General features: G+C 40.8%; 33 protein-coding genes and 1 non-coding gene across 60 annotated transcripts; 26 read left to right on the top strand and 8 right to left on the bottom strand.

The window, feature by feature from the left end:
• The first annotated feature begins 6,877 nt into the window (after nucleotides 1-6,877).
• Nucleotides 6,878-10,398, top strand: LOC121179446 (migration and invasion inhibitory protein). The gene is made up of 9 exons (XM_041034314.1): nucleotides 6,878-7,203; nucleotides 7,673-7,875; nucleotides 8,318-8,423; nucleotides 8,522-8,633; nucleotides 8,741-8,820; nucleotides 8,926-9,052; nucleotides 9,744-9,840; nucleotides 10,040-10,159; nucleotides 10,251-10,398. Exons 1-9 carry the CDS (start codon nucleotides 6,969-6,971, stop codon nucleotides 10,368-10,370), a joined length of 1,200 nt encoding a protein of 399 aa, XP_040890248.1. The 5' UTR covers nucleotides 6,878-6,968; the 3' UTR covers nucleotides 10,371-10,398.
• A 2,954-nt stretch (nucleotides 10,399-13,352) lies between these two features.
• tnfrsf1b (tumor necrosis factor receptor superfamily, member 1B) lies at nucleotides 13,353-19,867 on the top strand. Its single transcript, XM_041034943.1, has 9 exons — nucleotides 13,353-13,513; nucleotides 15,028-15,133; nucleotides 17,263-17,388; nucleotides 17,525-17,683; nucleotides 17,895-17,988; nucleotides 18,066-18,274; nucleotides 18,392-18,475; nucleotides 18,600-18,658; nucleotides 19,129-19,867. Exons 1-9 carry the CDS (start codon nucleotides 13,463-13,465, stop codon nucleotides 19,672-19,674), a joined length of 1,434 nt encoding a protein of 477 aa, XP_040890877.1. The 5' UTR covers nucleotides 13,353-13,462; the 3' UTR covers nucleotides 19,675-19,867.
• Nucleotides 19,868-21,510: 1,643 nt separating this feature from the next.
• On the top strand, nucleotides 21,511-52,776 carry trim62.1 (tripartite motif containing 62, tandem duplicate 1). Of its 2 annotated transcripts, none has more exons than XM_041034181.1 (6): nucleotides 21,511-21,547; nucleotides 22,735-23,291; nucleotides 41,399-41,494; nucleotides 44,608-44,864; nucleotides 47,303-47,418; nucleotides 50,585-52,776. In XM_041034181.1, exons 2-6 carry the CDS (start codon nucleotides 22,884-22,886, stop codon nucleotides 51,133-51,135), a joined length of 1,428 nt encoding a protein of 475 aa, XP_040890115.1. In that variant the 5' UTR covers nucleotides 21,511-21,547; nucleotides 22,735-22,883; the 3' UTR covers nucleotides 51,136-52,776. The 2 variants fall into 2 exon arrangements, with proteins under 2 accessions (XP_040890115.1, XP_040890114.1); XM_041034180.1 differs by having other exon boundaries at nucleotides 44,608-44,960.
• Nucleotides 52,777-55,860: 3,084 nt separating this feature from the next.
• On the bottom strand, nucleotides 55,861-61,189 carry LOC121179304. Its single transcript, XM_041034076.1, has 3 exons — nucleotides 60,839-61,189; nucleotides 60,049-60,198; nucleotides 55,861-59,382 (listed from the first exon to the last, which is right to left on the bottom strand). The coding sequence occupies exons 2-3, from the start codon at nucleotides 60,194-60,196 to the stop codon at nucleotides 58,280-58,282; spliced, it is 1,251 nt and encodes a 416-aa protein (XP_040890010.1). The 5' UTR covers nucleotides 60,197-60,198; nucleotides 60,839-61,189; the 3' UTR covers nucleotides 55,861-58,279.
• znf362a (zinc finger protein 362a) lies at nucleotides 59,034-74,593 on the top strand. 4 transcript variants are annotated; one of them, XM_041034075.1, is made up of 9 exons: nucleotides 59,034-59,092; nucleotides 66,755-66,818; nucleotides 68,139-68,379; nucleotides 68,771-68,896; nucleotides 70,000-70,327; nucleotides 70,720-70,944; nucleotides 72,667-72,745; nucleotides 72,884-73,042; nucleotides 73,143-74,593. In XM_041034075.1, the coding sequence occupies exons 1-9, from the start codon at nucleotides 59,049-59,051 to the stop codon at nucleotides 73,260-73,262; spliced, it is 1,386 nt and encodes a 461-aa protein (XP_040890009.1). In that variant the 5' UTR covers nucleotides 59,034-59,048; the 3' UTR covers nucleotides 73,263-74,593. The 4 variants fall into 4 exon arrangements, with proteins under 4 accessions (XP_040890009.1, XP_040890008.1, XP_040890007.1 ...); XM_041034074.1 differs by lacking the exon at nucleotides 59,034-59,092 and adding an exon at nucleotides 63,370-63,497 and having other exon boundaries at nucleotides 68,178-68,379; XM_041034073.1 differs by lacking the exon at nucleotides 59,034-59,092 and adding an exon at nucleotides 63,370-63,497 and having other exon boundaries at nucleotides 68,172-68,379.
• trnal-cag lies at nucleotides 71,820-71,892 on the bottom strand. Its single transcript has one exon. It is a non-coding gene; the product is annotated as a tRNA-Leu (tRNA).
• A 2,421-nt stretch (nucleotides 74,594-77,014) lies between the features above and the next one.
• On the top strand, nucleotides 77,015-82,999 carry LOC121179520 (N-acetyllactosaminide alpha-1,3-galactosyltransferase-like). The gene is made up of 6 exons (XM_041034410.1): nucleotides 77,015-77,181; nucleotides 78,667-78,774; nucleotides 78,902-78,991; nucleotides 79,430-79,525; nucleotides 79,963-80,100; nucleotides 80,262-82,999. Exons 2-6 carry the CDS (start codon nucleotides 78,770-78,772, stop codon nucleotides 80,944-80,946), a joined length of 1,014 nt encoding a protein of 337 aa, XP_040890344.1. The 5' UTR covers nucleotides 77,015-77,181; nucleotides 78,667-78,769; the 3' UTR covers nucleotides 80,947-82,999.
• A 135-nt stretch (nucleotides 83,000-83,134) lies between these two features.
• Nucleotides 83,135-91,443, bottom strand: si:dkey-264d12.5 (synaptonemal complex protein 1). 3 transcript variants are annotated; one of them, XM_041034407.1, is made up of 19 exons: nucleotides 91,054-91,443; nucleotides 89,976-90,152; nucleotides 89,748-89,868; nucleotides 89,337-89,548; nucleotides 88,857-88,952; nucleotides 88,271-88,436; nucleotides 87,871-87,921; nucleotides 87,581-87,696; nucleotides 86,969-87,085; nucleotides 86,536-86,625; nucleotides 86,147-86,245; nucleotides 85,891-85,979; nucleotides 85,676-85,802; nucleotides 85,273-85,385; nucleotides 84,866-85,007; nucleotides 84,353-84,489; nucleotides 84,130-84,247; nucleotides 83,668-83,729; nucleotides 83,135-83,577 (listed from the first exon to the last, which is right to left on the bottom strand). In XM_041034407.1, exons 1-19 carry the CDS (start codon nucleotides 91,066-91,068, stop codon nucleotides 83,355-83,357), a joined length of 2,271 nt encoding a protein of 756 aa, XP_040890341.1. In that variant the 5' UTR covers nucleotides 91,069-91,443; the 3' UTR covers nucleotides 83,135-83,354. The 3 variants fall into 3 exon arrangements, with proteins under 3 accessions (XP_040890341.1, XP_040890342.1, XP_040890343.1); XM_041034408.1 differs by lacking the exon at nucleotides 86,969-87,085; XM_041034409.1 differs by lacking the exon at nucleotides 91,054-91,443 and having other exon boundaries at nucleotides 89,679-89,868; nucleotides 89,976-89,986.
• Nucleotides 91,444-92,781: 1,338 nt separating this feature from the next.
• emp3a (epithelial membrane protein 3a) lies at nucleotides 92,782-96,178 on the top strand. Of its 2 annotated transcripts, none has more exons than XM_041032948.1 (5): nucleotides 92,782-92,919; nucleotides 94,183-94,309; nucleotides 94,593-94,695; nucleotides 94,847-94,987; nucleotides 95,639-96,178. In XM_041032948.1, exons 2-5 carry the CDS (start codon nucleotides 94,232-94,234, stop codon nucleotides 95,812-95,814), a joined length of 498 nt encoding a protein of 165 aa, XP_040888882.1. In that variant the 5' UTR covers nucleotides 92,782-92,919; nucleotides 94,183-94,231; the 3' UTR covers nucleotides 95,815-96,178. The 2 variants fall into 2 exon arrangements, with proteins under 2 accessions (XP_040888882.1, XP_040888883.1); XM_041032949.1 differs by having other exon boundaries at nucleotides 92,786-92,919; nucleotides 94,200-94,309.
• A 560-nt stretch (nucleotides 96,179-96,738) lies between these two features.
• On the top strand, nucleotides 96,739-103,092 carry fam83e (family with sequence similarity 83 member E). Its single transcript, XM_041035043.1, has 10 exons — nucleotides 96,739-97,023; nucleotides 97,167-97,951; nucleotides 98,406-98,552; nucleotides 99,462-99,586; nucleotides 99,676-100,110; nucleotides 100,259-100,318; nucleotides 100,441-100,479; nucleotides 100,568-100,802; nucleotides 100,887-101,102; nucleotides 101,935-103,092. The coding sequence occupies exons 2-10, from the start codon at nucleotides 97,484-97,486 to the stop codon at nucleotides 102,118-102,120; spliced, it is 1,911 nt and encodes a 636-aa protein (XP_040890977.1). The 5' UTR covers nucleotides 96,739-97,023; nucleotides 97,167-97,483; the 3' UTR covers nucleotides 102,121-103,092.
• A 138-nt stretch (nucleotides 103,093-103,230) lies between these two features.
• Nucleotides 103,231-108,072, top strand: utp3 (UTP3 small subunit processome component). 2 transcript variants are annotated; one of them, XM_041034864.1, is made up of 16 exons: nucleotides 103,231-103,432; nucleotides 103,678-103,765; nucleotides 104,360-104,416; nucleotides 104,504-104,560; nucleotides 104,656-104,788; nucleotides 104,882-104,950; nucleotides 105,057-105,178; nucleotides 105,289-105,444; nucleotides 105,561-105,632; nucleotides 106,348-106,388; nucleotides 106,478-106,574; nucleotides 106,761-106,898; nucleotides 107,026-107,156; nucleotides 107,255-107,321; nucleotides 107,772-107,879; nucleotides 107,969-108,072. In XM_041034864.1, the coding sequence occupies exons 1-16, from the start codon at nucleotides 103,416-103,418 to the stop codon at nucleotides 108,056-108,058; spliced, it is 1,443 nt and encodes a 480-aa protein (XP_040890798.1). In that variant the 5' UTR covers nucleotides 103,231-103,415; the 3' UTR covers nucleotides 108,059-108,072. The 2 variants fall into 2 exon arrangements, with proteins under 2 accessions (XP_040890798.1, XP_040890797.1); XM_041034863.1 differs by having other exon boundaries at nucleotides 104,656-104,950.
• Nucleotides 108,073-108,121: 49 nt separating this feature from the next.
• On the bottom strand, nucleotides 108,122-111,423 carry ppcs (phosphopantothenoylcysteine synthetase). 2 transcript variants are annotated; one of them, XM_041034867.1, is made up of 4 exons: nucleotides 111,369-111,423; nucleotides 109,335-109,872; nucleotides 109,139-109,242; nucleotides 108,122-108,846 (listed from the first exon to the last, which is right to left on the bottom strand). In XM_041034867.1, exons 2-4 carry the CDS (start codon nucleotides 109,867-109,869, stop codon nucleotides 108,520-108,522), a joined length of 966 nt encoding a protein of 321 aa, XP_040890801.1. In that variant the 5' UTR covers nucleotides 109,870-109,872; nucleotides 111,369-111,423; the 3' UTR covers nucleotides 108,122-108,519. The 2 variants fall into 2 exon arrangements, with proteins under 2 accessions (XP_040890801.1, XP_040890800.1); XM_041034866.1 differs by lacking the exon at nucleotides 111,369-111,423 and adding an exon at nucleotides 111,128-111,350.
• Nucleotides 111,424-114,171: 2,748 nt separating this feature from the next.
• On the top strand, nucleotides 114,172-185,474 carry foxj3 (forkhead box J3). 2 transcript variants are annotated; one of them, XM_041034353.1, is made up of 12 exons: nucleotides 114,172-114,383; nucleotides 145,228-145,737; nucleotides 167,119-167,193; nucleotides 170,234-170,317; nucleotides 171,879-171,980; nucleotides 175,822-175,950; nucleotides 177,972-178,146; nucleotides 180,259-180,771; nucleotides 181,387-181,488; nucleotides 182,101-182,292; nucleotides 183,294-183,392; nucleotides 183,486-185,474. In XM_041034353.1, the coding sequence occupies exons 2-12, from the start codon at nucleotides 145,417-145,419 to the stop codon at nucleotides 183,596-183,598; spliced, it is 1,905 nt and encodes a 634-aa protein (XP_040890287.1). In that variant the 5' UTR covers nucleotides 114,172-114,383; nucleotides 145,228-145,416; the 3' UTR covers nucleotides 183,599-185,474. The 2 variants fall into 2 exon arrangements, with proteins under 2 accessions (XP_040890287.1, XP_040890288.1); XM_041034354.1 differs by lacking the exon at nucleotides 175,822-175,950.
• Nucleotides 185,475-204,313: 18,839 nt separating this feature from the next.
• prdm2b (PR domain containing 2, with ZNF domain b) lies at nucleotides 204,314-212,360 on the top strand. The gene is made up of 4 exons (XM_041033914.1): nucleotides 204,314-204,722; nucleotides 206,736-206,840; nucleotides 206,955-211,528; nucleotides 212,037-212,360. Exons 2-4 carry the CDS (start codon nucleotides 206,822-206,824, stop codon nucleotides 212,052-212,054), a joined length of 4,611 nt encoding a protein of 1,536 aa, XP_040889848.1. The 5' UTR covers nucleotides 204,314-204,722; nucleotides 206,736-206,821; the 3' UTR covers nucleotides 212,055-212,360.
• A 48,827-nt stretch (nucleotides 212,361-261,187) lies between these two features.
• Nucleotides 261,188-316,665, top strand: kaznb (kazrin, periplakin interacting protein b). 2 transcript variants are annotated; one of them, XM_041033785.1, is made up of 8 exons: nucleotides 261,188-261,839; nucleotides 294,512-294,619; nucleotides 309,775-309,966; nucleotides 312,036-312,172; nucleotides 312,466-312,636; nucleotides 314,135-314,315; nucleotides 314,483-314,616; nucleotides 314,911-316,665. In XM_041033785.1, the coding sequence occupies exons 1-8, from the start codon at nucleotides 261,647-261,649 to the stop codon at nucleotides 315,079-315,081; spliced, it is 1,287 nt and encodes a 428-aa protein (XP_040889719.1). In that variant the 5' UTR covers nucleotides 261,188-261,646; the 3' UTR covers nucleotides 315,082-316,665. The 2 variants fall into 2 exon arrangements, with proteins under 2 accessions (XP_040889719.1, XP_040889720.1); XM_041033786.1 differs by lacking the exons at nucleotides 261,188-261,839; nucleotides 294,512-294,619 and adding an exon at nucleotides 297,276-297,475.
• Nucleotides 316,666-317,692: 1,027 nt separating this feature from the next.
• LOC121179138 (kazrin-A-like) lies at nucleotides 317,693-322,154 on the top strand. 2 transcript variants are annotated; one of them, XR_005893850.1, is made up of 8 exons: nucleotides 317,693-317,924; nucleotides 318,041-318,159; nucleotides 318,491-318,722; nucleotides 319,012-319,113; nucleotides 319,642-319,808; nucleotides 320,029-320,125; nucleotides 320,543-321,694; nucleotides 321,746-322,154. XR_005893850.1 is itself a non-coding variant. In XM_041033787.1 (7 exons), exons 1-7 carry the CDS (start codon nucleotides 317,823-317,825, stop codon nucleotides 320,702-320,704), a joined length of 981 nt encoding a protein of 326 aa, XP_040889721.1. In that variant the 5' UTR covers nucleotides 317,693-317,822; the 3' UTR covers nucleotides 320,705-322,154. The 2 variants fall into 2 exon arrangements, 1 of the variants encoding a protein (XP_040889721.1); XM_041033787.1 differs by having other exon boundaries at nucleotides 320,543-322,154.
• Nucleotides 322,155-323,479: 1,325 nt separating this feature from the next.
• On the top strand, nucleotides 323,480-330,076 carry tmem51b (transmembrane protein 51b). Its single transcript, XM_041033788.1, has 3 exons — nucleotides 323,480-323,752; nucleotides 328,038-328,475; nucleotides 328,843-330,076. The coding sequence occupies exons 2-3, from the start codon at nucleotides 328,051-328,053 to the stop codon at nucleotides 329,294-329,296; spliced, it is 879 nt and encodes a 292-aa protein (XP_040889722.1). The 5' UTR covers nucleotides 323,480-323,752; nucleotides 328,038-328,050; the 3' UTR covers nucleotides 329,297-330,076.
• A 2,086-nt stretch (nucleotides 330,077-332,162) lies between these two features.
• Nucleotides 332,163-364,765, top strand: skib (v-ski avian sarcoma viral oncogene homolog b). The gene is made up of 7 exons (XM_041034657.1): nucleotides 332,163-333,430; nucleotides 360,144-360,257; nucleotides 360,506-360,609; nucleotides 360,712-360,956; nucleotides 361,916-362,190; nucleotides 362,286-362,516; nucleotides 362,636-364,765. The coding sequence occupies exons 1-7, from the start codon at nucleotides 332,537-332,539 to the stop codon at nucleotides 362,855-362,857; spliced, it is 2,085 nt and encodes a 694-aa protein (XP_040890591.1). The 5' UTR covers nucleotides 332,163-332,536; the 3' UTR covers nucleotides 362,858-364,765.
• Nucleotides 364,766-367,752: 2,987 nt separating this feature from the next.
• plch2b (phospholipase C, eta 2b) lies at nucleotides 367,753-377,075 on the top strand. Its single transcript, XM_041033507.1, has 21 exons — nucleotides 367,753-368,104; nucleotides 369,114-369,260; nucleotides 369,962-370,205; nucleotides 370,465-370,594; nucleotides 371,481-371,651; nucleotides 372,034-372,127; nucleotides 372,246-372,449; nucleotides 372,572-372,692; nucleotides 372,810-372,981; nucleotides 373,094-373,210; nucleotides 373,295-373,378; nucleotides 373,543-373,640; nucleotides 373,734-373,822; nucleotides 373,936-374,121; nucleotides 374,217-374,324; nucleotides 374,437-374,561; nucleotides 374,665-374,749; nucleotides 374,848-374,994; nucleotides 375,142-375,221; nucleotides 375,315-376,401; nucleotides 377,071-377,075. Exons 1-21 carry the CDS (start codon nucleotides 367,753-367,755, stop codon nucleotides 377,073-377,075), a joined length of 3,846 nt encoding a protein of 1,281 aa, XP_040889441.1.
• A 113-nt stretch (nucleotides 377,076-377,188) lies between these two features.
• si:dkey-183j2.10 (glutamate receptor U1) lies at nucleotides 377,189-383,257 on the bottom strand. Its single transcript, XM_041034027.1, has 9 exons — nucleotides 383,194-383,257; nucleotides 381,708-381,739; nucleotides 381,418-381,597; nucleotides 379,197-379,420; nucleotides 378,926-379,023; nucleotides 378,576-378,793; nucleotides 378,238-378,457; nucleotides 377,895-378,139; nucleotides 377,189-377,293 (listed from the first exon to the last, which is right to left on the bottom strand). Exons 1-9 carry the CDS (start codon nucleotides 383,255-383,257, stop codon nucleotides 377,189-377,191), a joined length of 1,386 nt encoding a protein of 461 aa, XP_040889961.1.
• Nucleotides 379,592-396,420, top strand: brpf3a (bromodomain and PHD finger containing, 3a). 5 transcript variants are annotated; one of them, XM_041034021.1, is made up of 14 exons: nucleotides 386,338-386,633; nucleotides 388,219-389,742; nucleotides 389,922-390,078; nucleotides 390,871-391,002; nucleotides 391,456-391,584; nucleotides 391,697-392,009; nucleotides 392,093-392,425; nucleotides 392,702-393,256; nucleotides 393,350-393,407; nucleotides 394,044-394,132; nucleotides 394,290-394,387; nucleotides 394,537-394,691; nucleotides 394,788-394,861; nucleotides 395,878-396,420. In XM_041034021.1, exons 2-14 carry the CDS (start codon nucleotides 388,238-388,240, stop codon nucleotides 395,901-395,903), a joined length of 3,624 nt encoding a protein of 1,207 aa, XP_040889955.1. In that variant the 5' UTR covers nucleotides 386,338-386,633; nucleotides 388,219-388,237; the 3' UTR covers nucleotides 395,904-396,420. The 5 variants fall into 5 exon arrangements, with proteins under 5 accessions (XP_040889952.1, XP_040889955.1, XP_040889953.1 ...); XM_041034018.1 differs by lacking the exon at nucleotides 386,338-386,633 and adding an exon at nucleotides 379,592-380,296 and having other exon boundaries at nucleotides 394,788-396,420; XM_041034019.1 differs by having other exon boundaries at nucleotides 391,697-391,994; nucleotides 394,788-396,420.
• A 1,887-nt stretch (nucleotides 396,421-398,307) lies between these two features.
• On the bottom strand, nucleotides 398,308-402,918 carry mon1bb (MON1 secretory trafficking family member Bb). Its single transcript, XM_041034022.1, has 6 exons — nucleotides 402,794-402,918; nucleotides 402,092-402,186; nucleotides 401,392-401,988; nucleotides 400,169-400,961; nucleotides 399,472-399,619; nucleotides 398,308-399,044 (listed from the first exon to the last, which is right to left on the bottom strand). The coding sequence occupies exons 2-6, from the start codon at nucleotides 402,168-402,170 to the stop codon at nucleotides 398,817-398,819; spliced, it is 1,845 nt and encodes a 614-aa protein (XP_040889956.1). The 5' UTR covers nucleotides 402,171-402,186; nucleotides 402,794-402,918; the 3' UTR covers nucleotides 398,308-398,816.
• A 27-nt stretch (nucleotides 402,919-402,945) lies between these two features.
• Nucleotides 402,946-406,103, top strand: tcta (T cell leukemia translocation altered). Of its 2 annotated transcripts, XM_041034029.1 has the most exons (4): nucleotides 402,946-403,058; nucleotides 403,951-404,178; nucleotides 404,271-404,322; nucleotides 404,574-406,103. In XM_041034029.1, exons 2-4 carry the CDS (start codon nucleotides 403,968-403,970, stop codon nucleotides 404,614-404,616), a joined length of 306 nt encoding a protein of 101 aa, XP_040889963.1. In that variant the 5' UTR covers nucleotides 402,946-403,058; nucleotides 403,951-403,967; the 3' UTR covers nucleotides 404,617-406,103. The 2 variants fall into 2 exon arrangements, with proteins under 2 accessions (XP_040889963.1, XP_040889962.1); XM_041034028.1 differs by lacking the exon at nucleotides 402,946-403,058 and having other exon boundaries at nucleotides 403,069-404,178.
• A 323-nt stretch (nucleotides 406,104-406,426) lies between these two features.
• glyctk (glycerate kinase) lies at nucleotides 406,427-410,457 on the bottom strand. Of its 3 annotated transcripts, none has more exons than XM_041034023.1 (5): nucleotides 410,275-410,457; nucleotides 408,211-408,597; nucleotides 407,972-408,123; nucleotides 407,709-407,884; nucleotides 406,427-407,599 (listed from the first exon to the last, which is right to left on the bottom strand). In XM_041034023.1, the coding sequence occupies exons 2-5, from the start codon at nucleotides 408,564-408,566 to the stop codon at nucleotides 406,709-406,711; spliced, it is 1,575 nt and encodes a 524-aa protein (XP_040889957.1). In that variant the 5' UTR covers nucleotides 408,567-408,597; nucleotides 410,275-410,457; the 3' UTR covers nucleotides 406,427-406,708. The 3 variants fall into 3 exon arrangements, with proteins under 3 accessions (XP_040889957.1, XP_040889960.1, XP_040889958.1); XM_041034026.1 differs by lacking the exon at nucleotides 410,275-410,457 and adding an exon at nucleotides 410,170-410,229; XM_041034024.1 differs by lacking the exon at nucleotides 410,275-410,457 and adding an exon at nucleotides 409,447-410,096.
• Nucleotides 410,458-410,718: 261 nt separating this feature from the next.
• wdr82 (WD repeat domain 82) lies at nucleotides 410,719-415,304 on the top strand. Its single transcript, XM_041035117.1, has 9 exons — nucleotides 410,719-411,092; nucleotides 412,387-412,484; nucleotides 413,163-413,229; nucleotides 413,335-413,434; nucleotides 413,553-413,669; nucleotides 413,770-413,925; nucleotides 414,201-414,270; nucleotides 414,631-414,773; nucleotides 415,072-415,304. The coding sequence occupies exons 1-9, from the start codon at nucleotides 410,932-410,934 to the stop codon at nucleotides 415,099-415,101; spliced, it is 942 nt and encodes a 313-aa protein (XP_040891051.1). The 5' UTR covers nucleotides 410,719-410,931; the 3' UTR covers nucleotides 415,102-415,304.
• A 1,387-nt stretch (nucleotides 415,305-416,691) lies between these two features.
• LOC121179948 (twinfilin-2) lies at nucleotides 416,692-425,228 on the top strand. Its single transcript, XM_041035114.1, has 9 exons — nucleotides 416,692-416,830; nucleotides 421,402-421,580; nucleotides 422,524-422,619; nucleotides 422,720-422,824; nucleotides 422,957-422,971; nucleotides 423,187-423,312; nucleotides 423,492-423,642; nucleotides 423,979-424,100; nucleotides 424,515-425,228. Exons 1-9 carry the CDS (start codon nucleotides 416,734-416,736, stop codon nucleotides 424,680-424,682), a joined length of 1,059 nt encoding a protein of 352 aa, XP_040891048.1. The 5' UTR covers nucleotides 416,692-416,733; the 3' UTR covers nucleotides 424,683-425,228.
• A 4,447-nt stretch (nucleotides 425,229-429,675) lies between these two features.
• cish (cytokine inducible SH2-containing protein) lies at nucleotides 429,676-431,993 on the top strand. Its single transcript, XM_041035118.1, has 3 exons — nucleotides 429,676-430,081; nucleotides 430,677-430,840; nucleotides 431,064-431,993. Exons 1-3 carry the CDS (start codon nucleotides 430,062-430,064, stop codon nucleotides 431,558-431,560), a joined length of 681 nt encoding a protein of 226 aa, XP_040891052.1. The 5' UTR covers nucleotides 429,676-430,061; the 3' UTR covers nucleotides 431,561-431,993.
• A 141-nt stretch (nucleotides 431,994-432,134) lies between these two features.
• hemk1 (HemK methyltransferase family member 1) lies at nucleotides 432,135-436,736 on the bottom strand. Of its 2 annotated transcripts, none has more exons than XM_041035115.1 (11): nucleotides 436,444-436,736; nucleotides 435,313-435,486; nucleotides 435,119-435,210; nucleotides 434,783-434,876; nucleotides 434,539-434,676; nucleotides 433,998-434,062; nucleotides 433,801-433,850; nucleotides 433,611-433,716; nucleotides 433,372-433,467; nucleotides 432,957-433,070; nucleotides 432,135-432,746 (listed from the first exon to the last, which is right to left on the bottom strand). In XM_041035115.1, the coding sequence occupies exons 1-11, from the start codon at nucleotides 436,504-436,506 to the stop codon at nucleotides 432,698-432,700; spliced, it is 1,041 nt and encodes a 346-aa protein (XP_040891049.1). In that variant the 5' UTR covers nucleotides 436,507-436,736; the 3' UTR covers nucleotides 432,135-432,697. The 2 variants fall into 2 exon arrangements, with proteins under 2 accessions (XP_040891049.1, XP_040891050.1); XM_041035116.1 differs by having other exon boundaries at nucleotides 432,957-433,067.
• A 390-nt stretch (nucleotides 436,737-437,126) lies between these two features.
• On the top strand, nucleotides 437,127-442,202 carry nprl2 (NPR2 like, GATOR1 complex subunit). Its single transcript, XM_041035090.1, has 11 exons — nucleotides 437,127-437,552; nucleotides 438,431-438,522; nucleotides 438,666-438,834; nucleotides 438,959-439,067; nucleotides 440,079-440,215; nucleotides 440,506-440,603; nucleotides 440,962-440,998; nucleotides 441,460-441,553; nucleotides 441,644-441,761; nucleotides 441,870-442,012; nucleotides 442,122-442,202. Exons 1-11 carry the CDS (start codon nucleotides 437,472-437,474, stop codon nucleotides 442,187-442,189), a joined length of 1,146 nt encoding a protein of 381 aa, XP_040891024.1. The 5' UTR covers nucleotides 437,127-437,471; the 3' UTR covers nucleotides 442,190-442,202.
• Nucleotides 442,203-442,795: 593 nt separating this feature from the next.
• Nucleotides 442,796-448,422, top strand: zmynd10 (zinc finger, MYND-type containing 10). The gene is made up of 13 exons (XM_041033498.1): nucleotides 442,796-442,834; nucleotides 444,246-444,367; nucleotides 445,052-445,160; nucleotides 445,343-445,459; nucleotides 445,543-445,596; nucleotides 445,765-445,917; nucleotides 446,029-446,117; nucleotides 446,353-446,447; nucleotides 446,545-446,717; nucleotides 447,174-447,299; nucleotides 447,383-447,504; nucleotides 447,588-447,713; nucleotides 448,260-448,422. Exons 2-13 carry the CDS (start codon nucleotides 444,279-444,281, stop codon nucleotides 448,357-448,359), a joined length of 1,353 nt encoding a protein of 450 aa, XP_040889432.1. The 5' UTR covers nucleotides 442,796-442,834; nucleotides 444,246-444,278; the 3' UTR covers nucleotides 448,360-448,422.
• A 595-nt stretch (nucleotides 448,423-449,017) lies between these two features.
• On the top strand, nucleotides 449,018-459,474 carry LOC121178976 (ras association domain-containing protein 1-like). 2 transcript variants are annotated; one of them, XM_041033499.1, is made up of 7 exons: nucleotides 449,018-449,305; nucleotides 450,084-450,436; nucleotides 451,353-451,477; nucleotides 457,489-457,593; nucleotides 457,684-457,969; nucleotides 458,082-458,197; nucleotides 458,302-459,474. In XM_041033499.1, the coding sequence occupies exons 2-7, from the start codon at nucleotides 450,118-450,120 to the stop codon at nucleotides 458,446-458,448; spliced, it is 1,098 nt and encodes a 365-aa protein (XP_040889433.1). In that variant the 5' UTR covers nucleotides 449,018-449,305; nucleotides 450,084-450,117; the 3' UTR covers nucleotides 458,449-459,474. The 2 variants fall into 2 exon arrangements, with proteins under 2 accessions (XP_040889433.1, XP_040889434.1); XM_041033500.1 differs by lacking the exons at nucleotides 449,018-449,305; nucleotides 450,084-450,436; nucleotides 451,353-451,477 and adding an exon at nucleotides 454,653-455,213.
• Nucleotides 459,475-459,678: 204 nt separating this feature from the next.
• On the top strand, nucleotides 459,679-462,604 carry tusc2a (tumor suppressor 2, mitochondrial calcium regulator a). Of its 6 annotated transcripts, XM_041033506.1 has the most exons (5): nucleotides 459,807-459,958; nucleotides 460,564-460,801; nucleotides 461,664-461,784; nucleotides 461,879-461,985; nucleotides 462,276-462,604. In XM_041033506.1, exons 2-4 carry the CDS (start codon nucleotides 460,653-460,655, stop codon nucleotides 461,942-461,944), a joined length of 336 nt encoding a protein of 111 aa, XP_040889440.1. In that variant the 5' UTR covers nucleotides 459,807-459,958; nucleotides 460,564-460,652; the 3' UTR covers nucleotides 461,945-461,985; nucleotides 462,276-462,604. The 6 variants fall into 6 exon arrangements, with proteins under 6 accessions (XP_040889436.1, XP_040889440.1, XP_040889435.1 ...); XM_041033502.1 differs by lacking the exons at nucleotides 459,807-459,958; nucleotides 462,276-462,604 and adding an exon at nucleotides 459,679-459,800 and having other exon boundaries at nucleotides 461,879-462,167; XM_041033501.1 differs by lacking the exon at nucleotides 462,276-462,604 and having other exon boundaries at nucleotides 461,879-462,167.
• A 3,849-nt stretch (nucleotides 462,605-466,453) lies between these two features.
• hyal2a (hyaluronidase 2a) lies at nucleotides 466,454-471,471 on the top strand. The gene is made up of 4 exons (XM_041034946.1): nucleotides 466,454-466,762; nucleotides 467,778-468,750; nucleotides 469,303-469,392; nucleotides 470,303-471,471. Exons 2-4 carry the CDS (start codon nucleotides 467,821-467,823, stop codon nucleotides 470,666-470,668), a joined length of 1,386 nt encoding a protein of 461 aa, XP_040890880.1. The 5' UTR covers nucleotides 466,454-466,762; nucleotides 467,778-467,820; the 3' UTR covers nucleotides 470,669-471,471.
• A 612-nt stretch (nucleotides 471,472-472,083) lies between these two features.
• On the top strand, nucleotides 472,084-477,531 carry hyal1 (hyaluronidase 1). Its single transcript, XM_041034951.1, has 4 exons — nucleotides 472,084-472,160; nucleotides 472,476-473,383; nucleotides 473,481-473,570; nucleotides 475,859-477,531. Exons 2-4 carry the CDS (start codon nucleotides 472,478-472,480, stop codon nucleotides 476,183-476,185), a joined length of 1,323 nt encoding a protein of 440 aa, XP_040890885.1. The 5' UTR covers nucleotides 472,084-472,160; nucleotides 472,476-472,477; the 3' UTR covers nucleotides 476,186-477,531.
• The last annotated feature ends 42,855 nt before the right edge of the window (nucleotides 477,532-520,386 follow it).

Below are 520,386 nucleotides of genomic sequence, written 5' to 3'. Positions count from 1 at the left end.
TAGATAAGAAAACAGCCTGTTTTGTATTTTGCATTTGTAGACAGATTAATTAGTCAGCATACAACATGTAGTTTTTTTTTCAGTTTTGTCCTGAAACGACTATTTTAGCTCACGCAGCTTAACAATAATAGTAATCACTGCTTTACATTCTCCTCTCCCTGTTAATTATGTCCCCTTGTTAAATATTGTGGGATTAGGGCAGCAGTCAGCACGAGCTTAACCAGCCCAGAACATTTGAGTTTTTAATTGCAATGTTTAAAACCATGTCTTCCTGAGTGACAAGCTTTTTTTTTATTGTGACTGTGTGATGAGGTGATGCTATCTTACATTTGTCCCTTCTTACAAATACTAACAACACTTCAGTCACAGTTACATAAGGATAGTTCACTGACAGTGCTAGAGACTGGATGAAAGAGTGGCATCGATTCTTGTCAGACACAGGTGGCTGCTGAGGCAGTACGTCTGTCTGACATGACAGTGTTAGTCGGCCTTGTGCACTCTCTGTCAACCTGGTGGCATTCAGTTAGATTCATTTGTCTTCTCTCGGCCAGAAACAAAGGCTGTGATTAACCAGTATGTTCTTCCTCTGCTGATTTACTGCATGTGTTTAACAGGCCTCAGAGAAGGCACACAGGCCATTAAGCACATCAGTGACATAAAAGCCCCAAAATGAGGTCCCACTGTTGACTAACTCAGAGGAACTAAACCTGAAGCAAGCCTCATGGTCTCTGCCCCCCGCACCCCGTGTCATAAATCAACGTCCATTAGATCACCGCTTCCAGGTGTAATATGTTGAAATATGGGTGACCAGAGCATGATTGCTTCGGTCACAGTGGACATTTTCGCTGGCGTCTTCACTCGTCACTCTTACTCAGGCAAAACCCAAGCGTGGCTGAGCATAATTGCTTTGGGCATAAAATCTTTGAAATGAAGGCCACTTAAAAAGAAAGAGTGTTCTACTTATTCAGGGCCTGCTATACAGAAAATGCTAAGCGTATATTAGTGTCCCCTTCTCTTTTCGTACTTGCTTGTTTTGTGCATGTGGGCAGGACACTGTAGATGGAACATACCCTGGTTTTAGTCTTTTTCTACACTGATTTCATTTGTTAAGCTTATGTGTAGACTCCCAGAGACTCTAACAAGAATAAATAGTTTTTCCTGAACTTTTTTTTGTGAAATAGATGTGTGACTGCATAGAAATAATCTGGAAATAATAACAAAAGGGAAAACGGTGAGTCCTAGCGCTCTGTCTTTCCTGGTTTGGAGGAAAAAAAATATTGAAATAAAACTGAGACAAACAGTTTATGAACCCAGAGTAGTAGTAACATTCTCCATGAGGCATCACTAATTCAGTGGAGGTGCTGCATGTAACAAAGAATAAGAATTATAACATAACTGCATCGAGTACTTTGACTTTTGCTACTTACATTTTTGGACCTTTTGCTGTAATTCCTGCTTAAACTGAAGTGACTATTTGAACATAGAACTTTTACTGGAGGTGGGGCATTTTTTAGTGATACTACTTCTTCCACCATAAATTTATTTTAGAGTTTCTTTTTCTGATTTTCAAGCTTTGTACAGAGTTGCTTGCGGTGACAAATGCTCCTTGGATTCCTCTTAATCTTGACCATATTGTATTAAATCATCAAATCAACATGATTGAATCCCTTCATCTCTTTGGTCACCGAAAGGTGAAGTGACAACAACCCCCCCCCCCTCCCCCCCTTTGGCTGAGGTCTTTCACTCTCCACTCTCTGTCCCTCAGGTTGGAGCAGCTAGGACAGCACTGTGGCAGGTCTAATCCTCCTTATCTTAATAGCATCCACCACTATCGCAGCAGCGGCAGGGACAATCGACCCTTTCCCTTCCTTTATCAGCAAAAAACACTTCCCTCACCAATCCTGCTGGTCACCCCCTCCTGTCAGACCCACCCTCTCGCTCCATCAGACCTCTCGGCTGGTCTTTCACTCTCTGATATTACCTCATCTTGTTGTGCTTTGTCACAATCTCACCTAACTAGTATTTACTTGGAGACGCCTGCTCTGATGGAAAATATCAAAAGCTTGTTGGGAGATATTGCTGCTATTGAAAAGGACAAATGGCTTATGTTTTTGACGGAACAACACACTCACACTCACACACACACACACACACACAGCTCACAGGGTGGATGTGTACCTTGGCTCCGGGTTATTTTCCATTGCCTTCTCATATTCCCACTGTGATGACGGCCACTCTGCAACAGGGGAGTCAAGAGAGACTTTTCAGATCAGATAAAAAAAGCAGAGATAGCTGCAAGCAGCGGACCATGTGGTAATACCAAGTTTTCTTTTCAAGGCCCTCACACAGTGTGGTTTGTGTAACCACAAACTCTGGTTTCCCTGGACAATTGCTCAACTCAGGATAAGTACATTAATTATGTTTTAACAAGCATATTTTTCAAAGTCATGTCAAACTTTATTTTCATACCACATGTATAATGAAACTCTGTATTTTACTGGAAAATAATATTTTCTCTGAGGGATTTTGACTCATTGTTCCTAGCAGTGGGTCGACTTGAGGTGAAAAAAAAACAACAACCAATAATTCAGCGTAAATATAATCTCACTGCTTTGTCTTACAAGTCACGTGTTTCTTCCTCATTGTACTGCTGTGGTGAAAGCTGAACTGAATATGCATGACTTTGTTGTCCAATGAAAAAACTGAAATGCAGAAATATTGTGCCATGGCTGATAATCCTGGTTCAGACAATAACTTCTGATGAGTTTAGGTGTGATTTGATACAAATCTCCTCAGCAGCTGTTAGATTTTGTTTTGTTCACAGTTCTGTTCATTATCTTCCTCTGTGTAATTTATTGCTTCTACCTCTTATTCAGGAAGCTAAATTTTCCATTTTTTTTGCGCATTTAGTAAAAAAAACAACTTTTATTTCCGCACTAGTGAATGAATTTTCACTTTTTTGAAAACGGTCTCCAAAGTTGTAAAAGTATATAGAATAAGATGTGACAATGTGGGACAATCTCTCTCATGGTGTTTCTGTGCTCACCTTGAAACTGGGACATGCACAATATGCACAAGCAGGTTTTCACAAAGTGTAATGTGAAAACCTGAAGTCTCCAGTGCACATACTGTGTACTGAGAACGGACTTTTCTGTGAAGTTGAAGACGTCCTGTGCCCAACAGTTTGAAACCAAAGAGCATATTCTGGGAGGCAGGGACAAGGAGTAGATGTCAATTTTTAGAATTTTTTTAACCATGTAATTGAACTTTTTCCTGAAAAAACCACATCAACCGCAAACAGTTATTCAAAGCATTTATTTTATACGTTAAAGCTTGTCTGGAGGGGATCATTAATAGAAAGTACCTGTTTACATGATACGTCATGGACAATGTGTTCTTTGTCCTTAACCACACAGGATGAGACCAGTGTTTAAGAATTGTCCATAGATGATTACATAAGATCCTCCATATTAAAAGTGAAAAAAAAGAAAGACTGAATGTGTAGTTCACGTTTACTAATACACTGCTTTTCCTTCTTGGTGTATATTAATGATTGTAGTTTGTTTTGATGTGACATGACTCTGATGATGTGATAAGATACCCAAATCCATGACATTTGAGTATCTTATTATTCACTGAAAAGCTTCTGATAGATGGACTGATAAATTACGATTACAAAGTACAGGGACTAACTGACTGTAAGACTGTATGAAGTTTTAGAAATTCAGCAACAAGGCTACCAAAGGTCGAACTGGGCATACTGTTTGTTTACAGAGTAATACTTCTTTTTCAAATTTTAGATCTACATTACACAGGATAACGCTTGAAATTACACAGAACAAGACACAGGGCAGGACTCAAAGACACATGACACATCCCTCCTCAGCATATCAAGCCACATAAAATACAATCATTAATGTTCAACTGCCTGAGGTTTCTCAGAGTTATGAGCTTCGTTTTCCAATAATTTAACTACTGTTTCCCTAAACACACCTTTAGTTTCCTTAAAATAATGACATCAAAATCATTTTTCTTAGGTAGTTTTGTTGTTGTTTAGCAGAAATGTGTGTAATTCTGCTTTTCCTTTTGTTTTTGTTTTTGTTGTTGATGTGTCCGTTATCTGTGTCTAATGAACGATGAAGCGTTCTGGCGGCAGGCAGTAATTGCTTGGAGCCCAACAGTGGGGGTGTAATTAGGGAGACAGGGGGGAGTATATGACTTCATGACTGGCACCATTTAATGATAATGGGGTGCAACTCCACACTACTGTGGTCAACTAATCATACTGGACTGGCCTGGACAGCTCTCAGTGCAAACGAGCCGTGACTAGAATACTGAACAGCAGCTCACCCACGCAGTTCCACACCATTCGCTCCACGGGGGATCAGGCATATGATTATGGCCATGACCCTGCACCACCTGCAACACCGTCATTAGTGCCACCACGGATGGACAGGTTTAATGTAAATACACTAATGTCATCAAGCCACCCATCAGAGGATGAATGCATACTACTGTCGACACTTTCACAGGCACATGTCCTTGAAGAGGGATACAGGGAGAAGAAAATCAACATGCTGGTCCATCAACCATCAGACAACATGCGGTTAACAAAGGAAATCAGCAAGAAATTATGATTATATCTGAATGTATCTGATCAAATACATTCAACGTATGGCAGCAACATGTATAGAATGTGCAGATTTGGTAGTATGCATTGTATGCACTTCAGAAAATATGTTCTTATTATCAGATTATCTTTACAGAAGGAGGGAGCATAGGGTATGTGCAGAGGAGTGCCATGTGATATGTACGTCTTCATGTAAACACATTGAAAAGGAGCAAGTAAATCTTTCACTGACTGGACATAAGTGAGGTAGATTGGGGCCATCCAGGTGGACTGTATTTGTATAAGGAGCTTTGTTAATCCTGGTTGAAGACATCTTGAGTCTTATTTTGAAATATGGGTAAAAGTAGTAGAGAGGCAGATGTTTCCAAAAGACATGAGGGATGTTCACTGCCTGTCATGACAAAGAAACCTCACAAAAAATATCTGTGGGTTCTGCAGTTAATCATTTGATTTAAAATCAATAATCATTTAATAGAAAACTTTAATTTTTTATACCACACATTCAATCGACTTCTCAGTTGAGTGACTAATTGTTGTAGTTCTCTTAACATACACTCAGTGTGTTTGTACACTGGTAAACTCTAATGCAAGCCAATACAAATGAACTGCCATGTTACACCTTTACGAATCTAATAATGGCCAGTTTTTGTTAAAACTGAGGTGTTAATGTATTTACATGTTTATTAGGGCATTTAGGTTGCAGTTAGTGGTGGTGTTGTACCAATTCCTCCTCCCTTATTTTTTAAATGGGGTGGACAAAATATTGGAAACACCGCTCAATGTACTGCAGTCCAGTTTAATACTACTGCAAACTACTACCGGAATAATAAACTTATGGTTAACTTAAGACCTTTATGACAATTCTCACCTTATGGCTGAGCTGCTGTACTGAATTGCAATAGTTTTTGTTTTTACAGGCCTAATAAAGTGGCCACTGAGTGTTAAATTCAAAAGGCTGCACTGATAAAATGTAAATTTAATGCCACTGTCTGGGATCTACTGTCCGGGAGTACTGAACTCCTTATCTGACATTTCAAGATGCTGAAGTTTGAGTTGCATCTCAAGCGACCTGTGAACCTCCTCTCTGACAAGGAGGACATCAGACCCTGAACTGGATTTTACTTGTTTTCTGCCAGCGTGAAGGTAGAGTTGCATTTGTCTCCTGATGGGGTGCACAGTTAGATAGTATGCATTCTGTCTCTACATGCTGTAAATCACAGAGAAAGTCATTTATATCCTTGCTCCCATAAGCCTCTCACCATTTTAACCCACAACGATCATGGAAAGAATGAGCTTGAATTGGGAATATATAGCATAAAGCTTGTTGATGTGAAACATATGGACTGGACACATTATGCTTTACTGTTACTCCAGGTTTTATTATTTTGCCCTGGCACCTCTTGCAGCTGTCCTCGTAGGAGTCTCCTCTTTGAACTGCCTGCCCTGACGCTTAATCCTTCTTTCTGCCTAATATGGTTTTCTGGGGAGTATTTTGTCCCTGTCCTTTCTGGAGCTGCAGTGGTGCTGTTCAGGCTCAACTAGGCTTTGAAAGCTTGTTATGTCTTCAACAGATGGTGTTCTTCTCTGTTTCAAGGGTTGAGTTTTGGTTGATTAAACAGTATTTAATCGTTTTGCTTCATTTCAGGGTTTTATGAACTGATTTGACCTGACAAGCTGTGACTTTGTGCACAGACTCATGATTTCAATACTGGTTAACCGGTGGTAAACAAGGAGAACCACAAGGATTGAGGACATTTACTCAAGTACATTTACTTGAGTACATTTTCTCACGTTCTACTGTTTGATTGATTGCAGATTTGTTAGAAATGTGCACCAGTCAAGAACAGTATCATCTATGATCTATGATCATCTACCATCTTGTAGTCTTAGAGAGATCCTATCTGTCCACCCAATCCATCCATCCTTCCATCCATTTATTACTTATAATTGTACTTATAATGGTCAGCATATGACAGCACTGTTGAACCGAGATTAAATGCGTCTTGCAACCAATTGCTGCTGCCTGAAATGTACTAGTTGAGTTTTGTCCTGAACTACTCTTTGTTACCTGGGCTGTCCGGTGTCTCTAACTGAATAAATAGCACCCTCTGTTGTTCAGCATCCTGTGTTGTAGCTTAAATCAAATGTGTGTCTGTCACTTTAAGACAAACCTCGGACGGTTACACGGCGTGACGAGTCCAACGTGCGCAGCCAATCAGATCATTGTTGTCAACGCGTTGTTACGGAGTCCCGTTTGATTCATGAGAAAGAACCTTAACTTTATTTGTTTCACGTCTAGTTGGGTAAACGTGGTTTTTACGTGGTTTGACCTTTAAAAATGTCCTCCGCAGACCGACTGAACGCTTTACGAGGGCTTAACAAAGATTTATTGAACAAACTGAAGCAGCAGAGAGAGAAACTGGAGCTTCTAAGCGGCTGCAGTCAGAGCCGCAAGAGGGAGAAAGAGGACGAGACACGGGACAGGAGAGAGCCTGAAGAGATGGTCACTTTGACCGATGGAGACCGCGGTCCAGCCAGGGCCGCCCTCGCCAGACCAACCGTGAGATTTGCCGGTAATTAAACTGTGTCCATTGGGACTGAATGCACAAGAGAAGCCTGCAGAGATGAACTGCGTTAGCTACCAGAAAAGACTTGTGTTTTCCTCAGTTAGCGTTACAGCATGACTCAGTAGGTAAAAATACTTTGTCATGCTTGAGCTAACCCATACACCACATCACGTTCAACACAAAGCTTATAACCGTATTTACAAGTAGCTAGCTAAAGTTAGTTGCACTGCTAATGACTGTTTTTCGTCAGATATATTTTACCGGGATGTGATTCATTTAAAAAAAAAAATTGGAGTGAGTGTGAGAGTTTTTTGTGCTTTGACCCTTTACTGTGTTTTCATGTTGTACTGTTTTTTTCACAGCCTTGTGATTGTTTTCACTTTATTTCTGCACAGACATCCTGTGGTGTGCAAGAGATGAGTAACAAATTCTTGAATCACTGATGGAGAAATCTGTTTTTCTGTGTCTCCATCAGACGCTCTTGAGAGAGACACGAGCATCCGGAGCACTGTTTCTACACCATCTTTGACCTTCAAACGTAGAGGAGATGCTGCTCAGTGCACAGATCCATCAGACATTTTCAAAGACAGTGATAGGCCCCCTCGAGACCAGGATGGTCTTCAGGACACAAGGCCACACAGCACGAAGTCCCATTTAGTAAATCACAATAAAGAACAGGTATGCAAAACAAAGACAGGACAATCTACTAAGGTTTGCTGGAAACTCGTAGGATGTCATTGTGAGGTGGTCTCCATACCATAAACCACCTTAAACACCTTATCTCCTGTATTTTTTATACTAAACGTTCTTCAGTCACTCATGCACCTTCTAGTTGCCATTTGACAGAGTACTGTTGGGGGGTGTATTTAACCAGTGAGGAAGTATAGAGAATAATGAAATTAATTGAGTTCAGGACCCAAAAGTGCAAACATTTGTCCATGTAAAACTTAAATTAAGCTCCTTGAGCTTTTTTTGCATGAACTTAAATTTTACAATACAGCACGCTGTACCTGTTAACTGCAGATTTGCAGAGTGCTTTTTTTCACAGGTTGACTGTGTCCAAAAATGACTGAAGTAGAACATATTGATTACTAATTCTCTTCACCATTTGTTTTTGTAGGTGGAGGTGCAAAGTCGAGTCACATTTCATTCTGACAAATGTGAAGAGATACCTGCCCGTGACAGTCATCATTTGAAGCCCTTACTTGGATATGACTGGATAGCAGGTTTTCCTTATTGGTCTTTCTGTTTATGTCCCTCACAACTGCATAGTGGTCTAATGGAGCTCTAACAGGTGATGTTTGTGTGTTTTTTTCCTTCTAAGGCATCTTGGATGCTGAGGACTACTTGATAGAGCGCTCTGACGAGTTCTTCAGTGACCTTCGCGTGTTTCGATCGCTCCATAGAGATGAGTGCGTTCACAGCCCACAAACAGGGTGAGCGATTCTCACTTGATTTCACTTGCGACAGATAATATGAGTCAAGTTTACCTGTGATTGATGATGGCTTCATTAAATCACTATTAATTAGCTCTCTCTCATAGATTTTCTGAGGAGAACCATTCAGGGCTGTCACTGCTAACAGACAAAGATGACCCAGAAGCGAAGGCAGACACTCATCAATGTAAGAGGGGTCTCTTATTTGAACACTATTTCTGTCCGTACACTGATTTTTCTTTTCATGACGGCTGAGGTAACTCTTCTCTTTGTTTGCCCCCCTCTTGTCCAGGCACATTCTCTTACAGGATTAACAGCAGACTTTTCCCTGTCCCACTTCACTCTCAGGAGTATTGTCCTGTGTGCAAAAAGCACAAATCCTCCCACCCTCACACTACTGCTGAACCAGCTCTTGTCAGGTAATGATGATGTACACCTTAACAGCATTTTATGACTTATAAACAACAATAAAGCATTTAATTAGCACCAGTCCCTGCTAGATGAATCCAAAGGACAATGGAGCACTTGGGTGCACGTTTGTACCACGTGTTTTTCCGAGTGGTTTGTTTAATTCACTCTGAAACATGTTCTGTTTCTGGATATACTTGTACTGTGGTTTCAGAAAGTCCTCAAGACTTGCTCATCAGTCTACATTCAAAACCCATAACGAATAAGTGAAAATATGTTTATAAATATTGTAGTGTGTGTTCGTTTACACACATTAAGGCAAAGTGGAAGGGCAGTGTACCATGGCAGTGGGTTCGGGCATCCCCAGGAACTCCCGGGAGTTACCACTAAAATGAGAGAAGGTTTCTAGTAGTCATAATAATAGTTTAGCAACTGTAACTGTAATAGTGTCATTTTCTTCAAATGTAGCTACAAGAGACAGCTCTTCTATAACACACATATATTATACAGAATCATCTCTGTGGCCTAAAATGTTTCTGTTTCGTTGGTCCATGTCATGAAAATGTTTTGGACTCTGCACTGTAACACGTTGCTTACAGTTGTAAAAGCAATCTATAGATTGCTGTTACAATGAACAGTCAAACTACAGTTTTTTCTATAAAGTACACTTTTCCTTCTTCTTCCTCTTTTTGTTTTTGTAAGGGTCAGCATCCCTCGCTCCACCCTCTTGCCACCTTACAAGTACAAAGCTCATCGGCGATGCAGCTTTGACCCTTCTGATAGTTTGGGGTTACCATCGGTGAGTAAGAGTCCAAAGCAGAAGACCCAAGGCATGATGATTTTTGATCTTCAACGAATGAACCATGCCGTTTTCCCTCTGTAATCTCTGCTTATGGTCTAAACACCCCTATGTCTTAGTTAACATTGTACATTTTATCAGCCGTTCCAGTCTTTTTTTTTGGTCTTTCATCTTAGTGGATCTCTTCACTCTTTTCTAGCACTGTCTCTCAGGCTGGTCGTACACAGGACAGAGCACCCTGCCACCACCCAGTAGCCTTGATCTGCAGAGCAGTTTGAATGCAAAGAGCTCCATATGGTCGAAGAATGAGGAACTGGAGGTGAGACGCTGCAGCTTTAATACAAAGTCAAAATATTATTACATTATGAAAAATGGCCCAGTTCTCAAATGATGGTTATATTATTTTTCAGGATCTCTGTGCGCCCAAAGTGTCCAGTGACCAGATCTCAAATTTGTCACGCTTGGCTCGTCACAATTTCCAACACTTCTCTCCCAAAAAAAAAGGAAGCACTTCTTACCCAGTGAGCTGACAGACCATCAAAGTCTATTTTAAGTGGTGATTGTAATTATTTTGTGGAATGCCAAGAGCGCCTCAACATTTGTAAATTCGTGATCTTAAATTGATCCTAACTTAGAGAGAGTTAGAGAATAAAATGCTTAAAATTGGATTGTTTTCTGTCTGTTTATTCGTACGTAATGTGAGTAAAAGCAAGCTAGTTTAATCAAATTGGAATGATTTACCGGACAGAGCAGCATATTTAATGTTGACACGAGTTATATTTTAGTTCTTCATTTTTTCTGAGCAGATTTAGGCTCCGCATGTGACTGCCTGCAGCCTCGTGGACGTGAAGCAAGAGATCAGAACATTACACCACAGTGGAAAGGGAAGATATTTACCGCATCGAGAAATACTTAGCAATGGTTAAATCTGAGTGTGCTTTGTAAATTTCACAACATTATGGAGGTTATTTTGAATCATCTCTGTTGCCCAGACACCAGTTTGTGTTTCCCTTTCCAGCAGTTTGCTTTGGCTCCCAGGTTTGCACTACTTCTGTTTTTAACTTCCTTTGACACTTTCTTACTGTCGTACTGTGAACACTGTAGAAACAAAGGCTGTATGTAGTGCACATATGTTGAATTTCACAGGAAACCACAACCACCTATACTTAATGTCACATAGTGTAGCCATCCCACCTATGACACTACTTTTTCCAGTCTATGTCTTGCACGCTAATGTGTTTGAAGAGGTAAGATGTATCACAAAATGTATCAGGGCGTGTTTATTAAGAGCAACAAAAATGATGAGTGGAATGAATCCAAAGTCAAGGAAACCGATAAGATTTCCTCTACTTCCTTCAATTCAACAGTCAGTCAAGTTTAAGAGCCTAATGTTATGAGTTCCTGGCATCCTGCTGTGTGTTGAGGTTGCAATACTTTGATGTCTTGTGGCACAAACTCCGTTTTAAAAGCAAATCATTATTTGTCATCCATGTATTGTTATCTGACTGTTGACTGTTGCTGACTGAACCTTGTAAGATCAAGCTTTGTGATTCTACATTTGATTTTACCACAGTCAGTTGTTAAGGGAAGGGATGCTACTGAAATTTGGTCAGGTAGACAATATGATTCAAGTTTTATGGGTTGCATGTTGGTTTCGAACTCCAAATGAATGTTAATCTATCACTGAAGACTCGGGTGTGATCACATGCTGAAGTAGGGCTTACATGAACCTTCTAGAAGACAATTATATTTTTCTACCAGGTGAATAGTATTTAGTTCATAAATACAACCAGCCATTTTTTTTAACCTTAAATTAGCCATTGGTTACCATGAAAATAAACAGGATTTTAAACTTGCTGAAGGCAGATAAGAAATCACTTAGAAGATCAATATCAGCCCACAATTCTATTGGTATAGACACACAATGATCTGAATTGTCTGCACTTAGATACCATGTTATAAAAAAAATGGAAATTCAGAGAAAAATAACTGCAGACAGTATGTTCATATCTGACTCAAACAAGTTTCAAGGCTGTCATTTAAAAATCCTAATAATTGTGCTGTACTTATGGAAATTACTCAGCAGTAAAGTACAGAATCCGAGATCAGTGCCCCAAGCCCCAACGCATGAAAGTAGGCCAAAGCGTTAACAAAAAAAAAAAAAAAAAAAAAAAAAAAAAGAAGAAGTTTAAAACAAGTTTCATTTCTACTGGTTTGGTACTATAGTATCAAACCAATTTAAAGACCTAAGGTTTTGACTTTGCTTTGGAAATACACAATAAGAGCTGTTTAGTACAACAGACAGACATAACAAGCACAATGGACAACAGGGCTGCTGTTGCTTTATTGCAGTACCAAAGAAATGAGGATGTGGGAGGGGAAACTTTATTGTGAAATGTCAGCGGCTAACACAGAAACAAACTAAGCTAAATGCATGGGCATTAAACTGGGCACAACATAAGCATTTGCAGTACTGTTATTAGAGTGTACAGTTATATAGTGTATAGATCACATAATTACTGGAGGGCAGGTTTTGACAACAATGAAGTAGTAGCGGGTAAAGTGAGCTTTATTAACACTTTAACAAGCTTACCAGCTGCTATCAGTCACCGAGAGTTTAACCTGGGTTTGACTGAAATGCGATTTCTCTAACCACAATAACCATAAATAACAATAAGCTACAGTATCCTGTCACATGATTCACTTCTCCTGAAAACAATTGATTAGATTGATACCCTGATGATTCAAAGTCTGAGATACCTCACAAGATCCATTACAGTTGAGGCTGCACACCAAGCTGAGCTTTGTGAGACTACAGTGTATTTGAACTTGTCTGTTTATAAATAAGAAGAGAAACTCTAGAGAAAATCTGAGTCATCATCCTGTTTTTGAAGTGACCTAATGACTTAGTCTTTTTCTTTCTTTCTTTTTTTTTTTAACCAAAATCAGCACTGCCCTTTTTTCACACCAGTTCATACACATGCAATGAGACACTCAGGGAGCAGAAGTGACTCATTTTTTCACATGGGTTAATTTTTCTATATCCTTGATTCTATTTTATACTTATTTATTATTATTTTTAACACAACTTGCGGTTCATTTCATGGCAGGAAAAGCACTGGGAAAACCACTAACATTAATAACAACTGCACCCCATTTTAATTATAGCCTGAAAACCCCTGACATTGTTTTTTGTTATTGTTGTTGGTTCACTGGAATGGTTTACCGGGACACCTACTTTGATTCAATGTTGTAAAACCATCTAAAAAAATCCAAGGGAACAGGAGTTTATAGAAATATGAAAACTTTTCAATATTTGTAGTTATTGTACTGTATCCTTCTATATATGTGTGTGTGTGTGTGTGTGTGTGTGTGTGTGTGTGTAAATATGTATAGAGAGAGAGAGTTTTTAAACCTGAAATCTCATAATGTTTATTCACATCATACCAGTGAATGTGGGTTAGAACCTCCTTGCTCGTTTCCTTCCTCCAAACACTCGACTCAGTTCAAGGAAATTGCTCCTGTCTGCACATCCTGTGGTCCCGCCTTAATAAAATGAATAGTACAGCGAACACGCTGGTTGCTGTATCCTCCACAGGCTATAATTTACTTTAAAGAAGCAATGAAGGACATACTTGTACTTCTGATTCTGCTGAGTGCCCAAACTACCAAGGTAAGCTTTGTGGTGGTCTTTCAGTCCGTCAACGTATTTGCGCGTCGTGTTTATCGGTGAGTCTGGCACGGCTTGAATTGTTTGTGTTAAGTCTCACATACTTGAAATTCCAGGGAATGTGAGGAAAAAGGGCACGGAAGTATTTTCATATTTGACAAATTGTGTCATACTTGTGAAACCTAAACGCATTTATCTTTTACATGTTTCTATAAAAGTCTAACTTTGTCACCTGTGCCGAAGCCAACAAAGATCTTTTCTCGTTTCTTTTAAAACAGTCTTGACAGTCGTTTCTGTAGCAGCATCAGTTTTGTCCTGAGTGTGACCATGTTGCGTTACAGTAGACGGACTTCTTCGGAGATGTAACTAACTGTTGTAGTGTGGTGAAACTGTATGAATGTTAGGTTTCAGGTGTCGGGCATCCGATGCAGTTTCGTACTGAATATCTCAGTGATGAGACACCTCGTTATGAAAAGATAGCCTATATGGACTTGTCTTTCACTATCACTATGCATTTCTGTTAAAGATGACTTATTTTAGGCACGCAGTCAAGACAATAAAAAGCTTTTTAAAAAAAAACAGGATGTTCTTTTCGATAAACTAATAACGTGAGGCTTTCCCTAAGTTTAATCTCTATCATCTCTCACTCTGCTGCCAGTGGTCACACCACACAATACGTACGTGCTCCGGGACCGAGGGCTTCTAGGTTGCCGCCTCTGTTTCCTGTAATACGAGAAACACACTGCTGCTGTCAGCATATTCTTACTTTTGCTTGTCATAGGAGGGTACTGTGGTGAGACAGTTTCAAGTACATGCACAGGACAGGTGTACGAACTGCTACCGTGCTACGATTCTTTTCAGCACACAATGCTGTGGTTACTGTATTTGTCACATTTTGGTCATGAGGAAGGACATGACGCTGTACCTGGGTTACAGTATGCTGGATGCATGTGCGCAGTGCCCAAAGCCCCAAGCATTTTGGGAAGGCCCCTCAGATAAGAGAGAAATGCACCTCCTACAAATTCAGAACAATGGTTGCCTGTTTGACCATGTCTGCAGCGAGGAGACATACTGTAGTGGTGACATGCACCTCCTACAAATTCAGAAAAATAGTTGCCTGTTTGACCATGTCTGCAGTGCAGGCCAGGAGTATTACCAGAAGGGAAAAAGTGGGCGCAGGTGTGGGTGGCCACTTACTACTTTAAGCCCCTATATTACATGATGACAAACTTGGTCAGTCTTTGATTAACTTGTCTGTTCCCTCTGTCAGCTGCTAACTAAACTGTTGATTGATTGATTGGTTGCATTTCAAGGAAAAATGTCAGATAGATACATGTCTGGGCTGCAGATATTTTCCATCTAAGTAATTTCTAAATGGCTCACCTTGAAGGACCAAGCCCCCCAGCAAACTTTACGTCTTTCTGCATGTGTGTCAGTGGGTTATGAGAAAGGATTTTATATTCTCCACTATCTTCACCCGATCACCAAAAGATAAGTATCATCTCACTTCTCTGTAGGTGTGCTCTCAGCCTTATGAGGCGGACTCAGATGGAAACTGTCGCGACACAACACACGAGTACCTGTCAGAGGACTTAAACCTGTGCTGCAAGAAATGTCCCCCTGGTAAGTGCACCCAGGGCTGCAATTTTTAAACATTCAGAAAAAGAAAAAAAAAAGCCCACACAGATTCATATCAATGTTCAGGTACATACTGTACTGAAAGACAAAGCTGCCTCAATATGGAAGAAAAGATAAAAGGTTTTTGATGACTCAGGTCTTGAAACCTTTTTGGTAAAAGCTTGGGCGGTGTGAAAGAATATAAATAGCTCCTACTGTAGCTAAAGATTTATCAGCTGGTGTTTTCTTGTTTTGTCCAGAAAAACAAAGGACATGAAGCGGGTTTAGTGCATAAACTGTTGTTCCCTTGACAAAAATGTTATGTTTTTGTCATGAGAAACAGCTGTACAGAAATACCAAAATATATATGAGGTAGAGGTAGTTGAAAGTGTCACCTATACACACTTTGTCCACCAATGAGCACTGACAAGTTCATTTTTTAACTACAAAATGTCATGATCAATTTACATCATCCCAAATGTAATTGACATACATTGGCACATTTACCATAGACATTCTTAGTAATTTTTTGAACAATGGGTCCTAGATTTCAGACAGAGATTGACAAAAGCAGTGTGGTGTTTCTGAAATAACAAATGTCTGGCAGATTTTATCAGCTGTAGCTAACTAGCTAATGAAGCTAACCTCAGATCCATGAGCTGATTGAAAACACTGTCTGTGGCTGACTCTTTAATGTTTTCTGATGACTTGTATAAAAACAAGAATCTGTAAAAGGGGTCTTCGAAATGAGTTTAAGCCTGCAGACATGATATACCATGGTGCTAAAAGACTGAGGCTAACACTACACGTCAGTGGTCTCTGGCAAAAAGCCAGTAGATGAGTCAATTAAAAGACAAAATGGCTTTTAAAAAAAACATGTTTATGTAGCTGTTTTTCAACTACTGCAAAAAAGATTTTAGACTTTAGCACTTCACTTTCAACTAGATTTTGGACAACTTTTCATCCCAATTAAAAAGTTAAATTAAACACAGACATTAAAAATAGACAATTTTGTGCTAATTTGGATTGAAACAAAGAAACAGAACTGCTCCCATATTGCAGAGCAGAATCAGGTTTGTGCTGCATTTCATATGTGGTTCAGGTGTGGCCCGAAGAGCAGCTGCAAAGTGTCAAATTTATGTACATTTGTGTAGACTTGTTCTCACTTTGCACACCCATTTCTCATTCGTTTTGTAAAGATATGGGTGATAGAAACTGCCAATGTGCCCATGCAATAACTTGATCTCGTGCCTCTGCGAACCTCATCTCGCCCACTCAGTGTGGAGCTAATGGTTTTACATCCCATTTCTCTATTATGCAGTGACTTAAGGTAGCAGTGGGTGTTTATCTGAATACCTTTTAGCTGGAAAGTGTGGGTCTTTAATTGCATAGCCATGATATCTTACTGATCTCAAGCATCTGCTCCTCTAATTGCATAATTAAAATTAATAATTACAGTAAATCTCCTGAATAAAAACTTCAAAAAAATTCATGTGGGCCAGTATCCTGTGTCATACAAACAGCTATGTAAAACCATTTTATTTTGGACTGTGATGAACAACATTGTTGTAGGCAGGAAACTGAGTCAAACAAAGATAATGGAATGGTACTGCAATAAAAATGTATGAAGAATAACATTTACAGTTACAGTTACATTTATCTTTTAATTTTTACGTTTTTGTGTGTCAGTGGACTTTTTAGAGTTACAGTGCCCTTGAGCTGTTATGAAATATGTGAAAAAGCTGCAGTAACTAACACGGATCAAGGTGTATGTACATATTCATTCATCTTCTATACCGCTTGATCCGTTGCGGGTGAGCTGGAGCCTATCCCAGCTGACTATGGGCGAGAGGCAGGGTACACCCTGGACTGGTCCCCAGTCAATCGCAGGGCAGACACACAAAGACAGACAACCACTCACGCACACATTCACACCTAGGGGCAATTTAGAGTAGCCAATTAACCTACTGTGCATGATTTTGAGACAGTGGGAGGAAACCGGAGTACCCGGAGAAAACTCACATAAGCACAGGGAGAACATGCAAACCTGGAACTTTCTTGCTGTGAGGCGACAGTGCTAACAACTGCACCACCGTGCTGCCCTGGTGTGTTCATTCTTATATATATTATTACAGGACAGCGATTGAAACAGGAGTGCTCTAAAACTACAGAGAGTGTCTGTGAAGAGTGTAAACCGAACCAGTACAGGGAGGCCTGGAACTATGCTAAAAACTGTGAGTCCTGTGCCAAATGCAAATCAGGTGAGTAGCCACACTATTAATCTCTATGTTAGAAAGAATGCTTTCTTATATTTTTTTTGTTACTTGTTGTTTTGTTTTACTTTTTAACACGACTTTCCCAGTAAGAAAAAAAACATATGTTTCTTTGTATAACCAGTCAAAGGTCTGCAGTATGCCCAAAACTGCTCGTCTACTACAAGCTCCAAGTGTATGTGCCAGCCTGGGATGTATTGCATAATAGGATTTGACGACCCATACTGCACAGAATGTAAGAAGTACAGGCTATGCAAAGCTGGGTATGGAGTGTCTGTGCCAGGTGTGTATTTATATATTTTTGTAATCAAATGAATTACATTAGATCCTTCATATTAGTGATGGACAACACATACACCTGTCTCTAAGGTCCATATATGACTAATATGCACTGTCAGACTCAGTGATTAATGTAATCCAAAGTGTATCTTGTTACATATAGTATGTAAACTTAAAATGAAATGTGATGTCTTATGTTTGGGTGCTATTTTCAGGGACAAAACACTCAGATGTGAAGTGTACACCGTGCCCTGAAGGAACGTTCTCTAACACAGACTCCTCCACGGACAGCTGTCGGCCTCATAATGAGTGAGTGAAGGAAAGTCACATATCTATACAGCTGTTAGAAACTCAGATCTTTGACCTCTCTCTTTGTTTCTCTACAGCTGTCATGGGAAGGCTGTTGTTATAAAAGGCAATGCTACCTCAGACACCGTGTGTGAGCCTGAGGATACATCCACACAGCGTCAAAGCGCAACAGTTCTCACGACTGCAAGTACAATAAGGAGCACGGTCTTAGCAGTCTCAGACTCCACAGTGTCTGTCAACTACTCAACAAAAAGCCCACCACCACACACAGAACCTGGCCTAGTGGGTATGGCAATTGATTTGGTCTTTCAAAGAAATCATCATAAGAAAACTGTGAGGCCTCGTTTTTAAATATTTCTTTCTTTCTCCCTCTGTGTTGTGTTTGTGTTTACCTTTGCATTAGCGGGTGTCATTACTGGAGTCATTGTATTCGTTTTGCTTGTCATCTTGCTGGCATGCCTTTGTAAAGCCAATGTCTGGAACAAAGGTAACTATATCTTGCAAGTAGGGGCATCAATCATGTTCTTATTTTGTGGAATAGCTAGAATCTACATTATATTCATCTTCTGCTGTACATCAATCAACCATTATGTTCCCTCTGCTTTTTCCAGATGCTGCGCAACCTAAACCTAAAGTAGATGCAAATGGAAATTGCGAAAGCGGTGATAAAGTTAGTCTTCCTTGGCTTTTCTTTTTCATGACTGAATATACACTCAGTGGCCTGTTTATTAGGTACACCTGTACAGCTTATCACAATTTAGTACAACAGCTCCATAAATTCTGAAACTTTACAAAATTTATAATGTTCAGTTTTTGGTAACACTGTCAGAAATATGTAAATTCAAAAACTACATGATTATTTCTGAGATGGTGTTGTATATAGAACCTCTCAATATAAGGCAGCACCATCACTAACTATGACCACAGTGCTAAAACACCTGATGAATAAACACCTCTATGAGACAGTCAAGAAAACTAAACTTTATAGGCATGAAGGTAGACTTCAGGGCAGAAAATCTGTATTGAATTGCATTACGCTGCATTACACTGTACATGCAGGTGTACCTATAAAAGTGGCCACCGACTGTAGCTGTGGCCATATAAAATACTGAAAAATAAACTTCACATTTCTTTCTACAGCAAATCAATCAGGGTTATCTGGGGCAAACTCAGCTGATGTCACTCACAGTTACCGCACCAGAACAACAGTGTCTGCTGGAGAAAGGGGAAGCCTACAGTGACCACCTTCAGTCTAGTGACGATTCTGAACCTCTGACCAGAAGAAACGGCTGCAGCAACAACGAGTCCAACGGCCCTTTGCGATCCACTGTAGGCTTTAACAATTCACACTCTGCTCTGTCAGAGCCTATGTCTTTAATTTCCAACACGGAGCCTATCGCACCTCAGCCTAGCGTCCCCTCACAGTCCTCCTCTCAGCCCTCCTCTCAGCCCACCAGCCCGCAGATCATCAGCCCTGTAACCACCAGTCCTCATGTCAACGTCAACATCACTTTCCACATAGGAAACGGGACTTGCGGGACACCATCTGTCATGCCCACAAACTTGACGGAAGCAGACTGTAAGCTCCCCTTTGGAGAGGAAGAGGAGTCATTTAGCATCCCACAGCAAGAAAATGGAAAACACTCAATAATGTCAGTGCAAGACAGTGAAAGTTACAGTGTATGATCAGTCACCTGCATGAAAGACTGATAAGCCAGTTTGATCTCTCTGTCATGTGAAAAACTGAAATCAGACTGGCTGAACAACTTGTAGATTTGGTATGTTTTATGAGGCAAACAAACATAAACCTTTGTTGTGTATATATGTGTGTTGTATATATATGTACAGTAGAGAACTGTAAATAAAGATATGAATATTGTCTCTCTGTTAGTGAGATAGTGTAAGTACAAATAGGTGCAAATTAATTCATATCTTCATATCTTCAGTGTTTAATATCTGATTTGCAACATGTTATATGTTTTTTTGTGTCAAAGCACTGAGGCTACCATTTTTCATGTGGGGGAATCACAAGACACAGATAAAACAACAGAAAAATTGATGCAGCAGAAGCTGAGACATCATGACTTTTTACATATGGTTCAAGATCCCAAAGCACTAGTTTATACATCTTTCATAATGGAACTAAATAATGTATTTTATTAAACCCACCTGAGTCTTAAATGCTCACTTCTCCACGCAAAACTTCATGCTGGCAGTTTGTAATTATAGCTTTCTAGCCTGTTTGGTATCATCAGGGTTATTTTTCCATCCTGACGATAGAAGACATTATACAGCTGGTTTCACATGCTAAGTAGTACTCCTCCTCCTACACTGAACTTCATGTGTAAAATTGGTGGAAATTCCCTTTAATAAACAAAGCTATATTGCTGATTTTACAACATATACTGACCAGAAATGTTTTGCATAATTCACATTATTATATTACTCTGTCAGTTAGATGATGGATTTTTACTATATTCACCATTGTAAATTTAAGACGTTTTAATACTGCTGAGAATGCAAATCAAAACCTTTTTTACTGTTATACCCATCGTAGAATGATGGAACACAAATAATACTGCCTGTTAGGTATAGAATTCCTAGTAGTATAAATAATCAGTTAACGTTAGACCAATGTTCGGATTGCTGAACAGGCCTATTGCCTTTTATTTGTCTATGCCCAGGGGCCCGTTGTTTTATAATCCATTCACACAAGGACCCAGATAAGAGGCAGGAAACTGGTGGATGGTTTAATCAATTAAAAAGTAAATCATTATTTTGTTAATTCAAGTTTTTGCTAAAACACATTATGAATTGATGAGCTTTCTTCTTCTGAAAAAGTTAGAACTCATGTTTTAAGACTTTTGTAAATTAAAGTTAGGACTTTTAAATACCTTTTTAGGCCTTTTTTTTTTTTTTTTTTTAACAAAGTTTAATTATTCGCTGTGAGTTTAATGGGTTTAGATCTATGCCGTGGATGTATTGGTCTATGGAATACCTTCTACCACCTGAACTGGGAACACTGGGGCGTTTTCTGTGGACGCTCCTGACACCTGCTGGTTAAATGCGGATCGGCAGGCGTTGACAAGCTCTCTCGTTTGGCTCATAAAAACGTTTCAGGGAACAGTGACAGTCCATTTTAATGATAATTTCTACACTTGTTTAAAAGACAGTTTCTCATAGGGGTTAAGTTGCAGTTTTTATTTATTGCATTTTATTTTAGTATGTTTGCTGTTATCAAGGTGGGCATGCAGCGATGCTAACCGGGGGAAGTCTGAGCCACTCCATTCTTTGAGGGGGTTCAGATTTGTATTTGTAATTTTTTTTAACGCTTCATATTCACTGACTAAATCACTAAAATTCATAAACTCCACATATATAACTCTTATTCCGTGTTTACATACTTATGGACAAACTGCAGTAATCTTGCACATGTTATGTTTGGTCACCGCACCCCCCGCGGCTCAGTGCCGTTGGTTCCGTCTGTTGCCGCTGTGTGTTGCTCTCCTTCCTGAAAGAGACTTGCACTGGAGCCACTGATGTCGTTGCGCTCGGGCTGGTGAGTTGAGTGTCTTTTTCTCTGTTTTTATACATTTCTTCTGTGCGGAATTGTCCGGTGAATATGCTTTTACGTTTCAAACGCTCCACCCGAATTCACTTTTTTAATATATATCTCATTGGATTAGTTTTTGCCCCCTTTGTGTGTGTGTGTGTGTGTGTGTGTCTTTGCCCCCTCTCATCCTCCCGCTGTGGTTGGAGGTGTCGTGGTCCTGGTCGGTTATGTTTACATATCGCGAGCAAGGTGGATCAATCCAATCATATGAGCGTGTATACTGAGCTACAGCACATATATAGGCTGGATAGTTTGTGCCACAGGCTACAGAAAACCGATTCATCGGGGAATTTAAAAGGAAGCTCCTTAACACCGGGGAGGGAGGAAGACAGGAGCGGAGATAATACCGCTGCAGGTGTTTCCCTGTTTCCCTGTTGGTTGGTGCAGACAGTCCTCTGTGGAAGTCTATAAATCCTCCACACTGGGGACGGGAAAGTGATGTATCAAGGTGGAGAAGTTGGAATTTGGTTAATTTTACTGTTAAATTAATAATTTTACAAGAGCAACCTGGGATGTTTGGTAGGTTCTTTTTTTTTTTTTTTTTTTTTTTTTTAGTGGTTTGATCAACCAAACTCAACTGCTCTCTGATTACAAGTGCTTGCAAATATGGCATCTAACAGGGATTTTAATTTTCCATTAATCTGCTGATTATTTCTCAACTTGGCCAGTATTACGTCAGAAAATACTGAAAACGCTTTAAATTATTAGTTTGGGTGACCAGCTAACCTAAACCCAGATATATTCAATGTGCAGTCTTAAAAGGCTGCCGAAACCAGCAAACATTCATATTTAATAAACTGGAATTTGTCAAAGTTTAAAACAATTAATTGGCTTTCAATTAGTCAATTAGTTTTTGCTGATTAGCTTTCTGTTGTCTACTTTCAGTTTTACCAGTGTTATCTATGTGACATGCCAGCCAGCTATGACAGCACACTGAAATCTCATTGAGGAAGATTATATCTGGAATGGAATGGGCTCTCATTGAAGTCCTTTTTGTTAATGTATAACCAAAAGAATCTTCTCTTGTTAATGATTTCTCTGTTATATTTGTATTAGACCGCACACTAGGTGCTGCTATTCTTTAATAAAAGATTAGTGGCATCTTATCATTGTTATTTATCACATTTCAACAGAGACAACAAAAGGTGAAATCCCGGGATTCCCGAAGATCTTGTCAGTCGACTCCCACATGGAAGTGAGGCACTCAACTGAAGATTAAACCAATTACACTCAGCTCCAGAGCATTGCCCTCTTAGATGCCGCTCAGTCTTCGTCTTTGCAAATGGCTTGCTGTCTGAAGGACGAGCTCCTCTGTTCCATCTGCCTCAGCATCTACCAGGACCCCGTCAGCTTTGGCTGCGAGCACTACTTCTGCAGAAAGTGCATCACCGAGCACTGGAGCAGACAGGAGCCTCACGGAACGCGAGACTGTCCCGAGTGCCGGAGGACCTTCACCGACCCTCTCCTCTCCCCGAGTCTCAAATTGTCCAACATTGTGGAGCGCTACTCGGCCTTCCCGCTGGACGCCATCCTTAACGCTCAGAGGAGCTCCTATCCCTGCAAGGACCACGAGAAGGTCAAACTCTTCTGCCTGACCGACAAAAGTCTGGTGTGCTTCTTCTGTGACGAGCCGGCGCTACACGAGCAGCACCAAGTGACCACTATTGACGAGGCTTACGAGGAGATACAGGTCAGCTGTAGCACATACACACTGTGACAGCTCATTAGCAAGGGTGAGGCTGACATTTTCTTAAAACCCATCAGCACTCTGCGCCACATTCAGCCAGTTGCACTCATTCACCCCGTGGGAGCTGCCCAGACAGTTCAGCCTCAGTCCCTTTACTGCCACAGAGCAGCTCCGCTGAAGCAGTTAGGGGTTTCTGTGCTTTGCCCATGAGTACTTTATATACAGTAGGTGGTGAGGAATGAGACGTATCTAATTTACTTTTCCCTCCCCGATGCCCACATCACCTGGCTCATCTGTGAGTTCAATTAGGTTTTTTTTTTTAACACACAGGAATAAATGTCAAACCTGCCTATATATTACCTGCAGCGGTCATTTTAAATTACAGATATAAATTCTGGAAATATTTCAGAAAACGTACATCGGTTTACATATCACAGTGATAGTAGAGATATATTTGAGGGTAATTGTATGTTAGAAGCATTTTTAAATTAATTAGAAAAATGCAGCATCCACGTTTCTAGTCTGGCAGTCGACTTTTGTTTCATGCCAACGCCTCATCTCTCTCCCTGCTTTCCTGTCATCTCTCTACTTATAATTTGGCCCCAAAATGCCCTAAAAATGCTTTTTAAAAAATGGAAGCAATGTTGTTTGTTTCAGTGAAGAGATCTTGACTCTGCAGTGAATGAAACTGAAATGCACCAGCGTATTGAAATAGGGGGGCAAAAATTCCTTTGATCCAAAGACCGAGAATATTTTTCATGACAGTGGCTTTGTTGATATGAACTTTCTTACAAAGCGTATGATAATATGTTGTACGTGTTTACATTAAGTCATATTTTCCACATTAACAGGGCTGCTTCAGTGTTTGCCTTCCTCTCAGTGTTTGGATAATTCCATTCTCATGGAGCCAAAATCCAATAACTGTGAAACAAATCTCCTAATCCTGTTCCTTCTTTGCTCCAGTATGCATAGAAACACATTCCAGTCTAATGTTATGTAGTCGCACTCATTGCTTAAATGTGCCATTACCAAAGTAGATATCTTTATATTTTATCTGCTTGGTGATTTTGAAAGGTTTGCACTCCCTCATTGCAGCTCAGACCAGGGCACTACATTATCTGTGCTTTTGGCTGCAGCGACTTTATCACTGCGATGGCCTCAACCTTTGACAATTCATTACACTGACCTTCTTGCACTCCTCTGAAAGTGAATCTGTGACAAGGGCAAGCTCATTCTGCCCTCAATGCTCAGAATCAGTGTCTATACATGGACTGCATCTGATTTGTAAACTTCATTTGATGGAGAAATAGGGAGAGAAATTGATGAATAGCAGCCATTTATGTCATTCATTTGTGAATGGGCACCATGAATGGCCAAAATCCCATAACCCAAAACCCATATTACAGTTTTCAGTAACTTTGCTAACTATCCCACATATTTAAACTGGGAACAGCTGAAACAGCCAGTGCTGACAGTCCAGTCCAAAAATACTGTAAAAAATGGGGACAGACTTTGTAACTGGGGAAAGTTATCACTGCATTTAATGTTTTACCAAGTAAATATTGTTAAATCATATTTATTTATTGTTAGATTACATATTATGTTCTGAGTCATGGTTACATCTGTAGGTGTTGTCCTAGATTTTAGGTCATATTGCCCAGATCTCACATCCACTAGACTGATTCCAGGCATCAGAATTGCAGATTTTTTTTTAGTGATTTAAATATGTCTGGAGTTGTTCTCTTTGACAGCTGTTGGGGAAAAAAAACAACCAAGTCTGTCAGAAATTTTTGGTATGGATGAAGAAAAAGAGCTTGTTCTTCCTATTGCAGAACCAGACAAATGGCCACAAAAATAAAAAAGAGTGAATTAAATTTGCGAAACCATGCAGGTAAACTTGTTGTTGTAAGGCTTAAATCGATTTATTTCTTATAACTTTATGAAAAAGTAAGTTAAGTCCTCTGAGGAACCGCTATTGCACCTTTTATGGACATGATCGACATGCTGCTCACTTGTTTTTCAGGGCAAAATAAATCTGTTTTTAGTTTCTGTGGAAATAAAATGAATGTTTTATTTGGATTATAACCAATTTATTCCACTGGAGTGTTTGTTTCGAGAAAATAAAAGGCTTTAGACATGGAATGAAAGACAAGGACAATTAATTCAATTAATAGATTACATGTGAACATAGTCAGATAGTCAGTGGGTAGTACAGCGCTACAGTTGTACCCTTCTGTGTTCTGTATTAAACATAATTAACAGTGCTGTGAACATCAGTGCTGTTCTGCTTAACTTCCAATCAGGCTCTGCGCTGAAAGCCTGAGAAAGGTCAAAACTGTGTAATCTTGGAGCAGAAGTAATTAGGCCCAGCACAAGATGTTTCTCCTTTCTTGGACACCAGCTTGTCCCTCTGCTTGGAGCTCTTTTCAAGGCGGCGATCTGGCATTTTGTATTCTGGCAGGAGCTTTGGAGGCTTCCCAGATCTACACTACTGAAAGAGAGTACGGGTACACAGAGGCTCCATCGGAAACAACCATGTCCCATGATGAGCTTGGCATACTCGTCGTTTTAGATCTACAAGTGTTGTGGTTTGTTACATAACGTCTCGCCCTTACCAGACAAACACAAACATTAGAACGAGGCAGCAGATGGTGTTAGTTATTTTCTGTCACGTTCGTTAGAGATCACAAAGTAGATTTTATTAAGAATGCGTCTACTTCAACTGAAAACTTTGTTCTTTGAATTCATTTGTTGTAGGACTGAACCCCTGTGAGTAAAACCCTGTGATATTAATGAACTCCCAAGTTTCCTTATTATTTCTCTTTTCTTTCCAGTGAGCAGACAGGAGCCGTGTGTCAGATAGAAACAAACATGTGAGAGCCGTGTCTGCAGGCACTAACTTCACTTTTAGCATAAGGCTTGACAATGCTTAACTAAAGCACTAAAAAAAAAAAAGAAACATGGTGAGGATGTGTTAAAGTGCAGCAGCAATCATCTCCAGTGCTTTGACTATCTGGGCCAGAGGGGCACATGTCGTGCCAGCTTGGTGGCCTCTTTTAAAATGAACCCTAGAGTTTTTGTAGAGTGGGAAAGTTGGTAGATGCGGGGGATTTGGTAGTTTGAGAGCCAAAGCTTAGCCCCTTTGTGCAGAATTGTTTGACACTTTAAGAAGAGTTGCCAAAGCGGTCGAGTGAAACGTCTGTGGTTTGGTTAAAATTGCTAAATATTCTACAAGGAGGCATGATTTTGTTTTCAAAAAATACTATACTAATGTCTGTGTACTAATGATTCATCATTACTGCTCATTTTCCCAGCAGTGTTTGCTGTTAGGTTACATCATCCTCTCACCCCATCACCGGCTAGAGGATCAGGATGACACACACACATGCTCCATCACCTTGTTGTTGTTACCAAGCTTTCTTCAGACAGCACAACACCGATGATCAGTGCGTTTCACAATCCGAGCTACAAGGATGACAAAATCCAATCAGCGTGTACAGTCAACACTCAGACTCAGACATTCGGACTTGCCCTTACAATGGGCCGCTGTGATGAAATACAGCAGCATAAAAAGCAGTCAGTTGTGACACAGAGTTGATGAATTCCTTGGTTTACACATGTAATCAGGAGCACTTGAACTGTAACTGCAGCGTTTCACAATGGGTTTGTATTCGTGGTTTACATTTTACATAAGCTTGAACTCACTGTTGCAACGTGAGTCAGTATTCAAAGCCTTAGGTTTGAAATTCTCCTACAGACTAGATTTCCACAGGGTCCAGATATGCCGCACACTTCTGTTATGTCATGCCACCACTGCTTTAACTGTGTGTTGACAGTGTGTTTGGCTGGCCACTGTCCACTGATGAGTGCAGCCTTTGGTTGGTCTGTGGCAGGCTGTAATCTCCTTAGCCTGGCATGTCACTCTGCTGACCCCAGGCCCTGAGTCTTGTTGCTGTGTTGAGAGCTTTACCTCCTGCTGATTTGCATCCTTTTCCTTCGTAAACTCTCCTGCAGCCAAATCTGTAATGCACAAACACATCCAGCACCCGACGGTTGCGGGGTGGCGTGCACACATCTGGAAAAACATTCAGCCAACACATAATTGCTTGCTTGCGCATATTTCTCAACATAAAGGACATTAAGGTGGGATCGTGGAGGATTTGTCTGTGGCTCTGCTATTTGCTTCAGGGAGCGGAGATTTCACAGGGAACTAATGCATTCTGATTAGGAAGGGTTTTATTCCACCAATCGTATTGGACGGCATTAAACACCATTTAAACCTAATGTACAAGAGCAGAAAACCCTCTTAATGCAAAATTATCTTAAACTTCTTGAGAACTAAAACATTAAACAGAGCCTCAATCAGTGCTAGAAATCCCCAGTTTCTTGATGCACACCAAACAATCTCATCATTTTAATCCTCTGTTATTTAGTTGTGATTTTTGTTGTGAATTTTTTTGGCCTGGCAGTCTTACTTTGAACTCATTAAACGAAGTAATAACCGAGAAGCCAGACATTCTTATCTACCGAGCCTCATTCCTTCACCCTGTAAGGTACTTGCTTTATGTTCTGGTAAATAATGCTTTTATTTTAGGCAACATAGGTTAATGGTGATGAGATTACAGTTCCCTCCCTCAGTCGTGCTACACTTGGAGCGCTGGCGCCATCTTAAATAGAGGCTGGCTGGATCACTGTAACCCTGATTGGAGCTGGACGAAGCTGTGCCCTTATTATCACACCACTGTGGCCTAAAGTTGGCAGTCAGCTCCTGCGGTGGACAGAGAGGAAGCCACAGCAGCCACTGTGCTTTAATTGTCATGATCGACACTGTCAGTGGGCTGTGCGCAACCACAGTGTTGCAGGACTAGACAGACTCTTCCTGCTGTCTGCTTGCCCTTGGGACATCTTTACGCTCTACTTGACAGCGGTTCAAGACCAGATAAGAAAGGATATAAGACTGCAGCCCCTGGTTATCCATGCATATTTGGGGACTTTACTTTGTTCCTGAGACTGTAGATACTGTAGATGGTATGTGAATGGAGAATAGCAGGTAGGCAGCTGTGCAGTGATACTGGTTTGAGTTGGACAAAAACCCACGCAGCTGAAGAATTAAACGATTACTGTGGTGCCCACACAGACCTGTCACTCAAAGTTTCCAGTTGCACCTGTGTGCTGTCCTCCTCTAACACCATTATTATACCTAGTTATTTCTTCCTTCTCAGACCACAAACACGGGATTAATCATGAAAACATATTAGCATTTTTCTCGTTTGCCTCACTTTAATGCAGGGTGGTGTTTGAAAAGGGAGAATGAGCATGCCAGCCTTTGAAGTGTTCCTCTGGTGGTTTTAAAAACAGGGGCTGTCTTTCACTCTCTGACTGTCAGAGCCCAGCCGAGAGCTCTCTCCGAGCCTGCCATCACCACGCATGGCCGTGCTACTGCAGTAATGAGTCAGGCAATTTCAAGGGCACCCACGGCTGCCATGTCCCCTGTGGCTCGCCTCAGTCTGCTCTCCTTTCCTGTAGCAGCTCCATCTCTCTCTCTCACTGTCTCTCTTTCTTTTTTCCCTCTCCTGTGCTGTCTCCTCTCTCAGTAATCCTTTCCTCTGTTCTGTGGTATGTGCTTTATTAAATGCCACAGATCTTGTTTGGTAACCAGTTCTTTAGAGGAAACTAGTTCCCAGCCCTCCACCCTGCTAATTTCCTACCAACGAGCCACCCGCCCCAGACAAATGAGTTTGTCCAGCTTGGCGGTCAGTCAGGGTGGTGTGGCAGAGAGACGGCGTTCATGTGGAAATAGAGCCATGGGGAAAGACACAATAGTCTTGTTCCATTAGAGTAGTTCTGGCACAATATCCTCATCCAGAGAGAGATGGTGGCATGTTGTGCACTTATTACTGATACCACTGATGATGCTTGGGGCAGGGTGCATGTTTACTTCAGCCTGTGCTGTTGGTAAATTAGCAGATAAACAGCTGCATTGATTGGAGGAAGAAGGCCTGCTCCTGCGTCCATCACACAGAACATTTTGTCTTGTTTAGATGATTACTCTGGCTTGCGCTTAAGTGAGTCAGATGTCTGTACATCTGTTGTGCATTAGAAATGTTTATGTAGGCTATCTGCAAAGATAAGTCCGATTTGAAATTTGCCATATGTTTTCTAGCAAGTAAAAATGGCTCATTTTAGACGTGTTTAACCAGTACATGCAATAAGGTTAAAAGAAACAAGGACTCCAGTATGCAAAAGTATCAGGGGGAGAGTAAATCTGTCTTACAAACCTTCTGAAGCCCAACAGGTGTTTCCCAAAAGCATTATAGCTAACACAAAGTAATAGTAGATCAGCAAGGGCTTCATACCTCACTGTCTTGTGCCAAGAGCATCTTAAGAAACGCTTGAACCTGCAGGAGGAAGCAAAAATGAGTTTTTGTAGTTTTTGTTCATTTTTAAGTCTGTGATGGCTGATGCTCTGTTAATTTTGAAGTAAAATAAGTGTTTAAATTACAAAATGGGAAAATAAAAACTAAAGTAAAAACAGTACACAAAAACAATTGATCTGGAGGGTTGATCTTCATGTCATTGTCGTTTTCCTCTCCTTCTCGTTTCCATCTCTTTAGTTATGGCATGGATGTTGTTTACCTCACATGTATGCACAGTAGGTGTAATGGAGCTTTTACACCCTACAAAATTATTCTTATAATTTTATTTATTTATAATTATAATTACATAAAGTAACATAAAGTAGTCATATAACAGAAAAGCTAAAGCAAGCATAGCAAAGATCAGTGCAAGCAGACCCTCATTAACACAGTTAGATATATACTCTGCCAGTTTATTTGGCTCACCCAGCTAATACCAGTGCAGCCTAATACAACAGCCCACCTTCATGAAGATTATAGCATTCAGTTTTTGTTGACTTTTTTGTTGAATCAACACTTTTCTGCAACTGCATCAATAAACATGTACACAATCGCTCTCATGAAGGGCTGTTGTACCACTGCAATAGATTTAAACAGCTGCTGAATAAACTGGCAACTGAATGTTTATTTGCCTAGCAACGCTGACACAACCTCAAAAATAGCCGCTTCTGAAGAGGTGTATTGTGAAGTGTATTTCCTTTTTTGTAGAAATGCTCCAACTCCCCCACATGACTGTATCCTGGTGATTCATTATAATTGAATGCATTGTACCTGTTGTATGACATCAGTAGTTGGACATGTACCTGTCAGCTAGTTAAAACCTGCAGGTCACAGGAGCAAGCTGTGTGCAAGCTGAAACTGGTCCTGCGGGGCAGAGAGGAAGAGGAGGGATCAGAGGCGAGGGGAGATTTACTGGTCATCTTAGTGAGTGAAAGGGGAAGTGCTGTTTTTAAAGTTTTGCGGCTTAAACTGAGGCTTAATGCAGAGCCCTGGCTTCCCTAATGTGAGATCAGGCAGATCAGCGGGGAGAGCAGCCTGCTCACCAGTGACACTACTATAAAAGTTCACATTAAATAAAAAAAAATAAATAAAAAAAAGGCAGCAAAAGGTGTTGTATAAATGGTTAGTCTTTCTTCAACTGCCTCAGAGATAGAATATCCTGTAAAAAGTGGTGAATGTGAAGTGAGAAGTTGAGGGAGATGGCTTTTAGGCAGAGACAATTGCAGATCTCGGTAAATGTTAAAAAATCCATGAGTGGTGAGTGATCGCAGAGCAGAGCAGTTAATATTCAGTCTTCTCAGCCTTTTGTCTGTGTCGGTTTGATTTTTGGGCGGATGTGAACTGCTGTACCTCACCCCTGCAGCCATGAGTCTCTGAGCCCTGCATGGCTTGATTAGCTGGGGAATTAAGACAGATTACAGGCCATTGTCCTCGGGGGTCTGCGCGGGGCCGGACTGGGCCATAATCTTCTGTAATACCCTCTGTCCGTGATTTGCTGCAGATGATTTAATTAGACGTGCTGCTGATAGAAGTCCTCATTTACGGCTACTAGTCATCCAGACTCAAATCTGACCCCCTCCCTGAGCGAACCAGTTTCAGTGAGTGATAGAGAGAGAGAGTGAGAGTGGGACCCGGAAGATATTTACGCATTAAATGCCCCTTGTCTTTAAATGAGAGAGTTAAGCTGTATTTTTGTTTACCTACAAACCTGTGGGTCTCGCTCCAGTCCAGGTGCACAGGGATAGATGATTGATAGGCAGGTGCTGGGAAAACAGTTGCATGCTCAGTCTGAGTCTAATTTTATCTGTGCGATTAAGGAAATGGTGTCGAATTAAGCAACAATTCTTTGTAGAACATTTGCTTAATTATCAGAGTTGTGAGAAAAACACTAGTTAAATAAACGCTTTTTGTAATTATCTGTTGAACAGAAAACACCTGATGAAAGTCATTAAAACTATAATGCTGTTGCAAGGTTTGCAAATCCAACTTTATAATTTTAAGTTTTGCATGATTTCCTGTTTTGGTCTGTATAATAAGTGATATCCTCATTAACAATTTAAGCACCATAACTCCTAAATTGCTTGTTAATGTGATTTATGGCCAATTCAAGTTGCTATATTCAGGTATTCTTAGAGCTTGTTTATTTCCCATAATGCATTTAGCATGCATCTAGGGTCAGTCTAATCAGTGGGGAGCAGCCAGCTGTATTATTTGTTCTCACCCTGGCTCCTCTACTCATCATTGCTCTCAGTCTGCACATTAATAGAGGTTTCCTGCTTCAGCAGCTGTTTACAGTTTAGGTGTTTAGCAGACGCTCTTATCCACCGTGACTCACAATAACTGCAGCTGTAAAACAAGTGAGCATTCCTCAAGCATTAAAAGCTGTCGGATGGTTTACAGAGCTGTGAAATGTGTCGCAGCTTTAATCAGGAATAGTCGTGGTGTTTCATTAAAAGAGGGAAGTACGTAGAGGTGGTTGGGAATGTTTTCTCGATTGATTCGTCTCTCAGCCCATGTCCGCACGGTGCCAGCTAAAACTGAAAAAGCATTGTTTTCTCTTCTCTTTTGTCCACACTCAGCTGATGAACAATCTACAGAGTGAAGACGTGCGTTTTGATTTGAGTGAGGAAGACTGAACTTTTCAAATGAGCTCAATTTGTGGCTGTGTGGCTCTAAAGTTGTGGAAAAAAACCTTTTTTCCCCACCTTAACCCACTTTGTCCGATCTCTCAGGTGTTGTCATGGCTCCCCTATATTTAGAAATGAAACACAGATAGTGTGTGAAGTTGTAGAAGCTTGATAAAAACCTGTACGGTTCAAAAATGGTCAATACTGTCCAAATAAGACACACATTCATTTTAAAGAGATGTATTTTTCCTGCTCCGTGCTTGAACAGTGCCTGAACTTATTTATTTTTATATATATATATATATATAATGATCGGGGCTACAATATGTAGATTATTGGAAATCATCAGGGGATTTAATAACATGCAGACGCGACTGGAGGCTATACTTATAATTCATAGAAATGTTCTGCCAGTGCCTGCAGTTTGTTATTATACAATGTGACTTGATAAAAGAGGCATACATCCCAAATATTTATTTGATGTCAGGGGAGAGACTGAAAGAGAAGCAGACGCGCACTTTATTTGGTCAGAAAGAGCTGCTGGCTAACTGCAGAAATCTCGCCTGTAGTGCATGCACAACAGCTACAGCGGAATAGTTTCCAGCTGCACCCATGCCACTAAGACGAAGTAGAGGCAAACAAATCTGTTTGTTATCCCTGCCGTGTGGGGCTGGCTGGCATGCAACCACATCATGTTTTTTTCACAAGGTGATTTGTACGCCTGACAAATACTACATGGTTTTATATTAACAGCATGCTGACTATTAGAGGTTTGACTAATCCTGGGAAGCTTTCTCTAAAAGATGACACGAGCTTGTATTTGGTTGTGGGGAGAAAAAAAAAATCTGCTGGCAGTCAAACATATCCAAGGGTTATTGCCAGGGTGTGTTTATGCAATGTGTCCACAGAACGAAGTAGGAAAGAGATAATAGTGTTTGCAGGAAATGCAGTTCTCCAGAGCCACGTAGTTATGCCTACATTAGAATTCACACTCACATTCTCACTTTTTAGACAATAAATAAGCAATTTAGAGGGTCAGCAGTTAACCTAGCCTGTATGTATTTGGACTGTTGGAGGAAACTGAAAAAAAAAAAAAAAAAAAAAAACTCCACACAGTAAGGTCCCGGCCAGTTCACACCTGGTAGCTTCTTGCTGTGAGGTGACAATGCTAATCATTGCACCCCGCTGCTCTGAGTTTTATGGTTCCATCCATGAAATCTATAAAATGTCCATAAAATTCACCAACGCTCTCTTCTAAAGTAACCTTTTTCCAACTTTTTAACATAATCTCTGCTGTTAAAAAAAATTCCACACCATTCGGTCCCTCTCTGTCAAGTCAGTGCCACAAATCACAAATTTGCCTTAGGAGGGGCTCACTCTCTGTCATTACACCCTTTGAAGTGGATAGGGAAGGAATCGAAAGGTAACCCACCCCCCCCAATGGGGGAGTGACAAGAAAGCCTGTCTAACACCTCTCTCCTGCTGTCAGATATCACCACAGCCCCTCGACTCTCTTAAGGGATGTGCTGTTTCTTAAAGGCTGCTTAAAAAAACAGCAATCCTAATATATATATATATATATATATATATATATATATATATATATATATATATATATATATAAACTTTTTTAAGGCTTTCTTACTTCTTAAACAGAGCTGGGAAGTTCTGCTTTCACTTTGGCTCTTTATACACAACAGTGTTGAACCAGGCCAGGTGGAACTTCCAAACATAGCCACTTAAACCAGTTTTACTAATGATCCCTCTGTTTGGAAATAATTACAGGCTTCAGTGATTCATGGGAGAAGCTTGTGGTTTGTTTTGGATACCACTGAATCTCACAGGCTTTAAAGGAAGTCCGTTTTTTGAATGTTAATGTTTTCTTCTTTCTCTCATCAGTTACCTGTTGAGATGATTTACAGCCCTTTCCCAAGATTAGCGTCTTGCTCCTGACAGGGTTGATTGATAGTGCTTCAGAGATGGGTTGAATCTGCTTGCTCTAGTGAGAATATTATGAAATTTCATATTAGGTCTGTAACCATTTAAACTGTCTGTCTGTCAAACAAATTTCTAATTTGAGCTGTAAAATGTGTGTATAGTGTGTAGGAGCTAGTTCTGCTGAGCAGTCAGGAGAAGATGTGCTGTAATAACCTCAGGACTGAAGGTGAAACGCTGAGTAGCTTCTGTCAAGCCGGTGATTTTATACAAGCAGCAGGATTGCTCTTATCGCTCCACACTTCTCAGATTTCCACTCCAGTGCCAACAACAAACCCCCTGTTCCTCTTAAATGGCTTGTCCTGCACTGTGTAGATTATCAAACTTAACACAGATGGCTCCGAGTCCTGTTTGTCTTTCTTTAAATCCTCAGACATCCACCTACTTTGCTGCCTCTGTTATACCACACACTTTGTTCTCACTGCTTCCTCAGCTTAGTGTGCAGACTCTGTAGACCTTTGTCAGCAATTCAAACATCATGAATCTTTTTCATTTTTAGGATAAAAATATTAAAACTGACACACAGTGTTGTGTTTTTTTTTTTTTCCTTAGCTATTCATGTTTGGGGTATTACATTTGCATACTCTGTGCCCTTCCTCACTCCAGGAAGTGGAGCAGCAGCCTCTGAGCATTCATCATTTACATGACATGCCCTATATTCAGTGGACTGGAGGAGGCCGCCAGCATCAGCACTTCCACTCATCCCCACTGTTTATACCAAATGTTTCCTGTGAAGAAGTAGTAGTAGGTAGGTAGGGGTCATTTTTGATCTGATGCTCAGACCCAGGATCAGTCACAGTAGATCTGTTGTGCTGAAATTGCAATTTAAGTTTTTTAAGTGCTGAGTAGTCTGTCCTTGTATTGAATTTACCTTTTTACCACTGTTTAAGTTCTCAACTAAATTTACTTTAACTGGAATTGCCTGTTTGAAGAGTAATAATAAATATAAATTTGTGCTGAAACATCAAATTAATTAGTCATTTGACAGAAAATTGACAAAACCTTTTGATAAATTATCAGTTTAAAAGTTTAAACTTTGGGTATCATTATAAATTAAAATTTAACTTAAGACAATTTACAATGATATAAAACAACAAAAAGCAGCAAATCCTCACATTTGATCCCCTAATCAGGTAATTAGGTAATTCAGCACTAAATTGACTAGTAGAAAGTATTAATTGATGAAAATAATTGTTAGTTATAACCCTAAAAAAGTTAGAATATATGACTATCTTCAACTTGCCAGAAAATATCACCTCTTATAAATGAGATGTGAATGGACTTAACAGGCCTGTGAGATGTTCTCTGATATTTTTTTTTTGTCACGTCAGAGCGAAGAGTATGACAATACAAGTCCTGTGTAGTAGATGCACACATACCCATGGATTGCACAGGCTGTTCTTATCTCAGGCTGCCTCTGTCTCACTAGGACAGATGTTGGAGGTGAATACAGCAGTGCGTCTCTGTCCTCCAGCGTTTTGAGCCAGCCGTGCTCAGTCAGCTCAGCTGGCCTCTGCGTGCTCTGCTGGCTGAGCTGCGGCTGCAGGGACGCGCTCGTCCCTCTGGAGAGACTACAGGCTCTGCTGATGCTAGAGGAAACAAGGCTCTGGGATGTAAGGCACAGCTTGAGCTCAATTTGATGTCTTGGAACAGAATACACCAGAGTTTCCAGCCTGAGACAGCGTTTTTGTTGCTCTGCTTTTTGTTTCTTTTTCGCAAGTTTTTGTTGTGGTTGTCACCCGGGGCCAGAGGGGTGGCGACCATCACACAAGATAGACAGGTGAAACATATTTAGGATTGGCCTTGAATCCTTTTTTTATTTTTTTGGTCATAACTTTGCACTGAGCTTAAAATAAATCAGCTTGTGATGGTTTATCCATGAAAATGATGACCTGTACGACTACGAAACATTTTAGAAAGGTTGTTTGCTTACGCAGTGTTGTATAAGTTCATGGTCTGCATTTTGATATTGCACTGATTGGCACTCTTGTGAGAATAGTGCGTCAGAGATGACAAAATATATTTAAAATCCTGAGCTCACATCACAGCGAGTATTTTTGTGGCTGTGACATCAGTAGTTGCTGTTTGCTTGTTGAAGCCTGCTGTTAGCTCTTTCTCTGCAGCCTGTGTCAGGGTCTTCAGGCTGCACTCGGCTTGGCATTGAGTGCTGGGAAAGGGGCCTTGTACTGTGCAGACAGGGCCACGTACAGGCTAGTCGCTTGTCATCATGTTTCATAGGGACAACTAGGTGATGAGTTGGCCGGTGCTGTGCCCTGTTGGTTGTATTTGTATTATATTTTCTCTTACTCCTGGCTTCTGTATCCCAATTAGAAAACACAGCACTTTGTAGAATTCCACTTACTCTTGCTGTACTAGCAGATTATACACCTTGGCTCCTTCCTCTGTATGCCGTTTTGTTTTTTCTTGTTTTTCCATTTCTGATAGCCTTTGGCGTGGTTGCTGGATCTACTAATGACATAAATGTTTCATCTTACCTCTTGCCGTTTGAAAAATGAATTAAATTCTTCTTGTTCAGGTCACTTAGTCTGGTCAAAGAAAAAAAAATACCGTTCCTTTTTTCTCATGTTCAAACAGACTTATGTTTTATTATTTTGTTTATTATAATATGGACATAGTATGGGAGCTGGATGCTCCCATATTGCTGCCAGTAGTCGACATAACTTGCTGCCGACTACTGGCAGCAAGTTATGTCGCGCTTTACTGAACAATATTCATTTATTTATATTCTACAAAGGCTAATAAAGACTATACATTGCTTACGGACGGGGAACATGTTTCTTAGAGCTCACAGTCTGCTTCACTATAAAATCACATGCCTACGTATCCTGTGGTTGATCTGTTTTGCTTTGACAACACAGACAAACCGGCCTGAGACCCTCCTTTTTTAGATGGGCTTGGTCTGACCACTCTAGTGTTGCACTGACCGCTTTTACACCAGCTGAGACAAACCGGAGCCAACAGGCAAACTCGCCAGAGTCTGATTGAACCAAACCAAAGAACCAAACCACCATTAATGCACTCTACAGGTACTTTATGGTGAGGAAAGCCGACTTAATGTAGAGTTAATGGCCGTGAGTGCATAATATGTGCATGCACTCACTTGCAGGTATGTTTCTTCTGTTGTAATATCCAGGCTGACAGCCTTGGAGTCATGTTATATCGTTGCCCATTTGACACTGTACCTGGTTGTAAGCGATGGCTCGGCGTGGACCCCATATTTCAGATCTGGTCCACGTTAAATTACAACAAGCCCATAAACCTTACTGGACTGACTGTAACGGCTACAGTGTGTTCACTGCTGTGTTATTGGCTGGCATCCTATTTACTCACCATGTCTGCTGCTGTACAAAATTACGCCCTCAGCTCCATGAAGGTTATGCCAAACTGTCCTTGTGAAAATCACTTGCAGTGCATTGAGTTATGCGCCTGCTGGGGTTTGCGTTCTCTGTCTAATGACAAACCGATGACAGGAATCACACTGCAATTATAAGTCTGAGTAGCATATTGGCTCTGCATTCCGTGCGTCTTTCCAGGAAGAAGATGAGTTGCAAGTTTTTGTTGTTTATTTTTTTTTCCTGTCATCAGTGCATGTGAATGAAATCACTGGAAGCTACTCATGTCTGTGTGTGAGAGGAAGTTCTCCATCCTGTAGGCTTTTTATTATTCATGCTGTGACACTACTGCATGTTGTTTTGTTCTCCTCCTCATCGGCGCTGGCAGTTTGAAGCCATTGACGCTCTTTAAATCCCGAACGAGCTGCTGAATATAATCAAGCTTTGCAGCTGTAAGGAAAGTTTGAGGAATTTTAATCCCCACGCGCAGTTTTGAAGGAACTTATAGTCTATTATTTTATTCATTTATTTACTTGTATATATATCTCTCCCCAAGAATGCTAACATGACAGGGAAGGAAGAGGAAGAGGAGGAAGGAAATGACAGCAGGATGAAATGAGTTTTAGATTTATAATCCCCCAGCCGTGACCCCCATTTCCTGCAACTTTACGTCCCTGGGGAAATGTCATGTCAGACTTGTGTTGGCCAGATGCGATGGACAGGAGAGAGACGCCTCCACACACAACACAAAAACACACACACAGACACACACACACACTGCTTGCACACACAAATTTTCCTGTCAGACTCTCTGCCTATACCAGTATTCATCTACCTGCAGTGTTTGCTTTTGTTTTGTCACTTAATAATGGTCTGCTCGCCATAATGCACACTTCTTCTCTAGATGCCTGTAAATTACATCCAATTTGGATCCAATTTCTCGTCCATGAGTGCCGTGATGGACACTACCGCCGTGGCTTTTCTCCTCAGTTTTTGTTTGGAAAGTCATTATAGGAAATCTCCCTCTGTAGAATGCTCAAGGGATGTTTTTTGCTTCCAGGAAGATTAAAGAGGATTATGTAATTGCATGTTATGGAGGAGGTTTGGGGGATTGAAGTGAATGAAGATGATTTCAACAGGGTTGATTGTTGCTGTTTCTAAAATGCAGCAGCTTTGCCTGCTTAAATTCAGCTCCATGTTCTCCAGTGTATTTAATTTTGATGACAAGGACCAGTGCTGCGAATGATGCAAAACTGCTAGACAGTGTGAATCTACCATCTAGTTTGATGATGGTGGATGATTTTTGGTTTTCAGAGATGCTTGGGTTCCTGTCGATGCATCCATCTATTGGCGTGACAGCAGCAATGGTTGAAGCTGCCCTTCGCTGACCGTTCAGTCAGACGATGTGAAAGCAGAAGAGTGGAGGAGCATGTTTTCTCTGCCAGTCTGTCAGTGCTGGTCTATCTCAGTGTGTGGGAGCGGCCTTTAACCTGCTGCAGACAAGCGTGTAGCGATGAGGCGGAGAGCCTGCTGAGCCTGCCGCACTCCTATCATTAACATGGAGAGTCACGCTCCCTCTCTGCACCAGCCATTGTTTTCCTCTGCTTCTGTCCTTGAGAAGAAACATGCTTCATCTTCAACATCCCACACAACCCATTGGCCCTTTTAATTTTGCAGCTAATGATCAAGGTCAAGGTTTTTGTAATACATCGCAAATCTCTTTCCGAATGGTTCCTTAACCTTTTTTTTTTGTCCTCATAGACCAGATTGTTAGATTATTATGATTTTTTTTCCTTTCAGTGGAGATCATTGTCTTGCATTCATTTCAGCCCGGTGGCTGAGTGATGGTTGTTTTATTATCCCCGGCTGAGCTGACAGTTCCATTTGGTGGATTTCTGCTGCAGTTGGTGTTCACAGGAGCTGACACTTTGTGGGTCACAGACAAGGTGACGCACAGGTTACATGAACAAAGAGACCAGGCAGCAGGATGGCTTAACCGGGGCTTTGAAATAAATGAGGCTTGTGTCAGGTTGTTTCCTTTGGTTCAATTTTTCATTTCCCCCAGAATCAGAGCAAATGAAATGATGCTATTTTCACTGCTACACATATTTTGTCACTTTATATCCGTGGCTTTGCTCCAGTGCACAGTTTCTGTGTAATTTGGAACTGTGGTGTATATAATCAATTTGGACCCATTTATTTGTTTACATTTTTGGAAACAGGCAAACGTATAATTTGAATTCAATGGCGTTATTCCATTAATATTCAGTTTATCAATTATTTTATTTATTTATTTCATAAAACTTTGTTATTCAGGTCCCAGCTTTTTTTTTTTAATGAGCAGAAATCCAGACTTATTAGATAGTTACTGCAAAACTCTTTTTTACCACCGAAAAGATTGGTTTTATTTTGTTGAATTCAAGTCTTGTTCTGCCAGCTCATAAAATCATTTGGTGGTTCTGGGTCTGATTGGGTTAAGACAGAATCTAGATTAGTTTGACAAAGGTCAGGTCTGATTTTTCTGGTCAGGCCCATATCTTCATACAGTATTCTTTTAAAGAAAAAATTATTGTACTGAAGTTGGTACTTCACTACACACTTGCTGATGACTGCTATAAATGGCAGAGAACACCACTTTTGTTTGTTCTTTGCCCAAACGTGAGCAGAACAAATAAAATGATTAAATGAAATCAGTTTGTGTTGTTGGAAATCTCACTACATTAAACAACTTAACAACAACATATTTTCTTCAATACACCATGTTATATTACCCATTTAGTCATATGCTGGTGCCGTGGTTCTAGGAATGGCAAGTCGGTCCGTTGGTCCACACTAATATATCTCAACAAGTATTTCTACCATTGTCATGAATTTTGGCTCTGACATTCATGATCCCCAGAGGATAACTCCTGTGGACTTTGGTGAATCCCTTGACGTTTCCACCAGTGCCACCATCAGGTTTATCTTTGTGGATTTCAGTGAAATATTTTGAAAACCTTTAGCTGGGTTGCCATGAACTTTAGAACAAACATTGACGTCCATCTCAAGCTGATTCGTACTGACTGTTGTGATCCTCTGAGCTCAGCTGTATCTAGAGTCTTGTACCTCAAGTATTTGTATATTCAAGCTTGTACTGAGGGGAGTACATCTGCTGAACCACTTCTGTCCAAAAATCTAAATATGTGTGCACCGGTGTTGTCACATGGGACCTGCTTTAAAAAAATAAAAAATAAAAAACTGCACTCCCAGCCAGCTCCTGCAGAGCCTCCCTCCTGCCTTGGGGAGACTTGGAGGTGACTGAGTCGTGCAGGTTCTGCCAGCGTGTTCGTGATTAGAGATGAGACCCAGTTTTCTCTGACAGAGCCCAACATCTCCAGAGATTTCATTTAATCTTTCATATCTCGCTCTCCTTGCTTGTTTTGTAGCTGAGGCTTAAATCTTTGCTGCCTCGTACCCGAGCAAAGAGAGCCGTTATACAAATAAGGCAGATTAAATCAATATAATAGAATTTAGACTTGCAAAAATGTGTCTGCCAAATGTTTTAGTATTATTTTTTGGTAAATGACTTTGTTTTTGAGAGATAATGTGAACAAAACAGAAGTGGAGTGTTTAAAATGGACATGAAATCCTCCAAACACATCAACCAACTCAGCTTAGTTCCACAGTTCTTCAAGTTCAGTCACCAGTTACTGAGCTGTTGTTTGTTGTTTGTGTTGCAGAGGGAGATGAAGGAGCAGCTGGCCACCCTGCAGGACAGTGAGAAGGGACATACTGAGGCCCTGCAGCTCCTGCAGAGACAGCTCACAGAGACCAAGGTACTGTAACATTTGTAACCACACAAAACTGTGACTGTAACACAAAAAAAATAGTTTTCATTTACAGAGCTGGACAAGGACCAATTACATCCCCTGGGGCTGCAAGTAAAGATCCAATTATTTTCCCTATTAATCGTTTAGACTATAAAGAGTCAAGAAACAGTTTAAAAAATGCCTGAGGCGACATCTTCAAGTGCCTGGTTTTGTCTGATGAACAGTTTAAAATCTAAAGATGTTTCTTTTACTGTCGGCACAGAGGAAATGAATCTGAATGTAAAGTGTGATGGACAAAAGTAACAATAAATCGAGAAACAAGAAAAATAATTAGTGTAATTCCAGTTTTGATTGGAAGTAACTGCTGCAGCAAATGTGTGTGGAAGTCAGACGTAACAATGCATGCAGGAATTTACAGAAGCGTGACATCCTTGTTTGCATCTTAAGCATCCAAATAGAAACAGTAATACTCATTTAGTAAAACAGGTTCATACGAAACAAAGTGTGAGTGAGCAGGAAATACAGGACAGGTCTGTTTAACGTGTGCAGTCTTCCTAAATGATTTGGACTGACAGTTAAATTCCGACACATAAATTGGTTTATTGAGTGGCTGTTTAATCTCGACACCTTGTTTTAATCAGCGAACCATGAGCATCCAGTCAATATGTCAGTCTGTCAACCCCCGCCCCCCCCCCCCCCCCCCCCCACCCACACACGCGCACACACGCACACACACGCACATCTCTCCTTGCTTCTGTAGTGACATTGAACCAGGTAAGGGTTTCTGGCAGAGACGATGTCGCAGCCGTCAGCGTTATTTGTCATTTAGGGACCACATTCCTCTTTCTCCTATTTTTCTACCTACTGTCCAATGTCACGACATCACCCATCTTTCTATCCGAGTTCTGCACTGCAGGACCCTCCGCTGCCAGATGCACTCTGGCTGCAAGATCCGGGCCTTTTAGCTGCCATCCACTCTTCATTGGAAATGAGCTCTTCTCATTAGATTTACATCCATTTGCACAGAGTGCTCTGCTTGGAAAAGAGCCACACTGTGACTGCATTGGTCTCGGATGCATTTAAGTAGTTGATAATGAAATGTCTCCCTGCATTTCTTCTCCATTTTGCTAAATGTGAGGTTGCCTGAAGTTATCTTCTTTTTCATTTTTACCTTATTGTTTCTAAAGACTGCTCCACCGATTTAGCATTGCACTCCCCTAACACTGTTGTACTTACAATGGACAGTTGAAAAAAAGTGCCAAAATGGATGCAGCAGAACCAGAGATTGATATTTTCATAGCCTCAGGCTTGTAGCTTCAAACGAAGAAGAGGAGTGGGCTACAGAGGTCTGGTATACTCATTTCTTTTTAACTAGAAGCCTGTAGCTTTCAGCCGCAAGTGTCGCTGACTCAAGTGATGTCACTTGTGATTTATCAGACTTCACACGGCTTCACACAACTTTTTCAAGTGAATAGGAAATTGGTCTCAGACTTCTGGACCCCACTGTACATGTCTGAAATCAGTTGAATGCCCCTTTAATGTGAGACTGAGCTGCATCTCAGCTCTTGTGTTAAGATTGAGAAGGAAGCACTGCAGCAGCTCAGCTCCCATTTTAACTGAATGTGCCATCCTTATACTCTAATTTGGGTCCTTGGCTCGTGTGTATTTGGGAGGCTCTCCGTCTGAAGGATAGACATTGTGTCCTATTCACATACCCACCGGGGTTTCGCTTGATAATCACATGCTTCCCTGAAAGGTAGCCAGCATCCTGTCTCCAAGGGCTGCAGACTCCCTCTCTGTGCCATCACAGCCTGCTGGGCCAAAGCAGCAGACACGTCACTGAGACTGATAGCAGAGCTGCTGCAGTCCTCCTCCTCCTAACCACCAGTTTTCAATTCTTAAGGAGGTAGGAGGGCTGGGATACAGCCCACCTGAATGTCATAGCTCTCATGCTTACAGAGGAATAGTCATCTTAATAGGTTCCCACATGCGGAGTGAGAATACCTGCCCCTGGCATCTGAGAGAACAGGAGAAACATCCCTGCTATTTGAAGGGGATTGATTAAATTTTTAGGCAAGTTTAATTAAAGTGCAGATCACGGTTCCTAAATCCAGCTCCTCCTGAAAAGACCAGAGGAGCAGTTGAAATTCCCATCATAAAAAAAAAGGCTTTATTCATCGAAGGTTCGCACAAGAAAGATTCATCTGAAATTCTTGTTTAGATCAATGTCTCTGTGATTCAGTGAAATTCATTAATTTCACACTCAGTCTCACTCTTTCTCACTCAGCTGCTCTCTGATGAACAGATGTTTGGATTTCTTTAGAATCTTTTGTATGTGAGCACAAGTTAAACTTTTCCTGTAAAACGATGACTGCTGGAGCCAGACCGGAAAAGTTTTCATAAAATGCCTGAATGAAGTCCAGCTCTTTACTTTCCTCGGAAGCTTCAAATGGAAAGAAATTTTTACAGGGTTTGCACGTCACACCCCTTTGTTCTGTCTCTGACACTCAGACTGCTAACGCTCAGATGATTCATTCTCTTTGATGTCCAACTTCCCATTTTTCCTCCTCAGCTACAAATCAGTTTCTTCAGCTCTTCAGCTCCCAGTCTGCTGTCCCTTGCAGCGTGCTTGGCTCTGTCTGTAATGGCTTCAGCTTTTCTGCCCGTCCACCAGTTGGTAATCACTCAACTTCACAGGATGTCCTTTGTGACCCGCTCCTTGAATATCTTTCTGGGTTATTTCTGTTACAGTGTACTTGTGTTTGTTTCTCCTTTCTATAACAGTGTAAAAGTTTCTGTGTTTTCTCCTTGGAAGGTTGTACTTACACTGTTTTCAGAGAGCCACTCGAAATCAATACATGTACAAGCTGAATCAATGAATGAATCTTAATGTAATATTGACACAATTTAGAGCACTTTGTAAGCCCTTAATTTCTGACCCTTGTGTAATTAAGAGTCAAGCTATCCTGACTGAAACAACAAACCCAGTTAACTACAGTGCAAAGTCTATTTCACAGTCCTGTAATTGCAGCTATAAATATCCCAGATGAGGGTGTTTTGTTTTGTTTTTTTCTTTTTCTTTTCTTAAGTAAACCATCTCCTGCTTGTGTGTGTTTCAGTCCTCTGCCAAGAGTCTGCGCGCAACCATCGGCGATGCGTTCGAGCGCCTTCACCGTTTCCTGCGCGAGCGGCAGAAGAGCATGCTGGAAGAGCTGGAGATGGATACGGCGCGCAAGCTCGCCGACATCGAGCACAAGATCCAGCGCTACAGTCAGCAGCTGCGCGACGTCAAAGAGGGCATCCAGATCCTGCAGGAGCGCCTCAACGAGACGGGACGACACGACTTTCTGGAGGGAGTAGCCGTCACGTCTGAGAGGTGCCTCACCTGCCACGAGTTTGCAAAAACAGTCCCAGTTTCATCACTTCAGCCCCATAAGAAAACAAAAAACACTTTTGGTCCAAGAAGGAGCAGGTTGTTACCCACTCAAGCCATGTATCAACACTTTGTCTAACATTAGAATAAATGGGAGTGAAACAGGAGTGATAATGATGATACTTGGTAATCTGCCAAATCTGTGTTCTGCTTGTGCTAAACATAAGGCTGTTTTGTAGAAAGTTGAAATTTGAGCAACAGATCAGCTAATCCCTGAACAGATGGTGAATTAGGCCTGAAATAAACCAGCTGTAATGTTTAATCAGGGAGGGGGGGGGGTGCTTCAAGACGATTTAATTGAACAGTTTAATATCTTAGAAGAGCTTAATGAGGTTGGATATACAGCTAGCGAAACTGGCAGATTCAAACAGCACGATATCTTTGATTAAATGATGCAACATGTTTTTAAACTTTTTTAAAGCAACCTTCTTCTGGCACAAGTATTTTTCAATCAAAATTTGGAGTGGTGACTATATTGTCTGAGAACAAATAGTTTGCGTAGAGTTGATGGCCAAGCAGGTAAAACCGGGTCCCATTTCAAGACTCAAATACAAGTCTCTTTGCCTCAAATTTATCCTTTTATTAGATATTTTCTCATCCAAATCCAGAAGTAAGCAAACCTCTCTAATGTAGGACTTTTGCTTTTTGGGTTTCTTGTGTTGGTTTGTGTTGGCACAACATTAAACAATGGAGAATGTTTGGTTAGACAAAATAATAATTAACATTATGCTGCAAATTTAGGTACTGAAAAAGTTTGGTTTCAATTTCTTGTCAGTAGGGAAAGTCAGGTATTGAACATTTTCTTATGTTGCACACCCTATAAATAAGGTCAGTAAATAATGTTCATCTTTAAAGATCAAGAAAAGACATGATCATTGAACTGCGTCACCATATTACACTGACCACAAGCCCTGTGACAGCCTTGTGTCATATTATCAGTGTTAGTGTACAAACAGGTGACAAATTAAAGTACAAACTAATGACTGGAGAAAGATAGCAAATGCAAGTGCCTAAATGGAGGCACCATGAGGCCACTGAATGGATTCACGAATGCAACTGAGCACCTGTGGGAGATTGTGGACTGACATGTTATAGACCACTTTCTAATTCCAGAGTGTCTCTTTTGGGTTAAGGTCTAGGCTCTTACCGGGCCACTCCAAAAGGTGGATTCTCTTAGTTTTAAGTGATGCTTTTATGTTGGTGTGCAGTGCCCTTTTTACAGCATGCATAGATACTGCATGTTCTTCCCAGACAATTCAAATTTGGTGTCATCATTCCACAAAACATTTTTCCCCAGTAAGGTTGTGGAGTGTCAAGGTCCACTTTGGCAAACTACCATGATTTGTGTACAGTAGACTCATGAACAGAGATGCCAACCAGCACCAATGATTCCTTTAAGCCTTCAGCTGTTACTCTGGACTTCTTTTATACCTCATTGAACATTCTGCATTGTGCCTTTGGAGTCATCTAAGCTGGATGCCCGCTTCTAGTGAGAGCAGCCTTAAACTGTGGATTGATGAATACCTAAACTCTTTGAGATTACGATGCAACCCAATCCAGCTCTATGCAAATCAGTAGTTCTAGATCATATGTCTTCTGAGTTCTCATGGTTCACAAAGGCAGATGCTTTTTGAAAAGTTTTGAAAAGTTCAAGTAGCTCTAACCCACACCTCTAATCTGGTTTCATTGATTGGACTCCAGTTTTACTAACTCCTGATTCCAACTAGCTGTTTATGGTATTAGCTGAGGGGTTCACATAATTTTTCCAGCTTACACTGTGACTGTGAATGTTTGAATTACGGATCCAAAATGGACAAAAACAGTACGATGATTTCTGTTCTGTTAGTTCAAGTAGATTGTGTTTGTTTATAATTGCATCTTTGATGAAGCTCTGACCATATCTTAAGATAAATTTAAATATAAATGCAGATAATTCCAGGAGGATTCACTTTCTTTTGCTCACCACTGTATCCTCTAGTTCCAGCTTGATGTTACGTGACATATATGTAAGCTCCCTTTTTTTTAATACACTGTAGTGTGATTGTGAGGATTTCAGTGCGGTAAGCAACCCACAAGTCCTGAACTCTTGACTACATGTAGGAGTACACTGAGTAATTCATGTGGAGGTGAATCATATTGAATCATATTGTAATGGCGTTAGAGCTGAACCCCTCCCTACACCCCCCTCTCTGATATATTCATCTCTGTTGCGGGAGATTCATGAAGCAGTTTGTAAGCTGTTTAATGTCAATAACAGCACAGTTCAGAGACACAAACCAGATTAATTACTTGAAGCATCGACAGTTGAACAAGAGGCAGCATTATTTGGGAAAAGCAGCAAATTGGATTTAGACTGTTATTGATCTGTTTTTCTGTCACAGGATTAAAGGGAAGATACATGAGACCAATCTGACGTACGAAGACTTCCCAACATCCAAGTACATGGGGCCCTTACAGTACACAATATGGAAGTCGCTCTTCCAGGATATTTCACCAGGTACAGCATGTGAACACTAGTGGAACATGTGATATGTGCAACTTAAACATGCAAGTGAGTGAATATGCAGCGTGTAATCTAGTGTGAAGCACTGCATGTGGTAAAGGGAATAGTTCAGCATTTTGAGAATTGTTCCCATTTGCTTTATTTGCCAAGAGTTAGATGAGAAGATATCTCTCACATGTCTGTTCATTATATTTAAGGCTGCAGCTAGAAGATAAGGCTGCAGCTAGAAGATTGTGCCCTGAAAACTTAAGCTCTCTAACTAACATGTTATATCTCGTTTGCTTAATCTGTACAAAAACCACAGTGTAAACACAACACTTTATTTTTGCCATGATTTTTTTTTTTTTTTTTTTTATTGTGGTTTTACAGAGTTGTGCCAGTGTTTTTCTTGGTCAGGTGACCCTCCATAAAACCACAAATTGTTGTTTGGGTTTTTGAACAGACTAAACAAAGATAAAACATACTGAGCAATGAGCTTTAGAGTTGCTGGTAGGCAAATTTTCAGACTAGCTGTCTCCTCCTGTTTCCAGGCTTCGTGCTAAGCTAAGCTAATGGCCTCCTGACTGGAGCTTCATTATTTAATGGATAGATATTAGAGGAAGGAATCGATCTGCTCAAAAAACTCTGAGTAAGAGAATACAAATAACCATATTTTCCAAAACATTAAACTGTTCCTTTTAAAATGTGGTTGATTATCTAATTTTCCCCGAGTAGCTGAATGTTTGAGAAATTCATCTTGCAGGAACTAATCCTGCCCTGCATTAATGTTGTGGGGATGCTTTCAAGCTTTTTTCCGTCCTCGGATGAGAAATGGTGGTCGGACCTGGAGGCCGGTGATGCCCTTCTGCGGTTGACAGTGCTGAGAGGAATTCTACTCCCTCTGCCCTACAGCTATCATTTTCTCACAGGAGATTATTTAAAATAATGTGCTGAGGAATTTTTTTTTTACTCCCTCAATCAATCCTCCCATTTCAGCTCACTGCCGCTCTGAGGGGAGGCCAGGCAGTTTTTTTTGGCCTCCCTTGAGTAGCTGCCAAATGGAACAATTGGTTACGATCCATCACCAGCGGTTGCCAGAGACGCAACAAAGACATTCCTCCCATCATCCCTCAGCCCTCGCTGTCACTGATGGGTTTGTGGGGATAAGTACCAGACGCTGTGGGTTTTTTCTCCCCCTCTCATGTTCAGCAGGAAAAATGGCTTCTCCGCTGCTGTGTGTATGCTTGCATGTTTCTCTGCATGACACAGAGAGGCACTCAGGTTATGAAATTTTAATGACTTGATTGTAACAAACACTAGAGATGTCATTGACTGGAGAAGGTATTGTCCTGTCCGCTGGCCAGCCGCCAGACATCTCACCTCCATTTATCCCATCTGATAAATATACATAGGAACTGGAAAGATACCTTTCCCACTCTTTCCTGCAAAGGGAACAAGCAGTTATTGTTCAGCCTGATATGGTTCACTTATAACCGAATGCTTACAGCAGACATGGGTGCAGATACTTCCTCCCTTAAACCGCAGAACTGCACCGAGAAATAGCCACCTACCGGCCTGGATCCTGTGGCGCTTGTAGGATCTGCTCCTCCCTTTGCTGTAATTACTGCTTCACTGCATTGTTTGCCGTCTTTGCCTGGTCTGATATTGCTCACATCGAGCTCCCCTATCAGACTCAGGAGAGTACTTGGCTATAAAAACATCTAGTTTATGCATGAAGGTAAAAGCAGATTATGAAAAATATATCTTGGTGTACTCACAGTCACACTCGTTTCATAACTCCTTGTTTCATTTTCCTGAAATAAGAGTCGAGCAGCAGTTGGGTGTGCCGTTTGATAACAAGTCATCCGTCATCTTTTACCACAGGGCATGGCTTTGATCACCTCCCCTAACTCTGGCAGTAGTGATACATATATATATATATATGTACTGTAATTTTTCCTCCGGGTTGTGGGTCTTAAAGGGTTTAGCCAAAGCATGAAAACATATCATCTCACTTGCAGTCCCTCTGGTGGTTTTTTGACATGGAGATAGTTTTGGTTTAATTGTCCAGGTTATATCTGAGATCTGTCTGCGAGATTTCTGCCTCTGCTCTTATGATGGGGCGTCTGGGGGGGCGAATGGAATTTTACCAGAGGACTATTTGGTAGAAAGTAGTTCCAATGAAAAATGTGAATCATCCCGAGTAACCAGGGTCTTGCAGCACAAAAAAGCACAAAAAAAGCAAAAGGGCTTGAACGGTGACTGCCTTCAATTAGGATTTATGTGGATTGATACCCTCAGTAACATGGAAGTGTATCTGCTCTGTGAGTCAGGCGAGTGACGGCTCTTTCTGAGTGAAGTGCAGAAGCCTCAGAGACAAGTCTGTGAAATTTTCATTTTCAGTGCCGTCTTGGTTAAAACATGTATTCTTCAGTATATATTTTCTATTCAGACCGCGTCCTTTGATTTTAATCAGCTTCCTGTGATGCAATGTCTTCACTGTTCATAACCTCGACCTCACCTCTCCTGTGAAGTGGCTGAGCGGCCTAGTGTATTACACACTGCCTCAGCATAAAAGTGTTCGCACAGCATCTGCAATGATAAAGAAAAATGAGGTGCTGAGAATGACGCTGCAGTCTGTGGTGGAAAAATACTTTCCTCCTGAGGAGAAGTGAAATAGAATTCTTTAGACAGTTATTGTCTTTTGATGCTTTATTATAAAATAAGAGGTCTGACCCCAGGTTACAAGTTACAAGAGTACTTATGCCTGTTTCTCAAATACCAGGATGGCAAGGATGGCAGGGAGACAAAATAATCTGAAGGTCAGAAAATAGAGATAAGTTGTGCTCGGAGGCACCGGAGACATAACAGGTGTCTTCACAAAGTACAGTAAACAAAGTACATTAGGCCACTACAGGTCATGTTATATGTACTTCACCCAGAATTGAATATACGAGTTCATGAGAATATATGAATGCTTGATAAAAGAATATATGGTTATATGATAAATTGACATTACACAGTCCTCACTTTTCTGTTTGGCCAAGCTTAGTCATAACATACTGACGTGTTTGTTTTTTTTCTCCCATTTATCTCGGTCCATGGTTGTCTCTCCACAGTGTTAAATTTAAAAGGAAATGCTGAGTCTCTTACTTCATGTCCCCTTTCTTACTTTCCTCAGTGCCAGCAGCGCTGACCCTCGACCCCATCACAGCCCACCAAAGACTGATCCTCTCAGACGACTGTACCATCGTGGCCTACGGAAATCTCCATCCGCAGCCGCTACAGGACTCCCCCCGCCGCTTTGATGTGGAGGTGTCTGTTCTGGGCGCAGAGGGCTTTGCCTCAGGTGTCCATTATTGGGAAGTGATGGTGTCGGAGAAGACCCAGTGGATGATTGGTGTGGCCAACGAGACAGTCAGTCGCAAGGGCAGCATCCAGATCCAGCCCAGTCGCGGCTTCTACTGCATTGTCATGCACGACGGGAACCAGTACAGTGCCTGCACTGAGCCCTGGACCCGTCTCAACGTCAAGAGCAAGCTGGAGAAGGTGGGGGTGTACCTGGACTACCCAAAAGGCCTGCTCATCTTCTACAATGCGGATGACATGTCCTGGCTCTACACTTACCGAGAGAAATTCCCCGCTAAGGTCTTCCCGTATTTCAGTCCTGGGCAGAGCCACGCTAACGGCAAGAACGTGCAGCCGCTGCGAATCAACACTGTACGTCTTTAAGAGCTACACACATCTATGGTCATGATTGTCCTGACAGATGAATCCATCATAGGTGAATTCACAGGACTTGTGTAGGTTTCAAAAGATATTAAAGAAATCAGTTTAAAAAATGTTTAATAGGGTGTTTGAAATGTTTATTTCTTTCAGTTTGGTGTTAAGAATTGTGCTTGATGTTGCTCTCAAAACCTGCGCTGTTATTTTTTGTGACTTGAAACGACCATGAGATAACGGCCTGCATTTGAGCCTCATTCTGCATCTTTTATTGAAAAGATGACACTAAATGGAGACAGAGGGGCCCCTGGGGTCCTCTGGAGTCTGTGGCAGTGTGTTTAAAAAAAAAAAAGGAACAAATAATAAGTCCAGCTCTTAAAGTGACTGTCCCAGGCCCACCTTGCACAGTCCCAGGGGGCACCACTCCCCTTACTAAGCTCCAGGCTTGTCAGACCTGACGTTCCCTCTCTGTCCAGGCGAGCGGACACTGAAGACTGGTCACTTGTCTTCTCTGTGCTGTACAGTTGGCTTAGCTTTGTTTGTGGAATGTGATTGACAGCATTCGGCTCTTTTTTTTTTTTTGGCGGTTCACCCTGAACTTGTCAAGTCTGTTGGCACTTTTTACTTCTGTCTGAGACCATGATCTTGGTTCCTCCTGTAGGACACATGCACATGTGTCTGCTCAGTGTTAATCATTACAAGGAAAGATCCCATTCTGTGTGCACCAGCGATTCTCCATGTCACCTAAAACAAATGAAATGAATGAAAAAGTAGATCATAGGCTGCCCATCCCACATATCCACTGCCCAGTTCTGCCCACACGTGATAAGAAAGTCTGTTTGGAGGTTGTCTAGAAATGTGCTGCTATTGTTGAAGTAAGGAATTTCATATTTGTATATAGCATATCAAGGGTTAAAAGGATTAAGTCTCTCATCATGTTGGCTCATGTTTAAATTTCCGCTCTTTCCCCAAATCCACAAGTTACGCTAGCGTACAGCATTTACTGTACCTGTGGGGGGGTTTTTTGTCCACTTTAATGTTGACTTCAAGTACATTTGTTAAAATCTGAAAAGTTAAAGATGAAACATTGCTCAATGCTACAAAGAGCAGCTGTTCATCATTTGCGTAAATGAAGCCAGGCTGTATGTTTTAGGAGGAAAATGGAGATGGATGGATAGACTTGAGCACAATTATGTGATCCTGGCATTCCCTTGACTGCTGCTGGGTTACATAATGATGAAATCACTGATAATTCCTCCGAGGCTCAGCCGTGTTTATTTCTTCTCCCCACGTGCCTCAAGTGCTCTTGTTTATCATTAGTGGTACACAAGTCCTGCACAATCTGCTCTAAGAGGCTCCTGTCCCTCAGCCAAGTCCACCATACTGAAAGATGTGTGTGTCTGTGGGTGGACATGTGCACAGGCATGTTTGAGTGGCCTGCCTCAACTATAATTTTAAATCCAGCTTTGGTTGTGTTTGATAAAGCCCATCTGGCCCTCATATCGTACCCATAGAGTGGCCAAATGTGGCCAAATATTTCTTTGGGAAATCTACAAATGAACAAAAAAAAAAAAAATCACCTCACCCTTACTTTGCCACTGTACATCTTTGCATTTATATGTGTGTAGTCTGTGTTGTCCATTTAAAAGAACATTGGGGCAGTGCCCTTGTTTTTGTAGGATCTGATTCTGGTATGTGCAGTATGATGCAAACTTGGGTCAAATTGTGAGCATCTGCAAGTGATTGTTGGTGTTTGTTAGAACTTGCACAGATCTGCAGGGGCCTGTGAGTTGTTCAGAAGCTATCAGGGGAACATTGTTTTACATGAGTCAATATTCTGGGACTTACTCATCAACTGTAACCAGATAACTTGGCGAGCTTGCTTTGTGAAAAAAAGGATTTATTTATTAATGTGTGGTTTAGACAATCAAGGGCAGTATTGAATTCTTTTTTTTCCGATCTATAAATCACGATCTTGAATGTCCTTGCAAAGTAAGTCCCCAACAGGTTGGCTCATTCGGGTTAAAACAAATGTTAAAATTTGACCCCAGTTTGCTGCGTCGCAGGCCTCAGTTCGGTCCGCTTCATTAAGACTTTCTGTTTGAATATAAAGAAGGAGATTATTGTGAGGTGGTGTTTGGTTACTCGTGATGCTGATGATGCTAATGGTTAAAATGATTATGATGATGATAACTATGACACTTTTAATGATTATAATGATGATGATTGTGTCTTTTGATGATGGCCGCTGTGCACCCATCATTGTGTGAACACACTCTAGTGTGCTTTTGCTGCTGGAGGTTTGTGGGAAATGTTTTAATGTACAATAAATTACTGATAAAATCAGACAGTCTTTGTAACTTTGTCCTGGTTTGGATGTGCATCAGGATTCTACATCTCCAATCTCATTTTTTTTTCTCTCACAATACAGATCCAATATCTGTGATCTTTTTTTCCCATCTGTACACCACTCTGTGTGATGAAACTTACTGGAATTATTTTTATGAAGGTAACCTGATCCAGAAAGTGTTACAGCATTAAAAACTAGGTTAGCAGTACCTATGACTGAATGAATGTTACTGATATCGGAAAGACTGAATTTTATAATGACACTGATAAAAAAAACTGTATGCAGTATTGATCAGCGAAGTCACACCAGACACCTGATCAATAAAGTCAGTATTGGGGTCGATATTGATGCATCCCTAGTCTCTAACCTGGGCAATTGAAACCTCCAGTGGTTCATGAGCTGATTAACAATTAAAAAGAGATGAAAAAAACTGCAGGGTAAAATTTGTTAATCATTACAGACATGTCTCTCATATTTGCTATTTTCTTGTGAAATACTGGATGGATTCATCTCTTCAAGCCTGTAAAGCCATGCTAGTGGCGCTCTGAGCTAAATGCAAACGTCAGCATGCTAAACTGCAAAGACTGGCAGTCCCTACATGCTGATGTTTGGCATGTATAATGCTTACTATGTTCGCCTTGTTAGTTTAGCATGTTAGCATGCTAATATTTTTCTAATAATCTAAAATAGTTGAAATGTCACTTTTTTTTCACTTAAATGTCACATAAATGTCACTTTGCTTTAACACTGACGCTGCTTTAAGGTCTAAGTCTTTGGTCAGAGTCCACATGATGTATCATACTGCTTTGTGAACAAGAATATCAACATAGTTAAAACTGAAGCTCTCAAAATGAAAATGAAAAAACACAACTCTGAGGCAGACGAATCCTGTTTGAAATACAGGAAGCCTTTGCCTCTGCTTGTCAATACCTGCATCGGTTCAGCAAGAGTTTCATGCCAAACATTTTAGTTGAGATGTGCCAAACTCTCAGTTCTGCTAAGCTATCCAGCAGGGAAGTGGGAGGTTGTGCACTGTCTTTTATTACTGTTCCCTATTTTGGCATACGCTGAGGCCCAGGCGTGTGACATGATGAATAAAAAAGCGAAGTCTGCTGGAGTTCAGTGTTCCCTCACTGCGGGTGTGCCGCAGCCTTCAATAGGAACCTCTTCATTTGCCATCTGTGACGCATGGGAATGACTGGTTGTTACACTGGAGACAAGAAATTGTCATACAGCTTGAAATCTTGATGGAAAGTGAACATCTGAGTCACACGCTGCATCAGAAATGCAGAGAGTTATGTTTTTTGTGTAGCCCTGCTGCTTTATTATTTCACACTCCAAAGCAATTGAGTCTTGTTGCATCACCATTACAGCTGTTCCACAACAAACTGTGCAGTTTGAAGGAGAGTGCCATTTATTCACAGCAGACCCTTGGGGACAAGTGGCTTCATATTCTCAGCTTTGATTCTGGGCACTATTCTCAGCTCACTCCTATGATGGAGACAATTTTACCCAAGGAGAAGGTGTCCATCTTGTAATAGACATTTTTACCCACGGGGAAAGTGTCCATTAAAAAGTCACCGAGCTCTCCTTTGAGAGACCCGTATCTGATTCCAGGCTGATGTGGCCCTCCTGAGGCGAGAGTTTTTAATCTTGTAAGTGGTGGAAAAGGCAGAGAGGAAGGCTCACTTTTGTCATCACTTTTTTTTTCTTTTTTTGCAGTTAAAGAAATTGAGCTGTAACTGTAATGCTGGTGGCATAAACAATTCCTACAGGTGCTCCAGCTTTTGCTGATTACTTACAAACCTGCATGTACAAAGACAGTGCTGGAACAAACGGTGTTACTACTCCCTCTGATTTTTTTATTATTAGGATATCTCTGTACTGCAGGAAGTAGAACTGTCTATTTCTATCAGAGTGGTGAGAAAAAGGCAGGTAACAAAGGAAGACAGCCTGGTTGGTTAGGGGTTTATCCCACAGCAAGATAATGACCCAAAACATTAGCAGAAAAGAACCAGACGGTGGCTTCACATGATGGAAGACCAGCACAGTTTCCAGAGCAAAACCCTGTCAAACTGGTTTGGGATGAACTGGACAGAACGTGAAAACAAAATTAATCTGTTAGAATCTGTAATTCTACAGATCTTCTGAAAATCACATCAGCTGTTCAACTTTGGAATGGAAATATTTCCGAACCTGGGATTTGTCCATCTCAGAAACTTAAAGTAGAAAACTACGCACAAATAAATCACATGCTGTGGGTGAGTCACAGGATTACTCATCTGGCTGGGAGCAGTGAAATCACTTGTGTGTGTGCTGTTCAAGCAATTCAATTTAACACCATTAGGAAGAAATATACCTCCACTCCTTTAGTGCTTTTTTTTCTTTTATTTATTTTTTTAACCATTCACACAGCGCAGTTTCTACTCTAAACAGTAAGAGTTTCATGTCTGAGGAAACTTACCGAAACTAACGCATTTCGCCTTAATGTCATCATGCCCTAATTTAACATAAAATCCTCAAAGACACACAAAACCACAGCACTCATTAAACTTTTGTCTGTTCTCACACTCTTCAGCAGAACATGTCAGCTTACAGTTATGAAGCAATAATTTGCTTCTGGATACATCAGGTCATTAACAGTATCTGACTCAAAAAAAAAAAAAAAGCAAAAAAGCATGAACACACATGCAGAGGAACGTGGTCTTCTTGTGAATGAGTGCTGCTGTATTTGTCTGCACAGGCCTCTGCGCTTTGAAAGAAGAGGTGAGCAACCCTCTGGCTCCATCGGAGGTAAGACATATAAAGAGGATTTCTTTTGTTTCCTGAATCCCATTCATCCCTCTCCTGTTACATCCTTAAGCTCATCTATCACACATTTTAGGAATTTCAAGGTTTTGGGGTTTTAGTCGCTCAGAGCTGTTGTTGTACTAGAGTGCCCTCTGGTGTTGGTATCTGCTGCTCACCTTTGGAGTACAACACTCAGGAACTTTTTCTTTAATTGGTTATTTTGGGAGGGTGGTTATAATTTTGACTATTTTTTTTTTTGGACCATTAGGGTGGTTATGAGTATAACCCTAGAGCTTGCCTGAAAAACACTTCTGCGCTTTAACATCTTCTTTAAATGGGAACTGCTAATGGCAAATCTGGCATTTTCATTTTTCAAACTGTGAACAAATACGGGCCTAAAAAAACAAGACTAAAGTCGTAGCCCAGACTAACTCACTGAATCCATGGCAACATTACACCTCCTGTTTCTTGTAAATATCACTGTAACCATATTTAAGTGCATATTTGATGCACAAAAACCTTCTCCTCCATAAAAAAAATAAAAATTGGGCTACTATTACATTCTTTGTGTGGGTTCTGGACCACTGTTGCCAGTCAAATCTGGCAACAGTGCACATCAGTTCCTGTACTTGTTTATATTCTCAGGTTGCACAATTTGCATCATCTCACTCTGGAAACAGTAAAAAATCTTTAAAACAGATGTTCTGATTTAAAAAAAAAAAAAAAGGCTTATTTTTATTTTTACAGAGAGTTAGATGAGAAGATTGAATCCACACTCCTTTCATGTCAATAAATTAAATATAAAGCTTCAGCCAGCAGCTGGGGTTTAATTTATTATAAGGACTGGAAACAAGGGGAAACAGCTGGCTCTGTCTGGAGGTACAAACAAAAGGTAAGGTGCCATTTCTAGTTATTTCAAGTCAATAAATAATTTAGTAAAGCTATATATCAGTTATAAGAAAAACTTTTTAGTGGCAAGGTTGTGGAAAATCCTCCTCCAGTACAGCTCTTTGTCTTTTTAGCTGTTCAGTTCATTGGATAGCGGTCAAACAGATCGTTGGAGAAGTCTCCCCAGTGAATTAAAGAGCGAAAAAGACAAGAAATTATGAGATGATTAGTTCTGCTTCAGAGGTTGTGTTAATTCTTTTCCCTAACCTTTCTGAAATATTAGATACATTTCCCTCTCTAGGCCATCAAATTTAGATGAGAAATGTCTCTATGGTGAAGCTGTTAACAACTCATAAACATATGAAACGTGACGAGTCCCAACCACACATTACTTATTTACCGTAGGCCTGAAGGGTGGGTGGGCCAATGGTTAAGTCTTTAACAAGACATGTATTTTACAATAGAATAGTAGAAATGAGTAGAGGTAAGTAAAGTGAAATGGAAATACAAGTAAAGTGCAACTTCAGTGGCTCAAAAATGTACTTGAGTGTATTCTTCAATATATTTTAGGTACTTTCCGCCTCTGAGGAGCAGAGAAGTCCTTTTGAACCAACTGCTTTAAGAACAGAGACAAAACTACAAAGAAGGAAAACAAAATCTGTGGTACACCCTCGGATCACTCAGTATTTATTTATAGGTTTCTTTATGCGGGGTTTATGTGATGCAGCATCAGCGTACGTCAGATCATTACTTTCAAAACACTGTTTGCCCCGGGATTAGCCTTATTTAAACAGGAGAGGCTCAAGCTGTAACCCATTGTGTAATGACAAATCACAGCAGATCTTAGGGCTCTGAATAGTAAAAGAAGGTCTTCCAGCCATCTGTCTCAGTCAGGGTTAGTGTCTCTCTACCAAGCACGCCTCGACCTGCCTCCTCAGCACCTTTCAGCAGTTTCCACATATTGTTCCCCACATGTGAATAGCTGCTCAGAAATGTTTATTTACTCTCTATCCAACTCAGTGTTGACAGGTAGACCGTCTCTCTGCACACATGCAATATTAATCCTGATCCTGTTGCAAACAGCCTCCAATCAGCGTCCACTTTTGCCCACTTGCCAGTCTGGTTTTATACAAATGTTTCATTGTGAGAGGCTGATGTGTCGCTCCTGTTTGCTGCTGATGAAACTAAAGATCTGACACACAGCTCCAGTACAGTCTCTATAGTCCTGATCAGAAGAATGTTCACGCTGAGGTTCAGAGGCAGCACAAAAATGGAGAGCACACCCACGAACCCTATCATTACATTCACCCCCGGGCAGGGAAAACCCGACTGTTGCCACACAAGCTGGCTCCCGTATTGTGAGTCCACGTGTTCCTCCGTGATAAATGTCAGAGCTATACCTCTCATTGTCCTTTCGTGCTCCTGTTCTCCCCTCTCTGCAGACAAACACCCGGGGGAGACGAGGACTAAATCTCCATGGTGACGCGCCGACATCTGCACAATGTTCCAGGAATACGCTCTGTGAACAGTGCAGCTGCTCTCTGTTTTCTCTGGGTCAACACACTGTGGTGGTTCTGACACCAACATCCCAGGGTTCACAGGCTTGGTGGGTGCAGACTGGGCTGGAACGAGGTCTTGCCAGCAACTGTCACTCTTACCGTTAACTCCACATTTCACTCGGTGGGTCCCCTCCACATGTACAAGGGCTCGGTGTCGCCTGTGCAGGCCTGCGCTCGTGGTCAGGAGGAGCAGGAGAAGGGACAGGAAGGCCATTCCCCAGCAGGGGTTCACAATGCTGGGCATGGGGCTGAACAAGCTGGGCAAACATCTGATGAGGGAGTTGGTTGTGTGAAAGCAGGCAGCAACCCACTCTTCCTCCAGCTGCCATCGCCACATGACATTCAGGGCGACAACGATCCATACAGACAGGCAGCAGAGGTAGCCGACGACATGAGACAACCCCTTGTCTTCGTCTTGAGTGCTGCCGTCCTCCCTCTCTTCCACAGTTACCTCAGAGTCCACTGTTCGACTCAATGCCCTGTGAGCAATGACAGAGCGAGGCCACAGCCGTCTGGTCAGAGTCTCCACAGCAATCAGAGGTGTGGTCAGGAGTAACACCGCACCATATGTGTGGCTGAGAAACAGCAGGAAGCGCAGGGCAATGACATCACTTAGTGTGGTTGGTTCAGTCAGCCAGGATTCAAAGATACAAAGGAAACTCAGAAAAACTGTGGGAAAAACAAAGCAAAGCATCAGCGTTAGGTGACTCTGGTTGGATAGTGTTAGTTGTTAGGAACTGAAAGACAACAGAGTAGCTCATCTAATCTGAAAAAGCTGAAATTAAAGGGGTACTCCAGCAATTTAATATTGCACTTATAAAGTTGGCGGACTTGCAAAAGACAGATTAAACAAAGAATGGTTAAAATGGGAACAGCAGAAGCCAAGATAGTCTGGCTTTTACTCTCTACTTTTAATACTGGATCCTACAATTCCCATAAGGCAACCCAACCCAAACCTACTGAAAGAAAATAACAAAAAAGAGACCAAGCTTAAGCATATACAACTCCAGCACTACTCTGTCTTGTAGGGATGAAACTAAAAACTATTTTTATGATCCATAATTCTGCAAATCATTTCCTGAAGCTTAAAGTGACATCTTGCTTTCTTTGTCCAGCCAATACCTCCCAACTCAAAGATTAAAACTTTATACTTCCACATTATAGAGTGAAATACTCGCCACCTTCAATTAATAGATGGAGTTACTAGTTACTTTTATTTTACATACATGATCAACTTATAAAATATGATGCATTGCCATAAAAAAAAGGATCTAACTACTGAAACCACTGGATCAGAGCACTGTTGTGGCCAGTACGTCATGTCCCAATAGTCACCTGTGACCAGGAAGTCGGTGAAGATCAAGAGGCAGCAGCAGCAGAAGCTGACAGGACTGTATGAGGCAGTCAGTGAGGGCAGGAAGAAAAGACTACAGGTCAGTTTACATATGCACAGCACTGCCGCTCCCTCCAACACTCCATCCATGGCTGAAACAAAACAACACATACGCACAAGTCAACACGAAGAACTGGTTTTCTTTTTTATGCCTCAGGCCGGAGGACCTAAGGAATGGCATGCGCTCTGCTGACACCAAACCCCCCAAAACTGTAATTATTTCTGTAGCTTCTGTAACATTTCATGAACTGACATGATTTTTGTACATGATTATTCCACTTTGAGTGAATGTTTCTGCCCCATAGTTGCGGATCAATATTTCATTGTTTACATCAGTAGTGAACCCTGGACAACATAACTGCTGTTTGCAGTTGACCAGAAATTAGGGAACTCTGGAACGAGTTCAGCCTTCTTCCTCTGTGAAAATGCTTTACATTTAAATTAAGTTTATATTTAACACCAGCAATGAATGAACAAGTTACATTAAATTTCTCAGGGATGTGAGCACACATGCAGATTTACTGCTGACTAGCGCGCACTGGCTCTGTTACAATGACCAGACTGTAAATATGTCCACCTCCCGACCATGATACTGTACAATCAGACTGGTCCAACCTGTAAAAGATATTTCTGTCACCTCTACCACAGGGTCATGGAAGAAAATCCAAAGTGCATGTAACAGAAAAATTTGAGTCTAGAACAAAAATTGCTGTGAAGTTGATTAGTTCTTACCTGTGCTCACAGGAGCCTTCAGAGCGGCATGTCAGCATGAGCTTCAAATGTTTCATCCGCTCTTTTCACCTCCCCCCCCTTTTGCTCCACCCCCTTGCAGGGATAATGACCCTCCCTCCTGCCCCTCACCTCCCCCTTCCTGTGCTCCCTGCACCTGGCCTGTGTGGAAGGTGAGAGAACGTGTGTGTGTCAGAGGGTGTGGCAGTGGCATGGACAAGAAAACCAGTCTAACAAGTAGCTATCTAACTATCAAACTAACATGAAGAGAAGGTGGGATGGGGAGAGGGGTTAAAAAAAACCTTGTTGTTATTAGTAAAGGATGTACTGGGTGGAAGACATTTCATCTTCTGTGTGAGAATGTGCAAATATTTGTGTGTTACACCCACTTTGTTCAACTTACTGTATGTTATTTCAGAGATTACAGAAAATACACACATGCAGGGTGTTTCATTTTGCAGGATTAGACAGTAGATCACATAACTGTGAAGACGATGATGCTATATGTTGGTGATACTCACTTTAATCTATAGTCTATACAACAGACATTTAATAATAGGCTTAGAAATATGGCTCATTCATGCTTTTCGGTGCTTTATTTACCCTCAGCTTCTATTCAATGCTGTCAATCACTTGTATATCATAATGAGCGCTTTATTCTCCAGTTAGTAGCCACTGCTTGGACAGATGGGATGGTCCTCTATAACCCACAAAAGGGAGTTGCTTGGTACATTATTTATCTATAAGGCTCTTCAGGGGAAAACTGCTTCATTACCTCTGCTCTCTGTTTACATCTAAATACGGCACTTACGGTGCAAGGTCGCAGGACACTTTTGGTTTAGCTGCAGCTTGTGTTCAAACAGTTTAAATACACTTCTCACATATAAGTTGCAAAAAAACATTTGAGTTAAAATCTCTTTTTTTCAGCTGAAGACCTCAAAACAATAAAGTCAAGGTGAAATTTTAATTTCATTCTTGGCCTTGGAAACACCAGCTGACAAAACAGTCTCACCATAATGTCCATTTAGCGGCTGTTCTGGAGCTTTTTTTAATCGCATCACATAGTCTTCATCAGCATCACTTAGCTGTCATGAAATTCAAAATGGTCAAATTTCTATATTATCTGAGAACCTTAAGTTGCTGACAGTCCAGACAAAGAGACAAGGTAAATCCGCTTTTCAAAAACTAGATGCTTGTAGACATGTCTGTTAGTTCTACTGAGATATAAACAGGAGGTTTGGAAACCACATTTTGTTATCAGGTTTTATTGACTTTTTTTTTTTTTTATCTGTAGCAGTAGGAAGTAGGAAGATGTTCTAATGAGATACAAGTCAAATAAGCTCATTGAAGGCAATTATTTGTCACCTTTTTTATTGGCAAAACAGAAAACTGGTTTTACAACTGGTGCGGAAAATGATGTCGGACAACATTGTAATCGGGTCAGGGTATTAGTGAGGCGCCAATTTAGGAAGTGTATTGTACTTTTAATTGTAAACAGGGGTATTGTTCTGGCAGAGCACTGCACACTTCTGATTTATCTTTCTAAATATTGACAGTTGCATCATTTGGATGTGTTTGGTATCCTCAGTCTGACTTATGTCAAAGGTAGGAGATGGAGGCCTGTGGAGCTTTGCATTTCCTTGGATATGTAAACTTAAATTTGAATGTGTGTGTGGTTGTTTGCGTGTGCGCAAACTCCATGTATAGGAAGAATTATGCCGGTGATGTGTGCAGGGTTGAGCACTAACAATAACTGACATTCAAAACTGGATTTATAAATGTTTAATAAGGCTGCCTTATTAGAAAGTAGAGGGGTTTTCAAGTGTTCTATCTGGTGTCATGAATAATAAAGGGCACCACCACAAACTATGGTAGATATTATCATAGTTTGTGGTGGTGTGATATTATAGTAGAAGCTCCAGAATAATTTCTATCTAATAAATAAAGTGTATAATCCAGTTATTTTGAATATAAGATAATGATGTTGAAGTTTTACATGTGAACGGACAATTCATCCTAAAGCACCATGCTCACCAGTAGCTGAGCCTCTCAGCTGTGGCAGCAGTGCCACCTCCTGCTGAGCTCAGCACAGAGCATATTAGCAGCCTGTCATGCTGCTGCTGAGAGGATTACACTTCATATTTACTGTACATGACCATGGTGACCTGGCACAGACAGGCAGCTTCTCTACACAGCTCGAATAATACGACGCCTCTGATTCAACAAATTATTCTCACCATTATACCCTAATGCTGGACCCTCTGATCACAAATATAACAACCTCACGTGTGTATATGTGAGACTACTGTCAACACTTAGGAGAAAGGGAGCCTCACACATGCAATAATAAATGAACAGCACAACTGTCACTGTACAGGAAAACCATGAACTTCCCACGCACACGTACAGTTTTATCCATCGCTGCAGCGCAGAGGCGACCACGGCAACTGCGAGGGGGGAAAAAATAGCCAGCGTTCAAATGAGAAACCAGAAAATGGGTTAAAAAATCACTTTCATCTCGGTGTTTTTGTGCTGAAGAATTCCTCGCCTGCAGCACCCAGAAGTGAACAGCAGGCGACCCGGAAGGTTTGAAGTCCGACTGAGAGCAAGCAGAAAGAAGAGACTAATCCTTTATAAAATATTTCTTCTGTCGCTGGTTCAGGTATGTTGGCCGCTCGATGCAAATTCTCTCTCTCTTTTTTTTTTTTTTTTTTGCTCTTTTTCTCTCGCTCCTCTCGTGTGGCTTCGCCGCCGTTTCTGTTTCAGTCATGCAAAAGTTGCAATTTACAAAAAAAGACCATTTGCAGCGCACGAATGACAAAGACTGATTTCTTTTCTTCTGCCGAGCGAATAAAAAGCTTCCATTACGCGTCAGTATTGACATCGACATGTGAATTTATGGCTCAGTAGCTGCAGAGCATTCAGCAAAAGGCATGGTGATTGTTGTAGGAAGTGTCAGGCTTTTTTTTTCTCTCCCCCCTCAAGCCGGGCTATTCAAACCTGCAAATCAAAGTAAACAATCATTCGTACGCTTAATGCAAATATGCCACATCCAGGCGCGTCGCAAAGGCGTTTAGTTACATCTGGAGAATTATCTGCTTTATAATATTCGGATCTGCAGAATATGGCGTCCACTGCTTATAAAAATAAGACAGGGCTGCCATTTTTGTTTTCCTTTTGTCTGAAATTTTTTAATAAACTGTCTGAGAATGTGGGAGAGGCGGCGGACAGACCAAGGCGCTGCGGAGGATCGTTTCTCTGTGCAGAGGATGTTCTCATTTAAAATATTTTTTAAAGAAAGCTGCTCAGGTTAAGATTTGAAAGAACGTCTTTTGTTTTTTGTTTTTTTTTACCGAGGAGTATTTCAGCACAGCAGGTACACAGATGGATAAAAAAAAAAGTTGATCCTAACTTTTGTTTTAAGGATGGAGTAGGATTTCTTTCCAGAGGTGATCTCACGCTGATGACCCCTTTTCTTTTTGATCACGCTGATGCAGTTTTTCTTCGGAAGCTGAAATGTTGACATTTAAAAATAGTTTCGTGTCTGCACTGGAGGTGCTGCCTGCACACCACTGTGGTGACACTTGACCCTGACTAACTACTAACCATTTGTAGGATTATTATAGCACCCACTTATAAATAGATCTGTCTCCTTTAGCATTAACAGCATTTATCTTAGTCTGGTCTAATATTAAGTCTGTACCACTTCCTCATATAGGGTGCATGAGTTGTAACTACCTGCCTCATTAATGGCTAGGAGATGATTTACTGTTGCTTTATAGATCAGTTACAAGCCATAAATATGATCTTTTGATTTTCCAGGATGCGGCTGATGCTCATCTTTTCTATTTGATGATAATGTTGAGGGGTTTCTCACATTCAGAAAAGCCATCAAGTCTCCAGTTATAAATATTAATAAGTGAAATTTGGTCCAAGCTGATGGTCAAACTGTCTAACCAGCCGCCAGAGATTTTTCACAACTTGACAACCCTGAAGCTGTTATTCTAAATGGCTCTGGTTCTATCTATCCACATAGAGTGATAGGGATATTGAGCTCTAAATACTAGATGTAGAAGTTTTTTTTCACAGCCTCCTATAAATGATTACAACCCAGTTACTGGCTGGCAAAAAAATATTTAAGCTTTATTGAAACTCAGCTGCATCTGTGTATAAAAAAAAAAGAAAACTCATCTGATAAAAGTGGAACAAGAAATGAAGTTTGGACTTGATTCTGCATCTGTCTGCAAAAATTAAACTGCTGGTTGGAAGGATTCTGCAACACATCACTGAACAGTGTGAATGTACAGGGATGTCCTGTAAGTCATATAGCGTACCTTGCTGCCATAAAATGTTTTCTCGGTGAAGTGTGTCATTTCAGAAAAGTGACATAAAGATGTCCAGCAGCATTCAAACTCCCGAGCCTGTTCCCTAAAGGCAGAAAGCCTCCAGGAAGTGAAACTGATCCCCACTGGCATCATTAGAGAAATATTTTGTGGGGTTTACTGTACGCTCGTACCCCTGGACGTATCGTTTTTGTTTCTCTTGGCTCGCAGATGTGGACTGTGTTATGCCTCTGCTAAGCCAAGCAGACTTAGGAATGGTGAAGTGTGCCAAAGCACGCAATGCAAAATGTTTTAAAAAAATAACTTCATACAAGGTTGAAAAGAGAAGCTATGGAAAGAAAGGCCTTTAGATCACAACGTGAATAGCAAGCAGCTCTCTCTGCCTTAAAAATGAGAAGGTTTCTGTCTGTCTGGTCAAACAGTCTGTAGAAAAGCAATTGGATCAATCATTGTGCTAAAATGCTGCCTATGAAAATCTGATATTCTCATTTAAAAGAGAATCATGCTCTTATTTTGCAGTCACAGCCACAGATATGAAAAAAAAAGAACCTGCTTACAAATTATCATGGTTTCTGTGCAACATCCTCATTTAAGTTATTCAACGTTCATTATATTTAGTTGGATTACTGACCTCTCAGCTTTTCAGACTGGCTACGTCATTCAGGTCTCGCTGTGCTCTGAGGTGAGACTGTGCAACGTTTCTCCTGTTTCCCATCAGACTCTTTACTTTACCAGCCAGGCCCCACGTGTCGAGGAGGAGACAAACAGCCATAGATTAGTAGCTGAGCCACACAATTTTAACATTTCTGTTTTCCCTGATAACCATTTTGGAGAGTTCCCTAACTAGCTGTTGTAATCATGTGACCGCCTATCTCAGACACCATGCCCATCATGCAGACTTGTGGTTAGAAGTCTTGAAAAAAAAAGCTGCCAGACTCTGCATCCCTCACTTAAGCTTGGAGAACGTGTGAGGACACTGGGTCTCCTCTTGCACTTTTGGGAAAGGAGGAGAACCAATACAGAATGCCTTTTAAAATCCGCTATCACAAGACTGGGACAAGTTATCTTAAATTATCACATCAAACAGTCAGCTGCTGCTTGGGTGGAGAGCTACTGCCACAAGTTTTCAACCCCTGTTTTCTACACTAACAATAGATCCACACATAAATTTTACAGGAAACATTTACATCAGTGGTTCCCAACCTGGGAAAAACAAGATAAACCTGAAGGGTCGCAAGATGATTACAGGGAGAAGGAAGTTAGAAAAAACAATTTTCTGATACACAAAGTTATGCCTGTTTTTCAAAATTTCCCCGATAACCATTTTTTTCTCGTAAATCACAATTCTGACAATAGAAAAAAATTCACCTGCGCAACCGGTGATGATGCGTCACACGTAAAACATTGCTTCATTTTAAGAAGTCACGAGCCACAAAAGGTTGGGAACCACTGTCTAACAGGTTTGCCTACAATTATGTACCCACTACGTAAACTGGCAAATATTTTCACTGATGCACAGATGGAGAGGCTGAGTTCTGCCCTCGTTTGGTTTATGACCCTTGTGTCTTTGTTTCAGGATGGCTGAACCTCGCTTCAATAATCCCTATTTTTGGCCTCCACCTCCAGCAATGCCTGGCCAGGTGAGTGATTCTAGTATCCACACTCATTTCTGAACACATTAATACTAAGCAGTTAAATCATTGCATTGTGTGTAAAGGTTCGCTGTATTTTTTTTATGATTAAAAAAAAAAATGCAGTCTATATAGGAATAGACTGCATTTTTGGGACATTGCCTTCATTAGCATTCTGGCCGAGAGTCACATGAGGGGGTTTATAGTCTCATCACTCTCATGTCTGTCCGCAAAATATGAAGCTGCAACCAGCAGACTCTTAGCTTAGCTTAGCACAAAGACTGGAAACAGAGGGGAACAGCTAGCAGGGCTCTGTCCTAAGGTTACAAAAAAATCCTCCTACCAGCATCTCTGAAGCTCGCTAATTAACACATTACATCTTGTTTGCTGTTTGTATATGTACAGTGCTTGTTTCTTACCGTATCTTCCTCTTTGCTGCTGTAACTCATGTAATTTCCCCATTGTGGGACTAATAAAGGTGTATCTTATCTTTAATCTGTACAAAACATGTAAAAACAACAGCTTACTGTTTTACAAGGGGTTATGTCCAGTGTCTGATCCCTGCTGCCAGCCACGAAATGATCGGGTACATATCCACCTGCAACACTGCAATGTGTTGTTTCTATGCTTTTGTTTTTTTTTAGGAATAAAGGAAAATCTAAGATGTTAACTTGTGACCTTTAGAGGTGCCAGTGGTCAGATTTTCTGATTTGGACAGAGCCAGGCTACCTGAGTCCCCTTGTTTCCACTCTTTAGGCTGAGCTAAGCTAATTGGCTACTGGCTGCTCATTTAGATTACTTATGTGAGAGCGGCGGTGATCTTCTCATCTAACTCACAGCAAGAAAGCAGATTTCCTTTAATACAGTGGTTTCCAACCTGAGGGTTAAGAATCCCCTTAAGGGATCCAAGATAAATCACAGGAGTCACTATATGATTAAAGAGATACCTGAAAACCAGTTCTCTAAGTTTTGTGTTTTTTATTAATGAAATCATGGATCGTACTTCTTCGGGCTTCTAGAAAACCTTAGAGTAAGTGAAATACTCGATGCTCTCGCCTCGCCTGGCTTGTAAAAATTTCTCAAATAATTGATATACCTGATTCTGGCAAGTAGACATTGCTTCATTTAAAGGGTCTGAAGCCAAAAGGGTTGGGAATCACTGGTGTAATACTGTAATACTACAGCTGCTGATCTTCAGAGACTTTCAGGGAAGTTTTAGTTACAATGGCATGTGTCAGCCATTAGAGGGAACCATGGCGTCACAAACTGGCACTGACTGAACTGATGACGGCTGTTTTCTTGTCACAAATGTTGTTTCCTGGTTGTCAGCTGGATAACCTAGTCTTGATCAATAAAATCAAGGAGCAGCTGATGGCGGAGAAGATCAGACCACCGCATCTGCCGGCTGCCTCAGCCCCTTCCCAACAGCCCTTACTGGCTCCCCCAAGTCAGGTAGAAAGCGGCCAGCACGGGATGTCCAAAACCCAGCAGATGCAAGTTCTCCACAGCCACAGCTCGTCTCAGCCTGATATCGCCCTGCATGCCCGCCCGGCCTCCAGCTCAGTCACAGGTACTCTGAGCCTGGCCGTTCAAATTGAGCTGGAGTTGTTTTGACAGCTGGGAAAGTTTTTGGTTGCCAACAAAAAACATTAGATGCTCTGTAGACACAAGAAGGCTTTGTCTCATGCTAATAACACTGAACATCGTATTTTCTCTGAATTTAAGATAATGCTTTGGTAATGGCATATAAAACACATCTGGAAAACAAAGAGATGTCTAAGGGAAGGGATTCTTTGTACCAGTGCTGGGAGACTTCAGTTACATAGGTTGTATCAACCGCTAATCTTACACTGCTGAATGGTTATTTACTGTAATTCTATAATTTAAATATGTTAATACCAACCATAGGATGTAAGTATGTTGTGTATTTCTTTTTAATATAAATTTGGCATCTTCACCAGGTCGTATTCTGGGGGATGTAAACTTGAATTTGGACGATAAGGCAGCTATAAAAGCCAGAGGATTATGGGAAGACTGGCATCTGCGTCAACTCATAGATCATCCCTCCAGGACAAACCACGTCTCAGGTAACCATACGGGTCTCAAAGTGGTACCGCCTGTTGTTGTACAAACAAAGAAACAAAGGATTGTTGTCCTACGCAGGTCAGCACGGCATGGCTTTTGTTCATCGTCAGGAGGGAAGAATTCAGACTGATCTTTGAATGAATAATGTGAACGCTTCATGAATTTAACTGTGAAGTAATTCACTTACTTTGCAAACACTGCTACAAAGTTGTGTGTGTGTGGTGGTGGTGGTGGTGGTGGGGGGGTAATGGTCATATTCCAAAAAGCTTGTATGTCAGTTTTCAGCAGTGTCTGCGAACCATCCCATGCCACCAGATAGACTTTTATGGGGCTATTGCTCTGTCATTGCAGTCCAAGGTTTAGTTTAAGCCTGTGTCACATGATCACATAACCGCCATTACCTGTAGGGCTCACCTGCGGTTTAGTCTGAACCAGCTGCCGTGTCCTGTAGAAAGCACCTGAAATCCTCTGGCAAACCAGAACCCCCCCCCTCCCCTCAGAAAACTTGATTATTTATTATTTGACAAACCAGTTGATAATTAACCACCACCACACATCCAGTGCCTGCAAGGAGAACATGCAGTCAGTTTGCCAGTATTGTAGACCTCACGGAAACAGATCATCTATGTGTATATAATCATTTTTTTGTGTAAACTAATAGCCACTGTAATTTTTTACAGATTATTAATACTGCAGTATGTACATTTTGATGAAACATTTGGAACAATATTACTGAACTGTAGCTCATTGAACAGAGCTGTCACTTCCAGTTTAGCATGTAGCTGAGTTTTAAAGTGCTGCAGGTTGAAGTTTTGCTGGACCTGGCCTGAACTACCACTAAGCTAGTGTGTTTTCTATTTCCTTGCTGGTAAGCTGTTTGTCTGTGTTTGCCATACTTTGTCATCATGAGTTTTGAGACTGGTACCCTCGACATATACGTTGAAGTCTTTAAGTATTTATTCATTTAGTCTACTCCCTGCACCCTGAACTGCTGAGAAATTCAAATAGAATGAATTCATAAAGCACAATGACAGTTCAGTCTGATTGTCCCCTCAGTGTAAACTTATTGGAGTCATGTCCTTCTCTTCACTTTCACACCCATCAGGTGTGGCGCTGGCATCCAGAACAGGCAATCTCAGCACCTCAGAGATCATCACCCCCACCACACCCACCTCAAGCAGCCACAGTCGGCTGGGCGGAGCTCCCACCCCTCACCTCATCTCAGGGTTAGCCAGCGGCCACGGGATGGAGCCTGGGAAAAACAACGGGGGTCTCGTTGGACTCCTCGGACCTCCTCCAAAGGAGGAACGAGGCCGTAAGAAGATCAAAGCAGAGAACGGGTCTTCATTGTTGGTGGTGCCCTACCCGATCCTAGCCTCAGGCAACGACCAGTCCTGTGTTACCATCACTGCCAAACAGGGAAAAACTTACAGGTGAGAAAGGATGTTTTTACACAGCTGCTCTCACTCTGGAGTTTTACATTTCTTCTTGTATAAAAGTGGTGCTAACCAGGCTTGTAAATGCACAGTTAACCATAGTCAAGTTCCCTTGGCCCTTGGCTCACAGTTGTTTTCAGATAATTAGGAGCCCGGCAGGTTTCAGATCTCCCTCTGTTCTCCTGAAAAAGGTGGATATACACTGATTGACAAAACCAGTAGTTAAATCTGTAATATAGAACAGAATAGAATTTAATGTCCACCAGATTGGAAAATCTTCTTTGGCTCACCAAAACATCTAACCATTAGACACCATGTGCATCCACTTGTCCCTCTTTGCATTTCCTTCATGTGTGTCTTCTGTCTGTGTCACTGTTTTCTCGGTGCAGGTGTAAAGTTTGCCCTCTGACTTTCTTCTCCAAGTCAGACATGCAGATTCACTCTAAAACGCACACAGAGGCGAAGGCTCACAAGTGTCCTCACTGCACTAAGTCCTTTGCGAATGCATCCTACCTGGCCCAGCACCTGCGTATACACCTGGGCGTCAAACCTTACCGCTGTTCCTACTGTGAGAAATGTTTTCGCCAGCTCTCCCACCTACAGCAGCACACCAGGTCTGACGTTTGAATCAGTTACAGTGTGTTTGTGACAACAGACTTTTTTTTGTTAGTTTTTATTTCAGTTTTATACATAATCATACATACAGAATCATATTCATCATGTTATCTGCTGTTTTCTCAACTTTCTATAGAAGGCAGTACTAATGTGGACATGGTAGCAGTTGGAACACAACAAAAGGAACAGAAAAAATAAAATAAAAGGATCAGATTGATAACATGTATTTGATTCAAAATGTATGTAGGGGTTCCTCATTGTAATAGTATATCCATGGCAGGGCTCCACATTTTAATGAAAATGTCTTTTTGAAGTCTCAGAGAGTACAGCTGAGTTCCAGCTGATATATATCCTTTATTTTCTCAATCCACATATGTTGGAGGGTCGGGCTTTAACTGTGATGCATTTCATTGCTGTAGCTAGTAATATTTGTAGGAGATATTTTTTGCCTCTTCCTTCGATGCCTTTTAGTAATAGACCCAGTAGAGCCCCTGTTGGGTCCAATGTAATGTTTCTACCAAATGCGTATTTTAGTGTTTCAAACACATCTTTCCAGAATGTTTCCAATTTCGGGCATAACCAAAATAAAAAATCCTGCTTTAATAAAATATATATATATAGTAGTTCCCTAATCAGCTTAAAAATACATACATATATAATAATATGTATATTTTACTTTTTAATTTACAGACAAATAACTTGTCTAACAGACTAATAACAGTCTCTCATACTAAAGAACCATGTCATGTCATCATCTGCTGCTGCTGCTTATCTGGGTCCAGGCCCAGGTTGCTGGGGCGACTGCCGCCCAGTCCACAATGCACCAAAGTCCTACGGCGTCTCCTACAGGTGGTGAGCGCATGGGAGGTGGTGCCGTCCAGAGTGGGGCTCAAACCCACGACCCTGAGAGACTGAATTTCATGCTCTACCAACTGAGCTAACCGGACGGCACTAAAGAAGTAGTTCACGCGAATTACAGAAAAGTGTGATCTGTGAATCATCCAAAACAGCAGGAACACTGATTGTACAAAGACAATGACACATTTACCTTTATAATGAGCTTCTTAGGAAAAGGTTTAACACTCAACATAACACAGAACTGTACTTTTTGTACAAGTAATATTGAAACCACTGACCATGTTTTCTTTTATATTTTCTTTTGTTTGCAGATGTTAAAGTGCTTTTTGGGAAGACATGTTTGATTACCATCTCGAATAGCTTCCATTGCTTCGTTTAACAGAGACAACTTAGTATTATCTGGGGAATTCTTTATTCATAAAGCCACATTTACAAAAGCAATGCCTTCATTTGCAATGTTTGAAAGTCAATTAGTGACTTTTCAGTGAAACTTGGTTGGATATTGTGGTGATAAGAACTGACGTTTCAGGTTGTAGTATCCAGACAGGTCAGTTAAGTGTTTAAATGTGCAGGTGCCCTAGTTTACTCTTTTATGGCTGGCTTTGGTTGCCATGGACACACGAGATAACAATGACGATTTCACCTTAAATAATTTAACCCTAACCCTAATAAAATAATTTACTCATGTTACACTGGAAACAACCCTCCACCATGCTTAGTCATCAAAACTGTAAATTTAAGATGGAGGACAGAACAAAAAATATTTTGGCAGTTCTTATCGCTCGTCACAAGACGTTTAAACTTCCTGTCTGACCTGTTTGAAAAAGCTGGCTAATGTTTGTGGGGTTTTTTTGCTGTTACAGAATCCACACAGGCGACCGGCCATATAAATGCTCTCATCCAGGATGTGAAAAAGCTTTTACTCAGCTATCTAATCTGCAGGTAAACATTAAGTTCTTTTTCTAGTCCAACTGCTTTGCCACCTCAGTCCCCCACTGCTTGAATGTATTTGTGGGGCAGTCATTTTCATAATGCTGCGTGAAGGTGACTCAGTTTTATGTTTTGTTATTCTTGCTGAAGTCTCACCAGAGGCAGCACAACAAAGACAAACCCTTCAAATGTTCCAACTGTTACCGTGCCTATTCAGACTCTGCCTCGCTGCAGATCCACTTGTCTGCACACGCCATCAAAAACGCCAAGGCCTACTGCTGCAGCATGTGCGGCAGAGCGTACACCTCAGTGAGTTGGAAATACAAATGGAGTTAAATTTTAAAACCTGAGTTTACTGCAAGAGTGAGATCCGAAAGTGTTGTTTTTCTTTTGTTTTCTTTTTCCCCAGGAGACGTACCTTATGAAGCACCTGGCTAAGCACACGGTGGTGGAACATGTGGTGTCCCATCACACCCCTCAGCACAGGACAGATTCACCAACCCTCCCTATACGGATCTCCCTCATTTGAGCTCCTCAACCATCCCCTCCCCCCCTCCCATCAGGGACGTTATCTGTGATATTTCAGCATTCCTCTGATGGACTTTAAACCCAGAAATGGGTTCTAAAAATGTGCCAGATCGTACTCGTTTCTTGTGAAGAGGTGCTCTTTCAATGAGTAGATCCTCCTTTCCTTTCTTGCTGACCAGATAGTATTATCGGGGACATCCAAAGATGATTTCTCAGCACTTTCAGGCCTGGAAATGACGGGCCTAACATTTCTTTTTCTATGTGACAGAAAAAAAAGGTATTGCTCTAGGCAGCTACATGTAAAATCTTTTTAAACTTTCTGCGTTATAACAGATTACTTTGTCTTTTTTATATGTCCTTTACTTTCTTTATTCAAGTGTTTTGCAAAAAAAATATATTTGCATCAGAAATAGTCTTCCGTTATCCAGGTGGCCAACAGAACATAAAGATGAATGCTTATATAATGTGTATTCATGTATATTGTGCCACTTCTTTTGTCAGTGTTTGCAATGTTTCAACAATCATGAGGCCATAATGCACACATAAATAACGTGTTAACATTTTTATTTACTAATTTTCACAGTATCGCCAACATCACCATGACCAGGATGTGTGACTCATAAGAGGAATGGGTGTTTTTTTTTTTTTTTTTGCTTTGTTTTTTACATATACTGCAGTGTTACAGAAATATGCCCAAGGCAAACACGAATATTTAGTTTAATCTGGTTAAGTTTAAAATATTCTGACTTATAAGCACTGTTGTAAAGTGTGTCTAAAAAGACACAATTGAAATTTTAATTGATGCAATGAATGTGAGAGATTCTGCTTAGAAGAGAAGTGAATCAAAATTATGTTTTTGTACAATTCAGTCAAAACTCCCCTGAATATTTAACAATTTATATGCCAAATTCACCACAATTAATGATTGTGGTGAGCATTTTACGGTACTTTTTGTCCACTTTATTATGTATATTTAATACACATATATATTATGTGTATTTAATTGGGTGTGCAAATAAACAAATGTAGTCGTAAGACTGAAATGTTACACCACCAATCTGCTGCTGCCACACACATATGTGTTTGTGCTCTTGGGTTGGGTTTTCAGCCACAGTGGGTAATGAAAGCATCGAGCCTGTTTGAATATTCTTTTTTTATTTTATTGTTTTATAAATGAACACTTTGCCATTTTATATTAAGCCTTAACTTCTACAACTTTAGGATCCACTTAGTTGTTTTATCACTTTACATTTGCCTTTAATGTCCTAGCATGGTATACACTGTAAATAGACTATATTAACTGTCAGCCTGTTTTATAATAAATAATTCTATAATTACAGTCTTTTTTTTTTTCGTCTCATTCGAATCTTTTTGCGCCATCATTAATATTAATGAATAAAATTGTTCCTCAGCAGACACCTTTTCTTTGTGCCACAGGTGTTGGGTTTCTCTTTTCACTCCACACAAGAGTATACAGTTACCCAGGAAGATGTGTTTGTAGGAAAATGTGATTCAAAGCCGTGGACTTGACGGTTGTTGTAGCTGTTTCATCACCTTACTGCTGACAAGAAAGGCGAGGATAACGTTTCACTTGGTTTCAGTGAAGAAGGAGCTAAAAATAAGTTTAGTGAGCACAATCACAAGATACCTTTATATTGAGTTTTAGTAATTTCTTAAGGTATTTCACCTTGTATTAACTCACTTACAGATTTTACATACAATTTATGTATTTGGTTTATTTTTCCATAATGTCTTATTTATTCATTTAAAGCATAAAAATGGCAATGCATCAAATGACTGTGAAAATAACATGAAAGGTGTCGCTCATAATGATGAGCTTGTTTCAGCTTGTTCCCCTCAGCTTTGCAGAGCTTTATGGCAAGTTTCAGTTCATTGCACAACTCCAAATGGCAGAGAGACATAGTAAGTGGTGAGTTAGTGGAGAATTGAGCTAAAGAACAATACATTTGCTTCAGGAGTTGGTAGAGAGGAAAGCCAGAGCAAAAAAAGAGAGTTAATATTGAACTTAGAATCCTCCTGAGCTGTTCTACCACATCACTGTGTTTCTGTCAATCAAGAAAAGGCTGAGGCAAAGGACATTTTTACAGCTACTAACTGCCTTCTTCCAAACGTCTTCCCCACTACTCTCCCACTCAAACCATTATTGCTCTGACTTAAAAATACTGATTTAGTAAACAATAGTTCCCCTCCATCTGTAACGTGTGTTAGAAATCTAACATTTTTAGATTGTTGATACTGATGCATCAGTGTTTAAGCAGAATTTTGCTGTTGTAGCTGGTGGAGGTGGTCTTATGGTTTACAACATAAGGGTCGGGCCCCTTCAAAGGGTCACCTTATAAATCTGAGGAGCTGTGAGATGATTAATAGTAATAGTAAGTAAGTAGTACTTTGTTATTTTCCACCGTTCTCCCTGTGTAGAGGGTTGCGTCAGGAAAGGCATCCGGCATAAAACAACGTGCCAAATTTGAAACATCCGAATCATCAGTTTCGGATTATTCGCTGTGGCGACCCCCTGACAAGGAACAGTCAAAAGTGGAACAACAACTTTGTTACTTTCCAATGCTGTGAACAACTCACAGGAGATCTGTATCTAAACCCCTGAGGAAATTGAGTCTGTTTTTTTCTCAGGTTTTAGTTGTGGTTTGGTCTACAAACTCTGCCAGTTTACGTCACCATCTCTTCGTGCAGAACAAGGACCCAAGCTATTTTAATGGGATTTTGAAAAAAAAACAACAAAACAGAGACATATCCTTTTACATCAGGGAGGAGAGTTTCAACATAGCTGTCTAAGTGCTGCAAACTTGCAAGCTGCCACAGGCCGCAGCAGATTTCCTCAACTGGTCAGAGCTTGTTCAATTGGGCTCTCTGGCAACTGACAGTGACACTCCCTTTTTTATGTAAAAACAAAATTATGAATGACAAGAGGTATTAGAATGCCGCATTTCATACAGAGGTGTGCTCGCCGTGATTTACAACAAATAAAATATTTATGCAATCAGACTACTTCTTCTTTTTCTTTAATTTTTCAATTGTAAGAGCAGGGCAGAGGTATAGGACCACCAAGAACCATTCTAGTTTGTTTCTGTGACTTCTATGATGCCAAAATGAACACGTCCTCCTTGCAGTCACTGCTTTGTGGCGTATGTTAATTAACAACTGAGGTTAGGTTTGTCAGATAATCAGTAACCTTGTTTATGGAATCAAAATGAAAAGGGAATGGGGAAAAAAGCGACACCTGTCACTGTATTTCCTCAGTTATATATGTTAGACACTCGATTGCCATCAAAAGAACCTAGTGGAAACTAGTACAATGATATAAGCAACGTCAATCTTTCCTTGCACTGAATCTTAGGACCTTAAACCTAAGGGCGTGGTGTGTCTGTGAGCGAGGTTAAAGGGCAATTGAGATTCACGTCTCCCTCTCTGTGCCCAGAGTTTTCAGGCTTGTGCGTAAATAATGTTTTTCGACGTTTACTTTATTTTTTTTTTGGGGGGGGGGGGGGGGGGGGGGGGGTGTTTTTTGACTGAATCAGATTCTGACAACTCATATTAGTTAACCTTTTCTGATACTGACCGTTTGCATCGGGCTTTGTCCTCAGCGCGTCACACTAATCTCTTAGAAAGTCTCTGAGCACACTGAAAACTTGCTGGCCAACAGCCACTAGGGTGATAGTTAAGTCTTTGAAAGTGTGTAGTGTCACCTTTGCAAGTACTACAGAAGTAACTATACGCTCCTTCCCCAGTAATCGATGCTCCGCAGCACTCTGTAGAAAATGGCCACTCCCTATAGGCGCACAACACCTGTGTTCACCGTCAGCATGGACCTCACACAGAATCCAGGATAATTTATTGACTTGTTCACACTGAACGAGTTTTGGATGCATACTGTTGACTCATAGGTGAGTTATCTACACATTGTTTTTTATAAAATCTTAGTTTTAAGATTTTAAGATAGACTGTGTTTGTTTAATGGACAACACCTTTTTTTGTTTTACCGCAGGTGAGGTGTAAACGTGTTCAGCTAAAGTTTGGGACCGTCAAGATTTGTCCTCTTTTATTGTATTTTGAATCTGATTTCACGATTCGGTTCGAGGAAATTATGAGACGATTATGATTGTTTTGTGAAAAACGAATGAGATTGTTTTAGAAGAAACTACATTTGTGACTTAAGTACCAGCTGGTTACGGTCGTAACTTCCGCAAACAGTGTCTTAGTCTTAGTGGCATCTTCGACTATTAAACCTAACCTGATAACCTGATAACCCCACCTGAGAGTCCAAACACCTAACCAGAGCCAGCATTAAAACTCCCCAGAGGAGAAAAAGATCAATCACAGAAAACATTGAAAAGGGGTAAAATAATAATATTAATAATAATAATTTCAAAATAACTAAATAAATAAATAGGTAGATAATAATAATAAAATAAAATAACACTGGAAAACTATAGGTTTTATTCTTCAAATTCACCAACATTCAGAATACAATGTGTGCGATTTTGAGACTACATCTAAACCACAGGCACAGGATGTCGCCTGTTCGATATTAATCAACGATTAAGTGATGCAACCCTTTATCTATGCAAAAGACGACCGTGAAAGAAAAGAGGAAGCATTGAGATTGCATGTTATGAAAATGTTCCTCATTTTAAATTTGAGGTTGCTGATACAATTCACCAAAAAAGACAAGGTGCACGGAAAACGTGTGTCACTCCATGTAAAATCAGACAGAATCCAGGGAAGTAGCTGCAGCAGCAGCTGCCTGTTGGCTTTCTCTTGGGTCCTGCCATCCATGTGGATTTTTTTGAGACATACCACGTACCTAAGCGTTGTTGCAGACCATGTACACCCTTTCATGGAAACGGTGTTCATTAGTTGAAGGAGACCTCACACTTTAGCTCAGAATTATTAAAAGATTTTATTTGCAGAAACAATAATGATTGGTATCATGTTGGTGCAAAAACTTGGGTTCGTATTTTCAATTTTCACTCTTGTTTAGGAATAATTTTGCACTTTTTTCCAAATCTAAACTGATCTAAACTAAAACTGGCATGCAGTAGGCCATCCCAGATACAGGGTTTTAGAGGCTATAAAAATAAAATTATATGAAGGACTGAATTGATATGAAATCATAGGACATGAAATCCTGACTTGTAGGACTTTCCTATTACTGTGGTGAAGAATGCTTTTTGATTATAGTCAAGATGATGCAAAGTATGGAGTGCCTGTTAACAGCAGTGTAAATTGTTGCATGTGCATGGCACTTACAAGTGACTGAAATGAGATGAGATGTCTTGCCTAAAAACCAGCTTTGAACACAAGCTTTCACTGACTTCAACGTGTTTTATTCTCACTACTATTTGTATCATCTTGCATTCTCTGATTAGATTTCTTCCCAGGTGCCATTTTATCAGTGAATCTACAGCTGCCTTCACCTGATCTGGCAAAACAATTCAGTCCACTGAAGCTGGATGCCTGCGTTTTTCAAGAATGGGGTATTTTGCGTCTTTAAAAACTAATTCATTATCTACACTAGTGACAGCTTTGCATGCTCAAAAGCATAAGGTCTTGCATGACTTTGAACTCTGAATTAAGATTCATATCTTGTCTTTATTCCTGCAGATTGGTTCAGAGGACAAGGAGTTTTTTTAAATTTGTGCTGTGCTTACCTGTTGCGCTGTTCGTCTTCTACTTCACATCTCCGTCTTTCAGGTGACTTTCGAAACAAATCTGCACTGACATTTTGGAGACGCTACATACACTCTGTTGTCAGTTTATTAGGAACACCGAGCTAAAACTAATTAGTGTCTAATACAACAGTGCTGCTGTTTTAGAGAGGAGCTGATTAAACTTTATGAGTTTGAGTATGAGCAGTTCGTATTATCTTTTGCTGACAAGTGTTTCTGTTTCTCCACACTCCATTTATAGCAGTGAGGTCAGGATGCATAACAAACAGCTCTTTATATAGTTCAGTCTGGTTCAGCAGCACCTTCATGACCATTTAGTTTAGTTCAGTATTACCACCCTGCGTTAGTTTTGGCTATATATACCTGATAAACTGCCAACTGGGTGTAGATCCATTAATAAACCTGATTACAAACATTACATTATTTGCTGGTCATATTTTTTATTTTTATTTTTTTTCACCAGACTTTTAATAGGCCTCCTTCCTATGGACAAATGCTCTTTGCAAAGTGGAAAGGGTCTGATTCTGGACAACGGTCTAGATGCCAGTCTTGACATGATGTAAGTTTTAAGTTTTGTGATATTTCCAGCTTGAGTTGTTTTTGGACGTGGTCTAACTGCAGCTTCTCAACACGTCAAACTAAACGTGCAGCAGTTGGATCGCATCAGTCAAACAGTCCACAAAGTAAAGGGGTGTCATTATTGTTGACATCAAGACATCAAGAACAACAATAAAAGAGATTTCAAAGACAACAGTGATACATATTGTAATGCTACCAGTTGTTAGATCCCCATGTTCTAGGTTTTTTGTTACATTACCATAGTGAACTATAGAAAATATATAAAGAGGGAATGACTACATGCATTTCAAAGCAAAGTCAGAACAGAACAGCAGTCATAAAGAAAGCTGATCCGGGTCCTGAAAAGACATTCTTGGAAGTTGTTTTCTGAGCCTGACACCTATGGTTTAAACTTTAAAGAATCTTCTTCGGTTTCAGGTCCAGACGTGACGTGCAAACATGCACATCTTGGAAAGCTCCCATCATATGGGAGGGGATGTTTGAACCTGATCTTTATGACCAAATGCACAAGAGGGAAGGATCCTCTGTGGCTTTAACTGTGTTTGCTGTAGGAAGGTTTGTTTTCACATCAGTTTTTCTGACAGTTTTGGTAAACTGCTTTCAGGTGTAACACACCCTGCATATCTGGTTTAACAACTGCCATTTTACTTAGTACGTTTGCTGTAACTGTTAAGATTAAAAGCATGAAATTACCCTTGTCTCCACTTCCATCCAAGGTACCTGGACGCTTACCTCAAGACCTTCCTGAGCTCCTCAGAACATCACTTTATGGTGGGTTTGCCGGTGACATATTATATATTTACAGACGAGCCAAAAAAGGTGCCAGACATCAAGCTTGCTGCTCAGCGAAGCCTGAAGGTGATCGAAGTGAAGAGGCACTCTAGGTGGCAGGACATCTCCATGATGCGAATGAAGACCATATCAGATGTCATAGAGTCGGATATTCGCCATAACTTCACGCACGTCTTCTGCTTTGATGTGGATCAGGTGTTTACCGGGAGATTTGGCTCAGAGGCTCTGGGCGATTCTGTGGCTCTCCTCCATGCCTACTACTACCACCTTCCAAAGAGGTTTTATACCTATGACCGCAACCCGAAGTCCAAAGCATACATGGAAACCGGGGATTTCTACTACCACGCTGCCGTCTTTGGAGGTTCATGGAAAAGTGTAAAAGCGTTGGCTGACGCCTGCTACCAGAGCATCATGGAGGATAAACAGAATAATGTGGAGGCTTTGTGGCATGATGAGAGTCATCTAAACAAGTACCTATTGCTTCACAAACCAAGCAGAGTGCTCTCCCCTGAGTACTGCTGGGACAACAGTATCGGCTACAGGGCTGACATACGAGTCACCCGACTAGTGTGGGCACCGAAACATTATGATAAACTACGCATACCCTAGCGTGTTTTGAATATGGTGGTTGTTTTAATTTGCACAACTGCAAATGTGAATTTCCTGTTGGAGTGACTGCCTGCCCTTTCAATGAGTCTTCTGGTTTTTTTTTTTGGTTTTTTTTTAGGGCCAGGTAAACCTATGCAAGCACTGCCTTTGCATCATCATCAGTGTACACCGATCAGCTATAACACTAAAACCAGATGTCAGTTTTAATGCAGCTTCTGCAGTTAGCAATCACTGCAGGTAGTGAAATAGACACTGAAAAGCACAGCTTTCAAACTAATGTATTTCAGTTGGAAACGTATTGGAAGGAATGAAGCTCTGCATTCATTAACAGCTGTGGAGTCACGAGGAGGTGGTTGGGGGTAGATGTTGGGCGTACAGACAGGGTGACAGCCACACCAGAGACCAAAGTTTGTATCCAGAGTCCCCATGCGTGGGTAGGTTTAGACAACAAAAGCTCTTTGGTTAAGCTTAGTGAAAGACCATAGTTTTTGTTCAGTTGAAATAAACACGTTGTGTCTGAAGTCTAAACCTATGTCTCGGGTGACCAGTGAATGTGTACCACGTATGTGTTGAAACAAAATATTTAGAGGAAATGATCAAGTGGTAAAAAAGCAGTTCCTGCTTGTCAAGTAGACATATTTTAGATCTAAAGATAAATTATTTTAAGAATATGAGAACAATGCGGTTTGGCTGTGAACTGGAATCTAGTACAGAAAATCTTGTTGGTCTGTTCATTTGTGTGTTGTAAAATGTTTTTGTTGCATTTCATCAGTGATTACTTTTTGATTACTCTTTGCTACTCTGGAAAACAATTAGCTGTTCTTTGTGTGTGTAACAAAGGTACTGATGTGAAAAACATATCTCTGTAGTGGCTTCTTTTGTTTCTGAATGACTACGTGCAAGATATACAGAATTTTATAATGTTTTATGAGCTTGTTTGTGAAGATGACAGCTTGAAAGGTTAAACCACTTTTGTTGTCGATTGACTAGGAGAACCTGCCAGGATCCGCTGTCCCAGTGTCATTTCCACATTCATGTGTTTTGAACTCCAGAGAACTAGTGAAATGAGAGATGCTGTGTAATACACACAGTAAAGCCCTGAAACATGTAAAATTGTAAAATATTAACTGTAAAATCTCGGATTCAAGGTACAATTGGTTGTGTTGACAAATCTTTAGAGCTTGATCAACACTGAAAAGTTTAATATTTGTTTACTTTGCATTTTGCACATACAATGATGATGACTGCCCTGGCCACTGAACATTATAAACTGATAGATACTCTATTCATCCCCTAGTGGAAATTCACAAGAGTGATATTTGGCGCTGCTGTGAGTGGCAGCCTTTCCAGCAGCTCTGTGTTTTTTTTTTTTTGCTGTTTTGTGCTTTTTTTGTTGTGGATTCTTATTAATTACTGAATGTTTTTTTTTTCTTATAGTGTCCATATTATTTTCAAAATTTTACTTAGCAGGTTTTGTTCATTCCTGTATTTTTTATTCATTTCTAAACAGCACTGATTAACTTTCACTCAGGAGAGATCCTAAATTCAGTTGATGTTCATAATGTTGATAACTGCGTGTACAAATGCCGTGTTTTCTAACTGTAACCTCACTTTTCAAGCAGATGTATTGGTAACATTCTTGTAAGCTACATTTTTGGCAAGTTGAGACACGTTTACACCTGCAAATGATGGTAACACTTGTCTCACTGAGCAAATCTGTATTTGTATTAACATGGGTGGGGATAAATATTGATAGTATAATCCATCAAGTGAATTAAATAAATGTATTTCACTAAAATTTATTTAGAGAACAGTAATTTTGATACAATTTTGAATGTAATTCAAAACCAGATATATTTTTATAAACATGAGAACTAAGGTGATCTGAAGTATTACTGAAATCCAGCTGCCCCTCCTCAAACATCTTGCTAAGGATAATACTTTATCTATATACTATATACTTTTATTCCCTAGATTTAAAATTGATTTATTAGACAGTTGCCATAATCAAATGTACATTTGTAAACTCTTTCAAGGTGAAATACATTTCTAATTTGCTAAAAGATCTTGTCTGAGATATGTTTTTATTGAGGAAAATTATATTTCAAAAACAAAATTCACGTGTGCCTTAAGGCAAATTTCAAGCTTACATTTGTAACAAAAGATACTGATTGTTTTTCATTGTGCATGTAATTAACAATATCTATCCCAACTATTCTAAACAGAGAACTGATGCTGAAGTTGTCAAAAATCTGTGAAGGTCCAGGCTGAGAGGTTGTCTTGCTGTGAGTATACTTAGAAATTTAACAGAATATGAACTTTACAGAGCAAAAGGGAAATCTTTTGTTGTTTATTAATTTAATTTACTTACAAATAAAATCGTTATATACAGTATGTTCATGTAAATTTCAGGAACAGGAACTTTCTGAGTTGCTGAGCGCAGCCGGGGGAGCCGAGCGGTCTGAGTGGTTCTGAATGGAGGTCAGGTTCAGGTAACCCATCTCTGCTGATCGAGACAGGGCCGCAGAGATCAAGCATCGTGGGGAAGAGGTCCCATCTGTCTGCTTGGTGTGACTACTCGGAGTATCGTCCAATAAGGTTTGAAAATCAGAAGGCTTAGGCATCATTGCACTAGGGACACAGTCAAAATTCCCAGACATTCAATGGTGTTTTGCCAAACAAATTGGTTTTGATCAAGTTCTGAACTGTGATCTGACCTACCTTGAATCTTGCACAGAGACGGATGTAAAAATCTGCTGAGGATGATATACTTTCTTCAGTTCCTATTTAAACAAAACAAGCATCTTTGTTAAATAAATATATTTCAGAATAAATCATATTTTTCTGTCAGCATTTCATCAGTGACTATGTATTTTGAAATGTTTAACTGTCTGTATTGGTTGATACAAGTTACATTTGCATCTGTGTTGGTTTATTAGATTCTTCTCTTTTCCAGTTCCCCTTTTTGACAGTACATATTTACCCTGAAGTTGCAGTGCACAAACAATGAATTTCAGCAGGTAGTTTCCTATTAGCCATTTGTCAAAAGCTTGTCTCTCTTTGCTGCTCAGGAAAACAATTAGCTGCTAATCAGTCAGAATTTCACGATCGAAACAATATGAACACCAAATCCAGATCACAGCCTGTGTGTAAAGATGACACGGGGTTAACTGTGTGCAGTACCTCAGCAAAGTGGAGTGACTGCATGTTCTGTAAAGCTCGTTCCAGGACCGACAGCTGATTGGACATGTGGAGTATTTTGTTTCCCAGTTTCTTGTTTTCCATCTCTAGAAAATCCACCCTTAAAATCAAAAGAAACATCTGTAAATTATTTTTTACCATTCCCTTTGAACATCAAGTGTGGACTAGTGCAGAAAAGTGTTGACTGGCTCTATAAGTTCAGTACCTGCATTTGGACAAAGAAGCTGTAAGACAGCTGTCTTTCTTGTTGTGCTCCTCCTCGTTTAGCTGTTGCAACAACCTCGTCCTCTCAATGAGTAGTTTTTCATTTTCGGTAGTTATACTTGTGACAAGCTCTTTCTCCTGGAAAAGAAAAACATTTTAAACTCCACACATGATCTGTCATGTCAGCCTCAGTTTCTTATCATCTCATATACCTGAGAAGAGTCAATAGAGATGTGTCTTTATGAGTCTACATGAGACTTGTGTCAATACACAAATTACACAATGCATTGTATCAACAAGGGTTGGGGCTAAATATTGATATTGTAATCCATCCAGTGAATTAAAAAAAGGACAAATCTTTCATCTTATTCAGAGAACAGTAATTCTCATTTTTTTTAATGTAATTCAAAACCAGATACATTTTTAAAAAGTGAAGTATTAGTGAAATTCAGCTGCCCCTCCTCAAACATCCTGATTTTTTTATGTGTAAACGAGGATAAAGCTGTAGATTTACCTTTGCTAACGAATGGGAACACAAGGACAACTCTCGCTCTAGACTTTTTATCTTCTCATCACGCCATGTGGTTTCATCATCCAATTTTTGTCTGGCCCGACACAGTTTGGCTTTGTGTTTTTCCTTAATCTCGTGGTATTTACTGTAAACAGGTGGACAAGCGTAAAACATAAATATTACCAATCTAGAAAACAACATGCTGACTTTCCTGTGATAAAAGAAAGTTAAGTGATATTCCATGTATCTTATTATCATATGCAGTATATTATTATACTATGAAGAGGCATCTACAGGATGAAAACTCTTTAGTATTTGCTCTCGCTTTCAAAATTATTAAGTCTAAGACAATATTGTGTTTTGCTGTTTCTGATTAGATGAATGTTGGAGAGACAGAATGGGCCTGTTACCTGCGCTCTTTGTCAAGGCATTTAAGGGTTTCACAGATCTCCTTCTTTAGTGCCTCGCACTCATCTTGGGTGGACAACAGAGTCCTGACTGCTTCTTGATAATCAGGACACTCCTGTGGTCCAAAATTCACAAAATCAGCAGTGACAGGGATTGATGGTTTCAGTGTTCACAGTTTGTACAGTACGCTATGCATGCTATGAATGCTTAGGCACATTCAAATTAATTTATGGCTTTGTTATCTCTAAGCTTAACACAGAGGTAGTAACTGTTTCTGCTGTTTAGTCCTGGTAAATGGTTGCTGAAAAGGGGAAGTAAATTCCAGACATAATTCTGAAATATTAAATCTGCGCTTTACTTAGCGCAGACAGAGACTTAGGATACTGGCGTATTCTAAGTAATTACCTTTTGCAGTGTGTTTTCATTGCACAGCAGTGTCTGTGTCTCTCGATCTTCTGTTGTAAAGGAGTCTTCCAGTCGCCAATGAGTGTTTTCACAATATTGTAAATCCGCCTCTTTTTGCTTCCATGGCCTTCAAGCACACACACAAAATCTTCACACTATTTTTTTTATACATATACATATATATGTGTGTGTGTGTGTGTGTTAGCATATCCTACCTTTGACTGTGATGTTTGGTGAGGTTGGTAGCTCTGAGGTTTTCCAGGTCTTTATGGGAATTATCCAGTTGCTGCTTAAGGGAATGTATCTGAAAGAATAAGAAAAAGTTTTGAAATTATGTAAAAGGAAACAAAGAAGGTTTCATTGCTACTGTAGCCCATTTCTCTTATAAATGAATCGGATTGTTGCTGAATTTGTCTTTTATGTAATTATCTGAAACTTCTCAATAATCTTTTAATATACAGATTGACTCACTTCTGACTCCTCCTCCGAAAGGCATCTTGTCTGAGCGCTGAGCTTATTTTGTAAATCTCTGCACAGCTGATTGCTCTGATTCAGTTCAGTTTCCCGGGACTAGAAACACGACAAGGACAGCAATCAGGTATTTACTGACCACAACTTGAGGTACATTTGCTGATACTGATGTGTTCTATTAGATTCTCTAAAAGACTGCAACAGCAATACAGTCCTGTTTGGTAAAAAAAAAAAAAAATAATAATAATAACAATTGTCTTTGCAGTGGATAAACACCATTACAACGCTGTTTGATATTGGCATAAAATTATTTTCTGCTGAGGACGAGTGTAATCTCATGGAGTGATCAAGTTTTTCTACAGTGAGACTTTGGCCTGATGAATCTGAACCTGCAGAGTCTGGAGCTGCTGCTCAGCCTGCTGCTGTTGTTCCTGCAGAGCTGATTCTAACTGCTCCACCTCTTTCTGCAGAGATGAAACCTGAAAGAAAAAAACATAAAAGCACATATGATCAGATGTCATATACTGTGTCTGCATCTGTGAACAGGGTTCACATTTGTAAGACATCTTAGATGACTTAATTGTAATGAACATGATTATTCAGTCATATCCTGATTTCAAAACCTTTAATCCTAGTTAATATCAATATATATGTTGTATTTTGACAGCATCCATGCAAAAAAAACGGCTGATAAGACTTTTAAAATGTAATTTCAATCAGTACTACTCTGACTACACAGTAGCTGCTCTCGAATACCAGGCTACTAATCTGATAACAGAAATTTTGTTTGTACAGTTAATGAGATCAAGCAATGAGATTTACTTTGGCCAGCTCCGTGGCCTGATCAGCCTGAACCCCCACAGTGAGGAGCTGCAGCTCCACCTGCTGCTGCTGCAAGGCTGACTCCAGCTGCTCCACCACCTCCTGCAGAGATACAACCTGAGGCAAACACACATGCAGTTGTACTGTAAGGCTGCAGTAGTAGTAGTAGTAGTAGTAGTAGGGTTCTTTTCATTATTGATTAATTTACTGATTATTTTTTCATTTAACAAATTAATTGTATGGTTTAGTAGCGAGAAAATATCCATTATCCAATTTACAAGTTTACATATTAAAATCCAGAAGCCAAAGAAATACTGCTTACTATGAAAGAAATAATTTATAATGCGCAATTAATTTTCACACTGAAAATTACTGAAAGGTTTTCACTCTGCACTGTCACACCTTGAATAACTATTTAAGAGACAAAGGTGTCACTTGTATGTTAATCGTCCATTGCTTACGTAAACCAGAAAGACGTGGCAAACTGCAGCACCAACTGCTGCAACTGTCATTGATGGTGTATACACCATATGCAGCATTTTGCTGCGGCTGCAAAAAATGTAGAAAACAAATTCTTGAGCATAGTGTTATCTCACCAATATTTTATTTTACCGTCTGCCGCAGAGAACTTTTCTCAGCATCTAGGAAGCGAACCCTGCTCCTCAAGGCTCTGATCTCAAAGTCCAGACGATCGTTGAGCTCATTGGCCTTTTGCAGTTCCACCATTTCTTTTGAAATAAAAAAAAAACAGAAAATGCAATCATCAGACATGGATAATACATGTAAAAGGATTTCACTGTTATCATGCATTCTTGTCTATGAACTACCGATTGATTTCAAGTGTTTTAAGTTGAAATTCTTTGAAAAAACTTAAAGGATATGCATTGAAAAAAACATCTCACCAGACTTCTTCAGTTCCTCTACCTCCTGCTGTGCTGCCTGCAGCTCAGGCTCTGAAAACACAAACAACAGAATAAATGCAGATGTTTGTACAGTACTCATCGCTCTGGTTGGAGTTTTCTCTTCAGCTTAGAGCAGTGGAAATTTGTGGAAACTTCAGTTTTAATTCAGTCTGTCTGGGTATTGTATAATAAAAAATAACAACTTCTGAACATTAGTAATGCCCAAGTATTTATTGCGGATCCCACTGAAGGTTTGTGATGTTCAATAGTTAAGTGATAAATAATGATAAATAAAAACATAGGAAACGACAGCAGTGGCAGATGCTGTATTATAACCATGAAAAATCTCTGTGAGAATGACGTAGTCCATTTCCATCAATAGCTGATTAATATCTCTCACCGTAAGCTTTCTGGGTCAAGTGAGCGGACTCCAGCTCATCGGTCAAACGTCGGATCTCGTTGTGGGCCATGGCCAGACGGCGGGAGCCCTCCTCCAGATCCCGCTCCAAACGGGAACACTTCCTCTCCACACTGCTTGACTGGCCAGCCAAATGTCTGGCCTCAGCCTGAACAGAGAGGGACACAACTCACCAAATGACCAAGATCACAGCGACTGCCAGGCTCCGAAGGGCCCCGATGTATACAAACAAGAATGATCAGAAATACATGCCAGAACATAACAGGAGACCTTGAGAAGTGCATGGGATCAAGAAGCATCTGTGGTGCAGTGTCTTGAATTTCTTCTGCCATGCAAAGTTCCCTATCTTGTGCTGGTAACAGAGCTTAGTAACACTGGAACCAAAAAAAGGGGGGGTTGTAATTAAGGTGGATGCTGCTGAGCAGGAGGTTTGAACAGAACATGCAAAAAGATCCTCACATTCACACATGCAAGTCAGCAGCAACCTAAGTGCAGTTTTTAGCATTTGTTAATACTTAATGGGATGCAGTAATAGTAATTGTAGATAATAAAAAAAAAAAGGACGCACAGGAATTAAAGTATGTTTGCTCTGTGAAGCTTTGTGGAGTCCAAAGAGTCTCCTCCAAGGACTCTGGCCATGACGTGGTGCCCCCTTGTGGGGAGACTGGAGAATAACATTAAATCACAGAATAAATCACTTGACCACAGAGAAAACAGTATGAAAGGCATGCTCTTCTAACAACTGGAATAATCTCTATAACATATGAGAATATGCAATATAAGATATCAGAATATGCTGATATGAATCGGAATGAATTGATGTAATTGTACAAGATGCTCCCAAAGAGAAAGCTATCAAAGAAAGAATAAGACTTTCACAAACCTCTTTCCTGTCCTGCACATTTAGTTTCTCAAAGTATAAAAATGAAAGTCATATTCTTCAACTGGAGCTACTGTGTGACCTATGACCCATGGATCTCAATTTCAGACCATCTTTCCACCTCTTTTAACTGTTAATTATCAAATGAGTAGCTGTTCCTCCTCTAACCTGGCGTGCGTTGCTGACCGCCACTTGTGTCTCTGTCCCCAGAGGGACAGTAGTGGTTCCAGCACCCGTCAGTTTGTCAGGATCCTCACACGTCTCAAGCAGGGAGGCCCTCTCCACTAAGAGGTATGCCACCTGTTCACTGGGGCTGCTGTGAATCAACTCTGTGAGACCCTGCTGGTACAGCATTTTAGCCACCTCGCTTATCTGGGCATCTATCGCAATAAAGAACGGGAAAAGAAGGAGAAGGATTTACAATGCTTTATTTTCATTGCTGCTGAAAATGTGGAGACTGTTGTTATCTGGTGATCTTGTTGGAAACACCTCAGTTCAAGTAAATCTTACCCTGAGGTATGAATATTGTCACTACTGCTTATGCTATGGTGATGTGGTGTCCTGGTAAGTATTTCCAACCTTGAAGGGATATAAGCTGCCGCAGCTGGTCCTTGAGCTGATCGTTCTCGTCTTGTATCTGCTGAGCCAAAACATCTTTGTGCTCTGTAAAGATGCGGATCTGCTCCAAGGACTTTCGTACCTCACAGACAGAGAGAACACCACCATCAAATGTTTCCTTTACAGACCCAGACTTTTACATTTTCTCACTCTAGCTAATAATTTCTTAAGTCACCGGTGATAACTTACCTCCGCCATCTCTGCTAAGTGTTGGGAGCGCTGTGCCTCCTGGTCCCTTGTCACGGTGCTCAGACAGCTTCTTGTGTGCTGAAGGGTGCGCCATAGCAAACACAGCTGAGCCTCCTTAGAGGACTCAAGAGCAAGTCCCTCCTCACGAAGCCATGTGGCAATCTTCTCCAACTCCTCCTATGGACGGTATGGGAGACATGTGGACATGGTTCACTGACAACCACCTTATTTCATGCTTAGAAAGGTTTTACTGACTCTGATTGCTTGCATTGTTGGAGGAGAAGTTCAGTTATTGTTCTGATAACTGTTTGATGTGAACAAGATGCATATGTTTATATGCAACTTTAGTTTGAGGGAGATACGGATGATAACTGATTCCCAGCCTTGTGGGTTTTCCTGAGAGTGATGAGTGTTTTTATGTTCCATTTAAAAATGGCTCTAAAGCTAACCTTGAATGTGCCCCAAACTCTGAACTAGTGAAAGACAACTGTGGCTTAAGTTGTTTGCACATTTTGTGGAGCAGCTGTTTCTTTTTGTGGAGACAGCTGACATTGCCAGTATGGTTCTGTTGAATTACTTCGTCCTTGTGCATCTGTGGTTCTCTAAAACTAGGATAAACTGTAGAAGAAAACACAATAACACCTGACTTTATCTATCTACAGTATGCACATTAATCCTCAGTCATTATAAACACATGGTCTGCAGTCAGGCTTGCTGAAAACGTAAGACGTCTGACTGCTAGCAAGAACTTTATTTTAAATTTTGGTGTAGATTCACACGTTTCTACAGATGCAAATAATATCAAGATGTGTTTATAAATACATCAGCATTTCCATTTGATTGAACGGAGCAGCCATAAACAAAAGAGTAAACAAGAAAACTCACTCAGTGTGCAAATTATAGTTTCAATGAAGATCTGGAACAAGTGTGTGCTACAGGAAAGGGATTAAGTTAATTTCAAAACCAGTTTTACGGTGTTAAAGTTTATCACATGTCAGATCTATTGCGTTTTCCTAAAAGTCGCAGATTTTGGTAAAAGTTTAGGTAAACGAAGAAAAAAGGTGAATGTGTTCAGTACCTCTGTCTGATCCATTTGTCCTGCGGTGAGGAACAACTTTCCACCGTGATACACTTTAATTCTTAGCTTTTAGTTTGTTTTTGTCGTTTTTCGAATAAGACAGCCATCACGGAAAGTCAACTGTCACTGTCATGGAGACGGAACGTAGCCTCGAGTCCCAGAGCACGGCGACGTAAACACGCGAGCCGAGCCGACCGTTGTTTTCTCCCTGTTGTTTAACGGTTTTAACGGCACGTTACAAAGAAGAACACGCTCACTCAACTCCCCACAAACCCTAGGATTTAATCAGCAGATACGCGAAACTTTCGCGTCAAAACCAGCGACAGAATGAAAATATAATATGGGTTGATGCTGGAGGAATGTACTGTAAAATATCGCTTTCTGTGGTTTGAGCAAGTGACGAAGTTCTGTTATTCCGTCTTGAAAGGACTCTACCCTCTGTGACCGTGGGTTTTCCGTGGGTCCCTGAAGGCGTCCTGCAAGACCTTTACCAGGGTGAATAGTTTGCAGTCACTTGTAAAAATCAGTAAAAACGAAACTTATGTATGAATCCAAGTAATTTAAAAAAATCTCTTAATTTAATCTGTTAAATCATGGTACACCTTCATTATGACCAAAGGTGCAGTGTGGCAATATGTAATTGCTTCTGCTCAAGTCCTGTTCAAATTTTTACCTGAGCAATTGTATTTCTATTTTACAGGCCCACCTCCAATACACTTCAACTGAGAGAGGAATGTCCTTTTTCCATCCCCTACATCTGTGTGGTATTTCTACTTTTACATCAGTGAAGGATCTGAATTCTTCGTCCATCACTGATTATTGGTTAACTGATGAACTTTTACTCATAATTTGGTATAGGTATCCACTGTTGCTGCAGCTGCTGCTAACTTGCACTTACAAAGTGTGTTTATTATACAAATAACAACACAAATTGTTATGGGGTGCAAATACAATCAACATAATTAAAAAAAACCCACAATTGGAGATATGAGTCAAGCACATACGTTGCTGTACTGTTGAGGATTTGTGTTATGTGTTGTGTGTTAATGTTTTTTATTGTGTTTGTGAATTACTTTTACTGTGTCATCTTACTGATGAAACAGGCACACAATTCCTTCCCTTGCAGGGCAGCATATTTTTTTCTATTTCTTTGTTTCCTATCTGTAACAGATTTAGAGTTGCTACACAAATCAGTATTCTTTCTGAGGATTTTATTTGTCTTGGGTGGTCTGAGATTTCCTGCACATTTACAGTCAAAAGTGCGCAGTAATCAGCCCTTATTTCCTGCCTTTCCATCACATCACTTAGGGAGTAGTGTTGTGTCGGTCTTCATGCCAAGCTGCGCAGCAGGATGTAGAGAGTGACTGCATGTACACAAGCACAAAAGTGTTGATTTAATAATACTAAAAATCAGCCATTGCCAGCCCCCACATTTCCCACTGTTAGAGTCATGAAAAATATGTTTCAACTGTGTGATTCTTGTTGTTCTTTTGTACAGTCTGAATAATAGATTTGGGCATGCACTACTTTATCATACTTTGATTGACATTTTAATGTAAATCACATGGCTGCAGTATAGCTTTTGAGAAAGTGTTCTGTGTTTATGCAGGTCCAGAGGAATGTTATTTTCGGTGCTGAGTTGGTCCACACCACAGATTTGAGGGGGAGGGCAGGGAAAGTTTAGAGGAAATGGGTGTTGAGAACTCCTCCTATATCTAACTCCACATTCCTCTTCTGTACCCTTCTCTCCAACTTTTGGAGCTAAAACGTCTGGGAGGGAAGAAAAAGCACAGAAGGAGGATTTTAACAGAGAAAAGTCACAGACAATCACTGAAGGGACAGACTCAACGACACCGAAGCTGAAGGGTAGGAACTTCATCAAAACATCTGGGTTATGTTGAATTAAACAGAATAGATATGCCTGTGTTTACTGTTATTATCTGACACAGATTAGTACATGCATGATGAAACTCTTGCCTAATGAGATGCATGTCACACTTGTGACTTATGGTCAAATCCAACAAAAGACTGTCATGATATTGGTTGAATGTCTACGAAGATGCTTTTCTGTTCTTCCACCATGACACGCTTGCAATTTATGCTCTCATTACTTGTATTATGCCTGTGCCAGGTACCTCAAGCTGTTACATAAACCAGATGTAGTCGTATGTAATCAAACACATGCCCCTCTGAACACAATCAAACAGCAACAGTGGTTTCCCTCTGTGGGCAGAGCTGGGTGGGAAAGACAAACATGTGCAAGACTCCTAAGAGTCTAGCTGCACAGTGAAGGGTGTATACAAAAGTTAAAAGTTTAGATCTAGCATTTGTATTTGAAAATAGATTCAACAATATCTGAAACAAAGCAACAGTCTCTCTTTCTGGCCAAAGGAGAAAAAAAACTAATTACACAATATTACAAATTCTGTCTTTACTAATTTTAAAAGCTGTATCTTGGGGAACTGAAACCAAACAACAAGTCAACAAGTATTACTTAAGGATTTGACTTCCCCTTCGTGCTTATGCCCTCACAAATGATTCTGATGAAAAAAGTCACTCTGATTTGATGGACAGGATTATAGTAGTTCTGTTCGTTCTCACCATCTTCTAACATTTGTATATAAAAAAAACCAGCCCTTTCACAAGACAGCTTCCTCTGGTATTGACAATTGGGAAATGTGTTGAAAATATTAAGAAAATTAAATAAGTTTGTAGGTTTTTCATACTTGTTGAACTCTAAGTTTAATGACAGATTATTTTAATTGTCAGACTACATGCTTGTTTACAGTGGTTACGGGGTGCTTCTGATGTAGGATGTGATGACAGGACAGCCCCTCCACCCCCACCCCCTGTTGTCTGGCATGCTCATGGCTTGATAAATGAGCGGAGATTGTCAGTGCAGATGTTGAGAAGCATGATGAAAGTGCTCAGAGTTTCCAAGAGAGGAAGACAGAGTCCATTGTTTCAGGCCTCTGCTTTCAGAAATCTACTGTGTGCTTCAAGTGACATGGGAGAAAGGGACGGCCCTTAGCAGTGGCGGCACATGGTGTGTCTTTGACCACAGAGCTGTTTGATCCTGTATGAATCCACCAATCTCAGTCAAAATCTACAATCACAATAACATCACAGGGTTGTTTGTACACAGGATACTAGACTCTTCTGAAATCTCTGCGCAGTCATGGTCTTCCTCCTCATATCCCTAATTGTGCTACATCTGGCCACCTTGGCCATGCTCCTCATCGCCACCCTGGAGAAGGTGAGATGAACATGTAAACTAGTGTATTAACTCGTCTTGTCCCTGTTCTAACATTAGATATCACTGCTAATCCACACATGATATGAAAAAAAAAAAAAAAACAAATTCAAGAATGCTGCACATCAACATACTAACTGTGGTTTTGTGCACGAAACCATTTTGAACTGCCTTTGGAATCTGGTCCATCTTATAAATTATATGACTGTGTGTGCCAGTTTTACTCAGCATAGTCAAAGTGATAAAAACTTTCTTTCATTCATTTGTCCTTTCTTTCTTCCTTCAGTCTTGGTGGGTATGGACTGATTCAGAAATCACAGACCTGTGGTATAACTGCTTCCATGATAATGCCACAGACACCTGGCTGTGTGCTGCTACCAACGAGAGCGGTAAATTCTCAGAGAGAGTCAGTGTGCTTACCTACATTCGTGCAATGGGTTGTTTATTTAGTGGTCATATTTAGCATTTCTACGAGATTGCATAACTGTCTGGAGCTTTTCGTTTTACTTGTGAGTCAGTGTTGTGCACCTGTTCTCCTAGACTGGCTGCAGTCGGTCCAGGCCCTCATGGTCCTCTCTGTGGTCTTTTCCTCCATCTCCTTCCTGGTTTTTCTGGGCCAGCTGTTCACCATGTCCAAAGGAGGACTCTTCTACTTCACAGGCCTCTGCCAGGCCTTTGCAGGTGTTTTGAAGGCTTAATCCTTAATCCACAAAAAACTGTGTAAATGAAAACCCAACAACGTGTTGTTTTCATTCTTTCGAGGATTTTTATAAAGCAGTTCCTTCTTGTGACATTTATACTCATGGAGGAAGTAGCCCAGATTTATGATATCAAGGATAAGGTGGTTAGTATTCAATATATTAATCTTCTTATTGTCACCAGATCCCATAAGAAAGATCAAAACCAGCACTTACCTGACTGCTAACAAGTATTGTCTGATATAGCTTATTCCTCTGTACCATAGAGCCCTGCTGCTTTACCAAAAAAATTAAATCACAGTCCTACTCCCTTAAATACTTGGTAGGGCTCCAAATATGTATTAATCTGCTGATAAAAATAAATTTATTTTTAGCACTGACATCATAGTTACTGATGGTGTAATGTAGTCCAGTACAACACCACCTTTAACTATGCTCTTAAGCTTGATAAGCTTATATTGAATTTACATATTTGCAAAGGTAGAATTCATGGCTGATCTGTTGTATTGAGTTGCAATAGATCATACAGGTGTACCTAATGAAATGAACATTGGGTGTATATACTATGAAAATCTCTGACTGTGATGAACTAAGATAATTTGAACTGAACCTTTTTAATACGTCACTCTTGCAGGTTTCACAGATTTTGCCGCCTGCCTCATCTTCACCTTCCACAGGAAAGAGATCCTGAGTGACTCCAGAGATCTGAGCAAAGGACGCTTTGGATACTGCTTCATCCTGGCATGGCTGTGTGTCCCTCTCCTCCTGGTCAGTGGAGTCCTATATGTCCACTTGCGCAAGAAGCACTGAACTGAAAAGCTCTTCAGTCACTTCCCAGTTAACAGAACGCAAACATTAGGAAATAATGAAATACCTCTTTAAATGATACAATTCTGTTTTCTGTGGCCTGAATATCTACCCTATTGTGCTACATATACTATGTTTGCTATTACATCATTATAATAGTATCTCATTGTCATTCCAGAACAGATAAAGAAAACTCATCATCATCATCATCATGCTATAAGATACAAATCTCTAATAAATATGTTAGATGAAGCATTCTGACATAGAAATATTAGTAAATGCACAACACAAGAGAACAATATGGCACTCAAATGACTTGCTTTTGTATCTTGTACATATCTGTTTACTTATTAAAAACAAAATTCATTGATTGTTATCACTTTATAATCTGTTCGTTTCATCAAATAACTAACACGTCAGCTTTACTGAAGGCTATTCTTGTGCTTAAAGGGCTAAATCGATGTAAGGCCTGTTTTGTTTTGTATTAAGTGTAGCACAGTGCAGGTGCAATCCTTTGACACAACACTATGGTTGCGACGGGGTGCGCCATCTTTGTCATTTAATCTCTCATTGTTTCCTGGCATTCATTGTTTACTTTACCTGCACTATTTTCAACAGATAAGAGGAAGAAATGTGATAATGAACTGAGAACAAACTGGCTGGGGGGTATTTACTGTAGAATCAAGGTTCACAAACACCTTTTCCAAAGGTACTTCCACAGAAATAAAAAACCACTGTGATTGCACCTGACACCTTTAGATGGGAAGTCAGATACAGTATTGCGTGTTACACTTCCACAAAACCTACCTGTCTGGCTGGACCAGTCCAAAAAGAAAACTGTGAAACTGTGAAATGGCAGCCTGCTAGGTATTGGGTACATATCTTATCAATGTTATTCACTACACACCTCACACACACAATTAGGATGTGTATGAAGTGACACCAGAACAACAGAGACTGTAATTTAATTTAAATGTTGCAGCTATAGAAGTCAGAGGAGGTACATTAGGATTGTGATTGTGTGTTGGAGTGGCCAACTCATCTGTCAGCTGCACAGAATTTCTGGAATCTGAGAACAATGTCGGTGACAAGGAGTGGAAGGGTTAAGAGGAGTGAGATGACATGCAGGGGAGGGGACGCACAAAGAGCCACAGCGTCTGAAAGCTTATGAGTAATACTTGAGCCTGGGAGATGAGACATACTGCCTGGGAGGTGAGTTTCACAACGTGTTTGTTTATTAATTTATTAAGTAAGTTATTCATTTTATGTGTGTGTGTTAAAACTAACTTTCTTTTTAAGCTGGTAGATCCACTGATTACCTAAACTGGTTGATTTTTCTCTTATGTCAACATGAGCTGGGGGACAAGGCTGCTGCAGAAACATACTCAAGACTGAACTTGTGAACCCTGAACAGGCTTTTCGTCAGTAAGGAGTGATGTGAAATCATCAAGACAGCAACATCAAGACATCTAAAGAACTGTGGGTACCTCATGCCAACGTGGAAATAGGGTGATTTTTGTGTTGCCAGGGGGATGATTGAAAGGATTACTGTAACCAGATTTAAGGGTGACATGAGTTGGCCTAGGATGGTCTTGTTGTCACACACTTTTAGTCAATAGCGGGAACTTTGACAGGTAGCACTTTTTTCCCAGAGACACATCAGACTGCAGTTATGTCAAACTCTCAAAAGCAGAGCCTTGATGAGGATGCAGTGTTCCTGCCAGTGTATGAGTCCTCCCCAGAGTTCCTATACTGTGAGAGGGAGCGACAAGCAGTGGAGAGACTCCTGAGTGCGGGACCAGAGGCGTTCTACAGCTCCATCGGCACAGAGCGCTCTGGCTGCTTCTTGTCACCCGAAGAGGTCGGCCAGATAACCAGCTGGGGTCAGGACAGTCGCTTTAACCAGGTACAGGTGCAGCAGAAGGAAAATGGAGTGGAAGGCAGCTCAGAGATGGAGAACTTCTGCTCCACCTACTTCCCTTGCCACTCAGACACACCAACCCCGAACCTTGACCTGGGCTGGCCAGAATCAAGCCCTTGGGTGCCCCAGGCAAGCGTTACAGTCCACACCAGTCCCCCTGCTGAAGGAGAACCTCCTGTCAGAGAGATAATCCGACGACATTTACAAAAGGCTTCCCAAGTATGCAAATATAATTATTCAATTAGAAGGTGAACATGACACACATTGGTTCTTTACTCAAGTATTTAAATTTTCATTTATACTTTCAAACCACTGCATTTCAGAGGAAAAGTTTTTGCTTCACTATAAATTATTTATTTGATGATGTTCAGATTTTATGCTAAAGACATTGATAAACTAATAAAAAGATGCACTGCTTCAGTTTAAACTCTCCAATATTATAAAGAGGTCATACCTGAAGCACCCTGCACCTATGCAATTTTAAAATGCACCTCAAAGGTGAATTGACGCAGGAAAAAAAAGCTTTCCATTGAATCCATATTCTTATTGTTCAACATTATGATTTCACTGTCTCTTCTTCAGTTTTACTTATGTAGTATCCGGTCATGTTTTCCACTACTGCATGTAAAATGAGTCAAATTACAGGCTAAGTGACATTGTGTGTACTGTGCAGGTAATTGCCATTGTGACAGACAGACTGACAGATGGTGCGGTGATTGCTGATTTGCACAATGCTGCCTTCCGAGGTGTCCCTGTCTACATCATCCTGAACCAAAGGTCCATTCAGGAGAATTTCACTCTCAACAGGCTCAGGAATTCAGTGAGTCACCCCCTACAAATCAGCACACACCTAGCAGCCATGATCTTGTGTATGTTTGACACAGCAATGAGATTTTATTTAGCCAAAATTAAGCATCACCAACAGATCAACACATTTTATAATGGGCACCTCTCAAACAAGTGTCACATCTGAAAGTAAATGCACATCATAAAAAACTTGGCACACTGCATACATACTCTTGAAGGGTATTTCAACTCATCATTGTAAACTTTAACAGTGTCTTTTTACTTTGGCGTGCTTATGTTAGGAATGTAACATGTACTTTTAGTAACACATAGCTAAACTGGTTGCACAGCATTCAGTGCTTTTGCATGTCTTTAAAGCAGTGAGACACCAGCCTGATGTCAAGAACAATTCTCATGAATGCAATACATGAAGTTAATGAACATGACCGATCCATGGCAGTTTCTATGATTGAGCTACAGACTACTCAGAATGAGCAGATGATCTAATATGTTCTCTTAATTATACAAATATGCCATTGCTATGAGAATTGGATGCAATAGTTGATTGGTCCAGGAGGATTTTCAACTTGTACCACCAGCATGTCAAACTTATCTTATCCCGTATAAATATCTCTGTTTGATGAATTGCCATGAAGTTTGGTACAGACATTCATGGAACACGGTAAACATTATACCTGATAAACATCAGCATTTTGGCATTGTCATTGTGAGCATGTCATCATACATTTACCTCAAAGCGCTGCTGTGCCTGTAGTACAGCCTAAGAGAGCGGCTGTAGACTCTTGTTTCAAACCTTGTGTATGAATCAAGAAACCGCATGCCTGTTCAGCTTGGAGTTGATTATTCACATTCCGTTATGCATAAACGCCAAGTTTCAATGTAATTCAGTGTAGAGTTTCAACTTAAGCTTCTGATCTGGCAGAACATGCAGGTCCGGGTCCTCGGAGGGAAAACCTTCTGTTCGAGGACAGGAAGAATGGTGGTTGGGGAAATGAAAGACAAGTTTCTTCTGGTTGATTTAGAGACAGTGATTCATGGCAGCTACAGGTAAACGAACAAGCCTTTCAACCCTTTTTTTTTTACATGTGTTACACTCACTTGAGAGTGATGTAACAAGCTGTCTTTGTGCTCTGCAGCCTCACATGGACAGACGCCCACCTGCACCGGCAGCTGATCACTGTTCTAAAAGGACCAGTTGTTGACTCATTTGATAGGGAGTTCAGGATCCTTTTTGCTGCTTCGCTCCCAGTCCCAGACGCGTGGAGGGTTGCAGGTACCCATGCAGATGTGACTCATCCGCTAAAAGACTTCTCAGATGGCCAGTTCCAAAAACAGCTCTCTTTGGACCCTGAGATCATCAACCCTCCATCTCCACCTGCTGATTCCCTCTTGGACTGGGAAGCCATGGGTGTTGTCCAGAGAGACCCCTGTTTCCCAGACAGTCCTCTGGGTCAACATGAGGAAATCGTGGCCAAGGAAATGCCCCTCAGGAATAACATGCTGTTTGACAGAAACACACCCATCACAGATGGTTTTAATAAAAATGGAAACCAATTTGTGGATAAAAAAAGGTACATAGATCATCTTGACTTAACCCTTCTTAAACACCATTGCTGAGTCCTTGAAGCTGCCTTTGGATCAAGTATATATTTTCAAATTTCAGAGTGTTGTATACAGATTGTTTGAGGGAATTTGTTGATCTCTTTTTGCATTTGACAGGGTGTATGAAAACACATCTCCAGTGACAAACCATGTGCCAGATAAATCGACAACTTTAAAGTGAGTCTCATTATATCCAGTTTTGACTTTATACCGATTAAGAGTATTTGCCATCTTTATGTTGTTTTTTTCTGCCAATGTTTTACTAAAATATTTCCTTGGGGTTTTAATTATTTCCATAGCAACACACAGCTCTCACCAACTACAGAACAAATGAAGAGGTAACACACAAAAGATTAAGAAAATACATTGAATTCATTATTATAGAAGTGAAATATCCAAAAGAATTTTTTTTTTTTTCATCTGCAGGGTGGAACGCATGGTAGAAAAACACGTTTCCAGGCAACTCTCCACAGAGAGGTGCACCAATGTAGGTGAGAAAACAACAACAAGACTTAATGATAAAACAGCTGAACCAACACACAATATGGTCACATCTTCATCTGCTAAGAGAAGAGAGCGCTTGGGGAGGGAGTCCATTTTGGAGGAGAAAAGCAGCATGAATGGAACTAGCTCTAAAGTGGAGAACACACCATCTTCTAGAGTAAGTAACTGGCCTTGGCCATCAATACCCTTGAGTCTGATAGAAAAGCCCTGGGGAAACTGAGATGCATTTTTCTCCTCACAGAAACCTCTAATCCTGAGGGTGCCGCAATCTGATAGTTTCAGTTCTCTGAGTGACATTATGAAGAGGATTCATCCTCAGCAGAGCACTTCAAGACTGTTCAAGAAAGAATCAAATGGCGCCATGTCTGAAATGAGCCAGTCCATGATGGACCTGAGCGTACACAACACAGAGCCTCATGATGAGAAAGAAGTCCCAGTGCCAAGGCTTAAGGCCAGTGTAAGTGTGTGGCTTTATGTTAGTACTCTGTGTTAACACTTGTGTTAAAATAGACATCTTATAAAAAGCTTACAGTTTACAGAGATGTTACCTTTTAATTCACTGGAAGAGAAAAAGCACTTTGATTCTTTACTCAAGTAAAAGTAGTGTACCGTAGGGGTTCACTGAAAAAAAAAAAATTTTTTTTCATTTACCTCTGTTGGTGATGCAGACAGCTTTGGTTTTATTTATTCAAGTTTTGAGAAAACCACCTTTGAGATTTATGGCTCCACCCCCATACAATGGAGTTAAATGGAATTTAGTTTAAGGTGTTCACAACATGGGCAAATGTAATTTAAGAATATCAAGAGAAATGTCTGCTTTCAAAAAAAATGCCAGGCATCCTAGATAATCCACAGTGCACAGTGATAACAGCTTTCACAGGGACTAAATTTAAAGTAGTTCTAGGGAAAACTGTTTACAGTTAAGTTGGTGGATCAACCAGGACAATACATTTGCTATGGCAAATAACTGGTATATAAATATAATTTATAGGAGATGGAGGTTAAGGCCCTCAAAACATGAATTGTGTGCAGTTCAGCCAAAGAGTGAATTAGTCTTTGTCAGATTGTTTAATGTTAAGGAATTTTAGAGGCCAATAATACAGAAGCAAGCAAAAAAAATAAGAGAAAAAATGAAGACAGGAATGGATTTTATCTTTTAATTCTGTTCATGTTTCACATGAATCTGCAAGAAGTAATTAAACGTTTTAGGTGGTCTAAACCCCCAAATAAAGTGCCATTAACTCAAAATTTCACACAACTGTTACTGTCAATCTCTGTTTCCTTGGCAGTGCTTTGACCCAGGTTATATGACACCTGCTTTTGCCCTGATGAAGAAGAGGAACGATGATATGAAATCTGTATTGTACAGAACTCCAAAAAACTTTCTGCCCAGAGAGAGGCCTCGCAGTTCCACTTTTGGTCTCGGCATGGACTGGAGGAGGTCACGGACAGAAAAGGAAGGAGAACAAAAATGAGGAGCAAGGACAAAAATTCATGAGCAACATTTTCTGTGACATCTTCTGTCACTGAGGACAGGATGCTGTCAACAGTGGATAATTATGACCTTTTGCAGTGTTAATTACCCAAAATAAGCCAAAACAGATAGTGACTCTGATGATAAAAACCACTGTTAATATGTAGGTCGTGTTACAGTTTTATCTTTTATCTAGTGAATCTGATGATTTAATGTTTCACTGTCTGCTAAATACAGTGTGCTTTACATTTGAATATGTTTAAATTAAAAACAGTTTGTTCATGCTGCTCACAATGAATAGCTGCTTTAACCACTGTAGAAGTCATAAAGTCAGTCACACGTGCTACCAAGAATAAATTATGGAAGGACCTTTTGATTGAAAATTTTAAAAGCTCTGATTCAGCCTTCAGCAAATGGGAATATATGTACATTTCTGTTGGATACTCGCACACGTGGGAGTAGAGGGACATTAGGTTGCTTATTGGCTAAAAAGCACAAATGATTGACTTATGGAAACATTTTTCCCATTTGATTGAAATGGAATTTTCTACAAAGTTCTACAGAGCAAATAAAAAAAGACATTTAAAATTTTGTTTTCTTTCATTTTTTGTCCACACTGGCAGTGTGGCTCTGTGGGTGGCAATGTCAGTTGGTCTGTCCATCCACCACTTTGTTCCCGACTGAAACATGTCTGAATGTACTGATCAGAGATTTTCTGTGGACACTTGTGGTCCCCAGAGGATGAAGCCTAAAGACTTTGGTGAGCCCCTAACCTTTCCTCTAGCGCCACCAGCAGGTTTGGACAGATTGGCACAAAATTTTGTGCATACAGTGTATCCAGCCACCATTATGTAGACACTTGCCATAACATTTTAACAGTGAACATTTGTTTTATACATATCTAGATAGAGGAATTTTTGGTAGGTCTGCTCATTAATTTTCACAGTTATTTGTGTTTCATTAGTTTGGTTTTTACCTGTACAAATAAACCAAGCTCAAATACTTCTGTCTGTGAAGTGATGATGTTACACACTCCAGTGCAGTAGGTGGCGGTATGCACCTTTCACCTTACTTTGCAGGCTCCTATCAAAACTGAATAAGAAGAAGAAATCGCGGAAACACGTGGTTTACCAGTGTATGAAAGTGTGCGTCTTAACTGAAGTGGATATTTAACAGTTTTCTTTAGTTTTAATCTCCAGATATAAGCACGGGCTTTGAAACGTGTTGCTGAGTCGCCGGTGTAACGTCCGGTTTTGTTTGCTAACGTTCAGAAAGCCAGTGTAACTCATCTCCATCATGGTTCGAGCAAAAAGGTGAGTTTGGCTAAAGTTAGCTTCTTCGCGTTTGCATGTTTTAATGGGTAAGCTGTAGCTGTTTGAGATCTAATAAGTTCAACGTCTTGACCCAAGATCCTCAGCATTTCCCATTAGGGCCTATAGGAACGTAGCAGATACTGCAGGGCTGTGGTATGCAGTATGTAGGCTCCTGGGTCAAACATCCTCTGAACGCTGCAGAGCAGAGATTTAAGCACATTTGTCTCCTGTCCTTTGCTACTCAGGGGTAAACAGCCACAGAGACCAAAAAAGACAGAGCAGTATGATGAAGATGGTCCTGAAGCCTACAAGGACATGCCTGTCCCTGATAAGGTAAGAGAACTCAGCAGAGGTCTGCAAAATAGATTAATATTTTTATATTTTCTTAAAGGATTGATATAAATGTCAGTAAATAATTATAGGTCATAGCCTCTCTACTTGTTTTCGCTGATATCTCTCATATGTTTTTCAGTATGATTGTAAAACAGGACGTTAAATAACATTCTCAGTGGTATTAAAAAGGTCTTATAAAGTCTTAAGTTTAACTCTGTGAACCCTGCAGATCCCTGTTGTTATGGTGTGATGATCTACCTGGACTACTGTGGTGTATAACACTGACCTGTCAAAGTCCATATTCTTTCAGCTAAACAGAATTATAGTAACATAATATTATAGCAAGATAAAGGTGTTTAAAACATGTGGCAGAGTCGAATGTTTTATGCCATTACTACTGTATTGTTCAACAGAGGAGAGCCCGGGGTTAACAGCTAATAACATACAACATGTCCATGCTTTTTTGACAGTATCTGACAGTATCTAATCTCTCAATTTGATATTAGACATTATGGAATGATTTACCATCAATGAATTGCTATTTTCAACAGTGCTGACAGTCAGATGTGAACCTGTCCTCTCTTTTCCTTACAGAAATCATCACAGTACACAAAGGACAAAATTGATGAGTTTCACGATAGGAGGATTGCGGTAAGTTTACCTCATTAATATTTCTGTGGTCAGTGTGTGAGGCTTGTTTTATGTTCTCACATTTCTCTGTTGGTCTCTTTGCCGTAGAATCTTCTCGCCCGTGGTGTTCAAATGGAGAGTGATTCAGAGGAAATAGACGATGAGGTGATTCTCATTTTCAGTTTTTGCCTTTGTTTGGATTTACAATCTGAAAATTAAATTAGTCCAGGAGCAAATTCAAGCTCATCTGAATTTCGCAGGAGGAAGTGATGGCTCTGGATGATTCTGAGTCGGAGGAGGAGGAGGAGGAAGAAGAAGAAGAGGAGGAGGAAGAAGAGAATGAGGATGAGGGGACAGACATGGAGAGTGATCTAGAGGGGAAAAAAGACGAAGGTAAACAGAAAATCATCCTTTTATGCCCAGGACATGGTCTACTCTTTGGTGGAACTAACCTATTTAACTGCAATTATGTTTTTTTCCCCCTAGACCTTCCTAATGAAATGGCATGGGGCAAAAAGAAGAAGATGTTCTACGACTCTGATTATGTGACCACCAGTAAGAATCTTTTATCTCCAGCAATGTTACTGCAGCAATTCATGACTATTTTGTCATCTGTATGGCTAAGGTTTGCTTATGCAACACTTACATTGTATTATTACAGAAGGGAAATCGCAAGAAGATTTGGAAGCTGAGGAACAAGAAGAAGAAGAAGAGGCTAAAAATATCCAAAATCGTTTGGCTGCAAATCTGAGTGAGGAGGATTATGACTTAAACTTCTTTCAGGTATTTTGTGTTGTGAATCTCTCCTGTACACCTGCACTGAATTCCACCTGTGATGACGATAATGTTGATGATGTCTTATTTTTGTTGATTTCTGTTGTTTGTGTGTTTAGGAATTTGCTGTAGAGGAGAAGGATGAAAAGAAGACTGCGGAAAAAGAGGAGAGGATCGTGAAAGACCTGAAGCAGATGTCTCAGAAGGAAAAAATGAAACTCCTGAAGAAGGAATCACCAGAGCTGCTTGAACTTATTCAAGACTTCAAGGCAAAGGTAGAACACGGATAAAACCACAACATGCACATTCAGCTGTAAAGATACGTCCTTAGCCATCACAGACCATCGTGTAATAGATGTGAATTATTTCTCTTTCTGCTTCTTGTGTGCAGCTTACTGAGCTGAAGGATGAGCTGCGGCCCCTCATGCAGATGGTCAAGGATGGAAAGATCCCACCGGGAAAGGTGAGTGCATTTAGCTTCATGTCTAGATGTGAATGTTTCACCAAACTTAGAATTGTAAAGAGTTGCATATATCCCTTATTATTGTTATTGAACGGACCAGGAGGCAAGACAAGGAGAGCACTAGTACTTCTGTGATAGTTTTATTCTCTATTTCTCACTGAAGTAAAAGGGCAAAACAGAGACTATTTTTCCTCTGGTACGTCAGAGATTGTTTGTTTTAAGGCAATTCAGGAAATTTGGTGTTTAGTTAAGGCTTTTAAATAGCCAGTGCTGAAGATGTGTGACTGCATCCCGGTGAGGGAACATCAGCAACTCATCACGATTGTACTGTATGACACACCAGCAATATCCTGTTGTATAATTAAAGATAATTTCACCATTTCCATCTGGCAAACAGTGTAAAGTGTAAAAAAGGCAGATGTAAATATTTCATTCACTTAGCCTGAGGCTGTATGAGCCATCATTCCTGATTTTAGGTATTAAGTATTCACACTGAAATCAACCATGAACATGATTAGGTTCCACAAAATGACTCTGATCACAACAGTTAGGTTACATAAAGGAAAAATGTGGTGTTTGGTGCTGTGTTTTGAACATGTAGATGTTTTTGTTTGTTTGTTTGTTTTTTTGGAGAGTACCAAAAGCATATTTGATATTCTAGCCATATAACTATAAAATCTGTCAGTCTAAATAACTTTGGTCCTGTTTTCCAAAGGGTGCTGACTACCTGAAGACAAAACAGCAACTTTATCTCAAGTAAGTGGTGCTTAAACTGTAGCTTAAAATTGCGAGTTCACGTCGTTGCCCTTCGAAGAAGGATGACGGATCTTTGTTTCTCACCACAGTTACTGCACAAACATCAGTTTCTACTTGGTGCTGAAAGCAAAACGAATCCCTGCTCATAACCACCCTGTGATTGAAAGACTGCTCACCTACAGAAATGTAAGTCTGTGCATGTTGACACACAGTATTAGCAATTGCTTTCACCCTGTATGTCCTTCAGTCAAGAAAACTGCATTTGTAGTGTGTCTGACAGTGGCAGCAATAACTCTTTGGCTGGGACATTACACTACCAGTGTCATGGGACACAATGGACCATTAAATACCTCCCTCAACATTTGCCTACAGCTCATCAATGAACTAGGAGCAGTGGATGCTCGGCTTGCACCAGAGTTTCGCAAGCTACTAGCTGGTGAGGAGAAAGATAAGGCCACCAGCAAGTCAGCAGATGGAAAGAAGACCAGAGTGTCCAATAAGAAGGAAAAGGTGAGATTCTTTTTGAAAGAGTTCTTCTGGTGTACTTCCCTTCCCAGACCAAAAGGACATCCTCAGTTTGAATCATGACATTTAGCATGGAACATATGAATGCTAATGAATGCACATTGGGCTGCAGAATTCTGGAGAAACTATGCCTGAGGTCGAGGAGGACTCAGACTCTGACCTGGACGAGGAAGCGGCTTTGCGTTTCTACAGAGACGTGGAGGAGCGGTTGAAATTGAAGAGAAAGGGCAATGATCAAGAAGAGTAAGTATGACTGTTTTTTTTTTTTTTTTAAGCTTGCAAATGGCATTTCAAATCAACCAAATGAGCTGAGGGTCTGATAAACGGTCAATTTGTTGCAGGTTGGAAGAGAATAACTATCAGGAGGAAGAGCTGGATCCAGATTCTAAGAGAGGAATCACTTACCAGGTACTGAGTTGCAGCCACTCACACACTGAATTAACAGTATTTACATTCATGAGCCAGAGTAAGTTCAATACTCATGATTTCTCATTATTTGGGAAGACAGCTCTCAATGAGGGTCATATGTGTACTTTGTTTTCTGTGACATGAGGGCGCCACCTGCTGGAGGGTCTCAGTACGTGACATAATTTCCAGCCATGTAGTACTTAAATGTGAAATTATACTGGATATACAGTTGTTTCAACATCACAAGCTTAAATAATGTGTTCCCCTCACCGCTTGCTCATGTGTCTTTGAATATTCATTACTTGCTGGAGTCGTCGACAAAAGTTGTTTTTTTTTCAGTACATTTAAGTATCTGATGCCTGCCATACTCTATTCACAGCATGCATTCCATGTCAGACTTAATCACTTCTGAACATTTATTTTAATTATGTGTCTCTACCAATTCCACAGATGGCCAAGAACAAGGGGCTCACACCAAAGAGGAAGAAGATTGACCGTAATCCCAGAGTCAAGAACAAGGAGAAGTTCAGGCGGGCCAAAATCCGCAGAAAGGGACAGGTTTGTATTTCACACAAGAGCATACTGTATGTTGATATGTCAAACACATTCGCAAGAACAATAGTGAGACTGTTGTTTATATTCACCAGGTACGCGAGGTTCGTCAGGAGCAGACAAGATACAGCGGAGAGATGTCTGGTATTCGTGCTGGTGTCAAGAAGAGCATCAAACTTAAGTAGCTAAAGATAGAATCCAAAAAGTGCTGCCAAGTGTAGCCATGGGATTGAAAAATACCAATGGACTGTACTTGTAAATGTTTATTACAGGTGACCCTCATAGTAAATCATATCACTGAATTATTCAACTGTTAGTCACTGTTGTAGAAAAGACAAAGTGTCCCACAAAAGACAGTATGTCCTGGATCATTGCACAGTTTGAATAAACATTTTATGAACGGTCAATAAGTTGTATATTGTCCCCGCACAGAAACAGCATTTGGACCTTAGAGGCCCATTTTAGAACAGGTAAAAAGGACAGGCATTACAGTTACTATTAAGGTTGTGCAACCAGACAACATATACAGTAACTCTGTCAGCAGAACAGGCAAGTATAAATTTAAGCCAAGCTCAATCTCAGGGTCAGGGAAGAGCACAGACACAACTTAAAACTGCGTCACTGACTCAGGCATGCAGATGATAAGTCAACCCACTTGTTGAGTTATAAACTTATTGTGTGCCGATGTCAGGTTGCTCACTATCCTCTCCTCTATCTCCACCTCGTTCTTCACATCCTCCTCTGTGAGGATCAGCTCGGCCTGAGTCGCAGGGGTCACCACCACCACATAACCCCGTCTAGAGTCCAGTACGTTGGCCACCACTACCTGGTGCCTGTAGGTGTCCAAAGCCCGTCGAGCCTTGTCCAGCAGTATGGTTGCATCAGTCTCCAGCTTAAATGATATCACAAATGCCTGAGGTGCCCAGTCCTTCACCAGTGGAGACAGTATCTTGGGGACCATGTTCAAGCTGAGCTGAAGGAGAAAAAAGAAAGTATACTCTCATTAATAACAAGACTTGTTTCTAAAGCCATGCTGGCATCTCTTTGCAGCTGTACTTAGGCACAACAGTGCTTTGGGAATGTCATTAGTTTTGCAGGTATTTAGTCATAAACAAAAGTGTGGACCTGATAATGGTGCTAGATCAAAGGTTTAGGGGTTATCAAAGTGATAACATTTAATTTCTATACAAATTCAACACTGCCATGCCTAGAACCATGCCACTAGCATAGCTTAAAAAAAACTGTACAGCTGCATTCCCACTCACTTGAAGAGGACCATTGGAAGACTGGATTTTGTGTTCAGGCATCTCAGATGCTGGGATATAGAAATCAGACACTGCTGCCGCCAAGTAGAACATGGCCTTTGATCCTAAGCGCAGAATAAACATTTGAGGACAAGTTATGAGAAATATACTTGATAAGAACTTTGACCTCAACCTGTAATTTGTTTGTAATTTATACCTATTGTGCTGAGTGCCTGTGCTGCTGCTTTGAGAAGATGCAAATACTCTGACAGAGTGCTGAAGTCAATGGGCAGGAGGAGTCTGCTGTCTTTCACTTCTTGGTATCTCTTCAGCACTTTGGCAATGTTCGGTAGCACCTGCTGGTTAACCACGACTTCACTAGAGCTACCAGATGATGCTTCTCCACTTCTGAACGTCAGGGCATCCAGCATGTTTATGGTTGAGAATGTACGAGTATAAGGGTAGAGGGAGCGATGCCTGTGCAGGAAGATGACAGCGTAGCCGGAGTCTATGAAATATTCTGCGGAGGCTGCTCCTCGTCTGCCACTGCTGAAGTTATCGAGGAAGCGAACAGTGCGCGACTCTAGGGGAACTTTAGTGCCCCCTGATGTGATGAGAACCACCCTGCGACCTGCTGCCACGTGATGCATGGCAAAAGCAGACATCTCCTCTTTGACCTCCTCAACGTGGGAGGGAGCAGCAAATTCTTCAGCTAACTTCCCATCAATGGAAGATATTCTGGGTTCAGCCATTACCTGATGAGAAAGAGAGACATTGTCAGGAGAGAGGATTCCAACAGCTGGACATTGACAGTCAAATGTCAGACCTGTGTTTAAAGGGGAACTCCACAAAACTGTAAAACAACATCAGTTTAGCCTGCCTGTTTAACCAGATGTATATGTTTCGCGAGTCTGGAGGGAGTCCAGAGTCTTAGATAATAACCTCTGATGATATAACGAAGGATTGACAGCAGAAATTGGACACCGCTGCAGACAAATTAAACATGCCATTGAATCTTATATGCAAAATATGCGTTTGGGGACAGGATCCGCTCAGGCTGGGGTTGGAGAGGGCACATTTTTGACACTCAGTTTCAAATTGAGGGAGCATTGAACCTTGAAGCATAAAGCATTCAAAATCTGAACAATCCTGTCTCTGCAGCACCAGTTTTGTCCAAAAACTATTGTGTAATTCATCCACTAGAGAGCACTACCAAGTTTATTATTCAGTTATATTTGTGCTCAGTGTAAATTTTAATGTTGAGTCGGTCTCAGCAGTCCAGAACTGGACCAACTCTAAACTTACAGCTGGTATTCCTTACAGCTCATGCAACAGCTCTGCAAAGAATCCTCCATATATATATATATATATATATATATATATATATATATATATATACAATTTACTTCACTGAAAAATCTTGAATCCTTGAATAGGCATATATATATATATATATATATATATATATATATATATATATATATATATATATATATATATATATATATATGTTATACTGACCCTGAAGTTGACTCAAGACTTCTTTAAAATAAAAATTAAAAATAAATCCCCTTCAGGCACGTTCAGTTACTTGATACTGTAACTGAAAAATGTAACTGTTACTGAAAAATCTTGAATCCTTGAATAGGCATATATATATATATATATATATATATATATATATATATATATATATATATGCCTTGAATAGGCATATATATATATATATATATATATATAAGGATTCAAGATTTTTCAGTAACAGTTACATTTTTCAGTTACAGTATCAAGTAACTGAACGTGCCTGAAGGGGATTTATTTTTAATTTTTATTTTAAAGAAGTCTTGAGTCAACTTCAGGGTCAGTATAACATATATATATATATATATATATATATATATATATATCATTGAATCAACACTGTAAAACAATTTCAACAAAAACCTGACATACAAACATTTTGCAATCACAGTATGATGCAACACTTCACAGTATCTTGCTAATCCTTACAACAACGCAGTGTCAAGTTTCCTTTCTCGAAAGTAGGTGGTGGTAAGATGGTAACTTTCTGAATTTAACCGAAACTGTAAGTTAAAATGACAAGTGATAAAATAGGCTACTCCTGTCCTCACACCACGTAGTGTCACCTGCTATCTGAAAAATAACAACACACTAAATGAAATCTACAAAATAAGTAAAGCGACACTTGTTTTATTATAATACTAAGAGACAAAACTGCAAAATGTCCTACTTCAGATTCCGAGGTTGATCTCAGGGAGACTGTCAACAACTTCAGCACTTCCTGAATCCAGTTGAATTCTTTGGTCTTTATAACCACGGGAGGAAAAAACCGTCAGCGCCCCCAGTGGCCGTGAGCGGTGCTACCATCGACGCCCATCGTGTTTTTGAGTCAGGTCGCAGCAGCGGTGCGTCAGAAAGTTTCTCGCTTTCATATGAGGTGTCAGAATTAATGAAACATTAGCATCACAAAACAGACCCAAATAGGACAGGGGAAATTTCTCTCATAGGGGATCTTTAGGACCGGACTGTCCCACTGACTCAGCAAGTGTCATGAAAGGTTTCATGCTGATGTTCTTACTCTTCTAACTCTTCTGCTATTTTTTTTCCCTTTTTTTTTTTTTTTTAATAGTTTTAAAATGGTGAAATGGCATAAATTGAAAGCCAAGTTTCTGGTGTGCTGGTTGGATCTGTGTGCACCATCAGACGTCTAATTATCGGTGAGTTTTATAAAACACACTTTCTAAAGGGAGAAATTTCCTGCTAATTAAATTTAGATTCATGTCTAAAATTGGAAAAATGAAATTCAGCACGAAATAAGTTGTTTCCTCCGTCAGGGTTTTCAATTTTCCGAAACGCCGTACAAAATAAGAAATAACTCATTCAGAAGTAGTCTGCTATAAAATAATACAGGTCTTGTTGATCATCAGATCACAAAGATTCACTTGGAAATCCAAATTACTCTGCACCAGGCTGCAAAAAAAAAAAAAAAAAAAAAAAACTACAAATGTAATATCTTGCTCTTGGCCTTTTTTTCATTTAATTTGAATTTTGACTTAATAGACATAGAAATTGGCACCTTTTTTCTCTGCAGACTGGTTGAAACAGGAGCCATAGTTTCTAATAAACTGATTTTTTTTTTTTTTTTTGACTTAGTTAAACCCTTTATTTGTTAATCCGTATCCATATTGAAGTGTGTGTTTCAGTCCAAACCGCCATCTTGAGCAGAAGGGCGGGGTCAATCATTATCGTTGTAAATGTTTCGATTTAAAATGATTGATTAATTTTACGACACGCACACACTCAGGGTGTATTAACAGCAGTACCCAATTTTAACCCATAAGAGGCGCTGTTGCACTGTTGACCAGACAATCACGAACCATACAGCTACTTCTCTGTGATACTTGTTGATTGTGAGGCCTAATCTGATCAGTTTCCGCTTATTTTGATTTTGTTGATGTGTTCATTCAGGTTTATAAAAATTAAGACAATTTAAACAGGTAAATTGAGGCTTAGTTCAGGTTTTAATAAGCCAGCACACCTAGAGTCCTGTAATTGATGAAAAAAGTTAATAAAATCCAAAAGTCAGAAGTCAGTTTTGCACAATAAGTTACCATAATTAGACAATTAGAAATGTGTAAGAGACATGTGGGCTTTTTATATGGAACTTTTTTTTTGTTTGTTTCAGGCCCACTGTTTTCCACTGGGGACACAGATGCTGACATTTTTCTGATTTTCTGTGTCATAGGCCCACACACTGATGCACTTCTGTGCTGAAAATGAAAAAAATAATTTCTGGGATTATAGGTTGAGACACTAGTTACTATTTATTTTATTTTATTTATTTTTTTCATTAATGTCTGCCACTATAATTTTGCAATAATAATGGTGGGTGGGCATAACTCCCAGCTAGAACCTAGGCCTATGTGGTGTGCATGCCCACCCTTTTCTACCAGATATTTTATTTCTCTGCAACATACACCCCTAAAAGATGTATATTTAATTATGGACTAGAACTTTTGATATGTTTTTATCAGTCTAAATTGCAATTAGTAGCTTTACCGTTGACTAATGCTAGACCAGTTACCATCTAATCTTTGAATATTATGATACATTAAACATTTTAAGTCTTTTTTAAATTTACAGTTACATTCATGTTCTGCTGTAATTATTGATTGACAGAAGATCACAGAAAATTAATTGGCAAAAAATGACAAACATTTCATGGTGACAGTTTCTCAAATGTGAGGATTTGCTGTTTTTACTTTTTTTTTTTTTAATTATTTTGAGTATTTTCAGTCAGTCATTAATTCAGAAAACAATTCGCAGATTTATCTGTAATGAAAATAACCATTATTTGCAGTTCTGTACAAAATAGTTTAAAAAAAATTACCGGGGCCATTTTGTCTGCAATGAGTACTTTTGCTTGTAATGCTTTCAGTACTTTTCTGTTTATTCCTACTTTTACTCAACTAACATTTTCAGTACAGAACTTTTACTTAGTAGAGTACTTTTAGAATGTGTGTGTGTTTTTTTTTTTGTTTTGTTTTTTAACTTAAGCAAAGGATATGAATACGTCCTCCACCACTGCAAACACTTTGTAAAAGGTGATTTAAGAGACAATGGTACCCACGTGAACAATTCTCTGCTTTTCTGTTTTCGCTCCGTCATGCTGACTTATTTTATGTCTTGTCAGTTCTTAATTATGAGGCCATGCCTTGTGTTAGAGGGCACTTCGAGAGATATTAACCCACTGTGCTTTCCACATAAAACTACTTCACTGATGTTACAGATAAGTTCGTGTGGGCGCACCTATTGCTGTTTCCACTGCGGGCTTGTGCATTGACCGCGCGCTAGTTTCTGTGGCGGCAGGGGTGGTGAGACCGAGAAAAAAAAAAAACCTTCATGTGCGTCCTCGTATGGGAAAGTAGTTCCGGGCACTTAACCAAACGGGGAGGAGGGGGTGAAGGGGGGCGGGAGAGAGTCCCGGATGTTGGCTCGGCCGCACAGAGAAAGGCGAACGGGAGAAGGCGGAGAGAAGCTGAGGAGGGACGCCACGGCACCACGGGTACACCGGCGAAGCTACGGCGGCTCTTTGCACAGGACGATAACGTCAAGAGCGCAGGACACTCCTGGGGGGCTCCCGCTAGCTGAAGAAGAGGAGGTGGAAGGAAGGGGAGGGGGGCAGTTACTCTGAAACTGCCGTGAGGATTACAGAGAGCCACCGTCACAGCTGCTTTCACCCAGAGTAAGTGAGCTACACGGGCATGGAAGTTGAACTAAGGCCCACGAAATGGACGACTTTAACGGGGAAGTGAGCTGCACTGAAGTTCTGGGGATTGAGCCCGGTGAACAGGCCCTGACACACAGCTTTCCGCTCGCTGTGGCGGGGCGTGCGGGGACACCTTTTTTCCCAGAGAGCAAGTCAGTGTTGCCCCGTGGTCAGTGTTAGTACACCCGGCCGTGTTGCTGTAACTCTCCAAGTTGACAGCTCCTGCGTTAGCTTGCTAGCACCGCCGTGCAACCGGTGACAACTGACAGGGCAACTTTGACAGCTAGCTAGCCAGTTTTGGTAGCCAGCTAACTTTAGCTGAGCGTTGTCGGCGCTCTCTCCTGGGCCAGAACTAGGTGTGTGTGTGCGCGTATGTGTGTGTGTTTTCCTCGCATTAGGGGGATATAATGACCTATCCCAGCTCTCCAACAGCTATCGTTAGCTAGCTGTTTGGTATGTGAGACGCTGTGTGTCCAGCATGAAGTGTGTGTGTGTGTGTGTGTGTGTGTGTGTGTGTGAGAGAGAGAGAGAGAGAGAGAGAGAGAGAGTGAGCCCAGTGTCATTTGGCTTTCCTGCGTGCTCTGATGGTATTTGACTCACAGCTGTTGCAGCGTGTTTTCTCGTCTGTCAATCGTCTGTTTCTCAGGCGGCTAATAAATTCCTCCAGAAAATAATGATCCCTGTATGAGCTTTATGGCAGGGCGCAGGTTTGTCATGTGGCTGGACAATCAACAAGTGCAAAGCGTGTTTTAGGTGGATTTTTATGCCTCTTGACTTTGATCTCGAGGCTGTCTCTTGCCTCTGGTGGTATACCCCTGTGGGCTGCCCAGAGATGGCACAGACGGTGTTGCAGTTAAATATTTGGTCCTGTGCGCAAGACATTTCTCAGGGCATGCCCCTCTTTGCTTTGATGTTTTACCAGTTGGTGTGCGATCGCACAGGGCAGACACTGATTAGTTAAGGCTACAACTTTAAACTAAACAGCTGTGGCATTTGCGTGCAGCTGTGTTCAAAACAGTGTCCTTGCTTTATCCTGACGGCCTTTATCAGAGGATGGATGACTGAACTCTTAATTTGCCTCGCTGTCAACTTGTGCAAGTCTTATCAATGAAGTCACGGTGTTATTTTAACGATTAAGGTGCAATGAGGTGCAAATTATTAGCTGATCATATACCCTCATGCTTAAGTTTTTCTTGCCATAAAGTCGGTATAAAAAGGTTGAATTTATGACTAAAACAAAACATTAAATTCCCCCCCGAACATCCCAACCCTGCCAGACCTTATGCTTCAACTAACAAAATGCCCATAGCGTTAGTCAGCGCCCACAATCAAAGGTCAGACCTGGTTTGCTTCTTAATCACCCATCCTTTAAATAGCAGGCCTACAGCAGGCTGTCTGGATTGAGGCTATCTCTGCATGAAGCTATAGACAGCAAATGATGTTTAAGTTTTGATGTTAGTCCATACAGGTAAGCAGAGCTAGAATAGTTTCATTTAGCACGTTGTCTAGTAATTAGTCTGAGCATTTGTCACTCTGCCTTATTCTGTGAATTATCATGTTATTTTACTTTATTGTTGTTCTGAGTTTCAAGAAATGATGCGCAAGAGGTTCCATGTGCAGGTTATGTTGAGTGGCATCTTACTTTAGTGTCCCTAGGTCTGAGATAGGTCTCAACTCCTGCACTGCGTATCTGTAGTGTAGACCTCGATACCATTCACGAAATTCTGCTTTTTAAAAAGTGTTGTTTTACAAGCAGCAACTTCTGTCAAGTGAAACAACTATGTGAAATACAGCAGTGGAATAATTGGCATAGACAGTGCAAGTGACATTTTGCCATTGTTTGCTGGCTGGCTGTTAAAGAATAAACCTAGAATGCAGCCAATGCATGATTTTTTTTTTTTTTTTTACAGATCGCGTGCAGAAATATGAATCACGGCACACACACTGTAAAATTTGTTCCTCAGAGTGCTACTATTTCATCCATCAGATGCTATTAGTTTATAAGGAATGTGTTCATGATTTGAGGATGTTTCGCAATCTCAGACTTGAAGGCTCTTTTTTTAAAAAATGTTTTTGGTGATTGATAAGTGTTGGCATTCTCAGTAATATGATCACCTTTTGTTATTTGCTCTTTTACCTGAAATCACATTGAGCAGAGTTAGTGACTTCTTATTGATTGCTTTATTTAAAACAACATCAAGGTTTTGATGAATGAACCGAATAGCTGTGAAGAAAGAAGAGAGGAGATTACACATCTGTGTATTCTCACCGTAACCGTTTAAAAGTGTGAATGGGAGGATGTGATAACAGCTTCTCATTAATGGTGGTTTTAGCCTGCAGTAGTCTTTGAGAAGCCTATTGCTTTATGGTTTTAAAACACCTACTCCTCCATCTTCCTGTTCTCCTCTCTCTCTCTCTCTCTCTCTCTCTCTCTCTCTCTCTCTCTCTCTCTCTCTCTCTCTCTCTGTGAGTGTGTGAGTGTGAGGCGCTGGTGGCATATTCATCTATCATCTCTGTTGAAAAATTACTTTGTCGTCATCTGTAGAAGACAAGGAATATAGAATAACTACATGTAAATAAATATTGACTTTTCATCATTGTGTCACAGATAATGTTCGGCTTGGGGGTGATAGTGTATAATTTAATAGATTAAATAGAATAATGACATGATGTGGAGCTAATTTGGATAGATGTCAAGGGTCAGCCAGCTAGTATAGTACAGTGAATTTAGAATGGGTTTCTACTTTTTGAATACCAGCACCTCATTTGGAATTCAGTATGTGGCTCTGTGCCTAGCCCCATCTCACTGAGAGGCATTTTAATTTCTCCCCTTGTTGAAGTGATTATTCAAATGGCCATCCGTGAGATGCAGTTATCAGACTCCTGGTGGTAGTTGAGCCTGTGGCAACATGAATGCCCATCACAGCCCCCCCCCCCCCCCCCCCCCCCCCCCCCCGCCGCCCTGTGTAGTTGGACAGCACCCAACAGGTACCCTCTGTAGCAACCCCTATTAGACCGCTACATCTTCCCCCTCAGGCTGAAAACCTATTGTGTTATGCGATTGGCAGATGGCAATTTATTCATGAGGATGGCTGATATTTTTTTTTGGCATGGTGTAGTGGTGATGCTGTTGGTCAAAGGCCTCCGTTTAGTATTTTTACGATGACTTGTTTTTGGTCTGAATCCAAAGTGGGCTTGTTTCAATTCCTCTCTGCTCCGGAACGTGAAGCTATTTTAGGTTGGAGTTTCTTTCTCTTTGTTTCATCGCCCGTCATCTTGTCCTTCAGTGGGTTTTTCACCTTGGTTGGGCAAAAAAACACAGGTTCTTCCTTTTCTTTTTAACAGCTGTTTACCCTGTGTGGAGTCTAGGCTGTCCTCTAATGCAGCTCAGGCCAAATGACAGGACAGTTTTGTCAGAAATTTCTCCTGAACTCTGCGTATATCCAGTGTGAAGTTTTGCTCTTATGGAGGCTGTGTTGTTGAGAAGGGACTGGCTCAGTCTTCATTAGCAACGCCGTGCATCACTAGAATGCAGATGAGCTATGAAGCCATTCATCTGCTGGAAATGCCTCCCTGATTCCAATTTGAATCTTGTTTGCAGTCACATTGTGTGAGCCCACTTCTCCATGTTAAAGAAGTCTCTTTATGTGAGAGATCAGAGGGGGATAATTGCACTTAAGTGAACCTCATTTAGTGCTGGCCAGAGCAATTACTGTAACTGCAGTTCTAGGCGTTTTTTGGTGCCTCGAGCAGCTGTCATTGAGTCTCTGTAGCTGAGATATCAAATGGTGAATAGAATGACATTGGCATGGCATCATGGGAATGGCAGATCCTTGGATGGATTTTAATTAGTTTTTGCATCTTTTTGCTCTACTCCTTTTTTTTTTTCATTCAAAGAAAAGCATAATTAAAAATGACAATTAGAAGTGCATTATTTTAGTAATGATTGAAAATATATCATTCTCAAGGTGCTTTAAGGTGAAAAAAGCCAGCACTGCTTCTTCAGGCAAAACCCCCTGGGCTTGAGGGAGATATTTTATCATTAATGTTATTCAGGAGCCAAATTTTGAGTTTTGCTCAGCTGGGTGCTTTAATCTATTTTTGCTGTAAATTAATGAATTTTTAAAGAGCCCCTCGCTGGATACGGGTGGATGTGGGAATGCAGCACTGGTTCAGTTTTCAAACGAGCCTCTACTCCACCGTCACCCCCACCCCTTCACTACCAACCCTCCTCACGGGATAGAGAGAGCGAATTTACTGAAGCACTGCACTTTCATTTTTTATTCATCCAGCAATACACTGCCTAGTTCTCCTCATCCCACCTCCTAGTCTATTGAGTTGAATCTGTCAGTGAACTAGTCCTATATGCTCCAATTCACGTCCTGGGTTGGAGTTGGATGTGGACATGAATCAGTGAGAGAAGCATGTGATGTTTAATTCAGCTGGTTCATTGCCTAATATTACCGGTACATTTGCTCAGATACATGTTTCATCTGAAAGTGTTTAGCCATTTATTTCCCCAGTTTGACTAATCAGAGCTCTCCTCTCTCTGGGGGAACTACTGTTAACTACCCACTCTAGAGCTTACTGGGTAAGTTTAGAAAGTGTAGGAGAAAAGGGTGGGGCTGGGTTGTGTGTGTGTGTGTGTGTGTGTGGGGGGGGGGGGGGGGGGGGGGGGGTGTTTGGCCACTCCTTTAGTTCATGGCGGTTTCTGTGACTCATTCCAGCCTTGTGGTATCAAAAAGACTAATAAATTTTGTGGTAGGTGTGTTATAAATGTTTGGTTTGATCTTATCTTCGCTATAAGTTTCAAGTGTATGTATGCAATGCATAAACGGAAGTGTTTCTGTAAAAGATTACATGTTAGGTGGTTGTAGTGCACTACATGTGCAGAGAAATCAGCGCCTACAAATCAACTTCCTGAAAGCGGAGTTAATATGGTGCTTAATGGCATGTAAAACGAAAGATTTCACAGTAAATGCAGTGTACGTAGAAGCTGTGTCACTTGAGATTTCACTTATGCGGGTGCTAATGAATAGCCAAGTCCTAAATGAGTAAGACTGACTTGACTTTTCAATGCCTTGGAGGCTTTAATAATTCATCATATTGTATGCTTTGTCCTTGAGTTTTGGTAGGCCCTCAGTATCAGTGCATTTTTCTTAAGCTTTTTTGTTCTTTACTCAGTAGAAGCAATTGATATGCTTATATGATTCACACTCTTAGGAGACATTAGAGCTGCGTGCAGGAAGAAGAGCTTGCTAAGCTGACATAGCTTAAGTAATAAGAACAGGGCTTTCATCATAGTATTTGGTATCTGGTTTAATCATTACAGTGGCTCCTTTGACAGATACAAGATTCACCTACAGGTAAAATGACAGAATACCTAGAGGCAGTTTTAATATAGAAGAGACAGGGACTTCTGTCAGTTTGCAACCAGGAAAATTTGAAGCTAAAAGCAGTAGGACCAACAACTGACTAAACAATGCTCCTTTGTCTGCATATGAGCAACCACAGAGCTTGTTATTTATGACAGATCATACAAATGTGGGCAACGCTTTCTGTACTAATATCTTTTCAAGAAATGACAATTTAATAACACGATATTCCCAGATGTTACCTTCAGCTCCCTTCTGTAGACTGCATGCATGACATGACAATTTAGAGGTGATACCATGGCAATGGCAAGTGTAGCGTCTACCATAAACCAGACTTGATTGAATATGATAATCTCACTGCTCTTTGAGCCAGTGGTTGGTGCATGCGTACAAGCGTAAGTAAACACTGCATGTTGTGTGCAGCTCATCAGAACTAAAGATTTACCGATTCAAAGAGACAGAAGGGTTGTTGTCTTGTCAGCCACAAATTTACAGCCAAGGAGCGTTACCAAACTCGAGCCCCAAGTGAATCAGTGTCTCTCTCAGAGACGCTGATTCCCCTGGTGAAGACGGTCAGTGATGTTTGGTGGGGTAATTTCTTCTATAAAAGGTACTTGCTTGTTTACTTCAGCTGTATTTTCGTCTGTATATACGAGGTGTGCAGTCCAAGTCGCAATTATGTTAGCTCTCATAGGTTTATTGCCTTATTACTGTGTGCGGTGTAACGACAGTGAAGAATTTCTCAATGTGTGAATGACAGTCTGCAGACTCCGAGAGGAAAGTCAGAGAGGGTCGGGTTTAATTAAGTTCACAGCCCTAAGCCTGCTTAGGAAGGTTAAATAGTGGAGTTTTGAGGATGTGGCTTACTGCCACATCACTCAAGTTCATCCTCTGGTAACAGTGAAACTAGTGGGAGACTGAAAATGTATCATGAAATCACAAGACAGGCACATTTCAACAGCCTTGTGTTGGTTGGTCAGGCAGCTTCTCCATTTGTTTTGTGATTTCAGACAATGTTAATGTGGGATAGTCCAGAAATAGCTTCATGTAGAAGTTGGAGACTGTGTGTGATGTGGTGTGTGAGGCTCATGATCTGTAGGGGCGAGTGCCAAGTTTTGCAGATGTGGTGTTGGTTGGGGAAGGAGCTGTGGTGGATCTGTTAGACTCGATGATTTAACGCTCTTCATACCCCTTGCCCATGCCTCATTGTCCTTTGCATGCTCAGCAGAATTGCACGTCAAAAGCTTTCTCTGTTGTCGTCATTTGTTGCCTTTTTTTCTGTGCAAAACCTGATGGATTAGCTTTAGATGTAGTACTTGGAATCTCCATCTGTGATTCAGAAAACCCCTAACGGAGGCCAAGGATTCTCTCGGTGGAACTGGAGGAAATGTTGATCTGTGTGGACCAGGAAACCCACAGAAGTGATGACTCGCTCTTGCCCCATCATTCCCACCCCATCCCTCTTTCTTGCTCTCACACGTAGTCTCTCTTGATTATCGTTTAATTTTGTATCCACACTTCTCTTTCTTTATCTCTCTCTGCGCTGTGCTCTCCTGTGCTCTTCACTTAGCAAACAACACGTCTGTAGAGAATTCAGAAGAATGCATCTTGTTACTCAGATGAGTCATACTTCCTCTGGCCTGCATGCCTCTCCCTCAGGGTGGATGAATGAGAGGGCGGAGAGGTTAGCTGGGGGAGGGGCTCAGTGACTGAGGCGACATGGTCTGTGCCAGTTGCTCAATGTAATTAAGAAAGTATCGGTGTGTTGGTCATAGGGCCTGAGACGTGCACATCAGCAACGCCTCAGAATATTGTCATCCCTAGGTGGCTGTGCGACTGACGGCTTTGACCAGGCTGAGTCACTGCCTTCAAAAAGTAAGCATTTGGAAATCTCGGGCCCAGCTCTGACCCCTCAAGTCAGCCACTCTGCCAAGGCTCTGTAGCCCTGGGAGCAAAGCCCGGGACCTCGGCCCTGGAGAGGAACGAGACTGCACCTGCAATCTGAGAAATCTGTATCTGCCTTACTGAAGGAAATTTATATGGTGAGATGAAAAGACTGTAGAGGAGCTTGCATACAGTTACTAGGCTGAAATGTTCCTCAGGAGGCCTGACTGACAATATGATTTTGTATGTGTAAATTTGTGATGCAGTTAAGTGTGTAACACTGAAGTTTTCTGGTTTTAATTCCCTAAACTTCTGCAACCAATTTTTGCGTAATATCACATTGTACAACAAAATGCACAGAGTTGTAAGTGAACTTGATTATCTTTGTGATACCGATGAAATAGTATCAGTAAACCATTAGGCCCCCTCTCAGCTCTAGCTCTGTCTCTCCCATACTGCTCTTCTTGGTCCCCTGCCAAAATCTATGACTCACAGGAGACTGAGTGACCTACTTTTTAAGTCTTCTAGGAGTGCCAGAAGATCTTTTTTATTTGCAAGACAATACACCGGGTAAATATAAGTCAATTAAAATGCACTTAATGCACCCATTTTTGGATTTAAGCACCTAAAGGCTGTGTCAGCATGGCAGCCACCTCAGAGGATTCCCTTCATTATCACAAGGAAACAAGATACGTAGTAAACAGTTGAGCTTTGATATCTCATTAGAAGCAAACTGAGTTTAAGACCACACTGGCTCTCATCAAACCAATTTAAAAACATAACTTATTTAAGTGCTCTCATAATCCTGCAGTGTCTGTGTGCTTTTATATTGCACATTCTCAGTTTATCCAGGTTGTCAGAGATTATGGTTTCTACATGTAGACCAAGCATTTATCTACATGAATCAGTGAAAGTCGCCTCAAGGCCTAGTCAGTTTGTTTTAGTAATGATAGAGTTTTGGCTGTGCTGTCAAGGTTAAGTTTGAACAGTTGCTCTTAAATATTATTTGGATTAGGACGGGAGATAAAAAGTTTGGGTACAAAAACAGTCTCCCAGAAGCCTGGTTTACAGTGCGCCTACCTCTGAAAAGAAAACAACGATGGGATCAAAGGCCATAGGATCACTCAGATGGTTTGAGCTGGTTTTTGATTGGAAAAAGATGCCGCTTTACAGCAGATGGAATTTCCACTTTAATCGCTAATTGCTGTTTTTTGGTTGTGTTGTCTCTCATTGAAGCAGAAACAAGCTGTGCCGTTGAATGCAGTGTCTTGGCTGCTCTTTTCCCTTCTACAAGGCTTGGCTGCTTTGATATGTCAGTTTTGTTTTAGTCTGCCGCCTTCGTCTTGACATGATTGGCCCCGCTCGCTCCGACCTCCTGGAAACCCCCCGGCATGCCCGCCCCAGGGTGTGTGTTCAGTCATTTATTCGGCTTCCTCTAAAAGACTGCCATGCCTTCACTTCCCTTCTAGTTTCCCTCCTCTTATTAAGATGCAGAAGGCAGAGCAGCGTTTGGTCTGAAAGGCTTAGTGCTGGGGGGTTACTGGTGTGTACAGTGGGGGGTTTGGGAGGGACTGTGAACATGGGGACTTAAATGACTTAATGTGCGCTGTACAGCCCAGCCACACTCCAGCTAAGTTCAGCAGGCAGCTCACAGCGCTCTGATTTCTGCCTTTTTGTGTGAGTCTAGTGAAAGAAAGTCAAAATGATGCTCTGACAAAAGTGACTATAATTGGAGAGGAACAAATTATCAAGTCTTTGGTTAATGCTGATTGCTGCTTGGGTTTATGCCTGATAATCCCTGTTTAGTCATCTGAAATTACTGCCTTTTTGAAACCTTTTTTTTTTTATCTTGTCTGTGTTCTCCAATGAATTTTGTCATGTTTTTGCTTCTTTTTAAGAGATCCCAGTGGTGAACCACTTTGACCACCACCTCCACATTTTGATGTCCCTTTTTGTTTTATCAAGCATTTTGCTCTCAGTGAAATCCTCCTGGTGCCTTTTATAAAGCACAAAATTGTCCAGTGGCACACCTACATTGTCGCCTATATACTATATGCTCCGTCTGCTACAAAAAGCATTTCCTTCTATTTTCTGGTTGTGTGTTTTGCTAGAATATTGCTGCAGATCAGTGCTGGTACTACTGGTCCCAGTTAACTATTTGTGTGACTGGCTCTAGCACAAAATCTAGTCACACCCAGAAATTCACTACGGCACCGCACATTATTTGCCACAGAACCCCACACATATGGTTTTCAGTCACAGGAAATGCAATTTCATTTTGAAGTCACATTTTTGAATGCATTTCAAGTGGAGGTCACACACGGTGCTGCACAATGAACACACAAAGTACCATCGAGTGTTCCATTTATTCAACAAACAAAACTGCTAATAATTTAATATTTGTACTTTGACTAGAAGCGTCTCCACTCAACATCTGATTCCAGTTTTATTTCAGGCTTTGGAGACTCATTTGGAGAGGACACTGCAGTCAGTAGGTTTTTATTGTTCGCCTCATTCTATGTAGCTTCAGGTTGTGGCTGCGATAGAACATTTTGTGTATAGTTTGCAACAAACTCTTGCCTAGATTTTGCGCACAGGATGTCATCCGATGCACAGATTGCAAAGGAGAGCAGAATATGTCACATATGGCAGAGATCTATATCAGATAACAATTACGCAGCTGGATACCACTCATATTGTTGGGATTAGGTAATGATTTTTAGGTGCATTCAGCCTTAAGTAGAGATTAAAATACATTTTTAATTGCCACCTTTTCCCCATATCTTGAGCTGTTATTAATACTTTGACCACTTGGTTCATCAATTGTAGCAGCTTCTCATCTGTCAGATTGCTATATTGCATGGACTGTGCATTTATAAAGGTAGCTTCAACACAAAGTGTCCTTTTTGTTGTGAAGTAATAAAGAGTTATTTGACTTATTGAAATACACAAAAATACTAACAAAAACAAAAATGTTTCAAGAATTCAAGGGGTTAAATTTCATACAAATATACAGCATCCGGCCATTTGATCCAAGAAACTACTAGAAAGTAGATCGAGGATCCTGCAGTCATACATTAGGTTTATCTTATGGCATTTGTCCAAAAAAAGAGCTTGGTAAATGTGTATAGTTTTTAAATTTCCCACATTTCAGAAATGAAGAAAAGTTATTTCAAGTAAAGTCAAAAGGAGTTATATGTTTGGTTGTAGGCTCTGTTGTGGCAGCAGTAGGGGTTCTTGTGACGTCAGTACCAGCCCAGCCACCGCTGTCGCCACCTTTCCTTTGCGACAGTGCAACAGTGCTAAAAAAAAAAAAAAAAAAACTTTTGAGGTGAAACACTGAATAGTCATTTCTGAATGGCAGTGAGCACATTTTGAGGTCATTTATGTGTTCACAACAGATTGTGGTTTCACAGTTCTGTCACCCTGCAGTCTAAAGGTTTATCTTGTACATACGTCATACATCTGTGATACAGTGTGGTTCCCTAACCTGTGTAGGTACTGTTATGGACCTGTGTAGGTACTTATGCTGGACATTTTTTCAGCAGGTGACAGATTGTGTTGAAAATAATTTGGGAACTATGACTGGGGAGCCATCTACCTTCTGCTTTGTGTTGGGACTTGAAATCAACCGTGTTGTGCCTTATTCTGCAATAATCACTTGCTCTTTATCTTAACACAGTACGCTAGTGGTAATATATATAAATTATCCATGAATGTATCTATTCTCATCTTAATACTGCAGCTTTCTGAGAATATGGATCTGAAAGTCTTGAAACAAAAATAATGTCCAAGTTCTCATTTTTAATTTCTCTTTATTTTATTTATCTGCTTAGTAAGCTTTCATACACCTATGAGTCAGAGACAGGGGACTGAGTAGAATTTTCCTTGTCAATATGATTCAGTAAATGGATTTCAAGACTGTCCATAGCAACAGAATGTGTATGTTTTGATTTTGATTTCAAGAAGATATGGACAGGAGATAAATACGTTTAGCATCATCAAATATTTCATTTTTTGACCTTTTTTGCTCCACAGTTTGCAGGTCGTTGAGGGTTAGGGGTGTTTTACAGAAGTGAGGTCCGTGGTCAGTGAGGGAACAGTACAGGTCAGGTCAGGAGTTTGCACGGTAAAGGCTGGTCTGCCCTTCTCTCTCACAGTGACTCATGTCACACAGCACATGATGCACCACTTTCACCTCATGAGTCATCCTGAACAAAAGCTCCTCATTTGAAGGGGATCAAAAACGAAACATGGACTTTTCTTGTTTTTTTTCCCCCTTTTTTTGTGGTTTTGCTATTTTTTTAGCAGAGTATGTGACCTTTACTCATTGCTGACCAAGGAGTGTACTATTTTATGCCCATGGTAAATTTTGAAGTGATGGTGAGCATGTGGTAATGTCAGAACATGTTCATCTTCACATTTGCATTGATGGATACTACTCTATCAACCTGTCCTGAAAATGAATGTGATATTTTGAATTCCCTGTCTCACTCCAGTAGGTCAGTTCCCCTTTGCAGTTGCAGTTTTACAGTTTTCTATTTCTTTTTTTTTTAACAGGTGTGCTCTGTGTGTGAGGTGACAGCTGTGCACATACACGAATGACGTATTAAGAAATAGAAATCTTGTGAGCTGTGGCTTTCTTTCTTTGGTCTCTTATGTGACTTGTCCCTTTCAAATCATTCAGAATTAATATTGCAATATTTGTCAGAACATTATATCTAATGATATGTTACAATATTTATTAGATATTAAATATCAAAGTACGTTCAGTGTTATTCCAGAATTACATCCTTTAAAGTTGCAAATATCAATTCTTTTAATTATCATTAAATTTTTTTTTTATGTTTGTTTTTGCTTGATCTGTTTTCAGACAATTTTTAGACCATACGATGGTTGGAAAATAAAAAAACATGTCGATATAGTTTTACCAGAGGCCAAGATGATGTCTTCACGCAGTTTTTTTTTTTTCTGACTAACTGGCAAAACCCAAAGATATTCAGTTTACACTTATATAATGCAGAAAAAAGCAGTAAATCCTCAAATCTGAAAAGCTGGAACCAGAAAAAAAAGGAACAATAATAATAATAATAAATGACTTAAACCATTAATCATGATGGAAACATTAACAGTTTATTAACAGTATTTAAGATCTCACACTGGGAGAGATGTTTAAACCGAAGTTGTCTCACTTTGAGAATATTCTTTATAATACAGTTATAAACAATTATTGTAGTTAGTACATTTGAGTGATCACCTAGCCATAGCTGCCTCACAAATTTGGCTCTACTAAAATTGTGAAACCTGGTTGAAAGACTGTGACACACACATTAAAACAAGTTGGTCATCGTCTTAGGTGTGTGATCTCTCAGCAGGAGTGGATGGCACAGTAACCTAACTCATTGTCTCATCCCTCCCAGCTGAGCTAGTTTGATTGGTAATGCGCAGGGAGGGAAGCGGTGTGCTGGAAGGCAGACTTCTGTTTTTCAATTTATTTCCTGCATATAGATATATTTAAACTGAATACTGTGCAGTGTAAATTCTGTTCGGGGGAGTTTCTTTGTGTTTGTGTGTGTGTGTGTATGGCCCCTTTAAGAAGCCTGCATTTGTTTGCTGGCTGTGTCTGGGGCCCAAAGTGGAGCTCTTTCTGTCAGATGAGTGAAGCTCTGCAGAGGCAGCCACTGGGAGTTCTGTTTCATCTCCTCTCATACTGCTGTGGAGCAGACATGCAAATCCGCTGTAATGAGCGCAGCCTGTGTGGTGGTGGTGGTGCTGGTAGTGGGGGGGGGGGGGGGGGGGCAAGGATGGGGGGATGAACTCAGGAATTTAAAATGGTGAAAGGGAAGGTGGAGGAAAAAGGTGAGACGCCGACAGCCGTGCCAGATAGCAGAGCACGAAAATTTAAGGGGTTTAGGAGAGGGTTATGTCAGGAGCGTTGGAAGTGACAGGAAGTCTTCCCTCTCATATCAAACATTCATTAGCCTTCTGTGGCTGCTCTTTTCCCCTCACTGTTGAAACGCAGAGGTGAAGATGCAAATGGTGCAACGTTAATTAGCCTTATCTTTTACACCAGCAAGATGTGGTGTGAAAAAAAAAACAGTGCATCATCATCATCATCACTGTTAGCAAATGTAATGAGGCTTTTGTGTGGATTCTGCTGAAAGTTTAGCATCCTAAAAAGGTTGTTGTTGGTGTAATCCTGAGGTTTATAAGTGTCTGGAGTTTTACAGTAACATGATAACGTATCACTGCAACAAAACATTTTGAGTGACAGTATATTGTGATAAGACGGATCACACCACTAGTTTAAAGATAACGCATAATTGAAGAAAATTCTTAAAACAAGTAGATTCAGTTTTTCCTCTGTATGATTCTTTACCCGTCCATAAACGTGGTACTACACATAATGATTTAAGAAGATGGTTAATTCTTTGCTGTGGCTGAGACGACTGATGCGCAGCAGGAATATTTCACCTGCCATCCCAAGCTTCAGTCCATGAAGTGTGCCATAAACCCCATTAGTCTGTGCTGGGCTGTCAGATAGCTGTGCGAAAGTGATTTTATTCACTCATAAAGAATTAAATCCCCAGTCAGTGTTGGGATGCTTTGGCCTCTGTCTCATCCAATAATGTAAAGCTCTCAAGACTTTTGATGAGCTTTGCAGATCGATCAGAGGTTAACAGCCACTTCACACAAGCTGAGACCTGCAATATGTCATGGATTCATGGATATTTCACTGTAGACGATGTCCTCGATGAAACATCGCTATGGGCGAGACATAGTGACAAAGGGTTAAAAACAATATAACGATTAGGAATTGTTTGTATAAGTCAGGTATAGCAGGGAGCAGGAGATTTCTCTCTGTTGGTAAGTTTTAATCCTCAGTTTTGCAATACAAATAAAGACTCGCCCCCTGATTTACCGTGGCAGGTGCAAATCAGGTAGATTTAAAATTACTTTTTATGTTTGTGCCTAAAGTAAAACATGCTTTCACTGGGCGGTAAATAAGCTGTTTTTCTTTTTAGTAAATCAGGCGCAAGCAGCTATTATAATAATGAGAGTAAGCCCATCCTTCATTTTTGATACATATTCATCAGTTCTACAGCTCAGCGTGATCCCTGGGAAATACTCGGTAAATAAGTAATAAATATATTAGAGAGACTGGAATTATAGAGTGTGTGCATGTGTGTGGCGCTAGGCTCAACAGCTTGATGACCGCCAAGCCTTCAGCAGTGGTATCGCCCAGTGGTCCAACACTAATTCAGGGGCCATAATACTTGGGCTTTTTTTTGCCTATAAGCTCTAGAACATAAAAGTCAGGAAATAAAAGATTCATTTAGTGCATTTTCCCCCATATGAAGATTAGGCAAATTAGACTGATAATGGATTAAAAAGCTTTGTCTGAGACAACAACAGAGAGTGGCCGTGTTGCTCCTTGTAACTCACTGTTGTGTGACACACGTCGGAGAGACGATGTGCAGAGGTGGAAAGAGAAAATAGGCTAGGCATCCAGGTCCAGAGGATCTTTTGAGTGTTTTTCTCATCATTTTTTGACAATTACAGTTAAGTTTCAGTTTTACTTCTCTGACTTTCTCTCCTTTGCTTATTTACTCTTTCCATCAATTACATTAAAATCTATTTCTGTCTTTAGCCCTGATATTGATGCAAGTGATAACCAGTGCTTTTTTACTTTCTGAATGAATGCTGTACACAGTTGTTGTATTCTGATTATTACATGTGACTGAAAAAGCATATCCAGAACCGCAAACACTCTGCTGATAGTTTTTTGTACCACTAGGAAATAGTATCTTGGGGGCAGAAACTTCTGGGGAACTTGGAAACTGAAGCTGAGCTAAGGTTCCTGCGGTTGATGTGCAGGTAAAATGCCTGCCTCAGAAGTCACTGCAACTGAAAAAGCCTGCACGTTAATGTCTGACAGATTTCTGGGTGCTTTATTGTATGTGATATAGAGATACAACAAGAATAATCATTAGCTTCAGCTCTAATGCAACACATTGACCAATAAGGTAGTGTTAGACAGGCTGGACAATAAACTGTTGCTGAGGTGGCTTTTTAAAAATGTATTTTATTTTAACTGACTTTACCAATGTTGAAAACAAACAAATTCACAAGCTGTGAGGCCACCGTTGACCCACCATGGCCATTATTGTAGTAGAGAACAGAGTTAAATGTCAGCTGCCCACACAGCTTCTTCACCTTCCTCCTCTGAAATTAGAGTTCCCCATTGGAAACACCACCGCCAATTTCACAATAGTAATACAGTATCTCCTTCTGCTCTAGCCTGCTGTCTGACAACACTCTCAGATTACTGCCTGTCTGCGTCTTCACACAGAAGGGAGTTCCTTTGTTTCTGTCAGCCTGGGTGTGGACGTCATCGGAGTTCCTCAGGGTGTGTAAGGCAGCTGTGGCCTTTACTTGCCACCGGCTGATTAACAGGTTTACTATTGCTCATCCTTATTTGAAATAAGTGCTGAGTGGTTAACTGACATGAAGGTCAAATCTTGTTGTTGAAAAATAAATTGACCAGCATCACTTTGAAATATTTAAACTTGAGCTGAGCTTGATATGTGGTATCTGTAGTTCAGAATGCTGCATTTAGGACAGTTTATTGTTAGTGTTTGAGCCAGTTAGTCATTTATTCATTTTCCTCACTATTGCAAATTTCATAATGATGTTCAATGACCCTCATAATGTTTTTCATCTTTTTCATGATGTACACGAATTCATGAATTTAATTATATTTAAGCATCATGCAATCTCATAACCCATCCTTTATAGGATTATAAGACACCTTTACAAAACAGGATGGTTGCACACGAATTAGTGATTTTCTTACTCTTTTGATTTATTGCAAGTACAAAAATAAATGTCAATCAACAGTTAATTAGTTGTTGATGAGCAGAAAAATTAATCAAGTTTTCATGAGCAGAAAAATTAATCAGCAATCTTATGCTGCAGTAAGTTGAAACCTTTCAGTTTGGACTATTGGTCAAACAAAACAGAAAAGTTCATGACACCGCCTTTTTAAATTATGAAGGGAGTTTTTCATTGTCCTCTGTTGATTTGTAGACCGAACAATAAATAGAGAAAATAATCTGCAGTGCAGATTAACCAATAATGAAAATAATTATTAGTTGCATCTCTCAAATTATTTTTCTATCACTTCTCCAATGTAGTGTTCTTATTTTCAGTTAGTTCCTTTTCTAGAGCAATATTATCGTCTCTTATGAATCTCTTATGAATCTCTTATGAATCCCATTTTATTCAGCATCCCAATCACTTTCCTATATATTTATGAATGAAAAAAAATTATTTTTGAAAATTTACCCAAACTCAAGACAGACTTCACCAGGGATATGTATTTCAAGGTTATACTGTAAGTTGTAGTAATAGATGCATATCATCCTCAAATTAGTTATGCGTTTGCTTTGTCTTTGTTTTTCTGCTGCATCAAACTGCCACATGTTGCTATACACAAATAGTTTTAGTAACAAATAAATCATTTGCCTTAAAGCCTTTTTTTTTCCAGAGGCACTGGAGGCAGAGTGCCACTGTTTTTCAGTTTCCGTTGAACACTGTCAGTGAGGTTGTGGAAGCCAAAAACTTTCGACTTTTAAGACTCATTCACATGCGTGCTGTTTATTATGGTAAATCCTCTGGTTTTGTGATGACCTATTGTGGCTTTTGTAAGGCAGTAACCTCACAATGATGAATCAATTTTTTTTTTTTTTTTTTTTTTTTTTTTGCCAGGAGGTATTTTGACTGCAGAGCTTAAACCAACAATGACTGCTGCTACCTTACCTGTTCATCCACACCCAGATAAATAGCAACATTGTCTCCAGGAAACCAAATTAATTGATATTATCTGGAACGGAGCAGGTTGAAGCGAACAGGTATAGACACCGACAGCTGTCTGTTCCACGTGAAACTAAATGGTCTGTCATACAGCACTGTAGACAGCCTCAGTCCCATGTTTTACTCTACTTCTGTCTCCTTAATCAGACAGAAGTGCCCAAGGAATTTATTATCTTGTGTGAACTCAGGCAGTTCCTGGTGACGTAAGACCGCGCTGGCTTAATTCAACAACTGATTGGAGTGCTTTTATACCGTTTTCTCCAACACTGCTTACAGTGTTTCTGCAGTGAATGTTCTCCGTACATCTCTTCAGGTATGTGACATGTTTTGATCAAGCAGATGATCAGTAAGTTGGGCTATGTTTAACTTGGCTCGGTGTTTGTATATACATGTGGGCTGTTGATGTGCATATTTTGTATTTGACAGTGTGATTGAGTCTGAAGGTCAAAAACTTGACCTGTTCGGCTACAAGTGGCTACAGTGTCTCAGTAAAGCAAGAAAACATGAAACTGTGGACCTGCTCTGTGCTGTCTTGTTGTGCAACTTCCACTGCAGACTGCATTATCACTCAGGGGAAAGGGCATGGATTTATGGCGGGTTCCCGCCCCTCAGGAATATACCCTGAAAATCCTGATCATAGATAGCTTTTGTTTCCTGGGAAGCTTTTGCATTCATTAGACTTGCAAAAGTCTTACATTTGCCACGTACATGTTGACTCATGTAGCTCCATATGTGTTTACATGTTACATGTTAAAAGCCATGTCTCAGTGAGAGTGGGAGAGTATACACGCTGCGTGTTATCAGTGGGCTGTTATCATCTGCAGATACAGTATGACTCCAGGAGCATTTTAAACAGCCTGTATGGAGGCACAGTAAACCACTGAGATGGGACATGAGGAGTCAAAGAGCAGCGCTTGAACAGCTTAATGATGTAGAGGCATCCAGCTCCGTCAGGCAGTAAACTCTTTAATATGCTGTTAATTATTTCTGAGAGATTGAATATTGATTAAAAAGCAAAATGGTTTTAATTATAACTCCAGCTCCAGTGCCTAAATGAAGACGATTTTAGGCTTTACGTGAGAGGAACATCTAACAAATCTACCAAACCTCAAGCTATTTCAACTCTGTTTGAATTTTTCTACTTTGTACTTTCTGTGTTTGAAAGCGAGTGCTCTGTCTCATTGTAACCAGTGTTACAGCTCCTTCTCTCAGCTCAAGCTTCAGAGCTGCCAATGCTGATCCACTGTCTAAATTTGAAATTCATGACCTGATTCCTGCTCTGTGTAGCACTCTCAGAACATGCATTGCCCACCCATGGCTTCCTTTTAACACGTCTCTGTTGCACTTGAAAATGAGGCTCGTACACAGTTGTTTCTGAGAGGGATGACGTGTACGCATTTAACCATGCCACGTTATGTCTGACTACAACAAGAGGACAAAAAAGTCTCTTAGCTGAAAGTTTACTGTTTCGTCTTTAAGAGTCACAGTATACTGTATACATGTAGACAATTAAATATGAGTTATTCATTAGGCCTTTGTAATTCTCATGACATTAGAAATATTTTAACATGCTGCGACTGGCAGCTATTTCTGTTATTCATTAATCTGCTGAATATTTTCTGGTTTAAACAGTTAATTAAGTGGTCTATAAAATATCATTCATAAAAAAAATTGTTTTAGCCCTAGATCAGACTACTTTTTCTCTTGTCTGTTTAAGTACTAAATAGCCAAACAGGACTGAGGCCTTCCTATGAGTTTGCTAAGGACAATGGAGTGAATGGCTTGCTGCTCCCAGGCAGACAGACTCAAGCTTCCTTTACCTCACTGTCCGCCTCAGAGACTGGCTCAATATTTAACATCGATGTTGAATTGGATCTAGCGAATGCAGATGAGTATAGGCCCTCAAGATTGCCACCAAAATGCTTGGCCTGCCAGTGCCTTAAGTGGTCTATTTGTGATTCAGCAGCAGGATCTTGCTGGCTGCCAGGCTGGCATGGAGTCAACCTCCCAGGGGGAGTGTGTTAATGCGGGCCCCCAGGCCGTGGGACCGGGGTAATTGGGTTCGCATGGTCGATGTCAGGGCACCCCTGCCACCTCCAAAACAAAGGCCACCTCCCAGGCAAGCTGTTAGGGACAGAGAGACAAACCCCTCACGATCACTGCTCTGATTCACTGGAAAGGCTTATTCAATTACTGGAATCTTGTATGTTTTTTGTTTTTTTTGTACTGACCTGCAGATTGCACAATGAGCTGAGGGCCTTGTGCTTGTGTGTCCTCCTTTCATCTGCCTCGATCTCAGTCCCTCTCTTCCTTTCTCTTTTTTTCATATATATTTATATAATGTATGTATATATATGAGTGTGTACAATGTACAACTTTGCCGGTTTTGTTGAGGCTGAATGGTGTATACACACATACGTACACACATCCACCCCACCAATCCCACCCCACCAATCCCACATTAGCATGGAAAGTGGTTGACTGCTGAGAGCATCTCTCTAATATCTGACGCTGCTGCATCTATTCACATTTCTTTTTGGGTTTGGCGCTGTTTGCATTCAGGGGTCACAAACCCTATTGCTTGCTTTGTGGCCTCTTCAGACAGCCTGAAGCGGCTCAGTTGATCCACAGCCAACTCCCAGATCTTCCACTACTCTGATCCTCTGTGCCTCCGCCTGGTCCTCCTGCCCGTCTTTCTGCATGTCTGCAACAGCTGGATGGTTTATCTCTTTACCACATACTTAAAAGACCTCCCTTTGTTTGGCACTGACTAATAAGACAAAGGTGTCTCTCTTGCCTTTTTAAGGTTCAGTGGGTTTAAAGGAACTCAGGGGCTTGCTTTGCTTTGTTGACAACTCTCTCTCTTCAGTGTTTAACTGCCCCACAGCCACAGTTGCGCTTCCGATTGATTGGCAGAATAATTATGGACTTGATTTGTTCAACCACAGGCGAAGTGGGATTTAGGGACTAGGGGAGCAGAAAGACCATGTACACCAATTTTTTTATTTTATTTATTTATTTATTTATTTTTAGGCGCGAAGCAGAGAGGTCTGCTTGCCTGCATCTTTAAAACCAACTTAGCCCACTAATAACACTGACACATAGATTGCACTGTAAAACACCGACACTCTTGCGCATTCTGTTAGCAGTGAGGAGAGGTTGGTGCCCGGCTCTGCTGTAGGCTGCAATAAGCTGAACAATGTGCTCAGCCGCGTGAGCTGTGAAGCGATAATTGACACATCCTAAAAATGCAAGTAAGGACTGGGTTATTAATGCTTTCTTCCAGGGGGTGGTTTCAGCGGAACCATTAAGCCCTTAATTGAGAAGGAAGGCTGACATTAAAAGCGGTTGCCTTGGCATTGCCGTTACCTACTTTTTGTTTTTTAATGAAGATGAGGCTTTGGGTTGTAGTTCGCTGCATGATTACAGAGCTCACGTGCAATCACAATACTCAGACGCACTGCTATTTTAGTTTGAGAGATCTTAAAAATAACCCTGTAAGTCCTTTGCCTTGAGGGCTGGAAAAAGTGAGGAGGCTCCCTTTGACTGAAGGGCAGGTGAGCAGAGTTCCCACCCCTCCCTGTTTATCCCCCTTGCAATCGCTAGGAAAACAAGGGCTTCTCCCACACTGGATATAAAGCCGTTGATATGGAAGGTATGACCCGGGTTTCGGTCGAGAGTAAAGATGCCAAAGGCTTGTTACCAGGTTACATCACTGTTGTTGTTGTGAGTGCATGTGCCAAATCTTCAGGCATAACAGAGGGAGCACGCTTAGCGATTCCCCTCCCTTTTGCCAAGTTACCATCACACTACAGGAAGATTCTTGTCATAATAAGCTCGCTTGCTCTCTCTCTCTCTCTCTCTCTCTCTCTCTCTCTCTCTCTCTCTCTCTCTCACTCTCTCACTCTCACACACGCACGCACACACGAACACACACACACACACACACCCCAAAGTGTGGGCAGCATTTAAAACTATCAGTGGTGTAAATATTTATTGTGGTCTGTTTGAATCCTAGTGACACTGTTTTTAATGCAGCATTCATCAGCTCTGAGGTAGCATACATGGCAGTATGGACATCCCAGGTCTTAATGGTTGTATCTGTGTAGCTGAGCAGACAAATGCTGTTGGAGCGCTACCTGTGGCGGATGCATGACTGCAGTAAAAGGGGATTAATCGCGGAAATTGCAGATAAGTGCAGGAGAGCACTGGTCTGGTACCTATCAACAGTCTTGCGTCTGCAAGTGGGAGTGAAAATGCGAGCTGAATAGCCTACTCTTTCCTCAGAGAGGAAATGATGAGAGTAATGCACAAGTATCTGAAGGGAAGTTGTTCTAGGTAGGCAGCAGGTTTTTCTAGGTAGAAGATAAAAATAAAACAGGCTAGTTATGGTGAAGTTAGATAGTAACATAAATACATTTATGTCCCAGCATGTGTCATTATGTAGCCACAAGAGATGACATAGCAAGCTGAAAACTAAGAAATGTCAAATCACAACCTATATAGGTAATTAGAGTAAAAATACAAAACATTTTATTAAATGTGTTCAATGTGTGTAAGTAGCCGTACATTGTGCTAGTGTATTCATAATGTAAATGTATTTCAATGAATATTGGTACCAGTTGTGGATACCAGTGTTTTTATAAAATGATAGGTCACTAACATTCACAAACTCAGGTGTGCTGATTGTCTGAATAAAATAGGATTAGTAAAGAAGTTGCTACACTATTGGTGAATTAATTGAAAGTGAGCCCCAAAGAAATACAAATAGTTTTCTACTGTTCATTATAACTAAACCAGTCTGCTGTAACAAAAGACAACCAAATCCAGAAACCTAGAAAAATTGCAAAAATTAGAATAATTAGAGTGCAAAGTCATGCTGAACACAGTCAGCCAGACCAGTGTTGTGGCTAGAGAGGGACTTTTACCTGTCTCATGTGAGACAAAATGTGTAACTTTGGATATTAAACACAAGTCAACTGTATGTATATAGAGCCAAATCATAACAGAAGTTGTCTCAGGTACTTTTCATATAGAGCAGGTATAGACTGTACTCTTTACAGTACTATTTCCCCCATGAGCAAGCACTTGGCGACAGTCGCAAGGAAAAACTCCCTTTTAGCAGAAACCTTGAACAAAACTTGGCTTGTGGTGGGTGGCCATCTGCCTGGACCGGTTGGATTTGTAAGGGGGGGTGGTGACATAGCACAACGCAGGATCCACATAATAATAAGACTAATAATCATAATGATAAAAAGACAAAGACAATAATAGGGACTGTCCCCAAGCAATCTAGGCATTTAGCAGCATAACTAAGCAATGGTTCAGGCAGGCCTGAGTCAGCCCTAACTGTAAGCTTTATCAGAAAGAAAAGTTTTTTAGCTAACTCTTAAATGTGGAGGTGTCTCCTGGATCCAGACTGGTTCCACAGTAGAGGAGCCTGATAGCTGAAGGCTGAAGGCCCTCCAATTCTGCTTTTGAAGACATACTTAGTCATTGCTGTTCACACATAAGGTCAGAGCTGCAGTTTCATAAATGTCCCTGATAACCAATGCAGTGTTGCTGCAGTATAGCTGTGTTGTTTTTAGACAGATTGCACCTGGTGGACCGTGCAGACAATCAGGGATTTACTCAGGCTCTCCTTAAAGAAATAGCTTGACATTTTGGGAAATACACTTGCCCCTGGCAGTTGGTCTCCATGAAATAGTTACAAAATGTAACTCCCCTACAACCACAAATTTTATTTTTTCTGTTTTTATTTCATCTGTTTGTGTACAGATTAAATTAACAAGATACAAAATTTTATAAGTGAGCTTTAGAGTGATCAGGAGGCAAATTATTTTAACTTTAGGGAGAGCCAGTTTATCTGTTATACCCTGCTTCCTGCCTTATGCTTCAGCCTGCTTTACGCTAAGCTAAGCTAAGCTAAGCTAAGCTAACTGCCTCTTGGTTCTAACTCTGTACCTAACACACAGACATTACAGTGGTATCAATCTTCTAGTCAAACTCTTGTAAAGAAAGTGAATAACCATATTTCCCAAAATAATGAACTATTCCGGTAATTTTACAGGATTTCTGTAAACTGTTCACCTTGTAGTGAGTTAAACGTACACTGTAAAGTCATGTTTAAGCATCTCTCTACTCAAGAAGAGTGAAAATGATAGGTCAGCGTACTACAAATAAGAACTAATATCTGTTGAAAAGCCTTTGTGCTGTCTTCAGTAATTACTGTAGCGAGCACAGGCACGGTGACAAATGCGCCTCTCACAGATCTTTTCCCTTTTAGGTCGAACAGTGTCAGACCTGCGTAAAATGCTGGTCACGACCCATGTCTAATGTATCATGTTGACTCATTCATACCAATGACAAACATGGATTCCTCCCCCCAAATACCCCTTTCACACCGCAGTAAGCTCTACATCTGATTTTGCTCTCTCTGCATATGGTAGCAGTTGGTTACACTGCTTTCAGCCTCTGCTTACAGTCTGTTAGTCAAACAAAGTACAAATAATTTTTGGTTTATTAGCCTTACATTATTAAACAGAATTGGCAGAGGAAAGCACAAAGCGTGCATGCTGTCTGTTTAGGTTAGTCCTCTTATCCTTGACTAATATTTCCTGTGAGGTGTCTCGTCATGTCTTTAAATACAGCTCCCTGCTAGGAATACACTGCAACCTGATTTCTGTTCATATGTTTTTGTATTGACTGAGCAGACTTGGACTGTAATTCAAATAGTAAAACCAGTTTGATTCACCTTTTTGTTTTGCCTACTTCCCCTTAGTGTGCCTCCTGTACTTCCGCTTCAGTCAGTAGTTCCCTTTCTTTTGCAGAATATCTTGCCTGTGAGTTTCATTCATTAGAGTTGACGCTGCATGTGACAAGAGTGAAATGAGCTTATTATAGGATATTGTGAATTTTGTGAGTTTTTTCATCTCACATCTTGAAACCAGTGACTGAAATTGTTGCTTCTCTTTCGACACCAAATACTCAATTTTAAAGGTGGATACTGTAAGATATGACAGTTTCTGACTCTTTTTTTTGGCTCTTTGAGATGTGAAGTAATGACTATTTCACATTGATTTTGATGTCCTAGATTTCAGAGCTTCACAGCAGATCACAGGACATCAGCAGAGTTTTCCGGTGCTTTCAACTACTATGCACTGTAACATCATTTTTATAAAAGCAAAATTGGGTGCGTTTACTAAGATGGATTACCTACCTCAGCAGGTGTTAGGTCTTTGCAAGGTGATTTTCATACTGTACCATAGAACACAGAAAAACACATTCAGCAATTTAGGGCAACCCACAGTCAGTGTTTCCTCTAGGATTTTTTTTTTTTTTTTCAGCGGGGTGTTGGGGGTTGTTCTACCTCTCTTCCTCCACTCTCTTCTGCCCTTTCTCTTGCTCCACTTGCCTCAACTATTCCTGCCCAGTAAGAACACTAAAATATTGTAGCAGCCACGTCTCATGTTGCATATTTTAGTTCTTTCCCTTAAAATTTTAGGGGCATAACTAAGAACCTTGAGCCCCTCCCTTTCTCATCGACATCAGGCGTCTATTCTCTTCTTATAGAAATATTTTAACAACCTCATCTGAAAATGCAATCAGGAATATTTTAATGCGTTGCCTATATAAACATTGTTGGCAATTATTTTACTGATGTTCAGTGAAGTAACATTACTTGTATGTTGTAATAATTCACTGAGTTTGTTAAATCTAACCCTAGCTGAACTATTATTTTACAATATATGATTAATATTAATAAATTAGTTGGCCATGAACATCAATAGAGAATACACCATCAGTGTTTATTTAAGTTGTACAATCTTTATGACTTTATGTTAGCTAGTTAAATCTAGCTTTATTTCTCTTTCTTTTTCCCTTCTTTCTCTCTCTCCCTCTCACTGGGTGTCGCCATATGTCTCTACTTCCTGTATCTGTCATTTCAAATTAAAAGCCCTCTGCATAGCCATGTAAATGCAACTTCAAGACGTTGCAACAGCAGCAGTAATTTTGCAGTGACGGGCTGCTGCTGCAAAATGCATTTAATGTAAACACTGTCTGTATTCTCATTTAGGTTTGCATCCTACTTTGATAGTAGCACAGGCATATCTAAGCTTCCTGGCTACAGGAAGACACAGTCTACACAGTGAGCACTGTCCTCTTGGATAGAAACATAAAATCCAGGAGAAAATTGGTTTAAACTATGCTAAAAAAGTGTAAGGAAAGGGCCTTACATTTACTGGAAAACATCAGACTGTAGTCATGGAGCTGACCCAATGAATTTAAAATGATACGTGTTTACAAGAACAAAAACGCTTCAGAGCACTGTCACTGCATTTTCCATAGTTTTGTTGAAGACAAATTTAGTGAGAGCAAATTGCACACTGTACCTGAGAACTATATTTAGTACTGTTTGGTTACTGCTAGACAGTATATAGTTCACGCTAAAATAATGGATGCAATGAAATAATTACAACGTGTAATTGTGTAATTACCATCAGGTTCTTTTTGCTGTAGCAAGTTATAAAACCAGTAACATCCCATCCCTAAGTGTAGGGAAAGTAAATGATATGCTATCCTTAACAACAGCGTACCATTTACATGGAAGTGGACACGGGAATAACAGTAACACTAGATGTTTGTGCCAGCTAAGATAAAAGTGACTCATCCTACAAATCACAGAATACAGCATCGTGTGGATGCTACATTCTGGTGTATAATTATAGTTATCGGAATAACTGGGTAAAATGTTGTCATCAAGTCATGTTTCTCTCAAATGACCGATACAAATTTCTCCTAAGGTCGACAGTGAAGGCCAGCGGATCCTTGAAGCCTTTTCATTGTGTTTCAACTGTTTGTATATACAAACCTTGGCGAATTTAGTTGTGTGGAGAGTTAAAGAAAGATAGCATGAGGGAAACACTGCTTGCTTACTTTCTTACCTTTGCAAACCCATTTGTGAGAGTTACAAATCTTGTCAGACGCAAGCACCAAATACCCAAGTCAGAAAGAAGAGGAGGTTTTCAGACACTGTTCGACCATATGACAAGCACTTTGTTTGAAGTGTACTGACCCCATTACAGATATATACGTTCAGACATGCCCACATTTATAAAACATCTGTACTTTCTCAATTAGAATTCAAATAAAGAAGCTGGTAATTGTCATTATATAAAATGTTGAAGACAGCTAAGTGCCATTCATTGTAGCAATGTCACTCTTAAAATATTCATTTCATCCTGGACCATGCATTGTTAGGCGTACTAAAATTTTTAAGTGCTTGCTAAGTACAGACATCAATTTTGCAATAGTGGATATTGGGAACAGCACTGATTTTATGACGCAGTTGCTGACTTGTACCTCAGGACGTACTTGCCTAACACGATGAAGTTGACGTAATCTGCTATGCTGTGTTGAGTAATCCCTGGCTGTTACTCAGCTTGTTGCCTCATTGGGGATTCTTGAATAAAAGAGGGTCTGGCACATGTATAATAAGCATGCTGTCAGTTTGATTGAGCCACTTCAGACTTAGTAGCTGAGACACAAAACACAATCACTGATTCGCTGCTCTGTTGGCAGCAGGAACGTTGATAAGTCCTGTCAAGAACTTGGTAAATTAAGATGTTTCAAAAACGCTTTAAATTTCTCATTCAGAACTAAATCTGCCATTAATCCCTGGAGGATAAAGAAACTTTGAGTGTTGAACAGAGAATGAATTTGACCATCCATTTCTCCCTCTCAGCTCACGAAAATACTCTCAGTGCTCCATTCTAAAAACAAATTAAAGTCGAGAGAGAGAAAGAAGTTTTCGTTTTTCTTTTTTTCTTTTGGTGGCGACAGTGATGGAACCCCATTTTCCTAGAGCCAGATCAAAGTGGCTCCACGTGTGTGGGATTGCAGTCTGTTCCCTTGGGCTCATTATCATAGAGCCTGAACTCTTAGCCCTCATCGATGCAGACACTGTTGGCACCTCTGCTCTCTGCCAGGCTTGATGCCAGCTTGGTTGTGCTCTTCACACCCTCCCCTACTGCTACATCCCCCTTGGCTTTTTTTTTCCTCCCCTTCCCCGCCTCGTCTGTGCTCCTCTGCCTACCCCCAGACCCGTTGGTGAACATACTCAGACAGTCCTCCTTGACGCAGCAGCAGGCTGGGGCTTGTCCCTGCTCTGACTGTCCCACAGCCTGGCAGGGTAATGAAGGCAGCAGGGGGGCCGCCTTGCTGCCTGGCTGTGTTGCGCTTCATCATTCCTGCCACAGCCCAAGGTTCTCTAATTAAGACACCGACTTGGCCCTGCAGATTATGTAGCAGCTGGATCATTAGCGTGGAGGGTCAAATGGTGTGCGTCTTCGTGTAGCGGGTGAAGCGCCTTTCATCAACTCTTGCCTCTGTCAGCTCATCTCCAGGAGCCACCAGAAGGCTTTGCCTGTTTCCTCCTCCCTGCTACCCCCATTATTACAGAGCGTTTGGTGTCAATGGAAACATTTACATCAAGACCACCAAGAGTTAACTTGCACACATACATACACTGGGCAGCCAGTTGATTAGGTATACCTAGTGAAATCTAATGCAGTCCAGTACAACAGAGACGTTCATGTACAATGATATAAAACAGAGAAAAGGTGCAAATCTTAACGTTAGATAAGCTAGAACCAGAAATCATTTGGTGTTTGCACTTGAAAAATAATTGAAACAATTAATTCATCAAAGTGGTTGTCAATGAATTTTCTCTCAATCAAATAATCGACTAATCGTTTCAGCTATATTGTATAGTCATGTCATCATCTGCTGTTTATCTGGGTCCAGGCCCAGGTCGTGGGGGCAGCTCCCGCCCAATTCACCAAAGTCCTATGGCAACTCCACGGCGGGTGAGCCCATGGGAGGTGGTGCCACCCGGAGTGGGATTCAAACCCACGATCCTGAGAGGTTGAGTCTCATGCTCTACCAACTGAGCTAACCAGGCGGCTATGTTGTATAGTATTATATTTAAAAGTTTTGAGGTGGTAAAAATATTGGCAACTAGAAATTGTACTGAGAATCTCTGAGATGGAGGGAAGTTGATTTAAAGGTGCACAGTAATAACATACTATATTTAGGTCTGTTGACTGATGCTGCAGATATCTAAATGTGTAACAATATGTAAATAAATATTCAAATCAAATGTGTTTTTTACTTCAATGAAAAATTTAAAGAGGAAAATTACTGTCAATAGCTGCTTGTGAGTCACCTTTGTTGCAGTTACAGGGTGGAGGCCTGTGTTTGATTTGTTTGCCATTTTGGGGATGAGGAACTGTTCTCCACCATTTGGCTGACTCACCTGTCGGCAGCAAGTCTGCTCATCTATCAGTCCGCTCATGACTGTGGAGGCTGGGAGGGTTACTTTAAAGCCTTTGGTGTTTTCATCAAGGCCTCCAGCCATGTGAACAAACATGATGCAAGTGTTAATAATGAAAGAATCAAAAAGAAGTTTTATTTACTTTATTTACTTTCACAGGGAAAGTAAGTAACCAGCTCTTTTCAAAGTGGGCACATCAAAGAAACTGTACCAAAAATCTATCTCTTGAGTGTCAAAAGGCTTGAAAGGTGGCTGTGCAACATTTGTTGTGTTCTTTTCATTGAATTAGAATTGTTGTGGACAGCTCAATTTTGGTCTGTTACAATAGAAAAGTATTCACAGTGGGAATAAAGTATCAAAACTTTGTGAACCACCCCTGTGGCATAATCTGCTTCTTTGTTGTCCATCATCATGCTCAGTATGTTCCAAACATTCACCATTTTGCCAGAATATGGTCAAATATACTTCTTTCATGTCTTGCTATCTCCCTTCTCAAAGCTTCTTATCAAAAGCCCAGCCAAAAGTAGCATATTTGGCCATAGTTTTGGTGAAAATAGGACAGTTTGAGACATGCTGGTCGTACAGATGGACAGCGCAGGAGTGGATTATGTTGCAAGAGCAGTTTGAGAAGCTTACTCAGACCTTTGGTGTTACTGTTTTTGCATAAAAACTTCAGTACTGACAGGAATTCAGGGTGACGGCAGCTACTGTTCTCCATAAGCGCCAACTTTCAAGCCTAAAAGGGGAAAGCTTTTTTAATAGAATATATATTGGGTCACTTTAAAAACAAAGACAAGGAATCAACTTTAAAAAAATGTAAATGCATTTTCCTTTGAAACTTTACAGCACCTTATGAAAGCCAGCACTGATTATAAGGGAAGATTTAAAACCAATTCTCTACTTCATTAATGATCTCGCCTAGCTGGATTTGGTTTTTTTCCTTCTCAGAATTCTGTCTGGACATATAAAAAATGCCTTCATCATCTGGCTCTGCCTGTCTACACTGATAGCAAATATTGAATCGGCTGCTGGGCACTTGCTAACCCCTGCTGTGAGAGATCTTTGAAAGGGACAACCACAAACTGCTTTTGACCAACTGGCACAAATTCAGTTTGCCCAATTTAGGAATTTCTTACTAATCCTGTTGCTTCTCACACCAACAGCACAGACCCATAAAATTAGTTTTTTAAATTCCTTACCACCTTTTTTTTTCTAGATTTAAAACAAATTTGAGATCTTAAATATTCCAGTGTAAACTGTTTCTGAATGGGTTAAATAATTTAAATTCATGTAAAACTTTTTGAACACAATTTGACAAAGGTAAAAATTATAATCATGAAAAGAACAACACAATTTGGAGTCAGTGTCATCGTCTCAAATTGTATTTAATCTGTCAAAAAATCAAAAGTGTTGTGTGGAAATTGTGTGTAAATGTAAAATAATATATTTCCAAAATGCACAAAATTACTATTTTTGAAAGATAAGGTATTTGAACTATTGACTGCTGCCAAGACTGTATGTATTCCCAGCCCTCCAGCCTGAGTGCACACTCAAGCTCACACATGCTCACGCAGACACACACACGTGTGTGAGCATGCTTAGTCAAGAGAAAAATCCCACAACTTGGTGAGGATTCCTCATTCTCCCGCCTGTTCTGTTTTTTCCCCCTCAGCCAGACTGCAGTGTCATCCTGCTCAGGGTTTTTTTTTCCCACAGATGCTGGTGTTCACCTATGTTTGTAACTTTAGGCCTTTCTACTCTACCCCTCTATTTTAAGATAGGGAGGGCAATGTGCCGCAAGGGACAGAGAGACAGGCTGTTGCTGGCTGCACTCTGCACAGCACGGCAGACACGCACAGGGGCCGAGGACAATTTGCAAGACGACACTGGCTGGCTTGTTTACGGCAGAGGCTCCGTTTGGGGGAGGACGGGGAGGAGGCAGGCAAGCTGGCAGGCAGGGAAGAAAGCAGAGGGGGTTTACTGCCCTCAAGAGAGTCGGAATTCCTCCTGAGCCATTTCCCCATTTGGCTGGCAGTTGTGAAAACAATTGCCTGGCATTTACTCTCTCTCTGTGCAGATGGAGTCCCAGCTATGAGTCAGCTTTGAGAGCAGCAAGTGGTGGAGAAAGTGGTGGGCTTGTGATCTCCTGCACAGCGAATATAAGCATACTTTACAGAGACACTTGGTTTTTGATGTTGGGCAAACTGTTCAGAGCTGCTTCCTCACTTACATTTCTTTTCCTTGTCTGCAGCATTGCTGATATGTATATCTTTTATTTGCAGTGTTTAGTTGCTGGTTGTAACAAAGAGTAGTTGACTAATAACGGCATTTGTGTGTTCTGTTTCTCCAGAGTTGACCTACAGAAGACGCTATGCTGATGTCCTGAGCTGAGGGAGCCCTGACTTCATCCTCAACCTGTCTCTTGTCTCAGTTTGTTATTCCACACCTGATCAACTCTCCATCAGTCACCGAGCACCAACAGCAACCACCGCCACCTCCACCTTTTCCCCATCCCCCTCCTGCCCAGCCTGCCGTCACCATGACGTCGGAGCTGGAGAGTAGCCTGACCTCCATGGATTGGCTTCCTCAGCTGACCATGCAGGCGGCCATCCGCAAGGCGGACGCCCAGAATGCCCACGGGCCAGGCATGGGCAAGAAGAGTGCCCTACTGGATCCTAACACCACGTTGGACCAGGAGGAGGTGCAGCAGCACAAAGATGGCAAACCGCCCTACAGCTACGCCAGCCTCATCACGTTTGCTATCAACAGCTCGCCAAAGAAGAAGATGACATTGAGCGAGATCTACCAGTGGATCTGTGATAATTTTCCCTACTACAGGGAGGCGGGCAGTGGCTGGAAGGTGAGAAAGAGATACATCTGCTCTCCATTTAAGTCAGATGGAAAATGTATAGTATGATGATTTGGATTGTGGCTGTAGCAGGGCTTTTAAGTTTTAAACATCATCTCTAGTGCTGTTTACGTTAAAATTTGTTGACCTTTTGGCTTCTGTCAATTTATTCAGGCATGGAAATTCTTCTTTGACCTTACATTTCGTATTAAGCTGTTGACAACATTTGCAGAAGAGTTGAAATTGATATTCCTTGACTTAAATCATTGTTTTGTGGGTCCTGGGCATCTTAAACAAAGTGAGAAGCCATTGGTAATCACCATTGTCACTTTTGAGAAAGCTTAGAGAGAAACTATGAGTACGCCAAATCACACTAAGTGCCTTATTCCTCCGAATGAAAAATGGTGCAGCCCTGAGAGAACCATATGAAGTGTAAAACCCTGGATTAATATTCAGAGAAGTGGCCCCTATCTGTGCGAACACAGACTAAATAGCCCATTCATGGGTGGTATTATTCATTGCAGATGCCTTGATAGGAGAAGGCCATTATGCAGAAGGAGAGAGCCAGTGCTGTGTCATCATCTCAAGGAGCCCATGATATACCGAGATGAAGCTATGCTGATTGCCTTTTAAAGGGCCCAGATGGAAATTGATATTAGAATGAGTTTTCCAATCAGTCGACGTTTATTGGAAATAGAATCTTAGGCACTGCTTTATTGCAGTCAGACAAGATGTATGAAGCCCATTTCCTGGGGCGACAAGATGTGGCGTGTGTACAGGCTGTATGGAGGTGTGTGTGTGTGTGTGTCTGTGTGTGTGTAGGTGAGGGAGAGATGAGAAAGCATGTTATTATTAATGGAATGATTTTAGCTTTTGTGGCAAGGCCTTTTGTAAGGAATTGAATTGTTTTATTTTGCAACCTTTGTTTCCTCTTTTACCTTCATCATCCCTTATTTAGTTGTCAACAACACAGCAGCGTATGTGCTGTCAGTCCGCGTGTATTCCTGCATTAAGTTATTGACACATTCACTCAACACTGACGTCAGCTCCACATTTTGTATACCGCCTACCTCTCTTGAGCTTTGAATTTAACCATTCATTGTGCACAGTTTTCTCTAGATACAGAGTTAAGGCTGCAGCTGGCTGTATTTTCCACTGTCTTTGTTGCTGCATTTAAGGTTCAAATCCAGTTGCAGAGCATATAGCACTCAGCTGTCAGTGTGTGTCCATTGAGCTATCTTAAAACGTTTGTGTTTCTTTGTAACCAGAGAGCACTTACAAGTACATCATCGTTTAAGGTGGGTTGAAGTGGACTTAGTGAACTCTTAAGCAAATCCACAGACTTTATTGCTTGGGTATATGAGGGTGTGACTGACTAGCTAAGTAAAATAACAGTAGATAAGACACAACATTTAGTCGACACTTTTATCCAAAGCACTTGAATTCATACACTTTTTATACATTTTAGAGTGGGTGGCCTCAGTGGGAATCAGACTGGTGCTGTTGGCAGGGTTGAAGCTTCTCTCTACCCACTGAGTTACAGTCCTACTGTAGATACAGCAGAAAGGACTACATTATATTTATTCACCAGAGCTTGTATGCGGCTGTTAATGCAAATTTAGTGCTTTTGTTGTCAAGTGTGGTGTTATAATGAAATCAGATGGTGATTTCAAGTTTCCCAAGGTCAGAAAATATTGAAGACATTGCTAAGGATTCAAAAGCTTGTTTTGCAGGGCTGGAGATAATCAATGGCGATTTGGAAATCTTAACTGATACCAGTTTTTTTTTTTTGTTTGTTTTTTTTTTCCAACTTCGTAGGAGTTGCTTTGGAAAAACAACAGTTAAGGCTTAATGCAACTGGTCTGACGAAACAAATTTTGAGTGTCTGTGTCTGTCCACAACTTGTTTGGTACTAACACATGAATGGGTTCAGTTGTCTTAGTGATTATCTGACCAAGGCAAATTTCCAATATTGGAAGTCAGCGTGCAGTTTAAAGTAGTTATTTTTAAATTAAAAACTTTACCCCATATTACAAACGTGAGTGTGCTTATGGAGAAATAAGTCCGTAGGTGGGGAAAAAGCCACATTTTAATGCAGAGTTGCAAGTTTTTGTCCACAGCAAAGAAATTTTCAATGTCACAGCATTTGTAAAGGTTGGATCTCATGTAATATCAGTGTAGTACGGTTGTGAAAATTTGGTATAAAGTGGTTCTGAAAGGTTTTTTAAATCGAGTGTGAGAATTCAAAGTTACTCTAAGGGCTTATGTGCATTAAATTAAATTCAATTCGCTTTATGTGAAGAAGATGATCCACTTCTAATGTTAATGCTGCTTTCCAGTGAGCCCTGAGTACATAATGTATAGTGTTCAGTATGTTTATTCATTAATTCCTTTTGCCAAGGCTCTTCTATTTTTGTCTATTTTAGATACCATACAGTTTGGTGGACAGACAGTCCATGGTCACAGAGCAGATTTTTATGAGATTTTTTTAATCACAGAGATGAAACTAGAAGAAATATATGCTGCTGAAATGGTTAGGGTTTCTTCTCAGTATCAGGTGTAATGTAGATTTGACGTAACTGGAATAATGTCTTGGGTATAAGGGCAAGTTATAGAATTAGTCAGCAATGGCGGAGATTGACGCTCTTCAAGTACTTTCTAGTTTAGTACAAGCTTGCATAGATCAACAGATTCTGGCCTAAATGTGGGCTGCAACTGTAGAAATACCCATCACATTTAAAAGTGAGAAAAACCACATCACTCTAACCAGGATGCTGTACAGCGCAGGAAACACTGAAAAAGCGCTCTAAAGATGTGCTCATAGGCTCGAGCCTGCGTCACAATTTTTTTCTCAGTTCTTGTTAATAGGGTGTTTTCCCTGCCGTAGTTTTTTTCTGAGAATCTAAGCTACTAAAATAATGCATATAGAGTATATATATAAAGTCTCCTCATTGCATAAGGGACATTTGAATGAAATCCAATAGTGCTGTTTCCATGCCCGAGGCATTTGAATGAGCTCCAGTAGCCTTAGGTTTGTTCCTAATGTTTTTGTGCCTGGAGAATTTTCACAAACCATCACGCAAATGATATTTTCATCTAAGCCTCTGCAAAAGCCTGGGAAAAGTTTCTCTCCATCAGTAGGTCACTAGGAGCTTGTACAGTTGTGAGGGTTTATTGCCTTTAAAACCCTCAGTGATATGTCTTTGGAAGTAGCATAACTTCTAATTGAAATTGTATAATTCTGTAATAAGCATGCAGCAGTAATGTTCTCCCTGCACTGTAACTATTACTGTGATATGAATCCACCTATAATGTGACTGAGTATGCATGTTTGTGTGTGTAATTAGTTGGAAGCAGGCATGCCTGGGTGGGGTGAATGTAGGTCGGATGTAGTCATTGCTTCTCTGTTCCCCTGGAGATGTCAGTCGCAGGAATTTGGGACTCAACTCACGCATGCGTCTGTTCTGTATGATAATGCAAGCTGTGCCGGCGAGATGAGACTGGGCTAATCCGGGCGCCAGCAACTCATTTAATCATCTCAATAGAACTCCATTAGCCTGCGCTTTTAAGAAATATCAATAAGTGCTGTCAATAAAAACAGATAATTCATCAAGGTCAAAAAATGTGAACGCCGCCTTCGAGAGAGCAGAATATGTGCTTGGCATCTATGAGCAAGCAATTAGATGGTGATTTTCTTGACACCCTCTCCAGCTCTCTGAGGCCCTTTTGATTCATATTTGCAGGTTTGTCTAAGCAGCCTTTTGTACGATTCAGCTCATATACTGTAGCTTCCATGTCCTTCTGTTCTTTGCATGGCAAACATGTTTTTTTTTTTGTTTTTTTTGAAGATGAGCCAGATTGCTTAAGGATATTTCACATACTTGGATTCCTGAACATATATTTTGAGAAATGCACAGGCTTTTCTATAATGCAGTAAACTGTATCTATCTGCTCTTGATTTTTCTGTGGCCTCTTTGTCATAATTCATACCTGTTGCTCAGTTCCTTCCATTTCAAAGCCATTGCAGTCAATATAAGCTGGCCCAGATGACTCCTCTGAGATTAAAAGGTAAATGAGAACAGTCCTTTTCCACTTCAAGGTCAGGGGAACATGCCTTTCTCCCTGTAAGGAGTGCTTAGCAAAGATGAGACTTGCAGTACTATAAAGACTTTTAACTTTGGGTCAAATTTACTATTTAAGACTCCATGGGAACATACATGTTGGAATTTATTATCAAATCTTTTTGTTAATAAATTTAAAAAGAAAAGACTTTAAAAATCATTATGATGGGTAATTAAATGAATGGAAATAACCACTAAATATAGTTTTCAGGTCTGATGTCACAACTTCTCGAATCTGCTTCGTCCCTTCACGGATGCTGTCTTGCGTGTCATGAATAGCAAATCAGCGTTCTCTCACTTTCGCTACAACTGTTTGTGGGGCAATTGTTGCATAAATGATGTGCAGACGCGCGGCTTCAAAACGCTTCAAGGAGACAGCTGCAGGGGAGGGGGTATTCCCCTAGTCAACTTCTACCTGCGTGCATCATGATGGGCAGTAGGGTGGAAGATGAGTAGAACAGTCTTAACCTATTCTAAATTTCAAGATATAGAGTTACTGCAAGTGCTGTTTTGTCAATTAGTATTGGTCTGTTTGTTTTACAGAGACATGCAGACAGGCAGACAGATACATTTTTAAGTTCTTCTTCTCTTGAGATGGGTACAAGGGCATTTCTAACTGCTTACATAATAAATAAGTATAAAAAAAAAATGCACGAGACCCATATGTTAACAGAGGACTATTTGTTGCTGAACAGTATATAGTAAAACAAATATATTTCAGCAGGTACATTGAAAATTCATACTTCTCTTTCATACTTTTGAATATTGTCTTTGTTGTTTTTTTTTAGAGGGATTAATCCAATTAACTCAAATTTAGAGCAGCATTTCATCTCTCAGGTGTTGCTGTAATAATATTGGACGGGCTAATGTAAACAAGCATCTGTCTTTATTCATCTGAGAACGTGAGACTTTACACACTTCAGCTTGGCCAAAGACAGAGTGACAGTGTGTATGATTTCTTTTCTAGTATATTTGATGTTTAAAAAAAATGGTCAGGAACAGTATTGAATAGAGAGACTCCACATGCACTCTCAAACGTTGACCTCCATACTCATCTCAAACCTTCTCCCAGCTCCTTGTAGGCTCACTCCAGGCAAAGTGTGTGAATTCCCCACTGCATTTCTTCCAGGTGAAGAATGCCAAAGAAAATCTGGAGCAATTCTCAACCAGTTTAAAAATGCTTGAAATGTTTGCTCTTGAACTCTAACTGTTGAGGAGATTGTTGCTACTGGCATGATTTTATTTTTTTCTTTTTCCACACCTGAGTACAAGGAAAGAAAATTAGCTGGAAGAGAATGTAAGCTACTGCTGATTGCCTAACAAACATCTCCCACTGCACTTTCACTGAGGTCCATAGCTCTTACATGATCTTGTTAACAGGGAAATGTAGCTTTGGTCTGTAAATCGTCCAATGTGCAGAGATGGGGCACAGAGCTGCCTTCTGCAGGGGCCCTGGACCTTGCTTTGATCTCATTATAAAATGCAAATACACAGTACCCTAAACAGATCAAAGGTTCAACTTCCCATTGGATCTGAGGCTTAATAATGGCAGCCTGGAGCAGTTTTCTATTTTTTTAAGAAGCAATTTGGGTAGCTACTGGTCCTCCGGGACATTATTTACTCTGGAGATAATGTTCCTGCTTCTGACTAGTGACTAGCCACAGCTCAGAAAAACCCTGCTCCTGTTGCTTATTTAAATAAGATTGGTCAGGAATGAGCATTTGCGCTCACGCTTCCTGCCCCTATCTTCCACCTCAAGCTTAGGTTTGCAGGGCCTGAAATCTGAAAGTGTAAAATTGCTTTGGTGCTAGACTCTCTGATACCTTCACCGACTTTCTTAACCTGTGCCATCATTACACCGTAAAGCAAGCATTTAAATTTTAAGCACCTTGCTGATACTGAATTTTTCAGCAGCAACGATACATATTTAGAGAGCTTCACTGTTCCCTGTGGAACTTGTGAACCACCTCCATTCCAAAATGGTCCGAAGTTCATACATTTCTCTTTTTTTGGTCCAGTGTCATATGAACCTTGGATGAGATGAAGTGTTGTGAGTGATGAGGTGATACTGCAGTATTTTTAGCACTTTTGTCTCATCCTGGATTCCTTGTTAATTGTAGAGACAGCAAAAGTGACTGCATGCTTGCCCGACGCTGACTTTGTCAGGTGGTGGGAGGGGTAGTGATTCACTCGGCAGCCAGTTTGATCCTGCTGTGAGGCGGGTTCCCGTGTCAGGAAGCTCCAGCCTGGCCACCCGCCCACCAGCCTCACCTTGCACCCGCCTACCGGCGCCCCACCGCTCACGCTCTGGCCCTTAGAGTGGGCGGGGAGAGCAGGCTGGCAGGCCTTGGCACGGATACATTTTGGCAGGAGCTGCTGTCCCCACACTCCGCTGAGTGAAGTGCTGACTGCAGTGCAGAACATAAAAGGCCTGAGGCTTCTATCTCTTCCTCATGTGGCCTGCAGGCCTGTGTAGAGATGTTGGCTTCAATTTTATTTGTAACTGTAGCTGTCTCTTTGACAATCATGGCAATGGCCTCTCAGTTCATCCCCTTTATATATATATATATGTGTGTGTGTGTGTGTGTGTGTGTGTATGTCTTTTGTTATCATTTTTAAGTCATCAACCCATAACAGCACCCTCCCAACTGTTCTTTTCATGCAGTGTACAGCAACCAGTTGTAAAAGCTGTTGACCATGATCATCAATTGATTCAGTGAACTTCCTCCTCTGTGATAATGATCTGTGGAAGTCAATACCTGACTCACAAGCTGGGACACACCACTTGTGCTGCCGCACTTTTTTTTCTTCTTTCAAAGATTCATTTATAATGCAGATAACACTGGACAATGATGGGCTGTTGATCCCTGCACTCATTCTTAGTCATAGCTTAAGGCCTCTGAAAAAACATTTAATCAGTCTGTATTGTTGAGGCATGCTCTTCAGTTGGTAATTATGGAGAAATAAGAGAGGCCAAGGATGCAGGATCTCTGTCAGTGTAGTCAGGCTTGTTGGGTAGCGCGTTTTCCTCTTGTTCTCTAGTTAGTTAAGGCTTGGCCTTTGTCCCAATTAGCGAGGAGTTTGAATATGACGGCTATAGAGCAGACTGAAGTAGTTGACTGACATTAGTGAGACCCATAAGATGCTGTAATAACTGGGGAGAGGGTTGGGATCTGCATTACTATGTCTTTTCCAGAACTGTCCATTTATGTGGTGACTGAGATCATCACCTCCAGTAGGCCGTGCCCTTGCTTTGTCACAGATCTGTAGCCTGGCGTGCAGTTGGGCAAAAAAATCAACCCCTGTGTCAAAGTTAGAGTTATAAACTGCAAGGAATTTGAAGCACATTTCAGAACAACTCCTAACTGGAAAAATCATTAGCTAGTTCTTAGATTCTTCAGAGGGGAAGATGAAGGGCCATAGGGAGCTGCTCAGAAACTCTTTAGTCATCGTTTCATGGCTAGAAAGATTTAGACAAAAATAGCGTTTTGCTTTCCCCGTATATTTTAGCTTATTTTTCCCAGCGAATGGCCTTTTGCCCTCTATCATTTTTCTTTTTGGTTGGCTGTCACCTCTGTGTAATGCAGCATATGTACAGTAAGAGCCTAATATTGTTGAAAATATCTGTGAATGTTGCCACACCATCATGGATTCTTTAAAGATGAATCAGGAAAGCCAGTGTTTTCATCTGTCTACAAATAGTCTCTTCTTGCAGTATGGTTAGAATGAAGCTTAAAAGCCATTTCAGTTCTTTTTTTTACTAAATAAATAGTGGGTATAGTTTCTGTAGAAGAGTTTGAGCTTTAGATGAAGTTTGTGATTTGCATTTTTGTTTGTTAACTGATTATAATTGAACCATCAGAAAACATGAATAACTTCACATTTTCACATGTTAACATCCAGACAATGTCCGGACCTCAAGCTTCGGACATTGCCCAGACCTGATACATACAAACGCCATCAACACGCCCACTCTTTACTCTCCTTTTAAGGTTCGGTTCAGCTGATTTGGACGTTTGCGTTCACACGTACATGTCTAGAGAAGTTCAGGGTTGCAGTCTGTGAAAGCAGTTTTGGTTGTAATCAAGTGTTAATCCTGGTACTCAAAGATTACTCTGGCGTGTTGCTCTGGGGAACAGTTTCTCCAACTTGAGAAACAACAAAAATAGTGAGAGTTTTGGTAGTCAGAGTCAAACAAATTGAGACATTTTGAACACTGTTTAATATTAACTGTCTAATCACTGTTTAAATCACTGCTTCTGATATGTTCATTTTTATGGTATCATACAGTAAATACCAATTAAACATGTCAGAGTTAGAGTTAGTTAGAAGTTAGATTACTTAACTAACTGCTTTGCAAATGTGACCTACTCAGTCTGCTATCCTCATGTTGCAAAAAAGGTAACATACAAGCTGGGCTCACCTGACACAGTCTTGATAAAACCTTGCTCTTGTTTTTTTTCTTTTTTTTTTTTGAACCTTATGCTGTTTAACTGCTGTTTATTGTTATTATTATTTTCTTTTGCTTAGCTGTACACTGCCTATCACAGTCAGAGCATCTGGATGCATTAGGTCAGTAATTTGTTAGGGTAAAATCAAATCCTTCCCTCCAGAAAACTGCTAATAAGAAGGCAATGTCGGGCTAAATAATGGAGCAGTAACATAATGGCCATTCAGTCTGAATATCAGGCTACCTTTGTTTACATTGGGATCACAGATGGTGCCTTTTAACATAGCCTCTTGTATGTGCACTGATTTTTGCCCTGACAAGGAGGAGGAGAAAGGAGCGGGGTGCGCTGATGAATTCTGCATGCTATAAATAGAGCACAGTCCTTGGAATCCGCCTTTAACACTGAATCTGCCCTGTTAAATTAATCTAAGCTGTGTTAGAGCGGCTATTGCTGCCACTGGTTCCATCTGTATATAAAATACAATTTCACGTCTGTTTCAAGTAAACAAGGTGTGATTTCATTTTAACAAATATCTTTTAGTGGGGCTGTGATTGATGGACTTTTTTTTTTTTTTATTTCTCCTGGTCTTTTTTAAATGTAATTAATAATATTCATAATTAAGGTAGCCTGCTCTCCCTGAAGAACGGTTGCCTCCTGTGAAGCTTGCAGCTAATTTATCTGCCAGCACCGTAGCGTACACACAGTGTTTCCTTTTTGGAAATGAAAGGGAAAGAGGCAGCAAGACTAATTAGCAGGGGCTGGAGAAGGATCTTTTAAAAAGTCTACAGCAACCTGAGACTGCTGATATGGTCAAAGGTCTGTAGCCTGACTGAGTTAAGCCCTCCACTGAATATCTACTCAGAGTGACTGGGAGCTCAGCCATGCTGCCTTACATCCAGACTGTAGGTCATTCACATCTGATAGGAATTTTGAAAGTAGGAGACTGGCCCTGGTGATTGGCATGTTGATAAAATCTGCATGGCAAGTAATTATCGCAGGAATACGTCTGGCCAGTGTTGTTCCATTTTTTCTTTGTTTTAATCTACGCTTTCTCCTCTCTGGCAATAATTTAACCACTGTCACCTTCTGTGTCAGTCTCCTGTAGCTAATGGCTCCACTCTGTTCTCCGCAATCCCGGCTTTTTTAGGATGAAAGGCGGGCGGCCGTGTGTCTTTACACGACTGCTGCTGCCTGGCATTAAATGCTGCTTACTGATAAAGATGTCACCGTGGCAGAGGATGTGTAGGAAAAGGGATTTTTTTTTTTTGTCCTCTGCCTTGTCAGTGAAGCAGGATGGCTGTCTCTTATCCCAGAGAGATATTTGATCATCCTGCTGGTGCGAAACGTGGGGTCAGCGGTCTGTGAGAGGGGGACAGTGACACAGCTGTGGCAGCCGAGTGGAACCAGTGATGGATGACATGCCAGAATGGGCCACGGTGCCTTCCCAGGCGCCTGTATTGACAGGCACTGCTCTTGCATCTCAGATTCAGCATCAGCGGGGCTAATCGCGGGTCATGCTGGCCACAGATGTGACACGTGAATATCGCTCCTGTAATTGCTCATTTGTCAACGTCACATTCTCAAAGAGCAGGTTTCCGTAGCCACATTATTGAATGAAACTTGCTGTAATGAACAAACATTAAAAAATAAAGAAGAAAATGAAATTAAATCTCAGAGAGGGGCAGTGTAAGCATTTCACACTTTCTATCTGAATGTGAAAGTGATTCTTATGGTGATGAACATATATCACCTGACTCTTCAGATCCCCTCAGCTCTGTGGAGTATTTTGTCAACATTCAGGTCATTGTTTTGTTTTTCCACCTTTCAATTTTACTGTTTCTGTTTGCTGTCACCGCTCTTATCAGCATCGTTTCCAGGGTGATTAGCTGGTGGAGCATTTTGAAGCTAGAAAGCCAGATGTTTTTCTCAGAGAACAAAGCACGGCTAAAAGGACAGTGAATTTTGGATCTATATATTTTCCAAGTGTACAGAAGCACAACTTGAAATAAATGCTAATCTCTATGTATTTTTACTGCTTGTTTCCGCTGCTTCAAAGAGGCCAATGAAATCAGTTACTGCAGATGTAATTGGGGGTCAGTATCATTGCTGTCAAAGTGTCATAGGTTGATTTTTAGAATCTTAAATTCTTAGGGAAAGGTGTGAAGGATCAAAACATCTAAAGACAAAACAGAAGGTCAAAAATCACACACACTGTCCATCAAAACCTTCATTCATTTATGATGAAACATCAAAACATAGGTTAAAATAGTTATTTAGCCCAGGGCCACTTACAAACTATACTTACAGGGATAAATATAATGACAAGTGTGAATGATACTCGGCCATTTTTTTATTTTTTTTTTTTTACTGTGTACTGTGTGATTATAATCCAAGCCTTGGCTTTAAGCCCTTCAGCCTGTGCTCCACCAGCCGCAAGGCCACAGCTTCTCCCCACCAGTTAATTGCATCTGAATTAGTCCATTAAAGTGGCCGTGTAGAGGGATGAAGGGGTGCACGGAGGTGTCTGGCCTCTTTTGACCACTGCAATGTATTATTAATGGGTCAGCAAGTCTGGCAGCTCTGCATTAACTTGGCTAATGGACTGTAGGGTGGGTCTGTGATTCCCTTTCAGAAGGAAATCAAATCTAATACACATTACAGAAAAAAAAGCTTTTCTTATACTATTTTTGGAGTTAGTGAGAGCAGAGCAGCAGTTTAAATTGAAGCATTGCTCCTTGCCATTCCTTTGTGGATTTGCTCCCTGCTGACAGGTTACTATGGCGAGTCCAAGCTTACACTGAGTCATCACCTCGTGCATCTCATGGACATGTACCGTAATGTACTTTGCTAATGAAAAGCTGAGTATCAGATTAATACAGATGATGCTAAATGGCTTATTTTTTCTCTTGCCTGTGTACTAGCCCACAGGCCAATTGTATTCAAGAGCCTGGGGATGACTGTAGTAAATGTAAGAGCGAGTTGCATTATGAGAACACTACTGTATAAGAAAATGACACTTATTATGTAGCACAGTTTGCCTCTAAACACCCACAATTTTTGACAGATATACATATTAGCCTCTTTGGAAGTGGACTCCAGGCAAACCGCTCATGGTTGCGCTGCGATCAGCTCTAGTAATGGATAGGCCATATCCTCAGAACAAAATTCATGTGCTGTATTTTATTCTGATACTAGAATTTCAAGTTTGCCCTCCTAAGTGATTTAAAATTAATGGAATCATATTTTCTTTTATTTTCCATCTGTACAGAAGTAATTGTGGAATATAGCAAAAGTCACTATTTGTTTCTTTGCAGTCATCAGTTAAAAGAATATGACTACGCAAAGATAGAAGGTTAAGGAGTGCATGTGACTCTTTTATTTATTTGGAGTCTGATGGTAACGTGCATATTGAGTAGCAGCATAAGCTCTATAATGTTTGTGTAGACATGCAGGAAAAATAAAAGGTCAAGACGTCTCAGTTTTTCTTTTTCTCAATATAATGTGTTTTCAGTAGGACTTGGTCTGTTTTGCATTTTATCTTCCAAGCATCACATTTTACTGTCCTTGGTATTTAGATGTAAAATTTTCTCCTTGCTACTTAAGCCTACAAAGAAAGGAATATACATTGAAGAAGTGCACTAAAGGCTTTCTGTGCCGTTACTTAATTTGTCTAACTCTTAAGTGGACAGTTGGCACTACCCTGTCACTATTAGTAGCTGCAGTCAGTTCTTCATTGTTAGTGGGCACTGTAGTCAGCAGTCTGCTGTGAGCCATTGTCAGAGGATAGCATCAGAGGCTCTTCTTCTGGCTGATAATTAAGTGGCGTACTGACAAACGGCTTTCATCAGATCCCTCATGTGGAACTGAGAGCATGCGAAGGCTTTCAGGGAGGATAAACCAGAGGACGTCACTTTGCCTCCAATCTTTCATGGCCTTGCGCTGCCTCTGCAGTGGAGGAGGAAAGGAGAGAAAAGGCGCCTGTGTACCACAGGAGAAAAGTGCGATCCCGCGTCGCTCAGAGAACCAGACTCAATTTGCAGAACTGTGCAAGGCTGCTCTCTTTGCTGAGATTGTCAGTCTGTACTGTACCAGTTTCCCAGTTTGTCTAGAGTGACCATGCGTACAGTATGTGGACTGCATTTCATAGTCTTTTTTCCCGTTTGAGAATCTGTCAGTTATGTTTTTTTCCACCAGGCTGTCATAAGTTGTGATAACTTTAGGCACTGAGTGCATGAAAGTAGATATACTGACAGAGTTTGAGCTAGCACGCGTGGGTGTGACAGTGACATAAAATGTCCCGTCATTACTGCTTCCCCATGCCCACTCCATCCCCCATAAAATCATGGGCAGGATCAGTGCCGGTATCAGCCTACAAAAGAAACTACAAACAAAAACTGTTATCTGTTACCAAGTGAACACGCTTTTCAAATTGCTGTCTGGATGCTCAGCTGAAGATTATTTATTAGTTAATGTTAGCCAATGTTAGCTCAGTAGCTAAAGGGGAGTCTAAGCTTTCAACAGGATCAGTGTAGATTATATCTGGTATCTTTAGCTTTGATTATGAGACGTGACTTTCCAGTAGTTACCATAATTAGACATCCTCAAAGCAGTTACCATTAAACATAATTCCACTTTTGAATGTTTTTAATGATTAGAGTAGTGAAAAGGTCATTTTAAAATTGGCAGTAATGTAGCTGTTATCCCCAATTATGAGCAACAGTAAGTTGGTCTGGTTTCCTAGATAAAGATAAGTTCTTTAAAGTTAACTTCAAGTAAGTCAACAGTAACGCCCTGGTGTAATATGGGGTCTACTTTCTCCATTGCCCTACTTTTGGTCCATATGATTTTATCATTTCCTAAAATTCTCATTTGTTCTCTGATTGCAAATGAATGTATGCCTTGTATAGCATATCTAATATCAATTCTCAATTCATACTTTATTTTATTGACTTGACTTTAATCTTGCCATGTCTCAACCTTTTCATTCCAGCCTAATCTGCTGTGGTGTATTTACTATTTTACTGTTGAATAGTGTTATCCATCACTCCGTCCTGCTCATTTCCAAAGAGGTCTGTGCGCATCATCATTCATTCTCCATTTTTCTTGGCTCATTTCTAATTACAACCCCATTGAAGGTCAGAGATGTTCTGAAATAATCCACATAATGGAATCATGCTACACTTTTGCATGCTGCACCGTGCAATAGTGTAGCAAGTGCAGCAACACCAGAGGTTGTACAAAGCACTTTGACTGCGTGCGGTTTGGCTCTGAGCAAGAGAGTGAGACAGAGTGGGAGAGGCCCAAATATCGGCAAAAGAGAAAGAGAGACAAAGACAGATAGCTCTCTGAAGGACTGTGATCAAATAGGCCTCATATGAATGGCTCAGGGCTTTTGCTGTAGTGTGACCTGCCATTCAGTGTTGCATTAAGTGAATTTGTCCCCTTCAGCTTTTCAGATCTGCAGTGACCGCCTCCCAATTTATGAGGGGAATGCTCAAATTTCAAACGTGGCATTCATGCCGGGGCTGTAACCTCAAGTGCACCTAGAAAATAATGCAGAAATTCAAGGGGAGGAAAAAAAGAAAAACAAACTCTTCTTTTTTTTCTCCCCTTGAATTTCTGCAGGTCCATTCCAAGGTTGGCCTTACAGCAACAAAGCAGGTAGAGAAGGGAACGTGGGTGCATGTGCCTCAGTGAGATTGAGTTCAGAACACTTATATTGGAGCTTTTGGTCTCTAACCCCACTGCTTCTGTTGAAAAAGGAACATCCTTGGTGCAGCCTTCATAAACTTCTTATATGCCACTATGGAGGTTTTGTATTGGCTCAGCCTATTGTCTGAGCTCTATAGGACACTCTATCCTTGGATTACCCTCCGCAAAATTACTTGGCAGATAAAGTTGGATTGCTTTGCTTTCTTGGTGTTATGGAAGATAGCCAGGTAAGCTCAACATCTGTTTTTACTATATGTTTGCGGATTTGTTTGGTTAACGTTTATGTGAGAGTGGTTTGAATGTAGACAGCTTTATTTAATATGGCCCCCTGAAGTTATCAGAAATAGTGTAATGTTGTTTGAATGTATGGAGCTAGCCTCCGTAAACAATACACCTGTGGAGGCTCATGCAAGCCAGTGACCCCCTGTGTCATCTCAGTTGGCTTCCCTATAGTTGTGGGCAGACTTTGACGGCTTTGATTTGTTTGCCTTTGTTTTTATTTTCAGCTTTGGAAGCTCTTTAAAATTCTTTCATAATGAAGTCCAAGCATCTCACTGTTGTAGATGTTCTGAAAGTTATTATTATTTATTTATTTATTTGCCATCATTGTTCTCACTTCTCCTGATAACATGTTCTTTTTGAGTCCACACATGTAATCGCTTATGAAGCTAATTTCTTTCTTGCATGTATTGCCCTCATTATTTTAGCCTCCCAGTGAAAAATGGGTTTAATTTAAGCAAATGCTTGCTGTTAAGGGTGGGGGGAATACAATTTCCCCATAGTGTCATCTCCTTCTGCAGAAGTAGCTGTTGAGTTTTAATTACTATAATACCTCAATGTGCTACACTAGATGACCTGGGTCTAGATAGCAAAAGTTAACGATCATTTTGATTTTCTGCTTTGCCCACTTTCTTTTGTCTTTGCATTATGAATACAGACATAGAGCCCTCTGAGCACGTAGTAACAGGTTATTATATTAATGACAGATTTCACCTTGGCATGTATTTTTCTGTGGCAGGCAAGCAAACTGTTCATGTTTTATTAAAACTACATACAAGTGAGTAAAGATCAGAGACTAAGGGGTTTAAAACCTAGCATGCCAACACATTACTACTAGATGCCAGGGGAGGCAGATCAAATACCTTTGAAGATGGTTAAAAAAAAAAATCAAGTTGAAAATCGTTATAGTTGACTTCATTGGTATTTGAGTGTGGTCTCTCGGTAGCTTTGCTAGATGCGAGAGAGCTTTACGGTGTGTTGGACGGCGTGTGTTGGCAGATTTCTTGAGTCTGACAGTATGGTGTCGGTAGGGGGAGGGGTCACTGTAGTCAAAAAGGCTTAAGTGGTGCTAAATAGAATAAATATGCCTTTGATAGGTGCTTAATGTAATTATTTTTGTCACTGAAGCCCAGGAAAACCTACTTGACAGTCACTCTTGGAGCACTTTAAGCAAGTTTGTGTCATGATTGATGTGTACTTGTTGTGATCCTGTGTGGTACAACAGGAGGCGACAGTGGTTTTAAGTGTTCAAAATGCTGAAAGGGAACCATGCAGCATCTGGCACTCCTTTGTCATCACACAGCAGGTTTATATCCAATCAGTCAGAAGAGCCTCGTTCCAGAGGCCTTAGGGTCACAGCTCTTCTCACAGCAAACAGGATTAAATCATCTGATGATTGCACCTGGACGAACTTACCTTTCTCTACCTGTGTGTATGTGTGTCCAAACATGTATTTTTTTTATTTATTTATTTTTTTAAGCGGTACCTTGCTGAGCGAATGCTGTGGCATCCCACATGCCTTCCCACACCCACTACAAATAGACAGCGAAGGTGCTACATTCCGTGGCCTTGGTGCAGATCCCCGAGGCTGAGGAGTATGTTCTGTGTTGGTGTGCATGTCACAGGGTCCATATGAAATAACAAAGGCCTAAAAATACAGTAATCTACCTGTGTGTGTGTGTGTGTGTGTGTGTGTGTGTGTGTGTGTGTGTGTGTGTGTGTGTGTGTGTGTGTGTGTGTGTGTGTGTGTGTGTGTGTGTGTGAGTGTGTGCACATGTGTGTTACTGTATCTCTACTGATCCACTTCCCATTACCTTTATAGTGTGCTTGCTTACATGCTTGCTGGACTCAGTTCTTACCGCTACTTACTGTCAGTGATGTGCTTTCTTTCATTCTGTCTTTATTTGTTTCAGTCTGTCTCAAAAAGAAACGCGTTGTCTATGGAATTGTCAATCGGAAAGATGTTCAAATTGTCTGTTTCACAGAATTAATGAAAGGTTTATCATTGCCAAAATCTGTCACAGCAAATGAATTTTTTAATGAAAAAATATGAAAAATGTGAAAAAGGCCATTATAATTCCCAGGAACTACAGTAATATATAGTTAAGGTAAATAGCTTTTTTTCCTGCAGAATTTGTGGCTGTTATTTAATAGGAAAACAAACCTAAATATGTTTAAAAACACAAGCCACCTTTCGTTTTTCTTTCCATTGTCTTGGTGCTCTTGTTTTACTCTATCACTCCTTCATTCAGTCATTCACTCACCCATACAGTGACCAGTCCATTCCCAGCCTCTCTGCATTCATTCATTCATTCAAGAGATCTTATTTCTGTCTTTTTAAACAGATTTGAAGCATCTATCTAAGCAGGAGCTGAAGTCTTTTATGTCCCTCCATCATTCAGACTTGCTGACAGGTCAATTAGAGATGGAGGTCTCGTCCTCCATTCAATGGGAATGTTTGCTTGCGTTCATCTGATTTGTCATAAGCAGTCCATACAAAGTATTAGATGTGGCTACGCAGGCCTGTATAATATTTTTGCATGGCTGTTTTTTATTCTTAAAGGCCTGTGGTACATTCTGTCTTCAGTTTCACTGATATGAAAAGACATGTTGATTTCGTACAAGCTAGGATAAACTTAAAACAGGAGGGGTACTGTGAATGGGTACGCAGTATTACCTAAACTAACCTTACCTCACTCTAAGCTCGGCTCTTCTTTTCTCATCAGACTCTTCATTGCAAATGTAAATTCAACTCATTCACATATATATATATTTTTTCCCTGGTATGTTTGCCTTTATGAGAAAGTCATGTTGTGGAGGTCATTGTAATGTTTGACTACTGGTTCCTGACACCATTCACCACCGCCTGTTTTCCCACACACCGCAGTGTAAGGGAGAACACTTTGATCACAAAGGCAGCAAATCCAGGAGCATTTAAGTTCCCCCCTGCTTGGAGTTTAATCTAAACACTTTAAGAGTATCTCTAGGTCATCTCAGACTCTCACTTGGTTTCAGGAATGTTTCAAGTCAACTCTCAACTGGACTTATACCTCTTGTTTCTTTTTGTCAGTTGTGGGAAATATAAGAGTGGGCTGAGCGCTGGTTGGTAAGAGCCCCCGCACAGATCTTTTTATTTATTTATTTATTTTAAGCTTTGTCCAGAGGCATAAAGTTGCAGGAAGATGGTGTGAATGTGGGAAGGCCAGGAACCTACGGGGACATTGATTTATTCATGTTGGACCACAGTGTGACTCTTCCTCTCCCTCAGTTGCTGGTGTTCGTCCCTATGTCATAACTGGTATGTGTGCATACATGTGTCTGTCCCAGCATGCCGAGTTCGCTCCCTTGGGTCCCTGACCATGTGCACAGGGTGCCTCCTCCTTCCCAGCTGTGAGGAGCAGGGCTCTGACATGGCCTGTCCCTTTAGCTCACTCTGAACGTTTGACACGCCGAGCGCAGAGGTCAGCCTGACCTACTTTCCCCTGGCGGCCCTTCTGCTGAGCTGCAGCGCTCCTCAGCGGGTGGGGGGGGCAGCGAGGGCGGAGCTGCTTACGCCTCCACTGCTGTCCTGGTATGTTAAATCACCGCCATTTGTTAGGAGACACGTTCCAGTGTGTGTGTGTGTGTGTGTGTGTGTGTTTTTTAGGTGTGTAGGAGGCATCCCACACATACAGACACACACACACTCACACAGGCTTGTGCTGAGGTTGGATATGAAGTGCTCTGTGGGGGTTGCAGGTAGATGCTGGGCAGCACTTGGGCAGGACCCCTGCAGTGAGCTCTGTCTGACTCACTTTGTGTACCACTGTTCACACCCTCTGACCTCCTCCACCTACTTCACTTTCCTCTGTACTTATACCCTCTGTACTTATACTAACGTATAGCCCACTGTCTTAAAGCAGGTACATTGCTCCCACACAGACTTAAATGGTAAATCTAAGGCGCTACTGTTCAAATGCTGACATATTGTTTATATACGCAGCAGTAATTGGCCTTAATTTTTCATCAGCGAATTGTTGTCTTGCTCTCCCCTTTCTCTCCTACTCAGCAAATACACTATGATCTATCAAATACAGCAACTGTCGCTGTCATCATGTTTTCTTTTTCTTCTTCTGCTGCCGTTGTAATATTTTTAACACCTGCCTTTTGTTGTGGTTCATGTCTTTGCCTACAAATGACCCACCGCCTGTTAGTTTCACACACACAAATGTGTCTAAAACAGTGGAAGGAGTATGTCTGACACACTATGGGATGTCGCAGGCACAGGGCCTGTCAGGAGGAGAAGAGGGCAGGCAGAGAGAGTTCATTAAAAAGTAAACTTCTAATGTAGCGGCAGGCCTTTGCTGCTTGACTGTATCAATGATTTAGGCCCAGCAGAAGGTCCTTAATGGATAGAGCCACCTCTCTGTGCAGGTTCAGCTGCTTCTGTCCGCCCGGCATCAAGTGGCACACACACTCAGACACACATGGAGGCTGTGAGAGGAAAGTGGTTTTAAGTACTTAAGTGTGTATAGCATTGTACAGATTGTATACTTGCTCAGACATTCCCCTGTTGGACATGTTTCAGAGCTTTAAAGTGACATCAGCTGGCTAAATTGAGAGTCTCGTATCTGTTTGTCGCCATCCACTATTCATGATCACACTCACATTGTTGTGTTTTTTTTTGTTTTTTTTTTGTCTGAACTAATGTCAAACTGTGACGAGGCAAGGGACAGAGCGGGGGCTAAAAGGACAAGGCCTGTATAATGGTGCTGTCTCTGCAGCGTGTACAAAGGAGACGGGGATGAGAATAAGCAGGATCTCCAGTCATGTTTATCTGTACTCAACACTGGGGTCAGTCAGTAAGACCTGGACTCCTAAAGCCACCAGATCACAGTTACTTTGCCTGTCTTACAGTGTTGAGATGCATATGTCAAGTTTATGTCACTGTTCAGATCTGATTTTACTGATAAGCTTTTTCTGCATCACTGTAGTGCAGCTCCTCATTTGGGGGAAGGGTAGCTATCATGTGGCTGTATTACATTCAACCACATAGAGCTGTGATCGCAGTAAGAGCCTGGATGCTTCTGTATCTAGTTTTAAGATCCGATAGTGGTGTGACCAAAATATACTGTGGTTTGAGTCCTTCCCATAAATGTATTCTGGTGTGTAACAGAGATGGTAATGGTTGATAACATTTGGCAAGCCTTGTACCAAACATTATCAGCCATTTATATCCAAACTTGCCGTATGATCATACTTGAAATACGATGGAGTAGAGCTGAAACAATTGGTAAATGAATTCATTAATTGATTGACAGAAAATGCCAATATTGTATCATGGAAGGAACCTCTGAAAGGATGACTGGAACATGTTGAGCATACAGAGGCACAGCAGAGTAGTGGGTTATGATTAATGTGCATTAAGATGTTTCACTGGACATTTTTTTCTTCCCATAACATTTTTACCTTACATTTATTTGTGCAGATGCCTTTGTCAAAAGCAGCTCACAATAAATGCATTCAGCCGTGATAGGAAAAAGACTGAGATGTCATCAAAAAGGAGAACTTAGGAGAACTTTTTACCTTTTTAAGAAATGAGACACAAGTAAGGGCTACAATCGTATGTCAGGATTTAGTCTGAAAAGTTGTTTGGTTCTTTTGGTTATGTTGTGAACAAATTTTGGGGGATCCATTGCTACACTTTTTTTTCTTGCAAAGGAACAAACTTTTTATAACCTTTTTTTTTTTTTTAATTCCCATGGGGTGCATCAAAAGATTTTGGTTTAAGTTTGACTTTCAGAAAATATTCTCTTCTGGCACAAGAACAGAATTATTTTGACTGTGATGCCAATTTCCCCTTCTACATTTTCTGTTGGAGAGCAGTGTTAGACTTCTTCGGGATTGCACTGGCATTTCAGAGTGATTTAACCAGCGAGATTGACAGCATTACAATGAGGCTGTCATTATCATCCCTCCTGTGGTATAATTGCATATAGTGTTGAACAAGTAGTCTGTCTCTGTCTCTCTCTATCTCACTGCCTCTCTCTACTTATCTCCTGCATCCGTTAAACCCATCAGAGAATCCTACAGCTTTTTAGTGTGGCCATCTGTCAATACTACTCCATAAAGTGGAGTGGAGAAACGTGTGCATCCATTGGCTCTTGTGAGCCCTCAGCTGGCCTGCCTCCAGCTGGTTCTGAGGGCCTTGCTGTGGCTGGTTAACCCAGACCTGGAGCATCGCTCTCCAGCCCTTGTGGCTACTTCAACCCACCTCGCCTCCCCAATCAGGCAGCTGGATGAACCGTCCTCTTCACCGCTGTGGAGTAGCTTGTAACACTGTAATGAGTTAACTTTCAGAATGATCTACATAATTTATTTCCTGTCCCCACAGGAGGCCGCTGAAGCATTAATTAATATCAGGCCCTGGTATCAGCAACCACCCCAGTGTGGGATTCCTTCTGGCTCCTATTTTTGGCACCCGTGGAATTCGATATGTTGTGCAACCAGAATACAGTTTGTTGGACATTGATGAAAGATACTGCTTCCTGATGGCTTTGTACACAGATTGGGCTCCTGTATATGTGTGTAGAGTGAAACCTGAACTGGACGCAGTTGTAGGCCAGATCTCATGCCATTGAAACAAGCTGACCTCGATGACAGGAGCTGTGACTAAACCTAAACGATACATGCCACCATGTTGTGTGCCCTTGTTGCTGCTGGTGGTGATATTCTCCACACCCATTTACTACAGACTTGTTTGTGTAAGCTGTTTTTTTTTTTATATGTGTTCACTCACCTTGCCACCTTTCTCTCTCTCTCTCTCTCTCTCTCTCTCTTTCCCCCCGCAGAACTCAATACGGCACAATCTGTCATTGAACAAGTGTTTTCTCAAAGTGCCTCGCTCCAAAGATGACCCAGGAAAGGTGAGGCTTTCTAACATGACTCTATCTATGAACACAGAAGAATGCATGTAATCATCAACATAATGCAAGTAGAAGAATATGTTGCCTTTTGAGTAAGTAACCACTGCTGGCAGAATTCAGTATTATAACTTTTGTGTGTGTGTGTGTGTGTGTGTGTGTGTGTGTATCATGCTATCTCTGGCAGAAAAATGTTACCTTTGAATGGCTGCCAGGACTCTGACAGTCTGGAAATGCATGGCATGCTTGTAATCTATTATGAACCTCCCACCCCCACAGAATTGCATTTCAAATGTAAGGATAGACCAGTTTTTTGGATCAGCACAGACAGCAGATGTGGGTGAGCAGAGAAGAAAAAAAAAAGTCAAAGACTGGTAGAGATGGGACTGTAATAGGTTAGAAGTCAGGTCATTTCCAGAATCTGGCATCCCTGAAGTATTTACTCAAGGTGCTGAACCAACTCAGTAAAAAGAAACGGTCCTCGTTTGCTCTCTCCATCTCCCATTTTTCTTCTCTGTAAAAGAATAGTCCAACATGTTAATTTGACATTTGAATCTCAGTAGGACCACCTACAGTTGCTTTTTCAGCCCGATTGGCTTCACAATCTCTAGTGACATCAACCTGATAAGTAGCATCCCCTGATCCACTGGATAGTTCATGAAGAAGGAGCCTGTGGGCTTGTATTTAGTATGATGGTGTGCAGAGGTCTAACTATATGTAGCGTAACCCAGATTTCATCCCAGCACTGTCAGAGCATATGCTACATATGCTTAGGGAACCGCACAAATAATTACACACGCACGCGCAGACACACACACCGACACATGCATGAAGAGCTACGCCTAGCTGTGTAGAGGATGGGGACTGAATGCTAATTTCATGTTTTGCTGTAATCCTCTGATATTGACACTTCTGGGAGCTGCTCCACTAAATACAAAATAATCTATTGCTGTATGGATCCCATTCCAAATGCATGGCCAACATGCTCGCATCCTTAATGTTTAATTTGGAATTTTCCTCACTCCCTTCCCCCCCGAAGACAACTTCAAAGAGGCGCTAGCCGCTCTTGATATGTTGCATCAATATTGTAATGTGGCAGGAATATGAGAACTGCTGGTTGGATGAGATAGGAGAGTCATGTCGCTCTCCGTCTGTCTCTCACTCCGAGATGGTGTAAGAGATGACAGTTGGTAGTGTACATACGCACACACCCTGTCTACCACGGAGGTAGAGATGCAGTCTGTGAAGGCTACCGTGAATAATCTTTATTTTAATTGGTCTTATGACTCGGGTCTGAAGTTGCCAGGATAATGGGCGTACTTTTTGTGTTTGTCCTTCCTATATTTACACACAAAAAAAGGGGAACTAGATGACATCATTTATGTTGATATATGAAAATGAGCTGCGTCATTTACGGGAACAGAACAGGTAGAGTACATCTGTTATCAGGATCTGTGTTTTTAAAAAATCTTTACGGCGGCCTTTGTTTTATGACTGCAGAGAATATTGTGGCTTTGCTAAGTTGTTGCCCCAGACTCCACGGACACACTTCATTTGGCATTGCTACAGTATATTGCAGTATATTTGTGAATAATTTAATGACTGTGTATATGTTTTTCTTTTTTCCTGCTAACTCTCTTGGGGTGGGTGAAGGGAAATGCAGAAACTCCCCTCCCATGAGGTTTAACTTAAAGTGTTCTTCCCCCACTAATTACCAAAAAAACACCATGCAGCCTGGCTTTGTCTCTGAGACTCCTAATTTTGAAACATCTGCATCCGCACCCCTGCATTTAACCCCTGAATCTTAACAAAGAGCTGCATCACATGCAGAGAAGTGTGTCTCACCTTTGCATATCGCTGTTTAGTTGAAGCCCTTTGTACGGAACATGGGAAGTGTAATGAGGTTTCTGCTGCCTTTTACTGTAGCCTACATCAATATGAGATGTTTCTTCATCTTTGGTTGATTGTACTGTGAATTATTCTTCCCTCTGAGGAAAATGTTAATTGACCCCAAAGCCTCACACATATTAAAACTTATAATTTTAACCCCCTGACGAATATAGGCCAACTCTGGCTTTTCATTTTAACAACTGCAGCACTGGTGTACAGTTTGTGAGCTGTGAAAATAACAGATTTGCTGGTTTTAACAAGAGCAGGCCATTGTGTATGCAGCAGTTATTGTATAGATACTTGAGATACAGCTTGTTCTATGGCCTCTCTTGTTGTTCTGAGAATTTCTTATGGAAATATCAATTATTCTCTCTGCTAAGGAAGTAATTTTAAAGGTCTTGATCTCACTTTCTCTTGACAATTGAGATTTTATCGGGGGTCATATGAAATATTAAAAATAAATTCAGAACTTGCAGGGCCTTAGGGTAAAAATCTCATTTTTAACAACTGTAAGCTGCGTTCCTGTTGGCTTCGAGGAAGAACACCATTGAAAAATAAATTAAATGGGGCCGAATGCAAAGATAAATAATGCATCTGGTTGTGGAATTGCTAGCCGCAGCCCCAGAGCCAGCCCCAACTGTTCTTTCCTTGATTAGCCTTGCTCAGACCTCAGAAGAAAGCAACACGGCAGGGCTAGCACTGCCTCAATTCCTGGGCTGAGACTGCAGAGCCTTCATCCTTGGCAGCAGCAGTCTGACTCAGTACCTGAGGCTGAGGAAGTACAGCTTCAGGAAGGGCTTAGCATTTCACCACCACCAGCTGCCCTCACCAGCCTCTCATTGAGGAGCCTGCCGCAGAGGAGGAAAAGCCAAGCCTTTCTTGCTAACAAAGCCAACCCACATGCCACACAAACTCATAGCTCAAATAAAGGCCTTGGCTGACAGACTTTTCAGCAGAGCAGATGAGGCCTCAGAGTTTTTAATAATGTTGCCACCAAAGCAGGTAAGTTGCAGCGCCAAATAAAGATCTGATGCTAGTGTCCCGTTGTGCCAGGGAGGAAATGTCTCAGTGCAGTGCAAACATCCCATGGATGTCACGAGTGAAAGCAATCTGTCGTATTTTATCAGCTCATAGGTCTTTCCTCTGTCTGCAGGGCTCTTACTGGGCCATCGACACCAACCCAAAGGAGGATGCCTTGCCTACACGGCCAAAGAAGAGGCCGCGGTCTGGAGAGCGGGTGAGTCTGATGAAAGAAATTCTGTATATTCCTAAGTAAACATGTGCTGCTCTTCTGCTTAAACTTCTGCCTCCATCTCAACTTGGTTTAGTATTTTTCTGTGCCTCTGACTCCCTACTTCTGCTTCAGTTTCCTTTTCGTATTGCCCTCCTTTCTCTCCCACTTTCTCCCACTCTTTCTCTACCACATGCAGTCACACACATGCAAACACACACACACAGACTCAGTAGGAGTTCATATCCAGACTTTATGTAACTGCCTCTCCATGCTGCTTTGCTAGCCTGTCATGAAGTGGGCTCCTTATTAATAAACTATGCCCCAGGCAGCCATTACATACATTACATTCTGCGCTCACTTTTTTTAACAAACATCAATTAATGCAGAGCTGTGTGCGCCGGCTACTCTGAGCGGTAGCTTTTGTCTTTAATTATGGATGAGTTTCATCCAGCGTTACGTGCAGCTGTACAGGTTTTAGTGAGCTGCTCAAATTGACCTGACCCTGGGGCATCCCGACTTAGTGGGCTCTTGCCTCCTCCTTCCTCACAGTGTGGCTGACCAGAGGCTACAAGGAAGGGAGGATTCTGTTAAGCTGGCGAGGCAGACTCATGTGGACACTCTAACACACACAACTTTTGTCTCCAACACACACATACACACACACAAAAGCAGAGACACAACAAGAAACTTAACATGATGTTCATGTAGTCGCCCCACAAGATCAAAATACTCTCACATTCATTGAGCAAAAAAGCTTCTCTTTGCTGGTGTGAGATTTTATATTCAAGAATTAAAGGGGTACAGGAAAGGCACATTGTTTTTAATATGCAGCTCTGCCAACAGATTCAAGTAAAGCTCTCCTGATGCAGTTCTGTTCATTTGAGCATGACACAAAAGAACACACCAAGTGCAGAGCGTGTTTTCTGTAGGACACATGCGCCGAGCTCACCCTTCCCCCTCTAGACACTGTCTGCCTACAAGGCATTCCATTAAGAGTCTCAGACACTGAAATTGAGAGTTTGTGAAATCTCATTTATGTTTATCATGAATTAAAAATGGTATTGTTGGCAGCCAATCCTCTTACAGTAAGCAGTTTTGGGAGACAGGCATGGCAGAGTTATCTCACCCAACAGTGAGCCTATACAGCAAGACGAGGGCATATGTGTGTGTGTGTGTGTGTGTGTGTGTGTGTGTGTGTGTGTGTGTGTGTGTGTGTGTGTGTGTGTGTGTGTGTGTGTGTGTGTGTGTGTGCCAGTGTTTATGTGTGTGAGGTGAGGGTGGGGATGGGGTCTGTCTCCATCTTCTCAGAAAGCACAGTTCAAATGTGACCTAAATAAAGGTGTTGCTCTGTCATATGACAATAGTTCTGGTTTATTTTTTCGTATCTTGCAGATGGATATGAATCTGGTCTAAACAGAAGATTTGTCAAAAACATAATACAGGTCTTACCTTGCAACCTGCAGTGGGATCTTGTGTGTTTGATAATTGGATAATGTTGATTTTTTTTTTTTTTTTTTTTTTTTTTTTTGTGTCTGCCTCCACACCCCACCCCCAACCCCCACAGGCTTCTACGCCGTACAGCCTGGAGTCGGAGTCTTTGGGGATGGAGTGTATGATCTCTGGAAGTGCCTCTCCAACGCTGGCAATCAACACTGTGACTAACAAGGTACTACAGCCAGCCTCCAGCTCCAACACACACCTGGCTACATGGCTGCACCCTGACCCCACCCACTTCTCCAACCACCTACAGCACTATTCCCCACAGAGAGTGGAGCACTCTATTGGAGGGGAGATAACACACGCACACACACACACAAGCACACGCTCCTGTGCCTAAAGCTTCTCTGCAATTCAACCCACACCAAAATACACAACGATCTGCACTGCAGCACCTTTTCCTCTACAACAACAGGCAGCTTGTTATCTTCAGCACGGAAATATGATGCTCACACTGATACTTAGCGCTTTGCAACCCGATAGACCTTAAACAGTCCCGTGTGCACTTGTAATAGGATACTCCACACGCTGCATGGGGTTTCTGTGTTCACACCTGTAGTGGAGGTCGGCGCCCAGGGTCGTGTTTCTCATTCTGTGACCACACTACTCTGCTACACTACAGGTGACCACCCCTGCTGCTGCCTCCGTCTGCTCTCTGTACTTTTTTTTTTTTCCAATGTGTGTAAAAGCTTGGAAACACTTGTACATCACAGAGCAAAGCTACAGGGACTGCTAGCTGTTAGCTGTGAGTGTGCTGCTCACTCTGAAATTTAAATAGGCTTTTTAACCTTAAGCTCTCATCCTCTGGGCCCAGTGGGGGCAGCTCTCAGGAGTACTTTTAAAAAGCCTACAAGAGTCGCTTATTCATTTGCTGCAAGCATTAAAAAAATGGTTTAATGTGAACAGGGGTGTTCATTGGAAAGAGGAGTTGGTGTGTGCGTGCGTGTGTCTGCGTTTGTGTGTGACGCGGCTTCGAAAGTCTGAGCATATGCCGGTGTGTGTTATAACTTGTGTGTACATGTATTTAGAGTATGTTACAGAGTGTTTCAGCTTGTTATGACGAGTGTCTCATTGACAGTTAGCTAGGGGCTGTTTCTATGGAGAACATGCAGTTTTTCATGTTTCTGTTGCAGACAGATTCATGGGCCTAAGTGTGGAGAAGGATGACCCTTTTTCCTCTCTGATTGCTACAAACAAGCACTTGCCACAGCACCAGTCTTTGCCAGCAGTGACTGCATAATAAGACCCTAATTGTAAAGAGCTGACAGTTAAGCGTCTGGACTCCTGCCATCAAATACCTCCAGTCAAATAACTCATAAGAGCAACAAGCAGAAAACATTAAAACCGCAGAAAACACATCTGCAGTGTGATTCCAAGAGCCGATGACAGGGACTTTTGATTTGTTTCTTTTTGTTCACTTGATTGTGACAAAAAACTGTTACGATGGTGAAGTGAACAGAAGACAAAGTGGAATAGCAACAGATCTGAGGCCCTGTCTCCTCGGAGAGAGCTTGTTTCTCACTGTCTTACACTGTAAACACACGACAGGCCACGCCTCTTTCGGTGCAGTGTGCCAAGCCACAGGAATTCCCTCTCTCTGTTTTTCTCTCTCTCCCTTTCTATTCCAGTCTCTCTCCCTCATTCCCGCCTTCTCAGATAGACCAATGGGAGACGCTGGTAGGACGACTACTGAACCAGCAAGAATCTCTTTTTTTCTTTCTCTCTTCTGTCGCACATTCCTCACAAGATTGTCCTACCACCTCTCTTTTTCTTGGGCCTTTCTCACATAGACTCAGACTTTTCTTCCTCTAACCTCAAGGTTGTGTTCTGAGGCGGCCCCTAAACACTGGCATGAATGTGATGAAACTTTGGCGCTGAAGTGTGATGATGAAGGGAAAGAGGGGATTGTTGGAAGTGTGTTTGCTGATGAATAGTCTGGACTTTTTTTTCCCTCCTCTCATTCTTTTTCTCTCTCTCTCTTATATCCCTCGCTTCTCTCTTCTTATGTCTCTCTCAGTATGTTCAATCCTGTGTGCAGGGATTGCGCTGAACACTGGCTGGCATTGTTGGAGACACCTGGGCCAATCTTGCTTTGATTTCATAATCCATGTCTCATGCTCCAGATTAGTCCCCCATGTAAAAGACACCTCTGGCTTTTTACTTAATTCACTGCTAAGAATAGAACTCTGACTCGCTCGCCTGCTAGCTAACACTGTACACAGTATTTACTGTGGAGCCGCTCCTGCCTGTATGAGCATGCTTGCCTTTGTGTGTTTGTGTGTGTGTGTGTGTGTGTGTTATCCTACATTTGTGCACATCTGTAGTTGTAGAAATGGGGGTGTGCGTGTGTGTTTGTGTGTCTCATGTGTGCGCATGCTTCTACGTATGTGGGTGAGATGCGACTGGGTGTTCGTCTGTGACTGTGCTTGAGTGAGCGTCTTCACTCAGGGGACTGTGGGGTCTGTGTAAACCACAGAGCAGTGAGGTTTTGAAATCATCACACTTTATGGGTGAGTAGAGTAAAAATAGATTGCGGTGAGAGACTTAAGACTAAAAGCCTGTTTTATGACTTCATTACACATAACATTTATATTTCTGTGGCGCGCTGTTTTTGATTAGCATTGTAGAGCTGATTTTGTAGACGTGCTTAAGCCTTCAGTCTTAGCTGCTCATTGAGTTCCCCTTCACGCTAATGAACACTGGAGCCAAGCGCACACTGAGTGGAGGAAGGCTAGAGTTGCCTAATGAGCTTCTCTTACTACCCCCCTATTCCTCCTCTCCTTCAGCCTCACCCCTCTTCCCCTGAACAGTGTTGCCTGGAGTCAGCATTTGCGCTCTCAGTGTTTCTTTTTTTTTAACGCTGTATTTCTATCTCATTCTACCAGTGCAGGAGCCAAACTCCATATTATACGCTTAATATGATCGGATGCTCTCACTCTGCATGTGTGCGTCCTGGATTTGAACCAGCCTGTTAGTCAGTTGACCAGTCAAGTCAGAGAAGAGAAGGAAGTCAGGGCTGCCTGGGTTTCCTTGCCTCCTTGTGGCCTCTGTGGTAGCTCGCTGCGGCTCAGCAGAAAGACAAGAGGCTTCAGTCCACTGCTGCTGCTGAGAGGCAGGATGCTGGGCAGGGCTGGGCCAGTCTGTCTGCCTGAAGGCTGCTGCCACTGCTGTCTCATTGTGCTGAGCACAGAGCCCACTCTGTTCCACTCACAGTGATGAGCAGAAGCCACCATGCTGCTCTCAGTCACGGACACACACACACACACACCAGTCTTAGAATGCCAGGCCCTCTTTCACTGCAACACCATCAATGCATTGCTTCCATTCCTTTCTCACAGTACAAAATTTAACTCATGGGCTATTCTCTGTGGGTATCATTATATTCATTATTGGGATCCTTCTTAGTATTGTCTTAATTGTCTGACAGCGTACTTTATTTGGGAAGGGTGGGAGGGCTAAACCTTGTTAGACGATAATTAAGATTGTCTTCCTGAAGTGCTTCGGCTAGTTTCGCTGCTGTATTGAAAGGTCAGTGTCTTGGGCTGCACTGAAATCTTTTGTTAGCTGTCCCAAACGGATTTGCGCTTGGTGAGCAGATGTGGCTGACATCGCCAGTAGTGTGACCTTTAGTGATGGGAATGTCTCAGCTGTCTCCAGACCCTGTTACACGTTCAGCTGGAACCCCTTAGTGACTGCGGTGGGTGTTCAACAGCACCCTGTGTCTCCCACACACATCGACAATAAAGTGAAAAGAAAGTGCTCTGCTATTATGACATGTCATTGCATGCAGCGCACACATACATGCTCAGGCTCTACATTTCCATACTAAATTACATCTTATTACTAATTACGGCTATAGACCAACATTAGATTTTATACGCTTTGTCTCAGAGGAATGCTGACGTGCTGTACCGTCAGTAAGAGTGGCGATGACATTGAAAACAGTAATGTGTGTGTGTTTCTATGCGTGTCTTTGAGAAAGAAGACTAATGCGCATGTGTGTGTTTCAGGTGGCGTTGTACAACACAGACCAGGAAGGGAGCGATAGTCCAAGAAGCAGCCTTAACAACAGCCTGTCTGATCAGAGTCTGGCCTCTGTCAATCTCAACAGTGTGGGCAGTGTGCACAGCTATACACCGGTAAGACCAAGGACCTCTCTTCACAAGGACAGTACTGTCCTTAAACACTTTTGCGTGTGGACAAAAGACAAAGACAAAAACCTATGTACATGTAGACGAGGTCTTAAATCCAGTCCTAAATTCAGCTCAGCAGAGCAGACAGACCTAAAACAAGAGAGAACACGTACACCTGCAGCTGCATGATGAGCTGCATGAAAAAAGAGAGTTCACACGTAGTTTGTCAAACAACCCGTATTACTCCTGCAATGATTATGACATACTACGTGATCAGAACTAACAACTATTAGATCAGCTCGGGTATTGGCACGTAGACCTGCAATGACAGAACCAGACCCCATGAGTTGTGCCTTGGTAAGGCTGAATTGAATGGACCCATGAAGATTTCTGGTTCTTCTGCATCTATCAGTCTGAATTTTGCACTGGTACAAACACAAAACAACAAAAGTGCCAGTACAGCATCTCGATTGCCAAATACATGGTGCCACTGCCATTCCTTAAACGGAGAATAGAGTAGGTTGGTGATATTTCAGGTTTCTGTAGATGTTGCAGCTCTTGACAGTGTCTTAGTTGGATATATTTATAACAGGATATTTATATATGTGTTGTAATTGATGTTTTGTTTTTTTTGTTTTGTTTTTGTTTTTTTGAGCACTAATCGCTGAGGCCAAATGACAAATTCTCTTTTTATCCACATTTTTCAATCTGTGGGGGAGCCACAGTCACTAATTGAATGAAACTGAAGCACTGCCAGACTGAGAAAGTGTACTGTATCCCATATTTCATCTGATCAGAAAGCCCCAGGAGGCTTTCTTCAGAGGAGCCAGCGGTAGACAGCAATAGACCGAGGTTCAGGGGTGGACATGCACTTGAGTACAACATCAGGAAGGGGGTTAAGGGAAACAGAGAAAAATGTGCACGCTCCTGGAAGCCAGACAAAGAGAAGCGCTTCCTCTGATGTCCTCCCACCAGAGATGCCCCCTCTTTGGTGTGGTCCTCCCGCATCCTAGAGTGCTCCCTGCTCCAGGCGCTGGGCATCGATCGGCTCAGGCTGATGGATGTGCTCTCTCTCTCTCACAGCCAAAGCAGCAGCTCACAGTAAACACTCTGGCTTTATTATCACCTCTTCACTCTTACCCAAGCCAGACTGTGAGCCATGCACTTCAGCAGCCTGCCCACATCTTGGAAGAGGAAGATGTTATGATCAAAAGTTGGACCTGACCTCTCTTGTAATGCTAGCCCACAGTGGACACGGGTCAAGGCCTGCTTTGTGAAATAGCAATGATTTTGCATTGCTGCCCTTGCTGTGATGAATCTCGCAGAAAAACTCATTGCTGGAGGGAACACTGCTTGCTGTCTCACACCCAGGGGCAGTGCACAACATTGACTGCCCACACAAATATATGGATAAAATGGCTGCTTATTTGTACAAGGTATTGCTATTGATTTTGTTTTAAATACATTTTGCTTGGCCACCTGAGTATTGGCTTTGTGTCCATTCGAGTTGCTCTCTTAATGTTGTGTGAGCCAAGGCGGTAAGCACTGACCTGGATTGCTGCGGTTTGTGTAATTGTTCTTAACATGTTGTGTGACTGACACCTCTTCAGACAGAGCCAAGTATTGTTATAGTGGCTCCTTAGAAGAATTGGACCATCCTCATATTTGACTTGTGTGTGTCTGCAACGTATGTTCACATAAACCACCACTTTCCATTAAATATTCTCGAGGTTTTCTGTTTTCTGTTTCTGCGGCTCCATGGCCAGATAAGCGCGGCGAGTATCTTTGAAAAGTATGTATATTATTGATGTGTATGTTTGAACTTCATAGTGCGTTCCTTGTAGCATCAGTAGTCCCTGTAGTCTGTGGTGCAGATATAGCCGGTGTTTTTATTTTATTTATTTATTTATTTATTTTTTACAAAATCCTTCACAAATTAAACATTAAACTTCTTTTTCTTGCACTTGGTGTTGCTCCTTGTTCCCTTTTGTGAATCTTGAGTTTTCACTATCTCCTCATCTCCCCAGGTGACCAGTCACCCAGAGCCCGTGTCCCAGTCTATGAGCCTCCAGCAGCCCCCACAGTCCCAGTACAACATGCCAGACAGGGACAAGCAGCTCCTGTTCTCTGAATTTGAAGATCTCAGTGCCTCCTTCCGCAGCCTTTACAAGTCTGTTTTTGAGCAGTCCTTCAGCCAACAAGGTGAGTGGCCTCATGAGATCATCAAGTGGAAACCTAATAGAGAGCCTAAGCTTCTCTTATCAAGAACAGGATGATTCTCAGAACGATTTTCCTAATGTGAGTTTGTTCTTAACAGCTGCGGCTATAAAGAGTCTTTAGCCATTAATTAGGTTCAGTGAGAAGTGAGCAGGTATTCAACAGGCCAGACTAGCCTATAGTGCAAATCTGTACTGAATATTTTCATGGTCTTTTGCCAGAGCAACGTGGAAAAGGCTTCTTTTCATATTCAAAAGCGGAGTCTTAGGGTTCATGTCTTAAATATTTCATTAAGGCATGTAAAGAGAAGTTTCTGCATTCATTTTCTGGTTAATTCAACGTTAATACGCCATCCTTCTGCCTTTATAGTTTTCAAATTGTGAAACTTTTCTATATGTTGTCATGTTTGAAATGTTTTCTCATGTAGCCTGTGGTTCATCAGAGGAGTGGAAGAGGTCACGAGCAGCCCAAGTCCTCAGTAAATCGGTTGGATTTGAGGTTCATTTGTCATAATGATAGGGAATCTCTATTGTATAATACATAGTGGTGGATAGAGCATGGCTTTCCAAAAGCCTGTGAGTCCCCGTAGAACAAAATGCATTTTTGCTAAATAATCTGACTGATAAACAAAGAGCACTTGACAAGCGGGTTATGAGCAAAGTAGACTGAGCTTTCTGTGTATAACCTACTTTCACAAATCAAATGCATTGCATGCTAATGTTTTCAAAGAGTTCCTCTCCTTTAATCTATCATCTATGTTTCATTAGTTGAAAGTTGTTACCTTTTTTATGCGCATAAAAGTGAAATCTCTTAGTCAGACAAGCTCTAGCAATTAAAAAGCGTAAATAATCGAGCTAGAGGATTTCACACTCTGCCGCTGTAGACAGTGAGCTAATTCACTGGCTTTGATAATAGGTAATGAGCTCGCATTATTATTCTGGTGCCGCGTTAATTGCTTTCTGTATTTCCCTGGTTGGACAATGGGCTTTCTGTGCCGATAAGAGATGCACCTTTGTCACCCCTGCAGTGAGTGTTACGTGCCGATTGTGGAGGTGCAGGGCTAGAGTCAGCTCTAAAAGCACTCCAGTGAAATAGGTTTAGTGTGCCAAAGCTGTGAAGGACAGGGCCTCTTAAGACCACTCCCCGCCACTCAGATGATTGCAGTTGGGTGTGCAGATGTTCATGCCCCAGTCATGTCTGTTAAAGAGCCGTGCAGCAGCAGAATGAATTTGTCAAAGACAATCCAGAGAGAGTGGAGAAGAGACGGCAGCTCGGGCTCGTGAACCTCAGAGACACAACTGGTGCTGAGTCATTCCCTGATACAACAAAATGGCAGCTGGTCTGTCTCAAGTGTAGAAGTACTTAAACACAGGAGCCCCACATTCCATCATTGCAAGATGTTAGGACACATGACCTGAAGTAACTTTTTTACATGTGAAGACCCTGGCACTCTTTTTGTTTGTGTGGAAGTACATTATACTCATTCACCTAAATTTGAGACCATATTTTCCTTATCAATTAATTTGTTATTTTTAGATTCAGTGATTCAGAGCCCAAGGTGATGTCTGCAAATTGCTTTTTTTCTGTAAAAACACACAATCCTAAACCCAAATTATATTCAATTTACAGTAAAAAATAGAGAAAAGCAGCAAATCCTCACAGCTGAGAAGCTGGAACATGCAAGGGTTGGCAAATTAAACAACTAATTTGATGATTGTTTAATTGTTGAAACCATTTTTCAAGAAAAAATGCCAAGACATGTATTTGTTCCAGCTTCTCCAATGTGAGTATTTGTTTTTTTTTTTTTGTTTGTTTGTTTTTTTTGCTCTGTTGTAGATCATTGTAAATTGAATATTTTTGGGGTTTTGGCTATTGATTGGACAAAACAAGATGTTTGAAGATGTCCACTTGGGCCCTGGGAGAATGTTTTCAACAACAAATAGAGAAACTGAGAAAGTAATCAGATTAATATAATAATAATCATCATTATTTGCAACTCTGGATTAATGAGCTTAAATCTTGTCAGTTGACAAATCTGTAATTGCTTATACATTTCAGCAGTCTTACACCTTTGTGTTGGTGTGTTTCGTTTCCCAGGTCTCATGGGCATACCCTCAGACTCCTCCCAGCAGACCCACACCTCCTGCTCCTATCAGCACTCCCCCAGTGGCACCATTAGTACACAGAACAGCCTGTCAAACAACCAACCCAACAGCCACCCCAACAGCCACTCCGCCAACAGTGGCCAGGTGCCCCTGTCCCATCCTTCCCAAGCCCTCCCCGGCCACGGCTCGCCCCACGCACCACACCTCCCGCAGCACGGCGGCCCCCACAACCAACACAACCAACACAACCAACACAGCCAACACGCCCAGCACAGCCAACACGGTCAGCACCAACAGCACTCCCAGCACCCCCAGCATGCTGCACACTCCCAGCACGGGCAGCACCCATCGCAGCATCCGTCCCACGGCCAGCACCCACAGCAGCACACGCCACACCCCTCCCAGCACACGCAGCACAGCCAGCACCCTTCTCAACACGGACAACAGCATCAGAGCCTCTCCCACCAGCCCCATCCTACCCAGCAACAGATGGCCTGCAACACAGGTAAGACCCTCGGCCTGTCATTGTCTTCCTATGACCTGGCGTCGCCGCGTTGTTTTCTCTTCATCCTGTTCATCGCACAGACACAATGACTACAGCAAAGACAACGTGGTGACAGCTGAATTCGGTTTAGTATCAGTCCTATATTCTTTAGCCATGAAGCATTGGGAAATTGTTTTAGGTACAAAACAGTAAATCATCATCTGATTTATTATCTTTGCTGTTGAGAGAACAAAGCAATGCAGCATCCATTGCTTTGTGGCCTTTACAGAGTCAACTGGCTCCTCCTAGTGGCCACAGCACAGCACTGAAGTGTTGAAACGCCTGATAAACTGTTTTATTTGGTGTTACCTTCTCATTCATTTAGCACTACAAGATTGCCTGCACAGCTATAAAAATGTGACTACAATGAAAAAGCATCATGTGCCCTTATTACCTAACCCACAGTAAATAACAATTACAGCAGCGATTATTGTGCAGTTGTCCGTAAATTATGTAATTAGGACCAAAACAGTGTTTGTCCTGGGAGTGAACTTGCTGTTGAAACCAAAATCATCTATATACGTCACATCTCCTATCTTGTAATGTTACAGATAGTATGCTGTGTGTGTGTTGCAGGTTTACTGTCTGACTGGTACCCAAATCTGGATGCACTGAAAGAAAGCTGTCGTATTGCCAGCAGCTATAACTGGGCTGATGTCGACCTTTCACCTTTCCAAGGTGCAGTTTGGACTCTATAAATAGATCTTGCTGCGTTTACAAAGATTAAACAAATAATAATGAAATTTATTTGATTTAAATATTTGAGATAATGATATTTAAGATAATAGATTTCAGTGTTAGATTTATCTCCTGTACACTAACGTATGATCAGAGGAAGCGAACATTTAAAACCAGGGGCTGATAGTACGGTGCTGCCCCAGCTTTTGATTGAGAGCTGAAGTGTTGACGCTGTGGAGTTGATTATGAGTTTAATTAAACTGAGCTCTTCAATTAAATAACACTGCCTTCAAGTTTAATTACCAAAACACCGAGCTCAGCAGGTCAGTTTATCCAATTACAGTCTAGGATTGCAAGGTAGGATGTTTTTTAAATATCACCCACTGAAGGTTACTGACATAATGAATATATGTTGCAACTAAGTTTGTGCTTCGTGTTGACAAATGAATTTCTCATTTGTTAAATTTATGTTCTTTGGACAGTCAGCTGGTGCAGTTTCATACCTTTCACTGTCACAAAGCTGTTTTAGTGCAGACAGACGCTGTCACTGGCTCTGATAATAACTCAGGTTGTTGTGCGTTTAAATATGTGGGTGTTTTTTATGTTCCCAAGGGTTAAGAGAGAGTATGAGACAAGCGGAGTTGAACAATTGGTCCCTGGAACCCACCCAGATCGCAGACCTCTGCTCGTCCATCAACCAGTTTTTTACCCGCACCGGTGTAATCCAGCCACAGGGGGCAGTGCAGCCTTCTGTTTGCCATGGCGCCATGCACCCCAACAAACCCAGCCAGCACCTCAACACGGGTTCGTCATTAGCTCGTCAGTCCTGTAACCCTGATGATGATAATGGTTTGATCAGTGTGAAGTGTTTGTAGATGTGACTCATTTTGGTTTTGAAATGAGGATCAACTTTGAACTAGATCCCACAAGACTGTTTTTAAAGTGATACTGTAATATGGAGACAGTAGCTATATCTGTATGTCTGGTAGGAGGGAAATAATCTGAAACATTTAGCCATTTATACGTTGCATGTATGGCCCTGTTATCTGTTCTTTTTTTTTTTTTTTTTTACTGGGAAAGATCATGTAATCATGTTTTTTTCTGGAAGTGCAAACAGTCTCTGTGCAAGCTATGAGCTCCGCTTGACTTGTGTGCTAGTGGTTCCCAACATTTTTGGCTTGTAACCGCTTACAGTTTATACTTGGAACCAGTCATTACCAGCTGTATTTGTTTACTGGTTATGACCAGTTCAACCAAACAATGATTTACTTACCTTGATTTATTTGAATCATTTTTAGAGGAAAAAACAAAGATGAAAGGGGATATTACAAAGGGCGAAAACAGTTTTGTGTAGCAGAATTGGGCCTGTTTTCTGCTCTCTAAAATTTCCAGGGGTCAAGATCCACAGGTTAGGAATCAGTGCTTTACTGTGTCATATTTCGCAGGTGTCAGTGTAACACACTACAAATAAAATGTAATGTGACTCAACCCCACTCACATTTTCTGTTGCTCACAAACTCCTACGTTTTAAAGGTGTAAAGATAGCCACCAGTAATTCGACGATACAGTGTAGCAGTCCAGTTTTATTCAAGTGCTGTTTTGGGCAGCCAGAATGTAAATGAAAGCTAAGATTTTGACTTTTCACCTGTGGGTTGAAACTGTATTTTAAAATAATTCAGAGATCCTGTACTCCTGTAGACACTCAACGCCTCCTGCTAAAAACTAATCTTTTTTTCAGATGCTTCTGAACAGGTTCTGTTTTATTTGAGGTTTTAAACTAACTTTTGTTCTGATTCTCTCTTCAGGAAATCTCTACATGGACTCCAGACAGAGCATGTCCATGATGGGTCCTCCAGGATATCCCCACATGCCCCCCATGAGCAGCGCAGGACCCACTATGACAGGTGACATAAAGTTGCACCCTCTGGGCGATGTCCCCAGCAAAAAGAGACAGCAGCGGGGATCTGACTCCTTCGTTTTCTCTTTGTTTTCTCCAGGACACCATGCACAGATGAACCAGCAGCACATGATACCTACCAGAAACTTCCAGATGCATCGCATGCCAGCTGACGACATCCAGGACGACTTTGATTGGGACTCTATTGTCTAGCCCCTAGACCTCCTTTTTTTTTTTTTTGCAAACAAAAGGGAGCGAGGAGAGGAGGTGGAAGCCAGAGGAAGCCAGGCTGAGCTGAAAGGCCGCAGGAGGAGGAGGAGGACAAGGAGGCCACTCTGGGTGGAATCCAGAAGAACATTTGACAAGCTTTGGAGAGAGACAGACTTCAGAGTCCTGACATTTTTACAAAAGGAAAACATAAATAGAAAATGTTACTTTGAAGACAATCATATTTAGTCGGACATGTTAAAGTGATTGCTTAAGTACTTGTCTACAGACAAGTAGAACACATTCACGTCTAAACCACATGCTCCTCAGCTCCTCAGCCAGCCCTCTCCCTGTCCCTAGCCAGCAGCCTTCCAAAGTCTGAACCCCTCTCCCCCCCCTGACCCCCTGCTCCGTAACTGTTATGTGATTTGAGCGACGTGTTCAGCTTGTAATTCTTCTCGTGTTGACATTGGCCTCAGCTGTCTCTTGGATGAGTTTATCTCTCTTTTTTGAAAATGATTTTGTTTTATTTTTGTTTTTAAGAAACACAGGCTGTCTCTATGAGTAATGTGATGGTGCTCGTTGGTCACCTTTGGGAGAATGTGGGTCCGACTGTGGCTGAATTGGTGGTAAAAGTTAGGTTTACAATAACTGAGGTTTTGAACAGGGTGTTAAACATTTAAGGCTTGATATTAAACAAACCGAGAGAGAGAGAGAGATCGCAGAAAGTATCGTGATCTGTTTTCATAGCCAACCAGGCTCAGCGCAAAAGACTAGTTATGGGAATACAACTTTGTTTTTCTTAGTTCTCTGTCTCAAGCACTTCAAGGTGAGTGAATATGATGAGTGTGAGTAGATGGTGATAGCAGGGAAGTCAGACATTTTTTTTTTCTTTTTAAAATTCATTCAACCCAAAGTAACCTGAGGTTTACGTTCTCTGTGTGCATCGTGTAGGTTTATCTTTGCCCCACCAGTCTGAAGCTGTTGTAACGTTAAAGAGTAAGTTTTAATGGTGAAGTTCATCAGTTTTACATGAGTAGTCTATTGATCATTAAACAAGCCAGCCTCATTCAGTAACAATCAAACTGAGTCCAACAGTCAGTATTGGCTCACATGTCACATTTGAAACTGTAAAGTCTCTTGATGAGTAAATATCATCATCATTATTCTTTTGAAAACAAATGAAAGAGACATTAAATTGTTTGTTAATGTTATTTGTTTATTCAAACAAATATCTGAAATATCAGCATTGGCCTCCAAAATTTAATATCGGTTGCACAAGACAGTTTTTGTTAAAATGAACTGGTTGGTCAGTGGGGTTTTGGTTTATTAAAGAAATAGTAAAACATCTGCTTTCTTGCTGAAAATTACATGTGAATATTGTACAGTAAATATGAAGCTACAGCCAGGTTGTGGGAGCCATACTATTTCTTGGCTGGGTGCAGTGACTTGCTGGAGATATTCCATGTTAATTAGGGAGCTTCAGAGGTACTGATAGGTAGATTTTGTTAGCTTTGGATGTGCCAGGGTAGTTGTTTCCCCCTGTTTCCAGCATTTATGCTAAGCGAAGCTAACTGTTCTCTGGCTGTAGCTATATATATACTCTACAGATGTGAGAGTGGTATCAGTCTCGTCCTCTAACTTTCCCAAGAAAGAGTAAAAGCTTTTCCCAGAATGTAGCACTATTACTCTAAACAGTAAAACATCAAACTATATGCAAACCATACTACAATCATTTATTCTAATAACAGTAAAAAATAAAATGTAAAGATCATGTATTCATTTTTTAGAGCAATCGTTTTAAGCCTCACTGACTCTAAAACAGAAACTACTCTAAATTTATTATTAAAATAATGTAAAAAAAAAAAAAAAACAATGGGAAGCTCAAACTAGCTTCTGTGAAAGCTTCTTTTTTGATTGATTAATGATCAATAGGATATTCATAAGATGCTCATCCTTTAGAAAGGCAAATGCGCATGACTTTTATGGCAAGTTTCTCTGATTTATAATATGAGTTGCATTCAAAGTCGATTGTACATCAAAATTAGTTTTTGATGCTACCCGCAGTGTTTATTGAGGGTAGCAAATTATGGATTTGAGTCTTTTTTTTTTTTTTTAAATTGCCCAATGTTTTGTTGTGATGGTTTGATAGCGTACGATTTTGCTATTATACAATCATAAAAGAATGAGAAATGTGACTCATGCAGTACATACAGAGTACATACAGTGTGTGTGTGTGTGTGTGTGTGCGTGTGTATGTATGTATGCGTGTGTTGATTGAACATATGGTGTGTGTGTGTGTGCGTTTTGGTTTTATTGTAATTTTAGGGCTATGATTGATTGCTGCAATCATCTCTATACTATCTATGAGCACAAAAGCAGATGCACACAGTGACAAAAGACTAGATTTGCGAATTTGCGTTTTTGTGAGAAGGGTTTCTCAAGCACAGAACAGGGAGATCAGTGTTTCTGGAAACCTGTCCTCTGTGTCCTGTAACAAGTGACTCATCAGCCAGGTGCTGAACTTTAGAGACACTATGTTTAAAAAAAAAAAAGAAAAAAAAAAAAAGCCCTTTGCACACTTTCACTTTTTGTTGATCTTTACCGTTTTTAAGATGCAAAGCACCTCCTGGATTTAGCAAGCTATTCACTCAGATTTTCATTGATTGATTCAGTCACAGTAAGTCTATCAGACCCCCCCCTCCCCCTAGTGGCAGTGATGAGGCACTGTCTACATTTGACAATGAAAAGATTAATTTCTCCTCCCTCCAGTACTGCTGAACTGTGTATGGTGCTTTGCATCTATGACACTGTGTGTCCTTGTTCAAAGAAGTAGTTAAACATTTTGGGAAATACGCTTACTGTCTGTCTTGCCTGTCTTTCTTGGCCAAGAGTCGGAGAAGACCGATACCACCCATAACTGTACTTATTGCTAAGCTAAGCTATCCATTTCCTGGCTGTAGCTTCAAATTTGCCGTTCAGACACGAGAGTGGTATCAGTGTTCTCATCTAACTCTCCTCAAGAAAGCAAATAAGTTTATTTCTCAAAATTTCTAACTATTCCCTAATTCCCTTACTCCAGTAGTGACCGTAGTTTTGATTTCGTATTTGGATGACAATCATGGATTCTTTTTTATGATATTGCATAATGTCTTTGTTATTGTGAGAAAAGGCACTTTCAAGTCTCACAGGATTGTTTTGGATATTATAGAACCATACTTTTGAACACATGGAAGGTTTTTCTGAAACTAGAACCAGCCCAGTTTTATACTGTAGTTCTTCTGTTAAACCATTCAGATGAAGTCAAGTTCTCTTCTGCCGATGATACTGCCGTTCATTTTTTTAATATTTTCAACTGATGTCTTTTTTTTTTTGTTTGTTTTTGCCTGCCAATCATACCTGTCCACTCCTTCTTCTTTCTCGCCCCGTTTTGTGTCTTTGTATATCAAATGTCCACTTTATGTGGTGAATTGCCTCACCTGTGGAAATCAACCATGAGTTTTTAAGTGTTGTTCAGCTGCCAGAATTTCATAATTAGTGCTCAGACATGATACTTAGTCAGTTGAGTGACCCGAATTATAACTCTTTTAGGTGAGTGTGGGCCAAAGGACTGCAACTGAAGACCGTGTTGAAAAAGAGCATCAGTGTGTATTCATTAGGGCTCTATGGACCTGAAATAGTGAACGTCCTATGAGTCCTGGAGTTGGTGTGAAGGCAAAGTGTGATTCAGCTCTTCCAGGTGAAGACTGTGAACACACAAGCCGCCGTTTGAGCACATCAGCCCATGGAAAAACAAAAGATTTGAGCAAATGGATGTGGCTAAAAGGGGAAAAGGTGAAGACAATGACTGGATTGCAATCACAATTTTACATTATGTCGGTGTGTGTGTGGGTGAGTGTGTGTGGGTGAGTGTGTGTGTGTGTGTATTTGTGTCTTTGCTTGTGTGAGTTTAAGTTCATTTTTTTCTTTTTTCTTTTTTTTTCAAAAGATGATTTAAGTTTTTAAATACCGCTGGAGATGTACCTGCCAGAGAGATTATTATTATTGGGAAAAAAAACAAGATGAAAAGATAAAAAAAGCCTTGTTACAATATGGGAGAGAACTGCCAACAAGTACTGCTGATCGGGGCCTATTTTATTCAGTGCTGGTGTGTTGTTGTGCTTGTACATATATGTCTTTTCAATCATCCCTTTTTTCCTCTTGGGGGTGGGGTATCAAGGCAGGGGGTGGGTCTTATTCACGAAAGAGAGGAGGGAAAAGAATAGAGTATTTTGTTATTGTCCAATCAGAGGGTAACAGTATGTATATATCTATATTGTATATATGTGATGAAAATGCGTTGGCTTTTTGTGTGACACTACCTTTTACCTGTACTATGGTTCTACATTCAGTGTTTCAGTGTTGATAATATATATTTGGTTTGTGTTTTATTTTTCTGTTTTTTGTTTTGTTTTGGTTTTTTTTTTAGTTTATTTTTTTGATTTTGTCTTTGTCATTTCTTGTATTTTTTTCTCCTATTTGTCCTTTTTGTTTATTGCACGGTTTATTACTTTTGTTGTCCAATGAGGTGACACAGCTACTCTTTGTATTCGTTTAGTGCTGTAAAATAACTCAAGTGTTATTAGAATTGTCGATACCACCGCCCACCCCACCCCCTTCCCCAATATGCATGAATGGCACTTAAAGAAATAAAATATGGTAACTTCACTGTGGAATAATGTGCTACTTGAGCTTTTTTCCTGAAAACCTTTTAGTCTCACCAACATAATTAGCAGGTGCAGGGCTTGTAAAAAGGGAAAGCATAAAAGATAACTTATCTAGATTAGAAAGAGAATCCAGGAAAAATAAATAAATAAAAAATGATCAAAACTTGATGCATGATTAAATATCCTGATTTTAAATCAGTGTGGGTTGAGCTCCAAAAGCACCGGATCCTATATTTCCCAGCACAGCTCATTCTTGTATTTTTATTTATTTATTTTTGATCCTTTGTGCTTTGTAAACACCCACGTCTTTCAAACTCCATGGCCAAAGTGTGTAACTCAAGCTTTCCATTCAGACATAACACTAGAAAGTTTCCATTCCAAGAATTTGAAGAATTTACTGTCATATGAATTGAATTGTCACCAGTACAGTTTCATTCAGTGGAAAAAAAAAAAAAAATCCTTGTGCCATTGCCACTCTCCAGTAAACATTTACACAATATACAGCCAGTCACATGAAAGTATGCATGTATGCTTGTATTAGTTATTCATTTTTAAGGATAAACCCATTGTGATGTGCCATCTCAGTTTTAAGAGGGTCCTGACTGTACAACCCACCCTGTCCCCAAAGCACCCTCCCAATATTCCCATATGGTGTGACACTCTATAACATGTATCACATTACGCATGTGCTTCACCCCTGTAGGTATACTCAGTCACAGTAGGGGCACCAGTCTTGCCACAGTATTGGGAGTTACTGAAACTTCTGTGATTCTAATGAAAAGACCCAGTCAAGACGGACACCATGTTCAGAGCTTCCTCTTTGCTGCTGTTGATCCTGATTGTTCGGTTGTACTCGTCAGCGCCAATACGTAAGACATGCATTTCCTCTGAACTCTTTTCATGTGGTCATGGTTACTTCAAGCTTTGACTGAACTTAAAGCTCGATCATAAATAACAAAAATGAGTTCCAGTATGGTTCTAGATACATATAAATTGCAGCACTATTTCAAAGCTGCTTTATTGTGTCACTGAGGAATTGCCTCTCTGAAGGCTATTAATAGTGAGCAAGTAGCAAATTACATTGACATAGTTTTTAGGAAGATTTTTATATATTGTATATTTAAAATGATGTAACACTAGGCTATCTAAAGGAAAGTGAAATACTGTGATATAATATCTTAAAGCTACATATTATTATAGTCTGAGTGAATTTATTCATCAATTTATTCTTATTCATATGCTTTCTCTGTTGCAGTCATTACAACTAATTTGCTGTAACTACTTACTGAACAGAATCCAAGACTCTAAGTCTTGGACAAGACAAATATTGCTTTAGGTATTTTCTAGCTATGAATAACAAATATATACATTCATTTCGAACACTGACCTCAGTCACCCCTGTATATTCAACTTATCTCAAAGTGCTTTCCTGGCCTGTTCAATGACACACCTGCTCCTGTTAGCATACGACCATGTGAGACACTCGAACTAAACTTGGATCACTACTCACCCTTCATGTTTGTATCAGGTCACTGGACATGTCTTTAACCGTTACATAATCAGTCATTGCTAAATTTCACACCATTTTCAGAGCAACAGTGTAGAGTTTACTTTGTGGAAAATGACACTGAAATTTTTGCTTAACCTCAGACCCTTTCAAATGACCAGTTTCTCATGTGTCTTAGATTTAGCTTTAAAAGTCACTTGAATAGATCCTTATGTACAATATACACACAGAAATTTGAGACACAGGTTATTTGGGCCCGTTTAGCAAAACCAACATAGGCTTCAGTGTTAATGATTAATGAGAAACTTGGGTGAATTATGTGAAGTTCTTAGATTTATTGTTCTCATTTTCAGATAGATTGTAGGTAAACAATGCTTCCTGTATTGACTACATACCAAATCGTTATAAAGTTCTTGCACTAGAGAACAAGTTCAAGGTGGTACTGAGTACTTAACTTCTTTTGCAGCTGCCAGAATTGTTCAGTCTTCTGTTGTTGCTGAAGAACCAGGTTCAGAAGAGCTAACGCCAGTAGAGGAGAAAGAATCAGTTGAGCAGGAGCTCATTCCAGTTTCTGCAGGAGAGGCAGCTCCATCTCCTGAGGAATCACCAGCTGAAGAAGACGTTGCAGTTACTGTACAAGAACCAGAACCAGTCCTCATCGAAGATCCAGTCTCTGCTGAGGCTGATGGACCTATACCTGAGGAATCAGATCCTCAGGAGCCCTTGGCTATTGCACCTCAAGATTCTTCAGAGGAGGAAACGGTCCCTGTTGAAGCTGCTGTTGCAGAAGCATCTCCAGATGAAAGTGAAGTAGAAGTTGCCCCAGCTGCTACTTTTGAGAGTGACTCTCCAGATCAGCATGATGTGGAGGATCCAGCTCAAGAAGCACCAGTTCCAGTCATTCCCGTAAAGACCTCAGAAGATGGAGCACCAGGAGAAAACACAGAAGAAGAAACAACTGTTGTTGAAGAGGGTGCTGTGGAAAATGCATCCCCAGAAGAGTATGACATGCAGGATCCAGATCCAGATCAATCAGCACAAATTCTCCTTATTCCCGTAGGGGCTTTAGAAGATGAAGCTTCAGAAGAAAACACAGAAGAAGAAGAAGCTGCTCCAGAAGACGCGTTACTAATAGTCCCTGATGACCATGCTGCAGTAGAACCAGAAGCTTCTCAAGAACTTTCTAGTTCATTGGAAGAAGAGGAATCTGTTGCCTTTGTTCCTGCAGAACCTGAGACAGAAGAGGTAGTTCAAGAGGAACCTGCTGCAGAGGAAACAGCACCAGAAGAGTCAGCCCCAGAAGAACCTGCAGTCATTGTTGCGGTGGAGTCTGCTGAAGAGGATCCTCAGGAACAAGAAGAAACAGTCCCAGTCATTTCCTCAGAACCAACAAAAAAGGAAGCTCCAGAGGAACAAGAAACAGTTGTCCCACTAGTTCTGGAGGAAAATCCAGCAGAACAAATTCTCTTTATTCCTGTAGGAGATTTAGAAGACGAAGCTTCAGAAGAAAATACAGAAGAAGAAGAAGCGGCTCCAGAAGACACAGTACAAATAGTCCCTGATGACCATGCTGCAGTAGAACCAGAAGCTTCTCAAGAACTTTCTAGTTCATTGGAAGAAGAGGAATCTGTTGCCTTTGTTCCTGCAGAACCCGAGACAGAAGAGGTAGTTCAAGAGGAACCTGCTGCAGAGGAAACAGTACCAGAAGAGTCAGCCCCAGAAGAACCTGCAGTCATTGCTGTGGTGGAATCTGCTGAAGAGGATCCTCAGGAACAAGAAGAAACAGTCCCAGTCATTTCCTCAGAACCAACAAAAGAGGAAGCTCCAGAGGAACAAGAAGAAGTTGTCCCACTAGTTCTGGAGGAAAATCCAGCAGAACAAATTCTCTTTATTCCTGTAGGAGATTTAGAAGATGAAGCTTCAGAAGAAAATACAGAAGAAGAAGAAGAAGCGGCTCCAGAAGACACGTTACTAACAGTCCCTGATGACCATGCTGCAGTAGAACCAGAAGCTTCTCAAGAACTTTCTAGTTCATTGGAAGAAGAGGAATCTGTTGCCTTTGTTCCTGCAGAACCTGAGACAGAAGAGGTAGTTCAAGAGGAACCTGCTGCAGAGGAAACAGTACCAGAAGAGTCAGCCCCAGAAGAACCTGCAGTCATTGTTGCGGTGGAATCTGCTGAAGAGGATCCTCAGGAACAAGAAGAAACAGTCCCAGTCATTTCCTCAGAACCAACAAAAGAGGAAGCTCCAGAGGAACAAGAAGCAGTTGTCCCACTAGTTCTGGAGGAAAATCCAGCAGAACAAATTCTCTTTATTCCTGTAGGAGCTTTAGAAGATGAAGCTTCAGAAGAAAATACAGAAGAAGAAGAAGCGGCTCCAGAAGACACGTTACTAATAGTCCCTGATGACCATGCTGCAGTAGAACCAGAAGCTTCTCAAGAACTTTCTAGTTCATTGGAAGAAGAGGAATCTGTTGCCTTTGTTCCTGCAGAACCTGAGACAGAAGAGGTAGTTCAAGAGGAACCTGCTGCAGAGGAAACAGTACCAGAAGAGTCAGCCCCAGAAGAACCTGCAGTCATTGTTGCGGTGGAATCTGCTGAAGAGGATCCTCAGGAACAAGAAGAAACAGTCCCAGTCATTTCCTCAGAACCAACAAAAGAGGAAGCTCCAGAGGAACAAGAAGCAGTTGTCCCACTAGTTCTGGAGGAAAATCCAGCAGAACAAATTCTCTTTATTCCTGTAGGAGCTTTAGAAGATGAAGCTTCAGAAGAAAATACAGAAGAAGAAGAAGCGGCTCCAGAAGACACGTTACTAATAGTCCCTGATGACCATGCTGCAGTAGAACCAGAAGCTTCTCAAGAACTTTCTAGTTCATTGGAAGAAGAGGAATCTGTTGCCTTTGTTCCTGCAGAACCTGAGACAGAAGAGGTAGTTCAAGAGGAACCTGCTGCAGAGGAAACAGTACCAGAAGAGTCAGCCCCAGAAGAACCTGCAGTCATTGTTGCGGTGGAATCTGCTGAAGAGGATCCTCAGGAACAAGAAGAAACAGTCCCAGTCATTTCCTCAGAACCAACAAAAGAGGAAGCTCCAGAGGAACAAGAAGCAGTTGTCCCACTAGTCCTGGAGGAAAATGCCAAAGCGGACCCTCCTACTGATGAGGAACCTGAAGAGGAGTCTGTTGTCCTCATTCCTGTAGAACCTGAGATCACAGAGGAAGGGCAAGTGGAACCTGCAGCAGAGGAAACAGCGCCATTAGAGTTAGCCCAAGAACCTCCAATTGTCATTGTTCCTGTGGATCTTTCTGGGGGGGAACAGGAGCAGGAAGAAGAAGAAGTTACAGAAGAAGCAATCCCAATAGTTTTTCTAGAGACATCAAAAGAAGAAGCTGCTGTTACTGTACCAAGTGCAGAGGTGCCTATTCTAATAGTCTCAGAGGAAAATGATGAGGAGGAGCATGGCACCAATGAAGAACTTCTTCCCAGTACACCAGAGGAGGAGGAACTTGTTTTGCTTCTCCCTGCAGAACTTGAAACAGAAGAGGAAGGTCAACAGGAAATGACACTGCAAGAACCACCCCCAGGAGAACCTTCTGTCATTCTTTTGGAAACAACTAGTGAGGAACCAGCTCCACAAGACCCAATCCTTGTAATTCCCCTGGAAGACGCACAGGAGGAGGCTCCAGAGGATAACACAGCAGAAGAAGATGTCCAATCAAATCCTCTTCCAGAGGAACCACCCCTGGAAGAAGATACAGCTTCTCGGAATGAACCAGAGGACAGTGATCTAGAGATACTCATCATATCTGTCACTGAGACCCCATCTGAGTCTCAGACCACAGGCATAGTACTGGATCCAGTTGAGGAGGTCCCAGTAGCAGTAACAGAAACCGTAACTGAAACCCCAGCTGAACCTGTCTCAGCTCCTGCACCAACTGTCACTAATGCAGAGACAGAAAGAGTCACTGCTCATGCTGAAAGTCACAATGGCACCACCATTACAACACAGAGAGAGGATTTTAAAGTTGCAGTAATACAGATTGAAGATGAAACTGCAGGTAAGAATCAAACAGTGAGCTACTTTAAAAACATTTGTGTTAATTTATTCTACAACGTGATTTTGTCTCTCTGTTAAAATTTAAACATTGTCTTCAATCATAGGCCTACTGACCTGGAAAGCTGAACTTTCCTTTGCACTATGTTCAAACATTCCAGGATGTAATTATCATTAATTATAATGAAATGGCAAAAAATTAGACGGGGAAAAGCCTCAGTTAAATCCTGGGGCATATACAGTGTTGTAACATGCTCATGTCTGCGTAAGAGCTCGCACTGAGACGAGCTGGCAATTATGAGTGTTGATTTCACTAATGACGGTTTTTGTTTGCCAGCTCTGGTGAACAGAGGGGCAACGCACGGAGCAACATTCTTCACAATGATGTCTTTTATCACTACTGGATTTGTTTGGACGACTACATGCACAACTCTGCGGTGAATAAGTGTGAGTACAAAAGTGTCATCAAATCTGCTTGAACCCATAGTTAACATCAAATAGTTTGTTTTGGAAAATGTATCTTTTTGTTTTTGCAAACAAGTGTTTTTCCATGACATTAAATCTCTTAAATAACTGAAACTGTTCTAACTTTGGAGGAAATAGTGTGTGAATGTCAGCTCCAGTCACTCACAGTAAAAAGCTGATAGAGAGAGGAAGTTTTCTGGGCCTTTAGGCCAAACAGCACTGTTGTTTAATCGGACCTTTTCTCAATCAACCAATTCTTTCTCCTGTTTTAGGACTGATGAAGTAAAGATCATTTGACAAATGGAGCTGTTTGAGGATAGAGCTGTGCACGTTTCACTGCCTTGGATCTTCGCCAAAGAAAAGTCCACTTAAGGAAATTTTTTTGTACTCAAGTTACTCCTAAGTTTGCAAGGTCAGAATGCCACTGTGATACTGGAAACCAGTGGCAGAAGAAATACTGAGATCTTCTACTTAAGTAAAACTAGCAACCTTAATGTAAAAATACTCACCTCCAAGCAAAGGCCCTGTATTCAAATTTTATTTAAGTAGAAATATGGAAATATTTTCAGAAAAAAACATAGTCATCAAAGATAAAAATATTCATTTGATGCCAGGATTACCCCGATGCATTAATATGAAAGCAGCATTTTTGGGAGCTAATTTTATCTACACATATACTTCAAGGCAAATTAATGTTGACATGTGGAGTTTTAATCTAAACAATCCAAAGTTTCCGTTCAGTATTTCTAACCAAATCGCACTGCATATCCCTGAGGTCTCATTCACACAAAACATTTGAAAAGCTGATTTTTACATTTACCTCCGTGTTTACTTGCCAGCAGTTCTCCATCATCTCCATCACCTGCCTGTTTTGTGCACATTTCTACTCTTCTTTCTGCATTACTGCCACCAGCTGGCGATCAGCGACGTAGAATGAAACCAGTTGCAGGAATGTGTCCTTCTGTGTGTGTGCGGTATAAAGAAAACAGGGACCTACTTGTAAAAAACCTCCTACTACTGATCTAAAGCTCAACAGGGTACCTTTAATCTATAGTATTGCCGCATAGTGGAAATACACATGTAAAGTACAAGTATTTGTAATTGTACTTCAACCTGTAGAATGGCTATTATAAGCAGATCACTGGCTACTTGAGAAGGTGATAACATACTAGTATATATGGTCTGGATATTTCAGAATGGCATGGCAGTGGTTTATGATACATGTGACGAAACCTTACATAATGAGGTTGTCATTCTCCATACAATGTGATGTGTAAGCTATAGATATGTATCTATTTATGAGTTTTCTTGTTCATCTGAGTGATCATGTTTGTTTGTTTTTTTATTTATGACGATAACTTTGATGCACTTGTGACTTTACTTGCTGAACTTTTGGATTTCTGTTCACAAAAGTAATGGTTAGAGCAGAGAAAGTGAACATTGTCTTTCTTTCTTAAGCTTGTTCAAACATCAAACATCGTCCAGCCTTTATTCTCAAAATGTCCTTTATGAACAGCATGTGCATTTCCATTGGCCTCAGGGCCCACGCATACATTTAGTCAACCACAAGCATTAAAAACACACACACTTCCTGCATGCTGTGTCAGAGCATGTAGGCCTATCACCTTTCCAGTTCTGTCATGCAGCATGAGACAGAGAGCTCTCCTATTAATCACACCTTGGCAGGCTACAGAACCAGCTATATGTTCAACGTTCATCCTGCACACAGTAAATATTTTTAGGATGGTGAGGGGCACATGATGTTCCACGTGAATGTTTTCAACTGTGTTCCACGTCAAGCCTGTGCCCAAGTGTAATACAGATATCCCGTTGTAATTGTTGCTCACTTTTAATTGCACTTGTTTTAAAGAGCCTATATGAAATAAATGCTGATTTTTGAAAGACCTGGGAGTAAAGATTTCCTCAGAAAAGTCTTTTAGAGCTTTTACAACCTAGGAGGTTGCTACAAGATCAAGATCTCAATTACAAGAGTGATCCAAGAAAAAAAAATGATATAAATACAACATCAAGAAAAGACCAGTTAGTCACACAAAGCAGCCACGACACACAGAGACACCAATTAAAACAATTACAAACATTATTTAAAGCACTGACAGGTAGACATTTACATAAAAAGACCAATCAGCCAGGCTGATATATGGCCTGATATATTAGCTTCTTGTAGATATATCAGTAACAGTGTATGCTGGCTGACAAGAATTCTAAACCAGAGAATTTTGTATTGTATGTAAGTTACGGTATGGGGTAGGTTTCTCTGTGAAAATGATGACTGATGCATTGTCCTGTGGACTTGTTGCCATGACACTCACTGTCTCCGTAGAATTCAGTTTTAGATCAACATAATGTTAATGTAATGTTATCTTCGTGCAGTGTTGGATAGATGACAGCCTTTTCACTTTCTTTTGTCTCTCTGTTGTTAATGTTTTATGAGAATCTGGCACAAAAACACTAGAGGCTGATGGAAACTCTCATTTGGGAGACAAAGAGCTACAGCAGTCATATAGAGCAGAGGAGCCTGAGACAGCTGTCAGCCTGATGGACATGGGAAGGTCATCAGAGTGGAGCAGGGGTCAAGGAATGTGGCACTGTTTGAGACGTGGAGGTGAAAGCTTGTGAAAAGGTGGGTGCGGAGGGGCAGGAATCAACACATCTGGTTGTGGGATGCTTTAAGGGCTGAGGTCAAAGATGCAGTCGAGGTGAGTACATGAACGTGTGATTCCTCTTGTGTAATAGCATTTCTGAGGTTTTTTGGAGTGAATACAAATGGAAAACTCTGAGCGGGGAGATGCAATTAATACAAAAAAACCCTGGCTGAGTGCCCTCAGGCGCACCAAGTGCCAATTTTAAATGACTTTGTATCCTGATGTGGCGTAATGTCACTCTTAAAGATCCTTTCATAATCATTAACAGGAAGAATAGTGTTACTGTTTATTCCTTTAAGGTTTTATGTAAGAAAACACAACTAAAATAGATACACAGCCACTTTGTTGTGTGGTTCCTCCTGTGCACTGCAGGGAGAAGATCTCCCACAACCAAACACAGATGACACATCACACATCCACTCACGGCTGATACTTACATGTCAGATGTAGAGTTGTTCTGACAGTAATACACAAATGGCATAATATTTAATATTTATGTGTGTCAGTCTTGTTCTACCTACTCGCAGTTCACAGATATGCAGGCGGAGGTTCTCATTTGAAGAGAACACAACCTGTTTGTTGTAGAGCAGCAGCCTCTAGTGGCCACAGACGTTACCTGTACATAATGACAGGAGTCGTGATCACCTGGGTTGCCCTTTGAGAACCAGCTTGACTGTTGCACGTGGGATTTTACAGTGCAGCCTAACAGGACCTGTGTGTTGCTGGCGATTAGATGATAGAAGCTGCATACAGACTGGAGAAGAAGCCATTGCTGCCACTTCTGTTTTTGTCTTGAAACTAAAAGATGTAAAATCTGTTTTGTTCGATCTGTTTCTATTTTCCTTATGATTTCTTGTTTTCCTCCATAGAGGATTTATATTTTTTGCACCGATGTGATGAAGGGCTTTAATTGTCAGGTATTTACTTAACTAAAACAAACATTCATGTTTTATTATTTTATCCCCCAAGAGTTTCTTATTAGATTTTCCAGAAAATATACTTTATCACAGTACATACTAATAGTGCAATATAAAGTTTATTTTGTGATAGAGGATTTTATCTATATCACCCACCCCAGAGAGGCCTAACTTCCATAAAACCTAAAAGATTTTTTTCCTTGCACAATGTTTTTGCTGAGCCCTGATGTCAGACTTGATTGTGGATAGAAAAAGCAAATAATTTTTAATCTATCCAAGTCCATTTGGCTTTTGTTTCACAAGGACATTAACAGTATTTGAAAAGGACTTACTCTGAGACACTCAAACTGACTTCCATCTACTTAAAAAGTTATTTCTTGTTTAAAAAAAACAACAAACAAAAAACAAAAACGAATCTGTGCTTTTTGAAATCTAATTAAATTTCAAGCATGAAATCTTTACATCTTGAAATTCCCACTGTAACAGCTGGCGTGGCTTTCAGAATAAGTTTAATAAGGATCATGAGGGGAAAAGGAAAAATACATCACAAGCAAACGACAATGAAGTTGCAACAAATCGCCATGGGCAAATCATTTAATATTATATATACATAAAAGTTTGAGACATTTCACCACCATAGAACAGCTTTCAGCCTAAATTTGCCTGCTTCTAGTGAGTTCTTCTTAGCTAATTCATAGATGCACAGATGGCACCAGCCTACAGGCCCCATTATGCTCACAGATGAATCTAAGCAAGGTACTTAATTGGCATGGTTTCATGTAAGGCTGCAGTGTGGACAGGACTCGAGCCACTGCCTGCAGGAGAGGAGACCAGGGAGCCTTGTCGTCTGCAAATAGAAAAAAAAAACACCCCTCCTTGCTTGCAGGCTGACTTGAACATTATTGCCCCATCGCTGTGCGTGCACGGGTCTGACAGGCTGCCTCTCCCAACTACACCACACCACGATCCGAGTTACTGAAGAGGCTTTCGACTCAAGCCTCCATCCGCCATTTTCAGCAGATTGAAAGCAGGTAGAGCACAAAAATCACAAGTCCCCGGTCAAATAAAGCAGGTAAGTGCGCGTATGAGTAGCCTAAACCCAAAAAAGACACCCTGCGACAGGCAACATTGAGGGAGAGAGAGAGAGAGGAGGAAAAAAAAAAAAAAAAGCTCCAAGCACCTTGCTCCGGCCAGCATCGGGAAGAATAAGGAGAGCGGACGGTTTGCCTACAAGGGTAACAATAAACTGCATCCTTCAGGCGCTGTACGGTTTACGTGAGCGTCTATTTTATTTGTCTTTGTCAACTTTTCTTTGATGGACAGAGGCGAAACGCTTTAAAATCCGCTTCACGCACACACCCACATTAAAATCTCCTGCTCCGTTTGTTGCTTGAACTTCAGCTAGGAGGGATTTAAAAATGTCTGATCACAACTCCAGCACCAGTGGATTTTAGTATTTAAAAAAAAAAATCAAATGAACCTAACTGAACTGGACAGTAAAAAGTTTATGCATTTTGTCCTTTGTTCTTAGAGGATGTTAAAGAGCCTGGGACAACAAGGGTTATTGTCTTAGCCATGTCCATTTTCTGTCTTATCTGCCTCTGAGGTGATATTAACATGGCATCACCAGATCTTTCAGGTCACAATATCTGCTTTGAACCATGTAGGAGATGTGTGTTTTCTCTCCTTTTCTTTTCTATTATGAATTCAGTGTGCTGTGTGTGAGCCTAGCCCCACAACACATGGGTCAGCAGCTCATTGTGCTCCTTAACAATCGGCTTTTCTGCCAGTTGGGACAAAAAGCAAGTTAGTAAAGCACAGTAAAGGCCTGTGATGGGAACATTTTCAATACTCACTGTTTCGGTAGTTGAAAGTAGATTAATCGATTAGTTGATTGACAGAAAACTCCTGTCGGAAACTGCTCTCATAATCCATTAATTGTTTGAAACCATTTCTGTGCACATATTCACCAGTTCCAGCTTCTCAAATGTGAGAATTTACAGTTTGGTTTGATTATAAGTGGAGTATCTTTGGGTTCTGAACTCATCACCTTGAGCTCTGGGAAGTTGCGATGAGCATTTTTCATTATTTTATTAGTTGAAGCCCTAAAACTTATCCTGCATTAATTTCTTGGCCGCACTTCTTATTTGCTGTGTTTATGAAAAGGACTTCAAACTGGTTTGTATCATAGGCTGACAAGGGAGAGGGAAATAAGTTCAGTATGCTGTTTACCTGTGGTTACATTTGCATGTCACAACGTTGCGTTCACAATGGCACAGGCACAGCGGTCTCTTGTCATGAACTTCAGCAGGCCTGGACCACTATGGAAATAAGTCATCGTACATTCTGTTTTTATCTGGTGTCATGTTTCAGTTTAACGCAAAAAAACAAACAAACAAAAAAAAAACACTCAATACTCCAGAAGCAAACTTGTATAAGAAGGTTAGGGTGTTACCTTCGCTGAGACGCCGGCCCCCTCTTTGTAATGAATTAACTTTGAGAACATTCATCTGAGTGGGCTGCTGCTTTTTCAATTTCTTAACTCACTCTCATCTTTAAAACTGAAGATAGATTTACAGATAACTAGCTATGGATAGGAATATCTGACATTTTCACTGTGTTTTGAAGCTTTTTGGTAACTGAAATCTGCCATTGTTCATGTAGGTCATGGCTATCACTGGGGGGACGGTGGAAACTCTGGATGAAATTCCAGCCCACGTGTGGAAGGGTCTGCCTGACTGTTTGACTCTTGGACCATCTGCTATAAATCAAAGCCGCATCGGTGAGTAAATAAGTTCTGTTTAGAGAATCGCAACTTAAACATCTTTTAACAGCTAACATGTTGATTTCCACTTTCAATTCATGAGCTGCACATTTCTGAAACTGACTGCTGCCTGTGATGCTGGATCACAGTGAGATGAAGCTGTGATTGGAAAATGGAAATCTTGGTGGTTCAGATGATTTTTAAAATGTTTGAGGAAATCTGAATCCCTGTTATGTTCAGTTTTTGGTGACGGAGATGTGTAAGCTCTATGTTTATTATTGAAGTCATAGTTAAAGATGGTGTTGTACTGGACTGCATTATATTGAGATGTATTTGCTGTCCTCCCAATTTCTATGCATGAGTATGTTGAATATTATAAACACTTTTGAATATGATGCAGAACCATTACTACCCATGACCTCAATGCTAAAATGTATAGTTACATTAACACCTATTTGACAGTGTCAAAACACATCATAAAAGTAGACACAATGGCAAAGTACTTGTTCTGGGTTGTTGTAGTCTGCACAGGTGAGCCAAACAAAGTGTACACTGAACAAAAACAAGCAAACTTCAAAAACATAAATATTTAAGTACACTTCTCAACATCAAACTGAGGGCAAATACATTAAAGAATAAAATGATAAGAAAGTGAATGAATAAATTATGAACAAACACTCAGTACTCAGTAGCTGCTTAATATTTTAATAAACTTTAACTTAATAAATCATTTAACTGATCTAGAATACTTTTTCAAATGTAACAGTGCTTGGACTAGTTCTGTCTTATCAATTATACGCTGCTTGGACATAAACAGATTATGGCAATCACATCTTAACAACAAGTTGTTGTATACACAGACTTATGGGGGAAAACAAATCAGTCTTAAACAATTTGCAATTATTACACCAAGGTTTATTATATACATGAGCATTCCTCAAGATCCACAGCCTTGAGTCCTAGGACCGGGCTGCACTCGAACAGACGTTTCTATGATGTGCTGTACGACCACGTCGGAAGGTAAAAATGTTTATAGCTGTTCTGAACACCCAAAGTGGGTCATGATAGAGAGATAGGGGCACAATTTAAATATGCACATTTTCAGAAAGTGTCTCCTGGAAGACATTCATAGTGTTTTACTCAGTTGTTTGCATGAAAAGTGACAGAAATGGTTCTGTCAGGAATGAAAAAGGAGAGAGCACAGCTGGCTCGCACAGCTGCTCCATTACAACACGACATGGTTGCAAACTGCGGTTCTGGTGATGCATACTGGCAAATTAAGGTTAATCTGGACTGATGCCTCCATGATCATATCACAGATATGATTATTCACCTTCGTCAAGAATCTTTTAACCTAACGAATCCTAAATCAATTTTAATTGATGTTCACTGTGGTCATATAGTTTCTGTAAGAAGTTTAACACAGTGCAGAGGATATATTTCTTCAGGTACCATTCTTTAACTGTACCTACAAATTGTACATAAATGGATACAAATTTCAATACATTTAGTGATGAAAGCATAAAATCTCAAAGGTATGAGATGTTTTTTCTTCATTTTTATTTTTAGGTGTCTGGGCCACTCGGGTCATTCCTAAGGGCAAGAGGTTTGGTCCATTTGTTGGAGAGAAGAAAAAAAGGTCCCAGGTGACCAGTAATGTTTACATGTGGGAGGTATGTTACAGGCTGCTCTGTTGGCTTCTTTCCCTAAAACACTCACCTCCACCTTTTGTGGTTGTCACTGCATAGTTAAAACAAGCCCAGCTACATTCTCTATCAGGCATCGCACCTGTAGCTATAAAGACAGCCGTCAGCTCTAACTTTGTACAATAAGTACAATAAGTTAACACAATCATCTGGAATTTTCAAGGCACAGCGGTTTTGGAAGACAATAAAAAAGCCTTTGCTAGTTCATTGCCATGACAAATCATTTCAGCTTCCACTGTAACAGAGGTGACACAATTCAGTGTTACTGCTCAGATTTTCTAAATAGAACAATATGTACATTTTCTTTAACAACATCGTCTTTGTACCCCTATCCTGTAGGTGTATTTCCCAGCACGTGGCTGGATGTGTGTTGACGCCACAGACCCCATGAAAGGGAACTGGCTGCGATATGTGAATTGGGCAAGCTCCAGTGAAGAGCAGAATCTTTTTCCCCTGGAGATCAACAGAGCCATTTACTACAAAGTTTTAAGGGTAAGTTAAACACATTTTCAGAAACCTGAACAGGTCCTACATCCAGTGGTACATGGACAGAAACCACAATTACATCAATAAAAAAATCAATCACAGGACAAATAACCAACAATATATACAAAATATATTAGTTCTTCTTTGATCAGTGATTTTCAGACAGAGCCGCCTGAGCCTAAACATACTGTATATTAATTTTTAATGTTAATTTTCTAGACATGAAAGTTGGTTAAATCTGGTGGTAGAAAATAACTATGTGGGTACATTTACCCAACTGTTTTTACTTGTTCTTCAGTGATTTATTTCCATGGGATACTGTATTTCTACTCCACTATTTTTCAGAGTCAACATTATACTTATTTGACGGAGCTGTTACTAGTTATATTAAATATGATTTTGACATTAACAATATGGTGATCTTATGAAATACAGTTTCACTTTTATAGATTAAACTTCCTAATGGTTCCTAAAGAATACTTTGATAATATCAAAGAAAATTTGCTGACATTACTTCACTGTTCTGTACTGTAGATTTAGTAAGGGGTGGGTGGATTGACCCGATACTACGCTACCAATACTGTCTCATTATGAGTATCAATACGAGCATCTATAGAATCAATACCAAGAAAAAATCTGTCTCATTTCAAATCACATTTTCACTTAATGCACAATCTGCTTGCCTCTCTGCCACTGTTGTATATATGTGAGCAGTGATCCCCTCATTAGTTCACTCAGTAAACATTTATTTACAATTGAGAATGATGTGTTTTCACATCTAAGTGGTGAAGAGAGAATAGATGAAGAAATGCGTGATGTTTGGTAATTTATTTGGTTAGCCATTATATAAGATATACATGTAACTGCACCTTTACAATGATAATATTCCGTTTGGATTGACAGGGGTATTAATTAATTACTATGTTTATGACTTAAGTCATAGTTAGTAATGGTGGATCTCATTATACTCAGGATTAGAGGTTAGGGACTGGGAGTTGTGCAAATCTAAGAAGTAGTTAAATGGTAACTATATTCCTGTTACAGTGGATGCAGTACATTCAACATACCATCCAAAGTTTGCACCATTAGAGTATATGCTGCAGCAGACAATGGTAAAAACACAGGCAAATTCCACACACCCTCCAGACAGATTAGATGCACAGTGGCCCAAATATCCCCCTTGCCTCTCAGCAAGCCGAGCTGTGATTGGAGGCCGATCTCATCTCTCATTGTTGCAGCCTATCGGACCGGGAGAGGAGCTGCTGGTGTGGTACACTGTGGAAGACAACCCTGAGATAACAGCTGCACTGGAGGAAGAAAGAGCCAGCAGTCTGAGCAGGAAAAATTCACCCAGGGCGAAGCGAGGTGAGGCCTTACTCTCAACCATGATGACATTTCTGCTCGGCTTTAACCCCGGATGTGTGCGCTGCACTCATGCCACACCAAGTCAGCCACGAGTTGATTTTCTTTGCACCTCGGTCGAAGTTGTAACTGGCGAGCTAGCTAGCTACCAATGAAGGCAGGCTAGTGGAAGCTAGCGTTAACGGCTGCGATGTGTGGGGCTTCTCTCCACTTTTGTACTCGACCTGAAAGTCGTCGCTGCGAGCGGATTTAGCACCAAATCGTGACCAGTGAGCCAACTCTTTTGCCCTAAAATATCCCGTTAAGCCGTTAAACTAGCATCCGAGCAACTTTTTAGCAGCTTTTCCTCCTCCTCTGGGTCCTGACGTTGTCGAGGATGTGACCTTCCTTGAGTTCCTAAAGCATGAAAGCCATCCATCGGCGAGCCTGTCTACTTGATGATGGCCTATCAGGGTAGCTAACTAGCTGGCTGCCTTATCCAGTTGCAGGCCAGTTAGAGCACAGGTACTGGGTAACAATCTATAATATATATATATTTGATCTTGTATAGAGTGTTTAAAGTGGCCCTTAATGTCGATTTAGGTCCAGAATAACCTGTTCATCGAGTTGTCAGACTTGGTGTTGCATGCTAGCATTAGGCTAAACGGCTAGGTCTGAACGCACGGACATCTCGGTGTCCAGAAACAGATGGGAAACTGTGTGGTGTGAATTAGTATTAAAAACATGTTATATCGTTACGGTGGAAATTCAGTTAACATGGCGAGTTAAATTCTAACCGGTCGCTCTGGCGTTATAGCCTGGTTTGGTAGCATTAACGTTTCGTGACTGGAGACATTAAAACCTAAAAATAACCCCACAGAAACGTCATTTAGTTAATCTTTTGATTCATTTTTTAAATAAACTTAACAGTAGTCTAAAACAGAGAGATGTTAAAGTAATGGATGTACCACCAAACAATGAACTTGGCTGCAAATAGGTCACATTTATATTTGTCAGAATGAACTCTGAACATAGTGTTTCCATATAACACAATTGGATCATGTGGTTAATTCAATGCAGGACTAAGAAGAAAAGAGCAAAGTGATAGATATATGTTCTTATCTGTTGTGCTCTGTTTTGTTTTGTTTTTTTGGCTATATATTCTTGCGTCACTTATTTATCTAAGTTAAATCTTTGACATGGAGAATAAAGGGCTTTGTGTTTTGTGTTGTAATGTATGGTAAAGAAAGCCTGCCACAATGTAATAGCATAAATACCACCAAAGATAGAATATCCTTGTGTAGTTAATGACATAAAGATGCTTGCAAAATTTAGTGACTCTCACTCTGTATTATGATGTAATTATGTCAACAAATATAAACAGGCAACATACAGAAAGTCGCACCCCTGAAATGTCTGTGAAATGTAGTAGAAAACAAAATTTGAGCGCTGCAAGCTGCAGGTCTTGAGGTTTTACGTCCTTTTATTTTACAGGCTTGTTGATGAATGGGCTGTGTGTTATTTTTCATGAAAAGAAACTGTTTAATTTTCTGACTTGCCCTACAGGCAATAGTCTCTAGGAAATTATCTCTGTACCACAGTGTAGTGGCTTCTGGCAGGCATGTAGTTACTGTACTGCAAAGTCAACCTTGATAAAGTTAGCCTACCTATCACATTAGTTTCATTTTAAACATCCTGCATGTTACCTAACCACTATATGCCAGGGTTGGTTTAGGTGTTGGCTCTGTGAGTGCTGGGTATGAATAAAGATAATAACAGAAAATGTGAGGACTATGAAATGCAAGTGCTATTAGATTATGAAAATGTTTGGGTGGTTGTGTTGTAGCAGAATGCCTTTTACCATGCTGGTCAGATGACTGACCTGCAGCATGTGTTTCTCTGGTATGAATTAGGCTTTGTAGGCCAGGTCAGGTGACCTTGTTGACACACTCCTATGATGAGGACGTGCCAGGGAAGCCTCTTGAGTCAGACAAGGCTTAGAAATTCAAAACAGTGTCATGTCATATTAGGCATCGTCTGGGCCTCAGATTTATCATGTTTATCAGATGTCTTTTTTTCGATTACTGATGCATGCATGACAATAATTATGAAAAAAATGTGAAGCTGCTTTCGGATATTCTGCAAGGTTAGTTCTTGCGTTTCAATTAGAATTTTAAAGCAACAGCTTGTTAGTTTTCTTAATGCCTTTTTAATAATTTAAAGTGTTAAAGTGAGCACATGAGGTGAAAAAGTACAATTAAATTACTGGCTGTAATGAAATAGGTTTCCAGGGTCTTAATTATTTTACAAATCTGTTGAATGCATAAAAAAAGGATTTTATCTCTCCAGAATTGTTTTAGTCACTAGAATTAGTTGGTGAAAAATAAACAATCCCTGATATTTGGCCAAAAATGTATTTTTAACTACACTGTGTTTTTGGATCAGTTTTATTGATGTTTTGTTGTGGAAGTTAAAAAGTGTTTTTTTTTTTTTTTAATCAAGTCTGATACAAAGTGATGTGTGTATTTGTACTCATAGCCAGAAGAAAGCTGCTGGAGACAGCCAGACAGGCTGGTTTGGGTGGATTCAAGAAAACAAGTGGAGCCAAATCTGTTGTCAAAGAGATGTGGGATGGGGAAGAAGGTAAGTTGAATTATTGTCATGCATAATCAGTGTAGATTAATATATTTTCAAGCACTCTTCATATGAAAATGTTTTAAGTGGCATAATTTGCTATTTGGGATTATTTGTTAACAGGTCAGAAGGAGGAGGATGAGAGGCCATCAGCCTTAGAGACCTCGCAGGAACTCCAGGAAACCCATCCCATGGGAAGCACTGACCATAAAGATGTTCGGGATATGGCAGCGGGATTGATGGACAGGGGAAATGGTGGGGAGGAGGAGGCGGAAGAGGAGGAGGAGGAGGAAGAAGAGGAAGAGGAGGAGGATCCTGATGATTTGATGGAGCCAACTGAAGCCCAGCAGCAAACTGCTCAGCACTCACCTGCAGCTGATAAGAAGCCTGGCCTGGCGCTGACCTGTGGTGAAGAAAGCCATAAGGATTCAGAGCTAAACTTAGAGTCTTCCTCACTTAGAGGCCAAGAACCAGAAGTCGATCCTGATCCTGATCTTGACCTTGACCCTGACCCTGATGGAGACCTTGAAAGTGATCGACATGGAGAGTCATATCCCTGTCAGCACTGTGAACGCCACTTCTCCACCAGACAGGGCCTGGAGCGTCACATACACATTCATGCCATTAGCAACCAACAGACACAACTGTTTAAGTGCCGGTACTGCAGCAAATCCTTTGGCTCACAGCTGGGGCGGCGCAGACATGAGAGAAGGCATGAGAGTGGGCCTAAGAAAAGGCCTGGCTCTCTGGCTGGGACTGCTGGTCTACTCAGTCCTGTAGCACAGACTGACGGCTCAAGTCCTGACTGCACCAGCCCAGTTAGTCAGTATACAGCCATAGGTTCCCAGTTTACTGGAGGAATTCTGCACAACTCTGAGATGCAGAGAAAGGAGTTTGGGGCCCATGCTGACCGTCCCTTTATATTGGATGACAATGGGGAGTCAAAAGAACTCCATCCATGCAAGTATTGCAGTAAAGCATTTGGCACACACACCAACATGCGGCGACACCAACGCAGAATACACGAACGGCACTTGTTACCAAAGGGAGTTCGTAGGAAAGGAATGCTGCTGCAAGAGGCATCTGCACAGCAACAGCAGCAGCCTGATGAGTCCCCCAGCGCCAGCCCTCCGCCTGTCTATGTGCCCAGTGCGGACACAGAAGATGAGGCAGACAGGGACGATTACGCAGTTGACATATCCAAAAACATCTCTGAGAATTTGAGCTTCTACATTGATGGCAAGATTGTGTCCAGCAGTTCGGTGAGTACCTGTGAAGTGATAGAGGTGGACTCCAGATCTGCAGCTTTGTTTGGTTTGGACACGGTCATAATCAGCCCAAATCAGATCGGTCAGGCACTGAAGGTGGAGGGGAGAACGAGTGCTGCAAAACAAGTCTCTAACATCGGCCAGCCAGCAGCAAAGAGGCGAACATCCACACCCCCATTTGTTCCCAGCCTTAAAATGGAGACAGAATCGTCGTCTTTCACAGCCTCCTCATCGTCTTCATCATCCTCTACATCTTCTTCATCTAACTTGCTAGTGGGAGGACTGTTCCAACAAGGCACAGATTCATCAGCATTTCAGAGAGAGAAAACGGTTTATCTCTCACCTAAGCTCAAACAGCTCCTTCAGACACAAGATATTCAGAAATCTACCATTGCCCTGATAACAGAAAGCCATAGACTGGCCTCACCGCTGTCAGTCACACCGCTGCAAGGGGCTCCAGGCAGGTTTAAGAGAAGAACAGCTTCTCCCCCGTCATCTCCACAGCTCAGTCCTGCTTGTAAAACAGAGAGCAGTAAAGCTGAGGTGGCAAGCTCATACACCCTTAAGGTGCCAAAGCTGGAAAGCCGCAGTGTGTCACCTCCTGGGAGCGTACTAGACAAAGATGACGGGGACACACTGAACCCTTCAGGAAATAATACTCACAGCCAAACATCTTCTAGTAGCGGAGGAAATTCCTGTAATCAACAGCCCTTGGATCTGTCAAGCTCTGTCAGCAGGAAAAGTGACAGCTCGAACAAGGTGCTCGGGGATTCGGCTCTTGATTTAAGCTTGCATCGTAAGAGCACCGTTGAGCCAGAATCGAAGGGAAGTCCAGCGCCACAGCCACTGTTAAAAAAGAGAAAGCCTAACACCAGCATGCTTGAAAAGGTGCTGATGAATGAGTATGTAGGTCTAACTTCGCCAGGAGAGGAGGGCCCCTCGGTCTTAGCAAACCTCAATTTTTTCCATTCTCGTTCTCCAAATGTTGCATCAGAATCTGCCCACCCCTCTCCACCCTCTTTGACCCCAGTGACCATGAACCCATCTTCACCTGGTAGCTCAAGTGTGACGTCCCCTACACCACCTCCCCCTGTGCTACCTACCATACCTTCTCCACTGGCTATGCCTGGCTCTCCTCTCTCTCAGCCTTCAGACTCGTCTGCACTGAGACCTCTTCCTGTCCTCTCACCAAAAATGTCTCCGAGATCAGTTGAAAACAAACCCTTGTCAGATGCAGAGGACATTTTGTCAGCAGAAGAAAACAAAGATGAGGAGGAGGACCACATCTCTGAGCCACTGGACTCCCCAAACACTCCATGTAAAGAGCTCCTGAATCATTCAACGCCAAGCCCCTCTAAGCCTGCATCAGTAGATCTGCATGCTACCGAAGACGTTTCTGTGACTTCGACCTGCACCAGTCTGCTAAATGGCAAATTGAAGCAAGACCTTGACTCCGTAACCCAGAAATCTTTGAAATCTGACTTTGCTGCTCTCTCACCCCAACCAGAATCCTCATCTTCCTCACCGTCTCCTCCTCCTCATCATGATCCATCCCCATCACTCGTTCAGCAATCCCACCCTCAGATTAAGATAAAAGAAGAGCCTCAGCACTGCATAGATGGGTTGTCAGTTATGAATCATACGCCTCAGGATGGTGTTGACACTTCACCTCAGCCTGCTGCTCTTGATAAACCATCTGATAAAACCTCTGAGGCAGAGGAAGTCGACTCGACATACTGCAAGACTTTTGTCTGCAATGTCTGTGAGGAGCCGTTCAACTCCATCAAAGAGCTCAGTGGACATATCATAGACCATGCTGCGGACTGGCCCTTCAAGTGTGAATTCTGCGTGCAGCTGTTTGGTGACGCGCCCGCCCTGCTGGCTCACCGGACATCACTACACGGAGTGGGCAGGATCTTTGTGTGCTCCGTTTGTTCCAAAGAGTTCGCCTTTCTCTGTAACCTCGAGCAGCACCAAAAGGATCTACATCCAAATGAGACATGTTCAAATACCACTGTAGAGAGTGGCAAGCTAAGGCCACAGAACTACACAGATCCATCCAGAGCCAAAGAGGAAAGCAGTCCCTCAACACCAGCACCAGAGATGACTGATGAATCTGCTCCACACAATGACTCTGATTTAGCAAAGGAAGAACCTGATGTTAATGGTAATCATGCAGAGGACGGAGCAGAGGACCCCAATGAGGAGCTATACACTACAATAAAGATCATGGCTTCAGAGGGAGGGAAGCCTAAAGGCCCAGACGTTCGCCTTGGTATTAATCAACACTACCCCAGTTATAAACCACCTCCTTTTCCTTATCATAGCCGTTCCCATGCTGGCTCTGTGGCCTCGGCTACTAACTTCACCACCCACAACATACCACAGACTTTCAGCACTGCCATTCGCTGCACCAAGTGTGGCAACAGCTTTGACAACATGCCCGAACTGCACAAGCACATACTGGCCTGCGCCAATGCTAGTGATAAGAAGCGTTACACTCCCAAGAAAAACCCCATCCCCCTCAAGCAAATAGTGAAGAGCCCGAATGGAGTCGTGTCACCCACAGCAGCCCCTGCAGGACAGAGTGCGTTCCGTAGAATGGGTCAGCCAAAGAGACTTAACTTTAATCAAGATACTGGTAAAACAAAAATGAGTGCCCTCAGTAAGAAGAAAAACCAGCTGGTCCAGAAGGCAATATCACAGAAAAATAAAGCGGCCACTACTGCAAAGAAGGCTTCCGTTAAAGTTGAAGAAGAGCAGCCCTCTAATGTCTGCCCCCACTGCAGCAGGGAGTTTACTTATACTGCAAGTCTCAATAAACATATGGCAGTCAGCTGTCCCATGAAGCCTGTTGTGAAAAAGGGCAAAAAAGGTCTAGCAGAGGTGAAAAAAGAGGCAGTGTTTGTGGTAGATAAAAACATGAATCTTAGGAAGAAAGCTTCAGACTGTGAAATACCGCAGACAGAGCCAGAGCATAAACCCCTGGGAAAGACCAGAGCTCGCAGCTCTGGTGCAACAGACTCCGAACCCCCCCAGGCAAGCAAAGGAAAAACCGCTGCTGCTCTGGGCCGCCTAAAGAGGCCTGCTTCATTCCCAACCCCAGTTTCCACTAGCAAAAAAACTAAGAAGGGCAAAGTTCAGTCTCTACCTCCCACCCTGTCAGCCCTGGACTCTCCCAGTGACACTGCACAACAACGGCCATCCATGAGAATGCAGCGTATGGGTAAGGAGGCAGCACCCAAGAGATTAGCAGAGGCCAAATCTCCACCACCACTACAATCGCTGAAGAAAGAGGAGCGGTTTTCCCTGCGAACACGGGAGAGAGTAGGTGGTCCAGTCACCAGGAGCTTACAAATGGCCAGTACTGCTCCTCCTGCTGAGGTTAAAACTGAGGAACCACCAATTCAAGAGCCAAAAGAGACTCAGGTGAGACATGAACCTGTGTTTATTTCCTTTTCCTCATCATCTTTGTTAGCATGTATTGATCACAAATGAAACAATCAAACTTTAGGGACCTTGTCCCTAAAAATGTTATCGTTGTCAAATGAAAACTATGTTAAAACAAATATTGACCTCTTTTCATGTGCTATGTGTTATAAACCTGTTTTTTCATGTGAATTGTAGAAATCTTGTCATTTTTGATTTTTCTTTTTGATGTTGTCTAACTTAATTGTTAGCTTTATAAAACATCACAGTTGACTGGAGCTGGAAGTGATGGGATTAAAATGTTTCATCCAACAGTCCAGAACTCAGATATTCAGTCAACAATAGACGACCATCAAATGTGTGGAGGTTTTGTTTGACATCTTGTTTAACTTAGACTGCTAATCAATGATCAAAATTGTTGCCAATTAACTTTCTCTCGGTCAGCTGATTGATTGACTAATTATTACAGCTCAGTGTTGCTCATCCTTGCCTGTCTTGCGTGTTACAGGAAGTGCTGATGAAGTGAGCCATGTGGACATTGTTGAGGTCTTCCTGGGAATATGGTGCTCACCTCTCAGGCAACGCTCTGGACTAATTCAAGACACTGACAGCACTGAGGCTGACCTTTAGCGGTGGGCTTGTTCACTCAAAACAAGTGAAGTTTGCTTATCTCAACTGCCTTTGCTGGATTTAAGGAGGGAACTCTTTATCTTCCATCTATCTTATGAACTGAACTGAGCCTCGATTTTTAGCCAGCCTTGCAAAAAAAAAAAGAGAGAAAAAAACGAAGAAAAAGAAACTGTAAATGACAATGAGTTAATATATACAATATGTGTCATTACTTGACCCAAAACAGTAACATTAGGGCTCCGTTATTTTGGAAAGCTGATATATTGCAAATGGCAATCATGTATCAGTTAGGGTGAGGAAAACTTGTTTATTCTTTCGTTCCTTATTTTTCCCCTTCGGTTGTTTAGATTTTTGGATGTTTCCAGAGTCTCTTAATGCATGTGCTGAATAGAGTAAAAACTAGATTAAGCCAATTTCCATGTCTCTCCCAATGGGCACCTACTTCAGTTTATACATGATTTGCAAGTATGTATGTTTGATTTAAATTTCTGTAGTCATTATATTGTAGAATATATCTTATTGGTGTATTTTTGTTTGGGAAACAAAAATGAAAATGGCAGTTGTTTACTGCAACAATTGGTCCTCAGGAACACTGTATATGTGTGTGGTAAGTATGTGAATGGTTATGGTTGGATGTGTGGCCTGACAGCTATTCCTTTGGTCTAAATCTCAAGTATGTCTCATGTTTTTACTTGCTATCTCTCTCTCTTTTTTTGTTTTGTTTATCTGACATTAGCAGGTAATTCCGCTTGTAAAATGACAGGAATTATGTGTAAACTCCTTAAAAGAATTTGAAAAGAATTTTTAATATCACTCGTACAGCCCAGTGTTCTTACAGCACTTTAAAAGAAACTGCCAAAATTTCTAGCTGGATCAGTAAGATTGGCTTAATTAAACAGTGAATAATGGAATGTATTCAGGTCTGTTGCTCTTTGCAGACACTGGTAATTTGCACCAAATTGGTGCAAATCATTCATCTGGTCTGAAAAACTTCTTTTGCAGCCTTTCTGTCAACAACTATTTCAATTGGCTGTCTCCGTTAAGCAATTTGACAAGTGAAAATGACACATGAACCAACTTTTAAATGCCAAAATGCATGATAATGACTCACATCCTAGAAGAAAAGTTGGATACTGCAGTATTTTGTAGTTTTTTGTTTTTTTTTTGGTCTAAGTGGATTTGTGAAAAGTTGCTCCATGTGTTGATTTTCCTACAAGAGCCATGCCACAGTAATGTAACCGAATCATCTTTCTTCTTAGGACAAAGTCATCTTTGTTTCAGTGAGTTGATATATTTGGTAAGACTGTACATGATGAAAAAGTCATTAAGTCCCTGCCAATGAAAAGCTTCTTATTTTTAGTTTATCGTCTCCAGCGCTCACCCCACTTTTTCACTCTTGACCATTATACCACAGAGATAAACACACAGGCAGTGCTTACAGTGCTTGTAGGATGTTATGGAAAAGTCAATTGAACAATATGATTTGAAGCTTAATTTATATTTCCATGAGAACTTTTCATGTTTTGCCTTTCAGCATCAAGATTATGTATTTAAGGATGAACAAAGACAAAAATCCCGAATGACCTCAAGTAAGACATTGCTGTAATTGACATAATAATAAAAAAAAAAAAAAGTTTTTCAATTTGTGTAAAGCTTTTATTGTTTTTGCTTACAGGGTTCCCAATTATACCCACCTCTGCAAGATGTGAGTATAAAGTGTAAGGTAGGATAGGTCAGACATTTAATGGGTGGAAATTGTCCTCTAATGATGTTTTAACGTTTGAAGACAGTTTTCACTCATTATATTTGTATCCTTTATAGTAATGGAGTTTTCTAGTTCTTGATTTAACGTGCCGTTTATTTTTACATGATTATAGTTCACTGGTTATGTAAAAATCAAAAATGACTTTGTGGAAGCAGAGAGAGAATGTGATTAACTGCACTCATAAGTGGGTCTGACTTCTTGCACACTGTTTTATTCCCTGAGACCTTTTTTTTTTTTTTTTTTTTTTTAAACATAATAAATATAATAGCTGTCCCTGCTATAGCAGCTGTAATAAAGTTTTCCAGATTACATTTGCTGATTGCCTTCTGTGCTTACAGCGTATAAGGGACCTGCCAGATTATGAAAAAAAAAAAAAAAAATTAGTTTCCATTTTATCTGAGTTTGATAGAAGGTAGTACTTAACATAAATCAAATTATAAGTTGCTGCTGCTGTTACTCTGCAGGTCAGGGAGCTGCTACCGGGCAGCCATGGCCAGCATCGGCTTGCTAGTTGCTGCGAGATCTGTATCTATTTTGGGAGCAGTGCACTTGTCAGGGAGGTTGATTTGTGAGTCATACAGTCCCTTAAATTCTTACCTCTGTTGTGCAGCTCCACATTTTGTGTAGCTCGACATGGAAAGAGGGAGCAAATTGTGCATGAGCAGTTTGTTATTCAAAGGTGTAAAGGGTGTGGGCGTTAAGAGCTTTGTAAGGATTTCACATTAAAAGGGTCAGTTTTATGGAATTAATTGCTGAATCAATTGGCTTTTGAATACACTTAATGCTGTATAATGTAAAAGGTTTGTGTAGATGCTGGCAGATGAGCCTGGGTATCTCCCATCTTTGTATTTATAGTGTAATCACTGTATTATAGGTAAAGTGGCTTATTGCTTTATATTTTATTTCTTTTTATGGCCACTGCTATGCACAAAGTCACACTTGCATATTACAGTCCTAAATCACAGCAGGACTGAAATCACAAGAGCAATGAAAAAAACTTGACTTGTTCAGTACAGTGCACACAATCTTAAATTATTCCAAATAATTCATCATGCTACATTTTTATAATACTTTGTGGCAGTAGCACATATATAAAGAGACAAGTACAAAAATAAACAAATTAAAAAAAAGAGAGAATAACACCAGACAAAAACAAACAACTGAATTTGTAAAACCACATATCATCAAATGTATCTCATTTATCAAATGGCCCAACAATATTAATATATCCTTAGTACAGAGTACATATATAAACTGAACATAAAAATCAACACTAAAAACGAATCCTCATATACAAAGTAGTGGTGTTATTATTTGGAAAACTGGAAAATTTATCTCAGAATAAGTATTAGGAGCAGATGTATTAATAATTAAGTGCACTCTTCTTACTCTCTCTCAGCAAACTTCCCTCTTCTTTTAAGATGTTTTTTTTTTTTTTTAGTATATGTTTCCAGTATATCCTTCCAAATAAAGTAATGTTTGCGAGATGATATTCTGAGTGGATAAATATTCAAAGAATCCACCCCCAGTAGTTTTAAAAATAAACCTTTCCTCTGCCAGATAATAAGGTTAATAATATACCTGTTTGTTTCTTGAATGTCACCCAGTGCAACAGATGAAAAAAAAAAAGTGGAACTAGATCCTCACATAACACATTGGGGGATATCAGGTTGATGGATGGAGTTATGAATTAAACGCAATCTGTATGTTGGACTTGATCCACAGGGGGGATTTTTCTTTATTCGCTGGGATGTGGAGACATGTTTATTTGCCCCAGTGCCATGATGGTATAGTTTATGGCTGGATGTAGTTTATGGGTCATTCAGCTGTGTGTGTGGAGGGTGGGCACTTGGACGAGTGCTGCACCATACTCATGCTGTCAGGGTGAAATATCACTGCACTCTCTCTTGATTGCTGTGTACGGTTCTTCAGCCCTATTCATAAAAATGCAATTCCATGCAGCTCTGTGCCCGGCTTGATGAAATAAACTACGATACAGCAGAGAGACAGGTTTAAGGCGTAAAAGAGCACCAAGGATGCTTTAGGGGATTGGTGCTCAATTACCACATGCAGAAAGTTCAATATGAGCATCCACTTGTGGAAAAAAAGACTCAGCTTAGTATGCACTAACAAAATCACACATTACAAAATATTTCATTACATGCTCGAGTGCTTAGTTTCTTTTCAGTGAAAACTACAAATCTCCGTATTTGGTAAGTTTGAGTTTTTCAGATTATCTGATTTGCAAATGTGACCTGCGATACTTATCCTACTTCCTGAGCCGAAGAAACCATTGTACATTGGACTAACTAAATAAGACTAAGTGTCTACAGCCATGCTAGCCGCTCTGTGAGGGGCAGCAGGATTCAGCAATTTTTTTTCTTTGGTATAATTGTTTTATTCATCTAAATTGTTGCCAATTAATTTTGACAAATCGATGAACTGGCCTGATCATCTCAGCTCACGTGCAAACAGTGTGGTTCTAGCTTTAAAATGCGAGCTGGTGTTTTCCTGTCCTTTTCTTAGAACAAAAGATCTGGTGGAATATAAGGAGTCTGGATCAGACGGTTTGCTGTTGTTAAACTACACGGTTATTTGTCATCTAGAGAACGATAGCCGCCAGTGACAGGAGACACAGAGGGAGGGAATGACAGCTGCTCATACATGACAATATACAGCCTCCTTAAAAAGCTCACTCTGCCCCTGCTTCCTGTTCAAAGGGAATGGCATTAAAGTTGATGAAGATGGAGAGGAGATGTATTCTGCTGGGCATTAGTCTGTCAGACTTGGAAATGAAGTCGCGTCTCGAGTCTTCTCATTGTTTGTGAAATGCCGGTGTTCAGTTTGACCTTAGTGTTTTGCAGATTTTAGACTTGTTTGTATGCAGCCACACGCTGTTTGTTACCGCCTCTGACTATGTGATCTCGTAAACATACTTAATGTCGCAAGTTATTTCCTTCCCTGCTTTAAATGCAGGGCCGTGTTTTCTTTTCTTTCCATTATATCTTTTTACCTTCAGAACCACCTGCTAAAGTCAGCGTGCTGACCGAGCCTTCCTCCCAGCTCCAACTGTGGCCCATTGAGCATCCTGCCATTTCCTTTCAAAACAGGAGGATGTGATGCGAGGATGTGAGTGCTGTGGTCAGGTCTCTGGTGTGCTCGCCTTGCAGAGCAGCGGTGTGAGAGATGGCTCCATGACAATGGGCTTCCTGGCAGAGTTTTTTCTTTTTTTGTTTTGTTTTCGTTGGAGGAAATCGGCTGTTTAATGCAGGTTTTAGAAGCTGCAGAGAGGGTAGACAGTGCAGAGATGGCCTGAGTCTGATAATATGTTGGAATAGTTGTGTCAGATTCTTGTATGTGGTGGAGGTCTCCATGCCAACAGCTGCACAGTGGTTACAACACACCTAACTGTGCCTCCAGGGCCTGAGAGGGTATTTTAAGAACTAGTAACATTTACTCATTTGATCTCATGGTTAATTTTTTATTACAACACCTTCTTTTCAGCTTTTTGCTGCAGCGTGAGGAAAGTGTTTTCACACACACACAAGTAAATCAGAATTTTCACTGCTTCATCCAGAGCTGTTGCACTACACAGCGAGGCAAGTAGAAGTTTATAAGAGTTATTTTTCAGTTGAGTATGAGCTAATTTTTATTTTATACTCAGCAGTTTTCTACAATTCCTTTTCAAGATGATGCCTCTGGAAACCAGCAGCTGTACCAGCCCTACTTTTCACATTTTTTTTAACAACCCCTCCACTTTCTCATCCTCCTTTTTTTTCCCTCAGCACCGGGGGAAGATGAAGCACTCGAGTTTGCTAGAATCTGTTTCCCAGCAGCGGCCCGAGCTTAAAGATGGATCGGGGGGATCTGCATGGGGTGGGGTGGAGAGAGAAAGAGATGTGAGGGGGAGCAGGAGAGCGAGAGAGAGAGAGAGATGTTACTGCTAAGGCACAGCAAATGAGGGCTGTGGAGAGGGGAGGAGGGAGAGGGAGGAGAGAAAAGGGGGCATACTCGCACAGATCAGAAAACAACAGTCCTGCTCTGTGCCCAGAGGATAGACGCTCCTGTCTACTCACACTGAGAGTGAGAGGGGAAGAGGGAGGGTTGACTTTTACCTGCCGTAGACGCTGCACTCAACCCTCGCCTCCCCTGTTCTTCGCTCAACCCAGCCTGTCTGGAGCCGCAGAGGACTGTCAGCCAGTGCAGACGAAGCACAAGATCAGAGTGCTGGCAGAGCAAGTGTGCCTCCAGCTCTGCTACCTGCTTTACCGCTCTGTATTACTCTCCCTCACACGTGCACACCAAAATGCTCTCGCAGGCACACGTTGAGAGAACTTTCTCTCGCGCGCACACACTTACATGCTGACAAGCAGGCAGGCAGGCAGGCAGGCAGGCAGGCACACCCCCTCCCATTATTTGTGCGGCGAGCAGTTCTGCTCATATTGGTGTGAGCAGCAAGGGGCTGTATTTCATTCCTCAGCAGCAGCAGCAGTAGCAGCAGCAGCAGGACGGGTCCAGAGGAGAGTAGTCATCACCAGTAATCACACGCCAGCTTCTGCAACTGAAGGTATGCCCCCCCCCTCTCTTTTCTTCTTTTTTTTTTCACTCTTTGCCTCTCTCCTCTTTTTTTCCCCCGTCTTGATGTGACGCAGTGTTCCTGACCTTCCCTCCTCCTCCTCCTCTCTCCTCAGCGTGTGCCAGTGGGACAGCCATGGAGGACTCCCTCACCTGCGGCCATGCCACCTTCTCCCAGGTGTTTGGACGCCAGGGACAGCTCATGCAAGCCAGTGAGTAGCCACAATTACACCCCTCCTGCATCCTTACAAATCATCAGCCAGCTACATGTCCCGCATGTCAGCGTAACTGATCTCCACCCTCAGCGTTTCTGCCTGATCCCATCCTCAGTCTTATTGCTATTTTAATTTAGCTGATGCTGAGTGGTGCAACAAACCTCCTCTTAAGGTGCAACAAGATTACAGTGTCATAGTTAAAATCATCCTGAGCTGCTGCTGTGAGAAAGCATAGAGTTTTTGGTTAAAAAGAAAAAGGAAAACTGTGCTATTTCTGTTCAGTAAGTGAAGGATCTCAGTGATGTGAGTGTTTATGTAAAGAGCAAGAACAAATGACAGTTTTTTTTTTCAGGGTTTTTGTTTTTCATCCCTCATAGATTGTGTGATTGTTATTGCAGTTGATGTTTCTGTCAGTGCAGCAAGTTTGTGAGGAGCAGGTTGGATGGATTAACTTGTGTAGTATTGTATTTTTAAGGAGAAAACACATGCGCACCCTCAGTATGCGGGATGAACTTGGGGCTGTGGCTCAGCTGTGTTGGGAGGGGGGGGGTTGCATTTTGGCAAAAGGGGCTCTTGAATACAGAATGATGAATCAGAAACAGGCTGTTTTGTGGAGTTGTTGTTTGGATAACAGAAAGGTTAAAGATTTGTTAGCAAACAACATCTTAGTGTTCTTAGTGATTTGATGGAAGTCAGGTGTTACAGTATTAGGAACACAGATTCTTGCTGAAGTATATTTATAATGCCGGTGCAGAGTATAAGTGAGGTTGAGTCTAACAGGCTGAGACACTATCGGAGATGCTCTCAGAGCTCAGACTGATGGCTGAATTATTGAAAACGTAATTTATCAAGATTTTCAGGGGCTCAGAATCATGGAACACAACCTTGGAGCGCTGCAAACGAAGCATACTCCAGTGATATCTTAATATGTAATGCACAGGGTCAGAATACATATCTCTTCTAGGAATTAAAAAAAAAAAAGCAGGAGATTGACTTGCCTCTAGAATGACAGTGTCAGCTGCATCCTCCTCATCTGGCCTCGTATCTCTCCTCATGGAGTCGTTCGGCGAGAACTTAGTGAGCGCCTTTGATGCCTCCACTCGTCCATAAATGCAAAGTGATTTTTCATACAGTGTTATGGTGGATAATGAGGAGGGCCCAGGGCAGACATCAAAATAAAACATCCGTTTGAGTTGCAACCTATACATGGGCTTTGCCACATCAGCTTTAAACTCCTGTTTCCCCCTTCATTGCCACCTGGAGACAGAATTGCGTCTGAATGGAGTTTATAAAACAAGTGCCATTAACAACAAACCTGGCTAAGACAGCACTTTGTTTAGCTAATAATGGAAACACATCAGTCATTTTCCTGAGCTGGAAAATTCTTGCTTCTTGACACGTGTTTCTTGATGCGCCTTGTTGCAGGGTTTCATCTGTTGGGATTTATTTCGCGTGTTTGACACAGGGAGTTGTTTGAGAACATAAACATGAAAATTCTGCGCAGTAGATTGTTGTTCTTCACCCCCTCTTTGCACAAGTGCACCCTTTTATAAATAATGCACTTTGTGTGAATATATCCGTGGGCTTAATACACTTGATAAGAGCATATTACTGTTAAAGGGTTGCAGGGCCCTGATTTATATTCTGTTTCAGACAGGCAGAACGCTTGAAGCATCTTTACTAAACGAGTGGTTTTTGAGTGTTGCTGATCTGTTGTGTGTCTTTCTGGTTTCATGGGGTTTTTTTTTTGGGCGAGCAGAAAGGGCAATTCTCTCGGGATTTATATGCAAATATGTATACAAAACACAAACACTGAGGGGAAAAAAAACATTCAATGCAATTTGTGAGCACTCAAATGTAAGTAGAGTTTTTCCACATACACTGGGCCTGTGTGGATGTATGGATATGTGGGTGAATGTTTCACAGTACTGTACGTGTGGCTGGGTCAGTTTATCTGGAGGGCATCACAGTATAAAGGGAAGGTGAAACAAGAAGAGGGTGTGGCACTGCTGAAGAGTTGTATCACTTTGCATCATGGCTGGCAGCTGAGCCAGTCTAGCCTTCAAAATAAAAGCGTGACAGTTTTTGAAATCTGAAAATGTATCAAGATATATGCTGTGGAATAGTAAGATTCGCGTATAATGAGGAACAGCTGTAAAATGGTGTAGATTTGTACAGTATATTGTGGTGTTCATCGGTGGTTCCCAACCTTTTCGGCTTATGACCCTTGAAACTGTCTACTTGTGACCCATTATCTTATGTTGCATGTGTCTGAGTTGAGAGCAGAACAAGCAAAGTCATGTTCCCCTTCCTGGCTGTCTTATTTCAGTACTTTTTAGAGGCCTTAAGAGGTAAAGCTACCCAGCAAAAAGATTAGAGAAAAGAAAAATGAAACATAATTCATTTAGTAGAAATATGCTTTTATCTTCAGATTTCTTTTCTTTTTGATCATCTCACTGCGCCCCCAGATTAATCTTGCGACCCCCATAAATACCATACACCACTGGCGTATGGTATTCACTAATGTAGAAGTACATTTAGAACAGCTATATTTAGTTAAAAAACTAAATCATGCTGTATCTGTTTTCACTGAAAGTCTTCGTTTGCGTTGTGTAGACACTATCTCTCTCATGCAAATTCAGTTTGAGCGGATTAGTTGTCAGAATGGACGCACAAGCAAAAGGGGAAAATCACAGTTCCATTTAGATTGCTGTTGTGTTTTGATGTATTGAGCTGAAATTGTTTTTTTTTTTTATCATATGTTACTATGAATATTTTTTTGACAGGAAAAAAAGGAAAAAAAAAACATCTTTTTGAGAAAATGAAGTTATGAGAAGTATAAGAGCTCTTAGTGTACAAGTGCAGCAGCATCCTGAAATTACAGATGTGTTAATGCTGTTACAAGACTGTCCTCTTGTAACAGCACTTTTTTCATTTGTGCATTTTAGCTACGACTCTAATTTTGCCCCGAGCAAATGGCAAGTGAAACTGCTGTTACTTGTAACTGCATGCATTATTCACTACATCTTGACTTTCTTTGTGTTGCCTCCTCATTGCTGCTTGAATTCTCTCCTTTATCTTTGCTTTTAATTTTACCAACACTTTGTCCTACTTTTTTGCCCTTAAACTGTTGTGGCAAAAAAAACAAACAAAAAAAAAGTTCATAAAGGTTCACAGCGATGTGAGAAAAAAAAAAAAAAGCCTTATGTGAGCTATCACCGCATTTGCACAAATCCCTGCGAACTCAAGCTCAGCTTCTCCCTGCCCAAATGGCTGTGCCCTGACAGTGCAGCAGTGGTTTCATTCACCTTTCTGCTCCAGTGAACCACAGTGATGTGAGGACAGACACAGTTTAAGGTTGTCAGCAGTGTAGTCCACAGAGTAGATCCACAGAGGCCCGTAAACTCTGAATATCTTCATTCTCCTTCTGGCGTGGCGTCATCCTCGTGTCTGTGCTCAGGGAGGTCAAGGTGCTGGCTTATCGCCAGCGTTCTCGTCCCTGTTATACTCCTGGGCTGCTGGCCATCAGACCAAATAGTAATATAATTCTTAGAGAGAATGGCTCTTTTAAGTGCTTCTTTAATTGAGTCATTTTCAGTGCAGGTGTATACTGAAACTAATCTCATAATAGCAAACAGTTTTTGCCACATTAATAAATGTTCCTCCTCTGTCTCTTGGCAAAAGTCCAATCAGATATATTAAATATGCAAATAATATCGGTGGCCACAGCTGAATTGGCCGAATACGTCCCTCACACTGGTTTACATCATCTTACTTGCATTATTGATCCTGGTCCCTGGGTATCCCCAGCAGCACTGAAAATCACTCTGTCAAAGTCAATACAGGCCTAATTTAGATCTTCCTCCCTCTTCTAATCCCTATATTGGATTTTAGAACCCCAGTAGAGCCAGTGATGGTGGACTTCGCATGTCTGTCAGGGAGTACATCCTGACTCACACCGTCAGCTCGGGGCCAGTCAGAGCAGCTGTGTAATTCTACATAAGCTGCTATTTGATTCCAGTTTTCCAGTTGTGGTGTATAATTCTATGCATTCAGTTTCTCCTTAGCTCTTCATGGCAGGGAATCACATGTATCTTCATTAGCAGACTTTCCCTCAGGATGATCAATAAACCGGTGGGAGTTCATTGACTGTATTAGCTCGGTGTTTGCTCTCAGCACCAGTGTGTCTCTTCTAGGGCTGGGCGATGTGACCTGCAAGTAATATTCCAATATTTTTAGGCTATATTTTGATACACCCTGCACACAGCATATTTCTATATTTTGAAATCCCCTCTGAAGCACTTCATTAAAACTTGATTTAACCCTTTACAGTCATAGCAATATGATGGTTCCAGCAGTAGCTACAATATATGTCTGCATGAAAAAAAAAAAAACAGTGGATCAAGCTTATTTGAGATATCGCCCACCCCTAGTCTGCTCTTTAACAGGAGATCAACATCTGACTGACAGGAGTGTCCTCATTAACTGGAGTTACTGTATTTAGGAGCTGAGCCTTATGAACTCCTGAGCTCTTCCTCTGCAGGTGGATCTTGACCAGTTTTTGGAGATTGTTTTCCCAACTACTGCTCCCAAAGTGAAGAATAAACCTTGAATCCCAACATATTTTATTTATTAATGCTCTGTATTTTTGAACAGGGGACACAACATAATGCTTCCCTTTGCAAATCTAATTCCTACCTGACAGTTGCTGCATCGTTTCCTGTCCAACAAAAGGAAATTTGTTGCTTCAGCACACCACCAAACTGAAGATGAAGTGCTTTTCGGTTTCTAAGGCATTTCATACATTGCTGCATTGTTTCAAAGGATTGTAGTAATTTCTTGCACTTTGAACTGCCTCCACTCGCTCTCTTTCTCTTAATCTCCTTCTTTCTTTCTTTCTCTCTCTCTCTCTCTCTCTCTCACACACACACACACACACTCACAGAGTCATAGAAAAGTGAGGTAGTCACAAAATAATAAGTGGATGCACATAAGCTGAAGATGTGGGCTCAGCGAACACATCTCCCGGATTTAATAGTCACTCATCTCCACCACTTTAAAAGCAGCTAAATTTGTCACTGCGCGATCTGCTGTGTACCCACTGAGCTGACAGGAGAGCGTTTTACGGTATGAACAACAGCACATTTCGCAGGGGGGACTATTCCTGTTCATCTTGGCATCTGTATTATTATATGTGTTTGTATCTGTGTGTTTTGTGTAATTGTGTTAACGCGTAGTGTATATTAAGAACATGGGTTAAAAGTTTTGGTGAATATTCGAATTCCTAGTAGGTTAAAAACACACGTACGTGTCTTAGCCAGGTGCTGGACAGAAACACAAAACGCACTCAAAGATGCTCCGATGAAAAATGTTCTTAACAAAATTCATACACCTCGAGAGCAGCCTCCAGTGTGCCGTTCAAGTCCCCACCGTGTTTTCTGCGTCACTGAGCTCTCTGTTTGAGTGTCTGCTGACTCTGCATATCTGCCTCACCGTGCCCAGTACCGCTGGCCTCTTTTTCCCTTTCTGCCAGGCATAAACCCCTTAGTTACACTGTTCAGCCCTTCTCTGCAGACACATGCTGAGCTTCTTCCCAAAACCTCTGTGTTCATCTCAGAGTAAATGGGGAGACAGAGAGAAGGAGGAGGGGGAGGAGGAGAAGGAGGGAGGCAGGGACAAGATAACAGTGAACACACCTACAGCACACACACTGAAAACTTAGAGAGAATTTATACTCGTGGAAAATAAAATTTCATAGTCTAATCTGCAAAACTGTCACCTTACTTCAGCTTAACATAAAGTACCTGTGCTGAAAAATGTTTAAGCCTGGTTATACAGCTCAGCATGACTGTAAATACTAAATACTATCCTATTCCATCAGACATCCCACTTCTTATCACTCACCGCACCACAGCACTGTGAATGCAGAGAGCAGTCCTAAGGAGAATCTGGCATGCTCCGAGTCTGTATAAATTTGCATCAGTAGTTAGTGCAGGCACTCCTGTGGTGATGAAATATAGCCTATTCTCCCGGGTGCTTCTCTTTAATATGCAGGGCACGCCGTACACGGATGAGAGTGACAGTGCACACTGTGTGTGTGTCAGTGTTACAATGAGAGAACGAGAGTTTCAGTTGGATTGGCTCCATGCATATGATCAGAAAATATTAACAACTGTGGGACCAATTTTTTTTTTTTTTTTTTGTTTCAGTGGATCCATGTGTTTCCACTAAAATGTCTGTGTTTAAAAGTATAGACCCTACATATCTGAGGTTCTTAAAGGTTATTTCTATAAATTATTGCTAAGAAAGAGCTGCATACTTTTTTTTTTTTGCTAAAGTACATAAAGTTCAGGGATGTTTTGACAGTGTATAAAATAATGAGCAGAGCTATGTTTCAACCTAACTGTACTGCACTGTAAATCAGATATGCTTGCAAGTTGAGATGTTTGACTGTACATGTGCTTTTTATACCACAAAGGGGGGGGGGGGGGGGTATATTTAATGCCAAGCATTTCTTAAGATGTCTGCAGAGTGTGGTTGTAAGAGAAAAGTTGGGCTTAAGTCACGTCAGTAGATCACAAGAGCATAGGATCAACCAGAGCTTATGATAAGCAACTCTTCATAAGAAAGGGCTCATTGTGAAACCAGCTGAGGATTCTTCAGTGAGTTTACAAGCGGGTTGTGGAAAGAGTGAGTGTACAGAATTTCAAATTCAAAGGTGCTTTATTGGCATAAAAGTTTCAAAAACAATGTTGCCAAAGCAGCAAAATGTGTTTTAGCCAGATACACAATAACAGAAAAAGTATGGATGTATAACGTCTGTTGAATAGTGACCACGTTTTTTTTTCTTCCTCCTATACTTTGTTTGGATCTGCCTCTATCAGCCTTTCTGTCTCTGACAGATATTCTGCTGATTCACAATCTCTGTTTAGGGACAGATAACATTCTAATCTACTTTGACCTTTAGTTTTTTCTTTCCAGTGTTTTAAATAGGTGTCTTCACATTGTCTTATAGTTTGCTTTACTTTGACCAACCAGCCAACCACCACAGTGATATTAGACTCAAAGCCTGCTTAGTACAAATGCCCCTTGATAATATGTCTTAATCCGAGTATAGAGCTATTACTTTGTCATATTACATCACATTAGCTGCTGCTTTTGTTTAAGGATTTGTTACTGGCACCAACTCACCAGAGGAAACTCCTCAGTGAGGTCCCACATCAAACACTTAATGCTCTTATAAACGTCTCTGGTGAACTCTGCAGAAGTCTGCTGTGAATCTGCTTCTTTCAACTTGTTGAATACCTCTCGCTTCCATCTCAGATTGAAGCAGAGCAGCTAAAGTAAAGTCACCGGTCTGAATGACACAATTATCTGTGCTTATCTGTTTGTGGACATTCTAACTGTGACCCCCCCCCCCCCCCCCCCCCAGTTCACTGCAGCACTTGACGGGCTTAACAGCACGACTCCACAGCCTTTGACTTTGCCCTTTTAACCACCGGTATACAATCCCAGGACAAAAAAAAAACAAAAAAAACTTACATATTAAACACACTCTTTGGAGCAACATCCCATAAACAGATAACTCCCTGATTGCCAAGAATATAAAGTATAGTAAAGCCTTAGGACTGGCTGATTGGACTTTCTAAATATTATTCTTACCAAACCAGTCTACACAGGCCACACTTAAATGGCTTAAATGGTGATGAATTTTACCAGTGGAGTAATGATTAACATAGTTAATATAGTGGGATGAAAAAATAAGGAAAGTATTTGAGGATTAGCATTTTGATAGGTGAAATTTTCGAAGTTATATAACAAACAAACAAAAAAAAAAAGATATTTTGCCATTAATTCAATCTGAAAGACTATCATTCATGCACACAGTCCATATTGAATTGGATTTTTCCTATCCTGCTTCCAACTCAATCAGCTGATCGAGGGAGTTCACACGTTTCACTTAAACCAATCAGATTTTGCCAGGAGATATGTGAGCCAATCACCATGTTGCCGTCAAACTTTAAAATCTGTTCCTCTCTCTGTTGTTGTCAGTGTCTGATTGACACAACCCACCGCCACCCGTCCACCTTATTTTTATTTAGTAGTGCAAACTGCAGACAGATAAAATCACAAAACAACGTGACATAACATGAAATTGTAATTGCGAACAGGACACGGAACGGCGTGTTGTGGGAGAACTACCACAGATGAGACAAAAATAAATAAATAAAGCCACCATTTCAATTGAGGGGTCGAGGGGGACTCCTGTAAATCCAGTTTTCAGTTAGACTTTAACCACCACCCTTGTCTAGACTCCATCAGAGGGATATTCCTGCAGAGTTGATTGTTTTCTGCACCTACAAAATGATAACATTGCCCTGGGGACAGATTGCCAGACTCCTCAGATATATCCCTTTAACTTTTCCTTTGTGTAGTACACACCTGTCAAATACATTTATTAGAACTGCAAACAATGATTAGTTTCACTATTAATCGATTAATGTGGTCTATAAAATGCCAGAAAATAGTTAAAAAGTCCCATCACAGTATCTTTGAGTTAGGGCTGAACGATTTATCGTTTTCTGATCGAAACTGCGATTTTAGACAACGCGGTCATGTGATCGCCAAAGCTGCGGGGTTTTTTTTTGCAGTGCTTCTGACTGACCCAGGATCTGCTGTGTCAACTATTGTACACATACATGGCGTCTCCCTACCTGCCGAGCTCACCAATCAGAAGCGGCATGCTGCTCGTGGACAGGTCACGCTAACGCAGTCAGTACAAGCTGCTCCACCTGCTGCTTCATTTCTGAAATGGCTTCAGCTGGACCAGAAGCGGAGTTATGGGATTTAATTCCCAATGAAAACAGCACGTCGGTTATTTTGGGAGTATTTCGGGGTTTAGGCTGCAGACGTGCACCAGAAACAGGTACTGTGCAAAACCTGTCGCGCTAAAGTCGCAGCATCCAGCGAAAACACAACCAATTTATACCGACACCTGAAAAATCACCACAGGTATTTGTAATCAATTGAAATCAATTCTTAACTTAAGTTTTCATTCTTGCATTAGAGTAATGGCATTTAATGTTTTAATGATGTATTTTTCCGTCATGTTTGTAAATGTTACTGTACATTGTGAATATTACACTGAAGCTTGATTTGAAGAAAATTGTGAATCAAATCGAAATCGCAATATCTGCCAGAAAAATCGCAATTAGATCTTTTCCTAAAATCGTTAAGCCTTACTTTGAGTCCAAGATTACATCTTCATGTCTTATTTTGTCCAACCAACAGTCCTGAACCTAAACATATTAACTTCACAGTGATATAAAACACAGAAAAGCAGAAAATTGTAACTTCTGATAAACTGGAGCAGTTAAATTTTGGGCATATTTTTCTTGATAAATCACTAAAGCAATGAATCTCTTATAAAAATAATCAGGCTTTTGATGGACTAAGTTGTTAGTTGATTAACCATTACAGATTGGAAATGTATTTCTTAATAGCTCCTTGTGTCCATTGATTTGATTTCCCCTGATTTAAATGATTTCATACTCCAAGTGTAAGAGTCTAGAAGATCAGACAAACAGCTGTGATAAGGTACAACTAACCAACAAGGATATGCATGACAGGGGTTGAATGCATGTAACCTAACATAACTGACCTTTATGGCACAGTTTACTCCATTGATTTAGTTGGCATAACGTTAAAGTCCTTTCTTATTCATTTTTTATCTCGTCTACCCCCTTGTGTGAGTTGTATCAAGCATATGGACAGAGCTGAGATCAGAGACCTTGAACAGAGACTATAGATCAGAGCCACATGCTCCGTCCTGGTTCACAACCGCATCAGACCAGCAATTATGTCAAGCAGTTTTCTGCATCACAACTCGGATGTCAGCTCGGTCGGTGCTGTCCCCCGTCAGACACAGCGTACTTGGAGAGACATGCTCAGCATCATTAAACAGCGCTCAGCTCTCTGCTCTCCAGGCTCACGAGTAGCAGCCATGTGAATGTGGAGAGCGAGCACAGTTTGAGTGTTTGATGTGAGGGGAAAGTGAAGAACCCCACGAAATGTGGCGGCAACAGTTTTCTCCAGAAAGGAGTGTCTAACTTAGTAATACTTTGAGCTGATGTGCCTTTGAACTCTCAGAGTTGTTTACTTGCACAGAAACGTGTTAATGAATGATAGTGGTTATACCTGCAGTCTGAACTCAGAGTAGCTCATCTGCTGTTAGAAACCTGCTCTGAAATTGAATTTTGAGCATCAAAGTGGCTGATAATGATAATGGATTCAGAACTGTCACCCCATATTAGAGAAAATTTGAGGTTCAGCTATTTAATCCTCTTCTGTCTCATTTCGAGTTTGTGACTTGTATGCTACTTACCATTGTGCTGTGGTACAAAGATGCGCTACGGCTCTGACCCATTTTCATTCAGCCTGAAAGACAGGTACAGACACTTGCTCACAAACAGTCCTAATTGGCTGCAGCCTTGTCACAAGTGTCGCCTGTAGCCTCGGCTCTCGAAAGGCACTCCAGCGTGCAGCCTCTGGATTTTGAAATGTCATGTTTGAGCTCACACAGGTCTGCTCTAACAAGCAGTGTTTAGCCTGGCTCTGTAAAATGACGAGAGGATCCCTATTCCCCCTCCTTATCTCAGCTGATGCGGAGAGGTTTCTTCTCTTCTGTCTGCTAGTTGTATCTTCAAAGTTTCTCCTTAAGCTTATTGTCATGCTTTGTAGCTTTAGCTGAAAACAGCTATTACCAATGCACCTTTTGTTACTGGGGTCGTTTTGTGCTGTATATATCTTCCAGTGGATAACCAGCCAAATGGTGACAGTGTGTTGAGATATTTGTTGCACAGCTACAACAAACTAGCTTTCTTTTTTTTTTCTATCTGAAACATCAGTGGTGAAGTTTAGGTGGAGAAATGTGTTGTGTAAGTGGAAGAAGGATCTGCTTCCCCATCAATAGTCTAACAGAACACAATGCAAAGTCAGTGATGTGTTTTGTTTAAAGTGAGCTTTTGTCTTTCTCTGCAGCTGCTGTCACTGTCACCGATGCTGTTTTTCTCCACCTCCACAGCTCAAGGTGACATGTTCACGCCTGTTCTTATCAAAGTGATTTTTGGGAAACATTAGACGTTTCTAACTGATATGAGTAGATGAGGCAGGTTGCAGTAAAATGGGCACACCAGTATAATAAATTAAAACACAGTGTCTCCTTGAGTGCACTGAACAACAACAAAGGATTGTTATGTAAGAGGACCCGAGGGTGGATTCTTACTTTAACTTATATACGGCGGTTATAGGACTTCACTTCTTTCTGTGCTGCCTTTACTTGATCTTGTTTCTATAACTGAATCAAGCTGTAATAAAAGTTATTGTGGATGCTTACATTAATTAACATTTAACCCCAAGAATCAATTTAAATCATACAAACTCCATTTTTTGACCCCTGACCTTTTATTTATTTATTTTACAACGAGACAGTTATATGCCCTTTTTGCCATTACATGCACCATTACAGCTGATATCAACAAAAGATGCCCCTTATCTGTAAATTAATTACATGTGTGTGTGAACCTGTGTGTCTTTCTCTCGGCTGAGTGGAGGAATTTTTGTGAGAGTCACCACCCTCCGGGTGGTGAAATCAGGTGTTGAAGAGGAGGCCTCAGGCAGATTATCAAAGGGCCATCGGAGGCTTTTATGTTCAGCCGATGGTTTAACACTCCCTCTGAGATTTGTTTTTCTGAAGTCTTTGACTCAAAGGAAGAAAAGACAAACCTGGATCGCTCAGTGCTGATCTCTTGTGCTGCTCACTAGGTGGCACACTGATCAAAGTTATGCAAAATCAGTGGAGGGCACTTTACCCTGGCTTTCTCTGGACTACTAAGGACCGCATTTTAATTATACATCAATGACAAGTCTCAGAAAGATCAGAGACGACCTTTTTTTGTGATGAATTCTTCTTATTCTTATTCTCTTACATTTTTGTTGTTGAAAGTGCTACTCCTGGAGTTGTTCCATAGATGAAAGGTTAATATGAATGAAACAGGATTTTTTTTTCATTGCCTATAATCAATTATTGAACACACTTTGCCTTTTAAGAATGTGATATTTTAGATTTGTTTTTCTGAGATAACACCATAGCCTTGTTATGTGGATGTGATGGCAGGTGTTTTGCAGGGTCGATGCACATGTCCCTGTCACGGCATCCCCTCCCAGAACATGCAGCCGCTCAGGCCACTGACAGTAAGACGGCTAAGAGAGGTACATTTTCATCTCCTGCGGTTGCAGCATGTATCAAAGCTACCAGGTGGTGGCAATGTTGCTGTGGGCAAAATAAAATCCCTCCTGCGGTTTCTGCCTCCACACTGGAGCTTCATGCTCTAATGCAGAGCCAGTTATCACACAGTGTGATGCAGCTCTCTCCTTCCCAAAGAGTCTGCTAGGGTTTTGCCTCATCAGACTATTTGTGAACTTTCTTGGAAAGGTCAGAGGGAAACTCAAACTGTCTACTGTACATTTGTATATTTGGGATTGTGTTGAGATGTTTTGAACAATTTGAATAATGTAGATTATTGAGAGCGAAACCTTAAAGATTAATGGTGTTTTCAGACATGCGAATCACAAACGGCATCATAATCTAAGGGTTGAAGTTTCATGTGAGAAGTAGGCTGTGGTGATCCTGAGTGTACAGCTAAAAGTATGAAGATAATCCTGTCTGCATGTTTACATACTTTTTGTCTGGGGCTGTTTTTCATGGTTTGGGTTAAGACCATTGGTTCCAGATATAGGAGACTTTAGAAGGGCAGCCTTTCAGACATGGAGATCACTTGTCATAATTAGTACTACTCAGCCTGTGAAGACACTTGTGTAATGTCCTCTCAGAGTCTGCAGGGAGCTGTCTGTATGAGATGCCACTGAGGGTAACTCGGCAGTGTGGAATTTGACAGATGTGGGCATTTGCAGGGCTGTGAGGTTCAAATGCTCAAATACTATTGAGCTGAGTTCAATTATGACAGTTCTTTCTTTAGTCTGTCTCTTGCAAGTCCCCTACTCTTATGCAAGTGTAATACTAAATCATTGAAGATAATATTTTGGACAATGGTTCTGCCTTTTCAATGAAAATGATTTTCTGAGTTTGGTCTGGAAGAACTTGACTGTCCTGCACAGAGCGCTGACCTCAGCCACATTCGACACCTTTTTTGATGACCTGAAATGAGCCAGTGTCACTCAGTGTCAGTGCCCGACCTCACTGAGGCTCTTGTAGCTGAATGGGAGCAAATTCCTGCAGCTTTCACAGAGGAGTGAAGGCCATTGTAGCAGCAGATTAATGCCCAAATTTATTCAAGAACCATATATTGGTTTAATTTGATATGTCCACATACCTTTGGCCTTATAGTCTATAGTGTTAGAGATTAGATTTAGATATTATCTGTCTTTGCTCATTGTTTATAAGCTACTGCTGGCAAGCTAAAAAAGTTTCATGTCACTCAGTCTTGTGGCGGTTTGAAAACGTTGCTTAAATGTTCAGTGGTGTTTCTTTGAATTGCTTTGATTCACCTATACAGTAGGTCTGTCTTGGAGTTAATTAGAAGGCTTTTGCATTGAAAACTAGACTGTGTTTATATGTTAACTGACTTTAAACAGTAAGGTTACTTAAATTCTTGAAAAGTGGTACTTTTCAGAGGGAAGGCTTCACGCATCTCGTTCTGTTTTCAGTGTTGACTCGTCGTTTCCTGGGGAAACTGCGGTGTGGAGAATCTGCAGGGAGAGCCAAAAACTTTTCTTGCCCTGCAGGCCTCATTCTGAAGCTGTTTTCCTCCGGGCAGCCCTGAAGGTCTCTACCGTCTTACCGTTAACAGCTTTTACTTGTTAAATAAACAAGAAAATCAAGAGCTTGTTTGTAAGCAAATGAGGTAATTTCATGATTAGCTGTATCTCGAACCTGTATCTCGAACACCCCAGTCTCAACTATTTAGTAACTTAGGATATAACATCTGGTCATTAAAAAAAAAAAAAGATGGAAATCAACCCTCTTGGCTATACCTGGCTCATTAATAGTTTTTTGATTAGCGCGTACTGTCCCTGACAAAGTAAATACATTTTTTTTTTTAAACTTATTTGGAAAGCACTTTGCATGTAATACAAACTGTTGACATGCACTTAGAAATGTTTACAGTACAGATAGGACCCACTGCAGCAGATGTTCTCCTATCAAACATCAGGATGTAGGTGTCATATATATATATATATATATGATATATATATGTGTGTGATATACACACACACACACACACACACACACACACACACGTATGGCAGTGAGTAAACAACATGTGCAGTGGTTTATATGGTTAAAGCTTCTGTTCAAATAATGAATTATACATGACGCCAACTCTTCATATGTTGTACAATATGAAGTATTTCAGAACAATTTAATTAACCAGTAAACTGAGATTCCTTCTGTATGTTTTTCAGCATCATGCTAGCGTCACAGCTCTGTGGATGGAAAGGTCGGTCAGTCGGACCATCAACTTTACATATTTAAGACCGTCCAGTCTTAAATATCTCAACAGCTTTTGGATGCATTGCCATGAATTTTAGCACAGACATTCGTGTTCCCCTAATATATTTAATTATATTCCACTTTAACCTTTGACTTACTAATTTGTACTGGACACAACTCATCAGTTGACTTAGCCAATTTGATGATATTCTTCATAGACCTATTAGTAGCGCAATAAAAAGCCGACACTAAGTAGATCAATATTTATTTCACACATACAGAAATTGGTCATTGGCCACAAGCTGGGTGATGCTCAAGTACAAGCAGTTATAGCAGGATAAAAAATATGCACAATAACTGCCTAAATTGAAGTGTTTGCAGATCTGATCAGATCAGATACAGTTTGGTATCTAAACAAGCCAAAACCTGCCTGTTGCATTGTTGAAACTGTGGAAATGAGAATGAAATGCAGACTCGAGGGATCCCCTCTTGCTAGATGTGGACAGAAAAGAGACGCCTGGCGCTCTGCCTCAGCTCCTGTGAACGCTTTTGGGCCGATTCTCTGAACGCGACAACACAAAGAAATGTAGAACCCACGGAGTTTGTTTTCCACAGAGGTCAATATCCTAAATCCAATCCGCAATTATGCACTTCATGTTCACATATTCCCAGCTTTGGCCGTAAAGGCAGACAAAGCTCTGTGCACACAAAAGCCTCCATCTGTTCTGCATCAGAAATTAGTGGACACTACCCAGGGGGAAAGATCAAATGCTTTTTGTAAGCGTGGAAGCGAGACATTGGAGTGAAATGTAAAGTATTTGCCAATTATGGAGGGCGTGTGTGTGTGTGTGTGTGAGACAGACATAAAGATAAAGAGAAAAAGATTCATGGAACATGCTTCCAGTGAACAGGCTGCTCATGTTTTTAGCACACTCTTTTAATATAAATGCTGTTCTGATTGGCTCTGCATTTCAGAGACACTGTATCCTCACATCCTGACATGTTTTGGAGCATTCCTTTGGGGAAAAGTGTCCTAGTGACCCTCTTGCAGACAGTGATGCAGAACAATGAGACAAACAGCAAAATTACAGGCTTGTGTTGATGCCGTCAGATACGCAGGGATTCAGTTATTTCTATGCAAAGCAAACTCTGCTAAGCTATATCTGATCTGTCCAAAGCCCTGCGTTTCAACAAAGCTGCAGTTAGCTTTACAGTGGCAATGTTTTCCAAATCCTCAGAATGAACATTTGCTCGCTCTCATCCTGAGAGTGGGTGGTGGTGTTATATACCCGTGGTCTAGGTTCAATGCAGGCTTTTGTCCCTCAAGATTGTGTTGTGTATTTATCTGGCATTGGTGTAATTGAAATGTAGCCTAGCTTTCTCTTGGGATTGCCTCAGATTCTCACAGCCTCTCCCTGTCCTTTTATCCAACTCTGGGCCTTTTGGGCTTGAAGTGTGAAGTTCTTGGAGCTTCCTCAAATTGCCTTGGAAGAGGCTATTTGGCTGCTGCGACTCTGACTGTCAGTCCCCACAGTGAGCAGATGCAAAAGAGTCATTTTGATATTTTTCTCATCACACTTCCTGGTGGGACAGCTGACTGAACTCATTTAAATATATTTTACTGTATTCCACACATCTGTGGGGGAAAAAAAAACAAAACAAAAAAAAACCCTCCCTTGATCATATTTTGTGTGATTTCACAAATTAACAGCGATCCTATATAGAAAGTGGAATAGATATTTTTCCCACAGGAGGGATTGGGTTTTATGAGCGAGCTGTTTTTTTTTTTTTTCCAAATGCACATTATATTCTCCTTTCACAAGGACTGTGCAGGCTGACAAAACACCAACATGCCTCATTAGAGTTCATTGTTGATGTTGTTTTGCTCCTGTGGGTGGCTACAAAGATTGTAATGAGCTGTACACATCTCAGTCACCAGCAGAACTGGGCCACCTGTGTGTGGGAGTGCCTTTCACAAAAAACCCCAACAAAAAACCAACAATATTTCTCTTGTAAGAATTTCTTTAGCACACTATGGAGTCATATGTACACAAGCGCTTAATCTAGGTACTTTTCAAAGAGGAGTAGAGGAATGAAAATATAACAACACCTGAACATGTAGTTCTCTGTTCTTTTCTGTTAGTGCAACTGGGCAACCAGTTCCCAAAATAAACCACAGAATCTCCCTTAGTCCAAATATTCTGAGATAGGTTCAGTTTGTCCATTCTGTTTTTTTTTTTTTTTTATCTCTTACGCTGCCCTTTTGGGAAAACTGGGGAACAAAGTGTTTTTTTCCTTTGCCCACTTCAACCAACTCAGATTGAGGAGAAAACAAACAAAATAAACAGTTAAGAACTCTGAGAAAATAACAAACCAAATTAAAACCAGTGTTTATCTACCCAGGTAGCTTGTTTTTTTTTTCCCCTTGAAATGGAGTGGTGAGAGCTCAGTGCTTCTCCGTCCAATGTGATGAAGAGATGTGGAGGGAATCAGTCCCCCAATCTGGTGAGACTCTCCTGGGTTCCTCCTTGTAATCCATTTTGGGATTTTGTTCTGAAGAACCTTTAAACTAACTTTATATCCTGCAGTTATACTTTCTACTCTGCGTTGTTCTTTTCCTTGTCGGTTTAGCTTGCTGCTGTTCTGCGCTCTTTGTTTGAAGCTTTGTTGTTGTCTCCCTCTCAGCACCATCACTGCCCTCTGCTGGACTCAGGTAGCTGCTTCAGTTGGGAAAAAGACCTTAAATAAGTTTGCTTAGATTCTAGGCTATTTTGAGTGGATTACACTGATTTAAATGGTTTAACACATTTTACATCAAAAAACAACTGTGAAAATAAAGAAAAGAAATAGGAACATAAAGGGGATCTTGCATAAGCGTGGTTTTGAAAAATGCTTAAGAATAAAGGATCTAGCCATAAACTGTCTCTGCAAATACAGTGAATATACTTTAATTTATCGCAGCATAGCTTAATTTTTGTTGAAAATGCTGATGTGGGGCTTTCTCTCAGCATATCTCATCTTTGTGTTTAGACCATAAAACACATTTCTTTTAAAGGAAACGTAAATACGCTATTTTATCGTTATATAATAATATATTGAGTAACTATCACTAAATATTTGTACAGTATTATAGCCAGACTTACAGCTGAGTTCGTGTTACAATGAATGTAGGGTGAGGAGAGTTTGGTGCTACACAAAACTGAATGTGTGGAAAGTCTCCAGAAATGAACCGAAATGAACCTGGACTCCAGAGGGTTAGTGGAAGAAGCTATTTCTCAATAATCCATGATTTTTGTCTCATCAAGATTCCTCTCCTGACGTCTTCTCTGTATTATTAAAATGGTGGAGTTCACAAACGGTCATCTTCGCCAGGTCATTTTGAATACTTACGTTCACCATTGTATCTTATCAGTGATGTGAAAACATGGTTTGACATTTCCACACTTACATATTTTTCATGCTGCTTGTCTGGTTTGCTCCAACCAGAAGGATATTAAATGTGCAGACTTACAGATGTACACCTCCAGTCCTGAGCTGCTGTCAAATGTTGATCAGGGATGTTAGCCCGGAGAAGAGCATTTGAGAATTTGTTGTAATTTCATGAATGAGAAGCAATCAGTTATTACAAATGGTTCAACAAATTCAAAATCAACATCATGTCTTCTGTCATATCTATTTGATGCTTTATACCTTCGGCCAGGAGCTGTGGCATTTTGACTGGGATATGGTTTATTAAGGACAGCCAAAGTAGCATTGCTTTTACAGAAAGCCACCTGTCTCCTCCATCACGTATCACAGTGTGACAGAATGCATTGAACAAAAATTGAAAGTGGGGCAGAGAGGAGAAGAGGGTGTGTCTGTTCTCAGAGTTTGACAGCATGTCATTTTCAGCAGCGGCAAAGTGCCATTACCTGACATGTTTGGCCATCTCTGGGGCACAGAGGTAGCCCACACCTTGTAAATGCTCAATGTGAAATTAGAATCCAATTGTCAACCTCTGTCGTAAACATTTTATTTTCCCCCTCCACCCACCCCACGCTGGATTGATATATGCCGTGCTGCCTGTAGGGCGACTGTATGCTCGTAAACATGCCTCTCTTTTCCCATGCTCCTGCACTTCAAGAGAAGGTTGGTGCGCGTGGCCATAAATCTTTGATCATTCTGCTGAAAAGCCGACCTTGGCTGTCGTCACTGAGTCACACTTTGCCTCAGTCGCTCTGTCAATCTTGCCCAAATTGACCTCTTAGCCTGCTCGCTGGTGTGTGTGTGTGTGTGTGTGCGTGCGTGCGTGCGTGTGTGTGTGTGAGAGAGAGAGAGCAAGTGATGCTTGACTTAGAGCCAGTGTCCTGACATCATTCAGGTATTCTGTCTCTGTGGTGACGAGTGCTCTAACAATTAATTGAACAAAAAAAAAAAAATAATTGTGATAATTGTTCAACATTCAGTTGACGCTTGCCACTTCTTGCTTCTGAAATGTGATAATCTGCTTTAAATCAAAATGTAAATTAAATACTTTTGAGTTTGATTATTTGTCAGACAAGTAATTCCATAATGTCACCTTCGGCTCTGGGAAATTGTGATGGGTAGTCATTTTACAGATGTAATGATTAAGCTCCTCAGATTGAGTTTCCCTCCCCTTTATTTTCTCCTAATCAGCTTTAGAGTTGGAAAAGGGTTCTTGTTACTCAGTCTGACAGATACATACACATAGTATATATTCTCTGTGAGCTTGTCCCGTCCACTCATTGAGGCTAAATGACACAAAACAGGTTTTTGAGGCAGCACCTTTCCATCATATGGAAACGTTCTAGACGTCTTGTCCATTTTTTTATACTCATGTCCTCAAAAGACATATCAGACATATTTGGTTCTTTTAGAAATCTGATGACATTTTCCTTAATAATTGAAACATATCAGATGAATGTAAATATTTCAACTGACAGCATAATCTCAGTGAATTTTTCCTCTATAAATGATCTATCACAACACTTTGGTTTATCAACTAGAATTTAAGATGTGTATATAATATAGATATAAAGATCTGTGCTTTTGAAGAAGATGAGTCTGGCTCCATGTCTTGAATTGTATAATCATTGGCCCTCCTGCAGGTTGCTGCTTGTTTTAATTAGCTAATTGAAAAAATAATCCAAAGAATAATCGATAATGAAAATAATCATTAAGTAGCACAAGCTCCGCCTGTATGTTACTATATATGTTTTCATGCCTGCTTGGCTGCTCTTCTGTGGCCCCGCTGGCTTGCTTTGAAGCTTGTATATTTTTGTCGTTATTGATGAGACATTTCTATATTACCTCCCACGGGCTTTGACCAAAGAGCTTAATGGAGACCTCTTAGCAAACTCTGGGCAAGCTCTAAGTGACAAAGACATTTCTGAGCACCATGTTGTGTTCATGGACTCTGACTGAAGGCAAAAAATACTGAATAGACGTTATTACCAGGACTGTCTCCATGAAAAAATTGATTATATAATGGCTTGAATGTGAGTTACTGTGTCTTGGTAATGGATTTAGCCTAATGATGCCCCTCTTGTCCAGAAGAGGGATTATTCTGAGGGGAGAACAGTGGAAACAGCCCAGCTCTGTGGCCGTGGATAAAGGAAATGTCTCACATCACTCAAGTCTGATCCAGAAAATCCCACTAGTGAGAGAGGAAACAAAAGATCAGCAAGAAACTTTGGAGCTACTCAGTCAGAAAATTGTTTGCGTTTCTGTGTATTTGCATGTGTGCTCTCAACTGTTCGTTGAGCTTTCACTGACCCAGCTCTCTTTTCCCTCTTTTTCAGCAGTCCAGTCTCTCAACAGCCTGAATGACCAGATTGCTCAGTTTATGGTGACCAGACCTTGTAGCCTGACTGACGAGGACGAGGCCTTCATGGCGGGAGAGAGGGACACCCTGAGGAAATCCATGACCCTGATGAGACACCTTCTCATGGATGCTCAGGTACAATCCCTACCGTCTCAAAAACATCAGAAGCCCAGAGGAGAGATAATACCGTAATACAGCTGGGATAGAGAAGTAATTACTGATAAATAACAGAGAGTTCCAGATGCAAACAGCAGGACAAGTCACAAAGTATTACAGGAGGAATTTTGCCCAATTATTTCTACCTCAGACATGCAGCACGGGTTTTAAAAACACTATTATTTTTTTTACAAGGAGGTTTAAAGACAAATTTTGCTTTTCGGATTGTGGTCTTGTGAAGCTCAGTAGAAAGTGACTGGTTTAGGGCTGTCGTCAGTTATTTTCTGGTTACCATGTCAACCTTTAGTCAACAGACAGATGAGCGCAGAGGAACTACATATAACAACAAACTTCCATATGTTGTTAAAAGAGTAAATTCAGTAAATCATTTGTGAAGCGTGTTTGTTCTTATCAAGTGTGCACTGTATTTTATAATGGTCAGCTATTCCTCTCTCTCTTTCATATGTTTGTACTAAATTTATCTTTTGCGCCAAACTTTAAAAAAAGCAAGAACAACAACAACAGTGATCCATTGACGTCTCTTTATCCCACAGTATGAATCCTCAGGATTCATGGAAGAGAAATGCTTGTTTTTTTCAAATGAACTTGGCTGCATTTTATTTACATTTACATCCAGACCGTTATGCACTTGTTTAGTCTTTAGGGTAAAGCAAAAAATATTTATACAGGCTTATCAAAGTCATTCATATACTTCTTTCTCTCTCTGTTCTGCTTCAGATGAGAGGATAATTCATCCTTATAGTGTTGTAGCATTTGTCCTTTTATTTATATTCCCTCAACATTTTGATGAATGTTAGCTGAATGTTGACACTGATGCATTTGGGTCATCCATTAGCACCATCGCAGACCTGCATGATGGATACGGAGTCCCTGCACCACTCTCCTGGAGATATTTTTTCAGACGCAGTGTCATTGATTAAAGGGAAAGTAATTCAGAAAAAGGCCATTGCTTTCACCTCAGCTCAGTGGTATGCAAGCTGGAGTGAAAGATTGTTAGCCCGCAGTCAGTTTTCTTTTTTTTTTGTTAGTCAGGAATATAGCATTGAGAGGTGATGGATGACTGGGAACCTCAGCCACGGATGGAGTGCCGATTATCTCCCCAAGAAGTTGTACTTGGGAAAAAAAAAGTTTGCCGGTAGTTCAATGTTAAGTGAAGCGCTCAGACACCAGTCAGCTTGACAGATTTCTCTGCCTGTTGGCCTTGTTTGTGTCAGACGCTACACCCACAACCTTTACATGTTCTCCACTTTTATTCTTTGAAGGAGTGTCGAATGGAGGCCTCTGTCAGCTGTGGGCTTGTTGCTGTGAACTGTCAGAGGACAAAACCGATCACCAGGGGATGCTGACGTGTGACTGGCAGTTGCTATAGTGATACGTTTGTTTCCACCGAGGCTACAACTGATTCCAAAACAGATCCTCTGTATCCACAGTGGCGGCATGCCTCAGATACATACTGCATATTAATTCTAAAAACAGGTTTTTAGTGTGTGGTGTGTTCATGCTGGGAAAGCGACTGCATTAAGTAGACTCAAAACCTGACAGTACACATGCTACATTTGTTTGATGTTTGAGTGCGCTGTCAAAGGACACTATTATCCACAGTACAATACAGAAAGTAAAATGGAGGAGTTGCTCCCAACTGAAAAAGGAGGTGATGATCTTTCTCTAAACCTAACCAAAACAAAACCTTAAACATGTTGTTGTCACACTTAAAAAACGGATTAATTTTTCAACATCGATTTGTAATGATGCTGAAAGGCACAGAAAAATCTTGCCGTCGTGCTGTTAGGGGCGACGGACCAGAAAATGTGTCGTTCTAGAGAGCATGGAGTTGTTTCATTTGGAGGATTTGTTTCTGCCTCCTCACACACAAGCTGATTAGAGATCTTTAAGTTTTTGTTATTTATAACTGTAGTTGCTCTGCAGATGTTGAAAGCTAAATCTAATTAAACACAGTAAAGGATTTTAAAGGGTTTGGGTTCAATAACCAGATTTTATACTGGATTCATTCGATACTCCAGCTCTGGTCTCTGTACTTATTCCACCTTGTCTGATCAGCAGGATTGAACTTTCAGGCTCCTTATTATCACACAGGCAACAATAGGCAGACAAAATAATTGTGGCCAGATCATGCATCATATTTCTTTGTTCTCCAAGTCTCAGAGGTCAAAGTCAAGTGTGATCTCATTCCACATAGAGGAGCTCGGCTCATCCACAGGGGTTTGCGTTCATGGAGAGAAGAGTCTCTGCTGTCAAATGGAATATGAAATTAGTCCAGCACTCATTCTCTTCTGCTCTTTCCACTTCGGATCTTCCATTTCGGATCTTCTGTTCTCTAGCAATTCAAGCGAGGCAACTTACCAAGACGCTCTGATGTCCAATATTTAGTGCTGCCCTTAGTGTGGGGAGACTTTTTACTGCTGACTTAGAAGAATAAAGAACTCTTCCCGTCAGTCAAGAGACCTTGATGTTTTGTATATTATTTACATCTTATGAAAACATTTTCTGACACCAAATGGTTTAGGTTGTCTTTGGAAGTCAGGCTGAAAGCATCATCTGATGAATTCAGCATTAAAATTTCAAGTCTACGGCCACTAAAAGGCAGAAAATTAATTTAGAGGGGATTTGAATAGTTTATCTTTGAATGCTGTCCCAGACTTGATTGCCTCATTTGTCATTTGCACAGATGAATTATTTATGTCCCCGTTGCTGTGCGGGGGTGACTAATCAAATGCATTTCAGTGGGTGTGGAAGCTGTGAATTGATGTAGTGGAACGTTGCACTGCATTAGGTACTTTGGTCGAGGAGTCAGCAGGGCCACAATAGGGGCCTGATGATGGCATGACAGAAGGCACACTGCTCACCATAACTCTCTCAAAATGCACAGAAATAACTGTATATTCAGTTTAATGCTGGAACTTTCTGCTCACCTTGGAAGAGTGGATCAGAATCAGAGCAAATACTCAGCTGTGAAGGTCAGTAACCACAAACAGAGCAGCGCTTCAGAAAGTCGGTCTGTCTAAGTCTGAACAAATAGAAGTATTTTACTTGAGAGCACATCAGTGATTTCAACAGCCTTATTAGAGGATATCTGGCCCATTGTGGGCAGGATGTTACTTCAGATCACACAACTGGAAGTGGTTATATTATTCTATTATTGCCCTTATTCCTGGAGTCCATGGTAGGGTGTGCTGTGGATGGTTAAAGATAAAAAGCCCTTAATAGACATGGGATAGTACATTAAAGAGAGTGTACCGACTTGTAACAGTGCACTTGGCTCATTAGAGTATTTACTGGAAGTTTGTGAATCGAATCGAACAATCTGCAGACCTTGTTCACCTCTTTCCCTTTTGTTCTCACTGAGGCCATAAGCCAAAAAAGTTTTGTTGCTTCCATGTTTGCCTCTGCACCGGCTTTGCCCACTCTAATTTTTCTAGCCTCTGGGGACATTTTGCAGATATAAAACCTTCATGGTTTAAAAGTTTGTAATACAAAGAATAATAATTGACCTTTTTAGAAGTTTCTTATTTTTAAACCAGAGGGGAACCTTTTGTTGCAGTACTGCAGGTCGCCACTGGGACAAGTTGGCAGCGAGGCTAAGTAGCAGCACCTTATCCATGCTAACATGCTAAACTAAAATGGTGACCACTGTAAACATTATACGTCAACATGTTAATATTGTAATTTTGATTTTGATTGTGGAAGGCGCTATATAACTAAAATTGAATTGAATTGCTGGAAACTTCCATTGCCAGTCATGTGAAAACCTACGCTGTTTAGATTAACATTTATAATTTATACTTCATACTCAGCATGCCAATGTGCTTTTCAATTGACAGTTTATCTTTTTCCTTTTCTCTGCAGCCTCACAGTCTTGGAACGGCATTAACTTTTATATACAGTTCAAAAGAAATCTTAGCATCCTATAAGGAGAAATGAAACTAAAAAGTTTCATACAAGCCAGAAATCATAGCTGATTTTGGCTGAGCAGTAAGCTGCCAGTTTAGTCATTTCAATTACAATGTTGGCAGATCTACCTTAATTCATTATTGACTAGAGAAAAATTAAAGGAGCAATATGAGCCCAAGCCCAAAGTAAAATAGATTTGGAGGCTAGATTAATTATTCAGTGAGGTTTTGATTGTCCTGCAGTTGTTGGAGAGAAAATGGATCTGTTCAGATCTAGTACATAATGAACTAATAAACTATTTGACAGAGAGAGACAGACAAAGAGATATAGTCACGGAGAAAGAGGACAAAGAATCCCGGGATTGCTGCAAAAGTGTAGCACTATGCTGAAATCGATACATGATTTCTGTTATTTCTATTCAGCCGTTTTGAGTCTCACTGCCTCCAGGAAAAGCAGGTTATCATTTACGAGATCCTCTTTATGTGAGGCTGTCTTTGTTCTGTAAGTATCTTTGCGTGTTTGAAATCAAAGAAACTGTTATTACCTGAATGTGCTGGAAGACGCCACCGCTTTCATCTCTTGTCTCATTTTGAGATTTGTTCCCTCTGACCCTATTGTATGGAAATCAGTCCACCCCTAATCCTTTGCATCTACTTCAGTGTTACATCCTTTGTGTTACAGTGCGGGCTGAAGTGGGCTGGACTTCAAAGAGCTGGGGTTGCTCTTTTTTTTTTTAAACAATTGCAGTTTCAGCCAGTATTTGTCTCTCACCGGTTTCTATACCTCTACCCCCATAGAAACACCAAGGGAATGAAAAAGATTAATGAGAACACATAAAAATGACCGTATTGGAGCAGACTGCAGAGAAGATTTTAAACACGTCTGTCACAGCTTATGATAAGGAAAACCTGAGTGCAGGAATAAAATGACAGTTTAGATTAATATTTCCTGATATGGCATGACAGAAGAGATTGTTTTTCAGATGTCCTGATGTGTTCATTTCTCATGTTGTTCGCCAGCCCTGTCACGTTATCGTACCAACACCAACATGGTGATCTCTCATCCAATCAAACAAATGCTATTTTTGTATATTAAGGTGGTATTGTTCAAACTTTCACTGTGGATATTTTAAGACGACAATATGGCCTCCGTCAGATGAAATGATGCATGGCAGATTGTGAGACTTCATCATCCTTCAGCTTCTCCATAAGCCATCTGTTGAAGCGGTTTAGGATGTTTAAATCTGGCGTGTTTGGGGTGTGCATGTTTCTATGGAAACCCTGAGCACTGTCACAAAGCTGATCCGGATCACTACACGCATCTTTCTGCTGATCAAAGGTGCTCACCTCAATTTCAGCGAGAGTTTGGGTGATATGAAAGGGCCTCTCTCCCTGTCAATCTCTTCTTGAGTGACAGACAGTGTTTGTACTCTTTGCAGCCCTCTTGTTGTGGGGTTGTTTGTGTCTGGCTGATGTGGATAAGTGTCTAGGATTGCTTTGCTGGTGTAGGAGTCAGAGGGAATTGGTGCAGAGGCCGCTCTGCGTCCTCCTGTGACTTTCGCTGCCAGCCAAAGAAAGCTTAAAGTTCCTGGAGGGATTTTCACAGCAGATATGTGAGCCCACCTTTGAGTTGATTCTGTTTTGACTCATTCACAGAAAAGAAAGCGCAAACTGATCCATTAGTCCATTATTTAGAATTCAGTCTTAGGTGAGCTTCCTTGTGGTGCTGCTGCTGGAGTCGCCTCCACAGGACTGAAACCTGAATAATTCATGAGAAAACATCAGTTTTTGTGTACACAGCAGACATGAGCGGGGAAGATGATGTGACGTGGGGCGACATTGGTATGCCTTTTGTTTCCCCTATCGCAACTTTTTCCACATGCCAGCTCAGCCTCCTAAACACAGTTATTTGCCGCTGTCCACCTCGTCTTGTTTACTTTAAATCCTCCAGCACAAACCCCTCGTCAAAGGCAGAATTTCTGCCGAGGTGAAAAAAAGTGTGGAATCAAAGGTGGGATAGTTGTTATCAAAGCCATTGAGTTCCCTGTTGACCTTAGACAAGATTTAAATGCTCCCTGCCTCCACAGCTTGTGGGGTGGTGCAGGAAATATAAATGACTCTCCTTTCTATCTGATTCCCTGCCAGAAGCAATCGCTCTGAGGAGTCGGGCCAGGCGGGCATCTGGCCCAGAGCTGCTTCACACACACTTCTTTTTTTCTTTCCTTTTTTTTTTTTTAACTAGCACACACTTCAAGGTTTTTTGATTTGACCGCTTTACCTTCAGTTTAGCCACTGATAATTTGACTGTTTTGGAGCTGTATTAGTTCTCATGTTTCTTTGACAACCTGCAGGTTTGCTGCTGTGAAATGCTTCTGCTGCAACTTTCATTCACCCTCATAGGATGCACCTTTATACAGGTGGCAGTGTGCGATTGTTATTAAGATATTTTAGTGTTTAATTATTTATTCTATGGGGTGTTCTTATTCCTTGTCTCTCAGACAAGATCATGTGATCGAGACGTTTTTAGGTCATAATTCTTTAAAATACCCAGAAATAATACATGAGATCGCGTCACATGGATCATAAAACTTATTTCCTGTGATGATCCACCACATCACAATTCTATAATCTGGTCATGTAATCTGGAATAACACAGTTAAACTGGGAGGCTAGCTGGCTTTAATCCCACCATGTAAATCAGGTTCAGATCAGGGGGTGCTGGGTGTTATAGACCACCAGTCCTCAGTACTGGTGCTCAGGATTAGCCCCCTTAACCATCACTACGCCTGTTTCATGAGATCAGCCATGGCAATTCACTGTTCTGCTGCCCTGTGAAGAGTACACCACCAGGTGGTCATTACACAAACACACTGAATTCTTCCTCAGCTTAGGCCAAACTTCTAAAAACCTTCAGATTAGATAAAAGTTTTTTTTGTGTTTTCTGTCATTATTTCATGTATTTTTCTGATTGAGTTTGACTTCTGCAAGCAGCTCTGTATGTTTTATGGCTCCCCGGGTAGTTTCTAACTCTGAGTCAGTTTCCTCTGTACAGAACGTTTGTACAGAGTTTTCTGTCTGAAAGAGTGTTGCTCAGATTTTATTCATACACATTCCCCTCTAGCTTTGGACCACTAATTCTAGACAATTAAAGCATCATATAAAATCATTTGTACTTTTTCTACCACAACTTGACCTATTTCTTGTTGAGTTGAAATGCTGAAGTGGGATATAAAGCAAGGCCAAATTGGATTTTTGTGTTTGTAAAGAAGAACATAAAAAAACATGATTTGTAGTTATAGTTGGTATTCATTCTTAAATGTATGATATGACCTGGCAAATCAACTAACAGTGAAAAAGTCATTTTTCATTTTACTGTGACTTTAACAAGTGTACTGGTCCATTGTATTTGACCTATGAGAACACTTACACCCATGGACGGATTTATGAGACAATGGGCCCCCGGGCACAGACCTGCAAAAGGCCCCTCACCCCAAGACTGACAGAGACACAAAAGACTCTTTGTGGTTGTTTTGTGTCTCTTTGCAGTCAATTTTTTTAGTCTTTACTTTGTAGTCATTTTGGCTCTTTGTAGTACTTTTGTGTTTTTAAGCTGTGGCTGGAGGCATTATGTTACCGAGCTGTCCCCTTGGTCTGTCCGTCCCCGTTCTCATTAACGTGACATCTCAGGAATGCCTGGAGGGAATTTCTTCATATTTGGTAGAAACTTTCACCTGGGCTCAAGGATGAACAGATTAGATTTTGGTGATCAAAAGGTCAAAGTCACTGAAACTTTACAAAACTCGCTTTTGGCAATTATTCAATAATTCATACTCTAATTATGGCAAAATACACTTTTTAAAATACTTTTTATTAAATAAAAGTCTTAATCAGAAGTCCTCACTAGATATATGGGTCTGGTGAGACATCAAACTAGACTGGTTGGCAGAGGTGTTTAATGGTGAGGCAAAAAGTTTAAGTAGTAGTTTAAGTTGTTTCATGTCTCTTTCTCTGTCATATATCTCTGTCATATCTCTGTCTGACCAGGTGTCCCCTGACCCCTGCCACAGTAGGCCTGTTTAGTAATCCCTTCATGTTTATTGTTTCTGTGTCAAAGTCTCACTCTCCAAACTTCTTTAGCATGGCTTTTGTGCACCTTTTTAAAACTCATGTGCATGTTGAGAGATGCTGTATGTATGTATACTGTATTAATGGCTGGTGGTGTTTGCTGTGACTGCCAGGACAGCAAACAGTCATCTTAACAAGGTATTTAGTTTTGAAATTGTATGGTAATGAGTGTTAGTATTGTGAAACAGGACAGAGTTCAGAAAAGGACATTTGACTCCAGCACATTCTCCAAAAATGTTTAAAGTGTTGATTTTATTTAGAAACAAGAAAAATAGCTTGATAACAGAATGTTTAACTTGTTTCAAGAAAGTAAGACTTGTGGGTGTAATATCAGACTAAACGACCTGTTTGAATGCAAATTTTCAGCAATATGAAGCAGGTCAAGAGAAGGTGGGTAATATTCTCCTTCCAAATAATGCAACACAAATTAGCTTGCCTTCATCTGCAGTATCAAACTATATATTCTTGTTGTAGCACTTGTTATTACTCTGTATCACAAAGTAAACATGAGAGCGAGCACACAGAAATAAGTTACTGTCACACAGAGAAAGCATTTCTACATCAGTCAGCGGGTAAAGCCTACACATAATCTCATGTGATTCCCTTCGTTTAGAGACCCTACAGTAACACCTTGAAGTATAAATGTGGAGTGTAATGCTTAAATCTCTGGAGTTTTTCCCTTTCGTTTCTCATTTTTAGTTCATTTAAATGTGTTTACTTTTGCTCTGGATGCACATTACTGTATATATCAAGCTTCGCTCAGCCCTAATCCACATGGTTCTCACTCAGTTTACCATATTGCTCATGTATTAACACTCTTCTGGTGCATCTCATCACTCCCTGGGGACCAGAGCTAGGACACGATAGATTCATAAAGAGGCCACAAACACTGAAATGGAAAGATTAACTGAGGAAGCGCGGCAAAGTGTAAATGCAGGAAATGGGATCAGAAATGTCAAACACAAATCCTCATAATGAAAACCCAATTTCAGTATGTTTCTATAAGCCTATTATTAAAATAGGAGCAGTTGGTTTGATTGTGCTGTGTACGTCTTCTTGTGTAATAAATCATGTTCTTAATGTGCTATTTTGTTCTTTCCCAGCTTTGTTAATATTCATAAGTATGATTATGACTGCTCTCCTCAACTCCTACTCTGAATCCTCTTACGCTCTCCTACGGTTCTTCATGTATAAATTTGTTAGTGTGTGGTGCCGGCTGGTTGCAGCACTCTGCTCTGCCTGGATGCTCCACTTATTGCAGTTTGACTGCTTCGGTGAGAACGTGTTTCCAGGGATCTCAGCTGAAAGCCTATCAGCATGCATAATCATGCATCATCTAATGCCGCTGTTGCCAGATTACTGAATCTTAAATTTTTTTTTACAATTCCCCGGAGAGCGATTCCGCTCCGTCATGAATCTTTGTGTTTTTTTGGTGAGCAGATGGTATTTTAATGAACTCCACAGAAGATATTTTAATGTGATGCTTGTCCTCCTGCAGCCCTGACATAAACTGCCAGACAGGTGCTTTTGAAAATAGTTGTAATTGTTATTCTTTGGAGGCAAGGTGAGACTCACTATTTCTGTTATGAATTGTAAATTACTCAGGGAGTCACGTTTGAGGTTTAAATTCACTTATTTTTAGCGTTTAAAGATGAATAGAATTGTCACAAACAACATTAGGATCTACATTGCGAGCATTATTTTCTTGTCTGTGTGGCAGCAAACAATGACAGTCATAAAAACTGTATGCAAATTACTTTGTTTTGAAATCTCAGGATGCCACTTAATGTACCATGTAAGTCATCACTATTTCTATTTTACATCAGAAGTTTAACATATTCTGTCCTTTGATTCGGTCTTAAGTCATTTTTCTCTGCATTTACATTTTTATGACAGTGTTTCTTTTCATGTTTGCAAAAATCTTAACAGGTTCTTGCAAAATGAGGCCCAGCAGGTTTCCAGTTTGCTCTTAACCTGAAGGAGGTTAAATTCTGCTCCTTTACCATGCAAATTAGCATTCCAAAACCATGTTTGATTTGGAGCATAAATGTTTTGAAAAAGGTAATAGTTTATGAGCTGTTGCTCTAAATGGCCAAAATCCCTCCAAGTACCTGCTTCTTTTAGTTTTCTTTAGACGATCAGACTGCGTTAACCGTTCAAATCCCTGGATGATGACAGTGAAGTCAGTGCATGTGAGCGGACTTTATAAGTGAATTACCATTTATATATAGCATTGAAATTTAGGCTTCATTAGAAGGGCAGATTTTGCAGTGTTCTTACAACAATATTTTAGCTTTTTAAATTGAGAGATCAAAGCATAAATTCAAACATGAAAACAAACATAATGCTTCACAAATTATGTTTTTAGCCATGCTAGTGCCGTGACTCTATTGGTGGATGTTGGTCCATCCATTACTTCAGTCCAGGCTGAAATATCTCAACTGCTCCTCAGTGGTTTGCACTGAAATTTTTTACAGACTGTTATAGTCATGTGATGAATCCTACTTGACTCATAGTACAGTTTATGCCTGCTGATCATCAGCATGTTGGCAATGTGGTCACGATACTATGCTGACATTAGAATTTAGCCTAAGTACAGCTTTACAGAGCTGCTAACATGGCTGTATCATCAGACAAATCATCAGTGGAATGACTTGTTTTTATTGAATGTATCTGGAAATTCTTTTATTTTTATTTTTATGAGCACTTTTAGGGACGTCACTCACTCACAGAGTCATTTTCAACTGTGGCAGGCAGCTGTTTTCAGTGAAAGAGCTCCAAAAACCACTGTGCTCTACCTGCTCATCACCAAAAAGCAGACAAATACAGGAAGTGACGAGCTGGTGAACACAGTGGAGCATGCATGCAGTTAAAGAGCCAGATATTTCCCACAGGTGTTGGTAAAGACCAAAAACAGAGCTAAAAATGATTAAATATTCCATTTACATTTGCCAAACACGTCTCTAAATGAATGATAATGTTGCTCCTGAACAGCTGCATGTGTAATAAGCAACTGTTTGCAAGCAAGTCCTCCATATCACCTTAAAAATGATATATGACCAAAAAAAAAAGACAAAAAACAATTATTGCAAGTTCCAAACCACAATGATTCATTTACCTAACTTAAATTAAAGTGTTTTAGAAGCTTTAGCCTAACCACAAACGTATGCTAAACCTCTTCTCTATTGCAGTTTGGATCTCTGCGTCCCACATCAACTGCCTCCCAACAGCCTATGCGAGACACAAAGGTAACAGAGGGTAATGCAAAAAAAAAAAAAAGTGTTGCTGATGAATAATGATCCAGGCAGCAATTTCGTTTCTTTCAAAAACATATTTGGCAAAACAATTCAGAAGTACACTTAGGTAAGTAGAGGAGAAAGGGATAATGTAAGGTAAAAGATGTTATGGTGGTACAGAAAATGGGTAGATCTTTCTAGAAATAACAGGTAACATGGCAGAACTTCAACAACAACTCTGCAATTCTATAAATATTATAGTTAAATAAGTTTTTCAAACATAGAATAGGTGACATTTTACAGTATAGTTAATTTTAATGCATATTCCATCACCTTACTTAGATTATAAGTGACATTAGAATGAGAGTTCACATGTTTCAGATGGGTAAGGGGTGGATAACACTTTGTGTATTTATCCAAAGAGAGGCATTTGCAAACAGAGGGTGTACCAACTGTGCGCCTGTGTATTTAAGTGTAAGGGCTCTTCAGTATACTCTCCAGCCTCTCTACCTCATCTGTGGTTTATGTTTAGGCATGGGATGTCTCTTCAGGGAGTAGCAGAATGGCTGTTAAGCTGTCAAAGGCTTGTGTAATGAAAGGTGGTTTTTAGGGTCTTGAAGAACTCCTGGTCCAACGAGGTCCAACGTGATTGTTACCCTTGGTAAACAAACTGCCTTCAATTGAGGCTTTAAGCTATGGAGTTCAACAAATACTCTTTTTGTCCGCCTCCCTCCTGCTTCACTCCCTTTTTACTTCATCTAACTGTGTCTTTGTCTCCATTTTCTTCTCCTTTCCCCGACAGAATCACATGGACAAACAACAAGACAGCTGACATATTTACCCAAACGTGTGCACACATGAAGGACTCAAACAGTGATGTATTAGGTTCACAAATAAATTACATCTAGAAAAACTCTAGTCGCAAAGGACGATAACCAGAGGGACATGTCTGCAAGGAAACTACTTGGGTACATATTCTGGAGCGTATTCATTTATTCAGTGTGACTATAAAATGATACTATGGTAATTAGTTTGCCCACATGCGAAATTTTCAGAAACAGAAAGGAACATTACATTGTTTTTCTTTCCATGGATCTTGGTATTAATGCCCTGTTATAATCCCTTGCAAGAGCTCAACTCCCTGAGCCAGACAAGTGCTGGATTCAGACAAACTAATTTAGCATGCAGATTAATGCAATTCCCAGTTCCTGCAGGAGCCAGCTTATTAAACACATTTAAATCACATACATTTACAATTAGAATAAGTTAGAGCCATTAAATAAAAGACATAATACAAAAGTAGCTCATCAGCACAGTTTGTCTCTCTAAACACATTTGCATAAGTGCTTCGCCCTTTTGCACTAACGCATATGTAAAGCAGTCATACCCTCTAACTGTAGCTTTAGACTGAAACAGGTTTTCAGTCAAGAAAACGAACCTCCTTTTCCTTCAATTATATTCATGGATGAGTCAGCCATATTGCTCTAATTAAAATAATCAAAGTCCCGCTGTCAGGTTGGCACTTCTTCGGCACTGTTGTGGCTTGTGTTTAATTGCTTTTGCATTTTAATGTTTGAGCTATCTCTGTGTGTGCATATGTATGCGAGTACAGGTGTGTGTGCGTGTGTGTCTGTGTGTGTAGTGCATATATGTGCATGAAAAGGCTTTCCATGCAGAACAGTATGCTAAGCCTGGAATACTGAGAGAGTCTGTGCCGGTCTGGTCATCACTGTTCCTTTTACTGACTCTGTTGCACGCTTGAATGTCTTTCAATTTAGTCGTTCTGATAACTCTGCTCTCGCTCGCAGAGATAAATGTTGAAATATAATAAATGACTTAGCAACTTCACATGTTTTGGCTCGAACCTTGTCTCTCTCACACCGTCTCGGTGCCCTTCCATTTCTATGCCTTATTTATCTTTCTCTCCGCTTCCCTTGTTGCTCATTTTTCAACATGTTCCAACAAATTTTATATCTTGTAGTATTAGCTTTAGCAAATAAAGAAAGCAATTCCCAGTACATAGTGACTCGTAGTTCTTGGGAACAATTTTAAATTCTCTGGATGCCACAAGTCTGTTATTGTGTCTTTTGAAATAAGAATTTCTTTCTATTATGTTATAAATACACAGTTTATTCTTTTTGTCATTTTATGCAAAAATTAGAGCTTAAAGACATAACTAAGATAGTAATAGGACAAGAATAGTTTTTACTGCTTGTAGTATGCATTTTTGATAAGAAGCAGACAAGGTAGACGTGAAGAAATTGGAAACTATGTATAGTGTATTGATGTGAATACGAAGTAGCTGCGTGAGGACAGCGATAAAGCGGTGATGGAGTGATCATTGTCTCCGGTGTTGCTATTCATTGCAACTGTCCTCTGGAGTGGGAACACATGATAGTGAGATGAGTCTCTTAATCAATAGGCTCTGCAGATGTGCCTTTACACACACCAACAAGGGGGATAAGCTCCTTATCAATACACTGTACTGAAACAGCTCTCCGTCAGATATGGATTAATCTGTCCTCAGTACAGCAAAGCTTTTTTTTTTTTCTTTCCTAAACCTGTCTGTCAGTTATTTGCCTGCAGTGCTACAGTAATCCTGGCTGTGGTCTTCTTTGGTGCAGAAAATTCCTGTTTGGTCTCAGCTAAAATGCACTGTTGTCAGAGCAGACTGCAGCAGCATCCTTTACTGTATGCTGGTCACTAGCTTTGGTGACTTGAAGGAAGATGTTTGACATTATAGGAAAAACACAATGAAAATTTGATGAGAGGACTGATGTAATATTACCATGTCTGTACAGTTAATGTGAACAAATGAGATATAATGTGTTTATTTGTTAACTTTAGAGTTGTTGGGAATGGATTTTTACTTTGCTACTGTAATGGATTGTTACTTTTGGGCAGAGCCAAGCTAGCTGTCCATGTTTCTACTCTGTGTGATAAGCTAAGCTAACAGGCGGCTGGCTTTAGGTTCATATTTACGTGAGAGTGATATCGACCCTCTCATCTACCTCTCCATCAGATAGCAAATTAGGGTGTTTCCCAAAATGCTGGACTATTCCTCTAAATGAGCTTTCTTTCCTCCATTAATTGAAGATTAATTCTGTAGCCTTGAAAACAAGCATCTCCCAGACTCTCTGCTATTCACAGAGAAAGCGGCCGTGCCACTTCATCCCTCTATCCAAGGCTTGCCCAGTTGTCTTGTGGAGGTGTACTCTAACCTGCTCTCAGCAGCCCGCCATGATTAGCCAATAAATAACTAAACGTATATCATAAATCAACAGGGAGAGCTCTGTCACGGTGATTTCCACCGCAGTTGCCCTCTGAAAATCACTCGGCTGCTCTGAAAAAAAAGAAGGCGAGAGAGAGAGATGGATGGAGGACGGGTTGGCAAAGAATCAGGTTCTCCTTGTGTTGTTGAAAATGTTTTACCTTGAGAGATATCCCCTGTAGCATTACCCAGAGACAGCTCCTTTGCTCTGTTAAACTGGCTGGTCAATAGTTATAACCTGTAGTTTTTGTGTGTGTGTGTGTGTGTGTGTGTGTGTGTGTGTGTGTGTGTGTGTGTGTGTGTGTGTGTGTGTGTGTGTGTGTGGGATCAAGACTGTGATAAAGCTGCCCCTCGCTGCCCCGACAATTCCACGTTACTTGGATTCATTCAGATGACACTTTAATTGTGTTGATGGTTACAACACTGTCAGCTATCTTTCTCATCTCCCCCGCGAGCTATAGGCACATCTCTCATCCTCTCAACATCACTGTGTAATTGTGCCTCTTGCAGAAGAGAGCACAGAACAATGACAGGGGTGAGGAACTCAATTAGACAGCAGCAAAGTAGCTGGGTATGTAGCGCTTCATGCAAAACATACACCTTTTGTATCGACCCTGTCTCCGTTTGTGATCTCACCGTGAGCTGCACGTCATTAGAGATGACTGTAGCATTCAGCTCTGCAAGTTGACACGTTCAAGTCTGAAGATTAAAGTATGACTGGGGCAGAGTGGGACTGAGCCGAAATAATGGGCTGAGGTTAAGCAATGAATTCTGGGGACCACTGGGTGAAGAAGCAAAGACAGAAAACAGCCAGCAGGGAGCAGAAGTGAGATTGTCGGGAAATGAGGCAAGAAGTAAAACGGGTCTCAGTGGAGAGGAGGAATGTGAAACAGTGTAGGAATGTCATTTTTTGCAGTTTGATTCTCCATCATCAGACGTAGGTTTCTCATCCCACAGGTCTTGAAGTTCATCATAGCCAAACACCCCCACCCACCCACCTCATCCCTGCATCCCCTCTCCCTTCGATTCCCCCAGAGACCTGCAGACAAGCCTTTATCTTGGTACTCATCAAGGCCTGTGGCACCGCATTTCATCTGCAACCCTGTCGACCGTTATCTCCAACTGGAGAGGCTGTCAAACTGTTTATTATTACCAGACTATCAGAGATCGGAGAAGGACATGGCTGCAAGGTGTTGGGGTGGAACTTGGGGAGGACTTTGGGGTGACACACGTACTGATTTTGACAGCAGATAATAGGTGCTTCTCCCCAGGTCTTATCTAGGCCAACATCAGGGATCTGCCAAAGTTTAAGCCACAGAGGAGTAGAGCTGCTGCTTTTCACTTTTCAGCAGCCTGTTGATAGCACCCTGCTGAGGGCTTGAATGAGCATTCAGTGGATCATAGTGCATATGGCGACAACAGAAGCTGGCTGAGCTGTGTGCAGGTCCATTTGATAGCTCGACTTAAAAGTATTAATGTGGTCAAATGTCTGTTTCAGATCTCACTTAATATTGTTATGTTCAGGTTCTTTATAGAATAGTAGGGATGACAGCCATCGGTTAATTGTTTTGTTCTGTTTGCATTCACAGAGCTTTTTGGCCATATAGAGGTGGTAAAAACTATGATGAACTTGATGGCAAACAATTCACATATTTACACAACCAGCAGATACGTACAACATTAGTATTCATCTATTGTTGTGTTTCTGAATGTGAGTCCAAAAGTCACTCTCCTTTTTTGTTCTGGTTGTGGTCTCGACCAAATACTGAGGTAAACATCAGGCTCTTTTGTTGTTAAATGCTCCACTATGTTCACCAGCTAGTCGCTACTTTTAGTTGTTGTTGTTGTTTTTGATTGTTTGGTGTGGAGCAGGTAGCGTACAATTTGTTTATCAAGGCACTGAAAACATCTGCCTGCTGTGGCAGAATACGACAGGTGAAAGCAGAGAGAGTGAACCAAAAACTCATGGGCAGCGAAACCAAAACGCTGAGTTAAAAGACACTCATTAGAGCTGTGGGGAACTGCAGAGGGTGATAAATCTCTGTGGCTTCATCACTTTGTGTGACACGTTTGACATGTCGTCATGTTATCGTCATTATAGCTGCTTTCATTTACACTGTATGGTGAAACCAAAGACACTTTCCTCATGGTCAAAATGTTCACAATATGGACAAAAAGGTGCTAACTAACTAGGAAGCTCATGGAGTGAGAGAATTGGGGAAAAAAGTGGCAGAGGAGAAAAGAGAGGAAAGAAAAGCCAAAATACAAAGAGAAAGAACTGAGTTTCCGCTCCCTGCCATTCACTGTTTACTCCATCAATACCCCTCTGTGTGTCACCACTTTGGGCCAAAGGTTTTTTCTCTCCATCACTTGCACAGACATAAATACCCATTTTTTGTTCCAGCTGTGACATTTGCATTTGGTAAATCTGCATCCTGTGCAGTGAACTGTATGTGACAGAAACTCTTCTTTCTATAGCGTTTAACTTTTTTCTGTTCACTCACAGTTAAGTAATGCATGCTTGATTATCTTTTAATGTTACACTCATTTTAAACAGTGCACAGTTGCTACATAATTACACAGAGCACATAGTCTTTGTTTTATAGAAGAATCAGCCATCTTAGCTCATGTCAGGGTGTGTGTCAGAACTGCCTCATTGCTGTGGGGAAACTGGTGTTGTGTTCGATTTGACTAACAAAGACCAATTTTGTCTGAAGTGTCTTGTTTGTCACGAATGCTGGCAAAAGACAGCAAGGGGTAGTCGCACAGAAGACACTTGATTTAATTTGTAATTTTGGTAAGGACGCTCTTATTCAAATTCTTCCTCTCATCCTTTTCATACAACACTTTTTTTCTGTTGTTTTCCGTCTGATTCACACACACACACACACTATGCACTGACTGCGAATGGACAAAAGTAAAATCCAAATGCGGTGCCAATTAATCTGCCTATAAGTAAAGAATCAAAAGTCTTTTGCTCTTTGATGATGGGAGACAGTGTGCTGTGTACTGAGACTGCCTTTATTTCCAGAATAAAATGTACTGAAACCTGCTGTTTTCATTCAGTCCTCAGCAGACTGAACATACTGAGATTCAGAAATTCAGAACTACAGTTTGTGAAAGTTTAGATTCAGAGCAGGTCCGTATGGAGGCTGAGACATCCTTTATGAAGTGTCTGTCTGAAATGTATATACAAGCATAGTGTTAGGAGCCTGCAGTAATAAAGCCTTCTCAGAGATGATCACTTATAACTGAAGGAGGCTCATTCGTTCCCATGGAGGAATTTTTGTCATTCTCAATGTCAATTAAACTCAGAGATCTGTTATTACTTGACCATGAAATGAACCCCAAATATTTCAGATCTGACCTAATTATAAAGAGGAGGTTTAATTTGAATATTAAATTTAAGTTATTTATTGTACATGAGCAAATACAAAAAAATAATTCTTTGTTAAAGATCTTTTGTGAAGTGAAGCTTAATGTCATTTTATTGGGGATATCGACTTTAGTCAGGCCAATATGGATAAAATTTTTTATCTAATTTCATACCCCCACAATATTTTGTTGCCATAAAGCAGTGGTTGCACTGGCTTTATCAGTCATTAAGAATAATCCAAGTTGAATTTTAGTTAGCATGAGCAAACTCTCCTTTGTCTATTTTCCCTTCATAAATGATTTTCATTCAACTTTATGTTTACAGCCTGTTGCACTGCCCAAAAGTGGTATATAAAATATATTAAATGGTTTGACACACATTATGTAGTTCTATCATCCCGTGCTATCTTGTAATATTAGCTACAGTTTAAGATGTTACTATGCATTTAGTAACATCTCATGTTGTGCTCACTCATGGGATTTTCCACCAGTCCACCATTCGGGTTGCACCGCGTGTCTTGATTTCAGCAGTGCACTCTCTTTTTAAAGTGTCTTTCCTCACCACATGACCTCCGCTGAATGCGAAAGATTGAACCATGCATTGTGTGCTACCAAGCAGCAAAGGCAGAAGAGTCCTTGACCAACACACAGCAGAGGTTTTAGAGTAAAGTGTTGCCTCGCACCCTCATGGATCTTGCTGCTCTCACATCATCACCCACATGGAAATTACTCTATGAAACAGGATTTCTTCACCGCTCAAGTATGCATATACCCATGCACAAAGTAATAAACACATCATTCGTTTGACACAACACTCCTGCTAGCATAAAAAATATTTTTATAGTTTTCAGTTTTACACCTTCCTCATCTCCTTCTGTTCACACATAAAACTATCCCATACTCATACACCCTGACGGGCTACATCTTTCTTTTTCTCATAGTATTTGATAGACATTAGTTAGTCTAGTAGAGTGGATATTTTCCCCAGGCCCCTGATAAGACCTGTATAAATAGTTCAGCAGGGCATTATATCACCTTACTATTTGGAAAAAATGGAAAGCATTCCAGTGTGTGGAGGATTAGTCGATATTCAATTAACCCAGGCAGACAGTCATGGTGACTGTTTATCAATACCTCTTTTTAACTGCACACCCTTGGCACACTTAATTAAACTTCCCATTAATGGCATCAAACAAGTGAGCAAACTATCAACACAAACACTCAGCCAAGTTTTTAAAAGTGAGCCAAATCCATAGATGCGCTGGTGGGAGAACTGGTCATTAAAAGGAGTAAACCAAGTTCCTGCACTGGTCTAAGGTCTCTGCCATGGCCATACATGCTTTCAGTCCAGTTGTGGACACAGAGGAGGACTTTGTGTGTTTTGGACACGCCACAATTATGCATCCTCAAAGTATTTGCCTGGTTATTGATGTGTATCTGGGACACGTCCCGACCCCTGACCCTAAAATCATTCATTTCCTCGCATTCCACAGCTAAGCGTATGAAAGCTCAGAGCAGACTGTGGTTGTGGTTTCATTTGAAAGAAGACTTAGCTGTAACATAGTTTTTGAAAACCAGTTGCAGTGGAATAACAGGAACCTTTTGTATAAAGTAAGAAGTGGAGGGGACCCTCATCCCTGCCCTGTGTTGCAGGCTGTGCTACATTTGTCCTTTTGCTAATCAGCTACAAATCAGGGCCAGTGCACTAATCGGGGACAGTGATGTTACTGTCTAGACGGTGATAATGATCCGCTAACATGTGATGTGATCAAACATGCCAGTGCCAGTGTAGATCTTTTCTAGTAACTGTAGTAATTCTGTGGGTGGGGATGTTATTTGTGAATTGGACAGCAGAGATATTGAAAAACATTACAGGAAGTTTCTATGCTAAAAAGAAACTAGAGAGACAGAGAGAGGACAGATGGAGAAATCAGGAGAAACAAACAGTGACATGAGAAGCACTGTCATGATACTCTGTGTACTAGTGATGCACAATAGGATAAAATACCTCATCTAGGGCTGTAGCTATTGATGAATGAACCATGCTAACAGTGTGGTTCTACAGATGGTAATATTGATCAGTTGTGAAATGGTCAGTCCACCACTTTGATTCAGAGTGAAGTGTTTTAACAACTATTAGATGGACTGACATGCAATTTGGTACAGACTTCCATGGTCCTCAGAAAATGAAGCCTAATGGCTTTGGTGATCCCCTGATATTTCATCTAGAGCCACCGTCAGGCCAAATTTTTAATTCGCCAAATATTTTGGTTTATGATCAAATACCTGCAAAACTAACGGCAGTCTCAGCTGCACATTGTGTTTAGCATCTGTTTTGATGTGATGAACTTTCCAAAGCCTAAAGATATTCAGTTTCTAATTATAAAACAGTGAGAAACAGCAAATCTTCACATTAGAAAAGTTGAAAGCATAAAGTGTTTGGAATTTTTACTTGATTGAATTGTTGTGAAGTCTCTGTTGAAAAAAGTCAGCTGATTGACTAATTGTTTCAGCACTTCTGTCATATCCAGAGGAGGTGCTACTTAGGCACACTGCCACATAAGTGTGTACTTGTCATATATATATATTGTATATATATACCAACAGGTCACCATTGTCTATGACAGCTGAGATTTAATTTTTTGACGAGTTCATTCTTGACCTTGAAAATAGCAGCTGTTGATACACACAGGTCTTGTTTTTAATGCTAATAAAGTGTTTATAGCTTTTGTGTTTTAACTAAGCAGTGTGCCTTTGTTGTGAACAGTATATATTATTTTGAATCACTCTAGTAATCGATATAGTAATGTAGTAAACATTCTGGACATTCGGTTCAGTTGGCTGTCATATCATTCAACCATGACCTTACAAAGTACACGAGCTGATGAGCCGAAGTAGGCCAGTTGAGGCCACCCTAATGGGTCCCTGTCTCATAGTCACAGATTATCTGTAACACTGCCAGTGTGCGGACTTCATTACAAAGCGGTACGCAGTGAGCAAACTACTGGTGTAGCTACCAAATTGTGTGTCTCATTCGGTCGTCAGTCTTGCGAGCTTGCTGTGCCATCTTTGTCCCTATCTGCCGTTGTGTGAATACCAATGAGCACTGAGCCGTTATCACCCAAGCCACGGATGACAGAATCTGAGTGATGTATCACTCATCTACCTCAGTTTCTTGCCAGAGACAGGAAGTGTTTTCTTACTTGGGAAATGAAATGTCAAATGCAGATTCAAAATTGTGATGGCTCAGCAATATCTGGGATTGTTTTAAGTTAAGATGAACGGTCTCCCGTTCAAACTCTAACCTTTTGTGTGTGTAATGGAATTTTTACAGCTGTACAGATAAGAATTGATGTTGTTTGTTCGCGGGGCCCACAAATAAGCTGAAATATAATCCATCCAACTGTTTTTGGTCAAAGAAGTAAAGCTCCACTATGTTCTCGCCGCAGCTCGATTGTAATTCTCCTGGCCTCTTCTCTTTGTGTTTAGCCCATTAGAGGTCTGTGCTTCTGTCCTCTGCTAAGTTTGCTCTCAGAGTTGAAATGTTTTCCCCTTGGGCGCCTTGAGCCAGCCCCCTTCCACCGGTGTGGGGGTGAGCTTTCCCAGGACAAAGAGATGAATATATAATGGAATGAAAAAAGAGGGGGTGGGAGAGACAAAAAGACAGCGGGTGTGTGAGTGAGAGGGAGGAAGGGATAGTGGGAGCAGGAGTGAAAAGATATAGAGGGTTTGACAAGTGCTTGTCAAAGGGTTTAATACTGCTTGCCAAGCTCTGAGTGCAGGGACACAGAGAAAGGAAGAAGTAGAAAGAAACAATCTGTACTTTTCTCCTATTACAGACCCGACTGCTAACCCATTACAGACTCCATAGGGTGTGGGATACACAACTGTAGTTAGAGAGTTGCAGGAGAGCAGCGCAGTCCATCTGCGTCCCCCCACCTCTCCCCTGGTCCTCCAGCACATGGTACAGTCCATTTAAAAGGCTGCATGTCATCTCAGTGTGTGCTGGGTCCTCTCTGAGAGCAGCTGCTCACAGCACATTCTCCTCGGCGGGAGCACTCACTTTCCCCTCCGCCTGCTGGGCTGCATCTCTTTTTCTCCTCTGTCCTTTTTCACTGTCAGCTCTCTTTGCGTTCGCTGTTCCTCTCTTTCTCCTGTGCTCACTCCTCTTCTCCTTTGCCCTGCACTCACACTCACACATGCTTTCACTGACTGTGTAGTGCTTGGCCACACAGATGTTATTCTTTATGCAGTAACAGGTAGACATCATCCTTGTGCTGCTCAGCGGAGAACAGGAGAGGAACCGGCATTTTGGCTTTTCTTTTTTTTTTTTTTTGTATATGTGCGAAGTAAACTGTGAGAGAAGAAGCACAGGTGGAGGAGGAGCAGGAGGAGAAGAGGGGAATAAGAGAAGAAAGAACGGGTCTTAGCTTCAGCCCCTCTAATGCTCCACTTGACACCATGCTGCTCTGTGTGGATTTGGTCCTCAGGGGAAAATCCTTAAAATGATGGAAGACAACAAACAGCTGGCACAGAGGATTGATGGGGCCATCCAGTCCGCCAGTCAGGAAGTGACCAATCTCCGCTCCGAGCTCTCTGCTACCAGCCGCAGACTGGCAGAGCTTGGTGCCAGCAGCCCCCCTGCCTTGGAGAACCACCACCAGCACAACCACCACGATGACAGCCTCCACTACCGGGGTGAGTGTCAAAGCATGTGCATGTGAATGTGTGTGTGTTCTCAGTCCCTTGGCTCTCTGTGTGTTAGAGTGAGAACATGAACATGTGTGACTGTTTTGAAATCAACAGTGGGAAATATTTGGGGAATGTGCAGCGGGGTGACTAATATAATTCCACCGTTCCTCCATTGACATATTTTTCCCCAAAGTCCACACCAGAAGGACAGAGGAAAAGGCAGCAGATTGAAAGGAATAAGAACAAGAGACAGACTGAGTTTTGTTATTAGACGGGAGGGGTTGGGGTTAGAGAGCGTGGGCCAGAGCCTGTCCGGGTTTGGTTTCCCAGGCAGCAGCTGGGCTCCTCTGAGGCTGCGCTCTCTCCAGCTCTGGCTCCTTCTCGGTTCTCTCCCCGCGTCTGGCAAGGAGTCTTGAACTGCGCTTTAGGCCCAGGAACTGTATGCCAACATCTCTGATACGGGCTGGCGACACCATGGCATTGTCACTTAGCGAGGAAAAAGATGTGATGAATGAGGAATGAGCTTTAAACTGAAGTTTTCAAGGGGCTGCTCATTCTGGCTTCACTGGCTCAAAATAATTTGTTCCGGCTTGATGCCATGCTTTCTAATATCTCTCTTGTTGCTATGAGTAATAACTTAGAGACCGTGACAAAAGTGTTGTTTTATATTTAGTTGTTGTGCGCCTAATGACACTTGCTCGCAGTTTTTATCTTTATGCCTTTTTTATGTTTTTTTTTTAATGCCTATTTTATGTCCCTATTTTATGCCAGTTGATGGCCTGTGTCTAATTAAACCTTCTTACGACACATTCTGGTAAGGTACTTTTATATAGCTGACATCTTGGATTCATTAATGATTTGTTTTGTTCAGTTTGATTGGAGCAACAACGAAGGGGGAATTCTTGTTTGCCTGTTGCCCTGATGTGTGAACTGAACAGCAAAAACCACTGTTTGTGCTCAAATCAATTTATTGAGCAACTAGTTAGTCATGACAAATTTAAAGCATCCAACAGAATACAGGATGACATGACAGATTAAACTTTTCATAGCCTGCATGTACAGACAGTTTAGCTTGCTAAAATAGTGAATAGACCACTGATTAAATCAAGACCTCATGTTGCAGGTCTTTTGCCGTGGGGTACCTGTGTCCTGCATTTGACTTGGATACGTGTAGAAGCCCGTGGCTTAGTGAGATCATACTCTACCAAGCAGTTTACTGTCAGTCTCCGTTAAATTGCTCCTGACGGCTCCCTGTGTTGGGCATATGGAGTTCAGCAGCAGGTGATTCCTCTTACCCACTGCTGGCGCCCAAAGGCTGAGGGCTCATCGATGTGAAATGTGGCTTTAGAGCAAGGATGCACTTGTTTTTAACTATGCGTTCATATGTGTGTCATGGATACTGCGTATATCCTACATTCTCTCAGAGCTTTGGTTGTGCACGTCGTCAGGAATTAACACTCGGAGATTAGAAATTTCAAAACAGAAAGCCTGCTTGACAGTGTTGGTTAGTGTATAGTTTCGATGTGGGAGTTTACCAGGCACAGAGGGTTCAATGAAAAAATGCTATGAAGTTGCATCGTGGGGAATTTAGGCCCTAATGATTTTGGAACCTGAAACATACAAGGGAATGAAAAGACAATATCTCAGCTTTTGCTGCTTCGATTTTGACCATTCGAAAGTTGAACCAGGTCCAAGTTATATGCTGAATAACAATGTGTCAGGTTGGTCTGAAAATGACACTTATTGGTCTTCAGAGATGGAATAACTCGGCTGCAGTGAGCTGGCCATTGAGTCCATCCTGCTTGCTCTCTGTCTCTGGCAGCCTGACATTCCCACATTCCTGAATGTCAGGGCAATGATGTCATACTTCCTGTTCCCAGAGGCCAGGCCAGCAGTCAGGTGACGGATCAAGCCAAACACAGCCACACACCATCCTCCACCTCCCTCCTTCGCTTCAAACCGACAAACTAACACTGCAGAGCCCTCACTTCGCCTGCATAAAGAGGGATGAGCCTGAGAACCTCTTAGCTTTAAGGGTGTTTTCTTAAGATTTGAAGTTTAAGATGATTCGTCTGGGAGATCTCTCGGGTTAGGCAGTTTGGTTTGTGATGAGCCAGCGTCAGCGTCCAGTGGCTTAGGGAGATTAAATGTTCTTTAGGTGTGTGTCCCTCTCCAGGCCAGGCTGTTTGTTAGTCCATTTGTTGGCTCTGCCCTGTGCTGGATCAAAGCAGCCGCACAGATAAGGTTTTTTAATATGCATGACCTGACTTCCTGTAAATATTATACTCTGCCGAAAAGTCACAGATTTTTTTTGCAGTGTTTCACCTCCCTGTGGAGCTTCAATAACATCTCTGACAGATGTCCAATAAGGCTATAATCATGGCACTAGAGGCTGATGGCTTCTTCTTCTGAACTAATCACGAGAAACAAGAGATTAAATCACCCAAAACTTTTAGTCTCTACACCCGTCATCAGGATTAACTTCACTGTCATTTTGCCTTTTGCTTTTGCACATTTTTCCAAGCATATCTTTGTTTACAAAAGATGATTTCTGTATACCTTATCTTGATTCAGTAGAGTCAATGGAAAGGTCTTTGTCTGACTATTACAAACAACCTGCCTCCTTTTATTCAGGCCATTGACAGTAATGTATTCACTGCCGGGGTGATGACACCCCTTTATTATTGGCCCTTTCTCTTAATCCATCACACTGATGTCAAGGCCTCGTTTAAGATTCTTAAACGACGCCAATGTTTCATCACCAATAAACTACATTGCTGCCATACTTAATGTCCATCTGACTTGTGAGGGAAAAAAAACATATGTGCAGCTTGCATTCAATTTGTCTCAGGGACCAGGAGCTTTAGAACAAATATTTTGTCCTCCAAAATCAATGTGAGCTAACCTTATGGGATATTACATTATTTATACTCTTGCTATATCAGTGCCCTGCAGTTGGCTGGTGAGAAAGTGCTCATCATGGACTCATGGGATTTTGCCAATACTAATCCATAAACCTTTCTAAAACACGACCATAAGGCAGCTGTTAGTGACTCATACAGCGTAGAGACTATGGATGAATCTTGGCTGCTTTTAACAAGGGGAACAATGTGCTTGACTCAAAGCAGCGACGTATGAATATGTATGAATTTTCTTATTTTTCAACTGTCCCAGAGCTTCACTGTCAGTCTTAGTCAAGGCGAAATAAGGTTAGATCAAGGTTAGATCCATAGCAATGCAAATTGGGAGGAGTTGCTTCAGGTGTTCAGGGTTATGGAAGTAAAAGTCATTTTCTGTATAGACAGTGCTCTGTGACTTGCATTTGGTTCTGTTCCAAGGGTGTGATGGGTAAGAATCTCACCCAGTTGACTCATTAGTACAAAAGATTTGTTTGAAAATACCTGGTTCATTGACAGAAAAGCAAAGGTACAAGATAGAAAACTCTGTAAGAGAAGTCAACGACAACTCTCAAGGAGAGAGAAAAGTGAGACACTTAACGGAGCTTGAGCTTCTGTCATGTGTGCTGCCAAAAGCGAGCTAAAGATTACGCTTCACAGAAACGTGATGAAACACTCAGCATTTTAAATCAGTTCACTTTCAGATTTGGGGTCAGTTTTGGATGAATTTGGCAACTACAGCTGAGAGTTTGGTTCCTAATTGCACTGAGAAAATGTTGTGAATTTCTTACAGCTTTGATTCTTGCCTGTAAGCAGCTTCCTCTGCATGTTGACAGTGTCAGAGGTTCATTGTTTGTCTAGTATTAACAACAACCATCCACCATACCAGAGAAAAAATCATCTGATATCTGAGGAACAAATTTAAATGGCCATACTATGGTATTATCAAATTATCTCAGAGACTTCACAGCTTTTCTGTGGTATCAAGAGTTAGTGTAACCCATGAAGTATTAGAGGCCTTTCATGATATTCAGAACTCAGAGTGCCTGAGAGTTTTCCTTCTTGTTTTCAATACTTGAGGACCTTGACTCCAAAGAGCATGATTGTTTGTTGAGTGTGACTTTTTATAAAGAAACACTCAAGACATAATATCTTTTTTTCTTACTAAGTAAAGATGCACAACCTTTTTTCTTTTTTTGTGTGTTTGTACAATACGATGAAGAACACTGAAAATGTCCTTAAAAGTAATCTTTTAAATGGCAATATGGATAGATAAAAATACTTTCTGAACCAGCACCTCCTCCAACTTCACATCTCTATTATAGCTGAAACAAGGCAGTAGACTAGGATACCCATATTCAGGGATAGAGGAAGATAACACAGCTGAACCCTTTAAAGACATCATCCAAACTGTACAGCTTGCTATAAAACAGTGTTGATTAAGTATTCTCTTAAAAGACCCAGTGATTATCTTTTCTCCGTAGAGGAGAAGCTGCACTGGTTCTAATGCTCTCTGCTTCAGAGTAATTGTGGGGAAGAATCCTCTCCCCATCTGGCCTGAGTTTGTCAGAGGCCCCAGGTCTCTCATTACTTCATCGTGCACATGAACAGGGCTGGGAACAGACCGCCAAACTACAGGGGCAAAATCCCACCCACTTCAGCTTTTTCTCTTTCTCTCTCTGTAACACTCTCCAGGGACCACCCGCCTTCCTGTACGCTGTTCACATGCCGAGAAAGTATGCAGTGCGCTCTAACCTTCCCCCCGAATCCACCGCCACCCGAATACCTCACCCCCCCCCCCCCCCCCCCCCCCCCCAAAATTCCCTGCCTGGCCTCCCTCAGCCACGCCCTGTCTGTGGTCAATGCAGCGTGAGAGGAACTGTGTCCAAACAATAGCTAGAGAGAGAGGCAGCCCTGTACTCCTCTAACATTTCTCCGTCTCTCTCTTCCTCTTCCTCACTGACTTCCTCCAGTAAAATAACTAATCAAGGCATAGCGGGGGAATCCTGGGGCTCCAATACCAGATGAAAATACTGGCAGTGATGGGTTGGAGGATTTGCTCTTTGGTTTGGAGAAGATGCAGGCATCTCAAAGCCAAAGACCTCATTCTCCTCTTAAATGATGGCAAAATAATGGCTCACAGTGCTCATTTTTAAATTAGGAATTTATGACATTTTTATGGCATTACTTTCTTGGAGCACCGCTCAAATTAAATATATATTGATACAGATAATGTAATCGTTATATTGAGTTTTTAATTACATGAATATGTCAAGGATAGTTGAAAAAAATTACACCAAATGCCAATCAAAACAAAGTGTCATAACAACAACAAAATCCCTTTTGATTTGATTGATTCATACAATATAAGTAACCAACAAATTAAGTAATATGATCCATATTTTAAGTTTTTGCAGCTTATTTACCACATAGTTAAGCTCCTTTTTCATTAAATGTTTAATGTATTTTGTCTTCCATATTTTTTTTCCATTTCCAGCTGAGTGTATCTGCACTTAATAGCTGAGGGCTCAAAAGTACTTACTGGCACATCGGCAGCTTTTTCTCTGCAGTGGTTGGTAATGACCTTAAATAAATAATGACTCTGTGGTTATTTGTTTTGCTTTGTAATGGAATGCAAGCCCCAGTAATGAACTGACAGAGCTGAGCAGGCTGTCAGTGAGAGCAGAAGCCCCTTGGACTTTGACTCGCAAAAGAGTTTCCACTACTGAATTTGGCTGCCTTAGGGTGCAGGGAGGACAGCTGGACGGCACACATCCACTTTCATGTCCATACAGGGGCAGAGGAAGCTGACTTGTATTGTTTGAAATGCTCTGAAATCTTTCCAAGTTTGTGGTTCACTAAGAAGGCATTGTGGCGTGCTACTGATTTCATGTTGCAGTATTCGTTAAGGGTCAGAGTTGACAGATGACAGCTGACCCCAGTGCGTCTTAGGTCTCTTGGCAGACGTGACAGAAGTGCTGTCACCTCTGGACACCAGCTGGTGATGGCATTCCTTCGGTTTGGGTGGCAGATGGCCGCAGTGCCCTCCCCACGCAGCACCTGATGTAAACTGCCACCTTGGAGAGAATGAGCCTGCAAAAAAAAAAAAAAAGAAAGCCTGCAGAAGGGCAGTGGAGCACAACCAGAAGGGGGAGTTGCAAGAAGAATGCCAACTCTAAGACAGGGTACATTTCCAACAGACATTCCTTTACACTTAAATTTTCCAGGCGAGCTTTATCTGAATGAAACTTCACAGAGCAAGTCAGTGAAAGCCAATTCAAGGAGGACTGAGGAGTACTTTAACCGTGACACTAAGCATTGAATTGCTTTCCGGAATGACGCTCTGCCTCTGAGATGATATTATTCCTATCAGTGTGACTGATATGTCTCCGTATGCTAATTATATTCATGAAAGTGCTCATTTAACTATTTCCTTCCCACTGGCTCATGACAGTCTTTGTTTCTCAGATGATTTTTGATGAGGACGGCATTTAATGTGGATTTCCTGTGTGTAGGTCATGACTCCGGTTAAGAGCACATTAAGAAACGTGCTGTTAATAGCTAGGGAGTAGAGAGAGGAATTGACTAATGAGGATATTCCTCACTGCTATCGCTTCTCTTATGATACTTCTCTCCCCCATTTCCTTCGTGTGGCCCCTCATCATAGCTTCGCATGCATGCAGCAAAGCGCTCTATAGTTTTTTTCCTCAGAAAAGGAAATGGACTGGAGAAAGTGACAGCATAAGGACTCTGCATATCTTCAGTAGGTATTGTGCATTTATGACCACTATATGTCAGAGTAGAGAATTCATGTTATGGACTCAGTGAAGTATTGCTTCCTAGTGGTGTTTTATGGACCTACTGGATATTTCCTCTACATCATGTACGCCTGGAGAGGATCACTCTGTGGGTCCCGGATGGGGAAACTTGCACTGACTCTGAATGAGGCAGTACAAGACACAGTGAGCTCAGGTGGAGGTGTGGTAGTAGTACAGGTGTCTGAATGAAGCCCGACTCATACAGCAGACTCTCATGTGGTCGAGGATATATGTCTCCATTAATGACACACAGTGGGATCATGAGTGAAGAAGATTCTCTATACATCTGCGCTCAGGCAAAAAAAAAAGAGCTCTGACAGAGTGTTTAGTATAATTCTCCCAAGTGGGGTGCTTCAAGGCCACTACCTGGGTGTTGTGGTGCCCGCTTCACAACAGGAGGCGCAGATAACGATCTGACTTTAAGAACCCAACTCCCCTGTCTCCCTCTTGCCTCCGCTCTACACATCTAACCCTTCGTTTTCACCTTAAATCATCCAAATCCCTGTTGAGTCCAAACTTCAAACAACTTCAACTCTGAGAGAGAAGGGAAGAGACAGACTGCAAGGGAGATGAGGCCCGGTTGCCTTCACAACAGTCTCAGCTCATCCTATTAAAATGCCTCATTGCTTTAGCAGCGGAGACTTTTTATTGCTGCTGGTACATATTGTTGCCTTGGCTGGAGTTTAAATTCATTCCCACAAGAGAATGGACTAGGCATGGAGAGAAATGAGTTTTGAGGAAGTGCAGAACAGCCCCCCCACCCCGTATCCAGAGGACATAAAGCATGACATTCCAGCAGAGCAGAGGATAAGCAGAACACTTCTCTGAATCCTCTGCTTCATGCAGGCCTCTCACAAGATTGATGGGCTGACGACATCCTGAACATCAGGGCAATATTTTGCACTTTTAAACACTCACACAATCCATAAATGGAACATTAAGGGACGTCCTGAATAATATATTACAGGACTTTGCATCTGCTCAAGTCTTCTGCTCACATTTATAATCAGAACTTTTATAGTACATTCATGCACAGTGCATCAAGTCCGGATGTTACCTTACAAGTTTGCCATGGACACTGCAGCCTTTGGGTCATCACCTGTCTGATTTAGCTTTGGAAGGCTTACTGCACTTGCTGCAAACTCAAACAATTAGTCGATTAATAAGCTGAAAAATAATAGATGACCATTTTTTAAAACAAGCTTTGCTAAATGTGAACAATCAGTTTTTATTTTCAATTATAAAGATCATTAGGTGATTAGGTTGGTTGGATAAAAGCAATTTCAGAACCTGAACTTGGGCTTTGGGAAATTATTGTGATGTGCATTTTACATTGTTTTCTAACATTTTATTTTGTGTGACAGCTATTTAAATAATCAATGTATGGGTTCTCAAGCATACATGCAAAACATTCACTAGTTTGCGACCTCTTACATGTGAGAATTTTCTGCTTTTCATAAAATTAGTAGATTAATCGATGAAAAAGCTTTTATTGCTATCATAGTTACAGAGTATAGAGTATGCCTGAATATAGTAGCCTTGGCTGATTTTCCGCTTTGTATCACCACTCTGCTTCTTCCAGATTACAACAGATGGCTCACACTGCAACACACCTCGCTGTTTACTTTCCAGTGGCATTCCACCGAGCACCGCTGCTCAGGTTGTTTCCACTTACTCTAAAATGAATCACTTCAGTGTTTGAATTCATCATCAGGCAAAACATGGATTTCACAAATAAGATTACAGCCTGACAAGGCACGCCATTAAAGTCTGAAAGGATCTGATTAAACTTTATCTGGTTCTGTCGGTGTGGAGTAAAGCTACAGATGGGTGACAAATTAAAGGAAAAACCTGAATAAATGAGCGGAGAAGCACAACGAAGGCAGATGCTTCCACACAGGTGTGCTGCTTGGTACAGTTAAGCAGTTAACATCCAACCATGCTCTGCGGCAGGTATAAAAAGCTGAGCAGGCCCAGCGGACTCTGATTTTTTTTTATCAAGATGGCAAGAAGAAAAGATCTAAGTGACTTTGACAGAGGGTTCATTGTTGGGGCACAGATGGCAGTAAGCTTCGGTCACACAGACCGATCAACTGGCTACTGTTTCAACAGGAACAGTGACTAAAGTGACATCTGCATCTAGATATATCCTAACTCTTCTTTATTGTTTTAATTTTATCTGTTTTTTGAAGAAATAAATGAGATTTAATTTGTTATGTTTCCCTTTTAGATAAAAACCCTTAGAAAGTTAGTGCAAAACAGCACAACATTACGTTTTAACGTTGACGCACCATCATTAGCTCCACAGGCCGCCTGAATTGTTGACATCGAGCATGTAAGCGGGCTCCATCCCTGAATTATTTTTGGTTTGCAGCCTGAATAAGGCATTAGTGTTGAAAGCATGCTTCTCTGTTTTCTGCTGCTGAGGAGGTTCTACACAAATATTTATCAGGTCGCCAATTACTGTACCCCGTGTGCTCAGGCATATACACACAAACACACAGTGCCTCTGTTTAGAAGGCTGTGTATATGCATTCCTGTAAATGTGTTTATTGTTTGCAATACGTGTCTGGCTAAATTTTACCTCAAACCAGATGTCCTCCACCAGTGTCCCAGGAGACAAGGCCATGTTTCCCAAAGCTTACGTGTGTTGTTAGAAGCATATTTGTGCCTTCCTATTTTAAAAGAGCCAATTCGAAGAGGTTTCTTTATCAACAAGCCTCTCGAAGTTACTCATAGCAAGCGGGGCTGTCAGATCAATGGCCAGGGAGATTGATTTCACTTTCTAAAAAGTGTTTATTTTAAACCTCAGTTTTCTACCTAAGAGGATCTGATTACCCACCACGTGCTAATCTCCAAAACGTTCAGATTAATTACTCTCATTGTGCCTTTTTAAAAGTAGGATACATCTTTATCTTCAATTAAAAAAAAAACAAATGCACCAAAAATAAACTCATCCTGGTCAGCCAAGGAAAATATGATCCCAAATTGACTATATATCTATGCATAGGCTTCTCAATGAAACTGCTATGGGCCATTTGATGCAGAATTATGCAAATTGCAATGAAAATAGAAATTAAACAATCAGCAGTTTCTATTCTATTAAGCAGTTCTTTCAAGCTTTGCAGTATCTGGTCCCCAAGAGGGTACACCAGGAATATAGAAAGCTGTGTTATTATTCCCAGCAGGCTACTGCTGAGATTCATCATTTATATCAACATTATTTCAGTTTTCATGAATAGCAAGATGAGACAAATTATTCTGTATTCATTCATTCCCTTTCCTTCAGTGGTATGCCACTTGCTCATCTGATGGGTCATTCTCAAATAGACACCAATACTGTCCCTTCACCATGATATCCCTGCTTCATCACTCATCTTTAGCTGAGTTTCTATTTTTCTGCCTTTCATTGCATCATATCTTCACTTGATGTGTGATATCCAATATATACACTGTACAAGGAATTACTTAAATCTGTGGCCTGGCTAAAACAGACTTTTTCATGCAATGTTTGAACCCATAATGCAGCTTAATTGCATCTATTCATTAGATCCTCCCTGCCTGCGTTACCAGTTGGCCCTTAAGGGGCCCCAAAAACTCCAGGTTTGCTATGTGGGATTAGATTTTTGGAAGATTAAGTGTTAATGTAATTATTTTTGTTTGGTATTACAGACCACTGAAGCACAGCATACAATTAAGGTCCCTAAGGTAGTGCCTGCATATAACATGATCTTAACGCCCTGTCTTGTTTAGGGGCTCTGTGCCAAACCTAGTTTTACTACCTTTAGTATTTCAATTGGTGCTATGCCTACATTATGCATATTTCTTAATAAAGTTGAATTTAATGAAACTGCAACAAACTAACTGACTCACAGTAAACCTGTGGCAGGATAGAATTACTTAACATAGGCTGAAAGTACGGTGATCCAAAGATACACATATATATACTCAATGTACAATGACTGGTTGATCCAACTCATGTTAGGAAAAAACACATAAGATAACCCTGGTGATGTCACTAGGGTTGTTTTCTCAGGCTCCCCCAGAGCCAAAGAGAACACTGTGCAAAAGTTTTCACAGACTAATATTCCCTATGACTAGTAAATTCACTTTGACTTATAAAATTTGTGGATTGCCCCTTTAAATGCTGTCATCCTTCCATTATTCCCCTCTCTGTCGTCTGGTGTTATTACTGTGGCCACTCTCTGGTATTGGCCCTCTCATAGTATGCACGATAGCTCAGACGACTGGACGTAAGCGATGGAATCTTCCGTTCTGGCCGCCGAACAATGAGTCCCATTCAACATGGCCGCCAGTACTTGAAGTGGTGCGGGTTTTTTGGAAGGGGGTTTCAGATTCAGGGGTTTCCCACAGACTCCCGTAATTAACCACGGCAAGCGACTCAGCTACTCTCCCTGTCCAGGAATGTGCTCCCAAACCTCCAAGTATGCCTCTGTTCCATCCCTGCTGCAAAACCTCTGTATTTCCAAATTATGTGCACCACAGACACTAATGAGAACAAACCGAAAGCATTTTATTTTACAGTATTACACAGTTGGATCCTCAAATTAATCTCCTGTGGAGGAATAGAATCCACCCACCATACCTGTGTGTTTTACTGAGTCGAGTTTACCATTGGGTCTAGTTGAAAGACCCAATGACCACTGAAAGGGAAGCAGTGGCACTGCAATACATTTTGTCATGCCCACTGCGCGTCGGCTGAGACAGACTCTATTACTTTCCCTTTATGAGGTTAATGTGTGCCACAGGGCTGCAGAACGTCACACAGAACTTTGTCAAAGATCTGGTCTGAGTGAGAGGAGCTGGGTATGCAAAAACTAGAAAAGTGAGGAAGTGAGGAGAGGTAAATGCATGGAAAAGAGGTTATGGGAGAGGAGAGGAGAGGAGGAGTTTCAGACCTAGCTCCATTAATAGACCCTGTGTGCAGCTGAATTGATTTTGAGGTCAGTCCATGAAGCACACTGCCTCAGCACTGTACTAACAGTGGCATCATTATGGTGTTATTAGTGCAGTGGGGGAGGACTGGCAATAAGGGGGAGGCTGGCAGGGCCGTGGGAGTAATTTACAGGTGTGTTAAACACGACTGCTGTTCTAGAAACAGTCGAGGTGGTGGTCAGACCACTTCTGTCATTTCACTGTTAGCTAGTTCGTGAGGGTACTTGAACAGTGTGAGTCTCAAATGTCTCATGTGATTGACTGGATAAACATACTGAAAAACTAATCTTTCAGCAGCAGCAGTGGAAGAAGTATTCAAATAATTCACTCCCGTAAGAGTAAGAATATACCATGAAAATAATCTACAACAAATAAAAGATAATTTTATCATTGGATGATATTTTAAGGATTAACATGTAAGCAGGACTTGAATGTTGTAGCTGACCGAGGTGAAGCAGATGTTAACAGCTTTATATTTCTTTTTGGCAGCAATTCATGATTATTTTAATTATAGATTCATCTGATGGTTATTTTCTCAATTAATCAGTTAGTTGTTTGGTCAATATAGTGACAGAAAATAGGAGAAAATGTCCGACCAACAGTCCACACAATGATATAAAACAGATAAGCAGCAAATTCTCAAAAGATTAATCAACTAATCAATTCAGCCCTTATTCACTTCTGGGTATTTCTGAAACTGAAAAGTAACTAGTAACTATAGCTGTGAAATGATTGTGGTGATCTAAAACATAGTCGCAAAAATGGAAACACTCAATAAAATACATGTGCTTAAGCACAGTACTTCAGCAGGTGTGAAAGATAGTTGTCAAAACCACACCTTCATAGTGTGAATAAGGAAGCAGGCCAGAGGAGTCTGTCACTGGCTCACACCTCATCACTGTGGCAGGACGTTATTAGTTGTGCGGGGTAATTGAAACAAGCCATACCAACATTAAAAAAAAAAAAAAAAATCTAAACATCCCCACCAGCAGGATCAATGGGGCCCTCTACAGGCTTTCTGTTTTGCTGAATGGACTCATTGGCTGCTCCATCTGGACTCAATTAGAGGTCCTGGTATTCAGTTTTGAGCTCAAGTGACCATTAATGCCTGTTAATCGATGCAACTTTTCCTTATTAGTCGTGTTTTGACCTTTCAACAAGTTAACACAGACCCAGTAGGGATTTAAAAAGGTTCTTCTCACACTGTGCTCCCTTTATGAATAAATGAAAAGGTATGCAAGTACCTAGAGCGGGAGAGCTGTACAGTAATTATAAAAGCTGGTTTCGCTTTGATGGAAATACAGCAGTATGTAATGCTGATTATGAATCTTCCTCTGAAACAGAAATGATCATAAGATAGTGATCACTTCTTTTCCCTTATGCTGTTGTAGTGGAATAATCTGGTGGGTGTTGGGGGGAGGGTGGGGGGTGAAGGGGGATTCCAACCGTCTCAGTGCTGAGTCAAAACGACGTACTCCGAAAATTACAGCTCATTTCTGAGAGGTTTATGGTTACATGGTTTGCTGCATGTTTTGCAAGAAGGAATGTGGGAACAGGGGATTGTTCCACATATTTTATCCATCTCACACAGATAAACTGTTTGGACAGCTTAAGCAAGACCATACACGGGTTCATGCCTGTGACATGGGTTCAGCCCTTTGTACTAAAATGTCAGAATGTTTTGTTTTATTCCCTTCATCCAAAGGGGGACGTATTGAGAAACATGCTTTTTGTTGGTGTCTGTGCATTGGTGGATGTTTTGATGTCTGCATTGTTTTTGATTTGACGCTGCAGGGCATTTCCATATTACTAATTCTAACTAACTCATTAGTTCATGAACACGCTCCTCTTTAATTTCTTTTGTCTTTGTGCTGAATGTAACTTAAACTGTAACATATGTCCACACTGATTTATAATCATTCTCATGCACAGACTGCTGATGGGAGAATATTTTTGGCTGCTGCCTCCATTTCCTTCTGTCACTGAGAGAGAGAAGAAGAAAGACAAATAAATAAAGGAAGGCATGCAGAGCACAATTAGGAAAACTAGGAAGACAGACAATATGAAACAGACAAGATGATATGAAGGGGTAAAATTCTGAGACTTTCAACAGACCAGTGAGCTGTGATGTGAAGAGCAGCAGAGCACTGTGAGAGACAGGTAATGAGTGTGTGGTAATACACCTCCAGACCTTAATTGGTTTGAATGAGCAGGCTGGAGAGGCTCTTCCATCAGGCTGTGGATGAGCAGACTGTCAGGTGACAAGCCGGGGAAAGAGAACTAATTGGTTCTCTCCTCCAGACACGACTTCTGTCTTTCCTCATGCTGCTGACACAAACCTAAAGCCTCATTGTTTAGATCTCTGTCTGCTTGTTTAGAAAATGTGCTCACATTCAGAAACCAGACTAAACCAAGGTCTATGTTGGCTCGAATGTCACTTGTTTTTCTCATATGAACTTTGAACTTTGTGTATATTGCCTAGAAAATGCTAAGGTTTCTGCAAAACACTTACTGTGCTTGCTGCTAAAAATTTACAGTTTAAACATTTTAAGTGCTTGAACCACCAAAAGAAGTTGAAGTGACAATCAAAAAAGAATTACTAAAATATTTTTAGAACATTTTTCTCATAAGCACGTGCATTCACCATGGAAAGTAAGGGACAAAAGATCAGTCAGGTTAGTAATCTGTCTGTTACCGGCACACATCCCTGATGAACAGTGGAAGTTGTGAGCTGAATAAGTTTTTTTTGTTGTTGTTATTGTTCAGAGATCTGAAAGGATGTGAAGTGTTGAAGTGTAAGCATTGAAAGGAGTTGATATGGGAGTTCAAAAGAAAGAGATGACTACAACTGAAATGACAGTTGACATATAAATAGTGAAATGAATGGTCATTTTGAAAAAGTATGAGAAAGCTGGTGTGTGCCCAGAAAAATGGTCTTGAAGAATAATAATAAAGACATAAATACAAGAATAAAAACATCAAGAATAATCATTATAACCGCAAAGCGTGGCAGCTCTGTAAACACACAGGCAAACAGTATCTATCGCAGTGTTTACATTATTTCAGCACACATTATGTTGATTTATCTGATTTCTGCTCTCGTTCAGCGCTGGTTAAGTACTCTCAGGGGAGACACCATATTGACATCATTTGATTTCTCCATGTGTGATATACTGAAGTGGCTGTTATAATGCAGACTGTCACTAGAAGAGTGTCTCATGTTAATGTTCCAGCATGGCCTCCGTATTGTAGGACGTGGAGACATTGTTGCCGCCATACTGCATATTCCAAGTGGTGTGGATGCAATCCTTTAATACTGCTGATATCAAAGGATTACACCAAGATTGTCTCAGGCCTTACATATGTCTGTGTGTCACTATCAGGTATTAGCTTTCTAATACAGTCTACTTCAGCTGTCTGATTACACAGCTGGAGGGTGAAGGTCCTGACTTAGGAATGACTGTAATCCAGCAGTGTACCAGTGCCTTTGGCGTGTACAGGAATGTCCCATCTCGGGGTGGGGGTTGGGGGGAGTTGGTTAGACCAGCAGGGGGTGAGCAAGACCATGTTAGGGTAGTAACAGGGTAAGCTTTACCACAGTTGATAAGGATGGTAGGTGGGGGATAAAAATGATGGGAGGGCGTGGACTGATCCCCACAGTAATCTGCGTCCCATCCCCTCATCTGGGATCTTCAGAGCAGTAAGCTGATGCCGCACGAACAGCGGGAGAGTTCAGACTGACAGAGAAAACGCGAAGGAGGAAGGACAGATATGGATTTTTCCTTCGTGTTGAGGGCTGAGAAGATGCTGCGGCCCAGCTGTATACCATGGGAACTGCGTGGAGCTGAGATGAATCGAGGTAAAGCAGCAGTACGTTACTTTTCATACTAGGGTCAGAAATGTAGCGATGCTCAACACGCACCAGCTGCTGTCCACCTCTGACCTCTGTGAGTCTCATGCAGCTGCAGTGCAGTTACTTTTGAGTTATGAGGCTGTGTTTCTGCAGCCTTGTAATGAGATATGCATGGACATGCACGCACCATGCTATCATTTAACCTTGTGATCAGCAGTATGTGGACATCTGATACCAAAGGCCTCTTTTCCACTCTAAGGTGCAATGCCTGTGTGTGTACGTGCGTTTGTGCATGGGCAAATGCACATGGTAGGATGATATATTTCAAATTAATTAAGTTTGTGTCACGGGATGGAGGGGACATAGACTCATGATGAAACAGGAAGTGGATGAGTGTGAATTATGTTGCACTGCTCAGTGCACTGGTACAACAGTCTGACACAATAAATCTCTGTAATTTCTTATGCATATGATGGCTTTGGTTGTTTAGCTTCGGAGTCCTGCAGATCCAACAGCAGCCAGCTGCTCTGACATTTCTAGGCCAGGATCAGGTATGGAGATGAAAGATGGTTAATTTAAGAAAGGCCAACCACCCACTGACTTGGTTATTTCAGAGCACCTAGGTGTTGGAGAGACTCGCTTGAGGAGCTTAAGCAGAATCAGGTTTATCTTTTAAAAATTAACTGTACTGGCAGATGTGGCTATAGATGTGTATTAATGATGTCTTTTGCCCTTTTATCTTGTTACTCTATTGTAAAACCAGAGAAGATGGACTGTACAGTCTAGACTACATGCCTCACCTGAGAGGCTGTATCAGTTTCCCTGAAAGATGAAGTTAGATTGCATTTTTTGTCAGAAATCTGACACAGTATATCTAGAATTTCTGTCTTTAGTTCTGCCTTCGGCTTACATTATGGTGTATATCTGTATCAATAGCTGTGTCAGGATTGTTTACTATTTTTTTAATGATACACTGCTCAGGATTTCCCAGAGGAAATTGCTTAGCTGAGATGGTAAGCCACCTGGATCTTGACACATCTGGTCTCATCATCGGTTTAGTAAGTAGATTACAGCCTAAACAATGGTTACACACAATAAATACATTATTTGCCATGTGTGAAATGGCATGCTCATTTTTTTTGCCCCTGCAGGCATTTACCTTTTTATTTCTTAAGAGAATTTCTTAAGAGTATAAAGATATTTTCTCTCTCAACGTTGGCAGAAGTAGCCTTTTTTGTACGAGATGGCCGACCACTATAAAACACTGCAGGAAACCTTGCTCCTATCCATTATATGTATAAATGAGTCCTGTTAGCATGTGTACAGGATGTCGCACAAATGCAGTAGTAGTTCAGCAATCATATAATAAAATGCAGCACTGGTAGCATATAAAAATATTACTATTAAACGTATTTAATGTTTTCTTAACCATCTCTGTTAATGTTAAAAAACATAAATGTGTTGTCTTGGTGAGCTAGTTTATCCAGACTTTAGTTTATCCATGAGGGCAGCAGCTGGGAGGCTCAGCCCATTTGTGGTGTTTAATGAGAGTTTGGAGTTGTGTGTGGTGACTGTGAGGTTTCTGAACAAAGTGTTTTGACTTTTAATACCTCACATCAATCGTTTGGTGGCTTCGCTTCCACCCCGTACTCATCAGTCATGCTGCATTATTCACAAGCTCTACTTTCTGTGACGTTCCTTAACATTTTTGTTTTGAGAGAGGATTAAAGTTTAAGCCAAAGGTTTCCAACAACAACTGTTACCTAGTAACCCTGGTAGGGTGGAATCCCAAGGAGCAACAATGGATGTTCTTCTCTCTCCAGCTTGTTTTCAAGTTAACAGTTGCTTTCAGTTAGACTAAGCGAAAAAGGACCTTCAGTATTTTGTTTGGTTCTGTGATTGTTGGTAGTGGAAGACGCACCCAGATCTTTTACTTGAGAAAAAGTAGCCATAGCAAGTTATTGTTACAAGTAAGAGTCTTGCATTTAAAATTTTACTTTAGTGAAAGTAGAAAAATACTTAGTATGCAGAACCATGACCCATTGCAGTATATATCATATTATTTAATTACCATTACTGATGCATGTGTACATTATTTTAATGTTGCAGTAGAAAATTAATAATTAACGGATTAATAATATGGATCTGCAAACCAACTAGAAATGTGAAATAAATGTAGTGGAGTACAAGAATAAAGCAGCATAAAATGGAAATACTCAAGACTGTGCTGTTGATCAGTTAAAGCACAGCATTTGAACAGAACTTGTGATACCAAGTGGACCTTTTACAGATGAAACAATGAATTAATCAGTTGAATAATCAACTATTTAAATGATAATGGAAATAATTATTAGTTGCTGCTCCACTGTTGTACATGCCACTACACTCTTTCACAGTGTGCACTGGCCTTCTGTCAATCTAAAATAACATTACTGTCTCTCGTTTATTGACGATGAAGGTCTTCCCAAAGAAAAAGCCCCACATTATTTATCTTTACTTCTTACGAGGAGCTTATTAAACTTGTTCTGCAGACTGCCTTCAGTGACAGGTTCTAACAGTAAATACTGGAGCAGGCTTTCAGATATTCTGCTACATCCTCCTGTAATAATTTGCAATCAGGGCCACAGCTATCACTGAGGACATCAGGGCCTTGTTGGTATTGTCTGTGGCTATTTAGGGGCTTTGACAAACAGTGGAGAAGGTTAGATTATACAATTGCACATAAATTGGTCAGTATTTTTAAATGGAGTGAAACATATCTTAGAATAAATGGTTTTTTTTCATTCCCCACCAACTGAATTACATCCTGACAGAGAGGGCATTGAAACAGGGCTCAAAACCTTACGTGGAGAAATTTCATTTCATTTCATTTCAAACAGTTACATAAAAAAATATTAAGAAAGTTATACAAACATTTATGGATCCTATTAAAAATTTGGGCTAAAATCTTGGCTCTATGATTGATACTTTGTCTTTGGTTGGTTTCAGACAGTTCATTGAGGACATTATTAACCCTAGTTGCAAATGTTTTAGTGATGAGGTTTTTGAATGGCTCTTTCCTCAAATCAGTGCTTTTATCTTGACTTCTCTCTTTGTGTCTGTGCCTGAATGTGAGCGATGTGGTGGTTTTGTTTTTAAGTTTTAAACTTAGCATACTTGTTAAAGACGGCTCTTATTTTTCATTGTTTCTTTTTAGTGTAAATAAAGACTGAATTGAACTGAATCTGGAAATGCTCATGAAGTTGGTGGGTATAATGTCACCATAGCCAATGGGACTGATAGCCAGAACTCCAAATTGTAACGCACGTTGAAACAAAACCCACATTATTCTTTTACACATGAGACAAAAGCAGCACTGACCCATAAAATTACATTCATATTTTTCAGTGAGATATAACTTACACTCTTTCCTTCAGGCTTTTTCCTGTCTGTGAATTCTAAAGTAATCTCCCACTCCATACAAGAGTAAGCCTACTTTTCCCCAAACAAATCGCGCACAGTAACTTTCATGGTAAATTGATCTTTGGTGTTGAAATAGCAACTTTATGTGGCACTTCAAAGCGAAAAAATGGTTATTGTACGAGGTTGGCCAGATGCTCAGGAGTGTCTTGGGAGGTTTGCCTAAAGAAATATGGTGTAAATAGGAAACAAAATGGTGCCTCAAGAATCTGAACTGACTGTTCGTTAATTAACCAGCCAACACTGTGGAGGAAGAAGGAACTGTTGAAAGTCTCCAGTCAATCCGGCACCTTCCCCTGAGAGTACACTGCCTCAGGGAGGCACAGGAACAGAAAACTCTGTTGTTTCAGTGTTTCTGATTTGAACGATGACTCTGCCTTGCTGATACTCTGCAGAAGTCTCAGTGAGCAAAAGCTTGTGTCATGATGATTTGTGAAAAACGGAAATGAATGTTTATAGTTCTAGCATTTATAATAATCATTTTTTCCCAGTATGCATTCTCATTTCTTTTTGTTCTTCCAGTTAGTACTACGTTTAAGAGTTCCTGACTTTATGGCTCTCTGTTACAGACTGCCCTGCAGGGCGCCAGCAGTATGCATCCCAGAGCCTCTCTGCTCTTATTACTGCAGTTACTCTCCTGGGAAGAAGCCTCGGCAGATCGAATGAATGGTGATCAGTGACGCAGAACCAACCGGAGGGAGGTGGCTGAGGGAGCATTAAAGACAGAGGGACAAACAGCGACAGACAGAGAGAATATCTATCAGTGCAGGAGTTACAGCACAGGGACAGAAGAGGAATCTTAATAATCATGAGGAAAAAAAAAATCCTAAGAGAGAAAGAACTAGATGAGTCGAGGGATTTGGGGGTTTTAAAACTTGGAGAAGAGCTTGATTGATGAAGGAGGATGCAGGAAGAGAGGGCAGTGAGCGTGAGGAGAGGCTGTTCGACTCTCTGCACAAGTGCAGTGTTGGTGGCAACATGCAAAAAAGGAAAGGCGAATAAAAAGTGTGCACACTGACATACGGAGAAAGAGTGCCTGCATCGCTCTCAGCTGTTTCAACTCCCATAGCTAATGAGATGACATCAATCACTCAGTGGACCACTAAGCCAGTTGGCTATTGTCTGCACTTTTGATATACAGTATCACACAAAAGGTCAGCTTCCCGGGCAGATGGGGGAGCTTTTTGGACTGTTACTTACTTACTCGGCTTTCTGTCAGTAATTATCATTACAGCCTGCAGCAGGTGTGTAGGGAAACAAAAAGCATAAAGATGAAAAGAGCACTGTCTGTAAACTAGCATACCACTGTGAATAACAACAGAGTGATAATAAAACAGCACAATGACTCTTACAAGCCAAATACTCCATATTTTATAAATGTTGAAAAATGAAATTCTCTACAGGGTTTTAACCCCCCCCCCAAAAAAAAGAATTTATCTGTTTTTTTTTAACAGAAATCCTCAGCACTCTCTTGCATCAGACCTTGTCCTGACAGCTGCCGAGGAGGTTGTGCTGTCTTCCACTGAGACATAGTTTCATCAGACAGGAGTACTTTCAACTTGGACATAAAGGCTTCACATTAGATTATTTCAGTTTTCTTCATATTTTCATCTCTCATGAATGACCTGTACTGGGTCTATAAATTGCCTTCAACCTTGCATTCCACCACTGTTGAAGAAAACTGGCCTTTATCCCAATGAGACTTCTGTTTCCACAGTGTTATTGGCTATTAGCTAATATGAAAATGGTGTTCCCCACCTTGTAGATGCCATCTAATCCCACATTTACAACAAGACACACATTTTTGAGTATTTCTTAAGGAGTATATAGGGAAGAAATCATTAACTAACTAGTATATAATGAAAGGTTTAAAGACATTTCTTTAATTACTCTTAATCAAGGACTGTAATGAATGTAATGATAAGACAGGCTACTCGAGAAAGCAGATTGTTAGCATGTAAACATTTTTAGTATTTGAAAATTGTCCTAGATATCACTAAATCTACCCACTGACCAGTAACATTGGGTGTGAAAAAAGGTGAGAAATCCAATTGTGACATTGAATTGAACATGTATCCCTGTGGATATTGTTCTAGCAAAGTTAAAATTGTTCAGGTCTGAGGTCCAGTTACTGTACATGGTGCTGGAATACAACAAACTTTGTACCATTCAATTACAGTAAATAACAGGATGACATTTAGACAATAGATTTAAAGGCCTTGCACGCCTCCACCTGTGTTTTCACTTGTTCTGGCTGATTAAACTTCTGTTAAGGTTGAAGGTGGGCAGACTGACACTAGGTGCAACAAAGCTGACAGAAAACTCAGGAAGATGTCAGTCAAAAATGTACACTCGCATGCAGTCCCAAGTAAAAGGTCTGATCAAACAAAATTAAATGTTATACACTCAGTTTATTAGGTACACCTAGCTAAAACTGACAGTCTGTCAGTCAGGGTTGAAATAACAAAAAAAACATGACAAAATTAAAAGTTAAAAGTATAGTTTCTTTCTTGATCACCACAAATTTGTTGCAGCCACCAGTATGAACAAGCTCCTTCAGTTTTTTTTTTTCTTTTTTCAAAAGTTAGGATCATTACATGAATGCAGGACATTTGCCACATGAAATGTATCAAAAATTAATGGAGAGATGTTAGTAGTTATGTAGTTATTTAATAGTATGTTATTTATTTCAACAAACTTCACAACCATCAGTAGAGAGTATCCTTATAAATAAACAAATCTTAATAGCTACATATATGGGATTATGGGAATTGGTAGATGTGTGAAGCATACTATGCCAGGAAGAGAGACCCAGTTTATTGTTGGTGTGTGTGTGTGTGTGTGTGTGTGTGTGTGTGTGTGTGTGTGTGTGTGTGTGTGTGTGTGTGTGTGTGTGTGTGTGTGTGTGTGTGTGTGTGTGTGTGTGTGTGTGTGTGTGTGGCTGAAATGCTAATTAGCACTTCCACTGCCATCCCATTAAGTACAGTTTCATGTAGGCTGGAGCAGTGACAGATAGATTTTCATTGTGGATGCTCTGCTACATAGGGACCTGTCTCTTCACTACGCCCCGATGTGGTGGGAGAGGAGTAAGCGGTCAACTCCCATCTCAACACTGGGCCCACACTGAGATATTAGTCATTCTGAGCGGTGCATACTGCTGAGCAAAAAGCTGATTCAGGTTCTTATGCAACTGTAAGGTACTGTAAGAAAAAGTCAATGACCTCAAAGACTTTAGGGTCCATTGTAACGCTAGCTGCGAGTAGAAGTCGTGGCATGGATAGCTTACGGGGTCATTTTTCATTTACTGAATATTTTACCATTACTCTAAAACTCACCGCCACAATGGGTAATCCATCACCTCACCAGAGGGATGTAATTCTGTGCAATATATTTCTTCCTCCAAGGATAATAGAATGACTGTACTATTTGTATTTCTCACTCTCATACATCCCTTCTCTATCAAAGCTTATTATGTAATGCAGGAGAAGTAAAATGAGTAATGACCGGTGGGAAGGACTCCTGCGTTAATCTCAGTGTTTCTTAAGGCTCCTCCTCTGACCAGGCCCAGCTCACAGAAGAGCTTAGCTGACTGATGTGTTTTGAACAAGCTCCCCACTCCAAAGCCATCATGACACACTAATATAGTTTGTAAATAGAAGTAATATATTTTCTCCAGGTATCGATTATCTTGGATATACTGTACCTTACAGTATGTTGGCGCTGTTGTCAGGTCATCTTGCCTCTCCATTATGTGAAGGAGGGGTTTTAACCCTTTTAGTATGTAACCCAACACATGTTCTTTACCAGTGTTTCAGACCAAACATGCAAGAAAGAATGTAAAAAAAAAAAGTGTCCAGTCATCCAGTCCATTTTCTGCCAGTTATTCATGGCCAGGTTGTGGGGGCAGCAGGTTAAACAAAGTAGTCCAGATGTCCCTGTCCCTACTAACATTTTCCTGCTCCTCTTGGGGGAATCCGAGGTGTTCCCAAGCTAGACAAGAAACATAAACTCTCCAGTGTGTTCTGGGTCTACCACGTCCCAGTTGGGCATCCCCAGAAAACCCCCAAAGGAAGGCACACAGAAGGCATCCTGATCAGATGCTGCTACTTGAGGTAGTTCACTGCTGAAGCAGTCCACTTCCAGCCCAGAGTGAACCATGGACCTCAGACGTAAAGGTGCTCCCTCTCTTCCCACCTGCTTCATATTTGGCTGTAAACCGCCCCCACTGTGTGCTTAATGTCACAGAATTCAAATATAAATCCCAATATATAGAATAAATATGTTCAAACCTGGCATCCTAGCTTAACTTTCGCTGTGCAACCTGGTGAAGAATCAGCATCAATGCAGGCTCTTATGGATCACTCAGCTCCACAAGGGAGTGTAGCCTCCGTAAGAAGATAATGGCTTTGCTCTATGCAATGTCAAATTTGCTTTTTTGTTGTGAAAGTCCTGATACACTAATTTGCAGCTTTTACCTTCTGGTGGAAGACTTGCATTCCTCAGTGTAAGGTACAGTAAATCACCATAAACATGAATTAATTCCCATGGCAGTCAAGGTACTTAACATAATGATAACATGTTGTTGACCTCAGGGTTTGTGCAAGATGTTAATACAACTTGAGAATGCAGCTGTGCTTGGGATGATTGGATCGGATGAAATTGCTTTGTCTCATTTGCAGTGTCGTGCGTATATTTCATAGGCTTATGTACTTTTTTTTTGTTTTTGTAGTTTCCTTGTTCTATACTGTATATTTATTTCGATGGCTTTTTAGAATTGTGAATATTCTACAGAGCTGGGATAGACTGCAGCTCCCCGCGACCCCGACGGATCAAGCAGTATAGAAGATGAATATTCTACAGTGCAATAAAGCCCAAGACAAGAGAAATATACTTTGTCTGAATCAGACATTCATGTATTCATTATCTCTGCTGAAATTAAAAACAAGCTAGTGAGTTTTTTGTTTTCTTGTTTTTTTTTTTTAAATAATAATAATTTTATTTATTTAATTTAAGCTGTTTTACTTGGAGAAATCGTTATTTCACACAAAAATTGTGTCACAAAGATTGTAGATCTGTGAGTAAATAAATTTATTATAAATGCTTTTTTTTCACATCTCATAGACTCCCAGAGCCATTGTGTGCCTGCCAGTTTGAGGATCATTACAGCAGGGGAACAAATTTTGACTAATAGCTCTAGACTTTGTTGTTGGTTCCAAGATAGCAGAAGAACACTTGTGGCTTCTTTTTTTCATATTATGCTTGATGCCAGGAGCACAGCATGGCTTTGTGTTCTCTCTGCTTTTCTCCAGCAATTAGCAACTGTAATAGACAGTAGTGGCAACTCAAGCAGGCAAGCGCTATTTATAACAAGAGCTAGACATGTCATACCTCAGTAGCATCTTTAAAAATCAATAAAACATGTTGTCATCTGATTTGACTGTTATTTTCTGCTCCAGCAGAGATATAGTTGCTAGGTTTGAGTTAAGCTTTGCTGTTTTGAGTTGTTGTACATTTCAGATGATATTCAATTCTGTTTGAAGACAGTGTGTTGGCTGGCAGAGCTGACAGTGCGGGTTCCTGCGTGGGTGATTCCCATCCTTCCATCAGTAGCTGGCATGTCTAGGCCCAATGAACAAGGTAGTCTCAGTTCTATTATTCACACCTTTACCCAGCTTCACTCTTGTGACTCTTGGTCAGCACTTCAAACTATGTATCACATACTACATTAGCTATTAGTGTAGCAGCCCCAACAGAAAATCTCAGCGCTCTGTGTGTTACGCCTACCACTGACTCCAAGGGCTACATTACTGTGTTGTATTATTCAGCTTGATGAGGAGTGATAGTTTCCCCTGGAGAAAGGACTCTGCTCTCCCAGTGGAGCCCTGTGCACTTTCATTATGGTGATGTTTTTGGAGCTGTTATTGGAGCTGTTTGTGAGGCAAACTCGTCTTTACCTCACAAACAAACTATTAATTCACCTTAAGGTTGTGTAGACCGATGTGGAAATAGATGGGCCAGTTTTCAAAAGCATAGTTAAGTCCATTTGCAACCAAGACTCCCCCTGTAGCGATCTTAGAGTGAGCCAGATGATACCCAGTCCATACTCTGTCCCAGTCCTGCTGTCCAGAGAGAAGAGGGTCCCTCTTAGATTCTGCAGAGGCAGCTGGGATGGGTGTGGCAGGACTGGCATGTGTGAAAAGATTGCTGATAAATTCCCAAGCCTGTAAGGGGATAGAGGTCAGCAAAAAAATCTCACATTTTCCAAATGTCCCTGTACACTCTGACAACATTAAAGTGCCGAGCCAGGCCCGCTGCTACCATGATTGCAGCTTTTACCAACATCAGGAAAGGCCTTGGCACAAGGAGAGCTGGAGGAATTTTTTTTTTTTTTTTGTTGTGTCAGTGTTGGATTTCTTCCAGGCAGATTTTCCTGCTTAATCTTCAATTTAAATCCACCCTCATCTAGCTTTCCTGGTCCGGCAAAGCCTTTGGGTTGTGGCAGGGCACATGATGCCCTGCAATGACCAGCTGTGACCCACAGAATAAACCCCATGAGCCATAAAGTCTGTGCGTGTACAAGCTCATATGTGTATGTCAATGTGTGTATGTGTGAGAGGGATTTTGTGTATATCTTTGGGTATTGTGTTCTACATACAGTTTATGCTTACTGGCAGATTTTGTCTGTTGGGCATTTATTGTAATTGTAAAGATACTGCAGCCTTTGTGACATTTTAAAGATGGTACTGAAATAGCTTCATCTTATCCCTGAGATTATGTCCTTTCATTTATTTTAATGTTACTCTCACTTTCCTATGGCAACAATGGAGTGCAGTGTTCTTTGATTATGCATTTGGACATTAGTGCTGTATTACAAAAATGGCTGGTATTTTCTGTAACTCTGTCGCACTGGTGTCCCTGTTGTACTGTGTCTCTCAGGACAAAAACCAAACCTAGCTGCCTGTATAAAGAAAAAAAAAAATCCAAATCATGAATTTGTTCTCTGCTGCTGTGACTGAGGACAGATCCATGTCTGACATTGGCTCATCCAACCAAACCTTGAGCTCGCTGTGCTGCTCTTCAAGGAGGCTGTGTTGGATTAACTAGTGTACGAATGACAGTGGCTAATCCTCCAGGGTTACGGAAGCATTTGTTATCTGAGCCATAATGGATTCCACATTTTTCACTGGTTGAGCCACAATGATAATGATTACAAATGCTTTATGGACTGTCCTATATCTGTCGTATGTCTACATCTTTAAGGTAGCCAGCATGAAGGATTATGTGATTTTTTAAAAATATCACAATACACTGATTGCTTATCGTTAAGCTCGAGTCACTTACTCCTCCAGTTTGGCAGGTCAGCCCCACTGTGATTATTCATCAGCTCGACGCAGATGATCATACCAGTCACTATGGGATGATGTAGTTATGCATCATCCCGTAGTGATTCCAAGGTTAGGCATCATACCATAACCTTGTTTTCCTGATGGTATTGCTATGAATAATAAACTGAGGTAGTTTCTGCTCTCCCGGGCCCTTCCGCTGTTTTGGTTTCAGTATAACAACATGGCTCAGTTTAATCACAGGGTTGAGGGCTGCAGTGCCGATATTGTTTTGAGCAGGTGATACTGAATTAGTGATTCAAATAACACTCATTTAAAAGTGTCCCTGTCTACTCACATTGAATACTCACCCAAACTAATCTGCCTTCATAGCAGCGCTCACAAACCTCTCCTTTCAGTTTACAGGGCAGGGTGCAGTTTTGTTCTGACGAAGTTTTATGAGCAGTTTATTGCATTGACCTGTTGGGACTCTGTGATACTGATTTCTGTCAGTATCACTCTGTCTTTGTGTATGTAATTTTATATGGATATATATTGTGATGTAGTGAAAGTTCTGCAAAGTCATTTAACATCATTATTTTAGCAGGACAGGGGTTAGATAAGAATGAGGGCATTGTCATTTTTCTTTTGGCTGAAGGCAGGGTAGTCTTGAGTTTTCTGGGAGAACAGCGGTCATTTTTTCACTTCATCCTAAATTTGTGACTCATTTCAGCCATCCTTTGCAATATACAGTATTTAATAGATATCCAATTACGTAGATTAGTTAGATAAGTACATACCTCCAACAGGACACCTTTCATTTGTGTCATGGTTCATGAGGGTATCAGGGGCTGTATTAGGGTTTTTTTTAAATGTCTACATTGGAAAAATGTATGCCAAATGAATGTAAATGTAATTAAGGTGTAGGCCCACTCACCACCCCAGTAATTTTCAGTCTCTCATGGATAAAATAAGTTATTCTAGTGTAGTGAGTTAAATAACTGACAAGTCACTGAACACTATTTCCATAAACAGTACTTCTCACTGATTTGCAACAATGGCCTAACACACCGTGAGATATTATTATTATTAAATGAATAGTGACCAGTTATAAACATTATGGGAAGATGTTATGGAATATATCTTCACGTTGCCCTCTGATGAAAAGTTTGCAGTTGCAGTTTTACAGCACTGAACCTGACTTTCTGAGGTTTGTGAGCACCTCCCAGCTTACTCCATCTCTCTACATGTTGCTTTTTAAAATCTTTCCTCTGGTTTGTCTTTTCACACAGACATCATTAGAGCAAAAGAAATGCAACAAAACTGCAGACCGCTGAGCTGAACAACACCAACCGTAAGGCCGGTAACCCTGGACACTCATCTTCAAGCAATTTCTCCTCATTGATATAATGGATGTGTCCCTGAAGGGGCTTTTTTATGTTTCCTCAGGGCAGGTTGCTGTTGTGGTCTTAACGGTAGCACACAGACATCATCCAGAGGCTATGTATCACAGCAGCCCTGGAGCAGCCTTTTCTGGCCTAATGTTCTGTGAGCACAGAGAGTATTGATTTGCTGTGTCACGTATGATTATAAACACAGATTAGATGACAGTATGTTTTCAGCCCCGGGCAAAGTAAAAAGTTAGAAGAATGACATTTTGCTGCAGTGTTATGGCTGCATGTTTGGGTTGTATAATAGAGATGTGACAGCTCAACCTTCAGTATATATAGCATTTAATTTCACTTTCAATCTGTCCCAGAGGAGAAATCTATCTGTTGCTTTTCTTATGGTGTGTTGAATACTAAGTCAACTTTGCCCCAAAGTATTTCACTGCAGTTGTTAACTAATTAATTGAGATGTTTACAGCCAGCTCTTATGGAGGTTTCAGTTTGTGATTTTCTGGTTTTACGTAGTATTTTTGGTACAATTTCATATCTAGCTCCATCGTAAAGGAGCTTTTATTTTCAATTCATCACTGGCATCTGTGGGAAAGGCTGTCAATGATACCTACAAGTGGAGATGCATAGTGATGTGGGGGTGCATTGTCAGAGTTCTGTAAACTGAGATTTGGATGAGCTCCATGTGTCTGTGCCTGATAATACCAGAGGGGACCTGTGAGCACTGGGGTCAGGGATGAGCAGTCTCCCTTGTGAAATATTCAGACACTAAATATCTCAACCAAACTCAATCCTGTTGTCTTATGTAACAAGGCGAGGTTTTCTGGCTCGGTCTTGTGCCAAAGGTTAGGAACCCAAAAGGGTTCACATCATTTAGCTTTGTTAATTTATTCACTGTCGGCACTGCTGTGAAATTCCATTTAGAAAGTGTTTCAAATTCTTCTCACATTATGCCATGTCAATTTAAAAGCATGAGAAGAAATAATAGAAATTTGAACACTATGGTTATTGTTATGCCAATGGGGGATCATTACTGTGTACCACAGAAAATGGTTAAATTCTTCAGGGCTTTACATTTTAGGATTATGACAGAGTCATTTTGCCCATAAAACATCTTAACTCCTTTTTTGTCCCGGTGTTATTTATCATATAAAGATTTTTACCACTGCTTTTGTTCTAATACTTCCTTTTTTATCATCTCTCTCCCTGCTGAGTACATAAAATAAGCAATTAACAAAACAATCCCCTCAGCATCTATTGCTAAGGCTTTAAATTGCTGAATTTTAATCTGTACCACAACCTTGAATCAACACTATAGCTTGCCTCCCCTAACAAAGACCAAAAACCTTTAAAGTGGTTGAGAATACGTGGAAACAATAAACATAACGGTGACCTTTTGTGATGTAAGAACTACTCTGATAGCCAATCAACACGGACAGCCTGGTAATTACAGCAGCCTTCCAGTCACTGTAGATTCTCGTAAGTGGTGCCTATAGCGGTTTGCATTAATCTCTTAGAGTGAAACAAAACATGCAGCTGTGTTATTGCACTCAGCAGGACTGAATGTCAGGGTGTTGTGCCTCCACAGCAGCATGGTGATGCTCTCTTTCTTTCCGGTGTGATGACTGATACAGGAATGAATGTGTCTGCTGCATGACGGACTGAATGCCAGTGTAATTAAAGGTTGGCCGAGGGTGGGCCAAAGATGAGCTGTCTGCGCACCAGTGATAGTTGCCTCCCATCTTTGCTTGAATACCCACTCTGACTCCCACTGAGTGTTTGTCTACTCTTTCCATCATGTCCCGAGCATGTCGCCTGCACCCAGTGTTTAGCTAAGAGGGGAAGCTGTATCAGATGAATAGCTTCTCTGACTTCCTACCCCACTTGGGGGTGTTTCTGCAGTCACACACTCTCAGCATATTCTCATTAATAACTAGTGGGTGTTTTCTCCTGTAATAGCGTCAGGACTGTGTTTTTCCTTTGTCGTTTGTATGGAAGCCTCTGTAATTTCTAAAAGATTTATAAAATCCAAGTGAAATGACAATGCATTTTTTCCTGCAGTAATATACATCTGCACTGTAAATAAGATATATTGTTTTCTCTTTGGCGGAAATTGACCAAAAGGGAGAGATATAAAATGAATATATTTTGTTTTACTGTGTAGGGGTGCCCCCCATGGGTGTTTATAAAACAACAGCTGATACCGTCATTCTCCTTTCACTGGCACTGACTGCGACACTGGATGTTCTCCAGCTGTGAAGAACAAGTTTGTTAAAAGCTGATCTCCATTTGAACATGTCACATTAGGAAAACCACAGGTGTAGAAAATAAAATTAATGATGGCTGAATCCCATTTAGCTGCTTCAATTTCAGGGTCCTGGTATTGGTACTCACTTTGGCTCACTGTCACACCGCAGTGACTTAGTGGGACACCTGAACAAAACAGAGCCATTGTTAATGTTAGTAACACCCCTGTTTAGGTCAGGTAGGACAGGTCAAAATGTGAAAAAAAGTCAGTTTCTGAAGTTTGGTGACCTCATGTAAGTCCTGCAAAGCTCCACCCAACTTCAACCCCTGTGGAGGTCTAATCAGCAAGAGGACATGGAAACACCTGTGTGAGTGCGCAGGCTCTGTAAATAAAAGAAGGAATTTCTTTGGATGGAGTTCTGATGGAGATACCCATCAGACAGCAGAACTAGCAGGATAAATGAACAAATATAATATATACTATAATATAAAGCACACTACGTATTGACTATCTTTGTTTTTAAGGTAGTCCATTTTAAAGAAATCATACATATTAAGATACCTCAATTTAAAGCACTTTGATTCCAGCAGTAGCTCATCCTTAGAGAGCAGCTACAATTATCACAACACCGACTCAACTGTAAGTCAGACACACATTCAACCACTCACTCCCCCGGAGGCATGAAGACTGCAAGAATGTTTCAGGATGTATGAACACCAACATTTTTTTTTCTTTCCTTCAAAATTTAAATGTGTAAATAATGTATTTATTACTTTGACTTGACTTTTTTAGCAAAATGGATTTTTTGTTTCATTTTGGCTGACTTTAATTTTAAATGCCATTTAATATGAACATGCCAGACAACAGGCCCTAGTGCAGATTTACCATTGTAACAACGCATTATTTCATTGAGAGATGGAGATGTGATATGATATAACTGTTGAAGACATTTGCAATCCTGCAAATTGTTTTAAAATTGGTTGACATCACAATCATTAGCCTGTTGTTGTTTGTGCTCCTGTGCTGCTTGGTCTGGTCAGCTGGATTACAGATAGCCCAGCACAGCTCTGCCCAATCATTTCCTTAACCCTTAACCTCTCACAGCAGAGGTTCAACCAGGCAGGAGTGTAGTGGAAGATATACAGCTCACTCCTCAGGACATGGACAGGAGGAGTGTTTTCCCCTTGAAATACAATGGACTATGACTAATAAAAACACCCCTTGGGAATGGGAGGTCTCTTTAACCAGTGAAAAGCTTAGACAACCAAAATATGTTCAAGTACCAAGGTGAAAAGTGTTTATCAGATGAAAGACACACCTGGACAAGGCAAACACAGCTGAAATCCCATATAATAATTAAAACATACCTCACATTTACAGGTACATTTTAAATACAAGGTCTCCAGACTGAGAAAGTGGTTCCTATTGCCGTCCATTTATGTATTGACATCTTTATTTTTAAGTGTGCAAAGAGCCGACACCGTCAGCTAAGTGCTGGAATAGATTGTCTTTGAATTTGTCCTACTTCCAGCGGCTTCACCCTCTCCGTTTCTCTCTCTCATTATTGTTGGTACTAAGTAAGGCAGCCTTAGAATGGCCGAGCATGAGTCTGCCTGCTGTCCAATCTCCATATTAAAGAACGAGGGAAAGGTCAGCTTAACAACACCTTAATAGTTATCGACAGGTCAGGAGGACGGAGGAGGGGAAGGTCAGTGATTTAGATAAATACCATACGGTCAAGAAAATGAAACTGTCAAATATGTAGATGAGGAGGGAGGAGTGGGATCATTGGTGAGGAAGAGTGGTTGTACAGATGGTACAGCTGTTGGCACCTGATAGCTGCTTATTGCTGTACTCATGGACGAGGTTCGGGGTTGAACTAGAACATGTGTTTAATACTTCATTTGCTCATGTGCAGGAGGTGCTGTCATGCTTTTATCTGACATGAAATCTGACATTTATAGCCTCAGAAGGATGTGTAAGATGAGCAGATTTCAGATCAATAGCAGGATCTGAAGCCTTCTTCAAAAGAAAATCATCTCTCACATGAAGGTGAAGCATTTAGAAAAGGAAAGGCAGTTGATAGGGTGACCTTGATGATTTAAAAAGAGATACATGCTCTCAATGCATTTTCTTTCCTGAACTCAGCGAAGAAATAAATAAGTGAAAGGAGAGAAAATGATGAGAAGACAAACCCGGAGCTCAGAGGAGTCCTCTATCAGTATCATTAGCTGAATGTATATTTTTTTCCACAAATGGAAAAAAAAAACATTAAAGGGTGGATTTTATTTGAGGAAAGAAGATATGAAGAAAATATGTGAAAGATAAAAGAACTAGTAGAAAAGAGTTAGCCAGGCATAGTAAAATAATGAAACAAGAATGCTTCATTAGTATTTCAGTTTGTGCGTTATTATTGCTTCGAAATGCTGATCACGGCTGTGGTGATTTGTAGGAGAGAGTCATATTTGCAATGTGTCTGAAAGCTCAGGGCTGTGTGCTGAATTGACATCATGTCAGAATGAATCATCTGATTTAACAGGCCTGCTATAGCTGCACAGCCCTACAAACCAGCACTTCACTTATGCACACGCACACTATTATTAAGAGCCTCACATATTTGAACAACCTGGCCGTGTGAATATGAATGAGAAGTTTTGATGACAGTATAAACATTTGATTTAAATGCCTATGAAACTGTATTCATTGTTAATTTCTGTCCCCCCCGCAGAGCCATCCATGCATCACAGACAGAAGACAGTGGTGACAGACATGTGCTACCCGACAGAGATATCCAGCCTGATGGACTTTGGCACTCCGGACTGCTCGCTAGGCAAAGGTACGAGTTTGCTCGAAATATAGGGTGTTGCCTTGGTGACAGCAGGAAGTGTTTACAATGATTTATCCTGGCAGTTAAAAGACACCGAGCTGTCAGCTTGACTGGGAGGTTAACACTGGAGCAAAGGCCTGCGCAAGCTAAGAGTGTGAGAACAATCAGATAACAGTTCTTGGTACCTGGCCATGAGGGCCTTACTGTTCACTGCAGGCTTTGATTTATCAATGCTACGTCACATGTTTTGTCACCAAATGCGGAGCACAGAGCCGTGGGTGTAAGACTGTGAGACTTGCTTGATTTCTTGCCAACGAAAAGCATTTTACTCTGCAAATTGCTTTAATCTGAAAGAAGCTTTATTGAAGTTTATTGCACTAGAGTTTTGTTGTAATGTGCATTTATTGCATTGCAGGGAGGGCCACTTATTTTCTCCAATCACTGTCATCAGTCTGAGAAATAAAATTTATAGAGTCTGTGTGGCTCAGGATAATAGTCTCTCTCAGTCTCTCGTGTGTGGTAATCAAACTGACCAGCCTGTAATAATGCACACGACTAAAGGTATTGATCATAAAGTCCATTGATTGCATGGGTATTGTTGCTTAATCTAAGAGCCTTGTGTCCGTTTCTTTTTCTCATCATAATGACAGCTTTTATCCTTTATTGTTCCGACATCGATACGAAACCAGAAAGTCTGTGGTGTAATTATAATGCCAATCTTTTCATCCAATTTTGCCCTTTGAAGCTGGCAGAACACGTTCAGCGGCTATTAGACAAGCCTCATGTCATTTCCATCAACAATGGGCAGCGACAGTGGTGACCTCAGTCACTCATTCTCCTTCTCCTCCCAGTGCCCATTGCTGCTTTCAGTCTCCCTCCTCATCTTTTTTTTTCACCTCCTCCTCTCTCTCAAGGCTAGCTAATATTTTAATGCCTCTCTCTATCAACACTCTCCAGCGCTGATAATGCAGACTGACAGGTCAACCATGTGCAGCTGAGAGAGGGGAGAGCAATACAGCGGAGGAGAAAAAGAAGGCTTTTAAGATTTCTTCTGGCTTTAATGTGAGCAAAGCAAATGAATGACATAGTGATACAGGGAGTTAAGCTGAAGAATAAGGACAGTGTGGAGTGGAAAATTTCAGACTGAAGAACTGTCAGGATAAAAGCAATGCCCGTGAATAAGATTCAGCGTAGCTGAGAGGCAGGCTACAGCATGACCTTGGAATTATGAAGTGCTACATTTGGTCAAAAATTGTATTCATATTATATACTGTAGCTCTTCAGACAAGCTAAAAGGAGCTGATACTACTATTGTAGATCTACAATATCTCCTATGTATGCAAGTTCTACTTATTTGGCTCTATGAGATATCATAACAATGGGCAGTGCAGAAAAACGTTCACTTCCTATATACCTTGAAATGAGGTGTCCACCATAGAGTAGTTGTTGTTGCAATCTTTTGTCTCAGCTCTAATCACTCAGGGAGAATGAGCCTGCCAGTAGCCCTTGAGGTGTCGGCATGTGATTGACAGATCCATTGCCTCTTGTGACAAGTGTCTGGTTAGACCACATCTGATCTTTGGATGGAGCTAAAACGCCGGACGTCAGCTTCTGACAGGCAGGACAAATGGCATGCTTGCTCTGAACTGCTGTCACTTATTTAAATGCAAGAGGTTTAACTGAAATTTGTCTTGCACACAAATACACACACACACACATTATGCTTACACTCGGGCTTTAGTATGCTAGTTATGTTACTCAAGTCCTCATAAACTAAGAATTCCATTATAGGTTTATATCCAGTCCAGCTTTGCAGCCTGATTTAATTCAGCTGGAGCTTTATCTGTTTTCCTCAAACCACCTGCTTATACCTGCCTGAGGGTCTCAGGCCTTAAGAGCCCAGAGCGGCACATTGGACCAGCCTTAACCTTATTTACTTTGTAATTGTGTTCTCACACATCCGATTTACCATCTAACGTGACATGTACTGTCCTAAGTCAGCCCGAGAGCAATGACCAGTCCATGAAAAAATCCCTGGAGGGTTAAAGATAACATAGGAGAGCTCATATTAATAATCCAATATGACTGTGTACAACTAAGGCAGTTTTTGTTCATGTGACTTCACACTGAAGTTTACTCTCAGAGTATTTTTATTCAGAGTTTACATTCCTACCCCCTCTGGACATTCACATTCAGGATGTGAGTAATGTAAACTCATGTAGGCTACAGAGGCATTGCAGACTCAGAGGGAGCGCATAGCTCTCAGACAGAGAGGTGCATTGTTCTCTGTTTAGTCGGTGAGTGTAATTGCACACGCTGTCCTCTGCTAGCTCTCAGCCATCAGGTGGAGTGAGAGCTCCACTGACTCACCTGGTTCATTACCTGGGGCCTGTGGTACAGTCTGTATTCCCCTCCCCCTCCTCGTTGTTTGCGCACTATGGGGGAAGAAAGATGAAAAGCAGGAGTGGGCGTGGGGTGAAAGTTGTCCTAGCCTCTGGGCGTGTCGCTAAACAGGTGTACAGAGAGTGGGAGAGAAAAAAGAGGCACATTCAGAGGGAAAAAAAGAGAAAGAAAAGGAGCAGGAAATGTGGCTGAGTGGCTCTCAGGGGACAACTTCCTCGTAACCTGTCTGGGTGGAGCCTCAGCGAGAAGGGCTGGGAGCGGCTGGCTGTGGTGGTGCATTATGTCAGTTGGTTTGCATGTGGTGTGCACCGGCCTGTACGTATATGCGTGTGTGTGTGTGTGAGTGCGTTCTCTTTTATTTTTTTCACCTGCTATGAGAGCTCACTCCGCAGTTGACAGTGGAGCCGAGTGGAGCCTGTGCCAAGGAGGACATGAGGTCCGAGAAGGAGGACGGGAAAGCCGGTGAGTGACAGAGTGAGGCAGGTAGACAAAAAAAAAAAAAACAGAGGGGAGAGAGGAGACGTTTTTTGTGTGTGTTTGAGGCATAGTGTAGGCCATGAAACTGGATGGGTTCAGTGGTGTGTGAGCGGGTTTATGTACATGTTTGTGTATGTGTGTGATTACCCACATTGATTGAATGAGAGGAATTTGAGTATCACAGCCAGCTTGTTTCATTACTGAAACTCCCAGTGTGTGTCATGGAAATAATCAGTGATACATACAGTACATTATCAGTAACATTACCTTAAACACTGTACTTAAGTACAAGTTTAAGGTACTTGTACTTTAAATATGATGCTACTTTTTGCACCTTTGTTGTACTAAATTTCAGAGGGAAATCTTGGACTTTTTAGTCCACCACATTTATTTGACAGCTATTGACATTAGTTGCTTTGCAGATGAAGAGTTTTCATTCGAAACACATGATCAGTTTATCAAATCTGAGGCATTTTTAAACTTTAAACAATATTCAAAGTAGTCATAATTAGCCCAACCTCTATCACCTGCGACACTAAAATGCTTCTTACATGTTAATACATTAGTCCTAATAATAATGATAGTAATAATAATAATAGTGAAAAAGTTAAATGTCAACAAATAGTGAAAAATTCTCAAGAGCCCATGTTAATGTCTTAAACTGTCTTTTCTCAGACAAACAGCCCAAAATCTAAAGATATTCAATTTACAATCACAGTGTTAACAGTCTGACCACTTCTACCACCATGGTATGTTCATTATGTTTACAACAATTTGCACTGAGGGTTATTTTACATGATTTATTTTTGTACATGAGCTCTTTGGTACAGCCCTTTAATGCAGACTCTGATTTATTTATCTGTACTATATCCTAGACTTGTTTATTGTGTTACTTAAGATAAGAACTAAATACTGACCTAGATATGACATGTTCATATGGATAACATGGTAATCTGTTAATCTTCTATAAGCATGAATGGAGTGGTATTTGGTCAGATACTGTGCAGTATTCCAGACTTCAGTAGCTCAGCAGACATACTAAAGCTTGCATGAGAGAAAATAGCACCAAGGGACAATAATAACTGCTCTGGCTCTTGTGTCTGGAGTAATGTAGGAACCAGACAATGTACTAACTGAAGATGCATTATAGTTGATTGAAGATGTGAAGAGAAGCTTTTTGAAGCCCTTTAAGTTGGATTGAACCCCATGGGAAGAGGCTCTGTCTTTGAAAAATTATCTTTATCTTTGCTCAGATGTCATAAGCTCAGATGTTTGTGCGTGTGTGTGTATATATCTACACATTCATTTGCACTCATGTGTGTTGTGGTGGTTAATGAATGAATAGAGATGAGTTCGATCCCACTGTGTTTTGCGTGACTTCTGTGATGGCTCATGTACTGTGCACCCTGAGGCCGGCACTCAAAATTGCAGAAGATTATGGGTTTGACCGATTGCCCTGCAAGAGACAGATGGCACCATCACCGTCAGCGTCACACTCCACACAGTCCTTGACCAAGACCACTAGAGACAGCATGTGGCACATCTTCATACACAGCATAAAGCTGTTTTGTTTTGTTTTTATAGTGTCATTTATATTCAGTCTCTGTGTTAGCTGCACACAGGCTCTATTCAAGCTAAGCTTAGCTAATCAAGGGCTATTATTATTTTCATTATCTCCACAAGTGTAACTCTCAATAATAATAAGCACAGAGCAGGTATTTATTGTCATATTTTTACATGGTTTAAACTCCTCTGTGAGGCTTTTAAAGTTTGATATATAAAAGCTTCGGTAGCAGCTGCGGAACAGGCGCCACATGCAGCTTGTGGGATTATTTTGTCATGCCCCAGGACATGAGGGAGGTCATGTATCAAATCATGCAGATTTCCAGTTCTCCACAGAGCAGCTTCTGCTGTTTCTGACAGATGTTTAGTCCCCACAAAAGATTCAAAACAAAACAGTGCCCTGTGGCATTTTCCTCCTCAGTGGACTGTTCAAGTTGGTCGATGTCATGGACGCCTCCCTTTGCTGATTAGTCTGGTGTTATCTAGATACTAAGGCCTTGTTCCAGTGTCAACCGTTATGGATTCACAGCCACGTGTCCATGAAGGCTCAGGGTTGTCAGCAAGTCTTTGTGAGCCATTTATTCACACTGTACATGGTAGCATGATGGTGACTTCCATTTATGTTGATTTGGTCAAATAGTACTGTTGCACTTAATAACAGTGAATTAACAGCAAACAGTCCAATTCATTTAAGGAATAGTTTGACGTTTTGGGGAAACATGTTTATGACATGTAATTGATTTCTGCCCTGGAGTTAGATGAGAAGATTGATAGCATTATGTCTGGAGGGTAAATATTAAGCTAAAGCCAGAAGCCAGTTAGCCTAGCTTAGCATAAAGCCTGGAAACAAGGGGAGGCAGATAACCTGGCTCTGTCCAAAGGTAAAAAAAAAAAAAAACTGCTTCTAAGGCTCACTAATAAAAATTTTAAATGTCTTTTGTTTAATCGAAGTCTTAAAACTTTATGTTTCCCGTCTAGCTGTTTCCTCCCGTATCCAGTTTTTATGCTAAGCTAAGTTTACCTGACTCCAATTAAATATTTATCATACGGATGTGAGAGTGGTATTGACCTTCTGTCCTACCTCTCTGCCAATGAGAAAGTGAATTTCTCAAAATGTCAGACTGTTCCTTTAAAGTACATAAAATATGAAATGTCAGCCTCACACATTGCTGTCCACAGAAATGTCTGTAGCGTGATTTCATAAAGTACCTCCTGAATTTGTCACACAACATTACACCTTCCTGATCTCAGACATTTGGCACAGGTTACAGGTATGTCAGTTAAAGTGTGTGAGAGTTCAGTTCGCAGAGCTGAGCAAGGGACTTGGCAACCGATCCAATACTTGAGTCAGAGCAAGATTTAATACACTGATTGGCTGAAATAAGAAGGTGGAGCCAAGGGTCGTCATGAGTGACTGAAATGAATATCAGGATATCCAGTGATCATAAATACTATTGCTGCTGTACAAAGTCACCTCATTATCATTGCTTTGTCGACATAAATCAAAAAGCTCTCTGTTTCCTAGTCGGAGTCTCCGTGTCACCCAGGTTAATTTGCTAAATCACTGGCTAATTAACTTTATGTAAACGAAACCCATGCACAGTGAATGATACCGGTGTCAAGTGACAGTGAGGGTGTGTTTTTCAAAATGCAGCTCTTGACAGCAGTGTTAGAAATCTAAATAGCCTTGTCTATGTTCTCAGTGCTCTTCCAGTGGCATGTCCTGGGCGACGGGCCCAATCTGCACATAATAAACGTGTGAATCAATTACAGCTATCTGCACTTGGCATCCTTTCGCTGACCTCAGTTGCAATGTAAACCCACAGGCAATTAATTAATGGAAGCTGTTCCCAATAGATACTGTATACTCGCACAGATATACTCTACACGCATACACTTGCACACATGCACAGGGATATATGCGTCAACAAAAATATACATATGTACAAACAATATGCAGGACCTCGTGTTTGCTGGATGGAATCTGATCTGCTCCTGTGACCCAAACACGTACGCTTCAACCATATTAGCTTGTTATGTGTTTTCAAACCCAGTATGTAAAGTATTTTTCAGAGGAAAAAATATTAAATGACCAACTTTCTAATATGAATTTTATAGATGTGCTCAAGAGTATAGAGTGATGTTTTGTCTGCTGACCATGCTGAATTACCATTAAGTGGTGAATACTCTGGTCAGGTAGCTTTGAGAGCCAGCAACATGCATTATTGAAGCCCATATGTATTATAGAGACGCAGTGTAATACCCTGAGTGGGAAATGGACCTGACCCTTACATGCAGGGCCTTTTCAGGATGCAGAAAGTACAGTGCTTGGAGTCTCAGTGTGTCTTAGGCATCAGGAATGAAATGGTTCTTCTCGTTCTCCTGCTATATGAGATAGAGGCTTGTCCCTGCTTTTACTGCTGTTTGTAGCGTAAGCATGTCAAATTTGACTCAGTGGAGCCCACACATGTTAATACAACCTCTGTTCCTTTACTGCACAAGTTCCTACTGTGACTATCGTACAAATTAAGAATAAAGATGCTAAATATAGTTCTGCTGATTATTTAAATATGCTCTTAATCGCTGCAGCCTACCTCTGCCACCCACCCGACCTCCCTGTGATTTGAGACTCAGAAGGGAGCCTCTAACAGAGTGAAGTGTTTATTTGTGAATACTCTCAGTCTTGAGTCTTCTTTTCTCCCTCTTTCCCTCCCTTCTGTCTTTCTGTCAGATTTGGGTTTGGTGCAGATTTGACGGTATTCTTTCATAAATCCTTAAAGAGTGCTTGGGTCGTCCTTTCGTCTAGACTTGTAAACAGAGATCACAGGATGTTTCTTCGAGGGGAAACTCCAAACAGACGTTTTTCTGATATGAAGTTTTGTAAGACGACTTATCTGTTTCATAGAATTTGGAATAGTTGTACAAAAGTTAGCAGCTCTTTCAGGCCGCACTGAGCTAAATTCTAATGCTAGTGTGGCAAAATGCTCAAAATGACAATGCTAACATGCTGATATTTACAGGATACATGGATTTTTTTCATGACCACCCACCCAACAGTCGTCAGCACATTATAACTAAAACCACAAATGTCACTCTCATGGTGTAACAGAATTTTATGGCTATCCAGCCAGTATTGTTAGGCCGACTGTCAGATTGATATTGCCGTCTCTAGAGCTCTCATTGCGACAAACAAAGGGTAAGACACCAGATGCAAGAGCATACTCGAAACTGATGGTTTGCACTGACACCTGCTATCCATGCAATATAAAACATATTCTCCCCTGTGCAGCTTAATGCTCTTGAGAAAGAAAGTGTCATTTGAAGAAAAACTTCACGGATTATTAATACGATGAGGCTTATCGCACAATCATCAATGCCTTATTTGCATGGGTTATTTCAGTCCATCCAGGCTCTATTTTTACTGCTTGTGAAGGCTACTGTGTTACCTGCACCATGTGTTTAATCAAGAGCTGAAGCAGACTGCTGTCTTCTCCCAGGACAATCTCAACTGATCTTTATACTGTAATTAGTGGAGGCCAGAGCTCAGCAGACATATGCTCCTCTCATAATACAATGTAGAAAAAGCCAGCTGTTAGAACAGACACACACACACACACACACACACACACACACACACACACACACACACACACACACACACACACACCCACACCAACAAGCACACGTACACAAACAGAAATCAAGTAGTCCAGCATCAACAAGAGAAGACGCTTCACTGCATGTACTAATATAATGATGAATATAGTAAATGAACTGGCTTATCATCTCTGCATCATCTTGCATTTGATGAATTAAACATAAAAGATTAATTTATATTTAAATTAGTTTAAATTTAATTTATGTTTATATTTACAGACTAATCTGGCAAAAGTCCTGTAGATGTAACATTTCAGAACTATCTAATATGTAATGAAGTTTGTTTCTATAGCTTACCAAGGCATTGAGAAAGTGAGCATTAATGTGAGTCTTCGTGCAGCTGTTGGTGTATTTTTGTACTTTTACATGTTTTGTTTTTTGTCCAGCCATCATCGTTAATACTGCTTTTACAGTGCAGGACTGAATGCAAAAGGCTTAGTTTAACAGACACTCTCTGTACCTGGGGTTTTGATTCTTATTCTCTGGCTATGACTTTAGAATTCATGTTATTTTGTACTGCAGTAGTAACCATGCTCTTGTGGAAATTATTCACTGAGGTATGAAACTCAGAAGGACGTGACTCACTGTGTCACAGAGGTAAACATAAGCAGGAACTAATTTGGGCCAGTGCTCATCTTATCATTTAGCTCACAAGCAGATACAGAGACATGCTCACTTGCCCTCAGGGAGGCTGACGGTTTGAGTCAACACAGTCACCTGCATTGCAGGTACACACATAATGTTTCCCATTTCACATGGAGCCTCTGAGCAGGTCGCTGTCTTTGGAAAATAGTTTTTGATGTATTTATTGGTTAATTCTGGGTAAAGTTTATCAGTAAGAAGAGCTTATGAAAGAATAGCTTATTAGGAGGCTTTGAGGAAGAATTTTAAAACAGCTCTGCTCATATCAGCGAGTTACAGAAAAGCTTTTGTTGTGTTGCTATTTTTTTTTTACCCCCCTCGGCATCCCCTGTGAACATTTGTCATACTGCTTATAATTTTATTTAAAGAAAACTTTGATATAGGTGTCTTTATGTTTGCTGATTTAATTATTTGCTGCATAGTAATTTGTTTGAGAAATGTGCCATTAAATGACGTTGCTTTGATGTCCTGCTTTATTAGCTGAACCCCCTGCAATGCTACAGCAGAACGTCCCTCAGCACTTTCTGTAGAAAGCCATTACTGTTTTCATCACCACCACCACCACACACAACAAAACTACCCCACCCACCTCATAGACAGCATATTGTTGCTGTGCACCAAAAGCAAAAGGGCCCATAGGGAAGCAGAAAACAATGAAAAGTCAACTGGAGCAAACAGGCTTTATTTCCAAATTACTGGGGAAACTCACAGTTAAAGATGAATTCTAATACTATACTATATTATACCTAAACATGTTGACTGTTTATGATAACATTCAATACCACTGTCTTTAACAAGCGTTACAATGTTGTAGTTGTCAGTACTGCTGCAAAATAAATGAGAACTTTCAGGAGATGATAATATAAGGAAATGATTAAAGCATTTGTTTCCAAAAGGCCATGTTTTGGTCATTTGTTAAAGCCTTCTGAATGCTCAGAAATTCAAGGTACATGGATCAGATAAAGTAGGGCAAGGAGGTAAGTTGTTCATTTTTTCATGCTCTTGACTCCTCCAGTATCCAACAAGACAATGTTAATATGATTTGGTTGTTCACAGGAGTCTTTTGTTAAGAATATTGCTTTAAGAGGACAGTTATGACAGTGCTGTATGTCTACATTCTGCAGTAAAGATGTGAAATAATGTATGACCTTGTTATCCAGCTATCAGTTACTGTACCTGAGAGATTAGAGGAGAGGAACAGGCAGCATCATCGCCTCTGGCTTTGTCTTGGACAGAAATAGCTGAGTGGAACCTCTATACCAAATAAAATTACACAGATGTGAATTGTCAGGGAGACTGAGGTGGAAAAATGACAGCCATGCACATCGTAACTCCTCAGGGCAGAACAGTTGGCTGCTGTCACTGCAGAGATTTCTGACACCTTTCTCAGTCATCCCGTATTATTTTGATGGTTTTGCTTTCAGGTTGACTATAGTCCATTTAAACAGAGGTTTTCATAATGTTTCACAGAAAATTTTCCTGTAGTGAAGGTAAATGGTCATTTTACTGAAATTACAAAATGAAAAAAACGAACAAAAAAACTCAAACATATTTGTTCTCCTGTTAACAGAGGTACTTTATCTAGTCTAGATTTCTTCCTCAGATTTCTGCTCTGTGCTCGCGTCATTTAAAAAATTGTTCACAAGGTCTGTGAACTATCCAGACTAACGGACATTTTTTTTTTATAAAATAATCAATTACATTGCATTGACTTGGCAGATGCTCTTTGTCCAATACACAACTTACAGAGTGCATTCAGAAAAAGCAGGAGAAAGAGCTATATATCATCTAAAACTAGGACTGTATACATTTTTAACAAATGACTAAGCATGTTCAGTGCAACAGTATAAGTGATTAAAAGGTTTTATTTGTTGTTTTTAATTAACAAGGTGTAAGTAAGTGCTAGCAAGACTTGTTAAGACATAGCCTGAAAAGGTGGGTTTCTAGCCTGTGACGTAAAATGGGCAGTGTCTCCGCTCTCCTGAATACTGGAGCCAGAACAGAGAAGTGCTTTGACTGAGATAAGCAACCACAGGGTCTTCTGAGGGATAGGGGGGCTAAATGCCCCAAGGCAGAGGAGCACAATGGTCAAACTGGGGTGTCGGGTTTGGTCCAGGGCTCGTAGGGAGCAAAGATAAGTTTCCTTCTCTCCCCTGTAGGCCAGCACCAGGGTTTTGACCTGGATGCGAGCAGCAACAGGGAGCCACAGTAGTGAACAGAGAACCCAAGAGAAGGTCAAATACCAGGCAGGCAGTAATGATCTTGATTACCTGCAGAGGTCTGGTGGCAGACACTGAGGCTCCAACAAGGACCTGAATAAACACCTGGACCACCTACCTTGCCAATTAGTTGATCAACAGAAACTAATTGGCAACTGCTTTGATTATTAAATAATGATTATTTCAAGGCATCTTTCAAGCAAAGCAAGTTTATACATACACACACACACACACACACACACACACACACACACACACACACACACACACACACACACACACACACACACACACACACATATATATAGTAATTTGGATTAACTGACTCTCAGTTAATCCAGCGTACACTGAATTAATACAAGACTGAAAGCCTCGAAAAGTTCAAATAAAAAGTCAGAATATTGAATTGTCAGGCAGCTCAGATCAGGCAGCTCTGCTGAGTGGAGCTTTACAGGAGTTTGTCAGTTCACTTGTGAAACTGCCTGACTGGAAAGAAATTGTTTAATGATGGGAACCAATCAAAACCAAGTACAGTTTGGATGCACTGAGATAGTCAGGAACTACTTTTAAAAAAGGATGGGTTTTTGCAACAAGAGCAATAGCTTTGAATTTAACCTCTCATCCAAACTCAATATTCCAACACAGCTCACATTTAGCATCTTTGATCATTCAAGTATATAAATGGGGCCTTTTTAATCCTGCATATGGTTCAGAGGAGACTAGTTCAGGTCTTTGACCACCAATCCACACACTGCCAGGCCTTACTTCACCTTTGCAGGGAGAGAATTGAGCCTCTGCTTTCACTCAAGTCTAATAATCATCCAACAGTGACTGCTCTCTCGCTCTTCAACTCTATGTGTGTGTGTGTATGTGTGTGTATGTGTGCGTTTGCTGGCCTGTGGCAGCTCTGCTATGTGGGAAGGGGACAAGGTGATGGTCTGGCCCTGACTGGCTTTGATGGACACTCTAATTGGAAGCTTGGGCGAGAAGTTAATTGAATGGGCCACTGCTGAGTAGGAAGAAGAGTGGGCTTCTCTTCTTCTGTGGGAGGACTCTAATAGCTTGGCCAGGCTCACTGCACACCCACTCAAGGGTCAGAGCTGAGAGAGCCCAGATGATAACAGCATAAAGTCTGTGTACGGTTTATATGACTCCTGTCAATTTAAATTGCTTTTTTAGATTGCATGAAATTGTGTATGTGGAGGTAAATTATCTATAGGAAGATGGTTTGTGTCTGCCAGTTCCTTTGATGCAGCTATAACTCAAGTCAGCATGCAGTGAGGCAGCTTTTCTATCTGGGTCCCCTCACACATTCCTTAGATGTGAAATGGACATATGTTCGAGGAAGATTGGAAGATCTTGGGAAGTTTTCTTTGTTGCGATTTCACCCCCAATTTCAGGCATTAAACCTTAAAGAAGAATAAGTGGATGTCAAGGAATTTGTGGCCTGTGTGTGTGTGTATGTTTTTGGGTCTGGGTATATTATTGGTTGAGGGGTTGATGCTAAATATAATTGCAAAATTGGATTTGAGAGAATTGTGTTATTAAATTGTTATTGATTTCTCTCTACACACATTTCTCATTAAATTTGCTGTAAATACTCCTAAAGACGCAGTTCTAACACAGTTTTTAATTGACTGGCAGTAGACTAAATGTGGCACACAGGCTATGACTGGGCAACATGTCTCCACTTCCTGCCACTGTATAAAAATGAAGCCAAAACATCCTGGATACAGGCACTGATGACGTCATTTAGAGCCAGAGTCTGTGCAATAGCGATCGGTGGGTTGAGTCTAGATATCGAGGTCCTGCCCGTACACCTTCCCGACTCAATCACAAGTCAATTGCTGTCAATCATGACTTGACACCCCATTTTTTTATAGCATCAAACAGCATATGTGATCTTCCGTTGTACCAAGCACCTGAAATATTCAGAGATTCTTTGTAAAAGAGGGAAAATGGTTAAATTGGCTCATCTAAGAATTTCTGAATTACTAAACCCAACTTCTGTGTGGCAGCTAACAACGAGATTAACCTTCACATCACAGCGAGTCCATCTGATGAATTAAACAGCCTGTTTGGAGTTGAAGATTAAGCCCACACAACAAAGCACCTCAAAAATACACACTTCTGTCCAGCGGCATCAAAAGCAGCAGCTGGGCTCCCTGTGACAAATATAAGAGAGACTATAGGTAAACAGATGAATAAGCAGATTTAGGTTGCAAGAAGGCCGTGAAAGATTGCTCTCTCGGGGAAACAAACTCTGCAAGAGCTGCCCTGTGTGTTTCCATAGTCCTGAGTCGACAGAGACCGATGGACTGTCCCTTCCTCTCTTATCGGAGCTGCTGCAGCCCCACGTCTGGCTGCAGGCCTGCGGAGACCTTCTCTCATTCACACACGCATGCACACAAACACACGCATACATACTTCCTTACATGCACTAACCCTTGGATTTTACATTGTCTACATGAGCCTAACGGGATCTGAATACAATTAAGCTTTTTTAGCTGTGCTTTTAAGACACTCTAGCACCTGGGCTAGAGTGGTCTAATTCCAGCTTGTTCAGTATTTGGGTTTATGACTAAGTGCAAAACTATTGGCATGCCAATCAGTCTCAGCTGTACTTTGTGCTTAGTGCTTTTTAGCAAATGTGAACACACTAAGCTGAAACACTGAATTTAATGATATAAAATCATGAACAATGAAAAACCTATTAATTTCTTATATGAGTGGAAATATACAAGGATCTACTACTAAAACCAAGGACTGTATTTTAAGGTTAAAACATTATTTTTAAAAAATGGTATATGGTGGTATATTTTAGAAGATTTATTGAAGAATAGAAAAACTGACCTGAGCAGTTTCTAGTGGCAGCAAAGCATTAGCTGTAACTTGCAAATGAATCATGTGACATTTTTTTTTCTTTTTTTGACACTACCCTCTGCCCAGTTACTACATTTGATCCCCATTCCAGCTAAAGATAACAAATTTTGGATGTTATTTTTTATCTACCTAATTGCTTCTTTACGATGAGCATTACAGCCTCTAGCTGCTAGCGTGGCTGTAGACTCTTGTTATTTGTCATTTAATTTGCAGACATAAACACAGATGCATGCTCACCGATTTTTACAGTGTTTCCAAGTTTGAGGGTGCTTTCATTATTGGCTTACCTGTTATTTTTTTTCAGTGAACTGATCATTTAGTTTGTCTATAAAAAGCCAATATACAACGCTCATCACAAGCTCCCAGATCTGATGTTGTTGTCTCCAAATTGTTCATTTTGTCTGAAAAACAATCTAATACTGTATTTATATGAAGAGACACAAGAAGCTGATAAATAAGTTAAATGATCATTTCTTCAACCAAATAGTTGTCCTACTTTTCCACCAATGCAGTACTTTATTAAGCAACTAATTATTTCAGCATTATTCATGTTTATTTATTTATTGCTGTGCTCTTCCATCTCGTATGATATTGAGGTATCACAAAGGTTTTTTATGTTCACAGTTGAGTATTTTGGCCTCTTGTTTTTCTTGTTTCATTTATCTGTTCTTATGAAAACTGCATTTGTCTGTAACAGACCTTCTACCCTTATGTGTGCAATATTATGACATATTGTTCCTGTGTTGCTGGTATGGATTTCCCTTACTGGACTATAATTCGTAACTCTTCTGATCTTTTCTGTCCCCTGACTCGGCAAACATGTCCACCAGCTGCTGTCTGTTAGTCGACTGTGTTTCACTGTATCCTCACCTTAGTTTCCTGCTCTTGTTTGCTTGCCTGTTTTCCCAGAGGGTCGGGAGGTGTTTCACAGTGGACCTGAAAACACAGCACTGAGGAGCACGGCTCAAACGTGTTTTGCTGAAATTTTCTTAAGTCTTATCAGACTGCTGTCTCTGACTTACCCACTAATATTCCAGTCTAGAGTCTGTCACTCAGAATTTATCTGAATTTCTTAAACACCTGTAGCCACAGCTGAGGGGGAGCTGTGAGTTGTGTGGGGGTTTGATGTGTTGCCTATATATTACCCTGTATATTAAAATATGCAGCACAATCACACCCTTACTCTTCCAGCTGTTTGATATTGCTTCCTCCATATCCTGCTCTTTCTTTTTTCTGATTTTAATGCTCTCCTCTTATACTTCCCTAATGTCTCTTCTGCATGCTATAAATTCTGAAACTCTCTCTCTCTTTCCCTCTCAGTGTTGTTGCGTGAGGAGGTAGCCCAGCTTCAAGAGGAGGTCCACCTGCTGAGGCAAATGAAGGACATGTTGAGTAAAGACCTGGAGGACACCCAGGGAGGCTGCTCTGCCAATCTGCTCTCAGCCACCGAACTCCGTGTGCAGCTGGGTGACAAGGAGCAGGAGTTGGACCGTGCCAAGGAGGCCTTACAAGGTCAGGAGCCAACACAGACATCTTGTCTTCTCACCTAATCCACCAGAGCCCCATTTTTCCAACAGCTACCTCAAATATACATCAAATAAAGCTTTTAGTTGGACATTTTATCTCCATGTCAAGCCAAACCTTTGGTGCATAAGCTACATATCAACATCTGTTACCAACACATATACAAAAACAAGAAAAACATCAGTTACTGTATTGCATTATACAGTACATAGTTATATATACACCGTCAGATCACATATTTTCATGAGCACAATTTCAACAATAAATTCTTCACCTGACAGTAGAAGAAAGAAAAGATATGCTATAAGCCTAAAGGTTATCTCCCAGGCTTTCTCTAAGTAACTAGTTAACTGTCATATCTTTTACTTACCCTTGATATCAAGGATGCCAAACAGATAAAATTATTCATGCATGCGTCCGTTAAGTCTGTGTCCTTCAAATTTCCTGCTCCCACTTTTAGCAACTTCATCAGTCTTTTGGAATATCTTGCACTTATTTGATTTAGTACATCAGATTTTTTTTTATATATATGCACAACAAACAAGGATGAATCATTTCTCATTCTGATCCTCTTTTCTTACTAAACAAAGTATTGTGTGGTTCCCAGTAAAAAGACTATAGAAAACAAAATGAAGCTCATTTTCAAATCCATTATAAATCCCCTTTTCTTCTTCCACACTGATATTTGCAATTTAGATGAGTTAAACAGAACAGAATTCTCTGTACCAAAGTTATTATATTGTTCTAAATGTACATAATTTTGATTTAATCCAAACACCAATAGCTCACTGTTCTTTACTCCCAGCAAACAAAAAGATGTAAGTATAAGAAATGGCCTTAAATTTAGTTTTAAGGTTTATCTCTGACCAGCAGATATAACAGCTCTGTCCTGTGTGTGCCAGAAGTATGAAACCTGTGCACACAAATGCCAGCAGTGTACAATTTCCACAGAGAAACCTTATCTTGTTATGTTTAGATCTGATTTGTGCGAGGGCAGACGAGAGACATGGTATACATGCACATGTTTACACATTATAGCTGTCTCTGAAATGGGTGTCGCAACCGATGAGCAGCCAAGTAGACTCCAGGTTCGTTTTAATTAACAACCATCAATCATGATATAGAAGCTTTACTTTCAAATATGAATGTGGTATTGATATAGACTGGAATGTGGGGCTAATTATGTAGTACTGGATTGTTTTCATTTCTTGTATGAAAACAAATTCAGATATTATGCAACCTAACGGTTCCATTCTTTGGGAGAGGAGTAAAAACAAAATTATGGAGGACCTGCATTTACTGCTTGCAGCAAAAATGAAAACAACAGTGAAAACTGAAAAGGCATTAGTGGATTTAGTTCAGTTTAACACCATTGTCTTACAGGGCTTTCCTCTCTGCTTGGAGAGTTACAAGTGGCAAACTGCAAGATTGTGTAACTGCTGCAAAACTGGTTTGAACGTTCTTCGTAAAATATGAAGAGACGCTGAAAACTGACAGGAGGAATGCTTCTTGGGTGACATGTGTGCAGTTATGAAAAGTACAGGTCCCAGGCTTGCCTCTTCCCCCTCAGCTCAGACTCTCGGGAGAGCATTGCTATTATTTTTGCCCCAACAGTTGCATCAGTGCTGTCTCTGTAAGAGAATGGAGCTGAAAGAAATCAGATCCAATTGGTCTTGTCTTGGATGAGCCAACAGAGTCTCCACATGGCAGCTGAAACAGTTTCATGTATGAATGAGTAAGTTCCACTGTGCCACTTATCTTTTAAGATGATTACATCATTTTCTCTGGGCCATTTCTGCCTGAAGAGAAAACACACACACACACACACACACACACACACACACACACACACACACACACACACACACACACACACGCCAGCTGCTGCTCCTCATTAACAGAAGGCACAGTGTCACCTAGTGGCACCCTCCTGCAACTGTAAAGCTTTGTTTCTGACTTGGAGACAGCAAAATCTGTTGGTTTCACAGCAAAACTGGCTGTTAAAATGCTCCTTAATATGCTCAAGTATTTGGTAAAAGTGTTTGTTTGTGTTGCAGCTATGAAAGCTGACCGTAAGCGTCTAAAAGTGGAGAAGGCAGACTTGGTTAGTCAGATGCAGCAGCTGTACACAACACTGGAGAGCAGAGAAGAGCAGCTGCGAGAATTCATACGCAACTATGACCAGCACCGAAAGGTAACACCGGCCCACCTGATTTATCAGTATTGCTTTATTGCAAATGTAAGTTGCTTGATAAATAACAAGGAATGTCAACACAGAAATGGAACAGACATGTTTGAAGTCATTACAAGAAGTTATAATTGTTGGCAAATACTTTACATAGATAAATATCTAAAATTGTCCTTAGGGGTGCACAAATATGTGTGTGTGTGTGTGTGTGTGTGTGTGTGTGTGTGTGTGTGTGTGTGTGTGTGTGTGTGTGTGTGTGTGTGTGTGTGTGTGTGTGTGTGTGTGTGTGTGTTTTTCAGGAGAGTGAAGATGCAGTGAAGGCCCTTGCGAAGGAGAAGGACATGCTGGAGAGGGAGAAGTGGGACCTGAGGAGGCAGACCAAAGAAGCCACAGAGCAGGCCAACGTCCTGCGTTCTCAGATGGACATGAAGGAGAACAGGATCAAAGAGCTGGAGGCAGAGCTCACCATGGTGAGTCACCCAGCATGTAGACACAGTCAGAACTTTGTTGAATCAATTCAGGCACAATAATGTCACCTTAGCTTCATTATCCAGCATGTGTGGCATAAATGCAAACAAGGTGTGGGTTTGCAATCCTGTTAGTGTATTCGTATCGGTTCGAACACATGCACTAAGCTTCTCTGGTATATATCCTCATCACTTCCCTCTCTCAGAGCATCAATTCAGAAATTCGTTTTTTTTTTCTGTGTTGCTGTGTCCGTCCCTCAGAGGTACAGTTGTCAGTCTGTATGTTATTAATCTCTCCCCTCCCTCAGCAAGTCACAACCACCCACAGATCCTCACATCAAGCTGCATCACAGATCAGATTTGTTGGCACATCAGTGCCAGAGCTGCATCACTGTCAAGCAACCCAGCCACAAAATATCATTCTCTTCTCTGCTTTTCTCTTTTTATTGTTTCCAACTGTTTCATGTACCATTAAATAGTTGTCCACAACATGTCTGTTCAGAGGCTTCAAATAGTGATCCTGTATTAGTAGTTTTGGTACAGAAATGGACAGTTTAGTTTCTAAGATATAGTAAAATATTGGCTGTTTACTAACTTCAAAGAGTAAAGCTGCTTTTATGCAATGTTTTTCTTTTTGAAAGCAACCAAGTGTGTATTAGTCTGTCTCTTAATACTTTTGGACTCCCTGACCCTGTTTATGTCACTCAAACCCAAGCTAATTTGTTCCTGCTAAAGACATAAATCTTTTAAGACATAAATCTTTTATGACATCAATATTTTAAAGCAAGTGAAATATATGTACTTACATTTTTTTCAAAAGGTTAATTTCCTGAAACTGCAGGGTACTTGTGGATTTTAGGAGTAGGTAGGTGTTAAGGACTATTTTCAGCAGCAGATTATTACACATTTTGGTGCTCAAGTGAGTATTTACAATAGCGGTACTATATATTGGATCAATTCAAAATAAACCATGGAACAGTGTCTATGTTCCTCTTAATGAAAGTGTCATACAGTGCCATGATGTGACTCACTGATGCGTTTTTAATAGTTTGTGTACAACTGTGCAGGTTTATGGCACAGAGGAATAACATCTATCAGGCTTCAGCTATTCACACAGTATTTGTTAGTAGGATCGACTCATTGTCAGTTTTGTCTTTTTTTTCTTATAATTTGTTTATTATAAGAAATAATATTTTTTATTTTCTTGTGATTTAAATAGCTTATAACATTTTCTTTTGTAGTTTGATACAGCAGAGAAAGAAAAGGATCATTCCTATAAAGTCATATAACTAAATAAATACTCCTTTAGAATTCATTGATCACGTGTGAAAAGAGAAAAAGGAGGAGTGGATAAAAATTGAAGAACAGAAAACACTGACAGACACTGTCATGAAGTACAATTGATCATGTAATATTATATTAGTCAAGTTTAGGTGATGAAGGAATGAGTGTGTTTGATTCACAGTTCATACTCACTGTGTGTGTCTTGTGTGTTTCCCAGGCAAAGCAGTCTCTGGCCACCCTGACAAAAGACGTACCGAAGCGCCACTCGCTGGCCATGCCGACAGAGCCTGTGGTGAACGGCAGCCAGGAATGGGTGATGCAGGCCGACCTGCCACTCACTGCTGCCATCCGTCAGAGCCAACAGACCCTCTACCACGGACACACTACAGACAGACAGGGTAGACTCTCTTATCTGCTCAACCTTTCTGTGTCCATGCTGCTTGGTGTTGCTTTTACAGACCCAACGTACTAACAAGAGGGTTTCCTGGAGGTTTCTTGTACTAACTTTGGGAATTTTTCAATGTGTGAATATATGTGTGTGTGTCTGTATGTGGGGCCCTTCTAGCTGTGGTCAGGATCAGCCCCTGTCACTCTCGTCAGCCCTCCGTTATCTCTGATGCCTCAGCGGCCGACGGGGACCGCTCGTCCACGCCCAGCGACATCAACTCACCTCGTCATCGGACCCACTCCCTCTGCAATGTAAGAGCTGCCTGGCCCCCTCGACCAAGTAATCACACCTCCACACTTTTCTTCTCCTGTTTGTGTCTGTCCCTCTGTCCTGTCGGCTTGCTGGGTGTCAGCTACTTAGTGGTGGTGGTGGTGGTGGTGTTATTTTGCATTTAACTCACTTTAAAGGAACAGTTTGACATATCAATCTTTTCATCAAACTCAAGAAAACAAAGAAGAAAAATTATAAAAATGTCAAACTGCTGCTTTAAATCAGCAATGTGAAATAAACTAACCCACGTTTCCTGTCTCCTCTGCCTGGTTCAGTCCATGGAGGACCTGGAGGACCAGAAGCGTAAGAAGAAGAAGGAGAAGATGACTCTGGGATCCCTGTCACGGGTGTTTGCTCGGGGCAAACAACGCAAATCACTGGACCCCGGCCTGTTTGATGGTACAGCCACCCCTGATTATTACATAGAGGAGGATGCCGACTGGTGATGCTGAGTGTGTGTGTGTGTGTGTGTGTGTGTGTGTGTGTGTGTGTGTGTGTGTGTGTGTGTGTGTGTGTGTGTGTGTGTGTGTGTGTGTGTGTGTGTGTTTGCTTATGAATATGTGTGGATATCCACCTGGCTTTAACTGTGTAAAGAGCATTTTGTTAATGAGTTTGTTTGGAGGGGGGGTGGGGGTGGGGGGATGTAAATTTTAAAAGAAAAGCCCTTAAAGAGACTGCTATTCCCATAAATGTACAGTATATTACCCTCAGATTGTATGTTTGTAAATTAGATATATATTTATAGATGTACATGTATGCATATGTATATATGTTTACATGCATATAAATATATACAGTACATGGGGTTATTATTATGTGTAGACATGTTTATGCTGTATTATCTTCCAAATGGCTTAATGTTTTATGTTTTTTTATAACTGGAGACTTGAAGGACTGCTGTTTATATGTAAATAGGAGTTATTGTGAAACTAGTGTTTTTACTGTAAATGTCATTTGGCTTTCGTTACTTTACAGTTGCTTTTATCATGCTTTGCAACACTGATTTCTTTCTTCTTAATCTCAACCTTACTTGGCCCATTTCTTATAATGAAAGAGGAGATATTAGCTGATTGAGTTGAAAAAAAAAAGATCTTTTGGACTTTAATTGGCCAACTTCTGCTGTTTCAAATTAATCAGAAAAACATTACTTTGAGAGGTACTGCTGTTACAGTCTCATGTTATAAATGCTATAAATGCTGGCTCACAGTATTTGCTGATAATACATTCACAACATATCACAGTGTCATCTTGACCTCCTCATCCGTTTATGCTAAAAAAATATGTTCTCAGTTACTATAATTTAGGACTGGCTAATAAGGGTTTTAGGGTCAGACCTCCATAAAAAAAATTTAGTTGCACAGACTTGAATACAGAAACAAAAAATATCAGAAAATTAACAGTAATGTGTTTTGAGGCTCACGTCTCGTCTGCTGTCAAATTCATGTGCAAGTGCCAAAGGTTAAACACTTGTCTTTGAAAAATCTGCGTATCATTCAGCCACTGTTAGCACTAGCCTCGTAACATTGTTTATGTCTGACTCATGTCTTACTGAGAGCTATCTAACATGTGCCAACATGAGACAAAGGAATGTGCATTCAACACCTGCATGATCCCTCTGTGTTGCTTTGATAAAATGTCCATTCATTGCCAATCAGATTAATAATCTCCACACTCCTGTGTTGCTCCTCTGTTGACTTTCCCCTATACCAAGTTGTCTTTCCTTGCATTATGAATGCACGGCCCCCCTTTTTTTCTTTTGCTGTTTTTGTTTTGCTTTGTGTAGAATCCCTCCTCATTTTTCACGAATGTGGCTCTAATAATTCTGTTAAATGCTTTGTAATTTAGGAGATGTTGCATAAAAGATTAAATCTATTGAAGTATTTTATTTAAAAAAAAGGCACAAACAAGAGGTAACTTCAAATATTTATCTGCTGCGGCTGTTGCAGCCAGATGTTGAGGAGGTTTTAGCATTTTCAAAATGAATTATAATTGAAATGAAATCTTATTTTAAAAATAAAACTAGTAACTGAATTCATCCTTTTTCTGTTCCATGAGTAATCTTGTTCTTGTGTCCCAGTCTAACGTGTCTCTCCCTCTCCTCCTGCCATTTCTAATGGCAACTCTCTCCTGCCAGTGAGTAACTCCTCATCTGTGATTACCAGCTGTCTGTTTCTACACTCTGGGGATTATTCATATCACTCAGGTCCATTGGAAAAAAAATCTACTTTGTCTTTTTTCTACTTGTCTTTTTTTTTCTCCTTTTTTTTGTGGAAACTCTTTTGAAAGATGGTGGACTTTGCATGCAGCATTTTTGTAAGCATGTGGGGACGAATCAGGTAAACACACAGAGTTCATCCTGGATTCATTGGTTCAGTATGAATCAGTGTTTTCCTGTCATTGAGATGGGCGTTTAATGGGCAGGAGCATGATGTTTTATGAATAATCCCTGTGTCTCTAATACATTATCCTAATGGTCTTAAGTCCCCTCATAATCATCTGATACTTACCAGAGTATTTTAACACCTTTACTAAACATTGGTACTGTAGTTTTAGAAGTGAACAACCACTACATTCTCATGAAAGAAACTAATGGGTTTTTATTTAACTGAATTTCAACAGCTTTTCAGATTTAAATGCACTTAGTTGTGTAGGCTTTGGTTACTGTTTAACATGAACTTTGTGAGTTATTTCCTCAACTAGCATAGTTCATTTAAAGACACAGGAGTGCATAGTTCCAGTGAATTTCTCTGGCTCCATCTAGTGACCATACAGTGCAATTTCAAGACCATTTAAGTCAAAATTGGACAAAGGAAAGTTGTTGGAACAATTTTTCATCCAGTTTACTGATAACTCTGACTTGATCAATATTAGTAAGCTCAAGTCAAATCAAGAAAAACAAAAAAAATCTGATATTCTAGATTAGTATCAAAATTGATGCTGTGCACTGTTGCATAATGAGGTGGTGTATTTTACATGCTTATACCCTCAGATTTTGATGTCAAACTGTCTCCAGATGAGTCATTGTTTTTGATTTCCATAATCCTCTGACCCTGAACCCATCCTGTATGCCACACCATAACTTCTCCTGACCAATCCAGACTCTGACAGCCTCACACAGCAGAGCCTGTCTGACGGAGAGGAGCAGCTGGACCGCCTCCAGCAGGCGGAGCTCACACGAAACACGTGCATGTCACTGTGGAGGGCAGGTGCAGTCCAGGCCTGGATGGAAGTTGTCATGGGAATGCCCATGTACATCCGAGCCTGCTCTGAAAACGTCAAAAGTGGCAAGGTACATCTTTAATACGACTGTTTTACCCTTTGTTTTCCTTGTGCTTGAGAATAGGGTAGTTGTTGGGAAGATGCTTATTTTCAAGTTTGGTAAAAGTCTTGATTTCTGCTCTTCAGGTGCTACTAGGCCTGACAGATGAGGATTTAGAGCTGGGCCTAGGTATCAGTAACCCGATTCATCGCAGGAAGCTAAGGCTGGCCATTGAGGATTACAGAAGAGCTGAAGGGGATCAAGGGTGAGCAGCAGTAAACAAAACTCAAAGAAACTGTAACTAAATGCATTTATTCAAGTACGATAATTAAGTTAAAATTTGAGGTACTTGTATTTAACTTGAGTATTTCCATTTCCATTTCATATAAAACTTATAGGGTGTGTTATTGTAGATCAAAACAGTAAATAAATGGCTAAGATTAAATCCATCTACACTCAGTACTTTTACTTTTGAAATTGAAACTACATTTTCCCTTTAATACGTAAGTAATTTAAGTAATATTTTGGATGCGTGACTTGTACCTTTAATGGGGTATTCCACAACTGCTGATCACTGAGGTTTAATCATCTTCCAGACTTTCAAAAGCATCTGAGATGGACCATCACTGGGTGGCAACATCCTGGCTGAGTGATGTGGGGCTGCCTCAATACTCCCAAACTTTCCAGAGTCACTTAGTGGACGGACGAGTGCTGAACTCTCTGAGCCGCAGAGACCTGGACAGATTCCTCAACATCAGTGACCAGTTCCACCAGACTAGTCTACTTCTGGGAATCCAGCTGCTGCAGATGCTCAGTTTTGATAAAGAGGTTAGATTGTAGATCAAAATTTATAGATGAAAAAGAGTGACAAGAAAAAAAAAGTGATAAAAAGTGATACCGAGTGGTGTTTTTTTCAGTGGTTGTTCCTCAATCACAGCATTAACTTTAACTCAGCTACACTGACAGGACTTTATGTGATTTCCATTATTATCCACCATAGCTTAAGGCACACAGAAGCTCTTGGTGCTGCATCATCTCAGCAGCTTCCCTGACCTCTCTCTGTGTTTTCCTTGGCCCCTGCCACGTTTGCAGCTATCTGTGTGTTGTGTTTTTACAGGCCCTGCAGGCACGACGGGCGACATGTGAGCACCAAGACCGGGACCCCATTGTTTGGACATGTCACAGAGTAATGAAGTGGATCAGAGACATAGACCTCAAGGTGGGTGGGAGGTCAGTGACGGTATTCCCTCTGCTCGGGAGTTTTCCAGGGCAGATTGGAACCAGATACCACACAGTATGAGTTTCTGAGACTCCCTCAAATATAATGATAGCTTTGTTGCTTTGGTACCTCACCGCTGTTGAAAGAAATACAGAGGAAAAACACTGGTTTAGACGCATAAACATAACAAAATACTATATAAGTGTTTTTTCTGCTTCCACAATGAGTAATGCCATTCTTCAGTTTTCAGTAAGCTCTTTTTTGACATGCTTATTTGTGGTAAACATGAAGCTCTGAAAACTAAAACACTGTTTTTGCCCCCCAGGGACAAACGTCTTATTTGTTTTAGTTAGTTGTTTTTTTTTTTTTTAAAGGCTCCACCGTGACTGTGGTTTGCCTTTAATTGCTATTAAATGTGACTTTTGTTCAAAAATGTCTTTTGGCAGGGCTGCAGATAAAGTCTGAAGTAATTTTTCTCAGCTGTACTACACACATAGATACATGCTGTCTCTGTGTTTTGCTCTTCAGGAGTATGCAGATAATCTTCAGGGTAAAGGGATCCATGGGGCTGTGATGGCTCTGGATCCATCCTTTGACACTGACGCCATGGCCAAAGCCCTGGGAATCCCCTGCAACAAACACATGCTGCATCGGCACCTGTATGAGGAGATTAAATCACTCGCTGTCCCTCACAGGTAGATTAAAACCCCCTCTATACAAATTACATACCTTTGCACTGACTCTTAATTATGTGATTTTGGTCACATAACTTTAACTTGACTTTACATGACTTTAAAAATGTACCAAACAGGAGGATAACCAACCACAGAGTAATGAAATGTGATTATCTAAGAAATGAAGAATTAAACAGATAACAAATAATTAAAAATGTCTTGTAATGTCTTGTGTCTACAGCAGTGCAGAGCAGGGCAATGACATTATCAGTTCTTCTTCGCCTGTGACTGTTAACCGCTTTGCTGAGGAGAGGGTCTCTATGAGAAGAACAGGCAAGGTATCATGTCGTTTCACAACTGAAATATATCAAAACCATGTATGGTTTGGTCACAAGTAGTTTATTTGTAAAACATCAATGTTCACATATTTCTTCACATATATCCTTTTTTTAAGCCCAACATACCCTCGGGTCTGTTTTCATACGTGGTTCAGTCACTACTATTAGTTTGCTACTAGTTTTGCCTTTATTATATAGTGGGTAGCACAGTTGACAGGAAATGAGAGAGAGAGAGATGGCACTGACGTGCACCATCATCTTAAACCTTGAGGATATCTGTTTTTATTAGACAGCCTTATTTAATAATGTGACCAAACAATATTTAAGGGTGATGTAACTTTTTCAACAAGGTCAATGTCACAGTAATTCAAAATAAGAAAGTATACATTTTGTTTCTTGTCTTTTCATTTTTTCCAGAGTCCGCTGAGGTTACGCACAAACAGCCACTCTGTGGAGCGAAGTCTGGGCTTTCATGGCAGCTGCGGCTCTCTGCCCAGAGAGGCAAGAGTTCAGGCTGTTCCCCGAGCCAAAGGCAGCCCGATGCACACCTACAAGAGCGTGGAAATCACAAACGTCTGAAACAGCCTCAGTCATTGAAGTCTTTATGATTGTTTACATTGTTATTGTACTATAGTTGTTTACTACTGAGAAAAACTCTTTAAATTACTTTCGCATTACTGGACTTTGAGAAGGAAGTTGTCTTAAAGTGGTTTACCGCTTAATTTAATAATTCAAATATATTATCATTTTGGCCAGCATGAGAATAACTCATTCTCTGAAGAGAAACACAAATCATTTTTGACCTAACAGAGATGTTGTGAATATAGATAAGACGAAAAAAATTTCCAGACAAAAAGTTTTATGTTTTTTGGTTTTGTTTTTTCAAATGAATTTTATATCATGAATTTATAGAAAATCATAGTGATATAGGTGTGAAGACTAACTGTAACTGTTGTACAGTGTTGTTCTCCTTTGATGCCTTACATGAATTTGGTCTAGTATTTATGTTTTATCTTCACAGCGCTGTTGTGGTCAAATATTTTTAACAGGTCATCTCTTTTTGTTTCATAGTAAGTGAAGAATTATGCTTGAGGTATAGAAAAAAGTCATTGTGATATAGTATTAGCTGTTAATCTTCTGAGGAGACCTGAACTGTGTCATGTCAGCAGCTCTGAACGAGATGCTGGCCTGAGTTTCCGGCTCAAATCAGTTCCTCTGTCCCCCCATGAGCCTCTCCAGGCTCCATACAACTTTCCTCACAATTATTACTGTTACTGTGACAGATAGTAAACCTTGATTTAAAATAACATTAAAAGATATGAAATTTGGACGGGGGGCGGTTTGACACAATCTGTGTTCTCATGGGGTTACATTCAGTTAATTAAAGAGGTCTGCAGTAAATGTTTTCCATTTCAGTATAAATGTTAATAATTGGCTTCAGCCACCTTATGACCCTTAAGAGGATAACCTGCATGGATAATGGACGTATGGATGGATGGATGTTTACTTACTTTACTTACAACAATACTCCCAAGTTATATGTAGATAAGATATACAGTTGAATGTTGGGTTTTAAAAGGAATTTAAGCAAATGGTCTCCCCCCGTTTATACTGTACAAGCACTGAAAGAAAGGTAGTGCTGTTGCTCATCCTCTGAACTCAAAGAAGAGAATGTAATTGTATCTTCTGTAAAGTTTGATCATGTTTTATAACACACATTTGTACAAAGTTTGCTGTTGCTGAGCATGAGAACACATATGAAATGTCACTCTGTGTGCAGCTGAAACCCTGAGGTTTATCCAAATAGCGGAAAACAGGTTTTTCTGCCACTTTACTGGGCGTCTCCTCCAGTCACCAGAAGCAAAGCTATTTAAGCGGGAATATCAAACCAGTTCAAACCTGTACAGACACAGAAGGTAAGAACTCAGAAGGTGTTTGTTTTTAACACCAGAATTAAAATGGCATTTATTATTTCTCTTCTCTCAGCTATCAGAGCTTTTCATGTATGCCAACCACGAAGGTGGGATTATTGTCAACTGTCATATTATACAGTATTGGCCTGTTATGGTTATGTTCAAAGACAGAGACATTAAAATCTGTGTTAACTAAATAAGTTTATCTGCTGAAACTTGTTATTTGCTCACGATGACTTTGGAAAGTGTGCATTTGTGTACAACACTGCCTTTACCGCACCAGCTGTTGTTAAATTCCAATTATGCTTCCTTGCAACATAAGTGTTTACGGATTGCACAACAGAAACTAGCCCTTATGTCCTTGTTAAATATTTATTCCCAGTAACTGCTTGTTGTGATTGTTATGTAGCTGACCCTAACTGACAAAGCAAACGTTAGCTTGCTAATAGATGACCTGTTTATGGAGTTGAAAAAAAAAATTATGAAATATAGTCTGCGTGAGATTTTAAATTATAAAAAATAAGAAAGAAAAAATAAGAGTCTTACACACATTAACACCAATTGCCCTGTACAATTATATGGAGGACAGAAATAAAATTAAAATGGAAAATTGTGCTACTCAGCGTAATCAGACCATAACTGAATGTTAAACAACCACGTTCTGAGCCATTAGACATCAGGTGGGTGTTAAGTACCTTGCTTAAGGTGGTAATGATAGGGCAGCATTGTGCTTTCAGCCAGATTTATTCTCCTGATCAGGGGATCGAAGAAGTTACCACTGCTCCTGATATCAGAAACAGAACAGGCAGGCCTCTGCCAGTACAAATGCCACTGCCACTTCCTCAGCAGCAGAGTTTGCCCAATCACAGAGGGGTGTATGTCAAAATTTTCCTTGTTCTCAATGTTGTCTTAAATTTTTAAAAATTAATTAATTATTTCTTTCTAAAATTAACTGGGCAATTTCATCTGCTGAGGAAGATCATGCGATTTGACTGAAAGCACCAGAGCCAGAGAATCTGAATTGCCCAGAACATGGTCACAACTGTTGCTTTCTTCCTACACACATCACTATCAGGCATGCAGTTTGCAAAAAGAGCTAGTTATTATTTTTTTTAATGATATTTGCATAATTGGAATTATAGCCAAAACTGTTGGTCAATAATTCTCATTCTCTATTACATGGTTTAGTCATTGTGAGTATTTACTGCACTTCTTTTTCTATTGTGGCACCAAACTGAATGTGTTTTCGAGACTTTGAGAATTATAAATGTGCTTTAATAGTCAATTAAATCTTAACTAAACCACAAGATTAATCATGTTAATTCAAATGTATTTCATTTCAATTCACTTGTTTCCGGTAGTGTCCTTGTGTGACTAATTTGTCCACAGAGGAAGTTTACTTGAGCAGCGCTAGGACCAAGGGGAAAACGGGTCGCAGACACACTTTACAGGCACGAGAGAGCAGGTTTCCTTACGGCTGCAACTTGGACAAAGTTCCTGTCAACTATATTGTTACCTGGAGCGGTAAACACCGTGTAGGAATAAATTCGCTCTGTGAATCTGAAACAAAAACCCTCAGCTGAACCGGACGTCAGCGGTTGCGTCTATGTTTTCTTCCTCTTTCCCTCCGCCTCTGATCTTCCTGAAAACACCTGCGTGATTCAGGTAACTCACCGATGAAGAGGGAAGTCCTTGGATCCTGAGCAGTGAAAAGGTAAGGCCTCTTTCAAATCACCTTCACCACGAGAGATCATGACCCAGTACCATTATCGATTTAAGATGTCACGGATGGGTGCTGATCTTTTCTTTGTGAGGAGTTAAATCCGAGCAGTGTCCTTTGTAAGTTGGGTTCCTTGTGTCGCTCCTGTGAAGGGACAGGTCCTCCCTCTGAGGTCCCTTCCTACTTTACAAACTATGAATGCCAGGCTGCACGCTGGCTGAAGGACAGACTTGCACCATTTTGTAACCACTTTTCCGCCCCAAAACTGTGTCATTCGTTGAGCTGTTAATGTTACTCAGACGGTAGCCTAATAGAAATAGCAATTAGGCCAAGCTTCTTTACGGGATGGACTGGCTTTTTAATGCTGGAAATGCACAGATGTTCAACAGGACACACCCATACACGCTGTCCAGCAGGCCTGCAGCACAGTTTGATGTCTAAATGCACAAAGAGTAAAATCAGACATGAAATGACACAGAAGGCCAGCATTTAGAGTCATGTTTTCTTTCAGACTGACCCCACATTTTGTCCTTGATGATGATATTAACACAGTAGGATACACACGATTCTTCAATATGTGACACTGTACACTGCAAGTCAGTCATCTACAGTTGCCTATGTATGTGTATGCTGATGTTGGTGTAACCCCTGAATGTCAGCATCATTTCACAAAACACAGAAACACTTTTTTCATCCATTGAATTCCTTTCAGTTTTAGAGTTTTACACACATCTGAGATCAAGCCATGGATGCACCGTAGTGCATCTGCACTGTAGTTAGACAGTCGAGATCAAACCCTTGATTGACACAACAATCCCAACTCAAGGTCCACTTACAGCACCTGCTTGCTCTGGAGCTTTCGCTCATATCACACGGTCCTAATCACCAGATTGCGTTTTCTGATATGTCACTGAACTGCTGATGTGGAAGCTTGTCCTCTGAGCACCTGCAGAGTTGAGATTGTTTTGTCATCTGCTGTTTCTAAAGTCAACAATAACCTGTCAACACAAAAACAATGAATAACAATGACAATACTTTGCTAATTTTCACAGTGTGTACTGAATAATTAATTAAAATTACATATTTTTTTGCCATAAAATTGTGGCACGATATAACTCCATTGAAAGGCTGCAGACAATAATATCAAGTTATTGCCTGTATTGCCTACTCTATTTATTCGGTGAATTGGAGTCTTTCCAAGGAGTTTTACTGACAGCTCAGATCAAATAGTGTGTCTGAAATTGCTGTGTCTCATGCTCTTTAACTCATACACCATGTATGCAGTCATTTCAATGTCAAAGAGTCATTAGGTAACAAAAAGCTGAACTAGCAGAAAGCAGATGAGTTAAATATATACAGGAAAGGACAGAAACCCCTGCTTCAGTATCATAAGGATATACACTGTGATACTGATGTCGGTGTATCAATAACATCTTCCAGTAGACCGAAGATCAATTATTTTTACCATCCTTAGCAGTCTGCATGTCTCCCAGCCTCTTTGAGTCATGCAGACACAGCATTCAGGCCCCCTGTGTTAACATCATTTGACCCTCCCTGACTATCCCATCATTTATAGGTTGTTACAAGAGGACACAATGTGTCCTCATGCAGAGCGTGTGCTCTGCGTGAAGGGCTGGACTAATTAAATGGCATTAATGCAGACTGCTGACATGTTTGAACTTGGTCCATTAAATCATTAATGAAGAGTACATGTTTTTAATGTGTGAAGTCTGTTCCTCCAGCAGCTGATGGTTTTACTAGAGGCTGAAATGGTATGATGCATTTATCTTTAAACTCTTTAAACCAGAGCTACAAAGTCTCAACAAGTTCACGTTTTGCTGAAACAGCATATTTCTTGCATTCGCAAGTCATAAGCAAAGGTTAAGTTATTTATCACTCATGTCATCTTGGATACTTGCCCTAAAGTGTACATTTGCATATCCTGTCCTGCCATGAAAGGAGCTGACTGAAACCAAAGTTTAGTCTCAAACAAGCCTGAGAAAATGACTTCACCACTTGAACAGTTTCATCTGGTCTGTGTCTGTGCATATGAACTGTGTTTTGCTGTGTAGTTTCCAGTGTGAACCAAGAACGGGTGAAATTAAATATAACCAAAATGCCTTCTTCAGATGTTGATATCACAATATGAGTTTAGGGTTTCAAAATCACTTATTATTATCTAGCTAATGCCCATCACTGTGGACGGGATAATAATAAGCGACACCTGTGGTGGACAGGTGCATAGGAAAATGAAATCTTGCAAAGGAAAATGTTGAAATGAAAGTCTTTTGAAGATGTCACATTTGGTCGTAGACCACAAGTGGGCGTAATGCTACATGCAATGTACAGCATTCAACATTTAAATTGTTCTACTTCACTTTTTTCAGAGTGTTGTATAATTGTGCCTTTTTTCTTGTAAAGAAAAATATCCAAGTAAAACAATCTGAGAAGGAGTAGTCACGGTGATTAACTACACCCAGCTTCTGGACATATGCTACTTGAGACAAGGGGTTGCTTTGTTAGACATTGCTTGCTTCTCAAGGGTAACAAGCTGAAAAAAAAGGTTAGAGCCCACTACTTTATTTACAAGAATTTCTTGGGTTTGCATTTAAAGCAGCTATAATTGATTTTCTCTTTTTCTTTGTAACAACAGTGTATGAAAAGACAATGTGACAGTGTGAAATTGGTTACTTGTAGTGATGAACCTACAGAGAATTAGAGAGCTCATTGTTCAGCTGTTAAGTTCCCTTTCACCACTCTCATAGCGCTCTTTTCTGCCACAGCAGGAAGCTGTTTTCTGCAAAGAAAGCTCTAAACTTCCATTGAACACTACGTGCCCAACACTAATCAGCAGAGAGGCAAAATGAGTGGCTAGCTGGAGAACATAGTGGAGCATTGACCTGCTAAAGAGCCAGATATTTCCTTCAGGAGTCGGTAAAGACCAAAAATAGAGCTAAAAGCGAGTGTTCATCTGAAAAATAGGGAATGATGGATGTCAGTGTTATGTTCGTAACTTCTTTCTGCTGTCCTCAAGTGGCCAAAAAAAATCAGCTGTTGTTGGTTTAACATACACTGGGACAGAATAACATGAACACATAGAGGCACAGTTCACAAATTATGGGCTCACAAGTGATGAAGTAGGCATTTTGCAGGGCGTTTGTATTAAATTGCATTTTATTGTACAGGTGTTCATGTTATGTCTATTACCTGTCTGTCTGGCTGTGATTTTATCAGAGGCCTACTATCATCATCCGTATCATTCCGTGTATTTCCTTATAAATGTTAAGTAATGTATTTGCACAAATTGTAGTTATGCTGCTAAATACCATTGTCATTACCATGTCCATTTTTTGTGTCACATCATTCTTTGAATGTGAGTCATTCCTCTCATTGATACTGTCTCATGTTTGTCATGTTTAGACATGCACGGGCCTTCTACTGCACTTGTTTTCTCATAAACTGTTTTCTCACCACGCCGCTGCTCTTCTTCTGTCTTACTCCTGTTGCTCAGAATGTTTGAACAGTATACAAGTCGTAAATTAAATACTTTATGAACAGATACAGCCAGATTCATTACCTTAACAATAAAATCGATTTTTGCCGCAATAAATGCTTTTTTTTTTTTGGAGGATTAGCTCTGCTCATGTGATGCTCTGGAGCAAATCTAAGGACACGGACTCTCTCAGAGCTCACAAACTCCCCAGCAGAGCCTGGGATATACAACATTTCAATGAACATGAAAATACATTGAAAGACACTTTCAAAGTAAACATAATGTAAAATAGATGTTATAATAACTAATGAGGCATTGGTGCAGCAGGAAGGTGGTCTTAGGTTGTACAGGTTGAAAAGCTTTTTAAGACAAATTTGCGGTTTTGGGCTTGAATTGTCAAGTATACAAATAGAATGATTATCAAAGTTTAATATGGGCTGTGAGATGTTAGAGATGAGTCTCATGAAGTGAGTTGGGGGGTTTTTCCTTACTTTGATGCACCTTGCACCTGATGTTTGGCACCAGCATTAAACTTCGTCAGTGGTGGCATGATTTTACAGTTGTAAGCAAGTGTTCTAAACAAAAGAAGCACAAACCAGAGGAAAACAATCTCCCTGCAGGAGTCAGCATAGCAACCAGGAAAATATAGCATGTGTGCTTAACTGTTGTACCGTATGGCTACAGTACTTTTTTGTCTGACTGCATTACTCGAATAATATAGAATTAATTTGTTGGTTCCTTATTTCTGGTCTCTTATTGCTGTATGGGTGGTCATCTCTGTTGCAGTTTTTCCGTCAGGATGTGTTCCAGTCGAGGTATATGCGGCGCCAACAACCGTCCCAGCAGGTCTTCCAGCTCAGAGGGCACTGGTTCAGGCGCCCATTATGCCCTATGCGCCCTGGGAGTCGGACTCATTGCACTGGGTATTGTCATGATTGTGTGGACCGTGATACCCATGGATGGAGAGGCCCCAGGTGATTCCCCCACTCCATCGTCAGGCAACTCCACCACAGGGCCTGGGAGTGGGAATGGAGATGCAGAGAAAACAGACAACACAAAGTCTTCATCAGTCGCTATGGTGCTGGTTGGAGTTGGAGCAGCCATGCTGCTCTTGTCCATTTGCCTCGGTGTGAGGAACAAGAGGAGAGCAAGCAACAGAAATAACCAGCCAGTGGCAACGGGAGTCCCCTTCATGGACCATGTGGCTGGGCAACAGGAAGAGCCGTGAGCGATTTACGATTTTGCTTCTGTTTTATACTTTGATTTTAACTTAGCTCTCAGAACTTCTTGTTCTTCTCAGGTTTGGAATATTTGGAAATGTATGGCGCATAAATTGAAATTAAACCATTTCAAACTGGAATATATAAAGCCTGACCCAGGAATGAATGAACGTCCTAATGTCAACTTTTCATTTTTGCACAAACAAAAATCTATGCCAGCAAAATTATTTGAAAATGCTATAATCATTTATTTGCTGTTCACATATTAGCTGATAAAACATGTAGTTGTAAATCTAGGGTCTGTCTCATGGAGCAGGAAGTTGTCATATGATGCATTCTCACTGAGGGTCAGCTCTTTCATCCTTTTTCAGAGCTGCTGATCCAGTTACGTATGACGTGCCGAGCTATGAGCAGGTCGTTGGCAGTGGCGACTACCCCGTCCGTCAGAGTAACCTTCGCCACAGCACCTCCCAGCTGCCGTCCTACGAGGACATCATAGCAGCCGTGGAAAATGAGGGAACAGAGCCCACGAACAATCCCACTGAGAACACCCCTCTTAATGATCCCACACCGGCTCCTGCCCAACCTGCTGCTGAGCCCCAGGCTGACCATCCTGCCATCACATCAAACCCCAGCCTGCCCACCCGCAGCAGCAGCCGGGCCAGCCGTTTGCTGCGGCCACTGCGGGTGAGGAGGATCAAGTCAGACAAACTGCACCTGAAGGACTTCCGTCTCCAAATCCGCAGCCCCACTCAGAATCCAGTCACCATTGAACCCATCACTCCGCCACCGCAGTATGAAAGTAAGATGCCTGAATTACAGTAAGAGCTCTCCCTTATGTCTCCCTTATTGCCTGTTCCTGATGAATAAAAATATCTCTGTGTTAAATGGACTAATGATAACATTTTTGAAAAATCCATTTTCAAGGTTGGTATTAAATAGGTTAACTGTGGCTGCGAGCAGCGTGATGTAGGCCGAGCAGAGTCTTTCCTGAAATAAGAATATTTCAAGTGAATCTCTATCAGTGAAGCTTGTGATATTTATTCTGTTCTAATTCATTATTAGGTTTATGTAAAAGGTTCTGCTTTCACATAGACCTAATAATCATGCCATAGCCACTTTCAAACATAGGACAGGCTTGCAGTTTAATTTAATAGCCAACTGTGACATGTGTTTCACTTTACAGGGAATTATTATTGTTGTTGTTGTATTTTGAGTCTGATTAGTTTGGGACAATTTTGAACCCATATCTTTTGATTCAAAGGGAGGAAAGGGAAACTAATTACCTTGGAGGTTTTTCAGTGGTCTTAAGTATCCTAATTATCAGATGGATCACCTTTCTGTGATTTCAAAGTGAAGAAAATGCACTGAGGTCAAAATTTTGTGACTTAACTGTTTCTTCCTGAATGTTTTTTGTAAGTTGTTTTTAAAAGCCTTGTCTTTAAGAAAACCAGAGGTAAACTACTGAATCTTCTAGTATGGGATGGGATATTGGTAATTAAGCATGCCTTGCTTCAAGTGTTTAAATGTTAAAAAAAAAAAGTGGTGAATAAATGTTTTTCTGTTTCATTTAGAATCAAGTCTAGGTTTTATGTTTTTGTTGCCCAGATGTCAGTGAAATTGAGTTCAGCTTTAAGTACTCAGTCATCATAATACATCAATGCCAAAATCAGTAAAAACAAGTAGACCTACTAAATGCAAATTAAACCACCACAGGTGCCACTCAAATGAGTTTTTGCTGCATTTTCTGATGATTTTTGTCATTTGCATGCTCTAAGTTCAATAGAGGTGTATTTATTTTGAAAGAGATAAATATTGTCTTTGTACTTTCAGTTAATAAAATCCAACTGTAGATGTTTACATTGTTCTTTTACTATATTTTGTCACCATGACAAACTCTCCAGGTATTTAAATAGTTAAGTCCCAATTTGACTCTCTACCTTTGCATCGATTTCCATGTGTATAATATTTAGCGACCCCCAGTGGTTAAAAAGGGTAGGTGAATAGAGGGCTGTCAGATTATCTTTGCTCCAGTGTTCTTGCATCTAAACTGAACAGGTTCTTTGCTGAGGACAAATAAGAACAGTTGTGCAAAGTGTAAAATTATTGCTGATGTATGAGTGAGGGGAAGTGTTGTCAGTGTGAAAATCAATGTGAAGAACATAGTTGGGCCTCTTGATGAATTTCAGGCTCAACACTATAGCTTCACAGATTATATAGGCTTTATTGTTATATATCATCTAATATAGGTATGGAATTTATATTTCCATTTTTGACTGTGTCATTTAACCCTCAGATGCATAGTTCATCTGTAACTGGGTAAAAATGACTCATCAGAAACAACTGTTTTTTTGTGGTAATAAATGTTTTGCTCTCTTCATACTTGTGCTCAAAATGACTCTTTGAATTTCAAAGAAGACTCACTGAATGTTATCATTATAGTGATGCTTAACTGTGATTTTAAACAGTTGTAAAGGTACAATAAGACTATGAACTACTAACTATGAACAATATACACTGTATAACTAATGCATTCGACACAAGTTGCCTGTTTCGGTCCATGCTTATAGCACCATAGCACACTGGTATATTGCATTTTAATGTACACACCTAGCTGTTACTGTTATTTTAACTATGTAACAGCTTTCGGTTTAGTGAAAATAATTATTTTCTGAGTTTCTGTCACAGAGTATCAAGTTTTAAATTCTCTGATGTGTAAAATAATTTATCTGTGTGGTGATGCTAATAATATCTGGGGTGTTCTGCACTCAAAATGTATACCTAAACTTAAGGTTCTTTTAAATTTGTATAGATCAAAAAAAGGGAAAACATTGCATGTGAATGTTCTTTAGGAAGAAGTGCTACCATCAAAATGCACTTAAAATATCAAATGTATTCAGTATTCAGTACAGACAAATTCCACTGAGTGATATACTGTTACATATCACAGTAGTTTATTATTAATGTTGATGCATTAATGTGCTAGTAGCACTAAATGTTGATCAAAGTGGAGCTAGTTTTATCTATTTAATATGCTGTTGGGTAGTTTAGTCTGTAACATTGCATCATAAACTGATCATTTGTTTTATTTGTAAATTCTTGATTTGTAAAGTAAAGCTGTCACATACATGGAGTAAAAAAAAAGCACAATGTTTTCCCTCCAAAATGTAGTGGAGAACCTCAAATATGTAGAGTAATTACAGTACTTGAGTAAATGTAACCCCCTTAGTTTCTTTTCACCACTCAATACTGTGTAAACTGAATATTACTTTCCATTACTGAATGTTTCAGCTGTTTCAGATTGACCTTCAATAGGAAATGCATACTGTATATTCTAGATAATCTCATTTTAAATTTAAATGTTCAAGAAAAAGTTTTTGCTAAAGACAAAAATGCTGATCTGTGACGCTTAAACATTTGAAGCAGCAAAGTTTATTTTTATATTTCCAGCATCAACTATATTTTCCTAATCTCCACCCTCGCCTCGGTTCAGAAGGATTTTTTTTTCCTCCATGTGCAGCTGCCATGTAGCAGAGGGAGGAACAGCTGGCTGAGGGAAGAGCCAGCCCGGGGAGTCAGTCACATTCCTGGCTGGGATTCAATGACTGAACCAGACACAAACAAACAGAGAGGGCGAGAGAGAGAGAGAGCGAGAGAGAGAGAGAGGGAGAGAGAGAGGGAGAGAGAGAGCGCCTCACACATTGAGTGAGAGGGGAGACAGACTGAGAGTACGCCAGACTGAGCAGACGAGGCATATTTCGGGCGCACATTTGGAGTGCGTAAAACCACAGGAGCGCATAGAAACATAGTAACCGGTGATTGTGCGTTGGATAATACGAGTTTTGAGTCTCGGAGTTGTCGACTTTAATTGCGTCTGCTTACAGGAACTGCCCCTATGAATTCAGCAGCCTTCAGTTTTCTGAATGGACGCGCTGGGAAGGTTCTCCGGTGACATGGAAATGCGCGTTATTGAGCGTGTAGCCGGATGCTGAGGACGCCCGATCCGATAAGTCAAATTCAGCTTTCATTTTGAGTTTTGAACTCTCGTTTCTAACCGGCGACAACATGGAGGGTACGAGCTTTCAGCCTCATCCCGGACTTCAACAAACTCTGAAGCAGTTTCATCTGAGTTCCATGCGCTCTCTCGGTGGACCGGCGGCGTTTTCCGCTCGGTGGCACCAGGACTCACTCTTCGGTAAAGATGGGAAATCCGCAGAGATTATGCTCACCCTGCCGGCACAGACACCTCCGGTGATGTCCGGTCCACTTTTCATCCCGTCCGACCGCTCCACGGAGAGGTGCGAGACGGTCCTGGAGCGGGAGCCCATCTCCTGCTTCGTGGTCGGCGGCGAGAAGCGACTGTGCCTGCCGCAGATACTTAACAGCGTCCTGAGAGATTTCTCGCTCCAGCAGATCAACTCGGTGTGCGACGACCTGCACATCTACTGCTCCAGGTGCACGGCTGACCAGCTGGAGATCCTCAAGGTGGTCGGGATCTTGCCCTTCTCGGCTCCGTCCTGTGGGCTGATCACTCAGACGGATGCTGAGCGCCTTTGCAACGCTCTCATCTACGGCGGTACTTACCCCCCTCACTGCAACAAGGAGTTAGGCTCCCTGGAGTTGGAGCGAACCGAGAAGAGCTTCAAAGTCTATCATGAATGTTTCGGCCGGTGTAAAGGCTTGTTTGTCCCGGAACTGTACACCGGCCCGAGTGCCGCCTGCATCCAGTGCATGGACTGCAGGCTCATGTTTCCACCTCACAAGTTTGTGGTCCACAGTCACAAGAGACTCGAGAACCGGACAGTCCACTGGGGGTTCGACTCCGCCAACTGGCGGGCCTATGTGCTCTTAGACCCGGACTACACCGGAAAAGAGGAGAAGAGTCATCTGGAGCAGCTGCTTAAAGAGTTAAAAGGAAAATATGATCTGACGAGCAAGCTGTCCAGTAAATCTTGCAGAGTAAGTCTGATCTGTTTCACCTTTTTATTTACCATCAGTCGCTGTCTTTGAGGAATTCTACAGTGTTTTGTGTGTTTGTATATGTGGATATTTCAACCGCCCCAGGCCTAGTACAGCATCAGCATTAATTAGGCTAACATTAATTCTGAAAAGGCTTCCTTCTCGTTAGGCCTCTCTCTGTCTACTCTGATTGATTGTTTGTATCTTTCGCAAGTGTTGCCAGTCTTATTAGGGACCCCCAACAGAGTTATAATGCAAATCGCATGTCTCATCGCATCTTTCTGTGTCTGTCCCCTCTGCTCCTTCACTGTGAAACACCTCATGTAAACCCACACTCACCTCATATATGTCTGAAAAAGGTGACAGTGAAGCCTCTAACCATCAGCTAACACCCCTGAGCATCCCTCTCATCATCTAAAACTCCCCCATCCATCCCCCTCTCCCAGGGTTACCCAAGGGCATCTGCATTATGATAAATGGAGTCCTGATGATATATTTTATTAGACTGAGAAGGGGAAGGGTGGTAGGGGAGCCCATTATGGTGCCATGAGGTGGGGAAGGGGATAAGAGTTTAATGAGGTTTGGGATATGGAAATGTGTGTGTGTGAGAAAGAGAAGGAAGGGGTAGTGACTGGACAGGATAGGATAAGATGTGTGTGTGTGTGTGTGTGTGTGTGTGTGTGTGTGTGTGTGTGTGTGTGTGTGTGTGTGTTGTCTCGCCTTCCAGGCTCCTTGCGTGGGTCAGAGATGTTTAGTATGGACAAAGGGCCAGGAGACGAAGTGGCTGTTCCTTCGTCACAGAGCAGCTGTTGTGTGGGACTCTGCTAATGAGTGGACATCTCTGTATGCATCTCCATGGTGCTGCTCCAGCATGAACAGGAGCCAGGAGATGTCTCACAGGGAAACCTCAGTACTCTCTTTTAAAAAATCCTCAAGAAATGTTGTTGGCTCATAGAGACATGTTTGAAAAAGACAACAAAAGGAAGGTTGTCGGTGTTTGAAGAGATGAGGTTATATTGATTGGATCTTGCTTGTTTTTGTTTTCAATTAAGAAACATTTTACGCCAGGCTGTTGAATGCAGTGTATGCAGCTAATTTATATCATTTTTCCTCAGGAATTGGACACAGACCCCTGACAAAATCTTTGTACAGTCCAGAAATGTCTGTATAAAAAAAATGCTCGCACCTGTGGCTAATTTCTTCCTAACGGCAGTCAGCAGGTCTTGATGTATCACCTGTGAGTTATATATTTTCTTAAAATGGTGAGTCCTGCGCTGACAGTCTTTCAGTGTGTGTGATATACACATGGCCTGAGCATCAGGAAGAGAGCGTGTTGGAGGGGGCAGTGCGTGTTTGCTGTGGTTCACTGTCAGTCGTGTCCCAGTTAGCAGACAGGGCCTGGTCCTCGGGGAGCTGCACACCAGCACTCTCCCATACATCAGCCTGACAGGCCAAGCTGCTGAAAGGCCAGTCGGGGGCTCGCAGACCGCGCTTGGCTCAGCTTACCCATGAAACAAAAACTCAGTGTTATCAGTCTGCCTCAGCCTCCCTCTGATGTCAGAGTGTTTTATTAATAAGCAAGAGCCTCAAAGGTTACCTCCTCTGCCTGTATCATCTGTCTAGACTCCCACCTCATCTACTGTACCAGGTGCTTGGTGCAGATACAGCTCGTCCCCAAAGAAGATGCTGAGAAGATTATTGTTGATGGAGCATGTATTTTATTGTGGAATAGTTTTGAAGTGGAGTTTTCTGGAGAGATCTGAGTGTGATTTAGATTTATTCCAGTTTTTATTGCTAAACTGTGAATGTAGAATGGGAAACATAAAGCAGTCATTTTTGAAAAACTGCAGCCTCCTCACAAAAGCAGAAGCCGGATCAGAGGAGGGAATGAGACCAGTGAACCATTGTGTCTGTTTTGCATCAAATCCAGCATTTGGTCATTTAGCCCTTTGCCTAATGTGCAGATGAGGGCAGATTGCTGAGAGCAGGCTGCAGACACTCTCATTCAGAAGATGTAGGGTGTGTGAGCCAGGCCTTGACATGTGTTGTCAAAAGGCCATAACCCCTGACCTTTCCCCAAAGACACTGACCCAGCCTACCCCCATTCTTTTCACACCATCCAATCACATGCCCTTGTGTCCAGTCCACTGACCAGATGGCTGTCTGATAAAGGATGGAGGGATATACAGTGGACAGATAACAAACACTCCTCTACCGCAGCTTGGTTTCCAATCAAACATTGTTGTTTTATTGCTTTTTTGTTTGAGATCCTGGACGATTATAACAATGGACGCGCTGGCAAAAAATGTAAATTTTATGGAAACCTGAACTTTGAATTCAAATAACTTGCTCCATTGTGTTGAACCTTGCGTGTAATAATTCAAATGTTAACTTTATGATTAGCATTAAATCTTCAAGAAAGAGGATTGGAATTGCAAAAACTTGTTTTTTTTAAGCCAAAGTCAAATACTTCTGAGCATTAACTGTAAAAAAAAAAATCCCTAAGAAGTGAGGGCAATGCGATCAGTCATCTGACTGAGTAGAGAGTTAAAGGGGGCTCTGGAGAACTGTGTAGGCCCTCCTTAATGGAATGGATATTAAAGCCATTCAACTGAGGCCAATTTATGCTATTTCTCATCCCATTGTTCTCCTCACTCGATGAAATTAGCCTCAAACCTGGAGCAAACCAATCAAGTGTGTATCGAAGGGTGTAGGGTTGTGTGTTTTTAGTTCTTAGCTGTTATTAAAAGTGAATGAATGAATGAAATGTGTCTCTCTACCCCTTTCTCTTTCAGGTAGCTGTGTGTAAATCTGCACTTGTACGTGGGTGTCTTTATGTATAGCGAGTATATGAGTGTGTTTGCATGTAAACAGGCGAGTGTAATGACTGGATCAGCTGTGCGGGCCAGATTAAAATGAGCTCACTGCCGGCTCATTTCCATTCCCATCTGTCTGCTGACCTCTGGGAAGCCCTGAAAGCTGACATGGTGCATCTCTTTGGTCCTTGATGGGCCTGTCTGTCCAGCGTTGACCCAGCCAGCATTGACCCAACCAACCCACATCACCCAGATAAACATGGCGTCAGTCTCATTTGGCTCAGGCTTAGCATATTTATAAAACTTATGCTGTGGGCAGCATTCATGTCTTTGGTTGTTTGTAGCTTGGCTTTAATTCACCTTCTCTTACTTGTCCTTCACTTTAAAAAATCATTCTTTTGAGAGCAGTTGCCTGAGTTGCACCCCCACCCGGCACCCAAATCCCCACTGACCAGCCCCCCCCCCCCCCCCTCCCAGAAGACCATCATCTTGTCTCTGCAATGAGTAGTGGACAGAGGTTTTTGGCCAAAGTGGGGACGGCGTGTCAAGGCAAAGGGGTGTCAGGAGCTCCCAGGGGTTGTGGCCTTCATTCTGGCTGGAGTGACCCCATGTTAAAAGGGTGTCAGCTGGGGTTCTGTCATGGGTGATGTGTGCTAAAGACCTGCCGCCTCCTTTGTTTGAGGGTCGGGCTTTCAGAGGCTGTGAAGTGCAGCCATTTCTCTTTGTTAGTGCCTTGTTTCTTTAGGTGCTGTGTGGATAGGTCTGTAACCCCCAGGCTCTCCCAGGGTGGGAAATCCACGCTTGTGAGTTTGCCATGTCACTGCTTTACTGGCTATGTGCTCGAAGACTGACTGGAGCCTGTAGTGGTGTCTGCATGTCTGATAGAGATAGGGCTGGATAATAATTCAATATTATTGTCATCATGTAGTGATGATATGATCATTCTACAAATTTCTATTGTCCAAATTAATGACTCTAAGCAAGATTAATTAAAATTAAACATTAAATTAGTAATTGAATGTCTTTTTTTACACATATGAAAAGTTTGGTCTTTTTGGTCTAATTGCTTTGAAAACCCATCATGGGTGTATATGGGATTATGCATACATTTTCTATATTGTTCTTATATATTGATATTATCAGATAATATCCTTAATACTGTGATGGTTATGACTTTACCTCCTCACAAATATGTTTATGTTCAGATGCACAATATTGGCAAATCTAAACATAGACAAATAGCGTATTTATAGCACAATATTGTTGGCCAAAAGTATTTAGTGAAGCATTCCTCATTCATTTTACTGCTTTGTGTTCAAAAGATGAGGTTAATAATTTGGTTTTTCAATGTAGCTCTTATCATAATCTAATTACAAGTGCAAAAAAAAAAAGACCAAATACGCATAGTAAAATGTAAGCATCAGAAAGTCTTTTTAAAAAATTGGGCCTTGAGAAGTGATTGAATAGAGGATACTTATTTTGCAAGTACGGGTTGGAGAAAAGATGTAAGGACTTCACTGTATGCAGCCATCAAACTGAATCTTTTTTTTTTTTTCAGGAAATTCACATTCACAGTAAATAACAAAAATCTCAGACAATCATCTCATGTATTACATCATCCATATTACGCCAGTATAAAGTATTGCCTCTATTTCTGATCATTTTAAGTGCACAGTGTTTCGCTCCGTTCCTCTCTAAACCTCGATGACACAGCACAGTGCTAATGTGTGAAAGACTTCTTGTATAACTCGTGGAGTGAGGGAGGAGGATGATTTGTGTTGATCAGTGATGATGAGATGAGAGAGGAGATGAGCTCTGGCTGTGACTGCAGTCAACAAGCCAGTCAGTCGGTCCGTTAGTGGCAGAACAGATGCCTGAATTGGGTGAGTGTTATTCCACAATCATCATCAATTCCTCCTCGATCACCTCCTGATTTCCAGCCCTGTGATTAAGAGTCAGGCCCATCTGGTGCAGAGACAGGAAATCCTGGAGTCTGCATCTGCTGCTGGCTGAGCTACTAATCTGCTGCAGTCAGGGGGGTTTAAACTCTGATAATCCTACATAACTCCTGGAATGCAGGGACCACAGTGCACATCAAAACCGTCATCTTCTCTGGACAGCGTCTTCAGGAACACAGATAGACTGAATGTCAGCCATGGACTCTCTCCTCCTTCTCTGGCCCACTCAAAGCATCTTCACAATTTATAACTGGTCCCTCTGGAATTTTGTAATTAGAGCATGAATTAGATATACTGCAGAGAGTATGTTACATGGAGAAACCAACAGAGCAATTGCACATACCAATTCAAGTGCGTTTCTGATGAGACTTTAGAGGCCAAAGACACACGCAGAATTACAATATTTATCCCCTTAAATTTTCACTCTGTCTCTCCTTAATGACCTGCAGCTCTAAGCTACACAACTGTTAGACCACATTGGAGATGTGCTAATGGAGCTCCAGCCAGAGCAGAAGTAGGCCCTGCTGGTGCCATATGACAAATCGGCATGCTGCTCTCGCCTACAATCCGCCCACCGACCACCTCCAAAGCTATCAGGAGGATTAGCTCACGCAGCTAAACCAAACAGACTGCTCAGTGTTCAGACAGCATTTGGTCCAAATCTTGTTCGTGCTTCCTGTTTTGATGGCTAGCAGATCACAATCGGGTGCCGCTATCGGTTCACTTGCAACTGGTGTGGTGCCAAGTTGCTGTGCAGTGCTGTCTGTGGCTGCGGGAAAAGGAGAATGAATGTTTTAGGGATTTACACGACTCCCTTGCTCTTTGGGATATGCATAATTTATTTTAGGATTAGGATGGTTTAGATTAACTTTGAATTCTCAGCTGAGTTCAGAAGACGGCGAAACACAGGAGACACACAGGGGCACGAATGCTCTCTTGTCTTTGTCTGCTGGTGACAGAAAAGCCCAGAGCTCCGTCCTGTAGAAATAGTTTGCATTACAGACCTGTTTTGTGTATGTTAGTGCGTGTGGGCAGGTGTGTACCTCAACATTTTGAGGCCTCTCTCAGACTCCACACGCTCTCAGAAAGGACTCGCCCTCAGTTGGAGTCTGCTCCGTACGCTTGTGATTGGAGGGCGGCTGTGGTTGCTAAGCAGAGCTGCTCTTCCTGTGCTAAATAAGAACTTCGTGCTCTCTGGCTGGTGGGCTCAAAGAAGCGCGCCAGAACACACACACACACACACACACACATACGTACGCACAGACCTCACAGTGCATAGACCTCTTACAGTACAGAGACCTCACTCTCCTCCATTCACTGCCCATTCTCTTTCATTGTGACCTCCACGCTGTAACTCGACGAGTCTCTCCTCCTCCTCCTCCTCCTCCTCCTCCTCCTCTTCCACCTCCTGCTGCTGCTTTCCTTCCACCAACTCCTCCTCCACCACTCTGCATCACACACACATTTCTCCCACAGGTCAGCACTGTATAAAGCTCTCCTCTCCATCACTGAGACCTCCTTGTCTGACACCTCCTCTGCCCCACCACCATCGCTCACCTCCTCCATTTGACACCTCCTCGACCCTGTAGGACACACACACACACATACACAGACACAGACACTGGCTCTCCTCCTCTCCTCCACTGAAATCTCCTACTGCACTCCCCCTCACACTGCATTATACTTAGATCTCCACCTCCACTGTAGTGAGCACATGCTGTATCAGTCTGTATTCAGACTGGCCTACATACGCCACACATGGTATCACTGTGCTGTTCCAGGGGTGTGAGGGCTGCTTGTCTCGTTTTGAAGAGATGAAAACTCACCGTCTATCTTTAGTCTTCTTTTTATTATTATAGATAGATAGATAGATAGATAGATAGATAGATAGATAGATAGAAATGGAGAGGTAGTGCTACTTTGTCAGGATGACCTCATAAGCAGCCTCTATCTCCTTTTCCTGGCTCGTTTCAAGAGCCCGCTAAATGAACAAATGAGTGGGATCCACATTTTCAGCTCTCTCCTGTTTTGCTGTGTGCTATTACAGACGGCGGTCATCTCATGTATCTGCTGTGCCGCCAGGACATTGCATCTCAAAATCTGATCTAAGGGCACCGTGTTTTTTCTCTGACAATTTGCACGTGCTGTAGAGCCCTGAACTGTCCAACTCCCAAGAACGTTTATTTCTCTTAGCTTAGTTTTCGCAGGGGTCAGAGCTTTGGGTGGTGTAGCCGAACAGTCATTCAGTGTTGGTGAAAAGCCGCAAGCCTCTGTGCGCTCTTCAGACGAGCTCGACATGCTTTCTTGCAGAGATGGAGCAATGCAGCATTGTCAGCAGGCACCCGTATCAAATGAATTCAGCACAGCTGTCCTAGCAGACTCTGTTGCAGTGAGGGGGGGGGGAGTTATTTATTCAGTATTACAGTCACCCCGGGATCCGTCATGGTCACTCTTTGTCACAGCATCATCTGGTCAGGTGGACCCTTTTCCCTCTTTGACCTTGTTAGTATTGTTTACTACCTCATTCAAAAGCAGAGCACACTGTATCTCTGCAAATGCAACTCGCTAAAGAGTTAGCCACCTGCCCCACCCCGCTCTCTCTTTATTTCTGTATCAATACAGCACGGTCTACATTTATAAAGACAGGCGTACAAATGGGCCACGGTTGCTCACATGCTGAGGATACCTCTGCCCTCACCCCCCACACACACCCTTTTTTTGCAGGTGTCTAATAGTTTCAGGGTTGCCCCGCACTGTGCTCGCTGTGCCGGCTGCCCAGCAGGGCCACCTGCCTCCCTGCGCTTGTGGAGTTGACAAGCGTCTGGCTTTATTTCCAGCCAGTCGACGAGCGCAGACAGACAGCCATGGCCTGAAATAGAGCAGGCCCACCCTTTATCCTATAACGAGGGGACTATTAAAAGCCTTGTGTCTTAAGCAGTATATGACCGGTGTCAAGCGAAGAGCTAGTACACACATCATCTTAAAAAAACGTCAAGCTGCTTTTCAGATTATCATCAAAAACTAAGTAATCACCTCTCCTTTTGGCGCCAACAGCCTTAATCTGCTGCACAGGTGTTTTAGTTTAAGATCATGTGACCTTTGATTGAAGCCCTTTACTCAAGAGAGGCTTAGAAAAAATAATGAAGATTACATGACAGTTTTGAGCTCGAAAATATGGCTATAACACAAAACAAACACATTTTAGAGATAATCAATTCACTTGTGACCTTGTGTCAGTTGAATGTGTTAAATCAAATGCAGAGAAGATGCCCTGGTCGGGGCATCTGTCCCATATGGAATGTATGAATTATTCCAGAGGTAATAACAGGGCATTGTTGGTGCGCTCATCTTCACAAAGACACCCATCTCTGCATGTCCAAATTTAATTCACCCCTTTCAGCTGCTGAACTGTACAGGCTGCTGATATAATGAGTCCCTCCAAAGAGATTAGTCGCCCTATCATCAACGCAGCTCCCTAATTTCTCTGCCTTTGTTGTGGTGCAGGCTGCACTAAATGGGATAAAGGGGCTTGGCCGGACACAGTGGGAGGAAGTGGCTTTTGTGTTTCTAGCAGGTGCAGTGGAATGACAGTGGGGTTTTTGGGATGTATGTTTGTGTGCGCACGTGCATGGCCACATGTATATGCGTATGCGTGCTGTTGTGTGTCTGGCCAGGCCAAAAGGGTATGTGCTCCCTGAGTGCCGCTGAGATACAGCAGGAACCTCTGGAGCTTGACTTGAACCCTCAATCACAGGGCTCCTTGGGGGTTTGCAGTAAATTCTTCAGGCGAATGGTTTTCTCTCCTCTTCCTCCTCCTTCTCCTCCTCTTTCTCTCTCTTTCTGCTCACATCTGGTGAACAGCGCTAGCACCCCTGTCATCTTTTACTGCGTTGAGGTCATTTCCACCCTATCGGTAAAGTGGAAACACATGATGTGCAGGGTTCGGCCTTAATGGGGTGGGGCTGGCATGGACCAGCACTGACATAGCTTTACAGCCAAGAGCTGCCAAAACAGCCTTTCTGTGGAATGCCTCCGACTTCAAAATTAAAGACATTTGGGGTAAATAATGTTGGAATACTTATATTACCAGTTCGATGTATGACTACTATAATTAGTTATTTTTTCTTGCATGTTAATGTTTTTTCTAACATGCATGGTTTTAAATGTTTTCTGTCGCAAAATGGATCTCAGCCTGCCAGAGCAGCAAAGCAGAGCTGAACATGTCATTCATGACACTTTGAAACTGCAAAATAAAAAAAATTAAAAAAAAAATTAAAAAGAGACCAAGCATTGTTTGGGCATACAGAAAGATTTTAAGTGTATAATGGATACCATCTCCGGAAGACATGCTTCTCCTTTTAGAGTTTTTCTATCTCTGTTCCAAGTTTTATTTTGCCTGTAAAATTCTTCCTTTCACACGCTTTTTCCGTCTTAATCACATTATTGATTCCAACTGGGGAGCTGGAAAGTCGGGTACAGACTTTGGCTGATGCTCTGGATAAAGGGTGTGTCCTCAAGTTTAATTGGGATTCTCCTTTAGCAATAATGTGGATTTCCTCAATTCTCTGCCCTGCTGCGCCATTCTTCTTCATAGTCTTCGCACCACAGCTCACAGTGTTTGTCATTGTCAGGAATCTGCGCTTGTGTCATTTGTGAAAACTCAGCTCTGCCATCTGACACATTCTGGTTGATTTCTTGTCAGTGCATTATTAGTATCAGCTTCACATGAACTGATTCTTCTGTCACATCGACTGCTTTTTATGGTAACATTTTTATTACATTGCACTGAAACGTATTCTTTGCTGTCTTTATTTTTTTTTGCTTTAATGTAATGAAACCACAGATCTGTTTGCAATGACTTTAACAGCTAAAAACATTTTGCCACTCTTAGATAATTTGTTGCTTAAGTATATCAATGGAATAAACAGCTTTAATGGAGTTTTACAGTCTCACTACATGGATCTCAGCGTGTCTCCAAGCAAATTCCAGTCACACTGTGGTTTCCATTTTGTGGTAGACAGAGCTGCAGTGTAAAAAGGGGTGGGCTGCAGTCAGTCAGTTACTGCTGTCTGTGGGTAGACTACAGGCGGAGTGGCTGCTCGGAGCAGCTGCATGGATTTTTATTCCTGCTGTCCAACAGGACTCCATCATAGACTGCAGCAGCACTCGTTATTGAGGGCACACACTCCTGTGCTGCATGCCTCTGTCCTCATTACCTCTGCAGCAGCTTAGCTCTCTGCCTTTGTTCTCTCTCTTGGCTTGAAACTGGAGAATATGGAGAGAAGTGCTGAGGCTGCAGTTAGCTCGGCTGCCCACAACTTCTGCCGCACAGGAGAAAACATAGCACAGACAACCACCACCCCCCTAAGCCCTCTTGTCTACATATTTTCACAAAGCCAAGGCACAGGGGATGCTCTAGTTTGATTCATCATCCTGACTTGGATGTAGGCTGGTTTGCTCAGTGCTTCTTACATTCTGTTTGTTGTCTTTGCTTCTTTTGTCACTTGTCTGGATTAAATATTTCACCCTGAGGTGTATTTGTGAGTTGGCCTACCGACCAAATGCCCTCGTGGCCAATCTGCTGTGTGAAAGGTCCCATAGACTTGTTCCTCAGAGGCGTTAAACAGCAGCCGTGCAGAGTCGCTAGAGGGACAGTAAACTTTTATCACACTAATAACCCACAGTCACAGCTACCCTAATGGCTTAGGTAGCCATGCCAGGGGTTGCCTGGAGGTCAGGTTGAATTGCAGGACATAAATGGTTGATTCCAACTGGTAGAACAAATAAAGGAAGGGAAAAAAAAGGAGGGCCATCTGAGGTGAGCAGAGGGGGAAGAAAGTTGTTATTGGAAGAGCAGATAATCACTTAAATTGATTTGCAGTAAAAGGAAGCCATTGATTGGACTCCTCTTTTATAACGAGGCAATCTGTGGCCTTTTAACCCTGTTTCCCACCCAACTCTGCACACTCTCAAACCTTGGACTCAGTCTGAGCATGCCGTCAAAGGGCACAACTCCTACACAAGTGACAAGTGAATGAAAAGATTTTTGCCCAGCACTTGGTGAAAACATCAGTCAGAGAAGCAGAAGTGTGAGTGAGGGGATTTGTTAATGGAGTTCAAATCTAAACTTTTTCTCAGATTCCTCTCCCTCTGGCTGAGGTGGATGGGTCTTGAGAGTGTTTGTTTTAGGTGAAGTCAGTGCTGGAACAGAATGTTGTGAACCGCAGGCCAGACTGTGGTTCTGCGGTTCAGCTTCGACCTGAATGCAGACGGCTCTGTTTGTTTTGCTTTTCCGTTTCTCAGGGAGAAATTTAGACGCTGCCAAAGTCCTGCGCTCACACCCAAGGCACGCAAATAAAACCGTTTTACACAGAAAAAAAAAATGTACCTGGGTGTAGTCGCTACATCTGGACTTCAACACAGCCCCAGTGCAGGGGTACACTTCCACTGCTGTCTCTGCTGTCCTACTCTCATCTTGTAAAAGGGCTCTTTGGGAGATGAGATGGCATTTGATTGTTTCAGTGGCAGGATGTTTGTGTGTTTTGTTCCAAGCCTTTTCATAAATAGCAGTTTTTATGTTGCTGAGGTCAACTGGTTTTACTAGACTGGAGAGGCAAGTCCAGAGGCAAGGAGGCCTCCCCACCATCTGGCAGCCATAAAAGGGGGAGCAGGAGGTTTTTAGTGGGGGTTTATGGGATGGTAGGGTGAGACACTGAGGGGAGGAGAGACAGAGTGGATGGTGGACTCTGGTTGCCCCCAAGCTGCAAAGCTTCCTCTGCAGTCTGAATGACAGGTCAGAAGTTCATTGCCTTTTTTTTTCATCCTGCATCTGCCTCGTAAGGTGAAGGAGGTGACAGTTGGTTCAGAGTTCGAGGGCAAAGGAGAGAATGTCGCTGTGAAGCCGTTACCACTGCTGTGAATAAAGATATATTCTGGGCAATGAGATCTTTATTTTTGATTCGGTGAGCTTGCTGTATTTGTGTTTCAGAAGACTGCAGCTCACTGAGTGTGCGTCCTCTTGTTGTTGCATTGCCGTCAGCTTGTTGTGCTATGCAGAAGATCAGACCTGAGTCCTACAGATGGTGCAGAATTATGTGGCTGCGTAAACACTGGTGATTCAATGGCTTGGTGTTGCTTGGGTATGTGTCACTGTCTCAAAGCACCCTCCACACCACAGAGCAACGAACAGTAAGTTGTTTTGTACGGCTACAGATCCAGGCTCTCTCTTTTTTGTCCAGATACAGCCTTAGAGTCAGGTGGTGGCTTTTATTTTGTTTTCACATCTGACTTAAGTGGGAATAACAACATTGTTAAGCCATGAAAATACTGGAGTTTGAGGCCAGTGAGATTCTCATGGAGCTTTCAGAGATGAAGACACTCCTGAGAGTCTTAGTTATGTTCTGCTGGCAGATTTCCTCTCCAGTTTTTAAGAGCCTGAGTTGGAGCTGTCTGGTCCATCTGAAGCTGGATGCTCAGCCTTATAGGTTTTCCAGAATGGGGTTATCGTTGCAGAGGACTGGGCTGCTTTGCTGACTCTGGCACTGATACCTCCCATAGAGATTTCATCTTTTGTTATTCTGCAGCTGAGATGTGTTAACCCTTTAGACCCTTCAAGATATTTAGATAATAGAAGGTTATGGAGCTCTGTAATACCCACTTTAATCTTGTGAAAGTATATTTGATGTTCCCCATATGAATCCTTATAATAAAAAATAAGTGTAAAAAAATGTATTTGTTATATAAATTAGTTATATTGACCTCTCTCTTGCCAATTTGGAGCTCGGTTTTCAGACCCTCTGCAGCTTCACACAGTTTGTATATGAAGAGAAGAAAAGTGCTGACAGCAAGAGAATGAGAGCGTGTTTGGCAGGCACGCCCTTGTAGGTTTCTGTGTCACTCAACTCCATTAAATTTTTAATCATTTCCTTGCTGTGGTATAGAGCTCAACATGGCCAGGCTCAGTCACACACTGTTTAGTGGTGTATGCTCTGTTCAACTCATAAAACACGAGGAACAGAAACTGTAAGGTAGGGGTTTTCACTAATTAAGATCAAAACAACAGTAACTCAGAGAGGTTCTGATTTATCTTGCATTTAGTTTTCTCACTTCATTGTGCAGAAAATTAATCAGCAACATTTTACACACCAAGGACAAGCTTTTCACTTGTTACAGTTGAAAAATAAACCCAGCAGGAGTGAATGGAGAACTGATGCTTTGTCTCTATTAGAGCTCCAACAATCAGTTGACAGTTGCTCAATAGAAAATATACTGGCAGCTATTCTGATAATTGATTAATCTTTAAGGCCGTTTGTCAAGTAGAAATGCTTGATGGTCTCGTTTTCTAAAATGTGAGAATTTGCTGCTGTCCCCTGTTTAACATTATGGTTAGTTTTGGGTTTTGATCTGTTGGGCATTTGATGACATCAGTTTGGACTTTAGCAAATTGTGACAGATTTTTTATATTTATTTTTTTTCAGTTTTCTGATAGTTTACAGACCAAGCTGACCAAATGATGAATCTATTAGAGATGATACAAAATAATTACTAGTTGCAGTCCTAGTTTCTGTGTTTCCCAGAGGCAGACACATAATCTGGAGGCAATTTATTTAGCAGCACCCACAGTGGTGTCAGTGTCACTTCAGAGTCCTTATTATTAAGTTTAATGGAGTGTCTCCAAAAATTATCATGACAATTGTATTAAATATACTTATATTGCCAAGAACACTGATTGCACTTGACAAACTTTGAAGACAGCTTCAAAGGCACCTTCAAAAGCAGCCGCAGTGAAAGACTCCAGCCAGAGATTCACTGAGAGCCTCTCAACATACTTTGGCCTGTTTATTCGCTCACATTTTGCATCATGTCAGCGTCTCAAGCACTGAGAAAAGGAGTGAAATAAAGCACTGGGCCCTTGATTGAGAGGCTGGAAATGAGGGACTCTGCTCTTGCTTTAGTGGTTCCGTCCACTGCAGTGATTCAGGGGATAAAAATGTGGCCTGTGTCTCTTTAAGAGCGCTGGCCTGTCTGCAGAATGCATCAGTCCTGTGGAGCAGACACAGGCCAGCAGGAGGAGGGGGGTGAAGGGAGGAGCGTGGGGCTGTGCGGAGGGAGTAACGAAGACAGGAGGGAACAGCTGCAGTCTGGGCTTCCAGCCTCCTGGCTAGACTGCTGAAAGTTATTATTGAGTTCCTGTGTAGGGCCTCCCCTCCCTGTGGCATACTCCTCTGTGCTCACTACGAGGTAGACGGGGAGTGCGGGAGAGGCAAAGAGAAAAGTTGGCAGCCTCCCATGCCCCTTTGCAATGACCTTATATGCAACAAATAAAGGATAATTTTGTTTGATTCTGTGTTTTTGCAAGGGTGAAGCCTCTAAAAGCCTTGTAAGACTGAGAGCAACCACACATGCTAGCACAGCCTTACAGCTGCTCGACAGCAGCTGAAACTGCGGCCTAGCTCACTGTTGTCTTATGTTACAGTTTAGCAGACATGTCCTGTTTTCTTAGGAATGGCCTTAACTAGTCAAGACAAGAAGGTTGACGGTTCACCAATGAGAAAGCAGTGAACTAAATCCTCTCCTGGCGCGCTAAGCAATGAGTATGATTCAAGGACAGGTGGTGGGAGGACGAGGACTCCTTCAGTCTCCTTCAAATAACTTTGTCTTTAACAGTAAATGACGGCCATGAATGAAAAAAGAAAGTGACTTCTTAAAGCATGAATATAGGAATAAAGACGGGTATGTTATCCCCAGCTTCCTCAGAGTATTAATCACAAGCCTGTTTGCATTTTTGGCAGCACTCTGTGTAATGAGTCGCTTGTAGGTTATCTTGTCAGTGTCCAGCCTGCAGGTCTCAGAGATTTGCTGTCCGGTGAAAAGCAATGGAGATTACATAGTTACACACATTATGTTGCCCTCTCAGGCCTGCGCCTGCCTGCAGCACTAATCCCTGGCCTGCCTTCCCCTTTAGCAGCTACATTAGGGTCACAAAGCGCGTGCGTCCTTCCAGCTCAGCCCACCAAGAGAGAGACAGACTTTTACGTAATGCTCTGTCCGGTGTATTTGTTCTGAACCTGCTGTTGCTTTAAGCAAGGCTCCCTCAGGTTAACTGTACCCAGCTGCTGCATGTATTACTGTACTGTACTTGTCATGGCTCTGGCTCGCAAAAAGCCTGAACCTATGGAGCACCTGAGGCTTAGCAGGGGCCTTTTCCCTGCACATTTCTTCTGTAGCATGTCACATATGTGTCCTGATTAATTCCAAGCATGTGTCTTCATTCACGGTCAGTGCGATCATTCGGCCTCTGTTTTAAAGCCGTCTCGGGCAGGGTTTGCAGGAAAGCTGGGCGAGGGGGGAAAACCCTGGCGCTGAAATGGGTATTTTGTGGAGTTCTGTTTGTTGAGTCAGAGCTTAGTTGGGCTCTACTGTTATGTGGTTGCCATGGAGAAAAACACAGGCTCTTGTGCAATAAAATCATCCAGGAAAAGACATTTCCAAGAATTTTTCAGAGTCAAGAAACAGACGGCAAATTGCAGAATTCATGAGGTGCTGCGGTCCACCACCCGCCCCTTTCAGCCCTCCATTTTAGAGCGCTCGTATTCATTTTATGGAAGCTGCGAGTCTTGAGCCCTCTCACCTAATTACTTCTGTAAGCAGATATGTTTTCCTATGAACGGAGGAGGGGAAACAAAACCAGTGTTTAAGGATGGAATGTGTGATCTTAGGAACGGATGTTGTGGGTGTTTTATCCCCTATTTCCCTTACAGACAATTCCTTGAACAAGTGGAAACAAGTGAAATGCTATTTGATCTCTGTCAAATATTACTGTATACACATACTCATGCTCTGAGGCCCCCGTACATTTGAGTCCGACTGTTGCTCTGCCAGAGAGAGAAGAACATTTTTCTGAGGAAATAACTCCCGGCGTAGTTTTGAAATGTGTTGACAGTTAATTGGTTGAACACTTATAAAACCCACTGGCTTTCTAGATTTTTTAAAGATTTCTTTTCAGTTACGTCAAGGCTGCTCTTTAATATGAGGTCTTTTATTCTTACTGTTTCCTGACTGCCTTAATGGCGCCATTAGCACTTTTCAAATAGTGCAATTCTAGTATTAGAGAAATAACTAATATGTAGTGGTGCAATATAAAACACTATGAACCAAGCCTTTGAGCTTATGATCTAAATTTGAAGTTCAAGGGTAATTAAACAAAAAGCATGTCTTTCAACATCAGGAGTCTCCGGCATTAACTTTAAAGTATTTCATTGTTTGAATGGCCATAGAAATAACAGCGATGGAGATTAGGATTTCTAACCTGGTGACCAGGAAGGCAGCATTTCAACAGAATGACCAGAGTGGTATCTATAAATTTCAGAAGGATTTATTACCTTGGTTCAACCAATTAGCTCCCTAGCAGCTTTTCAGGACATATACTGTGTTGGTGAAATGACATCACATGGGACCCTGAGTGAGCAGTGACCCTAACTTCACCTCAACCTCTCACAGCGTTTATGGCCTCTTCTCCTAAATTCCCCTGTGCCCCCCATCCCATCCCCTCACACCTCTTAACCTCTGGTATTCATCCCATTTTCATCTTTCCAAATAAACCTGCCACCTGCCTTCCTCTCCGCTGGCTGCTCGGAGGGCACGTGGTCATGTGGCTCAGCTTACTGTGAAAGCATGGTGGCACAAACCGCAGCTCAGCTGACCCGGTGAGCTGATTTACCATTTTAAAAAACATGTCTGACCCTCATTGGCTGCATGGCTGCTGCTTGATTTGTTAATGGCTGAAATTAGCTGTGTGTTGCTGTGCTGATGATCATCATTTCTCAGATTGAATTATTTAAAGCTCCAGGTCTGAAACTATTGTACTCAGTGGTAGTCCGTAACATATGCTTATAACTAGAACCGGAGAGAAGGTCTAGTTATAAGCATGATTTATTAATTGATTAATCAATCATTTCTCAAGCAAAAATTAAAAACTCTGTCCACTTCCAACTTCTAAATGATTGCATATCTCAATCTTATCTCATAGTAAAATGAATTTTGTTTAGACCTTTAATTGGACAAAACAATCAATTTGATGATATTACCATGGGCATTAGGAAATTCTTATTTGCATTTTTCACTATTTGGCATCATTTTATTGACCAAATGTTTAACCAGTTTATTGTGAAAATAACAGGCAGATTAATAGATACTGAAGATAATTGTTAATTGCAGCCCTCGTCTAGCTTAATAAAATTGTATCAGAAGACAACAAAAATGAGGCGGCACAGTGGTGCAGTGGCTAGCACTCGCCTCTGGGCTCTTCTGTGTGGAGTTTGCATGTGCTCCCTGTATCTGCGTGGGTTTTCTCCAGGTACTCCGGCTTCCTCCCACAATCCCAAAAACATGCACATTAGGTTAATTGGCTACTAAACTGAATAGGAATTGCCTCTCGCCCGTAATCAGCTGGGATAGGCTCCAGCTCCCCCGCGACCCTGACCCCCTGGATGGACAACAAAAATGATGACCAGACAGGTCCCACATTTTCTCATCAATTAGCAGGAATTTTATTTCACATAAGCCTATTTTAATCATTTAAATAAACAGTAGGAAAGAGTCAAATATTAAAAAATAAATTAATAATCTTTCACTATGAAAAAAATCCCACATGAGTTCTCGGCTCAGGAATCATCAAGGACAATGGTGGTCTGTTTTATCCCCTGTACTTAGTTGTTAACATGGAGAGCTGACTGTCCATCTGGCCCGTCAATCTCTCAGACACTGGAGGTCTAGACCCTATGAGCCCGGCCTGCTGTAACAGTCCCCGTGCAGTTGTCCCCCCCCCCCCCCCCCCCCCCGCGTCAGTCTCCCATGCCTCCTCCTGTCCTGATTTCTTCACTGTCTCTGCTCTGTGAGGGAGGTGGGGAAGTGTCGTCCAGTACCAGGTACTAAGAGTGATATAATGGTCTGTGTATTTGGAGTTGTTACTGTTTGGGTTGTGGAGAGGTTATCCAGTGACATTTTAATCGTCTTTCTGCCTTCTTTCCCGTGGCATTAGTATTAATCTGCAGGATTAAAACTCATCCAGTCAGACACTGGACTTGCTGTCTCGTTGTAGAGCAGAGGGGGTGCGTGCTAACAGTGAGAACGGCAGTGCACATTTCCCTGTGTACGGGCAGGGATGTGCTTATCAGTGACAAACCCAAGGTTTTCAGTCTGCAGACATCAGAGCTTTCATGAGAGAATGGTTTGTTAACACATTAAACTCTCAGAAGGGACAGAGTTGTTTTTTATCAGTGGAAAAACCGCAGATTTCCAATTGTCGGTTTTATTCCTCTGCAATTGCAAACCCACAGATTTTCAACTCTCCTCAATGTTGTATTCTTTTGTTCCTGAAATGACTTTTTATTAAAAAAACTCTACCAACTGTACTCATAGAGGTCAGTTTACTTATCATGGAGAGTATTTTTCAGCCTGTGCAAACTGTTGTATAATGTCTTCTGAGCCTCTTGAGAAGCTTTGTCAAGTCTGAGAACATAACCCCGATGATGAGACTGTAATATTTAACAGAAACTAGGGGCATCAAGTTTGAAAGATCAGGGCATTTCATACAGTTAGCTCAGTTGGTAGAGCACGAGACTCAATCTCTCGGGGTCCGGTGGGTTTGAAGCCCACTCTGGGCGGCACCACCTCCCATGGGCTCACCACCCGTGGGAGGTGCCGTAGGAGTTTGGTGCATTGTGGACTGGTTGGGAGTCACCCCTGCGACCTGGGCCTGTACCCAGATAAGCAGCAGATGATGAGATGAGATGAGATTGGATAATTCATTGAAATGTTCCATTAAAAGAACTCTATTAATAGACCTAAATATTTTGTAGTTGCATGAACCTTAGTTTGCTCCACTTCTTGCAAAAGGAAAAAGACCTCGACCTAGATATTTCTTTTTGTTGTGAAATATGCCTATTTATTTCAAATCCCCTCTTCACCTTCCTGGAATTATTTCACAAATTATGCCAAAATTACAAATCTTTGTCATATGTCCTTGTTAATCTCATCAAAGCAAACTAAGATGTATTCATTTTATATTTAGAAATTACTTCCTTATTCATTTATGAAAACAAATAAGCTGGCACTGAAGTCCAAGAAAAGAGTTACTGAATCAAATCTGTACTGTTTATACTGTAGTCTCAAGGTGTAAATGTTGACATTAATCATTGTGGATCATGCAGACTGTTTACCTTTTTTTCTTTTAAAGACCTTGAATGACATCTCACAAAGCTTTTAAACAATGTGAATTATAATTATGTCAAAAATTATTAGATTAAGTGTAGGTAAGTTATAGATCAAAAATGCATCAGCGGCAGAGAATCAGATGACAGTCAGTGTAATGCCAAGGGATTAAGCTTGCATGGCAAAGATGGCGCTGGCACGTCTGCACAGCAGAGATCACATTCTGTGAAGGCACGCACTCATGTATGAAAGTCAGGATACGGCTTGATAGAAATGCTGTCAAATTTTCTGCAACACCACTGCATGATACTTGATAAGATTATAAAAGTTCTGATTGGTTTGTTATTTTGGAACAAGAGTAAACACACGCAGAATGCATTGACAATTTCTCTGTTTTAGATGTGGGAAGTATTCTCACACATGCCTAAATGGTAACCATTTTACTCGCCTTGGCAAAGACTTTCTCACAGCTTCTTCCTTAATTCAATTCAGGAGCACGTAGACAATCTGAATTAGGACTGTGAATTCCAGTGGTGCTGCAGCTAAAGCCACCTGGTCACAGCTCTTTCTTTACTCACTGAATACTGTCGTATAGAAGATGGAGAGAAGAGAAAAGCAGAAATTACAGCCGTATTTACACAGTTAAATATTTCTTTTGTTTGGCTTTGAGCTTAAAACAATTCATTCTACTCAATTACAGTGAGATAATTTGTACCCAGAGTCAACCAAAACCGAAGTAGTAATCTGCTTATAAATCAGATTTCCTCACAAATTCTCTGAGACTCTTCCTTTTTTTTTTTTTTAATTTATGACATTCCTGAAAGTTGCGTGAATGTGTTTTGAGTAAGAATTCATTTTACCCTTCATGAGCACTAAATTAAATTACATAAATGTAGTCTCTCTCTCTCTCTCTCTCTCTCTCTCTCTCTCTCTCTTTCTCTCTTTCTCTTTCTCTTTTTCTCGTTAACCTTCATCCCCTCCGGCCTCCTGGTTAGCACTGCAGCTGCTCCTACATTATAAGTGTGCTAAATGTGAACAGAAGCATAAAGACATTGTGTGTGTGTGTGTGTGTGTGTGTGTGTGTGTGTGTGTGTGTGTGTGTGTGTGTGTGTGTGTGTGTGTGTGTGTGTGTGTGTGTGTGTGCGCGTCTGCCTTTTATTGGTTTGTAGATACAGCCTCGTGTCTTCCCTCAGATCATGTAGTCTAATGTTTAATTCTCTTATTCCAACAGTACAGCAGAGGGGCTCAGACAACTATCTGCTGAATTTGGCGCTATGTGCATCTATAACTACACCAGTCACAGAGCACGTTTCATTTCCTAAGATTACTTTCACTCACAACCATACCAAACATGCTCATGCTAATAATGTATAATCTATGCTGAGATCTGTTTCATGACTTTTAGTTTAGGGTTTCCTTGTCTGTTGAAATAACTTATGTGCCCTTTTTATTGTGAAGTCATCCTCTGAGCGAAAGTGTGATTTGGACACCGCTATCGACGTACTGTAAGAAAGGCAGGCGGGCAGGCATGTCCTGTTGTTATGGTTGCCATGTTTGGACCTGAATAGGAATTCATTTCTCACCGTGCAGTAGTACAGTAATCTTTCTTTTTGTTTGCTCTCGCCTGCGAGATGATCTTTTTCGTGCACACACAGGCAGTTCACTGCTTTCAGGAGCAGGTTTCTTCATGATGAGGAGACTTGAAATGAAACATGTCAGCAAGAGATTATAGAGTTTATTGTGTCTTAATAGTTTTCATTCACATTTGGAACTGTGTGATTGCACTGAATGAAGAGTATTATGGATGTCTTCTCTGCAAAAAAAAAAATAAAAAATCTCCATTTTATCTCAGATGATATGAATAATATAATATAAAATGCCACCTCAGGAAATCAGGCTCTGTATCTTGCATTAGTGTAGAAAATTAAACATCATTTAAAAACTAAATTTTTGGAAATTATAAATTATTCTTACTGCACTGGCAGTACAATACAAATTGATGTAATGACGAGGAATGACTTGAAAATGAGGATATTTTTATTTCTAAAATCAATATTTTTATATCAACAGTGCATCACATGATTACTTTTGTGCAAAAGGTGTCAGTTGTGATGAGGAAACCACAGGCAATTATCTCCAGACTCCACTGTTCCCTTCAGCTCTATGGAACTTTGTAATAGCTTTCATGTCTTTGTTGGGTTTTGCAACTTTATTGTCTGGGTTCTCTGGGTTCTTAGCCTTGTTTTGGCTGCAGCAGGCAGCTAAAAAAAAGTACCTGCTCAGCACCAAACGGGAGACAGAGAAAGTTAGCAACCACCTGCAGAACATTGTGTAACATTTAGCAGCTAAAGAGACAAATATTTTCTTTAGGAGATGGAGACAAAAACAAAGCTAAAAGGAGAGTGAAAATTGAACCTACACTCATTAGAGAGACACAAATATGGCTCCAGATAAATTATAATTTGGCTCCGTATGCAAATATGTTCGGTTTAGCAACTTAAAAGGAGATGATTTGCGAACATTGTGTTTACAGCTTGTTTCTGCTGCCCTCAAGTGGCAAAAAAAAATGTTATTGCAGCTTTAAAGTGAAGCTACAATAACATTTTTTTCTCCATATTGTCATTTGACAATAAGAAGAAACAGAATGAGAATATTAGGTGAACAAAGCCAAGCAGATATAAAGAGTGTTCTGTAAGAATTATCCTAACTTGTTCCACTGGCGTCACTAGATCATTCATTTTCCACACACAGCTCACGCTATCAGTGGTTGACAAATGGGAAACACTTCCTTAGCGTTCTGTTCTTCTGCCTTGAAGCTATATGTGTCAAGCTGTGTGGACCTGATGGGATATTTTCCACCTTTAGGAACAGCAGCTCATCTTGTGTCTGCCTCAGACCTCATCAAGTCTCAATCCTAAAGACAATTAGGACAATCCAATAAGCTTTACCGTAATGCCGACCTTATGCCAAGTCCTGCAGTTCTCTGTGTGTCCATCCTGTCATGGCTCAGTTCAGCTAAATAAACAATATGTCCTCAAGCTGGTCACAAAGAAGGCAGCATACATTGATAAATTAAGCTAAGATTTAGAGAGGGGAAATGGGAGCTTGTGTTACAGCTGTGTGGAATAGGGATGAAGTTTCAGGGACATTCTGGGTAGACACCAATAATTTTCCCCCAGCTGTTACGAGGTGACCACAGGGCTTTATATAAATCAAGGGACTGTCGTACAATTTATGCAGCGAGAGTTGGATAGAGAGCTCAAGGCATCCCTGTGACCATCCACACCAAACTACAGGGATCAAATTACTAAAACTAGTATTCTCTCACTTCCAACTAAGGCCGTCACCAAAGTGAGCCATGCCAGTTGGTGTGCCCTTGAGTGAGGCAGCGCCCCACTGAGCACATGTCGATCTGGGGATTACATTCAGGGGTTTAGGAGGGAAAAGGAGGTCGTAATCTGAAACTGTTGTGTCTTGTTGCTGTGCGCTTTTCTTAATGCCACGCTATCATGCAGCATGCGTTGGTATTGTATGACTGTTGCCCGAGGAAGTTCAGCTGGGGGAACTATTTTTGTCTCACCAGATAAGCACTGCCCCATGTTTTGTCTCTCTGTGATTTCATTTGAGTTTTTTTAGTAGCACAACAGATGCTGGAGGTTTCGATTTTAGCCATCCGTCATTGGCTTTCCCGTGTGAAAGACATGAAAATTTTAAAGACTCGTCAAGATTACTTAAAGGGAGGTAAAGCTATTAAAGGAACAGTTTGGCATTTTGGAATACGAATAAGAAGTTTTATTGTCATTGTCAATGAAATACAGTACAGTACAGCACAACTGTATTTCATTGTTTTTACCAGACAATGACAATAAAACTTCTTCTCCATCTCTCCATCCTTGAAGCTAAAGCCAATAATAGCTTAGCATAAAGACTGGAAACAGAGTTTTCAGTTCAGAAGCAAGGGCCTCACCTTAACCACACCTCTTACCACCTGTCAAGTCTCATACCTGGTTAACCCATCCAGTATGTCTTTCATCGCTTTCCAATTATCTACCCTCTTCAAATATTCGCTTTCCCAAGCTTACATCTCTTCTGCCTTCCATGTCTTCTACCTGGGCTCCTACTTATCTGTGTCTGGAGGCAATTGGAAATATTTTCTACTGAGAAAATAGTCTCTATGATAAGTGTTCACAGTTTAAACATCATTCTTCACCACAAATTAATGTCTATTTACCTACATTGTGCTGAGATGGAGAAATCTCGGAGACATATAAATCAAAACCTGGGCACATAACACCAATTTAGATACCATCAGAGGTTAGTGAGAAGATGTTTTGTTGTGTAATTGAGGTGCCAACCAGCACTTTAATCACCGATCTCTGTGGTGTGATTCTTTGACAGTGATGCTCTCAGCCAACCAGGCTCAAGATATTGTGGTTAGACTTGATTTAAAATCTCCTGGATACCAAATGCTTGTCCTGGTTTAGTTAGCGGTCAATAATCAAGTATTGTTGATTAGCTCCATGTTCAAGTGAAAAAACAGTTCAATCCCCATCATGCCCTAGTTAGCACAACATCGACAAATTATTCTTCAAGCAGGTCAAACGCTGGGCTCTTAGAATAGATATTGATATGTTTGCCATGTGTTGTGTGTCTCTGTGATTATCTGGTATGCCAGCATGAAAATAGCTGAGGCTTATCCCAGTATTACCATGCCATTAAGTGGCACTAATTAAAAAATAAAGCATGTCTACTCTTGCCCAGCAGCTATTAAACAGTATTTAGCCTACAGGTTTGCTTTGAAATGTTCCCTCATTACAGCACCTCAAAGAAATATCATACAATAGTGAGATGAAAAGGGCAATGCTTGAATGGAGTCTTAAAGGGGAGGCTGTACTTGGCCTTCAAGTATACATTCCTTCAGCTCAGTGCTTCCTCTGTGGTCCCGCTCCCTTGGCCCACCCCCCTCCCACTCAAGACTCAGTTCCCACAGGGGACTCAGCCAAAGCAAACTCCTCAGAGGAAGTCTCCCTCTCTTACCAGTGAGAGAGACACACAGCGAGCGAGCGAGAGAAAGAGGCAGAGAGGGGAGGGAGGGATGTCCTATCATCTGGCTCAGTGGGACCTGCTAGGCAGTAGGATGTGTGAGGAGGGTGTTATGACTCCGTGGCCATGCTATGTCTATGATGTGGTGGTGAGTAAAGCCCGTGCGGCTGCTCTCCTGTGAGGTCAGTGTCAGATTTAGCCAGCAGGTCCCTTGTGGTGTCTGGGAGTGTCTGTTTTCTGACTCTATTATGTCTAGCGCTCATAGCCTTCCTGGAGCTGCAAACCTCAGGGTAGAAATAGCACGAGACAGACAGACATCCTTTGTCGGGAAAACAACAGTCACATCAGTAATTACAGAGTCTGATTACACCAGGGCAGCAGTTCTTAGAAAACCACTGGCCTTGAGTCAGGCAGGTGAGGGGGTCGAGTCACCCGTGCTAAGCAGGACTCGGTCAGCAGGAGGTCTGGGTTAAGAGAATTGACCTACAGTAGCAAAACCAAACAGTATGCAGTGTATGAATGGGTGTGTGTGTGTGTGTGTGTGTAATGTGGTGACTGGTTAGACAGGTAGAGACATTTATGAGTCAGGGAGACGTGAGGGGAGTGTCCAGACAAACACAGTCTGTACAACTCATGCAACTACCGCCCTACAGTTGAAGAAACAGAATAGAAATGAGAAGCTAGTTACCGATTAATCTATTAATCAAATCAAATAAAAATATCTTGATTTTTTTTTTATTAGTTGTTTAGTCAAACGGAGTCTCTTTATTTACTGAGCACATTTAACCCCAATAAATTCTTTATAGGAATATTTTTATATAAACAATGAGACAGTTTGAAAGGGGTCAGTTGCAGTGATGAACCTACCAAGCCAGTAATGTTGTCTTAACAGCTTAGAGAAATGAATTAGTCTTGGGATGGGTTTTAAAAACATTAGCGGAGTAGGAAGCTCTAACAAAGTGTTCACACACAGTTTTAAGGTTATATTTTAACTGGGGACATGGAAGGAAAAGCAGTTATTGGCCAGTAGATCTGGGGGCTCTGAAGATAGTCAGTTTAAAGTTTAGTCTGTGAAATGTCAGAAAATTATTATCTTTTTTAATTATCCCAATTTTTCATAAGATTCCCTAATAGTAATAAATAGATCAATAGATATTATTTTTGCTTGATAAATGACCTAAATAATCAATCAAGATTATCATTCAAACTCTTGTAGATTTTTAGACCTTTCCATCAGTTGACCATCTGGCTAAATTTGTTTCAGAACCACAGCGGAGTTTGGTTTCTGTAGTTCAGGTATGCAGTGCCAGACTTGGCTAACACCTCCACCCTCGAGCACACTGTACCAGATACACACACACACACATACCCTCCCACACTCACATATGCATGTCTGCACCCGCAACCACCCACCTACCCACACATCCCGACACCCACTCATAGCTGCATGTGCATGCATACACACACTCACACACACACACACACTCACACACACGCACACATACAAACACACATTCATACAGCGTCTGGCTTTGTGTAAAAAAAGCTGTGAGACATGATTCATTACCGACCAGGCTTCTCGCTCAATGCTAAATGAGGTTTGTCATTAATTTCCATCTTGAGGTGATTACAGCGAGCAACAATTAAGGTTTCACAACTACACACAAACCCACAGGAGTGTTTTCCATTGAGGATTTTGAAGGTAGACAGAGTAATCATTTGTCTTGAATTGCGCATGCAGACAAGGAGATGGGAGTGTTTGCCATTCCTGGAGGCAGAATGTCATAGTAGTGAGTAAGAGAGTGGCAGGCAGGTCTGTGCTGGCCTCTGCGCCTGCCTAGGTAAACATATCTTCTGTCTGACAAGTGCAGACCTGAGGGCTGAGAAGGTTAGCTATCCCAACACATGACCCCGGAGCTTGCCACACACACAGACGTACAATAAACGCAAGTAAGAACTCCTGAGATTCAGTATTTTGTAGCACTTAACAAAGCAGATGTTTAGCTCCTCAGGTTTTCTAAGAACAGTCTGCCTCAAACACTACATGCATCTGCAGCCCTGCGTTAACATGCAACTCTCCCTGAACACTTCAGCTCAATCATCTGTCAGTTCTAAGTGCAATTACTTTAATTCGTCTCCCTCTCTGTCTCCCTCTGTCTCTATATTGCAATATTTCTGTGGTTCGGGGAGTCGATCTGCTCCACCTGACGGCGCCTCTTCTGCCTGGCAGGGAGCAATGTAGCCCTACTGGCTGCCAGCCAGACCAGCTTGAGTGTCTGCTCAGCTCAAAGCCTTGCTCACACACACACACACATACACACACAAACATGCAGACATGCCAAGCTCAGAGACTGAACGCTTACACAGATACCTCTTCTATCCGCCTTCCCTCTCTGTGACTTCTCTTAGTTTCCTTTTTCTTCTATTATCCACCTTTCTGTGACTCTCTGCTCTTTACCTGCAAATATTATAAGACTAAGATTTAAAAAAAAATCCCTTTTGGACAAATTTATGTGCAGACAAATCTATGTGTTGCTTATGAATAATGCCATTTACAGTCATACACTATCATTTTTAGAAGTTGTGGGCTCTTGAAATATCCACAGTACTCCATGATGTAATATCTGCACTTTATCTCTGCAAGGATGATGATGATTAACCATCTATTCTCTCATCTCTCCTCAGTCTCCCAGCCCAGTCCCAGCCAAGAGGTCCAAATTTGACAAATTACAATCTCCATCAGCTGACAAGGACAGGAAACCTGACTGGTTACAATCACTGTCAAAGTCTGCACACAAGGTTTGTACGGTGTGTGTCCATGTTTCTAGTGTGTAACTGGATTTGCTGTTAAGTTCAAAGGTCAAAAGGGTGACGTAAAAGCCATTGTCCATTTGAATCATCACGTTATCATCTCTGTATGATCTCTCGTCATTCAGCCTTTTTAAATGAAGAGGAGTCTTTGAGTGTGTTCGTCACAGCTGATTTAATGTTCTAGTGGTAGTTTACTGTGAGTTTATCCAAGCTTGTTGTTTTGTTTGTTGTTCCAGGATCTGAAACAGGTGCAACTGAAACAAAGGCCCTCTGCTTTCCGCCCCTGGTCTCCTAAAACTGTAGAAAAAGAGAAACCAGCTGCTCAGAATGAGGTGGAGAGGTGAGCCAGCTGAGACATGTTAAAGTTTCACTTTGAAAGACATAATATCTGTTAAACCGATCCTATAGCCATTATTTAAATGTACCTCTACTGCTTCCATAGGTCCTACTCAAAGAATCAGGAGACTTTGGTGGCTCCTAATCTGACACTAGTTCCCCTTGCCCCTCCGGTCCATCCCAGGGACAGCCACACTCCTGGAAGGGGCCTCGCAGCCATTTCCAGGCTGCCGCATGAGCTACATAACGGAGATGTACAACTCACCACAAAACCAACCCCTTCCAGTACCACCAACCGAGCCGACGACATGGACACAGATGGAGAAATTGATGTAGATGACTGTGACGATCGTGAGTACCACTCATCATCTGGAGTTTGAAATAAAACAAAAAAATTGAACATTACAAGACTCCGTCTATATAACACAGAGATTTTACAGTTACAACTTTTATTATACAGTGAGTCCCACTTGAAATGAGCCATAGTGGAGCTGTTTCAGGGTGATTCCTGAGCAACTACGCCACCTGGTGTCAATTGGAAGAAGTACAGGAGAAATAAAAGATTTAGATTTTGCTGTTTTGTGGCCACAAGAAAAACATACAATTCCTCTATTTAATTGTAGTATACATTCCTTTATAATGTTTTGCAACACCAGCTGTAGAAAGGAAGTAGTCATGCTTCTGGCTGGTTCCTCAACTAAGAAACAGTTCCTGTATGGAATCACAGTGATTCCCAACCAGAGGTAACACAGAAGGTACTGATGCAGATGCTGTGGTATGTGAAAAAAGCTAATCTGAAAAATGGAAATATTAATTTAAAAAATGAATATATATCTGTATACTGAATCAGCTATGACACCAGATGCTGCAATGAAGAGTTATGAAATCTATTATGAAATCTAGTTAAAAAGCGAGTAGAGGTTGAAATGGTTAGCTTAAAGTGAAGGCTACATGTAATGGATAAATGGTTGAAATAGTTCGCTAAAACAAATGAATAAACAATTCAAATAGCTGTTAGTAACAGATACAGAAAGTAACAGATAAACCATTGCAATATTTTGCTAAAATAAAGGTTTAAATATTCATCAAATCATTTTACAGGGCAAAAGAACATAATTTTAAATCCTGAGAAAGTTAGGTGAATATAAATAATCTTTTAATTTTCTTAAGTACTGTTTTCTCCACCAGTGCTGTTAGCTTTTTCACGAGAACAGCTCACCTTTACACCTTGCCTAATTCTTTTAGAATTAACGCAACATTTTTGCACTTTAAACGATGTCTTACTAATGTGAAATCTCTCTCTCCCTTAGGTCCAGTGCCACCTTCCTCCCTGGCTTCTCCTCCATCAGCCTGCACCAGTGTGTCTCAAACTCTGACTCCTCAGAGTGTTGTTCAGGCTCAGGAGGGACCTGTCTGGCTGTCAGGGCCTGCTTGCCCAGAGATGGACACCCTGAGACAGATGCTGTACGCAGGCATGGACAGCAAAGAAGCCAGGGAAAAACTGCTGCAGGAGATTGTCAGGATGAGAGTTAAGCAAGAGGAGAAGCTGGCAGCTGCTGTGCAAGCTAAACGCAGCCTTCAGCAGGTATCACATCCTGTTCTTGTGAAACACTATGCTACATGACAGTCATCTCTCCATGAATATTAGTGTATCATGAAATGATTCTGATGTTTTTACAGGAACTGGAGTTTGTGAGGGTGGCTAAGAAAGGCCGCCTTCGTGAGGCCATCGAAGCCAAGCGCAACTTGCGAAAGGAGATCGAACGCCTTCGTGTGGATTGGGAGAGGAAGATGAGGGACGCGGAGGAGTCTTGTGAGCGGCTGAAGAGAGACTTGGAGAGGGAGAGACAGCTGCGAGTTTGTGACAAAGGCTGTGAGGCTGAACGTCTCCGGGTCAAGTACTCTACTCAGGTAAGATGTCTCCAAGAGGCCTGTGATCCCTGAGAGATGACAGATTGTTGATCCTGACCCTTATTTTTGTTACATTCATACTGACTGCTGTCTGTGTCGGGTTGTGTTGTGTTGTGCAGATTGAAGAATTGCATGTGCAGCTACAGCAAGCAGAAGCCGATCGCGAGCAGCTGAGGCAAGAGCTTCAGCAGGAGAGAGAAGCTCGGCAGAGCCTGGAGTGTGTTGTTAAAGACCTGCAAATCCAGCTGGCACGGCAGGACAACAGCAGCTCTCCTGGAGACTCCAAGGACGCAAACACAGACACACACAGACAGACCACACAACTCACCAATGGATCCTAAAGTTGCACATTCAAAACTGGAGAAAAGGACTCAAAACAAAAGGAGCATGAGAAAAGGACTTTGTTGCACCTCCTTTTAGGGACACTCAGCAAAATGCAAAGTCAGTTGTTGTAGAGGAAAAATCTGTCATATATAATATGATATGATGATAATCAATATTATTATGACAATATATGAATTTAATGAAATGAACTGGAAAGTAGCATGATGTTTCAGCATGTTTTAGAGCGTGAAACTAAGAAAGACTTCTTTAGCGATGACCACATCTCTCCAGTGACGTCAGAGCCCTCGGTTAGACACCTGACGCTGTCCAAGGATTTTATTTTGGTATAAGCTATTCTAAGATGTGCAAATATAGCCACATAACAGTACTTGAATATGAAGGGAAGAAACATGTTGCGCCTGGTGAAACATGAGCAGATGATGAAACTCTTGGTGCCACAAAATACTGGTACACTCAGAGGTGTCGTTGCAGACCACTGGAAACAAGAGACACCAGTTTACCACTATTTACTTTTAATATCAGCTTGCTTTTTATAACTGTGTAGAGGATGTACTTTTTAAGAACTATTGCTTGCGCAGCACTGTTATTCCACAGGCAAGAGAAAACATCCATATACAAACATGTACGCGTGTATACCGGCTTGTCTACCTTTTGTATTTTATAAACCTGAAGTATTGGAGGTTACGTGGGCTGCCTTCAGGTCCACCACTGTTTTATGCTTTAGATATTTTATGGAAGTGTTACTTTTTAATATTATGATGCAACTTTGTTTGTTGTTCGAACATTGTTTTCCAGTAATGTTTTTGCAACCAAACCATCTGATAAATAGTAAATATTCTTGCCCACATTAGTGCAGATAAGTCTAAAAACGCCCTCCTAAAAGAAAAGGAAAAAAAAGGAAAAAAAATAACTCCAATAGCTGTCTGTATTTGTTGAAATGCGGTACTTCTGATTTTCTATTGCGTATTGTTAAATAATTTATATTCTATAATAATTTGCTGCCTATCAACAGAAAGCATTCATTTTTAGTCACTGGTTTTAGGGCTCTTAAATCAATAAATGCTGTTTATATGAACAACATTTCTACATATATACAAAATATGGATATATATTTTTTTACTTTAAGAAAAGGAATTGCACTTTTTAAAGAAAAGAACCTTGCATTGTGCATTGTACTCCCTGTTACATTTTCAAATCACAAGTTAACCTGAACTTTGAATTTAAACACACTTTCCCTCAGTATCCTCTGATGTAAATACAATGATATTGTAAATAAGATATTTGTTGGTATGTTTGCTTGCTCCAGACTTAAACTGATTATGAATATTATTTTTTGCTCTTACTTGAAACCAAAAAGAGACTATATTTGGATTTGCAAAACTGCAATTTCGTTGTTGTATCCCTGAGTATCATTGCAATCACAGGGCATTTACCAGAACGGATGGTAAACCATAAATAGTCGTGAACTTGACCTATTAGTAGTTTTTGTAGGTTTGACACATGAAGCAGAATATTATAATTTCTCCCTTGATTTCGTTTATTTGAGAAGATCTTTATTATTTGATGAATTATAGAGTATATATTGCACCACAGACCAAAAACTGAATAATGAATTTGAATTCTCTGCACCTCCAGCTCCCTCATCACATAGAGAAGCAACACCTTCTCACTGTTTCAACCTTAGGTGCTCTCGTATATTTAGACAAGAAACACTTTTATGTCTTATCATTATGATACCCTCGCTCAGTATTTGTTGGGTACAGTGTAATAGCAATATCCATTTTGTTAGCTGATGCTGTTGTAGTTTTGGTTTGGAAATGGGGTTTCACTTGCCTCTTGTTTCAATGTTTTCTTTCTCCTTCGGAAAACTTGTATAATAACCATTAAAATCTAAATGAATCCTACAGGGTTCTGAGGAGGGTTTTTTTTTTCCCACTACAGTATGATCAGTGTTTGTGCGTTTGTGTGTTTGTGGTTGTATTTTTAGCAAACAGCAATTATTGGATGGGTTGCCATTAAGTTTTATACAGACATTCATGTTCCCCAGGAGATTAATCCTATTGACTTTATGATAGTTTGATTTTTCATCCAGTGCACCAACAGGTTGACATTTTTCTTTGTTTTTTGTAAATAGCTCAACAACTAATGGATAGTCCATTGTGCCTAGAGAATCAATCCTGATAACTATGATTTTTAATCACCAAAATTTGGACAGTATTTGGTTTACAATCAAGGGGGGAGTTGTAGATTTCAGCAGTGAGGATGAGTGAGGTCAGTGAGGATCACTTCCGCGTTCAAAAAGCTGCAGTTCCTCGGCTGCCGCTGGGGTTGGCTCCAGAAGTGAGCAATTCTCCATTGACCCCCATGTTAAAATAGCCAACTTTACAGCCTAAAAAAACATATTTACAGCCCGGTGGGGGGGCGGGGGGTTGTACCACTACCGTTTTAGTGTTATTTAGGCTTAAAATTCTTACGTAAATTAGGGCTTGGTTACGTTGAGTGACAGCCCCATAGACAGGCACTGGCAGTTAGCTCTTTGCTAAAGCATCGGCTGAGCTAGGCGGCTGCATCCAGCGGTTGACAGGGGCTGCAGTGTCCGTGTTTGTTTGCCAATGTTCTAATAGGTTTTTGTGACATATAGGGCTTGTTGTAGTGTAGACTGTAGTAACCGTCCGTCGAAGGAGTCTGTGTTGCAGTTTTTTCAGTAAGTACATTTCTCACTATTTTACCTGGATGTTTGCACTAATTTGCATGTATTAGCATATTTTGCCGCTGGCTTTTGCCGATTTGTGGTCGCCGCTGATACAGATAGAGGCCCGGAGCAGCTAATAATGTGCTCTCAGAGTCCGTTTATTGCGGGAATACTAGGCTACAATTTTATTTCGTTATTAAGTCCGACATTGCATGGACATAGCAGCTCCGTCAGTAAGCGGCTGCTGTTGTTTGTGCAGCTGTAACTGTAAGTGGATAGTGGGTGGAGGCAGCGGTGAAAGCCGGTAAATATTAAATATTAAACATTTTATATTATTATTATTTATTGTAATCTTTAATAACAACGACAATAATAATGTTTTTAACGTTCTAATATATTTTATTAATATGAAATAATAATTATTGTTTCACACATATATATAATAGGCTAGAAATAAATTTCCCCCCACAACTCCACCAAACCCTGCAGCTCCACCTTAAACCTCTTTATTTTAAACAGCCATGTTTAAAACACAGCAGCAACATTATGATCGCTGTTGTATGCTGTGTGTCGCGGTCGCACGGGGTTGAGCTAGTCGGGTCGGACTCGGGGACTGTTGTGTGGTGGATGTAGCTGCATATAGCTGCCGCTTAGCTTGTTAGTGTAGCTGATTAGCCTTAGCCTAGCTCGGTTGTTCCGAGCTAAGTGGCCAGGTTCTCGGCCGGCTGACCCCGGCTGACCCGTAGGGTAACCGCCTCTTCGCCAAATATGGAGAGTACACTCCCACTAAAATCCAAGATGGCGCAGCTCAAATGCCCATGGTTTGGTCACAGAACCGACTCCCCGAAACCACTGGGTGACGTCACAGGTGCTGGTCCATGGATCAGTTAGTAAGTAAGCAGGCGTGCACAATTTCAGGACGCGAAAACTGAAGCAGGTAAATGGATTCAAAAGATTTACACCTGTGCGTTTTCTACTTTGATGTCAGCTGCACACCTGGTATTTATTAGTCGTTGTTTCCCTGACAACAATTTTATATGCCACACAAACTGTAAATGGAGCAAAGCCAGGTACAGAGTGTTCTCACAGCAGACTTTTTGACATGTCAAAGCAGGAAAAGCACAGGTGTATTTAGCAGCATGAATGATGGCTGCATTCCACGTTAACGTTATTAATTCCACCTGTGGTTTTTCAAGTCAAACTGCCGGCAGTGGAAAAGGTCTATTATGTAAAATTGTCAGACTGATATAAATTGTGTAAGGTAAGGTAAGTTGTCCTGCCCTGACAGGTGCAACAAAGACTTAAAGAGGAGTAAGAAGGTTTTCTGTGTGTAGCGGTGTAATCAGGTATACGAGTCAACTGTGTGGGTTTTCTATGAGAGTGTAGAGTCTTTCAAGTAAAACCAAAAGTTTGAAATACCAGATTCAGATTCAGATAACTTTATTTGTCCCAGGGGAGCAATTTAAGTATACATCTTTAAATATATTATTATTTAAATATACATCTTTCTTTTGTGAAGTAACTCTACTCTTAAACGCTTTAAAATTTCATTGGAACTCATTATGTATAGTCACATGATGTTAGTTATACAGTATGTATACATAGACTGTGTGTCACACAGTTACCTCTAGGGGGACATCATTGCACACAGTTGAAGAGTGGATAATTTCTGTTTGCTAATATTAAAATGCACCAGTCTGAGCTTAACTCCTAACACTGTCTCTCCTAACAACAGTTTATTAAAAGTATCAAATATGTTTTATATATTCTGTAATTATTAGGACTGCTGTAAGTGTAGTTAAATTAATATGTGAACCCTTCCTATCCCACTCTCGTTCTTCAGAGGCTTACTGGTTGCGTGAAAATCCCTCCATGAAAGCAGGGCTGAAGTCTCACTCCAGGATTACAGCTTGAGGAAGATTTAGTGACTGACACATGTTGCACACTTCCTCTCTGCAAGCGTTCTCTGAAACAATAAATATAAAAGAATCCATGGCTGCTACACTGGATCACTGAACACAGGATGATGAAGAATGAACCTTCAGGATGGGATACTTTGTTCCCTTATCCCTTGTGGGAAGACTTTAACTGGAAGAGGAGGATATGCTGACACAAGCTGCATGAGAGAAGCTGTCCAATAAACAAACTTTGCTGAAGAGCCCAGCAGAATGAGGAGGAAGGTGGGTTCGTGCGGTGTGAATGGGACAGGATAGTTGGACTCAAATGTATGATTCAGGGATGAACATCACCCCAGCAATGGCCCCTCTGTCTCCAGGGCTGAGTGGCAGCCAACCACTGTCTTCTCTGTCACCCAAGAAGACCACATTTCAGTCTTTGGGATCTTTGTCATCAGGAATGTTCTCCCCCTCGCTAGCCAAGGGCTCATTCCATCAGGCGAAACAGGCCTCAAGCCCCTTGAATTCGCCCACCCCATCCATCATGAGCTCCCCAAAACTCTGGCAGAAAGCATCCATATCTAGACTCGCAGAGGAGTTTTTCTGGATTGGTGGCAGTGTGGTTGCACAGCCAAAATGGAGGTTGGGTCAGATAGGTAAGACTCGCTAATGACTCATGAAATAATTTTGCTTTAAAACACTTAAATTGCCGCAGAATGTCAACAGGTTGTTTAGCATGAAGCTACACATATGACGTTAATGGGATAATTTAAAACAACAATCTGTGAATTTGTAACTTTTACAATGCTATCTTCTTGTAAATATTATCCAAAATGTGGGCGTTCCACATTTAACAGAATAGGGAAGCAGGGAAGCCTGTGAGTAGATAATGGGCATATGGGCAGTGGACAATCCTGTAGGATTAGCCTAAATGATGTGCCAGGTTGCGTCACATGTATCTGAGCTTCAGATTACAAACAAAGGTTACCTGCTCTCAGCACACAAAACAATCACACCACTTCAACATGAAGAAGGATGTCCTGAAGGTTACATGAAAATTGCTGGACCTCACATTTCATTCCATTTCAGAAAAGTACTATAAACCCACCATTCAAATTTGAACAAAGTGTCGAGAAATTCTTTAAATCCTTGTGAGGCAGCTGATAATTGACTGATTTGTTTTTTAGACAATAAGCATTTTTAGGTTGTGTATCTTTTCTTTCGTGTGTGTGTTATCATTAACACATAAACAGCTTCTTAAATCCTGTGACGCAGCCTATAATCTCATAAACAAGTGCTTGATGGTAAACCTCTACTTGTCTCAGCTGCTTTGGGGATTCCCTTTAGTTTGTCATTACGTCTTCCTGCACAAAATAACATATGCAGTGCTATATTTCACATATTAAACATTGTCTCAATAATATTTAGAATAAAGACTAGGCACTTGACAAAATCTGTGGGAAAAAATGGACAATCTTAAGCACCAATGTACTAGATTTCACATAAAAACTCACAGAAACGCAGCTTGAATGGACTTCATCTGATATTTGGGCAAAATAAATGACAGTATGATCATCCCAGTGAATTTCTGATGAGTTTGACAAGCAGAGAAGGACTACCATTTAACCATTGATAAATGATGTATCTCCTTGTGCTCTCATGTAGTGGAGAGGTGTATGTGCACCATGCAGACTGGCACTCAGATGACCAAACTGAAGGGGAAGAAGAAAGGACTGGTTCGATTCTTTTACCTGGACGAGCACAAGTCCTGCATCCGATGGCGGCCCTCCAGGAAACACGACAAGGCCAAAAGTGAGCCATCACCACTCTGAATTTATCAGCTGGCTACTCTTGTGGATGGTTTTGGTATTGATGTAGCCCTCAAGATCAAACTGTTCCTCACTGATCACATGGTCATCACTAATGGACAAATTAGATCTATCAAAGATTAGGAGGGGAATAAATAGATTGAGCCTCCTCTTCTTTCATTGGGGCCACAGAAACACAGTGTCCCATCCTCTGTTTAGGCTGGGCTTTCACATCAACTTATTAGTATATTGTGAGATCAACAACTCTTGTCCCTCTGAGCAAAATCACATTTGATTGTGACCCGTCTTTATGTGTTGTTAGTGTGATAAACGCAATATTTGTGCCTAAAAGTTTGGTTTTATACCATTGTGCATTCTGTAGGTTTGCTATTCTATAATGTGCAATCATTTTGATACCCTGTGTATTACAATAAAATGCATTTTACTTACTTACATCAAATATTTCTTTATTTTTAAATAGCCCTGTTTATCCTGAAAAAGAAACTGCATAATGAAACTTTATGTAAAGCTAATGAGAGACGCTGGCAGATAAATGGACACAGTACTAAGATGTAACTTCTGATAAAGGACTGGTTTACATGTCTGAAGACAATCACTGGAACCATTAATCCGAACAAACACTTGATTTAAAATGATAGAAAGCTCTGAATGATCACTACAACCTTCCTTGATTATCTGTTTCAGTAACTATTGATTCCATCCATGAAGTGTGTGAGGGGAAAAGATCGGAGATCTTCAGGCGGTACGCAGACAACCGTTTCGACCCAAACTGCTGCTTCAGTATTTACTATGGGGAGCGTGTGAAGTCCCTGGACCTGGTCTCCACGAATGCAGAGGAAGCCCGCACCTGGATCACTGGGCTGAAATACCTCATGGCTGGTATCAGTGATGAAGACAGTTTGGCCCGGAGGCAACGCACTCGAGATCAATATCCTTTATCCAGCCACTCATGCATATGTTCAGTCTCTAAGTGACAACATGATAAACACATCACTTCATGTTCAGTTCAGTTCAATTCAATTTTATTTATATAGAGCCTTCCACAATCAAAATAGTCTTAAAGCGCTTTACAGAGCTTCAACTGATTATTTAGCCTAAAAGCGATGATAAACACACTGTGACAGAACAACACACATGAACTGACCTGATCATTATCCTTGTAGTTTCCTCCTTGACTGCAGCCTTACGTGGTTACAGCAGACCTTCTCTGAGGCCGACAAAAACGGAGATGGCACCTTGAGCATTGGAGAGGTTCACCAGCTGCTCCACAAACTCAATGTGAATTTACCCAAACAGAAAGTCAGGGAGATGTTTCAAGTAAGACTTAGAGCTACAAAGTTTAATCGTGAAAGCTGCTGCAGATTTCATGTGCATGATCCACCATCAAAGCTACCCCTGAGCTCTAATTTTTAGTAAACTAGTATGACTAATATTAATATCTCCTAACTGGAGATGTTGATTCATTAAATTGGGGCTACATGGCTGTAAAACATACTGTATTAGGCTAAATGATTTAACTGGTGACTTGACTGATGCCTCTATTTGAATAATGTACAGTCACCAAAGAATATAAACAAGGCTAAGAGCCTACAGCCATGCAAACAGCTCTGTGAAGCTATACTCAGCACAACTGTGCCATGCGCTAAATGCTATTGTCTGCATACTAGCATGCTTACAGTGCTGGTGTTTACCATGGTCACCATATTTATTAAGCATGTTAGCATGCTAATGTTAGCATGGCTAAAAATGAATGAAGAGGTTTGTATATGGCAAAACATGGCATCTAGAAAAAATGTTCTGAAACCAGGGCATCAGCTGGACAGGTTTGATACATGATGTCTGGATAGTGCAATTAAATGATTCCTTAATGCACTGATATTTTGGGTGGGGCGAAATGAGGGCCTCAATGTAATCTTCACATGCTTTTTCTCATATAAGCAGTGGAGATGGAATTAGCAGATAAATATGTATATACAGTATTTTTGCAGGAAAGTGCCATAAGAAGACCACATGGCCACCGTTGAACAGATGGCTTCAGCTGCACCTCAACTTTGCTTTAGTTCAGTAGCTCACTATCCACAGAGATATATCCTTCGGATGGGTATATGGTGGTACATATTTTCTTTGGCAGGGTGGTTATCTCAAATCATACATACCGGGAGAGTTATCTCTGGCTCAAAAACACTTTTGTCGCTATCTGTAGGAAGCAGACACAGACGAGAACCAAGGCTCTTTGGGCTTTGAAGAATTCTGTTCGTTCTACAAGATGATTTCCACACGCAGAGACCTCTACCTGATAATGATCTCCTACAGCAATCAGAAAGAAGTCCTGGATCTCCACGACCTTGCACGCTTTCTGGAAAATGAACAGAAGGTACAACAAACTGAGTAGAAATAATCACACAGATCTGTCATTTCAGGAGAAAAGAACACCTTTTTGTGTGTATTTCTTTTTAAAAAAATTATTATACTTAAGATGTTCATCAAAACAGACCCCATTTTCAACACAGTTCATGGTGAGAATTTTTTTCAACAGTATTCATCCAATGTGACTGACTGTTACTCGATAAAATGGTTGAATAAAAGTATGAGTTTCTCACTTTGAGTTAATAGAAGGCAGTGACAAACAAAAGGTTTAAGCCTCTATTTAAAAGAAACAGAACATTTCCAAACCAGTGAAAACATATGTGTTAAATTTTGAGCCCTTTAACCAAAAAGATGATGATTGATGATTCCTAATGTTGTGTTATTTGCAGATGAGAGGCCTGACCAAAGAGCATCTAGTTGACATAGTGGCAAAGTTCGAGCCATGTCCGGAGAACCTGCAGCGTATGGTACTGGGTATCGATGGTATGGCAAATTCCCATATATGACAAATGAAGCATCAGTAACATCACACGTCACTTGGACTAGACTTGACATCAACATACAAAAAAAAAACACCTGGTCTGAAACTTTCTTCATTCAGGTTTCACCAACTACATGCGGAGTCCTGCAGGTGACATCTTCAACCCTGAGCACAATCAGGTGAACCAGGACATGACGCAGCCCCTGTGTAACTACTTTATTGCCACATCACACAACACCTACCTGACAGGAGACCAGCTGTTGTCTCAGTCTAGAGTGGAAATGTACGCCTATGTTCTCCAGGCTGGCTGTCGCTGTGTGGAGGGTAAGAGCCTGCAAAACAAAAGAGGTTTAGCTCTCTTCGCTGTAATTTCATCAAAACACAGGCCTCACACTCCAGGTGATGCATTTTCTTTCTTTCTTTCTTTCTTTCTTTCTTTCTTTCAGTGGACTGCTGGGATGGTCCAGATGGGGAGCCCATTATCCATCACGGTTACACCTTAACATCCAAAATTCTCTTCAAAGATGTAATTGAAACAATCAACAAATATGCCTTCACAAAATCACAGTAAGTCGTTCTGGGTCCTGATAGAGTGATACAGTCCGACAACCTATTACAGTAAAAAGCATCATTCCTGTAAACCATGCTAGCTCAGTAATTCAGGCATCCTCACCTCACCCCCAGGTACCCAGTGATCTTGTCCATAGAGAACCACTGCACTGTGCCTCAGCAGAAAAAGATGGCTGAGTATCTGAGAGAAGTGCTGCAGGACAAACTGGACCTGTCCAGTGTCAATGTGCATGAATGCAAGAAGCTGCCTTCCCCTGAGATCCTGAAAGGGAAGGTTTTAGTCAAGGTAAAGTTGTTTGAAGCAACACGCGATATGTTAAGTGCTGAAGGGACTCACACAAAGTAAAAGTAGTAAAACATACACAATGAAAATGAATAAAATGATTGTTGGTTTTCAGGGCAAAAAACTGCCAGCAAATCTTGACCCTGATGCAGAAGAAGGTGATGTGTCTGATGAAGACACTGGTGATGAGGAAGAGGAGGAAGACGATGATGATGATGATGATAACCCACAGGCTAGTTAAACCTTGAACCATAGATAGAGAGATGGATAGATAGAAAGATAATGCATATTAATATATTGTCTCTGACTGTTTCAGGATGGGAATAATGTTACCTCTGTCAATCAGCCCAAAAAGAAGAGACGATTTGGCAGATCGATCATGAGGAGCTTCAAACGGAAGGTCTGACATTTGTTCATTTTATCTAGCTACTTAAATATCTTCTCTCCATTTGATTTTTAACCTCACTAGCTGTGACAAAAATGTAAATAATAAATCTGACAGCCTATTGTTTAGACTTGTCTGAATTAAAGAAAGATTTTTTTTTTTTTTTTTTTTTTTTTCAGAGGAAAAAGAAAATTCGAGTCAAAAATAAGGCGATGTCTGATGGAGAATCAGACCACAGCGGCAGCAGGGAGAGGACTCAAATTGTTTACCATCCCAAGTAAGACTATTATTCACTGAATTAAGAAGTTTTAGCAATCTCACGTTCCTAATATTATTGGTTACACTTGTATGTCTATAACTGTCCCATTAGGAAAAGGAAAACAATGAGGCTGTCTCGAGCTCTGTCTGATCTGGTGAAATACACAAAATCTGTCCGTGTGCATGACATAGAAACACAAGGTAAATTCAAGAGACATTAAAATAAAACGTTTGCCACATATGCTGTGTATCTTCCAGTCCATTGTAAGTTTTTGACAATGGATGTGTGATGCTATTTTGTTTCTGTCTGGCAGCCTTTGCAAACAGTTGGCAGGTATCATCCCTCAACGAGACTGTTATGAACCAGATCATACAGCTGAAGCCGGGTGAGTTGGTGCGTTTCAACCAGCGCCAGCTTCTAAGAGTCTACCCATCCAACTACAGAGTGGACTCAAGCAACTTCAACCCACAACCATACTGGAATGCAGGATGCCATATGGGTAAGACCGTCAGAGATTACAATGTGGCCTCGTTTTAGAAAATAACAATAAGATGTTGCAGCTTTTCATTAGTGTACATGTTTGTTTGATTTTAGTTGCGATGAACTATCAAACTGAGGGACGTATGCTTGAATTGAACCGAGCCAAGTTCTCAAGCAATGGAAACTGTGGATATATTCTGAAGCCTAAGTGCATGTGTAAAGGTATGTGTATATTGCAGGCTGTGAAGAGTGAATGGCAGCTGCCCCTGTGTGAGGACACAGTAACTTTTCTTGTTTTGTTTTGTTTTGTTTTGTTTTGTTTTTTTTTTCTCAGCTGCCTTTAACCCCATGTTGGAAGATCCTCTACCAGGACACAGAAAGACTCAGTTAGTGCTAAAGATTATCAGTGGACAGCAGCTTCCCAAACCTAAAGATTCAATGTTTGGGGACAGGGGAGAGGTAAGGCCAAAATATAGACATAGAATCATAGCTACTCCATCAACCTTAGAAATTGTTTTATCACTAAAATTCTGTTCCTTTCTTCGTGTTTTCACTCTTTCAGATCATTGATCCCTTTGTGGAGGTTGAGATTATCGGTCTGCCTGTTGATTGTTCCAAGCAGCAGACCAGGGTGGTGGATGATAATGGTATCTGTGCAAACTCGCTCTGTCAATGCAAATTATGTCATATCAAGTCAACTTTTGTGCTTTTCTGTCTGTATAACTTCCCTTCTGCTGCCATTCAGGTTTCAACCCGATGTGGGAGGAGACCCTCGTCTTCAGTATTCAAATGCCGCAGATCGCCCTGGTGCGTTTCCAGGTGTGGGATCATGATCCTATTGGACGAGATTTCATTGGACAGAGGACTGTGGCTTTCACCAGTATGATGCCAGGTAGATTGCATAAAAAGATATCTGTGATGCACTCTCCACATGAGTTTAATTAGTCAAAGCAAAGACGCATATTTCCCCAAATGTATTATTCTTTTAACATGAGTGAAATTTAGTTTAACATAATTTTTTTAAAATCACAATTTGCAGGTTATCGGCATGTGTACCTGGAGGGGATGGCGGAGTCGTCCATCTTTGTTCATGTCGCTATCAATGATATAACAGGAAAGGTGAGCAATTTCAAAATAATAAGCACACATATCTAATTACAGTTTTATCTGAAAAGTATATCTTAAAACCTTTTGGTGTCCTTTGTTAAACAGATAAAACCCTCAAATGCGGTACAAGCTGCCAGAAAACACATCCAAAAAGCAGCACAGAAGCACATGAAGGGTCATCAAAGGCAGCCTTCTCTGGACTTTTCCGTCCAGTCCTCAGAAGACGGACGTGCTCTGCACTTCCGCAAGGATCTGGATACCATCTCTCAGGACAGCAGGAATGGGGAGCTGTCTCCTCTGGTACACGGGCCGGCAGCCAAGGCTGCCATCCACAAAGGGGCCATGAGTGAGCCAGTGAGGCGTGCTCACAGAGTTAAAATTCATGAACCACCAGAGACAAGGAGAGGGATCTTCAGCCGGATGTCCTCCACTGACTCCCACCACATGGGGGCTGCTCCCTGTGTGATGAGAGATAGCTTTGACCTTGAGACATCTTCCCAGGCTTCTTGTCCTGATGGTCCTGCTCCTGACAGCCAAAATCTAATTCAAGAAGAATCGGAGAATGAACTTAATGAACCGCCAGAGTCAAACTGTGCTGAGCAGGAGACAATTCAGACATTTGAATCAGAGGAGCCTGAACCATCTGAGGGATTACCAGCAGCACAGGAAACTGCTGCTGAACCTGAGCGACCACCAGAAACTCAGTGTCAGACTGATTCACTCCCCCAGCCTCAGCCACAGCCTCAGCCAGTGCCACAGCCTGAAGCCAAATCTCCTCCACTTATTCCTCCATCATCCCCACCCAGGGTGAGACGGACCTTAGAGGCTCCAGCCATCCCTCGACCGTCCACCCCAATACGAACAAAGGCCCGCTCACGCAGTTGCCCTCGAAAACAGACTACCTCTCCTCATACACCGATGGTGAACCGCAAGCCTGCTTTCCACTGGCAGACACAGCGAGCACAAAACTATGGCAGCTACAAAAACCAGGTGAGACACGTACCCAACGGTCTCTGCCTGTCGGACAGCACATCCAGCAGCAGCGGCGGCAGCACTGACAGCCTGGAGTTTGTGCCCTCCTGTGTGCCGGCCGGCGCAGAGCCACATGAGGGTACCCTGCAGAGGGAGATGAAGGCCCTTTTTGACCAGAAGATGAGAGAACTCCGCTGTAAATCACCGCTTTTTGTAGATGGTGAGTCATGGGGAATTTGGGATTCATATTTGCAAAGTAAAATAAGAACAAATGAAAAAAAAGTTCAGTGGCTGTATTAAACCCTATTATTTGTTTTTATTTTTTTTTTTTGTGTTTAGTAGATTAGACAGTTCAAATCTGTGACTCCATCTTCACAAGCTGAAGAAGACGAGCAACAACTACAACACAAAGGAGGTGTGGGAGGACAAACAAAGACAAGGGGACGGAGTCACAAAGCAGTTCTGATTTTCTTTCTAGATACATGGGAAGACACAAGGCAGAATTACCCAATTAGACCGTTTTTATTGTTTTAGGCCTGCTGTAATGTTTACAATCCACACTTGTATTCATGCTGCTGGAATGTTTACAAACAACACAGTTTTTATGCATGAAGTAGTTTTTTAAAAAGAAATAATTAAAATCATGTGATGCCATTGCCAACTGTACAAAACAGCATGATGTAGAGTTATAAAAAAGTAACAGCAAACCTAGAAAGTAAATGATCATTATTTGTTAGTAAAAAGGATCAGTTTTCAAGTGTAAACATGGATCATTTCAACAATTATTTTCATAATATTTAAACTATAACATTTGCTTTTTCATTGAAACTGTAGCATTTGTATTTTAATAAAATGTGAGTTTTTCCAATTTTCTGATGCACCTTTACAGGTTAGAAGATTCAAAACCTACTTTTAAGTTAATTTTTCCGTGAAAAAATGCTATTAACTAATAGTTAAAAGAATCACAGTTTTCAGACTTGTTAAAACTACATGTTTCTATGTCATTTTTATGCTTTTTCTTTATCTTTGTCTGCATTTTCCTGGGGTCTGCTTGCATCGCTGGTCCTCAAGCGCAGACTTAGTTCTTCAGTCAACACAGTGCAGCAGGATTTCTGAGGGAAGGACATGTAAATTTACACAGTCAGTACACAGCCAATGAGAAGACTCATACCAAGAAGCTTGCAACAAAAAACAGCCTCATTAAACATAAATCATAGTACAAAAATCAGATTCAAAAAGCAGACAGCATAAAAGTGCCCAGATAATCAATTTAAAAAAAAAAACTTTGTAGAACTTTCTTTTCTCAATCATGCCCCCTCATTAATTAAAACATTTGTGGGTATTACTGACAGATCAGATTTAACTAGATAGTCTCTCATGCTAGACACCTTCTTGCGGCAGAATCTAGAAGGTGATTCAAAGGCTTTGACAGTGTTCCTGTCAGATGCCAAGATACTCCAGTGATTATGAGCAGCATCTTCAAGAGACTTGGAAATGGGGCTACACATATAAGCACAAAAAGTTATATGTGGTGTCACTACAAGGATTATAATCACGTGCCTCAAAGCATCCACACACGTTTGGCCTGTTTGGATGAGTAAGTATGAATGTCTGAGTCTGCATTTGGGCTGATGCGAAAACCAATAATTACATTTCAGCAATGGATGTTTACTGGACAGAAGTAATGTGACTGGTGAATGTATTTGCACATACCCTCTGCTCTGCAGCACTTCTGCGACTCTTGGAGGTGAGCTCCAGGACAGCCAGCAGTGCTCCCAGCCCCAAACCCAGGGAAAGAACCAGAAACATCCCCTTGAGACTATGCAGCTGCACAGCTGAAGACCTGGCCTTGTCTGCTACGCAGCTGCTGGCCCACCACTTGCTTCGCAGGTAAGCCAGCTCTCCAGCCTCACTCAGCTGAAGGATTGCCACACTGAGGTTCTTTATCAAGGGAGAACCTTGAGGATATTGATAGGTTTAATGTTAGCCACACAGTTTTAAAGTTTTTTTTTTTTTTTTTTTTAGCATAAAGAGGTTTTAAAATAAACAGCCTCACCATATGCTGCAGCAATGCTGTATCCCCTCATGCCAATGACCTCATGAGCTCTGACCAGTTCACAATGACGTGCTACTGCCAAGTCCAGAGAGACAGACTCTCCAATAAAGGCAAAGTTGCCCTCTTTTGCACGCCGGACCCCTTCGTCCATAGATGACACAAAACTCTTAGTTCTCTCCATGTGTTCATAGATTCTGCGATACACTGGGTTGTTTGAATTCTGGGTAAAGGGAAAAAAAAGCATTGGAGAGCAGAAAAACTGTTGTGAGATAAGTGATCCAGTGCACGAGTTGTCTTTCAAGTCTTTACAGCTGAGAGATCAACATTTTCGCTCTCACCTTAAAGAAGGCAAGGGTGGAGGAGCCTGCCAGGCAGCCATACTCAATTGTGTCCTGATTGGCCAAGTCCTCAAACCCTTTCACCATCAGCTGAGTGGACTCCGAGCTCTTAGAGGAGCTGAGATTGGAAAAATAACAAGCCAGGAGGACCACAGTAAATAACCACCAGCTGCAGCAGATGACACGTCCTGAAATAGCTTTGGGGTGAGGACCAGCGCCTGACAACACAAACAAGAACACAAAGAAAAATGTCAAAGCCTGAAAGAAAAAGAGAAATTTTTTGCAGACAAAAAGAAACAAATTAGCCAGGTCATTACGTTTAGATACTCTCCTCTCTGTTTGATGTTTACCTTGAAGAGTCAGAGCTCCAGCTGTGTACCACAGGCTGTGGAGGAAGCTGAATCTGTTCTGTTCACTCTGAGGCTGACTCCACTCACATGGGCTGAGCCTGCATGCACATAAAAATGTTATGTTATTAATGTAACAGCATTCCACTGCTGGAAAACAAAATGTGGATATATCCACAGGAAAAAAAAAGATATTCACATTTAAATCCACACATAACCGCATCAGTAAAGATCAATAAATAAATGACAAAAATCAACTCCTTGCATCACCAACCTGGCGACTATAAAGATGCTCGCAGCAGTCCCCAGATAAGCAATGAGGATGCCGACCCAGGTCTCAGCTGTAAAAGGGGTCAGGAAATCAAAGAAGCCCGATCCCTCTGAGATGTCCTTCCTCAGCAGGATGCTGATTCCTGTTTGCATGAATGGTTTGGTCATCCCCACAGCTTTCTCCCGAGCTGCTGTGAGAGTCAGTGGAGCGATGGCGAGATCTGCTTCCTGCAGGGAATGTGTCACAGGGTGACTAAGTGTGAATGTGTGTGTGTCTAAGCGTGCGTGCGTGTGTGTGTGTGTGTGTGTGTGAGAGAGAGAGAGAGAGAGAGAGAGAGAGAGAGAGAGGGGTTGCGTGCGCACCGACCGGAACTAATTGAACACCTGAGAAGACACAGGTGTGTGTGGTGGCGGGAAAGTTTGTTCCTTTGTTAGTGGACGCAGGCAGCGGGAAGGGGAGCATCGGACAGGAGAACCAGCTGAGCTGACTGAAACGGCCGAGGACGCGGTGTAAGAGTGCTGGTCAGACGGTCGCCACGGCGTCTTAAAAGTCCGGTGAACAGCGCGAGAGGACCTAGACCGAGACCAAAGAAGCCGCTGCCGCGTGGGGATCCAGGCCGCCGCCACGCCACGCCACAGACGCTCACCCCTCCTGCGGTTAAGTGCCCCTCTATTTCTGTGAATATATCGATTGAAATAGTATTTAGTGACGCTGTGTTTGCTGTGACAATTTATTCTGTCTTTTCTTTGTTCTTGGTGGTTCCGATGTTCTTGGACAGATTTGGGCATCTCGTGTTAAGTCATTTTTTTCCCAAATAATTTCAGTAATCTTTGTGCATTGGGCCTTATTTTGTTTGGAGTGGATTTACTTTCAGTGGATTAGTTATTTAATTCTTGGAGTTGTTTTGTGTTGGGTTCTTGAGTTTGCTGTGTTTCCTCACATAAGGTTTATTGATTTCGTTTCCTGGGACTGGTATACACAGTACAAACACTGATATGTGGCTGACCACCATGACCGATGCCCTGTTTTGTTTCTCTCTCAAGCTACCAACTGACAGCCACGCTGAGACCTGCTGTCCAGGGAATCACCTACACTCCGTCTGGGTGAGTGGACAGCCTATTGGACTCTTTTAATTCGATTCTCCAGAGTACTCTTTTTTTTATCTATTGTTTTTAGCTTATTTTTGTATTAAAGATATTTATATATTTTAGGAGTGGTGAAAAAAAATCGATTATTGATTAATTGCGATTATATTATGGACGATTATGAGTCGATTATTAAATTTCCAAAGATCGATTTTTTTATTGTAATACACAGCAGTGACTCTCCAGTTACTGGGTGTCATACAGGATTTAACCGCAAGGCGGAGCTGTTGACTAACAGTCACAACAAAACACCCTGTAACAACCAGTGACCGAGCGAGCGAGCTTACTATGCTAGCGAGGCGAGAGGCGTGTGAAACGGACGAAGAAAACTCATTAACCTACTACCGACCAATCCATGCAGCTCCATCTGGGCTAAAAGCAAGTGTGTGGATGCATTTAGGTTTTCATGGCAGGAGGTCTAAACACGTCGACAGGGCGTACGTTGTCTGCAAACTAAGCTAAAGCACTAAGCAATACTGGCAACGTGAGGGCTCCAGGTTCGAAACCCGATCTGAGCTCCTCTGCGCGGAGTTTGCATGTCCACGCAGACACAGGGAGAACATGCAAACCTCATTCCACCGAATCAACGTCCTCAATAAAAGATAAGTTGAGTAATTCTGCAGCTGACTGTTTTTTTTAATTGTGCAATACGTTTATGGTGTATTCTGGATTACTGTTGTCAAATGGAAACTATAATCGATTGGAAATCGAATCGAGACCTCAATAATTGTAATTGAATCGAATCAGGAAATTGGACTGATCAACCACCCCTAGTATATGTTAATTAAACCTTCCCCTGGGTATTATATACTGTTACAGTCACTCTACTTGGTGACAGATGCATCAACACATTTGACACGTGAAAGAAGATATTGCTTACAATATATTTATAGAAACTCCTTAAGGGATTTAAGAGTTTTTATTTCAACAACAACCTTGCTGCTGCTGTTTACACCTCATGTTCACTCATTTTGAAGGCATCAGTTGTAAGTCATGGATGCCAGCTGGGTAATTCAAAGCTTCTGCAGAGTGCTTTGCTATCCTTTGACTCTTTCGAATGCCAGTTGTCATATACTCACCCCTCTCACCACTTCTCCAATCATCCCATTCCAGTTCCCGTTGTCATCCTGCCTGCCGTATGCACCATCTTTCACAAGCTGCACTCTGTATTTGAAGCCCAGTTTCTTGGCTACTTCAGACAGCAGGTCCATGCAAAAACCTTCCAGCTGTGTGCCCTTTGACATTGTATATGGCTCTTGCTATGAGAAAATATGTGATAAGATAATCAGTGAAATGTGTTTCATCTTTAATATTGTGTTCACAGTGATATGAAGCTTAAGTATGAGCCAGACAGGCATAGATTAACTACCTTTATTGTTGTGATTCTCAGCTCTGATTGCGCTGATGGTGAGGGAGGATAAAGAAAGAAACAGGTTAATGCAATAACTTTTATATCAGTAGTTCCTAAACTTTTCTAAAAGGTGTTTTGTTTTCTGAGCTGTTACATCTTTAACCTCCACATATGTCACATATTTTAACAGGGTTTATAGGGATTAGTGCTGTGGCTCTAGGGATGAAAATATTGGTGAGTTGGTCAGCCCAGTGGTTGGTGATCCCCTGACTTATTATCGAGTACAACCAGCAGATCCTAATTTTCACTAATCCAGTGAAACATCTTAATGTTTACTAGATGGATTGGCACAAACGACTATTAAACATTATCATTTAGTTCAGAGCATTGCAAAAGTGGTTAGTGTGGTTGCAGACTCTTGCTTACATGATTCTGGTATTTATTTCTTAGTTCTTTTGTTTTGATATGTTTGAAAATGTTATGTAAAATGTAGACAGTGTAAATATAACCTATTATTTCTTGTGCGGTAAAACACTATTAAAAATGTACTATGAAAACTGAACAGTTATATGCTTTACAGTAGGACAGCAAAGTTTCTCACAGCTGATGTCCACACTATATTTAGCAGAATCAAAGACTTCTTTGTGCAGGGGCCATCTTCAGACTTTACTTTGACACGCAGAGATGTCTGAGGTGAATTTTTGGGTGCACGTATTGACCTTCTAGTCACAACCGGTTTCCGGTATCCCAGAGATCTGGCCACTCTCCTCTTCTACTTGAAAACAGTTTGCAGACCATAATCTACTTAGAGCAGTGTGTTAATTGAAAGAGTCTCAATGCCATGGCACTGTGAGATGGGAGGGCAGTCAAAGAGTATCAAAAGCCTCAATTCAGGCCAAGGCCTCAGGGATCCATCACCACAGGGTGAGCCTGACAACCATCAGATCCTCCTTTTCAAAAGATGACACGTATACAAGCTCTTCAAACCCCTGTCACTTTTTGGCTACTCTGAACACAGAGTCTTTGTTTGCTCCATAGAGTTGATTTATTACCATTTTTTTGTGAGAGTGTCAACTAGATTGCTTCCTTGTCTGTTTTTCTACAAGACTTGGACAGGATGTGGCGCTAGACTTTGATATTCATCCGATCTGACAGTTTATGTATTTATGTCTCGTCAAGCTTGAGAAATTTCTACCAAATCCTGCAGTGAAAAACATGAGGAATTTGGCAGAGAAAAAAAGCAAGCTGCCACCACACTGAATTACAATGCAGTGACCGGGTCAAACTTTAAAACATCAGTATCCAGCAACAAAACTTTTTTTTTTTTTTTTTCCCCCCCAATGTTGTCAGACAGACCAATCCAAATCAATGCATACTTAGTCACTTTAAACATGGCTTGAGGTTAAAAAGAAAAAAAATTGTTGGCTGATGAAATGTTATATTGGTTTAGTGTGTTAGTACTATTTCTGCTTAAGTGCAAACCAGATGAATAAAATTGTCTTACCTGCAGTACATATGCCCATGTCCAGGAAAAACCCAAAAGACAATACGAACAAGCCAAACAGCATCTTGTCTGTGCTTCCTCTTTACATCCTAAGAGTTATAAATAGACAATTCGTTGCTGATGGTGCATCAGAAGGTTCACATGGATAAACATAAATAAATGTATATTAAGATCTTTCTTTATACAAATGCAAAGATGTGAATCAAGTCATCACATTAAATAGTTTCAGAACAGATAATCAGTGAGGAGAGTACAAATAAGATGGTTGTCCTTACCACCTGACAAGATTCCAAGATGCGACTGCTGGATTGGCACGTCAGGCTTCAGACAGACCCCAGTGAGCTTGACTGTAATGCCGCGTGATCTGAAGTTTTTCAGATTCAAATGTGTTAAGACAACCAACGAAGTTTTTGTGGGTGGAGAAAGTGGAAGAATTGGAGAAGGGTTGGGGAGAAGCAGCTCAAAGTACAAACATACAGCTTGCACTGTGGATTAAAAGGAGGTAATTTATATTCAAAATGAGTCTGAGGAATTTCTTAATAATATAAATGACATAAAATCATCTGAGTTACATTATCTTGTTAGATTGTCATAGGCTGAATGATATTTACATCGCATGTGAAGTTGAATATTGGAAGCTGAAGCTATGGGCAGCTGTCATGCAGTGCATTTCACAGAGAAAGCTGCTGCATACATAAAGCTGCATACATTTAAGGTTAAAAAAAAAAGTTCTGTGAGTAGAAGTGCTGAAGTAATACAATGACCTTCCAGTCACACACTCACTTCTATAACCTTGAGGCCACCACTGCCTTGAATCATAGAACATATACAGGTTAAAGGGGCTAACACAGGTTTTGGCTTCCTTTGTAGATGGATCTGTGTAAGACTCAAAAACCTCAGTTTAAGTATAAAAGTGTAAGTCAACAGGTTAACATCAGCTTTTCCAGCATGACAGTAGTCTCTGCTCTTTAATGATGTTTTCAAAGGAAAAAATCAGGCCATTGAATTGACTGAGCGGCTAAATATCTTGTGAGGCTGTGGAGAGGAATCAAAATGTTGCAACACAAAGAGGGAAAAAATGTATAGAGTGAAGTGAGTAGGAGGATACTCACTTACCCTGAAAAGATGTCTGAGACTCAGTAAAGTGTTGAGTAAGAAAGGCTTCACTTTGGCATGGAGACTGATTAAAAAGCACAGGAAAAACTGTTTAAAGCTAACCAGGAGTGAAGATTTGTTTCTCTGTACGTTAACAAATAGTATGCCAGCTATAATTTTGGAGCCATAGAAGATTATAATTCATTAAAATTATTAAACAGTGTTATAAATTCAAATCATAATGGGTGTCTGTGCTGTGTTAATAGCTGAAAAACTTGATATAGCTTTATATAAGTAAATAATGTGAGTATTTAGGCAGCAGGATATATCTGAGTCTCTGTATGTTCACCAGATGTTTTATGGCTGCTTCAAAACTAGTGGAATATAGAATTGAGTTAGCCTGTGATCATAATATCAGTCTATTTTTCACAGCTTAATCTAGATTGTTCAGACTATAAAATGTGTAATGATACATAAATAAATTGTTTAAAGAGCCTGCTAGCATGGTAAATTTATTGCACCTCAGCACTGGCACATGATCATCTTGTAATTTGAAGTGAGTGCATCTTCTCCTGCCAGTGGAAGTAGTTAATTTAGCAAAAATCATTGCTGGCTTTGATCGGCCTCAAACCCACAATATTACTGTCAAATCTGCCAACGGCTGGCCCTTAAGGTCACAAAATTAAGAGTAGCTATTCTAATGGAAGAATTTCTGTCAACTCAGCTTGTGGAAGTATAAAGAATTAGTGTGAATGATAAATGCAATGCAGGGCCAGAGACAGGATTTTAGAAATACAGATTCCACATTGTATTTTATTATTTTTTAAATGATAATTTACATTTTTTGTAATGTACGTTGCAATGTAAATGTTCCCTTTGTTATGGTCTAAACTCTGTTTTGCTGAATTCTCCACACTTCCAGGAACATACATTAAGTCACACACATACACATGAGTCTTTATTTTGATTTGTTGTTTTATTATTTTACTATTGTCATTAAATCCACCCTAACTTGTCTGTAACTGTAGAATTAGAACCCCTGCTCAGGCTGTTAAAATCCTACATTTCCCAGAATCCGTACTGAGGGGACCTGACCTCAGTGTCCTGATGTAATGCAGTAAAAGAAGAAATAATGAAAAATCCACTTTATAGGTTAGGTAGATTCATAAATGTATTTTTGGTTTCTAGAGGCTCTCAGCGCACCCACATGCAGTGACAAACCAGCAGAGGCATACAGGTATTCCATACCTGTATGCTTCTACTAGAAATTGATTAGGAAATTATTCTGCAACTATTCTGATAACCAATTAATCATTTCAGTCATTTTGAATTAAAAAAAAAAAAACACAAACAGTTACAGCTTTCTTTGTCATGTGCAATATTTTGAACTTTTGATCTGATAATTTGAATATGCTGCTTAAGACTCAGGGAAATGATAATAATAATTATTTTTTTCTTTGTTTTCTAACAGCCAAGACAAAACAATTATTTGATTAATAGAGAAAAGAAAACTAGGAGTGGAAATAATATTTAGTTGCAATCCCGAGCAGCCTGAATTAAAATGTTTTGGATCTTAGTATTTGGAAATAAAATCTAACCTGTTAACTGTTTCTATGGCCATGACCATGGTCATCTCTTTTGCAAACCTACAGTGTCTAATAACAACATAAACATGCGTGTATGAGCATTTGATTATTATTGTCTTTATGTTAAGTAGTAATTACACTTGGATGCCGGATGATTTAAATTACAAGCTTCAGAAATAACGTTACATGCTTTCCCAGAAACAGCAGGTGTGTAACAGGTACAATATGGTGTATGGGGGAAATGCAGATGAAGTCGTAAGGCGCGGAAGATATGTCAAGTTGTTTTTCCCACCGCTTCTTTCTGTGATGAGCTCCAGACTGAGTGCGATGAAATCGGTTTATCAGTTTGACCAATCAGAGCTCGATGCGCGTTGCGTGCGAGGTGAGGCGGCGGGCTACGATTGGCTGAGGTGGTTTTTTCCAAAGGGGCGTATTTTTCAAGCCATCTTGACTGAATATTTAGCCTCATCCAAGGTACATTAATTTGATATCTTCGGGATTTTGCTGCCCCCAAGTTGAGAACCAGCATAGTTTGAAAGGTTTAAAGCACAGCTATGAGACCAGGTGGAGTTCGTGTGTTTGACCGAAGTAACGGCAGAGAAGTGAAGTGCTGAAGATGACGCTGTCGCTCCTGAAATTACCGGCTAGCTAAGCTAACGGCTAGCATGTCCGCCTTGGTTGTAGTCTGTCACTAGCTGACATTTAGCTAGGTGCAGTTATTCTGTTTGGCACTCGCACTGCAGAGGACCATTTTACAAGGTAAACGACTCTGGTATTTTCAGTATTTTCAGCGTTGCTTGGAAATTCTGCTGTTTTGCTACACGACTTCTGTGTGTCCTGTCCGACCGAGTAACGTTATCACATCAGCAAGAGACAATCTTTTTGCAGGGGTCTGGAGTACAAAGCAATGCCCGAAACGTTGCACGTCGGCAGTGTCGTGATCAAATGTATACATGCAATACATTTATGCATTTAGGCACGGTGCATACTGTGCATCTGCTCTCTGGTTGTTTTTGGCATGTATAATTGGGCTGCTAATCAACTTGCAATACAAATGTTGTCTCTGCTGTTGTGCGCCTAAAATGGCTGACAGATGTTAGATACTCGGGTTGGTATTTAGCGCTCTTCAACCGAACTATGCACAGCAACAAGGAAAAAAATAGGGGATGCAGCCATTTGATTGGGTCGCAAGAAATATGGCAGCGTTACAGACTCCTGATTGGACCAATGGAGAGACAGCTGAGCTGCATACATGGGAGCAGCACGAGTTACTGTAGTTGTGTTTGTGCAGCAAGAGTACTTGAGGTAACATGCTGTGTTTTTATTACAGCAGCACCAGAGTTGACCCCTTTGTAACCAGGAATAAAGCAAATTAACAGATCTTTCCAGTATTGCAAAATAAGATGACAGTCTTTCACAGTAGTACAGGACTATGGTCAGGGTAAAAAGAAATTCATTATAGAGGAATATAAATCTAGCTTTGAGGGCTCACTAAAACACTTTTTAACTTACTCATAAAACATGAATGAATAAAGGCAACATTTTATAACTACTTGTTTATAACATTTTAACCACAGGTTTTAGTTTCTTTCTCTTACCTTGGTTGTTTTTGGTTTTGTTTTGTTTGTTTTTTTTTTAAATTAATCAAGAATGTATATCTTTAACAGCAAGGAGGTTAAATTTAAGTATGTGTTGTGATAAGAGGGAATGTTGCCCAAATTACGGTACACATGTACACATTGGCCGCAGTCCTGCATTGGTTCATAAGGGACAGCTGGATGTCAGAGTAACAAATTATACTTTATACTGACTAGTCACTCAGTGGGTAAATTGTGTTCTTAATATTTTCAAAGCATTACATAGTTTCCCAATTGAAATGGCACTTTAGTACTACCAATGCTGACAATTATTGTTAGTTTAAAATTCAATATTTACTGTGGCTGGCACCTGTCATGGTGCGATGACTGATATCAGCATAATTATTTCCTAGTGAAGACCATGATTATATGATAGGAAGTACAGATGTCTACAATACAGTAATGCCAAAAATTAGCATGGATTGAACATGGATTATGTTCAGCTTATCTGACTGTTATACCAAAATAAACTTTAATTTACACAAGACTTATGTTCTAAATAGTACTTTGACAAGTACTTTCCCCTTTCTTTAAAACAAAATGTGATAATCAGACCTTCTCATTTCTAACCCATCTTTTATATTTTCCACTTACTTTCAAACATGAATATACAACCGCATCTGTAAATCTCTTTCACTAATGGCACAACTAGTGTTGAGCCAGCAACTTAAATTGCAGCAATAAATTCTTTTCTTCTCATCTTTTAGGGAGCTGGTGTAAACTCCCATGCGGAAAGTGAGGAGGCGGGAATGTGAGACAGTTGTTCGCGGACTCAACATGGGTAGGGGTCGAGGCAGAGGGAGAGGAAGGGGCAGGGGATCATCTGCCCAGTTGCGGCCCCCCTCTCCCTACAGACTTCAGCTCTCTCCATCCAGGGAGACTTTAACTTATGCTCAGGCACAGAAAATAGTGGAAGTGGATCTAGATGGAAGGCTCCATCGGATTAACATCACAGATCCTCTGCCAGTTATAACCGAGGATGAGATGATGGCCCAGGACATTGCTGAGTGCAACAGCAATAAGGAGAACAGTGAGCAAACGCAGAGTAAAACCAGATCGTGGAGGAAACCCTCAAACAGTAAAAGCAGGAGGAGTGGTAAAAATACATCTCACCAGAACCAACGGTCTGGGTCCCAGCAGCACACAGGAGCTACTAACTCCTTCCAGCACCCATCCAACCAAAGCCCTCTGCCTGAGCCCACCTTCCGTGTGCTGAGTTCAGTTTGCCTTTCAGAGGCACCTCCTCTTCCTGCAGCATACTACCGCTACATAGAAAAGTCAGGGGAGGAACAGGAGAGTGTGGCTGAGTATGACATGGATGAGGAGGACCTGGCCTGGCTGGAGATGGTGAACCAAAAGAGGGTGTCTGACGGCCATGCCTCCGTACCTCCAGACACTTTTGAGCTGCTGATTGATCGTCTGGAGAGGGAGTCCATCCTGGAGTCCCGTAGCCAGGCTCTGTCCCAGAGTGCAGTCGATGAGGATGCCTTCTGCTGCGTCTGCTTGGATGACGAATGTCTCAACAGTAATGTCATCCTGTTCTGTGACATCTGCAACCTGGCTGTCCACCAGGAGTGTTACGGCGTGCCCTACGTACCTGAGGGCCAGTGGCTGTGCCGCTGCTGCCTGCAGTCCCCCTCCCGTCCTGTAGACTGTGTGCTCTGTCCCAACCGAGGAGGTGCCTTCAAACAGACAAGCGATGGACGCTGGGCCCACGTTGTCTGTGCCATATGGATCCCGGAGGTGTGCTTTGCCAACACAGTGTTTTTGGAACCTGTTGAAGGGGTCAAGAACATCCCACCTGCTCGGTGGAAGCTCACCTGCTACCTGTGTAAGCAGAAAGGCAGAGGAGCATCCATTCAGTGCCACAAAGCCAACTGTTACAGGGCCTTTCATGTCACCTGCGCCCAGAAGGCCGGTCTCTTTATGAAGATAGACCCAGTCCGGGAGACGGGCGTCAACGGTACCACCTTCTCTGTAAAGAAGACTGCTTTCTGTGAGCATCACTCTCCTGTTGGGTTTCGGCGGGACGGGTCAGGAGACGAGTCGGTTGAGGGAAGACTGGTGGGGGGCAGGGGGAACCGGGGTCAAAGGTCATATACTCAGAGCCCCCCCTCGCCACCAAACAAGAAGGCTACCAAAGGCCAGAAGAAGAAGAATACGAAAGGGTCTGGTGGGACACGTCGCTCAAATGTGCCTGTGCTGCTGGTGCCTCAGATCCCCTCTCACAGGTGTGACATTTGCATATTGTGAGAATTTTCAGAACCCAGCATATCCAGTTTATTTAAATGTCTGTATCCTGTATTTTTACAGACATTAACTGATATTTTAAATTACGAGTTACTGGTGTTATTACACCCCACCAGTAGTACCACACGGGTTTTAATATATAACTGTTACATCTCCACAGGCTGAACAAGATCTGCACAGGAGCTGAAGTCCAGAGAAAGAATCAGTTCATGCAGAGGCTTCATAACTACTGGTTGCTGAAACGTCAGTCACGAAATGGGATGCCTTTAATACGCCGACTTCATTCGCATCTGCAGGCCCACAGGACGGCAGAGCAGGTGAGGACAGAGATTATGTACTGTTAGGTTAAAAATGAAAAAGATAAAATAAAGTAATTTTCTGAATAATATAACTTCACTGTAATAACTGCAGCACAAAAGTAATTATATTGTTTTATTGCACCTTTGGTTTATCATAGGTTTGTGATTACGTGATATTTCACAGGAAACGGTTTTGAGAGACTGTAAATAGAATCCATCACCACTTTGTTGCATTTTCACACATGTGACTGCAAGCTAAGCACATGTGGTTTTGGCATCCCAGACGCGTGCGATCGTACCCATAATATACACTTGTTTAAAACATATCCATCTCTTTGGTTGAGTATTATAAAATATTTAAACCAGCACATTTACATTTAGAGCTATTATAGTGTCAGAAAATCTGAGAACCAATTAAAACCGTTCTGAATAGAGTCAGTCATGGCTCACACTGTTTGTATTCTCACACACTGAAATCAAGCATAAGCCAAGACATCACACTTTGTAATAGCTGCTTCAGATAGATGGCAAGCTTCCACGCACTTCACTAGTCTGTCATCTTTGCTGTAGACCTCTTGCTATTGTGGAGGGCAATAGCATTTAAAAAGTTGTGGATGTTGGGTTTAATCTATTGCCCGCTCACTCATAACGCCAGGGGATGGGTTAAGCTGTTTTAACCAAGTAGTGTGGGTAAAAAAAAAGATTTATCCACAGCGGTTAAGATGGTGAAATACAATGCTAATTATAATGGATTTCAAAGCTGAATCAGAAATCTGTTCTCTTTGTACTTCTGTACTCCTTTGTGTCCAGAGGGAGCCTGACGAGAAACTGTGTGCTGCAAGAGAGGAGCTTCGATACTGGCAAAAGTTGAGGCAAGACCTTGAAAGAGCCAGACTTTTGGTTGAGCTGATCCGCAAGAGAGAGAGGCTAAAGAGAGAACAGGTGCGTGACAGAGGAAGTGTGAGGCATGAGACAAGCTATAATTATTTAGGGTATTTTTACAAACCTCCTTTCAGGTATTGCCATTCACAAACATCTGTGCTAGAGCTGCAACAATTAGTCAGTGAATCGATTAGCTGATTGTCACTCAAAGGTAAATATTTGCAGATTTTTTGTAGTCTTCTATCATAAGTAACAGCTGACAAAACAAGTAATTTGAATATGTTACCTGAGAAATTGTGATTGGCGTTTTTTAAAAATGATTTTATGACATTTTATGGACCAAACAATTATTTAACTGAGAAGATAACAGGCAAATGAACTGATAATGAAAATAATTCTTAGAGGCAGCTCTGTTCTCAGTTCTGTTCTCTTCAGCATTCATCTTTCATTTGCACCTTTTAAGAGTGACCTTGTATTTTCTCTCCCCCGTGTGTTTACGTCATCTCTCTCCAGATGAAAATTCAGCAGGCGGCTCTCGAGTTGAAGCTGACCCCAGCGTTGGTGCTTCTCCAGTCCACCTTGGACCAGCTACAAGAGAAGGACACGGCCAAAATCTTCTCTGAGCCCGTCAATCTGTCAGAGGTTTGTGCAGATTGAAAACAGTCTGCTTAAATAGACCCGTTTCGTTCAGCAGCATATTTACTTATGCTTTATTATGACTCAGCTAATATTCTGCTTATAATGATTCACCAAGGTCCCAGATTACTTGGAGTTTATTTCCCAACCCATGGATTTCTCCACCATGCGTACCAAACTGGAGGGACATGCCTACTGTTCCATCACGGACCTAGAGAGGGACTTTGACCTCATGATTTCCAACTGCCTCAAGTACAACTCCAAGGACACCATGTTTCACAAGGCAGCTTTACAGCTGCAGGAGGTGGGTGGAGCCGTCCTCCGTCACGCCCACAGGCAGTCTCAGAGCATCGGCCTGGACCCCAACACTGGCATGCATCTCCCAGAGGCTCCAAACAAACATGGCTTCTACCACTGTACGTGGGATGACGGTGAGTTGAGAGTGGGAACTAGCTGTTTCTTTATGAACGTAATCGACATGCCTCAACTGTTTCATGTTTTTTTTTTCCCTCAGTCGACTCTCTACTGGACCCAGAGAACAGACTGCACTTAACCACAGAAGAGCAGCTAAAGGCCTTACTGGATAAACTGGACATGGTCACATCCATGCGTACCAGCGGTGGCCGAACCAAACGCATCAGGCTGCTGCGCCGAGAGATCAATGCTCTCAGACAGAAGATGAACCAGCAGCAGCAGAACACTCAGTCTGTGAATGGCAATGACAAGGAGGATGAGGGAAAAGAAGAGGAGGAGGAAGAGGGGGAGGAGGAAGAGAAGGAAAAGAAAACGGAGAAGACAGATATTGTGGATAATGGACCTTTGACTGCAGTGTCCAACTCTGGGACAGGTAAAATCATTTTTACTCTGTATCATTCAGTTACTTTTCTTAAATGCAGTTTGGCTTCATAACATTACTAATATAATTGAACCAATAACTGCTCTGTTTATAAATCATGATTAGCGCTGCAGCTGATGATTGTTTTCATTATTGAATAATTTGTTGATTGATTAATGGATCGATCATTTTGTCTATAATGTGAAATAGTAATTATTTTACCTAACCATTAATATGTATATACTAAGCTGTATTTATGATCCTGAAATGCATTTCTCTTCGATCCAGATGACTCTCCACCTGTCTTAGAACTTACTTGCCCGGTGTCATCACCACTGCCTGGAGACGCTCCTCTTGAACCTCCTGTCCTGGGTATTGTAACTGGAGGACGAAGGTCACCTGGGCGCTCCTACAAGCGTCAGAGATCATCCCGCAGTGGGAGCAAAAGCCAAGGTGAAGATGAGGCGGAAGTCGGTGAAACACCATCTTCTCAACCAGAGGCTGTTCACGAGGTTACACCACTGGGAACACCCCCAGCTCTGCCTTTGGCTGGAGTTGGTCGTCGTACGTCTGTTCTGTTTAAGAAAGCCAAAAATGGGGCACGAATGGTAAAAAACAAGACCCCACCACAACAGAATGGGAAAACGTCAGAGGGTAAAACCAATGGGTTGGAGAGCACTCCTGGTAGTCCAGATTCACCCAGTGTGACCAACATCACCACCTTACCTCCCACTCCAAACGCTTCCCCTGCACCTCCCTCTCCTTCCTCGCACCACCTGAGGTCCAGAGGCCTCAGCTCAGACAGTGAAGCAGACAAACTTCCTCCACCACCCAGAGAACCAGGTAGGGGACAAAATAGATCACTTTATTCCTGAGAATGATGCTTGACAGGAGAGAAGTCCTTATGAGTCATGATTTCATTTGTGTTTCTGCTAGGCCTCACAAACGGAAAGCATGCCTCTGCAGACCATGATGATGATGACCAAAAATTAAAGTGAGTATGGATAATGATCTTTGTTGGCACAGAATTTTAGCTTTATCTTCATAATAAATTGTTCCTTATAGCTGAATCACTACTGCAAAGAATTATCATGTGACTGTAGCTCGACAGAGCTTTATAGCAAGTTTGGTTTTCTGGCCCTCAGCTTTACTGTTTGGAGTCACTCTCACCTCTTCTCATAGTTTTTAGCCACAGCAGGCAGCTGTTTTCATTTAGAAGAAACGCCCTGAAAACTCACTGTACACTACCTGCTCATCACCAAACAAAGGTGGCCAAAGTTAGCAATTAACTGGTGCACATAGCGGACCATTTAGTAGCAAAAGAGCCACATATTTCCCAAATACGTTGGAGGAGACCAAACCCAAGTTAAAAGGAGAGTAAATATTTGACCTGAAATCATCAGGACACAACAGGACTTCAAATGAATGTTAATCTTGCTTTGCTTCTGCTGGATGTCTAAATAACCAATTGTTTTCTTCCAGATTTGAGTGTCATATGAATTTAAAAGGTGATAATATCTCAATGTTGGGCTCACAACTTGTCTCCGCTGACCCTAAGTGACCAAAAAAATCTGTTATTGCAAGTTAAAAATCATCCTCCTGACTTGCTTTTCTCCCCTCTTGTTTACAGCTGTAGTGTCTCGCCACCCAAACGTAGTCGGGGTAAACCTGCGCTGGCCAAAGTCCCCAGCAGTGAGAATGGAGACATCTCTGGGACTGGTGTGTATCAAGAGAAAGGGCAATCAGTATACAGTGAAATGCCTCTGTTTTTGTTCGTTTAGTGGATGCATAATGCAAGATAATACACACAAAAACTCTAACAAAGAGCTGTCATGAATACAAATTAATTGGACATATTGGAATATCCTGTTCACAGGAAAGTCTACACTTCTGTCTTTAGATAGTGAGACAGAGCTCACACCACTGGACCTGGTTTGGGCCAAATGCAGAGGTTATCCGTCATACCCAGCAATGGTGAGAATGGATTCAGTCTTTGAGTGTACGGTTTACGTACCAAGCTTATTTTGGTTCAAATCTCAGAGGTAAATGAAAAGTCCTTGTTGCATCCGGTAGAAGGGAATAATTATTGAATCAACTGTAAGTGACAGAATTTACTGTTACAGATTGTTGATCCAGATATGCCCCAGGAAGGGCTTCTTCACAACGGCATCCCCATTCCAGTGCCTCCTGTGGAGGTGCTTAAACTGGGCGAGTGGAGACAAACAGACGAAAGCGAAAAGCTCTTCTTAGTTCTCTTCTTTGACACCAAAAGAACTTGGTAAGATTCAGACAGATAAGATAAAGCTAATTCTGAATTTCACAACAATCAGGAGTAGTTTTGCTCACTTTGAAAACTGTCCCTCTTGGCTTTCAGGCAGTGGCTCCCTCGTAACAAACTACTGCCGCTGGGGATGGATGACACTGTAGACAAGCTGCGCTTAATGGAAGGCAAGAAACCCAGTGTTCGCAAGTCTGTACACACTGCGTATGACCGGGCCATAGTACATTTAAACCATGTGAGAGGAAATCTTAACTTCACACCCTCCAATTTTATATAAATTTTAGCAGAAACAATTTTATCTTCTTAAACAGGCTGCCTGGTTGTATAGAAGCTTCATCAATGCTCTTAAAAAAGTGGAAAAGTTGATGGTATTTGAAGGTTTTCTGTACAAAACTGATGCTCTGGTTTTTAAAATGGAGAGAAAAGGTGCTTGAACACATTTTTGTAGGTGAATTTGTTCATTTACTCGCGTAATTTTTTTAAAAAAAGGTTTTACACAACCACTGTTGCTATGTGTTCATATAAAGTTTTTAATTTAGGCCAAAGTGAGTCAAGACTTAGGTGAGAAGGGTGTAAATATTTAATTGTCAAAGGGATTGGTCTTGATTCAAAACATATTTAGACTGTATTTGCCATAGAAATGTCACTGTGTTTATTCGAGTGTGAAAGTCCCACTTACGTTCACGACATACCTGGACTTAACAGAAGTTTGGCTTTGATAGCTATGAAACTTGTAACTTTGCTGTCTTTGGAAATTCTAAGTGGGGCTGTCAATATTAATTAAAACATTTGTTTAATATCGCCATTATTTTCCAAGTAGATGCAAAAGGCAACAACCAAAAAAATAAAGACAGTTGTGGATCTTCTGTGCTTAAATCTACAGAGGTGGTGTACTATACTGCCCAAGATGTCCTGAAAATGTTTACGTAGCAGATGGTAGCAACTTGTAAAGAAGGCCAGAAATGATAAATACAATGTTGTTATGCTTTTCCTTTAAGCTCTGAAGGAGGCGTGATGCTGCTGCGATCATTTAAAGTTGACACTACAAATGCGTCATTCTAAACCATTTCTCCTTTCTTTGCAAAATGCTACACTTTTTTACTCCGCAAATTTTAAAAACAGTAACCTGTATTTCAACTGATCCCTCCATTGAATCACATCTTATCTGTCCTTTTACTTACAGTTGAGCTGTTATTGACACGGAATTGAAAGCTAAGCCTGAAGTGAAGCTTAACTGGTTTTACATTTGATTCCTAGAAAATGTTTTGGGTGTGCACAAATTTTATTCAACAGTTCTGAGAAACATTCTGTAGATACAACAGTTACAACAACAACAGTTCAAATTATTAGAAAGAGGGATAAATTTTAGTCAAGTGGCTGCCAGTGCAAACATTGTTAAACTCTTAGTCCAGCTATGACGGGTTGTGGGTGGGACTTGAGAGGTTTTTACTTATTTTTCCATATTGTGAAACTGTATTATGATACTAGAATGTTGAAGTACCTGGTGCAGCTACTTGGTTAGTAAGATGTGACGCCACTACAGAGGTGAAGCTGATTCTTTTGTGGTTATTCTGACAAAGTCTACTGCAATCACTCACTGAAGAACTTGCAATTGTTTGCAAATCTGGCTGAAATGACTTGAAAAGCACAATCAGTCTGTTAAAAAAACAAAACAAAACAAAAAAAAAAACCTTGTAGGATTGGTGACTCCTGGAGCCATATGTGTGGCAAAAACCTTGTGTGGATGCGTGTGTGTGTGTGTATACATTATATATATATATATATATATATATATATATATATATATATATATATATATATATATATATATATATATATATATATATATATGTATATATATATATATATGTATACAACCTCAGTGTAGTAAAGGTGCATGTGTATAGTTTTGTAAATATGTAAATGTATGTTTATATTGGCTTACATGAAGTAATTTAAGGAATGCGAAAATCAAATTTAGATTTTAATTTATAATTTGTGGCAGTCAAGAGTGTTATTTAAAAAGTAAAATATTGAAAAGATTTATGTATGATGCTACGTAGCTCTTTGTAATAGTGATGGTATTCACCGACATGTCAGAACATATTATCTAGAAGTGAGGTGGCACAAGATGTGAGCTCTGTAGGCAGCAGTGACTTCACTCGCTTACAAGAGGTTTGTTTTTGTTTTTTTGTTGGTGGCACGGGAGATTTTTGATCTTGTCATTTAAATTGTACTGCAAGATCTGTAAATCTGCCTGAGACAATATTTTCTCATACAAGAATAAATGCTGTTTGAAACAACTGCATGTGTTTGTAGGCCATTTTAAAAAGGATTTGCATCTGTTTGATCAGTTTATCACACCACAGCATCTTGGTTTCACTCAAGTCAAGTATCATCTGATGACAAATCAAACTATGAGACATTCAGGACCTGTTAACTTGTATTGTATAACATTAACTGGAAAACTGAATAGGCTGTTGTAATGCTGCACATTACAGAAAGTCAAGTATAAACAAGACTGTTAGTTCTCATAAGCAACATTATTTTGTTGTGAGTCATACGGCATTACAGGAAACACAGTATACCGACATGCGGTATTCACCATTAACCTGGTGCAGTATTTGTATCAGGTTAATGGTGCAAATTCACAATGTGTTTGTTAAACATCACAGCTTATACTCTGTCTGTTGACTTATTAAAGGGAGGTTTTTGATGATAAAAGTTTGACACTGCTTGAACACAAAATTGTTTTTGATTTCAGTGAGATCAGATTATAACTCAACGAGGTGCAGACTGGCAGAGCCAGAAGTTGGACAGAACAAATAACACTGATGAATGACATGTCATTAAGACTCTCAATTAAATGTTGGTAACGCTTTATTTTACGTTTTAATTTTCTATGGTGTTTCCTGGAATGATCTGTATCATTTAGCACTAATTGTAGCATAAATACTTATTGGTTTCCACAGGCAATTATTTGGAAATCTACCAAGTGTCTCTATTTTTGATATAATTAGTACCAAACTACGCAAATCTTTCCAGGAAAACTCATAGAACATTACGTAAATCACAGACCTGAAAAATCAAGCATTACTTAACGTTAATTTGTCATTTTCTGGTAGATAAATGAAACTTATTCACTACGCCTCTACTTAGTTAGGACAAGTGTACATTTGTGCAACCTGGGATTTATTTCATAATACTATAGACATACTCTTAAGACTTGAGTTGACAGGGAACTCCTCAGGACACAAGGATGAGGCTACTGTTTATAGATCATCTTTACAAAACTATTTTCCAAAAAGAGAAGTACCTGAACTCACTATATCAGGTGCCAACTGATAATTGTACAAGTATCTCCAGAAAAACATTTTGTGAGCTCAGAGGCATCTTCTTAGCTTAACAGATGATCTCCAGACTGACAAGCCTTGACTTCTATCGATGATAACACTAACAATGAAAATGTCTATCATGTGAAGTGAGCAGGTGGGCTTTTCTTATTGTTTTCTACACAAAATGTAACATGAATGAGACCTGGTCATCTTAATTTGAATGGAAACATTCTGTCAGAGGGATGTGTGACCAGTTCATTGAGGCCACTTTATGTTTGTGTCAGGAACAAAAAAAAAAGTCTATATGCCATAATTAGTCTGAGAAAGGTAGTTTAAGCTCATTTTTCTCAGAATCTTAACTTACACGAGAAAGAGACAATGACTTGTTATAGTATATGAATTAACTGTCATCTGTGATACATTCACTGTCCGTGAGGAAAATTTGTCTCTTGCTGTAGTAATAAAATAATATAAAAACATTTAAATATCATTGCAATTATGTTCTACCACAGTTCAATTTAAAACGTACTAATGCTGTTTTGCCCTGACTGTTTCTGATCGAAAGCAGTGATGCAATGACATGCTTTCTTGTTAAGGTAAGGAAATAATACTTGTTTCAAAGAGATCATTCCTTCTTAAATAGTGTAAAATGTAGTGTTTGCTTCCAGTAGTCAATGTCTGTCAAGTCCAACAGGTGTCAAAAGAGGGTTCAAAAAAATCTTGGAACCAGTGTACAAACTATTGTTGAATGAGGCAGAGCCGCCACTATTGTAGCACTAAGAGAGTCCTATAGAAGAGATAAGAAGCCGTTATCTGTGGAGTCTTGCTGGTCAGATTTGCCACCTCGAGAGCTCTTGCTGGGGTTTGGGGTGGTTGAATACTTTGGGGGGTATCTGATGAAGAGACGGTCCTCCTCCTTTTTAATCCACCTTAGAAGCTTAGTGATAGCTGTGATAGCACAGGCCTTTGTCACCAGAGGACTGAAGCAGGTGTACAGCTCAAATTTACTCGTGACCTACAGAGTAGAGGAAAAAAGACACTTTAGCTGTGGACATCAAAGTTGATCCTAAAAGAAGCTGCAACAATTTGTGACTCAGAGTGTTTACATGCACATTAGTAACTGGTTTACAGTCTGTCATCCGGTAAGCTGTTTTCTTAGAAGGTAATGTAAATGAGAATACAGTTTCTGGAATTGGGGTAGGTGATTGGATACGCAAATTTACTTTGCATGCACACAGATTTGTCCGGTTACCTACATAACCTGATTTCTCGGAGTAACCTGATTTCTTGAGTATATGCAAATGTAGTTTAGGGTTAAGGTGTACTTTCTGAGAAACTGATTACCCTTAAACTCTATTTAGACACACCCATGTCAGGGATAATCCAATACACACAGAGAGGGTTCAGGAGAAGAATATACGGTAAAAGCAGTAGCTACATACCCAGGCTAGCAGGGTTTCTCTCTCAGCGACGTGGTAGATGAGCTTCAGGGGCCGTGAGGTGCTGTGGATGCGGCTGTGCATATAACGATAAAGGTCCAGCAGTCTCATTTTCTCCTCTTCACTGCTGTACGGTGCCTCCATCTCTGGGCTTCATGCAGCAACAAAAGATTACAGACAGAAAAGTCATATAAAGTTCTCTAACAAATAAAAATACAATGATATAATAATACAGAGACGCAGGGACTATAGTGAACCGAAACTGTTCTTCTGTGATACTGATGGGACAAAATTACACGGTAAAATGCCACAACACAGCCTCCAAAATTATTTGGAGGGAGACTTTTTGCTCTTTGTAACATTGTTCTAGACAGCGCTAGGTAAATAAAATTGTTATTACTATTTGAAGCATAGAGCTATGATAATTTCACTTTCATTTTCAAGGTTTTGATTGGCTGCCTCATGTAATAGGACACCTTACTCTTTCAGTTTAGCTCATGAGGAAATAAGCAAAGTGACATGGCAGGGTTTGTGAAATACAATTTGAGTTTCTTAGTTTTCAGTTCTCTGTGCCCTTGTCACTGATATCCCTGTTTCAGAAACCTTCTATTCGTAGGTACTCGATATAAAACAGGACACTGCAATTTGTAAACACCAACCACACCAAGCTGGATTTTTTTTTTCACGCAAAAACACGTACCTGGTGAACTGAGTGAGCTGACGGTAGTTGTCTGGCACATCAAAGGGCTTGTACATGAAGTGTCTGAGGTCTGAGACGCCCACCTGGCTCACGCTGTACGACTGGGCTTTGGCAATGAGGCTCAGTGAGTTCTGAGCCACCATGGCCTCCTCTATCTTCCTCTTGCACTCAGCTACAGCGTAGAAAGCCTCCTTGTCTGTCGAGAGCAGCAGCAAACAAACAGTGCATTCTGGAGGGTCCAGGTAAGAGATGTATGCATAAAAGTAACAGTCAGGATTAAAGAGAGGCAGGCAGATGGGTGTCCATATCTCCCCAGCCTGAAAGGCAGAGGAGGCTCCGATGAGGTTGAGCAGGAGGTGGACGTCAGCGGGTTCCAGCCTGGTGTCCTCGATGACGGTCTTCTCTTGGACGATGGTGAGCAGCTGGTTCTTGGCGATGAGGATGGAGAAAACCAGATTGGGCGTGATAGCCTTCTGCAGGATCTGGCTGAGAGAGTCCCTGAGAGAGGATGCTAGGGGTAAGCAGTGTATTGCTGTGAGCAGGAAGCTGGGGTCTGAATCTACGAGATTGAGGAGGCCATCTAGGATCTTCTCTGAGCCGGCCAGGAGTCTCCTCAGGTCGTAATTTTTCTTGTGTTCAAAGATGCGGGATATGCTGGCCTGGGTGAGCATGCTGATGATCTGATAGTACACATAGAGGAGCTCTCCACGCAGCTGCTGCTCAGACTGACGACTGCTGGACACGCACACCAGCACTAGGGGCCCTTTCTGTAAGAACACCACGGTGTGCTCCTCTAGTGGATGGAAGAAAAGACATCACAATAATGAAAAATAAGAATAATACTAAAAGTACCATTAAATGTGAACTTACAACTGTACATGTAACAGACAGTTACAAAATTAAACATTATATATTTAAAGTGAATGTAAATTGTAAAAACAATACTGTAAATGCATGAATTTCTCATTACTCATTGTGTTTCAGACTCTGAAATTGTGCAGCACTTTTTGTCGACTGGCATTAATTAACTTGCCCTTTACAGCAAGCCAGAGCTACTGCAGTCACATTTACTGACCACCTCTTCCCACGGTCATCTGTAAAATTGCTACTCTATTCTCATATCAGAGAATAGAAAACATCTGATTCCCTCCCCATAGAAATTCACAATAATATTACAAAAGCTATGGGGGGAGGAAGAAAAAAAATCACACTAATGTTCTTACCTGAATAAACTGAGCGGATGATATTATCTCCACTTTGGACAAAGGACACCAGTGCCATCATGACTCCCATTGTGGATGAAAGAGCCTCTTCACTGCCATATCGGGAATAAATGGGTTTGCCTGCTTCACTTAGCACAAAAACATGCTTCCTGTGCTGTCGCCAGCTGTCAGCTGTCACATCCTCATCGCGATGAGACATAAATGCAGGAGATTCCTGGGTGCCTGCCTCCAACAAAGGAGATGACCTTCCCTTCACACCTATACCTTGTTCCTCCAGCTTGGCCTTGGCTAGCATTGTAACAACAAACTCCCCAGAATCGCTCTGGCCATTGTCTGTGGCAGCATCCTCCATTCCTCTCTCAGCTGCCTCAGTGGATTCATTGTTCTGACACTCAGAGTTTTCCGTCTCGTCAGTCTCTAGCTTTTTTACCTGGTTAGAAAGGGACTCTGCATCCAAATTCTGTTCCTGTGCTGCAACATCCGACAGGTGTAAATCTGCTGGTTCCTCTTTGTAAACAGCGGTACTGTCATTTCTCTGCACCGGATCAGGAAACATGTGGTTTCCCAAGAGAGAGAGAGAAGTCGCCAAGGTGTCAGCTAAGGTGAAAACAAAATTGAATTATGAAATGAATCATGAAAAAAATGTCAAATGAGCTAAAATTTAGAACAGCTTTAATGAAACATTATATTATGTGTTCACCAGGTGGATTGCTCTCCGAGGGTGGATCACAAATCTTCAGTCCCTGTGCCTCTCCTTCTTGATGATTGTCTCTCTCCATGATACCATCCCAGTCACTGGAGGTTAAATAAACACATACGATAACCAAAGAATTCCAAACAAACAGGTTTGTAACTAATATGGTATATACTAATATATGGTTAGTGGCTAAACCTGGAGACAGCATGCATCTCAAGTCTCTTATGAATAGGACCACTCATAATGGACCAGTGGCTGAGTCACATGATGACAGAGAAAAACTAGTTACAGTGGAGAATTACAACTCCAAGATGCCGAACAGACTGTGGAATTTAGGACTGATAACTTCCAGCAGCCTGGCTAAAGCTACACAAACAACAGTCCTTTGGACGGAGAGACGAAGGTAACTGTTCCAGCGCTAGGGAGTTAACCTTTGTTTAATAATAGCTTAAGTTAATTATGAAGCTAAGGATAGCTTGCCTGCTAGTGTGCACACCGTCGAGAAAGCTTACTTTTGCATCATCATAGATGTTTGACTATGAATTCCGATGCAGCTCAGTAAATGTTGGCTGTGGATACACGGCTAACACTGCCTGCTAGCAAGCGACACACAGATCAGTTTCATGGCCTTGGCTTAACAGTGAGCAATGCAAGCTACCGTGGGCAACTAAAATTAGACAGATAAATACAATTATTAAAACTTACGATTTGTGTGCCGTCAAAATGTTGGGTTTAATATCCAATTTGCTACATCAACTTTCAGCGGCAGCCTGGCTGCAGACAAGCTGTCAAGAATGAGAAGCAGAAAACAAATTTTCCTCTAACCACAGGAGACATCCGGAATCTCTCATGACAAGCTCAGATGACCAATCAGGCCGCTGGGTGCCTTAACATAGTCCCGCCCACCCAGGGAACGTTCCACACAGATATGTGATGCATTGCGTGAGACTCTAACGGAAGTTTTAGCTAGGTAAGCTATCTGGGGTTATTTTAAAGTATACTATCATTAGTAAACCTAAAAAAATCGTTTGGCTTTCATTAATAAAAGCATAAAACATGGTTGGCCACTTGCCTTTTCAGCGAAGACGTTTCGCTATGTGGCTAACGTAGATACGAGATAAGAAGACCCACTGTGGCCTTAGCATTCCGTACGGGACTCACTCAGTCTCAAATGTTAGGGAGAATAACCAAAACGTTATTTTTTTTAACTTGCTATCCAGCGTCATCTGACAGGTATGCTTAATGACCGGGGGCATGAAATGTTTGTCCGTGGTGAAACTAAACTATTAAATTCAATAAATCCACTCCATCGGCGGCTACTGCCCTGGCATACTACTGATACATTCTACTTCTTGCAAGCACTGTATTGTACCAACGAGCGGACACGAATTTGATCGTTCCGACCATACAGCAGACGTGTTTTGGTCTCAAAAATACAGTGAAAAGATGACACCCGCTGCCACATATGTTAAAAAAAAACGTTTTTGCAACGTCGTTTGCATAGACAATGCTGTCGGGAGAAGCTGCGGAGTCCCGAGTTTACAGTTGGAGTTACGAGCTAAATTAATATTAGTCGGTGATATTGTCGGTAGTAGAATTGCATTTTATTTGCAAAATCTAGTAATATTGTGTATGACATACACTGCTCTTTTTAAACGGTCTGTGGTTTTTTGCTACACTATTTTTGAATGGTGTTTACGTTGTGAGGTAGCTGGGCTACGTAAACTACGTCATCTCCGATTCCTCAGTCCTCGCCACTTATAAACATCGTAACGGTAGAGATGGCAACCAGGATATCTTAAAAACGATGTTTGTTTAGATTGTTCAATGGACACAAAGCTCACCCGTTGATTTCACATTAGCTGGATAACCGGACACCATGGAGGAACCGTGGGACTTTGAGTTTTTATCACGCATCGCTGATGGCTGCTTATCGTTTCTGTCCGAGTTTGTGGACGACTGGCTCACCAACGATATGAGAGTCTCCATATTCAAGATCTTGCTGAGCTGGTTAATTTTTAGTCTTATCGCAATTCATTTTGCATGGAAAGTCTACGGGAATACAGTGAACGATATGTATTACCGACAAGGTGAGTTTTCTTTCGTCCTTATCCGTATTACTTGTTAAACTCGTGCTAGCCACGTTAGCTTAATCAATGTGTGTATGTGTGTTGATGTTCAGGGACTGGGCAGAACGGAGGCACACCTGATACAGCACCTCACCTGAGTGGATGGTAGGTGTTCACACGCTGCTTTTTGTTTGGGTCACCATTAGCGCAGATTTGATATCTTTCTCTTGTGTTTATCCTATTGCTGTAGCATTTTTAATTGTAAAGGGATGCTGACTCTAGTTGCAAAGTTGATGATGATGGTGTTGGAGGAGAAGTCGCATTAGTATTGCAGATGTTTTATCTTAAATTGCATTACTCCTGTTGTTCTTTTTTATTATAGTTTTGTTAGTTATAACATTCTGTTATTCTTGCAGGAAGAGCAAAGCAGGAGATAACCTTAAGACTCATCGAGATTAACAGGTCATTGGCTTTGAACTTTGGACTTTATTTCAAATGAGAACTGGACAGTTCACATTTCCCAGTGATACTGATTGCACCAATATTTTTTTGAAAAGCATCAGCTTCAGTGCATTCAAGATGGATGCACCTTCTGGGGACTGCCCAGAGAAACTTTACTTGGATACCAACAGTGTCAATCTTGTATCCAGTAAGTTTACTATATATAGTGCTGTGATATGTTTATTTCAGCCAGTCAGCTTTGGTTGTTGAACAGAACTTTATTCTGCATAAAAACTTTGATTTGTTTTACTTCATGGTCAGCTTTTTGCATTCCTTTCAAGAGGCTCTAGAACAAATGTGAAAAATACTGTTGGGTTTGCATGTGAATTGAGGATGCTTTAATAACACTGTTTTGATAACAGACCAGATAATTTCCACTCTGAGACAAAAAGCAAGAAAACATTATTGTACTTGATTTTAACTATGTATGGAAGGGGAAAAGTACTGCGTTTTTTTAAGCCAGGACACACAGGATTACGTGGACAGATTTTTAAATGGTAAGGCTGAAATTGCATCAGCAGGAGCAAGTGAATGATGGCAGCGAGTGCTGCTCATGTGTCTAGTAATGATTAGAAAGATTCTTAGTGGTGGATGGAGTAATTTTATCACTGGTCTTTCATAAATAATGCATATGGTCTGTCTGAAGACAGATCCATGAAAATCACTTACAACTTCAATTACATTTTAACAACCACTGTTTCTCATAAGATGAAAAGAGCATTGTGTGCATTTAATGGGAAACACAGAATGCCTGTGTTAAGTATTTGATCCCCTTTGACTTTTACATGTTTCATTCATTTTTCTTTACCATTGACTCACAGCAAACACCTGTGTCAAAGTGAAAGCAAAACTCTAAAGATTGATTAAAATTAGTACAAATATAAAATAATTATTTACACAAGCACACGTATCCCATTTATAACATCTAATGTGCACAATCTGAATGGAAATTACCATTCCATACCAAACATTTTTGCCTGGACTCTTTACAGGCTGTGGCTGTATTGCCAAGCTATTCCCGTTATTCAAGGTCTGAACTGTATCAGAAATCACCAGAAACCCAGCACCTCTAACATGAAGCATGACGGCAGGTTGTCGGGGTGCTTCTTTGCAGCAGGATTGAAAACCGCTGCTCATCCAATCCCCATGTTACTCAAAAGTGCTTGAGCAGTTTTGTTAAGAGGACTGGGGGAAAAATGGCAGTGTCCAGACAGCAAAGCTGATACAGTCCTGCAGTCCTGACCATACTGGGTGGACTCAAGGCTGTTGGCAAAGGTGCCTTTTTACTTTAGAAGGGTGAACACACGAATTCATTTTTTAATATATTTGTACTATGTACATATCAGTTTCTTTCACTTTGGCATGAGTTTTTTTTATGTTAATCTGTGTGAAAAAGCTTAGTTACAGCCACTGTGATTTAAAGAAATAAAAGGTGTTTAATAGTTGATGTGCTTTCTGTGAGCCAACCTACAGTCCGTTATTATAACTGGCATGTGGTAATATTTCTATAATGGTAACAAATAGTTTGTAGTACAAGACAACATATTGCAGTGTGTATTAACAGAAATCTTTAATGATGTAAATAGTTCTTGTAAAATAAACTACTACAACAAAATAATCAGCCTGTTGTAGATACTCTGAAGAAGCAGAAATGCAAGAAAATAATGTGACTGAAAATAATGTGACTGTGCAAGTCGTTCAAACGGCTTGACTGATATTAAATTTGAAAATACTGATGTTGATACCCTTCATTGCTAGAGCTGTGTTGTAAAGCATTTTGCTGTGATTTAAAAAAAGTTTTTTTTTTTTTTTTTTTTTTAGCTAAAAAACATTAATGCTTCAATCAAAAATGGCGACATCAAAAATTCTACCCCTATCTTATTCCTGGTGGCTGCTGCAGTTTAATATTGCAATACCAATCCTGCATTCATGTAGGTCTGCATAGAGCTATACAGACATGGACCAAAAATGTCTGAGTAGAGTAAAACAGTGGTGGTACAGTGCCGAGTCAGAGAGATGGATGGAGTACTTTTTAAATCCAGATTCAGAATTATCTTATGTTAATGGGAATCGATGGTATAAGTAGCATGTGCACATCCATCACATTAGTGCAGGTTAAGCCAGGTACAAGTAAACGCTGCCCAGCAGAAAGACGTGAAAAAAACGTGTAAGAATCATTGTTGGTAAGGAAGTTATTGATGTCCAGCCCCTGTGCTTGTGCTTCTTCATACAATCCCCCATCAGTAATGGCCCCTGCTGCCTCAGTGGGTCCATCTTGACCATCAGTTCCACCACTCAGGAAGACAGGACCATTGGGCGGGAGCTGCAGGCCCCTCAGCTCCAGTCCAACTCGCAAAGCCAGCTCCTGGTTTCGACCACCTCGACCCTTTCCTGTCAACTCCACAGTGGGCTCACCTCCAGCCATCAGACACGTGGCACCCCATCCTTCTGTACGCCCTTCATCCAAGACTTGCATGGTACGGCACAGGTCCCAGCTCTGCACACCTACTTCAGGCCCAAGCTTCAGCACCTCAGTGGCAATCTCAGGAGGAGGTTCCTCTCGGGAACACGCAAAGCGAGCCAGGAGGCCATAAAGTCTGGATACTGACCTTACATCGCCACACACTCCTGGTGACAGAACAACAGGGCGGAAACCTAGCTCTCGGGCACGGCGACCTGCACACTTCAGGGCAATGCTGTTGGAGCCAATCACAGCGTTCTGAACATTTTCTGCCTTAACTGATTGATCCTTATTCTCCTTCCATCGGGGACTTGGTCTCCCAAGGACATCCTTTACTGACTCTGGTAGAGAGTTCAACAGCTTGTATCGTTCAAGAACTGACAAAACTTCCTCTGGCCACAACTCTGTGTGAACTGTGGGGCCACTGGCTATCAAGTCCAGAGGATCTCCAATCACATCGGATAGTATCAGTGAAACCACCTGTGAAGTGATCGGTGGGGGAGATATTCAAAGCACAACACTGACTTGACAAACACAAATGACTTCTTCTTAAAAATAAACTGCTTTAAAAAAAATTAAAGTGTCTTACCTGTGCAGGATGAGCACAATGTGCAAGCCCTCCACCCTTTAAGAAAGAAAGGGCGCGACGTACAGTGTTCAGCTCTTGAATAGTGGCACCAGCAGCTGCAAGTTTGCGGGTAACATCCAGTTTCTCCTGCAACGAGATTGGTGGGATGGGTGCAGGTAACAGTGCAGAGCCTCCGCCTAGAAAGAGTTGAACCAGCTTTTGTTAAATTTTACATTTTAAGGTATAGTTTTATAAAGAATGCGGTCAAGTGTTAAAGTGTTTACCTGAAATCAGTACAAGTAGCAAGTCCTTCTCTGTCAGTTCGCTGGCTAACTGCCTGATCCCTTCAGCTGCCCTTAGGGCATCAGTGTCAGGCAAGTTGTGTTTGGCTCCCTCCATTACTTTGATGCGACTGTTTTCTTTTAACAACAGATGGCTGTGATGGAAGTAAGAAATTGTATTACGTTTTATCTTATTTTCTGTGTAATATTTAAGTTGTTTACCTCTTAAGGTTTTTGCTTACTCTTTCCCGTGCTGCTTTAATGTCTGCTGAATCCCATGTGGCACACTTATGACTCCTCTCACTAAGTGATCCCCCATAATCCTCTCTGCCTCCACAGCCATACCGAGTACAGCTTTTCCAAACCCCACCAAGTGCAGGTTTTGTTTGAGTGTGAATTTTTGGCCATTGATGATTACTGTGTCCCCCTTGCGCTCTATACTCTGCCGGACTACAGTGTCTGGCTGCACAGCCTCCACTGCAGCTGCAAACACCTTGCGTGCCCGTGAGTCCATTGACATTTTGCACAACGTAGGTTTCCTCCTGCCCACGAGGGCCAGAAAAGGCTGAGGCCGGAACAGGGAAAGAACACGTGCCATGGACAGATCACTGGGTCTGAGCAGAAATTGCCTGTGGGATGAAAAAAAATCAAGTGACAGTGTATAGGGACAGTTAGCAATGAAACAAGTTATTTTAAAAAGACCACATATTTAGAATATGAATTGAAAGGTTGACAGGATAGGTCAAATATTCTACATTTACTCACAAAACATTTTTTTTAGTTGAAGTTTGCTTTTACCTCTCAAGTAGATGTTGAGGAATCCGAAGGTTAATAGTATATTAAAGTATTCATTATTACATACATTATCTTTATCCTAAGACCATGGACTCAAAATTTAATATGTTATGGTATTTATGGAGCCAGTGTTAGTATCAGAGGTCACCATGCAGTCCAGTGTAGTGAATGCTGTTGAAAAGATAAATTATATCAAGAGGTACTGGCACAATTTCACCTGCTAGCCAGGTGCACTGAAATGGAAGCAGTCTGAAGATTAAAATGCAAACAACTTATTACGTAAACTAAAACATGTAACATCCCATAACAGGAATGAAGCTCGAAAACAATTTTGTTTGGCCTCAAGAAATCTATACATTAAGAGACGTATCATACTTCAACTTAATAAATCGTACAGGCATTGTACTGGTAAATCGGTTAAAACCCTGCCTGTGGTTAAATCTGAAGATTTCAGGATTACACTATTGTTTGGTGCTGTTGTATATATTTTCTATCCACATAAATGAATATTTTCTTCTTGCATTACCTGTTTGTTCGGTTTTAAAAATGAAGTGAAAGAAGCGTACAGACCTTTGCCTGATGACTTTGTGTTTATATCAACCGAAGCCTTACTAGATAGTTGCCATAAGTCAAACACAATTCCCATAAAACGTTAATTTCTGAAGACTCACGTAGCTGCCTACCTGAGAAGGTTGTGAATGAGATTTAAAGCCTGTGGAGTCCAGTGAAAGCCTGTTATGTGTGCACCAGCTCAGCAGTCAGGCACTGACTGGAGCTGTGTACCCTGTGTGTAATGATTGACTTAGATGGAGCACAGGACACATCAAACCACTGGTCTCTTTAGTTGTGCTTTTTTTTTCTCCGCCACACACTAGGTGACAACACAAACACCAGAAGTTAGTTCAGTGTGCTGGTATAAGGACACAGTGGTGAAATTCATGTGCACAGTATCTGACAGACTTTTTTATTCATTCTGTGGCATAGTTCAAAGGGTACGCAACCTTTTTTAATTATCTCAGATGATAATAAACTGAATGGTCAAAACAGGATGCCACCCGCTCTATGAAACTGTAGGGCATCAATATGGATACATTATTAAAACTCTATTGTTCATCCAGTACATCCATCCAAACTCGACTTTTCGTGGAGGAACATTAACACAGACCCTTCGCAAAACACCCGTTAATAGCGTTAACACATTTGCACGTGTGACCAACTTGTTGAATAAGTTTAATGTGGCGCATTAATGGCTTGCTGAAGAATATGTTTACAGGTCAAAACGTTTTCCTAAAGCGTAATGAAACTCAGCCGAACCAAGGATTCTATTTTAGAACTGATGAGGATTCTATTTTAAACCGACAAGAACCTGAACTGTTGTGGAGTTCTAGGCTGAATTTATACGTTACCATGGTCACTGTCGATCTTTTGCAGTATCCAAGCAAATGTTCGCACTCCTGACATTCAACAAAAACACAGGGGCTGGTGAAAGAGCGGTTAGAATTGGTTCATACCTCAGACTTCCCTTTCGGTGAGGACACAGCTCCTGCTGTTATTTTTCTTCTGCACGTCTCCTGTGGTCATTCTGACCCCTGTGGTAAAACATATACGTAAAACCTAGAAGCTAGCAGAAAGCAGAGCAGGCTGAGCAAGATAAGCGGCTAAATGTGTCAGAAAGTGCTGGATCAGAGGGACAGTGGCTAACACAGTTTCAGACAGACAAATACAGTGAAATCGAAGGAAGGGGATGGGGAATTTGCTCTGATGCAGTTATCTAAGGTGGGGGTGACAGAACATAAAAAGAAAATAATAATAATAATAATAACAATAATTTTATTCTCAACCTGGCTAGGTGAACAAATTTGTTTGTTTCTTTTTGGAACAACTCGCGATAACTATCTGTCATATCGCGTGGTTTCTACCTAATGCGCGTGTCAGGTGATGAATATGCGCGTCACCGACGTGTCGAAGGCGGTGCTTTTCCCTCCGGTGTGGATCCGAACTATCTCAGGCGGGCTTTCGTCGCTGTTTTTGAATTATACGTCTTTAAAAAATAACTTCTAGCACCGCTGCAGTTCATATATCATTATCAGCCACCATTCCTGACATCTGTAGGTCGGTTTAAAGTGTAAAATAAGGGCCTGTGTCCCCTCAGAGACAGACAGGCCATCATGAAGCTGACGGACAATGTGCTGCGGAGCTTCAGGGTTGCTAAGGTGTTTCGGGAAAACTCAGACAAAATTAACTGCTTCGATTTCAGTTCAAACGGAGAAACAATTATTTCCAGCAGCGATGATGATTCCTTGGTCCTGTACGACTGCCAAGAGGGAAAGTAAGAACGCTTTCTGTCCATTTTACTGTGTTGTTTTTTGACGTTAGCTACCTGCTGTGCTAACTAGCGAGGCCTGCACTGGGATAGGACTCAGCAGCGATTGTATGAAATGTAAAATTCCCGTATATGCACCCGGTTTGATAATGCCCACAACGTCAAACCTTTCAGTTTCTGGTGTCTAAGGTTATGTGCTAGTATTTAATATATTGTGTGTTCTTCGTATTATCAGAAGTATACCTTAGTCTGTTAAAATGTATCCGGGCTTTACAGCTAAATAGGCTAACGTTAGTAACTGTTGGAGGTATGTTTGAGTTGATTAAAAATAAAACTTACATTAGTAAAACAGGGCTGTTTCTAACTTGTAAAGAGCTAACTTTTCAATAACAATGTACCTATGATTTTGATTCAAAGGCTAATAGTGCTGCGATTAATTGACTAGTCGATCGACAGAAAATTAATCGCCAGCTCTTTTGATAACTCATTGCTTTTCATTGTCATGTGTGATTGTAAACTGAAGATTTTTGTGTTTTGCACTTTTGGTTAAGTAAAGCAAGAAATTTTAATACATCATCTTGGGTTATGGGAAATTATAGAAAAGACTTTTCAGTTTTTTTGTGACATTTTATAGACAACGCGGTTAATCAAGGAAATACTCAATTAACAATTATCTTAGCGCTGAACCAATGAGTTGATTTGCAAGAAGTGAATGGATAACAATTCTGATGTTTTGATAACTGGTTAAACGTCCAAGTCATTTATTTGAGAGCAAGGATGTAAAACATTTGCTCGTTCCAAGTTCTCAAATGTGAGCATTAGCTACTTGGCTCTTTTTGAATATATTTTTGTATATATAATGTCTTTGGGTTTTAGAGTGGCTGACGGACAAAACAAGCTATTTGAAGATGACAGGCACGATGTATAACAGACTGTGACAAGCGTTTTTCACAGTTTTCTGACATTTTAAAGACTAAACAATCTGTGAATAAGAAAAAGTAACCAATAATGAACATAATTGCAAGTTGCAACTGCAGTAATCTGTTATTATTTATGATTTACAGGCAAGAATAAAAATGCTCTTAAAAATGTCACAGCTCAAAGTAACATCTTAAAATTGCTGACCAGAAAATCTCTCAGTATTTGCCTCATTAAAATATAAAACAAAGATGATGCAAGTAATTCTGCATTTATGCTGTAACATGAATCTGTGTAGTATTTTTGTTATAATTTTGTCAGAGTAGGTTAACATTTATGGTGACTTAAAAGTATATTCCCTCTGTTTTCTGATTTATGACAGACCCAAAAGGACTCTCTACAGTAAAAAGTATGGGGTGGATCTGATCAGGTACACACATGCTGCAAACACTGTTGTCTACAGTTCCAACAAAATTGACGGTATGTTGATGCACAAATACTTTTTTGGTGTTCTTTGTTTGGTGACGTAGAATGAATAAGTTTCAGTTTGTGCCCAATGTGATATGTTTTGTACACCACAGAAGGATTCATCAAAAAAAATCATAAAGCACAATTTTTTCTTTTTTTTTGGCACTCAGTAACTGTAATGATAATGTGATGTGGTCATAAACAATAGGAAAAAGTCACTTACAATGGCAAGATAGGCCAGTTAAGTAGATGTATTCACTATGCATTTTGTTTATATTCAGACCATTCAGTCACTTCGGTGTAAAGCAGGAGAAGACATTTGATTTATATTGTTATATTATTATATTGTATCAGTTCTCTCATGACATGTTTTACTGGTTGGACTGTGGAGACACTGACGTACAAAGGATGCCATACCCCGTGCAAAGCTGCTAGATCACGGGGAAACACACTGCTCACTTTGGTCTGAGGTAGTTGTTTGTACAGTTTGAGGGTCTGTGATTCTGCCCCATACAGGAGCTAACTGTACAAGTGACTGCCTTGCCCACGGTTGAGTCTACTCATCGCACCTGCCCGTATTCGACTTCCTGTTTTTAGTGCCTGTTTGGTTCATGCTCCTGCTTGTCATGTTAAGTGTGTGGCATGGCAGTTTTCTTCCTCTCTTTAATGATGTTGCTCCTTTTCCTCAAGATACTATTCGGTACCTGTCACTTCATGACAACAAATACATCCGCTATTTCCCTGGACATAACAAAAGGTGAGGGACTGGATTTGTGTTGACATGTCTTCCTTTTGGTTTGATTTACTGTATCAGATTGGAAGTTGCTGTGTTCTAATTTTTTCCTTGTTTTTTTGTGACCAGAGTGACATCTCTCTCCATGTCTCCTGTGGACGACACATTTATCTCTGGCTCATTAGATAAAACTATCCGACTATGGGATCTGCGGTCCCCTAACTGTCAGGTAAGTGTCTTTTCTTGTGATTTTCAACATCCCCTGGTGTTGCTCTAATACGTAATACAAAATTGTAAAAGGGGGATAGAGCTGATACTGACCTCCTCTCATCATCTGTCAATTTTAGGGTCTCATGCACCTGCAAGGGAAACCAGTGTGCTCCTTTGATCCAGAGGGCCTCATTTTTGCTGCTGGAATAAATTCAGAGATGGTTAAACTTTATGACCTTCGGTCATTTGACAAGGCAAGAAGTGTTTGTGTGTCTGTGTGTGTGAGAGAGACATTTCAAATGCATAGGTCCATTTTCATAGAAGCAAAAGAGTTATCATCATTCTTGTCAACAGGGTCCCTTTGCAACCTTCAAGCTCCAGTATGATCGTACATGCGAGTGGACAGGGCTTAAGTTTAGCAACGATGGAAAACTAATTCTTCTTTCGACCAATGGTGGGGCTCTTCGCATCTTAGATGCTTTCAAGGGTGCTGTGCTACATTCCTTTGGGGTAAGATACAACTTGTCTTCATGCACAATGTATGAAAGTATTATTAATAATATATAAAACACTAAGACTGTACACACTAACACCTGCTCAGTGACTAAATTCAACAAACTAAAGCAGTGAAGCTTTTTTTAAGGTTTTCATTTATGTTTTTAAAGAGCAGTGAGGCTCTGAAATGAGCTCTCAATATGCATGTTGTATGCACATTAGTGTTCACTGTTGTCATTAATCTGCACAGAATAATTGCTAGTGGATTCTGCTGTTCATTTACCCTTCAGGGCTACAACAACAGTAAAGGTGTAACACTGGAGGCATCATTTACTCCTGACTCTCAGTTTGTCATGATTGGTAAGTTGAAATTATTGTTTATTTCCTGTTGTTGCCTCAGTGTTGGAAATATACAAGAGCCAGTTATAGACCAAAAAAAATAAAGAATTACAGGAATGGCCTGAAGTAGAAAAATTGATTCCTAAATCCTAAAGAGCGTTTTGCAAAGTAAGACAAAAGGATGTTACTCTCACATAAATCAGAAGGCAATGGATTCTATTAAATACCACTCTCATAAATACCATTCTTCAGACAAAAAAAAAGGCGTTGCTTGAAAGAATGCTGGATTTAGAATCAGAATCAGAAGCCTTTATTGTCATTGTACCAGAATACAATGAAATTATCATATAACAGTGCTGGTACTGCTTTCATACATTTCAGGCTCTGAAGACGGAAAGATCCACGTGTGGAATGCAGAGAGCGGTATGAAGGTGGCGTTATTAGATGGGAAGCACACAGGACCAATTACCTGCCTGCAGTTCAACCCCAAGTTCATGACGTTTGCAAGTGCCTGCTCCAACATGGTGAGTGTGGACTTGATTTCTTAATTATTCCTTTCTTAAGTGTGTTAGGCAGATAAACATTAGCCATGTGTGGTTTGCGATGTGATGTCACTAAACTGTGCAGTTCATGGACTCAAGTTTCTTCTTTTTTCAGTAATGTTGTTACACTGTTTTGTTATTGTGCTACTCTATTGTCCAGCCTAAAACTGAACATACGTGATACAACTGTAGGCTGCATGACTGGGTGACTGTAAAGGTTATAACATGACATGAAAGTCTCGTGTGTGGGTGAAATTTTAAATGCTCTCTGATCTTTCAGGCGTTCTGGCTGCCAACCATCGATGACTGATAACAGAAAAGTGAAGAAGTGAATGAGCAGCTCATGTTGATGGCTAAAGTTGAGGTGACCAGCAGGGGTCAGCACAACCAGAGAATATCACAAGGACTCATGGCAAATCAAATTCATATTGTAAATAAGTAGTTTTCAGAAATAGATTTCTTCTCTATTGTCTTTTTTATATTTCTATTTAACATTAAATTGTTTCTTTGTAAGTTTTGTTGACTTTACTGTTGTGTTAAGTGTGTGCCTACGCATATTTCATGAGTTGTTTTTATACCATAGAATGAAGTGGTCTTTAAGCGACCAAATGTTCCTTAAAATATTTTTCAGGTTCAACCAAAACATATAAATATTATTATTATTTTTTTTTTTTTTTTTAATCAATCCACACCCAAATTGTGTCTTATTTTTGTCCTAATTCATCTTGGTATCCATTGAGAAAGCCAGTTCAAATCAGCCCACACCCAAAATGATAAAGTGAATTTTATTTATATTGTATCTTTGTTATGTTTATATATTAATAGTACTTCTGAAAGGAAAATATTTTATAAAGTTCACTTTATTACATGTAACTACTTAAATACTTAAAAATTAACAGAATTTGAGCTAGTTGGCTGATGAGTAGGGTTTTTTTGGTTTGTTTTGTTTAGTCTAGCTTCCTGTGTAATATTCATGGTTTCAGGTTTAATTCTCACCACACATACATGGTTCAAAGCAGGAGTTATTATTATTAATCCCAGCTGTCAGTTTGAAATTTGTGTCTCTGAGACTTAGAAAACGCTGTAAACGTGGCCAGGTGTTTTATAACGGCAAAAGCATCTTACACAATCTGTTGACCATCACAGTGGTCGTGTGTGGAGTAAACTGGGCATGAGATTCACACAGCTGGCAAAATGGCTAAACTTTCCATAGCAACATGCTGTTTTTGTTTTAATTTGGCTCCCTTTTAAATACAATACAATTCTGCTTTTGTTTCTTCCCACCTCAGCCTATGTAACAGATTTACTAACAGCAGAGTATCTGTGTTTTACTCAGACAATACATAGTAAAAACTAAATCAGAAGTACAGTCCACTTCATGGTGTCAACAGCGAGATAATAGTTCAGTTAGCTGCATTAAGATCTATCAAGTACTTCCAGTATGGCTTGTTTTGGGACAGTACATCAGACTTAAGTTGTTCTTGGCTCAGAAGTTGTTAATTAGGCTTGCAGGGTCACACACTCCTCCTCCACTGTAGGTCCTGGTGTGTGGTGGGGGTTTCACAGACCAGTACCCAGGACTGGACAGTCAGTCTGTGGGAGCTAAATTTGGGAGAGAGGTGATCAGGTTCCCTCTCTGTGTGCACATGATACTGTCCTAGTTACTTGAGCGATGTCCCCTCTCACACTGTCACACTCTCTCATTGAGTCGAGACACACTCCGCGATCGTCCTCTTCAGCAGTCAGTACAGTTCTTAGTTATATGATCTGAAGTAAAGGACGTTTTTACAACAGGATCTTTTGGTTGGACTTTGGTGTCTCCTGACTGGACTGAATATTTGTGATTGGTGTTGTGGAGCTCCACTCCTCTGTATTGCTTCTTCTCTGTCTCTTAACACCCCTGCTACAGCGCCTGGCAGGAGGAAGAGACTGCTGACCCACCATGTTTCTCGCACTAGTGGTGACGCCAGAGCTGAGGGACTTCCTGGCCAGAGCAAGAGGTGGAGCAGTGCGCCTCATCAAAGTTAGCATCCAAGACGGTGAGTGACCCAGGTCAATGGACAGTGTTTAGGTGGAGCAGTCAGAAACTGGGCTGAGCAGGCCCTGAGTGAGATAGGATGTAAAAATATAATCTACGGTTTCAGTTTTGTGTATCACAGTGAGTTTTAAAGTACTAAATGTTTGTTCTTTTAACTCGTAGCATAAGATGGATTGGTTTAAATCTGAGCTCCAAAGTTTTATCACATCACAAATTAAGTCCCAACAAATCACTATGATCTGGTTAAAGATGTTTTTCATGCAAGGATTCATCCTCTATAATAGTGATTCCCAACATTTTGGCTTGTGATCACTTGACAATAAAATTATGCCCAAAAAACAGTCCAAAGCCCAGTTTAGAACAATAAAACTAGGGAAAAACAGCTTTCAAAACCAAGAAACTGAAACTAGGGATTATTTGGCATTTTTGCTTGATAAAGGACGTGAATGATGAATCGATTATGAATAAAGTTGTTGATTAACTTTCTGTGGATCAAGTAATCAACTGATCGAAAAACAACCAAAGAAATGGGAAAAAAAAACAGGTTAGAAACCACTGCTCTGTAACATAATCTACCTAAAACATGGTTGTAAAAGTTTTGGTGTAGCTCAAAAAGTTTCTTAAACAGCCTGCTGCTTTGTCACGACCTTGCAACTCTTTGTTCTAACAGCATAGAGCAGTGGTTCCCAGCCTGTGGGTCAGGACCGTCACAAGGGGTCATGAGTTGATTTTCAGGGCAGGAAACTATTAAGAGCAAAATTCATCTACACAGCTTTTTTTAAAATGTAAAATAATGTAGTTTTACCTCTAAAATTCATTCACATGAACAAGTTTGAGATAAATGACTAGCATTACCTTCAAGCATTACATTCATTTTAACAAATGCTAAGCGTTTGTTTAAAAAAAAAAACTGGTGATCTTGCATGATAAAAAAACATTTTTGACTTGATTGTGACTGTATTTTATTATCCAGTTAGAAATAAATGACATGCCCCTTGCTTGTTTTGTATCAGCTACCATCTTTGTGTGGGTTAATAAACATCTTGAGAAACAGGTTAAAAAATATATCATCCTGCAAACATAGAGATTTTTTTCATCCAGATGGTCAGAAGAGTCTTCAAAAATTTTGGGAAAACTTTTAGAAATGTTGTTAAACCTCCTCCTTGGTTTTTCCAAAGATTGTTGGGTATTTATTTCTCAGAAAAACTGACACTCAGCTCTGAGACTCCAATGCATAATACATGAGAGACACAAACTGGGCCTGTCTTCACTTGAACCACTCAGCACTCACGAAATATACAGCTTGTACCGACGGGTTCACGAGCAGACATAGCTCAGTATTAAATGGTCACAAGCCCAAAAACAGGTTGGTTAACCACTGCTACAGACTATCTGACTAACTTCTAGGAAGAGGGGATTGCGGCAGCTGTTGTTCAGCTGTGTGGGAAGAGGCGTTCAGTGTGTCAGCTGAGCAATTCATGTAAAAAAAAAAATAGTGAGGCAATAGGTTTCTAGATAGCTGATTATTGATGTGGACTGATATGTTCACGAGGTGTTTACATCTTGTTTTGGTATCTGACCGCTGCCACGCTGTAATATGATTCATGACAGATGCATTCTGGGACATTTTGCAGCTATCTTTGTGGACTGTGCCTATCTCAGTAAATATTTGGTCTCATATTTGGAGTACTGGTGCCTGATGCGTGAGCACGGGGATAGAGAGACAGACCGTCTCACAGCAAAAGGGTGTCAAGTCTGTTTTACTTCCTTAGTGAAGCACTTTGATCTGTCTGAGGTGTCACTTGGCTATTTGGAGCGACATGTGACCTGACATGGTTGCATGCTGCTGCCCAGTGACACTCATGTTCGTTCCAATGTCAAAGGAGAAACAAGATCATTCTAGCTGATTTCATCACCAGTGGCTCGGTGTGTCGCTCGGTTTCCTATCAACTGTCCCTTGATAGTTGATGTCTAATGATTTTACAACTCTTTTTTTAAACTTTAAGCAGGACAAAGAAGACAGCAAACAACACCTCAAGTGAGCCATTTACATGCAGTTTAATACAAACAGACTTATAAAGACGGGGACTGAGAGAGAATGGCTGATGGAAAGTATGTGTGTGTGCAGAGCTGGAATGTGTTGCAGCTCAGAATAGCAACGTGCCCCAAGAGACGGTCAGGAAATCCCCACGCACCCCACAAGGACAGGAAAGACTTTAGGTTTATGCATATGTTTTGTGTACTTAAGTGACTCAAGCTATTAAGGTTATGATTACATTGTCAGCTCCTTTCAGAGAGAGTTAACCAAGTCCCGTCAAGTCAGTCAGAAATTAATCTGGCAGTATTTTTAACTCAGGGGCTGGAGTTTGCCTCCTTACAGCACAGCACACGGAGCAAACTGTGAGACTCTCAGTGCAGGTTCTGAGACTGACTTCAGCTAAGTGACTTTACACAGGAAGAAGTGAACAGAGACTGGTTGAACATAAAGCTGAAATTAATCAGTGAGGCGATTGAGAAAATTAAGCCTCAGCTATATTCTGATAATCATGCAAATAGTTTTCTCTGTTTTATAATGTTATAAACAGAATATCTTTAGGTTTGGGAGTCTTGGTTGGACAGAACTAGACATTTGAAGAAGTCAGCTTGGGCTTTAGGAAACTGTGAAGAGCACTGGCATTTTTTAGACCAATTCATCAATGAAAATTGTTGTTAGTTGCAGCCCTAATTCAACGAAATATAAAGAGATGAGAGCAGGAAACGCTTTCTTTTAGACAATGTGGACCAGATTAGGAGGAGTCTGAAAGTTTGAGACCACATTGAAAATCTCTAATGTTTTCACTCAAACCTGAAAATAACCAGAAAGTTTGAGGGTTCAGAAACATTTAAAAACACAAGAAGTAATGTCATGTAAAATGATAAAGAAAATATTGCACTATTTCTAGATCAGTAATGAAATTTAAGCTAATTTGTAGCATTGACCACCTTCTTTGTACAAAAGATTAGATTTCTTTATGTTGTATCTCCACCACTGAAGCTTGTGTGTTCAGATGACACTCAGGTGGATATGATCTACTCATCAGAGGCTCGTTCAAGTAACTCAACTTGCAGCCAGTGTTCACCTCTTATAAATAAAGCTGTGCCTCATGCTTCCAGCAGATCATTGCTTACTGAGGAGCATTGTGATAGCGTGAAAACGGCATCAGAACCAAGTGATGGTGTCACAGAAGACAAAGTGTTACTCTAAGCAAAGAGGGGCTTTCTCAGTGTCAAATCATAGTAGTTTCCTGAGAGATAGAAAAACAACTTCATCACAGATACAGAATTTGCTAAATAAAGAACGCAAGACTCTAATCAGAAAAATTACTGTCAAAAGAAGGCTGTCTTGTAGTGGTGTTAGAGCACGAGTGGCAGTTTCTAAATTACTTCTCTTTTTCCCCAGTTATCCACTGTTTGAGATTCTGGTATTTCTTATCCCAACCCAAACATTTGGCCTTGTTTTCCCGTTTACTGATGAATCCAAATCTGAGATTGATGACAGTAACAGAAGGACATCTGTAAGGAGATGAAGAGGAGAAAAAAATGATACCACAGTGCGTCAAAGCCACAGTGAGACATGGTGGTGGAAATATTCAAGTCTGGAGATGCTTTGCCTTGAACACCTGCACTAAATTGACCACAGAGAAGCACCACTCCACTCTTCAGAGACATGCTGTGGCCTCTGGTTTGCATCTATATGGAAAGGGACTCATTCTGCAGCAGGAGAATGAACCCAAACACCTCTCAAAGCTTTGCAAAAACAACCTGAAGATCAAGGAGTCCTGGCCGTCATGGATTTTCTTCCACAGTTACCTGACCTCAACCCCACTGAACACTTTTGCAGGGGCACTTGAAGACTGAGGAAGCCAAGCTTTCTGGGACACCACAAGAAGTTCTTTGGAATACTGTCAAATCATGCTGGGATAACATGGGTCATCGGGTTTTGCACATGGAGTCCGTGGAAGCTTGAGCGCGTGCTGTCCTTTAAGCAAAAGGGGGACAAACCAAATACTAAGATATTCTGAAATTCACATACATTTTTCAAAGATCCAACTTTTGAAAAAAATGTTAAAAAATAACTTCCATATTGTCTGATGAAATTTATTCATAGGCCAAAGATTTGGTAGATCTTAAAATGACTCTACATGTAGGCCTCAGTCTACATGTTTTCAGTCTGTAGAAACTTCATGCAATGTTATATTGTTTTCCACTGAATTCTGTGTGTTTGGTCTATCTGTTGTTTAGCCTGCCCTCATTTATTTGAATGGAGTGGACAAAATAATAGGAACACCCGTCAACGTAACACAGTGCAGTTTAACAGCACCACAGACTAAATCCTCCAAAATGATCATGCGGATGATTCAACATGTCTTTAACACAGTTTCAAGAAAAACTGAACATTATAACTGTCATGAAGGGAGGATTTATTGCAGAACGGTTGTATTAGAGTGCATTTAGCTAGGTGTTGCTAATAAACTGACAACTTGGCGTATGTAGCGGGCTACGGTATGTGATGAGTTGTGGTCTGATTTTCAGAGCAGCTGGTGCTGGGGGCCCACAGAGAGCCAGAAAAGAGCTGGGACCAGGATTATGACCACTTCCTGCTTCCTCTCCTGGATGACCAGGAGCCATGCTATGTCCTGTACCGCCTTGACTCCCAGAATGCACAGGGCTACGAGTGGATCTTCATATCATGGTCTCCTGACCAGTCTCCAGTAAGACATACCACATATCCTGCGCTGTCACTGTATGCACATATCACTGTTGATGGGTGAAAACTACAAAGTTACACAATACCCTGACTTTTAATCCCCATGTAACTGTAGCAATATCAAGTGTCAGATGGTTAACCAAATAGACACATGTTGTGGAATTATGCTTACATAACATACATTTCTAATAATTATAATTGTTGAAGGATGAATAAGTATCCTACAGTAGAAAATTACAATAACATTTTTTCAGCCCCACTGAAACAATCAGAAGTGGAAGAAGTTTGATTACATCGAACTTCTTTTTTTTTAGCTTTATGATCACAGCTAATTTTGCACATTTGTTCATCCAGGTGCACAGTAATCACAATGATCAAAAAGCCACCAATCCTAATGTGTCTGATGGGTAGAGGTTAAATGGGTATAAGGGCCACGACCATGGTCACATAAAAGGACGTCTATCTTGAGAAGATTACCTCAGTCCTAGCATGAGTCATGCTCCAAAAATCCTGGATAATGCACTTCATGCAACTTGAGTCAGTCATTACACCCCCACTGCCTAGTACTCTAAAGGCTGATGTCTTTCAAACGCCACACCTCCGGTTTGTAATAGAGGCTTTCAGAAAGCCTCTATTACAAACCGCTTAACTCTGATGGTCGTCTAAAGACACGGTCAGCAGTTATTTTCTCAGACTCTTGATAGCTCCCATCAGAGCCACAGGAGACATTACACAACCAATGAGTAGACTGTCTGAGTGTAAAAATTGGTGGAATGCCCTTTAAAATGAGTCTTGTTTTTAACTTGATTGCACCTAATTAAACACATCAGTTTCTAATAAACATGAGTTTTGTAGTGTTTCTTTCCTTTCTTTAAAATCAGTTTTCATCCTACAGCAACAAATTTACAAACATATACATTAATACTTTTTTTCTCTTTTGGTTGCAGGTGAAACAAAAGATGTTGTACGCTGCCACTCGTGCCACAGTGAAAAAAGAGTTTGGAGGTGGCCATGTGAAGTATGAGATGTTTGGCACAGCTGAGGTCAGAACTATTAAAATTCATTGTAATTTACAACGACAGATGGCCTCTTTTGCTTTGATGACGTGTTTTAAAGGCCCTCTTGTTTTGCTTGCAACACTAGGAGGACGTCTGTTTGCTGGGCTACCAGCGTCATGTGTCATCCTGCTCAGGTCCTGCCCCACTCACATTAGCTGAGCAGGAGCTCCAGAGGATCAAAATCACAGAGGTGAGAGGTCACCATGCCCTCTGTGGTGCTGTCAGCATTGCACACAGCTTTGTATGTGAGATGAGGTTTTTTTTTCTGCTTCTGTCTTAAATATTCTTCCTCTGTTTGAAATTAATTTTTTTTCTTTTTCAGGGCCGGGTTAAACAGGTATGTCGATATGTATGTGTATAACATGAATTCAGATTTTATATAAATAGGGAAAGGAACAGAGACAGAGAGAACCTCCATCTACTATTTGTAATAAAAATGAAAAATAATTTGCACTACAGTATAGAAACCTGAAGCTGTGTATCCCACTGAGCTTCCTTCAGAGGCTCAAAGTAACAGTCAGAATCTGTGTGTTTGATTGCTGCCCCCTGCAGGTGAAAACAGAGATCAGTGTGGAGAGTAAGCACCAGACACTTCAGGGCCTCGCTTTCCCTCTGCAGGAGACAGCCAAAAGAGCCCTTCAGCAACTTGCCCAAAAACGCATCAACTACATACAACTGGTGAGCCTAAGGACTCAATATAAGAGTAAGGTTACTCAAAAAAAACAAAAAAACAAACAACAGAGGCACTGTTCCAGTCTCAAGCTTTCCGCTTCACTTAAAAACCATCAAGAGCAGTTTGGTGCCAGGAGGGTTTGAAATGCTAGATTTCTACTGTGCATTTATTCATTGTGTTTCAGAGGTTGGATGTAGAGAAGGAGATAATCGAGTTGGTCCATTCCAACCCGACAGAAACTCGAGATTTGCCCCGCAGAGTTCCCAAAGACACTCCCAGATACCACTTCTTCCTTTACAAACACTCCCACGAAGGAGACTACTTGGAATCAGTCGGTATGTAACAGATGCCTGTAATTTGATTTTCCTCCTTTTTACATCTGTACAAGGCAAACAAATATGTACAAGGAGGTATACGTGTGTACACAAGGACCTCATCTGTGTCTATTTGAAGATGTTTTGCATCTCTTTACGATTGCTTTGCTTTGTTTTGTGGAGGTTGTGAATCTCTGTTGAGAAGTTTTACATCTCACTTTGGTCATTTTGTGCCTCATTCTGGAATATTTTGCAGATGAAGACCAGAGGCCTTCTGACTCATCAATGTTAAATATATATATATATATATATAATATTTACTCAGAATTCTTAAAAGTCTTTCCTCTCGGCCTGCAGTGTTCATTTACTCCATGCCAGGGTACAGCTGTAGCATCAAGGAACGAATGCTATATTCCAGCTGCAAGAGTCGACTACTGGAGGAAGTGGAGAAAGATTATCATTTGGAAATTGTTAAAAAGGTAACAGATGGATAGAGGGAGAGAAAATTAGATCACGCAGTTTCATACTGGGTTATAGCTACCTCTGAGGACTTTGAGGTCGTGTGTTTTCTGCAATTTTTTTCTAGGAAATTTTGTTTTTTAGCAACCTACAATTAAAAACTTACATGTGGTGGGTATTTTAGAGGTTGATTCCAGAATTTCAGTCTAAATATATTTAAACTACTTTTAGACTTACCAAACAAAATCATTTTCTGTTTCTCCACCAGAAAATTCTACATAACTGAGAAAAAAAAATGTAGTGTGTGAAAGTCTGTGAAAGTTATTTCTGTTCAGCTGTCTCTAATGGATTTTAGGGCGTAGTCTAAATTCTGCATACAACATTTTTAACACGGACATGCAAATTATTATTTTTTTTTTAATGCATCTGTGCAGTTGGAGATTGACAATGGAGATGAACTGACAGAGGAGTTTCTGTATGACGAGGTCCATCCCAAGCAGCACGCCCACAAACAGGCCTTCGCTAAGCCCCGTGGCCCAGCAGGAAAAAGGGGACACAAGCGCCTCATTAAGGGGACAGGAGAGACCACACAGAACAGTTAGAGGCAGATAGAAATTCTCCCACAGTCGTGCCTGCAGTTCCAGCTGTCCCCATTTCCCCAGACCCACTAACACCTCATCAGGCTCAGAGGAGTGAGCACATTGATGGATTTCCTCTACCGTTTGTGTACTGAAACACTTGTGATACATAGCAAACACAGGAAATGTCCTGATGAAATGCCTCTCTTTGTGTTTCTATTTCTCGCTGTTCCCTCAGACAAATCAGGCAAATGATCATAACGATATATCTAAGAAAAAAAAATCATTCATGTATTGATGACTTCCTCCATTTGAAAAAAAGCCAGGCTGAAACACAGACAGATGGCCTTGTTATTATGATGCTCATCTGTCTGGATCTTCCATAGTCATTAAAAATAGATCTGCAGTTTACAACACGATAGACTGAATTGTAAATGCATAGTCAGATGTTTCAGTCCTATTGTCTAGCCTCAAATACAAGTTTTGTATCAACAATGTTTGTAAGAAAAATATGCAGAACAATATGAAAGGAAATTCTAAATAAAACCTTGTTTATACTGTGGTATTAGACCTTCTCAGTACAGATTTGTGTATTTTTATCCAGCATGCAAAGTTAATGCATGCAAATGCTTCCTGTTATATGACTGTAAATATTCTACATAGCTTGGATGGACTTAGAGTTGTTGTGTTACTATGGGATGACTAAATCTCAGATTAAAGAGGTTTTAAATTGAATCAGCAGCTGTACATTCAGGCATCTACTCCAAACGCCCTCTTGTCACGGCAGAGAAGTACAGGGAGGTTGCAGTGTTTGAAAGACTGCACTGCTGATTGAGCTCTATGAAAATCAATTCGGCTGCACTTCTGTTCTATGTTTTCTGAGTACACACGACAGATTTGCATCCATGGCTGCATCACCAAACAACAGAATAAGTTTCTTTGTTTCAAGATTGAGTTCCATAACTGGTCTCTGCACTTTTGATGCAGAGACACTAGCAGCTCTTTCAAGCTTCTGCCATTACCTCAGCAATAGGATCAGTCTGTGTGGATACTGTAAACTGTCTTCTTCCATAATCCTCCTCTGCTCTGTGTTCTACATGCCTCTGCTAGACATTTATTCATAAACCGAAGGATTGGACAAACTGAATTTTGACCTGATTGTGGGAAAGTCAAGGGGTCACCAAGGTCAGCATTAATCTTCTCAGGACCATGAATGTCTGTTCCAAATGTCGGTGTTGAGATATCTCTGATTGGTCCAATTTTATCTGAGACATCAAGCCCCAACCCTAAAGTGCATGACTGCATTGACTTGCAAAAGGACAACAATACTGAAGAGACGCTTTCACAGATTTTGTCAATTAAATCAACTCATCACTTAACTAAAGTCCTGTGAATTCACAAGGAATTTGTGCAGTTAAATACAACTTTACCAAGCAGTTCTTTTCAGGCCTGTGAACAAATCTCTGTTGATGAAAACGGTTTTCTCACTAACATACAATGGATGAATTCATGCTGCTGGTTCCAGGCAATGAAAGTTTTTCTCAGAACCTTCAGGAAACGCCCAGTTTTTTCTCCACAGTGGAAGAGGACAGCAGTTTTTCACTGTGTCCCAAACATCATTCCACTTACTAATTCTTAGTAAGTTCTGGGTATGTAGCCTGTTCAAGTTAAGTATTTTCAGGATATCAGTATGTGGCGTGTGTGGTGTTTATTTGGGGAGTGTGGTGCTGACAGACAGTCGTGCAATCCAGTGCATAATGGAATTGAAGGAGTTAGTCACAGCTGGAAATGATTACTTTTTTTTTTTGCTCAGATGTGAGATTGCTCTCGGAAAATCTTGAAAAACAAAATAAATTCGTAAATAAATAAACAAAATTAAATCTTTCTGTTAATATTTTTTTTAATGAGTGGTAGTGTTCCAAAGTCACAGTTAGACTGATGTTTGCCGGCAGAGTTATCGTTTTCTTTTAAAAAGGTAACGTATATTAATGTGTAGTGCAGAACTGAGACACAGCAAAAATGTGCCCAGCAATGGCTCGGATATATTTAAATATAAAAATATATACCAATACCAACAAAAGCTGTCAGCTGGTGATGAATTACTAGATTTTGCAATCAAGTTACAATAATAACTCTATATTAGAGGAACAATAATAGCATTCTTTCTCTGTTTTTATCTGCTTTACAAGTTGAAAGTGGGTGTTTCCTGTTAAAAAGATGTCCAGTGGTTATAGGTGGCCATTTATGAAATCACTCAGTGTGAAGCTTCAACAAACGATGTGATGCTTCACTGAACCAAAGAAAATGCTGTGCCTGGTCCACTTACTTTTTCCTGAGACCTCACCTGACCCGAGGAGAAATCAGACAGCAACACAGTGGAAAAAACTAAAATCTCTAGAATATACTACAGATCTCAAAATGTTGAGCAACAAACCCTGAGATAAATAGTGTAAAGCCCGTTTGCCTTTTATTCTATGCCTCTGTTCTGGTATCAAATAATGAAAATCCGAGCACAGAGTCCATTTTGCCACTTAAAAGCCAGAAACAGGAAGGCTCTGCACACGTACAATACATGTAGATGCACGGATTTTGGTCACTATACCGTCATCAGAGCAAATGTTTCACAAAGGTTAATCTCAGAGTCAATAAATTTCATCAAAGGGAGCACAGCTGTGCTTCTTCATGCAAGCACATGCGGGAAAGGCAGTTCACATTTGCAACTAATGTCCAAACTAGAGCTCTAGTCATTTGGTCAATTAGTGAATCAAGAGATAATAAATCTGGAACTATTTTGGTAATCCAGTAAACATCCTCTGCTTCCAGCGGTGAATATTTGCTGCTTTTCATTGTCTTTGATGATAGTAAACTGAATATCTTTGGTTTAATACAATAGGACAAAATAAGACACTTCAAGATTTGGGTTCTGGGAACTGTCAGTTTTTACTATTTTCTGACTTTCTATGGAGCAAACAATTAATCAGTCAAGAAAGAAAGTTAGTGGTAGATTAATAAGTAATTTTAAAAAATAATCATTAGTTGCAGCCACAGTCCATAAACATAGATAGCTCCACAGATGCAACAACCATGTTTTTGGACTTCTTGAACTTTAGCATTATAAAACAAGAGCAATGATCTCGACAAAAGTAATCACTCAAAAATATAACATTAGTCTTAAGTACAAAATAATGAAAATAATAATAGTAAATAAAATAAAATAAAATAAAATAGACCTGAATGTGAATGTGGAGCTGTGGAGGTTCATACAGTATGTGTCTTTTAATCTTCCAATTCCTGGTAAACTTTCTGCTTACCTCGTAAAAGGCCCTTCATGTTCCAACCTAGGTCATCCAGATGGATAATCTGTCATATCCCTGTAGTCTTTGCTGAACTTTGCAAAACTGCCTTTTCATATTATCCACCACACCACTGCAGTAAATTGCAAGACAACCTTTATTTGGAAATGTTGCCTTTGTATCAGGCATTCAAAAAATGCTTTATGAGGGATGTAATTTCTTTAAACACACATAATTATGGTTTTGTCTGTCAGATCGGGTTTTAATTTTCTACATGGGATCGTTGGAAATCGACTGTATCTCAGGATTTGTGGTTACAGAATAAAATAATTATAAAATAAAATAAGTGGTCACAAAAATGATTGTGGTGATCTTTTTTTCTTTGTGAACTAAGAAAGAAACACATTTGTTCAACAGCATTCAGCAGGAATAGATAAAGTCCACAAGACTTCTGAGAAAAAAAAAAGAAAAAAAAATCTCGTTCCAGGATTTCTTGGAAAAAGCTGAGATTCAGGTGTTTGGGATCAGCAGGCTCTCCTGGATATGGTTGTGATTAGGATACAGCATAGTTTCATGTGTTGCTTTGTTTCCAGTCCACCACGTGTGTCAGACAGATAGCTTGCAGAGGTGTCCAAACCAAGCAGCAGCACACCAGACTTGACTCATTTAATCAACTGATCTGAGTCTTCAGACAGTTGATTGGTCAAACTGTGTGCTCTTCATTGTTTGGAACAAAAACCTGCAGCCACACGGCCCTTTGTGGAACAGTTTGGACACCACTGGCTTAGACTATTGATTGGAAGAGAAATGTTTTGAAATCAGGATGTTCCTCAGATTTACAGCAGTGTGCACCAGTATTACAGCCTACTCAAAAGCACCTTATCTAGCCTGCTTGTAGTTTTAAGATAAGAATATGTGCATGCAGGAGGGACAGCTGATGTGACATGTCAAGTACGCTTGCATTCTCAACCCCATGGTTTAACAAATCAACCGCAATTTAATATAACAGACAGGGTTAGTAAGTGGAACAATCCGAGAGCAGGACAGACATTTTCTGTGGATTAACGGTAAAGTTAACCTTTTTTTTTGTAGTTTACTGTCACAATAACAACTTGTTTTCTGAAGTAATTACTCCGACAAACCTCTGAGAAAACCTCTCGCCGTGTTTTTCCATCAGGATCGAGGGAAATCTATATTACTGGAAACAGCCTGTGAGCATTCCTATTATCTTTAATGTTGAGGCGGTGAATTCCCAGAATGAACGCTCAGTCAGGGCCGCCCGGCGGGGCGGAGTCAAACCCTGCAATTATTCCTGGAAAGCGGATAGGGAGAAGCTGCCGCGCGATTCCTGGGAGCGAGCGCCGGTTCAGCGAAGGCAGGAGAAGCCGGGTGAAGCGGCGGAAGAGATGAGAACGCAACACCGCCCCCCCCCCCCCCCCCCCCCCCCCCCACCAAAAAAAGATAGAAAATAAAAGAAAGAGAAAAAAAAAATAAAATTAAAAAGCAGTCATAGCGAGAATTAACTCTAAAAAATACCCCGCCCCCTCCTTTTTTTTTTTTCCCCCTTGCCCCAGTTAGCTGTGACAGAGCGAAACAACCGGCGGCGGTTGGTGCTGAGAGGGAGTTGGTGCGGCCGGCGTGACGTCAGAGCCGCCGGTGCTGTGAAGAGTTCTCAGAATAGACTTCTAGGAAACGGTAAATTTTAAAAGCCAAGCCTTTACACTCTGTCCTTCACACATTTGGATCCCATTCTGGCGACAACACACTCCAAACGGCTGCAACAGAGATTCTTCTTCTTTTTCTTCAATCTTTAAAAAACAAAAAACAAAACATGTTTTAAATGAATTCTCCCGTGTTTTGCTGTAGGTTACATATTCAGTGATCTTGTACTTGAGACTACAGGATCAGACCCTGTTTTCGTACGCGGAGATCTTCGTGTCCTTTTTATTCGTTTATAATAGGCCTTCTAATAATCAGACCCATGTTAAAGCTTATTTTTTGTAGACCTGCTTTTTCTGTAGACACGGCGGCTTAGGCTCTCTTGCGTTTTCGTTATTTCCTGAAGAATTATTACCCACCGGATTCTAGCTCTGAGGATTCAACAAATAGTATGATTCTCTGTGTACCAGGGTGAGTTGACTTTTCTTTGTCTCTGTGTTTCGTCCTCAGTGGTTTTTGTTAAAAGCTTATCAGAAAACAAGTCTGTTTGTGTCACTGATGTGCTCTTAGTGGGTGTCAAGTTATATTCAAAGAGTACACATTTTAAATATATTCTAACTCTCCATAAGTCAAGTACAGTCAATGCAAAATGAAATGGCCTGTGACACCAATTATGAAAACAAAAGCTTCATTATACTGACAGCAGCAATTATACAGTACTTTCTTTTATTTAACCAGGAAAACCCAAGCAAGATTTTTTAAAAAATCATTTCAGCAGTGTCCTGGCTGAGATTGGCAGCAATAAGAGACAAACAATAAAACAAGCAAACAAACAACATATGTCACGAAATCAGGATAAAAAGTTGTCAAGTTGAAACTGGACAGTTATCTGAACGTTGACTGTACATGTTCTTCTTGTTACTATTATTTAGCCATAAACACTGAACTACAAAGAATATATGATGTTGAATCATGAACTGATATGGAAGAGTAAATCCTGCCATGACTATTATGCAGCATGTGTTTATCTGTGCCTTTTAAACCATATCTTCCTTCTCATTTCCAGTCCTAGAACTCTTCTGCCCAGTGCTCTGTCCACTGAAGCCCCACGGGGCATGCGGGCTGGAACTGTACCTCCTACCCCTTGCCTTCAAAGCACCCCTCCGGCATGGGACCCCGCAAAGGACTTGCGGGCGATTGCCAGCAACTTCTGCTATCTAGAAAATTCAGGTACAGTATGAAAAGTATTTCACATTTACAGCCACTGAACATAACAAATAAGATTCTTGAAAGTCCACAATTCACTCCAGGCACAGATTGGTATCATTCTCTGCTCTGCTGAAAGGCTTTTGTTAAATGACTTAATTGTGGATTGTTTACTGTAAAATAAACATTAAAAAAGGGCAGCAATGAATGTCCAGAGTGACTAATATTCAGGAATCTGTGTGTGTAGGATGGTACTGGGGAGCTGTAACTGCAGCTCAGGCCCACGCTGCACTTCAAGAGGCATCTGAAGGAGCTTTTTTGGTACGGGACAGCAGCCACCCTATGTACATGCTGACCCTCTCGGTCAGGACTGCACGCGGTCCCACCAGTATACGGATCCAGTACAGTGGTGCCCAGTTTTTGCTCGACTCCAGCTCCCCGGCTCGGCCCAGCCTGGCGTCCTTCCCCAGTGTGCCGAGCCTGGTGCAGCACTACATGGGACCAGAGAGGAAAGCAGAGGAGGGGAAGGTGGAGGTGGAGGCTCCTTCAAAACCTACTCAGCAGACAATTCAGGAAGCTTCTGTGGTACTAAAACTGAAGCGGGCTGTGTACAAGCCCCAGGGCCTCCCCTCCTTACAGCACCTCACACGCCTTGTCATCAACAGGCACTCTGACTGTCCTGACCAGCTACCACTCCCGAGGCCTCTGCTCCGTTACATACAGGACTATCCCTTCAAGGTATGAGGGCCCCCCTCAAGTTCATTATTGTGGCAGCATTGCAGCTGACTTAAAAGACAGAAAAATGTCAAACAGGTCCTTTATGCCTGTAAAATGACATTACTGCTCCAGCAGTTGGCGGCCAGTCATGAAAGAAACTGGACACAGGGTCATGTTTTTACTGATGAAATATGTACAAATTCAGTTAATATTGACGTGTCTGGTTTCAGACTTAATTTGTCAAGGACTGGGTGGTGAAGAATCCCAGAAAGAGACGGCTTTTGAGAAAACTCAGTACTGTAATCTACACTTGCTTTATGATGGATGTGGAAATTGTCCATATCTGTTTTACCCTCTTCAGTTTTGGATGTACATACTGTTTCCAAGAAGTACACTGATTCCATTGAAACATCATTTTAAGCCATTTTATTTTTCTCAGTAAAACATTTTTTCTACCTTTTACATGTGTACATTTTTTTTAATTAAAATAACCGATTTGAGCCCAACTTGCTCTCGTTTATATCCTTTTCTTTTGCACTGCTTAAAACGCCAGTTTTACACAAAGGGCAAAGAGAAATACTGTCATCATCACCATTATTAACCACCACGTGATGACTGCTCTTGTGACACTTGTTACGAAATATTTTCGCCTTCGATCACCTTTGAAACACAAAGACTTCGTGGCCTTTGAGCTTTAAGTGTGTGAGACTCACAGATTGTGTGAGGAAGTAAAGGCCACACTGTGTGTGTTTTTGCTCAACAATGCATACAGCCTGCATCTGAGTCAGCGAGTGGACAGGCGAAGGGGAGGACCGTTCATCAGCAGATTCACAGAACTACTGAATGCTTCCTGGGAGGAGGGTGAGATTCTGAGAGGGAGGGTTCTAAGAAAAGCCTCGGTAATTACCTTCAGCTTTGAGCCTGCTTTTGTGCCATCTCACACACATTTTTATTGTGGCACAGGATGTGATCACAAATGTTACGAGATTAAAAGTGCAACAGTGACATGAAAGTGATTTCAGCTTCTGCAAATTGTGAATTTTGCGAGATCAAATCAGCGCAGACGCATGCTTGGTGGCTCAGTGGGGGTAGGGGAGCTGAGGCTGTGGCGACCTGGGCTAAAGCCAGCGTAATAGGATCTCAGTTTCTCAATCCAGATCCAGCTCATGGTCCTTGTTTGACTTCTCTTTTCTGAAGGATGCAGAATCGTGGCCTATGAGACAAAAACAAATTAGTGTCACAGATGTTGAATTGGGACTTGCAATGTGAAAGAACCACAAAGCAAGGGTAAGATTTTGTCAGTGCAGCCTTTTACTTTAAATCTAATAGATTAACATGAAGTCACAGCAAGTTAAATGCTGACAAAATGATGTGGTGATGCGCAGGTGAAAGACATAAAGGCAGAGAGGTTTTCTAGACAGACCTGCCAGTGATGTCGTGCTGTGTTTCCACATAACGCAGCTCTTCCACGTTCGCCTCCACCCACCGCTGAATCAGGGGGGGATGTCTGGGGTCCACCTCTAAGTAAACACGGCTGCTGTTCACCAGGAAAAGAACACAAAATGGATTCAAATTTAATTATCGATAGGACGGGATTATTGGAAATAACCTTGAGATGAGAGCGGTGGCACATGTCTGGAACTGTATTTGCTGGAAGTCTTTTAAAAAGCTTAACTCATTAAAGATGCAACACGATACATGTGTTTTTCAGAACATGCTGTTCTTGTGACAAGCCGCTGTTGCCATTAGGAATTAATCCCAGGTGGGGTGGTGTGTGTGTGTGTGTGTGTGTGTGTGTGTGTGTGAGTATACTTATGTCGGGCAGAGGTGTTTCTTACCCGTGATTTGACAGAATTCTTGGGGCCAGAATCAAAATCTGTTTGATCACTTTTAGGCCATCTCCACCTCCATCTAAAGCAGAGGGGTCTTCATACCTGGGAGCAGCACACGGTACCCAACATATCACTTAAATACTTTACATCCACTTGTTGTCGCATATGTCTAAAAAATTAATTTCAGAGGACATCTAGCAAAAATGTAATTTTATTGATTTTATGCATTTGTGTGTATTAATCACCTAAAGATTTCTGGTTCCAACGACGCCATATCCTCCGAGAACAGGTACGGAGGATTACTGACCAAAGCTGAAACAGGGCCACAGAGGCTCAACACAGTTTCTGCATCTGACAAAACACAAATTCAAACTGTTTATGAGCAGTGTATGAAGGTGTGTTATTTAATATCTGCAATGCACTGCTTTCACTTACCTTTTATAACATCTAGATGATGAATCTGTAACCTGTCCTGAAGCCCCAACCTGCAGACAAAAATCCCCAATCATACTTTACTCATTACTGCATTCCCCCTAATTTTTAAAACAATTATTGTAAGTCTTTAACAACAATAAAAGTAAATCAATCCAGACATGTACAACTTGTTTTTTTATGTGCTGTGGGACAATTACCTTAACGCATTCTCCCTTGTTAAATTCACTGCATCCTGGCTTTGATCCAAGGCAATGGCTTTAAGCTGGTGAAACAGAAACAAACATACCGCTGTTTACTGTTTGGAAGAAACTACCTCAGGGGAAAAAAATTATTTTTATTATTCAATTTGCCTGCATTCCTGTGTTTGCCTGCATGAGAAAGTGAAGACATTTTCACGATTTTTACGATCTGTTAACAGTGGAGACAGAAAAATGAGCAGACACAGTTAACATTATGACAGCGGAGTAGAAAGTATGTTTGGATCAGCAGAGGGCTCAAAATATGTTGCTATGCTTTGTAATGTGAAAACAATCATGTATTCTGCTTCAAAGCCCTTTTATTTAGCCACGTGTATCTGCTCTACATCTGTAACTGGTGATTTTTTTGTCATTATCAATTAACACCATTGTTTTTTCTTCATTTAAGCAATTTATCCCTTTGTCTTTAAAATGTAAAAAAATAATAACACATGGCCATCATAAGTTACACCTCCCCCAAATATCTAACAAAAAACCTTACCTGAGGCAGACTCTTCAGCAGACTCAGAGAAATAGCACCAGAGCCACATCCCACTTCCAGACATGTTTGCTGAGTGTCTGCGCCCACTCCAGTCCCAGGCTTCATCTCCAGATCAGTAAGCACGAGTTCAACCAACTCCTGCACCAACGCACAGAGAAAACATTACTCTGGTTATGTGCGAGGGATCACTGGGACTCCATCGTACATCTCACATTATGTGTGGCCTGTTTTTCTACTCTCCAACCTCTGTTTCGGGTCTTGGTATGAACACAGGAGGTCTCATCTTCAGTGTCAGATCTCTGAAGTCCCACTCCTCAATCACATACTGCACAGGCATTCTACACCAAACACATACATTTATGAGCATTCAGGTATTTTTAGGCGTTCAGTTTCAGGTTTATTGTCGTTTCCACACATGCGCTTCACATACAGGGAAACGAAATGTTCCTCATGGGCCTCGGTGCAACATAGGACAGACAAACAAATGTCATACAGGCTTTAGGGTGGTTTGAATATGTGGATACTAATATGTACCTGCATATATATGTACGGTACAGACGTTTATTTAGAAGCTTTATACCTGGAGAGACGTCTGGTGCAGAGCTTCCACAGATGCTCTGTTTTTTCTCGGCTGAGGAACTCTGTTAACTTCCCCTGCTCAAGACTTTCGATCTGGATGAAGAAATACCATGTAAGAACATTAGGAAATGCTGTTGCAGATATTCTCATATTACAGCAGGCAACGTAGAATGACCTCAGCAAATTTCAACTCACAGTTTTAGCCCCAAGCAAATGAGCAATGATATAGTGGCTAGAGTGGTCAGGCTCCATCACACCTCTAGCCTCAAAGTGCCTCTTCCATAAGTCCATGGCCTGAAGCGCTGTGATTTGGCCCGCAGGTAAGGCTGGAGCACTGCACGTACGCACTGCATGGCAGCCCCAAATTCCCTAAAGAGGATTTGATTTAAGAGAGTTTCTAAATTACCACAGATCAAAACCCTTGGTGCATTCCAGCAGTGGTTTAACAAGCTCTTGTTAAAATTCCCCCGACTGGCTCTTCCTCTCTGGGGTGAAATCATCATTTCAGTGACCCTGAAGAGTCAAAGGTGAAAACTAAATTTGAGCTCAAACCTTACCACAATGACACACACACAAGACACATGTCTCAACACTTCCTCTGAACATCAGAGGGTCACGTCATCTGTCCACTGAGACATGTGAGATTAATAGATACGCACAATGTAATGCTCTCCTGAGGTGTTTCTAAAGCTCTGTCCCTAATGTAATGTACTGGATAATAATGGATGTTCTTCCAGTGACAGGAAAACAAAAATCATTTTTAAGACACTTGTGTCCATTGAGCTTAACAAATATTTGTGACTCAGAGCTTCTTAAATGTGTATTTCCTGTGTCTTTTTTGTTTGTTTCTCATCACTGAAAAATGAATGACTTTGTGATGGACAGTTGACAGTAGCTGCAGACATACAGGTATATTTTTAGATCCCCTCAATATTAAGAGGGGGGCCGTTAATGGCTTCTATAATTCAATCAGACAAACTTCAAATGTTTCAAAGAACAGTTTACCAAAATGCCAGGTCATTTTGATCACTTAAATGATCAAATCAGGTTCGATTGACCTCAATGCATTTTGGATTAATAAACATTTCCCATCCCACTTTCTCTAATTCTCATGCCTATTACTCTTTTACATTTTTATCTTGGTGATGAAGTCAGGGATTCAGACTGGTTATATTAGTGTCCTTATTTGGCCAGATTTGATGTAGTGTGAGCGTAATTTGTTCCTGATTTCATAATTTTTCATAATTTCACATGATTTTTTCATAATTTCACACTAACGGGACTCTCTGAAAACAACAACAAAAATCAGTTTGACCAGTTAGTTACCTTTGGTCCCACACTCGTGCACCCAAAACATCTGTAGCTTGCACTCACTGATTTTCTCCACATGGTTAATGGAAACAGACACCCTCTCTACATCGTTATTACCACAGTTTTACAGGAATCTACAGTTTGTGTAGCCTTCAGCTATGCTCGCTGCATCCTTGAAATATTTTGCTGTCCTTTATGTTCACTTTCTGGGTCACGTGCATCGTCCTACATGTAATTTAAAAAGCTTGTTCTGTAATCGACCGACACGGTGGTTCACAGCGGAGACAGTATTTCCTACACATGGCGCAGCGAACGTCTCCAAAGGAAGCTGTGATACGGAACGTCTCCACATGCGGTTCAGTTCGCGCAGCACTGACTCTGATGAACAGTGTTGCCTTTAAGTACTGTCTAAAATATTAGACACTGTTAGAACGTACACGAGAAGGTGGAATAAGCAAATACGATTTTGGACACAAAACCCATATTAAATATGGTGCGTTGTTACAGACTAAATTGCCTAACAGTCGCGATTGCTGAGGCACTAAAAAATGAAAATGCAATTTCACACAACTGAGTTTGTGTTACTTTTATGTTTGGTGTTTTAATAAAATACGTTTTTGTACTAAACGCACAGTAACCTCCGCTGTACGCAGAGTCAACTACGTCCGTCACTTGCCTCAGTATTTTACAAGGGTTCCCTGAAGGCATCAGTGTTGTTGTGGTCTGGCGTGCATGAATGTGTCGAGTATCTTTGTTGAATAGTTTGCTATCAAGTTAACAGCGCTTTTGTTAAGTACTCTAACTAATAACACATTTGCTAGGACGTTGTTCAGACGTTAGAGCTGCTAAATATATTTCACAGGGGGGTCACTAACTCGTTATTCGGTAAAGCTGAAGCTAGCAGCTAGCTGCGGCTGCTAAATAACAACAGGAGCAAAACAGGAAACACTGGCAGAGGACACTATTATCTAAAACTGAAATAATTTAGTTTGTAGTGTTGTCGGTAAAATTCGTGCTGTAAGGTTGCCCTGACTAAAAGGTCCATGATGGGCATGGCCACAAGAATAGAGTGCATTTTTTTCAGTGAGTTTCACCCTACTCTGGGCCCAAAGATAACATATCAGGTAAGTGTGCAAATGGTTCATTTGGTAAAGCGAGATTCAAAGTCATAGTTCAACATTTTTAAATAAGGTAACAGTAATAAGATGTCCACAATTCGCTTATAAGTGACCACAGTCAATACAAACATGATTATTCTTATGGTTATCCTTGTTGTGATACAGTGGTGAAGTTTTATTGATTATATAGCTTAGTATCAGAGGGTTCAAGCAAGATTGCTGTTTTTCAGAATATAAGGTCAAATATCAGAGATACCGTAAACTTAAAGCTCTGTTCTCAGACGTGTACCTTTCTTCACTTTCTGGCAAAAGTTGTGTAACATTCCTATCAACATCATTATCAAGCAGAGCTGTAAGGATTAGTCAATTAATCAATTAATTGATCAACAATAAACGGGCAGCCGTTCCAATAAATGATTAATTGTTGTGAGTCATTTTCAAACAAATATGTCAGAAGTCACTGGTCTCAGATTGTGGTCTCATATGTAAATACATCATTTCTGGTTTCTGTAAATTCAATATGTCTGGTTCAGGACTGTATGTTGGTCAAAACAAGACATTTGAATATGTTATATTTAGTATTTTAAGATGCTTTCTTGTGCTGTATGAACACTACTGTGTTCCTATTTGTCACATTCCCTTGAAAAAAATGCATTGCTGCCTTTAGACACAAGCAGCTTTACAGTCTATGCATCCCTGTGATTGAGTGTATGTATAAAGGACTTCAAATTATAATCATTAATCCTATTAATGCTAAACGTGTATTTAATCCATCTACGTATTGTTGTAGTGTTGACCTTGGAAGTGCACAGTAGATAATCTTCTTAGTCAATCTTATAGGATGTATTTTGTCATGCAGTGTCCCCTATGTCCTCTCCTGACAGGTCCCAGAGGAATACATTTCACGGGAGCTCTTTGACACAGTTCAGGTTTATATTATCACCAAGCCAGAACTGCAAAACAAATTAATAACAGTGTATGTAATGTAACACTCCACTTCTGTCTCCTTGTCATAATTCATTGATTTTTTTCCCCTTTGAGATATGTGTTTATTTATATAAGGGAATGGCATGTTGCTCCTGTTTGGTATCAAACTATCCTTTATGTTTTCTATTTTAGCACTGCCATGGGAAAAAAGCTAATCGGGTGTCCTGTGTGCATCGAACACAAGAAGTACAGTCGAAACGCCCTCCTTTTTAACCTTGGCCTTGTTTGTGATGCCCAAACCAACACATGTGCCCTGGAGCCAATTGTAAAGAAGCTGTCTGGGTACCTCACTACTCTGGAGGTAGTGAATAATGTATTTTCATCATCTTTCCTTGTCATGTGCGATTGTTTTGATATTTGTACTGTTTTCAGTAATCAGACATCTCAGACATGATCTTAAATCTTTTTGCTTTCTCGTGTTGCAGCTGGAGAGTGGGTTTATTTCCAATGAGGAGAGCAAGCAGAAACTTCTACCCATCATGTCGACCTTGATGGAAGACCTCAATGCCACAGGAGCCTGTACTTTACCAATTGGTAATATTTCTTTTTTTTGTGTGTGTGTGTGTGTGTGGCAACAGCTGTTGCAGCTGTCGCTTATGCATCTTATGCATGCTAGCAGTGGTAGCAAAATGCAAATGATATGCGTGTTTGTTACAGGAAATAGTCCTGATTTATTGATTAACTGTAAAAGTGTGTTGAGGAAGTGTTATCAGAAAATATCTTTTTCAGCTGTTCATTTTGTTACAACTAATTTTGAAGAAATTGTTGCAGCAGTACTCAAAGTTATTGACCTGAAGGAGTCCAAAGTGAAAATTAGTGACACTTTGGCTGCTAAAGAGACAAATAAGGCAAGCTCCATGACACAGCATTACCACGTTCAACAAAAACACCAGTGAGGCTTTGTAGGGGTTTAGCAATGGATAGGTTATAATTTACTAGTTAAGGGTCTTGTCTGAAAAATTTAGCAGTCATATTGACCCATCAAAAATGCAAACATAAGTAGTAATCAGTGCTTTAATTCATTTTCAACTTTTACTTAAAGGACCAGTGTGTAGGATTTAGTGACATTTAGAAGTGACTTTGCAGACCGCAACCAACTGAGTACCCATCCCCTCACCCCTCCCTTTCCAAGCGAGGAGAACCCACTGTGACCTTCAGATAACATAAAAATGCAAAACGCTCTCTCTAGAGCTGGTGTTTGGTTTATCCATTCTGGGCCACTGTAGAAACATGGCAGTGAAACATGGTGGGCGAGAGAGAGGATCCACTTCCTGTGTAGATATGATGGGCTCATTTTAAGCTAACGAAAACACAGCAGTTCTTAGTTTCATTCCACTTCTGCCAGTAGATGCACCTAAATCCTCCACACTGGTCCTTTAAATGTTTTGGGGAAAAAACATAGTAATGGTGTCTAAAGGATAAGTATTGAGAATTAAAGATTATGGTTTAGCATTTGAAAACCTACTTTTGCTGCAGTGGCAACAATAGCTATCAGGATCTTTTTTTTTATTAGTCTCATTTTCTGTTCTGTTGTCTCTGTTTTAGACACATCAAACACCATGCATCTAAAGCTCATCCAACTGCGGAAGGACCCCCCAATCGTCCAGGAGTATGATGTGCCAGTCTTTACCCAGTGCAAAGAACATTTTATCAAATCTCAGTGGGATCTCACCACTCAACAGGTAAACTCTCTCCCTCAGCAGCACGTGGCTGATCGCATCAAGGGACATTGTGGTAGGATGTATGCGGAAATTCTGTTATCAGTTGTGCATGAAGTGATATAAACATATCTATTAAGGAAGCAGCAGTGTTGGAGGAGGTGCCATTTATTGGTACAATAAAGTCTCACTTCTGTAATAATAAACAGAGTTACAGGTACATAGTTAAATCTATGGAGCTTATTAAACAGGCATTTCAGGTCATGGAGCTTAGTACAAGCCAATAACATTGCACTGTGTCTTGCTACCTGCAGATCCTGCCGTATATTGATGGATTTAGACACATCCAGAAGATTTCAGCTGAGGCGGATGTAGAGCTGAATCTTGTTCGCATTGCTGTGCAAAATCTCATGTGAGCACATTTCAGTGAACAAAGGGCAACACACACCAGAAGCGACTGACGCGCATCAAAACACCCCTCATCCATTATTTTCTATGTTCAGTACAGTAAGCCCACACATTAATGACGTCAGGATATACGTCACTGCAGTTTGATCCGCATCAACACATCAGGATAATCCACTATTCCTTTTTCTCAGTGCTGGGGGTCACCTCTTCAGAAAAGCATCACCTTGTTTTATAAAATTTCTGCTTTCAAACGATCCAACGCTTCATGACACTGCTGGTGTGTGTTGTAATTCAGTGTGTTGAAACTTATATTTCCAAATGAAACCAAACAGAGTCACTCAAAGCCTCTTTTTCGTTCACAGGTATTATGGTGTCGTGACTTTGGTGTCCATATACCAGGTACAAAACTAAACTCACACAGTGCAACAAATTGGATTGATTCCACTGCAGCTGTGTGTCTATGGAGTGGTAGTACTACTTACGATGGAAAAGCATCTGTGATTTCTTGAATGAAGACTTTCTTTTGCATGAAAACAGTCAAAATATTTAGAGAAAAAAGTCGTTATTGTTAAAGCCTGTAGCTTCAGGTTGGTGGACATATAACAGCTGACACTGTTCTGACGCATTTGCTAAAAATAAGCATTAAAATCTTGAAAATCTTTTGTTATAAATTTTGTACCTTATTCTCACAATATTACAGATTTATTCTAAATGTAAAACTACTTTTACCTTTTTTTCTCCACAAAGTATTTCAGCTGCATTCTCAAAATGACCTATTTTTTCAGAGACGCTAACACTTTGCTGTAACTGTTTGAAGGTGGGTTTAGTTTGATTGTCTTGTGCCTTTCTATTCCCACCAGTACTCTAATGTTTACTGCACCACTCCCAAAGTACAGAGCCTCATGGATGACAAGTCCATTCAGGAGGAGTGCCTCAACTACGTCACCAAGCAGGGTAAAACAAAGGTTGCAAATGTTGAACTCAGGTGTGGTTTTTTTTTCTTTCTTTTGTGATGTTTATTGCACCATGTTTTTTGTTTGTCAGGCCAAAAGCGGGCCAGTCTGAGAGATGTGTTTCAGCTGTACTGTGGTCTGAGTCCAGGTACCACAGTCCGAGACCTTTGCTCTCGCTACTCGCAGCAGCTTCAAAGGGTTGACGAACGGTCAGCATCACTCACGTTATCAGTTCCTGAAAAGACTTTATGGTTCTTGAAAAATAGGTCAGAGTGACATTTATTTACAGTTGTATCATGTCACGCTTTGCCTTTCAGGAGGCTGATCCAGTTTGGACTGATGAAGTCTCTCATTCGCCGGCTGCAGAAATATCCGGTGAAGGTGATCCGTGATGAGAGGAGCAGGCCGCCTCGACTCTTTACCGGTTGTCATAGCTATGATGAGATCTGTTGCAAAACAGGCAGGTTTTAACGCTCTCTCTGATGATCCCTAAGAAATACCTTAAACAAGTTTGTTTACATTCAAATGGCATGTTTATTGACTAGACTGGTGTTGGCATGATTTTACAGGGATCAGTTACCAGGAACTGGATGAACGTTTGGAAAATGATCCCAACATCGTGGTGTGCTGGAAGTGATGTGATATGAACTGAAAAAAAAAAAAACACCCAAAAAACAACAACAGCTCTGTAGTGCAGACAGCCATCTGACTGAAAGACACAGATATGCCTCAACCAAAGATGCCTTCAACGAAAGGAAGCACTTTCTTTGAATAACTGAGAAAAGTGAAAGTGAAGTAGTGTTTTGTAGATTCACCATCTAGGTGGAGTGAGAAATGTGATATTTATTAATATTGTAGAAAAGAAAATATGTGATTAATAAAAGAAATTCTAACAAAGTGTGATAGTTTATCTAAAATCACTGTATATTCGCTCCATTCATCTGGTTATATACAGCACTGTCCAAGTTTTAGGCACTCTAGATGTTTAGATTCTTATCCATCATAATATACCATCAGCAAGGTGTCTGATCAGTCCCAAATTCATTCTGCAGCATGACAACAAGCCCAAACACACAGCCACAGTCATAAAGAACTATCTTCAGAGATAAGAAGAGCAAGGAATCCTGCAGCAGATAGTGTGGCCTCCACAGAGCCCTGATCTCAACATCATAGAGTCTGCCTGAGACCACAGGAAGAGACAGAGGACACTGAGACAGACGACATTTGGTTCTCCAAACCTGCTAGCAACGTACCTTGAAAAACTGTGCCCAAGTTTACGGAGGTAAAGAGTTGTCACACAATATTTTTTAATTTATGTTTTTCCCGTTTCCTGCACTTTTTATTAAGTTAACTGATAAAAACTGTTCATGCCATTATTTTTGAAAGCACACCCACCTTTCTTTTGGTCACTAAATGGGAAAACAATTTATTCATATGGTTTAGAATGCAATTTTACAGTCTTTATTAAAATAATTTCTATTACATAATCTATATCCTCTCAAAAGGGAATCCCCATCTACTCAACAGAGCAAACCAGATAAGAGCAAGATTCTGCTAATCCTCTGCAGTGTCACAGGCCCTTTGGCAAGTTCATCACTGGAAACTAATGTTCCAGTGGTGTAACCAGTAATCTTACCCACAGAACAGTACTTTAACTTGAAGTCAAAATCCCATAGATTCCAAAGACACCAGATAGGACAGGTTAGATTACGGAAAACAGTGCATAACATGATGCTCACAGCATCATGTTATGCACTGAGTTTTACTTTCACAGCCTCAAAACATGAGCCTCAGAGTGAAGCACTGAAAACGATGGAAAAAATGATTTATCTAAGTTTGACACCGCTTTGAAACTACATGGTTAACATGTATTTTCAGTTATTTAAGTGCTGCTCTGTATCAAAGGTACTCAAATTTTCCTTGTGTATTTTGATGTCTACAGTTCAGAGGGCAGTGTTGCACCTTTTACACTACTGCATTTATTTGATAATAATTTAGATAATAATTCTTTTAAAAAATTAATCTTTTACAAAGCATATGATGAGCCCAGGAAATGCGATAGTTTAAACCATCCAGCTGCACATAATATAGTCAAAATTAGCTCCATTATGCCTAACAACAGCAGTAAAAATTCTAATAACACCATAAGCAATGGTAATAATTTAATATAGTGTAACATCCACAGGGGCATTATTTTTTTTGCAGTGTGTACTTTAACAGAATATACTTTTGCTATGAATGCTTGTGTACTTTGGGAAATGTTCTTTTCACTGCACAACATTTATCTGAAAGTTATACTACTTACTTTTTGCTGCTTGCACCTTAAAGCAACCCACTGTCAGTAACTTGGTACTTTTAGAATATTTTCTTATAATTTTGTAGAGCTGCAAGTAAAAGATATGACTTCTTCTTTAACCACTGATTAAAGGAGCTGGATACTTCATCCATCACAGCTGATTTTTATACCATGTTATTTTCAGATTTAGTTGTTGTTGTTGTTTTATACTTGAAGATGTACCGCCCCTCTCTGGCGGAAAACGGCATTACCGTTCAAGTGTGCGCTTGGTTTGGAGAAACCATGGCAACCGCAAGAGACGCTAACACCAGTTAACTTCGGAAACAACTTGATTGAAGTGATATTGAAATTTGTTTGTGTGTGTGTGTGTGTGTGTGTGTTTGCTTTTTTTTTTTAGTCGATAGTTTGTCGAGCAGTTTCCTTTAACGATATGGACACAAAGGTAATTCTTCCTGTCGAAGCAGAGGGATTCATTCAAAGTCTGGAAACTTTCCCTCTCAAGGAAGTGGGCTCTACCAGGTAACATAAACTAGCTAACCCTTCTCTTTGCAGGTTAGTTAACACGACTTAACTAGATTAACATTCATGAAAACTGCAAACTAATCGGCGTGCAGTGTGTAGCAGATGCCGACACAACGAATATGTGATAAAAAAAACAAAATAAGGTATGGAAAAAGTTAACAAATCGTTAGCAAAATAAGTGTTCCACATAGCACGAATGGCTGTTTCTTCTTCATGAAAATAACATCACTGTTTTGTCACATTCTCAGCAGGCTCTACAGTTTATGATACCTTTATTTGATGAAGATAATATGATAAGAAAAAATATTATATCTGTACTAGCGAGTTACATGTAAAATGTTGGAAAAACTGCAGCCTCAGTCCGATGAGAATAACTCAGGGAAAAATACCCCCCATAACAATAGATGGACTGTTTGCTAAGTCCAAGGCGGGCCTGTGTCAAGTCTAAATCAAATACAATGCCACTTATGAAATTAGATAACTCTTTCCAAATAATGAATTATTAATTTAGTCTATAAAATGTCATAAAATAGTAAACAATGTCTTTCACCAACACAGGGTAACAGGCTTGAAATTGGTTGTTTTGGCTGGTTAACAGTACAAAATCCAATGATATTAAATTTAGAGTAATGTATAAAACAGAAAAGCAGCAGTTTTTTTTTTTACTTTGTGTGTTGACAGGTGGTTCAGACAGCATGAGTACATCGAGAAACTTAACATGCAGGCAATACTGAATGCTTCTGCCATGCATGATGAGTTCGTCAAGGAGTTCCTGGTGACATATGGAAAGGTGACTGCCATCTCTGTACGCATGATTTTAAACTGACACTGGTATTTAGACAAGCCCTATCACAGTGTAACTAAACTTTTCTTGAAGTGAGCCCCAATCACTTAGATTCTAAGTCTTATAAAGACGTCAGCATAGTAGACAGATTATAGCATTATTCGTTTTCTTTTCCTCCCGCGTTCTAGATACCTGTTCTGGTCCATGAGATGATCCTTGTCGAAGTGTGGAAGCAAAAAGTGTTCCCCATCTTATGTCAGCTGCAGGACTTCAATCCCAAGAACACATTTCAACTTTACATGGTGGTGAGTGTAAACAGATTTAAAATGATAATTAGCTCGCAGCACTCATGACTGATTTTATATGTTCTTTTATGTCTCTTTCTTAGATCCACCATGAAGCCACGATAATAAACTTACTTGAAACAATAATGTTTCACAAGGTCAGTATGTACACAAATGCAAATGGAAATTGTATTGATGTGCAGCACATTTTAAATGAGTCAAAATTTTGAAGTGATTACACTGAGGCAGTATAGACTCTTGGTTCATTCTCTCTATGAAAATATTATTTTTATTTGTGACTAAGCAGTCTTGTGTGTATTGTGTAGGATTCGTGTGAGGCAGCTGATGACTCTGTTCTTGACTTGGTGGATTACTGCCACCGCAAACTCACCCTGCTGGCCAGTAAAGCAACCAGGGAGGGCACCAGGGCTCATGACCAACATAAGCTGACAGGGAAAACAGATGTATCTTCTATAGAGGTAAAATAGTCTTTAGAGACTTATGGTTCTGTTTTTTGGTTTGACACATTGTAGAAGACTTTTTATTTCACTAAAACTGATGAGAAACATCTTTCTTTTTACCTGATGAAGGAGTTGCAGATTCAGAGCTCTGCACTGGAGTTTGAGATCTCCCTGAAGGCTGTGTCTGTGCTGCGCTACATCACAGATCACACAAACAGGTATGGCCATGTCTGAGCTGTAGATAAGGTTTTAGGAATCAGAGAGTTACACTGATATAAAACAAAAGAAAAACAAATTCTCACATCTGAGAAGCTATAAATGGAGAATGTTTGGCATAGGGTTGGAGTAATCAGTTACCGAAATTGCTGCAGATTAGTTTTCTGTCAGTTGACTAATTGACCAAGCATTTCATCTCAACAGCTAATGAAAGAAGAATATGTTTTTCCTTTACAGTATCAGTGTTATCAGTCGCATGCTGTGCACCCATAACATGCCTTGTGTACTGGTTCAGTTGATTGACTGCTGCCCTTGGAGTCGCTGCAGAGAAGGTAAATCAGACATCTTGCATGTAAAAAAAAAAAAAAAAATTTTCATATCTGTTGCAAAATGTGTGTTTTTGCCTTTTGCCTCTGTCTCCCACTGTAGGTGAGGTAGAGAAATACATAGGCAGTAGATGGCAGAAGATTCCTGTGGAGGACCGTTTAAAGATGACAAAACTGGACGGCCAGGTCTGGATTTCACTTTACAATCTGCTGCTAAAGGAAGATTGCCAAAGGAAATATGACTTCAACAGTTTCAACAAGAATCAGCTTCTAAAGGTAAGGTTGGAGTTAAACGTTGACGCGACTCCTTTAATTTTGGGATCTTGCACTGTGGTGCTCGAGAGTTATTTTAATTAATCAATGTGCAACCTTATTTTCAGTCAGGTCAATCAGCTCCTCCTCTTCCTGAAGGATATTAGCTTGAAACCGAAGCATAGGAAGTGTGTGAATGCCAGATCATTGTCCTCCAACATCAGATCTCATCTCCTCACTTGTTAGAACACAGATTCAGTTTCCAACGGTTGTTTTGACTAAGATGTTTCCTTCTATTATACAATTTATCGTCCTCTTCCTGTTTCATTAATTATATAACCAGAGGGCCTTGTGCATCCTCCTGTTATCTTGTTTTCTTATTATGGAGTCTTCCTAACTCATGGTAGATTATTGTGGTGATGTTAATATTGTTGCACTTGTTGCCATATAATCTGTGGGCTTATCGCTCATGTGCCACAGCTCCGAGGTTTCTTGACAGAGGTGCTGATTGATCAGCTGCCAAACCTGGTGGAACTGCAGCGTTTCCTGGCTCATCTCGCAGTCACAGACCCAGCCCCTCCAAAAAAAGAGCTCATTTTGGAGCAGGTACACTCTCACTAACACGCACATATATCTCTATATCAGACCGTGTCCCTGTGAATTTACTCACACTTCTTCTTTATGTATAGATCCCAGAGATGTGGAGCCACATTGTGAGTGAGAATTCAGGGAAGTGGAAGGCAATAGCAAAGTATCAAGTGAAAGAAACATTCAACCCATCTGAAAATGACCTGAGACTACAGGCACAGAGGTAATACTGAAAACACTGGTCTAACTGAAATTACACAGAAATATTATTATTTATTATTGAGATAATTGTTTGTTTTTACCCAGGCTGGCCCAGACATACAACTTGGATGTGATGGAGAGTTTACTCCCTGAGAAGCCAAAGTGTGGAGCCTGTGGGAAAGAGGCTGCAAAGAGATGCTCTCGGTGTCAAGGAGAATGGTACTGCCACAGGTAAGGCTTATGTGGACATCAGTCCAGCAGTAATACTGGACTCGACTGGATTGTTGTAGTGAAGAGAGAGCTGAGCCTGAAGGCAGAGCTCGCAATTTACCGGCCGATGTGCTTTCCAGTCGTCACCTATGGTCATGAGTTTAGGGTAATGACTGGAAAAATAAGATCATGAGTATAAGCTGCTGACATTCGTTTCCGTGGTTAAGCCTTTGAGACAGAATGAGTGGGGACAAGTTGAGCTGGTTTGGGAATCTGACTCCCTCCTTGGAGGTATTCCATTGTCAGGACAGAACATGGTAGTGGGATTACATATTCTATCTGGCTTGAAAACGCCTTTGGACCTCCTAGGAGCTGGAGGATGTGGCTAGGGAGAAGGATGCTGCTTATGGATATAATTGTTTCTGTATCAGACATAAAATAATATCTGATCCATGGCTACCAGACATGTTTTCTGTAATACTGAGTATATTAAACTAATGTATTTGTTATATTGATATGGCAGTGTAAATGTGTGATATTTTCCTGTTTTTTTTTTTTTTTTTGTAGAGAATGTCAGGTGAAACACTGGCCTAAACACAAGAAAGCTTGTCAGCTCATGGCCGAGGCCACAGAGAAGATCCAGAGGGACCTGAACATCACCAGCTGAAAGAGAAACTGCTGAAGCACATGTATGAGCTGGAGGTGGATGTGAAACAATGGGACTTTTGAGATGAGCTCTGTGTGTGTGTGTGTGTGTGTGTGTGTGTGTGTGTGTGTGTGTGTGTGTGTGTGTGTGTGTGTGTGTGTGTGTGTGTGTGTGTGTGTGTGAGAGAGAGAGAGAGAGAGAGAGAGAGAGATGCACACACATAGCTCATCTTGTGCCCTGTTATGGGCCCCTCTTCCTTGCTGTTTTTTTTTTCAAACGTTTGTTCTTGAGGTGATAACTCCTTTCATCTCTGTGTGACAGGATGGAGGTGCATTTTCCTTCATTACATCAGTAGCAAATAAAATAACTTTAATGATTCCCTTCGCTTTGTCTTGTAGTCATATGTTAGCAGGAACTCTGGCATGTAGATATTTTTAAGGTGAAAAGTTTGAAGTCACTATCAGATTTTAGGACTGGCTGTGGGTTTAAACGTAGAGAATATTTCTAATTTAGCTGTTGTGGTAAATAAAACCAAGACGCATCACAGTTTTAGACAGTGGTTAGGGAGGTGGGGGACTTTGCACGCCCACTGAGCTGAGGTCCGGACTCAGAAGCACCCCCTATGTGAAAACATTCCGGATGTCAGTGCTGCTCAGTTTTCATCTAACTCTCTTCTTTTCATGATAGGCCGTTTCCTGCTACAACAAGAGTCTGACAAAATCAGAAGATGGTTAGAGACATGGGAAGTGTAGCGTTAGTCTGATGTTACCGGCTTCACTTCCGTTAAAGCTGGGCGTCCGTCGTTAACTGTAAGTAGCCGGTGATGATAGATTATTTCCAGAGATGTAGCCGAGGCTGCACACCTCCGTTACTTGGAAACTGAAAGAAATTTTTGCGGAAAGTTTTTCTCTTCGGATGGAGGAGGCTTTGAGACTGTGGCCACGGGGCTGTTTTCTCCTCTCTTTTGGTAAGTGGGCCTGAAGATAATGAAAGTTTTCTTTGTTTGTTTTGTTTTGTTTTGTTTTGTTTTGTTTTGTTTTGTTTTGTTTTGTTTTGTTTTGTTTTGTTTTGTTTGTGCTTAACAGTTTGAAACGTGGATTGTTAAATTTGCCATAATTGTTGTTTTGGACTAAACATTTGGGTCGTCATCCTCCGAGCCGTCGTGAAGGCATCTTTAATAGTCTTTTATTTTTTGTGGAATTATGTGTACTCGTGGAAGAAAAGCATACAGCACATTTCAAACAACATGTTAGTTATTCGCTTTACATGAGGTTGTTGTACCTATGTTTCTTATGTTTGGTTAGCAGATATTATGTAATCACTTCCATAATTTATATGTGTGACAACCGAACGTGTTATATAGAAAACAGGGCTACTAAATCAGTGTACAAAAAATATAGTGTAATATGGAAATAAGATGTCTGATATCAGCTGTACATGAAAAGAGTCTAAGGCAAAACAAACAAACATGATATAATACTTACAGACAATGCTATAGAAATGTAAAGCTGCCATTCTGCTGTATAGTGAGCACTTTCACTTTTGACTTAAGTCAATCATTTGGAACACTGGTGTTATACTCAGTTACTTATTTGTGCTGTCTGTGCACCTATTGTATAATTATTAAAAATGTTTTTTTTCTTAAGTAAAAGATCTGAATTCTTTTCCACCACATGTTTTTAAATTTTCAAAACAGTGTCTTTGGCATGTTGCAGTCTGTTATAGTCTGTTTTTCTGCCTGTCAGTGATGATGGAAGATGCCAGACTCTGAGTGACACAATGTCTTGGGGGGAGTTAATCGAGCTACGTGACCTGCGCTCGAACAGTGAGCAGATAGAGCTGACCAACTCACGTTTGCCCTGCTCACCTCCTCGCCTGGAAAGAACCAACGCCTTGAGGATCAGCCCGGGGAAGGTGCCAGATCTTCTGAGCCGGGTGGGCATTATCAGAGTCCTGAGCAGCTCCCAGGACCCCCAGCTCATAGAGGAAAAGGGAGAAGGACACAACTTCCAGCCCTGCAGCCACGCTCAGCCCACATGGTGTGACCTGTGTGGAGACTTCATCTGGGGCCTTTACAAGCAGAGCCTGCGGTGTGTCAGTGAGTTGGCTTATGTCGGATGTTTGTGCATCTGGGTGTGTGCATGTGTGACCGCTTCTGTGAATTATGCATGATCAGAAATGAGAGCAACACTGAGAGAAGTAGGAATTTTGGTTAAACAGAGACAGATGTAACCACCAATGTAGGTGCAGGCCTGAATAATTCTGCATGCAGCTGGTTGACTCATAGAAATCATAAACAGTGCTCGATTTGCCATGCAATAAATAATCTCCATGTTGTGTTTTAAGTATTTCATTAGAAGTCTTCAGGAAGACAAACAGTACCTCACATGTAGTTGTTTATGTGGTTTTGGTGGTTTGGTCATAGTCTAGGCTCAGGTTCGACTTACCGACCTGTTTGCTTTTCTTGCTCGACTTCATCTGGGAGTTGCAGTAGTCTTGAACTTCCTTTTCATCGACTGAAAACATTTTAAATGTAGCTGTGGTTTGTGTAAGGCATTCAGTGTGCAGAAAAAGGTACCTATAAACCTGGATGTGTAACTGCAGACACACGAGAATCAGTCATCTTCACAAACACTGACCTTAAACTGATAACAGAAAAATAACCATAATCGAAGACCATGAAATACTTATACTCATAGTACACATATATCTTGGTCGTTTTATTTCACAGCAGTGCTCAACAGATGGAGGATTGCAACTTGTATATCTGAAGAAGAGTGTGTGCATTTTATTTATTTTTATTCTGAGACACACACGCACACACACACACACAAACACAGAATAATCACAAGGAAAAGCTAACTTAGAGTGACAGCAGTGAACTTTAATGGCCAGTGGAGGACATCGCCCATTTACAATTGCACTCCAATATCACATGTATCTTTACCAGCGATGATTTTGTTATGTATATTTTTGTGTTTGCCGGTACATTTAGTGACTTTATACTTTTACAGATTGTAGATTCACATGCCACTACCGCTGTCGTGCCCTAATCCAGTTGGATTGCAGCTGGGACCGAGGCTCTGTGTCTGACCAAACATGCGTTGTGGAGCACACCATAGAAACAGATACAAATGTGGTAAGGACCTTTGTATTCTTGAATAGTTCATACGTAGCTCTGCCACAATCAAAAGTGGGAGTAGTCACTGTTTACTTGCTTTATATAGCCTCTTCAATATCAAGAAATTATAACCATATTGTGCCATTAAAGTTACCATTAAAAATAAGACAGTGAGTAAGAAAACGGCCAGTGTCTACAGGCCTCTATATTGTGCATCCTACAATTGGGCACATTGTGTGCTACCTGATTGGATTACAGGGTAATTCTGCTGCAATGCTTTATAGACCAAATCAGCTGTTCTGTGGCTAGAAAGAGGAACCATTTTACAGGACAATAAACACACACTGGTCATCCAGTTCCACTAACTGCGCAGTTTCCACTAACTGCGCAGTTTCAACTGACGAGTACCTTACCATGTCAAAATTAACCCTGTAATTCATTAAACAATCATGCAGGGTAGCAATGGGTGGAATGGGGGACATCATATTCGCAACATCAAATTTCTAAAGGGAAGTAAAAGGATTTTGGAAGGGGAAGTTTGTTATTGAGAAACACAAAATGTTACAGTTAGCAAGCACCTTATGCAAAATCTGGTTCAGTTTATCCGGTCACTGCAGCGAAAAATGTGTTTGTAGGATCCTTGAGCATATACTTTTTTTTATGATAAGTCATAAAATATGTTGAGTTGGTTAAAAGACTACATAAGCAGGATCTTAGACTGGATCTTTTATCCTCTAATGAATACTTTTTTAAGCAAAGATAAAGCCACGCCCTCTGGTTGCTGTACCTCTAAAATCTTAGTATTTGAAGAGTCCTCACAATATTTTTTGGCACCACGGTAGAAGTATTTTATAAAGAGGGAAGTCAAGGATACGGGCCAGGAAGGAAGATGAAAACCTCAGCAAACTCCTCACCAGAGCATGAAGGCATTTGGGCTTTTGTGTGCATAGGTCTTTTCCACAGAAGATATTTTGACTTGACAAAGCAGGAAAGGAACAGGTGGAACTAGTAACATTGATGATTACTCTGTTATACTGAAGTACAACAGTAAGCCATGCTAGTGAGTCAGAGCCCTCGAGCTGGCTCATCTGAATAGAGTTCAGCTACAATTAATGTTATTAATAACACCTGTATTTTTCCTGCCACAACACGTTAAAATATCTGCCACAAAAACAACCTGTCACATAAAGAATAACAAAACACAACATGCAAGACAAGACATGATCATTTTGTTCTGTATCCAGATGAAGCACATTTTTATCCTTCTGTAATTCTGACTTCTCTAAGCTTTTGCGTCATTTAAAAGGTTCACTGGTGGTTCAAAAAGCATTTCAAAGCACACTCAATGTAAGGACAGCTGGGTGTATTAGACTTTACATGTGAACTCATTGCTTCACACTAGGGGCGTTCTTTAATACTTATCCCCACTGCAGTGGTTTGTAATGTAGCCAGTGCTGCAATGCCTACAGATGGGACCTACTCCTCAGTACGTGAAGAAAATTTCCAAAGATATTTAGAAACATCTTGGCCAGTTGGACTTGTGTCCTTGAATTTTTAACACTTGTATTTCAACTTTAAATTCTCACTCTCACTACAAATGCTAAATGCCAACTGACACTGGAACTGAAACTGGAGCTGCTTCTCCGTCTTTGGTTATATCATAGTATACATCCTCCTCATGGTTTGAAAGTGTTAACACTGCAGCCTCTGTACCACTCTGATACAAGGGCTTTGTTTTTTCCTACATTTAATTTGTATACCTCCCTGCGTGAAGCTCTTGGAATCACTTTTATTTAACACGAGGTCAGGGATTACTGTGGCACAAAAAATGAATTGACTTTGTGGGCCACCATGTCTAAATGCATGCAACTGGAAACACAATATTTCATAATTACACAGACTGAATCTGATCCAGCTTATTGCATCTGTGCATCACTGTTATTTTCTCAGTTGTGTGATCAATCATTGCCTTCACAATTATCCAGAAACCCATGGTGACATTTATGTAGTTTATTTTGTCCAGAACTCAAAAATATTTTATATAAGAGAAAAGACGAAAATACTCATATGTAAGAAGCAGATAACAGGAATTTTTTTTTTTATATTTTTGCTTACAAAGTAACTCAATTAATTGATTGGTTATTAAAATAGTGACAGATTACAATCAATTTTATATGTTCTTCTCTCAAGGGGGACTTCTGGGCCTGTACTCTGGCACATAATGTCTTCTAAGGCTCTGAAGTGGGCTTTATGAAGTTTGAAATAAAAACCTTGATACTGTCATCTGGATTACCTCAGCTTGGGCTGTTTTAAATGAAAAGACTCTTTATATAGAAGTAGAGCTGAAAGGATTTGTTGATTTATCAATTAGCTTATTGACAGAAAAAATTGACTGCAAATATTCTGAGAATGGTGGTTTTTCATGGTTCCAGCTTCACAAATGTGAGAATTTGCTGCATTTTCCTTGCAATTATTTTAATAATTACAATCACAAAACTACTGGTTGACAAAACAAGACATGTGAAGGTGTTGCTTTGGGCGCTGGATAATTGTGATGTGCATTTCTCACTATTTTCAAGATCAGTCAAGAAAATAATCGACAGATTAATCCACAATAAAAACTGAAATGAAAGTTAGTTGCAGCCTCAGCCTTATTTAAAATGGTTACAAATCAGCTCCACCCCAACCAGCTGTAATACTGAAATGCTGTTTGCACATACAGTCACAGGGGACATTTGTTTCATTGAGTACTTTTTCTTTTGACACTTTAAGTGCATTTTCTTGATTACTTTTACTAAAGTAACATTTTGCAGGACTTTTACTTGAAACAGAGTGTTTTACTCTCTGTGTAAATTGTATTAGTACTTTTACATAAGTAATTTCAAAATATTTAATGAAAGAAATGTCTTGGTAGTGTAGGTGGTGGAAATAATGCTTGAAACTTAAGTGAAACATCTGTATAGTTCACATGTCCGTGGTTATGGGTGGTGTGACCAGGCTGGCCCATCATCACATGACTTATTTAGCGGGGAAGGGGGAAGCAGCCGCAGCAGCAGCAGCAGCAGCAGCATCCATGTCTGGAGGCGGGGTGGAGGGTGGGGGGCGGCGGGGGGAGTGAAGACTTTGGTATTTCCCCTCGGCGTCCAATCGCGACGGGCTGCGGTGGTTTTGTGTATTTTCCAAACTCAACCCAACGGACCTGGGTGGTGCCTCCGCGGGGGGAAGGAAGCGAAGCAGCAAGGGCGGGGGCCTGAATACATCCTGTTTCACACGGACAGAGTTTGTACAGTGGAAACGTGGCCGGTAGGCTAAGTTAGAGGCTAAAAATAAAATCGGTAGAATTTTGTGGGTAAGACTCTTGTTATCGGAGATATTTCGTCGTCTGATTGAAAGGTTGTTTCTGTTGTAGAAGTTAGCAAAGGTTGCGGTTCATTGACGTTATTTGCGACGTTCTGTTGAGTAGGTTTTGTGTCGGTAAACCTTCACCACACTTAGCTAAAAGCGATTTATTTTTTATCACTTTAAGTCGTGGTAGTTCAAGTTCTCGTTGTCGACTCGTGTGTAAACGGTAGTCAGCATGACAACCGCGGCTAGCAGCTCGGACAAAACTCCCTCTTTCGAGATGACCTGGGGCAGCTCCACCAGCAGCGGCTACTGCAGCGAGGAGGAGTCCGACTCCGAGTTTGAGCAGTACTTCACCGCCCGGACATCTTTCTTCCCCAAAATCCGGAAGCCTAACTTAATTGTTAAGAAGGTGAGAAATAGAAATAATTTTTTTTTTTTTTTAATGGCAACAATAATAGTGATGAATTGACATTAGACCTTAATAAGAGTGCTAACTTATTGTAAAGGGGAAGTTGAAACAGAAAGACATTGGTGGTGGGTGGTTTATTGAGACATACTGTCTATAGTTCTGCTTTCTTTCTGTCAGTTTTTGGTATTTTATCCGTATTTTTGGGGTCATGGGTCAGGGTGAATTGCAGCACCCCTGCTCTGGAGCTGCTGCTGCTGCTGCTGCTGCTGTTGGGGAGTGTGTGTTTTGCTCAAGGGCACCCCAGCACAGAAGATGCTTTCCAAGTGAAGGGTGGAGTTCTTGTTCCTCCAGTTTTAAGTAAACAGACTTTAGGCTTGAGTTGTGTGAACTTTATGAAATGCATGTGAGTCCTGGGAAAAAGCAGAGCAAACACCGGGTTGGGCTTAAAACACACACATTTCAGTGCATCTTCTTTTTTTTTTTTTTTTGTAACAAGCATAGGCCCACAGCTGAACTCACGCTGAGATGTCATGCTCTGTGACGCACACCAGCATCTCGAGTTTCCAGCCCAACTCCCACTATTCTTTCACTCCTTTGTGTCTCAGGTTTTTCACACTAATTTCTCAATCACAGATGAGTCACGGGATGTTTTGGATTTGTTCATCACCCACTCAGATATCATCTTTCTTTACTGAGAAACGAAGGGTGTTTACAGCAAACCATACTGACATTCACCATTTTCTCTCTGTGCTGAAGACATTTTTTATTTGATGTTTCAATATCCTACACATTGTTTAAGTGACACTCCTTTTGTGGGCATGTACAGACACAGTTAGTGCACATGTTTTCCTCTTACTGTTACCATATTGGAAACCCCAACTTGGCTTGCATATTGATTTATTGACTTCTTAACAGCAGCACATTAACTCTGCAGTCTTTCAATTTGCCTAAGGATTGCCGCTATTGATCTTGTTCTGCTTGGCATCGATTTATAACCTACTCTGCCCTTTTATTACTTTTTTGTTAGACCATCTCTGGTTCAGCAGTTCAGTTCATTTTGAAATGAAGACAGAGGCAGGAAAAAACGTTACAGTTATCACATTTTTCCCCACATTTATTCAAAAATGTTTGTTCAAAATGACTGAGAAAAGTGCTTAAGCATCAGTGCCAGTGATAGCAGCATTCAGATTACTGAATGGATAATGATGTTTGGGTTTTACTCCCCAGGAAACCCCCACTGCTCCTACCATGAGAAATTAGTTATACAGTATGGAAAGTAAATTTGTGCTGAATTTTCTTTCTAAATAGGAAATGCCAGTTGGTCATTACACACAGGAAAGGGCCTAATTGGGCAAACGGTCATGCAGACGCTAGAGGCCAAATGTGCATGACTGAAACATGACTGAAACATGACTGGGAGTGTGCGGTTGATGAGGCAGCTGACTTCACAGGATGTGCCTGTAAAACAAGGGAAGGCATTGTCTCTCCCACAGCCTGAGTGGGGAGGCTATTTATACATGAATACCAAGTTGAGGAATGCAATGCAGAACCGTTGGTCGCAGTCACTGCAAACAGCTGCAAGTTGCACACTCCCCCCCCCCCCCCCCTTCCTCATTCTCCCTCCTCCCTTCATCCCTCCCACACCGAGAGATCAGGGCAGTCGAACAGGATTGGGCAGAGCTGACATCATCGTTCTTGCTTCTGCTTCGTTGTCAGGAAGTTGAGAGTCTGATGCAACTGGTGCACAGTGTTAGAAATAATTGAGCTTAACAGAAAGTCAATTAACAACACTTTTATCAAAATGTGGTTGTTCTAAGCAACTTCGAACAATCCTTCAGGAATAACAATTTGTTGATGTAGAGAGATGAAACTTTGATCTCAATTGAATTTTAAGTTTTTCCTTTCCAGGGAAGACATGATAGATCGACCCATTCTTAGTTCCTAAAAAACATATGAAGACATAAATGTTTTAAAAACAACAGCAGCATGTTGTGATGAAAGGATTTTCTCATGTGAAAGCGTTGCCTTTGTGAAATGCACTTCCACTCAGGAGTCACAAACACTTTGTTTTCGTGATTGTAATATTATGAGGTGTCTATAATTTGTACAGAACATTGCCTTTTTAAGAAACTAATGTTATAACCTATTTTTCCGACTCCCAACATCCATATTGAGTGTATTATTCTGCGGTCTCTCACTTGTTCTTGTTGTGGCTTGGAAATGAGCGCTGACACCTGGTGGTTTAACACTGTAACTTGCTCACTGTCCTCTGTAGGATGAACAAATTGAATGTGGCAAGCAGGAGCTGACAACTGCAGAAATTCAGCAGAAGGTGAAGGAGTACAACGCTCAGATCAACAGCAATCTGTTCATGAACATGGTGAGCACTGATTAATTACACCACATCCATGTGATTTAACCTGAAGGTGTTTTTTTCTTTTCAGTGTAATGTTTTTATTTTTCTCAATAGAACAAGGATGGTTCCTACACCGGCTTCATAAAGGTGCAGTTCAAGTTGGCACGACCTGTGTCAGTCCCACCTCCTAAGAAAGGAGGTCATGATGCTGGCGGGAGGAAGGCTAGCGGAGTGAAGCGTCGCACCTCTTTCTACTTGCCAAAGGATGCATCCAAGCACCTGCACATAAGCTCTCGTACTTCTGCTCGTGAGGTCATTGAGGCTTTATTGAAAAAGTTTACTGTGGTGGACAATCCTGGCAAGTTCGCCCTGTTTGAGCGCAGCGAGCGTCACGACCAGGGTATTACTTCTCTTTCTTTACAATTGCATTTAACTCCTGTCACTTTATTCTTTTATTAGAATCTAAATCTGTTTGCTGTAAAATAAATTGCATCTTTTTGTCTCTCCCTCAGTTTATGTTCGCAAACTGTCTGATAATGAGCGTCCCCTCCGTTTGCGCCTGTCTGCTGGACCCAATGAGAAAGTCCTCAGTTTCGTGCTCAAAGAAAATGAAACTGGAGAAGTCAACGTGAGTACAAGAAGACCATGAGAACATATGATCTCACAAACACAAAGTTTATGTACTTACCATGCACTAACATGGTTTTTCTCCCCCCCCCTCGTCATTTGCAGTGGCATGCCTTCTCCATGCCTGAGTTAAATAACTTCCTGCGCATTCTGCAGCGTGAAGAGGAGGAACACATCAAGCAGATAGTGCAGCGATACGCTGTGGCACGCACTAAGATGCAGGAGGCTTTGGCTGGCTCCACCCCTGGCTGAGACAACTCTGCGCTCGGGGTTAAACGTGCACTTCTTGGCTGGAAAATCACCTGAAGATGACCAGTCATCGCTGCATCCAAAGATCCCAGAGAACACAACTCAAAACGCCTCTTCGGTGAACGAGAGAGTGAGACAGGGCGCAAGACAATGAGAGAGAGAGAGAGAGCTAGCGCGAATGTGCGTGTGTAATGATGCGAGAAATGAGAAGTGCCTTACACCTGGAGAGTCTGATGTGCCTGAGAGAATGAGTTGAGAGAAATGACAACTGGCAGATGAGACAGCGGTTGTATCCCTGTGTGGGTGCCATCTGATTATTCTGTACCTCAGCTATGTCACTTTAGCTTTATAGGAAATGTCGGTGGTTTTGACACTATAAGGTTTTTTTAAAAATCCATTTGTCAGTTAAGAACTGTGTTATAGTTGAGCAGAAAGCCATCTTGAAGTTACATTCCTGTTTTTCCCCCCAGAATACAAGTCCAACAAGCCATTAAGGCCCTTTTTATAATATATTCTTGTACAACCTACCATAATATATAAATATATTTCTCAACTTAATATTGACATTTTCTAGACCAGTCCTGTAAGAAAGTTAAACACATAGTTGATGCTGAAAGGTATTTGGATTTTCATTTGACCCGGTCTCAAAAATCTGCCATGTCTCTCTACACCCCCCAGTGGGTGCAACTCAACTTTTTTTTTTCTTTTTTTTTTTTTTGTGCGTAGTAGTAGTTTTGTGTGAGTATGACCTGTGTGTGGACATTTGTATGCAGGTATGAATGTCAGGGAGAGCAATGTCAAAGTCACTCTGGTTGACTGGAATCATGAATGAATATTGGTATATGTGTGTTTCACTGGAAGCTGTTTGTCATTCCTTATATGTGTTTTGTCTGTCCTTAAAGAAATCTTCTGTATTTCAGCTTACTTTCTTTATTTCCATCTATGCACAAATATACATGTTGTAGCAACCTTAAAATATGTGACAAATGTGCACTGTGGTCAGTAAAGAATTTCCCAGTTCTCTAAAAATGTTTGTATTTTTTTCACATCACAAGGAAATGATTACTCAAATATCTAATGGTGCTAAAAGTTAAATATTTGACTTATTTAACATGGTATTCGATATATTCATGTCCTTTAAACACTCGATTTCATGAGGACATTATATACACTGACACAGCTAAGATGATGTGGAGTAGGTAAATGCAATGTTTGGCTTTAACAGTTCAGCTGCTGCCGGTCAGTCAGATCAGCTGATCGCCTCACCGCAAGGACCAAAACAGCTAACGCTAGCTTAACGTAGCTGGTGTTATAAAGTTATGACAGGATATGACGGTCTAACAGTGTGTGATACGGTAGGATATTCATTAGATGTCCGTGTCAGCAGTGCTGTTTTTGGATCTTGTAGGACACTAATAAAGCTGTCCGTGTTTGTTTTGGAGACACAGCTCCGCCTCGTCTAGCTAGTATGTCAGTAGCAGAAGCTAACAGGCTAACTCACCTAAATGTGCAGGTAGCATTAGCGAGTTATTATTAGCCACATTAACCGAATGTCAAACGGGCGCTTTTATGAAATATTGGCTGCGTGTATTAGGTATAAAAACAGTATCTCTGTTTACAATGTAATACAGAAACGTAACTAAAATTATAAATCAGGTAGCTTGCGTTTGGAGTGCGGTTGTTGTATGACCCAGACCGTTAGCTAGCTAGCTTCATGGAACGCTAGCATAACGGGACAGTGAAATATATAGCAGACAAACATGATGCTCCAGAAATGTTAGGTTTAGATAGTTAATGTGTTCATAGCACTTTATTGTAATTTTAGTTTGAGAAGCCAGTCAAAAGCTCTTGCGTGAGCAGGTTTGGCTCAGTTTTCAGTTTTACAGGATAAAATTGACACTTATCGACAATAGCGTTAAGTTTGCGTTAAATTTAATGTAATTTGTAGCTGTTCGTCAAAAATGTATTAAAGCCAACCAGTCCAGAGCCACTAAACAAATGGTGCGTTACAGTGGTCAGTAGTGTTACACAAGTAGTCACACAACTAATAACCACCATGCAGTGAAAGTCAAGTCTGACTGGCAGTGTTTCCTCTCTTTATGCGCCTATACTTTTCAGATCCAGGCTCTGGTGATTAATTGAGAGTCTCTGACCACCAACCGGATTGAAAGCTTTAACTGGAGACTAACTATGCCTTATCTCTGAGAATGGGAGGAAGTGGATCCAAAGCCAAAGGTGTCTGGCCTTTCTCAGGCAGTGGAACAGGAGGCGATTCAACCAGTGATGGGAACGAGCAGTCTTTGGCTCGTCTTAAAGGTTCCAGAAATGCAACACCATTTGTTTTTACCAGGAGGAGGTAAATAATACATCACTGAAAAATGGTAAAGGGCCGCGTTGCCCAAATCACACTATGTTTTCTGATGTAATTCTCTTGGTGTGTAGCCATACAGGTAGCTTTGGTTTTGTCCGCTGAGGTTTTGGGATGTCCCTCTCTGATATTTCTGACATCCAAATACACTGGAGGAAAATGGCTCTTTAGTAAAGGTATTTCATAACGATATTATAAAGCTGAAAGTAGCGCGATGACATAAAATGAGGGGAGAGAGGGATGGGCGATGACACGCAACAAAAGTGGACACAGATCAGGGGACACTGTAGTTCATAGCACCATAACCCCGAGGCTACTAGGGTTCAACAAACAGAATATCATTTGCAATGCTCAGCAGGTCAGTGTATTTCTAGAGATTATGTTCTGGTTAATCAGGATAATCCACACACTTTTCCAACAGCAGTTCACTTTGGAAAGGCTTTCTTCTGAAAAACTACCTTCAAAAAAATCAGTCCACAATGGGGTGTGAAAGTTATCTTGGGCTCAGTTCAGTAACTTTATTTATCCCCAGTAGGACAATTAAAAAATGCTCAAAGCAGAGACACACAAACACCTCACTACAACACAGAAGAAAATAGTACACTTAATATTTCAAATACTCAAATGTATTTGAGTATGAAGTGATGACATGCAAGGCGCATGTAGTTAGTGGTGGACATCTCAAAATGTTTGCATAAATATAAACTAACTGCAAGCCTAGAGACCACTGGAGGTCAGTGAGAAAGTTTGTGTTTTTTGGTGAACTGACCCTTTAAGATTCAGTTAACTGATTTGTTTAATCGATTCTGACATGAAGTTCTAAACCAATGTTTACTCGCTGTGTTGGCAGTTCTTTATACTACGATGAGGACGGTGACCTTGCCCACGAATTCTATGAAGAAACTGTGGTGACAAAAAATGGCAGAAAAAAGTCCAAGTTGAAGAGGATCCAGAAGAATTTGATTCCACAGGTTAGTTCGGGTCACAATGATGACATGGGTGAGGGGTGTTTTGGCAGAATTGTCATTTCTGTTGAATTTTGACATTGTTTATTTCATCTTTCAGGGCATTGTAAAACTCGACCACCCCTGTATTCATGTTGATTTCCCCATCATCCTCTGTGAGGTGTGAAGCATTGCACAGTACTGACCTACTATGAAGTGCAGCCACAGGTACTCATGTCGGAGCAAAGTCTTGTTCCAGTTACGATGGAGACTGGAACTGTGGTCTGGAGAGGAGAGAAAAATGAAAACTCAAACCATCATATTAAATTGATATATTGAGTGAAATGTCACACATTTGAATTCATCTATGGTCAGAGTGCCCTGTTCACTAAAACACATATTTTAATATTCACAAAAATAGTGATGGTTCAGGTTGTGTTTCCACTACCCAGCTGATATGTAAGCAGTCTTAGAGAATACATCGGACTAAGTTGTATTTCTCTTGTGATTTTTTGCAGGGAAAAACATCCTTGATGTGAAAAGGAAAAGGCTTTAATGGTTTATGCCTTCTGTGAGATGTAGAGTGTTAGACAGTATGTGTTTTTGTACGTGTACAAGTGTGCACTTAGGTTTGTTTGAGCAAATGGGTGTAAGAGGGATGCAAGGTGTAATTACAGGGTAGGAAAATGAAGGATTGTGAAATTTATTGTATATATGGTCATGTTGTGTATTGTCATGTCTGAGTTTGTCTCAGTTACCGGAGCTCAGACCTGCACTAGTGAACACAATGTACTGTAAATAATTTCAGATTTCTTAGTTGGAAATACTTGAATAAATGGTTTACTGAGCTGAATATCTCGAGTCAAGAAATCGTTTTGTTATGGCTTCTTCTTATCTGTGGGTTATGGTCCAAGCAGTATCTGTAAACACCTAACCTCTGACTTTTTGGTCCCAGGCTACGTGTTTCCCTCTGTTTCCAGTCTTTATGCTAAGCTAAGTGGCTGCCGTTCCCTGCTTCATATTGAACACACAGGCATGAGAATGGTATTTATCATCCAATGTAAAAAAAATGAATTAATGTAGTTTGAGAATGTCAGACTATATAAGTATCACTTGCCAACTATCCAATAAGAACCTCAGTTTCAGAATGAAAACACTCTGTACACATAGTGCAATAATTTTAGCTCATTCCTTCGAGTGACTTTTAAACATGTAGCCAGCTTTTCCTTCCCTTCTATGACAGCTGTAAGTATAACCCTGACATCTCCAGATTCTGTTTTATTTTTAGCTTTTCCTCATTGCCCTCTTGAATTTCATCTGGCCGTGCTGAACTGTAAGACTGCTGTGTGCAACTAAAACTAAACTTTCCCCCTTCCTTAATCCCCCATAATGCAAAGATGAAATGATCTGCAGACTTTATTTTGAAATGCAATTAATGTACACTTTACTAATGTACACACTCAACAACATGTGAGGCATTCAGCCTCTAGATGGCAGCAGAAATCCATACCTGCACTAACTTTAATGAGCTGAGGTGTGATTTATTGTGGTGTTTGTTTGTATCACGTAGTTTTCTCACTTATCCTTAATGATAATCCTGTACAGTTAGACTTTCCAAAAGACTTAAGATATAATTAAATGTGATGTTTGCGGTAAAAGCTAAAAAGACCAGTTGAGGGTTGTGTTGTGCCAGCTGGCACAGTATCAAACTTTAATGGCAATGTAAACACATTTCAGTGTGTACAGTTGATAAATCCCCACAGTATATGGGTAGGGCTTGTTTTGCAGGCATTCTCTGGTGTCTGTAATTGTGTGGAATGTGGCTGGGTGTGTTTTTGGGTCAGAGGTCAGTCACTTTGATGTATTTCCTGTCCACTGGTCTTTGATGTTTTGCTAAAAGTCCTGCCTGCATTGAAAGGATGTACCCTTTCTTGTAAAGCCATACAAGCTTATGAACTTTAGAATATGACACTGTATAACTTTGATCTGTGCTAAGTGTTCTGTAATGTATACAGTGTGTTTGCATGGAGGAAAAGTTGTCCATGTGGCTGTGGTTGAGAGAGATAGTCATTATAAATGATCAGCAGCCTTGAAAAAGAACTAAGACATGCTTTGAATTATAAACAGTAAAAGAGAGTAATTTAACAAACTGTAGCTGTTTAAAGTAAAACAGTGCTTGTTGAAGTCCATTTTCTCTCAGTGTATTTGGATTATGTTACTTTTACTGCGGTTTAGTGTGATCATACACACTGCATGCAACTGACAGAACTAAAAGAAACATACTTTTCTAGGAAAACTGATGGTGATGTCTTGTATTTTTGATCAGTGCATAAAGCTACATGAAAGTCGGTTTCGGTGCAAACACAAGCATTGAAATGTGTGTACCACTCAGTTTAAGACCTCAAGGTACATTTATTGACTTCTTACCCACATTTTACTTTTATTCTTGTTTTATTTTGGTCAGTAGAATGAAGTTGTAAACTAGTTAAGGCCCAACCTTATTGTTCCAATGAAATTCCCTTAATCCCAGTTTCCCAATTTGCATGATTACCCAAATGTATCGCAATTTTGTACGTTTGGCATGCATACTGAAAGTGGCAGTCTGTGTTTCCAGTTTTCCCTGCCATTGTTTTCACTTCCTGACGGTCCCTGACTTCTGCTGATGTAATGTTCAGGAGGCAGAGGTCAAAGGGAAGCTGAAACTAGAGGGAAACCAACGCCATTCCTTTGTTCCGTTCCTCCTCATCCACACAGCTCGTTCATGCTCTATATTTTCCTCAAACAAGCTGCAGAGACCGAGGGGGAGCGAGAGAAACTGATGACGTGGTGAGGTGAGTCAGCAAAGCTCCGAAAAACAAACGGCGGAATGGACTCTGACACAGGAAAACATCTCACTTCGAGGCCCACACCTCACCCCGATCATGTGCCCAGGCATCCTTCAGCTCACGTGTATCTGATATCTTAACTTTCAGAGAAACACAATTCTTCAAAACCCGCTCACGGACTGCTAGACATAAGCAACCACTTTATTGGTGATGACAGAAGCCCTTTTAAAAATTGTTCACACTCGGATTTCCAACTTTTTCCAATCTTCACAGTCCTTTAGAGTATGAAAACAGGATGTTAAATTGGTTAATTAAGTTTCAGTATGTGGCCTGTACCCTCCTCTCCCGTGGGCATTCTTCCCCATGTCTAACCCGGGCTCTGCACTTTCCTATCTGCTGTACTTGGCAGCATGACAGCATGTGGTACTTGGCCTCTTCACTGAGCCATTGCCAGTGGCTGTCATCACATGCCTCAGGCAGCAGTGACATCTGCATGCCAGATGCCTTGTGCCCACTGTCTGAAGTGTGCTCAGAGAATTAGTGGAAAAAAAACCCACATTAAAATCCTTCACTTAAGTGGCAACACTACAATGTAAAAGTAGATAGATTTTCCACTGGGAGTTGTAAGTAACTGTAAGAATTTCCCTACGGGGATTAATAAAGTTAATAAAGTTTTTCTGATTCTGATCATTGAAGCTAAAAGACCAGGATTCATTATTTTACTTAAATATACTCAGGTACACCAAGAAAAAAAGATAATTATTATGAAAAAGAATGGCTTCTCTTTTTCAGTAATTTTTGCTGATAATACTTCTTTGCTTCTACTTGAGTGGAATTGTGAATGCAAGACTTATACTTGTGATGGAGTATGTGTGTGGTATTGCTACTTCCATACTACTATTACTACCTTAAAATAAAAGATCTGAATTCTTCTTCCACCACTGGTTGATCCCTCAAACTAAACACTTTTAAATTTGAATTTCCACCAGGAAATTGTTTGTTTTAACAGTTCTCATATTGCGGACAGCAGGGTCCTACATGAACATACCATCTACCAAAGTTAGAACAATACTGGTTATTTAATATGAGAGATATTTGTAGCCTGTTTGTGTTTGTCAGTGCTCTTCTTACTGATTTGAAGTGCTATGCTTGAAAAAATGTTAGCTATTTCCACTTACTAATCATGATCTCACAATATAAAAATCAGAATTTTATGTCAGACCTGCAGCTCAAATCTGATCAAACCACACACGGAGATACTGTGTGTTATTTAATCTGTGACTGAAGATGTTTTCTGCTCTTTACTGTCTGTTAAGATATTTAATGTTAGAAAGTGTGAGAAACACTTTGCATCTCCAGCAAGTTCCTCGTGTGTTTTAAGGACCAGAAATGCATCCATTGCATCCAGAAATGCATGCATTTCAAAGTAAGCCCTTCAATAAGTTCTAAAAAGCCATATTTTTTATCCCCCCAAGCTGCATCTGATGGTAATCTAGAAAGGTCACCGGAACACAGTAATCATTCGTGAGCATGGTCTTATTTTTAGGGATGTGGCATACTGGCCCGCTCTGACCTCTTATGAATCTTGACTTCGCTCGGTACAGTGTATCTGTTTCACGGTGGTAGTGGCAAACTTCTTGGACTGATCTATTCGGCGCTGTACCTGGACAGGGGGAATGCCTTTAAAAAAAAAATCACAGACACAGCAAAATCCACAAGCCAAGCCTGACTTAACTGATACCTTAAGTTATGTATAGAGATGAGGTTAAGAAACACATCGCTGCGACACATGAGTCTCGCTGACGGAGGTCTTGGGATGTCCGGTTTGGCTTCGCCACTCCCCCCCCTGTTTTCCCAGTCTGAATGGAACATCCTGAAAGTGGTTTGGCACTCGGGAACAGGCGAGCTGAGACTGACAACATCGCAGGGGGTAACTTTAGTTTCTTCACTTCGCGGACCGCAGGGAGTCCGAAAGCGCTGCTTAAGAAGATATTTGTCAGAAACGCATGCCTTTGTAAAAAAAAAAAAAAAAAAAAAAGAAAATCTCCGTCGTCATTTTCTCACCCCAGAAGCAATGTTCATTTTGAATTTGTCCAATTTGTTTTGAGGAAACACAAAAACGCGGCTTGAAGTAGCAGGCGTCTGGTTTTTGGGAATGCTTCCTCAGTCTGCCAGTAAAGGTAAGTCTGTCCAGCTGCAGGTAGGCTGATGGGTATTAAATTTACTTTTACTTGTCGTTTTGCTCATTCATTGATTTAAAAAAAAAAACGGTCCTAAACTGTAATTCTATTGAAGTCAGTTTATGTAACTATAACAGAAAAGGTTAAATGTTGAAGCCCAGCGTGAACATTTAAGGATGGGGCGACGCTTTTTGTAAATAAAGATGAAAACTGAAAGATTTTCTTTTAGCGTCGTTTATCCAGGCTGTTTGCAGCATTTCCTACAGACAGTGCAACAAAAAAGCAGTGTAATTTCACCTCTGGATTTCTATTATTTCTGATAACCAGTGGTGGAAAGTAACTAAGTACATTAACTCAAGTACTGCACATAAGTACAATTTTGAGGTATCAGTATTTTACCTGAGTATTTCCATTTTATGTTACTATAAGCTACCTACATTTCAGAGGGAAATGTTCTTTTTACTCCTTTACATTTATTTACATTTAAGTTGCTAATTTCAGATTCCAATAATTAATACAAAATGTAATCGGCTAGGAAGTTATAATGTATTATCATGGATTAAGCTACCCAGCAGTGCATAAAGTAGGTAAAAGAGCTGCAATATTATACTGATGTACAATGAATGCATCAATAATTATATTCCAATAATACAATACTTATCTTTCTAAAAATGGCTCACTCTGCATAGTGAGTACTTTTGGTACTCTAAGTATATTTTGATTCTAATACTTTTCTACTGTTGCTTAAGTAATTTTCTGGATGCGTGACTTTTATGTGTAACAGAGTATTTCTACAGTGTGGTATATACTCACTATGATTGCAGGGCCACTATTCCCATTTAGAGCACAAAACCTAAATAGCATTGCATTAAACACATTAACACTTTATTCTACAAACAGTGATAGTAGAAACAGTGACTTTATGAATGACTGTAGTGGGGAGTGCCCCTTACTATAAAAGTAAACTTAAAAAAAAAAACAACAACTAAATTGCAATCTCCTCTGTGACCTCTAGAGCAGAGAGTGACGGTCCTTTCTGTCGATCCACATCTGAAGACATGTTGCACCGGACTCTGTGTGACTGGAAAGTACTGCTGCTGATTGCTCTGCTGTGGGACTGCCTCTGTGCTTTAGGACTGAAACCCACAAGATGGCCACTGTATTCCCAAAAGCCTTTGCTCCTTGCTTGGAATGCCCCGACCGAGGACTGTGCCCCGCGGCATGCCATTCGTTTTCAGCTGGACCAGTTCCAGATCGTGGCCTCGCCCAATGAGGCCTTTGTTAGACAGAACCTCACCATTTTCTATAAGAACCGCTTGGGCTTATACCCCTACTTTGAACAAGATGAAACACCAGTAAATGGGGGGCTGCCACAGGTGGCCAGCCTCACACAGCATCTGGAGAAGATGCCGATGAATATTGAGAGGTATATACGTGAACCAGGGGCCAAGGGTCTGGCAGTTATTGACTGGGAGGAATGGCGCCCACTCTGGATACGCAACTGGGAAAACAAAGATGTTTACCGCAGACATTCTCGAGAGTTGGTGCGCCAGAAGAACCCAACGTGGTCTCAAGAGCAGGTGACTAAGGTAGCCCTGCAGGAGTTTGAGATGTCTGCCAGGAAGTTCATGCTGGAGACGCTGAGGCAAGCCAAGAACCTGAGGCCCAACCAGCTGTGGGGGTTTTACCTGTTCCCTGACTGCTACAACCACGACTACAAGCGCACTCTTGAGAACTACACAGGCCGCTGTCCTGATGTGGAGGTGGCCCGCAACGAGCAGCTGAAATGGTTGTGGACTGAGAGCACGGCCCTCTTCCCCTCCATCTACATTGGCACTGTGCTGCGCTCCTCAACCTCCGGGCGGCAGTTTGTCCGGAACCGAGTGAAGGAAGGGATGCGTTTGGCTTCATCAGGCGATGGGTTGGCACGTCCTGTCTTTGTGTACACCCGACCCACCTACGCTAACTCTCTGGAACTGCTGACAGAGGTGACGCTTTAACTTTGGAAGCACTGCTAGTTCTGAATTTGGTTTCTCTTCCCTTTCAGCTTTTTTTTTGTCTTTTGCCTCACAGCATTCTCTTGAAATGACTAATGTGTTCCTGTCCCGTCATGTATGACATAAAACTGCTTTGAAGCAGAGGATGTGGACTTTTTTGTTACAAGATTAACTCTCGGTCACTCTGATTAGTGAATGCTGCATGGCTCTTCAGCTCTCTGCTTTTCTTTATCGTTAGCCACAGTCCTTTTCCTGTTCTGGTAGCAGACAGACACCCTATTACCTCTCATTTGTGTGGAGTGGGCAGGATGGGTGTTGGTCAAGTTGAAAATCTCGCTAACATCCTATAGAATGTTTCCTGATGGCAGAATGAACAGATAAGAGCTGGTGCTGTACTTCACATACAGCAGCTTTTGACCCACTAACATTTTGACCCAGTTAAAGTGATACTTAACAGTATATTTCCCCCCTGTTTGACCCGCACTTTCAGAAATGCACAAGGTTAAATGCGATAGGGTTAAAATGCTGTATCATCTTTTACAGACTGACCTTGTCTCCACCATTGGGGAGAGCGTGGCTTTGGGAGCAGCTGGAATTATCCTGTGGGGAGATGCAGCTTATGCGAGCAGCAAAGTAAGCATCCACGTAATAATTAGGAAACAAACACATTAATCACTCACACACAACTCACAGATTTATAAAACATCATAAAACGTCATCATTGTGTACATATTGACCTGCTACTCTTGTCTGTCATGTGTGCAGTCATTTGAGAACACTTATTCCTCAGGGCTCTGGTTCAAAGATAGAGACTTGAGTCACATGAACATCACATTTAGGCTGATAGGTATCTCATTGTAATCTAAAATCTTAAAAACAACCATGAACAGTTTTTTTTCCCAGTTCTGAAGAACAAGTTTTTGCAGTATGGTGTTTTCAGTGCATGTCTTGCATTCACTTAAACTAAGGTAAATGAAAGAAAATGCTTTTTGGTTGAATTAACATGGTCTGTACTTTAGTCTTTATATTCTTATATGTGTGGGCTGTTGTGTGAAAATGTGCATTATTTTGAACAATATATTTTGAAATATATGTCTTTAATCCACTTCAGTGAACATTATGTTCTCCTTATTTTGGTCTTTATTTTGAATTGACTAGCACGTCCTACTCTGGATGTGAGCAGTTGCCTCATAACTGAAATGAGTTACTTTAATTTATGAATGTAGTCTTTGCTAGTAGACTTGCTGACATCAAGTCTCTTTTTTTTCATAGAGTTTGTCCCCCACTGAAGAGTTGCATGTGTATCTCTACTGGAATATAATACAAATGAATGGAAAAATGCTCGACTTAATCAACAAAACAATCATAATTATATTTTACTTTAGAGGAAGGCTCAATATTACACAGAAAGTTGTTGTGGTTTCTTCTAAACATCTTTATAAGTCACAGGCATGAAAGCCAGAATATATAATGACAGTTTGACTGTGAATCTTCACCCAGTTGAGTGAGTGATTTTTTTTTTCTTTTTTCTTTTCCTCTCCAGGCCAGCTGTTCCGACCTTAATGAATATCTAAAGGGTCCTCTGGGTCAATACCTCCTTAACGTCTCCACGGCAGCAGAGCTATGCAGCCGGACCTTGTGTGGTTTTCACGGCCGCTGTCTGCGCAAAAATCCAGACAGTGATGTTTACTTGCATCTGAACGCATTCACCCACAGTGCCACTGGTCAGCTTAGCGAAGCAGATGTGATGAGATTTCGAACAGACTTTCAGTGCCAGTGTTACAGCGGCTATAAGGGAGAGGGCTGCGTTGAGACAGACCCTATGCACCAGAGAGGGCTGGCATCTCAAACCATGGCATCAGCACTGCCATGTGTGACCTTACTGATTATCTCTCTGCTCCTCTGCTAAATGCACCACAAATACAATAAACATGATGCAAATATACAGATGCATTTTATATGTCAACATATAAGAGCACATTAGGTGACAGGTTGAGAGTTCCCGGGAGTGAGGAGTGTCGTAATTTTTTCTTGAATTGCTGTAAAATATGGATGACTCAAAGTGAAATTTTATAAGAAACACTGTGGAATTTGGAAAGTTATATTTGTTTATAACTTTTAATCTTTTTTTAAACAACAGAGGGCTCGCTGGAAATGACCTTGTTTACATTTTGCTCTCAGTTTCCTCTCAGTCACTGTTTCCCGAGGTGTCAGATTCCATGTTTCTCATAGAGAGCACGTTTTTGGAGGAAATGCGATGAATGAGTCAACGTGCGCCAGTTGCTGTGTGGTGAAAGTGGAATTGATGCACTTAAATCTGGCAATAGCACGATATATTTCAAGTGCCTGATCTTTTTCAACATGATCTCTCTCATTACCTTTTTTTTTTAGAGGAAATTAAAGTGTTACTATTTATTTGAATGTATTTTTTTTTTTTTTTTTTTGGCGTTTCATATATTTTCTTTTTTGTCCAAAACTTGACTACTAGTTTTCTCTTAAAACATTATATTACTCAGTTTAGGCTTAAAATAACTGTCTGCAGCTGTTTGACTTCATAAGCACAAACATTGTACACACAATATAAAGAGCAAATTTTCTCCTCGACACTTTGTATGTTCCACGGTTTTACTGACATTCTCGCCTCTGTCTTCATGCTGTTTTCTCAAATTTGACTTCTTGTCAGAGTAAATAAACATTTTTTTTGGAACATGTGTAATTTCTCTTCAGTTATAATTTCCAAAGCAGATAGTTTGTGCATCGTATTTTCAGTATTAAAGGTAACAATAACAATACAGTTTTAAAGGTGGTTCATGCAATACAGTAATGTTTTGTTGTTTGTAGTCAATAAAAATTAAGCGTCAGGGTAAAAATGTGACACAATTGGACACTGAGGGGAGACAAAGCAAGCTATAGTCCTCAGGGAGGGACACATTTTGAAGGCTGCAGTCTCATACCCCCCTCCCCATGTAATTGTAGGGTGCTGTTAAGCCAAGAGTTATTTTTTACTACTTTTAAGAGTTGAGCAGGCATACATTTAAACTTGGAGGTGGAAGAGTTCATTATGGCTTTTTTTCACAGCTGTTTAGAGTAGAACTGTAAAGCCTTTCCAAGTCTCTTTAGTAAACTTTTTATCTTCAATTATAATTACATCTTTTCTTGAAACAAAATACTGTATTAAAGAGAAAAATGGGATCTGGTTTTAGCGTGCCTGTGACTTTAAATATCCTTGCTCCATGAAATGATTTGCATGTCTCTTCTGATTGGTTGTTGGAAAACCTGTGAGCATTTCTGATTTTGTTCCTTCCCCTTTTTCCTGCATATGTCATTCAGATCATGAGACTTCTGGTTTCACATCCAGACCACAAAGTACAAAGCAAAATCCTTGTCCAGTTTTTAAATAGGTAAGTTCGTGTTGTTAATTTTGTCCATAATACATTTACCTTTTGTTTAATCACATTGTAGCTTGTTACTTTATTCCTATGTAGCCATACTGCAACATTTGTGATCATATGGAAAACCATACAGGATTAACAGACAAAGTAAAGAACACGTTTGGTTGAGAACTACAGTTCTTGGTGCCTTGGTGCAGATTGTGGAAATGGAAAGAGACTTTATTTGCTTTGAATTTAGATCATTGATACTCCAGTTGCCTAACAACTTTTTTTTTACTGCTCAATTTCATGATATTAGCAGTGCTGTCTTTCTCCTCTTTGCAGGTATGAGTTCCTTTCACCCTGAAGTGCTGTTGCTCTTAAGTCTGGTCAGCCTTGTTTCAGGGCTGAGGGTGGAAACGTCATCTTTTTCCCAGGTGCCTTTCCTCACCGTGTGGAACGCCCCCACCGCCAGCTGCCTTTCTCAGTATGGTGTGGACCTCAACCTGGAGACCTTCAACATTGTCCAGAACCAAAACCAGAGCTTCATGGGTGAAAACATAACCATCTTTTATGCTGAAAAGCTCGGCCTGTATCCCAGGTACACTGACCAGGGAAAGCCTGTTAATGGCGGAGTCCCACAAAATGCCAGTCTTGATGAGCACCTGAGGGTTGCCTCTGAAGACATCCGCACCTATATCCCTGACAGGGATTTCCAGGGCCTGGCTGTGGTGGACTGGGAGAGCTGGAGGCCTGTATGGGAGAGAAACTGGGACACAAAGCAGGTGTACTGGGAGGCGTCAAGAGCACTAGTGAGATCCAGGCATCCAGACTGGAGCCCTGCACAGATAGAGGCTGAAGCCCGGGTGAAGTTTGAGGAAGCAGGGAGGAAATTCATGGAGGAAACACTGAAACTGGGGCAGGAAGAAAGACCAAATGGGTTGTGGGGTTACTATGGTTTCCCCAACTGCTACAACTACTACGACAAAAGCACAAACTACTCAGGGGAGTGTCCACCTGTTGAGATAAAGAGAAACAATGAGCTGTTCTGGCTGTGGAACAGTTCCTCTGCTCTATATCCTGACATCTACCTCAGCCTGAACCTGCGAGGCCTCAGCAGAGAAGTGCTCCTCTACTCTCACCATCGCATCCTGGAGGCCATGAGAGTGGGGGCTCAGGCGACTCCAGTAACACCACCTGTGTTCCCCTACGCTCGCATCGTCTACACCTACACGTTGGATTTCCTCTCTCTGGCAAGTAGTAGCTGTTTGAACTTGATTCTGTTTTGGGATTCTAATTATGTTTTGTACTCTCAGTAACCCACCTTTTTTTTTTATTTACCTCCCGCAGGAGCACCTGGTCTACACCATCGGAGAGAGCGCTGCTTTAGGATCTGCAGGGGTGGTCCTCTGGGGCGACCATGCTTTCTCCAAATCTCAGGTACAGTAAATGTATAAATACCAAGCTTATATTGATGGGTTTACTCTCAGGGTAATCTGATCGTGACCTTTTTGGTTCTAATACTGAAACCATACATAGTATCTTGCCTTCACATTGGTGTGAGCGCCTTTGAAACTGTTGCAAAAATGTTTTAAGGTCTTATTCACCAAAAGCTTTCAGCTATCTGTATCTATCTGATGTTAGCAGGGTGCTGTATTTCTAAGAACATGAACTTTAATTAAAGGAAGGATGTGGAGAGGTCAGCTGAAGATTGACTAAGAGGTAGCTCAACATGGAAAAGATCTGAATATGCTGTTTGACATAAGGATTTCATAGTGCAGAATTTGCTGTTCTGCTTCGTAAATGGAGATATTTAAATTTGACTTAAATTTTGTATTTTCATTTAAAAAGTTGTAATGAACGTTTTGTGTTTATGGTCATTTACATTCCTCTTGCACATTTGTTTATCTCTATTTAAAAAAAATGTTCTAAAGAGATGATGGGTGATGTTGTTTTGTTTACTTATTATCTATGGTGATTTATAATTAACAGTAGTGACCGATAACTGAATATAAGGAAACCAAAAACTGAGCTCAGATGCCACCCTGATGAAAACAAGATAGCTGAAAACATTTAAGTGAAAAAAAAAAAAAACACAACTTACTGGAAAAGAATTGTGCAACATGTTTTCATTTTGGTGGACTTGAACTGAAGTTCAGACTGTTTTGCTCCTCACTGTATGTAAGTTAGAAATTAAAAAAAAAAAATCTTACTTGATCCCATCAGTGTTTGTAATGTAATGTAAAATATAATTCTCAGTAATTCTCGGAAACAGCTGGATACTGTGGTTTTTTAGCAAACATTACTCAAACACGTGAGTAAATAGGGCCTTTGTTTGAGCCTATTTTCAGCAACAGATTAAATCACGTTTGGCCCTGTTCTGAGTATTTATGGCAGCAGTGACAGTGTATACAGGATTGGGTCAAAATAAACCACAGCTCATGATAATAATGGTATTGAATGCAAATGTCAGCTGGTGCAACAGTCTGGCACAGAGGAATACGCTGAATTTGGCCACACAGACGATTAGGGGTGGTGAAAAAATCGATTTTTGATTAATCGCGATTATATTATGGACGATTATGAGTTGATTATTAAATTTCCAAAGATCGATTTTTTTATTGTAATAAACAGCAGTGACTCTCCAGTTACTGGGTGTCATACAGGATTTAACCGCAAGGCGGAGCTGTTGACTAACAGTCACATCAAAACACCCTGTAACAGAACCAGCGAGCGAGCGTACTATGCTAGCGAGGCGAGAGGCGTGTGAAACGGACGAAGAAAAACCATTAAACTACTACAGACCAATCCATGCAGCTCCATCTGGGCTAAAAGTGAGTGTGTGTGGATGCATTTTGGTTTTCATGGCAGGAGGTCTAAACAGGACGTACTTTGTCTGCAAACTTTGCCGCACTAAGCTAAAGTACTGTGGCGATACTAGCAACATGAGGACTCCAGGTTCGAAACCCGGTCTGAGCTCCTCTGCGCGGAGTTTGCATGTTCTTCATGTGCCTGCGTGGGTTTTCTCCGGGTACTCCGGCTTCCTCCCACAATCCCACAAATAATTCGGAAGTTCCAGCTATACTGGGTTACTGTTGTCAAATGGAAACTTAATAATCGATTGGTAATCGAATTGAGACCTCAATAATTGTAATCGAAAAGCATCAGGAAATTGGACTGATTAACCACCCCTACAAACCATACTTGTTAGTAGAATCAATTGATTGTTGGTTTTGATCTTTTCATTGAAAATATCACCAGAATAATCCTCAAGTAATTACTCTCTTGAGAGTGCCATGTAAGCGAGACTTACAGTATAATTTTGATAAGGTGCTGATGTAGAGAAATTGCTGAGAAGTGGACTTTCTGCTGATGGCTTTTATTTGGACCACTGGAGACATGTTTAATTAGACTCAGTGTGCTTATTTCTCATGCTGGGATCTAAGTCACACGACACCTCACCTGCTGGGAAATGGGTCTGCTTTTTGTTAGGGATTCAGCAGTTGTCATCCATAACAAGAAATCACAGATATTACACTTGAGTGTGAGCATTAGCTCACAGAGTATGAAGCCATTTTCACAATTTAACTACATAACATCTTATATCTGATAAAACAATGACTATTTGTCATTCAGACAAAGGTGTCCACTGTGTAAAGTTGTGTAAAAGCTTATATTCACAGTTCTTTTAGTCATGCCTTACTCTGCTGTTTCTCCTGTGCTCTCAGGCCACATGTAATGCTGTCAAATCCTACATCGATGAGATCCTGGGTCCTTACCTGGTTAATATAACATCAGCGGCCACTCTCTGCAGCAAGACCTTGTGCTCCTCTCAGGGAAGATGTCAGAGGAAGAACCTGAACTCAAGGGCCTACCTCCACCTCGACTCTGCTGTGTGGAAGGTGATGTCTGAGAAGAGGCCAGACGGGGTTAAGAGCTACAGAGTCTTAGGACAGATGAAGGCACACGAGGTAACGTTCATGAAGTCTGAGTTTCAGTGCAAGTGTTTCCCAGGGTGGGGTGGTGACAACTGCTCCAAGCCGATTCAGGGCTAAAAGACTTTCCTTTAAGAAGGTAATCCAGGGACAGTAATTGTCTAAAAAGTTTGTAATTAATAAATAAATAAATATATAAAAGTGAAAATGAACCACTGCAGAGCGAGACTGGAAACTTCTGTCCTAATCTTTGGGACACTTTTGTAGTTTTCCTTAATTTACATAAGAGTTGATGTTTCAGTTTTTAAAAAGAAATACCCAGTTTACAATATATGCAGACCAATTTGGATTTAGAAGGGAATGTGTTATAATAAATCAAGAATGTGTTGTTTGATCATATAGAACGTCTCAACTTTCAGCTGAGTTTCATTGTGCTTATCGTCTCTTCACTTGGACATTTGAGCTTCGCTGTGCAGAATAATGAATCATAATGTATGTGCAGAGTTTGACACAGGAAGACTGAGCTTAATTTTATTGAATGTAAGTTTAAGATTTTCAAGCTAGTTAGCTGAGCTGTTTGCGCTTGTTTTTGTCGGGGAGGAAACATGTCAGGCACAAATGATTGTTCAGAATATTTTGATATGTCTTTAAATGCGTATGTCTGGGATGTATTTTATATTTTTATGGATGTTAATTGTAATGACATTATGTGTGAATTTAAGTTTGCAGGTAAACACCACAAAACTGATGTTTTCGCTAACAAGATAAATGTCTTAAATGGACTGATTAACTGCAACACCTCTTTTGTTGTCTGTGGCCTGGAGTGCCCCTGTGGTTGTTTTTGTGTTGGCAGGAATGGATGGAAACTTAAGGAGACAATTGCTGGACATGCTTTAAGAACTGGTAATGAGGAATATTTCATATCCAGGCATTACAAAAGCACACATGGCATTAAGCCTGATTCTTTCAAAGCATTTGGCTTTGAGGTCATTAGAGGGCAAATAGACTTAGCTGTTAACTTTTAATTACTTCACAGGGAAACCTCTTGGCTTTTGACATTTAAAGCAAAAATGTCTCAAGGGCTTAATGAATCTATTGACTTGACTTCATTTTTGTAGGTGTATGTGAAATTAGCATATTATCAGCTTGTAAAATATGATTTATTGCCACTGATTAAACCAACCAGTGGTATATAAAGCAAGTGAATGTGTGTCCACAGCGACTAAATGCGTAAAAAATCAGCTTACAAATCTATACATCAGTAATAATAAACCAGCAAGATAGTACTTTACTGGAAACAAATTTCTTTTGAGACTTGAAGTACTTTTACGTTGACAATTCTTCTGTACTTTTTGAATGCAGCAGTTGTAATAGAGTATTTTTATGGTGCATATTGCTGCTTTTACTAATAAAAAGAAACTGAGTACCACTGTCTGGAGGGAATGAAGGCCATGCCGAGGATTCAGTTTGAAATTTTTGTTTGTAGGTTTCTGGCCAGCAGGTGGTGTTGTGGGACAGCTAACTAGAAGAACTGCAAGAGACATCAAGGTCAGAGCATTGTGTGAAAGTAATCACAGAAAGGGTCAGATAACTGTAGCAGAAAAACCATATTTGACTCATAATGTCAGACTGTGATCACTTTATACTTTAACCCTGCCGGAGTTCCCTCAATGAATTATAGCACAGAAGCAAAGAGAGCACAGGGTGACATTTGATTGATTTACAAGTGGCGTGTACAATGTTGTCTTATCTGCTCCAAACTGGTGTCGTTGAATGTAATTTCCCTGCTCTGTCCCCTGAGGCTCGGTGGGCTGGAAGAACAGACTCCCACAAGACCTCAGTGTTTCCTACTTCCGGCTTTATCATTACTGGCTGGATTGTGAGGAAATGAGGAGGAGATAGATGGGTTTTTTTTTCCAAGCTGTAGAGAGAAATCTGCAGCCTGTGCTTTTTTAAAAAAATAATAATTTTGGTCTTTAGAGTTGATTGTGCAGTTTTCTGAACGAGACAAACTGCTCAATTGATTTTTAAAGACCAAGGACAAAATGTATTGTTAATCCTAAAACACTATATTTACCTGTATTTACTTGATAATGGCAGGAAAAAACACAACAGGGCTCTTATACTGATTGGCATTCAATGCTGGTTGACACACTGTTCATATTTAATGTTTTCTTCACCCTGGCAGCCTAAAGTCCATTCCCTCTGTCCAAATAGAGAGGAGAGACAGTATTGATGCTGTGTTGTTTTTAATAGGCTCAGGACTATTGAAGTTATTTTGTAAACAATATAAAAATCAATATATTCAAAATGTAATGTCATAGTTGAAACTTCCACCTGGGCCTGCAAATTTAGACCATGAACATTCAACTTGCACATGTCATTTTACAATAATTGGAAACCTCAAATTCAGTATTATTTGGTCTAACACAGTAACACAGTGAATTTCACAAGTGGAGCCGTTTTAAATTATATCACACTCTTGAAAATTGTCTTTCAACGTCATGACTGACTGTACATGTCTGTTTGTCTAATTTCGAGTGGTCCTCTCTTTTTCCTCCGTCCTCTGTCAGGTCTGGCAGGCCCTCTATTTCTCTATCCCCTCATCTCTGCATTTCTTCATTTTGGCGTTTCGCTCTGTCACCCCTCCATGGTCACGTCTCCCCTTTCCCTGCTGCTCGGTCTAGAGATCGTCTCGCTCGCTCTCGGTTTAATAACTGTTTTGTCACGCCCTGTGTCTGTGTCCTTCAGAGGAGTCGACTCTGATCAGGTTTCTTAAAGATCTGATGCACACTTGTTTACATGATTCATGTGCGTATTTGGCAAATGGTATGCATTAAATACGCTTTTTATTGCAGGATACTTCCCTTAAAATTGTGTGTTACTGGAATAATTCCACATTTGGGGAAATACTTGAAATGCTTTCTTTCTTGCCTAGACTTAGATAAGATGAACGATACCACTCCCGTGTCTGTACGGTTAATATGAAGCCACAGCCAACAGACCGTTAGCTTAGCTAAGACTTGAAACAGGGGGAAACAACTAGCCTGTCTCTGCTTGAAAGGAACAAAATCTGCCTCCCAGCATCTCTAAGCTCACTAATTAATATAAGTATGTCAGTATACATTGTTTGTTTATTGCCCTCAAGAATGACACACAGAAGCATTTTCTGAAGTGAGTTAGATTTAGGGAAAGATCATGGTTTGGGCATGTTTCATAGAGGTTAAAATAACAAGCAACGTGATAAGGATATAGGACAATCGTAGTCATGCTTAAAAAACAAAAAAAACAATTGACTGTCTAGGCTAGCTGTTTCCCAGTTTCCACTCTTTGTCTCAAAATGTGTAACTATCAAAATGTGTAAACCCAGTTCATTCAACATATTCAGCTTTTCATCATAACAAGTACAAAACCCAGCTCTACATGACCATTCATATGCATCTGGCAAATGGTGAACAGCACCTTTTGTATGTCTTGGAACAATGTGCCACTATGTCAAAGTGAAAGAAAGTGACTGAGAGTGAACAGGTTGTAAAAACTGATGGAGGGTGGTCCTTGAAACACCTTTTATCACATCTCCATGTAAGTAAATGAAGCAGGGCATCGGACACATGAAATGAAAAGACAAAAAGGAGGAGTGCGGGAGCGGTCACCGCGTCCTGTTTCTGAGGAGATGGCGCTCTGATATCTCCTCCACGTACAGGCTGCTTATCGACTGGCAGAATCACTATCGGACCACATCCCGCAGTGGTGCGTTGAATAGCACGGTGCAGACAAGCTGAAGGTGATCAGTGTACTTGAACATAAATTAGTGTAGAAAAAAGCAAAGATTCTAGGGATGTACAGCAAAAAAAAAAAAAAGATTGTGTGTCTTTTGTGTCTGAGTTTATGAAGCGTAATGTGTATGTGTGTTGTTTCTCTGCTGCATGCCTCCTGATGAGAGGTGACCTGACAGACTGTCACATGTGACTTATCCTGCGATGGGCAGCACTGTGCTCAACCCCAACCCCCGCCCTGAAAGACCCCATCAGAGCTCAGAGAATACCATTTAAGAGCAAAAGGAAACCCACATTCACACACTTACTATAAAAAGGTGGCTCCTGCCAAAGTCACACAATAAGTGCGTGCGCCTGGGAGCCATTCAGGTGGAAAATTACACTGCCCAATCAATCACTAATAGAAAGTCTTTCCTCTGGTAGCGGCCAATCACAAGCTCACAATGTGCCTCCCCCCCCCCCCCCAAATAACGGCCAATCAGTTGCTCACAATGCTTCTTGTTGTCATGTTGATAGTGATAAAATTTAATTATTCTCTGTTTTCATGGACACACATTGATGACATTGGGCTGTGACGGATGATGAGAGTAAATAAATGCAAGCTAATAAGAAAATAACTTAGGAAATGGAAAGAGAATAAGCATTTTTTCAACCCCGACGCCCTTTCAGTTTGTAATTAATTCAAATATGATTTTTTTTTCTGTAAGCATATAATCCATTTCAGCATTTTTCTCATTCATTTTATAGGATTTGATCTTGGCTCATTTGAATAAACATTTTGCTCCATATTAGTCTGGGTAATGAAGTGGATCTCTGAAGAAAAATGCATTTGTTATGAGAGTGGAGACTGCAGTGGCACAAAGGAGTGTCACACTGGTCACCTCAGCAGGGAAATTGCTGATTGGATACCAGATTCAATCTAACGTAGAATACCAATAATGTTTTTTTTTTCTTTTTACAAAAATTGAATGTCAAGAGTGATGAGCATGGTGTTTTAGAAGTAGGGAGTGGGGTCTTACACACAAAGCACTCTCGATCCTAGTCCCCATGTTGGGTTGTAGAGTAGAAGTCTTGTCAGTGACCGAAAACTCCTGAACAAACACCTTGAGCTAAGCACAAATATGTGGATGTATTTTTTACCAGGTCATGAGTTTTGTTTGTATTGTATTGTTTTGTTTGTTTGTTGGGCGGTGCAGTGGTTAGCAAGAGGGTTGCAGGTTCGAACCCCGGTCTGGGTTCTTCTGTGTTTGTATGTTCTCCCTGTGTCTGCGTGGGTTTTCTCCGGGTACTCCGGCTTCCTCCCACAATCCCTAAAACGTGCACAGTAGGTTAATTAGCTACTCCACATTGCCCCACAGGTGTGAGTGTGTGCGCGTGTGGTTGTCTGTCTTTTCTTGTTGGCCCTGGGATTGACTGGTGACCAGTCGACGGGTGTACCCCGCCTCTCGCCTGTAGTCAGCTGGATAGGCTCCAGCTCCCCCACGACCCTGATGAATCAAGCGCACATACACACTAACATATAAGTGTAAATCAGTGAGACAGTGAGAAACTTGCTGTTTTGAAAGAGCTCAGATAAAGGAACAAACTTTACATGTCTAGATATAAAAATCTCTTTTTTTCCCCCAGATTTGCATTGTGCTGAAATGATTGCTCTCTTATCATGTTTATGATTTCAGTTTTGAAAACTCAACATCTGCATTTTTATTAATGCCCACTTCCTACATTTTCAGGGAAACTGTCTTGAACAAAACAAGAACTAAACTGGTCTATGCAAAAAAAGAAAAAAAAGAACAGATGTTAGTTTCATAGATGATTTGACGTCTGTTGCACCACAGGTGTATGAATAAGGTCAACAAAAATGGTGGAACAGTCATTTCCTGCCTCTGGAAAGTGCTCTGGTCTTGATGATCTCAGTGAACCTAAAATACACAAAGGCAGAATGTGATTTAATGGGATTCATGACTCCAATTTCACTATCTTAATCGCCTGTCTGTTCCTCCTATTTTGATTTACCTACTGTTTCTCCTTATTCCATAACCTTTTATTATAAACAACTGAGTACGGAGCCCATGCACATGCTCACCCAGCAGGGAAACACACGCAGACACGCACTTATATGAATTCAAGATTAGTCCACAGGAATCAGAGATTGCTGGGTCTCAACAGAAATGTCATGGTGAGTTGTAACCTTTACTAGAGCACGTTATCTGCTCTGATAGCGTGGCCAGGCTGGGATGGGGACCAAACTCGATGCGATTGGATTTGAAAGGTCCCCATCCAAGTCATGCCCACCGGCTATCTTGCCTCCATAGTTCAGCAACACCAGCACTACGGCATGCCGCAAAGTATCAAGGATCTGATCTGTCCTGCCATATCTGCATCTCCTTGCCCTCAATTAATCAGCTGTGGCTGGAGAATAGGAGATGGGTCATTGTGTGTTTGAGAGGAGAGGATGTAGGCTGTAAAGAAACGTGACACAGAATAGGGTGGAAATTAAAAAAAAAACATTTGACATGTCTCATCAGCTCTTTTTTGTACTCTCATTAGCTACAGCATGAGTGGTAGGAGAGTAGGATATGAGAGAGGCTGTGGGAGAAAAGACAGATGTGGTAGGCGGCATCAGAGGCAGATCTGTTTGCAGAAGTGCTGACATGTGTATCTGTCACTATGGGTCATGAGTTATGAGACTGACAATGCCAGCTCCTTGCTTAAACCACAGAGATCAGAGGATGTCCTTGATGTCAGCTCGGATAGACAAATGGAGATCTACATTACATAAACCATGCTACATCTAAAAACACAAGCTGCTGCAGGGATGTTTCCGTCCATCATAACTATTTTCTTGGCCACACTGATAATAACAACTTTAAGACAAAGTAAAGCAGAGCAAGTTAATGTGCTGATAATGCTAACATTTAATTAACATCACATACAAAGTACAGATCAGACTGATGGGAATATTTTTTTTTTTTTTTGTTTGTTTTTTTGCTGGTACTAGTCCATATACCAGAGGATTGGACAAACTGAAATTTTGACCTGATGATGAGGCCAAATAAAAAGTGAAGGGATCACCAAAGTGATTATAATTCAACCTGAGGGGGGAATAAATGTGTGAACCCAATTCCAACAGCTGTAGAGACATTTAACTCCAAACCACATGTATAAATCTCATGGTGATGCTTGAGGAAAAGTCAGTATGATTTCTTGTCTTGAGAGCATAAATGCTTACATTAAATTTTGTGGTAATTGTATTCTCCTGCACTACACCTCTGACATAGGTAAGAATATGTAAAACATATGCTAAAACACTATCACAAGCTCAAATAAAACAGTGTACAGTAAGTGATGACTTGTCATTAAACGCTGAGAACATACAACCATCATTATCCAACCCCTTCTTGCTTGCTGAAAATGTGAGACAGATCATTCGCTTTACGATGTTCTCTAAAAATCAAAGGTGACGCTTTATTTTACTGGTCCATAAATTCCAATTTACTTCCAAATAATCTCCCAGTTTCCTGGAAAGAATCATATAATTTTATTACCAATTATAGGTAAAATATAGAGAGTGATGAGCTGGTACACTTCAGCAGCTCAGTTATTTCTTGAGACTTTTATTTTAGCCTATAGCAAGTGAACTGAGCATGTAAAATGTGAAATGTGTCTACAAACAAACATACAATGGCATAAATGAAGAATAAAGTTAATAATAAATAAGTAACAAATATTGGCTGGGCTTTAAAAGGAACAGTAGCTTTCCTGGAAATTAATCTGGAAGTCAGTAACAAACTCAGCACATCTAACTGAACCAACTAAAACAAGTTTGTCTCTATTTTTCCTGTAATTGATTAAAAAAAATTATTTCCAGAAAACTTTTAGGAAATTAAAATAAAGCGTTACCAAAACAAATGACAAATAATTACTCACACTGAATACCTTTTTCTAGAACTGTATCCTTCAGCACCTTCATTGTCTTCAGCACATCTGTCATCTCTCTACTGTGGCTTGATTTTTGATTATTATGTAGTCAAGAATTATTTAGTAGCCTACAGCTGAGCTGTTTCTGAGATTGTCACATTTGAATTTGCTTTGAACTTCCTTCATCTTCAATGTCCTTATTAAGAAAAGACGATCATCACTAATGAACAACATAACTGGTCTGGAGAGGGGTTGTTTATCAGGGAGCATTCAAACTGACAGTCAGGATGCCATATTTAATCTTACGCTGTGCCCACATGTGATCAACCACCTTTGTAGTATTAAATAATTTCCCATAGAAGTAACCTTACTTCTACCTTAGTATTAGTTGGACAAAATAATGTGACCTCTACTGTTCTAAAATATTGTAGTTTTCCGTACACCTTTGGTAAAACACAGACAGATACATTAGGATTAGTGCTTATGCTCACAGCAGGGGGCAGTAGTGAATAGTGTTTCTGCTGAGAGACAGTGACAAACTCGGACACCAAGATGACTGCTTTCTCTCAGTATTTCTGGGCGAGGTCATAAGTCTGTATTTTTTTCTGCTGAATGCTGATGAGTGTGCTTACATACTATATAGGTGATAGTAATCTGGAAAAAACCCCAAAACAAAACAACAACAACAAAAAAAAAACGAACAAATGTACATATGGGAGGCTGTAGAGTATCAGAATTTCACATTCAAGAACCAATGCCAAAGAAGTTCATTCATTTGTCTATCACTTTATTTTTAATATTATTTTTATTTTTTTGTGGGGGGGTCCAGTTTATTTATTTATTTATGAATCACTGATAAAGACACATTAACTGCATGAATATTTCACCACAGAAACGTGTGAAATGTCAGTTTTTAGACCTGTTCTTTTCAGACAGTTCATTTCTCCATGTGAGTTCCTCACTTCTTTTTCATGAATTATACTGAAGATGAGGATTATAACATCAGGTGGTCTCTCTGCTGTTTTTCATGGTCTTCTACCCCCCAGTTTGCTTGAATTGCGGCTTTCAGTGCTTCAGTGGAGCAGCGTGACTCCACGGGGTGACATTCACTCAGCGTGCTGATGCTGTTGTTCTTGGGCGTTGCTAAACGGTGGCTCCCTGGTTGCTTAGCCACCATCCAAATCCTCCATTTCTGCACCTGTTTCCAAGACAACTGACATGTAAAGGGGCAGCTCTGGGTATAGACTGTTTGCCCTTGACCACCACTCTGCTTGCACTTGAAAATGATTTGGTTCAACTTGTGATTTTTACAATTTATTCCACTCAAGCTCTCTGCAAACTCACTGTCCCTTCATGGCAGCTGATGCTGGAGCTGCTAACTCTATGTGAACTTTTCACATTGGCTTGGGGGGTGCGGGTGGAAAAATTAAACAGAAGAGGCTCCATTTTGCCTTGTTTCGTGCATTTTAATTCAAGAAAAGATTTTCTCTGAGGTTGGATTTGAGTCATACTTCATACTTAATGTGGGAAATCAGCCTGAAAGGGGAGTGTGGCTGAAATGAGCAAACTCATACCAATTGGCAGCACAGCATTTGTGTAGGTGTAGCTGTAGATTCAGCTGAGTAACTGAATAACAGGTTTATGTAGACACTGGCACCCTACAGTGTAAACACCTCATCACCAAATTAAAACTAAACCAACTAAGATGACTGTAGTGGAGAATTTTCCTCCCTCCTCCTCCTCCTATAATATTCTTTGGTGGAGTCCTTCGTGAATTGTCTTTTTTGTTATCAACACAGAGCCTGATGTCTCAATCTGGCAACCCATCTTCTCTACCCTACCGATGATTATGGCAAAATTATCCACTAACAGGTGAAACCAGTCAAGCAAAAATAATGGGATTTCTCACCTCAGAATAGCAGGACAGGTTTTGTGTGTGAAATATTTTAGTGTATGAGTGGCATGTAAATGACAGAGTTGGAAAACAGGTAGAGGATGCTCTTATACTGAAAAAAAAATCAACTCCAGCAGTAATCTTGATACACTGGATATTTTAAATAGGGAAGAGGCACAATTTTAGGACAGAAATCTGTGAATATGTAATTCCATTGCCATAAAGTGGCTCTTCAGTGATTTAGTATTGTACTTCAATTAAATTGGGGGACTCACAAAAGACTGAAGACAAAAGAAAACTCAAAATTGAACCAACACAGGCTCAGCATCAGATTTCAGAACTACATGAACACTAAATGCCAGTATTGTACATGATTAGACCAGATTGTGCCTTGTCTCTTTACCGATCAGGAGACTGCTGTCATACACCTGATGTGTTTACATTCTTTGAGTCACTGTATCACAAATAATTAAATGTGTGATATAAGTGGTGATCATGGCGGGCAGAAGGTTTGGATTGGAAAGGTCTGAAAAGGAGAAGATAGCTGTGCCTTTCTTTAACTTACTAAATGTTATATTCCAATGTTATATTCTGACCAATCAGAGTTCTTACAATCACCACATGGTACCCCTGTAGTTGCTCCCCAAAGTGTGGTTGAAGAGGCGCACATCAAGTACAGTGTAGCCACATCACAATCCAGTGAGGTAGACCTACAAATCCAGCTTTAGTCCCTAGTATATGAAAGTTCACATAAGATTTATGTTCAACAAATTCGCCTTTCACCCAAAGAAAATGGATGCAATGTCATGTTTCATGTGTGAATCATGAATCATGAACTATGACCAGTATAGGAGAGAAATGCAGTTTTTAGTGTGGTCTGACGTTTTGACAGTAAAACAGTTACAGTTGACAGTAAAAAATATGTGATGTATTTTTTTTCTCTATGAAAACTGTAACTTAATGTGCAATTAACAGTAATTTATGTGCTATTATGTAATCACACATATTTCCGATAGTAATTGATAGTTATGTGCGTGAAAAATTTTTCCTGTTTACAAGTAGTCTTATTTGCACTGATATGAGTTTGATGTCTTCTCAAACTATATTCCTCTATGCTGATGATACACAAAGTATCTGTATTTATCTGTCGAGCAGATTGAAAAAGCAAGAAAAACTATGATCATCTATCATTGATCATTTTGTTAAATTTTCTCAGTTGGATTGTGAGATGGCCCAGTCTGGATTGAATTTCAATATTTTTAAACTGGGATTGCATAATTTCCATTATATATATATATATATATTTTTCATCAAACAAATCAAATACAGCAGTTATGCTTATAACAAGAACAAAGAGAAGAGACTGTTTCCTTTAAATTTCAGTTCTTTCCATAGAAGCACAGTTGGATTTAAAAATGTTATTAAATAGATTGGATAGATTGGACCCAATTTATTTTTTGAACTTTTAACTTCCTGTGAAATGTCTGCAGGTAACTCTATTTTTAATGTGTTTGAAGTCAGAATTAATTCAAACTTTGATCAAATGATTCAGTTATATTTACTTGACGTTACTTCATTTACCTCAAGATAATTCTATTATGCTTTACCAGGCAATACCACTGAGAATATATTTATTGTCAATAAACTGTGCTGACAACATACTGAATGACAGATTACAGCCATGAGTATTTGTTCAAACCCATGATTTTCAAAAAATGTGAACAGCTTTTAGTATATCCCCATCCACTGTTTCAGTTCACAGTCAGGGCATCAGATCTCACTGTAACAAACCCAAAATAAACAGAAAGTGCCAATTTACTGAGTCATTTTTTAGCTGTTGTGACACTCATTTACAAATTTCCAATTACAGCAAGCAAAAGTTAATTAGACTGAAGACTTAAAGCTGTATGAAAATTATTCCCAGAGTCATCACAAAGAGATGTTATAGGTTTAGTCAGTTAATTCTGTCTCAAGTCACATCAGGCTGTGAATTGCTGAGTTTAGTGGATGCTTTGTGAGTTGTTCCAACTAATGAGGCGGTTGTAGTGTCAAAACCCGGAACAGGAAGATCAAACAAATCAATGAAGATGACAGAACTAGATCATATAAGCTGCTTTGCTGCCTCTATTTACATTTTTGTTGGTTTTGTGTCAGAAAAAGATTTTTTTATTAGGGTAGTGTCTTTGTGATGAGTGCAGAGACGTTGTATTCATTTGTATTCATCACACACGCACACACACACATATTTTCTTTCTGCAAGAGCAAGATTTTTCAGAAGTTTCATGTCAGAGTGATTTGTCCATTCAAGAAGCTGTTTACAAAATGTCATGTAGTGTTGCAATGTTCAAATCTCCTTTTGATGCCATATGACATGCCTTTAAAGGTCATGCGAATAACATATTGTCATCTAGAAAAAGCCCCCATGTGAAGGAAAGACAGCCGAAAGCTAATCAGGCAGAGAGACAGACAAATGGGCAGACAGACAGATGGAGCAAAGAAGGGACACTTGATGCATATTCACTCCAGCATACATCCCCTAACAAGATCTTTCAAGGTCACAAAGATGAAAAAGCGAAACCAAAATCTTGAAGTCCCACTTTTTCCTCTCCCTGACTAACACCACCCTTCCTCCTCATCTCTTTGTTTTTTTTCCCTCTTTCTCTTTCTGTCTCTTTCACTCTCCTCTCCCCGCGTCGTCTCCCTGATCGGGCGGCAGACAGCGTGTAAGTGCTCTAACCCAGAGAAGTCTCCAGGAGCTCTTGTGATTGGCTGTGCTCTGCAGCACTGTTCACAATCGATTAAGGCACGGTGAGCTCCCGTTAACAGCTTTTCTCTGCTGCTCCTGTGGCTTTGATACTGTCACATGGACTCCAACTTCGCCCTTAACCCTTCAACCACTGTCCTCTCTCTTTCTCTTTGTCTCTTTCACTTGTTTCATTTTCTCTTTACCTTTTCCTTTCATTTTCAAAGCCCCAGACTCCCTCGCCCTATTGCCACTCAAAGACATTTCTTACAACTTTCACTCCAGGCTTGTGTTACTCTCGCTTTTCTGTTTTTTTTTTTTTTCTTGGAGTTCTTACTCTTAAGTCACTTAGAGCCTCTTCTCCTCTCACTCACCTTGTCCTGTCATCTTAAATTTCAGTTACTTTTCTGTCCTCAGGGAGAAAGAACAAAAGACAGAAAGAAACATAGAGATAAAAGAGAGAGAGGTGTTCTTTATGGCGATTATGAAATAAGTTGCCAAACATTATGGCTGATGTTGTGCATGATATTAGACAAACGAAGATATCATTTGTGCGTGTACTTGTTTATCTGTATGCAGGGTCTAACTACCCACAGCTCCCTAGGAATTTTTTTTATCTTGAAAAATTCTGCACTAGTCTAAACCATTTATTTCCAGTGCACATTTGCAGTGCCAGTGCAGGAAGCACTGGTCCCAAGCAAGGCAGAATATAAGAAAATGAGGGTGCAGCCATCGGGATGGTGGATGAGAGTATAATGTGACCTATTTATTGGACCTTCATCCAAGAGACCAGAGTCTGCATCCCATTACAGACCAACTATTAGTTTGCTTTTTCACAAAGCGTAATTACACTCTTTACCTAACGTTAACCGTACCCAAGGATGGATTACCAAATGGGCCTGCTGGGTGCCCTGAACACTGGTTCACAGATTACTCTGATAACCACTACAGATACATGTGTTTAGTACATGTGTACGTGTGTGAATGGATGTATTAATATGTATGTGTGTGTCTGTGTGCAGGGGTCAGGCCAAACGTGCTGTGTCTAAACGTTTAGGCAGAGGCACATCCAGGATGCACAATGTGCTGAGGTCAAGTGGTAATATAAAGGGCAAGGATGAGGTTCATGTCCATGTTTTTCTTTTTTTCATTTAATATGGAAAATCTCTTCAATTGAGAAGTGATTGTAGTGTGTAAATATAACAAAAATGTCACAAATCAAATGTTGCAAATCATTAATTCCCCTCATGTACATGTTTTTGAAAAATGGAATTGGACATTTAAGAAGAAAAACTGAAGATGTGTTTGGGTGCAGTTCTATTTCATAAAAAGATAAATATCATATAACAAAATTACTGCCTTTGCTCTCTTTTTCACCTTGCTGGCAATTAAATCATTACTCTGTCACAGCCTTTCCCTTCTTTGATATCATCTCCGCCCCCTTTGGGATGAAAGAATAAAAAAAATCAGTATGTTTATGTATGAGGAGAAATGCAATTCATGCAAGACAGGAACAAAAATGTGAATTTCCAGCTTTTTTGTGAGTTTTGTGTTCATGTAGCAGCAAGCAATGGAAGACAGTATTGCCTGATGATAATTATGTGTTTTTTTCCCTTATGGTTTTTATTGTCGAAAGGCAGTGAACCCTCCTCTCAGAAACACAAAAGATGAGCAGTGAGAGAGGCCAGTGGCTCGATCTGTCCAGAGTGTTCTTTTCTTCTCCCTTTTTTCTATTTTCTCCATCGTGGCTCATAGAAAAAAGCTTTAAGTGGCATTTATCTCTTCTACTTGCAGCAGACATGGCCTACAGCAGCTGAACTCATTTTCTCTCCATGCATATGCGAGCATACCTGTATCCTAGAAATGTTTCTATTCAAGAGTCTAAGGACAGAGGGTGTTGCACGCTGCACAGATAGTTAGAGCAGTTCTGTTCTGATTTATTCTTGCAATTTACAACATGTGTCTTGTCCACGTTCACCAGTTTGCCTTTTCCGGAGCTTCCAAACGCATCTTGTGGCCTGCCCCAGGGAATGGAACTGGTTCAGGTGTCATCATGTGACCTACACACCAGACTGTGGTCACTTGATAACAGACAAAAAATGAAAGAATTGGACAACAAAATGTGTTGTTTGTCAAAGTCCTCCAGATCTGTCTCCCCTGTGGTTAAGATTTGGGCAAGTTTAGGCCTTTAAATGACTTGAACAGGGTTTGGAAAAGATTGTGGTACTTTTTGAAAGAAACCAATGTAGACTATTAGAAGGAAGCAAGAAGTGAAAAGTGATCTCCTGTAGCAAAGTCTGCCTTACACTTTCTTTCTTTCCCGTGCTGTCACTTGAATGTAAAATAGTATTTTGTTTTTTAAGCATTTCCTTAAATGACTGGTGCTGCTCAGGACCGTTTGCTGTATGTAGCAAGGTAGAAAGCAAGGGTGTGGATGGCATGTGGTTGTGGTGGATGGGCATGTAGTCAGAGTGGAGACAAGCGTTTTGGTTACATAAACCTAATCATACCTTAGTCGTTAATTTACCACAACCACAATATTTCCCTAACATAGACAATTCTGTATTCTTTTCTGTCAGTTCAGTTTGAGGATTTGGTGTTAAAGATTTGGTCACGTGTACGGAACTCTAAATCTTTCTCGGGCCTTACAGTGGTCCACCTGATATCACAGTACAGAAGTTATGTTCTTAGGTCACATGATGACTCCTGAGAAAGTTCCAGTCACTGAAGAAGGTTCTGTGATCCAGGCAAAAGCTCTTTGACTGAATCCCTCACATCACGAGATTCATGTAGTATTTATTAAGCAGTAACTTTTTGTTAAGTTGTAGATGTTCAGTTTTTTTTCAGCACTTTCGGACTTCTAGTCCGTGTTGGTTTAAACATTGAGACTGAAATGTGACTGGTCAGCTCCAGGGGATCTACTAAATGGACCTTGGGTGTGGTTGATTTCTCAACTGTTCCATTCTTCTCTCTTCTATTGTATCCTGTTGCAGCCTGTTTGGTGACGATGGTTCAGAATATACTAGTTTCCTTTCTTTAAATGTTTTGCTATCATGTTACAGTGTATTATGTTTCTATATGTCTAGTTTTGTGTATCTCTGCCTCATATGTTTGTTATAGCTTGAATGCATCATAGAGAGGAGCTGACAGATCTGATGCCACACTCCTCTGTCACACTTTCTCTTCTCTGTTATCATCTCGTCATTGCCAAGATTAGAATATTTTCTTCACTCTCCTGCTGCGTCTCCATGAATTGTATTTAACATAATTGTCACATGCTTTCCCCCAAAAGATGCAGGCTTGAGAGGATTATAGCAAAGCAGTGTGTGTGCTGTGCGACAGGTGATGAAGATCTCCAACACAGAATAACGCAGGACAATCAACCCGTCAGCGTCTGATGTGTGCCCAAAGCCCTCTGGGTGGTGTAGTTTGTACTGCTCTCTCCACTGGTATTACAGCTAACTGCCCTCGATGGCAGGTGTCACATGTAATGGAGGGATGAGGATGTCGCACTCTCTGAGCCGACATGACCTCCAGGGGCCGCAGCTCATCGTGTTTGTTTGGAGATGGATCTTGTTGGGACCTTGCCGGTGTATGGTGTCCCCTGCCTGGCTCCTCTCTCCTCAGAGCTGTAATCACAGCAGACTGCATGTCACAGCGCCCTGCTCTAATTGGCCTGTCACTCTCCATGCGCTGGGTGGGGGGGGGGGGGGGGGGGGGTGGGGGGGGGGAGGGGCTGGCCTTTGTGGGGCTGCCATGGCGACTGGGCCATTTAATGAGAACGAGCACGCTGTGACTAATGACATCCCTGAGCCCATCGGATATACTGCAAATGGACAATTTGCTGCATCACTCACACACTCGCACAACAATACACAAGCATAAAGGCACACACCTCAGCGTGGTCAAACCTCATTGAACAGAACAGACAGTTTTCCCTCTGCCTTTTTTCACCATGAATCAATACATGACAAGTGGACTTCAGTATTAATGCTAAGGCTATCATCCATTCTCATCCACTTTTAAACATTAATAGTTTTATCTAATAAGGCTGCTGCTAATGTTATGTGGCGATATTAACTACAGCTTAAGATACACATTAACTATTAGGTGGGTCATTGCTCAGCAGCCCTTAATGGGAAACATAGGGCATATCATCCATAATATGCGAATATGGATTTAAAGCGAGGTGTGATGATACAGTCGACCATGTACACAGGAGAGAGAGAAAGAGACTTTTACTCCATCATCCTCCATCTTGTCCCATCACCCTGCTTATTGGTCCATTAGAGACCAAGTGACAGCATGAAATGCCTGGACATCTATCAGGTTTATCATGCCCTGAGCTGGACAGCATCCTGCCATATTTTCTGATTTCTCAGAAGGTAATGACGTGCCTAAAACAACAGCCAATACACAGAGTTTAAGGTCATGATCAAATAAGTTTACAAAGGTTAACACAATTTAAAGACCTGTGTTGATTACCAAAAGAGGCATACAGGCATATGCAGTGCCAGAGATTCTTATTTTATTTCTTTTAACAGGGTTAGCTGGGTGTTTGAGTATTTATTAGTATGGTCATAGAATTTGTTGTAAATACAGGAATAACCAAGCTCAGGCATTAACAAGTGGCATTTCAAAGTCAATTTCATATGCACACTACAAACACTTTCAATGATTCAAAAGTACTACACACTAACATTAACACCCGATAGCTTTTTTAAAAGTCAAAACACAATGATAATATTCAGCTCTCTGATAGGACTGGTAAATCGACGCAGCATGCAGACAGCAGGCAGGCAGAGACAGAAATACACAACAGTCAACTTTGGAAATCTTGGAAAACTGACAGAAATATTGTACAACACAGCTCACATCTTGACAAAAATGCAAAACAGACAGGGACTGTAAGAAATTTCCCTAGAAGAAGTTTAATCTTTGGTAATGTTTCAGCCAGGAGTCCTGTGCATGACGGTTCTGAATGAAGCTGCTTTGCTGGTTGTGGAATTGTTGCAGGAATTCTTCCTGGAGACTTTCAGCAGGTGGCTGTTTGGCAACCTTGCTAGCTTGTCCACTTGTAGTATAGAAGAGGGTATGTGCAAAACCCAAGTGCCAACTGGAAAGTGCTCCTTCATTTATTTCCCGCTGAAATGTACAAAAACTCAGAAAACAAGATTGTCAAGATGACGGCCTGTGGGGTAGACACCATTGTAATGGGTTTCACTGCCAGTAGCGGTCAGCTGGCAATAAACATGCTGGCTAACACTGCTAACAGCTCTGCCATGAGTGAGCAGCAGCAGAGTAGCTACTCCACAAGAGGCCTCATTCCCCTGTTCCAACTCTTAATGCCTGCCTTCACGTTCTCATTATCAGTAGTTTGATACCTCTTCAGAAGGTTTTTATCACACTGCTAGCATACTAAAGAGCAAACTAAAGAACAGTTTAGGTAAGTAAATGACGTTAGCAACATGAACTCCCCCAGGTGATGACAGCTGGGGGCAGTAATGGACTGGATCAACTGGATCAGACAGGATTTTGAATGTCAGACATCTGGTGATTTCTTGGTGGAGCTATATTTCCATCTATCTCCACCATAGCTCCACCTATGAAGGGAGGGGACGTATAGTACCTGAGTCTGGACAGGCTGTGTAATATAAGGAAATTAAGGGACACTGCTGCTATCTGACTTTGCTCAGTTAAACTCATTACCATTAATTAGTGCCTTGGTGAGGCACCGGATCCAAAGTTCAACATGCTTGCAAAATCAAAACATGGATCGAAATGCCAGAGAGAATCTGTCCCTCGCTGCAGTCCCCAGTTAATCAGCAGTGATAATGTTTTGCTAAACCACAATCTCATCTGTGAATATTAATAAGGGCTCTGAGGGATCTCAGCCGAGTGATGAGGGAGTGCTTGAGGTTCCTATTTGAAAAGTGGCCACACGGTCGAGACAGATTGTTAAACCACTCAGCTCTCACTTTGGCTGTCTTTGTTTTCCTCAGTGGCTCTTGAGTGTGAAAGCAGTACATGGCTGTGTTTCAGTGAAAGCATGAAACACACAAACACACACACGAATGAACACAATGAGATGGCATGCATTAGATTAGAGAGTGTACCTGTCTGCATAGTGAAGCCTTTTCTTCTTGCACGTTTGAGTGTCCCAGGATGATTAGGAGTGATATCTCTGAAGGGCATCAGGAACGTTTACAGCCCATGTAGCCTTTGAGAATCGATAATGACATGAAGACCCTGGGCAGGTTAATGGTGTGTGAAGGGACTGTTATGTATAAAATCCAGATTGTTAGTTGTAGAAATGGTGCATAGATCACATCAGAGTATTGAAGTCTGACTGCTGTGGCTGATCTAAGCCTGGCCTGTGACCCTCGTCGAGATGCACGACAAATAAGCAGAATCAATCATGGAGACAGCGTTTGGCCATTACACACCAAATGAGATGACCAACGCAGTAAGCCCTGCGGGTTTGCCTTGATTTAACAACATATTATAAACACATTGATGACAGTGGCAGATGATTGTGGATGTGTTCCGAAGGAGCTGTCCCGGGTTAAGTAATCACGACAATAAACTATAATAGAAAAAGGGTAGAATCACCCTGAGATCAGCACCAAGGGGCAATTGCAGCTTGCTTCTTGTGGCTGACCAGCTACGGTTTGGTTTCTGGCTGGGGCATCCCTGGCTGATGGGACATACAACCCCTTGGAGGTGAAATTTATTGGTATGGATTTTGTGCTGCTACTGGTGCATTGAATCAGTGTGACCAAGCAGGCGGGCAGAAGGAAATGGGGCTGTTCTGAGAGTGAATTATACGCAGTCACACACTCAATTTACCCCTGCAAACCTAGTTAGTGAGGCAACAGACATGGAGGCATACACATGCTGTGGGGTGGCATGTATGTTCGCTGACATGCATGCATCCGTAAACACACACACTCCACATTAGTTAACAGGATTAAGGACATTAAATCAAGGCAAAAATTAAATCCAATTTCTCATTTGTGCAATAAAATGAAATGACACACTGTTTCAGGCAATGACATGAAATATTTCACTACTCACAAGCGTGGACACGAATGTGTATAAAATAAAATTAACATGAACATTAAAAAAAGAGCATCTTCAAATGACTCCAACCATTACTGATTAAAATATAGGTATCAGTTAGTTTGTGCCATTAATTTCCAGTACGAACAAATACTCCTCATGCATATTAAACCTCCACTCTATGCCAGCCCGCCATATAATTGACCATGTTACAGCCGGAAGCCTCGCACACAGACAGTGAAGAACTAGGTTGCCAGGCTGTTGTGTTTGATCTGGATGACTGTGTTGAAACCTCTTAATGCCAGTTCATATAAAATATTCATCTTCATTTCGCAGGCCATGAATCATCAAGGTGTTTCTGGCCCTCCGCCCCCGCTCCTGTCCTGTGGCAGAGCAGACAGCTGTTTGAAATTAGACACCAGATTGTGTTACTTAAACCGCTAGCAGGAGTGATGCTGATTGCTCCCTAGCCCAGCGAGCAATCTGTTAGCGTGCTGAATCGTGGGAATGCGATCATGGGTGTGCACTTGTAGTATTTAAAGCCTGGCCTCCCTGCCAAACTAAGACTTGCTTCAAAGCATAGGCTTACATACTGTATTACACTAGATAGAATAAACACTCTAAATAATTAACCTGACATTTTATGTGTGCCCCATAGAAGGAGGTTGTGACTTCTTGAGAGCAGACTTGGGCAGACTTGATGGGTCTGTATAGAGCTGAACACTAACATTAGATTAGCATGTTAGAACACTAACATGCTGATGCGCAGCAGGTATAATGTTTTCCATGTAAACCATCTTAATTTAGTGTAAATTTGTTATATAGCACTAAACGCAAATTACAGATGAGGCTGATGGGAATGACATTATTTTTGCAGATATGTGGTCATAAACAGTATGAACTGAAACAAGTGTCATGATAATACATCCATGCATTAGTTGTTTAATTTCACTTAAGTCCAATTAACTTTATGTTGGCACTAGAGGAAGAGTCAGGTGATTGCCAGGCTATTTATTGTTTTGGGAATTGTCTGTATAAGAATTTGTATCAATGCATCTGGATATTATTATTGTCTATCTTGTAGTTGTTAAGATATTTAGTCTGGACCAAAGGGGTCGTTCTAAAAAGCCACAAGCTAATTTACATCAAGTGATAACGTAAAACTCAGAGTCCATGCTAATCATCAACGGTTAAAACAGCATCACCAGTGTCACCCAGCAATTTTTATATGGAAGACTCATCATAAGCATTTCACAGTTTGATAGCAGGAGAGATAAAATAATTTCTCACCCTCTGTACTGTCAACCAGTGAGGAGGGAAAAGTTCTCTGTAATCCTTTGATTCATCAAGTCTGTAGCTGTAAATGTTAACAAATTGCTAATAGATGGATTGTGGCCGAGATCTCCTGCAGCCCTTTTCTAGAGGGTCAGAGGTCAAATAGCCCAGTGAGTGATCTACCTTCTGACCCAAAGGGCTAAAAAGACAAAGTAAGTCTGGAGTGACACTGCTATATGCATGGCTATATGCTTCCTAAATCCTTTATAGTAAATGATTCTGTTGTCCTTGTTTTCATATTTTCATTAGTGGACTTCTGAAACATGTATTTTTTTCCTTGTACTATTTTTTTAAGGTTAGGAAGATATTTGTGTTGTTGATGTCATTTCATATTGTTGGCAAAATCTGATACCTGATGAAGTCTGAAATGTTCTGTATCTTAGGTAGGTTTAGCGCAGTAGGTTTAGACAGTGCCCACAAATTCAACCATGCCTTTTGCATGATTATATCACTAGTAAATTACTAGTAAATTATTTGGTACCCCTTAAAAAAGCCATAACTTAAAATTTATAAACCCATTATTATGGGCTATTTGCTATCTGCTTGGTTCCTCTGATAACTGGTGGTATCTATCAGTTTGTGCCTGTGGTGATCCTCACTGATCTTTCTACTCACAAATTATCACTGACGACTGAAGACTTGTTACTCATTCCTTCAATTCTTACTTTGACTAAGGGTTAGCATTAGTCAATACTGTGCAATTACACGCAGGATATGATGCCAAATGATAATCCCCAGTAGCTGTCTTTTAAAATCAATCAGACCGCTGAAGCCCAGAGATAATAGTTGTGTGATGACTAGTGAATACTGTGGTTTAGTCAGGACCGGAGAAGGCTTTGATAGATGGCCGTATTCTCTGAAGCAGGCAGGGAACAGATTGTGATTAATTCTCTAACAGAGTGATTTGCCGGAAGTAGTAAAAAAAAAAAAAAGTTTCTGCAGTTATTTCCCCTTTTCTTTTCATTAATGGTGTGTGTATGCGACTGTGCGCCTTAATGCATCTTTTCATTTTCTGCACACAGAGCTGAACAGTTGTAATGCAAATCACAAAGCCACTCGCTCACCCCAGTCTTCTTATCATTTTAGTGATCCTCTCATAATGACATTTAAGAAGAAAATGAATAACTGTCCTGCACTGACAGCCAGTTTGGCAAGCATTTATTCATAACAGATGAAAGGGATCGAAATGACAAAGCTAATCAAAACTGGATATTACATATTGAACTGAAGCACGCCTCTCTCAACAGTCAATTCTTGTACAGCTCTTTAATGTTTGGTTACATGATTCAAACTCATATTAACCTTCAGCCCTGTTTCTCTTCCCAGCATTCACTGCTCACTCTGATTGTCACCGAACCTGCAAGCTGTGTTTTACGTCTAAATGTGTGTGCAAAACAGACAGCATTTTAGTATTGGTAAATGTGGCTTGTTTATCCTTCAAAAGAAACCATTAGTCAAACAAACAAAGAGCGGTGTGTGAGCAGACTTTACTGGCAGAAGCATTAAAATCCACTGCAACTCTCTGCCAGGTTAGTAATTGCTCTTTTTATGGTGGTAATTATTTCCTCTAAGGTGCGCACTGTTGCACACTGCAATTATACATGTGCTGCTATCTCTGTGTGGAAGGGAATGTGGGTGGAGAGATGTGGGAAGTATTCTGAAAAATTGTACATTGTGTGTGTGTGGATGAGAGTGTGTGTGTGTGGGGGGGTATGTGTGCGCGTACGTGCATATGTGTGTGCGTGCGTGTGTGTGTGTGTGGGATGTGCAGTGAGAAAGAAAAGAAAAATTGAAGCTGCTGAGATCTGAATTGATGCACAGTTTCTAACACGACAACAAAACAACAACAAAAAAAAATCAAACAACGGTGTGATGTGGCTCAATTTTTTTGAAATATTTTTCTGTATTCCTGCCTTCAGTTAAGTCTACGCCTCAGCAACACAACCCCGCTGAAAGGCATTGTACAGAAAAGCCAGCATGTAAGGCATGATAAGGCCAATAACCTACTATTCATAATTCTGTTCGCTTTGTCCCCCCCCCGTCCTCGCTCTCTCCGTCTCTTTCTCAGTTGTTTTTTCTCCGTCTGCTGCAGACAGTGTGACCTGCAGGACCACGCTGGAAACCGGCATTACACAAACACCTCTCACAGATAAGGTCTCCACCGGGAAACGGTGCAGACAGTGTTGCCTGATGTCTCAGACGCAGGAGGCTCTGAGCTGGAGAACAGAGGGCAGAAATTCATATGGATGATTCTGTGAAAATGCAGCAACAGCAGCACTCGGCGGTTTCAGCTGATCTAAGGAGAAGAAGTCCTATTTGCATATTATTCATTGAAATGTCTTTGTGCGCCTTTGTCCTTTGACTGTATAGTACAAGTGCCTGAAAACAGTTTGCATAAATAAATGACCACATCCAGTAGTGGAGAGAATACTAGAAGCCCTGTGGCAGAAGTCAAAGTACAAGTTTAAAAATCTCCGTGAGTAGAAATAAACAGTATATTAAAATGAACTCAGATTAAAAGTTAATTTACCCTTTTAGAAAAGAGAACATTTTGGAAATTATCCTTAGGACTAACACAAAGGACAAGAAGGGGTTCCGTAAAGGGATCAAAGGGCCACAACTGCAGACCATAAAATAAAGTGCGCAAGCAAAGTAAAACCAAATTACGCTGAAAATGGCTTCGCAGTTGAGTGTTTCTGATGCTTATGGAAAATTGAGAACATTATTGCTTCAATGGATGTGAACTCAACTGTGGTGAAACGCACAATGTTCAGTTGAAAGGTTACTTACGTGAAAGCAAAATTGCCAGTGGTGAAATGTTCAAATCCTTAAATCTGCACTTTTCAGTACTTATATGTGAACGACAGGTCAAATGACTATGTGTAATGTGAAAGTGGTCACTCACAGTCATGAACTTGACTCTGCAATTCAATTTCTGCGTCCTTCATCATATTGTTTTGTTTTTTTTTTTTTACATCCCACTGCTTTACTGTTTTGGTTCACTTTCATTGGACTCGAATGTTGGACTTAACGTTTGCCAAGAAGACAGAAACACGACTACAAATGAATGTGAATGGTACTGTTGCTCCATAACTGCTAGATGTGAAAATAAGCAACAGTTCGCACATCAGTGACTGGTGACAACACTCAGAGCTCACTGGGCGTCTTATCAATCACTGAGCGTGGTTGGACGGGAGGAGATGTGGTAATTGTCCTTTCCTCTATCTAGTACACTATCATAACCTAATTCTGAGAGATACCATCTCCTGGGAGGACTCTTTCTGTCGCCAGACTGCTCCAAATTCCCATTCAACTGAACTGGAAGCTATATTTATCCTGTTTTTCCCCTGTTAACATTTGGCGAATTTGTAATCATCATTCAACCTGAGATTTCCTGAGCAGCTCCCAATTAACCTGACTCCCCTCTCTCTTTGACCTCATCAGCATGGCATTAAGCTCACATGGTCACCAGGGCCCTGTGCCGTATCACAAAGCTGTGCAGACAGAGAGAGTGTGTATGGAGGGCATGGAAGTAAATTTGTGCCAAAACATGTTGATGTATCCCTTGTATGAAGGAACGTGTTGCATTTATTCCTCAGTGTTCACAGTGAGTGTACACTTGTGTGTGTGAACGTGTGTGTGTGTGTGTGTGTGAGTGTGTGAGGCAGTGCAATCGCAGTGAGGGGTGTCTTGAGGTAATACAGCCTTCTCTTGACTTTATTCTTCGGTGTATCTAAATTCTGTTCAACCTCTGTCCACCTCTCTCTTGCGACCTCTGTCACTGATGTGTTGTATCTCATTACTCTGAGTGTGTGTGTGTGTTTGTGCATCTGTGTATGCATGCATGCTGTATGTGTGTCTGCAGATTGTAATGCATTAGCTTGCTCCTTCCAGCGGAGAGCCAGTCTAAACTAAGCAGAGTGATGATGATTCTCTCCGTGAGCTGACACAACCCATTTGGCCAGGAGGAGCCGATCTGAACTAGTGCTGCTCATTTACAGTATGGGAGGGGTGGAGGAAGGCACGTGGGTGGGGGTTGGAGGGGGCATCATCTGTTGAACATGAAGTATGGTGTAAGAGTATGTGATGGTTCTACAGGTTATTGATCGTTCTTGTATGTAGGTCTTGCACATATTTAACCTCACTAAAGATTATTTGATCTAAGTCTTTTAATAGTAACAAATAAAGGTGGATATCCACAGTATCACACCCCTGCCCACCCTCTATGACTTCTCCTCTTCCAGGGTTAAGTACGGAAAACTAATTTATTTATTTCTGCTTGTGTAGTTTGTGTAAAATACCAAGACATGTTTTTTTTTTTTTTTTAGGAGAGAGATATTAAGAATAACTCTCTCTAGAAATTATTATAAAGAGGGAGGTTGTTGCGCAATCACTGGTTCACAAACCCAATTTGCAGAGAATCCATATATGGTGTAACATGTTGAATTATGTTATCAAAGCATACTATAAAATTTCAGTTTATTTGGCTGACACACCTTTTCTTGTCACGTTGTCAGAGCCATCTATTCTATGCTAATATACGAGGCTGTGGTTTGTGATGCTGATTTATTGTACAGCACAATAATGTAAGGTTTTTCTGTTTACTAATCTTTGTGGTGTTACTTATTTACCTCAAAATGTTGGTGGGTAATTTATTTTTCATCAGTGCCTTCACAGAGATGAATTGTGTACTGAAATATGTGTTGTGGTACCTTTGTCAATACACAAACTAAGTGTCCATACATTGTTAAACAACCAACCAGAGAACAAGATGCCTTTGTTATTGCTCCTATGTAACACCAAAGCTATTGTTAATCTGATAAGTGGCAATAATTGTTATCGCTGGCACTACAATCTGACTCTGTTTATTTGTGTAATGAGTCATATTAAACACCCAGCCGAGCAAACTATAATCTTAATGAGGCCGTATCACTTAGGAATCAAGATCAGTGGCCCTGGAAGCAAGTTACACCACCATCTCTGCTTCCACATCCCTCCTCTCGCTTAAAAGAACAAGATAAAGAAGGAGATGCAGAGAAACAAAGAGTGCTTTCCTGGCCACAGCTCAGATAGGCAGGAAGCTTCCTATTAGCCCTCGTGAGATAAAATCCTGGTGGTGAAATTGCATCACTAAGGGCTCTGGTAGTGTGTTTCATCTGCACAGAGAAGTGGTTGGCCATTACAGCTCAGGAAACAGTATCATAAATTACTTATTTTATTTTATTATTAAATTATTTTTTCTCTAATTTTTGCCATTTCAAACTTTTGTGCATCAAGAAGGCACATGAAATAGGAGGAGGAGTGATGTATTCATTCAGTAATGCTTTGCAAGTCGGTGAATTTCTAATATTTAGTATTAGTTTTGTATTATTTTGCATTGATTATAGCCAAATACAAACAGTGTTTGATTGGTACACTCACTTTAATTGGTGCAATTATTTAATCAAAATTTGCTGCTAAGATTAAAGTTTAACCTACAATCTTTTAGCCTGCAAACATCAAGTCAACTGAACTAACATGCTATAAAGTGCAATTTGTCTTCAGGCAAGCACATAATTTGGTGCCTATGAAGAATTTTGTTTCCAATGACGAATGAATGATGAATAAATATGTACTTGGGTTCAAATGGAGTCGTGCTCTCAAATAAATTCTTCCTCAAATCAGCTAAACTAACTAAAATAACACTCTCAGAACTCTTTTGTCCCTCTAATTAGTACCAAATTACAGAGCACTTTCCAAGAAATCCTCAAGAATTTACTGGGAAACAGTAAAAAGTGTCATCATCAATCTTAAAAGTACCCTGTAGAATTTTCTTGGGAAAGAAAATTTCTGTTTACTTTGAGTTTTACTCACCAAAATACACTGCATGTATCCTGTGTTACTAAGATTTGTCAATCAGTGGGATAGTGTGAAACCAGTGGTCTCCTGCTTGCTCATGTGTGTCCCTGTGCATGTGAACGACAATAAGCAGATGCACTCACATAGCGCGACTCCATAGGATACAAGTGAGTAATAAAGGACACTCAAAAATATGAAACACAAAGACTGGCAAAAATAAACAGGAAATTGGTGCACCACATAACTCACATTTGCAGGGATTACAGGAATTCCACAAACTGAGGGAATTTGTGGAGTTGTGATGATCTCTTTTAGGAGCTTTACCTCAGACTTCATACATCCAAATGGCTCCCAACAATGAAAAGCAGCACAATTAAAGAGCGCAGACTTGAATTAAAATGAAATAACCTGTCTGTATAAATAACTGAGCACCAAATGAGAGACAGCAAATTTTACCACGAACTTATTCCATTCTCAAGAGCAAAGTAAATTATTTTTTCAGCTTATAACTCTGAGCATATATTGAACTGCACGCCTTCATATCGTGGATTAGAAGTTCCCCTAAATTCCCGCTGGAGCCACCTTTACTGTGTTCATGAATGGCTCCGGCATCTTTAAAGGCACAGCTGAACAGCCCCCCACTTGAGTACAAATGACCAAATCACCGCACAACTGCTGCTTCATTGTGTTCATAATTGTAATCCCTTGGACCAATGAAAGGGGTGAACTATGCTGGTTAATTAAAACTGCAATCAAATTTACCTCTTAAACTGGCTGCAAAAAGGGACTTCATTCAATTAAATCATGCATCACTTTCCTTTCAATAACACACAAACAAACAAGTGAGGGGGATGTAGTCGTGTAAATCCACATGCTTGTTGATTGCCTTCTACAGCTGGGATTTTTTTTTTAATTTGGTAAACAGTGGCTGAGGTGGCGCTTGAGGTGCCGTGGAGCAGAGTCCGGGGAGCGGAGCGGATTAAAGACCCTTCCGCTGGCCTTCTATTGGCACTTGTCATGCACTTAATTTGATGCTGTAATTAACTTGTGAAATCTCAAGGCATTTCCAGCATGTGTACACAGGATTCTTTGCAGATAAATGCAGAGCAGAGGCTGATAGGACGGAGAAGCTGACTGCTGCAGAAAGCATTTCCTGTTTATCTCCTCCTCACTACAAGAAAGAGCATGATCCCAGAGCCCTCTGAAGGCCTAATGTTGTACAACCATACCGTGAGTGTGTGTGCTCATGTGCATTTGTGTGAAAGTAATTATATTGATGGAATACCTTGTGTTTGCGATGTTTCCTTCTATTTAGAGCCTCACTTTGCAGAGCAGATGTTGTCCACCTGTCCGCCTGCTTGACTGAGAGAATATAAAACAGTCAAGGACCTACTTGTATGCAGTCAAGGGTATTAGGTGTTTTTGTACTTATACAAACACATACACACACTCACACACACCTAGACATGCACGCACAGGTAAATCAATTCATACAGAAATCCACAAGGGTTTAACAGAATGGAGAGCAGGCAACTTTTTCATGTGGGCCAGCCAATCACACGATAATTGCTTTGAAATTAAGTACCTTTTGTATTTGAATGCTAATTAACTCTTGAAAGAAAATGCTCAATAAGTCATTAACAGAAACCTAAAAGAAAATGTTGACCGAATGAGTGTTTTTTTTTTTTTTAAAAACGTTAAGTTCTTTTTAATTTTTGAGTCCTAAACTGCAGATAAATGTCTGTTTAAATGAGAGCAGGTAATGAATTGCCATTGACCTTGATACACACAAAATATTATTTGAAGAATGATTCTGTAAATTCATGGCAGGGACTCTGGCAAACTGTTGAGATGTGAGAAAGGGCACGGTGAAGGGACAACAGCAAGATAAATCATCGCTGTTTGGTTTATGCATGTCGATGTGTGTGTAACAGAAAGATAGAGATAAAGTCGCCTGCACAAGCTTTGGCTATGCAAAGGAATCAAAATATTAGTGTTGGAATTTGATTAAGCATATTAACACGTTGGACTTATGATTTCAAGGTATTTGTATTTCGCTACTTTAAGTTTCTACTTCACAACATTTCAGGGTTAAATATGGAACTTGCAACAGTTTTAACAAACTTTAATACAGTGTCTCCCAATATAATCCTAATGGGGATTAATGTTTCGTAATTAATGTTTCACACCATATAGCATCACCTTTATGGAACTACCCATTTCGGCCCATAAAGCTGTGTTATTTGCCCAAACTGTATGCACTTGAACTACATTGGCTCAAGGTTATAGATCGGCCCCTCGAGAGGCTCTGCACTACTGTTCATAAACAACATCCCTGTGTTTTAATCACATGCTCCAGAAATCTCTTCTCAACAGCTAAAAACTCCTGTTATGCAAATATCATCAGTGCAGGTGAAGGGAATACAAGAACTCTTTTCTCCTTAGTGAAAAGGTTACTCAAACCACCTGCAATCAATTTGAACTGCAAACTTTCTAATGAAGTGTTCTGCTTTTTTCAAGTTTTTCAACACCAAAATTAGTACAATTCATGAGCAGCTGGCTTCTGCTAGCATCATGCAGACAGACTTACCATCAACAAGCACCATGAAACTGTCCCCCATCTGCTGTCCTGTGTGACTTGAGTCTTCCAAGTGAAAAATCCCATTTTTGAACTTATTGCTGAGTTCAATACCTCCACATGTCACCTTGACCCAGTCCTCACAACCCTAGTCAAAGCATGCTTGCCTTCTGTCATTTCTCAGATAACCTCAATTATCAACTCCTCTCGGTCCACTGGTACAGTACCCCCTGCACTGAAAGTTACCATAATCAGATCCACTTTGAGAAAACCTGGTTTAGACTCCAGAGACTGCGACACCTACTGGCCCATTTCCAATCTACCATTCATCTCCAAAATTCTTGGGAGGGTAGTGGCATCTCAACTCAAGATCTACCTTGATAACAATAATCTCTTTGAACAATCCAATCTGGATTTCACCTCAAACATAGCACAGAAACAGCCTTGGTTAAACTCACCAGCAACCTTCTCCGAAACTTGTTCTGAAACTAATTCTGGTCTATTCCATAACTTCATCCTCCTTGACCTCACCACAGCTTTGATACAATATCCCATCAGCTCCTCATAGATTGTCTGGCTAATGTTGGAGTCTGTGGCTATGAGTCTGTCTGTCTTTCAGATTCAGAATTACCAGTCAGAAAGTTCCATAGTTCTCCACAGAGTTCCCCTGCACTCAAAGTTGGACCCACTTTTGTTCATTATTTACCTTTTCCCTCTTGACAATATCTTCCTTGCACAATGGTATCCTTTTTCATTGTTATGCTGATGATACACAGCTTCATGTGTCCACTAATCTTCTGTTCTCCCCTCTCTGCTTGTCTCCATGATGTACAGATATGGATGACAAACAACTACCTAAAACTCAACATTAGTAAAACTGAGCTACTCCTCGTTGTCTCTAAATCTCCATTCTCAAAAACCAATATTTGTTCACTCCCAATCGCTGAAGCCACCATACCCGTCTCCACACAGGTTAAGAGCCTTGGTGTTATCTTGGACAGTGCCCTTTCTGTCTCCAGTTATATAAACGCTGTCTCCCAAAGTGTCTTTTTCCATCTGTGGAATATCTCCAGACTCTGCCCTGCTTTAACACAACACTCTGTGGAAGTCTTAGTTAATGCTGTGGTCACAGCAAGCATTGACTACTGCAATGTGATCCTGGCAGGCAGGCCCAACAAACTTCTTCCCCGACTTCAACTCATCCAGAACTCTGCAGCATGGACTACTACACATTCAAAGTCCACTGAACATGTCACATCTGTGCTGATTCAATTACACTGGCTCCCTGTATCACAACGGATTAACTTTAAAATCGTATTATTAGCATTTAAAACTCGTCATAATCTTTGCTCTGCTTATCTCACTGAACTCCTTCAGACATGCACTCCCTCCTGCTCCCTGCAGACCTCATCAGCAGGTCTACTGGCAGTATCAGTCATCAGCCTCAGCACAATGGATGCCAGGGCCTTCTCCCATACTGCACCCAAACTTTGGAACTTCCCTCTTACATCCACACAATGGAATCCATGACAGAATTCAAATGTGATCGTAAAAACCCATCTTTTTAAACAAGATTCCTCTTTTTAACTGTGTTAAATGCATTTTACATTTTACTTTGGTAATGATTTTAACTCGTTGCTGTGCTATGCTCTGTTGCTTATTGTTTGTTTTATTACAGAACTTATATGATGTTAGGTGACCTTGAGTGTCACGAAAGGCACCATTAAATAAAATTACACTTGCAGTTACATTTCTGGCAAAGGTTTTACATAAAGAAAGTTCACAAAAAATTAAAAATAAAAATAGAAGTCAAAATTTTTTTATAATTTTTGTAGCAGAACTTGTTTTTGTCGTCTTTCCTACCCCCTCAATCATCTTGTAATCCTTCAGATTTACCTTGTGACCATTTTCACAGGGCAAGACTCATGGGTTAAGTACTGTAATACAAACTATCTAATTGGACCAACTACGACAGTAAAAAGCTGATAAATATAAGTTGATAAATATCAACAATCTAATGATATCATTAACAATAAAAATAATTCTAATGTCAGTGTACATTTTGCTAATAATACATTTGCACTTCTACATTAAGTAGTGCAGTTTTTTGTATTTATAACAGAGTATTTTATACTGTTACTGAATAGTAAAGGATCTGAGTATTTACTCTAACATTGTAAAACTGGACTCTACTGAAAAATGTTTTATAATAATTGAATCAACAGTGTTGCCAAGTACAGCAGTTTTGCACCAGTTCATGAATGTGTGTGTAGTTATGTGTTTAAGATGACTGTTATGTCCCCTCCTGACGTCCTTTGGCCTAGTCATTAACCTGGGATTAGCCTGGCAGAGATGGAAGTCAAGGGTCAGGGAGTAAGTGAGTCGCCCTCCTGCACAGTCTGGCTTCCAAGCCCTGAATTGAAATTTAGTGCTTCCCTCTGATTCATGTGAACAAAAAAAAAAATCTCTCCTTACCTCAAGGGTATTTGTGTAAATGTGTGTTTGTGTAGATGTGCATCATCTACTGTCCGTTCAAGCATTTGAGATTTGCTCAAATGGATGTAATGGAAGTTGTTTTTAATCTTTCTGACACTTGTTTTTGCAGTGCTCATAAGAGTACATGTTTAAAATGTGCTGGAGAGTTCCACAACAAGCTCAAAGTTTAAAGAGAGTTGTGGCAATTTGGCCGCTGTGAAGATATGGGAGTTGTGGGGTTAGGCGTTTGGCTGAAGCTTCTGAAGGGGGCAGAGTTTGTTTTATGAGGGTAATTGATGCTTTGCTGCAGGAGAAGAGGGCAAAGCAGGCATGAAATTGTGCAGAGGATCAGATCCGTATCAGAGCATATGGGAGAGCTGAGGGAGAACAACGGAGCCTGGCAGCCCGGGGTGGCTGGATTAGGGTGCTGCTCAGCACTGAGGTACAGTTAAGAGCCAATTTTATTCTCTAGCAACCCAATCAGTGGAAAAGCCCTGTATCCTATTAGAGTCAAGTTTAGGGAGGAGAAGCAGAGCTGCTGGAGAACAGCCATTAAGACATTCATATAGCCATCAGAACAGAGAGAAGGAAAGTCACTGTGAATGGAGAGAGAGAGAGAAAGAGAGAGAGAGAGAGAGAGAGAGAGAGAGAGAGAGAGAGAGAGAGAGAGAGAGAGAGAGAGAGAGATGGAGTAAAATAAGAAAATACAAACCATATTTTGAAGAAGCATCTTCACTCAGCTAACTTACAAGTAAATTCAGACTCTTGATATCGTGAAACTAAAGCAGACAGTGAAAGTGATAACGTCATGCCAACATCCAGTGCTTCATCCAGCACTAAAGGCTAAGAAAATGAAGATCTGAGCAGGGGGTTGGTTGGTCATTTTACACCTGAATAACCAGCTGATCTCTCATTGTGCCCAGGTTTACACCATATGAGCACTGGGCAGGGTCATCGGTCCAATTCCCTCTGTGTATTCTTGTAGCGGTGCAGTGTTATTGTGTTTGCAGGCAGAGCAGAGCTCAGTGTTGACAAATGCATAGAGGGCACAGCTCATCAGAATTCCCAAGCTGTCCGTCTGTGAATAAGAAGAGGGAATTGGCTGTCAATCCCTAATTAATAAACTCTGCTCCTCTCCCCCCACTCTGCACGGGGTTGTCTGATCAATAACCACTGTGCACTGCCTCAGATGGAAGCCATTCAGATTTATCTGCTAATATCCTGGGTGATAGCCAGAGCTAGACTGGAGATGACAGTAGGCTCAAAGCCCATTACCTCCTTATTTACTGTTTTAAATTCTGCTGTAGTCACAGCCAGTTTCTGTCTCTGGAGTAACAAATAGGGGAAAATCTCCTTTCTCTTCCTGGGACAAGTCAAGGACAAAGCAGATGGAAAACATATGAGTGTCTCTTCATTTTAGCTCGTTTTCTGTGCAGGAATATGTTTGTAAACACATGCGCATCTGCAGATGTAGACACCTCTGTTTCAATACATTTAACACAACATTTGCATGTTTAAACTGCCAATCTGCCCTCCATATGTGGCAGAGATTTGTATGTTCATCCATTCACTGCTTGTTTCCTTTTTTACCACTTGAAATCAATGCCCTATCTCCTCTAAAAATGACTCCCCATTTCATAACAGGCTGGTTAATTTCTACAGTTTCATCCAGCTATAAATCGTGCAGTTTTCTTCCCTTTATCTCCAGCTCAGTCAGCAGCAGTCAGTCTCACATCCTGTTCATCTGTCTGCCAGGTTTGACAGTAGGACAGATATTTCCGTTATTCACTGTGATTTACAGGCATACTCAGCACAAGCACAAGCTCAGAAACACAGATGGAAACCATCACGCTTAAGAACAGCACCAGGTCTTACAACAGTGTCTACTCTGAACTCATATAGAGAGCTTGAGAATGGATTAATGAGTCCTAACCTTCAGTCTCAGGTCCAGTGTTCCTTTGAATTAAAAGAATTACTTCCTGTTTGCATCTGCTGAACAGTGCAGTCCTCTTTCAAACTCATAAACACGTTTAAACTTTACATTTATTCCTGTCTAATTAGAACATTGTGATCCTATTTTTTGTTCTGTGGTAGCAAAAGCACAAGATGCATTATGGGAAAAGTCCTCCAACTTTATGGAACCACATTGCTGGGTATGTTATTATAACTGATAGAACTAGTCAAAACTATAAAAATAAGAACAAAGTTGCCTTAAAACATTTTTCTTTAGGAACAAATTTTAAGGACAATGTTACTCCACCATCATTATTGAATGCACAGCTGTTTGCAGGGCAGAGGATTCTTGTGAGGCTTGAGTTCCTGCATTCATTGCAGCCAAGGACATGCTTCAGGTGGTTGATACAGGAAATTTTGATAAGCACTCTGCCACAATCATTATTCTTGTTCAGTGGAGTTGAACTGAATTATCACAACACGCGAGGAGAGATTTGAATTCGGGGTGTGCCTTTGTTTATGCTCTATCACCCAATTTCAGTGGCAAACTTGATGTTAGTGCCGTCCTGCAGAGCTTGCTTTCCTCGATGTTATCTCTGCTGATCACCTGGGGATGATTACAGAGGCCAATCTGTGATACGACAATGTCGGCACACAAATTCAGAGTCTGAAGGGAAGGTTGGAGTCACCCAGGAGGTATATGCTCAGGGGTGACACGTTAGTGCCCTCAACAACCTTTTACATTGTCGTTGCGATGTTTGAAACTATCTGCTGGATCTCAGCCTGTCAGGACCTGGGGATTATTCTGCATCTGCTTACAAAGCTTCAAAGTGACATTTTGGGAGAGTGTGTGATGTTTGAAGTGGTCGCTTGTGTGTGTATTTAATCACTGAAAAAGGCTGCTGAGAAATTGCAGCTTGCAAAGTGCATATGGTATAAACATATTTGCTAAATTAGAAGATCTGTAGGGGTTAAGAGTGTATACACACACACACACACACACACACACACACACACACACACACACACACACACACACACACACACACACACACACACACACACACAAACACAAACACAAACACACAAACACATATAAACCCACATTCACCCACCCACCCAAACAAACAAACAGACACACACACACACACACACACACACACACACACACACACACACACACACACACACACACACACACACAGGTCCATTAATCTGCTTTTTGATTCAGGTCTTAATCTCCTGTCTGCTACTCCACTGGCGGGTCCCACCTCCCAGCTTAGTAGTAACAAAGAGACTGGAGATTTGTGAAGAGGCTCAAACAGGCAGCATGCATCATAAAACCTGTTTATCTCTGTTGTAACCTTGGTGCCCATGCACATGTGAACAGAGACAGGCGTTTAAAACATGTTGAGTGTTGGGTTTTGTTGGTAAATTACAAATGCACATATTTAATATCAGCTCTATTCATAAAGACAACTGTAAAACGTTTCTGATTTTCTAAAGCTCCTTGTTTCTCATCATGAGTATTGTTTTCCCCATGTCAGACAATAAACAACCAATTATTCTCAGATTTTTGAATTTATGGTACACAAAATATGTGGCTAGAGCTGACTTACTGCACATTGCAGTGGCGAGGGAGTGAACCAGAATTTGACGTTCCAAAATGTAAAAGCCTGATGATTTGCTACTAATAACCACAGAAGGATTGCAGAGGCCTGTTTGCTTGTGTGCAGATGTCTTGATTACCGAGCCATTAGATTAATTGAGATAAGCTTTACCATGCTGCTCATAGATCCTGAATATCCCTTGCACAAATAATCAGCGTTTAACGGTGCAAGGTTAATACAACTCCACGCCAGAGGCCCGCAAAGGCAGACAGCCCAGCAGTCCAGAGGCAACTCCGGAGGTGAAAGAAGACACCCGCCATAAAAACTGTGGTGAATCATGTCTGCAGCCTCATGGGACCAGCGGACCATGTCCTGGCACTGATAGTTTGACAGATGATACATCACCATCAACTGCAAGATCTATTGTTATGACAGCAGGAAAGATGGTATCATACTGCAGCAATATCCACAATCTGACAAACACACAGCTATACACAGACACACACGCACACACACACACTCGCACATACACACTGTAACAGAAAATAGAAACAGGCTAAAAAATGATAAATTCACTTTTTTCTCATAAAAATCTATCTGGCTGATCACAGATCAAATACAGTGTCGTTATTATTGTTTAAAATTATAGTAATTCACAATTTTAAAGACAAATTTCTATCATTATTATTGAAGTACTGCGCATTTGCCACTAGATGTCTCACTCCAGGCTTGTTTTTAGGCCACTCTCTCTCTCTCTCTCTCTCTCTCACACACACACACACGCACACACACACACGCACACACACACACACACACTGGCGCACACACAGTCACATGCAGGGTGCACATGGTGTGTTTAATATGACCAGCCTAGCCACTCTCCACATGTGTTGCCGTCTCCTCTGGGAGGACAGGAAAGCATCTGCCTCCCTCTGTCTGTCTAACACATTTCTGGGAAAATAGCCCAAACCTGCGGCTCAGGAGGAGGGAGAAAACACACACACGCCAACATATACACAAACAGACATACACCTACACGTCTGAACAAAAACAACAATCATTTGTGCAAACACATGTTTACGCCCTAATTTTCGCTTTTAGATCTAAGTATGTGGATGTAATGCTGCTTATCTCTACATGCTGAAAGTGATGTAATAATAATACTGATTACAATAACGATTTATGCAGCACTTCTGTAACCCTGGGATAAAATAACCATATAAACAAACCATTAGCTCTAATAAGAAAAGACTTACACTGCTGGCTTCATTAGGTGCTCAGAAGGAGCATCCTCACTAAGACTCCAACTCCCTATTTCACCTGGTTGGTTAGTTTTTCTGTTTGTAGTATTTTGGTTTTTTGTTTTTTTTTCAGTGTGGTGTGCTGTGGGGAATATGTGCCCTTTGGACCATGGAGAGATCTGCATAAGGGAAATGCAATGTGTGTTTTCATCATGATGGCATGAAGGTAAAAATAACTTAAGCATAAGCCAGCCCTTTGTTGATACTGTTTACTTCCTTGACAGATCTGCATTAATAAAATATTGTTCAAGGATTAGGACTGTGCCCCAGCAGCACTGTGGTGTCAGCATTAGTGCCAAAACAATTAGTTAGCAGACTAACTATATAAACTGACAATAAAATTTGAATATTCTATAACTGTTATAATTTATCAAGCCAAGTTGACAAATATTCACTGGTAGCAGTTTCTCAGCGTAGGAATTTGCTGATTTTTCTGTTTTGTTTCATTGTAAATTGAATATCTTTGGGTTTTGGACTGTTAATTGACTTAATTGATCAAATCAAGCAGTCTGAAGATGTCACCTTAGGCTGTAATGAATATTTTTCTTTCTTTCTTTCATTTTCCTTTTTTTTTACGAGACTGAATAATTAATAGATGAATCAAATAAACAGTTAAGGTTAATCAATAATGAAAACAGTCCTTTTTATTGTATTATTTGGAATAGGATGACAAAGCTGCCAACCAGAGACTTTAACCTTATAAAATTCTGTGTAATATTTTGTGAAAACATAAAAATAACAGCATATAACAGCTAAACTGCAGTCGGTGAGCCTTTGCTATTGCTAATTTACCCACTTTTTCCTGTTTCCTGTATTTGAAAAATCTAATTTGATGCTCCAACATCTTAGTAATTGAGTTTATGTAAATAAATAAGGCAGCAGCCACATCTAATATAATGGAGGAAAACAGAGTAGTAGCAAAGGTAGAGACAGCGATTAATAATGTGCCCTGAAGGAAATAAAATTGTGGGTTTTCCATTTGACATTTGATTTGTCGGACAGCCTCGAAACTCTGTGGCTAGTTCCTGCTCTTTTGAATGGCACAGGGTCTGTCAGGTAACCAGTGTAGCCAGTGTAACCTATGGCGTAACGGAAAACTGGCGCGTGACCAACGTCCCGCCTTCCAGGAATCTGATTGGACGAGCCCGGAACCAGCCGCTAATCAAACAATTCTCAGTAGCTAAACGTTAGCAAAGCTACAAGTTAGCTAATGTGGCTTAGGTAGAATAAGATATTAATCGGTATTTTTTGGTATTAACATTGACCCAGTTGACTGTTAACTGAAATGGGCCGCTTGCAGTGATGAAATAACCGAAAATTCAGCTGTGTCGATGGAGATCAAAGTTAACTATGTTCCTCAGGAGTCCAGAAAACGCGACTGGCATGAGATTGTTGCACCTGTGTCTGCGGACTGTGTGAGTAGCTTATTGTTTGCTAATACACGGACCGTAACAATTTCGGGAGACAATAATATGTAATATTTATATGTCAGTATTTAAAGTCAGGTTGAAACGGTTTTATATATGGTGTTTTTCTTGAAGGGCTGCAACTAATGATTGTTGATTAATCTGTTGATTATTGGTTATTTACGTCATATGTTAGAAGATATTATGCCCGCCGTGTCTCTCAGGAATGATATCTTCAGTTTGATAGTTTTTTTCAGCCAATCAAACCAAAGAATCAAACTAGGGAATTCTTTAAAAATATGCTTAAATTATTTATTGACTGTGAAATAGTTGCTGATTAGTTTTCCGCTGGTCAGATAATTGATTGACTAATTATTTTCATCGTTTTTATTGTATCAGTGTATGTGTTTTTCATTGTTGTGCACGTGTTTTCCTGTTGAGTTGTGTGGCCATCTAGGGACAGGTGTTGGAGACAAGCTTCATCTATTAATGCTGTGACATGTTGCATTGATCCATGTTATGTATTTGGCCTCATAAAGATAAACTATTAATAAATCAATCAACCAACAAGGATGTGACTGACACAGTGTATAGTTTAGGTGATCACATGAAAACTCCATTAAACATCTCAGAGTGATGCCAGGGTGAACCATCCCTTTCAAGCCCAAAGCTCCAGCTGCACAGCCTGGGAAGGTTAGCTGTTGTCATGCAAGGTGATGTGATGTATTAGAGGCTTTCAGTCTTGGTCCTGCCTCTCTCTGCAGGCCATCTATTTCCTCATGAATTCTCACTCACTCTCTGGTTGTAAAATCTGCCAGTTTGAGTACAGCTGTGTGTTTATGTGTCTGTCAGAGTGTGAGTGTGGAGAATAAGCTCCAGAATGTGTGTTATCTATTAATTCCTTCATTAAGCCCTTATCACCAGTTTTAATGCCAATTAAGATGCGGTTTAATGTGACGGCAGGGCGGGCAAGCAACTATGCACTTCTCACTCCACAGTGACAAGAGAAGAAGAGTAGACCACGTTCAGACAGGACCACCCACTCGCCTTATCAAACCTCTAAAGGCGCCACAGGCCTGTTAGTTTTGCCTCTTTAACACTAACACCGTTTAATGTGCTCTATACGCCGACACAGAGTACTTTACTCACTGCAAACCTATTGAAGGCCAATTTGATGTTGGCATACGGCTGTGACGCAGCTTGAAGTAACCCCCCACTTCGTTTTCACCCAAATTCAATCCGCCTCAAATCGCTGCATTTCGTCTGATTTTTTTTTTTTTTTTTTTTTGAAAGAATGTGATCGCTATAAAAGCTTAAGAAAAAGAGGCTTCTGAGTCCTGAGCTAGAACCGGGAGAAGAGTTGAAAATCATTGCGAGGGGCAGGAATCACATGCTCCGCTGCATGGTGTAGGACATGTAGAGGTCATAGCTTTCTCTGAATGTGGCTGAGCAATGTTCTGCTGTATTTACTCACAGGAGAGAGACCAAACATAGATAGATCCGAACAGCACATACAAAGCTACATACAGACAGGTGCCTCTGCTGTGCCTACTATATAGAACAAGACAAAACTTTTGCAAACACAGTCAGGGTCACAGTGAGCACTTCTGTTTGAATTATAATTAGATAGCATTGACAGATCTGCAATATGCAGACTAAGCAGATGGCTCACGGACAGTGAGGAGAGGCGGGGGGTGTTGTGGGCCGATTGGCTGCAGGTCCTGTGTTATAGCAGCTGGCTGACAACTCTGGGATTCTGTATGTCAGCAAAGAGAGAGACAGAGACAGGAAAAAAGAACATAGAGGGACAAAAGAAAAGAGACAGAGAGAAATAGTGGCGTGGCTTGAGGATGAGGAGCTCTAACTTTGAGTAGGGTTTGAGCTAATAATTATTTTTACTGTCAATTAATCTGCTGATTATTCTCTGAAATGTCGTAACAGTGTGTAATGCCATTTACAATTTCCCTGAGCCGAAGGTAACACATGAAAGTTATTTGTTGTGTCCTATCAACAGTTGAAAAGCACAAGGATAATCAATTTTCTAGCACGACTCAATTTCAGAATTACTCAAATAATCAAAATTTTGCTAATCAGTTAATAGACTAATATTCAAATCATGCAGGGATGAAGTGGCTGAATCACTGGTTCAAATGAGAAGGTCAAGATGATTATTGTTTGAAATTTAGTGTCGATAAGACATTGGTATGGGTTTTGGTACTCATACAGAAATGGTACACGTTTTTCTACAAAACAACATAAATGTTCTTAAGTATCGTCTAAATGCAAATGTTGTCCGTACAGGCATGATTTAACTGAGTAAATATTGGACTAAAGAATAAGCCGGTTTGATACCCAACACCATTTGAATACTGCTGGGATAGCGTTGGTGTACCAGGCTGTTGCGAACCTTAGGTCTAAAAAATGTTGGATTGACCTTGCCATGAAAATCATAGACAAAAATGGACTTAAGTAAGAGATTCCTTCGGCTTGTTACTTCATCTCCTCTCTCTTCTCCCTGTGTGGTGCTGATGTCTCTTTCCTCCCCTCTACTTTCCACTCTCTATCCTACTCAATCCCAGCTTTGATGTATGCATGAAGGAGGATTTCCTGAAGACCAAAGAGGCCATTACCCAGGGGCCATTAGGCCTCTAGTAGAGCATGTCAATGAGTGCTGAGTCTTGCTCTGTTTTCACATTCAGCCGCTTGTCTATGTGGGTGAGGTGGAGGGGAGATTCCCTGGAGGTGATAAAATGTAGCCTTAAACGTATATATTTCTCTCGTAAATATCTGTATTTTTAACAGCGTTGCACAGTTTGTGTTCCCCGCTGTAACATTCGATAGAGTGATTGTTTTCAGACTGTTGCATGTGAGGAGGATGGGCCATTAATTGGCGCTGTTGTTCTTTCATGCAGACTAAGAGTGAGGCGAGTGAGTCATCATCATCAGGATGAAACGCTCTGACATTTGAGCATGAACGTCCCAGAGAGCCTTGCGGCTCAACATCTCTGGGTATGTTTGTATTTTACAGTAAAGGCTGTATATAGAGTACAGTAGTCCGAATCAGATATTTTCTGTTGATAGTAGCAAAGAGTTAAGGTCATGTAGGTAATAGCCGCATTACAGAGCTAAGCAAATAATGAGGGATGTCGGGTATACAAATATTTATGTAAACAAGGAGGTCTGTGTGTTATTTAGATCAGATCTTTCTGTTCTGGTGAGTGGATGAAACTAAATGGGATGATAAGCTGGGAGGTGAGCAGGGAGTACGCTGAAAGGGACACAGAGGGAAGATAACCTTGATTGTTGGAATCACTCTGCCGATCTCTTTGGTATATCCCTGTAGAGGACAAGGGCACGCTGACTCTTTTCTGCTTTGGTTTAAAAAAAATGCCCTCAAAGAAAGTGTGTGGTAAATGAGTGACAGTATATCATGCTCCTGTTTTTGCAGAGAGCACTTGAGAGGATCATTGAAGTTTGCTGAGAGCGTTGGGAATCTCTCTCAATGGCAGCTGCCTCTATCATCTGTGGTGAATGCGACGCGCAGTCCCTCTCTAATCAGAAATATAAAATCTTAACATTCAGCATGCTGACTAGGAGTAGGTTTTACAGTTTTACTGAGCGTGAGGCCCTGCTTCTCTGTCCAGCACAGCAGAACATCAGCATACAGGCCACAGGAGGAGACAGAGGAGGAGGTTAGGGAGGGAGAGAAAAATGGATAAGGTGGAGGAAAAGGAAGATAAGCAGCCTGTGTGTGTGTGTCTGTGTGTCTGGATGTGTGGGGTGTGCCTTTACTGGTGACTTACCCGAGGCCTGGAGACAGGAGAAACAAGGAGTGATTAATTCTACTCCAACCTACTTGGCCTCTGTCTGAGGAAGCAGTCCGCAGAAAGGAGGCTGGAGTATGAAACAGAACAGCAAGGCCTGTCTACTTCCACTCCCCCGGATCAATAACAGATTGGCAGGTCAATCTCTTCAGGAGAAACTGCACGGCCAATGAGAGAGGCCATGAGCTGCATAGACCCGCCTCTTGTCTGCCTTTGGCACCGTCTGGAGGATCAGCAGAGCTTGAGGTCATTGATCTGTGTGATTTCACTGAGCGGATCCCATAGCCGTCCTCATTGATCTGCTCTAATAAAGAGTGGATTCTCAATGAGCATCGCAGCATGTTCGATGAGATCCAAGGCCCCAGGGTGGCAATCACCTCTTTTATCTGCCACTCTTCTGCCCACAACCACCACCACACACACACAGGCAGGCAGATGTAATTAGATTTGCATATAAGGTACAGGTGTGACGAAGTCCAGTGTGACAAGGCCATACATCCGAAATTATTGTTTAAATTGGTTGCCAGTCGCCTCTTGGTCTCAGCAACTACAGAATACCCAGAGGCGCCCTATCCATCCAGAGAGACATCGCTACCCCCTGATGTTTTGTTTGCACAGATTAAAAACCTTCTCTACCCTGGACAGCTCTTTCGATTAGAGAAAACTACATTAATTCTGCCTTAATTCAAAATTAAATGTGCATTCATTTTTCTTTCTCTCGACCCCCTGAGCCAGGTAAATTGAGATAAGTTTTCCTAATGTACTGTATATTTGAATGGGGGAGAGAAAAGAACGGGCGGCTATGAGTCAGCAGAAATGTTTAGTGTGAGTCAGCCAGCCTACATAACTCTACCAGTATCTGTTTGTTGTTATCATTAATGTCATGATGGGACGTATGGTACAGTTAATTAATGTGCGAGAGTAGCCATCAATTAAGGTTATTTTTCTCTGCATAGGGAATAATAATAAATCAAAACATGACTGTCTGCTGCTTCTGTGCCACAGATTTGTTTGGATGGTGGATGAGAGGGAGTCGCTTGCTCAATACGTCTCAAAAATTAGTGGCTCTGGGGAATAAAAGCAGTTTTTTTTTTTTTTGGCTATTTCCTGAGGAACAAACCTAGATATTTGTTCTGACTGAATGATCCGTGACGTCTATGTGCATAAACAGAGGTATTGCTGCTGTAGCTCTTCATCCCCGTCATCAGGTGGGTTTTTCCTCCCCTGCTGAGGTCTGTGCCCCGCAGTGTGTCCTTTCTACCAAAACAGCCCCGTCTTCCCTGTCAGTGAGGAGACAGAAATGCTGTGCAGCAACCCTGCTGACTGTTGTGTGGCTTTCTGTAGCAGAGCACCTGCGTGTCCCCTGCTGACTGACTAAGCCAAGGACATCACAGCCACAAGACCGGTTGTGTCTCCCTGTGCCTTGCAAATGGGCTGAGAGATGCAAGACTCACCCAGGAGCAGCTGAAGGGACCGAGTGTCCTGAACCTGGGCTTTGACTGGGAGACATCTGGGGAAAAAAACAGAACAAAACCTAAAGGCTTGAGCACATTTTCCCCTATTGTGTATTTGCAAAGGACTGTGTTGCCTGTTTGTTATATTGAGGACAGAGACACACCTGGAACAAATTATGTAAGAAGCTATAAATCTTTATTGTGTGTTCTCTTTTGCATGGACGAACCTGAGAAATGTGTTTTGTTTAGGTGCAAATATTTCACACATACTGTGCCCTGCGGTTGAAATAGGAAGATCAGAGAACAAACAACAGTGCAGGGCAAGGTAATAAGACAGGTACAGGTGCACACACAATGAAACACACATGTGCATACAGCCACAAAAACACACACACACACACACACACACACACAGCCGATGGAGAGAGATGCTCTTCGGGGGGTAACTTCATGCTGAATTAGATTTACTGTAGTTTCAGTGCATCTTTCCTCCTTGTTTACCGTTCAAATGAACAGTACCTGACATATATCCAGAGGAAAACTTGCTGCTCTGAAATATACCATATTAGCAAGTGATTATTCAGAGGCTTCCAGCCACGAGAATCAGGGAGACATTCCATGCCCCTCTGTACATTTCAAACATTTCAAACCCCCTCATCTAAATAGCTGGTGACAGCATGAAACAATAGCTAGGTATCTCCAAAATGAGGTTATTAATTCTCTTTGCATTCATTTAAATGTTCATCCACTGGACCAGATGCGCTAATAAGTAGAACAAATGTAGTTGGAGAGCAGCCCCAAGGTGATTGCTGAATGTTTACACTCCAGTTAATACAATCCGCCCCTCCAGAGTCATGCCTCTAATTACCAAAATAAAGCCTTGATTCCTGCTCATAATCCCGAGTTTGGGGAGGACACAGTGCATGGAGAGTGGACATGAGGAGGAAGAGGAGGTGGCCTGATGCGCGCCCCCGTCTGTTGCACAGGAATAGGCGGTTTGAATGGTGGAAGGACCGCTTGTGCCAACAGCTGAGTCAAGTCTCGCGGATAGACTGAATGCGTACAGGAAGTTTGGCGATTGAACCTTCAAAATAAAATTATTCACGAGACATAAAAATAACCGTAAATGCTTGATCGTGCAAAGCCTGTGGTCT

The sequence above is a fragment of the Toxotes jaculatrix genome, chromosome 3 (assembly GCF_017976425.1).
Source record: "Toxotes jaculatrix isolate fToxJac2 chromosome 3, fToxJac2.pri, whole genome shotgun sequence".
Taxonomy (NCBI): Eukaryota; Metazoa; Chordata; class Actinopteri; family Toxotidae; genus Toxotes; species Toxotes jaculatrix.
This window is presented reverse-complemented; position numbering and strand designations above follow the sequence as displayed.

What these genes read in the sequence shown, in the direction of transcription:
- LOC121179446 (XM_041034314.1), top strand. Translation starts at nt 6,969, where the DNA reads ATGTCCTCCGCAGACCGACTGAACGCTTTACGAGGGCTTAACAAAGAT. An exon ending in GAAGGCAGACACTCATCAAT is followed by an intron (nt 8,821 to 8,925) that starts GTAAGAGGGGTC and finishes CCTCTTGTCCAG; the next exon opens with GCACATTCTCTTACAGGATT. An exon ending in ATAGTTTGGGGTTACCATCG is followed by an intron (nt 9,841 to 10,039) that starts GTGAGTAAGAGT and finishes ACTCTTTTCTAG; the next exon opens with CACTGTCTCTCAGGCTGGTC.
- tnfrsf1b (XM_041034943.1), top strand. Translation starts at nt 13,463, where the DNA reads ATGAAGGACATACTTGTACTTCTGATTCTGCTGAGTGCCCAAACTACC. An exon ending in AGCCAATGTCTGGAACAAAG is followed by an intron (nt 18,476 to 18,599) that starts GTAACTATATCT and finishes TGCTTTTTCCAG; the next exon opens with ATGCTGCGCAACCTAAACCT. An exon ending in ATTGCGAAAGCGGTGATAAA is followed by an intron (nt 18,659 to 19,128) that starts GTTAGTCTTCCT and finishes TTCTTTCTACAG; the next exon opens with CAAATCAATCAGGGTTATCT.
- trim62.1 (XM_041034180.1), top strand. Translation starts at nt 22,884, where the DNA reads ATGGCTTGCTGTCTGAAGGACGAGCTCCTCTGTTCCATCTGCCTCAGC. An exon ending in AGGCTTACGAGGAGATACAG is followed by an intron (nt 23,292 to 41,398) that starts GTCAGCTGTAGC and finishes TTTGTGTTGCAG; the next exon opens with AGGGAGATGAAGGAGCAGCT. An exon ending in TTTGGTCCAAGAAGGAGCAG is followed by an intron (nt 44,961 to 47,302) that starts GTTGTTACCCAC and finishes TTTCTGTCACAG; the next exon opens with GATTAAAGGGAAGATACATG.
- znf362a (XM_041034075.1), top strand. Translation starts at nt 59,049, where the DNA reads ATGACATTCAGGGCGACAACGATCCATACAGACAGGCAGCAGAG. An exon ending in CACCTACAGCAGCACACCAG is followed by an intron (nt 70,945 to 72,666) that starts GTCTGACGTTTG and finishes TTGCTGTTACAG; the next exon opens with AATCCACACAGGCGACCGGC. An exon ending in CTCAGCTATCTAATCTGCAG is followed by an intron (nt 72,746 to 72,883) that starts GTAAACATTAAG and finishes TTCTTGCTGAAG; the next exon opens with TCTCACCAGAGGCAGCACAA.
- LOC121179304 (XM_041034076.1), bottom strand. Translation starts at nt 60,196, where the DNA reads ATGGATGGAGTGTTGGAGGGAGCGGCAGTGCTGTGCATATGTAAACTG. An exon ending in CACCGACTTCCTGGTCACAG is followed by an intron (nt 59,383 to 60,048) that starts GTGACTATTGGG and finishes TTTTTCCCACAG; the next exon opens with TTTTTCTGAGTTTCCTTTGT.
- LOC121179520 (XM_041034410.1), top strand. An exon ending in TTCACATCTCCGTCTTTCAG is followed by an intron (nt 78,992 to 79,429) that starts GTGACTTTCGAA and finishes TTTTTTCACCAG; the next exon opens with ACTTTTAATAGGCCTCCTTC. An exon ending in ACTGTGTTTGCTGTAGGAAG is followed by an intron (nt 80,101 to 80,261) that starts GTTTGTTTTCAC and finishes CTTCCATCCAAG; the next exon opens with GTACCTGGACGCTTACCTCA.
- si:dkey-264d12.5 (XM_041034407.1), bottom strand. An exon ending in AGCAGCTCCAGACTCTGCAG is followed by an intron (nt 86,246 to 86,535) that starts GTTCAGATTCAT and finishes TCGTGTTTCTAG; the next exon opens with TCCCGGGAAACTGAACTGAA. An exon ending in AGTCACTCCACTTTGCTGAG is followed by an intron (nt 83,730 to 84,129) that starts GTACTGCACACA and finishes TTGTTTAAATAG; the next exon opens with GAACTGAAGAAAGTATATCA.
- emp3a (XM_041032948.1), top strand. Translation starts at nt 94,232, where the DNA reads ATGGTCTTCCTCCTCATATCCCTAATTGTGCTACATCTGGCCACCTTG. An exon ending in TCATCGCCACCCTGGAGAAG is followed by an intron (nt 94,310 to 94,592) that starts GTGAGATGAACA and finishes TTCTTCCTTCAG; the next exon opens with TCTTGGTGGGTATGGACTGA. An exon ending in CCTCTGCCAGGCCTTTGCAG is followed by an intron (nt 94,988 to 95,638) that starts GTGTTTTGAAGG and finishes TCACTCTTGCAG; the next exon opens with GTTTCACAGATTTTGCCGCC.
- fam83e (XM_041035043.1), top strand. Translation starts at nt 97,484, where the DNA reads ATGTCAAACTCTCAAAAGCAGAGCCTTGATGAGGATGCAGTGTTCCTG. An exon ending in GATAAATCGACAACTTTAAA is followed by an intron (nt 100,319 to 100,440) that starts GTGAGTCTCATT and finishes TTATTTCCATAG; the next exon opens with CAACACACAGCTCTCACCAA. An exon ending in TGCCAAGGCTTAAGGCCAGT is followed by an intron (nt 101,103 to 101,934) that starts GTAAGTGTGTGG and finishes TTTCCTTGGCAG; the next exon opens with TGCTTTGACCCAGGTTATAT.
- utp3 (XM_041034863.1), top strand. An exon ending in TTCACGATAGGAGGATTGCG is followed by an intron (nt 104,417 to 104,503) that starts GTAAGTTTACCT and finishes TCTTTGCCGTAG; the next exon opens with AATCTTCTCGCCCGTGGTGT. An exon ending in TTCAAGACTTCAAGGCAAAG is followed by an intron (nt 105,445 to 105,560) that starts GTAGAACACGGA and finishes TCTTGTGTGCAG; the next exon opens with CTTACTGAGCTGAAGGATGA.
- ppcs (XM_041034867.1), bottom strand. Translation starts at nt 109,869, where the DNA reads ATGGCTGAACCCAGAATATCTTCCATTGATGGGAAGTTAGCTGAAGAA. An exon ending in ACAGGCACTCAGCACAATAG is followed by an intron (nt 109,243 to 109,334) that starts GTATAAATTACA and finishes TTCTGCGCTTAG; the next exon opens with GATCAAAGGCCATGTTCTAC. An exon ending in CTTCCAATGGTCCTCTTCAA is followed by an intron (nt 108,847 to 109,138) that starts GTGAGTGGGAAT and finishes TTTCTCCTTCAG; the next exon opens with CTCAGCTTGAACATGGTCCC.
- foxj3 (XM_041034353.1), top strand. Translation starts at nt 145,417, where the DNA reads ATGACGTCGGAGCTGGAGAGTAGCCTGACCTCCATGGATTGGCTTCCT. An exon ending in TCAACACTGTGACTAACAAG is followed by an intron (nt 171,981 to 175,821) that starts GTACTACAGCCA and finishes TGTGTGTTTCAG; the next exon opens with GTGGCGTTGTACAACACAGA. An exon ending in CGCAGGACCCACTATGACAG is followed by an intron (nt 183,393 to 183,485) that starts GTGACATAAAGT and finishes TGTTTTCTCCAG; the next exon opens with GACACCATGCACAGATGAAC.
- kaznb (XM_041033785.1), top strand. Translation starts at nt 261,647, where the DNA reads ATGATGGAAGACAACAAACAGCTGGCACAGAGGATTGATGGGGCCATC. An exon ending in TGACAGCCTCCACTACCGGG is followed by an intron (nt 261,840 to 294,511) that starts GTGAGTGTCAAA and finishes TCCCCCCCGCAG; the next exon opens with AGCCATCCATGCATCACAGA. An exon ending in TGCCAAGGAGGCCTTACAAG is followed by an intron (nt 309,967 to 312,035) that starts GTCAGGAGCCAA and finishes TTTGTGTTGCAG; the next exon opens with CTATGAAAGCTGACCGTAAG.
- LOC121179138 (XM_041033787.1), top strand. Translation starts at nt 317,823, where the DNA reads ATGTCACTGTGGAGGGCAGGTGCAGTCCAGGCCTGGATGGAAGTTGTC. An exon ending in TGCTCAGTTTTGATAAAGAG is followed by an intron (nt 318,723 to 319,011) that starts GTTAGATTGTAG and finishes GTGTTTTTACAG; the next exon opens with GCCCTGCAGGCACGACGGGC. An exon ending in TCACTCGCTGTCCCTCACAG is followed by an intron (nt 319,809 to 320,028) that starts GTAGATTAAAAC and finishes TTGTGTCTACAG; the next exon opens with CAGTGCAGAGCAGGGCAATG.
- tmem51b (XM_041033788.1), top strand. Translation starts at nt 328,051, where the DNA reads ATGTGTTCCAGTCGAGGTATATGCGGCGCCAACAACCGTCCCAGCAGG. An exon ending in GCTGGGCAACAGGAAGAGCC is followed by an intron (nt 328,476 to 328,842) that starts GTGAGCGATTTA and finishes ATCCTTTTTCAG; the next exon opens with AGCTGCTGATCCAGTTACGT.
- skib (XM_041034657.1), top strand. Translation starts at nt 332,537, where the DNA reads ATGGAGGGTACGAGCTTTCAGCCTCATCCCGGACTTCAACAAACTCTG. An exon ending in TGTCCAGTAAATCTTGCAGA is followed by an intron (nt 333,431 to 360,143) that starts GTAAGTCTGATC and finishes ATCTCTCCTCAG; the next exon opens with TCTCCCAGCCCAGTCCCAGC. An exon ending in TGTAGATGACTGTGACGATC is followed by an intron (nt 360,957 to 361,915) that starts GTGAGTACCACT and finishes TCTCTCCCTTAG; the next exon opens with GTCCAGTGCCACCTTCCTCC.
- plch2b (XM_041033507.1), top strand. Translation starts at nt 367,753, where the DNA reads ATGGGACAGGATAGTTGGACTCAAATGTATGATTCAGGGATGAACATC. An exon ending in TTTCACCAGTATGATGCCAG is followed by an intron (nt 374,995 to 375,141) that starts GTAGATTGCATA and finishes CACAATTTGCAG; the next exon opens with GTTATCGGCATGTGTACCTG. An exon ending in TCAATGATATAACAGGAAAG is followed by an intron (nt 375,222 to 375,314) that starts GTGAGCAATTTC and finishes TTTGTTAAACAG; the next exon opens with ATAAAACCCTCAAATGCGGT.
- si:dkey-183j2.10 (XM_041034027.1), bottom strand. Translation starts at nt 383,257, where the DNA reads ATGCTGTTTGGCTTGTTCGTATTGTCTTTTGGGTTTTTCCTGGACATG. An exon ending in AGCATCTTTATAGTCGCCAG is followed by an intron (nt 379,024 to 379,196) that starts GTTGGTGATGCA and finishes ATGTGCATGCAG; the next exon opens with GCTCAGCCCATGTGAGTGGA. An exon ending in TGGAGCTCTGACTCTTCAAG is followed by an intron (nt 378,794 to 378,925) that starts GTAAACATCAAA and finishes TTGTGTTGTCAG; the next exon opens with GCGCTGGTCCTCACCCCAAA.
- brpf3a (XM_041034018.1), top strand. Translation starts at nt 388,238, where the DNA reads ATGCGGAAAGTGAGGAGGCGGGAATGTGAGACAGTTGTTCGCGGACTC. An exon ending in AGAGGCTAAAGAGAGAACAG is followed by an intron (nt 391,003 to 391,455) that starts GTGCGTGACAGA and finishes ATCTCTCTCCAG; the next exon opens with ATGAAAATTCAGCAGGCGGC. An exon ending in TTTGACACCAAAAGAACTTG is followed by an intron (nt 394,692 to 394,787) that starts GTAAGATTCAGA and finishes CTTGGCTTTCAG; the next exon opens with GCAGTGGCTCCCTCGTAACA.
- mon1bb (XM_041034022.1), bottom strand. Translation starts at nt 402,170, where the DNA reads ATGGAGAGAGACAATCATCAAGAAGGAGAGGCACAGGGACTGAAGATT. An exon ending in CATCCGCTCAGTTTATTCAG is followed by an intron (nt 400,962 to 401,391) that starts GTAAGAACATTA and finishes TCCATCCACTAG; the next exon opens with AGGAGCACACCGTGGTGTTC. An exon ending in GAGAAACCCTGCTAGCCTGG is followed by an intron (nt 399,045 to 399,471) that starts GTATGTAGCTAC and finishes TCTACTCTGTAG; the next exon opens with GTCACGAGTAAATTTGAGCT.
- tcta (XM_041034029.1), top strand. Translation starts at nt 403,968, where the DNA reads ATGGAGGAACCGTGGGACTTTGAGTTTTTATCACGCATCGCTGATGGC. An exon ending in CGATATGTATTACCGACAAG is followed by an intron (nt 404,179 to 404,270) that starts GTGAGTTTTCTT and finishes GTTGATGTTCAG; the next exon opens with GGACTGGGCAGAACGGAGGC. An exon ending in GCACCTCACCTGAGTGGATG is followed by an intron (nt 404,323 to 404,573) that starts GTAGGTGTTCAC and finishes TTATTCTTGCAG; the next exon opens with GAAGAGCAAAGCAGGAGATA.
- glyctk (XM_041034023.1), bottom strand. Translation starts at nt 408,566, where the DNA reads ATGGCACGTGTTCTTTCCCTGTTCCGGCCTCAGCCTTTTCTGGCCCTC. An exon ending in GCTACTTGTACTGATTTCAG is followed by an intron (nt 407,885 to 407,971) that starts GTAAACACTTTA and finishes AACTCTTTCTAG; the next exon opens with GCGGAGGCTCTGCACTGTTA. An exon ending in ATTGTGCTCATCCTGCACAG is followed by an intron (nt 407,600 to 407,708) that starts GTAAGACACTTT and finishes ATCACTTCACAG; the next exon opens with GTGGTTTCACTGATACTATC.
- wdr82 (XM_041035117.1), top strand. Translation starts at nt 410,932, where the DNA reads ATGAAGCTGACGGACAATGTGCTGCGGAGCTTCAGGGTTGCTAAGGTG. An exon ending in TGCGGTCCCCTAACTGTCAG is followed by an intron (nt 413,435 to 413,552) that starts GTAAGTGTCTTT and finishes TGTCAATTTTAG; the next exon opens with GGTCTCATGCACCTGCAAGG. An exon ending in CAAGTGCCTGCTCCAACATG is followed by an intron (nt 414,774 to 415,071) that starts GTGAGTGTGGAC and finishes CTGATCTTTCAG; the next exon opens with GCGTTCTGGCTGCCAACCAT.
- LOC121179948 (XM_041035114.1), top strand. Translation starts at nt 416,734, where the DNA reads ATGTTTCTCGCACTAGTGGTGACGCCAGAGCTGAGGGACTTCCTGGCC. An exon ending in GGTCTCCTGACCAGTCTCCA is followed by an intron (nt 421,581 to 422,523) that starts GTAAGACATACC and finishes TTTTGGTTGCAG; the next exon opens with GTGAAACAAAAGATGTTGTA. An exon ending in ATTTGGAAATTGTTAAAAAG is followed by an intron (nt 424,101 to 424,514) that starts GTAACAGATGGA and finishes GCATCTGTGCAG; the next exon opens with TTGGAGATTGACAATGGAGA.
- cish (XM_041035118.1), top strand. Translation starts at nt 430,062, where the DNA reads ATGATTCTCTGTGTACCAGG. An exon ending in ATGATTCTCTGTGTACCAGG is followed by an intron (nt 430,082 to 430,676) that starts GTGAGTTGACTT and finishes TCTCATTTCCAG; the next exon opens with TCCTAGAACTCTTCTGCCCA. An exon ending in CTGCTATCTAGAAAATTCAG is followed by an intron (nt 430,841 to 431,063) that starts GTACAGTATGAA and finishes CTGTGTGTGTAG; the next exon opens with GATGGTACTGGGGAGCTGTA.
- hemk1 (XM_041035115.1), bottom strand. Translation starts at nt 436,506, where the DNA reads ATGTGGAGAAAATCAGTGAGTGCAAGCTACAGATGTTTTGGGTGCACG. An exon ending in AGAATTCTGTCAAATCACGG is followed by an intron (nt 433,071 to 433,371) that starts GTAAGAAACACC and finishes CCTGGTGAACAG; the next exon opens with CAGCCGTGTTTACTTAGAGG. An exon ending in CAGCACGACATCACTGGCAG is followed by an intron (nt 432,747 to 432,956) that starts GTCTGTCTAGAA and finishes TTTGTCTCATAG; the next exon opens with GCCACGATTCTGCATCCTTC.
- nprl2 (XM_041035090.1), top strand. Translation starts at nt 437,472, where the DNA reads ATGATGGGCATGGCCACAAGAATAGAGTGCATTTTTTTCAGTGAGTTT. An exon ending in CTTTGGTGTCCATATACCAG is followed by an intron (nt 440,999 to 441,459) that starts GTACAAAACTAA and finishes TATTCCCACCAG; the next exon opens with TACTCTAATGTTTACTGCAC. An exon ending in CTTCAAAGGGTTGACGAACG is followed by an intron (nt 441,762 to 441,869) that starts GTCAGCATCACT and finishes TTTGCCTTTCAG; the next exon opens with GAGGCTGATCCAGTTTGGAC.
- zmynd10 (XM_041033498.1), top strand. Translation starts at nt 444,279, where the DNA reads ATGGACACAAAGGTAATTCTTCCTGTCGAAGCAGAGGGATTCATTCAA. An exon ending in AAGGAAGTGGGCTCTACCAG is followed by an intron (nt 444,368 to 445,051) that starts GTAACATAAACT and finishes GTGTGTTGACAG; the next exon opens with GTGGTTCAGACAGCATGAGT. An exon ending in ACAAGAATCAGCTTCTAAAG is followed by an intron (nt 446,718 to 447,173) that starts GTAAGGTTGGAG and finishes CATGTGCCACAG; the next exon opens with CTCCGAGGTTTCTTGACAGA.
- LOC121178976 (XM_041033499.1), top strand. Translation starts at nt 450,118, where the DNA reads ATGTCTTGGGGGGAGTTAATCGAGCTACGTGACCTGCGCTCGAACAGT. An exon ending in CAGCGAGCGTCACGACCAGG is followed by an intron (nt 457,970 to 458,081) that starts GTATTACTTCTC and finishes TCTCTCCCTCAG; the next exon opens with TTTATGTTCGCAAACTGTCT. An exon ending in ATGAAACTGGAGAAGTCAAC is followed by an intron (nt 458,198 to 458,301) that starts GTGAGTACAAGA and finishes CGTCATTTGCAG; the next exon opens with TGGCATGCCTTCTCCATGCC.
- tusc2a (XM_041033506.1), top strand. Translation starts at nt 460,653, where the DNA reads ATGGGAGGAAGTGGATCCAAAGCCAAAGGTGTCTGGCCTTTCTCAGGC. An exon ending in TTTGTTTTTACCAGGAGGAG is followed by an intron (nt 460,802 to 461,663) that starts GTAAATAATACA and finishes CTGTGTTGGCAG; the next exon opens with TTCTTTATACTACGATGAGG. An exon ending in AGAAGAATTTGATTCCACAG is followed by an intron (nt 461,785 to 461,878) that starts GTTAGTTCGGGT and finishes TTCATCTTTCAG; the next exon opens with GGCATTGTAAAACTCGACCA.
- hyal2a (XM_041034946.1), top strand. Translation starts at nt 467,821, where the DNA reads ATGTTGCACCGGACTCTGTGTGACTGGAAAGTACTGCTGCTGATTGCT. An exon ending in CTCTGGAACTGCTGACAGAG is followed by an intron (nt 468,751 to 469,302) that starts GTGACGCTTTAA and finishes CATCTTTTACAG; the next exon opens with ACTGACCTTGTCTCCACCAT. An exon ending in CAGCTTATGCGAGCAGCAAA is followed by an intron (nt 469,393 to 470,302) that starts GTAAGCATCCAC and finishes TTTCCTCTCCAG; the next exon opens with GCCAGCTGTTCCGACCTTAA.
- hyal1 (XM_041034951.1), top strand. Translation starts at nt 472,478, where the DNA reads ATGAGTTCCTTTCACCCTGAAGTGCTGTTGCTCTTAAGTCTGGTCAGC. An exon ending in CGTTGGATTTCCTCTCTCTG is followed by an intron (nt 473,384 to 473,480) that starts GCAAGTAGTAGC and finishes TACCTCCCGCAG; the next exon opens with GAGCACCTGGTCTACACCAT. An exon ending in ATGCTTTCTCCAAATCTCAG is followed by an intron (nt 473,571 to 475,858) that starts GTACAGTAAATG and finishes CTGTGCTCTCAG; the next exon opens with GCCACATGTAATGCTGTCAA.